The sequence below is a fragment of the Carettochelys insculpta genome, chromosome 2 (assembly GCF_033958435.1).
Source record: "Carettochelys insculpta isolate YL-2023 chromosome 2, ASM3395843v1, whole genome shotgun sequence".
Taxonomy (NCBI): Eukaryota; Metazoa; Chordata; order Testudines; family Carettochelyidae; genus Carettochelys; species Carettochelys insculpta.
This window is the reverse complement of record NC_134138.1, coordinates 266,696,253-267,272,968: the sequence shown is the minus strand read 5'-3', so window position 1 is coordinate 267,272,968 and position 576,716 is coordinate 266,696,253. Positions and strand designations below refer to the sequence as shown.

The 576,716-nt window shown below is 45.6% G+C and overlaps 4 protein-coding genes and 1 long non-coding RNA gene across 14 annotated transcripts; 2 read left to right on the top strand and 3 right to left on the bottom strand.

The window, feature by feature from the left end:
• Positions 1-128,502: 128,502 nt before the first annotated feature.
• On the bottom strand, positions 128,503-149,441 carry LOC142008945 (uncharacterized). Its single transcript, XR_012644277.1, has 3 exons — positions 149,347-149,441; positions 148,204-148,424; positions 128,503-129,293 (listed from the first exon to the last, which is right to left on the bottom strand). It is a non-coding gene; the product is annotated as an uncharacterized LOC142008945 (long non-coding RNA).
• Positions 149,442-275,924: 126,483 nt separating this feature from the next.
• Positions 275,925-454,161, bottom strand: XYLB (xylulokinase). 7 transcript variants are annotated; one of them, XM_074985108.1, is made up of 19 exons: positions 454,050-454,161; positions 445,341-445,423; positions 443,741-443,810; positions 441,989-442,069; positions 440,218-440,304; positions 439,598-439,726; positions 436,925-436,990; positions 434,768-434,840; positions 427,803-427,921; positions 424,793-424,874; positions 417,091-417,131; positions 416,550-416,665; positions 415,631-415,746; positions 411,727-411,800; positions 389,628-389,724; positions 313,542-313,600; positions 307,412-307,499; positions 303,354-303,448; positions 275,925-278,073 (listed from the first exon to the last, which is right to left on the bottom strand). In XM_074985108.1, the coding sequence occupies exons 1-19, from the start codon at positions 454,098-454,100 to the stop codon at positions 277,990-277,992; spliced, it is 1,611 nt and encodes a 536-aa protein (XP_074841209.1). In that variant the 5' UTR covers positions 454,101-454,161; the 3' UTR covers positions 275,925-277,989. The 7 variants fall into 7 exon arrangements, with proteins under 7 accessions (XP_074841209.1, XP_074841212.1, XP_074841211.1 ...); XM_074985111.1 differs by lacking the exon at positions 454,050-454,161 and adding an exon at positions 453,652-453,771; XM_074985110.1 differs by lacking the exons at positions 307,412-307,499; positions 313,542-313,600.
• C2H9orf152 (chromosome 2 C9orf152 homolog) lies at positions 454,157-476,175 on the top strand. Of its 2 annotated transcripts, XM_074985116.1 has the most exons (3): positions 454,157-454,253; positions 464,258-464,395; positions 474,146-476,175. In XM_074985116.1, the coding sequence occupies exons 1-3, from the start codon at positions 454,157-454,159 to the stop codon at positions 474,721-474,723; spliced, it is 813 nt and encodes a 270-aa protein (XP_074841217.1). In that variant the 3' UTR covers positions 474,724-476,175. The 2 variants fall into 2 exon arrangements, with proteins under 2 accessions (XP_074841217.1, XP_074841218.1); XM_074985117.1 differs by lacking the exon at positions 454,157-454,253 and having other exon boundaries at positions 463,860-464,395.
• Positions 476,176-486,109: 9,934 nt separating this feature from the next.
• NUB1 (negative regulator of ubiquitin like proteins 1) lies at positions 486,110-525,496 on the top strand. The gene is made up of 15 exons (XM_074986323.1): positions 486,110-486,215; positions 497,006-497,123; positions 497,236-497,403; positions 500,778-500,836; positions 502,856-502,926; positions 505,500-505,694; positions 507,845-507,933; positions 510,824-510,930; positions 511,950-512,136; positions 514,644-514,751; positions 514,941-515,093; positions 517,797-517,943; positions 520,881-520,985; positions 521,546-521,738; positions 524,781-525,496. The coding sequence occupies exons 2-15, from the start codon at positions 497,007-497,009 to the stop codon at positions 524,942-524,944; spliced, it is 1,863 nt and encodes a 620-aa protein (XP_074842424.1). The 5' UTR covers positions 486,110-486,215; position 497,006; the 3' UTR covers positions 524,945-525,496.
• A 5,969-nt stretch (positions 525,497-531,465) lies between these two features.
• WDR86 (WD repeat domain 86) lies at positions 531,466-572,786 on the bottom strand. Of its 3 annotated transcripts, none has more exons than XM_074986321.1 (7): positions 572,239-572,786; positions 568,981-569,303; positions 565,003-565,144; positions 560,189-560,612; positions 541,158-541,293; positions 533,323-533,426; positions 531,466-531,942 (listed from the first exon to the last, which is right to left on the bottom strand). In XM_074986321.1, exons 2-7 carry the CDS (start codon positions 569,141-569,143, stop codon positions 531,847-531,849), a joined length of 1,065 nt encoding a protein of 354 aa, XP_074842422.1. In that variant the 5' UTR covers positions 569,144-569,303; positions 572,239-572,786; the 3' UTR covers positions 531,466-531,846. The 3 variants fall into 3 exon arrangements, with proteins under 3 accessions (XP_074842422.1, XP_074842421.1, XP_074842423.1); XM_074986320.1 differs by having other exon boundaries at positions 531,864-533,062; XM_074986322.1 differs by lacking the exons at positions 531,466-531,942; positions 533,323-533,426; positions 541,158-541,293 and adding an exon at positions 552,853-553,465.
• Positions 572,787-576,716: the final 3,930 nt, after the last annotated feature.

The following is a 576,716-nucleotide window of genomic DNA, read 5'->3' as shown; positions in this document are numbered from 1 at the left end:
TTACTGTTTTTGGTTTTCTGTGCCTTAAATATTGAGTCTGTTCTGGTCTGGCTATGGTCTGAAGAAGTGGGTCTGTCCCACAAAAGTTCACCTAATAAATTATTTTGTTAGCCTTTAAAGTGCTACTTGACTGCTTTTTTGTTTTAGGATCGGTATCTCTATATAGTAGGAGTAGATGTATCTCACTATTAAAACATTTCAATGAGGAATTTGATTCCTCCAGAGTTTGTGACGCTAGATTGATGGCTGAAATTCTCTCCCATAGTGTGAACTTTAGCAGCAATGTGAAATTAAGCCTGAGTAGTTGTAGCTCAGAAGAGTGTTGGCTTAAGAATATTGACAGCCCAAATGGGCAGTACTAATCAGTGTGGATAAATGTGGGCTGACAGAAGCAAGTATTTGCTACTTTACCTGATGCCGAAGGAATTCCAGTTCCCTAGTTAGCCGGATACAGATGTCATTCTGACAGATCTTTAGAGCTTTTGAGATAATATCCCTCAATACATTACCCAGTGTATATTGCCATTTTTCATCCAAAATACTCTTTGGTTAGTACTTTTTTTCTGATAGTTAACGAGGTCCATACTTTGTCAGCTATTTGCTATTTCCTCCCTGGAGAAAAGTAAGTTGGGAAGAAAATTAAAATGGGGTTTTGGGTGTTTTTTTTTTTAACTTTTAAATTTTCAGGGAGAGAGAAGAGGAACACTATGTAAGCAGGACATTAACCAGATTGTTAGAAATAGTGGGAAAGTGGAAACTTTCCCCAGGAGCACTTTATTTTCAACTATTTGCTTCAAGGTTCTTAAATATTCCTCTGCAGCAGCTGGTAGTGGCCTCTGTCAGAGCCTGGGTACTGGCTGAGCTGATTGAAAAAACTTTTTTTCAAATAAATGCTTTTTTTTAATCAGAAAAAGTGACATTAATTTTTCAGTTGTTGACCAAACAATTCTCAGTTTGACAAACTGAATGTATTCTTTGTTCCATTCTGAACTGCACTTTTCATTCTGGTTTTCAAACACTGAAAAAGTGGGTAGTGTGACTCCCCCTTTTTTCACCTCCAATTCCATTGTTTTACCTGTAAATGTTGTGGGAAGTCAGACAGAGGTGGATAACAAAGGTAGATTTTTTCCCCTCAGTTTTTAAAACAACAAGGGGAAAAATTTAAATTTGAAACAAAAATGTTCATGTTATTGTGTGATGCTGTTGCAAAAAAAGCATACATGATTCTGGGATGCATTAACAGGTGTGTTGTGAACAAGACATGAGAAGTCATTCTTCCCCGCTACTCTGCGCTGGTTAGGCCTCAGCTGGAGTATTGTGTCCAGGTCTGGGCACTGCAGTCCAAGAAAGATGTGGAGAAATTAGAGAGGCTCAGAAAAGAGCGACAAGAATGATTAAAGGTCTAGAGAATGTGACATATGAAGAAAAGCTGAAAGAATTGGGCTTGTTTAGTTTGGAAAAGAGAAGATTGAGGGGAGACATGATAGCGGTTTTAAGGTATCTAAAAGGGAGTCATAAGGAAGAAGGAGAAAACTTGTTCTTCTTGACCTCTGAGAATAGAACAAGCGGCAATGGACTTAAACTGCACCAAGGGAGGTTTAGGTTAGACATTAGGAAAAAGTTCCTAACTGTCAGGGTGGTCAAACAGTGGAATAAATTGCAAAGGGAGGTTGTGGAATCTCCATCGCTGGAGATATTTAAGAACAGGTTAGATAAATGTCTATCAGGGATGGTTTAGACAGTACTTGGTCCTGCCATTGGGGCAGGGGGCTGGACTCGATGGCCTCCCGAGGTTCCTTCCAGTCCTAGTATTCTATGATTCTATTATATTTCCAAAATTTCCATTTCCATAGGAAACATGTAGAAAGTAGTTTAATTTGAAAAGTTTTATAGGAATAAATTTAGACTTTCCAGATAGCTCTAGTTACTGGACTAGATGGAATTGTCCCATTTGACATCTAAAATGGGTGTTGGGTAAGCAATAACAAGCAATAAAATATATCAACTTCATTGACGTCAACAGGATTTATGAGTGCTCAGAACTTCTGAAAATAAGACTCAGATTCTTGAAAAGGTGAATATGAAAAAGGAGAGAGAAAGAGAAACCCATGGGAACATTAAACATTATCATGAAAGGGACAACAAGAATCATCGTGCATGATTTAGAAAACTGTTTTGGGCTAGGATTTACTATCTCATATATTAAATGCTGAAATCCTTATCCTTCCTCAGGCAAAAGTCTGTTACTTCAGTGAAAGTTTTGCTTGCAGAAATTCTTAAGGATTTTGCTGTAATGAAGAGATGTACTTGGTAATGGGTAACAGCCAAAATGGGTTTATAAAGAACAAATCATGGCAAACCAATCTGATAGCTTTATTTGATAGGATAACTAGTCTTATGGCTAAGGGAGAAGTGGTAACCTTGGCATACCTATACTTTAGTAAGGCATTTGATACAGTCTTACATGATCTTCTTATCAATAAATTAGGCAAGTACAGCTTAGATGGGGCTACCATGAGGTGGATGCATAACTGGCTGGATAACTGCTCTCAGAGAGTAGTTATGAACGGTTCACAATCATGCTGGAAGGGCATAACAAGTGGGTTTCCACAGGGTCTGTTTTCAGCCCAGTTCTGTTAAATATCTTCATCAACAATTTATGTATTGGTATATAGAGTACACTTAAGTTTGCAGATTATATGGAGGGGTTGCAATTGCTTTTCAGGATAGGATCATAATTGAGAATGATCTGTACAAACTGGAAGAATGGTTTGAGGTAAGTAGGATGAAATTTAATAAGGACACATGCAAAGTAGTCCACTTACGAAGAAACAATTAGTTTCACACATACAGGGAGGGAAACGAGTGTCTAGGAAGGTGTACTGCAGAAAGGGATCTAGGGGTCATAGTGGACCACAAGCTAATATGAGTCAACAGTATGATGCTGTTGCAAAAAAAGCAACCATGATTCTGGGATGCATTAACAGGAGTGTTGTGAGCAAGACACAAGAAGTCATTCTTCTGCTCTATTCTGCGCTGATTAGGCCTCAACTGGAGTATTGTGTCCAATTCTGGGCACCGCATTTCAAGAAAAGTGTGGAGAATTTTGAGAAGGTCAAGAGAAGAGCAACAAGAATGCTGAGCAGTCTATAGAACATGAGCTATGAGGTGAGACTGAAAGAACTGTGCTTGTTTAGTTTAGGAAAGAGAAGATGGAGAGGGGACATGATAATGTTTTTCAAGTACTTAAAAGAGTGTTACAAGGAGGAGGGAAAGTAAATATGAATACATAGGAGATATGGATCTCAGAGCTGGAAAGGACCTTGGGAGGTCATTGAGTTATCCAGTCTCTTGCAAGGACCAAGCACCAAGCCTTTTTTTTTTTTTAAATCTATTTGCCCTAGCCCCCTAAATGGGTTCCTCAGGGATTGCGCTCACAACCATGGGTTTAGCAGGCCAATGCTCAAACCACTGAGCTATTCCCCCATGCCCCTGAAAAAGAAAATTCTGGAAGACACCTTGAGAGGTCATTAAGTCCAGTCTTCTACCGTCTGAGAAGAGGCCAAGAAGCAATGGGCTTAAATTGCAGCAAGGGATGTTTAGGGTGGACATTGGGAAAAACATCCTGTGGTGGTTGTTAAACACTGAAATAAATTGCCTAGGAAGGTTGTGGAATCTCTATTGCTGGAGATATGTAAGAGCATGTTACATAGACATCAATCAGGGATGGTCAAAACAGTGCTTGGTCCTGCCGTAAGGGCAGGGGACTGGACTCAATGACCTCTTGAGGTCCTTTCCAGTTCTAGTGTTCTGTGATTCTGTGGCTGTATGAAAGCCTGAAATGATGAAAAAGTAGCTGCATAAAGGGCCCAGGCCCTTTGAATTGCTATTGGAGCTGCAGGTGGTGCAGGCAAGGTAGCTCTGAAGGGCTGGCTCGGGAGACTGGACCCCAGCCCTGCCCCTTCCACCAGAGATCCCATCCCTTCCTGGGGTGTGGATCTGCTCCCCCTCCCCGCCCCCACCACCTTGCCCAGGAGTCCAAGAGCCCTGCTTAACAGGAAGACATTTAAGTTACTTTCATTCCTGCCTGAGTGATGTAATTATACTGACCCAATTCCAGCTGTAGGCAGCGTGATGTCAGCGTGAGCGCTTCTCCCATCAAGATGGCTACCGCCTTGCACAGAGGTGGATTAAATATGCCAACAGGAGAAGCTCTCCTGTCAGCATAGGAATGTCTTCACTTTAGTGCTGCAGAGACTCAGTGCAGCTTCCCCAGTGCAGCATTTTAAGTGTTGACTTCCTTTTAATTTAGACTCAAAATGTGTGCTATTAAATATTCTGTGACGATATCAATGGGACAGCCAACTCTAAGTGTTGGGTCAAATTCTGATCTTGCATGAGTGTAAATCAGGAGCAATTCTACTGGAATCTCTAGAGTCAAACTGGGGCAAAACTCAAGAGGCGGATTGTGCCAGTTCTGTCGAATAGCACTGCATTCTACATATAATCCTAGTGGAATCATTGGCATTACTTGCCCAGTATGTTACTACTTACCGTAAGAGTGGTAGACTCTGGCCCTAAGTGAGGTTGTAATCAGACTCCTCCATCTTGTTTCTAAATATATGTTGGGAGAATTCCTCTGTCCCTAGCATCACAGTGATGTCATTAAGAGAGACCTGAATCCAGAGCTCTCATTGCAAACTGCTTTCTAGGCAGATTTTGGAGGGGAGGGGCAAGTTCCTTCCCAGGACATGATATCCTGAGTTCACTGAATCAAGAAACATTGAGAAACTAGAGAGGTCCCCAAGCGAAAGACTGCATGTATCAGTGATTATAGGAAGGAAAGGACACAGGCCAGGACAAGAAGCAAAGCAAGACAGAAAATGTGTATTATGCTTTGAAGTGACTGCATGACCTGATCAATTTTGCCCTCCCCCAGACCTAGCCCTTCCTGTATTGTCATTTTAGACTATAAGTTCGTGGAGCCTCCATATATACCCTGGCTCTGTAAAAGTTGAACATAAATAACATTTAAACATTAAAGCAAAGGACAAATGATGGGGAAATGCAGCAGTCCGTCTGTGCAAGAAAGATTTGTTTCAAAAACCTCTATTAAACAACAAATAAAATTTGCAGCTTGCCCTGAAAATCCACGAATTTAGGGGCTTTTGGGACCAACGGTATATTTCTTGAAAATTATGTAAATTACCCAAGAAAACTGTATGGATTTTTTAAAAAATATAGGACTGAATTTTAGCCATTTTCACTCAGGAGTAGTCTTCAATTTTTGGAAAGTAAACAACATTTCTCAAAAAAAATTAACAATTTTGTGAAATGTAATTCTGGAGGTGTGAAGATAGCAAATTATATTTCTGTGAGACCCTTTTTGCCCTCATTTCCACAAAGTCTTAATTATAAGCAGCTGCAGCTTGGCTCCCTAGGTTCAATTAAAAGGGAAAGGGTTAATGTGAAGAATCACGACACAAATACTTTTGCGAATCCTTTTTCTTTACTTTTCCAAAAAAATTTGATTTTGGGAGGAAATTAACTCTATTTTGGAATTTGAAAACTGTTGTCAAAACTGTAATTGCAGATTAGGGTTAGTTGGCCATTGGAAACAGATTTGGTCAAATATTCATAAATCAAAGCATTTGAATTCAATACCTTGCATTTTGTGGGAGCGTCAGTGCTTGCCAATCTCATGTAATCACTCGTGAAAAATCCAAAAAGCACAAAACTTTCACAGATTTGTATCAGGATGAGCATTATTTGATATTTATTACGTTTTTTTCCTGTTAAAAGGTTTTACTTATTCATTCTGCAATCCATTACACATGATGAATAATGAACCGCCAACCACTTCACAAACTCATGGACTGAAAATTATTTTTCTGCAATAGTCACTTTATCCTTTGAATTCAAATTCACATAGAGCTAACGGGACACACGCACGCACGCATGTGCACACACACACACACACACACACTCACCCATCACTGAATTGTTTCAATGAACACTTTGATCATCTCTAGTCATAGCACTTGTGCTCAGATACCAAAGGGAGGGATGCATCAGAAACATATGGGTAGAATCCCTCTGCCTCTCAGAAACATTTTATGTAAATAGAGATAATTCATGCACCATATTAAGTCCTGCTCACTGCAGAATCAGATCAATAGGATCCCACATGGGTACACAGTCCCCATGTACATTGCAAGACCAGCATCTTAAGACCAGGATACTTGAGTATCAACAACCCAGAAGTTTATTAATATTGCCTCGGAGGTACCTTTGCTAAGAAAATGGTAATTTAATTCAGTAGGACTTGGACAAAAAATTGCCCCCACCCACAGTTGCTCTGGTCAATAATAGAGGTCACAGATAAGAAATTTTTGTTCAATTTTGGAAACGTTGTGCAGAAGTAGAGAAGAAGGGAACTGCCACATTCAATTGGGAATAAAAGGCGTCCATTGTAAGCTTAATTCAATTTTATTGGAATTAAATTCAATCATTTCATCTCTGATGCAGTAATGGATCAGCAAATAGAATTCAAGAGCATAGCCCCATCGAACTAATCTTTCTGTGGTCAGATGTGCCAGCATCAAAAGTACACTTTATAAACAAGAGTCAGAGGAACTTGATTTAGAATATTTAAAAGGACAGTGATTTTCCAACTCTCTGTATGGCTACGTCTACACGTGAAGCCTACATCGAAATAGCTTATTTCGATGTAGCAACATCGAAATAGGCTATTTCGATGAATAATGTCTACACATCCTCCAGGGCTGGCAATGTCGATGTTCAACTTCGACGTTGCGCGGCACCACATCAAAATAGGCGCTGCGAGGGAACGTCTACATGCCAAAGTAGCACACATCGAAATAAGGGTGCCAGGCACAGCTGCAGACAGGGTCACAGGGCGGACTCAACAGCAAGCCGCTCCCTTAAAGGGCCCCTCCCAGACACAGTTGCACTATACAACACAAGATACACAGAGCCGACAACTGGTTGCAGACCCTGTGCCTGCAGCATGGATCCCCAGCTGCCGCAGAAGCAGCCAGAAGCCCTGGGCTAAGGGCTGCTGCCCACGGTGACCATAGAGCCCCGCAGGGGCTGGAGAGAGAGTATCTCTCAACCCCCCAGCTGATGGCCGCCATGGAGGACCCGGCAATTTCGACGTTGCGGGACGCGGATCGTCTACACGGTCCCTACTTCGACGTTGAACGTCGAAGTAGGGCGCTATTCCGATCCCCTCATGAGGTTAGCGACTTCGACGTCTCGCCGCCTAACGTCGAAGTTAACTTCGAAATAGCACCCGACGCGTGTAGCCGCGACGGGCGCTATTTCGAAGTTAGTGCCGCTACTTCGAAGTAGCGTGCACGTGTAGACACAGCTTATGTGTGTGTGTGTGTGTGCACTGCTCCTTCTTCCACCCCCAGCATCTATTTCCAAGCCACCACAAGTGGAAGCCTGATAGGATAAGTCCACAAGGCAATCAAAAATCTGCAGCTGGCCCACACCAGTGAATTTGGAGCTGCCGAGCTCAGGCTCTGAGGCTATTTAACTGCAGTGTAGAATTTCAGGCTCAGGGTAGATTCCAGGCACTTGGACTCTGGAAGTCTACTCTTCAATGGAACAGCCCTGCAGCCTGAGCCTGCTGAGCCAGAGTCAGCTGGCCCAGGCCTGGTGTAGGTGTCCAGCTGCAAGAAAGATATACCCTAAACCAGCAGATCCTCAACATGAGATGATGAAGATCTTTTATGCTAATGGTTTTTGTTCTGCTAACTCAAACTGCTTGGTGGCATAGTGCATCTCTTTCCATTCATTAAATGTACATGCAGGGAAAAGAAGTGAGGGAATGGACAAAACACACATAAGGTCAAGTGCCTCAGGGTAGTATAAATCAGTGTAGCTCCATCTAGCTCAATGGAGTGACTGGCCCTATGGACTTCTTTAAAGCATTGGTGTGACCAGATGGTCTGCAGCACAAAGGGCACTTTTGTAGGGATGATTCTGCCCAGTCTTCACAATGCACTTGCCTCAGTCTGTGTTAGCAGAGCTTCTACATTGTATTTATGAGAGTTTAAAAGAAATAACCTGCTTCTCCAATGCTCAACAGCCCAATTCATGTTTTATTGTACCACAAGCCTATTTATTAACAGAGAGAACAACATGTATGCATTTAAAGAGGGAATTAAAAGGAAAGAGATTGTGAAAGCACAAAACAGAAAGACATTTTACATCTATTTTGACATTTTTCCCACTTCTCTTTGCCCCTGTGAAAAAACACAGTGAAGTTATACTCCAAATGGTGGTGACCCTTTATAACATGGTCTTCTTTTCTCTCTCTCTCTCTCTCTCTCTCTCTCTCTCTGCTTCTACCTTTTTGGTCATCACTTCCTTGTTTATGGTATTCTTAGCAGTCAAATGGTGTTTCAAAAGTGCTGGCCCTTCCTTGTGCTCTTGAGCTATGACTATTTTGTCAGAAGTGTTCATGAAAAAGTGACCACTGAAAACTATTCAGAGAAAGGGTTTCATAAATGTACCAGTGTAGCTGGAGCACAGATAGAAGTTACTGATTTTGCCACTGTCCATGAGTTAGTGGAGATGGTCCTTTGAGTCAGAGAGGTGAGACTCCTGCTATTAGATCAGTGCTGAAGTCCTTAAAGTGCCAGATGAAGGGTTGTGGAAGGCCTCAGAGGGAACATGGGGGGAGCCTGGAGAGCAGAAGTCAGCCAGAGGGAGAAAGAGGTGATACCTCGCAAAATCCATCCCACACCAACTCTACCTGTGTCCGGTCCTACTCCCTGTGGAAGGCTTCTGCTGTGCATGCAGCCCCGCTTTCCATATCTGGCTATAAATTGCTCTAGACTGCCAGGGTGCCAACCCCTACTCTTTCCTGTCCAATCCCAGCTGTGGAACCCCTGTCTTTATCTGCACTGACCCACCATCAAGTGCTCCTCATCTGGCCCCAGCCCTAAGCACCTGCTGGCTTGGAAGACGCTGTGCAGCTGGGGAAGGAAGGGAACTCACTTTCTGACACCAGCAGAAGTACTGAAGCACCATTCTGGTTCCTAAAGAAGAGTGCTGGGAAAGCATTCCAGAGCCGTCCAGCCCCACCGGAGCTCCATTTTAGATACAGACATCCAGAGTTTGAGCACTGCAGATGACGTGCTCAGGGGCTTCGATACAAACCCATGAGTATTTGCACCAGGAAACTGATTTTAAGTGCTACATGTTTATATAAAGCCAGAAGCAAGTGGCACATGTGTAACCGCATTGACTCAGGAGAAAACCAGAGAACCTAGTATCTTCTTCTGGTATTACCCCTGCCTGCAGGGGGCAGTAGTGTTGCACTGCCCCAAACCATCAGCAATTATTAAACCCTCTTTGTTGCCTAGAGTGACCAAGGCTCATGCATTCATTACAATCCTGTATGGAAGGAACAGCCGTACACAGCCCCTGCTCTGTGCCCTATAAGCACATGGTAGCAATCTGAATACACAGGGGAGTAAGAATGGAAATTATATTCCCCAACTCCCCTCTATGGGCACCCAAAGAACAACCCTGTAGTTTGCCCTCAAATCAGGGAGCTGAACCATACCATCAGACCTGTGTGTCCAATCACAGCTAACCACTAGAGCTTAAAATTTCTAACAACCGCAGTAAACTCCTCAAAAGCCACAGAAGCTGGTCCAATAAAACATACTACCTCAGCCACCTTGTCTTTCTAATACAGACTAAAGTTTTGTTCTTTCTTTCTTCCTGAACCTGTTTTGATTACAGTCACAACAAGGTGCCTTACACTGAGTGGCTAATACGTTTGAGTTTGATACTAGAGGTATTTTTAAAATGGTCTTTTGACTCATGGATAATTTCTATCTCTTGGTAGAAATTCAAAGAAGTGAAATATTTTGATTTGGAAGTGCCATCACTATGCTCTATTCTTCTCTACGAGCCAAGTGGCCTGATCAGACATCTCCCATGATGCATCACAATCTCCTCTTCTTTGAGCGGGAGGCAATACATCATGTCATTCCCTGGCCAAGCAGAATCATGGGAGAAACAGTCAAGCCCCAGAGTCCTGCTCATAAAAGAGAATGGTGACACAAAGCAACACGATTCTCCTAAGGAACCCAGACAGCACTTCTGAAGCTTTTGGGGCATTTGGCTTAAAAAACAATTACAATTTTCCAACATGTTTCAGGAAATATGTCAGTTAGTCGAACAATGAGTTTTCCATCCAGAACACTTTTTAATCAAATTTTTGACTGGCTTTATTAGATATGCTGACATCACAATCTTGCAGTGGGTCTCAATCCATGCCTGGTCTGAGCTTCTCAGCACTGAAGCAGGATTTCAGTGAAAACCCTGAATAAGTGCCCGTCCCTTAACTTTGTCCCTTGGTTCTCCTTGTACCAGGGGATAATATACTGCTGTAACAGACTAAGTCACAGTATACAGCCAAAACAGGACTCTCAGATAACTTACTAACAACACACTGTGTGTCTGCAGAACTCTAGCTCTGAAGTACAGCTGCGCAGCATAGTCAGAAATCCACAAGTCCAGGAAGGACATTAAATTTTCTTTTGAAAATGCCTCTGCATGCATCTGTAATGCAGTGGAAGTGGTACCTAAAGAGAAAGGTGCTATTTTCCTTTATGAAAGAAAAAAAGGGAAATAAAGCCACTGCTTTTCAGGATATTTTTAAGTAACCACAGGCTACTCCAGGATAAATTGGACACCTTAATTACTGCCAGCATGGGAATTGTCAAGCTGTTTTTTCCTAGACTAGCTATTGTTACTGATAGCTACGTCTTAGATAGCACTTTGTTCCAGGGTGACCCAGTGACACTTTCAACTCCCAGAAAATTAAAGAACTAAGGCTGGCAGTGAAGCCATCTTACGTGTCTTTTCAGGGTCTTCCAGTGAACTGCTATGATCTGTTTCTGTTTGAGTGTAATCACTCTTTGGTTTACTTTGACACTGTCTCCTGCCTCAGTTGAACTAAATCGGATGGAAGGAAAGTCCAGCTGAACAGAGTTCATCACGTAGCAACTGGCTTGTGTTACAAGCCCTACAGGAATGTACTAACGTTTTTATACAGTACAGGACAAAGTACATGCACACTATTGGCCCATACAGTCAGCTCCCCCAGGCCCAGTTTTATACTTAAGCTTGAGGTTCTGCTACTTCACTTGATTGTGAAGAGATTCTTCGAAATGGAAGGGGAATATTAGTCCAGAGCAGTGACGGTGGGGGGGAGGGTAAAGGAGGCAATTGCTCCAGGTCCTGGTGATTGTAAGGTGTCTGGGGCTCCCAGCTGTTGCTGCTGCAGCAACCGTAGTCCAGGCCTCCTTTGAATTGCAGCTGGTGTGCTCTGTCTGTCCCTGAGGGTTGGGGTGGGCAGCTCTGGCCCTAGCCCTGCCCCTTCTTCCAGAGGCCCCACCCATTAGGGGCATGAAGCCAGACCCCCCCCACCTTTCCCTAGGACCCACAGTAGCTGTCAGCCCCACTGATGGTGTAAAAGGAGAATTTCAGATGTATGTCAGATGCAGACCTCACATGGGGTATTATGAAGATAAATACATTACAGATTAGGAAGTACTCAAACAGCACACGAAGAGCATGTCTACAAGTACCTAAGATAGGCAGATGTTGTCTGTAGCTCCTCCCATTCATGAACTCCAAAGGTGCACATCATTGCTCACCTCTGCCACACGGGGAAGGCCACAGATGGTTGACATGACTGGGCCAAGGTAACATAGTAGGTAAGCAGCAGATCTGGGTATATAGCCCAGGTCTTTGGTGGTGTATGTATTAGGCCATGCTGCCTAGAACAAAGCAAAAAAAAAAAAAAAAAACCTCAATGAAAGCGAAAAAGTGCGGCAGCCAAGCTGTCACTGGGGGAACACATTCCAAACAACAAATCCAAACTACTTCCAGAGAGAAGCCTATGTATAAAGGATGCTGTCTGTGTGCTTGACCATTTTCTTGCATCAAGGAAATGCAGCCAGACATGGGTCAAAGCTGGTTAACATACCGCTCTTAACCATAGTTGATCTGATTAACTTGCTACATGCGAATGTAAATGAGGACACATTTTCAATAACATACTACATATAACATGTGGAGGAGCTGACTGACTGGTCCAAGATCAAGAGCAGAGACCAACATGCAAAAAAGCATGTTGATTATTGAGTATTTTTGTTTACTAGGCAAATGGGTGGGGGGTGGTGGAGATGAATGATCAAAGTTTATATCCAAGCTTGTGTCTGAATCTCTGTATTTCACAAACAATAGAAAATCAGACCTTTTTATTCTGTCAGTTGAGTGAGATGCAAATTAACACCACATGCATTATTAATAAGCTGCGAGTGAGAGGCAGAAGAGAGGAAAAAAGATAATCTACACACTACAAGTTCCGGTTTCCATTGTTGTACACAAAATAGGATTTGTAAACATCCCAATTTTCAGCTTTATCCACCTGTCCTCTAGCCAAACATGGGTTTCAATAGTGCTCACTTTCCAAAGGTGAGCTAAACCCATCACTGTAGTGATGGAGCAAATGTTAGTGAATGTAATCTCACAAAAACCCTTGTGAGGAGGGAAGTATATTCTCCAACTGGAAAATACATACTGACAGGCTGAAGAACACTAGATCACGGGTCACGCAGAAGTTATGGCCTGGATGCAAGAGTCGTTGGACAATGCTCTATGGCAGAGGTTGTGACAAGAGTGGCACATGAGCTGATTTTCATCGGCACACAAGTTGGGAACTCAGCCTGCCCTTCCCCCCCATACAGCTGGGAGCTTGCTCAAAGCCATGCCGCCTGTGGATTAACAAAAGACCAGCTAATGCCACCAACAACAACCTAAACAGTAAAGCTCTGCATCTTCTTCTATTTATTAATGAAGCTGTTGTAAGTAAGACTATTAGGCTATATTTACATAGCAGCGTTATTTCAAAATAATCCAGTCCAGAATAGCTGTTCCAAAATAGTTTATTTTGAAATAACACAGCTACACACAAGAATACGTTGGCTGTGTCTACACTAGCCCCCTCCTTTCAGAGGCAGCATGTTAATGAGGGACTTTGGAACATGCAAATGAGGCACTGCCATGAATATGCAGCTCCTCATTTGCATAATGGGGGCTGCAAATGATTTGAAAATGCTGCTTTCAAAATGCACGCTGCCCATATAGATGGGGGCCTTTCAAAAAGACCCCCCCTCATTTTAAAAGCTTCTTTTCCCAAAACCAAATGGGAAGAAGGGTTGCAAAATGAGCGGGGGTCCTTTCAAAAGGGCCCCATCTACACAGGCAGCATGCGTTTTGAAAGTGGCACTTTCGAATCACGCACAGCCACCCTTATGCTAATGAGGTGCTGCATATTCATGTCAGTGTCTCATTAGCATCTTTCAAAACCCTCATTAACATGCCCCCTCCAAAAAGAGGGGGCTAGTGTAGACACAGCCATTCTAAAATAGCACCCAGCTATTTTGAAATAGCATGTGCAGACACATAGCACCTATTTTGAAATAGTGCCATTGGATGCCGCTGTGGCTCATTTTGAAATAGCGCTATCCGGTATCTTAACAACACCTATTTCAAAATCGAAGGAAGCATTATTCCTCCTGCAATGGGGTTTATGAAATTCAAAATAACACACCCGCTATTTCAAATTGATTTTGAAATAGCATGTGTGTAGTGTGGATGCTCACAAAGCTATTTTGAAATAAAGGCTGATGTTTCGGAATAACTTTGCTGTGTAGACATAGCCTAAGTAACTTTAACAAGTATCACTGGCACTCAGATGGTACATAAAGGTCAAAAGGTCAAATTTTGACACTCTGCCTCAGAAGGGTTGCTGACCCCTGCACTAGATCATGTTTAGCTATTAATCCATCACGACCCCTTAATATTTTTCGGATTCAGTGCTTTCCAGGATAGAGACCCTCATCCTGTGAGTATGCCTACATTTTTTATCCCTAGATGTATAAATTTAGCTATATTTTAATACATAGTTTGCATGAGCCCAGTTTGCCAAGCAAGCCAGATTCAGCCAGTGACCTTTCCACTTCTTTATTTATCAGTCCCCCAATTTGTGTGTAAGCCTCCGTGTGGATTTTATTTTCTTTCAGCTGATTGATAAAACTATTAAATAGGGCAGGGCAAAGAATTCTTCCCTGTTAGAGCCTACTGGAAATACATCTGTTAAATGACAATTTCCCAGTTTCAATTGTGTTTTCATACCTATCAGTTAGCCAGCTTTTAAGCCATTTAATTTGTCACATTAATTTGATATCTTTCTAGTTATTTTTAATCAAAATGTCCTGCAGTAGTGAGCCAAATGCCTTACTGAAGTCTAAGTACATTACACTAGGACTTTTACTTTTATCAAGCAAGCTCTTTGTTTCATAAAAAAGTTATTTTCACAGGGTCTGTTCTCCACACCTTTCTCCCCAGCCCTGATGATTTACTTTAATTACTTTATCTTCCTTTAATTATTTATTAATAGAGACATATCAGCTGGTCCATTATGCTGACCAGGATCAATATTGGGTGACAGACTTATAATTACCTAACTCATCCCGCTGACCTTTTTAAAATTTGGCACATTAGCTTTCTTCAGTCTCTCAAAACTTCCCCAGTACTTCAAGACTTACTGAACGTCAACAGTGAAGGCCCAGCAAGGTCCTAAACTTACATCCAAGACATAGTTATCTGGAGCTGGTAATTTAAAGATGTCTAACTTTAGTATCTTCTACAAATCAACATACTACACTGACTACAGTGAGCATCTATGCAACACGCTCTCTAAGAAACTGAGGAACCACTTGATCAAAATCCTTTACAATAAACAAAAGATGATCAAAAATGAACTCTCTGAACTTGAAGTTATCTTCAACAAACAGGCATCCACGCAAGACGCCACAGTACGAGGCTTTACCAGTGCCAGACAAGATATTTATAAAACACACTTCCACTTTCTACAGAAAAGAAAAGAGAATAAATTTTCTTCATTACTTCATTCCTCAGGATACTTCAACCACAATAACAACAGCTCAACCAACAACATTGTTAACCTTTCAAACTACCAACTCAGCCCAGCAGAGGAGTCTCTCTTATCCCGGGGTCTTTCTTTCTGCCCTACCTCCTCCACGAACTTAATACAATTCTGTGGTGACCTTGAAGCCTTCTTTTGCCGCCTCTGTCTAAAGGAATTTTTCCAGCACACCTATGAACAACAGTCTGACTCTCTCGACCCGCCCCCCACCAACAACAAAAGAAGAAGAAATCTATGTGGACTGCCCCTGAGGGTCGTAGTGAAAGTCTAGATTTCTATGGACAGTGCTTCCGCAACCGTGCTCATGCTGACTTTATACACAAACAATGCCAAATGAGACACAATCTCAACTATGCTGAACGCCATGCTGTCCAGAGTCTCAAAAATAACCCAGATATCATAGTCAAACCAGCTGACAAAGGGGGTGCTGTTGTCATCCTGAAGAAGTCACACTATGAACAGGAGGCAGCCACACAACTCTCCAACATCACATTTTACAGACCTCTCTCCGCTGATCCCACTTTGGAATTCCAAAGGAAATTACAACTACTGAAGGAACTCCCTGCTGCTACTTGGGACCTCATTCACTCAGACACACCATCTGAGTCGCAGCCTGGATTATTCTACTTACTTCCCAAAATCCACAAACCTGGAAACCCTGGATGCCCTATCATTTCAGGTATTGGCACCCTTACCACCGGACTATCCAGTTACATGGACTCCCTCCTCAAACCCTATGCCACCAACACTCCCAGCTATATCCGAGATACCACTGACTTCCTGAGGAAATTACAAAACATCGGAAAAGTTCCTGATAATGCCATCCTTGCCACAATGGATGTAGAGGCTCTGTACACTAATATTCCACATAAAGACGGATTACAAGCAATCAGGAATACCATCCCTGATGCCACCACAGCCAGTCTGGTGTCTGACCTCTGTAACTTTGTTCGCACACACAATCATTTCTGATTTGGGGACAATTTATACCTCCAGATTAGTGGAACTGTTATGGGCACCCGTATGGCCCCACAATATGCTAATATATTTATGGCTGACCTGGAACAACGATTCCTCAGCTCTCGTCCCCTATCACCCTCCTCTACTTAAGATACATTGATGACATCTTTATGATTTGGACCCATGGTACAGAGACTCTAGAAGAATTCCACAGAGACTTTAACAATCTACACCCCACCATCAACTTATGCCTCAATTACAACAGGCAAGAGATACGTTTCCTGGACACTACAGTACTAATCAAGGATGTCCTGATCAGTACCACACTGTACCGAAAACCTACTGATTGCTATACTTATCTACACCCTTCTAGCTTCCATCCTGCACACATGACTAGATCCATTGTTTACAGTCAAGCTCTTAGATACAATCGCATTTGCTCTGATCCACCTGACAGAGACCAAAACTACAAGATCTTTACCAAATATTCATAAACGTGAATTACCCACCAGGAGAAGTAAAAAAACAAATCGACAGGGCCAGACGAATACCCAGAGACCAGCTACTCCAAGATCAGCCCAAAAGAGCCAAGAACAGAACACCACTGGTCATCACCTATAGCCCCCAACTCAGACCACTGCAATGAATTATTAAGACCTACAACCTATCCTTAATCAGGATGCTACACTCCAGAAGGCCCTGGGTGACATGCCTGTTCTCTCCTACAGACAACCTCCCAACCTTATGAGGATCCTCACTAAGAGCCACAGTCTATACCACAGGAATACCAGTCCTGGAACCTTTCCCTGCAACAAAGCCCGCTGCCAGCTTTGTCCACATATCTTCTCTGGAAATACCATCACTGGACCTAGCCAGGTTATTCACAGAATCACGGGCACTTTCTCATGCTCCTCTACTAACATCATATATGCCATCATGTGCCAACAATGCCCAGATGCTTTGTATATTGGACAGACTTCTAACTCCCTTAGACAAAGTGTTAGTGGGCACAAAACAGACATCAAAACACTCCAGATCCACAAACCAGTCAGTCAACATTTTAATGGAATGGGGCATTCTATTAATGACCTAAAGGTATGTGTGTTACTGAAAAAGAATTTTCGCACCGTTCTTCAAAGGGAAGCAGCCGAGCTGACTTTTATATTCAAATTCGGCACATTAACACATGTTTTAAACCGGGATGGGAACTTTCGGAGTCAGTATAGGGGCTCGTCTGCATACTTGGCTTACTCTAATACTTGACCTCCCCCCCACCCCTCCACTCTCTGATTTGCTCACCTTGATTATCTTTTTCTGATTTGTCCTCCTTGCTTACTGTTTTTGGTTCTCTGTGCCTTAAATATTGAGTCTGTTCTGGTCTGGCTATGGTCTGAAGAAGTGGGTCTGTCCCACGAAAGCTCACCTAATAAACTTTTTTGCTAGTCTTTAAAGTGCTACTTGACTACTTTTTGTTTTAGTACCTTCTGTTTAACACCCTCCAGCAGGCCCATGTGCGGGAATTTCAAGTGTATATGTGCTTCTTTTGTAAGCATGAACCACAATTTTTTTAAGTTATAATGGAGTTCAAAATAGTCATGCACTGATTGTGTGTAAGAGAGGTTAATGAAAAATTTGAGTGTAGAGAGTGATTTGGTAAAATGATTTCATTATAACATCCTAAAAATTTATACAGTAATAAAGGTTATATAGAAATTACCTTCTAAGCTCTTGCTGTAATATTTTAAGTGAAAAAAATATTCCAAAATATTCACCCCATTTCTTTTCCAGTTGTAGGGCCAATTCTCTAGGTAGGGAGCTGGCTAAGGAACTACAGCTCCCAGAGTGCCTTGGGTTCCCCCATCTTGCTCTGCAGGCTCCCTCTGCGCAGTGCAGTGGGAAGAAAGGGAGAGAAAACGGACATGGGGGGTGCATTTGCACCCTTTACATTCTCCCCACCTCCTGCAAATGGAGCTACCAGAGACACTAGTGGAATGGAAAGAGTGTTATTACCATGAGACAATATCATCTCCCCGCTCCCTGCCCAACAAATACAGTACAGAAATACTTCTATGTTTTCTGCATTACTATTGATAATTCTATTTGCACCTAATAATGAATCAATGCCATTAACAGGATTTTTTGTTTGCTTGTTTGTTTCTGATAGGTTTAAAATACTCCTCATTGTCCTTAAGTCCACTGATTTCTCCTTGTGTCTCTCAGCTGCACTAGGAGCTTCCTACAATTCCTGATTTCTCATTTATATTCGTTACTAGCAATTTGCCTTGTGTTCCCTTTTATACATACATACGCAGAGCTACCTTCATTTCCCTTTAAACCAGGTAAGATGTTAAACAGCAGAGCTTGCTTGTTCAATTTTGGCTTTCTGGACATCTAATGCTCTGTTCTTAAATGATCCCCAATTATAATTCATATTTTTCTGATGAAATTTTCCCTCTCAGCTAATCTGGATCATAATTGTTTTCAGCTTTGTGAAGCTGGGCCTTTTAAAGCACCACGTATATATATTACTGATCTGGACTTTATTCTGCATGCACATTATAAATGTGATCAAATCATGATCACTTGTACTTACCATTGATTTTTCGTTCTGTGGTCTGTTCCTTTCTATCTGTTAGGACAAGGGCTAATAAAGAACTCACTCACATTGGTTATAACACTTTCTGAGTTGGAAAATTGTCATCTGTATGTTTAGAAATTCCAAGGTTGTTTTAGTCCTGGCAGCATGAGACCTCCAGTATATATCACTCAAATTGAAGTCCCCATAATAACACATATTTTTCTCCCCTGCCTCTTTTGATACATACACAAGGCAGCAATCATCCTGTTCCCTAGTGTCGTTTGGTGATCTGCAGTAGACACCAACTAGTTTGTGCTTTATCTGCTGGACATTGATCCATAAGCATTCACGATAATTTTCTCTGAGTTATCAGTGACCCAGTCTCCTTTCCTCTTCTATTTACTCCTCTGCTTCCAGTTACCCTTGATTTTCCTAAAGGGGCTCCCCAACCTGATGTCTAATATCACCTAAAACAGAATTTGCTGCAGAAACCTAAGGACTGCAACCAGTACATCAGTTACTGTGATGATCCCTGGGGCCAGCAGGAAAAATTGCTATTGTGCCTGTGGCATTCTTAAATGCTCACAGAGAGGAACATATGGATGGCTGGAGCTAGTTCCCTTCACCCCAGGGTCAGGGGAATTCAATATGCTTTGCTGTCAGTGCAACAATCATATAAGAAAGCGGTGTCAGGGAAGATCTTTTAGCAGATTGGAAGAGGTGAGGATGATTGTGGCTGGGTTTTTATTACCTGCAACTTGCTCACACTTCAGCCTGCATTTGGAACACATCTTGAGGAATGCTGGTGACACTGGTGCAGTAGGAGAACCTTGTTTAGCTCAGCTAGTATTAAAAGCCTCTCATAGTCATTGTCAGACACCTCAGATTACACATTTGACCTTCTAATTTACAACCCATTTGCCTAGGCTGAACAGAGAGGCAAGGGGAAGGCAGAAAGGCAGTCTCTGGGAAAACTCAATCAATTCTCCAGGGGAAGGCAGAGGGGTGCCTTCTCCTTCTCTATAGAACATCTGTGGGAGAACACACAGAACATCTGCTTCTGGCTAGCTAGCAGACAAATGCAAATTCAGACAGTAGTGAGCTGGATAGACATATAGCTACCATATGTGTAGCCCACTGCCACATGTGCCACATGTCATAGGTTGGGTTGGAATAAGGGAGATTAACAGCATGCAGCATGTATAGATGCACCTTTCTGACTCCCTGGGGCCCTCCTCTTCACATCTCCAGAGAGGGTCTGCCTTCAGCTATCGTGGCAGAGATGGAGGTATCACCACGCTAGGTGCAAACACCTTCTGGAGCACCTCCTGGATGTGGACCCCATCGCGGTTGAGCCACATTTCGGGGGCTGCGGCAGACTGCTGGTACTGGGGGGCTGGCTCTGCCATCCAGCCCTGGGGCAGGGTCCCCTCACATGCCTCAATGAGGTTATGGAGGGCGCAGCAGGCGGCCACAACCTGTGGGATGTTCTCCACCCCGCAACATTGAGGTGCATGAGGAGACATCTAAACCACACCTTCAGATGTCCGAATGCGCACTTGACTGGGTACTGGGCCCATGTGAGCCAGGCATTGAACAGCTGCTGGGAGGGTGTGAGGTGGCCTGTGTACGGGCCCATCAACCAGGACTGGAGGGGGTACGCCTGATTGCCCACGAGGCAGAGGGACATAGCAACCTCCTCGATGATGCGCTCCCTCTGGGTCGCAAATGTTCTGGTCTTTCATCCTGTGAAACAGAACGGAGTTCTTCAGGAGGCACACATCATGCGCCCTGCCAGCCAACGTAAAGGTCCATGAACCTCACCCAGGTACCCACCACTGCCTGGAACATGATTGAGTGGTACCCCTTGAGGTTCACATAGTGGCTGCCACTGTGGTCCAGGGCCCTGATGGGGATATGCATCCCCTTGATTGCCCTGAAGCACTGGGGGAACCTAAGCTCCACAAAGCCCTTGACAAGTGCCTCCAGGTCCCCAGTGTGCACCAGGCACCACACCAGAATGAGGTTGACAGCTCTCACAACCTGCAGGGAAATGGGAGCGGGCATACTTGTGAGTGTGCCTGGGGTGTCCCTGCCCCCTTCCCCCTCCTCTCCCTCCCTCCCTCCCTACTGCCCCACCCACACTAGGGCACCCTTCTGGCAGCAGGTATTTGGTATCCCCCCTGGGCTATGCCTACTCAACCCCTGGTCCATCCCCTCCGCCCTCACAGCCAAAAGGGTCCCCCGTGCCCACCGGCCTATTCCCTCACCCCAGCCGGGGAAGGGCCTGGGGCAGGACTGACCACTAGTATAAAGGCCCCGACGGTGGATGTGCCCACCCCCAACTGCTGCCTGATGGACTGGTAGCTCTCTGGGGTGGACAGTTTCCATATGGTGATGGCCATGCACTTCTTGATGGAGAGACACGGCCTCATCCAGGTTTCCCGGCATCACAGCATGGGAGCGAGCCAGCTGCAGATCTCCAGAAAGGTCTCCTTCTTCATCCAGAGATTCTGCAGACAGCAGTAATTGTCTCACTCCCCCATGACAACCCTGTCCCACCAGTCTGTGCTGGTCCATGGCTCCAGACACACTGGACAGCCTGTGGGGAGCCAGGCCACGACAATGTGGGGTCAGGACCCATAGACCTGGGTCTCTGTCACCACAGGATGCAGAGGAGGGTGGCCAGGAGGATGGCCTGCAGGCCAGGGCAACCCTGCTGACCTGCTGTTGCTAGGGGTCAATGCCTGCTAGTGGTGCAATGCAGGACTAGGACCTGGGTCTGCCTTGCTGCAAGCAGCACAGCAGGCCTTGGCAGCTTGTTCAGGCAGGGGCTGTTTGGGCGGGGCCCTTTCAAGGGGCACGTGACCAGCAGCCCCAGAATGGCTCTCCGGCCATGTGACCCCATCCGCTCCATTTCCTGCCCTGTTCTTCCAGAAGAGCAGCAGTGCATGTGTAGACATGCTCTTCCAGAAGACGGAGCAGTTCCTTCGGGCCGCATTTAGCGTGTAGACACAATCTTCCAGATGATGGTCCTCCGTAAGCTGTCTTCCATAGGATCATCTTGTGGCAGATTGTGCATGTGTAGAAGCAGCCATAGAGCCTACTTTGAAATAGAGCATTTAGACACACTACAGCTTATTCCAAAGAAGGCTCTATAGCTATTTTGCAATAGACGCTATTCCTTATGAAATGAGGTTCACCGATTCTGAAATAAAGTGGCTGCTATTTCAAATTTATATCAAAGTAGCAGTTACGTCGTGTCGCTGCTAGGTTAGCTATTTCGGAATAACAGCTGTTTTTTTGAAATAACTTTGCTGTGTAGACTTATCCAGAGACAGCTTAAACAACCTGCCCCTGGTGTGGCATAGTTGGGCACAGAACCTGGGACTCTCACAGCCTGGTTGACAACCTTAACCACGAAACCACCTTTCTGCTCCATGTGGAAAAATACCCAGTTTGTTTCCAGCTAGACACCAACTGGCACAGGGAAATTCTGTCCAAGGTTTTACAATATTTTTTCTCCAGAGACCTACTACTAATCACCATTAGTAAGACACTTAGCAGCATCTCATGGCACTTCACACCTTCGAAGTGCCGTGTAAACATTCACTAATTAATCTTAGCTGTGCTTGCAAAGGGACACCACAGAGGAAGGAAGATGAGTGTTGGTGAGCAGTTCCATGCCCCTGCTCACCCATGGACTGGGCCCTGTGAGGGGAAAGCCCAAGAAATGCATCCATGGCAATGACAGTACATTTTCCTGGAGATGCCCACCGCTGCAGCATGGTCTGGGGAAATAGTATCCTTTTCCTTTAGAGGAAATGCAGGTCTCAGCTGTCCATACCTTTCAAAGTGACCTTATTCCAAAACAGAATTCAGAGCTGCCTTTCTATTGCAAAATAAACAATAGCAGTGGCCATAGTTCCTAGTAGAGAGAGGAAGGGAAACATCTACAGGTGGAGCAAAGCCTTCTCAAATCCATTACCAAGAAGAGGAACATGTATCCGAGAGGTCGCCATGTTAGTCTATATCTTCAAAAACAACAAGAAATCCCGTGACACCTTATAGACTTTTGGAAATTTTGAAGCATATGAGGAAGAGGAAGTTTTGGTAAGGAAATAAGCAAGAAAGTAACAGCTAGTTATGTTAAAATTAATTTATCTCAGCTGAGCACAGGAGCGATGGTGTCAATACCTCTTAAACCTCCAGGAATGCCCGGTTTAAATGGACTTTCACATAGGCCTGAAAAACTTAGAAGTCTGAGGGTGTGTCTGCACAGCAAAGTTATTTCAAAATAGCAATTGCTATTTCAAAATAACTATGTGAGCATCTACACAATGCAACTGCTATTTCAAAAGAATTTCAAAATAGCAGATGCCTTATTTCTAAATTGGCAAACCTCATTGTACAAGGAATATTTCAAAATAAGCCACAGTGCGTCAGATGGCTCTGTTTCAAAAAAGACTATTGCGTGTAGGTACTCTTTTTGAAACAGCTGAGCACTATTTTGAAATACATCTTTGTGTGTCTGTGCTATTTTGAAACAAGCTATTTCAGACTAGCTCTTCCAAAATAGTTTATTCAAGAATAATACTGCTGTGTAGACATAGTCTGAGTGTTCACATGGTTAATAAAGTTGGATGCTGCCTTTCCAGTCAACCTAGCTCCTAGCTTACCTAGGGCTGACTTTGTAGGGTAGTTCCCACAGCTGATGGCAGGCATGTACTGAGGGCAAAGGGGTGTGTGTGTGATGGGACATAACTATTGAGTGACACCGCAGAGCGGCAGACACAGCAATATGGTTGGTGGAAGTCTCACCACAGGTAGCACACTGTGTTGTTTAAAGGGCAGATTCCCATCCTTAAGGAGCAGTGACTACTGTGCGAACACAGGACCCACTGTACCAACACAGAAGCTACTTGCTTCAAAAGATAGAAATCACTCAGTTTACATCTTGGAGGCAAACAGCAAATATATTAGACTCTGTACAGATCTTCTAGTGTTGCATTTTTGTCTACGCTGTGTTTGGATTCAATGAATCCATCTCATCTGTTTGTCTCTGAAATCTCCATTGCCAACACTCTACCGAACTCGGCAACACCTCACTTGATCTTCCAGCTCTGTCCTGCCAGCATTCTGCATTGACCCCCACCCCCGTCAACCAAAGGACATGACTTTTATCTGGAGGCCGTGTGCCTCAGGGATCTGTTACAAGGTACGAGCCACACAACCTAAGTGCAGGTGGGCCTGCCGGAAACACCTGGTTAATCTAGATGTGGATAAACAGCTTTGAAAGCATTTATTGTCTACCCACCAGTCAAAGCCAATAAGCACGGAGAATATGCTGCTGCTGCTCAGGTGTCATGTTGCTGGATACTGGGTTTGCCCTCTGCAATATATCCAGAGACCTCAAATCAGATCCCTATATTCTTTATAAAACACAGTATTAATAAACCAGGAAGCTTTGTCACTTTGGCCCAGGGCTGCTGGAGGTTGCAGACATGAACGGGAGGAGGGGTGGCCAACCCACAGCTCTTGGGCTGCATGTGGCTCTTTGAGCAATTCAATGGGTACCATCTGCCACTGTGTGCATGCCCCCCCAGTGCTTGATTGGAGAAGCTGGGAGGGCCTGGCTCTGTGGAATGGTGGAGTATTGGGTTACAGTGGGGAGCTGGGGGTTCCTGGCTCTGGGAGAGGGGAGGGGCACTGAGTAAGAGAAGGGAGGCTGGGGGTGCCTGACTCTGGGGGAATAGCTTTTTTCAGAGTGTGGTTGCTCACAGAAAACATTTCCTCTGCTCCAGAAGCAGAGCGGACAGATCTACAGGTTTCTGAAGGGGGTACCATCAAGGGAATGAGAAGGCACAACTGTTAGAAGCAATGTTACTTGAGTCACTTAAAACTATTAATGTTTTGATAGTGCCTGGAAGAGCTGAGCAAGATAAGGCCACTTTTGAACTAGTCACTGTGTAAACATTGTAAGAGACAGCGCCAGCCCTCAAAGGGTTCATAAGACATGAGAAAAAAAGGATGAGAGAATGGAAATATTATTCCTACCTTATTAATGGGAGACTGAGGCCTGAAGAGAGTGAAGGCCAGATTTTTCAAGCACTGGGCACCCATGATGTAGGACAAGTTTGTATAAAGCACTTGGCCTTCGATAAAATCACTTTGACAATTTAGCCACTGAGTTGGTGCTTAAAAAGAAGCCAATGTTTCTTGAAAATTCAATTCTAAGTGACTTGCCAAAGATGACACAAGGAGTCTGACAGTCAGTAACTGAACCTACAGCTCCTGATTTCCAGTGTTAGCCACAAAACATCCCTTCCTCTCTCTGCCTGAGTCATTCGTAACTGGAGTGGAACAATCCTGCATTGGCAAACAGCTGAACTATCAGTGATCAAACTGATCATCATGTCCCTCACTCCCATACTTACAGGCTGGATTCCCATCCCTACCCTGGGCTGGATTACACCAGTGGAGCAGCTGGAAACTTGCCAAATCCAGTCGTTTGGATAGTTCCTCTGTGGTACACAGCCAGTACATAATGGCAGCCCCAGATACAGGGAGTCATGATTATAGTGGTCTGATGGCCTATGGTTGCTATAATGTCCCCAAAAGGTTTGTCGTAGCCAATTGTACTTGGGACAGTTCTAATGCCACCTGACTGATACGTGTGCAACGAGCTGTGCCCTGGTTCAGTTTTGTACAAGGAGCTTTGTCTGGGCAGAGATGTCCCAGTTTTCGAAGGGTTATTCCAGTGTGACTGTATGCATGTGAAACCTGGACAACATGCAAGCATCATTTGCAGGCACTTAAGCAATATCATCAACGCTGCCTCAGGCGTATCCTTGGGAGGAGAGACACACGAACACTAGCGTCCTGGAAGAGTCGAACGTGACCATCACTGAAGCCATTATCATTCATCAACAACTTTGTTGGACTGATCATGCAGTTCGGATGTCTGATCAGCGTCTAAGTTCAGGACAGAGGAGTTTTGCGGGGCCACTAAAGCTGCGTCTACACGTGCACGCTACTTCGAAGTAGCGGCACTAACTTCGAAATAGCGCCCGTCACGTCTACACGCGTCGGGCGCTATTTCGAAGTTGAAATCGACGTTAGGCGGCGAGACGTCGAAGTCGCTAACCCCATGAGGGGATGGGAATAGCGCCCTACTTCGACGTTCAACATCGAAGTAGGGACGTGTAGACGATCCGCGTCCCGCAACATCGAAATAGCGGGGTCCTCCATGGCGGCCATCAGCTGGGGGGTTGAGAGATACTCTCTCTCCAGCCCTTGCGGGGCTCTGTGGTCACCGTGGGCAGCAGCCCTTAGCCCAGGGCTTCTGGCTGCTGCTGCTGCAGCTGGGGGTCCGTGCTGCATATACAGGGTCTGCAACTAGTTGTTGGCTCTGTGTATCTTGCACTGTTTAATGAAAGTGTGTCTGGGAGGGGCCCTTTAAGGGAGCGACTTGCTGTTGAGTCCGCCCCGTGACCCTGTCTGCAGCTGTGCCTGGCTCCCTTATTTCGATGTGTGCTACTTTGGCGTGTAGACGTTCCCTCGCTGTGCCTATTTCGATGTTGGGCTGAGCAACGTCGAAGTTGAACATCGACGTTGCCAGCCCTGGAGGACGTGTAGACGTTATTCATCGAAATAGCCTATTTCGATGTCGCAATATCGAAATAAGCTATTTCGAAGTTGGGTGCACGTGTAGACGTAGCCTAAAAGTGATATAAGATGTGCAGAAGGCACACATGAAAAAGTGTAGCATTGGTGTCAACACTTGGGAGAACCTTGCCCCGGACTGTCTCCAATGGAGAACAGTAATCTGTGAAGGGGTAGCACAGTTTGGCTACGTCTACACGTGCACGCTACATCGAAATAGCTAATTTCGAAGTAGCGACATCGAAATAGGCTATTTCGATGAATAACGTCTACACGTCCTCCAGGGCTGGCAACGTCGATGTTCAACTTCGACGTTGCGCAGCCCAACATCGAAATAGGCGCAGCGAGGGAACGTCTACACGGCAAAGTAGCACACATCGAAATAAGGGAGCCAGGCACAGCTGCAGACAGGGTCACGGGGCGGACTCAACAGCAAGTCGCTCCCTTAAAGGGCCCCTCCCAGACACACTTTCATTAAACAGTGCAAGATACACAGAGCCAACAACTAGTTGCAGACCCTGTATATGCAGCACGGACCCCCAGCTGCAGCAGCAGCAGCCAGAAGCCCTGGGCTAAGGGCTGCTGCCCACGGTGACCACAGAGCCCCGCAAGGGCTGGAGAGAGAGTATCTCTCAACCCCCCAGCTGATGGCCACCATGGAGGACCCCGCTATTTCGATGTTGCGGGACGCGGATCGTCTACACGTCCCTACTTCGATGTTGAACGTCGAAGTAGGGCGCTATTCCCATCCGCTCATGGGGTTAGCGACTTCGACGTCTCGCCGCCTAACGTCGATTTCAACTTCGAAATAGCGCCCAACACGTGTAGACGTGACGGGCGCTATTTCGAAGTTACTGCCGCTACTTCGAAGTAGCGTGCACGTGTAGACGCAGCCTTTGAGAGGTCCCACCACCGTGCAGATCAGGAAAGGAGGAGAAGAAGAAAAGAGTGGCAAAAACTGCCCCACAGTCCTCCAACAGATACCAACACCTGCCCCTTCTGTGGTAAGACCTGTGGCTCTAGAATTGGGCTGATCAGCCATCAACAGACTCACAAATAGGAGGGTGATATGAAGGTGTCCCATTCATTAGCCAATGACCGCAAAGAGAGAGGTTCAGTTTTAGTCTGGCTGGCCAGCCTGTCTTTGGCTGGCTGTTCACTAGTCTGTTAAGCTCTTTCACTTTCTTTCATGCTTGAAATGGCCCAGTGCAGACCAGAGAAAGTACCTTTACCATTGCATGCTTACAATAAGCCTTCCTTTGTTTCATTTATATTGATCATGAAATTATATGCTTAAAAAACAGTATTTTATTCTGATCTCAGTTCCTCCCCACCTCCACCTCCCCAGTTGCTATGTCTGTGCAAATGCTGGAGATGAATAATGTAAATAGCTTGCTTTAGCAGCGATGGCTTATTAAAATAGCATTGGTGTGAATTTCTGTCACTAACCAGGAACCCTGCTGATACCAGTTGCAATGCCAGGCATGCATTATTCAGCAGCTGAAGGAAACCCATTGTTCCAGTGTTCTGGAATTAATCAGTTCAGTATGAAAATTACCTGTCACCAAAATATCGTGTTTACCCAGGCCATCAAAACAGGCTGTAGTGATGGCAGTTAAGATTTCCTCCTTGGAGCATTAAGCATTAAAAGGCTCCTTTCTAAATGCTGTAGGGACCTGCTGGTGTTAAGGATGTAGAGAAGCGAGCTCTTTCATCTGCTAGCGGGCTGGGTTTTACAAGCTGCTATCAGGAAAAGAAAGAATAAAAGAATACAGCAAAGAACTCCTGGGAGTTGTGAATCAATCACTCTGAAACGTGTAATGTTATTGTGCCAGGTCTAAATATGATTGTTTCAGGCTTAAGCACTTTCCAGCTGCAGCAGAAGTCATGCAAAGGCCTTGACTTCATTATTTTACTTCCATGCCGTTTTTTAGCCTTGGAGCTGTTGTCTGAAAGCTAGGCCTGTTGCTCGATGGCCTTTCTTCCAGTTCTCTTCTCCTGACCCTTCATTTCTTTAGCATTCTTGTCCCCCCCTCCCTCCTCCGTTGCCAAGGTAGTATTTGAATATCTAGCCTTTTCTCCCCACCCCCCACCCCTCCCACCACTCTTCTGGGTTACATTAAAGAGGCCTGAAGCCGCGCTACAATCGTGGTACATCTCAAAAGACCCTCGTGGATAATCTGATCGCAGCGAGTCCGGAATAAACACTAACAAAAAAGGAGGTTGCAAAGGCAAATGTGCTGACTTCCTCTCCCCTTTGATGATATTACAATTAATAATATTACAGACTAACGTATACTGGGGAATAACTAGCTGAAGAGATTTCCCTGTCTACACTGTAATTTGTTCATTGCTTATTTGATAGGATTCAAGACACCCACTTTTTCAGAAACTCCAGATCCTCGGCACCTTGGTCCAGCCATTGAGAAAAAGCTTTTGCTCAAGACAGACAAATGTGGGATTACTGTGCTCTTTCCAGCTTTCATTAAGGCAGTCATCTGGGACTTGAGATCTGAGTTAGAGTCCCAGCTATACCACAGACTTCCTGTGTCTCCTTGGGCACACCATCTCCTTCCCAGCCCCACCCTCAGCTTCTGATATTCTGCCCAGGGATTAGGATAATCCACCAAGAAGTGGGCATTTGCAATTCTTGTGTCCCTCAAGTGCAAGCACAGTTCCCACTGATACCTCTGTGGGCACTGGCCACACTCCACAGAAGGCAGGGGGAAGAGCGTATTCTACACCCTGCCTGGCGAACAGGCTCCACAGAGGTGTGTACATTTCATAGAGCAGCACATAGTCCTCACTACTCAGCTCTGTACCATTTTCACTGAGGGGACCATACCTGCTACCTGAATTTTACACTAGAGCGACCACCTAAAGGCAAAAGGGGGAACTAGCTTTCAAGCACCACGCTCCTGCACTCACACATAGACAAACTCACGCAGGTCAGGATAGCAGAGGAAGCTGAAGCAAAGTGAGTTTTGTAGGTCTGGCTGCAGTCATGAGCCCAGGGCAGTGAGCTGATTGTACGAGCTCTTTGTCAGCTCGCTCTCTTTGTCAGACTGGGTATTCAGGACCAGTCAGTGCCATCCATCCTGGGGCCAGGGGAAAGGGGCATTCTCCTGCCCCCCATCACCTCCAGCAGCTGAGACTCACTCCTGTAGAGTGACAAAGTGGGTCTTTGCCCACAAAAGCTTATGGGCTCCAAAAAATCTAAGCAGCAGTCATGTAGCACTTTAAAGACAAACAAAATAATTTATTAGGTGTTGAGCTTTCGAGGGACAGATCCACTTCTCTCCCACAAAAGCTCATCACATAATAAATTATTTTGTTAGTCTTTAAAGCGCTACATGACGGATGGTTTGTTTTGTGAGGATACAGACTAACATGGCTACCTCTCTCACTATCCAAAAAATCTGTCAGTCTATAAGGTACCACAGGGCTTCTCATTGTTTTTGCAGATACAGACTAACAGGGCTCCCATCCGATTCCTGAAGAGCGGTGAGGGTAAGAAGAAAGCAGGAAAAACGAGAGAGTTCCTATAGCTTTGCCCCGTCTTTTACATGTTTTAGTCTAGTGCCATCGCCCCCGGATGCTATATGACTATGAGTCATCAGCTAACAGCAGGTGAGACTTTGATCTGCACTCGATGGGGCCTCTGTCCCTTTCTTGGGTGGATTCTTTTTCAGGGCTCAGCTCCTATTCTCTGGCTGGCTTCCAGGACTGATTCCATTGTGTGCATGCTCCCAGAGTCACACTCTCCTCACTCACACAAATGAAAGCTCACTTTAGAAATAGAGAAATTTCTTTTACAAAAGGAATAGCCAGGATTTCTTCCAAGACTTATGGTATCCATAAACAATTTCTTACTTACTTATAACACTCAATATAAACGCAGCAGCTGCCACAAAACAAAGATCACAGAACAAAATATAACTGTATAGAACAAAGCTACATGTGCAAAACAAAGCTGCTGTTCCGAAGCTTACAGAAAGTTACAGGACTTAAATCCAGCACTCACCGAAAGTTACAGGACTCACATCTGCATTGTACTGGACTGAGCAGAGGCTTTATACAGCAACACCCACTAGGCACAGCCAAGCTCAGGCTAGAGAAGGAGAGTCTTGTGGTGGAAGACTGGGAGATCAGGGCTCCATTTCGTTGGGTCAGAGATTATCTCATTGTTTGCACAGTTCCTCCAGGTGCTGCTGTAGACTCAAGAGTTTGCAGAGCTCTTGGAAGAATATGATTGTTACAGCAGCACTGAGTATTCCATGAGATCAGAAGAACTTGTCATCAACCTTCAAAGTTACCTTGAAAAGGAGCCTACCCTCAAGCCACTGACGTGTTCCTGCAACTGTGACACAGAGGTATGACTGGGACTTTCTGCAGCACATATAATTTTCTCTTAGATTTCCGACTGCATGAAACACACTTCACATGAAACACAGTATCAACTGCTCGCCACGCAAAGTGCCTTGAAGGACTCTATGGCCATTTACACTGGTGAACTTAGATCCTCCCCATAGAAGAAAAGCTCTCCCCAGGTACTGTACATTCAGATAGCTGTGACCTCAGGGTGGCTTTCCAGCTCAGAACCAGACAGTACCATGATATAAACAGCTAGTAAAATTTTATTAACTTGAAACTTATTTTCAGATGGACACATTGCTCACTGTTAATTCAGAAAGGAGCTAGTCAGTCCAGTTTTGGATTAAGTGTTGCTGCTGTACGCAGGCCTGCTTTGGTAAGCAGCTATTCAGGAAATGGACACAAATGTCAGGAGACCTGAAAGTTTCCCAGAACCTTTAAAAACACAATAATTTAAAACCTTCCTTTGACTCTCCATATCACTAAGGCCTTGTCTACACTACAGAATTTGTTGGCGAAGGTTACACCGACATAAAGCCACTGTTTTAACTAAACCATTGCTGCCTGGTGTGTGATGGGGTGTACCCACCCTGCACTGGTCAGTTGGGTGGAGCCAGGCTTATTGCGTGCAAAAGGTACCACCCCTATGTCCCTGCTGAGCATGCTACATCTGCAGCCCTGGTATAAAGGCCAGGGAAGCCAGTCAGTTGGGGGTGGCTACCAGGGAGGAAGGAGCTCCTCTCCTAGTTTAGGAACTGTTGCAGTCTGAGAAGCAGCAACCAGAGCCTGAGTGGTGCTATGCAGATGGAATGGGGTAGGAAGTAGCCCAGGGCAAGGAGCCAGGAGGCTGTCCTGGTAAGCTCAACGTGTTGCCCAGGGATTCCCTGCTACACTGCTATTTGGGAGCATGCTCACCACCAACAGGGCCTCGGGCTGGGGTCCAGAGGAGAGAGAGGGCCTGGGCACCCCATCCCTATCCCCATAACCCCAAGGAAGGGGGAGCATGGCCTCCTAGAACTGACCAGACCATGGGGCCTGACTGACTGTGATAAAAACAAGGCTGCAGAGGCTGTGATACTGACTCGGCTGCTGAGTCTTGACTATGGAGTGGAAGCCCCAGATGAGGTGCAGGGCTGGAGGTCCCACCACTCATGGCCACACTATGCTCTTTGTATTGGCAGAGTGCATCCACGCTTGCAGTTCTGGCATCAGTGCAGAGAGCAGTGCACTGTGGGTAGCTATCCAACTGTGCAACGGGCCACAGGAGGCTTTGGAAAGGGTTTGCAATGTCTCCTGTGGTAGGTACAGCTTCATTCCTCGGTTCCATGGGCATCGTACTAGATTGCCAGCTGCTTTTCAACTGAAGTAGGAGGTGGAAAGAGTGAGAATGTGTGTGGGGGTGAGAGGGGAGCCAGAACCAGAACATCTGTTGTGAGGGGAGTGTATGCGTGTGAGAGAGAGGGTGTGTATGTTGGGGGAAGGTGAGCATGCCAGCATGCTGTCCCCTTAAGTTCCAAGTAGCCAGAATCAACAAATCCTGAGGTGGAGGGTTGGGGACACCCCCCGCCATCAGCCCCTGCCTCTATCTCCAGCTCCTCACAGCACAGAGGTACCCTCCTCCCCCAGCTGTTGTGTTCCCAGTGATAGGGAGAGCGGGATTCCAAATTAATCACTCTGATTCCCTCTGCTCACAGCCTCCTCAACTGCTGGGGGCTGCATGCTCAGCAGCTCAATGTGTCTCCTGGCTGAGGCATGTCAAAGCTTCCTGGAGTTTTGAAAGGAGAAGGGTGCATGCAAGGCAGCAGAGCTCAAAACAGTGAGCAGAGCGGACAAAGTGAGAATTATGGGATACTGGGGGAGGCCAGTTATGGCAACATAAAATGAATGCCAGCAATCTACACTGATGCTTTGTCATTTCAACTTTTCAGTGAAGAGCTCCATGCCCCTCGTTGAGGCTATTATATTTTGTTAGCAGTACAGGAGAGTTTTTCTGCCAAATGTAACATTGCACGTCCATGGGTTTGTCAGCAAAAGCTGCCTTTTGCCAGCAAAATTACAGTATAGACAAGGCAAGGCCTGAGTTATTCTGCCATTTGAGGAATTCCCAGGTTGATTGGGAGTTTCTTCCTCGTGGTTAAACAGAACTAAATTGGGGTCCCTTTGGTCTGCTGAATACAAGATATCAAGAACTGTAAGCAAAGAACTGCAAATGTTTTATGAATTTTCTCCATTCACTTTTAACAAGAATCCTTCCCGTGAACAATCCTCCTGACCAGTTTTAGTGGCACAGATGTTTGTAGGCAGTGACGTTCAAAGCAACATCTGCTAGTTTTCATAGTAACCAATCTTTTTTTTAAAAAAAACACACACACACATATTAATGCTAAATGAGCTTGCAAACTCATCCAATTAGAAAAAAACAAATCAGATCATATGACTTAGCTGGCCAATCAGAACTCATATTCTAGATTTCACATACCAAGTATTGAAAACTTGCAGAGAATTCAGAATTGTTCGAACAAAATGATTTGTGGCATTAAGTTTGAACAAATAAACTTAAGAAATCACAATCTGCTTAATATTGTCCTTCCTCCCCATGTTCTGTACATTGGTTTTTAGGGCTGGAAAAGCAAATCCATGAAATAAGCACATCCAAAGGCTCCACACTAAAGAGACTTGGGCAATGGTGCAGCTCAGTGGCTCCTATGCTGTGGCAAATCATAGTCTCATCTCCTGGAGGCTGGAATTCGCTGGTCCAGTTTTGGATGTCAGGTTTAACCAGCCTGTTTTGGAGAAACAGAAGCTTCTTCCAACAACCCCCAAAGCCTGTCTCCCACCTTTTACTTCAGCTCTGAATCTGTTAAACTGGGCTGTGCCACCCTACCTGTCCCAAGCCACTATTTGCATATCCTCTGTGTTGTTAAGTCTCATAAGTTTTCCCTCTGAACAATATCCACGGGAGGCCAAACACACATAAAATTAACACTAAGCTGGGAAAAGGACATTTTCCCATCAGCAACGGAAAGTGTGACCCACAATCTGCCAGCGTCAGTCTAGGACAGGGCCACATGTCTGTAACGTAGTAAGCCTTGGATGGAACTAGGGATTGGTGCTGAATGCCAATAACAGCTGAGAAGCAAGGTGGGAAAGGGAATATCTTTTACTGGACCAATTTCTGTGGGTGAGAAGGTGGTTCAATAAAAGATTTCATCTCCCCCACCTTGTCTCTCTAACTTCACGGCACCAATACAGCTGTAACAATACTGCATGTTACAGCTGAGACTACAGTACTACCTTAACAGCAAAGCAGGCAACTAAGCTTACCTCTAACTTCCCTACTCTCTCACCTTTTTCGCATCAAACACATCACTCACCAGTTATCACACATTTTCTGTATGATGCTGCAATTGGGTAACCGTCTTGTGGCTGCTGAATAGACTGAGGTACATCTACACTTGCCGGGAGTGGTAGATCTTCCAGGGTTCAATTTTGTGTGCTTAATGGGAACATGCGAAATCGAATTATCAGGGATCAGGTATAAACCGCAGTACTTCTCATTACCATGAGGAGTAAGGGAGATCAACAGGAGAGTTTCTCACATCAACCTCCCTCAGTGAGGATGGCCAGAAAAGTCGATTATAGCTACTACATCAATTCCAGCTATGCAATTGCCATAGCTGGAATTGCATATCTATGATTGACTTTAAGATCTTGTGTAGACCTGACCTTAGAGCACTGGGTCAGGAAAATAACAGTTTATTCCAGGGTAATGTTAGGCAGAACTTGCTCTAGTTTGGCACCTGCAATAATACTTTACAGCTCTTCCACCTAGCAAAGAGAAGGTGGTTAGACTGTCACGTTGTGACAGCCTGTTCAGCCTCTCATCTAATTAGGTCAGATCAGAGCTTGCATGAAGAAGCAGGTGAAGTGCTGTAGATTCAAGGAATATGGTAAATCAGCTCAGGTAAAACAAGAGACGCTATCTCCTGTTACAAGCCTGTGCCCAGAACTCAAGCCCAACTTTATTTTTTATGTTCAAAACAATCATGCCTAAAGGCCAAGCCCTCTTCCTGGGAGCACAGGCAGGAGCAGTGTGTAAGCTTGTCCTCCCCTGCTTCCCTCTGGGAATTGTATTTTCTGATCACAGAAAAATATCATGCTACTTCCTCTGGTCAGTATTTCTCACCCAGTACTTTCCAGGCAAGGACCTGCCTCTCGCTTTCTCTTTCTGGAACAGCTGCCTCTAAGCCCCTTCCTCAAGCACCTGCATGAGCCTTGGGCTAGTTTACATGACACCCACACATGGGTCTAAGCCACACAACTTCAGCTATGTGAATAGCATAGCTGAAATCGACATACCAGAGTGTCTTCCCTGCAGTAAGGTCATCAGGGGCTGCTCCTCTGTCAACTCCAGCTACTCTTCTTGTCCTGGTGGAGTACAGAGTTAATCAGAGAGAGCTTGGTGGCTGATATGTCTAAGCAGATGTGATAAATCAATCACTGGAGAATCGACCATTAGTGTGTCAATCCACTGTGTAGTGGAGACAAGCCCCACATTGCCGTTAACTTATTTACCATGAAAACAACTATTGAAGTGTCTGGCTGATGGCATGGAGCTTTCAGAGCCTTCCCACTCTATTGATAATGGTTCCCATCTTGATTTTTCTAAGTCAGTTTTCATTACTTACACCACCTAGTTCTCACTGGTGCTTGCCAGCTGTAGAGCTCAAGGCACTTTAGAAGGGAGGCAAGTATCATTATCCTCATCAGAGCTAGGAATAGAGACATGAAGATAACATATCACATGAGTGCTAAAACTCAAGTCACCTGAATCCCAATCCAATACGCTATCCATCAGGCCATGCATAGTCCTTGGGCCTGATGTCCACTAGTATAAGGTGACCATACATCCATACTTCTCATTTCTGTTGATATTTAAAGAGCTGCTTTGAAGATGCTTGAAATGGTCCACTTCTCCATGTTATCAATGAAAACATTAGGGCTTGATCAAGACTTATTGGTGCACCACCAAGACTTTGCTCTTCGTTTTACACAGGAACAAACAGTCCAGTGGAATGAGCATTCCCTAGTGTTTGAATCCAAGGAGCATAGACACTCATATAAGAGGTTTCTCCCTTGCTCCAAAGGAACATCAGCGGCACTTGATCAGGGATGCTGACAAATTCCTTCAGATGCTAGGTGAGTGGAAAATGTTCTCTGTTCTGAGACGCCTGCACGTGTTGTTGCTGAGATAGAAGCTGGCAGTGGTGATATCTGTACACACTTTAAAATGTGTATCTTGGTCTCTTGTGTGCCTGCTTCATGAGCCCAATAATGTCATTGCAGAGGTGTCCTGGGTTTTCACGTTGAAAAGATGGTCCTTCAACTATCATCCTCTACCCTTCTGACTCTATTCCCATCTCTCCCACCCTCCCCAACCCATGGATTCACAACACAAAACGTTATGTTAATCATAACCAACAACTTCATTTTCTAAGCAAGGAACAAAACATTGGAAATAGACACAAGAAGCAGGAGAGGCATCCATGAAGATACACGGGGCATATTTAAAGCAGCCAACTGCTCTTACCCTTCTAATTTTTTCCTTCCTTCATCCTTTGTTGTTATCATTTAAATACTATGTTAAGTATAGGAGCTGATCCTGCAAACACAGCCACAAGCAGCCAGTGGTCCTCCTCAGGTAGGGCTGTTCTGAGTAGGAAGTACCAAGCCTATAGTAATCATTTGCAGGACTGGACCATCCGACTGTAAATTCTTGGAATATGGATGTGCTGCAACAAGGAGGTGTGACTCCCAGCTCAGACAGATTCACATCCACTCAGTTTGAGGAAGCATGCTAAAGTGAACAATTATGGCCTGGACAGAGGCTTGGGTGCATCTGGGTCCAAGTCCATCCACTCTTTTGGGTGCAAGCTCAGGCAACAGTCCCATAGTGCAATGTCTGCACTGCTATTTGTAGCCTGCTAGCTCACGTCTGTCTCCCCTGCGTGAGCATCACCCCTGCCAGCTGCAGTGGAAACACACCCTTTGGGGGCCGAGACCATGTGCCAGCACTGGGACTGAAGGGAGGCAGCTGGCCCTGTAACATTTCTCTTGGGGCTACTTGGGTGCCAACTCCAGCCATAACTGCTCCCTCCCTGCATTGCAGTTGCCGCTATGGACTATAAGTTCAGGATTATCTCTATTGGTGATAGTAGTTTGAAACAGGAGGGGCAGCTCTCAAGGAAGAGGGGGAACTGTGGAAGAGTAAACTACTGATCCAAGCTGTGGGGGAACTCCCATCTACCTTTAATTGTGCTCCTCCCATCCTTTAACCTCTCCTCCCACATCTGGCCTCAGGACCTTCTGCATGAGGAACAGAGCCAGGACTATGCTTGCTGCCAGGGTCCCATGTTCTGGGAGATTTCACTGTGGAGGGAGAGGGCATTGGCTTACCATAACCAGTGCAAAATAGTCATAGGCAACACTGACTAGAGTGCCATATGTTGCTTGGTAAAAGCACTAGGCACATGCATTGCAAACCCTATAAAATCCCCACGATCATTTAGTATAATTGCACAACGTCTACTGCAGTAAGACCCAGCAGGTGAGAGCCCTATTGTGCTGAGTCCTGTATAAACAGATAATAAATGACAGTTCCTGACCCAATGAGCTTTCAGCTAACGTCTTATAAGTCTCCAGCCCATCTGTTGACCCTAGCCCTATCTATATGGTTGGGAGTGGCTGTTCTCAGATTATGGTTCTTAATTTGGAGAGTTTTATGTGACATTTTGACAGCTGAAGCACAACATTTCTCTTTTCTGGAACTAGATTGTACTCAGAAAAGATGAAATTCAGCTGCTTTTCCCTCTGGCCTCAAATCACATCAATGTTCTTTTTAATTCCTCTAAAACCACCTATGAAAAAATGATGATTATTTTGAGGAGAACCATGGATCTGACCAAGCCACACGTTGGCTCTTTGAAAGAGTAGAAGGGGACATAATTAGGTGAAGTGGCTCAGCTAATGCATAAACAGTTTGTAATTACAGGGCTAGTACCGTCACACATGCCCTACCTGGGGAATATTCTTATTAAATAAAGCAGAGTTCTGCCATCTTCTTAATCATGAAATATTGATGAAGCTGTAAGCAGCCTGTCTGAGGTTTTAGCCTTTGCCCTCTGTGTGTGTGTGTGCAGCTGCCCATCCTCCTGTTCAAGAAAAGAAGGGGGGAGGGCAGAAAACAAAACCCAGCAATGGATTTAAAATATACAAATTACATTATCTGGGGCTGATACATTTTGTTGCATTTAGCTAGATGTACAGATTACAGAAATAAGAATTCTATGTTTTCTACAGCTATCAGCTTCTTTTCAACTGATCATTAGCTGGGGGATGCTTATATAGAGCTATGTAGATGTTGGCGACATTAAGAAAAGTGCCACCCTAGCGTTTTGGAGATGTGGCCATGTTCTGATCCCTTCACTCATTTTTGAGTAGTCCCAGTGACAACACTGGGATTTTTGGAGGAGTTAGGTACTACTTAGAAGTTGATCCTTGGAGTACCCACAATGAAGAGTCAACTTCAGTCCCCATGCACTTTCCTCCTGTGATTACAGGTCATACCCTCAAAAGTACCAAGCAGTGTTCCCACATCCTCCATGACTGAACTGACTTTGACAGCTTTGGCCCTCCTCTTGACTGGGACTCCCTCCTTTCGTGAGCCTATATATTTAGACCCTCCTCTGGACTCACTCATGCATCTGATGAAGCGGGTCTTTGCCCATGAAAGCTTATGCTCCAAAATATCTGTTCATCTCTAAGGTGCCACAGGACTTCTTGTTGGTTCTGGAAGGTGTGTGCTTGTGCAGTTACTCAAGAGAGATTCAAAAGCTACCCTACTGATTAGAATAATAGAATTATAGAATCCTAGCGCTGGAAGGGATCTTCTAATTCAGCCCCCTGCCTAAAGCAGGATCAACCCTAACTAAATCATCCCAACCAGGACTTTGTAAGGCTGGGCCTTAAAAACTCCTAGGGATGGAAATTCCACCACCTCTCTAGGTAAAGCATTTCAGTGCTTCACCCCCCTCCTGGTGAAATAGATTTTCCTAATATCCAACCTACAACTATTAATAAAGAGCCCACAGTTAGGTTTTGTTTCTACTGGTGGTGCTCTCTTGCACATGCCTCAGTTCACAGAAAAAAAAATATTCTGCATATGGATGGAAACATCAGCACCTGGATGGAAAAGATTGCCAGGGATGTTGTACCTAGATGGCTAACTCTTATTATTTCAATTGGCAGTTAGGCGCCTTTGAGGCTCTGTGGGGTTTATTGCAGTGCAGACAGACCCTTAGTGATCCAGTGTCCTGCACACTGTCAGTGGAGTGATACTTCTTGTTCCCGATCATCCAGGCTACGTCTACATGACAGAGCTATTCTGAAATAAGATATGGCAAAATGGCATTTGAAAATAGACATTATTCCTCGTGGAATGAGGTTTACTGGAATCGACATAATGCACCTGTTATCCTGATTTTATTTCCAAATAGTGTGTGCGCCATTTAGACGCTGCCAAAGTTAGTTTGAAATAACCTTGCTGTGCAGAGACCCAGAGAGAGACAGGCCTTCCTGCAGTGTTGCTGGGCCTGGTTTGAAAGGCTGCTTTCAGTCACTGCTTAAGTGGCTGTATTATAGTGCTGAATGGTGTAGCGATCTCTGTACCTATGCTGAAATCCTTCAAGCTGACCGCTGCTGTGTACAGGCTATGCTGTGACAAATGCAGCTCTTGTTATGCTTGTGGGGTCAAACCCACAGTACCAGCACTGCTGGCTGGGGGTGTTCTGCCTGCAGATGAGAGAGGCACTCTCCTCCCTCTGTACAAGCAGGTAACTATGTAGGTCCAGGTAGCTCAGTGGTTTGAGCTTTAGCCTGCTAAACCCCAGGCTTGTGAGTTGAGCCCTGGCGTAGGCTACTAAGGGCTGATAAATCTTCAAGAGAGGGGAAAAAAAAGCCCATCAGGGATGGTGAGAGTCCCTGCTGTGAGTGCAGGGGACTGGACTTGATGGACTCTGAAGGTCCCTTCCAGCTCTATGGTAGAGGGATGTGCTGGCCCCAGACTGGTGCAGAAGTCACTAGCCCACCAGCATGCATCTTGTGATACTTAGATAGTACCTAACATAATGAAGTCCTGGCACTCACAGGTGCGACTGGAACACCAATGGATAATGTTCAGGGGGAGTGGAGCGTGCGGCTCACTGTCCCATATATCATAGGGTAACCGTCTATCCTGGTTTGCCGAGGAGAGCCGTGTATTTTGGGTGCCGGGAAGGCACCCTCATTTATTTTAACAAAAGGGCTAATTTCCCTGGATTAGGTCCCCCTGCTAAACTGCCCTTTTCACACGATCTGGGGCATGGCTGCCACCTGGCTCCTGGCTCCCTGTGGCTACGGGGGAGCCAGAAGGAGCACTGGCACAGCTGCCTCCTGGTTCTGGGCTGCACGTGGCTCAGCGGAGCTGGGAGCCCAACCAGCGCAGCTGCTGCCTGGCTTGTCACAGCTTGGGAGAGCTGGGAGCTGGATTGGCAGGGCTGCTGCCCAGAGGTATGGGACATCTGGGAGCTGCAGCTGCCTCCTGCAGCTGGGGAGCACCCTCCCACCCCGCGGAGGGCGTCGGCCCCCCACAGGACAGCCATTGCCTGAGTAATGTGACTATCCGTCCTGTCTGGGCTAAGACAGTCATATTTCAGGAGCCAGAAAGGCTTGATTCCAGCCCCCCACCACCCAAGGGTGTCCTATATTTGGCCTAGGGAAATATGGTCGCCCTGATGCAGTAGCAGCTAGACCACGTACAGAGGGAAAAAATGAGCCTTCTCTCCAGCCTTAGCTGAGAGTCACCTTTTACCTCAAACTCTACAGGCTCCTGCACTGAGCTGAGAGGTCCAAGGTTTGAGTCTTCCGGTTGATAGTTACACGTACATATTAAGCTGCTCCCCACTCACATATGCGGAGAGGTCCCTGCTCTTCTCCAGTCTCACTATCAATATAGAGGCCACCCAAACGAAACCTGTAAGCACCCTCCTCCTTGAAACTGCGCTAGAGTAGTAAAGAGAGCTGACCTAAAACCAGCTAATCATTCGCCACCTGAATCCCTCTCACTCACTTGGATGTCCAGCCTTCCGCCAGCGCCTCAATTTAAGGAAAATCAGATGGTTAGAAAACTAGGGTGTTTCCCTGTGAACATCACTCATGTTGCTGCAGTGAATTATGCTCCCCTCTGATCAGCAGTCTCACTCACAACATAACATGGTACAATGGTTTGAGTGCTGTGGCAGATACAGCAGCTCACTGCAAAACAAACATGCTTTCAAATGTTACGCACAAGCCAATGCCTGCTCCATAACATGGCTGCCATAGCTTGTGCCTTCTCTGCTTGAACAGCCTCACTGACCTCTAAAGATCTGCAAGGGTAACCCACACACCTAGGTGTGGCTCACTGTCCCACATAATGGCTCTTAGACCACTTACAGAGAGAAAGACTGAGCCTCCTCTTCAGCCCTAGCTGAGAGCCAGCTGGCTTTTAGCTCAAACTGTGGAGGAAGCTGGGGTGCTGAAATTTGACCTTCTGACCTCTGTAGGGGCCAAGTGCCAGTGACACTTTTTAAGTCACTAAGGCTACGTCTACACGTGAAGCCTACATCGAAGTAGCCTATTTCGATGTGGCGACATCGAAATAGGCTATTTCGATGAATAACGTCTACACGTCCTCCAGGGCTGGCAACGTCGATGTTCAACATCGACGTTGCGCAGCACCACATCGAAATAGGCGCTGCGAGGGAACGTCTACACGCCACAGTAGCACACATCGAAATAAGGGTGCCAGGCACAGCTGCAGACAGGGTCACAGGGCGGACTCAACAGCAAGCCGCTCCCTTAAAGGGCCTCTCCCAGACACACTTGCACTAAACAGCACAAGATACACAGAGCCGACAACGAGTTGCAGACCCTGTGCATGCAGCATGAATCCCCCGCTGCAGCAGCAGCAGCCAGAAGCCCTGGGCTAAGGGCTGCTGCCCACGGTGACCATAGAGCCCTGCAGGGGCTGGAGAGACAGCGTCTCTCAACCCCCCAGCTGATGGCTGCCATGGAGGACCCGGCAATTTCGACGTTGCGGGACGCGGATCGTCTACACGGTCCCTACTTCGACGTTGAACGTTGAAGTAGGGCGCTATTCCGATCCCCTCATGAGGTTAGCGACTTCGACGTCTCGCCGTCTAACGTCGAAGTTAACTTCGAAATAGCGCCCGACGCGTGTAGCCGTGACGGGCGCTATTTCGAAGTTAGTGCCGCTACTTCGAAGTAGCGTGCACGTGTAGACACAGCTTAATAGTCCTACTTACAATAGCCTTATTAATAAATAAATGAAGCTGCAGAGCTTTACCAGCTAGGTGGTGGTTGGCAGCATTAGCTGGTCTTTTGTTAATCCACAGGCAGCATGGCTTTGAGCATGCTCCCAGCTCCATGGTGGAGGAGGGTTGGGGCTGAGCTCCCACCTCATGGCTGTGTCTACTTGTGCCACTTATTCTGGAAGCAGCATGGTAATGAGCCATTTGGAAGATGCTAATGAGGCGTGGATGTAAATTTCCCACACCTCATTAGCATATGGGCACGTGATTTGGAGTCTGGAAGAAGCTCTTCCAAACTCCAAAATACACGTGCAAACACACAGCCCACGGGAATCTGCCAGAAGGAAACCCTCCTTCCAGAAGCCCCCTCTTTCTCAACATTTTGAGGAAGAAGGGTCTTCCAGAAGGAGAGTTTCCATCCATGAGATCCCTGCAGGCCATGTGTCTGCACGTGTATTTTGGAGCCTGGAAGAGCTTCTTCCAGACTCTGAACCACGTGCCAATATGCTAATGAGGTGCAGGAAATTGACATCTACGCGTCACTAGCATCTTCTGAACAGCTCATTACCATGCCTGTTCTGGAAGATGTGGCACATGTAGACTCAGCCCATGTGTCAATGAAAATCAGTCATAGTCCTTGTGCTGAGGGCTGTTGCCCCCTACTGCCAAGGCCCCATCACTAAACTCCAGAGCTGTGTCTACACGTGCACGCTACTTTGAAGTAGAGGCACTAACTTCGAAATAGTGCCCGTCACGGCTACACGCGTCGGGCGCTATTTCGAAGTTAACTTCAACGTTAGGCGGCGAGACGTCGAAGTCGCTAACCTCATGAGGGGATCGGAATAGCGCCCTACTTCGACGTTCAACGTCGAAGTAGGGACCGTGTAGACGATCCGCGTCCCGCAACGTCGAAATTGTGGGGTCCTCCATGGCAGCCATCAGCTGGGGGGTTGAGAGACGCTGTCTCTCCAGCCCGTGCGGGGCTCTATGGTCACCGTGTGCAGCAGCCCTTAGCCCAGGGCTTCTGGCTGCTGCTGCTGCAGCGGGGGATTCATGCTGCATGCACAGGGTCTGCAACTCGTTGTCGGCTCTGTGTATCTTGTGCTGTTTAGTGCAAGTGTGTCTCGGAGGGGCCCTTTAAGGGAGCGGCTGGCTGTTGAGTCCGCCCTGTGACCCTGTCTGCAGCTGTGCCTGGCACCCTTATTTCGATGTGTGCTACTGTGGCGTGTAGACGTTCCCTCACTGCGCCTATTTCGATGTGGTGCTGCGCAACGTCAATGTTGAACATCGACGTTGCCGGCCCTGGAGGACGTGTAGATGTTATTCATCGAAATAGCCTATTTCGATGTCGCCACATTGAAATAGGCTACTTCGATGTAGGCTTCACGTGTAGACGTAGCCCAGAGGTCCCGGATTCAAGCCTGCCTGCAGGCTGGTACACAGCTCCAGAGAAGGGATGAGGGCTGAAAATGTGAAGGAGCTCAGGAAAAGCACAAGTCAGTTACTACAGCAAACCAAAGAACACGTTCCTGGTGCTGTGAACAGTAGAAAATTGCCAAGAGTCAGATTCCTCCCCCTTCAAATTGAGCAGAGCCTTATTCCTTAGTTAGTTCCATCCCTTTCAATTCCAGCTTGAGGAGCTAGGACTGTTTCCCTGGTGGTCCAAGCACAGAGCGGGTCCAGCTGCAAAAGCAGGGAGTGCATGAACGTAATCTCAGCCACAAGGCATTTGGGAAAGTTTGCTGGATCTTTACCCAAGCAATAGCCTCTTTCTGAAGGTTGTCATATTGCACCTTTCCTACAAGGCTTTGATCGCTGTAGTGGGTGCTTTTAGCCATTCCCAGTGCTGGTTCTCATGAATATCTATTTCATATGGCTGGTACCCAGTAGCAGAACATATTAATGCACACTGCTCAGGTTTGTAACACATTTTAAGGAATCTTAACACTTGCTACTTCATTTTACAAGGAATGGAGCGTGCAGCCAAATGAGAACAGATCAGAAGTGGAAGAAGGAAACATTTGGGGCTAAACTGTGCCAGCGTGGTTTTAAAAACAGACATTTCTTTTGAAATCAGCGAGGGTCTGTATCAAAATATCATCATAGTATAATATGTCTCCTCAGTGTGGATAGCTGCTCTCATTTGTGAAGAGTGCAGTGTCCACTAGAGGTTTTAAATCCCAACCACTGAAATCTATGGTTTGTCACACCACCCAAGTTCTTAAAAGAGACATCTCCTAGGAGGCTAAACACAATTTTATATTGATCAGATCTTCTACAATGGTTCCCATTAGATAAAGGCTGGAGACAAATTCAGGATCTGAGGATTTCCTAGACAACAGAGAATTTCTAATCCAGATATGAATCAGAGCATTGCAACTGCACATCTGTCTCTTCTTTGAAACACACTTCCATATCTTTTATAAGCCAGCAGGCTATCACAAGGTAACAAGCTGTTTATATTACCCTAGAAAGAAAGCTGGTGATACAGAGGAAATTAAAGAAGTCCAGATTTAGAATGGGCCAGCAACAATGCTTCATTTTGGGAAAATAGAATACCTAGGTAGGCCAATTTGACAACTCCCTATGTTGTAGGGGCCAGAAGCCTGGACAACCTGCAGATGTCACCTGAAAGTCCTTGAGACGCAACAACCCATGCTGCCTCCACAAAATCTTGAAGATCAAGTGAGAAGACAGATGTACCAACATTAATGTTCTGGAAGAGGCAAAGACTGCCAGTATCAAGGCAATAATCATCTGTCAGCATCTCCACTGGATTGGTCACCTTGTCAAGATGCCAGAGCATCACCTCCCAAAACAGGCCCTGTTCTCTCAGCTGAAAGAAGCGTACTGTAGAGTAGGACAATGGAAGCGACTTTCTGAAGGATAACTTAAAGAAGTGCAATATTGACATTGACACTGTGGAGAGACTCGCCCACTTTCTGTTTGTCCATCTGCCCATCCACTTTTGGGACTCATCTACAGACTCAGCACCCATCTAACAAAAACTAATTTAAAGACCAATTTAGTTAAACAGGTAGCAATCTGATCAGATGCTCTTTTATCGGCGTCTTTACTTATGCCAGCTAAACTGATTTAAAAACTAGATTCCAGTCAAAGGAGTGTCCACATAGGCCCTTGTACCAGATTAACTAAATCCCTTTCAACCCATGGTTTTAGTTAATCCAGTGCATAACTACATGTGAAAATGGCCTCCCATTCTGAGCTCCTATGAGCAAGACTAGACCTTTTGCAGATGTTTGGGAAACATTAGCACATTTTGGCTGCTACTCTGAATAAATTGTTAACTGTAATACCTATGCAGCCTTCGGGGCAGGGGTAATTTACTTCCTGTCCTTAGAAGGATGACTCTTTTTGGCCATGGACCATTAAGCCATTAACATTTTCCTTTTGTGCAGGGGAAGGATAGTCCAGTGGGTGGGGTGCTAGACTGGGATTTGAGAGCTCCACCTTTAATTCCATGCAGTGCTAGAGTTCCAGAATAGCTGCAGGCAAGTCACTCAGCCTATCTTTAAAACAGGTCAGTGGTCTTATCCCGATTTCACAGGATAAATGAGTTAAAGGTTGAGGCACTCAGAAGCTGCAGTAATGGGAGCCACATAAGTACCAGTTTTTCTCGGTGAGATCTAATGATTATTGTGCAGGGTGGTTACTGACCGTCGGTTACATTGTTCAGACTATAAAGGTGTTAGGATGTCAACAGTACAATTACTGCCCCACTTCGAAAACCAGCCGATCTAATTATTTAATGAAATTTAAATATTTATAGAGCTCCACAGAAATAAAGTTTAGAAAAAAAACAAAAAGCCTTCACCCTTAACATCTTTCAGCAGATCTTATGGTGCTGCGTGGCAAACAAATTTAACAGGATATTACTGCTCTGTTGCAATATTTCTGGTGTACAACAATATTATGGCTGGTGTTAAACTTTATTACTGGCCCTGTGATAAAATTAGTTCAATATTGACTGCTTTTATAACGTGGTTTTACAATTGCAATGTGGGATAATATGAGAGAGAGAGAGAGAAGTCAAAGTACAGAAAGGAACAGAAAGTTACATACAGGGTAGGTACAGGACAGGGGCTGCATTTTAAAGCAGGTTACTCAGAGAAGCTCTTTACCCTGGTTTCTTGATGCCAAAAATCACCTCTCTTTTCTATTAGAAATTGCATGATTGTTGTTTTTAAGTGTTTGCCAAAATGAGAGCAGGAAAGAATGTGAAAAAGGTATTATTACCTCTATGAACTCATTCACCTGGAGGTGAATATACAGTAACATCACCACATTGTCACTGGCAACCTAATTTGATTGTTCAAACAAAATGTAACTTGTTTTTTGAGAATATTTATTTTCCCCAGGCACAGTTAGTTTAACCTTCACATTATTTAGCATGGTGTGATAAACATGAAAGTTTAATTGGCATTGTCTGGTTAGGCCAGCTGAGGATCTGGACCTGCATATGATTATTCCTGATGAATGTTTATAAGACATGTGCTATAGCTCTAAATCATCTCCAGCTGAAAAAAAACTGGCAAAGAAAGAGCATAAGATTTCAGGTCAGTAAGGCTGTTCAAGCAGAGAAGGCTCTGTTTTTGCTACTTCCTAGAAAGCCACTTAATTGTTCCTTGGGGTCCTGTATTAGGGAAGCACTTAGCATGTGTATTAAGTTCCTAGAGAGGCATTCCTGAATCAGGGCCTGAGTGATGGCAATCACCCATTGCCAAGTATGATCATCTTCCATGGGAGTTGTGGGTCCTCAGATGTATGATATAGTCTATCCTTGAACCTCAGGTTTTATTACCATGAGGATAGATATTTCCAGGTATGGCAGGAGGCTGTTGGCCATGACTGGAGGTGAGTCTCTCCTTCCCCTACAGGTCTTGTCTTTCTCAGCTGGTTGACAGGCAAGTTCAAAATGCAGGGGACCCTTGCGTAGGACTTCTCTCCATTTTAAGTGACAGCAAGTGTCTCCACAGTGGGAAAGCGATTAAGGGCAGAAGAACATAGACCAATTCAGCTAACTGTTAGCGACTCAGCAACATTCATTGGCATTTCTACAGCTCCTAACAAAGGCCAGAAAGTCCCAGGTGCTGTACAAACCATAAACAACTATCTGCTGCCCTGGGGTCAGTAGCTAAGCAAGAAATTGATCCTTGATCTCCTGCCTCACAGTACAGTGGAACCACCATAAAGCCATGCCGTACCTGCTCTTGAGATCAGCCCTAGATGTGGATCTTTAAGAGGTTCTTAATTGTGAAAGCCCAGCTTTGCTGGATGGGGCATGTCATACGAATGGAGGAGTCAAGAATCCCTAAGCAACTCCTCTATGGTGAACTCTCCCAGAGCAAAAGGAATCAAGTAGGCCTCGCAAGAGATATAAAGACTGCATGAAGACCAACATTGCTCTTGCTGGTTTAAAACCAGATCAGCTACAGCAGCATGCAAAAGACCGAACAGGCTGGCGTGCTCCTGTATGACATGCATATGACAACTTTGAAGAGCAGCAATGTGTACGCCTCGTTGTTGCTTGTGAGAGGAAGAAAGCAACAGCAGCAGCCACACCAACAGAGCCAGGACAATTCCCTTGCCCCCACTGTGAGCGCCCATGCTGTTCAAAACTTGGACTCCTCAGCCACATGCGAGTCCACAACCGATGCACCTGTGCAAGCTCAAGATGTCATCGTCAGACACGATGGACTACCTACAGAATTGTGAACTGGGTAGGCCCTTTCAGTATGAGTTCTGGAAGATCAGAGCATGCATAAGGAGCAAGCACAAAATGGTGTTTGTCACAGCACTCCCTCCTGGTGTGTGTGGGGGGCCCTAAATGCACCTCACCCTTTGCTTTCCTATCCTGGGGTGTTCCTCAAGAACACTTCTCCACTACTCTCTTGAGCTCTTAAACGGCCACACACGCACAAAAGCAGATCAAAAGAGTGATCTGCTCTTTTGAACGAGAACGTCCACACAGCCCCTGCTGTTTCCAAAGAATGGACCAGGGATGGAACACAAAGACTGTTCTTTTGAAAGAAGTGACCTGTGGATTATCTACACGTTTTCTTTTGAAAGTAGCTTTCAAAAGGGGGCACTCTTCCTGAAATGGACAAGAAAGAGTGATTTCGAAAGGAACGCCACATTCTTTCAATTTACTTTCGAAAGAATACTTTTTCTGTGTAGACGCTCCATGGGTTGTTTTGAAAGAGCCCCCTTCTTTCAAAAAATCTTGCAAAAGAACTTGCCAGTGTAGACGCAGCCTTAGGGTTTGCCTACAGATCAAAGTTATTTTGAAATAACAGCCTTTATTTTGAAATAACTATCCTAGGCCATGTCTACACTAGCCCCAAACTTTGAAATGGCCATGTAAATGTCCATTTCGAAGTTTACTAATGAAGCACTGAAATACACATTCAGTGCCTCATTAGCATGCAGGCGGCCGCAGCACTTCAAAATTGACGCGGCTTGCCGCCACGCGGCTCATCCCAATGGGGCTCCTTTTCGAAAGGACCCCGGCTACTTCGAAGTCCCCTTATTCCTATGAGCAGATGGGAATAAGGGGATTTCAAAGTAGGCAGGGGTCCTTTCAAAAAGGAGCCCCATCAGGACGAGCCACATGGCGGCGAGCCATGTCAATTTTGAAGTGCCGTGGCCGCCCGCATGCTAATGAGGTGCTGAATATGTATTTCAGCGCTTCATTAGTAAACTTCGAAATGGACATTTGCGTGGCCATTTCGAAGTTTGGGGCTAGTGTAGACACGGCCCTAGTTTCTACACAATACAACCACTGTTTTGAAGTAATTTGGAAATAGCAGTTGGCTTATTTTGAAATAGGAAAACCTCATTCTAGCTGCATCTGCACTAGCCAATTGTTTCAAAAGAGCAGGCCCCAGTTTGAAGTAGCGCACGGCACGTCTACACATGCCACACACTCTTTCAAGCACGAAATCAATGTTAGGTGCCACAGGAATTGAAACTACTCTTCCAAACATAAAATAGGAAGAGGCCGCTCCTTCTATGTCTTTTTTCGCAAAAGGACGTGTCTAGACACTCCATGTCCCACTTCTTAGAAAAAGCAGCATCTGCCATGGTGGCAATCAGCTGTTAGGTGGAGACGTGCTGCCCAGCCCCTGCAGGGTTCCATGTTCTGTGCGTGCAACGGCTCTTAAAGCCACATGGACCAGGAAACCTTGTTGCAGGAAGCGTAGAGCGTGCGGGCAGCAGTTGCTACATGTGCTGCCCCTGCACGCCTCACTGTGACCCTGAGCAGTCCCCTGCTTGTGATGGCCACCAGCCAGCCACGCAAGGAGCCCCAGCCCTGCCCCTCCTACACCTCTCCGAGCACACCCAGGGCTCCCAAGGGTCCAGCCAGGGGGAAGAAGTGCTCCCCCTCCTGGATGGAGAACAAGCTCCAGGACTTGCTGGGGCTCTGGCAGGAGGAGGAGGTGCTCTGGGTGATGGGGAGCAAGTGGCAGAACACGGCTGGCTGAAGGCCTGAGTACCTGGGGGTCACCCTGCCCGCACTCCAGGTTAAGGAGCTGCAGCAGGGTTACACTGGGACTTGGCCAGCCAGTTGGGGGCCTGCCCCTGCTTCGTGCTCCTACTACAGGGAGTCCAGGAGCATCCCGGGACCCTGAGACACCTCCTCCCCGCTGACCCTCCTGGACACCTCAGCTGAGAAGCCCCAGCCAGGAGAGGAACAGAAGCCGGGACCAGCAGCCAGCCTGCACCACCAGGGCCAGAAATGGAGCCAGCCTCAGCTGGGGACTCATCCAGCGAGGAGGGGGAGCCGGTAATCGACCTCTCCTCCCACACATCCAGCCAGGCATCAGGCAGACTGGCCATCCCCCTACCTTGGCAGTAGACCCTCAGGTATGTACCCAACAGGGCACGTACCACAGAACATGGGGTGGGGGCACCATACATGACCAGAAGCCCCCACACCCCTGACAGACCCTGTCCTACCAGGACCCAGCTGGACCACAGCCCTGGATGGCGGCACGATTGCCTTTGCCTGTCAGCACCTGCTCCTGCAGACAGTGCCACACCTTGCCCCCAGGAGGAGGGGGGCAGACCACACAAAGGGGCTACCCACAGGGCCACTGCATCTACGGACGGCGGGGACAGGGGATGGGGACTCAGCGCCCATGGGGGGACAGAGGGTGTGGACCACAGTACGCATGGCCTCTTCCTCTCTCCCCCATCCCAGTTTCTGCAGCTGCACCATCTGAGGGCTGGGAGAACCTTGCCTCATCCATGGTCCCAGACAGCCCACCTGGAGGCAAGGGACAGAGACTGGCAGGAGGTACCACCAGCACCAGCACAGGCCCAGTCACGGAGGACCCAGATGTGTCCAGTGGAGGACCCCCACCTCACCACTTCCATCCAGGGCCAGGTGCAACTAGCCGAGCGCTAGCTCCACTTCGAGGAGTGGGAGACCGCCTGGCACCGGGAGGCCTGGGGGGAGTGCCTCTCAACCTCCCTCAATCTGGTGGCCACATACCGGGAGCTCCTGGCCTGGCTGCCCCCTCCCATTGCTCCCCCCATGCTCTCCTACTGCCCTGCTGCAGCCCCACCCACTGGTCCCCCAGGAAAGGACCCCAGTGGCCCAGATTGCTGGCCTAAGGTCACTCCCTGGTCCTGTCTCCCCATACTCCCCGCCCCGCTGGTAACCCTGTAATATAATAATCATAAAATAAAGATACACATCTCTTAAAACTAGAAGGGACCTTGGGAGGTCATTGAGCTCAGGCCACTGACCTCTTGGCAAGACCAAGCACCATCACTGGCATCTATTTGCCCCAACCCCTAAACAGCCTCCTCAAGGATGGAGCTCACAACCCTGGCTTTAACAGGCTGCTGCTCAAACCACTGAGCTATCCCATCCCAAACCACTAAGCTAACCTGGGTGGTAGGCCTGCAATGCAGGGCTGGTGCAGGTCACACCTCTCTTCCCCACCCCAGAGTGATGGCCCAGTGGGTAGGCCACCTAGGTCCTCTGTCCTGTAAATAGTTAGCCCCCCTCCTGTGAATAGTTGGAGTTCTGTTATGTTTAGCATGAAGTGTTACTCACACAGTTTTTGTACTTAATAATACACCCATTTATCTTTCCAAAACCACTGTGTGCTTGGGGGGGGGCGGGGGAGCCACTGTGCTGGAAGTGAGGGGCTTGTGTGGGATGCCCACTGGGGGGTGGCCAGGGCGGTGCTCACTCAGATCAAAGTACCAGCCTAGAGCCTCCCGGATGCAGATCCCTGGTGGGCCTGGTAGCTAGGGGCGGCAGCTGTCTGGGGGTAACCTGTGTTGGCCTCAACCGCTCACCCATGAACAAAGGCCTCCCTGGGGGGACATTGAGGATGCCCATCTCCAGGTGGGCAAGGAGACAACACCAGCACCCCTTCAAGTCGCTGAAGGTGTGCCCAATCACCTAGCAGGCGTGGTTGAGCTGGCCATTGAAACGCTCCTGGCTGGGGGTGGGGGGGCCCATATAGGGCCACCTCAGCCAGGGCTGCAGCGGGTATGCCAAGATGGCCACCAGGCAGAGGGGCACAGTGGTGTCCTCCAGCAGGATCTCCTTCTGGGGCATGTAGGTCCCTGCTTCCAGCCAGCAGCAGAACCCTGAGTTCTGGAACACCTGCACATTGTAGGCACAGCTGGACCAGCGCACATATATGTCCTGGAACTGGCCCCGGCTGTCCACCGTGGCCTGCAGGACCACGGAATGGTAGCCCTTCCCATTTATGTACTGTCCTCTGCTGTGCTCCGGGGCACGGATAGATATGTGGGTCCCATTGGGTGCCCCGAAGTAATTTGGGAACCTGAGTGTGGCAAAGCCTGCGATGGCCACATCCAAGTCCCTGATGCAGATGACCCTCTGGAGGAGCATGGCATTTAGGGTGTGTACCACCTGCGTAGGTTGTGTACCATCTGCAGGGGAGGGGGACAGAGGCACCCATGAGGGCGTGGGGTGTTCCTGGCCCCTCCGGGCCGCACCCTGGCCCCCCCATTGGCCTCCCACTACCTGGTGGGTGCATTCCCGGCTCTCCTTACCTCCGTCACGATGGCCCCAACTGTGACCTTGCCCACACCAAACTGGTGTCCCATGGAGCGGTAGCTGTCTGGAGTGGCCAGCTTCCAGACAGCTATCACAACCCTCTTCTCCATGGGGAAGGTGCACAGCAGCTGAGTACCCTGGTGTCACAGGGTTGGGAACAGCCACTGTGCAAAGAAGCTGAGTGTATCTTTCCCCAGAAACCAGTCATCAATCATTGCCAATGACACAGAGTTACCTCTTCCCCTATACTGAATCTAGGGGAGAATCATCAGACCTACGTCTACACTAGGGAGCTCTTCTGGAAGAACTTCTGGAAGATCGCTTTTCGGAAGAGCACATTTTGTATGTAGACACTCCGCGGTTGCTTTCAAAAAAGGGATGGCTTTCGAAAGAGCTTGCAAAAGAACTTGCTAATGTAGATGCAGTGCAGGAGCTTGAGAATCCAACACAGCAATTCCATATTGAACCACTTCGGGACTGGCAGAGCCCATGTTGGCTTCTTCTGTTTGTCGGATAAAATACCACAAGGTCAGTTTAAATTAATTTGCCTCACCACAGTGCCTGTGGCAAAGCCAATGTATTGCAATGGAAGATACGGTGGCCACAAGTAGTTACTTTCAATGGAGAGTAATTGTTTTAAGCAGTCTCTTGGTCCTCTTCATCTTGTCTGGCAGATCTGTGCACTGCCTCTTCCACACCTATTGTAACAATTCCATCTTGTCTTCTTGTGAGAGTTTAATTGACTAGATGTGTCTTTTTGAGCAGGTTCAGTGGTTCAGAAAAGGACAGATATGTCACAAAGAGTGTGGCTGGCTCACTGGCACCCTTTCTTTAATGTGTTGCATGTACAAGAGAGAAGCACGAAAATGAACACACTGCAAAAAAAAAAAAACCTGAGCAATTTAAAAAAATAAAAAAAAAATTCTTCCTCTCCTACAGGGAAAGTAGAATTCTAGACCTGCACTCTGAACAACAGCCTACAGTCCCTCATTTTTGACAGGCTTGTCAAGTAACTCTCACAAAAAATATACTCAGACCCCGTACAGATACTGCATTGACTTTTCTAAGCTAAGACCCTGTCAGGAGAACCCAGAACTTAATTTATTGTATATGTTTACCAGCTGTCTTTAGGAGCGTCCATAATGATTCTCTTTTTATCTGGCAACAATAGAGGACAAAGGTGCAGTGATGCAAAGAAAGATACATTAACTGTCAGAACACAGGTAACATATCTTGCTAACATACCCCATTCTATTTTCTCCCTACTGGCTTGGAGCAGTGTTTTCCCTTTAAAAGCATCCTATCATCTCTGACAGAAGCATTAAACATGAAAGACATCAATACCTTAGGAAAGTGCTACCTGCTAGGGAGCTAGATAAAGCTTTGTCATTCAAAAGGTTTTATTTTTTCCCATTAGGTCCCTTTTTTTCTGGAAAGCATCAACCATTTACTTTAAACTTTATCTACTGTTATTTTCAGTGAACACATTATCTGTCAGCATCTGGGTGAGAGCATTATGTCCTGACAGTGCTGAATGGCATGGGTCATGCAGTTCTCGCTGAAAGTGGGTATTGGAAGGGCAAAGCACTCTAGAAAGTTCTTTTTGCCACCTTTGCCAGCACTGACCAGTCTGATTTAAATGAAATGAAGAACAATGTGAAATTTCATCCCAAAACACGAGCAGAACCTAACTCTTTACTGGGATGAGAGAAAAAGTATAGCTAATATATTATATTATTATTATTATTATTATTATTATTATAGTTCTGTGCACAACTTGGTTTTGGCCAGAACCAGAGCTACAAATTCCAATGACGGGGGCTAGCCTTGAGTTTTTTTCCAACATCAGATAATCTTATGAACAAGCCCTTTCTCATACCTCCCCCATCCTCCCGCCAGTATCTATCAATTCACATTGCTTAATATATTAGCCATCAGAACAAAAGGGCTAACGGGAACATTATAATAAGCCTGCACTAGAATCAGAACTACAGCCAAAGTTGTGGTACCGACCTAGGGCTGCAACTTCTAAGAGTGCCAAGGATGCTCAACTGCCATGGAAGTCAGTGGAAACTGAAGTTATAGAGCATCTGGAAGAATCACACACTTAGGTTGCATCTATCGTAGGGAAATAAATCAATTTCAGACATGCAGTTCTAGCTATGGCATTTGCATATCAAAATTCACTTATTTCCCCCATGAAGTCTGAGCCTCCATAGTCTCACATCGATGCCCCTTACTCCAAGTGATAGCATGGAGTGCGGGGGCAGACGGCTGAGCTCAGAGAGGACGATTTTGCTGTGTCTTCACCAGCTGTGTGAAATCGAACTCCAGAAGAGCGACTGCCAGCATGTCGATCTTCTGATAAGTACAGACAAGCCCTTAATGAATTGCTCTAGAAGGCAGGAAAGCAAAGTAGTAGCTAATCTTCCTGTAGTTGTACCTATATGCTGCCAGAACTAAAATTAGAACCATTTCAGTCCTTTCTTCCCAGGGCCCATGTGAAAGGTAAAATACAGAGAAGAGAGTCAGGACAAAGAAAAGCAGTAAAGACACGAGAGAATGTGAGATTTCTAAAGGGAGGCCATGCAAATCTACAGTATTATTGTTGCCTTAGGGCTCTAGTCAGCTCAACTGCATGGCATCTACCCTACTCAGGCATCAAAGCTAATTAGCTGCTGCTAATTTGCGTCTGACCTCTAACAACAGGGCTAGATTTGGATCCAGGGATTTGATTATAAAAACACTCTGAAAGAGAAGGAGATAGGCTGGTTTGGGTTTAACTCTAATATCCACGTTTCCTTCCTGCTTTCAATGGGAGGGTTTAGAAAGGCCCCACAGCTGAACACAAAAGAAACTCAGTTGATCCTGGCAAGTTTTATGCTGGAGATATGAAAAAAATGCAAGTTTCAAATCAAAGCCATAAATAACCCCAGGACTGGTTGAAAGCTTTATAGTCAGTCACCAATGACCCTTTCAACTCACCTGAGCAGCAAGAAATCAGCCAAGTTTCTCCTGGGTTTCAGGTTCCACTGCAAACATTTATACAGCTCTAATTTCTGTTTAGTATTCAAGGGGATGACACAGAGATGCTGCCTTTAAATGACTCCATTTCATTTAGTACCCACATCAACTTCTCCATTCTATTATCGAGATGATTATAATGTCTCCTAGGAACAGATCTGAAATAGTAACTGGCAGGAAATTACTTGTATGGGATATAGTAAAGGACTTAGAAAGAAGAGGAGGAATGTACTAAGGGAAACAGGAAGAAAGGAAAGAAATATCTCAGACCCAGGTATGATTGTCATAGTCAATTTGTGAATGGATACAAACAAGGAACCCAAGGATATATTATATAAATCATTTTTGGGAGGAGTGGGGGGCGCAGATGGCAAACCTCTGACTTCCACTGCCCAGCAGTCATTCATACAAACAGTCCCACTGAGGTCAGTGTGTCCACAGAAAGCAAAGCAACTTGTTTAAGGTCACTTGGTACAGCAAGGAATGCAGCTCAGGTCTTTTAGGGCAGGTCTACACTACCCTGGAAGATCAACCAGTTCCGGGTCAATCTTCCAAGAGGTCCATTTCATGCGTCTAGTATGGACACGCAAAATCAACTTCTTAGGGATCACAGCTGAACCCTGTACTCCCCCTGAGATGCAAAGAGTAAGGGAGGTTGATGGGAGAAACTCCCCCATCGACCTTCCCCAGTATAGATAGCTAAGTTAGCCGAGCACAGATACATCGGTTTTAGCTATGCATTTGCCATAGCTAGAAGTGCGTATCTGTGGCTGACTCTTTTAGCTTAGTGTAGATATAGCCTAAGTTCTATGAAGTAATTAGTGGACATTTGCTAAACATTCACACACACACCCATCACCACCATCCTCATCAGCAGGTGTGGAAAGACAGTTCAACAGTGCAGAGGCAGGCTGCCAATGACACCCTGTTTTGGACCACACCACCTTTAGGGACCAGCTCTGCACAGAGCTGAAGACATGGCTCCGCTCTTTCAACCCACTGTATGATTAAAACCCCATACATTTTGTCTACATTAGGCATTTGCTACAAAATTCTGACCATCACTAATGCTCCTTCAGTGTTAGCCATGGGGAAATCTTGGGCCAGGTCTACACCTGGAGCTTAGGTTGACCAATAATATTGCTCAGGGCTATGAAGAGTTGCACACCCTGTATGACATAGTTAGGTTAACCCACGGGGTAGCTCAAAGGAAGAATTCATCAGTCAGCCTAGCTGCCACCTCTTCATGGCTGGATTTACTATAGCAATGGAAAAATGCCTTTAGCCACTGTAGCAAGTATCTCTACAACAGTGCTTCCACTGCAGTGTTGCAGCACCATAGCTATCCTATGCACCCAGTGGTCATTGCGGAGCATAACTGTTCTTCCTATCAGACCCCTCACTTACCATGTTACAGAAAACAACTGAATTCCAGGAACATCCCATTTTCCTGGCACAACCAAACCCTGACTTTGCTTTAAGTTAGGGTAAGAGGAAGCTGCGTACCAAATATGGTGGTCTGAGCTCTTACTGTTTAGAAAGTATTCTTGAACAAATGGAGTCGCAGATGGATGGACTCATGGAGACACAGACAGACAGATGCACAAAGAGATAGATAGATAGATGTTAAGCTGCCATGAATACAGACAAGGTGGGTCTTTGACCACGAAACTGTATGCTTCAATAAATCTGTTAATCTATAAGGTGCCACAGGACTTCGTGTTGTTTTTGAGGATGCCGACTAATACGAATACCTCTCTGATACAAGAAGACAGAGTGATTTTAATGGACAGAATGATTGAAAATGCCACTGGCACCTAGCAACCCATTTATGCTTGGGCTTGTAACACTGCTAACCATGGCAGAGCTCAGCTGGCGTCAGTGAAGTTAAAGACTTTCCTAATGTTGGTAGGGCCTATAGTTCATATATTTTTAAGATCGAAAGGGATCATTATGTTCATCCAGTTTGACTTACTGCATTACACAGCTCATAAAATTTCACGAAGTGAAATCATATTCCACATCAAACTCAACAACTTCTCATTGATCTAGGGCCACCGTTCAGAAAGACACCCAAGTCTTTTTGTAAAGATGGCAGTGGTAAATTACCATCACTACTAAAAGTAATGCAGCTCTAACGGACTGATTTCACCTTAGTAAGAGACTAGGAAGAATTCTCATGTGTTTGCTTTCACAAACAGAAGCTGTCCCCTCATAACTAAGATACATCACTTTATCAGTGAAGTCATTTTCTCTATCCAAAGGAAGAAATGATGTGCTAGCCCAACTAATGTCACTAACTGAAATGGCAGGTTAAGTAAAAGTGTGCATGATTGCAGAGTGAAGGACGGTAATGCATATCTCAACCCCTTTCAAATGTGACTAATATTACTGTCATGCTTTTGCTTGTACTTGTGCATCTTTCCCACAATGAAAACGACAAGCTAGTGATACCCACTTTGGGGGGGCTAAATTCCACTCTCACTTACAGTGCTTTAAAGTGGCTTTAATGGAGTTACAACAGGTTTAAGCAGGTGCAACTGAAAGCTGAATTGGGAATTTTATTTATTACAATATGCTGCACCACTTTACGGTTTTATAGTTCTGAAATTCTTCAGAATCACCGTGTTAGTGCCCTGCATCTTCAAATCCACGTGAATGTCTCACTCCTAATCCTGTGCAAAGAATGAAGGTTAATTAAACCCGTGTTTGATTTATAAATGTTATCTCTTCTGGGAAGTGGAGCACAGCTCAAGCTACCAGGCAATACTATGTTTATTTTTCTCCCCCGTGGGACACTCCTTGCATGCAATAATTTATGGCATAGATATTATTTTAGGGACAGGACTGGTAGGGCTTGTTGAGCAACTCTGGTGAAAACTGTTCTCAGATAAGGCCAGCTTTTAAAGAGATTGTGAAGAATAGGAAGCCAAAGGACGTAAGCATCCTCCAAGGTAGCTGCTGCAATTTGTCTTCTAGTGGGGAAGCCATAAACGAAAGACAAACCACAATGGCATTAGATGTACAAAACATGGGATTAAATCAGGCAGGATTTCTTACTCAGACACCCAAATTCTGACCATAGTTACACTGGCGTAAATAGGGAGAAATTCTTCTTGAAACATTTCAATGCCTCTGGATTTACAGTAGGGTAAATGAGAACAGAATCTGATCCTTAACATTGTATTTAAGGCTTTCCCCTTCCCTCTGGAGAACTCACCATGGGCCACTCCTTAAGCTGGTGTCAGATCTAGCCCCATCTCTCCGTTATTGGTACCTACGTGAACATAAACAGCTATGGCACCTGCTGTATTCTACTTTCTTCATGGGCTTTCGGATGGTGGCCATCTTTCAGCTCTCCTTCCATGACACTGCCATACTGTGTTGTTGCATAAAGTTACGTAGGGGTAAGCGCAGACAGAAACAGTATGAAATCTCTCTCCCTCACACACACCTTCCGATGAAAAAAAAATAAATGTACTAACTGACACAAAAATGCTAGTCGGCCTGCAAAAAACATACTAAAATTCATCCATTTTCTCAATGAAAACAAACAATTCCACTCAAAACGGGCCTGTTTCAACACCAAAAAATTCACAAAATCTGGCCAGACTTTGAATTCACAAAGAAAGGGTGTGACAGAGTAGACTAGGCTCTGATGACTCAGGCTGGTGGCCTTGTGGCCCTCCCACACCACACAACTCTGATGCCAGAAGCATGCAGTAGAGAAAATCTATGAGCTGCCTAAAGTGGCTGTGTGAGGAGCAGCCAATCAGGACCCCGCTTTCTAGTATAAGGAGGGCTGCAGGGCTCAAGCCAAGGCAATTTCTTCTTAGAGCTGGAGGAGTGTGGATGGTGCTCCAGGCTGGAGGCTGGTCTTCCATGAGGACACGACCCTACGGTAAGTGTCGATAATGTGTTGGAGCCACATTAAAGTGGCCCAGGGAATTATAGTAGCGACTCAGTTTATTTAAAAGGACATTGCAGATGGCTACTATATGTAGGGTCACTGGGCTGAGTCATGGAGTAGGACATGGGCCCAGATTTCCCCCAACAGCCAATAGGAAAGTGGCCTGTACTTTGAGGCATCCTAAAAGGGAGACTGAACTGTAGTGGCCCAGCTGAAGATCTGGGACCAGAGAAGTCTTGAGAGGGTGAAGACATTGTTTCAAAAAAAAGGAGCCTTGGGGCACTGCCCTCCTTTGAAGCAGGAACAAAATGAGAGAGACATTACAAAAGGCACTGAGAGAGGCCCCTTTTGGACATGTACCCCAAAAGGGTTTGTGTTGCTTTTATCTCAAGTTGTGTGTGACTTTCCCTCATGACTGAAGACCCACCACAAACAGGTGAGACAGAGTGCAAGTACATGAGCTCAGACATGAGTACAAACCTCTTACAAATGGCCAGATTAGGACTTTCTGAATGATACTGAAAATATTTCAAACATTCATAATTAAGCAGCCCTGCTTCCCAGGGCGAGGCCTGCATTTGCTACAGTTAAAAGTGTCTGCCTCACCCACTCTTTCCAGTGTCTCACAGGAGGGAAAAAGTGACACCGCTACAATGATCTCCGCTAGTACAGTGCTTACATTGTAAGCTCAATAGGATAAGGACTGTCTTCTTGTGAGTGGGCATCACCTAACAGGATAGGGTTATGGTGCTCCTCAATGCTCCAGTAACACAAAAATAAATAAAACCTTTGCCATATTTATGTAATACACAGTTTTAAATATGTAATAAAGACGACTGTAGTTGGCTAATGGACTAAGGAGAGAGAGGCTGGCTAAGCTGCTCTTTAATGTTCCTGAAAAACATAGGAAGATGCGTTCTTTTGAAGATGTGGATTACTTTCAGAAGAGCTGTATCTACACTGCTTTTCTTCTTTCAAAAGAAGAATATGCAAATTAGGTGCTGGATATGTAAATCTGTGCCCCATTTGCATTTTCAATTTCCTTCATGTGCATGCCTCTTTCAAAAGAGAAATGTTAGTGTAGATGTAGCCTGAAACACCGTCTTTGGGAGCTCTGCTCACCATTACAGTACCTCCTTCTGGCCACGTCCAGGTATTAATACTGTCAGGTCAGAGGTGCTCGCCTGACCCAATTGAGCCCCATGCTGCTGGAGCAAGCTGCCCACCCACCAGCTGCCCAAGACCCATGCTGCTGGGGCCAGCCACCCAAGCCACCCAGCTGAGCCCCACACTGCCAGGGCCAGCCACCCGCTCACCAGCCCAAACAGCCTGAGACCCTCGCTGCTGGGGCCAGCCACCTGAGCTGGTCACCTGAGCCCCACGAGCCACCCACCTGAAACCCTCCCAGCCCCCAAAGCCAGGCATCACCAGTCCCTCCTCCCTGCTCTTACCCCATCCCCACCCTCCTCCCCCAAGCGAGGCACCCCCAGCCCTCCATCTAACTCTATCCTACTCCTCCTCCTCTTTCCCCCCAACTCACACTCACTCCCCTTTGCAGGAGGCAGCCAGTTCCACATGGGTCTTTGCTGGCTGCCTGCTTTTTATAGCGGCTGCACCAGGTCTCCCACATAACATGACAGGGGATGAGAGCCGGAAGCAAAGGCTGGCAATTTCTTGGTTTGAGGAAGGATGTGGGGGGGCTGGGTTGCCTCGTGCCCCCCCCCCAGAATTTTCTTTGCACACCCCCAGGGAGACACGCACCCCAGGTTGGGAAATCATGCTCCAGTAGAAAGCATCGTGCTTCCTGCTTAACTCAAGGTCCTGTTCATTGCTGCAACATGTTTACTGACAGTAGAGACGTTTACATTTGAAGCCCATTGTTCCTTCCTGTCATCCAGGCCAAACATGAGAAAGTGTGCAGCTGAGGTAAATGGGACAGAATAAACCCATGAAAAGATGTATCGGAAGAGTCCGTGGAAGGCTAAGAGAAGGAAGAACGCTGCCTTCAGTCCCTTGCCTCCCCCTGCTGGCCTGATAGTCAGACCTTTCCATCCTGGGAGGGGAGAACAAAGCCCTTGTGCAGGAAGCCACAGTACTGCTGACCTGCTGTGCCTTGACTTCCTGTCCATGGAAGTTCTGCGTAGCTAACTGAGGGGAGAGATGCATTGCTCAGACACAGAGCCTGGTTTTAGTGTCTGAGAGGAGCTGAAAGAAGCTGTCCATGGTCCGAGAAGCATTATTTCTGTTTTTGGGACAACCTCCATTTGAGCTCCATCTGAATTGTGGCTGCTTCTAGGAGTATTCCCCTGCTTTCACAAGGACAGGCTATGAAGGGGTCCTGCTGCTGACTTCTGTTTTATTCTGGCTAAGTCTTAATCTGACCTGTTTTCCAAAGGTGCAGACTCGATTTGTCTTTTCTCGCATATGGGAGAGCAACCCGAGGTCATCAGCAAAATCAAGAAGTGGAGAAAATGGACCATCTGATGCCTCTTGGCTCATTTTCTCTTCTTTGCCACCAGTCTATGACTAAGTTAAAAGGCCTCAGAGACATGACATAGCCCTGCCTTACTCCAGTCTTAACTTTGAAGCGCAGATCGTTGTTTCCCACACTGCATGTGAAATGGTTATAAAAACTCTTGATGAGTTGTACCACTTCTTGTGCTATATCATATGCCCCATTAAACAAATGGGGCCAAAGCCATTGGCCAGTATTACACACACCCACAAACCCAAGATCTTAACTACAGACCAGCTATGGGCAACTGGAGCAACAGGGGTTACAAAATGGAAGAATTGCTGGGACCACTGCCTTAGGAGCAACCACTAGACAAATTACCCTTTAATTTGTGAACACAGCCATTTGCTGGCTGTATGATTCAAAGGGGGTGAAATAGAGCTCCCAGTAGGGCAGCACTAGTGAGAACAAAACTAACAGGTACCTTGGACTGAGAGAGTCATATGAATCATAGAATTGTAGAATTCTAGGGCTGGAAGAGACCTCAGGAGGTCGTCTAGTCTAGCTCCTTGGCTAAAGCGGGATCAACCCCAATAAGTCATCCCAGCCATGACTATGTCAAGCTGGGACTTAAAAATCTGTAGGGATGGAGATTCTACCACCTCTCTAGGCAGCACATTCCAGTGCTTCACCACCCTCCTCGTGAAATAGTTTTTCCTCATATTCAACCTACACCACCCTCGCTGTAACTTCAGACCATTGCTGTTTGTTCTGCCATCTGTCACCCCTGAGAACAGCTTCTCTTCATCCTCTCTAGAGACCCTTTCACAAAGTTGAAGACTGCTATCAGCTCCAGGGACTTCAGGGCCCAATTCCCATAAGCTTCCAGGGGCAGCTAACTTAATTCCTTTAGATCGCTTTGAAAATCCTAACTTCAATCCTAGCCAACCAGTTCAGTGGCTACAGAGCCACTGTGGGGTTGTGGTAGGGAAAGTCAGTTAATATACAAGATTTGACTCACTTGCTATGGAAGCCCCTTTGCCCCATAGCCATGAATAATTCATTCTCCACAGTTTCCATGGCCTAACATAGTGTGAAAAACTGGACAAGTCTTTGCAAATGAACTGAGCCCCAGAGTAATTACACATTCCTGCAGATTAGTTGGTAGTGTAATTGCACTTAGTATTTACCATGTGACCTAAGCCAGAAATAATCATGTATTTACTTTTTATTTATATTGTAACTTGCCGTATACTGCAATTATACTGCCACTTCATGGCACTTAATGCCTCATTGAATGTTCCACAATTATCCTGTTAGTAAATAGTGCTTAGTGGGGAGATTTGTGGCCTGTAATTTTAAAGCCCTACCTGTTCAAGGTTTAGTGTGTCTGTATCAAAAATCCTGCATCTCTTGACAAATGCATGTTCCATAAAAAGCACCAGATTTCAGGATCATGAAAACTGAATGTTTAAACGATTATAAATTTCAAAATGCCTCCAGACATAGCTGGATTCTGAATTTTAAGGCTCTTAGGTTCAAGTCAAACCAATAGCCGTGCTAAAAAGAATTTTCTAAAGTCTTCAAGAAAAGACCACCAAACAAATGGAGGTTACTTACCGGTAATGGAGGGTTCTTTGAGATATGTGGCCCAGTCTGTGTTCAGGGCACCTGACAGATTTTGCTGGTCCCTAGGCAAGATATGTGTATGGAGGCCCATTCCAGACCCCTGCAGGGATTGGGGCCTCAGTTGGAAGGGACATGGGGTGGGGTGCTAGCCTCCCCAGCCATCGAATCATTGCCACTCGGTGTATGCCACCTGGGGCTCCAGCGGTGATTGTAAAGGGCCTGGCACTCCAGCTGCTCACATTTCTGCTGCATCAGTGTGGCAAGCAGGAGCCCCAAACCCTTTTAAATTGCTAGTCCTCGTAGCAGTTGTCTCCTTTGCCCCACCTCATGCATGGGCCTAGCTGTGTTCACCAAGTGAGTACACACATACTTCACATGCACGAATCAGATGTTTAGTAAGCATGGTCCCTTGGTCTCCACATGCACAGTTCTCCTTGTGCTTTGACCAAAGGCTATAAGAGTCAGTGTGGACCAGCACCTCTCCATATCCTTTTACTACAAATGCAGTTAATGATCGACAGCAGAGGGGATAGAGTAGAGGTGATGGAATCCAAATAGGGATCATGCAGCAAAAAGACCCTCCTGTTACAGGTGAGTAGGTAACCTACTGTTTTGTAGGATGTGTTGCCTTGTGCTCTCAGCTGTCAGAATTTTCTCAGTAGTGGGGTGGCTTCTGTACCCTGTTGCCACATACTCTTCTCATATTCTTCTCATTGGAAGATCCCAACAGAGAGGGGAAGGAGCACAGGTTGTAGCGTGGACACGTGCAACACATCTCGAGGCACAACTGTTACAGAAAGGCAGGCAACTATTTTTTTTTCCTTTGAGAGCTTCCACATGGCCTTTCCTCCGTTGGGGAGTCATGAGCAGTCAAACATGGAGGTTCAGAGTTTACTAATTATGAACATGATTATGGGACAAATCACCCGTCATTCTGGACTGATGGGAGATAGCATAATGAGAAGCAAATGTGCGGACTGAGCAAGTTACCAGTTTACAAATGTCTCATAGGTGCTTGTGCCAAAAAGCTGCTTTAGTAGAACGTACCACTAATCCAGCTGGCGGAGTTATATGAGCCAAATGGCAGTGTAAATTAATGCACAAAGAGGGCCAGGATGAGATCCCCTGAGAGGAAACTGGTCAGCCCTGACCTCTGTCCACACCACAATGAGTTACTATGTGGAGGACCTAAAGAACTTGTATGCCCAGGTAGAGAGCTAAAACCCTTTTTACATTCAATAAGTGAAGTCTCCCCTTTTCACTACATGCATGAGGTTTTAGGAAGAATGTTGGTAAGTGGATCACCCAACTAGCATGAAAACTAGAGACTACTTAAAATGCCACCTTCACAGAGGAGAAAAGCAAAGAGTTGTAAGGTGTTCAAGTGCTGGGCTCATCGTCTTTGCTGGGACCAAATTCAGATCCCAAGAAAGGACTAATTCTTGCCCATGGGGGGCCTACAAGATGATCATGGAATCTTGGCCTGGAGAAAAAGGATCTATTCACTGAGGCTTGGAAGACTGTGATAGCTGCCAGATAGTTTGGGTATTAACACTGATTTTTATTCAGCAGAGGTTGTGCAGTATGAGGTGCAGGGGGCCATGCTCCACAGATACTCTTCTGCTGGGTACATGCCTCTAATTAAGGATTTTTTACTGTGGAGATACACATCTCATAGAACTGGAAGGAACCTTGGGAGATCTTCAAGTTGAGTTCCCTGCCCTCTTGGCAGGACCAAGCATCATCCCTCACTGATTTTTTTTTTAATCTGTTTGCCCCGAACCCCTAAGTGGCCTCCTCAAGGATTGACCTAACAATGCTGGGTTTAGCAGGCCAATGCCAATGCTATCTCTCCCCCCTCCTATCATACAGCAGCATTTTCTGAACATCCTTGCACCAGGATCTTTCCAATTCATTAAGTATGAAGTATGCGTGTTGTTGGTGGAGCGGCAGAGGTTGGAAAGCAGCAGGTGGCTGCAGTCCTGAGAAATCACATTAGGATCCAGGAGAAACAAGGGAATGTTAATTGACAAAGTCAGTAGGGTTGAAGAACAGCGTTGAAGCCATGCTGGTGCTGTAAGAATGAGACAAGCATGATCTTGTTTGACTTTGAAGGGAATACAAGGGAAGGAATGCAGTGGGGCGGGGGGTACTTACAAGGCAACAGAAAACCCCCATCAGTGAGCTGGGGCTCAGACCTTCCCTGGAGCAAAACTGATGGCATTTTCTTTTGGCTTTTGTTGCAAAAACATCCCACTTATGGAGACACCCCTTCCCCCCGGAGCTGGAAAATAGATCTGTCTGCGTCTGGATGTAATGACCATATGTGGTGATCAGAGGTCCTGCTCAGTTGATCCGCCAACTCTTTCCATGGAAGATAAGCAGCCCTAAAATTGCGTTGTTAGACAAAAGTCCCGGAGGTGAATTGCCTTTTGAACTAGCAGGGTTGACTGCATTCCCTCCCTTTCTGTTTATGTTAAATACAGTCACAGAGTTGTCTGTTAGAATTAACATTCTTTCCTGCTATATGCAGGAGGAAATCTGTACAAGCTCTTAACTCCCTGGCATTTCTGTGATTCATTAGATCCTGAGACAACCAGAGACCTTCTGTCAGACGTGCCCTGTGTGGGGCCCCCAACCCACAGATGGTGCATCTGTGATGAGAGTGAGGGCTAACAGTGAAGGGATAAACAAGACCCCCACATAGTCTTTCGTAGGCTCCATCCACCAATCCAGGGATAACAAAACTGGCATTAGTACTTGAGCCACCTTGCCCTGATCATGACCTCCTGAGGCATACGGTGGGACTAGCTCTCCCTATGGCTTTATGAGATGCAGCCTGGCATGTTGAACTACAGATGTACATGTTGCCATGGGACCCAGAGGACTGAGGCCGCAGTGTGCTGTGAGGAGAGGATGTACTTTCCACCATGAAAGCAGGCCCAGTTCCATTTCAAACCTGGATTGCGGGAACAAGGTCTTGACCTTTGTGGAGTCTCAGACTGCACCAATAAAATCTATTCTCTATACCCAGTTTAGAATTGATTCATCCCAAAGTACTTGGTCTTCTAAAGTGTACAGGGCAGTGGATATGTTGATGCCTCAAACATATATCTGATAAACCAATTATCCAGACACAGGGATTTTTACAGCTGTGTTGTCATCACTGCCGTATACTTTGTGAGCATGCAAAAAGCAGATGAGACTGAATGGACACACTGTGAACTGGTAATTGGAACCATTGCCTGTCAATCTGAGAAATTTCTGGTGGTTGTGATGTATCCCAACATGAAAGTAAGCATCAGCTTGTGGGTCCCTTAAGTTGAAAGGGAGGGAATGATCGAAGCTGTGGGAACCATGGAATTTTATTTCCTTTAGGAATTTGTTAAAGTGTGTGATCTAAAATAAGTCTGAGACCTCCTTTTGCTTTGGGAATATGGATGTAGAAAGATCAGAATAGTGGCCCCTGAGGCAAACTGGGAATTCCTCTATGATCCCAGCCTGAACAAGTGCCTGGATCTCCTAAGCTACATCTGGGCTACGTCTACACGTGCACCCAACTTTGAAATAGCTTATTTCGATGTTGCGACATCGAAATAGGCTATTTCGATGAATAACGTCTACACGTCCTCCAGGGCTGGCAACGTCGATGTTCAACTTCGACGTTGCTCAGCCCAACATCGAAATAGGCACAGCAAGGGAACGTCTACACGCCAAAGTAGCACACATCGAAATAAGGGAGCCAGGCACAGCTGCAGACAGGGTCACGGGGCGGACTCAACAGCAAGTCGCTCCCTTAAAGGGCCCCTCCCAGACACACTTTCATTAAACAGTGCAAGATACACAGAGCCAACAACTAGTTGCAGACCCTGTATATGCAGCACGGACCCCCAGCTGCAGCAGCAGCAGCCAGAAGCCCTGGGCTAAGGGCTGCTGCCCACGGTGACCACAGAGCCCCGCAAGGGCTGGAGAGAGAGTATCTCTCAACCCCCCAGCTGATGGCCGCCATGGAGGACCCCGCTATTTCGATGTTGCGGGACGCGGATCGTCTACACGTCCCTACTTCGATGTTGAACGTCGAAGTAGGGCGCTATTCCCATCCGCTCATGGGGTTAGCGACTTCGACGTCTCGCCGCCTAACGTCGATTTCAACTTCGAAATAGCGCCCAACACTTGTAGACGTGACGGGCGCTATTTCGAAGTTACTGCCGCTACTTCGAAGTAGTGTGCACGTGTAGACGCAGCCCTGTACTGCTGCCCTATTTCAAAATAATCCATTTTGAAATAGCTTATTTTGAAATAACACAGCTACAAACAAAAATGTTGGAATAGCAAACCAGTTACAGTATACTCTTTCGTATCTGGCATTCTATTATCCGGAACTCTCAAACAATCGGTATTGTAACCATAAGTAAATTTTAATTACATTTTCCATAAGTACAGTATAGTGAAAGTAAATAGAGCAAATGCAGTATAAGTTTACAGTGTACAGTACTGCTATTGTTGGTAAATAAAATGTTCTGCATATATTTTTGTTTGTTTCTAAATATCTAATCTTGCTTTTCTTTAGTGTTATGCATTGCTATGCGTACCTTTCTATTATCCAGACCATTTGACTATTTGGCAGCCTCTTGGTCACAGGGCTGCTGGATATGAAAGAGTTAACTGTATTTCAAAATAGCGGCTGTGGCTACACTAGCCCCTGCCTTTTGAAAGGGGGATGCTAATGAGCCACTTCAGCAGATGCTAATGAGGTGCCGCCATGCATATGCAGCACCTCATTAGCATAACGGCGACCATGTGCATTTCGAAAGTGTCACTTCCTAAACATGCACTGCTCATGTAGACAGAGGCCTTTCAAAAGGACCCACCAGATTTTGAAAGCCCTGTCTTCCCAAAACCAAATGGCTCACTAGCATCCCCCTTTTGAAAGGCAGGACCTGGTGTAACCCCAGCCAGTGGCCATGTCTACGCTAGCCAAAAACTTTGAAATGGCCATGCAAATGGCCATTTCGAAGTTTACTAATGAAGCACTGAAATACATATTCAGTGCCTCATTAGCGTGCGGGCGGCCGAGGCACTTCGAAATTGATGCGGCTCGCCGCCGCGCGGCTCATCCAGACAGGGCTCCTTTTCAAAAGGACCCTGGCTACTTCAAAGTCCCCTTATTCCTATGAGCAGATGGGAATAAGGGGACTTCAAAGTAGGCGGGGTCCTTTCGAAAAGGAGCCCCGTCTGGACGAGCCGCATGGCGGCGAGCCGCATCAATTTCAAAGTGCCGTGGCCGCCCGCATGCTAATGAGGCGCTGAATATGTATTTCAGTGCTTCATTAGTAAACTTCGAAATGGCCATTTGCATGCCCATTTCAAAGTTTTTGGCTAGTGTAGACACGGCCAGCATGTCAGATACATAGCGCCTATTTTGAAATAGTGCCATGGGAGCCCTTTATGCCTTCTTTTGAAATAGTGCTATTCTGTGTCTTGACAGCACCTATTTCGAAGTAGTTATTTCAAAACAGACATTATTTTTCCTGTACTTGGGTTTACTGATTTTGAAATAAAGCACCCGCTAATTTGATTTTATTTCAAAGTAGTGTGTGCATAGTGTGGACTCTCCCAAAGTTATTCCAAAACAGCAGCTGTTATTTCAAAATATCTCCGTAGTGTAGACATAGCTCTAGGGAACCACAGTACTGTGAGAAGGAGCAGAAATGAAGTGGAGTCTACATTCCAGTTCCCCCATGCTTAAGACCCATCAGTCTGATGTTACACAGGCTCATGCACTGAGGAGTGGGATAAGCCATTTGTAAACAAAAGGTGGGAGACAGAACTACAGTAGCTGATTGTGATGGGGAGGACTAGGCCCAGTGCTTTTTTTCTAGAAAATTTGCCAGAACTCAAGCCTGATGATTCCTCATAGGGGCTAGAGAGAGACAGGCCCCGGTGGACTGTATACCCCAGTAGGTGGTCTATTCTGGTCAACATGCAAACAGCGTCTGACTTGCATTGCTGAAAAAACACTTGCAAACCTCTGAAAGGGGTCACCAGAACTGAAGAATGCAGACACATCCAGTCAGAAGGAGCACTTGTGAGAAGTGGTTGCCAACTGCATTACACTAGGCATTGCCCTGGTCCAGCTCATCAAAATGCCTGTTTAGATAGAGGAATAGGATGGGATGAGCCCACTGATGCTGAGGAACAGGGTGGCAGAGGTTGTCTCAGTGGATCTTGAGAATGGGAAGCAAATCCTTTGTGTCTTGTTGTCTGGTTGCTGATGGATGTTTCCTCTTTGTTGCCAAAATATAAATACCAATTGATTTCAATGTCATCCAGGAATCATTCAGGGTATGGAGCCTATTGCCTGTCTTATCTATAACAATGAGGGACCTTCAAAAGGGAGGTCCTGCAGGGCTGCTGAACCTCTGTGGGGTACCAGATGACTGTAGGTGTGGATATCCTCTTTTAGTAATGATCCCTGGGTGTAGCTCACACGTAAGAGATCAACAAGCAGTAGTCAAACAGTAGGTAGGTGTGAGGATACAGAAGTGATAGGTGATTGCACCATTACTGTCCCAAAAACTGTATCTGCAACTGAAGACTGGACCAAAGCATAATGCTGTGTGAAGATGTGTAAGGATCTCCAGGTATCTCCCCTACAGATCTCTAGTAGGGCTACCTCTTGCAGAGATGCAGCAGACATTTCTTGCGCTCTGGAGGAAGGATTTCAGCTAGTTCATAATCGTAACAAATGTTAATGCATCCAGAAATCTATCCAGAAAATCTCTGAACATACAGAGTTTGACTTCTTCATCTCTCTGCTGCAATAAAAAAATGTCTAGATATCTTTTGTTCGTGGTAGTCAAAAGGCCAATGCTCTTCCATTGCCTAGAGAGTGAGGCATGTGGTATTGGAGGGGAGGAGGGGAGGCAAATATTGGTAGGTGGATGGTTTGACTCATGAAACTCTGAATTTACTGTGAGGCTAAATTTCAGGTGGACCAAAAAGAGACCCTTTCTTTATCGAAGGTAGTATATAATGGATGTGCCTCAGTGCTATGAGCTTGTTGTCCCTTCTGGATGTTGTGATAGCAATTAGGAAGGCAACTTTAACTGCAAGATAGGACATAAAACGCTTTGCTACAGGCTCAAAGGGAAATTTGCGGGGACCTGAAAATACAAGGTTGAGGAGCTGTTAAGGTGTTGGTTCACCAGTAAATGACCCCGAGGGAAATAATAGGTATTCTAGAATAGCAGAGATCCCAGTGTATTCTAGCAATAACAGGCATTATCTGAATACCATCTTCAGCTAGAGTCTTTCCTGCTTTGACTTTACCATCCAAGCACCAGGGTGTTAAATTCAAACAGGCTTTACGTAGCAGTGGTATCTAGCTGGGTGGACTGAACATGCTGTTTCGTTGGGTTGGCAGGTCTGGAAATGGTTGGTTGTTGATAAGTTTCTGCATTGAAAATCTGTCTGTCTGTGAACCAGAACTATCTCACTCAGTTAGCCACAATAAAGATGTCTGAAGCCCTGTTGTGATGGTCATGTGGTATTAATGGGATGAGAGGTGAGGTATATCTGAGTTGATCCCTTTGTGGTTGCAGACGGGCATCTCCCTTTCAGCACCTGTCTAGAGCTACTCTGGAGTAGTACAGAGGAACTTTTTGGTTCACCTGTGAATCAAGGACATCCCCAGATGGTATTCAGGACTAAATTATGAATCTCCCACTATGTCTGAGAGCCTGTCTGCATCCTGGAAAGAGATTTTTGCCACTAATTTGCCTCATCAGTTAAGGACTAGAACTGAGGTCTATATTCATGTACCAATCCCAGGTTCCTAAAAGAAAGTTCCCAAAGTTCCCAATAATGTTTGTATGAGGGGTCAACTAACTGAGGGGGAGCCAAGGCACTAGGTACCACATATCTCTTGGAAAGTCTTGTCTGATCAGAGGACAAAACTCCGATTTCTTAAGGGTATGTCTACACAGGAGTCTTATTCCGAAATAAGCTAATCTGAAATAACTGCTGTGTAGAGCTGCCCGTAGAGATTCTGTCTGCTCATGTGTCTGTATGAGAGGGTGGAGCTCTTTCTGAACCTCTGACTGACAATGAAAAAGCTGGTTCTTGAACAAGCAGAAAACCTGACAGTACCAATGGTTGTGTACTCAGGCTCCTGGGTGGGAAAGGAGAGCAGCCCCAAATTCTCTGAATAAACTTCATATTCTGGAGTAACTATATCCTGAATAAAGAGAGACCCAAGATAAAGGAGGATAAGAGAGAGCAAAAATATCTTCCAAGGAGACACAGGTATCAGACTACCCTCAAGTATGGAGTGAGTCAGTTGGTGGAGCTATAGGACCTACAGGTTGAACCTCTCTAATCCAGAACTCTCTCATCCAGCAAACTCCATAATCTGGCATGATTCTCATTAGCTGGACAACCACTTATCATCAGTGTGGCAAAGTTTCCTGTGGTTCCCAAAAGTTTGCTTCCAGCCATCAGTCCTGGCTGTCAATGTTCTATGTTGTTATTTAGCTGTAATTTACACCTAAATGGCTACATCTACACTACAGAGATCTTTTGAAAGAAGCTCTTTCAGAAGATCTCTTCCAAAGTAACTTCTTTCAAAGGAGTACGGCCCCCCCCCCCCACACAAAAGCAGATCAAAAGAGTGACCTGCTCTTTCAAAAGAGAGTGTCTACGCAGTCCCTGCTCTTTCAAAAGAATGGGCCAGGGATCGAAGTTGAAGACTGTTTTTTTCAAAAGAAGGGCCCTGCAGAGCTTCGACATGTTTTCTTTCGAAAGTAGCTTTTGAAAGGGGGCACTCTTTCTGACACTGGAAAGGAAGAGTGATATTGAAAGGAGCACTACATTCTTTCGATTTACTTTTGAAAGAATGCTTTTTGTGTGTAGATACTCCATGGGTTCCTCCAAAAGAGACCCCTTTCGAAAGAACTTCCTAGTGTAGACACAGCCAATGTTTTCTAAGAGCCCAGTAAGTGATGGAAGTATTGATAATGTGCTAAAAAATATTGACCTCCCATGGTCCAGCAAGTTCTCTCATTCAGCATCGGTCAGGTTCAACCTGTAGCACTTCCCTGATTACAGTGGAAATCAGATCTGTCTGGGGCAGTGACCAGATCAGCACCAAGTCTGATCTGGATGGTGGTGGGAGTGACTGTGAATGTCTTTTTTTCTGTTTGCGTGTTGGAACTGATAATAGTAGATCCATTCTGCCTCACATGCAAGGACTCTTCCAACTTCGGAAGGGGTAAGGAAGTATCTCTGTCCTTCAGAAGGTTTGTCTCTGTGCTTCTGGGAGTTCTCCTAAGTGCCCTAAGAAACCTTCTGCTTAGTCTTGGAATTCTTAGCCTTTTTTGGTTCACCTGTGAAGCAAGGAGGTCCCCAGAGGGCATTCCCCACTGGGGAATCTTGTTCAGAACCAAGTCATGAATCTCCAACTATGTCTGAGAGCTTGTCTGCAGCCTGTAGGGATGCTGTTTATTGAATGAAGCCAGTTTTCAAGAGGGTCTTCCTCATCCCCCATCTGATTGGGATATCCTAGCCTTTTCCATCAGATATTTTCTAAATCTTAGCTCTCAATCCTCACAGTTCTTGGAGGGAAACGCTGCACTTAGCCAAGATGAGAGCCTTGCCTATGCACTAAATGCAAGGTTGGTCTAAATCGTTCACTGAAAAGGAAGGTGGGCAAGAAATGCAACCCTTGAACCCCAAGACTCTGGACATAATCCTAGTCTCATAAATAGGATTTACCCAGTGTGTGGGGGGCACGGAAACTAACTGACTTTTTTACTTAAGACTGAAAGAATAAACTACTAAAATTTCGTACATGTTTTTACAGCCTGAAGCAGTTGAAGGAAGAAGCTGTGGACACAGAAGATTCCAACTCAGAGCATGTGGCAATACGAAACAACTGAAGAGGTGCTACTTTGAACCTCCACTTATTATATCCTGTTAAGAGCACAAAGGGAACTACTGTGCATGTGTGGACCAATGGATACTGCTTACTAAAACTCTCTGAATGTGGATGCCTGGTGCACATGTATACCCACATGTGGAATGCACACAGACTATCCCATGAAGAAGAACCTTCTCTCACAGCAGATTAAAGCCAAACTTCTCAATTGGTTGACCACATTAAGGTATTAAATCCATATTCAAGCACCTACAAAACCACCATTTTTTGAATAGCCACCACATATCCCATTGATTGCTGATGGGATATGTGGGTGTTCAGCACATAAAAATCAAACCTCTTAGATATTCTAGTCCTGAAGACACTTACTCATGCCATTAAACCTGCATGTACAAGGATTCACCTATGGATTAATAAGGGGCAACTTACTTAATTAATTTAGGCAAATTTTAAAATGCTTTTCTGGCACAGGACCTGGCTTCATGCACTCAAGCCTTGGCCAGACTAAAATATATATAGATAAAATAATTTCTAAATATTCTCTAATTTGCACCATTTCCATTTCAACATGATTTTTTTTCTTTGTTTTAAATACAGATGAATCCTAACTAACATTCTTAATCCCCACACCTTGGTCAAATTCCAGTATGGCTCTAACCTTTGCAGTTTGTCCTCACTCCTAATTTTCAATGTGATTTCTAACAATCCATATGATGTATGATGTAACAATAAGTTACTTATATTACAGATAAGCCACCCAAATTCCCATCCTCCACCTCTTTAAAATGTTTATTGGCAGTGAACCTATTGGAAAACTCCAAGTCTCTAAATGGAAAACTCAGGGTTAGAAGGAAAATTATGTTGCATCTTTCAGTATCTACTACACTGATTGGCTAAGGAATTACAAAGATGGGCCTGTAACATAATATTCCCTATGCTTTATAAAACATGTTGATGAGTGAGTGACATAACAGATATGCTTTATGTCAGATGGCTCGTGTAATGTACTGTTGGAAAGGTTGTGGTGATTTACTGAATACAATTATCCTATTTGAATGCATGTATCATCTTTGTAGATTAAGTTCAGAATATTGACCTGTGGATCACTATTTCATATTTGCTTTGGGTAACTCCCACTACTGACCCTTTGGGGAGGCCCACTGATTGGAGGGGAAAAGAAGACAGTTGCCACATGACGCAGCAATTCTAAAGGGGCCTGGAGCTCCCCCCACTGCTACTGCACCAGTCATGAGCCACGTCTACACGTGCCAGCTACTTCGAAGTAGCCGCGCCAACTTCGAAATGGCGCCCGCCACATCTACACGGGGTGAGCGCGATTTCAAAGTTGACATCGACGTAAGGCGGCGAGACGTTGAAGTCGCTATCCCCATCAGGGGATGGGAATAGCGCCCTACTTCGACGTTGAACGTCGAAGTAGGGCAAGTGTAGCCGATCCGCGTCCCGCAACATCGAAAGAGCAGGGTCCGCCATGGTGGCCATCAGCTGAGGGGTTGAGAGACGCTCTCTCCAGCCCCTGAGCTCGATGGTCGTCGCATGCAGCGGCCCCTTAAAGCTCCCCATCCCCTGACTTCCTGTGCAGGAAGCTGAGAGCGCATGCAGGCAGCAGCAGTAAAATGCGGCTAGCCTGCACACCTCCCTGCAGCTCCAAGACACCCCCCACTGCTATGGCCGCCCGCCAGCCCCCCAAGCGCCCCCAGAGCACCCCCCCAAGAGGAGCCAGGGCTCCCAGCCTGGCAGCCAGCCTGGGAAAGGCAGAGGGGCCCCTCCTAGATGGAGGCCAAGATCCGGGGCCTGCTGGGGCTCTGGAGTGAGGAGGAGGTGCTCCAGGTAATGGGGAGCAAGAGGCAGAACGCGGATGTGTGTCGCTCAGCTGGCCGAGGGCCTGGCCACCCAGGGTCATCCTGCCCACACTCCTGACCACGTCAGGAGTAAGGTTAGGGAGCTGCGGCAGGGTTACACCCAGGTCCGGGATGCGGCCAGCCGATCTGGGGCCTCCCCCACCACGTGCCCCTTTTACAGGGAGCTCAGGTCCATCCTGGGCCCCTGGTACACCTCCGCCCCGCCGGCCACTCTTGACACCTCGGCCGACGAGCCCCAGCAGGCCCCGGAGGTGGAGTCTGCCCCGGAGGCAAGCCCTACACCCCAGGGGCCCCCCCCAGGAGCCCACCCCTGGGACACCGGAGGAGGAGGAATCCTCCTCCAGCGACAGGGGACTGCGGATCGTCCCGCCGTCCTGGAGCTCCAGCAGGGCATCCGCCCAGATGGTGTCCCCCGACCGTGGGAGCGGACCGTCAGGTATGTACCCCCCCCCCGGTGCACACCCCCAGGGTCGAGGGGCCTGGAAGTGCTAGTCTGCCCTGTGACCCTGTCTGGAGCTGTTCCTGGCACTCTTATTTCGATGTGGGCCACTTTGGTGTGTAGACACTCCCCTGCAGCGCCTACTTCGATGTGGTGCTGCCCAACATCGACGTTGAACATCGACGGCACCAGCCCTGGAGCAAGTGTAGACGCTATTCATCAAAATAGCTTATTTCGAAGTTGCTATATTGAAATAAGCTATTTTGATGTAGCATACACGTGTAGACATAGCTATGGTGGCCAGAGTCCCAGCTCCTTTGAACCACTGCCAGAGCACTGCTCTGCACACCTCATGCAGCTCTGCAGGCTGGAGGAGGCCCAGTGCCACAGTCCAGACAGCACTGAAGCCTGTCTTCCAGGCCCCCCCACTTCTGCCAAGGCTCCGCCCCTTCTGGTAGCAAAGAGCCACACCCCCATATATGTATTATCAGACTGAGCTGATGTCCCATCAGCTAGAACAATAAACTGTGAATGGGCTTGGTCTTCTTGGGGCTGCTGCATAGTGTTGCTGATTCATGGACGCTTTATAATCAGGTGACCTGGTCATCTGATACTAACCTGCACTTTGGACTGTGGAAATATTCCACGGGGATTTGGGGTGGGAAATGGGGGAATCAAACAAATTTTTCCTGCCTTATGGCATTGCCATAAGAAACTGTGAAGGAAAACAATGATTGTCCCCAGCTGGCTCTTACCTCTGGCTCCTGATCCCCAAAAGATTGAAAACACCTGACAGGGCTGAAAAGTAGACTGAGGGAGAGAACAGCTGCTGACCCAGGCTGAAAAGATTTGTTGAGCCTGTGAAGGAATGGAGGCAGTTGCCATGTGACCCAGTAATTTTTAATTCTTGTAGCCATGTGACCCAGTAATTCTGCCCAGAACAGTATTTAGGGTGATAAGTATTAGTTGTAGCCAATTTCTGTAGCATGCTAAGAATAGCACATGTGCTTTGGTTACTGAAGGGACCTTCTTTGGGCTGATTGTTATCACTTGCAACCGCTTAAAATCTACCTTCTTCTTCGAAGTTAGGTGCTATTTCAATGTAGCCTGCAGAGAGTCAACAAATGTTTTCCCTTACTTTGAAGTTACCTTCTAAGTAAGGGAGCCCAACTTTGAAGTCCTTACTCCATTCCCAGGAATATAGTAGTGCCCTACTTTGAAATTTAACTTCGAAGTAGGGTGTGTGTAGACACTCAACTTCGAAGTCAGTTACATCAAAGTTGTGCTTCAAAGTAAGCAACTTCAAAATTATTTTTGTAGTGTAGACACAGCCCTAATGAATAAATTGCTTAATGAATTTCACTGCTTTCTATATAAGCTTTCATGGGCAAAGACCCACTTCATCAGATGCATGAGTGGGAGTTCCAGAGGAGGGTTTAAATATATGAGCTTATGAAAAGGAGGGAGGCTCAGTCAAGGGGAAGGCCAGAGTTGACAAGGTCTGTTCAGTCACAGAGGATATGGCCAATTATCAGCAGTTGCTGTGGAGTTGTGAACATCAAGAGAGGAGAAATCAGGTCAGTTCAGTCAGGGAGGGTGTGGCTCATTATCAGAAGCTAATGTGGAGGTCTGAGCATCAAAAGCTGAGAAACTGCTTTTGTAATTGGCCAGCAGTTTCTCCACTTGATGTTCACACCTCCACATGAGCTGCTGCTGATGGGCCGCATCCTCCATCATGGAACAGATCTTGTCACCTCTGGCCCCTTGACTGAGACTCCCTCATTTTCATAAGCCCATATATTTAAACCCTCCTCTGGACCACCCCCCACCCCCGTTATGCATTTGACGAAGTGGGTCATTGCCAACAAAAGCTTATGCTCCAAAATATCTGTTAGTTTACAAGGTGCTACAGGACTTCTTGTTGTTTTTGAAGATACAGACTAACTTGGCTACCCCTCTAATACTACTTTCTGTGTTGGCAAAGGGTCTGCAGCTAGGTTCTTGATTAGGTCTCTTCCTCCAAAATTATTTACAGTTTTTTCCCAGTGAATTGTCCTCAACCTGCAGGTCTCTAGGGAGCCAGACATTGTGAACAGATACTGTGTGCAATTCATGTTGTATGGGTTGGTCATATAAATAGTGAGGGACAACTCTTGTTCCTTTATGGGAAAAATTGTGTGACTAAATAGCAGCACTAATTTAAAATTGCACATTGAAACAAAAAGCTCAAAAGTTCACACTTGCTGGCTGTTGTTGGAAACTTCATAATCTCGTTTCATTCAATATCCAAATTTTGGGACTTTCCAATTCTTTATTATGCATGTTCACACTAGCAAGCCTTGAGAAAATCAAACACAAGAGGTACAAATTCATTCAATCCTTCCAAGTATTTCTTTCAGATTTTTTGTCCACATGGCTCTACTCTGTGTTCATGACAGAAATGAAACACTGTTGGAGCCACCATCTTCTCAATCTAACCTAGGCACGGAAGGTTAGAGATGGGCAGTAGCTGGTGAAATCAGTGTCCTATGGCTGCTTGTTCTTGAGCCAGATTCATCGTATTGCTTGTAGTTTCAAGGATTAGACTCTTATTGGGTGGGATGTTGACAAGCTCTTTCAGTAAAAATCTTCACTATTCTATGCTGTCTTTCATAAGAATAAAAAAGAAAGAATCCAATTGCGCCATGATGGCTTGGTTTCCACCATTGCTTTGACTAGGTGAGACTGACCCAAACTCAACCAAGGAAGTTGCAGGGGTTTCCACTTTTGGTGTTCAGTTCAGCACAACACTTCAGTAAGCACTGAGCACCCTTTGACTTGGATGGACTTTCTTCACTTGCTGAATGTAAAGAGCTTAAGAGATTTGCTGAATAAGGGTGGTAGGCTAGATATGGGCGTTGGCTGTCGTTTGGGAGATTGTGAATTCTGGACAATCTTTTCACAAAAGAACCACTTCACAATAGGAAGATGTTTAATCTCAAATCAACGTTCACTAAGAAAAGAAGATAAATTGGGTACAAACAAGTTTGCTGTCATAAAGCAATCCCCAAAGTGGGCAGATAGGGCAAAGACTTTTAAAAATCAGATAACAGCTTTGCAATTAAAGACAGAGAGGAAGCAATGAATATGCTGAAGAAGATCGGAGTTGTCAGACAGGGCGTAGATTAAACCATATGACTGCATGTTTCTGTGATCTGCATATCAGAACTCTCAGGAAAGAGGCTAGATTTAACAGCTGTCGCAGAACACAAAGCAAACACAGCTACTGCTGATTAATGTAATGGTAAAGGAATGTGGGTTTTAGAGAGGGACTAGGATTGAAAGTCGTGCTATAAAGATTGGTAGGGCCCTACCAAATTCACGGCTATAAAAGACGTGTCACGGATGGTGAAATCTGCTCTCTCTGTGAAATCTGGTCTTTTGTGTGCTTTTACTGAATACCAACTTGATTTCACAGGGGAGACCAAAGATGCTCAAAATGGTGGTCCTGACCCAACAGGGAGTTGCAGGCAGAGGACACAAGGTTATTTTAGGGGTGAGGTCATATTGCCACTCTCACTTCTATTCTGTCTTCAGAGCTGAATGACAGCTCTTGGCCAGGTGCCCAGCTCTGATGATGGTGTCCAGCCGGCAGCAGCAGAGGAGTAAGGATAGCAATACCGTACCATGCCACCTTTACTTCTGCACTGCTGCCTTCAGAGCTGGGTGGCAGGAGAGAGGTGGCTACTGACCGAGGGCCCAGCTCTGCAGGCAGCGCAGAACTAAGGGTGGTGATACCATACCATGCCATCCTACCTTCTGTATTGCTGCTGGCAGTGGCTCTGCCTTCAAAATTGACACTCTGCTTGCTAGTTGCTGCTCTTCAGCTTCCCAGCTCTGAAGATGGCACCACTGCCTGCAGCAGCACAGAAGGAAGAGTGGCAGTACCCATCCCCCTAGTAATCTTGCAAACTTCCCACAACTGCTTTTTTGGGTCAGGAGTCAAGACTCCTACAATTACAATATGGTGAAATTTGAGCTTTGAAAAGGTAAAATATGAAATTTACAAGTTCTAAAGTCCTATGACTGTGAAATTGACCAGAATGGGCTGTTGAATTTGGTAGGGCCCTACCTATGGGCGCTTCGCTTCAGATGGGCTCCAAGCAGCATCCCTGACCACTCAAGAAGGAGGGAGCTCTGGAAGAGAGTCAAGTAGCAGAAAAAGAGCTGTGTTGCCTTCTGCAGCCTCTAATCAAAGCACAGGAACCAAAGAATGATGGTTGGAGAAAGCATGCACAGAGGTCCAAGTTGCAGCTCTACTGATTTCTGGAATGGCCTTAAGAAAATCAGACTATAGACTATTATCTTTTAATCTTTTAATACACTTGAAGATTTATTTTGGCCTTTAGTCCTAAGTGGAGCAAAGGATCTGGCTGAAGGACTGACCTGCTTCAAACATTTTAAGTTACAGAGAATTTATACTAGATCTGAAAAACAAAGGGGCCCATTTCCCATGCTGAGAAGGATAGTGAATACCTCCCAGGGTCGCTGATAACCTGGTGGAATATTCCCCCCAACCCTAAATATGTGTGATCAGTTGGACCTGAGCATGTGAGTGAGACCCACCAGCCGGACAACAGAGAAAAAAATTCTATGTAGTAACTCAGACCCTTCCCCGTCTAGTGTCCCATCTCCAGCCACTGAGAATATTTGCTAATAGAAACAGAGAGGTAGCTGTGTTAGTCTGTATTCTATCAAAACAAAAAAGCAGGCATGTAGCACTTTAAAGACTAACAAAATAATTTATTAGGTTATGAGCTTTCGGGGGACAGATCCACTTCTTCAGATCATAGCCATACCAGAACAGACTCAATATATAAAGCACCGAGGAGCAAAAGTTGCTATCAAGGCTGACAAATCAGAAAAATTGTAATTCATGGGCACATTCTCCTGTGTCTGAGCTAACATCAGAGATGCCATCATGTGCCAACAATGCCCACACACCATGTATATAGGACAGACTGCAAACACTCTTCAACAAAGAATGAATGGACAGAGAACAGACATCAAAAATCTCCAAAAACACAAACTTGTCAGCCAGCACTTCAATGGGGCCATTCTGTTAGAGACCTGAAAGTCTGTGTTCTTCTGAAAAGGGACTTTAACAACCTTCTACAGAGAGAATGCTCAGAACTAACATTCTTATTCAAATTTGATACATTCACATGTGGTTTGATCAGGGACAGCAATTACCTGACCCATTATAAAGGCTTTTTCATATACTTTGATGTTTTACCTAACTCTTAACTTCCTCTTCCCCCGCCCCACACCTCATCCCTGTGCTCTTCTGATTTGCCAACCTTGATAACAATTTTTCTCATTTGTCAACCTTGATAACAATTTTTGGACTTCTGTGCTTTATATACTGAGTCTGTTCTGGTATGGCTATGATCTGAAGAAGTGGGTCTGTCTCACGAAAGCTCATCACCTAATAAATTATTGTGTTAGTCGTTAAAGTGCTACATGACTACTTTTTTGTTTTGCTAATAGCAGTTGCAGATGAGCAATCTAATTATAGCATTCACTCCATACTTTCATCAAGATTTAAAACTTCGTTTTTGGCTCCACTGATCCCAAGAGTGTTAAAGGACATCACTTCATTGATGGTTGGCAGCCTTCAGATAATTTCAAGAGTAAGCTGGTTGGTAATTAGTTCATAGCCATGCTTGTACCAACATAGTTCCTTAACTTAAATAACTCGTCCTATCCCCCCCAGTGTTTATCTTTCTAACGTATTTACAGAGAACAGTCCTATCTCTCCCCTCATCATTCATTTGGTTTGGCTAAATAAGTCAAGCTACTCAAGTCTTCTTTTGTAAGGTGGGATCGCCCAATCCTCTGATCATTCCAATAGCCCATCTCTGTACCAGTTCCAATTTGAATTCATCTTTCTTAAAAGTAAGAGACCAGAATTGCACACACTGTTCCAGAAGACTTTTCATCAGTGCCGTATGCACTTACACATCCCACCCTGTCTCTACTGGAAATCATCTCATGAACATTTGTGGGAAATGTCCTGTTTCTGACAAACTAGTTACAAATCAGCTACCAAAGTGATCTTTTCCTGTGTCTTTCTGCCTGATTCTGTAAAAAATCCAGTTGCCACAAAAGGCTAGATTTTTTAAAAATACATCTGAGCACGATTCCTCCTTCATATAAATTTTACACCAGTATAATCTCCATGTGCTAATGTAGAGTTACTCCTGGAAAACCAAGCAGAACTGCATGATATCTAGGCTGCATGACCACAATCTGGAAAAGAAAGTAGGACTGGCAAAACCAGTGGACACCCAGAGATTAATGGCTTGCACAATTGATGTAACGGAGGAGAGATCTAATATCCAAACAACATTTCCTGCTTCCCTGTTCTGGACAGCAGGAAATGGGAGAGTGATGTCTTCAGTCTTAGTAGCAGGGCTGCAGGAATGATTTTCATAATGGTGTGCTCAGAGCCATTGAACTAAATGGTGCATTCTGTATATTAAGGAAACCACTTCAACCCCTCGTTCCAGCCCCTATATGGTTAATAGGCATCATCAAAGACATGAGGGACTGAAATACTTCATGGCTTTAAGACAAAGAACAGAGGCAACAGGAAAGTCTCTCAGCTTAGCGCTGTGATGTCATTCTCCCAACACAGAGCCTGGCACTGTGATGTCAGCACCGAGGTCATCACAGCCAGAGCTGCTGCCTGCCTGGCATTCCAGAAGTCAATCAACAACTCGGTGCAGTGGGAGTTGAAGGGCCAAGTGCCCAGTCTCCTGGGCAGAGAGGTCCCCAGGGCAAATAAAGGAGAGAGAGGACTAAGAAATGAAACACTAAAACAAAGAAACTTCCAAGGCAACATTGGTTCGGTGCTAGTTGAGTTCCCTGGTGGGAATGCCCTGTTGAGGCCACCTGCCTTTGCCTGGCCAGATAGATCATGAAGGAAGAAGAAAGGAGCCCATCCCTGCAGGTGACTGGAAACAACTCCATGTCCATGGTGCCATGGGACGGTCAGGACCGGTGTCCCCTGGTCATAAGCAGATAGAGCGTGAAGGGCAGATTTTCTGTGGGTATCACTACAGGTCCAAGGCAGAAGCTTCCTACTCCTAAATTCTCTGCCCAGAGAGATCTGGGTATCAAAGCAGAGCTGCACTCTGTCAAGAAGTGGGGGTGATGTGGAAAGAGGAGCAGGAGACACAAAACCAATGGAAGCCCAGAGATGAACGACTTCAATTGAGAAGAGGCGGAGAGATTGAAAACTGGAGACATTTTCTGCTCCTGTCCAGGACTGAGGGCATTTCCATGCACAGCCCACGAGGGAAACACTTCCCATCCAAAACTGAGGGAGACAAATGCTGCCTGAGCTGGGTGGGGAAAGGTGGGGGGAGACAGGAGAGGCATCAGGGGGTGTCTCAGCCCAGCACTGTGATATCATCCTTCCAGCACAGAGCTTGCGTGCCACTCTTGTCACCTGTGCTGGAGATTGCTGACCCCTGCTTTACACATGGCTACTAGCAGGTGTCTGATCTCTACCACCAAGGTGCCCATCCTGGTGTGGAGCTTTTCCATCCAGGTGCAGAATACAGTTTTATGTGCAAATGTGCACCACCAGTAGAAACAAAGGCTCCAGCTGGGGGCACTCTGCAAATCAGCTGAGCAACATTTGAATCTGCAAAGCAGCTGCTAACAGGGAACACTGCTTACCACAACCACTGCTTTTGCACTAACTTTATTTTCCATGCTCCTGAAGGGAAAATATAAAAGCCTTTAATTTTTTTTTAAATAGGTCTGTGACAGATAGTGAAAGAAGTTGCCCCATCTCTTGAAAACCACATTGAATTAAGGGTATGACCAGCTCATGTATCACGGAGGATAAGGGCTTATACATACACCATGGGGGAAGTTGCCACAGCTCCTTCAGGACATGAAAACAGGAACAGATGAGTCAAGTCAGGTTAGAACTTCTCCAGACTGGTACCACCTCCTAGAAAGGCCGACCTCTACTACCTCAAACTGGATTCACCAGAGGCCAACAGCGACAGGACTTTTGAATCAAACTGACCCAGAGTCTTCTTCCTCCACCAACAAACTGACAGGATCTGCTGTCCAAGTTGGGTCCCAACCCTGGCGGCAGAGTTGGACAGACTGTGCCACTGGGTGGCCATATGATGGAGCGGTGACCTGTAGTAAGCTGGTAGTGTGCACAAAGGACAGGGACCGTGATTGTGTGCTGTGTGTTTTCTCTGTAATGCTGTTCGATGAAGAATAAATATGCCTGCAGTTTGGCAACTTGTAACTGCTGGCAATACACTGGCCATAGCCCTTGCAGAGAAACCCAAGCACAGACACTGGCCTTTAAGGCAGACTGGCTTGCAGGAGTATTGCAGTGTGTCTGCAGCACTGTGCAACCCTAAACCCTCCCCACACACCCCACGGAGTCAGACAGAAAAGAGATGTAGGTCTCCAGAGAGGAGAAGAGACTTGGCGGGAAGCTCAGTGGGGGGGGCAGCTCTGTGCTCCCTAAAAGGGCAGGGCCTCAGGCAGAAGGAGTGGGGTGCGGCTGAGGAAAGCCAGCCCTCAGTGCTTCCCTGATAATGCTGTGCCCATTCCTTCCTAGCCAGCCCTCAGAGCCTCCCAGAGTGCACTGCCCAGAGCGTCGGTGGTTATCTAAAGGGTTGGGACACCAGCCACATCTGCTGCTGCAGCAGTGGCAGCAGCAGCCAGGATCCCCCAGACCCTTTGAATCCCAGGGCAGTTGACCCCTTTGTCCCCCCATCAGCAGGCCTGCAGGTCTCTGCCCAAGAGAGACTATAGCAGGCAACCAGTCACCTTCAGGAGGACACCCTTGAAAGAACTGGCTGGGGAAACACAGGTGCTTTTACCCTGAAACTGTGACAGTGTCCTTCCTGACCTGTAGCAGCTTGAGCACCTCCCTTCTCCAGGACTGGGTCTACCATCAGAATCTAGCCCTGAATGAGGGGAATTTGGCTTCTTTCCCTAGGTGTCATTGGCCTTGAGAGGAAAGGCTGGACACCAAGGAAGGTTTGATTCTTGCAAATGGTCTCATCAAGGCCCTTTGTTTTCAGACACACTTTACACCAGCGAAACACATGGACTGAAAAAAAAAAGAAAGAAAGAAAGAAAAAAGCAAAGCAAAGAGATCATGTGTGAGATAAATCAATAGAAAACATTGACACTCTGAGGTGACATAGAATACGTACGACCAAAGACACTTGACTTCAGGCTTTCATAGGAGTGTTGTTTATTTTGTTTTACTTGTCAAAGTTTTTCAGTTTAATGGTTGCAATTCTCCACTGAGCTCTCAGGTCTGAGAGGCAGCTCCTGCCATAGTGTTTTGATCACACTGAGCCCTGGCATTTTCCACAGACAGGTTTATGAACTGATTTACTGATCACATGAATTTCACACTGCTAAACTATTTAGCAGACCTCTTTCTTTCCCCTTTCCCCAGACCTCTTGAGAATGAATCGATAGAGAACGTTTTTTTATATGCATGGAAACAGCTGCCGGGTAGAGGTGTGCTGCCTTCATTCACATGTTATGTACAAGTGACACAGTCATTGATAGACTAGTGTTTGTCTTTACTAGCTATTATTATTGTGGTGAACAGTGACATAGGGAGGGCAGTCACGCTTGAAAAGGGTGTGTCATATCCTCAGTCTCGTGGGTAGTCTCATCAAAGATAATAGCCTACCGCGGCTGCCTGCTGAAGGAGTTACTGTTTTGGTTCACGTGGTAGAGTTGTGTGCTACAAGTCCTGGTGTGCTTTCCATAAAGCCTGCAGATGAGATCTCTCCAGTGCTCAGCTTCACAATCAAGAAATAAGTCATTCTCCTATTCAGTGATGATGACAAAATGCATACAGGGTGTCACCTAAGATGTTTAACCATCAATTTGTGTAATGTGTATAATTTTTAAAGTAAAGTGTGAAGTGAAAAAGGTTCACAGTCAGCTTAAGATTGCCTAGAAAAGCATGTAACTAAGGACATGGATTTGATTTACCTTGTCAAGAGAAGAACAATTTTTATATAGGACACTGCCAATGGGCAATATGCTTAATGTTGAATGTGCTGATTTGGACAACTGGTTTTATGTACTCTGCACCAAAACTCAGGAGGGGAAGGGAACATTTTGCAACAAGTTTTCCAAATTTCAAACATTCAAGATTTTAATTAAGATTACTGGGAAAGTTACAATCAAAATGAACTTCTTCAAAAACCATTTTGAATGGTAAACAAGGAGTTTACTATCAGACAATGACAGGATAAGTTTATTGCTCTGGGATGCAACAGGATGATGTGGATCCTGACATAGGTAAAGTGAAATAATGCTCTTCATATGGATGCAATTATGCTGATACAAAGTTGAATATATCAATATAGTGTATACCCTTTAATATAAGAACTGAACTAGATGAACACAGGGCACTTGCCATTCCTAGTCTTCCAATTTCTTTCAAAAAGACCCCTTGTCTTGCTATATATGATCCCAGATCTTTAAGTTGATCTACCACCTCTACAGCATTTCCATTAATTGTGTTGTCCACTTGCATTCTGTTTTTATTGACTGTGTCAGCACACAGAATAGTTTTAATCACATTCAGGACTAGTCCATATGCCTGACTATTTTTACAGACACCAAAACTGGTTATATTACATCAGGAATTGCATGCGCCATATCATTAGCACATCAGAGGTTAGTTGAGGTGTCCGCCAATGAAAACCCCAGTTCGCTCCACCTTGCCAAAACTTTACAAGGCCTGTCTCATAATAAATTCCATGTATATATTAAAGAAGGCTGGGGACAAAATACACCCTTGTTTCACAGCCTGTCAATAGAAAATCAGTTGCCTGCTGAGGTTTGAACCATTGCCTACTGGTGATGGTAGAGACTTGTGATGAATTCAGTGAGATGCTTTGGAATCACTATGCCTGCCAGTAGCCTCCCCAGCAGTGTTCCCTGTAAGCTGTGCGCTTGTTCAGACACACAGGAGAGAGTCCAGTGCTGCCCAGATGATTAGCAGATTATCCACAGGTTTTTTTTGTTTCTACTGGTGGTGCACATTCACACATGCCTCAGTGCACATGTAAGGAATGTACCAGCAGGAGTTCAATACTGCTGAAGGAGTTGGGAAATGTGTCCTGCAGAGATCATTTGCATGAAAAGAGAAAGGTGTGCATATGTAATGCCTTGTAAAGAAAGCCTGATGGGAGCAGGCAAAGGAATGCGATTTTGTCTATTGTGAACAGCATGTTGTAAAGTCACAATTTATGCTATCACCCAGTGTAAGAATTGTGGAGTCTCAACAATGCTTGAAGTTTTGTGGGAGTACTGGGCAGTCATCACCACTGTGTAAGATATGGATTGCAGAGGGCTCTCCCTGCTCAAAGCATTGTGAGAGTGAAAGGGGGATAGTATGCTGGTTAAATCACCTGTCTGGAAGACTTTTAGCTATACAGCTGTAAGATTGGTTTGGCTAATTCTGCTGCCCCACCCCCCCAACTGTTTAAAAGTAGACCTAAAGATGGAGCTATAGTTATTCTGTGTAAATCCGCTTTGGTGGATACTGACATGCTGTGGCTAGGCGCAGAGCTGACTACTACTATGAGCTGAAATCACAGGGTTTTGCCTACAGTAAAAAACCCACTGGATAACAACAGGTGACCAGTGGATGGCTGGTAGGAGGAGCAGCAGACAGCTGGTAAGAGAAGCAGCGGGCGGTCAGCAGGAGCAACCACCAGAGGGCAGGTAGGAGGAGCAGCAGGCGGCCGGCCGGTCAGAGAAGCAGTGGGTGGCCGGCAGGAGCGATGGCTAGCTGCAACTTGCAGGGGGGCCAGTGGTGCAGCTGGCAGGGAGCAGGCGGAATGCCAGATCAGTGCAGAGGTGGCATTGCCTCAGGTTCAATGAGGGAAGGCATCCGGGTGATGTGTCAGGGCCTGCACAGACTGGACTGAGTTGTAAGTGGGGCATTTGAAAGCGGGATACAAAGAAAGTTTGAGTGTGTGGATTGGCTGGTTACAGTATTGGACTGGGGAGCCCAAGAGAGAAAGGACATTGCTCCATCCATTTGAGCTGGGACGTTTACCTCAGAATTGGTTATGAACTCTGGGTGTGGTATTTTACCAAGCTTATGCCATATGACTTCTCTGCCTCTTCCATTGAAAGTTTCTTTTCTACACTGAGACTGTGCTTGTGACTGGGGAAGCATTGCCTCTCCAAGGCACCCAGGGGTGTGTGCATTTCCCTAGCTACTGGCTGGAGGCTCAAGCTGGTTCTGTGTGAGATGTATGAAAAGGAACCCCTAGATGTTGAACCCAGCCCTGGTTCCTGCCAACTCCTTCCGGCAGAAGGGTTACACACATCAAATTTATTCCTCACATGATGGAAGAGATTAGAGGGAACAAAGCTCTTCAGCTGGTCATGTTGAATGGTATCAATTTTTGAGTAATCAATTAAACACTTGATTCATAGGTGTTTGCCTCTTCTAGTGAGGGGATGGGATTTTTGCAATTTGTCACATGTGCCTTGACCATCTCTGAAACCAAATTGCTGTCTTCATAGTTCTGCTTCTGCACTTCATTTAATATGACCCTGGAAGAGCAGGACTCACTGTAGGGCAAAACTTGGTTGACATTCAATATCAGGGTGATAATACAATAGTTCTACCAATGTTAACTCTTCCCCACACAAGTGCTGAATTAATTATGTGCACCAACATGGAGATGCAAATAAAATTCATGTGGGGTTGGGGCCATTGGGATTCAGAGTGTGGGAGAAGGCTCAGGGTTGAGGCAGAGGGTTGGAGTGCGGGGTGAGAGCACTGGCTGGGGGCTTGGGGTCTGGGGTGGGGTCAGGGATAAGGGATTTGGGGTGGAGGCTGTTCCGTGTCTGTGACAGGGAAAGAGAACTCCCCCCATTTCTCTCTCTTAAACTGCAGCAAAGGAGGTTGAGGTTGGACATTAGGAAAAACTTTATGTCAGGATTAAACACTGGACTAAACTGCACAGGGAGGTTGTGGAATCACCATCACTGGAGATATTTAAGAGCACGTTAGATAGACACCTACTGGGGATAGTCTAGACAGTGCTCGGTCCCACCATGAGGGCAGGGGACTGGACTCAATGACCTTTCGAGGTCCCTTCCAGGTCCAGTGTTCTATAATTCTACAATTCCTCACAGCAGCACCTGGGCTTAGGGACAGAAGCACCACTTCCATAGCTGTGGCAGGTCTGGGCCAGGCTGGGTTGGAGGAAGGGGAATGGTCCCACTCCACTGCTCATGGCAAGCCCATGTCTGGACTGGCTTGGTGTCAGGGAAGGGTCACCTCTCCTTCTCATGGCAGGTCCATAGCTGGGTTGGGTTGGGACCCGGGATGGGGGAAGGGAATCTCCGTTAAACCTTGATCATATGCACAGTACTTAATAGGCTGCTTTGCAGCCGTGCAGCTTAGAGAGAACTTAGGCTACTACACTGCATTGCACTCCCTTCTTTGGAAACAGCAGAAAAATTCCCTTCAGCTAGTCCTCTGGCCAATTGCTAGTAATTCATACAGCTTTACAAACTGACCAGATGCGATCAGTAAGTTCCGTCTTCTCTAATTGCTTTGAACAATTCTGTAGGCTTGTTATCTGCTAGTGATGCTTCCCCAGGCTTTGCTTTCATAACAGTATGCACCACTGGCTTCCGCAGGATTGATGGCACCCACTTCATACTCTCTGTTTTATCATACTATATTCTGAGTGCCTCTGTGAGACATACCGATAGACATACTGCTCAGGCAGGGTCTAATGTTATCACCCCCTGTAAAAAAAATCTGCCATCACAATCTTTCATTATGTTTGATATTGGGAAAATCTATTGTTAAGAAGTCTGACAAATGTCAACCTCTCCTTTGTATTATTACTATCTTTATAATTCACAAGTTCCATACATTTTGCCCTTAATATATTTGTTCTTGTCTTGCCTTGTCTGCCGTGAATCTGTGTATTTGATTCCTTATATTATCTCCTATATTCTTGTCTTTCCACGACATTCACTTTCGCTCTCTGTCAATCCTGCCCCCATATCTATAACACTTACTACGTTAACCACGATGCAGTTCAATACTGAGTTTTTTTGGAATGTGTGCTTTGGCAGTTTAGATCATAATCATTTTTATTTCATGCCAAAGATCATTGCAGTAGTCAGCCTTGCTCATCTGGACAGAAGCTATATAATTTTCATTGATCTTTGACTGTCCAAATACAGTGGACCTGTTTGACATTGCATCATTTTTAAGTTTGAGGCTGACAGCAGATAGTCTGACCCACAGTCTACCATTGAGGAAGTCTTTGTCTATCGGACATTCAATCTCAAGCATTCCTATATCATTATATACTCAATATAATCATCCTGTCATATGGTCTTTATGTATATAAATGTCTGGGACATTGGGTGAAAATAGCATTTGTCATAGGCGGTGGGTGAAGACCCAGCTGTGGAATGCAGGTCCCAGCCCCACCCCTTCTGCCTGAGGCCCACCCCTTACCCACACACACATACACCTTGCCCAGCCTTGCACCCCAGGTTGTGACCCTCAGCCCCTGACCATCCCTTATTGTCCCCCATCTCAGTGGGTGGTGTGGCCCCCACTCTTCCAAGCCAGCAACAACACCTGGTGTCCACATGGCCAATTGGGTAGCCTCAGCCCTCCCCATGTGACTGACGAACACAAGCAGTTTTGGGATGGCAGTGCCTTCCCTTACCGATGTTACCTTCTGCCCATGGTGTTTTTCATGGCCAGGTTCAGAGCAGCAGAATTCAGTCCTGGCTTTCCCATTGTGGGCATACAGGCCATTGTTTCCATTTTAGGAGAGCTTACATGCCCAACATTTGCATTCAAGTTCCCAGTAACAAGAGTGATCTCTTCAATTTGTGTTTTAGTAGGTGTCTTCAGGGCATTCACAGAACTCATAAGTCGTCATCAACACATGCCATTGGATGGTGAAACCTGCAGGCCGGAAGATATAACAGATTATACTGGGGTGGAGGCTCTGGCCATTCAAAATGCACGTGTTACATTAGCCCTGTACTGAATCCTTCGGGAAGTATATTTTCTGATGTTTGAACCAAGACAAAGAATGAGCTGAACCTTCATAAATTAGCCATCCGAGTAGGAGAGGCACAGGAGGAATATGTATGAAGGGAAGCATGACATTCTGACGAAAGCATTTGAATGATGTAAGATAGAATCCCAGAGCTGGGCAGGAAGGCAAGGGGTCATTTTATGGTGGATAAATAGGCAGTGTATTTTTCAAGATCTGTGAAAAGGAACGAAAATGGGTGTATTTATCTGAGCCAAGGGGACATCAAATTTGTGCTTGGATAGAATCCAGCCGGCAGTGGAATCATTACAATTTGCTTATGAGTGAAACCAGTCAATATGTTGATTGTATAGGTTTACGCTCCTACAACCAGCATGCACTGTCCCCTGTGAATTCCTAGTTATTTACATCTCACCTACACAGCCTCTGCCTCTGCCAAATTCAGCCTCAGGCAGCTCACTTTCACCCAAACCCAGTAACACCAGGCCATCCAGGCCTGTTGAAAAAGAACTGCATGTCTGAGGCAATGATTCTTTCACTTTCTTTTGGATATTCCATGGTAAAGGATTTAAGTCTAGTATTCAAAGTAGTAGCAGAACTCCCAGCATTTGATTTCTCTAGTGAAAGGAGCACTCGGTGGATTGCGGATGGTCAGAACATGTCAGTTGTCAGATCAAAGCGTTTCCAGATGGCTTTCTGGTTTTATTTACAACACAAGGGGGGGAGCAGTAATCTCTTTTATTGGTTCAATGTCCTGTTGAAAGAGACAAGCTGCTCATGCTCAGGTCTTCTGGATGAAAATGCATTTGATTTATTTTTATATTAAGAGCTCCCTCCCCAACTTTTTAAAATGGAAACTGACGTTAAAAGTCATTGAAAGAAGAGGCCTGGAAAATGACATTCTCAGCTTATCTACTGAATAGATACAGTATGTTCATTGGCAGTGCAGAGCTGCCCTGCCAATGTGCTTCAGACCACAGCTGGCGAGAACACCTTTGGGGAAGACAGGATAATCCAATCTTCATCCCCATTCCTTCAAAAGTGCGTCTGCTCAGGCTGCCAGTGGTAATTCCAGATCATGAGGAGAGATTTGTTATGTGCTCATCTGTCCACTAGGAACCATTCACTCAGTTTATGTAGGCAGCCCAATGGACATCAGATATTAATAAGTGTTGGTCACCTGAATGGATTTGAACTAGTGGAATGACTGGTAAAAGCCATTATTCCACCACCGTGGGAGCCACTTCGAGGGAAGTGGTCTCTATTTGACTGAAAAGTGAATTCAGTTAGGTAACTTACAATGAGGAAGTCATGTAACACAGTGTTTGCTGACCTTTCTTACAAAGTTCCCCTTTTTCAAAAAAAATTAAAAGTACTCCCAGACTTCTCTTGCGAACCCTTAAGGGTACATGTACCACCAGCTGAGAAACACATTTCTGAAGTAACTATGAGTCTTGAAACAAGCACCATTCAACCTTTCTAGATTAACCTCTCCAGGCGTCAGATGTGTTTTGCATACCACCAAGTTACAGCTCACTTAGAAACTTGCTTACAAAAACGTGCCAAAATATCACAGCAAACTACTACTGAAACCTTGCTGATTTCCTACCATCTTATTATCTAATATATGAATTTGGATAGAAATATTCTACTTACATTTCAGTGTAACACATATGAAGCCATTGTCTGAATGAACTTTTAGATTGCACTGACTTTACTAATGTTTTTATGTCACCTGTTGTACAACTAGGCAAATATCGAGATGGGTTGATGTACCCCCAGACGACGTCAGTGTGCCCCGAAGGGAACACATACCCTTGGTTGAGAAACACTGGTTTACACTAGGAAGTTTTGTTAGGGAACCAGATGTCAACATGCAGAAATCAACAACAGCTAAGTTGCCAAAGCACATTCACACTCTCCCCTTCTGTCGACAGAGCGTGTTCACATTGGGAGCTCTTCCACTAGCAACAGGAGCAATGCACTGAGGGTATGTATCTCATAGTGCTGGGTGACACCATCTGTTGCTAGGAGTTGTGGGACTACAGAACAGAGCACAGGGCATCTTGGGACCATACACAACATCCTGCCAGGCACTACTTTGCTCAGGGGCATCCAACATGCTCTTGTGCCTTTTTTTCCAGTTGCCATTGTCTATTGTGCACTCTGGCATCTGCAGCAAGAAAGGATGGATCCTGCACATCTCACATGCTGTTAACTGTCTTTAGGACCTCACACATGGCCACAAGAGCATCTTGAAATTACTGACAGAAGAAGAAAGCTCAGAGGAGCCTGACAGTGTGTCACATGGACATTGGCAAACCTGTCATCTTTGGCAGTCACGGAGTAGATGGGTGCTTTGGGGCTAGGGAAACCAGCACTGAGTGGTGGGATTGCCCCATCATGCAGGTGTAGGATGAATACCAGTGGCTGCAGAATTTTAGGATGTGTAAAGGAGCTTTCCTGGAGCTGTGTGCTGAGTTGACTCCCTACTTGCAGTGCAACAACACCAGACTGAGATCAGCCCCCTTGGCTGAGGCGCATGCGTCAATTGCTGCGTGGATGTTTGTGACTCCTGACTGCTACAGGTCAGTTGCAAATCAGTCTGGAGCTGGGACATCTACTGTTGGTGCTGTACAGCTGCAATCATGCAGCGAGATGAACTGCATTCTGCTGTGGAGGAGTGTGACTCTGGGCAATGGGGATGACAAAGTGGCTGGCTTTGAGGACATGGCATTTCCCAACAGCTGGGGGGACAGTAGATGGCACACATATTCCAGTTTTAGCGGCAGCCCTCCTTGTCACCAAGTACAGCAACAGGAAGGAACGCCACTCAGTGGTGCTGCAGGTGCTAGTGGGTAACTGTGCAAATCACAGGCGTCACTGCAGAGCAGTCTCTAACGGTGCATGATGCATGCATCTCCAGGAACACTGGCCTGCAAAGAAAGCTGCAGGCAGGGACTTTCCAGGCCACAAGATTACAGTGGGGATGTGGAAATGCCCGTTATGATTCTGGGAAACCCAGCTTACCCTCTTGCAAGCCTGGCTCGTGAATCCATACCCAGGACCCCTGGACAGCAGTAAGGCAGTTTTTAACAACAGGCTGAGCATGTGCTGCATGGTAGCTGAATGTGCCTTTGGGAAACTGAAGACAAGATGAAAGTGTCTCTGCAGCAGGTGAGGCCTCGCTGAGGACAATGTTACCAGGGATACCACGGGGGCAGGGAAAACCAGCGATGGCTCATGGTGCCTCTCCATCAGCTCCTCCATCACCCTAATCATGCATTCTGTGGCCAGTCTGGTGAAGGCCTCATTGTCTTTGCAGTTCCTCAGATCCCTTTCCAAGCGGTGTTCCCAACACCTGCACTCACTCGCTGATCGGTTTAGCACTTCACAGAACAAATCCTCCCTGTTTCTTTTAGGGAACTTCCTTATTTGTTGCAACCTTTCTGACAGAATCTGTGGCAGGGACCTCAAGAGCTTTGCTGCTCAGCACAATACACAAAAAGGAGTCTCAGGAGAGTAGCCGTAGAAGTCTGTTGCTTCACAAAAACAAGCAGTTTTAACACTGAGCTCTGGGTTGTAACATTTTACTTACGACCCCCTTTTCCAACATTTCCACTCCCTCCGACCCATGCAAGGAACCCATCTCATCAAGCACCATAATCATGGTGACGTGTGGGGGTAAGGACCTGGTGGTTGTGCATATGGATGAAAGAAATTCCAGCTGGGGCTAGAAAATTCCTGTCGTGGGAGCACAGTTCTAATTATACCACACTTCTCTACAGGTGGGTAATGCCCTGACAGACATCTCCCTGCTCAGGGTGAGTAAGGAAACCTGGACACAACTTCTCCAGGCTTGTGGCTTTAGCCCTATGCCATGTGCAGCCTACCTGTGTTGCACTTTGGTTCCTGCCCAAGTGATTGACGAGTGGTACAGGCTAGTGTCCTTCAAGTGGGGAAGGGAAAAGCTGCACTGCCACAAACTCTGTGGCAGAAAACTTAACAAATATCTCTCCAAAAGTTTCGATAGCCTCTGTCTGCAGGATTCCCCTGAGATCACAGCAAGCATCAACACCCTCCTTGGTCATACTCATTAGCTACATAGGGCCACATGCAGCTCTCAGAAAGCCTCCCACTTTCCAGGCCTTCAGTCCTGTATTCCACAAGCCACAGCCACTTACTCTGAATCTCATCCCATTTGCTCAGACTGGCTATGTCAGTCAGCAGTGGAGAACAGGTCTTGGCTGCCAGACACACTCGACAGAAGGGAGTGCCTCTGGTCCTTGTCTGTCTCAATGTTCTCATCTGTTATCTCATCCTCCAAGTTAGGGCCTCCATGCCCTTGAAAGTATCCATGGGGCTCTTGGCAGTGGAGGTGGCGTCACTGCGGAGGACAGTGGTCAGCTGCTTACAGTACTAGCAGGTCTTCAGTGAAGCACCTTATTATAGTCTTGTCTGAGTTCTTTGAGTTTCTAACCTCTGAAGATAGGACAAGATGCAGTGGGCTGAGACTGCAGCAAGGGAGCTTTAGTTTGGACATCAGGAAAAACCTGTAAACTGTCAGGGTGGTTAAGCACTGGAATAAAGGAAGCTATGGTATTTCTGTCACTGGAGATTTTTAAGAGCTGGTTAGACAAACACCTGTCAGGGATGATTTAGATGGTGCTCGGTCCTGCCATGAATGCTAGGGAGTGGACTTGATAACCTCTCACGGTCTCTTCCAATTCTAATATTCTATGATTCCTTAATCTGTGCTGTAGCATGGTCCCCTCTGACCCCTTTTCACACAAGAAAAGGGCACTCGCAGCTGGGGCTGAACAGACTCTTCTCACAAAAAATACACTGATCAGATCCAGCTGCTCCATGGTGGTCCCAATGGGTGGGGCATTTGGTGAGATGGCCAGGCATGGGCACCTTGGAAAATGCACCTTGGTTCCTGCTGAGGCAGCCCATAGGTTTGGGGGGCTCCAGGTGCTCAGGCTGCATAGGGCATCATGATTTGTAATACCTGCATGTGTGGTGTACCTATTGCATTGCATCAAATGCCTCAATGACCACGTGTATGAAACCAGAAAGTCACTGTCCTCAATGAACTCACACAGAAAAGCCAGCCAACACAAAATGGGATTTAAATTTAGCCAGGCTTGCAAGGGGGCAGGGTGGGTCCCTTGGCTGCAGAGCAGTGGAGTTCAAATTGCTGACTACAGTGGCTGATTGGGAATTGTGAACTACTTGCTGGAGGCCACAGACGCTTTGAGATGTTTACGCTGTGAGTTTCTCTGCAACACAAGGAAGGGAAAAGAAAAAAGTCCCTTGTGGAGCTGGAAGATTTTTGTTGATGAAAATGAGCGTATTTCCTGACAAAAGTCCCATTGCAGTGTGAATGCTCATGTAGTTTTGTTGACAAAAGGGACTTTTCCTGGACAAAACTTGCCGGTGTAGACAAAGCCTTGTGTATCACCCGAAGAGACAGTGCCTGGTTCTCCTCCCGTGATACAACTAAAAGTCAGGCAGTTCATCCCCACCTCTGCCGTAACAAGGGGCACATTGAATTTTCAAAGCAGTTCTGGGATATACCAGCCATTATCCCTGTAATTGAATAGAGAGAAACTGCTATTGCGCCAGGGGTCCCCACCGCGAGCTGCAGGTCACTGATACAGCTTAGACCTTAGGAAACAAAGCTCCTATTTCAAAGCCTGGCAAAGCATGGCCTTCCAGTGTTGTGGAAGGAAAGTCCTTTCCTCTTCACAGCTGGTTAATTTAACAAATTATCGCTAAGTGAAGCTAGATTTTTTTCAAAATGTACTCTACATAAAGTACCTGTTTTCTTCTGAATTCTAAGAGGAATGACACAGCAGGGCCAACAGCTACCACAGGCCTAGAGGCAAGGTGAGAGGAGGGCCCAGCTCCCTACCCCTTCCAAGGGCAAAGCCAAGGGCAGAAAGGATGAGACTGAGGGCAGTGAGCCATACCCGCCTCGCCGTGACCCCTCAGCTGTGCCCAGAGTGACAGCACAGTGCTGTTGTGGCATTTCAAAGGAGCCTAGATCTCTGGCTGCCACCACTACTACTTTAGCACAGTGGTGGCTGGAGCTCCGGGCCCCTTGGAAATGCCGGGTTCTGGGGCAACTGCCCCCTTTTTGCTCCCCCCGTCAGTGGACCTGGAACTACATCTCCCAAGCCTTACTCTGTACCACTAGACTGCCAAGATTTCAGCCAATCTTTAATTGTTAATCAATCTCTTTCCATTAAACATTGTTTAGTGTTCTCCTCCTCTTTGCATTTAAATGCAATGATTAAAACACCTTTTACATTATACTGCAGGTTTGCTCTGAAGATGTGAACTGCCAACTATGATATTATAGTCATGATTTATGGGGCTATTATTTACAGTGTGCATAACCTGTGCTTGAAAGGCAACAAGACGGCCATTTGTCACACGCTCAACAATATGTGCTCATTGTTCTTTCCATGAAATGTTTGGAGGGAGAGAATCAATGGAACAGATCCTCAGAGTTTGTAGATCAGGAAGGCTACACTGAATCAACATGGCTTCACTCCAGTCGAGACTCTCAGCCTTCCCTTTTGAGGGAAAATGCATCCAAGTGTACTGGCAAACCAGTGTCTACCCTTTTGTAGGAGAAGATATGAAACAGAAAAGGTCACTGAAAAGGCCATTCAGCAAAAATAAACAGAGAGAACAAGACCATCTGTGTCTCGGCTCAGATAAGCAAATGGTAGTTGGCATGATCATGGACCAGCTGGGGCACCATTACCTTCCATTTCTCAAGGGACGGAGAGTGATTTAAACATCACCATTTAAGCACCAGTGGGCTTTGCAGCTTTAACTGACAATACAAGCTAATAAAACTTCCCATTTGAAGCACAGCATAAAAATATTCACTTTTCCTGTATTCTTGTTACTTTCTTATGTAACCTTCAGATACTCATGTGCAGACCAGCAAACAGTAATTCATAAGCTAAATCCATCCTGGATGTTCTTCCACTGTCTTTAGTCAACTCACTCCAGGTATCAGCTTGTGGTCACTCTTTTCAGGTGTCCTCCTGGAATAGGGTATACACCAATGAAACAATCTCCCCTCACAGCAGGAACCTCAGCCTCCCTGCTTGGGGCTGGATTACAATTTAGCCACCTCTGGGCAGGGCTCCCTCTCATTTTTTAACCATCCATGGGTGGAATAAATTTTGGTATGTGCACCGAGGCATGTGCAATGTGTACCACTAATAGAGGCCCGTACTGCCCACTGCAAGTGGCTGTGGGTGCTCTGTGGCACTTGAATCTCTCCTGGGCAGCTGCCCAAGCACTCAGCTTACAGGGAACACTGCCTGTGGGGCTTGAGCCAGCTTCCCCTTCAGCAGGCTCCTTTTCCCTCAGTCAATTGGCAGGCTAGGAGGAGTCAACAGGCAGCCTTCTCCCTGCTACTTCAGTGCTCAGCAGAAGCTGTCTGACTCCCTCCCATAGCTGCATGCACCTGCTCTGTTAGGCTACATCTACACGTGCCTCAAACTTCGAAATGGCCACGCAAATGGCCATTTCGAAGTTTACTAATGAAGCGCTGAAATACATATTCAGTGCTTCATTAGCATGCAGGTGGCCACGGCGCTTCGAAATTGCCGCCGCTTGCCGCCGCGCGTCTTGTCCAGACAGGGCTCCGTTTCGAAAGGACCCCGCCTACTTCGAAGTCCCCTTATTCCCATCAGCTCATGGGAATAAGGGGACTTCGAAGTAGGCGGGGTCCTTTCGAAAAGGAGCCCCGTCTGGACGAGACACGCGGCGGCAATTTCGAAGTTTCGAATGCATTTCAGCGCTTCATTAGTAAACTTCAAAATGGCCATTTGTGTGGCCATTTCGAAGTTTGGGGCACGTGTAGACACAGCCTTAGGGAGGAGGAGGCAGCATTTATGCTGGTCCCCTTCTCCCAGTTCATTCCCAGCTGGTTGGGAGAGAGTAGGGCCTTGCCCTGGGCCTTAAAGATATAGTGACCAGTTTGTATCCCAAGCATTGATCACTCCTGGGGCTACTCCCTCTCTCTCCACATCCCCCTTTGGTCCTTATATGCACCTTTCAGACTAAAGGACCATGCCACGGTGCACTGCTCATTAGCCGCTACTGCCTTTAAACTGCAGAGGGGACTTAGAAGTGGGTCCGATAATCCAGGTGAGACCACACTGGTGCCAAATTGAATGGAAAAGTTCGCTCCCATGTCTCAGGTGTGTTTAGACTGCCCTCTCCTTTCAGCCAGGCTCAGCGTACATACACAACACCCTCCTTAGCACAGCTACAAGCAGAAGTGTGGAAGGCAAGGCAGTGCTCCCGAGAGAAATGATAGGCTTGAAGGCTTAGGTTATGTAAGAGCACAAGAATGGGTCAGACCAGTTCTCCATCTGGCCCAGTCTTCTGTCTTCTGGTGGTGGCCAGTGCTACAGGCATCAGAGGAAATGATCAGAACAGGGCAGGTATCAAGTGACTCACCCCCTGTGATTCAGACACAGACACAGTCAGAGGTTTGTGTATGTCATCCAGAACATGTGGTTGCATCCCAGACTCTCTTGGTTACTACTTACTAATGGACCTATCCTCTATGACCTTACCAAATTCCTTTCTGAAACCACACGTAATCCTGTAGCACCGTAAATAACAAATTTATTTATTAGGTAATGGACCTTCATCCATAAGACCCAATTCCTCACATTTGAAGTAGGCAGTTAGAATCCAGGGTTTATATAGTGGGGGTGGGGTGGGCAGGAAGGAGGAATAAATAGGACCAATAGAAACAAATTAAGTTGAGGGAGAAGTGTGTTATTCCTGTGAATGTCAAAGGCAGGAAAACGGCCCAAATTAAGTTGAGGGAGAAGTGTGTTATTCCTGTGAATGTCAAAGGCAGGAAAATTGCCCATATAATGCTCAAGATAATTGAGATCCCTGTTAATGCCTAATTTAAAAGTGTCAAATTTGCAAATTCAGATGTCTGCCTCTGCAATCCTTTACTGACATCCAGACAGGTTAAAGTCTCCCCCTATAGGTTTATGTGTATTCCAATTCCTGATGTTGGATTTATGTCCATTCATCCTTTGGCACAGAGACTGTCCGGATTGTCCAATGTACATGTCAGAGGGGCATTGCTGGCACTTGATGGCATATGTCACACATGTCACCCGAATGGTGTGGCTGACTTGGTGAGGCCCGGTGATGGCGTCACTAGTGTAGATATGTGGACAGAGCTGGCAACAAGGTTTGTTGCAGGAACAGATCTTAGGTTAGTGTTTCTATGGTTATGAGGTTGGGTGGCTCTCAGTAGGAGAGGACAGGCCTGTCACCCCAAGGCCTGTGAGAGTGAGGGATCATGTTCCAGTATAGGCTGTAGTTTGTACTTTTGATGCTCCCAACACCCTCAGGAAACAAGGGTGCATTGTGGGAGGAAATTCTTCCTTTTGTTTGTTTAAAACCTGTTACTTACTAGTGTCATTGGGTGATCCTGATTCTTGTGTTATGCCAAGGAATAAACAGGTACACATTCACTTTCCCCGTACCATTCATGATCTTATAGACCTCTAGGAATATGATATTTCCCCTTTAGTTGTCTTTGTTTCCTAAGCTGAACAGTTCCCGTTCTATTAAGCTCCCATCGTAAGCCGCTACAGATCTCTGAACATTATTGTTGTCCTTCTCCAGAGGTGACAGGTGAAGGGATTCTGGAGGGTGGGGGGTGTGCGCAGTGGCCATGTGCCCATGTCCCTGTCCCACCCATGCCCCACCCTCCCCCTATCCTTGTGCTGCCCACACCTCTCAACCCCGGCCTGCTCCACACATGCCCAGCCTTCTACCCGCCCCTTCTCTGCCTCCTCCCCTGCTCCACCCCACCCAGCTCTTCCTGTGGATGAATCGCGCCACTTCTGGCAAGTGCAGGGGTACTCCCCTCCCCCAGAGTGGCATGGCCTGAGAGCCCTGTGAGCTTGCACCATGCCACTCTGGGGGATAAGCAGGGTGACCCCCACAGTCACCAAAAGCCCATGATGCTGATGGCAAATGTGGGGCTAGGAGATGACGTGGAGATGCACATGACCCCTTCCTGTGCATTCCCCATGCATCACCTCCACACTTCTCTGCACTGTTTTGAATTCGAATGTATCTTTTTCTTTTGAGATGGAGTGAACAAAACTGCATGTGGTGCTAAAGGTGTGGGCATGCAGTGGATTTATATAGTGGCTTTATGATCTTTTCTTTTTATTATCTATCCCTGTGCTAACAGGTCCTAATGTTCTGTTAGTTTTTCACTGTAGCTACACATTGAACATATGTTTTCAGAGCTTTCTGTCCAAGATCTGTTTCTTAGTAGTAACAGCTAATTTAGATTCCACCACTGTGTACCTGTACTTGGGATTATGTTTTCCAGTGTGCATGACTCTTCATTTATCAACACTGGGCAAGAAAATGGCAGATGAAATTCAGTCACCCAGTTTTGTGATTGCTTCTCCCTTTGTAACTCTCTGCAGTTGGCACTGCGGAATAGTCTGCATGCACATTTCGCTACCTCACTGTTTACCTCTTTTCCCAGCACATTTGTGACTATTTTGACCAGCACTGGTCCCAGTACAGATCTGTGGGGGACTCACTATTTACTTCTCTTCCCTTGGAAAACTTACCTTTTATTCCATTCTATTTAATATAATAGGCATCCCAAAAACTTGGTGGAATGATAATAATCAAAGAGATGTGGTAAAACCAGTTTAAAAATATGTATCGGAGGGATAGAAGAGGTCTCACTCATGTGGGTAGCTACTATAGTTGAAAGAAAACAGAGTCACACGTAGTAAAAATCTTAAATGAATCAAACTGTGCCATACAATCTCCACAGCTAGAAAATTCAGGCATGAATAATAAGAGTGTAGCATTAGGAATACAGTGCCAGCCACCTGACCTGGATGGCGATGGTGCTTGTGAAATATTCCAGGAGATTAGAGAGGCTATAAAAGTAGAAAACCCCAAAATAGTGGGGGATATCAATTATCCCTATTTTATTTGGGGACATGTCACCTCAGGACAGGACTCAAAGATAAAATCTGTAGCCATTATTAATGACTGCTTCATGGTGTACCCAGTCCTGGAAGCCACAAATTCCACAAAAAGCGGCAACTCTTGATATACTCCTAAGTGGCATGCAGGATCTGATCCAAGAGGTGAATATTGCTGAATCACTCACTAATAGCAATTATAATGTATAATCTACTATATATTTTAAGAGTGCATCTGTCCATGCTACAGTTATTCAAGAACTCCTCTTAAACTGGGGTGAGCAAAGTGTGGGGGAGCTCCCTTGGGGGAGACATGAAATTTCATAAGTGGGGGCGTAGCACTAGTGTCCGGTTGGTCTCAGGCTCATCCATCTCATTAAAAATGCTGTAATATGTTACTGTGTTCATGTCTGTGTATTCATATTTACATAAAAACAACAAGAAGTTCTGTGGCACCTTATAGACTAACACATCTTTGGAGCATAAAGCTTTCGCGGGCAAGGACCCTCTTTGGCAGATGACATTCATCTGATGACGTGGACCTTTGCCCATGAAAGCTTATGCTCCAAAGATGTGTTAGTCTATAAGGTGTCGTGGGGCTTCTCATTGTTTTTGTGGATACAGACCAACACGCCTATCCCTCTGATACTTGTCACATTTATACACTGATCAATAAAGTTTTACATTCTACATACTTATTTTCTTACACTTTCCAAAAGAGTTTTTTTTTCATCTGAACATAAACAAAATTTCCATCAATTCCCATTACATTAGGCAGGTCGGGAGGTCCTGCTAATTGTGGGGACAAAAAGCGGCGTCCGTTACAAACGATTTGCTCACCCTGTCTTAAACCATAAGAGCTACGATCACGAAATTTGGTGTCTATCTTCCTTTTAACTTAACTTAAACCAAGGTCAGGGTCTAATTGTGCCTGGAAAGTGGGAAATGCCTGAAATCCCAGGACTTCCCAGAACACAGAAAGTGGGGGGCACCAACAGGAGGGACGACATACTTCGGACTCACCACTGGTGGCAGCAAGTGCAGAGAACAGAAATACTGGAGAGTGACCAGTGGGGGCAGCCGCAGCAGGAAAACAGTGGTCATATGGAGATGGGGCTATTGACCCTGTTTTTCTCTAGGTAGGTAAGTGCTCCCTATGTCCCACAGGCACTCCCACAAGCCACCCGCCCCCTTAACTAGCCCTCCCTGACACTGTAGCCAGGAAACCCAGCCCTGCCCTCCCTTTCTCCCCACCCAAGTTCATGCTGGGGGTGGGGAAAGCCCAGTGCTGCAGCCTGGCCCCAACCGCCCTGCCACCAGAGGTCAGGCTGAGGCCAGGCCCAGTGCCATGGCCCTGCCCCGTCCCCACAAACTTCCCACCAATCCCAGAGCTGGGGGGGGCAGCTCACCCTGGGGCCCACCCCTCACGTGGACACGCAGGGGGACTGGAAGCTGCAGCCCAAGCCACCAGCCCCCTCTAAGACAGGCAGCAGGGCCAGCAGCCACAGCCTGACCCAGCCCTCATACCTGGGTTCAGGTGGAGGGAACCAGGAGTTGTGGCTGAACTGGGCCCCTTTGGGGACAGGTGATAGGGGCTGGGAGTCATGACACAAACTGGCCCCCTCTCTGTGGACAGGCATGGGGGCAGGGAGCTGCATTCTAAACTGCCCCCACATCTTCTGAGCATGTGCACAGGGTGGGCTGGGAGTACGACCTGACCCAATCCCACAACCTAGGAACAGGCAGGGGGTGGGGCCAGGAGCAGAAAAAAGCCCTTCAGTTGAGGACCCAGGCAATGCGGGGTACATCTGCTAGTAGCAACTATAATAACATTTAACATCCTTCTTGAAGGAAAAAGACTGAAGACATGCACCACACAGTAGCAAATAGCTTCAAAAAGGGGAAATGCACAAAAAGGAGGAGTCTAGTTAAACTGAAATTCAAAGAAACAATCAAAACAATGAACAGCTAGCCAGAAACTTTCAAAAAAACATTGTAATAGAGGCCTAAGCTATATGTATACCCCAAATTTAAAAAAAAAAAAAACACCTGTGAGGACTGAAAAACTGCAACCATTGTTAACTGTAAAAGAGGCAGTTGGAAACAAGAAGACGTCCTTTAAAAATTTGAAATCAAATCCCAGTGTGGAAAAGAGAAAGGAGTATAAACTCTGAAAGTCAAGTGTAAAGGTACAATTAGGCAGGCAAACACTGAACAGCAGTTAGCAAAAGACACGAAAAATAACAGTAACAATGAACAACCTCAGAAGCAGGCAGCTTGTCAAGCAGCCAGTTGTGCCACTGGACTGAACAACCAACTGGGCTAAAGGAACACAAAGCCACTGCCGAGGAGCCACTGAATGCTCTGTATCAGACTTGGCTGCAGAAGAAGTGAGGGAGAGAGACAGGCGACAAATGTGTAGAACTGTCCCAGACAGAGGTGCCAATAGAGGTGGTTTAATATATTTGATTATGTACCCCCTGGGTGGCTCTCTACATGCCCTGCCAGTGGTGCCCAGGTTACACTGCTATTCTGAGCAGTGCACTGTCTCACTGCCTCCGCACTGCTGGAGTCTTTCTCCACCATAGGGAAAGGCACTGTAAGGAGCGTGGTGGGGGAGAGCATGATAGCAGGGAAATGCTCTGGCAGCTTCCTCCAGTTGGAGCTTTTCCCTGTGGCCTTCCCCTTGCCAGAGCCTCTCACCCACACATGTGCCTACCTATTACAATGTGGACACAACTTTTACACTGTGTCAGGTGGCTCCATATATACCTCACATGCCACTGCCATTGGTGTGCAGTGTAAAAGTACCTTTGTATATGACATTGCTGTTAATACACCTCAGAATGCTATTAGCTTTTTTTAAAAAACAACAACAACAACAACGACTGCATCACATTGTTGGCTCATATTCAATTTGTGATCCACAATATTCCCTAGATCTTTTAGAGCAATACTGTACTGCTGCCTAGATAGTTATGCACCATTTTGGAGTTGTGCATTTAATTTTTGTTTCCTCCTAAGTGAAGAACTTTACACTTGTTTTTCATTGAATTTCATTTCCTAGGTTCCAGACCAATGCTCCAATTTATCAAGATCAGTTTGACTTCTAACCCAAGTCCTCCAAAGTGCTAACAAGCCCTCTCAGAACAGTGCCATCTTCAAATGTTATAAGCATATTTTCCGCTCCATTATCCAAGTCCTTAATGAAAATGGTGAACAGTACTGTCCCCATGACAGACCACTGAGGGACCCCACTAAACACATCCTTCTGGTTTGACAGCAAACTATAGACAGCCACCCTTTCTGTGCAAGCTTTCAAACCAGTGATGTGTCCACATTATACTTTTCACATAACTCTAGTTTGCTTTTTAGAAAATCCTGTTGGACTGTATCAAAAGCGCCCCTAACATCAATTTACATCACATCTACTGGCTCCCCTTATTCAATCTGGTGACAGCAGAGTCAGGGGAGAGGGGAGAGGAGGAATGATTCCTGGTTCTTGAGACCCGGGGTTGGCCAGACTGTAAGTGGGGTTTATGTGGTGCATAGCCTTGATATAACCTTTGGCATGGGTGTGAATTTCACGTCTAATAAAGAAACAATTGTGTGATTGGAACATACGAATCTGCAAAGCCACAAATCCAGGATTATGATGTGACTGCAGCATCACATCACAGCTGGGTCCGAACTGCAGGTTCCAGGGCCATAACAAACACGTGAAGAGCAAATGCACTTAGTGTGAAGCCTGGTGTACCGTGAAAAGACCTCCCCCAGAATAAAATCTCTGGTCAATGAAATGAAAGGAAAAGGGAAGCAAGCATCTTTTGGCACTCTTGGTAAATGTAAGACATTTCACCTCCAGGGAGATCATTTTACTGAGGGCAAAAGAAGAGACTTTATGGATGAACCACTGAGATTATTAATGAAAAAAATAAGCTACTCACTTTTGCAGCTAGAGTCCCACAGACCAGTCACTCTCAGATGGATGGCAGCATCAGAACAAAAACCACTGGCAATTTATTGATGAGCCCTAGCAAGTATTTTATATCTATATTTATATTTATATGGTACACTCCACAGAGAGAGATCTGCTGGAAATAGAGAGAAAATTGTTCATTCTACAAGCACCTGTTTTAAAAAAGAAGAATTTAAGAAAGATGAATGGCTGTTGTCACAACCTTCTACAATGACAAACAAGACTATCTGGCCAGGTCTTTGGCCTAAAGCACTCACATTTGGCCAAGCTGCCTTAGATTGGGTCTCGGTAAACTAGTGCTCACCTGTCACTGTCTTCCAGTGCTTTAATTTGAACCTCTGTAACTGCACTTGATTTAGGCACAGTGAAATATTCTGGGTGGTTTCATGATCAATAGTCAAGTTACTGTACTCCTCTCTTTCTTCCCAGTGTACTGCACAATCAGTTCCCCTTCTACAACTTATTATCTCTGTGCCTAGCCTCTGCTAGAGGAGAGAGTACGTAGACAGGGAAGGATTTGATTTCACGTTTTCACTTTGAAACCAGACCAGCAGTTGGGAGCCAGACAAGCTCACACAGCTAGGCTCAGAATTGATGCTATGCCAGAAACCTGTTTGACTGGCAAACATACCTCAGTAAACTCTGTGGGCTCAGCCTGGGGAGTACAACCAGGCATCCCTATTCAGAAGGACAGTTCTGGTTTTGAAGAACTAATCCAGAGTCCCAGGCAATTACAGTAAACTGAAAATAGGGGGAATTTAGCACTTCTCCAAACTCCCCACTATCTTCACCCTCTTCCTCAACAGGCAGAAGGAAGGAAAGTCTGAAAGAAGACAAATAGTACCTTTGCAAAAATCAAGCTTAAGTAGTGCAAAATTATAGTGAGAGTCTCCCAAAATTCTGCCAACTTATGATGCATTTATAGTAGATTGTGCACAACTGCCTAATGTGATGATCGCTCGTCTTCTGTGGCCATTTTAATCAGCAGTGAAATGATTAATAATATTAGCTACGTCTACACTGGGATGCTACATCGAAATAGCTTATTTCGACGTAGCGAAATCGAAATAAGCTATTTCGATCAATAGCGTCTACGGCTACGTCTACACGTGAACACTACACCGAAATAGCTTATTTCGATGAATAACGTCTACACGTCCTCCAGGGCTGGCAACGTCGATGTTCAACATTGACGTTGCGCAGCACCACATCGAAATAGGCGCTGCGAGGGAACGTCTACACGCCAAAGTAGCACACATCGAAATAAGGGTGTCAGGCACAGCTGCAGACAGGGTCACAGGGCGGACTCAACAGCAAGCCGCTCCCTTAAAGGGCCCCTCCCAGACACAGTTGCACTAAACAACACAATATCCACAGAGCCAACAACTGGTTGCAGACCCTGTGCATGCAGCATGGATCCCCAGCTGCAGCAGCAGCAGCCAGAGGCCCTGGGCTAAGGGCTGCTGCACACGGTGACCATAGAGCCCCACTGGGGCTGGAGAGAGAGCGTCTCTCAACCCCTCAGCTGATGGTCGCCATGGAGGACCCCGCAATTTCGATGTTGCAGGACGCGCAATGACTACACGGTCCCTACTTTGACGTTGAACGTCGAAGTAGGGCGCTATTCCTATCCCCTCATGGGGTTAGCGGCTTCGATGTCTCACCGCTTAACGTCGATGTTAACATCGAAATAGCGCCCAACACGTGTAGCCGTGACGGGCGCTATTTCGAAGTTAGTGCCGCTACTTCAAAGTAGCGTGCACGTGTAGACACGGCTTACATGTCCTCCAGGGCTGGTGCCGTCGATGTTCAACGTCAACGTTGGGCAGCACTACATCGAAGTAGGCGCTGCAGGGGAGCGTCTACACACCAAAGCAGCCCAAATCAAAATAAGGGTGCCAGGAACAGCTGCAGACAGGGTCACAGGGTGGACTAGCACTTCATGGGCAACAGCAAGCCGCTCCCTTAAAGGGCCCCTCCCAGACACACTCAGCTTGCACAGCATGCGGTCTGCAGAGCCACAGGCACGCACACCCCGTGTAAGCAGCATGGACCCCCAGCAGCAGCAGCAGCAGCAGCCAGAGGCCCACACACCCGCCCCTGGAGGAGCAGTGGTTGCCCTGCTCAGTGCCATGCAGGAGGCAGCTGACCATCTTTTATTTCAGGATGATGAGCTGTCCTTGGGGGATGAGGAAGCAGCCCCAGACCTTGCTACCTTCCCAGCACCTCCCCCCCCCCCACCGCCGCACACACCGCCGGCTGTGGAGATACCCCACGAGCACGGACTGGTGGGAGCGGCTGGTGCTCGGCAAGCGGGACAATGACCGCTGGCTCCGGAACTTCCGAATGAGCTGGCAGACATTCCTGGAGCTCTGCCAGTGGCTCACCCCTGCCTTACGGCACCAGGACACCCCCATGCGACGTGCCCGCACCGTAGAGAAACGGGTCAGCGTCGCTGTCTGGAAGCTGGCTACTCCAGACAGCTACCGATCCGTAGGTCAGCAGTTCGGCGTGGGCAAGGCCACCGTCGGGGCTGTCCTCATGGAGGTAAGAGGACCCTAGGGGAGGGGGGGGAGCCCGGGTGGGGGAGCCTGGGGGGGGGAGCCCGGGGGAGGAGCCCTGGGAGGGAGGGGGGAGCGCGGGGGGGAGGGCCAGACACACCCTCCACACCCCTCACCGGTGCTCTCTCATGTCCTTCCCCTGCAGGTCGTCCATGCAATCAATGCCCTGCTCCTCCACAGGCTCGTGCAGCTTGGGGACCCAGATGCCGCCATCACGGGGTTTGCCAGCCTGGGCTTCCCAAATTGCTTTGGGGCTCTGGATGGGACCCATATCCCCATTCATGCCCGGGAGCACAGTGGAGGACACTTCCTCAATAGGAAGGGCTACCATTCCGTGGTCCTCCAGGCCTTGGTGGACAGCCAGGGCCGCCTCTTGGACATTTATGTTGGCTGGCCTGGCAGCACCCATGACTCCTGGGTGTTCAGAAATTTGGGTTTGTGCCTCCGGCTGGAGGCGGGGACCTACATCCCCCAGCAGGAGATCCTTGTAGGGGACCCCACCATGCCCCTCTGCGTTGTCGCAGATGCGGCATACCCCCTCTGGCCCTAGCTCATGCACCCTTACACGGGCCATGTCACAGCCACCCAGGAGCAGTTCAACATGTGCTTGAACCATATGCGCCAGGTGGTCGAGCACACTTTTGGGTGCCTCAAAGGGCGCTGGAGGTGTCTCCTCACCCGCCTGGATGCAGGCCTCACCAACATCCCCCCAGGTTGTGGGCGCATGCAGCGCACTCCACAACCTGGTGGAGAGCAAGGGAGAGGCCTTCTTCCAGGGCTGGGCTGTGGAGGCTGGCAGGGCCAACGTCCAGCCACCCGCTGTCCCCAGTCGCCAGGTCGACCCAGAGGGGATCCGGGTCTGGGAGGCCCTGCGGGAGCATTTTGACCAGACTGTGGGGTGAACGCTGGCAGGGCCAGCTGCAGGTGAGCCACCCACTGCACCCCCGCATCCTCCACAACACTCCCTGCCCCCACGCCCACACCACAGAGAACCTGAGAGCACACCCCCCACACACTTCTGTGCAATAAAAAAATGGAGTTTTTTTTTAAACAAAACCCTGCAACCTTGTATTATTAATATGAAAACAGAAGAAGAAGGGGGGAACTATGTTCATGGGGGGGGCAGGTACAAAACAGGGGTAGAACAAAAACTATTTACACAAACATGGGGGGAATGAGTCCAAAGGAGGGGACCTTGGGGGGCAACATCCTCAGCTACGCACCCCTATTGTCCTGTGCCTGGTGTTGCGGGGCGCGACCCACGTCTCAGCCGGAGGCCCGGTCGAGGCTGCGTGGGGGCCGGGAGAACCGGCAGATAGGTCCGGGCGGTGTCCGGAGGCCCATGGTCCCCCTCGGTGGCAGGCCCCAGGATGGCCGATGGTGGAGGGACGGCAGGCGGAGCGGCGGGTGGAGCGGCAGGTGGAGAGGTGGGCGGAGTGGCGGGGGGGCCAAGTGCCGTGCGATGGCATCGAACGTGCGCATGAAGTCTCCCCAAGCCTCCTGGCGCCAGGCCAGTGCTTACTCCTGGAGGTGGAGCCGCCGCTCCTTCACCTGCAGGCGCCACTCGGACACCTCCAGCTGATGCCGGAGGATGGAAAGCAGCTGGGGGGTCCGTGGACGCCCGCAGATGGCTCCGCCACTGTCAGGCTCGTCCTGGGGCTGGTCCGTGCTCCACCGAGGGGCTGGCCTGGTGGGATGGCCCCGGTGGGGTCTCCGGGACCACAGACGGTGCGCTGGTGCTCTCCGGGCCCTCCGATGGTGCAGCTGCGGAACAGAGGGGGGGAGAAGAGTGGAGACAGCTGTTAGTCTGGGCCCTGACCCATGGCCCTTGTCCCCCCACCCCTCTGCTGATGGTTCCCCATCCCCATCCCCCGGAGATGCTGATGATGATGGGTGTCCAACCCCCTCCCCCGGGGGACCCTAGGTTCCGCTCCCCCCATCCCCAGGGATGGGGCATGGCACTGTCCTGCTGGGGGGCAGGGGCTGATGGACTCTTCTGAGGGACATGCCACTGCTGTCCTCGGGGCCATGGTCATCTGGGTGTGTGGAGGGCCCTGGTCATGTCTCTTGTCCCCGCCCCTTAACCCCAGGGGTATGCACCAGGGGGTACATACCTGACACTCCGCTTCCACAGTCGGAGGACAGCCATCGGGCGGATGCCTTGCTGGAGCTGCGGGGGGGAGGGCGATCTGGAGCCCCCCGTCGCTAGAGGCCCCCTCCTCCTCCTCCTCCGGTGTCCCAGGGGTGGGCTCCTGGGGAGGCCCCTGGGGTGCAGGGCTGGCCTCCAGGGTGGACTCCATCTCCGGGGCCTTCTGGGGCTCGTCGGCCGATGTGTCAAGGGTGGCTGGGGGGGAGGAGGTGTACCGGGGGCCCAGGATTTCCCTTGGCTCCCTGTAAAAGGGGCAAGCAGCGGGGGCGGCCCCAGGTCAGCTGGCCATGTCCCGGGCCCGGGCGTAACCCTGCCGCAGCTCCTTCACCTTACTCCTGACATGGTCAGGAGTGCAGGCAGGGTGACCCCGGGCAGCCAGGCCCTCGGCCAGCCAAGTGAATGCATCTGTGTTCCGCCTCTTGCTCCCCATTACCTGGAGCACCTCCTCCTCGCCCCAGAGCCCCAGCAGGTCCCGGATCTCGGCATCCTTCCAGGAGGGGCCCCGCTGCCTCTTCCCCCGCTGGCTTGCAGGCTGGGAGCCCTGGGTCCCCTTGGGGCTGCAGAGGGACGTGGACCTTGGGGGGCTGACTGGATGCCATGGGGTGCAGGGTGCTGGCTTGGGGCTGCAGAGGGATGTGCAGGCTGGACACATGGCAGTGCTGCTGCCTGCACGAGCTATCAGCTTCCTGCACAGGAAATAAGGGGGCGGGGAGCTTTAAGGGGCTGCTGCATGCGGCGACCATAGAGCTCAGGGGCTGGAGAGAGCGTCTCTCAACCCCTCAGCTGATGGCCGCCATGGAGGACCCTGCTATTTCGATGTTGCTGGACGCGGATCGTCTACACGTGCCCTACTTCGACGTTCAACGTCGAAGTAGGGCGCTATTCCCATCTCCTGTTGGGGATAGCGACTTCGACGTCTCGCTACCTTACGTCGATTTCAACTTCGAAATAGCACTCGGAGCGTGTAGACGCGGCTGGCGCAATTTCGAAGTTGGCACGGCTACTTCGAAATAGCCGGCTAGTGTAGACGCGGCTATTAAGACACATATTATCACTCTGTTTCAGAGTTAACATCACTGGAAAGGCCAATGTAGCTTGCACTTCCCTCGAGCTGTCAGTTTCAAGCTGACTGCACTCAGCAACACATCTCTGGAGCAGTTTGCAGTCAGGCTAGTTCACAAGCAAAAGGGTTAGAGATTTACACGATCATCATTATCTTAAAAATGAGCCTAGATTCTAGAGCTCAAAATGCAACAACCAAGAAAAAGTCCAGGCTTGACTATGTGAGTCTGTAAACTGAGAAGGGGCCTTATCTGCAGCAGCCACACAAAATACACGTCTGTGTGCTCAAGGACACCTCCGGGCTGGTACCGCTGTCTCCGCAGCCTGTGCATAGGAAGCAAGGCTATGTCCCAATCTTCTTTCCAGACTGAGAAGCTCAGATAACTGGGCATAGTGAGAAATAGATGGTATGCAAGGTGGAGCTGTAGATGTACATTAGTTGAGGCATTGTATCTGCCTGCCAGAACTTCCACCAGGCAGCAGCAGAGCCACCTTAAGCGTGAGGCTTCAGATTTAAGCTTTTGATGCAGACTCAGGCTATGGCTACACTGTAGCCGTAATGCAACATAACGTACTCAATTTACAGTATGCACTATGTTTTCTTTTACTTTAGATTTCTTTAAATCTGAATTTTGTGTCCCAGGCTGTGGAGTAAAATAATAGTAACTTACCTACAGAGAATCCCAAAGCATTTTAGCCTCTGAGCCTGATCATCTTCCTATAGAGGTTAGTAAGAACTTTGCCAGCATGTCAAAGAGGGAAGGTTTAGAAGGGAAGGAAAAGTGGCTTTGGGGTTAAAGCAGGGATTCAGACAACCTGGATTCAGTCCCTGGCTTTGCCACACACTTCCTGTGTGACCTTGGGCAAGTTATTTAGTCTCTCTGTGCCTCAATTCCCCATCTGTAAAAGGGGGATAATGCTCCTTCCATTGCCTATCCTCTGTATTCAGACTGCTAGCTATTCCAGGCAGGGACTGTCTCTTATGTTGAACAGTAACAAAGAGGAAGCCGTGCTAGTCTATACACTACCAAAACAAAAAGCAGTCAAGTAGCACTTTAAAGACTAGCAAAATGGTTTATTAGGTGAGCTTCCGGGGCACAGACCCACTTCTTCAGACCATAGCCAGACCAGAAGAGACTCAATATTTAAGGCACAGAGAACCAAAACAGTCCTCCTTGCTTACTGTTTTTGGTTCTCTGTGCCTTAAATATTGAGTCTGTTCTGGCCTGGCTATGGTCTGAAGAAGTGGGTCTGTCCCACGAAAGCTCACCTAATAAACCATTTTGCTAGTCTTTAAAGTGCTACTTGACTGTTTTTTGCCTCTTATGTGTTTGTACAGCACCTACCACAATGAGGCCCCAATAGCAGTTGTGGCACCTAAGCTACTATACCATTGGTATAAATAAAGATAAGGAGCAATGGCAGAAGACATTTCAGGCCCTATCAATATACTATACACAGAGCAAAATCCAGGACATAGATACAAAACTTAGAATGGACATAATTTTGTGCTTTCCAAGCTGCTAATTCACAGCCTGGCCTAAGATGCAGATATATTCAACAGGATCATTGGAAAACCCTTTTCATTTTACACTGCATGAGTTTGTTCATACACTGAGAAAGAGTTTCATATGTGTAAACATGATTTCATTGACTCTTGCCTAATTGTGGACCACTACTCTGTATGCACATAGAGAGATAAACAGGTTAGCTAGCTCAGGTGTCAGCTGCTAATCATGTACCTGGAGATTCACTGTTTTCTGAGGTCCTATGGTTCATGTAGGAGCCAAGCTGGGTCCAGGATGTGGCCATTAATATTCCAAATGATTTTCTGAGCTGCTGGATTAGCCATATCTGAGCTAGCTCTAAATCAAAATCTACCCATTCCTCATTTCTGGTTCAGTGACTCCAATCAACTATTTATCTGAAGTTGTGGTTCTTAACCTCTTCCCTCTCGGTACTCAAAAACTCCCCGTGTTTTTTTGGGATTACCTGCCTCAAATTCACAGTCCAAAGGCTGGTGGAACTGAGATTACTAGCACTGCGTGACAGTAAGTGCCGGTTTCTGGGAGATAGCTTGCTGATGCAGAACTTCTGCTGGGACATTGCTGGGTGTTGAGCTGGTAGGCTTATTGATGCAGGGGAGCAAATCTACTACCTTCATGTATCGGAGGGGTAGCCGTGTTAGTCTGGATCTGTAACAGCAACGAAGGGTCCTGTGGCACCTTATAGACTAACAGAAAAGTTCTGAGCATGAGCTTTCGTGAGCACAGACTCACTTCATCAGATGCTGGTCTTGGAAATCTTCAGGGCCAGGTATAAATAAGCCAGAGCAAGGGTGGGTATAACAAGGTTAGCTCAGTCAGCCAGGGTGAGGCTGACTACCAGCAGTTGATCTGGAGGTGTGAACACCAAGGGAGGGGAAGCCTTCATGTGGCATCCCTGTCCGCTGTGACAAGCAGTGCTAAAACAGACAAATAACTAAAGCAGAACTCAAGGTCTCATAATGGCCAAGAAAGAGGAATTTCCTCCTGAAGCTGGGCCATAGAACTTTATGTGCTGGTTCTCCTTCTTCAGGAAACAACCACTACTACTTTTACATATCAGCTCCTGGCTTTGCTGTCATGTCTCATCTCCATCATAGGCAATATGGGAGAGCAGACTTTGCTAGGGCAGATATTCCAGCACCTCCAGTCTCGTTATCAGATCCAAAACGAAGTCATCAAATGGTAGATTAAAGTAAAAGACTTGACTTTTATCAACATCTACAAACCTCCATCTACCAGCTGGCCACCTCTTGGCTCACCCATTATCTCAGAACTTTTAGTCTATTGAGGGTTTTTTCAGTTCTGACCATTCTCCCTGGGCATATCTGACGAGGATCTGGATGGCAAAGACTAGATGACTGGATATTGACAGTTGAGCTGAAGCTTGTGTATGACCCTAAACAGCCCTCCACTCTTCACACGAAAAGATCAACCTTGTGTTTGTCTCCTGGCCTTGCTTTTTCTACAACTAGACACCATCCTCTGGTGGTCACAGAGCATACTCGTCTTGATATGCTTACTCAGTACCAGTACCAGACATGTCTGATCACAACAGGCATGCAAATTCCAACTACAAATGGCTTCCAGAAACCTCAGAGGAATTTATGGAAGGCCCGGTGGGATCTGTTCCAATACAAGTTGGAAACTCCACTGCGTGTTAATTCAGAATCAGCCATTCAGAGCTACATCAATGCCATCTACTGTGTTTTCTGTAATAATCGTTCCAGCCATTAAAAAGAAATCTAAGCATCAGAGATTTTGTCAAGACTTCATTCCTGGATGGTTATATGATGCAACCCACCCAAAATAGAATTCTAAGTTTTGGTTACATAGCCAATAAAATAGTATTCAAATGCAGGGGTCTCAGCTGAAAAAGTTTGAGAACAGCTTAGTGTACAGCAAGTGGTTAGCTAGGCCTGTGAGAGGTGTAGCTCAGGGGGCAGGGAGGGGTGAGTGAAGGGCTGTGTGCAGTGAGGGGTGTAGCTCGGGGGCAGGGAGGGGTGAGTGAAGGGCTGTGTGCAGTGAGGGGTGTAGCTCACAGTGGAGGGAGGGTTAGTGAAAGGCTGTGTGCCGGCAGAGGTATAGCTCAGGGTGCAGGGAGGGGTGAGTGAAGGGCTGTGTGCAGGGAGGGGTGTAGTTCAGGGGGCAGGGAGGTGTGAGTGAAGGGCTGTGTGCAGTGAGGGGTGTACCTCAGGGGGCAGGGAAGGGTGAGTGAAGGGCTGTGTGCAGTGAGGGGTGTACCTCAGGGGGAAGGGAAGGGTGAGTGAAGGGCTGTGTGCAGTGAGGGGTGTAGCTCAGGGGGCAGGGAGGGGTGTAGCTCAGCATGCAGGGAGGGGTGAGTGAAGGGCGTGTGCAGTGAGGGGTGTAGCTCAGGGGGCAGGAAGGGGTGAGTGAAGGGCTGTGTGCAGTGAGGGGTGTAGCTCAGCATGCAGGGAGGGATGAGTGAAGGGCTGTGTGCAGGGAGGGGTGTAGCTCAGCATGCAGGGAGGGGTGAGTGAAGGGCTGTGTGCAGTGAGGGGTGTAGCTCAGGGGCGGGGGGGGTGAGTGAAGGGCTGTGTGCAGTGAGGGGTGTAGCTCAGGGGCAGGGGGGGTGAGTGAAGGGCTGTGTGCAGTGAGGGGTGTAGCTCAGCATGCAGGGAGGGGTGAGTGAAGGGCTGTGTGCAGGGAGGGGTGTAGCTCAGCATGCAGGGAGGGGTGAGTGAAGGGCTGTGTGCAGTGAGGGGTGTAGCTCAGGGGGCAGGGAGGGGTGAGTGAAGGGCTGTGTGCAGGGAGGGGTGTAGCTCAGAGGGCAGGGAGGGGTGAGTGAAGGGCTGTGTGCAGGGAGGGGTGTAGCTCAGGGGGCAGGGAGGGGTGAGTGAAGGGCTGTGTGCAGTGAGGGGTGTAGCTTCTCGTGTGAAAAGTGGATGGCTGTTTCGGGTCATACATAAGCTTCAGGTCAAACTCATGCACTGTTGTCTTTGAAGTGATTACAGCACAGAAGAAAAGGATGGTCTTGTGACCCAGCACTGGAATCACTAAGCCATAATTCCCCATTTGTAAGATAGGGATAATATTATGATCCCCTTCTGCCACCTTATGTGTGTGTTGTCCATTCATTGAATCCCATGTCTGGATGTTATCAAGTCCAGCTCTCTGCACTCCTGGCAGGACTAACTGTTATCTTACCATGCCTGACAGGTATTTGTCTAACCTGCTGTTAAATATCTCCAGTGATGGAGATTCACAACCTCCCTAGGCAATTTAGTCCAGTGCTAAACCACCCTGACAAGAAGTTTTTCACAGTGTCCAACCTAAACCAATTTTGCTGCAAATTAAGCCCCATTGCTTCTTGTCCTAGCTTCAGAGTTAAGGAGAACAATTTTTCTCCCTCCTCCTCGTAACCACCTTCTACTTTCTTGTGGTTGCAGTTGCTAGTGTCACGAAGGTCACTGGGTCTGCCCAGGGCTGCAAAGTTGGGCGTGCATTTAACCTGTGGCAGGATCAGTGCTGAAGCTCTATGTACACTTAGGCAGCATGTAGGGTACTGACACTGCATGGCCAGCTAGCGAGGGTATAAATGGCCATGGAGAAGCAGAGGCTTGGCTGCGGTTAGCGGAGGGAAGTACCCTATGATGAGTACCCTCCATGGCTTTCTACACCCCTGAGCAGTGCCTCCCACAGCTACCCTGCTCTGCTTAACAGCACAGTCTCCCTCTGCTTGTCCACTGCTGGAGTCACTCCGCTTGCATGGGAAGATTCCGACGGTGGGAGAAGCAGAAGGGAAAGGTCCTGGCAGCAGGGAAAGGCTGTGACGGGGAGAAGGCAGCAGGGAAGGACTGTGGTGAGGGCGATGCAGTGAGGAAAGGCTTTGAGAGGGAGCAGCCATGCGGAAGGGCTGTAGTAGCTCCCTGTTTTGTGAGCCTTTCCCTTCTGCCTCCTCCTATCTGTACCCTTTTGTTGCTGCATTCAGCTACACACATCACGTCAACGACAAGTGTGGCTGCCTTTCACTGCGGTGGGCACACCACAGGTACAGTCTGCACTCTACATGCTGCCGGAAGCATAAACAGGGCCTTCCGCTGTCAGCCTTTGGGAGTAAGGTCACCTCCCACCCTGGGTTTGCAGAGTCCAGCATAATGGGGTCTCCAGGTGCTGCTGGTAGCAACAATCATCAAGAGGTGACAGTAGCTTTGTTTCAGGTACGTTCAGTTTGCGCTCCTTTATTATTATTGCTACAATAACACCCTGAGGCCTGACCAAGACCCCCTGTTGCTTTGTGCTGTACTCTCACAAATGATGGACAGTCCCTGTCCCCAACGAACTTACAATCCAAAAGGACAAGACAGACAAAGAGTGTGAGGAGAAACACAGAGAGGGACAATAACTTGTCCAAGGTGGCAGCGGCAACACTGGAATCCATACCACCTGAGTCTCACCTGTGGGCCTTATCCAGTCCACGAAACTGCCTTACCACTTCAACTTCTTATTTTTAGCAATAGTTAGTTGCCTGCTGCCCACAAGTCTTCCAGCTATTATATAAACTGCAGTTAGCTAGAAATAATCTACGTTCCACAGGAGATCCAAGATCTATGTTCGCTGCAATTTCGGTCAACAGAGTGTAAGCAATAGCCACACTTATATGAACTACTGTGACACTGGCAGCCAGCGCACACTAAGCTAATCACTGGTGTATCTGTAGACTGCCAAGCGCATAATGCTATGATAATGAATTTGCAAAACCAGGCCTATAAAACTTTGCTTTTTGTGCTCAGGCATTTTAATTGACATAGAAATACAGTTTAAAAGAGAAAGCAGGTTTGACGAGGTCAGCTTATATTCCTTGGTACAATTACCAAGTGCATTGAACAAAAATCTGAAATCATTTATGTTAAGTTAATAACTTATGCCTGTAGTTTGTAAGTGTTGCATTTCATTTCAGGCAGCGCAGATCCTGGCTTTGCTAAAATGTCCTGGCCTTTAACAAAGGCCTCGCCATACTTCTTCTGTTACAGTTCTTTTACAATTGTGTTTTTCAAATGGTGATGCAGGTATAACAAGTTTAAATATCATAAATGAGAGTAATTTCATTTCTGGCTGTTGCATTCTTATTGTAAGTCATCCGCTTTTATCTCCTCAAAAATTGTATTGAAAGTAGGGTTCAGAAAGGAAAAATACTCCATGTGCCATCAATGAAGGACCCACGCATGCGAGCTTCTTCCTGGATCAAGGATTTTTTCCAAGTCACCTAAGGCAGGTCATTGAGTTGAGTTTTTTAAAAGCCGTACTTCGCAGGCTGAATCCTGTAAAGTGCCGAGTGGCATTTGGTTTTACAATTGGACTAGATAGACAGACACGCTATCTCTAGATATATTACATGGCCCCCATTTCAGTAGTATCTAAGTGTGACACTTTGGGGTTCACCCAGGCCTGTAAGGAGTTCAGTCAACATTTGCCTTGCAATCCTTGGAGGCTTAAATGTTACGCTGCCATGGTCCACAGCTTGTAAAAGTCAGTATATATGCAAAAAAGCTTCACCCTTCTTGCCCAATCACTCTTTGCAGGGGCATGTAAAGAACACTTCAGTCCCAAGTTCTCCCAAAACTCTTTTTCTGAAGTGCTCAGCTCCTCTCACAGCAGCACACACCATACTTTGGCATGGGCACTGCCATGTACACGGCAGCCTGTTAGCTTAACTGGGGTTAACACACCCTCTGCTTCAATACATAGCACTGAGTTGGTTTCTATTTCAACCAGGGGTTCAAGTAAGGGGGTGCATCCTGGTGCACAGCTTGGACAAAAGCTGGCTGAGCTGGGGCAAAAGCCAACAGGGAGGTATTTAAAGAGGTGGCAGGGACCCAGGTTGCAATAAAGCAGTACCCAAAAGAAAATTTAAATTACTTTCCCCCACTGAATTGAACAAAGGCTATGAACAAGGGAACATGATACCAAGCAGAGGGGATAGGCATAGAAATGCTTACAAACCACCCAAAGGAAAAATATATTTCTGAAACTGAAGTCTAACTCAACAAACTACATTTTTTTGTTCAAAGTCATTTTCTCACCACAGTCATTCGTCCAGCATGCCTCGCCAGTCTTTATCCAGGAGCCAAAACCCACTCTATTTCTTTGTGGTGAAGAATAATAAAATGGCCTTTTGCCATCACTTACATCATCCTGAAGTTCAATGGCCCTGTTTCAGGAGGCAGGAAGGCTTCCTGGGGACGCAGGCTCCGTCCCACTTCTAGATTATTACGTGGTCTCTTCCCCCTTTTGCCTGCCTGCCGGCATTTTTCATGCCTTGCATGTAAATATGCTTTTCATTGTTTGAGGTCACACCTTGCTTAATTTACTTACTTTCTTGGGGACAATGGAGCCAAGCCAGTGGGAGGAAAAAAAAAACCCATTCCTTTGTCTAGGATGGGCACAGACTGCCAAACACATTTGAGGAACGAATTTCCAGCACATCTCTTTAGCTTTGTGCATGGCAACTGTACACACAGCACGCAAGAGTATTTCTGACCAGGGAGTTACTAATTTTACAGTTACATAGCTCAAGGCACCTTTTAAATAAATATGATAACAACAGTGTGTGGGAAGCCCTCAGCTGCGACTCATTGCTACACATCAGCGAGCACCCTGCCCTTGGGCACTGTGGTGCTCTTAGAGTCACAATAAGCATCTCATAATCTGCACAGTATTTAGCCTCACAGCACCCCACGGAGGAAAGGAAGTGCAATTTTCCAGGTGGGGAACAGAGGAACATGGAAAGCTATGGTCAGATTTTTAACAGTATTTAAGCATCTACTGCGATTTTCAAAGCATCTGGGTGCCTGAGTACCATTGACTTCAGCAAGGAAGGTGCCTAAGTGACTATCAAACACCCCACTAGGAATGCATACCTCTAACTTCCCTGTCCGACCTGCCCCAAGATTGCACAGGAAAGCTTGCAGCAGAACAGGGAATGGGCTCTCCCAAATCCCACACTAGCACTATCCCTCTTCTGCTAGGCCTAGAGGAAGTTGATAATTTAGTGTATCCTGAAAAACAACGAGAAGTCCTGTGGCAGCTTATAGACTAACAGATTTATTGGAACATAAGCTATCATATACAGATGCATCTGACAAAGTGGGTCTTTGCCCATGAAAGTTATGCTCCAATAAATCTGTTCGTCTACACGATGCCACAGGACTTATTGTTTTTCCCAATACAGACTAACATGGCTACCCCTCTGATACTCAGTGTACCCTTTCCTTCTACATACACCTGGCCAGAGGATGTCTTTTTGGTACTACACTCCAAGCGCTTTCACAGCAATGTCGCTTACAGGTGCCTTTGTATGTGTTGACATGAAAACTCCCACTCAAGTTTTGGGTGCTGTCCCACCTTGAAAGAGGCCCCTGAGGCTGTCCCTCCGTTTCCCACTCAGAGCTGGGGAACAGAAAGAAATTCCTTTCCTGTCAGGAGAGCAGCCTCCTTCTGCTCTGCAGCCCCCTCCTTTCCTCCCTTCCCCCAGCCTTTCTCGCTGTCGTCTCACACAACTCAGTCTTTCCCAAGGATGTCATCGGATCCCTGTGCAGTGTATGAAGATGAGCAGGGAACATTGCTGGGAGGAATGCGCTGAGCCAGCTGGTCTTTTGCACCCAGTAGGATGCACACACCAAAGAGGCATCTGCCACACATGTCACACAGATGAAGCCAACTTTACAATCAACAACTGCACTAGACAAAAGATGAAAGCAGCTTTAACATAATCTATCATGCCAACGGCTCTGGCTCCACCCCCCCCCCCCCCCCGCCAGCTTCTCTCTCCAGGTTGTTTATCCAGAGCTGAATCTCGTTTCCAATAACAGGATTTCTAAACAACCCTTTATTATTAATTATTATTATTGCTTGACAACTTTGAATTGCACTTGCTCATTCATTAGTCCAATCTAAAACCCAAGCACAAGCAGTTCTTTCCTGGGATCTGTTCCTATGGTTTCTTTAAATGTTTTGCATTTTGATGTTTGGTTGAGCTATGCTTAGCTTTTGTGGGTATTTCTAAATGATTCCAGATTCTTACCTTAGGCACCGGCAACCCTCTAGGCTAAATAAAGGAGCAAAATCACTGAAAAATCACCCCAACCCTGTTTCCTGGAATTGTCAGAGAAATACTAGCATCACCAAGAGTCATGGGAGTACTGTCATGTTTAATATGCACAGGCTGCTACTAATACAGTAGCTTCACGTACTAAGAAACAGAAGTACAGTAATTGCCGCATCTTATGGCAGCGCTTCGAATACTGGCATTTTCCAGATTGCCAGCCATAACGCGTTTCCCTGGAGGACACACAGTAAAACTGCCTTACACTGAAGCCAGATAGAGTGACAGTTTGTTTACAATGAAGCAGAATAAAAAAAGAGGAAAAGTGTTGCAACATAGTGCAGTGTGAAAACTGAAATTCTCATTTGCTCTGTTTGTATTATTTAGCCAAGACGTTTACATAGTATCAACCACTGTTGTATCTAGCTGCTGCTGTGGTGCTATTATATGCCTAGGGGAAGATTTTCCAAAATAACCATCCACACACCATTTGAGCCCTTGAAAATCTCTGGCATACTGTCTCATCTATGTTAAATATACACATGCTTTTTGCATGTATACAGCCTTTCATCAGAGGATTTCAAGTCAGTATCCAAGCATCAATTCACTGTGTCTCACCACAGTCCCGGCAGCCATGAAAGCATTAGTGATAACCAGTTGTATTGTGGTAGTAGCCTCAGGGCTCCAGTCATGGACCAGGCCATGATAGGTTCTGTGTACATACAAAGCAAAAGGTGTTTTCTGCTCAAATAGGTGGCATCAGACAGATGGGGCATCACAAGAAAACAATGAACAATACTGGTTGGCCTGATAGGCAGTACACCTCCTACCTGTCATTATTAGTGTAATTTCACAGATAAGTACACTGAGTTGCAAAGAGGTTTCTAGTGATGTTCACAAGACTATACAGTAGAATCATTGGCAAATCCGGAATAGACCCTAGTGATCCTGGCACTAGCCCTATTCTCTAGCCATTCTACCATACTGCTAACTGATAGAGACACACACAGGTAAATAACACCTATGGTGACATTTTCAAAAGCACCCAAATGATTTAGGATCATAAATCCCATTGAAAATCCCACCTGAGCTACGCGTACACTAGGGAGTTTTGTTGACAAAACCCACAGAGCATCCACACTAAAAATTAGTTCTGTTCATAGAACTCGGCACTTTCGTCAACAGCCTTCTGTCTCTGCTCCATGAGGCAGATCACCTTTCTTGACACAATCTGTTGACAAAAAAACTGTGTGGATGTTCCAGGGGGGTGGGGGGGCTATGTCAACAGACAGGGCTTCTGGGTCACCAGGCAGCCCTGTCTGCTGTGCTTCCAGTTGGCTGTTCTGTCGGAGAGCACCTGGTCAGTTCAGCCACTCTCTGTCAATAGAGCAGATCAACAGAATGGTCCGCTTTCGTGTGTGGCCACGATCTGTCGACAGAAGTTTTCTCAGAAGATATCTTCCATCAGTAACGTCTGTTGACAGATAGCTGTAGTGTAGACATAGCCCTGCCGTCTAAGAGAAGAAATAAACCTATTTTGTTCCACCACTTGTTCCACTTGTTCCATTGGCTTTATCATCCAAGGTATTTTCCGATGTGTGTTAACATTAAGCAAAGACGAACTTACATCTGAGATTTTCAGATATGGTGTTTTGCTTACCCCACAGTTTTTACACTCAGATAGGGAAAGTCTGAGGTTTCTAATGATCTATGCTAGGTTTGATGAGATGTTGATTAAAATAAAAAGATTGCCCTATTGTTATAAATATCGTTTAAGAATCACCACCACTACCTCCATTTTAGTCAATTGTTCCTAAATCAACGTACTGTGCTCCCTCTGCTGGTTCTGTGGCAGCAGCTAACACTAATCCTAAAACTGTTACCACTGACAATTCCAATGCCCCAATCAAAATGCTTTTAAAGCCACGGAGATACCTTTTCAAATGTACTCTATTGAAAGAGGCCATGGTTGCTAACCAAGCAACTGTGTCACTTGCATAACAGTTCAAAACAACCAAGGGTGAAAATATCAGTGTGTGTGAAGTGAAAAATATCATGTCAGTTAGAAAAATATGTTCATGCTTCTAAGAGTGTGAAAAATGTTAGAAAACACATCCTGAAATTCTTCCTTTAAACAAGTGTTCTGCTGTGCCCAGAAAATTCTGTAACTGGTGTTAAAACATTTAATCAGGATGGAAGCTGCTTTAATGCTGATAGAATGTTGTCATGTTTAGTTTCCCACACTAAGATCTTGGATAAAACAAATTCAAAATGTGTAAATGAGTTAGATACCTAAGTCCCTTCTTCAAAATTACTTAGGCACTGATGGCCAGATCTTAAATGTATTTAGGTGGACAATGATGCAGATAGACATCTAGTGAGATTTTCAAAAACATCTAGGCACCAAATTCCCATAGACACATAAGCACTTTTGGAAATGTCATATCTGCACCTTTAGGCACATAAATACCTGGTTCCTAAGGGTATGTCTATACAGCAAAGTTATTTAGAAATAACAGCACTTATTTCGAAGTAACTTTGTTAGCATCTGCGCAACGCAACTACTATTTTGAAATAATTTTAAAATAGCGGTTGGCTTATTTCAAAATAGGTAAACCTCATTCCACGAGGAATGGTGCCTATTTCAAAACAGCTATTTTGAAATAGGGGCTGTTAAGACAGGGAATAGTGCCTATTTCAAAATAAGTCATACAGCGTCCAACAGTTCTATTTCAAAATAGGCTCTAAGTGTTTAGACAACATATTTCAAACTAGCTAAGTTTCATGTGTAGGAAAGTTATTTCAAAATACGGTATTTCAGAATAGCTTATTTTGGAATAAGTCTGTCGTGTAGACATACCCTAAGAGCCTAAGTCCCAGTTATATTCAGTTAGGTTTCTGAGCACCAAGGATTCAGGCTTCAAAATGCCTACATCTCTTATGAACATGGAATTAGACACTTTTGAAAATATTGCCCCAATCACAAACAAAGCCACTTATCTGAAAGCTATTAGGTAAATGGAAATGGGAACCTCTCTGAACCTTAATTTGTTCCTAATGTGAAACAAAGATGATTCACAACTTTTCTGTGTTTCAACATGGCTGGTTAACCTTTGAAACAATCCTGTTTCAGTTCCATACTGCTCTTCTGTGTTCTGTCAGAAAGCATCAGAGAATGGGCAGAGCTAACTCCCAGAAGATTGTTCCTGTGTACATTGAGTCTGAAAGTACTGTAACTGTCCTAAGTGACAGATTGTAGGAGATTGGGTAATTCAGATGAGCATTGGATAACAGTTGAACTTTTGGACAACCGACTGAAATTGAATTGGCCAATCAAAATTCAAATGAAATTAAAGAGATAGAAAAGGACCTCAGTCTGGATTTTGAAATCTTAGGTTTGTGCTCCCAAGGCATGTCTTTTTGGGGATACCCCAAAGTTTGGTTAGGTCCAAACATAATTTAGGCTTAATTAGGCACGAACAAAATAACTATCGGGGCTTGTATAATAAGAACGCCTCAGTAATTCGCCTCATAGTGACAGACATCCCGCCACCATGATGTTGTGGCAGCTGTATCACAACAAAGAGACTTGTAAGTGAAGCAAGCAGGACAAATATTTGTAACAGGAGGCCATGGCACTCACCTTCTTCCAAGTTTCATTACAAACAGGCACTCAGGCCACATTCACAAATCTTTTGAGGGAAACTGAACTGAGTTCCAAGTGATCCAACACTAAGTGATGGGTTTGGACAGGAACCATGTCACACTTGCTCAATTCCAAATCAGTTCCACCAACTGTTTTGGGATGAATTTTAATTTGGGTTTGGGTTTGTTCAAATACAGCCCTTCAGAGGTGTAACTGCCCGTGTAAAGCCAGGAAATAAGTTGTGAGGAAGCTCCTATACGAAGAAGCAGCTGAGTTATTATACAACATCAATGGTAAACCTAACACGTAACAATTTACAGCAAGTCAATATTTTTCCAATGGATTTTTTGTCAGCACGGGCCATTTAATCAAAATTGGAGGTTTTTGTAGGCACGTCAACTCTTAGGAAATCTGATTCAGAAAAAACAATGCAAATCAATACGATACTGCTGGAAACATCCCTTATGAAAAACGTGTTTCAACATTACTCTTCATTTTGATTTTTTTAAATGTAATTATTTTATTGAAGTTACAATCAGAATGCAATGTTTACAGTTTACTGAAATGAAACTTCTGCTTGACCTGAAACTTTTTTTTAAACTTACATTTCACAGGAAATCTTGAGTCTGGGAGTATAAATATTCCCTGCTTCCGAATGAAAACAAATTTCAAAATCTGAGGGTCTTTTTGGTGCAACAGAAATTCTGATTCCAATACAGCTCAAGTAACAATATGGCACAAAGTTTTAAAATATCATGGGTTAGCACACTGGAGCTCCACATAAGTCAGTGGAGTCACATTGATTTGTACCATCTAAGCTCCTAGACCCTATTCTAAAAGTTTTCCACATACAAGTGTTTAGGGAAATTATTTGTCAGTCTTCTTTACACTGGCACTGCATAACATACAACAATAAAGCACACTTAACAAGGAACTCCCATTATTGCTGATTGCTCTCAATCTCTACCGTACACCCAGCCGTTGCATTATCCTCACTGAAACACAAACTGCAAACAGTCTGTCTAGCTAATGACCCTTGGGATTGATCCACAGCTCACTGAAGTCAACACGTATCTTTCCATTGACCATAGGGGCTTTGGTTCAAGGCCTCAGACCCTAGAAAGTGTAGTAAGTTTGTCTTAACTAGAAGCTGCTCTTTCTTTATCTATGTTGTAGTAATGGGGATGTGCGGACCATTCTAAATGGGACGCAACAAAAGGAGAATCGAGATTTTTTTTCCCTTCATCATCTCAGATTTCTGAAAAGCCATCAGTTTCCTTGAGAATTTCAGACACATTGCCATTTTTCTCTTGGAAAAATCAGATTTTGGAGTGGAAAGCAGACCCTTTCTCCCTTTGCAAACAGTTATGAAGCCAATGATTAACTAAAACCCACCACCTTTTTGATGTGCTGCAGTTCAGAATTCTAAATTCCTTTTGCCTGAAAATCCATTCACAAAATACATGAAAAACTTTGTGTCACGTTTGTTTGCAGTATGAGCCATTTCCAGGCAATATGGTAGCAAAGCATATTGGGGGATAATATAAAATAGGGAGAAACGAAATGATGAGAAAAATATCTCCTGGAACTTTTAGTCATTTTTTAACAGAGTTCCCATTAAATCAGTCAGAGGAGTCAGATTCTGCTCGACTATGAATCAGGAGTAAGTCAATGGATATTCACCAGCACAAAGCAAGTTTCAAGTTTTAAGCTGTCCTTTTTCTCTCCATTCACTACTGCATTCTTTACCCAAGGACTAGCAGCTCAGGAGATGCACCAGTCTGGAATGTACTAAACAATGAAGAGGGTAAAGCAGACTGACATTTTCTCAGCAATTGGATATAAGCAAACACAAATACAAAGGAAGGAAAATAATCTTGGCACAGATGGGCTTTTTCTGCACATTGCTTGCCTCACAGAAAGCAATTTAGTCTTGAGTCAGCAGAACAATGACAGGTTGTTACAATTACAAGCTGCTTGGGAAGTATGACTATTAGTGCTGCTGCTGTTTAGGTTTGGTATCATTATTGACGCTATTAATGCTAGTAGGACAAGTATTTAACGTTACCACACTGATGTAAATAACATCTGGATTAACAGCTGAGAGAACAACTTAATGTGAAACAGTTTGACGGTTGAAGAAGTAGCATTAGCTGGGTCACATTTTCAGCATCAGAGGCTCACAGTGGGAGCCAAGAGGCGTTTTTCATGTGAATAGGAACCCCCAGAATTCCCTCTTAGGCTACGTCTACACTATGAAATAAAGTCAAATTTATTGCAGTCTCCTTTTTACCGCTAGATTTTATAAAGTCGAAGATGAGTGTCTGCAAATGTCCAGAAAGTTGACATAGCGTGTTTCCATTGCATTAGCTACAATTGATTGCATCCGAAATGCATTGTGGGTACCTATCCCACAGTGCCTGTAGCACCATTGCTTTCTGGGTTTTTGTGACAGTGGCTTATGGGAAAAAGTGCACCACAAGTGCTTGTGGTTGTCTGATGTTATCATCCCAGAGTGCAAATCTCCCATCCCCCAGCTGTTGGAAAACAAACAGTCATCCCAGGGAATTTTGCACCATTCTTTGGGCCATTTCCCCAAAGCCTGCTCCTGGTTCACTGTGCTGCACAGCACTAGCATGGATCCTGAACAGCTTACAGCCATTGCTTAGTGTGTTATGGCCACTTCCTGAAGTATCATGCAGTATTTAATTACACAAAGACAGTGGGAGGATGAGGTGGATGTGGATGATTCTGACACTGATAATGAAGAACTGGAGAACAGGAATGCAGAGCTGCTGGCTACCCTGGATGCCTGATGGGACCGCATCATTTGGCGGTCTGGGATGACCAGCAGTGGCTGCAGAACCTACACATGCACAAGGCCACTTTCACAGAGCTTTGTGAGCTGCTGTCCCCCAAGCTGAAGTGCTGCAATACCAAAATGAGACCTGCCTTGACAGTTCACAAGTGAGTGACAGTTGCTCTGTGGAAGTTTGTAATGCCTGACAGCTACCAGTCAGTGGGAAATCAATGCGGGGTGGACAGATCTATGGTGGGGGCAGTGAAGATGAAGGTAGCCAAGGCGATCTGTGCCCATCTGATGAGGAAGATCGTGACTCTGGGAAATATGTAGCTCATAGTGGACAGCGTTGCTGCCATGGGGGTTCCCAACTGCAGTGGGGTGATAGTTGGAATCCACATCCCCATGCTGGACCCAGACAACCTGGCCTCAGAGCATATAAACTGCAAGAGGCATTGCAGGCATTGGTGGATCACAAAGGTTGTTTCTCCGACATCTACATGGGGTGGTCAGGAAAGGTGCCCAACACAAGCATCTTTAGAAATTCAGGTCTGTACAGAAAGCTCCAGGATGGGACTTTCTTCCCAGATCAGAATATCAATATTGGCGATGTGGAGATACCCCCAGTGATACTGGATGACCCTGCTTACCCTCTGCTCCCTTGGCTCATGAGGTCATACACAGGCACCCTGGACCACAGCAAGGACCACTTCAACTACAAGCTGAGGAGATTCAGTTGCCATTTGACCTGTTTGGACCTTTATGAAACCAACACCCCCCCATGATTGCCGTGTGCTGTATTCTCCATAACATTTGTGAATCAAAGGGAGAACATTTCATGCAAGCCTCGGCTGCAGAAGCAGATGCCGTGGCAGTGCTTATGTACAGCTAGACACAAGGGCAGTCACGAATGCACGGACAAAAGTAACAGCAATGAGGGAGGCTTTGAAAAACAGCTTTATGAATGAGCAGACAGCCACATGAATCTGCTGCATTCAACTATTGTGATACCACCCCATCCCCAATGATGTGTGCTTCACCTTTATAAAAGCACCTCCAGCTGCACCCCACCCCATGTGAACCAATAAATGACACCATGGTTTTCACAAAAACGTGTTTTATTTGTAGGCGCAGGGTTGAGGAGTAGGAAAAAGAAGGGAATCCTGGCATTGTGTGGTGGAATGTGAGCCTTGTGCAGGGTAGAGAGGTCCTGGGGTGGAGCATGAGACTGTCCTGGGCCTCAACAAGGGGAAGATGGGTAACAGGGTGAGGAGGCTGCAGAATAAGTCCTTTGGTGCATGGAACACAGGATATTGGTCTGCTCTCAGACAGTTGTCAGGAGCTCTGCCAAGTCCTCTTTCCTGGACTGGAGCATGTTTTGTCAACACTGCAGCATGATCTGTCACCACTGCTGTGTCCACTTTCATTCAGCAGAGGCTTTGGCTCCCTGTCTGCCTTTTCAAGCTGCTGCAAGATGAGGTCCTGTTCGGATCTTTTATTTCGCCTCAGCACAGCAACTTTGTCTGCCTCACAGACACTGCCTGTTGAAGACAGTGAAGGTCAAAATTTAGATACAATTTTTAAATGTGACACAAAGCACTTACCCATAGAATGAATGGGTCTCAGTTTAACAATAACTGCAACTTTTGTTTTTCAAGGCCACTTTTGGCTTCTTAAGCATGACAATGAATCAACCTCTGCAGAACAGAAGCTATTAGTTATCCAGACCATTTCATTGTGGACATGGTAAGGGCTTGGCGACTTATGGAAGGCAGTGGGGTGTGTGTGTTCTTCTTCATTTCCCTGTTGACTTTTGTGTATTCTTCCTGTGCTGCTGCATTGTGGCTGGTATTAATTGCTTCTTTCTTGTGCTTCCTCTCTTGTATCTTATGCATCATTTCTGATGAGATCCTCCCTTTCTGCCTCTGTAAAATATATGGAGATACACAACTCATAGAACCAGAATAGACCTTGAGAGGTAATTGAGTCTAGTCTCCTGTGCCCTTGGCAGGACCAAGCACCATCCCTGGCACATTTTTTTAAATCTGTTTTCCCCAGACGCCCAAATCATCTCCTCAAGGACTTCACTCACAACCAGGGGTTTAGCAGACCAATGCTCAAACCACTGAGCTATCCTTCCCCTAGATCCACTGGCCATACACCATCAACAAACAAGACCTGTGACAAATGACCCACCAACTTTTTGCTAAAGAGGAAATCAGAAAGAAAAGATGGCGATGGACTGGACATACCCTCAGAAAACCAACCACCAACACCACAAGGCAAGCCTTAGGTTGGAACCCACAAGGGAAAAGCAAAAGAGAGTGCACAAGAAACACCTGGCATAGAGACCTGAAGGCAGACGCTAAAAAGATGGGATACATCTAGTCAGAACTAGAAAAAACAGTGGATGCTGGCTAATGGTCATCATTGGCCGGTGCTCCACAAAGTAGGAGTGGAAGAGGCTTACTACTACAAGTTGAACCTCTCTCATCCAGCACTCTTGGGACTTGACCAGTGCCAGACAAGAGAATTTGTCACATGATGAGAGGTCAATATTGTCTAGCAGATTACCAATGCTTCCTCTGCTTACTGGGCTCTTAGCAGACATGTAGGGGTAAATTACAGCTAAATAACAGCACAGAACACTGAGAGCCAGGACTGGTGGCTGTAAACAAACTGTATGGGACCACAGAAAACTTGGCCACACCCATGATAAGTGGTCACCTGGCTAACTAAAATCATGATGGATTACGGATGTTGCCAGACAAGAGTGTTCTGGATTAGAGAGGTTCAACCTGTACTATTACTACCACAAATAACTGTTCCATGTCGAATGCAATTGAATATCTTGGAGCCTGATTCTGATGCCGCATGCCATTGGTGTAACTCATTAAATCAACTAGAGTTACACCTGATATAAAGACATATATGAGCAGGATTTGTCCCTTGTTTTATAAGTAACTTACCCACTGGGGCCGTGTCTACACTAGCCAAAAACTTCGAAATGGCCATGCAAATTGCCATTTCGAAGTTTACTAATGAAGGGCTGAAATGCATATTCAGCGCCTCATTAGCGTGCAGGCGGCCGCAGCACTTCGAAATTGACATGGCTCGCCGCCACGCAGCTTGTCCAGATGGGGCTCCTTTTTGAAAGGACCCCGCCTACTTCGAAGTCCCCTTATTCCTATGAGCAGATGGGAATAAGGGGACTTTGAAGTAGGAGGGGTCCTTTCAAAAAGGAGCCCCGTCTGGACAAGCTGCGCAGCAGTGAGCTACGTCAATTTCGAAGTGCCGCAGCCGCCCGCATGCTAATGAGGCGCTGAATATGCATTTCAGCGCTTCATTAGTAAACTTCGAAATGGCCATTTGCATGGCCATTTCGAAGTTTTTGGCTAGTGTAGACGTAGCCTGGGAGACTTTAGTCAGATGGTTAACGACACTGGTATAGTATCAGGGAGGTAGCCATGTTAGTCTGTATCTTCAGAAATAACAAGAAGTCCTGTGGCACCTTACAGACTAACAGATATTTTGGAGCATACACTGTTGTGGGCAAAGACCTGCTTCGTCTGATGAAGCGGGTCTTTGCCCATGAGAGCGCACACTCCAAAATATCTGTTAGTCTGTAAGGTGCCACAGGACTTCTTGTTGGCACTGGCCTATGCATCTTAGGCTGAGTGCTTTCCTCATGCAAGTTTTTTCTTGAAAACACCAGCCGAATGGCAGGAAATCCAAACAGAAGTAAAATGGGCCTTACTGTCTGGAAAAAAAGACACTCTTGATTTAGATATAACAAGTGGCTACTCAATTATTTCCACTTTTTTTTTTATAACCGTGCATGGACAAGAACAGAGGAGGAAATATGAAAAGGACGACTCCAAATTCTTTATTCCAGTCATTTCCAAGAACAAAGATCTTCCTGCACAGCACATTCCAGTGCCAACTCCTCTATTCCACAAGGATCAGAGCACAAAACCTTTGTCTTCTGGCGCTTTGTAGTGTAAACTACAGGTTACACTTTGAGAACTATCCAGCCAGTCAAGGGAACATTAAGGTGTTTTCTCAAGCTGCCAACTTGCTATTTTGTTCTTTGTGTCCTATGCTAGTTAGTCGTCACCGTGTGTTTTTGGGGGGCTTTCTGGCTTCTAAGCACTATCAGTGTAGCAGGTTGTGTGAACTAGTCTTGATATTTTTGTCTGTTTTAGCCAGAGGTGAAAGTAAGGCAGTGCTCCCCACTGCACCATTCTGGTAAGAGTAGACTGGGAGCTCCTCAGGTGGCAGGCGGGGAGGTGTGCATTCTCCCCAGTGAGCTATGGGGTAGTGGGGGCTGGCAGTGGCAGCAAATCCATCTGACCACCGCAGTCTGTCCCTGGCTGTGCTGCTCCAGGAGCAGGCCCCACAGCCCTGGCCCCAGCAGCCCAGCTCCTACCATGGCAGCCCAGCCCCTCTAGCCTGGCCCCTCTTCTGCTGTGGTGGGAGGGGATGACGGAATGGACCCCCCACTTATGGCTGCTGCAGTCTGTCCCTAGTTTCTGAGCAGGTCCAGCACCTCCGGTTACTATATCTGAACTTTCAAGAAGAGGACACCCCTGAAAGGCAGTATATCTGTATCTACCAACTCTTGTTGCATCAATGTACTATATATACTATAATGTGTACTGGCATGGGCCCCTTTCACCTCTGACCTCAGTGACAAAAAGGCCTGGGGTGGCTTGGCAGTGAAGCTGGGGCCCAGCCACATCAGGCCACAACAGTTTCTTGGCAGGAGCCTGCCACACAGAACTGCTCCCCTGCTCCATCCATCTATATTCAGCTGAGATGCTCACTGTAAGCATGTCCAGCAGGGGCAGCTGGGTGGGGCTTTCTGTGTCCAGAGTGGCTCCTTTTTTTCCTGGAAATGCTGATCCATTGAAATTGAAACTTTTTACAGAAATGACCAGTACTAGAAAGCCCATGGAATGGGGGGACAGATAAATCTGCATCATGGGACACTCAGACTGCACCCCTCCACCTTCCCAGAGCACTAGATGGTGCCAGGTGCACAAGGGGATACCTACCCATGGTGTAGTGCTCTCTCTGTGGATGCAACAGCTGCTATTGTGGACACGTGCTACTATAACAAGGCGTGGACAAGCCCCAACAGTTATAATGGTGACAGTACATCAACATAACATAAGCTGACTTAAGTTTGTAGTCATGCCCCAATTAACTGTGTATTGGTCCTAAGAGAAAGACTGACTTTGTAGCCTGATGGTCCAGGCACTCACTTGGGACACGGTGGATACAGGGACTTGCGCCTGTTTTCCCACATCCCCTAACTACTAAAGTTCATTCTACTCTTTCCCATCCAGGTGTGGATTTTTTTCCATCCATGTGTGGAATAACTTTTTATGGGCACTGAGGCATGTGTGAATATGCACCAGCAGTAGAAAAAGAAAAGCCTAGCTGTGAACACTCTGCTAGTCCACTAAGTGCCATTTGAATAGCTCCAGAGTGGCCACACAAGTGCCCAGCTTATAGGGAACGCTGCTGACTACTACTTGTTATTCTGCGGTCCTGCTCTCAGTTTCCAAAGGTCTTGGACAATCTCTTTGTAAAGCACAGGGAAAGATACCTAAGTGTGTAAAACACTTACCTAAGGCCTGGATCACAGAGAGGATTCTGCAATATTAATACAGGAGTATGAATTGATTTATCTTTTATGAGCATTTCATACAGCTACAATGAGCTCTATGGGGCATAATTCTTGACAGCTTCTGTCTCCCCAGATCAGTTATAAAATGCTCATACTAAAACCTCAAAGAACCTGGCACATAAGACCATGCAGTGAGAGGTATTTACTGACTTGGGAGAAAGACATTTGCCCTTTGCACAAACACAATGGGCCAATTTCTGATCCAGTACCTCCAGTGTTAATTATGGGGGGGGGAGGAAAAGTTAGGAGGCAGAATTGACTTGGCCACTGGAGCATGTTATTAAATTAGTGCTTCGGATTTCAAATGATGACCTGAGATAGAATAGCATAAAATATTATCTGTAAATTACACTGAACTAAGCCCATGCAATATCTTGCAAGTAATTGTATAACGATATTCATAAATCAATCAGCACATGCAACCAGTTCAAAGATTTCTTTTTAACTCAAACATTCAAACGGTATAGAAGAAACCCGAAGGCACAACTTACAAATTGAATGTCTGGTCCTGTGTACTGCCTCCAACCCTGACCAGTGCCACCTACTCCAGAGGACAGAACCCAAAATCCAGTGCTGGGACTACTTGCCTATAAGGAAAATTTCCTCTTCCTATTCAACAGCAGGAAGGTGGCTGCATTCCCAAAGCTGGTGCGTTTAAAATTCCTTCCTAAACTCTGCCTTGAACACTCTTGGTTTGCTCTTCTAACAGTTATGTACCTACACCAATGTTTCCCCATTTTATTTGGCCACAGAACACTTTTAAGCTCGAAAGAATTTTGAGAAACCCTAATAACAGTTTATATATGGAGATGAAGAAAGTAGACCACAAATAAATAAGCATAACAATAAGCAAATACTAAACAAGGTCACGAGATCAACATTTAGTTTAATTGCACGTATTTAAAAAAAATTACATTTCACGTATACAAAAAAATTCAGTCACCCACATGATCCACACTCCCTGGTTACAGCTACACTAGCGAGTTTTTTCGAAAAATCCGGGCTCTTCTGAAAAAATCCCTTGGCACATCTACACACAAAATGCATGAAGAAAAGCAAATTTTTCCAAAAGATTCTTTCAGAAAAAATGTGTGTAGAAGCCCCAGGGGCCCTTTTTTCAAAGAGCAGTCCTCATGGCACCAGATTTTTTTGATCCCTGGCCCATTCTCTTGAAAGAGTGGGGGCTGTGTGATTGCTCTCTATCAAAAAAGCAGACATTTTTCAATCTGCATTTTTGTGTGTGGACACACTCTTTCAAAAGTAGATTTTTCAGAAGAGATTTTTCTTGAAGAACTTCTTTCAAAGACTGCTGTAGTGTAGACATAGCCTCTGAGAGTGAGTGAGAGTGAGTACGGGGATTTACGGTGGTATATAACATGCAATTGAAGCGCTGAGTAGGGCTATCATCATCCCCACTCTCTGACTAAGCTGGCATTACACGGGTACGCTTACTTTCGAACCATAGAACACTAGAACTGGAAGGGACCTCAAGAGGTCATCAAGTCCAGTTTCCTGCCTTCTTGGCAAAACCAAACAGCATCTAGATCAACCCTGATAGCTATCTTTCTAACCTTCACTTAAATATCTCCAGCGATGGAGATTCCACAAACTCCCTAGGTAACTTATTACAGCATTTAACTACCCTGAGAGTTAGGAAGTTTTTCCTAATGTCTAATCTAAACCTCCCTTGCTGCAGTTTAAGCCAATTGCTCTTTGTCCTATCCTCAGAGGCCAAGGAGAACAATTTTTCTCCCTCCTCCTTGTAACCCTCTTTGAGGTACTTGAAAACCATTATCATGTCCCCTCTAAGTCTTCTCTTTTCTAAACTAAACAAGCCCAGTTCTTTCAGTCTTCCCTGATAGCTCATGTTCTCTAGACCTCTAATCATTCTTGTTGCTCTTCTCTGGACCTTTTCCTATTTCTCCATGTCTTTCTTGAAATGTGGTGCCCAGAATTGGACACAATACTCCAATTGAGGCCGAATGAGCACTGAGTAGAGCAGAAGAAGGATTTCTTGTGTCTTGTTCACAATGCTCTTGTTAACACATCCATCTATTTGGCTTTTTCAGTGATGACTTCACCAGATTTGGATTTCAGAGGTGCCATCTTGTTCTGGGTGGGTCCTAATGCCTTCTTGATGCTCTTGTACATTCCCCTGAGGTTACCAAAGTCAACACAGGTCTGGATGCTGCTGCATAGCTCAAGCCAGTAGTTGTTGGCACAGCGCCTGGCTGTCTGCTGTACTGTTTTTCTGGCTGCTGTGAGTGCTTGCAGGGTATTCTGGCTCGGCGAACGTTTGTACTCCAGGAGCTCAGTGTGCTTTTTTTCGATGGCTGGAGTCATCTCATCGGAGTTAGCTTCGAACCAGTCATTTGTGTTTCTAGCTCTTCTTCCAAACACCGACAAGGCCGTGTTGTACATTGTATCCCTAGATGCTGCCATCTGGATGTCACATCGGCACCCCCAGGGTTGCTGCGCAGATTCTCCTCAAGGGTCGCTCTGAACTTTTCAGCTCTCTCTGAGTTAGCCGTCTTTCTGGCATCGATGCAGGGCCTTCCAGTTGGTTTAGAGTGGTGCAGCTTCTTGGGAATCACCTTGAGTTTGGAGCAAACTAACGAGTGATCTGTATCGCAGTCAGCACTATGATAGCTGCGTGTCAGAAGGACGTTTTTGAGATTATCACGTCTAGCGATGACCACGTCTAGTTGATGCCAGTGTTTTGAGCGTGGGTGTCTCCATGACACTCTGTGCTGTGGCTTGGTTTGGAAAAAATGTGTTTGTGATGCACAGATTGTGGTACGTGCAAAGTTCGAGAAGACGCTGACCACTTTCATTCATTTTTCCCACACCAAAGTAGCCTTTACCTTGGGTCCACTATAACTGACACCCTGTCCTTGGAAACTCAGCTAAATAGGAGGATCGGTAAAGCAGCCACAACTCTGTCCAGACTCAGCGAGAAGGTGTGGAATAACAACAAGCTGTACACTCACACCAAAATGCAAGTCTACAGAGCCTGCATCCTCAGCACCCTCCTTTACGACAGCGAGACTTGGACCCTGTACACCCGCCAGGAAAAAAGGCTGAACGTCTTCCACTTGCGCTGCCTCAGGCGCATCCTTGGAATATCGTGGAAGGACAGAGTGTCCAACACTACTGTCCTTGAGCAAGCTGCAATCCCAACTATGCACACCCTCCTCAGGCAGCGGCAGCTCCGCTGGCTTGGCCACGTCCACAGGATGAATGATGGAAGGATCCCAAAAGACATCCTGTATGGCGAGCTAGCCTCTGGCAAAAGACCTTCCGGATGCCCCCAGCTGCACTACAAAGATGTTTGCAAGAGAGACCTCAGGGAAGTAGACATCAAGCCAGACAGCTGGGAGTAGCTGGCAGACGATCACAGCAGATGGAGGCAGGAACTATACAAGGGCCTTCAGAAGGGTGAGTTGAGGATCAGACAGCTAGCAAAGGAGAAGCGAGCTCAGAGAAAGCGCAGCAAGGACCTGCCAGACACCCATTACATATGCAACAGATGCAGCAAGGACTGTCACTCTCGTGTGAGTCTTCACAGTCACAGCCGACGCTGCAAATGAGGGTGCCAAACGGAACTACAAAGGGCGCGTTCCATAGTCCACGTAGACTGAAGGATGCTACTACTACTGTTAACACATCCCAGAATCATGTTTGCTTTTTTTGCAACAGCATCACCCTGTTGACTCATATTTATCTTGTGGTCCACTATGACCCTTAAGTCCCTGTCCGCATTACTCCTTCCTAGACAGTCGCATCCCATTCTACATGTATGAAGCTGATTGTTTCTTCCTAAGTGGACTACATTGCATATGTCCACATTAAACTTCATCCTGTTTATCTCAGACCATTTCTCCAGTTTGTCCAGATCATTCTGAATGATGAGCCTATCCTTCAACGCTGTTGCAACCTCTCCCAGCTTCGTATCATCTGCAAACTTAATAAGCATACTCTCTATGCCAATATCAAAATGATTGATGAAGATATCGAACAGAACCGGTACCAGAACAGATGCCTGAGGAACCCTACTTGTTATGTCCTTCCAGTATGACTGCGAACCATCAACAACTACTCTCTGAGAATGGTTTTCTAGCCAGTTATGCATCCACCTTACAGTGGCCCCATCTAAGTTGTATTTGTTTAGTTTATCGATCAGAAGATCATGCAAGACTGTGTCAAATGTCTTACTAAAGTTTATGTATACCACATCCACTCCTCTCCCTCATGCACAAGACTTGTTATCCTGTCAAACAAAGCTATCAGATTGTGGCAAACACACATGAATTTATTTTAATAAAATTCATAAATGCTTAAATATTATGTATTTTAAACCATAAAATGTTAGTGTAATGGAATTTTCCCACAGAGCCCTTATTTTCACTTCGTGGAACCCTGGGGTTCCATGGAACACCATCTGGGAAACACTGACGACACACCTAAACAGGCTGATTTCCAAGGAGCGTGTAACACAGCGAATTTCAGTGGAGGTCAGTGAAAGTTGTTGAGAACACTCCTACTTAGTTACCTGACAGAGGGTGCACATGTGTACAGATTTACCTCCATCTTCCACAAATTGCCCACATTTCCCTCAACGTAGGAGATATGCAGGTTATTGGGCAAACCAGCAATGAAGGTGCAGAATCAATAAAGAATGTAAAGCTCATGTTGAAAAACTTTCATGGACTGGGGCCTATGGATTTACAGTCTTCCAAACTTGAAGTACTCATTATTCCCAGAGTGCAACTGAGACCTCAAGCTCTTTGTATTCTCTGCATCACAGAAACAATCTACCTGCAAAGTTGGCAGTGTTCATAAAAGATAGAGCATCAGATTAAGGCCTGACATGTATAGGTGGGTCAAGTTGGGGGAAGAGAGTGAGGAGAATTCTCTGCGCTTGCATGCCTACAAATCAGAGATTCAGATTTACAGAACATGTATGCAACCAAAACATTGCAATGGTCATGGTCAGTCATCACAGTCTTCCATCTGCATCAGGTCTGCTGAATCTGTGATTTTGTTTTCATTGTGTTTCTGCAGGGTCAGATCTGGACTCCTCACAAAGCCCAAGTAACTTGAGGAAGAAGGACTGGTTTATACTGTCACTGGTCACATTGCCTCCCCTTCCAATGCTCTTCCTAAAAGTAGTTTGCTGTATGTGCAGGGAGAGTGGAATCCAGGGAGAGTGGACTCCTCTTGGAGGACCTCTGCATGGCTTTGCCCTTTGTAGCTGATCTACATGGGACCAATAGCCCTTCAGGCCTTCCATGGCTATGTCTACACTACAGCGCTCTGTTGACAGCAGTTACTGTTGGACGATATCTTCCTAAAAAACTTCTGTCGACAGATCATGGATACACACAGAAGCAGGTCGTTCTGTCAACAGAGAGAGGCCAGACTGCCCAGCCACACTCCCTACTGAATGGCCAACCAGAAACATGGCGAACAGGGCTGCCCAGTGACCTGGAAGCCCTAACTGTAGACAGAGGGCTCTCTGGAGCATCCACACAGCTTTTTCATTGACAAATTCAGTCAAGAAAAGTGTTCTGCCTCATGGGAGAGAGGCGGAAATCTGTTGACAAGAGTGCCAAGTTCAGTACGTTGACAGAATGCATGTTTTGTGTGGATGCTCCAGGAGTTTTGTTGATAAAACTATCTAGTGTAGATGTAGCCTATGAGACTTGACTCTTACATTCCTTAAAGCTGATGGTCATTGTCCAAGTCACTTCCTTTGCAGTTTAAATTGCTGAGCTGGGTTTCAGACTGACAGTGTAATTCTAAAGATTCTCCAGTTTATTTTTAGTTTACTTCTGCTATGCACACAGGCAGGAGAAAGTTTCTTTTGCCAGATTCTGTTCTCAGCTATGCTCATATAAATCCATGGAAGTCAACTGAGTTCTTCTGCATTTCCACCAACCTATCCCCAATCAGAGTTCAGTACCACAGTGGAGTAACTGATGTCAGTACCATGTTCCTGATCAAAAACACTCAGACTCTTGTTGTTCTCTGTCTATGTATAGATTGCAGGGTTTTATCAACAAAATGGGCATTTTGTCGACAATACCTGCGGAACATCCAGATTGTAAAGTGTGTTTTATTGACAGAATGGAGTGTGTTTGTCGACACCCATACCCCTGCTCGCTATGAGGAAGTACAGAGATCTATTGACAAAATGTAGGTCTGGACATTTCAGGGGCCCTTCTGTTGACAGAAAAGGTCTCCAGGACACCATTCAGGTGCCCTGGTGGACACCCTGTCCACAGCAACCAGCACTCTATGGTTGCTGCCTCCGGCCCTTCTTAAAGCTGCAGGGAGCCCAGGGAACACCTTGGCAAGAAGCTGAAAGCATGCAAGCAACAGAGCTACAGGCTGCCATTTAAACATCATCACAGCCAGACCTTTCCAGACAGCATTGCCCCAGCAGCAGACCAGCAGGGAGCACAAGACTCTCCTGGGCCCTTGAGGAAGCAGCCTCAGGGCTCACAGGATACTCCCTGAGGTTCAAAGCGGTGGGCTCCTTCTTGGCCCAGACCAGAGATCGAGGCCCTCCTGGATCTCTGGGTGGAGGAGGAAACCATCCAAGACCCCCAGGCCAGGCAGCAAAATGCTGAAATCTATGGCTACATGGCCATCACCCTGGCTGAATGGGGCCACCCCCACCACAACCTTGAGCAGGTCAGGGCCAAGGTCAAGAAGGTGCAAAAGGGGTATGTCTGGGCCTAGGATGCTGACCGACACTTCGGGGCAAGACCACCCTCCTGCCCCTACTATAGAGAGCTGCAGCGCATACTGGCAGGGGTGGGAGGGACATCTCACCCCCTTGCCTGAGCCTTGACACAGGGATCAATGCTCCCACAGCATAGTGAGTGGGCCCTGAGGAGGGCTAGGCTGCTCCCAGCTCACCTGCCACCCATGAGGGGACTCCTCTGTAGCAGGACACACTTCCCTTGGCTTTTAGCCTGTTGACCGGGGAGGGAAGGGCACCACGGAAGTCAGCATGGTCCCATAGGCACCATGAAACCTCCATGCGGCAGGGCCAGCTGTGCAGGCCACACGTGGCTTTGCTCCTGGGACATGCCTTCCTCTTGGCCCGGGGGTGTTGGTTGCTGCCCACGGTGTGGGGCAGGGCCTTTGGGACTTCATTGCCTGAATGACTCATGGTATCTCCAGCTTGTCTTCTATACAGCTGGACCTACACTGTCCAAGGGCTGGGTCAGGCCCACCATGCCACCAGACTGCCCCCGCAGCTGGATGAGCTCTTGGAGGGGCCACAAGGATCTCAAGCAGCAGCACATTAATGTCCTCTGGGATAACCATGGGACTATGAAGTGCCAGCACAGGGTCAATGTGGAGTGGAGGTCATGGTCCTGGGACCAGCTAATACCCTGCTGTGATAGGGAGAGGTCATGGTGGGGCCACGGTAGGGCTGCAGGCCCAACGCCCCCACTTGGGGGGGCGGGGCTGGTGAGGGTTACTGGGGTCTGTGTGAGAAGCTCTCCCTCAGGGCCTCCCAGATCTGCACACTGGCCAGATGGGCCTGGTGGATGGTAGCTGTGCCCAGCTGCTCATAGCACACCTCTTGTGGCCAGAAGTTGCTCCCCACCCTGGGAGGAAGGCCTCCCCTTCTCCCTCCACAATGTTGAGGCAGGTGAGCAGGCACCTGAACTGTGTCTTGAGGCAGCCAAAGGTGCACTCAGCCTGCAACCAGGTGTGGTTCAGGCAGGTGTTGAATAGTTCTCAGCTGGGGTCCAGCTGGCCAGTATAGAGCTTCATCAGCCATGGCATGAAGTGGTAGGCCACACCCCCCATGATGCAGAGTGGCATCTGTACATCCCCAACAGCCCACAGCAGGGCACAAATGTGCCATTCTCTATCCTCTGGCACAGGCTAGAATTGTGGAACATGCAGGCAAAGTGTGCCCAGCCCACCCACCTGACATAAATGTCTGTGCACTGTCCACGGTGGTAGACCGGGACCTGCAACACCATGGAGAAGTCGCCCTTCTGGTTGAAGTACTTGGTTGCACTATGCTCTGGGGCATGGATCAGGATGTGAAACCCATCGATGGCCCCCATGCAGTTTGGGAACCCCAGGGCAATAAATCCAGCTACTTTCATCAAGTCCCAAGACAGATGATCCTCTGCATCAGGATCATGTTGATGGCCATCATAACCTGCAGAGGGAGGCAACAAAACACACATGACAGGGATTGAGGAAGGGAGCACCTGATCCCTTGGGGGTCCCCATCCCCTTCCTGCCCACTCCCCCTCGAGTTGTCTGGGACCCCCCTCATGAGGCCAACCCCCCGCAGCAAGGCTATATGGGGGCAGGACAGCATGGTCTTCCGAGGAGAGGGCTTCCCCCACACCTCAAGTCCACCTATCACACTCCCTGACCCTGATTCCAAATGGTCCCCCCTTTGGTGGGACACCCTCCCTCTCCATGTAGATACCTCTGCCCCACAGTGCATTACCTCCATGAGGAGGGACCTGATGGTGGACTTCTCCACACCAAACTGGTTGCTCACCAGCTGGTAGCTGTTGGGGTTGATAAACTTCAAGAGGGCAATTGCAACCCATTTCTCCATGGGGACAGTGGGCTGCAGCTGGCTGTTGTGTCTCAGAAGGGCAGGGGCAAGCCAGGCACAGAGGTCCAAGAAGGTGTCCTTCGGCATGCGGAAGTTTTGGAGTCACTGCTGGCTGTCCTACTGCTCCATGACCAGCCAGTCCCACCAATCCAAACTGGTGTTGTGCCTCCAGAGCCACCGGGGTGGTGGGGATGGGCACAACTGTGCAGGTCATGCAGCCAGGGCACCATCCCCAAAGGTATTCTTGGGCTCACCCTCAGTGAGGAAGAGGAGGATGGCTGCCAGACAATTCAGCCTCATCATGTCCATGTAGGGCCATTGCAATCACAGGGGCAGCTCCAGCAGCATGGCACCCAGGCATCAACTGTGTGTCACCCTCAAATGCAAGGCAAGCACAGCAGGCACTTGGAGAACACTGTTGTCCCTTGCAGGGGTAGGCAAGCCTGCAGCAGGGTGAGGGACCAGCTGTTTGGAGTCGGTCCCTTCAAGTGCCAGTCTTCACAGGGCTCCAGCACTTGCTCCCAGGAAAATGGGTGACCTGCAATCCTGGCTGATGTTGTTCTAGGTGGTGATTTTGTCAAGAGAGATGCCAGGCTGTCTGACCACTCTATCGACAGATCATACCACTCTTTTGATGCACCTTGCTCTCTGGACACACTTAGTCAACAGTTTTGTTACAAGAGATCTTCCGTCACAAACTTCTGTCAATAAGTCCTTGCAATCTAGACATAGCCTCTGAGTCAAGTTCCAAGGTGATAAAATGTCCAAAAGATAGCCATGGGACACACGCACAGTGGAATATTCAAATTAACAAAAAGCAATGAGAATATGAACCTGAAATGCGCTGCTATGAGAACCCACTTTAAAAAATAAACCAAACCAACCTCCCTCGTTAAGTAGATGATAAAAGTAGAAATTGAGGAATAATGCAGCTTGGCAGTATTTCTAACAATTAGATCTCCCTACTTGGCCCTAATGTTTTCTACAACAGGAACATCAAGGAGGATATCAGCTAGGTTCCTTCTGGTTTCTTAGGTGAACTGCACTGTGGGATTTACAGTCTATTGAGAGGAGACAGGAATTCTTTAAATTCACTGAAGCCAAAGTAATTCCTTCTGAATGCAGCCCCTGAAGGTGATTGTGCAGCTTAAAATAAGGATGTCAACATGCTGCTTTCATCATTTGATTGTGGAGCTGGTACTGCACATAGAGTTTCTCTTGACCATTTAATTAATAAAGGGACCCACACAACTGGAATTAACGTGAACTTTCAAAGCATTAAAAAGTCCAGCGAAGGAGCAAGCTGATATTTTCATTTATATATTAGCTTATTCTGAGTCATTGTTGTGTTCTTCATTCACAGGATATAGCAGCCTCTTGTTCACTCCTTTTTACTTGAATATTCCCTTTCATTTCACCTTTGGAGTGCTTGTGTGAAGGAAGCGATCACCAATTAACAGGGACAATGGGAGTTGGAAGGAATTTTAGTAAGCTCAGCAGGGGTTCTTTGCTCCCCAAATCTTTGAGGAAGAGGATTATCCAAAAATGGGTGGGATCCATGCCAAAGTGTTTTTCTTTCTGATTTCTGCTTGCCTTAGCCTAACTTCAAAGAAATTGGACAATATCAAGAATGCTGTTTCAAAAATTATTTGTTTGCCTAGTTAGCTGATCTGACTTCATTCCTGGTAGATCATAAACCCATTAAACATTCTGTAATATCTGATAAATTAGACCATCCGTCTAATATTTATTACCTCATGCTACTGGAAACACTACTTTCACCTTTGTTTTTAGGCCAAATACCAGTAGTTTTAAGACATATAATGAAAGATCATTTGATAGTGCATTGAACTATTTATAGATTCAACATTTGCAGCTTAATTCCTATTGCAATCAGTCCAAATGTAGCTTCCAGATAAAACAATGAACAAGCACATTGGCTAGATGCTGGAAATTAAGACTGGATGCGTATGCCTTTCTGGAAGATATGTGTCAGCCAAAAAACATACCCCAGCTCCCCTCTGAAACCACCCCCCAACTCATGCATCTGATGAAGCGGGTCTTTGCCCACAAAAGCTTATGCTCCAAAATATCTGTTAGTCTATAAGGTGCTACAAGACTTCTTGTTGTTCTCAGAGCAGATATCTGGCATCTCAATACACATACAACCTATCAGTGAACATTTCACTGGACTGGGCCATTCTGTTAAAAACCCGAGGATATGCATTCTACAGCAAAGAGACTTTAAAAAGAGATTACATAGGGAGATTTGCTAACTGGGCTTCATATTCAAATTCAAAACATTAACACTTGGTATGAACAAAGACAGCAGTTATCTGCCGCATTACAAGGACTGCTTTCCTTCCTTTGATGTTCATAATGATCTCAGGCAAAACACTTAACATCTCCCACCCTTCACCCCCCCCACTCCTTCAGTTCGTGTATTTAATTTGTCGGTTTTTATTGTAACTTTTTTGGACCTCTGTAACATGTATCTGGGTCTGATCTGGGTCTGGACTGGAATTCTATAGATCTGAAGAAGTGGGTCTATCTCACTAAAGCTCATCACCTAACAAATCATTTTGTTAGTCTTTAAAGTGCTCCATGACTGCTGTTTTGTTTTGTTAGAATACAGACTAAACCAGCTACCTCTCTGTTACTATACTAGACATGATAAATCCACTGCAGCTGGATCAATTGCTTCCCCATCAATCAGGCCCATAGTATAGACTGCCCTTACATAACACCAATAGAGAACAAGAACTGCTCTTACACTCCAAAAATAGGTGTGTTTGAATGTGAGCTGAAACAGTGATGTGAACTATATACCATAGCTCTGTCTACACTTGCATTCCTCTTTCGAAAGATGCATGCAAATGTAGGAAATGAAAATGAGGCTCCGATTTACATATCTGCTGCCTCATTTGCATATTCTCCTTTTGAACAAGCTTGTTTTGAAAGAAAAAAAGCAATGTAGACAGGGCTCTTTTGAAAATAAACCCCATGTTCAAAAGAACCCTTTGCCCTGAAACAAAATAGGAAGAAGGGTTCTTCAGACGACGGGGTTTACTTTTGAAAGAGCCCCCTCTACACGGCTTTTCTTCTTTTGAAATGAGTTCTTCTGAAAGGAGAATATGCAAATGAGGAGACAGATATGTAAATCAGTGCCTCATTTGCATGTTCAGTTTCCTTCATTTGCATGCATCTTTCAAAAGAGGAATGCAAGTGTAGACACAGCTCATATGTAGTTGTTCTCTGTTTATATACAATGGTTTAGAAGGTATCATAAGCATCACAATGAACAAAGGGTTAGACAAGACAATACACCAAGTGGCAAATAATTGAAAACAGAGAACCTGACCTCGTGTCAATTAAGGGGGTGTTTGTGGCAAGCACCATTATTCTAATGTGCTTACATGAATGTGTATCTAAATAAAATACAGGCAGCTATGTGGTATCATTAGAATGAGCACATGACTGAGAGCCAACAATTGCAGAGCTGCAATCTCAGCTCTCCCACTCACTGGCTGAGAACCTTAGGGCAAGTTATTTAACCTCTATGTATCTACGAAACGGGAACAACAATAGAAACTCCCCAGTGTTGTTGTCAGGATCAATTAGCAGCTGTCATTAAAATACTCTGCAACTGCTCAGTTATCATGGTGAAAGTGAACATACTTAAGTAGGTTAAGTGCATTGGGATCCTTCTGGAGGAAAAGCACTTAACACATGTCGATCCCACAGCACCAGCCTTCTCACTGGGAGTCTAGATTAAGTATTATGGTAACTGCATGAGTTGCTCCTGAATACAGTTTGACAGATAGTCTATACCAGTTGCATACTTAATAGCTGGAAGAAATCCCAGCCTTGTTGACACTAACTTCACTCTGTTTCAGAGGCTCTTGTGACTCTGTTTTTGGGCTTGTCAACACTTAGCAGACTGAGACACCCTGTCACTGTTCCTTATGCAAAACATTATTAGAAGCCCGAGGAGCCTCCAGGGCATTTCTTTTTTCATAGCCCATTGGGTGAGTTACCTGCTGGTTAGAAAGGAAAATCTGGACTAGTCCTTCACTGTTTAAGTTCAGAAAATTTCATCCCACAAAGTCTACTTCCAATAAAACCCCAACAGCACGTATTCCTGCTGCCTGGGTTTCCATCCCATAGCCTATATCCAAGTCTAGATGGATGCAGCTGAATAACGAATGGCCTCGAGGCTGCCCGTCTATCTTTTCCATTTATGTGAGGATTTTTTCCACCTGTGTGTGGAAAAAGAGTTGTGTGCACTGAGCACATGCAAATTCTCTCCCCTCCCCTCCCCCCACAGAAACAAACAAACCCAGCTGGGGGCACTCTGCTAATCGGCTGGGCGGCATTGGACTCTCTCCTGAGTAGCTGCACAAGCACACGGCTTACAGGGAACACTGCTTGCCAGACATGCTAGTTATTGTAGACTGTTTATAGTTAGCTAAATAACTCTGTAAGGGTATTTTTAATGTGCATGTTAAATGGAGTGATGAAATACCATTTCTGGATCTTGTGATAAAAAAGCTGAAAGGTCTCCCCTAGCCTGCCATGTGTAGCAGCAAAGTACCTCCTTCCACTACTTCTACATGAATATCAATATTTAATCAATACACTCTTGGGGTTTTCAGCTTAAATCCCTTGAAAAAATACTCCATCACTCTCCAAATAACACAGTGCCCAGGAACCTGCCGCAGCACGAATTCCAGATAATTTCCCCCCTTCATTCAACGAGTAAAATATAGCTTCAAAGCGTGAATTTTGTTTAATGATTCTCTTGTCAGTGCTCGTCAGAGCGGAGCCTAGGTCTAATATAGGTCGGTTTCATCATCACAAGTTTATGAAGTTCTGACTGAACACAGTGCACCAAAGGACCTATTAATTATTTGTATTATATTATTATCTAGAGATCTTAGTGAAGATTAGGGCTCCTTTGTGTTAGGTACTGTTCAAACACAAAGTGAAAGGTAGAGTCCCTCCCCAAAGAGTTTTCAGTCAAAACAGACCAGACAGATGAAGAGTGGGAGTGGAAGCCAGGCATACAGAAGCAGAGTGAATTGCCCAAATTCACACAGCAAGTCTGCAACACGGTCAGGAATAGAACTCATGTCGCTTGACACCCACCCTGTGCTTTGCCCGCTGGAGAACACTGCTTGTAAACCATGCATAGAAGTAACTGTGACTGCACCGTTATGGTTGGCTGAAGTTTATGTTGGCCATGCAGCAGCCTGGCCTTCTTGGTTTTTGTTCACTCGTCTGGATTTATACTTGGTAAGATAACTGGGCTCCTTTGCTGGTGAAAACATGATCAGGCTGTCTTGGCTGGGGAGCTAAGACGATGACACATCACTTCTGTCAACATCATGGAGGTGAAACCCAATTTGGTCTTTCAACCACATCAGCCCTACCCTCAGCCGTTTCTCCCCTCCTGGCTTGAATTTAAAGGCTCTATTTGGACAAGGTGGTTGTCCTGTGGGTAAAATCCAAACATACTGAGGAACTGGGAGTTGAAAAGCCAATTAAACAACATAGGCATACTAATCAATCTCAGGTGCAATGACGAAAGCAACAGCCCTTTGCATCTACTCACACTTAAAGCAATAGGGATCTCTTTACCAACAAAAAGAGTAAATTGTATTTACTTTTGTTGCAGAAACCTATAAAGGTTCATGTCAGTCTGTTCCTAATTTAGACAAATCTGCATCACCACTATGAATACTTTCTGAAAAATGTACACAATTCTACAGAACATCTTCAATTTTGACATTATTCTAATTTTGCAAGATTTAAAATGAGTCCATATAACTTTTCACTAATTTTCTCTGTTTGTTTTGCTGTTTTCCCTCTTGTAAGGTCCTCTCCTTTTTGAAAATGAATGGGAGTTTGAAGGAAAGAGGAAAACAGGACCGAATGAAAACGTGAAAAACGAAAAGATACTGGACATTTTGAAAAAAGAATCTCATCAAAAATGTAAACGGGTAGGGTTTTTTGCAATACAGTCATGTTGACCCTCAGCATGTTCATTTGAAAAAATTCATCTCTAGTCACTACTATCATTTTATCAAGCCCTTCTTGTAGCCTTCATTCTCCTCTTGTCTAATTTAACTGCAGTCAACTGTTCTCAAAACCCCTTATGGAGGCAATGACACACAATTGTCAATAAAAGCAAGAAAATTTAGGCCATGGCCTTTCTTCTATTTTATTCTCCAAGATCAGAAACAGATTTCCGTCGCAGGAGGTGCCAGCAATGGTTGACTCTCACAATTTTAATTCCTCATACTGTGGAGATGGGCACAGTATAAGTACTTAGACAGATAAGGTTGGCTTAATTAAAATCAATTTGTAAATGAAAAAAACCAGAGACAATAAAATAAATGGTAAGTAAATGCTTCCATCTTCCAATGCGAACAATGTTGCTACAGGTTGAACCTTTCTAATCTGGAACTCTTTCGTCCAGCAACATCCATAATCTGGCATGGTTTTAGTTAGCTGGATGATCACTTACCATGAGTGTGGCCAAGTTTCCCACAAAGTTTGTTTCCAGTCACCAGTCCTGGGTCACTGTGTTCTGTGCTGTTATAGAGCTGTAATTTGTCCCTAAATGTCTTCTAAGAGCCCAGTAAGCAGTGGAAGTGTTGGTAATGCTGTTAAACCTACTGTGGGCTGGCAAATTATTTTGTCTGGCACTGGTCAAGTCCTGAGGGTGCCAGATAGGAGGCGTTCAACCTGTACAATAAGTAAAGAAGGCTTTAAGTTAGAATAGTGATATAATATGACTGCAAAGACATGCAGGGCCAAATATGTAAACAGTGACTAGTAACTAAGTTGTCTCGGGTCATGCATCCAAAGACAGACATACCCAAAATTCATATTTCATTGCTGAAAATCTTTTTACTAAACCTGCTCTTAGGTTGGAAAAGGGTCTAGTCAGTGACTAAGTTGTGTGTGTGTGTCCCCAGCTCAGTGGGATCTTTGTTCTTTGTAAATTCTGGCCATACCTCTCTGCAGTGCTTTATTTCTACACAAAAAGGAGCCAGAACTCAAGCCCCAACCAGCTATCGCTATAGCCCCCCCAGCTCAACACTCCCCCAGCAGCCACAAACTCCTCCCTGTAGTCCCACCCCCACTCTATCTGCCCGCACAGCCCTGGTTCAACCCACCCCCACTCAGCCCCCTGCACAGCCCTGACTCAACACACCCCACAACCCACACCCGTCCCCAGCCCAACCTCCCTCCACGGCCTCAGTTTAACCCCCCCTCCACATCTGCATGACCCCAGCTCAACCACCCCATGTGACCCCGCTCAACCCCCTGCATGGCTCCAGCCCCGATTCAACCCCCCTCCATTCCTCCCTGCCCCACCTGAAGCCACCGCACAGCTGCACGGCCCCAGCTCAACTCACCCTCCACTTTCCCACCGCCTAACCCACCACCAGGCTTAACCCTCTGCTCACAACCCCAACCCACCACCAGGCTTATCCCTCCACCCACCTCCCACAGCCCCAGCCCCCTGCCAGGCTTATCCCTCCACCCACCTCCCACAGCCCCAGCCCACCACCAGGCTCATCCCTCCGCCCACCTCCCACAGCCCCAACTCACCACCAGGCTTATCCCTCTTCAACTGTCCCCCACACAGCCCAGGACTTACATTTCAAAAGGAGCTCCATGCACTCCTGCTGCTTCCCCGGCTGGTGGCTCCCCCCACGTACAGCTGCAGGAGCAGCTCCCTGACCTACTCACTGAAAGAGCAGGAGTCAGTTTAACTGGTTCAGTGGTCTGGCTGGGCATTAAGCCCATTAAATTGAGTCCTGCTCTTCTCTCTGCAGGCAGGGAGCCAGAGGCAGAGCGGTGGCAGTGGAGCCTTTTAAAACCGGCACTGAGGAAAAAAGGTGGCGGAAAGCAGTTCTGCTGCGTTCCACGGGGAGAAAAGCCCTGCCTCTCTGTCTGTCTGGTCAGCATTCAGATGGAGATTCCAGTTAGCAAATGTGGGAGACTGGTCTTCTAAGGTATGGAGTGCCCTCAATTCCCACTGGCTTCAGGGGCAGTGGAGGACATGGCTGCACTTTGTGAGGCAGAGCTGTTAGTGAATCATTTGCAGGGAATAATTTTCTCAGCCAAGACAGTCTCCTCACCTGCTTGTGAAATAGCCACACACAGACTGTCATCAACACAACTTGATTTATTACACAAATTCACTCCATTAATTTTTTTCATGATCTTCTTCACCTACCATGGCCATGGCCCTTTTTGCATATTGAGAGTCCTCAACGTTCAAGCTGTGCTAGCAAAATGCTGTTCATCACACAGCGTTCTGTGCCCATTCGACAAGTAACTTTTATGATCATGAGAAGCTCCTGAAAAGGTCATTGACAGTTAAGCAGCAGGAAAAGGATTAAAGAACTGTTGGACAGAAGGTTTCAGGAATGCTGGGCCACACACATCTCGCCTGTGGCCTTGCCCCTTCCAACGTTGGTACTATGTTTCCCACTTTCTTCAGAGCCGACGCGCAGGGAAAGCGAGCCGCCACTTCTTCAAAACCAGCTACAACTGAGACATGCTTAGATCAAAAATCAGAGTTGCAAGAAGTGGCTTTTGTAAATAAGGATTTTTCCAGGTTAAGAAATGTAACTGATTATTAATGGTCATACTAATACTTTGCACTTCTATCCAAAGAAATGTTACGGCTAGGGAGACAAACATGGATTAAATCAAGTGAGTCCAACATGCAGTTGTTATCTTATGTATTTATTTGCTTGTATTCTGGCCTCCAGGAGTTCTGCTCATGGATCAGAATCCCATTGTGTTAGGCACTGTACAAACACATAATAAAAAGGTAGTCCCTGCCCCTAAGTCATCAGAGAAGAGAACTGGAAGTCAGACCATCCAGCTGTGTCACAGATTCATTGTGTATCATGTGCACTTACGGCCCTACTTTTCAGAGATGTTGAGCACTTGGAGCTCCATTGATTTTAGTTAGAGGTTGTGAGCAGGTTGTATGATAGACTTCTCCTGGCCCTGGCCAAGGTGGAGGGATGGCTCTGGGCCCTTGGAAGGAGTGAAGCCTTGAGCAGAAGGGGAAGGACTGAGGTTTAACATCCCCCAGGCAGCCCTTCAGCACCACCCTGGGCTCCAGTCAGGCCAAGTACTGCAGCTGCTGCCATTGTCACTGTAGCACCTGAGGTGATCAGGAGCCCTTGTCCCTTTTAAATCACTGGGCACCAGGATAGCTCTCCCCCACTTTTTTGTCAGGAGGCTTAGTTGTGAGTGCTCAGCACCTAGAAAACTCAGGGTCTTAACCTCTCTAGGTCTCAGATTAGCTATTTGAAAAGCAATCCTACTTCCTTGATGGGAGTGTTGAGATCCTATTTGAAAAGCATTCTGAGATATCCAAGTCAGATGCCATATTGTCCTGATGCACCTAGAAGTCAAGACCAAGCCTTTTAAGATTATTTAGTAAAGAGTGTGGTTAGCCAGAAAGCTGAAAGAGTAAATGTGCCCATAAATATGGTGTCAGGCAGCCTGGCAGGTTAATTTTTAACAGAATCAGAAATGTTTTTTTCAGCATTGGTCTATCCCAAAAGATCAATAAAGGAACCCTTTTAAAATTACATTTAAAGAAATGCAATTGTTTTGTTCTTTCCCTGTGTACTATATGCCAGTAGGAGAACAGAAAGTTCCCTCTAAGTAGATGACAAACTCAAGCTTCAGAAGACAGATTTGATTTGGGCAACAAATGTCAGATCTAATGAGTTCTAAAACCAATAGCAAAAAAATCCAATGCATTCTGTGGGGCGAATTTGGAAAATATTAGCAATCCAAAGGCAAGAATACAGATACCAGAAACTATGTAGAAGGTAGGGCCTGTAATTTTGAGTCTCCAGTGGGGAAAAAGAGGTTTAAAAAGTTAATGATAATTGCCCTTTATTGGCCTAGCTAACAATAAAAATAAATTTGGCAAACTCCTAAAAATTGCACTTGATTAATCAATCATGGAAAACAGAGTGACCCAGAAGCACTGAACTACTAGCAGGGTGTTAATTCTGGATGCATATTGAACAGCACAGAACAAATAATTCCTAACAAATCATTTCCTGGGAAGGCATCTTTGCTTCTTTTTTTCCTCCTCTTTATTCCACACAACTTAATATTGTCATAATTTATTTACTGTTGGATATAATGTACCAATCCATTTCTGGTGGTTATTCATGCACTATATGGGAACCTATAGCTTGTGGATAAAGCAGATCTTTAATAGGAATGGGGCCTCAACTTGAGTATTGTATCCAGTTCTGGGTGCCACAGCTCAGAAAAAATGAGGACACATTGGGGAAAACAGTAACACAAAGAAAAGAAAAGAAAAGAAAATAGTAACAAAAAGGATTAAAAGTCTACAAACATGACCTCTTAGGGAAGACTGAAAAAACTGTGTATGTTTAAAGACTAAGGGGGAACAGGGTATCAGCTTTTAGGTACCAAAAAAGCTGTTACAAGGAGGGAGAAAAGATGTTTTCCTTAACCTTTGAGGATAGGACAAGCAATGGTCTCAAATTACAGCAAGGATGGTTTAAATTAGATGTTAGGAAAAACTTCCCAGCTGTCCAAGTGATTAAGAACCGAAAACAAAAATGCTTAGAGCTTTTGTGGAATCTCCATCACTGGAGATTTTTAAGAGCAGATTAGATAAACACATGTGAGGAATGGCCTAGATAATACCTTAGTCCTACCATGAGTGTGCGGAACTACACGAGATGACCCCTAAATGTCCTTTCCAGTGCTATAATTCTATGATTTGTACAGCACCTAGCACAAGGGGGTCCTGATCTTGGCTATGGCTGCTAGGTGCTACTGTGCAAGAAACAAACAACAATAATGTTTCTGTTTCTGCATGGGAAAGTGTAACTCCTAAAAATAGGGTTTCTGCTGGGAATAAAAATTTGCATACTACATATTCTTCGCTATTGATTTGTTTCATGTCTTCTACCAGCATTCCAGCCCACTGTTTGCTAGATTATTCAAAGGAAGAGAAGACACAAGAGGCATGAAGACAGTCAAAGCTAAATTATTTGCAAATTCAAGAAACGATTTACGTACATTTTGGCACTATTTGCTAAGCTCACAGTCTGAGACACAACAGAACCAGTGAGACAGTCTGCTTAAGTAAAGGTGAAATGCAATCTATATGTGCATCTCTTTCCTTGATACTTCTGCTTATACAGTCAAGAAGATGCTACAATCTGAGTCAAAATGGGCCATATTCAGCCCTGGTGTAAGCTTAATTCATAGACTTCGGTGGGAGGTGCACTTGGGGACCCACTTTCACTTCCCTGCTCAGCCCAAGACATTCTGTGTAGCCTTGGGTAAGTCACTTAGGCATTGTACAGTTAAACTCCCTGTGGCCAGGAGCCTCCTAACTTGGGACAATTGACTTTGTCTCCCATTCCTGACTCCAAAATAGCTGTGTAGCTGTTGCAGCTTTGATTGGATATCAGTCTCTGAACCCTAGAGAGGAAGCAGGTGTCAGAACTCACAAGGATCAGAGAGGTAGCCAGGTTAGTCTGTATCTTCAAAAATAATAGTAAGTCCCGTGGCACCTTCTAGACTAACAGATATTTTGGAGCAAAAGCTTTCATGGGCAAGGACCTGCTTCTTCATCAGATCTTTGCACACGAAAGCTTATGCTCCAAAATACCTGTTAGTCTAGAAGGTGCCACAGGACTTCTTCTTGTTCTTGAAGAACTCACACGGTGACTTTAAATCATTCTCCACACACAGCTGTTGTTACAGTGCTAATATAAGCCTAACAACCCCCCAGTCCATCGAGCCAGGCCTGGGAGACTCATGTCATGCAGATGTACCCTCTGTCTGTGTCACGGCTCTCTGTGCCTCAGGGCTTCTTCTGTAAAATGGGGCTCATGGTGTCCTCTCTTTCAAGACTGTTTTGAGGACAAATACACCAGCACTTTGAGATCTACTGATAAAATGTGCTATGTAAGAGGTAGGTGTTACTATCTGCCTATACCATAGCTGTAGCTGACCTCATAACTTTATTAGCCTGTAAACAAATGTTATGACATTGACATGAAAGCCCAAGTTTTCAAAATCCACTGTGGACTTTGGGTACCCAGCCTGAGACTCCTTAATAGGGTCCAATTTCCAGAGGGCATGTGCTAGGCACTCACAGAAAATCAAGCCCATCTAACGTCTCAAATTAGGTGTCCAAAAACTTAAGTACACCCTAAATTACAGCCACTGCTGAAAGCTTTAGCCTAAATATGTACCTATAGGACAGTTTCTAATAGTAGCAAAAGGAAGTTGGCTTTAGTCTGTAATATTAATATACAGTACAAATGCATTAAAATAACTATAGCACACAGAGCAGTCTTCTGTGGCTTGGTAGCAGTGCTAAAAGAAATAATGCATGTACTGTGTAACATTTCTTTATATAGGATAAACAGACAGAACATTTTGGGTTTGACCAACATGGCTACAACCACACCACAAACAATCAGGGCAAGACGATTATTAAATTGCCATTTGGAATTGTAAGGAACGAACTGAAAAGTGGGGAAATCACACTGGGACGGATGTGAACATATGTTGACCAAATACGTTTGCTGTCTCATTTCAATGAAGTGTGTATATAAATGCAAGAAACTAAGCTAACCTTCTGGTCTATATACCTTTGGTATATATGCAGTAATTGCTCAGAATGGGCACTCTGCTGCGAATTGGTGCCTGGGGTGATCATTATAATTTAAACCCTGGGATGACTGAGAAGCCCTACTTAAAACCATGCAGTGCAACTTATCAGACCCTTTCCTGTGCCTGACTGGAAAATCTGTTTCAAAGGTGTTCAATGAATTGTAGGGTGCACTCAATTAACTTGAATATTAATTATCTATAATGAATGTACCCTTCTTGAGGGCTTGAGAAGAAGCAAATTACTTGGAGTGGGACTAATTAAGATGATGTAATCTTGACCATGAAGAATAATTCCTTCCTAGTGATAGAAATGATCTAATTGAAGTATCTCATTAATTAATGTCTCATGAAATTGACTGATAAAATGCTTCTATGAATGCCATCTGAACTCTGGCCAGCCGAGCACTGTGCCACATCCATTCCTGCTCCAGCCCATCTTGGTGACAATATAATTAGGCCATGGAAACCTGCTGTGTTCAGAAGGATTTGTAACTCTGCAGTGTGTACAACCTGCACATGCAGAGTTAAGACAATGCCATTTTCAAACACTGCAAGACCTCTGAGGTCAGCGAAAGAAACTATAAATCTTGTAAGAATTCACTGGGTTGAGGTGAATCTGCTCTCCCCTCCACACACATATGCCTCTCTCCCTCAGCCCACACCAAGTTAGTCTGCACTGAGGACCAGTCCTGGAGGTGCTAATGTTCCCACCTTATACTGGTTTCCCAACTTCAGCTCACCAAAGCCACCACTCTCTGTGCTTAATGCCCACAGAACACAGAATTAGATGCCAAGGGTCTAATCTTCAGTTTACACTGGTTTTACACTAGCATATTCCATACACTGCAGGGGAATTACTCTTGCTCTACCCTGGTGTAAATGAGAAGGAAAATCACGCCACTTCCAGTCAAGGCCCTTACAGGGTGGGAAACAGGGGGAAAGTACATTTTTCCAGGGCCCAGAGACCCTGGGGGGCTTGGCCCAGGCTGCAAATTGTGGTATGTACATGGGGGAGAAGGCCTGCATTACATGTTAGTACTGGGCCCAAAAAAATTATGCTTGGGCCCAACACTTCCTTGCTCCTGTCCCTTTTATGCCTTGCAGAGGGTTGAAATCTGATTTTGTAGCATCATACACCCTGTCACTGGGTGAGCTGGCCATGTAAAGGAGTTGGCCTGCATCTAGTTAGCTGCTTCTCAGCGGATGGGTTTGAAGTCAGGCATCACTTGATAGGCCTGCAGGTCACCTGCTCCCCCAGATAAAGGTAGGCATGCAGCTCAGCTAGACGGAGACCTGTTCGAGAGCCAGGTTGAGGTGAAAGGATTGCGGGGAGGACAGGATGGTTCATCACAGCAGCTAGCTGAAAGGCCTGGCTGGGTGGACAGGTGCTTAACCCTTAGCAGGAAAATCTTGAGACAGGTCAGGCAGTGGGACCTGGCTTGTCTGTTTTGACTTCAGTGAGACTGAACAGAGAGATAGTGATCCCTAAAGGGTTTATTTTCAGAGTGCTGCATGAATGCCTAGACAGACAAATTAGGTGGGTCATATAGGAGGCACTCTGCACTTCATCAATCAACCACTGAACCTAACTGGGATTCATATTAATTATCTGTAAAGTGAGGATAACACTTACCTACAGCCTGGGCTTTTTATTTTGTTTGCAAAGCATTTTGAGACCCTTGAAGAAGACTTGAGATCCTTAGAATTCAGTAGATTCCACTGTAATATACTCAAAAAGTCCACCAGACAGTGAAGCCTGAAGTAAGGCTTATCTACACAGAAGCCCAGTGTGCAGAAAGCCAGGCTGTAGCTTTACAGCATACCAGTTGCTATATCAGTGGTTCCCAAACTTTTAGGCATGACAGTCCTGCGTTTGATTTTTGAGAAACCCTCACTCCCTCACCTTTTCTTTCCCATCATCCAACCCCCCTTTTAACAAAAATTTCCATTCATAATTTAAAATAAAAACAAAAACTTGATATCAAAATGTTATTTAACATTAAAAATAAGCACAGAGTTTTTCTTGGCCCCTTGCGGGTGCCTGGTGCAGCCCCAGCTAGCCGGGTGCTTGAGCTCCGTGCCAGCTACCAGACTGCCCATGTGAGCTGCCTGCCTGCTTGCCCGAGACCTGTGCTGCCAGAGCCACCTGCCCAAGCCCCATCCCACTGGGGACAGCCACCCACCCACCAACTGCCTGAGCCTTGTGCTGCCAGGACCAGCTGCCTGCCCGCCCAAGCCACCAGCCTGAGCCCCTCCCATCCCACAAAGCCAGGCACCACCAGCCACCACGCTCTTACCTTATCCTCATCCTCCCGCCACCAACCCATACTCTTGCCTTTGCAGAAGGCAGCTAGCTCCACGTAGGTCTTCAACAGCTTTTATAGCGGCTGTGCCAGGTCACCCCTGTAAAATGGCCGTGGCTGAGAGCCAGACGCAAAGGCTGGCTCTTTCTTCAGGTGGGGGGAATGATGGGGAGTGCTGGGTTGCCTCACACCCACCCCCAAATTTCTTCACGCCCCCTGAGGAGCACACCCAGCAGTTTGGGAAACCATGCTCTATATAAACAACAAGAAGTCCTGTGGCTCCTTATAAACTAACAAGTATTTTGGAGCATAAGCTTCTTGTTGTTTTTGAAGATACAGACTAGCTCAGCTACCTCTCTGATACTTGCCACCATGCTGTATATAGGCATGTCCAGAGCTAACAGTGATCTATGATGATTTAGTAAAGATATTCCCTCACTTAATATCACATAGGGAAACCTTGGAAATAGAAAGTTAGTTAAGAGGAGGAATAGCGCCCAGGCCAAGGACACAATATTGTTATTTGTTTCTGTTTTGTTGTTAAAGTGGCTTAAGAATCTACAGCTCATAAAAGGCTCTTCTCTAGACTCCAGATTGCTTGGCTATCACAAACCCTTCTTGCTCTAATTACATTTCATAATGCTACCAGACATACTATTGCTAACATTTATTGGCCAACGAAATGTTGCTCAAATGTTGCACAGTCATCCCAGCCAGGACTTTAAAACTTCTAGTGATGGAGGTTCCACCACCTCTCTAGGTAATGCATTTCAGTGCTTCACCACCCTGCTAGTGAAAAAGTTTTTCCTAATATCCAACCTACACCTCTCCCTCTGTAACTTGAGACCATTGCTCCTTGTTCTGTCATTCGTCACTATGGAGAATAGCCTCTCTCCATCCTCGTTAGAGCTCGCCTTCAGGAAGTTGAAGGAAACTATCTAAACACCCCTCAGTCTTCTCTTCTGCAAACCAAACAAGCCCAAATCCATCAGCCTCTTCTCTCAAGCCATGTGCTCCAGCCCTCTAATCATTTTCATTGCCCTCTGCTGGATCTGCTCCAATGCATCCACATCTTATCTATACAGGGGTGGGGACAGTCAGAACTGGTCTCAATACTCCAGATGTGGCCTCACCAGTGCCAAACAGAGGGGAATAATAACTTCTCTAGATCTGCTGGAAATGTTCCTCCTAATACACCCCAATATGCCATTATCCTTCTTGGCTACAAGGGCACACTGCTGACTCATATCCTACCTCTCATCCATGGTAAAGTCATGTATGGCCTGGTCATCTCCCCTGGCTCTGCACACCCTTTATCGTTTAAATAGCGAGAGAGGGTCAGCTACCTTTGAAGTGTAATCCTACATCCCCAGAAGCCACTGGAGTCCTCCACAGCAGTCACATGCTAGACTAGAATAGGATTTCCAGAAGCACTCGGCATTGGCCTAACTTTACTCTCATTGAACTCAATGGGAGTTTTTGCCATGTACATGAGAGGGGAGAAAATGAGGTCAGTGCGGAGTGCTTTTGAAAACCCCATCCTAAGTCTTTATTCTAGGTAAGGAATCTGAATCTGGAGCATCACACGACCAGTCATACGTTTTATAGTCATATCATACATGCCCACCTTGAAAGTTTGTCCTGACATTCTATTCATTCCTGAGCCAAAGCATCTTCTTTATTGGCACTTCTCAGGAGCTACTTGCTTTGAAGAGATGAGGCAAAAATCAATCCTTTTCCTTTGCTTTCTATTCTGCTAGAAATTGGAGGGCTTAGAGTTAAAAATGCTGGTCCCCTGGACCTGGGAGCTCCCTGCAGCTCTCACAGTCAGAACAAATGCTTCTCTAATATAGACACCAACAGCATATGAGTCACTTTAAGAACCTGATGTAAAACCTCAGCCACCAGCCTCAGGCTCCCTCCTTAATTCATGGTACCTAAGTATGCTGAGACCTGCAAACAGGTATCACACAGCACAGCAACTGCAGAGCCTCGGAGCAAGAGATCAAGTTTCAGTTGTAGCGCGGTCGTTCTCCTAGGCTCACCTAAAAACTAAACTCTGCTCCTTCTGTTGGTTCCCCATCATGCACAGTCACTGTGCTGAGCATGTCTGTGCAGTGCCACTGCTGTGGCACAAAGTCTCCGAAGACAGGCATCCAAAATCCAGAGGAGTGTATGTTCCAGGTTAACCCAACACGGTACGTTCATGAAATTTTTACTGTTAGCCTGTACTGCCTACAGACCTCATATCACTATTGTTATCCTCCATCCCACTAGGCGGAAATTAGATGCCTTCAGACCGCTGTTAATTCTATGCTAACAGAGTATTGCAGTTTTCCTTCTGTCCTTGCTCACATCGGCTCGTGGATAGAAAGGCCAAGGGTTCCAAGTCAGGTTTTCAGCTTCATTGCACGTAGCATATACTGCAATCCTAAACTGCTGAGCCTGAGGTCAGAGCCATATCCTGCACTAAGTAATATTCAACCTTGGTGCTAAACTCTGCTCCTAGTTACACCAATGCAAGCTCACCAGCGCCAATGCATGTATGTAACTGTGAAGAGAATTTGGCCTTTAAGGGAGCATTGAATACATAGTTGTGACTATTCTGTGTTGTTAGCAAACAAGTAAAGAAGGAGAGGTCACATCGCAGCATGGAGGTGTCTGGATTGTGGGTTATTAACATCAAGGTCTGTTGGTGTCCCTTATTTGGTATAATCAAGTAAAAGATAATCAGCAGAAGAGACCACAATAGTTCTTTCTGAATTGATACAGTCTATCCAGTTAATGCTAAGTTAAAGGCAAATTCAAAACAAGGCTCTTTCTTAAGCACCATGAAAACTCATGATAGGCTGTGTCCTAAAGTCTGAAAAATAAAATGTGTGAAATATCTAGGGCAGTGTTCCTTGTAAGCTGAGCAGTTGGGCTCCCATCTTAGAGAGATTTGGTGGCTGCCCAGTTGATTAGCAGAGCACCCACAACCACCCAGAGTAGGTGGCATATGTTTATATTGGTGGTGCACATCAACACCTGCCTTGGTGCACATAACAAAATTTATTCTGCCCAATGGAAAAAATTAGTGGGAACCCTGATAGAGAGGATATATATATATCTATATCTATATATGAGATCCTTTCTGAATGTTCAAGTCAAGAAAGATTGAGCATGATGATTTTGAGTTATTTGGACTTCAATCCCTCTTGTTGAGGCAGCATGATTTAGCGGATTGAGACGACTAAAATCCTAATGGCTGAAGTGAAATCTTGGCCTCACTGAAATGAATGGGAGTTTTGTCACTGATGTCAATGGGGCAAGGATTTGAAACCTGGATATCAGATAGGGTTACAGAAAGCACAATAAGGACTTGCCAGACACCCACTACATCTGCAAGAGATGCAGCAAGGACTGTCACTCTCATGTGGGTCTTCATAGTCACAATAGACGCTGTAAATGAAGTCCTCAATTGAAACTTTAAAGGGCGCGATCCATAGTCTATGCAGACTGAAGGATGCCTACTACTACTACTACTATGCTAAATGTTCTCAGCATGCTTTTGAAAACCTTGACAGGCAGGCTTAAATTTTCAAAAGCGACTAGTGCCTCAGTTTTTCAGTGCCCCCACTGGCATACCTTCAATGGGCTGGATTTACAGAGCTAAGGAGACACCCACAGAAATGGTGTCTCAAAATGGACATTTAAAACGTGATGCAGCCAAAATTACTCATGCCCTCTGTCTGTTCAAATTTGCAGTTTTGTAAGAAACATGCCATACTTTTTTTCCACTTGAAAACTCACACCCATTTCAAAACACTGACGTTTCTGGAACAGCTGGTAGTGGGAAGCCGTGTGGTTAGAATATACCTTTATATTGCAGACTATACATATCACATGCACACAGAAATAATTTATTAAAATTCCTTGTTTGCAAATGAGCAGCTTTTCCAGATGAATAATTTCTGTCTTTCTAAGTGAGCTCACTAATGTAGCAATACTACTACATAGTCCAAATAAACCTCTATCCACTACAGGATAATGCTAGGTTTCTGTGCTGATGATTCTGCACATGGGGGATGGTCTTGCCATATTTATTCATACATACCTTCCTTTGAACAGCCAGAGGAAAGAGGATCAAGTACTTAGTGTTCCCTCCTGCAATCTTAATGCCCTTCTTTCTAATTGCTCTCTTCCATGGTGTTTGCTAGCATGGATATTATTCAGCCTGTTATTTTAGGATACACACTGATGCAGCTAAATGCTGACACACTCAGCAATACTGTAACTACATTGTTATACTTTTATTGTTATGCTTTTATAGCACTGTACCAGAAATTAAACAAAAATCAGTCTGGAGCTCTGATCTCACTCTGCATTTCCCATTAACAAGCCCCACAATATTATTTTTGTCCTGTCTAACCACCTCTCCCCATCTGCATTTTTCAATCCATACTGTGAATTAGGGTTGTTATTTCAAAACAGCCTCATTTCATTCTGTGCCGTGAATGGGCATCTCCAGCCTGTTTCTTTTCCACATGCTTTGGTTGTCTATTTGGGCCTGAAAGCCCTCATTACGGCCTGCATTCAGACTGCAGTGATCTGATATTGAATCTCTATATACATAATGGGCGAGCAGTCCATCCATCCCCTTCCAAGAGTATAACAAGTATGGCCTTGATTTGCTCCATTTTGTCACCTCTGTTTGAGGACCAAGGGAGAAAGAGAATGGAAGGAAAACTGCATCTCTAATGGTAGATACAGCAGGCCTGATGGTCTTCTCATTTAGTCACTCCTGATTACATAAGCACACAGGCGTGCTATTCCAATATGTGGGCCAGATCCCTGTGTTTGGATGTGCTGTGCTCAGAGTATGATCTAGAGTGGGGTTTCCATATTTCTGATCTTCAGCTGAATGGGGAACAAACCAGCCTTCTGTGAAACATCTCTGTCCAGTAGCCATGAATCCTAGGAATGCATTGTGCTCTGGCTTCCCCTCGCCACTCAGCTATTACCACACTCCCCAACAGCCATCCATGCATGGAAGGTGACGGAGTGGTAGCTATATTCAGCCTAGGTAAAAGGACTCCCCAGCCGCATGTCTGGAGTAGGGCTCATCCCTTTCAGGCTGCAGGAGCAGTGCAAAAGGCACAGAGCTGGGTCGGGGTTAGGGTCTGGCCCATTATTGTCAATCGAGCTGGGTCCATCTGCACCAGCAGTGCTCCTTCACCTTATGTTGACTAGGGGATGGGATTTCTATAGGTCTGGAAACTGTACAAATGTACCACAATCAAAGAACCATTGGCTTCCTAAGGCCCCAAAGTGAAATCTGCTTTCCCTCTCCCATTCCTACGCTTATTGCTGCCATGCTGTTTATACACTCAAATGCTGCACACTCTAATTGTGTTTAACATAAACAACTACATACCAGCTGCTGACGTGTTTTTGACTGCCTCTTCCTTCTGTCCACACAGTGAAAAGACACAATACCCTTGAAAGCAAACAGAATAAGATGCCTTTTTACTAATGTGCTGAGGCTACATCTGCAGACTTGATACAGCTTTGAAACTTTCCTATGCAGAAGAAAATGCTGCCTTTTACTGTCTTAATTTAAATGAAACAAACACAGAAACAGTTCCCTTCCTTTGTCAAATCTTTATTTTAAAACTTCCCATTTTTAGCAGCTTAAGGTTAACACAGTACTGTATTGTATTTGCTTTTGGATTTTTTTTTTTTTGGCTCTGCTGCCTGATTGCATATGTCCACTTCCTAATAAGGTTTGCAGTGGACAGGTTAGTTCGTAATTCTGAATTGCTACTGTATGTGGGGAAGGGACGCAGATTACCCCACAGCTGCATACTATGGGATAACACTTTCCTCTAAAGCATCTGGCACGGGATGCTGTCAAAGACAGGACACTGGGTCTGTTCTCATGTGGCAAACCCTATTCTCCTGTGTGGAGGCTAGCTATAGCATGTTTGACTTCACTGAGTTATTCTTCTCTCATGTGACATCCAGCAAATACTGTCCAGTCGATGTCTCATATATTTAGGCGCTTTGATGATGTTCCTCTTTCTAGATGAATGGTCAGATCTGACTATACTGCACAAGGATTAGCTGTGCCTGCAGTTCCTACTAAGATCAAGTTACTACCTACTGTAATTCTGTTTGGAAAATGCACTCCTTTGGAAGTAACCACAAGAAATAAGTCTTGTCCATCAATGTCATTACAGTGGTGACAAAAGCCAAGACTGAAACTGATCTGCAACAGGAAATTCACTGCACAGGCATTTCCTTCTGGAACCAAAAAGTGCAAACCAGTTCCATTCCGCACACAAAATCAGCAGTACCAGTCCCTCATTAAAGTGCCACCGGCTTCCTCAAGCAGTGGGACCAACACATTATAGTGGATCTTCTCCATAGTCCCCAGAGACTGAAAAAGTAGGGGAGACACTGACTGTACCTAATTGTTGCCAGCTACCATTCTTTCTGGCTTAGAGACTCCCTTTTAGAGCTAATCCATGATACTCTTTCTTCCTTCCATCATGGTATTTTAGATCACATTCATCGCTGTGCATAAAGTCACTAGAAACAGGGTACTTTGCTCCTACCATCTAAATGAGAATTACATGAACGGCGCCAAGGAAATAGTGGAACTGATTATACCTGTTCTGAAATGGTATGTTGCTTCCAATATTATGCATTCACAATTCCTGCCAGTTTCCCTGGAAGGAAAAGCAGGTGGTAAGAGCTGAGTGCATGATCCTAGGCTTGTAGTGCAGAGTGATACCAACACTGTAGGCTTCGTGTGGGCTTCACACAGATTCAACAAAATTTGATACAGAAGAATCAAGTTTCAAATCAAATTCACTGGTCTGGTTGGCTCAAAAATGAGACTTCAGAATCCAGAAAATGGAATGAACAGGAACTACTGTCAAAATGGCATGAGAAACTGAATCACAAAAATCAGGAGTCATCGACAAACAGCAAAACGTAAAAATTAAAAATCTTGAACTCTTCCTCTATGACTTTGAATAAAAAAAATCTTATCTCAATGCTCTCACTTCTAGCCAAGCCAAAAGGTGTGCCAGGATGCCACACAAAAGAGAACACAGAGAGCTAAAAACCAAAATATTCTCTAATTCAAGTTTGTGGTGGAGCCCTACAACAGGTCTGGTCCACCCCCCCGCCCCTCCCCCAGTTCCCATGGGACCCACTGCCATAATAGCAGGAACAGACAAAAATTTGAGAAATGATGGGGAGCAGGTGGGAGAGGGTTTTGCAGGGTGGGAGTGGCATTAAAAAAAAAAAGTGTTCCCCCAGGATAAACAACATGGATGCTCCAGCCAGCTGGCACTGCTCTCTGACAGCACAGCTTTAAAGGCAGCGCTGCTGCCAGCAGCAACGCAGAAGTAAGGGTCACAATGGGGACTCTCACTGCCTGTGCCTGGGGATGACAGAGCATGGGAACTTCCCATCCCCTTTGCCTGGAGGATGAGCGGTTTCTAATCCCTTTGTGTGGGGAAGGGGAGACATGGGGATTATTGATCTCCTTGAAGGGGTTCATGAGGACTCCAGTCCCTCTGCATGGGTGAATTCAGACGATTGCTGGTTCCCACCCCATTGCATGAGGGACCAGGCAGTGAGTGGGTGGACAGACATCTGCTAAGATCAGCCTGTCCAGCCATTGCTGGGACAGTTTTAGAGCCCTGAAGCAAAGCTGAGTTTCCACAGGCCCCACTGCCATAAAAATCAAGGAACCATGCAAGAGCAGGTGGGAGTGGGCAGTGCAGGATGGGATGGGAGCAGGAATAAAAAATAGCACCACACAGGGCTCTAGTTTGAGACAAGGTTTCTTGGTGCATCTTAAATTTATCAAAACCACTAGATGTGAAGAAATGCATGCATCATCAGCAGGGAAGCTGAGCTTACCAAAGTCATTTTACTTTGTATGAAACCCATGGATATCAGGGAGCCAATGCACGCTACTTGTGGGACCTCACTGCCAGACTATGTACTACTGAAACTGATTATCCAATAACAAACAAGGACATGATGTTTGCATATTTATACAGATAACAAAAATATCCAAAGTTACAACAGCAAGGGTTAAAAACAAAGCCAAGAGTTTTGAAAGACACAAACTTTCATGCTTCAGGGCACAAGCAAACCACTAAAAGGAATCGGTCACAGATCCACTCAGGCCCCTCCTTGCCTGTGGCCCACCAGACTGCTGTTAGGGGAGCCTAGCTTCTAGCTCAGGAGTCAGCAACCTCCCACATGAGTACCAAGAACAGCATGTGAGTCAATTTTCATCAGCATGCAAGGTGGGAGCTCAGCCCTGCCCCTTTTTCCCATGCAGCTGGAGGCTCACTCAAAGCCATGTCACCTGTGGATTAACAAAAGACCAGCTAATACTGCTAGCCACCACCTAAACGGTAAAGCTGTGCCTCTTTATTTATTTATTAAAGGAACTGTTGTAAAACTAGTCTCTCCCTCTCTCGGCGGTCACTCAATAATGAGCACGATTTCTTCATGTCACCCACCTATTTGTGAGAAGGACTAGTAGTGACTTTGGAAAGTATCACCTCACTCAGACCGTACATAGAAGTCAGAAGGTCAGATGTTGGCACTCCCCTTCAGAAAGATTGCTGACCCCTGCTCTAGCTCCTTAGCTGTTCAGCCTCAAGAGCCTGAATAAAGCCCAGGCACTTTTCCTGGCTGAACACTAAGACTATGCATCACAATGGCTGCCCCCATACCTTAAATAGTCTCTTTCACAGAATCCTGCCACATGTGTGAGCCTTGTAGGTTACAGTTTAAGTCTCTCAGCAGCATGAAGCATATAAACACACATCAAGCACACTATACTGCTGTTGCTCTTAAATTAGCCATCCTAGAAACATACAGATCTATACAAAGAGTCTTTGGAGGCATTATCCGTATTCAGATATGCAGGGTGCTCCCCACCCCTCCTGCCTTTTCTGGCTGCTGCAATACTTTCCTTCATTTTACACTGATGAAAAATGGCCAAATGCAGCAAATAGAACAGCTTCTGCCCTTCCATAACCTTTCAGCTCCTCTATCAGGTGACTCCCAGATGACCAGAACCCTACCTGGTCATTTAGTTGCTAGGCAACCTCTCCCTTGGTAAACCAATTCTCCTGGCTGGGGACACCTTTTTAGCTAGGTGCTACCATCTTGAATAAAGTACCACCAACATTTAGCAACTCATGTCGTTAGGCCTTTGCCACTTCTCCATTTGGGATTTCTGTTCAACAGGGAAGTTAAAGAACGTCAGAGGAGACAAAAGGCTTCAAAATGGAACTAGCGGTTTCATAAAGATGCATACAGGAAATTCATAACAGCACACAGAATTTGGCTTGATCTACATAGAAAACTGATGCTACCGCAGCTATGATTAGTCTAACAGTCAGCAGACAAGGACTCTATTTCAGAAAAGGGTTTCTGTGGGCAGCGTTAATGCCATCCAAGGAGGTGGTGTTCCTATGCTGGCAGAAAAATTCCTATTGTTGGCATGCCCTGAATGTAGACTAGGGGAATATGCCAACATGGCTGCTGCATACACACAGGCTCTTCTAGAATTCTTTGAGGGGGTCAACAACCATGTGGACAAGGAGGCTTCAGTGGCTATATTGTACTTAGCTTTCCAGAAAGCCTTCGATGAGGTCTCTCACCAAAGGCTCTTAAGCAAAGTCTTGGGAAAAGGTAAGATCCTCTCATGGACTGACAACTGGTTAAAAGACAGGAAACAAAAAGTATGAATAAATGGTCAGTTTTCAGAGTGGAGAATGATAACTAGTGGTGTCCATGCTGGGACCAATCCCACTCAACATAATTACAAATGATCTGGAGAAAGGGGTGGCAAATCTGCAGATGATACAAAACTGCTCAAGATAGTTAAGTTCAAAGAGCTTCAAAAATATCTTACAGAACTAGGTGACTGGGCAAGAAAACAGCAGATGAATTTTAATGTAGAAAAATGCAAAGTAATGCATACTGGAAAACATAATCCCAAGTATACATATAAAATGATGGGGACTAAATTAGCTGTTACAACTTGAGGGACACCTGGGAGTTATTGTGGATACTTCACTGAAAACATCCATTCAATGTGCACTGGTGGTCAAAAAAGCAAACAGAGGCCATGTCTACACTAGCCAAAAACTTCAAAATGGCCATGCTAATACATGAAATACATATTCAGCGCCTCATTAGCACGTGGGCGGCCGCAGTACTTCGAAATTGACGCGGCTCGCCGCCGCACGGCTCATCCCAATGGGGCTCCTTTTTGACAGGACCCCACCTACTTCGAAGTCCCTTATTCCCATGAGCTGATGGGAATAAGGGGACTTCGAAGTAGGTGGGGTCCTTTCAAAAAGGAGCCCCGTTGGGACGAGCCACGCAGCAGTGAGGCGCGTCAATTTTGAAGTGCCGCGGCAGCCCGCATGCTAATGAAGCACTGAATATGCATTTCAGTGCTTCATTTGTAAACTTCGAAATGGCCATTTGCGTGGCCATTTCGAAGTTTGGGACTAGTGTAGACACGGCCAATGGGACACATTCCCAGCTGGTGTAGATAGACATGATGCATTTGCAGCCAGATGAGTTGCATCTGGTTTCATGAGCAAGGCAAAATCCTGACGTTGGTAGAGGGCCATTCCAAGGCCTAGGTACTACCTAAGCCCTCTCCTTAAGGTTGCTCTTGGCATGGAGTGGTGCATAGGCCTCATGAGCCCTTCACCCATAATGAATTAGGCAACACACAATAGGTACGGCTAGCCTGACTCCAGCCAACCTTTCCTAGCGTTAGGGAGAGCCATTTTCAAACTGTCGCCAAAGAGTGGAAATTTATGCTCCCTTGCCTCTCTTCCTTCCTCGTATCAGATATGATGAAAGGCCTCTCACTTCCCTACTGGAAAAGAAAATCTGGTCACTTTCTGAGATTTGCATGTCTACCACAAGGACAGACACCGCCTTCACTCTAATGTATTTTCACTGATGCAGATAAAGGCCACATTAAAAGCAAATCATTGCCATGTTTGACCACTCGTCACCAGTTATGCCCAAAGAGTTTACGGGAAGCATCTGAACTTGAGGGCCATTATCTGGATTGCAGCAAATCTCCTAACTTCTGGAGATACCATCACTAGAATGTGTTCCTAAATCATCAGCATGTGGTGTTGCCAAGCTTGTCTCCTAAAAAAGGTTATGGCTCGGGTAGGGACAAGCTATGAACCCCTATAAATGGCTGATGAAAGCAATGGTCTGAAGAGCCAAAATCTGCACCAATTGCTTTTGTGCAGTGGAAATGTTTCTACTAAAAACAGGGGTGTGAAAGGGGAGTGTCTGCAGCCTTGAAAAGAAAGCAGACTGCTAAGGGCAGGCCTGGTATGGCAGTCACAGAACACTACAGGTAAGCTGCACTATATAGTGTGCCCGTTTAGTGCCCCCCACCTCCTACACTGGTTCATCAGCCTTGGTAAAACAGCCTGATTAGGAGAAGGATTTCCAAATTCACTGGCCCTCATTCTGTTCTAAATAGCCCCAGGAGAGCCTGGGGACTAGCTTGTGCAGCCTCCAGGCACATTAACGAGCCCTGATTGGCTACAAGAGAATTGCCTGACTGTGGGAGTCAGCAGCTCTGTTCTTCAGTCTAGCAGTGCTGGCAGATGGCCAGCCACTCAACATGATGCCTGCAGCTATAACTGATCCTGTGCCTGCCTTGTTCCCAAACTCTCTCCAGTCCTGCTCCTTCCTGCTCCCTGGCCTTTGGCTCTGACTCCTGGTTCCAGCTCTGACCTTCCATATTCCTGGCCTCTGACTCCAGGTGCAAACCCTAGGCCTGCTAGGGCATGTCCCAGTTCTGATAAATACCTAGAGACTGGCTTAAAGCATGAAGTGTGTTCTCGTCCCAATTTTCTCACTAATTATAACAGCACTGGGTAATTTTGGTCTCCATATAAATGTCAAACCCCTCCTTGAATCTTGCTGCAGTCCTACACAAATATATACTGTCTTGAAAAATTAAAAGTTAGTGCCTTTTTCATGGATGTAAGGGATTTGTTGTTCCCTTCTTGGTTTAGATTTGATGCTAGTCATCAGAACTCAGACACAAAAGCTAGACCTGTGGTCAAGGTACTAGACTAGAACCTGGGAAATAAAAGTTCCTTTGCCTTTCTCTAAGATACCCATCCAGCCTCTGTCTAGAATACCTTGGCAGTAAGTCACTTTCCTCTCTTTGGAGAAGCGGGAATGCCAACATTCTCTTTCTTCCACCATTTTGCCTAGTTGACCTTAAGTTGGTTAGCCCAATGAGGTCTCTGACCTACTTGGGATACTTTACTACACATAATGGCAAACTGTTATGGGCCTGAGGGAGCTGTTGCCTGAAAAGTAAAATACTTAGATGAGAAGTGCTGTCAGACTTGAAAGTGTAGGGTTTTAAGTCTAGTTTCCTTGGCAAATAGGCCTTTGTCACCAGCAAATCAGATAGCTAGTGAACCTGTTCTGAAGTGAGAACTGTGATGCATTGACATAAAAGGATGCCACGTAGCCACATGGACTTGAACACTGCCATACTCATGGATTCAGAACCAGACTGAGATGATGATGAAGTCAAATAGGTGGTGTTCTGATGTGATGGGAGCTGATCTTTCATGAAGCTCTACATAGGATCTCATCACTACATAGTTTGAGCCAACATAACCTTCAAATGGCAAAGCGAGAAATCACCTGCAAGCACTTTCAGATCTACTATAATGTCCACACCCTTAAAGCATACGTGAAATTAAAGAAAGCAGTTGACCAAAAGCAGAAGACCTCTGCACAGCAAGCATAGATCAGATCCTGTATAACACCTCTTGCTCCATTACAGAGACCATGGATGAACTCCTGCAGAAACAGATCCTAAAGAAGAAACCTTGGATTGTGGAGAAGATTATGAAGTTATACGATCAAGGAAGAAACCCAGTAGCACAAAGAAAAATGAATGAAGTTGCAAAAGAGCAATATTTCTTTAGGATGTAAAAATAGATGCAATAATTAAAGCAGCAAAAATGACTGGAATGAACAACAATGTGCGGATATATGGAAATCTGGTGGTAAATGCCAGCAGAAAGGCCTACCATACCATAAAGATTCTTATGAAAGTTTTTTTATGACAAGAAAAATACCTGCCGAGAACTGGTGAAAAGGTACCTACAATAACTGGATCTGCCAATAACCCTGTTACCACACTGGATTAGCAAAAAGAGACTACCTACAGTTAAAAGGGACAGCAGCTTCTTGACCCTTCCATCTGCTTGTCACCCCAGACAGACTTCTCAAGATTCTGACAGCTTCTACTTTGCTGACCAAATAACACTTGCTGCACCCCAGTTCCCAAGTCCTCCAGAAAAGCTTTCTTCTACCGTCCAGACTGTCACAGGAGTCCCACAAAAACTACCTAGTTAACTTTCTCCAAAGAGACAGTGTACAGACCAGCTCATTTCAGTCAATTAAGAATTCACATTATGCTTCATATTATAAAACTGAGATCTACTGATGATAAAATAAAAAATGTTATTAACAATGACAGAGCTCCAGGAGATACCCAGCAAGGACAGATGACACAGAATTGGTTAAAAATAAAACAGAAATACCATATTTCAAGGCTTTGGCTACAGCTCTTTTCTCACCCTCCAAGTCATCACGCAGTGTCTGTTTCCATGAATCATTCCCTTTCACAACAAAGTCTTTTTGCTTCACCTTATAACTTCCCAAAACTCACTGTTTTGACTGCAGAAACAAGACAACTCCGTAAAGCTCTCCCTTCCCCCGCCGCTTTCACAGCCCTCCCGCCACCCCCATCAACCTGTTGACTTAACACGCAAATAGAGCTTCCTTTGTCTTTGGCATATCCTTCTTCATTTACCTCCAAGATCTAGGTACACAGTTAAATCGACTTTTCTTTGTCTGGGAAAAAGTTGCTTACTGACTCTGCCTAGTTATGTTGTTTAAACATATATTTTGTACATTCCTGCAACTTCTTGCATGATATCCATTTACAGTAAACTTGTTTATATCCAGCAGCCGTGGAACCAGGAGTTTGCTGGTTATTCAAATATTCTGCATAATAGAGAGGTATACCTAGCAATGCATAAAACTAAAGAAAAACAAGATTAGATATTACGAAACAAACAAAAAAGTATGCAGAGTATTTTATTTACCAACAACAGCAGTATTGTAAACTTATACTGTATCTGCTGTATTTATTTGTATAAGTTTTTATTCGATACCTTACACGATATTCTTTCTAGGTCATGACGCCTAGTGTTGCAGTAATGAATTTGTCAGGACTGACAGAAGCTGCTGTCATGGAGAACCCACTGCCAGGTGGCACTGAGGGATTCTTAGACTCACAAAATGAATTTAAGTTGGAAGTGAAAGATGCAGAGGAGGTCTGTGTGAGACGTTCATTTTATTCTGATGAACTTCCTTCTACAACCAAAGATGTTCCAGGTGCAGTAAGGACACTGAAAAGCAATAAAGCCATTGGAGTGGTCATCATACAGGCATCACTAATTAAGAGGAATAGAGAGGCACTCATCTGGGTATACCATAAGCTTATCAATGTGATTTGAAAGTCTGGAAGATGGCCCAAGACTTGGGTACAGTCCTTGATGGGTCCTTTCATTAAAGGGAATGCAGCTTGTGCAGTAATTTCTGTGAAATCTCTTTACACTCTAGCAAACTACTGCTGTGCATCATCCTGAGAATTGCACCCAAGAGAGAGAACTTTTGGAATGAAGAATAAGCTGTGTTTAGACCCAAAAGCATCAAATTGAAATCAATATCAATATGCACCTGATACACAAGAAAGTTCCACAGGTTGACGGTGCATTGTATGAAAAAATACTGCTGACTATTAATTTAATTTGGTGGCCCTTAATTCTTGGGTTATGAGGAGTAAATAGCACTTTCTGATTTACTTTCTTCTCAGCAGTCATGATTTTTAGACCTCTATCATATCACCCCAGAGTCATTACTTTCCAGTCTTATTAATTTCTCCCCATATGGCAGCCATTCTATACCCCTAGTCATCTTATTGTCCTTTTATGAATCTTTTTCAGTTCCAACATATATTTTTGGGAGGGGGCAACCACACCTGCATGTAATATTGAAGAGGTGGGTGTACAATGGATTTATCTAAAGGCAATATGATACTGTTTTTCTTATATTGAACCCCTTCTTTAGAATTCCCAACATTCTGTTAGGTTTTGGATTGCTACTACACACTGAGTAAATTTTTTCCAAAAACGAGCCACAGTGACTCAAACATCTCTCTCAAGTGGTAAAAACTAATTTAGACCCCATCATTGTATATGTATGGCTGGAATTAGGCTTTGCAATGCACATTACTTCACATTTATCAACACTGAATTTCACCTGCTGTTTTGTTGCACAGCTACCCAGTTTTGTGAGTTTTGAATCATCTGCAAATGTTGCCATCTCACTGTTTACCCCTATTCCCGGATCATTCATGAATATGTTGAATAGGACTAATCCTAGTATAGATCCTTGGGGAACACTAGTTACCTCTCTCCATTCTGAAAACTGACCCTTTATACCTACCCTTTGTTTCCTATCATTTAACAAGTTAACAATCCAGAAAAGGACCTTCTCTCTTACCCAGTGACAGCCAAGAGCCTTTGGTGAAGCACCTCCTCAAAAGGTCTAAAAATCTAGTACCTTATATCTACTAAATCCCCTTGTATACATGCTTGTTGACCCCCTAAATGAATTCTACTACACCGGTGAGGCAGACTTCCCTTTACAAAAGTACATTGACTCTTCTCCAACAAACTATTTTCATCTATGTGTCTGATCATTTCGCTTTTTCTATGGTTTCAATCAGTTTGACTGCTACTGAAGTCAGATTTCCTGGCCTGCAATGATGGGATCCCCTCTGGAGTCCCTTTTAAAACTTGGCATCACATTAGCTATCTACCAGACATTTGGTACGGGAGCTGATTTAACTGTTAGGTTACAAACTACAGTTAGTTGTTCTTCAGCTTCACATCTGAATTCTTTCAGAACTCTTGGGGGAATGCCATCTGGTCCTAGTGACTTTTTACCACTTAGCTCAAATGCTTGTTCCAAAACGTCCTCTAATGACGCCTCAGTCTGGGACAGTTCCTCAGATTTGTCACCTGAAGGAATGGCTCATGTTTGGGAATCCTCTTCACAACCTTAGCCATGAGTACTAGAACAAAGAATTCATTTAATTTCTCCACAAAGGCTTATCCTCCTTGCATGATCCTTTAGCATCTCCATCTTGCAACAACAACAACCTGCTGTTTGTTTAGCAGACCTCCGTCTTCTGATGTGCTTTTAAAAAATTGTTACTACTTTGAGTCTTTAGCTAGTTTTTTTTTTCACTTTCTAATTACATATTTTTAAATTTCACTTGCCAGAGCTTACGCTCCTTCCTATTTTCTCTGCGTTAGTTATGTCTGACACATAAACAACAAGGAGGTAATCACCCTGATTTATAGCATAACAGAATGATCTCTGACATGAAGATGACTGATGAAGAATACTTGAGTTTGTGAGCCCTGGAGGTTTATTTCTTGGAGAATTCTGTGACCCTGCATATGTGTGGAATTCATGTCTCCTGCAGATTTATTTGCTTCCCCTCAGAAAGTGACAGGGGAGCAAAGGGAAGCCGAAAGAGTGGGCATACACTCTTCCCCAGGAAATGAGTGAGGAGGGATCTGGGGTGGGGGTACCAGCCATGTGGCCCCCTCATTGCCCCTCCACCACAAGCCCTGCCCCTCCCACCCTTGCTCCACCCATACCCCACTCATGCTCTGCCCCCTCCTACCTCTTCCTCCTGGAGAAGCAGCATAGCACTAACCGTGAGTGCATCAGGGAGGAGGGTGCAGGATTGTGTGCGCATGTGACCCTCCCCCATTCACCTCCCCTGGGTTGCCCCTGCCCAGGAGCGTGGCACATGATTTTCAGCACCCTCCTGAAATCTGGTGGAGCAGATGTAGCTGAGGGGGGCAAAAAAGCATTGCCCCCTCTACCCAAGAGAGGAAAGTAGGAGGGGGTTTGCAGGAGCACTTCCCACTGCTCTCTCCTATTTCTGCAAGTGCAGAGCTGCCCGGAAGAGGGAGGGTGCTCTTCCAGTTAGCTGACTGCAGCTAGATGCCATCTCCCGGGTCCTAATGTTGGTTGTGCTCCCCTTCTATGTGTGCTGGGAGCCTTCTTGTTTTCTGTGCCAGGAGAAGTGCCCGCAGTGGGACAGTGAGGGGATGGAATAGGGCAGAGGAGGGGATGTGGAAGAAAAGGGATAGGATGCCTGAGATATGTGTATGAATATACATACGTGGTCTAATCTGAGGTAGGTTATCTCGCATCTTGCACCTTTCTCGGAAGCATCTGGTACCAGCCATTGTCGGGGACAGAACACTGGCGATTCCTGTGAGTTCTGTGGGTCACAGTCCACCTTTTCATTATGTGTGAGTGTTCAGAACCTAGCACAATGGGCCCTGATCCTCACATTGGCTTTTAGGGGCTGAGGCACGACCAGTAAAAATGGCAAAGGATAACTTCAAACATTCACTGAATGTGAGCTCTTAATAGGACTTTACCCTTTGAAAACCAGAGATCTTAAAGCACTTTACACTACCCTACCACTGCTGCAGAGGGAGCTTCAGTGATTTGTCCAAAGCCACATGGGAAGAGCAAGTAATAGAACCCACAGCTCTGGAATGCCGGTCCTAGGCACTAACCCCCTGCCATCCTTCCTCTCTAAACTTCAACTTGCCCCCTAAATGCTGGAGGCTGTTAAGTAGGTCCTTCCCTCCACTCCCCAACGCCACACTCACATTAAATATTTTAGTAGCTGCAACGGTGAGTGGGGAGAGATACAAACAGCAAGGGACCGCCTCTCCTGGAGAGAATACAGTGAATTACACAAGTGGGATGGACTTCCCCCTACAAAGTTCTAATGAAATATAACCAGGAGAGGAGCAACATCCTCAGAGCTAAAAGCACAGCAGGCACCAGCCCTGGGGCAATAGTGACACTTCTCACAAATAAAGCAGCAGCCCAGAGGCCAGTGTGTTGTAGTGGCAGTGCTGCCATCTGGTGACTCAACGCACTGATGCTCGCTGGCACACGACTCTTAGGAATAATAGCCATGTGCTGGATTCACTGCATAGACGGCCCTTCAGCCAAGCACTTCAAACCACCTTCCAGTTTTTCATTGACCAAGTCTCATAACGCTCCGGCCAGGGAGCAGAGTACCATTACAGAGCACGGCACCATCCTGGGGTGGCTTTTCCCCCTACCATGAAGCCAGCCCTGTGCCACCTCAGCAGAAACCCCTAGCATTTGGGGAGAGTGGCGGATGGGTGCAGTCTCATTTCCAATGAGTCCTCTTTGGTGCAAGCCCCATAAGGATTATGGCAAGTTAGGATAGCCGTAGGGCTGCCCTAACCTGTTCTGGAGGCTAAAGCAGCTTCTCTACCCGGGAACCAAGGAAGCCCAAGCCACTCAGGCCATCCCTGCGCTCGGATAAATTTGCCTCTGGAAGCCTGAGTTTTAGAAATGCTAAGCGGCCACTACATCTATTGAAGCCCATGAGAGCTGCTGAAAGCTGCGGGCTCAATCCTCCTCTCCCTTACTTCAGGTTTACACTGATATCATAGATGCAGGAAGTAGGGGTGTGGAACGTGCTGCATCATCCCATCATTTTATGCCTGGGGGCGCTAGTCCCAGGACCCATATTCCTATCTCGGTGGCCCCCTCCCACAGAAACAGCCTCGCTCCCAGCCCCAGCTCTGGCAGGCCTGGCCAGGTGCTAGAGGAAAGCTTTGAGCACCATTCTTCACCACTTTTGCTGGAGTTGCCCTGAGTGACACATATGGGAATGAGAGATGAATGAGGCCATAGGAACAGAGATATACTTGGGTAAGCGAAGGGTGGGGTGAGGCCTGAGATACATAAAACCAGGCACTCCAAAAATAAGGTTCCCAGAATTAGTGAGTGCATCTGAAAAAATTGACCTGACTCTTTGCCTGCTGAAGAAACACAGATGTGACCTTCCTAGGAGTGGGAGCATTTCTTTGCCAGATGCCTAAGGGTTAAATTCTTGCAGAAGGGCTGAGAGATGGAGTGTTGCCATGTAGAGAGAACAGTACAGTGAACTGAAAGCATTAGATCACTCCTGGAACCCCTGGCATTTGTTGTCGATGCTCACATCCTCTTGGGGTAAAGACTCACTCCGGCTCTGAGAGACAGGGGCTGCTGATTATATATCACAGATCCAGGAATTCTGCCTACAGTTCATTGGTCCAGAACAAGTCTGTGTCATGGCTGCGCAGGAAGCTGCAGGTAGAATAAGAGCTACCCATAGGCCTATTGTATTCCTTTGTAACAGAGGCTGATGCTAGCAGGCTCTGTTGCTGGTATCAGTAATTATATTCAAGACCAAGATCTGGTTTTAGGAAGCAGCAACAGGGGAGAGGCCATTCTTATACAGAAGCAACAGCAGGCTCTGTGGCTGAAGGTGGAACAGAAGTAGCACCAGCTGTTCGTAAGAGTGGAGGATCAGAAAAAAAGAGATTAAACCAGAAAGAAAACAAGTGAAGAAAGCACAAAAGCCTTAACTGGAGTTGAGTTACTTTATCGGGTGGTCAGGCAACAGATATAGCTATTCAAAGGGGTGCAGGCATTTTTCATTCATGTATATAGCCTTTTGAGGTCAAATACAATATTCTAACAGGAATATGCTATGCTATGTGAGAAAAACACAATACAATTCACTGTATTGTTATTTGATTTGACAAAATTATTTTTTGTCTCCCGTAAAAAAGGAAAAAAATCAAGGATGAGTGGACAGTATTTCTAAGCTCTAGGGACACTCTCCAGGGGCCTCCTGAAATCAGTGGAAAGGCTGTCATCAACTTCAGTGGGTTTGAGCTTGGACTCACTAGGAATGTAAGGGGCTTTCTGGTCTAAAAGGAAGTCGTCAAGGTTTACACACACTACCATCAAAGAAGACAGCACAGAAATGTGGCAACTGTAGAGTGGGGGCAATATGGTCACTAGTTCAGAATCGGTACTAGGACAGGGAGCATTTTGACTTAGGTCACCAGACTGACTAGAGCCCCAGTGGAAAACAATGACTGGATATCATTACCTGCCATCTGGTCACTGCTCAGGTGGTCTTTCAGAAGCATCGTGGTTGAGATTTCCATCAAGTTCCAAGTGCATGGGCATGGGGCATGGGCTGACTCACAAGCATTCTTTCATGGGGTGACAAACCACTCACCCCTCCCCAGACAGAAGGATACAGAGAAGATTACATAGAAATTTGCTGTTTCCTGGCCTTCCAGGTGCACATTAACCCATTATTCTTCTTAATTCTATAGCAGCCCAAGTATGCTAAGCACTGAATCCTAAAGCATCGTTAGCCATGGCTGAAATACAGAGGTACGGTATACGCAACCAACTACTATGCATGCCCTAGAACTAGCTCTCTCTTCAGGAGACTTACTGTAGGTTTGGTGCCTTGGAGCTCTAACATGCCTGTGTGCTCTTCACAGTCCATGCAGGGAGTGATGGGAAGGCTGTGCAATTGGTTCTAAGACTTAAAACACAGAGGTACTGAAAAGCATCCATTCCAGAAGCTGCCTGAGACACCAACACATGTAAGGGGCATGTTATTAGTGAAGTTGCTGTTGTTTTTAAAAGAGCACCTAGGAAGCAAAGCCACAGAAATATTATTCACACATCAAAGGGATCTAATGTCAAACCATGAAAGCAAAGCAGCTCCAGAAGACGCCAACCTCTATTGCTGGAGGCCACCCACTCCCACTGCTACAGACTGCAGGGCTCCTATATCAATGCAGGGATTGGGAAGAAGAAAGGATTTTCCATGGTTCATGGCTCAGACACAGCCTGACGAGGCCAATCGATTTTGCAGCAAAGGCCAAAGGAGAGAAGTTCAGATATGAAGAAGGGGAGAGGCAAGTGAAATCTGCAGACACTTCCCACGCATAAAAATCTTATAAACAAACTTGGCTGCAACGCAATACCTAGAGCAAAGCATTTTCTCTCTTCCCCCTCACCTCCACTGGTTTGAATCAGGAGCAATTCCACTGAATTCAATGGAGCTAGGGTGAGTGAAAGGAGACTCGGGTCCTTTATGTTTGAAAAGGATAGTGCTGTGTTCTGAACCGATTCTGCACTCGTCTAGCCCAGCGTAAATGAGGAGCAACCCCACTAAAGTCAGTAGGGCATTGCTAGTGTTATAGGAGAATCCAGCCAGGAAGCTCCCTGCCAGCATTTCTAAATACACAGCGCACCGACAGGCAAGCTTGCTCCTCATCAGGCACTGCAAGATTGAGCTATAAAGCGTCTTGGGGGAGGAGGCAGGTTGGGCGCGTTATTTAACCTTTAACTTGGAATTGCCTTGGTTAACTTCTTTCAGCGCTGCCCAGGCCGACTATAGGTCTCTCTGGCATTAATTTGCTGTCACGGTGGACGAGAAAGGACGGTTTTTCCCCAAAGGAGCTGAGCGGCGACAAAGGATACGGCTTGCTGACAACACACTTAGCCACAAGCCACTTTTACACCCTTTCACAATAAATAGTAGCTGGAGGGATGTTGCTTTTCCCACTCTCCTGCCAACCTCTCATTGTTTATTCTCCCCCAGCAGGCCAGGAGCTCTTGTTAATGCACTGTGATTGAGTACCTCAGAGAGGATGGGGTTGGGGGTAGCTCATGGTTCCCTTTGAAGAGCTCTTTACTCTTTAGTAATGCCTCTGGCCCACTGAAGACAGTGCTGCCTCACCCCTGCTGGGCCCATCTGCTTTGTCTGCCTGCTTTCCTGCTGCCGCAGGCGGGCAGCTGGCCTGTGCATTTCAGCTCACATTTGTAAACCCCTGGAGGAAAAAAAAATAAGCCCATCGAGAAGGAGGGAGGGGCAAGACTAAGCCAGAATGTTCCTGCCTTCAGACCCCAGACTCCCCCCACCACTTCCCACCCCCCAGCCAGTTTGTTTCCTCACTCACAAGGAAATGCACACATGCGTGTGCTCCTCCTTGGGCAGGCTCGCTGCTGGCAAGGGGCAAAGGGGCTACTTTGGCAGTGGCAGTGGCTGGAGCTCCGGGCCCCTCAGAAGTGCTCTGGCAGCATTGCACCGCTGCTCCTAGCACATCTGGGGGCATAGGGAGGGCTACGGTCTGAGCAGCACTAAGGGCTGACTGACCTTGGCCCCACCCCTTTTGGAGCCCCCCCCTTGCACCTTACCCCAGAGCCCACGGTGGCTGTCAGCCCCACTGCCATTGGGCCATCAGTGGGTATTTGTTGTTGCACTACAGGCAGCCCATAAGCTGTGCTCTTGCTGGAAAGGCTAACAAAGCAGTTGCTGTTTGCTGAGTGCCATCAGCTCGCCGACTCTGCTGCCTTGATTTTATCTGCATGGTAAATCGTCTCCGGGGTAGCCGTGTTAGTCTGCGGAATCTGATGAAGTGGGTCTTACCCAAGAAAGCTCATTACCTAATCAATGCGATTGTTAGTTTTTAAGGTGCTACATGACTGCTTGGGTTTATTCAGCCCTCTGAACCCTACTGTTACATCTGCCTGGTGAGAATTCTGCCCTTGGCAACTCGGTCCTTATCACCCACCCCTCCCTCCTTTAGCTGGAGTGCAGCTACTTTCTCTCTCTCCCACATGGCGCAGCTCAGAATCAGTTATATGGAATTACCTTTAAATGCACATTGGTTTATCTCCCCCAAAAACCTACCTATATAAACAAGTAACAGTCTTTGCAGTAACTTTCCGAGCAGGTGGCTTCATCTATGGCCCTTTCTATTTCTGCCTTGTTCTCCTTTGAAGCTCTCTGAAGCAAATGAGATGCTGCTTTTCACGCACAGAGCTGCCAGCGGAATCCAGAGTTAGCCACAGCTGTCAGGCTGTTATATGGTCAGGAACAGTGCTCCCTGTAAGCTGGGTGCTTGTGTGGCTGCTCAGGAGAGAGTCAACTGCTGCCCACCTGATTAGCAGAGCATCCACAGCCAGGGTCTTTGTTTCTATGAGTGGTGCACATGCACACATGGCTTGGTGCACTTAAAATATTATTCTGCACATGGATGGAAAAGATTATGGAGAACTCTGATTAGAAAATCTGCAAGAAGCAGTACTCTCTAGGAGAAAGTATTTAGTCTTCTGTGAAGCAGCCTCCTATCAATAAGCGAGTGGATGGCTGGGGTTTGAAGGCATATTTCTGCCCCAGGAGCATGCTCTGTGTCTGGGACATCATCTCTCCCTCACCTCCCTGCCACCCAGTAGTGCAGCAGAACTCTGACTGCCTTATTCTCCACTGCTTTGCAACCTGCATTGCCATTTACTCCGGTGCACAGGAGTAAGGCTGCCAGATTGGAAGGGCAGCACTATGAATGCAGATGCCAGGCACGAGTGGGAAATCAGGCTCTGGATAGGCTCATATGTTCTCTGCTGTTTACTGAGACAAAAGACAAATATACTAAAAATACCCATCTCCCCTCCCCACAGTCTGCAGGGAATCCCAGAAGAGAAGGGCCTTCTATGTGATGGCAGCAGGGAAGGGGCAATATACTCCTCAATCTGAGACTCAAAACAGGCCATATTTATAGGAGTCAGTGTCTCTGTTAGCTGCAGTTATGTTGATGTTCTGCTACTGGCTTGGATCCATAAAAGACACAAATTTTTTTACCCTCATTTCCCCTATTCTCCCAAATAATAGACTTTTCTGGTAGTTTCCATACTGCTCTCCATTGGAAATAATTGGAGACATGAGAAGCTGATTATACGCTATCCCCCTATGGCTTATACTGTAGAGGAAGAGGAGAGAATGCCACCTGCTACCTGACGGTGACTGATTTCCTACTAAGAAAATCTGGTTGCTTAACATCTGGCTAGACAGGCTAGCGCGATGATTTCCAGCAGAGATGCAGGAAGGAAACGGAAAATGTTTATGCCAGACTGAAGATGCTAGGCCCAATTCCAGCTATATCAACCTACACATCAAGGTAGTAACAACCTCATGGATCGCCACAGAATATTTCCTCAAGAATGGTCCCAAAACACTTTGCAAGCCACACGCAGAGCACAAATGAAATGCAACTACTCCTCTGGGAGAAGATGCTGACAAACCAGGGTGCAGCATAACAGTTAGCAGAGGAATTCTGGTAAATATACAAGGGAGAAAGCCACTTCCCTTCGCAGAAGTACCAGGATATATTTAATGTTTTATGCAGGACAGACAGGACCTGCTCAATTTCTCCATGCTGGAAGCATAATGGTAAACATACTTCTAGGATTTGAACATGAAATTCCTGAAAGTCTATTTCAGCCTCTTCTAACTCTTTTCATTAGTGTATTAATGGTCATTTGCATTCTAAATATAGACTCATAAAAACCTATTAGTGGGTGTATACATGCACATGCATGTGTAAGCCCTACTGTCCCCAACAGGAGAAAATCAGAACTGCCCATTGTGCATCATCTGCCCTGAGGGCTGGACTCGATGACCTCCTTTCACTGAAGAGGCTGAGGTCTGCTTTTTCAGCAAGTGGAGCCTAGCCCTCGCCCTGCTGTTGTGTGATGTACGTGACCATACTGTACATCATGTGACATCCATGAGCTTTCTAAGTAGCCAAGGAACCCTTACTACATATGAAAGGCAGCGAAACAGACTCGGAAATAAACGAACGTTGTGTCACACAGCAAGGTATAGGAGGTGCAACCACGTGTCAGAGCAGAACCATACTGTGAAACTGGAGATAAGCCAAGGGCTAGAGTCAGGAGCCAGGGCAGAACGCAAGGGCTGAGAGGGACATGTGGTCAGGAAACAAGCCAACCATAGGAGTCTGGAGTCAGGAGTTCAGAGGTAGGATGGGACTAGGGCTGCAACGCCACAGGCAAGGATTGGACAGGAAGCAGAGCTGGCAGAGCTGCAGATGTGGAGCATACTAAGCAGCCAGAGGGCTACTGCTGCTATAGGGATATTTAACAGTAGCTCCCTCATGGCCAGGGTGAAGTCCGCTTTGCAGGGCTCTTTGGCCATGAAAAGACACACGCAGGAATGTGGCAGAGAATCTCCCTTCTACCCTATGGGCACCTGCCCCAAATCCCTGGAGAAAAACATCCACACACTGAAATTGCACAGTGAGTATAGAGAAGGGAACTATTCAGACAGTGAGGTATGAATGCAGAAAAGCAGCAGTGGTAGAGCTAAAACAAGCAAGCTAGACAGCCGTACAATGGGGGCAGTACAGTCCGGTATGTCCTATTAGCAAGATATTTACAGCTGGTATTGCATACCGCAAAGGGGAGCAGCACAACATAAGGCGCAGCTCCTTCAGCCCACCACTACTGTCCCCAGCCCTTCCATAAAGGGTCTCCAAGTCCTCTGGGGTACAGCTGCACCACAGGAGCTGTGGCATGGGGCCTTCCAGTGTTCCCATGGTCTGCTCCTTTCATAGACTCATAGAATCCTAAGGCTGGAAGGGACCTCAGAAGGCTATTGAGTCCAGCCCCTTGCTCAAAGCAGGACCAACCCTAACTAAATCATCCCAGCCAGGACTTTGTCAAGCTGGGACTTTCCCTGCTGCGGTTCCTGGGAACTGCAACAATGAAAGGAGAATAACCTCTAGCCCTGCCCCCTGCCTTTCCATGCACCTGTGTGTCCTGATCCCAGCAGCAGCCCTGACAGAGAACTGATCTAGGGGGGTGGAACTGGAACAGCTACTGCAGGAGCTACCAATACTCTGCTCCTTTTTCTGATGCAATTCCCGGGACAGCTCCAGTGCTCAGGGCTCTCCCAGGAAGTGCAACAGAGAGGAGCAGAACACAGGGCTGAGGGATGGTCCTGAACCAGCAGCTCCTCTGGCATGGCTGTACGGGCTCCTGCCATGCACCCACCTCACCCTGTTCTCTGGCTGCTGCACAGATGGAGGATATCACAGGAAAGATATCGGGAGAGTGTGGGGACCCTGTGCTGGGGGCACAGAGGAGTCATGTGGAGGGTCACATGAGGAGGTCATGTGTCCCATCATGGAACAGCCCCCCCACCACACACACATACACACTAGACAAGGAGATTCTGCTTGCACCACTGGTTGCAGCCAATATGAAGACCCATGAGCCCAGTGTTGCTGGGGCTAGATTTTAAGTAACTTAGGGCAGGTCTACATTAGGCAGGTAAGTCAATTGTAGATACGTAATTCTAGCTATGGCAATTGCACAACTAGAATTGAGTTATCTCCAATCGACTTACCTGGCCGTCTTCACAGAGAGAGCTCAATGAGAGAAACTCTCCCATCGAATTCCCTTATTGCTCACGTTATTGAGGATTACAGGGTGCGACTGCTGATCTCACACAGTTCAATTTCATGCTTCTCTACCAGGTGTGTGAAATCAAACTCCTGAATACGGCCCCTGACCAGGTCGATCTTTTGTGTCTGCAGGGAGAGAAAGACTTCTATTCTGGCCTAGTGGGGTGGTAAAGTAAACATACTCATCCCTTGTTGGACATCAGTCTCTGGCTCCCATGCAGGTCACAAGCATGAATCCCAGACAAGCCCTCAGTTGTTGGAACAAAGTGTGGACACCATGTATGAAGCGAGCAGGAGGGCTTATCACACACAGCACTGGTGGAGTGTCACTTCGCTTGTTAGGCTCCATGAACACTGCTAGAAAATAGGTTACAATTGATTATATAGGATGCTGATGGGGAGGGGAAACAATGGCATGGGTGTTTTTCAAGGCTGAATAGGTTCTAGCAGCAAGACAAAATGAGAACAAGAAGCCAATAATCTAAAAAGATTACATAGTGTCCCCACCCATAGCTTACAGAACACCTTGGTCGTGTCTACACTGGCTCATTCAGACAGGGGTCCTTTTCGAAAGGACCCAACCAACTTCAAAATCCCCTTATTCCTATAAACTCATAGGAATAAAGGCATTTCGAAGTTGGTGGAGTCCTTTTGAAAAGGCCCTTGTCTGGACGAGCTGCGTGGAAGTAAAAGTGGCAATTTTGAAGAGCTGCAGCAGGCGTCATGCTAACGAGGCGCTGAATATGCATTTCAGCGCCTCATTAGTAATCTTTGATTTGGCCATTTGCATGGCCATTTCTGAGTTTTGTGTCAGTGTAGATGTAGCCCTTATCTCTAGCACGGGTGATTTTCCTTAACAAGTTACTTAAGCAAAGCAGACATTTAATGACAACTATGTGTCTAATTGGATTAATGATGCATCTACAGGAGTAATGATGGTGCCTTCACACAAGCATATTCAGGGGTAAATTATCTACAAGATTAAAGCAAAAGACAGTAACAGCATATAGCACTTGCACATTTGTTTTTATGTACCAGCATGGGATTACAAATGCGATGGTGCAATATCCTGGTTCTCACATGTGTGGCCTCTTCTTGGAATGTGGTTGCTGGGGCAACAAATGCTCCCTTCAAACTCCAAGGCCTTTTCCAAGTTGGGATGAACTTCCCTAGGTCTGAGGAGTCAGATGGCAGAGGTGGGGGGGGGCGAGCAGTGGGGATAACCTTCACCTATGCTATCCGGGTTTCTGAACTAAAGGATTATAGGCCTACTCCAGACTTCAGGATTCTAATACGGAGTCTTTAGCAGAACACCATAACCTGCCTCAGAAATTTCCATCCTACATTCTCCATAGCATAGACAAGCCCTATAAGTGGTAAGACACAAATCAGAAATGGTTACATAAGAAATAAAAAGTTCGTTTACCTCGGGTCCACCATCACTGACACCCTGTCGTTGGACACTGAGCTAAATAGGAGGATCAGAAAAGCGGCCACAACTCTGTCCAGACTCAGCAAGAGAGTGTGGAATAACAACAAGCTGTACACTCACAGCAAAATGCAAGTCTACAGAGCCTGCATCCTCAGCACCCTCCTTTATGGCAGCGAGACTTGGACCCTGTATGCCTGCCAGGAAAAGAGGCTGAACGTCTTCCACTTGCGCTGCCTCAGGCACATCCTTGGAATATCATGGAAGGACAGAGTTACCAACACAGCCGTCCTCGAGCAAGCTGGAATCCCAACCATGCACACCCTCCTCAGGCAGCGTCAGCTCCGCTGGCTTGGCCACGTCCACAGGATGAACGATGGAAGGATTCCAAAAGACATCCTGTATGGTGAGCTAGCCTCTGGCACAAGACCTCCCGGACGCCCCCAGTTGCATTACAAAGATGTCTGCAAGAGAGACCTCAGAGAGGTAGACATCGAGCTGGACAACTGGGAAGAACTAGCAGATGACCGCAGAAGATGGAGGCAGGGGTTACACAAGGGCCTTCAGAAGGGCGAGATGAAGATCAGACAGCTAGCAGAGGAGAAGCGAGCACATAGAAAGCACAATAAGGACTTGCCAGACACCCACTACATCTGCAAGAGATGCAGCAAGGACTGTCACTCTCGTGTGGGTCTTCATAGTCACAATAGACGCTGTAAATGAAGTCTTCAATTGAAACTTTTAAGGGCGCGATCCATAGTCTATGCAGACTGAAGGATGCCTACTACTAAAAAGATAAACCTGCAATCTAATTCCTAACCTTTGCCAAGAACGGCCATACTGGGTCAGACCAAAGGTCCACCCAGCCCAGTATCCTGTCTGCCAACAGTGGCCAATGTGCCCCAGAAGTAGTGGACCAAACACGTAACGATCAAGCGATCTCTCTCATGCCATCCATCTCCAGCTTCTGACAAACAGAAGCTAAGGACACCACTCCTTACCCATCCTAGCTAATAGCCATTAATCAACCTAACTTCCATTAATTTATTTGGCTCTTTTTTAACCCTGTTATAGTCCTAGCCTTCACAGCCTCCTCTGGCAAAGAGTTCCACAGGTTGACTGTGCGCTATGTGAAGAACTTCCTTTGATTTGTTTTAAACCTGCTGCCCTTTAATTTCATTTGGTGCCCTCTAGTTCTGACAGTATGGGAACAAGTCAATAATTTTTCCTTGTTCACTTTCTCCACACCACTTGGGATTTTATATACACTTATCATATCCCCCCTTAGTCTCCTCTTTTCTAAGATGAAAAGTCCTAATCTCTTTAATCTCTCTTCATAAGGGGCTCATTCCAAACCCCAAACCCCTTGTTCCTTTGTACAGGACTTGTTCCAAGCCAAGCAAAACAATAATTGAAATCAAAGTAGTTTCTCTCACCGCAAAACTTTCAGCAGGCCGTACTAACAGGAAACCTTTCAGCTAGGACAACTCTCCTGAGTTCAAAGATGCTCCAAATGTCTTTCTATTAATCTTATTGCTGTGAGCACAGATGGGAAAAGAAAGCAAATGCATAGATCTCTATCCCTTAGAGCAGCAGGCTGTAGGAGTGTGGTGGCTGCTGCAGCACCTCCTAGATTGTGCCAGACTCCCAGCCATCAGCCCCTGCTTGGGATCCCACCTGCTAGTTCTTGCCATATTAAATTCCCCGATGCAAAGGCTGTGCTGCTCCAAGCTTCCTAATTCATCACTTATCACATCATATATCACACTCATGTGGTGTTGCAGTTAAAAGCTCTGGGCTAGGCTGAATAGACCAGTGGTAGAAAATTCAGGGATGGAGGGGTGCTAGGGCTGCTCCACCTGCAGGCACCACTCCTGCAGCTCCCAACTGCCATGATTCCTGGCCAATGAGAGCTGCAGAGACAGCACTTGGGGCAGGAGCAATGTGCAGTGTTTCTGGTTGCTCCTGCACATAAGAGTTCGACGGGGGGATATACCCACAGTAGCCAAGAGCCCCATGGACCCAAGGCAGGGAGGAAGCCAGCCTTAGCCCCACTGCACTGTTGACCAGACATCTAATGACTTGGTCAGCAGTGCTGACTGAGCCCCCAGAGTCCTTTTGCGTTCCCATTGAAAACCGGACACCTGGCAACCCTAGGCTCTCAAGAGCTCATTTTTAAAAGTCAGAATCCACATCCAAAGCCTTTTTGCAGTTTCTCTATTCCAAGACAATTGTCATCAAAAGTGATACATTTACTATTGACCAAGGCCTCTGCAGTATCCACCTTCCCCATGCCTCATTTACTACTGTAGGCCCCTCTGTATATAGGAACCTCTCACTCTTACTGGCTATGTCTACACTAGCCCCTTCGTTTCAGAAAGGGCATGGTAATGGGCGAGTTGGGAAGATGCATATTCATGGCAGCGCCTCATTAGCATACTGGCAGGAGTGTGCGATTCAAAAGCAGCGCTTTTAGATCTCACACAGTTGCCATTATGCTAATGAGGCACTGCATATTCATGGCATCTTCCCAACTCGCTCATTACCATGCCACTTCCAAAAGGAAGGGGCTAGTGTAGACACGGCCACTGTGTGCTGCAATCTAGCTCTAGAGACTACAACTCCCATGAGGCTTTGGGCAAGAAGAAGGGACTTTTGGCTAGGCTAGAAAAAGAAGATGGTGGTCTCCTGTTGTTGAAGAGTTAAGGCTGATTGAACAGACTATGTCAAGACAAGTGCAAAGCTTTCTCCCAGCCAGGATCTGCTTTGGGGAGCTGCAGCCTGCTGATGAGAGACCCTGCAGGGAAGGAAGTTGATCTGAGTCTGTTAAAGTGCTACAGAGGCCAGCTCCAGGTCAGAGGGGCTGCTTGGCTTGTCGCTTTGTCTGGACTGACACAAAACACTCACCAAGCTGTCTGCAATCCAGTGAACGACAGCTGCATGCCAGCACAAGCCAGTAACTGGAACTTTGAGAGCTAAAGAGTGGGGTGGGAGAACTGATGGCAGTGCACATGCCAGTTATGTTTCATTCATTTCTGTGTATATTGTTGATTGATTTCATTCATGTGTAGTCTGTAACCCAGTCTCCTTAAGTAAAGGTGTGTGTTGATTCTAATGTGGTCGATTAGGTATACGTCATTTATAATTACTGTTTGGGAGTTAAATCCAGATTATAACTGGAATAAGTTTCCTGGAGGTTTCCAAAAGCAAAATGATCAAATGTGTACAGGGGCCAACCAGGTGGAGGCACTGCCATTTTACAGAGCTTTAGAAATCAGGGGTGGAAAGGGGATTCCCAACAATCCAACATTACCACTGGGACACTCAGGATCTCCTTTAATATTGAACCTATCAGGTACACAAATGCACAACTGAGTGCTGCCTGCTCCCCAGTAACCCAGGGAGGAGAGAAAAGGGGTTACACTATTCTAGCGCTCCACACCACTGACAGTTACCATCGTATTTCATCCCACAAGTCAGCTGCACAGTGAACAAAGACATTAATGTGTTGCAGATTCCTGAAGTTGCTGTAGGAAATGTGAGCAAGGTGCTTGTGAAGTGGAAGGGAACCACCGTTGCTGGTTTCTGTGCATGTGCCAAAATAGAAGTTGAAAAGCAAGGTTGTCACATGAAATGCAGCCAAAAGCCTATTTCCAAACCCCCCAGAACAGTAGTCCTGTCTCATTATCCATTACCGTAGCCTTCTAATGGCATCTTGATCACAGAGCTAATTGCATTGTAAAAGTAACAGCCTATACAAATTCTAATGAGGCGGATTCCACTTATAATTCTTCCCTCTGTTGTTAACTGTATGCCAACATCTTTTTCTTCTTATGTCATTTCTTTGTGGCTTACAGGAGATTTACTAAATAGCTGTCCCTTCCCACAGTTATTAAGTATGCTCTATGGAAAAACATGGGCCCAGTTTCCAGCTTGAGTTTCTTAGCAGGGCAGCCAAATACTCCATATCATGTACACAACAGTACTCACTATTACTAAATCATCTTTATTACGGATGATCTTGTTCTATAACACACTCAACACTACATAGGAGAAAAAAAAATTCAATTCAACACATTCAGCAAGGAAATTGGACTGAATAATCAACTGCAATATGACAGATATCATGGCCTCTCATATTGCATCACCATCAACAGGATGGATAGATAATTATGACCCCAGCAATGGAGAAACGTTCACATACTTGGGCAGCACCATCAGCCAGGAAGGTGGAACAAGCCAGCACATCTGGAAAATCGTCTCTCTTCTGGTGGGTTCCAGAACTAGCTGCTCCAAGAAGCAGTCATTTGAAGCATCAAGAAATTTATCTTCACATCCCGTCCTGTGGAGACACATATCCAGTCAATATGAGGATAGTTGAAACCCCCCATTATTACTAGGGCGACCATATCTCCCAGTCCCAAATATGGAACAGGGAGATATAGTGGGGAGGGATGGCTCCTCCTGGCTCCACCAAGCCCCGGGGAAACAGCAGCCATCGGGCCTACCCTGGAGTCCTGAGGAAGGGGCAGCTGCCAGCCCTCTCCAGGAGCACAGGTAAGCAGCAGTCCCCAGCATTCCCCAGCAGCCCCAGGGACGCTGCAGGGACACAGCTGCCACTCATGCTCCCCCTGCTTCCCCAAGGCTCAGGGAAATGACCTACATGCTCTCCAGCCAGCAGCTGCTGGCAGAAAAGGTCACTGGGGGGAAGCCCCAAATATACCAAACATAGGACAAGTAGTCCCATTTTAAAAAATAAATAGAGATGCCTTTTTGCCTTCCCAAATACAGGTAGGTAGTCTGTCGTGTCTGACGATGATGTCTTGAGCTTGCACAGGCTCATCGGTTGTGGATGCATGTGGCTGAGGAGTCCAAGCTTTGAATGGTCTGGGCATTCACAGTGGAAAATGTCCTGGCTCTGTTGGTGTGGAAGCTGCTGTTGGTTTCTTCCTCTCGTGAGCATCAATGAGGCGTATGCATCGCTGCTTTTCAAAGTTGTCACCGTCCCACCAAATACAGGACAGATGGTCACTGGAATTATCACTGAGTTTCTTGTTTTCATGACCTTTCTAATCTCCTTAACATTTCTTAATCAGTATTACTATCCTGGTCAGGTGGTCGATAATATATCCCTACTGCTGTTAGTAGAGCCCAGAATATATCCCTACTGCTATGTTAGTAGAGCCCAGAATTTCTATCCATAGAGATTCTATGAAACATTTTGATTCCTTTAAGATTTTTACTTCATTTGATTCCACCTTTTCTTTCACATATAGTGTCATTCTCCCATGAGCACAACGTGTTCTATCCTTCTGATATATTTTGTACCCTGTTATGGCTGTGTCCCATTGATTGCTCTCATTCCACTAAGTTTCTATGATGCTTATAATATCAATATCTTCTTTTAATATGAAGCACTCTAGTTCACACATCTTATTATTTAGACTTCTAGTGTTTGTGTATATCCTCTTTAAATATTTGTCTCTATTTATCTGTTGTGGCAGGGCCAGGGTTAAGGAAGCTAAATAAGCAGAAGGGCCTCATATTGGGGTACCAGGGGAGTGGGCAGGCTATGCCCACAACTAAAAGGCCCCTCTCACAACATGGGGGGGCCAACTAAAAACACCCATTCCCAAGTGAATTTGGGGGACAACGAAGGAAAAAAACGGGGGTGGGAGTGAGGGTCAAAGGTTTAAAATAAGGGAACCGGAGGTGGATACCAAGCAGAGGACCCCGGACAGCGCCCACCACTCCCTGAAGGTGTCCAGAGAGTTGGTGGATGCCACCCAGAGGAACTCTGCTCGGATTCATGATCGGAGGGAGGAACGGAATTAGGCCCCACAGTTGCAGGTCGCCCCCTCTGCCAGCTTTCTCTCCCTGGTTTTGTAGATGGCCATTTTGGCCATGGCCAGGAGGAGGCTGACGAGGAGGCCCCGCGACTTTGTAGGGCCGCGGATAGGGTGTGACAAAATAAGGAGGTGTGGGGAAAAGTGCAGCCAGAACCTCAGGAGGAGGTTCTGGAGGAGCTGGAAGAGGGGCTGCAGCCTGGCGCAGTCGACGTAGATGTGCTCCAGGTTCTCCCTCATGCCGCAGAAGGTGCAGGTGTCTGGGATGGGGGTGAACCGCGCCAGGTACGCGCCGTGCTCACCACCCCATGGAGGATTCTCCAGCTAATGTCCCTGGCGGGCTGCGGAACCAAGGTGGAGTAGAGGCTGGCCCACCGGGGCTCCCCACCCTCCGATGGCGGTAAGAGGTCCCGCCTCATTGGAGAGTCAATGGACGGCCCACAGGCCTCCAATAGTAGGCCATCTATGTCCAGGGCCACCGGGGTGAGGCCCAGGGCCTTGACCTCCTGCAAGAGGAGGGCGAGGCCGAGGCCCACCTCATCCGGGCGCTCCGCAGCAGCAGTCTGGATAGCAGCCGGAGGGGTGTCGGAGGAGGGCACGGGCGCAGGAAAGGCCATCTTGGCCTCCTTGGGTTCTGGCTCTGAGGCAGAGAGGGTGTTATCTTTTTCAGCAGCCGCCGCGGCGGCCGCCATCACCCCCAGCAGATGGTTGGTAGCCGGGGGCTCGGCAGATGGATCGGCTCTTGCAGCTCTCTTTAGTGCCTTGCGCGGCACCTCCACCCCGTCCTCCGACGGGGTGGGGTGCCGGATGCGTGCACTCCTTTTCTTCCCCTTCCCCCCCCACCAATACCCAGCCCTCCGAAGAGGCGGGCTGGGCAGTAGAGGAGGAGGGGTCAGGGGACAGAGCTGACAAGGAGGGAGGGAGGAAAGAGGGGGTCAGGGCGGCAAGGGAGAGGGACAACCCGCCCTGGGATGGGCCCTCTTCCAGTCCTGCTGCCAGCCCTACCTCCCTCTCCTCCGCAGGCCCGGTTCTCGTGCCCGCTCGGGCGCCAGCGCCTGCTTCTTCTTGCCCGGCACCATGCAGCCGGGCATCCTCCGACGCCCGAGCGGCGATGGATCCGTCCGGGACGAGAGGAAGAGGGGCAGTCCCAGGGCCTGTCGCGGTCGGGGCGCCGCCAGTCTCATGGCTGACGCCCCCCGGGTCTGAGGAGGTCCCGGGCTCCTCTTCGTGCTGGGTCAGGGGGCAATCCCTCCGGACATGCCCCGCCACCCGGCACAAAAAGCACCAGGCCTGCCCTAGCATGTAGAAGACCCGGTACTGGGCCCCTTGATAGGGTACCAGTATAGTCCCCTCCTGGGCCACTCCGCCCTGTGCTGCCACCGGCGGCAGTTGGACCCAGGCCTGCTGGCAGAAGGAGAGCACGTGCCGTAGGGCGGGGTCTTTACAGCCTAGGGGGAGGGGACTCAGGACCGTCAAAGGCCGGCCCAGGGCAGTGAGGAAAGTCATAAGGGCAGAGTTGGGAAGGAAGGGTGGGACAGATGAAAAGACCACCCACACGTCCAGGTCTTCGAGCGGCTCCAGCGGCACATGCACGCCCCCAACCGCCAGGCCTCTCTCCACCGCCTCCGGGGCAGTGGCCTCCGAAGCCAGGAAGAAAATGATCTTCCCGAACAACTGGGAGGCCGCCACCACGGCTGCAGACCCAACCACCCGTGCCAACACCCGCACGTAGGTCTCCACGTGGGGCAAGGCAGCCACCAGGGGGCAGTGGACCCCATGCCTCCTGGTGAGCGCAGGGAGGGGGCTGCGACCGTTGGGGATGGTAGTCCCGGTGGAGGCGGAAGGAGTAGGATGCGGGGCGGCGGCCGCCGCCTGGACATACGACCTGGGGGCCGAGAGGTTGGGGCCCCCAGGAGTGGTGGAGGGAGCAGGGGGGAGGGAAGAAGGGGAGGCTGCAGTGGGTGTTTGGGCAGCCTGGGTGGGAGTCCCCGCCACAGGAGGTTTGGCCTTCCGGGCGGGGCTCTTGCCCTTTCTTTTCCCCTGGCCCTTCCTGCCCTTTTGGGGAGGTGGGTTTGGGGCTGGGTCACCAGGGGGCACCGCGGCGGAGGCAGTAGGAGCCCCAGAACCTGCACCCACACCCTCTGCTGACATGGCAACAGAGTTCTGGGTGGCCCTGGACGAGTGGGCCGCCGTTTCAGGGATAGGAGGGGTGACAGTGGAGGGGAGAGGGAGGGAGGGGTCACCGGATGACCCTCTAGTGGGCATGGGGGTCATATTGGTGGGTTTGAGAGGGAAGGGGTTTGTTGGGGGTGGGGGCCTTTAAGAAAGAGCGGGGGAGGGGGAAGAGAGTGGAAGGGAAGGAAGGGGTGAGGTGTGGCTGCCCCTCCCCCACTGGCCGGGCTGAGGACCCAGTCAGATGGGGGAAGGGCAGGGTAAGGGGAGAGAGGTCAGGGAAAGGAGAACACAAGAATGGCCACAACTCCCAGCACAAGGTGGTAAGATGGCTCCTGTTTCTGCACTGGGATGTGAAGGGGATCAGACTTTGTGTGTGGGTGGGGGGGAGGGGTCAGGCACTAGAGTAAAACAAAAATAAGGGGGGAGGGGGCGTGGGCACGCGGAGGGAGGGGAAGGAGGGGTGGCACAACCAACCTAGGGGGAGTCGGGGGGGCTAATGGGGGAAGGGGTGTGCCCACATGCGCCTGAGGGGTGGGCCCACAGCAGCTGCTGCAGAGCCTTGAGAAACCAGGGGGAGAAGGAAGGGGCAGCTGGTTAGAGGGGGCCCGGGTGGAGGGGGCCCCAGCGGCAGCTGGGTGTGGGGGGCAGTAAGGGAGGTGGTGGCTGCAGGGGTGGGGCAGGGGCCACACCCTAACACCCCACACCTGGCTATGCAGCCCCCCCTCTAGAGCCCCGGTGGAGAGGGGCCCTGCCCAAACTCACCCCTCCCCAAGCCACTCCACAGGAGGCTGTGCAGGGAGCCCAACTGCTGCTTTGAGAAAGCCCCTTACCTTTCCCAGGTGGTGAGGATGCAGCAGCTGCTGGATGAAGAGCTGGGCCCAAATGGGGGGCCAGCAGTTCCCCCCCAGAAGATGGAAAGGAGGAGGGGGGACCCCCCTGCTAAAGGGCTGGGGGCAAGAGTCCCCCACTCTCCACCCGCTCAGCAGCTCCCAAAAGGACTAGCTGGAAGGGTGGGGGAGTCGGGGGAGAAAGAAGCAGCCTACCTGCCCAAGGCAGGAGGGAAGCTGACCCCAGAAAAGGGGGTGGGGGAGACAGCCCTGTGGGGGTTCCAGGCAGCCAGGGGCTGGCTGGCTCCCTGTACCTCGCCTTCCAACCATGGGGGGCCAGGGGGTCCCACGGCAGTGGCAGCAGCCCTGCAGGAGCCTCCCAAGGGGCCTCCGGGGTCCCGCCTGGAGCACCCACAGCCAAGCAGAAGGGCCGGCAGGGCAATCAGAGGCAACTGGGTGGGAGACAGCTCAGCCTAATTAAAGCCAGCTGGTCCCAATGGCTGGGCCAGTGAGAAGCCTTTAAAACCCTCCAGAGTGGGAAGGGCAGGGGGAGAGAGTGAGAGGAGAATGGAGAGGGAACAGGCTTAAGAGGAGAACAACAGAGATCACAGGGAGAGAGTGGGAGCTTCTACGAGATCAAGAGAGAAGGCCTGGGACTGCTACGGCCTGGAGAAGGTACCCGGGGTAATTGTCTGGAGAAGTGGCCCAGGGAGGAGAGTTGCTGTGCCAAGGACCAAAGGAGTCAGCTCTTCCCACTGGCAGCTGCACAGGGTCCCTGGGCCAGAATCCGGCATGAGTGGGTGGGGGCCGGGTTCCCCCCAGACCACCCTGCGCCCCAGCAAGGGCAACAGGGCCCTTAAGGGATCCTAGTGGACTGGTCAGAGGACAGAGGCCCAGGAATTGGACTGACTTTGTCACACCGTCTGCAATCTCCTGATGTGTTAGACTCTTTCATTTGATTGTGTCTCATCTGATCCTTATTCATATTTTATTAGTACAACCAAATGTTAAAAGATGGTGGCTCGGATGTTGCCCAAATACACAAGGTCCGCGATACCAATTGAGCGATCAGGGTTTAGTCGATAAGTTGGCTACGGAAAGAAAATTACGCCTAACACATATGCTATCCATTGAAACACGGAACGTCTGAACATTGCGGGCAACTGGAAAATTAGAGCTGCTTTGGAAGGAAATGGAGAGATATTGATGTGATATACTTGGACTGGCAGAGATGCGTTGGACGGGATCAGGAGAGATACATGGTTGCGAAGTCATTTGGTCAGGAAATGAAACGAAGCATGAAGCAGGAGTTGGATTCCTTCTTAGCAAGACAGCTAGAAGATCGTTATTAGGATACAAACTGGTGAGTGCAAGAATGATGGTTGCATGATTCAAAGCAAAACCATTCAACATCTCAGTCATTCAGGTGTATGCACCCACGTCGGACAGTACAGAGGAACAGATTGAGCTATTTTATAAAGACTTGACAAAGATGGCGGAGGAGATACCGAAGAAAGATGTGTTGATCATCGGAGGAGATTGGAATGCGAAGGTTAGAACAGATAATGAAGGTTGGGAGAGAGTCGTGGGAAGGTTTGGATATGGAGAAAGAAACGAACCAGGTGAGAAACTGTTAGAGTTTGCTACAGAGCATGAGATGGTGATTTGCAACATGAGATTCCAACAAAAGGACTGTAGGAAGTGGACATGGCGATCAAATGACGGGAAGTCCAAGAACATGATAGATATGATTTTGATAAGAAGATGGATAACATCAGTACAGCAGTGCCAAACTTTCCAAGGAGTGGATATAGACTCAGACCACAGTCTAGTGATCGCAAACATCAAGATAAAACTCAAAAGAAAATGTAAGACATAGTTTAAGAAAAGAAGAGATGTGGCAAGGCTATGTGAGGAAGAAACAGGGAATGCATACAGAACAGCACTCAAAGAGAAGATGAAGAATATCGCCACAGAGAAAGACCTAGATAAGAAAGTCGCAGGGATAGGCATCGCTATAGAGGGGGCAATTGAGCAGACTGTCCCAGAAGAAGAAAAGATCAATAAGAAGTGGATTACCCACAAGACACTGAAGTTGGTTCAAGAGAAAAGAGGGTTGAAGATCAGAAGAGATGTTTCTGAGATGGCAGAACAGCAATATAGGATGAAATGCAATGAGGTAAGGAAAGCAGCCAGAAAGGATAAGGAGAAATGGTTAGAGGAGTAATGTGAAGATATTGAGAGGTATTACAGTGAATGTAAGACCAGTGAGGTGTATAAGACAATTAGGAAAATTAATAGGAAATGGCAACTGAAGCAGATGGCGATCAAAGATGAGAACGAAGTGCTCGTGAACAGGTAGAGGATTTTGCAGCTATGGATGAGATATTGCACTGATCTATACAAAGCACAAGTGGACCCAAGTGTCTCAGAGACTGATTGAAGAATTGAAAGAGATCTCCCCCGAGCATCAAGAGCGAGACTGATATTTCAAAGGTGGAAGTAGAAAAAGCAGTGAAACGACTAAAGAACAACAAGAGCCCTGGAAATGATAACATCACGGGAGAGATGATCAAATATGTTGGAGAAAGCATGATTCAGGAAATGCACCGACTATGTAATATATCATGGAAAGAAGGGAAGGCACCTGAGGAATGGACAAGGTCTGTGCTAGTGACAATACCCAAGAAAGGAAGTACATTGGGGTGCAAGAACTACAGAACGATTGCCCTAACGAGTCATCTAGTTAAGGTGCTGATGATGATACTGACTGAGAGATTAAGATCGCAGATAGAAGAACATGTAGCAGACGAGCAAGCAGGGTTCACAAAAGATAGAAGTACCATATAGCAGATATTGGCACTAAGACTGATAGCAGAGAAAGCTCAACGAAAGAACAAACACGTATACACTTGCTTCATCGATTTTTTTTTTTTTTTTTTTTTTTTTTTTTTTTTTTCCAAAAAGCATTTGACTGTACAGATGAGAAAGTGACTTGGGTGGTGCTGGAGTCATACGGAGTGGATAGCAGACTAATACAGTTGTTGAAAGATATCAATGATAATGCGGAGGCAGAGGTGACAACATGTGGGGCATTGGGAAATTGGTTTAAAACAAGTAGAAGTACAAGACAAGGAGATCCAATATCACCAAGTATCTTCATCGCACATCTGAAGAGAGCGATGGACAAGATCAAGGAAGAGGTAGAAGGGATATCTGTGCACAAGAAAAGAATTAACAACTTGAGGTTCATGGATGATATAGTTATCATTGAGGAAGATGAGGAGAAGCTAGCAAAAAAGGTGCAGGTGTTAAACGAAGAAGGGAAGTGGTATGGACTGATTATGAACATCGATAAAACAATGGTGTTTGGAGATAAGGAAATAGGAAGGAAGATCAGTGTGGATGGTATTGAACTAGAAAATGTAGAGAAGTTCACATATCTGGGGAGCAACATAACATATGATCTAGACTGTAAGAAGGAAATAGTGACTAGAATAGTGAAAGTAAGAGCGAGTTTGAAGGTGATGGATAAGATCTGGAAAAGCAAAGCAATTAGCTTAAGAATGAAGCTGGGAGTCTTGAAAACATGTGTATTCAGCAGCATGTTGTACGGATGAGAGACATGGGTGACAACGAAAGCTTCAAAAAGAAGAATATTGGCATGCGAAAGGAGTTGTTATAGAAAGATTCTGAGAATAGGATGGATGCAGAAGGTCACCAGTGAGGAATTATATAGGAAGATATAGCCAAAAGATAACCTGCTGCAGAAGGTTATAAAACAGAAGCTACAACTATTTGGACACATTTGCAGAATGAACAACGAACAAAAATCAAGACCTTAGTATTTGGCATAATGGGTGGTTCGAATAGGAGAGGCAGACCCCACAGAGAATGGATAGATGATGTAGTAGATTGGTGCGGAGCTAATCTACAGAAACTAAGCCACTCTGCACTGGATAGGGAAAGATGGAAGGAAATAGTGAGAGAGGCATCAGACACCAACGGGCGCTGAGCCCACGGTTATTAATGATGATAATGATGATGAATACTTTCCTCCTTCCTAGAACATAGAAAATGTCTATTAATAGACCCTCCTCTAAGAGCTGTCTCTCTCTGATCCATGTGCTCCTCTGCACCTGCGTTGGCTTTTTCCCAGCCCTTAGTTTAAAAACTGCTCTATAACCGTTTTAATGTTAAGTGCCAGCAGTCTGGTTCCATTTTGGTTTAGGTAGAGCCTATCCTTCCTGTATAGGCTTCCTGTTTCCCAAACGTTTCCCCATTTCCTCATGAATATAAACCCCTCCTCCTTACACCTCCCCTCCTCTCATCCACACACTGAAATATTGAAGTTCTACCTGCCTATCTGGACTGGCATGTGGAACTGGAAGCATTTCAGAGAATGCTACCATAGAGGTCCTGGATTTCAGTCTCTTTCCTAGCAGCCTAATGCTTCCTACATGTACCATGACCACTGGCTCCTCCCCAGAACTACAAATACATATATCTAGATGTCTTGAGAGAGCTGCAACCTTTGCACCAGTCAGGCAAGTCACCATATGGTTCTCCCCGTCAACCACAAACCCAGCTGTCTACATTTCTACTGATCAAATCCCCCTTTACTAACACCTGCCTTTTCCTAATGACTGGAATTCCCTCCCCCAGAGAGGTATCCTCAGCGTGAGAGGACACCACACCATCATCTGGAAGGAGGGTCCGAACTACGGGATGGTTTCCCTCTGCTGCAGTTGAATGTTCTCCTTCCCTGAGTCTTTCACCCTGCTCAACAGCATAGGGGTTGTTTGAATGGAGGTGGAACAGTTCTACAATGTCGCAGAAAGCCTCATCTAGGTACCTCTCTGCCTCCCTTAGCTCCTCAGCTTCCCAAATTTGCCAAGCATTCCACCTAGTTGCTGTCAGGGTTTGGAGCAGCTCAGGAAGCCCTGGAAACATTTTTTAAAAAGTTGCAGTATTTTTTTTTTATTTTTACTTCTTTTAAACACAGTACTGGAATTCCCATTGCATTGGAAATTGCACTTTTTCATTCCTTATTTGTAGTCTTTTTTTCCACCATTTCTGAATAACTCACAGAACAGGAATCCCAATTTCTGACCAGCTCTCATTATTATTTGTAGTATTTAGGTAGCATCTAAATGCAACAAAGAGATGGTCTGTGCTCCAAAGAGTCTGCAGACTAAGTCTAAGATGAGAGATCGCTAGATTCCAAGGCCAGGTGGAACTACTGTGATCATATATACTGACATCTGTCATGTATTACACAGGCCACAGAACTTCCACAAAATAATTCCTGGAGCAGACCTAGAAAAACATCCAACCTTGATTTTTAAAATGGTCAGTGATCGAGAATTCACCACAACCCTTGGTAATTTATTCCAATGTTTAAATACTAATGCTGTTACAAATCTACGACTTATCTCCAGTCACCTAACAACAAGTGAATATAACAAACAGCTCTGTGTGTGTGTGTGTGTGTGTGTGTGTGTGTGTGTGTGTGTGTGTACAAAATAACAATGAGATTAATAATCTGTTAAAAATATTTGCCACTAATATTAATATGGATCAGAGGGCACCAGCAGGAACTTGGTTTCTTCAGTGAACCCACCCCCAAAAACTGGCAAGCAATAATAAAATCTTTTCACCTGCATGCTAAACAGAATACCATCAACTGAAGATATGACCAATCTGCAGTGGGTTATGCCAACTCTGAAAAAGTTCTGCAAGCAAAGGACCACATTTAATGTAGAGTCATAGAATATTACAACTGGAAGGGAACTCAAGAGATCATCAAGTCCGGTCCCTCCTCTCCTCCTCTGGTGCTTCTAGGCAAACTCCTTTTGCTTCTCTCCTCTCACTCTCTGTCCTCTCCTCTATCATCTCTTCTATCACTCTTCTCTCCTACTGGGTTCTTTTAAAAGCAGGCTTAAGTGGGACCAGCTGGCCCCAATTGGCCCAGGGCAGCTTCCTCCCCAGCTGCTCACACTCTGATTGTTTGCCAGCCCTGCTTTTCCCTCTTGTTCTTACCCACTCCCAGCCTTACCTTGTCACATATTATAAAACATATGCAAGACAGTTAAATCCAAATCCAAAGAGTTACAAGGTGATTTCACAAAACTGGGTGACTGGGCAACACAATGGCAGATGAAATTCAATGCCGAGAAATGGACAGTAATACACATGGGAAAATATAATCCCAAATATATATCGTTGTACACACACACACAAAATGATGAGGTCTAAATTAGCTGCACCCATCAATAAAGATCTCTTGAAGTCATTTTGGCTAGTTGTCCGAAAATATCTGTTCTATCTCTAGTAGCAATCGAAACTTGAACAGACTACTGGGACTCATTAGGATAGGGAAAGATAACAATACAGAAAATATTGCATTGCATCTATCTAAATCAATGGTTCACCCACATCTTGACTACTGTGTTCAGGTTTGGTCATCCCATCTCAAAAAAGATATTTTGGATTTGGAAAAGATACATACATAGACAGGCAGCAGAAATTAATAGGAGCATTGAACATGTTCCCTATGGAGAGATTAAGAAGACTAGGACTTCTCAGTTTGGAAATGAGATGTTTTGCCGGGCGCTGGGTCAGGAGAAATTTAACAGTGTTCTACAAATCGTGAATGAGATGGAAAAAATTGAATAAGGAAGTGTTATTTACTCCTTGAAATATCACAAGAACAATAAGTCACCCAATGGAATTAAATAGGCAGTAGATTTAAAACAACCAAAACAAACAACAAGAAGTCCTGTGGCACCCTATAGACCAACCGATATTTTGGAGCATAAGCTTTTGTGGGAAAAGACCTGCTTTGTCAGATGCATGAGAGTCAAAATATGCTCCAAAATATCGGTTAGTCTATAAGGTGCCACAGGACTTCTTGTAGTTTTTGAAGATACACACTAATTCAGCTACCCCTCTGACACTTGCAACCAAAAGGAAATATTTCATCACAGTGCACCTGTGGAACTCTTTGCAGAGGATGTTGTACAGGACAAGACTATAACAGGGTTAAAAATCACTAGATAAGTTCATGGAGAATAGGTCCCTCAGCAGCTATTAGGCTAGGCAGGGATCCAACACTATGTTCTGCATGTCCCTTCCCTCTGTTTGCCAGGAGGAGACAGGATGAAACATTCAGTAATTGTGTTCATTCCCTCTAAAGAGCCTGGCATTGGCTACTTTTGGAAGATAGGATACCGGGCTAGCTGGACCTATGGTCTGACCCAGTATGGCCATTCTGATGTTCTTACATAGAACCCAGATGTGTCTGCCCCTGCTGTAACCCATTAGATGCCATTCTTCTCCCAGAGCTCAGACTGAACCCAGGCATTCTGATGGGGTCACTCTCCACAAAGGTAGTAAAAAAGAGAATATCTATCAAAATTGTAAGCCTAATAGTGTCCTTAAGTGACTTTTCACAAGATGTCAGAATACGTTATTAGAGCTGTGTGGGTTTAATATTCATTTGTCTTTCTTTTATACAGGAATTAGAGACAGGACAACTGTCAACTAACCGTGCTAAATTACTACTTTTCAAGTGCCTGAGTGGCCCCTGGAATCATCGTTAAAATTGCTCCCCTCAAACCAATATCTGAAATGGCACCCCTGCTATGAAAGCAGCGTAACAGACCTAAAGTGACACAGCATACAAAGCAAACAAAGTCTTGTACTGAAACCAAGGCAAGTTTGTCTTATTCTGAGGTTAACAGCAATTACAACAGGAAATAACACTTGCAAGGAGCATCTTTAACTATTCGTGAAGACCCTGATTCAGCAAAGCACTGACACTTGTGAGGGATTCTAATGGCTTCGGTGGGATTAAGAAGCTTGCTGAATTGAGGCCTAAAAGTGTGGTGAGTGAGATGGGGTGAGATTCGAAGGCAAAGCATTTCACAGATTTTTAGGTCAAAGGGGACCGTGAGATCCTCCAGCCTGACCTCCTGCATCGCATGACCCACAGAATTTCATCCAGTTCCCTTTGTGTTGAACCAGTAACTTGTGCTTGGCTATAGAATTGTTCCAGAAAGGACGCAGCCTTCACAGTAAGATTTTGGGCCTGGAGAATCCACCATTTCCATTGGGTTCTTGTTTCACACCCTCGCTGTGAAAAACTTGTGCCTTATCTCTCATTTGAATTTGTCTGGTTTCAGTGTCCAGCCATTGGTTCTTGTTATATGCTTTTTTCTGCTAGTTTAAAGTGCCTTTCAGTACCTGGTATTTTCACCATGAAGAGGGGAATTTCTATCCTTTATAGGCCACTGCAGTGTTTGCTCAGTCACGCAGGATGGTGGATCCCCTAACAGTAAAGCTAACAGGCACCTATATCTTAAATCTGTTCTTTCATTTGGGTGAATATATTTCTCCGACCCCCGTGGCCCATATCTCATCCCGTATAAAACTCAGTTTCTACAGAATAGTTGTAAACCTCTTCTTGAATTTCGCACCAGGAAGGAAAAAAAGATGAAGTGACAGAGAAAATAAATACTGTACATAGGTTCTTCTCAGAAGTGTATATTTCTAGAGAGAAGTGGAAACTAGACAACACAGTCTAGCCTGCACTCTGCCCAAATATTCAGTGAAAACTGAATATTCTTGGTTTTCTTTCTTCCCATAAGATGCCCAGAAACTGGCCTGCTAATCAGTAGCCGAGGCAATGGGACATCTTCGGAGGGTTTTATTTTTTTTTTTTTCCATCTCTGAAATGTTTCACTTGCCACACAAAGCTGACAGTTTCTTTTAATAAAATGCTGTGTCTTCCCCAAACCTATCCTGGACACAATAATGCCCCCCACATAACAATAATCATTCCAGACCACTAAATTATTACAATTAAATTCAAACATCTGTCACGCACCAGGGACAGAAAGGATGGACAAGCGGAAGGCCAAAGCACATTTTGTTAAACAGTGCCTTGCTCCAGCTGAGCTTTAGTGTGGCAGGGAGAGGAAATGGTGGGAGGGGAAGAAATAAATCACTAAATCATTTAGCTCAAGGCAAATATTTTTATACATACAAAAAATCTATTGACTGGATCAGACAGACAACCTTCTAATTGGGTGAACAATGTTAACTAGGAAAATAACTAACTTCTTCCAAATCCTGCCAGACCACAAGAGTTTCAGGACCAAGAGGATTTCAGATTTCAGGTACTGAAAGAAAATCCAGTTCTCAAATTGTTGAGAACATATCCAACCCAAACATCAAATATTGTACAGGTTGAACCTCTCTAATCCAGAACTCTCTCACACAGCAATATCTATAATATGCCATGATTTTAATTAGTTGGACAACCATTTATTATGGGTGTGGCCAAGTTTCCCATGGAACCATAAAAGTTTGTTTACAGCCTTACAGCCATCACGCCTGGCTCTCAGTGTTCTGTGCTGTTATTTAGCTGTAATTTACCCCTACATGTCTTGGAAGAGCCCAATAACAGAGAGGTAGCTGTGTTAGTCTCTATTTTAACAAAACAAAACAGCAGAAATGTAGCACTCTAAGGCTACATCTACACTAGCCCCAAACTTTGAAATGGCCACGCAAATGGCCATTTCGAAGTTTACTAATGAAGCGCTGAAATGCATATTCAGTGCTTCATTAGCAAGCGGGCCGCGGCACTTCGAAATTGACACGCCTCGCTGCCAAGCGGCTCGTCCCGACGGGGCTCCTTTTCGAAAGGACCCCGCCTACTTCAAAGTCCCCTTATTCCCATCAGCTCATCGGAATAAGGAGACTTCGAAGTAGGCAGGGTCCTTTTGAAAAGGAGCCCCAGCAGGACGAGCCGCCCGGCGGCGAGGCGTGTCAATTTCGAAGTGCCGCAGCCGCCCTCACGCCAATGAAGTGCTGAATATGCATTTCAGCGCTTCATTAGTAAACTTCGAAATGGCCATTTGCGTGGCCATTTCGAAGTTTGGGGCTAGTGTAGACACGGCCTAAGAGCCCAGTAAACAGTGGAAGTGTTTGTTGGTAATGAGCTCCTGTGATCCAGCAAATTCTCTTGTCCAGCAACAGTCAGATCCTGAGGGTGCCAGATGAGAGAGGTTCAACCTGTAGCAGTTAATTTGGGCCTCTTAGATTGATGGGGCCATCCAGCTGGTTATATGGAAATAAGACATTGCTCCCCGTTTTTTTAGGGAAACCCTAAGGGAGCTATAAGCTTTTTGTTTTTGTTTTTTAAAGGTGGGGAATGTTTTTTTTTTAAAAAAAGAACAAGGTGTTTCTAGAAAATTAAAAGATCAAAGTAAGAGTGTTTTGTTGGACAAAACTTTGCAGCGATTATTACATCTTAGCATGTAAGTTACTCAAATTGCCCCCATATGTATGGTGTCCACTGCCACATGAAAAAATGAGCCTGATGGCTTTGTTCCCAGTACATTAAATCCTAATAAATCCACCTCTGTTTTAGGTTATAATACATGAAACAAGTTTCTTTGAAAATTCAACTGTGATGCCGTGGAAGGAGAGGCTGGAGCTGTAAAATGTGTTTGTTATAGAATCAGAAAACAAGAGATAACGTTGCAAGGGAAAGGAACATAACAATAAGGGGTTTCTACAAGGGCAGAAACTGAAAACATGATAAGGTGATTTGAAGACAGGAGGAAGCAGCTTACTTAAGGGGAAGCCTTGCTTGTGAAAATACAGCACAAACTATGGTCAAACAGTTTATTAAATAAGTAAGTTGGAGAAGTTTTCTGGAGAAAAAGGCATTTAAAAGTCTTGTAATACTTTTGAGTCAGAACCTCAGGTGACCTAAATTGTTACAGTCAATGAAATTATTGAAAATGCAGCTGCACTGATTTTCCCCTGCTGAGAATCTGACCTTCATTTTTAAAGGTCACTAATGTTTTCCCATTGGGTGATACTAAATCTTTTCTAAAATGATGATCACATTTCTCTTGTGCCATGCTACATCCTACTATCCAACTAGTCAATGAGCATCAGCTGAGACATCCTTCAGAGACATTCAGCAACATTACAATCAGCTTCCGATTTCATGGGTCCCAATCTAACTCTCATTAGCTGTGTCTACACGTGCACGCTACTTCGAAGTAGCGGCACTAACTTCGACATAGCGCCCGTCGCGGCTACACGCGTCAGGCGCTATTTCGAAGTTAACTTCGACGTTAGACAGCGAGACGTCGAAGTCGCTAACCTCATGAGGGGATTGGAATAGCGCCCTACTTCGACGTTCAACATCGAAGTAGGGACCGTGTAGACGATCCGCGTCCCGCAACGTCGAAATTGCCGGGTCCTCCATGGCAGCCATCAGCTGGGGGGGTTGAGAGATGCTCTCTCTCCAGCCCCTGTGGGGCTCTATGGTCACCGTGGGCAGCAGCCCTTAGCCCAGGGTTTTTGGCTGCTGCTGCGGCAGCTGGGGATCCATGCTGCATGCACAGGGTCTGCAACCAGTTGTCGGCTCTGTGTATCTTGTGTTGTTTAGTGCAACTGTGTCTGGGAGGGGCCCTTTAAGGGAGCAGCTTGCTGTTGAGTCCGCCCTGTGACCTTGTCTGCAGCTGTGCCTGGCACCCTTATTTCGATGTGTGCTACTTTGGCGTGTAGACGTACCCTCGCAGCGCCTATTTCGATGTGGTGCCGCGCAACGTCGAAGTTGAACATCGACGTTGCCAGCCCTGGAGGATGTGTAGACGTTATTCATCGAAATAGCCTATTTCGATGTTGGCTTCACGTGTAGACATAGCCATTGATATCACTGACGCTTGTGGGAGCTGGTTTGGGCCTGAGATGAGCCACGAGAGGCTCTCCAACAATTCATAGAAATCACATAAATGTAGGAATGAAAGGACCTCGACAGGTCAACTAGTTCAGACCCACCACACAAAGGCAGGACTAAAAATTATTTAGACCTCCCAAATTTTGTTGAAATTTTGTTGAAACTGTTCTTAAAAGCCACCAATTACAGAGATTCTAAAACCTCTCTCAGTAATTAGTTCCAAAGCTGAACTATCCTGACATATAGGATCTTCTTTCTAATGTCTGACCTAAATTTCCTTTGCTGCGATTCAGCCCCATTGTTTATTGTTCTGTCCTACATGGCTAAGAAGAACAATTTATTACCCTTCACATTACAACACCCTTTATGTACCTGAACACAGTTATCATGTCCCTCCTCAACCTTCTCTTCTCCAGACTAAACAAAACCATTTTTTCAATCTTTCCTTATAGGGCATAGACCTTTAACTATTTTTGTTGCTGTCTTCTGGATATTCTCCATCTTCTCCACATCTTTCCTGAAGCGTGGTGGCCAGAACTGGACAAAATGCTCCAACTGAGGACTAAGCAGTGTGGGGTAGAGCAGAAGATATTTCTCATATTATGCTGACAACACGCCTGCTAATACATCCCAGGTTTGCTTTTTTTGCAGCAGTGCGTCACTGTTGATCCATATTTCATTTGTGGTCCAGTATGACACCCCCAGATCTTTTTCTGAAGTATTCCATCCTGGCAAGTCATTTCTCATTTTGTACATGTGTATTAGTTATTCCATCCTGAGCATAGTACTTAGCATTTATTCTCATTCAATTTCACCCTGTTTCATTCTGATCATTTCTCCAGTTTGCCAAGGTCATTTTGAGTTCTCATCCTGTCCTCCAAAGTGCTTGCAACCCCTCCCAGCATGGTATGCTCCACAAATTTTATAAGTATACTTTCTACACCATTATCCAAATCCTTGATGAAGATATTGTACAGATCTGGACACAGGACAGATTCCTGCTGGACCTCACTTGGTAAGCCCTTCCAGCTCAGTTGTGACTCATTGATACTTACTCCCTGGGAACAGTTTTCCAACATATATTTGTACACTATTGGTATTTTATCTAGTACTTTTCATTCAAAGAATGAAAACTTTGGGCTGAATCATGTTATCCACTTGTAGCTGCCCTGGAAAAAAGAAGAAAAATGCAGAGAGTCCTTACTCACAGTTTACCTACTCAAGAGGCAGCTGCAATTTGGCTCTCAAGAATCAGGGAGTTGGCTGCTAGCTCTGGTAACATAAGCAGCCCAGAAAAATTGCAGGTCTCGATAGATGCATAATTACACACACGCCTCTAGGAAGAACACTGGCTCCACCTTTGTATAGATAGATAAAGAAAAATAAAGCTTCATTCATCACTAATAGGCAGCCACCTCTAGGGTGCAGTATGGCATCAAATTAACAGCTCCTACAGCAATGCTATACAACAGTTAAGGATGGAAGGGGAATAGTACACTAATGGGAAACTGAAGGAGTGATGTAGGTAGGCAGAATGCTATGACCTCCATCTGATTCTGGTCAGGATTAACACCCTTAATTAAATCTCTATTTACTTCCCATGCTCAGCGCATCCATAGGATGATGCATTACAATCACATAGCACCCCCTCGTGGCACGCAAGGGTATTGGTTTGGTACAGTCCCCAAGGCTGCACTCCACCAACTGATCAGCTAATACAAGCGTATCACAAAGGTGCAATAAAAACATTGGTAAAACAAATCAGCTTAATTTCCTAACAATGGTCATGGGTACAAAAGCTAATACCCTGTCCCTAGAAAAACAATATTCATTAACTCCAGTGGCCACTATTACAAACACCATAATGTGCTTCATAACCTTAGATGTCCTTCTCATAGCATTTGAAAAGGTCCCATCCAAGCACTAGCCAGAGTCCATATATCAATTCTGTCAAGCTATGTAAAGACTACAGCCTGAGATGGCAAGGATGCATGCCCTGGTTACACAGACCCTGCCTTAGCGGAATCCATTCTATCAATCTGCTAGTTATTCTTAACCGTAGCAACAGAAAGTATTTATTCAGGGCCATCTGAATGTGACATGCCAAAGGTGCTTGGTAAGCAATTCAGCAAAGTATGGAGTTAAAAAACAAGGGCAGCTTAACCTACAATGGTTCTCAGTGACTCTTTCCTTACATCATACATAGGGTCCAGACCATCTGAATGGCATGCACATATCCACCAGCAAAATGATCACCTGCTAGTAAATGCATCCCTCTTATAACAGCAATGGAGTTACACTATGAAATGATTTGGGCCCATTGCTTCTCAAAGGAAGAAAGTGGAGTCAAAGGGGATTCAAAGCAAATTAAGTCTTGATGGGATGAACGACTGAAACAGGATAGTTGTTGTAACTGTACAATTTCATCTCTTTCACCAATAGAAGTAGGCCCACTAGAAAAATATTACCTCCCCCGCCTCGTCTCTAAAGTAGCATGAGTAGCTCAGTATGCTGAGATGCACCGGCTAGACCATGGCTGTGGTAATCACATTGTGCTTGGATTTAAATTACCACTGATCAGTTATGCCCTATACACATCCTTCCCCCCTTAAAAAAAATCTTAAAACCTCTCTCCAGTGTTATGCCTTCAGGGCAAATTTGTTTTTCTGAGCATGAATAATTCATGTGTGTTAATTTATTATTTACCAGTATGCCATGAACATGCATGGTTTATTCACCCAAAGAAAAGCAGTGTGCCCTTCACATCCTCCTGGCAGCCTTAGATTAACCACCAGTAGATAGGTTGACCAAAGAACATGGATCTGTTTCATTTTTCACCCTTTCTCTCTGGAAGTAAGTGAAGTTGTTCTCCATCCTTCTGAAACTTCCTCCTTTCCATAGTAATTACTGGAGTGGGACCAGTCAACTTATCTGAGAATCAGCCTTTGGGAGAAGTGGAAAAAAATGCCTTGCTGTCGCTGCAAGGAGGAAAGAATAGGAATTAATAATTTGCAATATACTGTACATTTAAATATCATGTTATGTAAAATTTCACAATCAAGAATGATGAAAACAACTCTAGAAACAGCTGACTTGGCTACCCCATTAGTAAACTTATTGTTCACCAGTATTGATGAGGGGGATAAATGCCTGAAACTGTAAAAAGTCACTATCACTCATGGCAGCATTTTCTAAATGAAACTATCTCCCAGCTGTATTGAAATGCTCCCTGAAGGCTGCTGCAAATCACAGCTTTACACTTAGGCTATAGAATCATATGGCTGGAAGGGACCTCAGGATGTCATCAAGTCCATCCCCCTGCTTCTAGCAGGATCAACCCTAACTAAGTCATCCCGGCCAGGATTTTGTCAAGTCAGGACTTAAAAACCTCTAGGGATAGAGATTCCACCACCCCTCTAGGCAACGCATTCCAGTGCTTCACCACCCTCCTGGTAAAATAGTTTTTCATAATATCCAACCAACTCCTCTCCTTCTGTAACTTCAGACCATTGTCCTTGTTCTGCCATCTGTCACCACTGTGAACAGTTTCTCTCCATCCTCTTCAGAGCTTTCTTTCAGGAAGTGGCAGTCTGCTATTAAATCACCCCTCAGTCTTCTCTTCTGCAAAGTAAACAAGCTCAAATTCCTCAGGTTCTTGTCACAGGTTATGTGCTCCAGCCCCTTAATCATTTTCGTTGTCCTCTGCTGAACCTGCTCCAGCACATCCACATCTTTTCTATACTGGGGGACCCTAAATCGGATGCAATACTCCAGATGTGGCCTCACCAGTGCCGAATAGAGGGGAACAACAACTTCTCTAGATCTACACTAGACACAGAAGTTGACCATCAATATGCAAATTTAGCTATGCCAATTGCGTAGCTAAAATTGACTTATCAGCAGTTGACTTCAATGTCAGTCTGTATGAAAGAAGGTTGACAGGAGTGTTTCTTGCCAAAGCAAGCACTGAACCCAGAGCCCCTGAGTGCCAGTACAGTGCCTTCCTGGCAAGATCATCCTTCCTCCATTGCTAGATCCCCAGTGTCAGGACATGCCATGGATGAGCTTTAGTAGTCTTCTATTGTCAGTGTTGGCCAAGAAGTACCAGCTGTTGTTTGATTTGTTTCCTTCCTCCCTGCCCATCTGTCAGTATAAATAGTTTAGGAAATTATAAACAAATTCCAGTTCCGTAAAGCCACTTGGTTTGAGATCAGCCATTCCAAACTTACATTAGCTAGTGTAATTTAGGGATACCGCAGCAGCAAAGCTCCATTCATTATATGTTTAACTTGAATCCCTCGAGGAAAGGCGATGTCTCCCAATCAGATACTGCAGACAGTAAAAGACCCACAAACACACACAGGGTAATTTCTCTTCCCATTGCCAAGGTCCAAGCAGATACAGCCCATGCTGAATCCCTGAATGAACTGACTCTGCTAGACTTTGAGGAAGTCTGGCTCCAGACAGATGCCCTGAGCTGACACTGACAAGCATGTGGGTGACCAGTGCCCATGCAAAACCCTGTGCAAAGCAGTAGTTAGTGTGGGATGCAACCTGAGAGTCTAACTCTGCCTCTTGGCCCACCTCCAGCTCCAAAGAAATAAACAAAACTAATTGGTCTCAATATTATCAATGGCCCCAGAAACTGTGACTGACACTTTAAATACTCCTTTGGCTTGTCTACACTACTGCCTTCCTTTGAAGGAAGGATGGTAATTAGGGTGTTGGAAGTTTACTAATGAAGTGCTGCCATGCATAGGCAGCACTTCATTAAGCAAACTCCTCCCCCGGCAGCAACTTCGAAGTTTTAAACTTCAAAATACCAGCACCCATCTAGCTGCGGCTCACTTTTGAGGTGTAAGGGGACTTTGAAGTTGCCCCGGCACTGCGAAGTACCGGTGGGTGAACCACAGCTAGACGCGTGCCAGTACTTCGAAGTTGCCGCGGGTGGGAATTTGCTTTGTGAAGTGCTGCCTATGCACAGCAGCACTTCTTGAGTAAATTTCCAACACCCTAATTACCATCCTTCCTTTCTTCAAAGGAAGGTGGTAGTGTAGACAAACCCCTTGTGTTGTCTGAGCAGCCCACTGGTTTAGACAGAGCTTTGATTTTCACTTGGTAGGGGAGACTTGTCACAAGACATGCAGGCTTCTGCCACACACCTACAGCCTGTTGATTTCCCTAGCTCACAGGGACAGTCCCATGTAAGGCTATAAGACACCATGCAGAAATGTGGAGAGACATATACATTTAAGTTCATTGTACACCCATGTAGAACTGGTGTTCATTGTACGCTGAGCACTTAGGCGGCTGCCCAGGAGAGATTCAGGTGCCACCCAACTGATTGGCAGAGAGCCCACAACCATCCACGGCCAACAGCATGTGTTTCTGTTGGTGATACACACCCACACATGCCTTGCTGCCCATAACCAAATTTATTCCACACAGGGATGGAAAAAACAAGAGGGAACACCATCTACAAACCCTTATTTCATGCATAAGAACAACAGAAAACAACAAGAAGTCCTGTGGCACCTTATAGACTAACAGGTATTTGGAGCGTAAGCTTTCATGGGCAAAGACCCGCTTCATCAGATGCATGAGTGGGGGTGGGGGTTTCACAGGGGTATTTAAAGAGTGGGGTCCCAGTAAAAGGGAGGGCCAAAGCTGACAATGTCTATTCAGTCAAGGTGGAAATGGCCCACCATCAGTAGTATGTATCAAAAGAGGAAAAAACAAATCAGATCAGACAGGGGGATATGGCCCAGTGACAGAGTCTAATATGGAGATGTTAACACCCAGGGCAGAGAAGCTGCTTTTGTAAGGGGCAAGCCACTCCCAGTCTCTGTTTAATCCTTGGTTGATGGAGTCAAATTTGCAAATAAATTGCAGCTCAAAGATTTCTCTCTCCATTTGATTTTTGAAATTTCTTTGTTGTAGGACTGTCACCCTTAAATCTGCTACTGAGTGTCCAGGGAGATTGAAGTGTTCCCCCACAGGTTTCTATACATTACCGTTCCTGATGTCTGATTTATGTCCATTCATTATTTTACGTACAACAGAAAGGATCATACAAAAATTCCCATGACAAATACACAACAGCTGCAGCCCAATGTCAGTAAAAGCCACTGACCACATCCATGTCTGTTAGAGTAAAGTCACAGCCAGCTGGGGTGAGAAGCAACAGTGCACCAGCATGTCACACAGTGGTTGGCCACGCGGACCTTGTTGCACATTAAAAATCCCATAGTGTGCTTTCACAAATGTTGCAAATGGCGGTAGGTCAAAGTGCACTCAGAACAGCAGGGTGCACCCGGCCAGTTAGCACATAAGTTTATACCCTAGCTTGGCATACTCTAATTCTCCATGTATACAAGCCCAGAGAATGGACGGGAAAGGCTTTTGAAGAAGGAGAGAGACACACAGAGAGAACATGGACTGCCATTTGTACAGCACTGAGCCCCGTGGGGCCCCAAATATTCCTGGACTTGATTGAGGCTTCAGCTGTTACCTCCAGCAATATTCATGGAGATGGGCAAATGGAGAGGAAAAGAGAGACAACTAAAACCACAAAATCTAAACTGTTCAGCTGCTTTAAATAATCATAGATCCAAAGCACAATTCCAGATCCAATCCTCCATCCCCTGCTGAAGAGGGAGGGGAGGGGATGATTTAGAGCACTGTCCAGATTTGGGTGTAAACCATATGGTTTCTGATGTAACGATCTGACCCAATAGGCCTAACCTGTACTCTCCAGCTGCTGGTGTATTCCAGATCCACGTCCAGATCTGAATTGTGCATCTCCGGCATTAAACACCCTCCTGTTAGGTCAGATTGCTTTTACAAACAGATTGGTTCTGGAACACTAACACTAGGAGAGTTACAGTCAATTTAACACACAGGGACTGCTCTGGGAAAACTTAGTGCTGTCATAATTCATCCTTCCCTCCCCCCAAGTCCAGAGATGAAAGATTAAACCTCAGAAGATTTATTGAAGTGACACTTTAATAGAATTTTTAGACTTTCTCTGTTAGTAGTTTACATTTAATTGAATTCACTAAAATGCAGAGGAGTGGAGAAAGCTGGTTTTTCGCCCCCCGGCCTAAGAATGCCCTGAAACAGAGACAAAGCTCCGATACATCACTTAGGCTAACTTGCATGGCAGAGACCTGGATTAGACAAACACCACAAATCTCATTAATAGTGACAGAAGTGCCTCCACGACCAAATTTCAGCATAGGGTCAGCCACCATGCAGCAAACTGCCCTGAGTTCCAAGCACGAGACAGACGACGCCAAAGAGGAACAAAACATGCCGCCCCTCGCTTCTCAAGGCAAGGGAAAGAAAGAAGCAGAAAGAATGGGATGAATAACTCCTGCACTTGACACCACAACAATTAACTTGCAGAGGGCGGAATAATTCTTACAGCATGTCTCTGGCCTTGGCGCTTTCCCAGTTTGGGTAAGCAAGAGATGTACCAGCCCAATGGACAGTAAAACAGGTGTCATAAATCCCAGCTGAAGTCAGTTTTGATTTATGAGATTTGTGTGAAAAAATTGAAAAATCCAAGTTTGTCTGAATGCATATGTAATCAGCTTCCACAGCCCTGCCGGTCTCCAGAGGCAACTCATCACACAGACAGCAGCAATCTGCTGCTTCGCAATCACTTTGAGCTTCTGTACGGCATTTTTAAAGGTTACGCATTCTTTCCTAATCAATACCCAAAGTATCAGACTCTCCCCACCCCTCACGCTGGTGTGTTGTCTTACATTATTTACAACTCATCAGTTTTGTCCAGTAATTACTCTCAATCACAACCTTTCTGTCACTGGGGGAGACGAGATGCTGTCAGTTCAGACACAGAAAAGAAGCGGGCACATGGCTGGCAGAGCCAATCCCTTTGTTCTTTATCAAATGAGAGTCACAAGCAAGGCTGCATGAGTTTAAGGTTCACATGTGTCTTGTCTTCCCATTAGCAAGGTGGCATAAAGGGATCTGAAAGAGAAGTTACTCACCGTAGTAACGGTGGTTCTTCGAGATGTGTCCCCGTGGGTGCTCCACGTTAGGTGTCGGGCTCGCCCCGGCGCCGCAGGTCAGATCTTCCAAGCAGTTTCTGCTGGACCGCGCATGCGCTGATGCGCGCCGCTCCCTTGCGCGCTCCTGGCCACGTGCGCGATCCGGTCCCCACCAGTTCCTTGACCAACTGCCTCGGATGCTCCTGCAAAACACTAGACAGAGATCCGAAGCGGGGAGGATGGGCGGGTGGTGGAGCACCCACGGGGACACATCTCGAAGAACCACCGTTACTACGGTGAGTAACTTCTCTTTCTTCTTCGAGTGTCTCCGTGGGTGCTCCACATTAGGTGACTACCCAGCAGTAACCCAAAATAGGAGATGGGTAATCGGATCATGTGCAGCTTGTCCCCGAGAGGACCGCTGTTGAGAGCTGGGTATCCTCTTGGCATACCCTGTGAAGGGTGTAGTGCTTGGCGAAGGTGTCATAGGATGACCAGGTCGCCGCTCTGCAAATGTCTTTTAGCGCAACGCCCTTGAAAAAGGCTGTTGATGCCGCCACCACCCTAGTGGAGTGAGCCCTGGGCGTGGCCAGTAAAGGAGTCATTTTGAGTTCGTAGCACATTTTTATGCAGGATACGATGTGCTTCGAGATTCTCTGCGAAGAGAGACCTTCTCCTTTTGATTTGGGAGCGAGAGAGACTAGGTGTCTATCCATTTTCCGGAAGGACTTAGTCCTGTCTATATAGAAAGCCAGCGCCCTCCTCACGTCCAGGAGGTGTAGGCGCGCCTCTTTGTTGGAGTTATGAGGCTTTGGATAACGAGGGTAAAACTATAGGTTTGTTAATATGAAACTCTGAAGAAACTTTGGGAACAAAGGCTGGATGCAGCCATAAGGTTACCGCCTCCTTGGAAATTACTGTGCAGGGTGGCGTTGCCATGACTGCCGCAAGCTCGCTCACCCTGCGAGCTGACGTGATTGCAAGAAGGAAGGTCGTCTTTATCGTAAGGAGACGGAGGGAAACCGTGGCTAAGGGTTCAAACGGTGGTCCCGTTAGCGCATTAAGCACAAGGTCCAAGCTCCACGAAGGTGGAAGTGGTTTCCGAGGGGGGTATAGGTTTACCAGCCCTTTGAGGAACCTGGTAACCATGGGAGGGGCAAACACCGTGTGCCCTTCCTCTTCATGTCTGAAAGCCGATATAGCGGCAAGGTGGACCCTTCAACGAGGATAGGTAGAGTCCGCCTCTCTTGAGGTCCAGTAATTACTCTAGTATTACAGGTATATGCGCAGCAAGGGGGGCTAATTGCTTGGTAGAACACCATGCAGTGAATCGAGTCCATATTTGCTTATAGGGCTTCCTGGTGGAAGTCCTCCTGCTACTTTCTAGGACTTGTTGCACTCCCTCCATATGCGTGCTCTCTAGGGAGCTGAGCCATGGATTAACCATGCTTGCAGTCGCAGGCCTTGGGGGTGTGGATGCACTATGGACCCCTGGGCTGCGTGAGCAGATCCGGCGCAACCGGGAGGGGCATCGGTGGACGGTCCGACATGCGCAGGAGTAAGGGGAACCATTGCTGTCGATCCCACATTGGGACTACTAGGATCGTTCGGGCTTTCCCTCTCCTGGCTTTCTGCAAGACTTTGTGGATAAGCACTGTGGGAGTAAAGGTGTAGAGCAGGGGGCCCCTCCACGAGATCGCGAATGCATCCCCCAGGGACCCCCATCCCAGTCCTGCCCTGGAGCAGTATTGTGGGCACTTCTTGTTGTGTTGAGTGGCAAACAGGTCTACCCGGGGAAAACCCCATGCGTGAAAAATCGGTCGTAGCAGATCGGAACGGATCTGCCACTCGTGTGTGAGTGTGAAGCACCCGCTCAGCTGGTCTGCCTTCACATTGTGAGTGCCTGGTAAATATGAGGCTTTCAAGGTTATATTGTTGGCGATGCACCAGTTCCACAATCGGACTGCTTCCGCACGTAAGGCACGGGACCGAGCTCCTCCTTGCTGATTTATATAAACATGGTGGAGGTATTGTCTGTACTGATCCCGACTACTTGCCTTGTATATGGTCTCGAAAGTGTTTGCAGGCATTGAACACTGCTCTGAGCTCCAGTATATTTATGTGCAGTGATTGTTCCGTGGAGGACCATAGTCTTTGCATCACCTTTTCGCCCATGTGTGCTCCCCACCCTATGTGGGAGGTGTCGGTAGTGAGAAAAACAGATATTTGTGGTTGGTGAAAGGGCACCCCTGTTAGCATGTTCTTGGGGTTCACCCACCATTGCAGGGATCTGCGCACCTCTGTTGTGGGCGACACCACCCTGTGGACAGTGTGTGCTGCCAGTTTGTAGACGCTCACCAGCCAGTGCTGCATGCTGCGCCTATGCAATCGGGCATTCTGTACCACAAACGTTGCTGCTGCCATGTGGCCCAGCAGCTGTAAGCACATCAGAACCGGCACTGTAGGGCTGAAGGTGATGACTTGCACGAGGGAACCAATGGCACGAAAGCAGGCATCTGGTAGATAAACCCGTGCTGTGATGGAATTTATACGTGCCCCTATGAACTCTATGTCCTGTGCGGGGTCTATCTTTGATTTTGCCAGATTGATGACCAGGCCCAGCAAAGAGAACGTGACTGCTGTGACACGTATCATGCGAAGTACCTCCTCCGTCGAGGCCCCTTTCAGTAGGCAGTCATTTTTTTGTTTGTTTTTTTTTCAGATATGGGAATATAAACACCCCCTGTCTGTGCAGGTAGGCTGACACCACTGCCAAGGTCTTGGTGAAGACTCTGGGGGCCGAGGAGAGGCCGAACGGCAGAACCTTGTACTGAAAATGTTCTTTGCCTACCATAACCCAGAGAAAACGCCTGTGAGCCGGGTGAATAGTTATGTGGAAATACGCGTCTTGTAAGTCGAGGGCTGCGAACCAATCTCCATCGTCCAGTGCCGTAAGTATAGAGGCAACTGTGATCATCTGAAAGCGTTGCTTGCGCAAGTACCGGTTGACGAAGATCTAGGCTGGGCCTCCAGCCTCCTGTCTCTTTCTCTGTGAGGAAGTATCTTGAGTAGAACCCTTTCCCTCGGAGTTGCTCTGGCACTCTTTCCACTGCCCCTACAAGCATAAGATGGCCTACCTCCTGCTTGAGTCTTGCTTCGTGGGAGGCGTCCTTTAGGTGGGGTCTGGGTGGAGGTCGTGGCGGTGGGAGCAACTGGAAGGGAATCGCGTAACCCGTGGCCATGATCTCCAGTACACATTTGTCTGTGGTGATCTTTTGCCACTGGTCGTAGAATGGTCGGAGGCGAAGGTGGAACAGTAGCTTCGGATGACATTGCGCAATGGTAGCGATAGTGCAGCCCTCGATCTGTGTGTCAAACTTGTGGCCTTTGGCCCTGCCCCGAGGACGCACGGCTCTGTTGAGAACGTCGCCTGGGAGTTCTGTACTGTTGGTGCTGTTGATGTCGCCCTTGCTTGTAGCCCCTGTGGTACTGGGACTGCTGTGGTTGATACTGCAAACAGCTTCTGCGTGTCAAAGGGGAGATCAACGATCTTCGCCTGCATATCCCTCGGGATACCCGATGTCTGGAGCCAGGACTCCCTGCTCATGACCACTGCCGTAGCTGTTGAGCGTGCTGCCGTATCCGCTACGACTAGGGCGATCTGAACTCCTGTCCTCGAGGCCGCGTAGTCTTCTTGCACGATTGCCTTGAGCACCGGCTTCTTGTCCTCTGGAAGCGAGTCCATGAGAGAGGTTAACCTAGAGTAGTTGTCGAAATTGTGGTTCGCTAGATGCGCTGTGTAATTCGCCATTCTCAACAGTAGGGTGGAGGAGGAGTAGACCTTTCTGCCGAACAGCTCTAGCTTCTTGGCATCTTTGTCCGTTCCCTCTGTTTTGAACTGAGACATTTTTGATCTCTGTTGAGACGATTCTACCACCAGAGAATTTGGTTGCGGGTGGCTGAATAGGAACTCCATGCCCTTCACCAGCACGAAGTATTTCTTGTCTGCTCTCTTGTGGACAGGCGGAATAGTCGCAGGGGTCTGCCATATCATGGTGGCGGACTCCAAGATTGCTTCGTCAAGCGGTATGGCTATTTTAGAGGAGGCCGGAGGTCTCAGATTTTTAAGGAGCTTATGGTGCTTCTCTTGCACCTCTGCTGTCTGGATGCCTTGCGTGAAGGCCACGCTTTTAAACAGTTCTTGGAACTGTTTGAGATCGTCCAGAGGATGGACGTCCCCCGGGGCCGTAGCCTCATCTGGGGAGGACAACAAGGAACCGCTAGGGCACGCCTCTCTCAACCCCTCCGGGTCCTGTTGACGGTGGTACATCCGCTCGCTGGAAGCTTGCGAGGGAAAATCCCGGGGTTCCAGAACCAACTCCCCCTGGGATATCTGAGTCTCTGTCCCCGTTCACGATTGCCCTCGGGGATACGGAACCATCTGTGGGGATCTGTCCCTGGTAGTATGCCTATGGTGTCTATGCCCCGCATGATAGGGGTGACCATGGCAACACAGGCACTGCTCCTGGGATGGTGACCTGGACCACTCCCTTGGTGCACACCCCCTACGTCTGGGGGAGCGAGATCTTCTGGAGACCTGGAACGCTTGAGAAACCGATTTGTGATAGTACTCAAGTGGCTCGAAGCCCAAGAAGAGCGAAGGTGGTTCAAGCCATGGGGAGGCTGGCTGTAGAAATGGAGATGAGGGCTCCGGATAGGCTAGGGGTGACCCCTGCCTTCTCGTTGGAGTCCGCAGCACGAGCGGAGGGCTCAGAGAAAGCAGCTCTGCAGCCCTGTATGGAGAGGGACTGCGGTGCCGTGTTTTCTGTGCTGCCTTTCCCCTCCCCTGTGGGGGTGGCTCTGCCCCCTGACGCGTCAGGGATCTCGGCCCCGTAGTCTGCACCGCGCTCGTCACGCTCCTCAGCTGTGCCGCGCGGGCGGTCTCCCCCGGTGCCTGCAGGCCGCGTGCCTGTGCGCTCTGCGCCGCCGGTTCCCCGGGGCTCGGTGCCGCTGTTTGCGGTGCCGCTGGTTCCGGCGCTTGCTTGGCCGCCGTCCTGCCCGCAGTGCGGGGCAGCTGTTTGATCATTGGAGGCTGAACCTCCGCCACGTGCGTCTTCGCGCCGCCACCGATCAGCTGTAGCTGCGGCTGGGGGCTGTGCGCTCCACCCATCCCGCTCGCTGTTGCTGCCGGCAGGGATTGGGTTGGGGAGATTTTCCTCCGTTTTTGCACTGATGGGGTTAGGGACGCGGCTTTCCTTTTATGGGCCCCGGAGGGTCCTTCCTGCTGCGGCCGCTCCAGCACGTCTGGCTGGAGGGCCTTGTCGAACAGCGGCATTTTCAGCTGCATTTCCCCGTCCTTCCTTGCTCTGGCTGTTAACTTGGCGCAGAAGGAACATTTCTGAGTGACATGGGATTCCCCCAAGCACCTTATGCACTGACTGTGCCCATCAGACGCTGGCATCGTCTCGCGGCACGACTCACACTTCTTGAATCCTGAAGAGGACATTGTGGTGAGTCTTTGAGTTGTTAATAGGGTACTTAGCACCTTTTCTGTGCTTGTTCCCCTCTCAGATAAAGCCTGCCGCGGCAGGAGAGCTAATGGCCCTAGGCTCCTGGCCTCTGGTGCTCCGCTTGTTACTAGGATTGGAAGCTTTGAATTCCTTTCCTTTCTTTGTTTGTTTGGTTTTTTTTTTTTTGAAAACAGCAGCCGACTAACTTAATCTAAGACTGAAGAAACTTTAAAACAATTAAAAACGCTAACTCTGGCCGTAGCCTGAGCGGATTCCGTCTGCAGCCGATGGCGGTTAAAGAGGAACTGGCGGGGACCGGATAGCGCACGTGGCCGGGAGCGCGCAAGGGAGCGGCGCGCACCGGTGCATGCGCGGTCCGGCAGAAACTGCTTGGAAGATCCGACCTGCGCCGCCGGGGCGAGCCCAACACCTAACGTGGAGCACCCACAGGGACACTCGAAGAAGAACCCCCTCTTCCCATCACAGTGAACTCTGTTTGGGAGTGTGAAGGAAGGGGCAATAGGGATACAGAGGCTACTGGCAAGCTGTACTGAGGCTGAATTAAAAGTCTTATGTTTGCATAAATTGGTGCAGTTTAATATCACAGTAGCCAGGGGACTTTCTAGCACTGAGCTTTCACCTGTCCTCATGCTCTGGTGCGCACAAGGTGACCAGATGTTGTGATCTTATAGGCACAGTCCAAATATTCAGGGCTTTTTCTTATATAGGTGCCTATTTTCCCTCCACTATATTCCTATGTTCCAATTTTTCACACTTGCTGTTTGGTCACCCTCCCTCCACTCTAAAAGGAAGCATTTTAACACCACCACAGCCTGCCATACAGAAATGCAGGAGTCTGTTCCTGGAACACACCAATAAAAACAAATGCACCCTCTGAGTCCTTGCACAACAGAGACCTAGGTTATCTATGATATGGCACTGTGTCCCTTCCAGTGACACCTGGACCAGAGTGATGAGGCTACAGAAAAATCATGGAGCAGACCATCAAGGAATCCATTCTGAAACACTTGGAAGAGAGGAAGGTGATCAAGAATAGGATTCACCAGGGTAAATCATGCCTGACCAAACTGATTGCCTTCTATGGTGAGGTGACTGTTTCTGTGGATATAGGAAAAGCAGTGTACATGATATACCTTGACTTTAACAAAGCCTCTGATACGGTCTCCATGGTGTTCTTGCCAGCAAGTTAAAGAAGTATGGATTAGATGAATGGAGTATAAGATTGACTGGTGTCTAGATTGCAGCTGATATCAAGAGGAGTGCCCCAGGGGTTGGTACTGGTGCTTGTTTGTTCAACACCTTTATTAAAGATTATGGATTATGGAATGGATTGCACCTTCAGCACATTCACTGATGACACTAAATTGGAGGAAAAGGTAGATAAACTGGAGGATAGAGATAGGGTTCAGAATGACCTGGACAAATTGGAGGACTGGGCCATAAGAAATCTGATGAGGTTCAACAAGTGCAGAGCTGTACGTTAGTACAGGCTGAGGACCGACTGGCTAAGCAGCAGTTCTGCAGAAAAAATATCTGGGGTTTACAGTGGATGAAAAGCTGGATGGGAGTCAGCAGTGTGTACTTCCTGCAAAGAACGCTAATGGCATACTGGTCTGTGTTAGTAGGAGCATTGTTATCAGATCAAGGGAAGTGCTTATTCTCCTCTCTTCTGCATTGATGAAGCCACATCTGGATTATTGCATCAGTTTTGGGGCCCCCATTATAGAAAGGATGTGGACAGCTGGAAAGAGTGAAATGGAGGGCAATGAAAATGATTAGTGTTTGGGGCACATGACTTATGAAAAGAGGAGATGGGGGAATTTGATAGCAGCCTTCAACTTCCTGAAGGGGGGGTGTTCCAAAGAGGATGGAGGGTGGCTGTTCTTTGTGTAGGCAGAGGACAGAACACGGTGCAATGGTCTCAAGTTGCAGTAGTGGAGGTCTAGATTCGATAATAGGAAAAAGTGTTTTACTGGGATGGTGGTGAAGCACTGGAATGGGCTGCCTAGGAAAGTGCTGGAGTCTCCATCCCTAGAGGTTTTTAAGGTCAGGCTTAACAAAGCCATGGCTAGAATGGTGTAGTACAGGAGGTCCTGCTGTGAGCAGCAGGTTGAACTAGATGAACTGAGGTCTTTTCAAATCCTTCTCTTCTACAATTCTATGAGTTTCTGATCCTGCAGTTTTGATTAGGTGAGAGGGATTTTTCAGCTGATGTAGGACAGATTCAAGCATTAAGCACCAGAGATCCCAGATTTGCTCTTGAGTGATGATTATTGTGATCTTTCTGAATTACACTTGCACTGCACTCCAGCATCTGCACAGCCCCAGCCTCTGAATTTTAAGCTTTGCGGTGTGTCTTTAAATGACTGCATTTACATTGCTCACCTACCTCACAGGGTTTGGTGAGACTGTATTAGGGCTAGGCCAGAACAGGTGCCCCAGGTGAGGCAGAGGCATGCTAGGCACAGATTTTCCAGCAGTGCACCTGTGCATGAGGCAGCCCTGATGCTGTTGCAGTGTTTGGGAGCACAAGGGGGAGGCCAACCAGTGGTGTTCAGAGATAACTCAGTACTGAAGGCACATGCAAGAGATGGAACCAGCCCTGACATTCTGAGTGCAGAAAGTGGGGGCCTGCAAAAGACCTTAATATACCTTTGCCTCTATAGGCTTCTGCTTAAAAGCTTCCCAAGGTCACAGATTCCCTAACCCTGGGAGGTAGCTGCCACCACCCAAGTGAGAAAACCTCTATTTAAAACCCACACACACTTGGAATGTCTCCCTGGGAGTAACCCCAAGCTCTTAACCCTCCTTTAGGAGATAACTTGAAAACAAAAGAAAGAAAGAAAGTTGCAATCTGATCGCTCAGCTTTCAGTTTTATGCCTGGATATACACAGACACTCCTCTAGGACACAGGAATCAAATTATTGCCTTACAAAAGTAATTTATTAACAAAAGACAAAGTATACCAAGAAAGTTGTAAAGCACACAGAATTACTTCCATGGGATTCAATTCAGAAATTACAGTTCATGGGGCGGGGGAATACTTCAGCCAGCCTCTGAAGTTCCACACCAAACTCAAAATAGCAAATAACTGGATTGCATCTAACTAAACATTTCCTTCCTATTTACATATCTGCATACCCAGCTTGTGTTGTGGCCTAAATATTTACTGAACTTGTTAAGCATGCTCAGAATTAAGACAGCTTGATCTTTTTCTTCTAGCCACACAACAGAAAAGACCCCCAGGATGCGATTCTTATTTTGTTTCCATCTTACACAGAGACCTGAATGCCCAGTGTGTGAATGGTGGCAGTGGAGTGTTTCAGGAAGTGCAAGGAAGTGTCTATGGACTCTGCAAGGGTTTTGGACCTTCAAAGTGTGTGGGGGGGAGCAGTCTTTTAGTCTTGCCTGATCCACCTTTGGAAAAACTAGAAACGTGGAGCCATGAGGCTCTTTTCATAACCTCTGCCACTGCTTGGGAACATGCAGTGGTGTCAGTGGGCTCAAGGAGGCTTGTAGGTCTGTCTTTGCTATGAATGAGCCCTCATTAGTATTAGCTGTAAATTGCTCTATTTTATCATCTGGAATAAATTCAATAAGGTAGGCATTCGTTCAAATGTGTGTGTGTATATTTCGCCAGCAATGATGTATAGTTTGATATACATAGCTGGAGGAAAGCAAAGGGGAAGACCTTTCTATCCATGCTATCAAGTCGCTTCCACTCCTTATCAGGAGGAGCAGATTTAATTAAAATCTGTTTAGCCCTCTGGTTGGCAGCAGCTACCGTGAGGGTGTTAGTAGGGGTGTCTGTAAAGAGGAACTCCACACCCTGCGAGATGTGTTCTGTCTGCCTTGCTGCCCCCTAGCAAAAGGTGACTGGTGTTTTCCACAGGATGGTAATGCCAATTTTACTGACAACATAGGGTATGCTGGAGAGTTTATGTTGGGTATTGGAATATGATGTTAGTGGAGTCTCTAGTATGCCAGTCACATCAGTGTAACCTCAGAGGAGGAGAGCTGCAGTTGAGTATGTGATCAATCATTGGAGTCATCCCCACTGAGGAATTGGTCTGACTCAGTTTGATCCTCAGACACATCCAAAGATGAATTTGGAGTGTGCCTCAAAAAGGGCTGTGCAGCATGTTGACATTATTGTTGCTGCTGGTGTGTTCTGAGAGGTACCCGGGGATCCCTGAAGGACCAGGCAATAGGCATGGACATAGCAGGTGGTTGCCACTGGCCAGGGAGCTGCTGAGGCATCATTGATCGAAGCTGACACATCCCTTTGGTGGGGAGGGACACCCATGTGAGACAAGGTTTGATCAAGACACCACTTCCTCCTCCCTGTATAGGGTGGATGTGGGGTTGTCATGTTGGACAGATACAGCCTGGCCAATGATGGAGAAGCATCAGTAGCAAAATGAAGTAGGCACTGTCATTGCCCTTAACAGGCCCCAGACGGTAAAAGGGTACAAGTAAGGCACAGGGAGCAGGAAGTACTGCGGCTGTAGACACTTACCTTGTCATGCAATTGGATGCCGCTGATGGGGTCAAGCATGGGGCTCTGTTCAACCTGCTAGTTTTGCCAGCAAAGCCACTTCTGATTTTTGAGCCCCATTTGGTCTAGGCCTGCCTGCTTGTTTGGGTCGTACAGCCAGGTCTTGTGACTGTTGGGGTGCAGTAGGAGACAGCAGCCCCAGCAAGCTCTTGTCCGGAGCCCCACAGGGGAATGGAGACAGCTTGGTATCATGGGATTGTCCTCTCTCAGTTGAGGGGGATAGCTTAGTGGTTTGAGCATTGCTCTGCTATGCACAGGGGTGTGAGCTCAATCCTTGAGGCATCCGATGAGGGCAGGGAGCTGGACTAGATCACCTCCCAATGTCCCTTCCAGCTCTAGGAGATGTGTATCTCCAATAATAATAGTCTTATGTAGCTTTTCTGAAACTGATGCCTCAACAGCACCAACTGATGTGGCTTGTTTGGTCTCTACCTCAGTTCTGGCTGAGGTGGACCTGTATTTCCTCCCAGCACCAGGGACCACTGCACTGGTGGAGGCATTTGTTGCTTCTCAGGAGCACATGCCTCAGAGGCACCCATTGGTGTGGGTTACCTGGTCTCTCCCTCAGACCTTCTTGCCAAGGAGGACCTGTATCTCTCTATGGTATCCAACACAGGTGGCCCAGGAGAACACGAGGCTCTCAGCAACTGAGAGAGTGATCAGGTGAAGCTGTCACAGCCTGGCAGCCTCTGCAGGCCCACATAGCTACCCTATCAGAGGGCTTTTGCTGCACCCACAGGTCATTTGGTGTGTCCCTAAATGAGAGGGACTTTTCCCAAAGTAGCGCTTTTAACCACACTTCACATCCCTTCTATGCTCTTGCTGGCACACCCTGGCAATGTGGGCACTGAGACACGCTCTGGGATTCACCCAAACACTCGAGGCACGAGGAGACCCTGTCAAACATGGGCATAGCGCCTCCACAGGCATTACAGTTCGTCATAGATTTAGGCATTAAAAAGAGAAGATGGGCTGTCTCTTTAAGGAAAAAAAATGTAAGAAAAAAATGCTGCCATGGCTCCGCAGCAGTCGCCACCTTTTTCTTTTAAGGTAAAAATGATTTAAAAATAAATAACTAATAATAATAGGAGGGAAAGGAGGGAGGTGAAGTGAAAATTGCTAGTTCTTTTAGTCAGGAAGCAAGAGCTGCTCTGTGTCCGTCCACAGCCGAGAGCTGTAGAAAAGGAACTAAGAAGAACTGTGCTGTGCGCTCTTGCCTCAGTGCAGTGACGGCATCTGCGGACTCCTATGCATGCGTGGCATGCGGGGGCACTGCTCTGCAAAACTTCCGATCCACAGCACAGGGATGCACCGACACCTGTGTGGGGCACCCACAGGGAGCGCTTGAAGGAGAAAAATTGTTCCCAGTCTGGGGAATGAACAAACCACAGCAAAAAGAAATCCGGTCACTAAAAACATTGAGCGCATGTGGCAAGAAGAACCTCTCTTTGAATTTAACATTGTTTGTTAAAATCATTAGTTGAACTTTATCTTTGTTTTTCCTGTAACCACTTCTGACTTTGATGCCACGTTACTTGTATTGTATCCCATTTGGGACAACACGATTTATGCATAGCATTTCTATTTAAAAATGAAGGCCTTTATATGACCTGGTATTGTCCAGGAAAGGACTGGGCCATGTAAGACATATCTTTTGGCAGGTGGAGGGAGATGGAGGGGTGCAGAATCTGGTACTGGCCGTGTGCTGGGGTCACCTTGCTTTACATTTCAGGCTGGTTAACACCTGGATGTGACTGGCAAGTGTACACATGCACAGCTGGGAGTGACTTTCACGCTAGCACTGTGTGTGAGCAGTCCAGGAGTGCAGGCAAGAGGAGGGAAGCAGTACAAAGGGCACCCCACTTTAGAGGTGGGCTGATACAACTGCTCACTGGTCTAGATTGAACCCCTGGGTATGTCACCATGTTCTCTTTAAGTACCCTGCAGAAGCATCCAGCACTGAAAACTTTTTGGCATCAGTCAGTCAGTCATCTCTCTCCAAAATTCCCCCCTTGTATGAAATGAAAATTTCCCCTTTTTACACAGGTATTTAACTCTTTTGTGTCTACACCTCACTGAAGGGCACAGTCTGTTCCTCCTACAGTGACCAAGGTGCATATCTGTCCTCTGGGCTCTTCTACTGGCATTGTGCTTCCCAGAACAATAAGACCAGCCGCCTCCTCCTCTTGCTCTGAGGGAAGCTGGATAGGGGCTGGGCTGTTTCAGTGCTAAGCTGTATTCTGTTGAGAGCTTTCCTATCCCTCATCCTATCCCTAAGCCCTCAAACCCTTCCTGAGTGGTTTTGGTCCCCACCCCTCCACTGAGTGCACTGTCTTCATGAGAGCAAGACCTTGTCACTCTTACCCCAATAAAACATGCTCATTTCCCTGGTACTATTACAAATTGTGCCTTTCCAGTTTGTTATTTTCCTAGACATTTACTTTGACTCTTGCTTTAGTGGGGGGATTCGCTCACCGCTGTAAGCCCTGTGTTTACTTTTCACTGGCTATGGCTTTTTTTTAAGTATTAATGACTGTTTCTGGCAACATATTGACTTGTGCACCCATGTGCAACTTTAAATTAAAATGCGTCCTACGTGCTTTCAGTCTTCTGCTGAGGAAGTCCATTGCTCCTATGACAAATTCATCTGAGCAAGTTGGACTGCTGTTGTCTACTTTGTCCCTACTGTGCACATGCACACTCTTCTGGTGCTTGTCGACTGCTGCAAAGTGATGCAATTTCATTGCATTTCTTGAAATTTTCCCCATGAGCTGCACATTTTGATGGTTGTCATGCCACAGGCAGCTCCATGTTCTTGCTCAATTATGACTGTCAGCTCCACATGCCTTTCTGCAGTAAGTCTTTTTTTCTTGTGATACTTTGGATACTCAATCACGTCTGCAGTGTCAGAGCACTGTCCAGCTCCCATAAACTTCATTATGGACTCAGAGACTTCTGTGGATTGGCAAAATCTAACTATCTTTTCAGGCATTAATTCTGGATTTTCCACCTTTTCTCTCTGAGTTTTTAGCTCCAGACTCCAGTTATAATCTGGTCATTCACCAGGTGCTTGATTAGTCCCCTAAAATTGCAGGACTGACCTTCAATCTCAGATCAGTCACAAACTCTCCTGTAGTTTCACCTTGCTTGTACCTTGTGATTAAAAAATCTCCTTCAGAGGTCCCTCCTCAAATTCCTGTACCAGGTATATAATTAGCCTCTTCTGCCTAAATAAACTAAAAACTCAAGAACACAAGGTATTTCTGAACTGGCCACTGTCAGAAATAGAGCTGAATTCCTTCCTTTATACTAGCACACTTTGCTTGCAGATAACAAGTGAAGAGTTGCATGAATTTCCTCCAGTTCTCCAAGTTTCGGGAGAGTTTAAGCTCTGAAGGAGCTGAACTGCTTCATTTTTCTACCCAGGGCACTTTCTTAGGCTAAGTCCACACTATAAATTGCAAGTCACACCAAAGCAGTTGGTGCTAACTGCTCCATGTGGATGCTACTGGTGTGAACTGAAAAGTTCCTAGTGAATGCTAACATGGTTGTCCATCAAACAGGACAATATAAATGCCAGCTAGGTACCTCTTAGTTTGCCCCAGCAATGTCCACACCGAGTGGCCCAATGTTGCTGTGGACTCCCTGACCATTCAGCCCAAGAACAAAATCCTCCTCACCCACATGACCAGTCCATTCAGGGATTTCCATTACCACAGGTTCTCTCCAAAGCTCCCCCAGAGACACAAAGTAATTTGCTTCTCCAGGCCCCACCCTGGGTAAAGCAAGACTTACAAGCATCTGTGGTGTCACACCAATTAATTTTCAAAGGGTAGTTGATGCACATCCACCATGGCTGAATTAGAGTCCCAGGAGAGCTTCAGAGCATGAATAAAATGCTACACAAATGAGTGGCCGGGAAGGGAATTGTGGAACTAAATGAAAGTTGAATATGAAAGAGGTTATTACTGTGGCACATTTGAAACATCTGTTGATTGTCTCTAGTTTAATGCTGATGGGGTAGGGGTGGAGGGGAAACAGCTGTGTCAAAGCCCAGTGAGCTCATCAGTCACTATAGTCATGTGTCACTCTTCAGATCTCCATTCTGACCTTGGTGTGATAAAAGTGAATGGGGGAGGGATATATTTGTCTCTACAATAAAGGCAGCACAATTCACATCATAAATTGCTCTGTTTGCCCAAGAGTTTCATTTACTTACAGTACCTCTGCCAGTGGATCTGACTGGGAGTGGTTTCCCATCTAGGAATGCTTTCCCCATGTATGGCCAGTGTGTAACTTATCTGTTCAATAAAGCTTTCCATTGTTGTCTATGGTAGCATCCTGGATGTGGTTGGTGCTTCCCAAACATCTCTCTCCCAAGGGCCACATACACTTGGAGGAGGCAGATAAGCAGACACCGATTAAAGAAAGAGCAGAAACAAGCAGGAAGTACTCCAACTGATTTAACTGTATACAGCATGATAGAAGCAAATTTTCAAGAGGACTTACATGCAAGTCGGACTAGGGCTTTATGTATATGCTTTGTCAGCTGAGTGCCTTATTCTGCTTGTACATTTCTTATTACCCTGTGTGTTTCTTGACACCTACCAGTAAGGAGGGACAGGTCCTAACTGTTAGAGCAAATGACTGTGACTATGGAATTTATAGCTCTGACACTTATGGATCATGGCCACATCTTGTGAGCTGTCTGCCTCAGTTTTCCCATCTGTCAAACAGGCAGGGCTAGCTGGCAGTGTGCATCCTCCCAAAAGTGGAGCTGTAGATTGGTTGCCTAATGGCTTTTGAAAGGCTTTGGGAAGGAAAAATGGTTATTGTTATGGTATAATGAGGGCTGACAGGCAGTGTTGCCTCTAATTTTTTCCATCCATGTCTGGAGTAAATTGCATATGTGCACCAACGCATGTCTACATGTGAACCACCAGGAGAAACACAGATTGCTGGCTGTAGGCGCTCTGCTAATCAGCTGGGCAGCACCCAAATCTCTCCTGGGCAGCTGCCCAAGTGCTCAGCTTACAGGGAACACTGGTGCTTTTGAAACCATAAGGCCATCTAAATAAAAAGGGACAAAAAGAGATGTGAAGGGAAGGCTCCCAGATAATCCCTCAGTAGTTTAATGCTCTCGAGAAACTCAGTGTTGGCATGAATGGGTGCAAGTTCATCAGTGCAGCCATGGAGTTTTTATTCTCTCGATGTTTGTAAGTTTTGGAGAGACAAGTTGGGTTAAGTCACCCGTCTCATCTCCCCAGTATCCTCAGATCAGCTCACTCTGATCAGCTCAACTAGTTAACCATACACTAGCGGTTATTCACTAGCAGTCACGCACTGGTATCTTCAGTGCCTTTAGCAGCTGTTACCTGACAACCCAACAGAAAAGCTGAACAAACTACACTTGCTAAGAAAGATAAAAAGAACTAAGAAATTCCACAATTACAGTCACCTTAAAGGCTAATACAGCATTCAGACCAGCCGCCTTGATGATATGAAAGCACACAGGGCAAACGAGGCATTTATGCATCTTTAATTTCAAAACTGCAATGGCATTTTTGTGAACAAAATCAGAAACATCAGCTTGCTCCTGGGTGTTCTTATTTAGCAAACGCATTTTGGAAATCAGGTTTCCGTACGGCGGGGTTTTCATCACAGTGGGATGAAACCTCTTGAAAATTGACGTATTAAAATTTAAAGAAAATGCTGACAAATTTAGATCTGATGATGAATACAGCTCCTTTAGGTTCTGGGTAGGACACCACTACTCTATAGGCCTTATCTCTGTTTAATTCTACGTGGCTATGTTTACACTGCAGCGATCTGTTGACAGAAGTCACTATTGGAAGAGATTTCCCATCAAAACTTCTTTTGGCAGAGTGTGGCCACACTCAAAAGCCAATCGGGAGCGTGCTCCGCTCTGTCAAAAGAGCAGCCGGACTGCCCAACTGCTCTCCCAACAAAACAGGCACCCAGAAGCACAGCAGACAGGGCTGTGCATTGTTCTGGATGCTCCGTCTGTCGAGAGCAGGCCCCTCAGAGCATCCACACAGTGTTTTTGTTGACAGAATCTGTTGACAGCAGTGGTATGCTCCAACGCTCACCTGCAGAGTTCTGCCTCTCAAAGTGCTGAGTTTTGTCAACAAACTGTTGACAAAACACTTTTTGTGTGTGGACGTTCTACCGGTTCTGGTGGCAAAACTCACTAGTGTAATGGTAGCCTCTGGGCTTTCCCAATAAGTACATTTCCAGGGTAATATTTCGATTTTTAACATCCCATACGGGGCTTGTTTTTCAACCTAACTTTAACACTGAGCCCCAGCTGCATCTCATACACTTCACTGAACTCTGACTTTTTGTCTGAATAAGAACTTAGGCTGGGCCAGTGCCCAAAGATAAGGATCCCCTGTAGTTTGAAAACTTCCTGCTAATGACTCCCCAGTCAAGTTATCTTGAGTTCTGTGAAGACAAGATACCACAGTGATGGGCAGCTCATGAATGCACATAAACAATTAAAAATTAGACAACCTACCTGGGTACCTTTGCCCTAGTCTATTCTACTAAGATTTTGAAAACGGCCTGCTGTCAGCAGGACTTTGCCTGGTGTGCTATCAGGGAGCTTTAGATTTTGAAGAGAAAGGAATTTAAAATAAATTTAAATATCATACAGATGAGGTTGGATCAAACACCTGGAGACAATCATTCTGGTAATTCTCCAGATCTGAAGAAGTGGTTCTTTCCCATGAAAGCTCATCACCTAATCAACAATATTTTGCTAGTCTGTAAGATGGTACAGGACTGTGTTCTTTGATTCTGGTTTAGCTAGAAAAGAAAGAACATATTTCTAAAACCAGACCCAAACATAGCTCAATGTGGGAGAAAACCAAGACCATGACCTCACACACAGACATGCTGACAGACTCCAACACACCCAGGGTTGTGGGAAGTTTGGCTCCAGATCTGAACTCTTGGGCTCAGGCCCATCTCGAGAGAGAAAGAGAGAGAGAGAGAGAGAGAGAGAGAGATGTATGAAGCCAGATAGATGCAGAATACCAAACATGGGCAGTAAGACACAGAAGAGACATCTCTACCTCCACCAGCACCTTTCCAGCAATCCCTGCAAAAGGCCCCAGAGCTGAATGAGCCATGGGCACCGAATTGTTCTCTGAGCCTTCCAGGCCCATGTTCAGTCCTGTCAGTGAGGCAATGGGAAACTTGCTCTCCTGCCTCTCATGCTGCACCCACTCTATAGGTAAGGAAAGGACTGCATTCTCCAGGACACTCAATCCAGGAGCACCATGGCCAGGACTTTCAGAAGTGCCAGTGGGTTTTGGTGACTCCATGCATGAGGGCCCATACCACTTCAAGGCTCAACTTTCAGAAAATGCTATGCACACACACTCTGGAAATCAGTTCCTCTCACAGTCTCTCAGGTTGGGCGTCCAAAATCAATCACTATTGTTGAAAATCTCAGCCTGAACACATGCGTAACAAAGCCAAATACCGCCAAGTACATAAATTATGGGATCATGTACAAATCAATGAGCCAAATCAAAAATGCCCGTGGTATAGAGGATGGAAGAAGAGATGGTAGTAACTCCTCTGGAAGCAGGCTGAACAACAAGGAGTTCCCAGTAGGGCAAGGAGAGCCCTGAAGTACCGATGTAAAGTATCATGGAAGGTCTTTCATTTTTGCAATAAAAGAAAAAAATCCTAAATTGTACCATAGCACCCTTGTATTACAAAGAACTGACTAACATTTGCCTCTACTATAAAACCTACACAATGGCCAAGACTGTGAAGTAGCTGCCCACAAGGGCTAGACAGAACAATACAATAATACAAAGAGCCCTTGTGCCTGGCAGGAAGTGTGATATATTATCTCCTCTCCCAGATGGTGCTTTAGTGTTCACCTTGATTAACCAAGCCAAAAGAGCTCATATGCTTGCAATTTTGTTAAAAAATCTTTCTGTGAAGAGGATGCACAACAAAGTCACATTACGCACATCCTACATAGGTCCAAGTGTTTCCCTGTGCTTGGGTTACAACAGACAATGAACACTGTCTGTGAGAAAGAACAATTCCTCTGCTCCTTCCTCCTGTCTTCAAAGCACTTCACATCCGTCAACTAATCCTCACAATGTTCTATGAAGTCAACCAATAGTATTATTCCAGTGTTACTGGGAAACTAAGGCAGAGAAAATGTGAGATAGACTCATGGAGTTAGTGGCAGAGCCATGATTTGAATGCTGGAGCTTTTGGTCTTTAGTCATTTCCTATGGTCAACAAAATGTTAGAGAATTAGAGTCAAACTCTTGACTATTCTAACTCAGCAAATATTCATAGGTGTCAGTAGAGATGTGGCAATTTACACCAATTGAGAATCTGACTATTAATCTGTCTCCTGGAAACCAATCTGAGATTTAATCAAGATTAATTTAGCATCTTTCATCACCACTTATACAGGTCTGCTTAAAACACTTCATGCTATCCAGGGCCGGCTTTAGAGAAAATAATACCCTGGGTGAATTTATGTTTTGGCACCCCTTGTAAGGTTGCCAACCCTCACCGTATCACTGGAAGTCTCCCAGAATTGGGCTCTATCTGCCAGAGGCTACTGAAGCCAAATAGAGAGATTTTAGGCCACTAAAAGCCTGGTGGCACAGCAGAACTAACACAGGCCTCCTGCCTGACCTGCCTCTGTGCCACTTTTGGAAACCATTGACACATCTATGTGGCTCCTGGGTGTTAGCTGGTGGCCTCCGCACACACACTTCTCTTCTTGGCAGGCACCCGATAATAAGTAGGACATCTTCATGTTATGCTCCTATTTGAGAGTCCGTTGAAGGCTGGTTAGCCCAATTCTGGAGCCACAGATTTTACAACAGGAGGTATGGGGGGCAGTTTTTGACTCTCTTTTCTTCTTCTCCACCTGTCCTTGTCTGCACTGCAGTGGAACCTCTCAAATTGCACCACCCCCTCACGGATTACGGTTCTCCACTGGGGACAATCTTGGGCAAGGTTCTCCCAAGTGTCAGCACTGATGCTGCAGTTTTTCATGTGTGCCTTCACCATGTCCTTATATTGCTTCCGCTGGTGCCCAATGCTCCTCTGTCCTTCCTCCAACTCAGAAAACAGAATCTTTTTTAGAAGGCGCTGCTCAGACATCCAAACCACATGACCAATCCAATGAAGTTGTTGATGAATGATAATGGCTTCAATGTTGGTCATGTTCAACTCTTCCAGGACGCTAGTGTTTGAGTGCCTATCCTCCCAAGAAATATTTCAGATTCTCCTGAGACAGCGTTGATGATATTTTTCAAGTGCCTTCAAATGATATTTGTATGTTGTCCAGATTTCACATGTGTACAGTAGCACTGGAACAACCACTGCACAGTATACAACGAGCTTTGTCTTGGGATAGATGTCTCAGTTCTTGAAAGTCCTTTGTCTCAGGTGGGCAAAAGGGAGCTTTCACAGTTCAAACGATGCTGGATTTCAACATCAATGTCAACTTTAGCAGAAAGATGATTTCCAAGGTATGGGAAGTGCGCCACATTTTCCAGCAGTTCTCCATTGGCTTCAATAGAAGCTATATGGAGATTATTCCATCGGTGAGGGTTGGTGGAGCACTTTGGTCTTTTTGATGTTCAGTGTGAGGCTAAGATTCTTGTGTGCTAAAGCGAATGCACTTATGATGGTCTGAAGGGCTGCAGGAGAAAGAGCAGCAACCATGTTGTCATTCATTTACTAGAGCTCCATGATTGTGATCATGGAGGTCTTGCTTTTAGCCTTCAGTCTCCTGAGATTGAAAAGCTTCCTGTTCATTCTATAGATAATCTTCATGTCATCTGGAAGCTTGCCATCAATGAGGTAAAGTGTCATGGCAAAGAAGATGCAGAACAGTGATGGGGCGATGACACAGCCTTGCTTGACTTACATTTTGACCTCAAAGGAGTCACTTTGGCATTCCTTGTTGCTCAATACCGTACCAGTCATGTTGTTGTAAAGCAGCCTCAAGATGCAAATGAATTTTTGGGGGCAGCCGATCTTTGAGAGGATGGTCCACAAGGTGCTACAACTGGGCCATCGCCTCCCAAATGGCCTTTCATTCACCCTCAAAAGAGCATTTCCCTTGAATCCAGAAAGTAGAGGGGTGCTCGGGATGTGCAGCTTAATATGAAAAGGAACCAATTCACCAGTGAAATAAAGCAGCCAACACTCATTGCATCCATTCTTCCCTTCCACATCTCTCACACTCCTCCCCTCCATTCGCTCTTCAGTACCCAGCTGCCAGGGGTCTGACTTGTCTGAGTGAAGTACTGGCAAGCTCTGCTAACAGTGGTCCTTGGAATTCTGTGAGAGCTCCCACTAGCCACAAGCAACATGGGTGTGTTGGGAGAGTGATGTGAGCTCAGACAGGGAAGGTGGTTACACCTGGAACAGAATGACAGGCATTAACAAACAGACTTTAACAGGTGTATATTTTAGCCCTTAACTGAAATGAAGTTGAGGCCACTGGCTCCCATGACTTCCATGCACCAGATCACAATATGGGGTGAAAATGTATAATACTGTTCTGTTGCTATGTGCAATGTTTGGCTTTTCACTTCTGTGCAGTCTCTTGTGTAGTGTATTTCTTTTGCTGATAAATATTTATGCTGTGATTTTGATTTATATTTCAGGGCTTAAATGCTGTATAGCTGGTAACATCTGAAGTAAAACAATTTAAAACAAAGAGAAAAAAACAGGGAACGCCTGCCTGCCAGTGGGTAAGCTTCCTTCCACAGCTGAATTTTTCCACAGAAATGACTCCCAGAAGAGGCACAAAGCTCACCCCCCTTAGTCTGTGCTTTATGTTTGTTCTTCCAAAACTGTGTGCAGCGAAGAGAGAAGGTGTTTGTAGCATCACCAAGGTTACTACAGTGAAAACACAGCAAATAACTGTAGCAACAGTGAATTTCAAATGAAGACAATTTCTGACTCTAACTAGCATGCTAATCATATTCTGGATAATAGGATTTGTCTGTTAGGTTGTTGCTTTATCATTGGAGACAATAAACTCTGTTTGTACAAAGTAAGACAGCAGAACTTCACTGCCACCTCTGCATGCCCTTTGGACAGATTCAGAAATATACAGGAAGGTTATCCATTTTCAGTACAGGGTTCACAGTCTGGCAGGCATTAGCCCCTTCCTTGCTGAGGGACAAAGGAGAAGTCTTTTCTGCAGGCCTGGGTCATGCCGGCTGCCCAAGCAGACATACCAGGGCTAGCTGGAATGGAGTGAGAATGGGGCCTAGAGCGGTGAAGCTGCAGCAGCGGGCACTTAAGTATGAGCTAGCCACTCAGGTTTATTACCCAGGACTGGAGGCAGGCTTGTGGAGCCTGCACTGAAGCAAGCACAGCCACGACTATACTGATCTAAGACTGAGTTAGATTAAAGCAAGCTAGAGCATGCCTGAGATGTAACCACAGCCTATGAGCAGGGCTATCCACAGGGGAGCACAGGGTCTGAGGCAACCTCCCTTTTGCTGCCTCACCTGGTAACTGCCAGCAATGAGGGAGCTGCAGAGGCATTACCTGCAGGCACGGGCAGCATACAGAGACCTCTGGCCCCTTGCCCACAAGCTGGACATGCTGGCCACTTCCATGAGCCACCTGAGGTAAGCAGCACCAAGAGCATCCACCCCAAACCTCTGCCCACATCCCAACCACCTGACCCTGGTCACAGCCCCCTCCCACACCTTAACTCCCTTCCAGAGCCCACATCCCAGCCCCAACCCTGCCCCGAGCCCCCTCCTGCATTTTAAACCTACGGCCCAGTCTGGAGCCCTCTTCTGCACCCCAAGCCCTTTTTTCCCAGTCCCACTCTGGAGCCAAAACCCCCAGCTGCAGACTGAACCTTCACCCCAACCCTCTGTCCCAGCCCAGAAACACCTCCTGCACCCCAAGATCCTCATTTCTGGCCCCAGCCTGGAACCTACACCCCCAAACAAAGCCCTCACTCCCTCCCAAATCCCAATCCCCTGCCCCAGCTGGGTAAAAGTGAGTGAGAATGGGAGAGATGGAGGAAGAGGAGGATGGGGTGAATGGGGGATGGGGGCTTCAGAGAAGGGAGGGGGCAAGGACAGGGCCTCAGACCAGGGCAGGAAGGGTATTTGGTTTTGTGTGATTAGAAAGTTGACATCCCTGCCCATAACTACAGAACAGACATATCCTAAATTAAACACTCCAACCCACTGAGTGAGGTCAAATGTATTTTAAAATTAACCTGCCACCAAAAGAGACAAATGTAGATCTCTACATTCTGCCTTATTTACGACACCTGTTGAACTTCCAGCCTGAAAATACACTGCATGAGGTATGAGAGAGGCAATGTTCATTCCCACACCAAAGGTAAGTTTTAAGTCCAATATCTTACACCAAAACAGAACTGGAAATGAGAGCTTTTTGCTATCTGAAAGGCAGAGGCCTCTGCTTCCAATCAGCTCAGCTATCCTGAATGCTCCTAAGATAGCTAACTTTACAACCATAACACATTTATGTGGAGAAAAACTCACTGAGATCATACATTTGAAGGTATATTAGGCCACATCCTCAGCGGGTATAAATTGAAATATGCTGATTTACAGCAATTTTATGTTTCTCTATGTATGACCCTCATATAATCAGATTCATAGTAAGTAACCACCTGCCTTGGCAGTTGGAGGAATACAAGAAATTGTTCTGAGAACCACTCAGAAACTCTCAGAAACATTTGTAAAATAGAGTTGCTGTACCAAATGCAGTCTACAGGGAGCACACAATGGTATGCGTCATAGGAAAGCTTCAGAGGGGTAGCCGTGTTAGTCTGGATCTGTAGAGCAACGAAGGGTCCTGTGGCACCTTATAGACTAACAGAAAAGTTTAGAGCATGAGCTTTCGTGAGTTAACTCACTTAACTTCAGCAGCATCTGAAGAAGTGAGTTAACTCACGAAAGCTCATGCTCTAAACTTTTCTGTTAGTCTATAAGGTGCCACAGGACCCTTCGTTGCTCTATAGGAAAGCTTGTGTGGGATGGTCTGGTTGATGCACTCATAGATGGGCCCAAACTCATCTCAAAAATTATCGCAGAATACTAGAACTGGAAGGGACCTTGAGAGGTAGTTAAGTCCAGTCCCCTACACTCACAGCACAACCAAGCACCATCTAGATCATTGCTGATAGATGTTTGTCTATCCTCCTTTTAAAGATCTCCAATGATGGAGATTCCACATCCCTAGGCAATTTATTCCACCCAGACAGTTAGGAAGTGTTTCCTAATGTCCAACCTAAATTTCCCTTGCTGCAAGTTAAGCCCTTTGCTTCTTGTCATATCATAAATTAAGAAGAATAATTTTTCTCCCTCCTTGTACCAACCTTTTAGGTACACGCACCCCTTGCTGTATGAGCACACTGGGTTCCTAACTTTTTGCTCATCAGCAAAAACTCGTAAGAGGGACACTAAATTGCTATTAAAATAGGTGTAAAAGTCTCTGACTGGTTCCAAGTGCTTGGATTGGCAGCAGGTGGCACTGCTTTTGAAAGGTAAGTGAACATGGGGTTGGGAGGGGGGTTAAAGGCTGGGGGTAGTTTGGGGCCATGAGCAGGAAGGAGGGTTAAAACCTGCAGGCAGCTCTGGTGGAAGAGATGGAGGCTTGTTCCTCCTGGCTGCAGCAGAGGTACCTGGAGATGGGGGTTTGGAACAGAACAGAACCGGGGGGTGTGTGTTGGGAGCTGGCTGGGGGGCGTTGCATGGGGAGCCGTGAGCTGTGGGAAATGTTGGGACTGGGATGGGGATGCGCGGGGAGTTGTCATAGGGGAATGGTGGGAGTGGGCCCTGCCGGTCTCCCCCCAACCCTGGCCAGGGACACCGCAGCCGGCTCGCCTCTAGCCGGGGGGCTGTGGGTCTCCCTGCCCCCCCGGCCAGGGACCCCGCAGCCAGCTCAGCTCCAGCTGCGGGGCTGCAGGTCAGCCCGTGCCCTGGCCAGGGACCCCACGGCCAGCTTGTATAAGTGGGGAAGTGCACTTGCATAGTGAACAATTCTAAGTATATGTGTCCCTTGTTTTAGCGACTACTCATAAGTAGAGTACTTGTTAAATGAGGGATGAGTGTACTCAAAAGCTGTTATCATCCCCTCTCAGTCTTCTCTTTTCCAGACTAAACAAACCCTATTTCTTTTAACCTTTCCTCATAGGTCATGGGTTCTAGACCTTTAATCATTTTTGTTGCTCTTTTCTGGATGTCTTCAATCTGACCACATCTTTCCTGAAATGTGGTGCCGAGAACGGGGTACAATACTGCAGTGGAGGACTAGGTAGTGCAGAGTATGGTGAAATAATTACTTCTTATGTTTTGCTTACAACACTCCTGTTAATACATCTCAGAATGATGGCAGTGTGGGCTGTTGTTTTTTTAAGGTGCATTTCTGCAGTACTTCTTCCAAGACAGTAAGTTCCTGTTTTGCATACATAAAACCAATTGTGCCTTCCTAGTGGAGGACTTTGCATTTATCCAGATTAGGTTTCATCCTATTTACCTCAGACCATTTCTCCAGCTTGCGTAGATCATTTTGAATTACAATCCTACCCTCCAAAGCTTTTGCAACTCCTCCCAACTTGGTGTCATCTTCAAACTTTATAAGCATACTATCTTGGCATTACCTAAATCGTTGATGAGGATATTGAACAGAACCAGCATCAAAACTGATCCCTGCAGAACCCCACTTTTTGTGCCCTTCCAGTGTGACTGTGAACCATTAATAACTACTCTCTGGGAACGCTTATCCAACCAGTCATGCACCCATTTTATAGTAGCCCCATCCAGGTTGTATTTCTCTATTTATAAAGAGGTCGTGCAAGCCTTTATCAAATGTTTAACAAAGTCTAGGTCAGGGGTCTGCAACCAAAAGAGCAAGAAGAGCCATTTTTTTTTCAAATTTGATAAATAAACTCAATAATTATAGAGCTGCAATAAATGTGAATACAGGACTGTCCTTAATAAATAATTTCAAACTATAATTTTTGTAACCTTTATTTTAAGAACAGTGTACACACATCCCACAATACACTGCCTATATTAAAGGGGGAGTTAGCCAATGTTTCAAGATCACATATTGCTTGCTATGAGTTGTTCATTGTTGGGCTTTTAGATGTTCACCAAAATATAGAAAATAATCAGGAGGGTTTTTTTTGTTTACTTTGCAATTATAGTGTCAGGAGCCACAAGGAAGTCCTTAAGAACTGCATGTGGCTCTAGAGCTGCAGGTTACAGACCCCTCGTCTAGTTATACCGCATCTATCACTTCCCCCTCATCCACAAGGTTTGTTATCCTAACAAAGAAAGTTACCAGGTTGGTTTGACATTATTTGTTTCTTTACAAGTCCATGCTGACTGCTACTTACTACCTTATTATCTTTCAGAATTTTGCAAATAGATTCTTTAATTATTTGCCCCGTTTTCTTTCCTGGAACAGAAATTAAGCTGATTGATATGTGGTTTCCTGGGTTGTCCTTATTTCCCTTTTTATGGATGGGCACTATATTTACTCTTTTCCAGTCCTCTGGACTCTCCCATCTTCCATGACATTTCAAAGATACTAGTTTATAGCTCAGATATCTCCTCAGTTAGCTCCCTGGATTTTCTAAGATGCATTTCATCAGGCTCTGGCGACTAAAAGACATTAACTTTTCCAATTAATTTTTTAGTTGTTCATTTCCTATTTTAGCTTCTGAACATACTTCACTTCTTACAACATTCACTATGCTAGTCAAACCTTCACCACCAACCTTCTTACTGAAAACCAAAACAAATACATCATTAAGCACCTCTGCAATTTTCTGTTATTATTTTTCTTTCTTCATTGGCTTAGGGTCCTACTCTGTCCTTTGTCTTCCTCTTGCTTCTAATACATTTGTAGAATGTTTGCTTGTTACCTTTTATGTCTCTAGCTAGTTTGAGTTCATTTTGTGCCTTTGCTTTCCTAATTTTGTCTCTACAAACTTGTGTTATTTGTTTACATTCATCATTTGCAATTTGACTTAATTTCCACTTTTTGTGGATTCCTTTTTGATTTTTAAATCATTTAAGATCTCCTCAGTAAGCCAGGCTAGTGTCTTCCCATACCACCTACATTTTTATGCAGTGAAGTAGTTTGCCTTTATGACCTTAAAAATGTCTCTTTGAAAAATAGCCAGCTGTCTTCAATTGTTGTTCCTCTTAGTCTTGCTTCCAATGGGATCTTACCTACCAGCTCCATGAGTTTGCTAAATTCTGCCTTCCTGAAATCCATTGTCTTTATTTTGCTATTCTCCCTTCTACCATTCCTTAGAATCATGAATTCTATCATTTCATGATCACTTTCATCCAAGCTGTCTTCCACTTTCAAATTCTCAATCAGTTTCTTCCTATTTGTTAAAATCAAGTCTGGAACAGCCTACCCCAAGTAGCTTTCTCCATCTTCTGAACACACACATACCATTCATATAAAATATGTCACCTTATAATCTGTCAAATAAATCTGACATAATAAATATGTCACTTTATTTAACAACGGGTGCCGAAGAGAAATAGGCAGAGTGAAAGACATCAAGACAGGGCTTAGTAAAAACACCGAGGAAGGCAGAAATTAAAGCAATCAATCAAATCCTCCTGGAACGTCTACATCACTTGAAATAATATTTTATTGTCAGCTATTGATTGGATCCCACTGCCTGAAATTGCAAACAATGAATCTGGGCTTATAAACAAGAGTCGCACTAAGAATAACTGATTTCAGAATCTTGGTTGCACATCAATTTATGCTTTGCAAACAAGATGCGAACAGAGGGTCACTGGTAGCCCTTGGTCACTTGGTTCCATTTCCACTTTAACCTTGGCAGCCATTGCCCCAGTCAGTAACAATGGAAAAGTTTTCATGAGTGACCAGTAAAACTAAAAACCCACTATCCCCCATCCCCAGATTAAAACTTCAGCTGTCAAGTCTCCAGATTTCTCTAGGATTAGTGCTATGGTACGGGATGAAGAGAAAAGTAGCATTCATTCCAGCTGGTGAGATTTCCTTGGGGGAGGAGGGAAAGGCAAGATCTTTACATTGTCTCCTGGTACAATCAGCGGGATTCATAGCTTGCCCGAAGCAAAATAAAACAAATCAGAGGAGCAACGTGTCCATTACAAGAGATTTGAAAATCTGATACATGTTCCAGGCCCAGGGATCTTTGTACATTTAGGAGAAATAGTTTCCATCAGCCCTTGTCTAATCTATTGGCCTCACCTCTCCTCTCACTTACATCATCCTTATCCTGGGGTAGCTCCACTGACTCCTGGTTTACACCATCAGATGAGAAGGAAAAATCAAAACCTGGATGGTAGTCCATCTTTACCAGAAAATGGTCTGTATTATTAGCCTTGAGTTAAACTCTTTTTAACCTGGATTCTGTTACCTTTAAGAACATAAGAATGGCCATACTGGGTCAGACCAAAGGTCCATCCAGCTCAGTATCCCGTCTGCCAACAGTGGCCAATGCCAGGTGCCCCAGAGAAGGAGAACAGAAGACAATGATCAAGTGATTTATCTCCTGCCATCCATCTCCTGCCCTTGTACTGAAGGCTAGGGCACCATCCTTTACCCCTGGCTAATAGCCATTTATGGACCTAACCTGCAAAAATTTATCGAGCTCTTTTTTAAACCCTAATAGAGTCCTGGCCTTCACAGCCTCCTCGGGCAAGGAGTTCCACAGGTTGACTGTGCGCTGTGTGAAGAAAAATTTCCTTTTATTAGTTTTGAACCTACTACCCATCAATTTCATTTGGTGTCCCCTAGTTCTTGTATTATGGGAAAAGGTAAATAATTTTTCTATATTCACTTTCTCCACACCATTCATGATTTTATATACCTCTATCATATCGCCCCTCAATCGCCTCTTTTCCAGACTGAAAAGTCCCAGTCTCTCTAGCCTCTCCCCATATGGGACCCGTTCCAAACCCCAAATCATCTTAGTCGCCCTTTTCTGAACCTTTTCTAATGCCAATATATCTTTTTTGAGGTGAGGAGACCACATCTGCACGCAGTACTCAAGATATGGGCGTACCATAGTTTTATATAGGGGAAGTATGATATCTTTTGTCTTATTATCGATCCCTTTTTTAATAATTCCTAACATCCTATTTGCTTTACTAACTGCCGCTGCACACTGCGTGGATGTCTTCAGAGAACTATCCACTATAACTCCAAGATCCCTTCCCTGATCTGTCGTAGCTAAATTTGACCCCATCATGTTGTACGTGTAATTTGGGTTATTTTTTCCAATGTGCGTTACCTTACACTTACCCACATTAAATTTCATTTGCCATTTTGCTGCCCATTCACTCAGTTTGCTGAGATCTTTTTGTAGTTCTTCACAATCCCTTTTGGTTTTGACTTTCCTGAACAACTTGGTGTCATCTGCAAACTTTGCCACCTCACTGTTTACCTCATTTTCTAGATCATTGATGAACAAGTTGAACAGGATCGGTCCCAGGACTGACCCCTGGGGAACACCACTAGTTACCCCCCTCCATTGTGAAAATTTACCATTTATTCCAACCCTTTGTTTTCTGTCTTTTAACCAATTCCCGATCCATGAAAGGATCTTTCCTCCTACCCCATGACCGCCTAATTTACATAAAAGCCTTTGGTGTGGGACCGTGTCAAAGGCTTTCTGGAAATCTAGGTATATTATGTCCACTGGGTGCCCCTTGTCCGCATGTTTATTAACCCCTTCAAAGAATTCTAATAGATTAGTTAGACACAACTTCCCTCTGCAGAAACCATGCTGACTTTTGCCCAACAATTCGTGCTGTTCTACGTGCCTTGCAATTTTATTCTTTACTATTGTTTCTACTAATTTGCCTGGTACTGATGTTAGACTTATCGGTCTATAATTGCCAGGGTCTCCTCTGGAGCCTTTTTTAAATATTGGCGTTATATTGGCCGTCTTCCAGTCATTGGGTACCGAAGCAGATTTAAAGGATACCTTTAGTCATTCCTTCCTTCCCAAGTAGCCCCACTGAAATGAATCAGACTGCTGGAGGAGTAGGATCTATTCAGAATCTGGTCTCATTAAGATTGAACTGCAAAGAGGGACTTTAACTAATTATCCTCCCATATTACCTGTATCACAGAAACACTGGCCATAATCACATCAGGTCTCCGCTGGGCCAGGTTCTGTACAGTTGCTTAATAAGATACAGATTTTTTGTCAGGCTTTGGAGGAAAAATTGCACTTCTCCCTTCAACTTGTTGATTAGGAAGGTTTGATTTCCATGCACCCCCTCACCCTGGGGTGTTTATCAAGTTAATATTCCAGAATTTAGAATGCCCAGACTAGGTTCCTTTTCTAGTTCTCCCTCAAACTTCCTGATATTCTCCACTTTCAGCAGAACCCCAGGAACTGACAAACATAGCTTGGAGATGAGTTGGGCAGGGCTTACTTCTGTCCTACATAAAATAATTAACTCTTGTTCTTCCAGATGTGTTGAATGTGTCTGTCCCATTCTTGGTGTGTATGTGCCCCACAGAAAGTTGCCAGAAATTTTTCCCTCAGTGGTCACCATCCGGGCAGCTCAGGTGCCCTCTGCTGCCGTGCACTGCCAGTGCAAGTAATAAAAAACACCTAGCCAACCCCAGGCCCCATCAGTTCCTCATTTCTGGAAACCCTTAGGTAGTTGAGGGCATGTGGTACCACATAAGTGCACAAGACAAGGTGGCCTAGGAGCTTCATATAATTTTGGGATGCTGTGACTGGAAGACTTCTGAGATATCGGGAAACAAACTGATTGGAAACATAACCCTTGGAGTAAAGCCCAACCCCACCCCAATAAACTCTGCCCTCTCTATGGAACACAGGGTAAAGCTGTCTTCATTGATTAGACATCTAAGACTGCGTCAAACACTGGCTGCCATCTGACCTCTGCTGCAGCTTTTGACTAGTCAGTCATCCAGGGAAGAGTAGACCTGTGCTCTTAATCACCCTGGGACTGCTGCCACTATCACCAGACATTTTTCACCACCCAAGGAGCTGCAACCAGGCCCAACAGGAGCACCTTGAATCAGTGGCCTCAATGAGTCACTACAAGCCCGAGGAACCTCCTGTGCCCTCACTATATTGACACAAGGAAGTAAACATCTCTTAAACTGAAGGCAGCGTAACAGTCTTTGGGATCCAGAGAAGGAATAATGGATGCCAGGGTGACTATGTAGAACTTTATCTTTCAGAGATAACTGTTGAGTTGCCTGAGGTCTAAAATAAGCCAGAGGACCCCTCACCCACACCCAGCATACAGGAATAGGAAATAGCAGGAGTGGAAACCCTTCCCCCACCTTAACACCCACGTAACTTCTTCTGTGGCTTCTCCTGAAGGATGGATTGAGCCACTTGAGGCAGAAGTTTTATTTGATGGGGTCCATGAAAAGAGAAAGAGAGTGGGGAGTGGAAAGGAGGTGTAGAAATGAACTGATGGGTATACATTGCTTAATATGCAATGATCCATGGTGATACAGGATGGAGCAGTGAAGAAATGGGTGAGGCAGTTTGCAAATAAAGGAAAAAACAGGGTCTGGCACTACCCAGGAGGTCAACCCTGATCGTCCCTTCTGGGGTTCAATTTTGCATGCCTAGTGGGGACACATTAAATCGAATTATCAAGGGTCGACAGTTGACCCCTGTATGCCTTATTCTTAGTAAGGACGGCCAGATAAGTCGATCACAGACACATTGATTTCAGCTACGCAATTGCCATAGCTGGAATTGCATATCTACAATCAACTTTAAAGTCTAGTGTAGACCTGCACTCATCTTGAGCCTAACTATATACGCTATACGCTATCAAAACAAAAAGCAGTCAAGTAGCACTTTAAAGACTAGCAAAATGGTTTATTAGGTGAGCTTTTGTGGGACAGACCCACTTCTTCAGACCATAGCCAGACCAGAACAGACTCAAAGGCACAGAGAACCAAAAACAGTAAGCAAGGAGGACAAATCAGAAAAGGATAATCAAGGTGAGCAAATCAGAGAGTGGAGGGGTCGGGGGGAAGGTCAAGAATTAGATTGAGCCAAGTATGCAGACAAGCCCCTATAGTGACTCAGAAAGTTCCCATCACGATTTAAACCATGTGTTAATGTGACGAATTTGAATATAAAAGCCAGCTCAGATGTTTCTCTTTCCAAAATGCTGCAATAATTCCTTTTCAGTAACACACATACCTTTAGAACATTGACAGAATGCCCCATTCCATTAAAGTGTTGACTAACTGGTTTGTGGATCTGGAGTGTTTTGATGTCTGTTTTGTGCCCATTGACCCTTTGTCTAAGGGAGTTAGAATGGAGATTTACTGTAACCGTGGGCCTTTGCAATGTGACACAGACATGTATTCTATGACCACCCTCCATCCTGTCTGCATCAGAATCTTGTGTCCAGGGGGGAAAAAAGAGGCCTGAATGCTGCCCCGCTACAGCTACTGATGGTCAAAATTTCTCCAGCTCCAGTGCACTGAGCACAAGCACACCTCTGTGGAATACACTGCTGCACCTACTCCAAGAAGAACTAACAGATCACACAGCTAGAAGCAGTTAAGTGACCTATTCTCAGGGGAGCAGAGTGATCAAAAGGACCAAGAAGTTTTTAAAAGGGACTCTCCCTAAAGCAGAGGAACAGAACCAGTTTTTGAACTGAGGGAGCAGACTCTGCCAACCAGTCCCTTGAGGTCTCGTGGGGTGGGGACTATAAGAAACTTGTTGATCCGAGGATCCCCCTGGGGAAGCACTCCAGACATCTAGTACGCCAGACATGCAGAGAGACTGGCTTATGGTTTTAAGACCTGTTTGCATTCTAACAAATAATACTGTACTTTAAAAAGGCTGCTTTGGTCCTGGGTGCAGCCAGTCCTTGCCCCTACAGGGAACCAACTTGCTGGATTAGCTCTGCCGAGGTAATGATGGTTGATCCCAAGTCAGAGCAGGAGAATTATTTGATTCCCCCACCAAGCCAAGTAACTGCTAGGGGCCTGATCCCAGAGAGGAGGGTGCAGTTAGCTTAGCATCTGAGATAGCCTCCTCCAGCATTTTCTCCCCTCCCACTGCACACATGACAAGGCCCCTCACATCAGCATGTTTGGAGTTGGGGTGGGAATGGGGGAAGTAGGGAGGGTGCTTTCCTAAGCCTATAATTTTCTTACTAATTTCTGCTTTGGCTAAGAAAACAAGGCACATCTCTGCTCTGAGGGGGTGCTCTTAGGGTAGATGTTTTATGGACTTCTGAGAGGAGAAGCCAGGTTAGCCTGTAGCTTCACAAAAAATAAGCTGTCTATAGCACGTTAACGACTAACCATTACCTAACAAATACATTTGTTAATCTTTAAGGTGCTCATATGGACTTCTTGACATTCACTGCCCTGCTGATAGCCAACTAGCTGTGGGTGATTAAATGGTAATGCAGCACATATAATGAGCCATTCAGAGGAGAGCAGAATGAGTGATCAAGAAGTACAGAACAGATCCTTTCCAACGTGGGAAGTGAGCCCTGCAGAAAGCAGGGGAACAGGAATTGCTGCCTGCAGAAGGGAAGAAAAGAATCCTTGGAACAAAGCAATTGTGCACCCCCTAGTGGGACAAGCTGGGAAGGGTTCTTTACTCTGTCCTGGGTCCTTCATCCTCAGACCTTAGCTGATTATTTTTTACGATACAGTTACAAGCTCATTAGCTTTACATGCACCCAGGTGCAATGTCTTTAACCCACTTTAATCACTATCTACTGTATTAACACATCAGCTCCATTAGCGTGAACAGTAACCGGTAACCCTCATCTTGTCAGATGTTTTTATCATGCGTTCCTTCCACATGCCAGGCCTGGAACTTAGCAGACACACACCGAAGCATGGAAGGGCCACAAGCACCTTAAAAACACAATAACTATGTGGCAGGGAGGGAGATCATCCACTGTGAAGACTAAACAAATGCCAAAGCTCCTGGAGCTGCTGGCTAGAAGCAGCTGGTTAACCTGTCACATGCATCGAAACAGAGTGAGGAAAAAAGAAAGCAGAGGTGGCTAGGGGCCAGGCCAGGGGCATGGTGGGACTGATAGCAGGGCTGGGCTGAGGGTTGTTTCTCTGTAGAGCATGGGTGATATTGCTGTGCACTCTAACTCTTACAGAAAATAACCTGCAATTATCAGCTGAGTTAGAATGCACGATGTCTGCCATCTTGGCCGGCGCACTGGAAACGGAACGGGGAGCCTCCAGAGCTACAAGCACAAGCCACTACAGCTTAAGTTAATGACCCAAGCTTCCTTTGCAGGCCTATGGTCCCCAGAGGAGGCAGCTGAAACACACATGTGCCAGCAGGGCACATGGGCGCCCTTTATTAATATCTGAATGATGGTGGGGCCTTCATGGACCTACAAAATCGAGGCATCATGCTACAAGGCCGTGTCTGAATGAGAGGCTCTGAAAAGTTCACACTGTACACAGACATAAGCAATGTGAGGGGAGGGTATGAGGGAGCCTGTGCACCTGCCCCCCAAGCCATGGTAGGCAGAGGCAAGGGAGCAGCTGGCAGCTGGCAAGGCCAGTGACCCTAGGCATCCAGCGGTCTAGTGGTGGGGAGGCCTACTGCCTTCAGCAGGAGTCCAGCTCCCCATCACTCACTGGCACCAGCAGGACAAGCAAAGGAATCTGGCCCTGGCTCTCCGCTTTCCTGGTGCATCGCTGGAGCGAGGGGCAGGACCACTCCCACCCTCACCAGCAGGAAGCAGAGTGATGCGGCCAAGGGTGAAAAGTGAGCTGGGGCAGTGTTGCTCTCCAATCAAGTGAGTGCAGAGGGGCCAGACCCCTGCTGCCAGTGCCACCCCCAGTCACGCTACTCCCCTGTCCACATTGTTCATGGGAAGGGGGAAGAGGTGGAGTGGGGATCGGGAGAGGTGAAGCCTGGGGCAGAGAAGGGTTGTCCTGGTCCTTCTCCAGGCTGGCAGGAGAGGGAGTTCACATGGCCGATGCCTCCTACCCACCTTCACCAGTCACTCCTGTAAAACAGAGAAGAGTGAAAAAGGACAGAGGAAAGAAGCATCACCACCTCCGTGTGACATGTGGGGAGCCAGGGGAGCAGAAAAAGAGTGAAAATTTAATCATCGCTCTTCTCCCTGTGAAACTAGAAATCTGGAACCTGTCCAGTGCCTGTAGCTTTAAAGCTGGTCTGGGCGAGATGGGCACTAGAAAATCTTATTTTTAAAAGGCAATGATTCAGCACTCAGAAAGTAAGGGGTGGCTAAGTGGTTTGAGCATCAGCCTGCTAGAACCAGGGCTGTGAGCTCAATCCTTGAAGAGGCCATTGAGGGATCTGGGGCAAATAGACTGAAAAAGGGATGGTGGCTGGTTCTGCCAAGAGGGCAGGGGACTGGACTCAATGGTTGCCTAAGGTCCCTTCTAGCTCTCTGAGATGTTTAGCTCTGCATATTTACATTTTGTTATTTAGGACAGGGTCAGACCAATGGTCAAAGGGTCACATCCCTGGCTTGGTTGGGTCCCTCCAGGACTTGCATTCTCCTCTTTTAAGGATCTTGCTCCCCAGACAGTACAAGCTGCAAAGCAAATTAGAGAGCTCTCAGGAACAGCTGGAAGAGAAAGAACAACACTGGGCCAAAATTCTCTGTGGTATCGCTCAAGCCCCTGTGGGAAATTTACTCCTGTGTCTTTCTGAGCAGAGCTGGAGGAAGACTGACCTTCAGAAAAATGAGAACCCCAGCTGAAAAAGAACCTCTCTTCTTTCACTATGTAGCTCTCAATCTGTTAAAAGAAAAACAACTTTCTTTTTCCTCTTTAATCACCTTCGTCGAACTCCCCTGAACTTTGGGATAATGTATGCTGTGTCGTCCATGCAGTGCCGCACCGAGAATGGTAAATAGGCTCCCATGAATTTCTCAGGATGACAGTTCACCTTATCATTGAGACTTGAGCAGCACAGTGTGGTGCTGAGTAATAGGAAATCAGAACGCCTGCATTCAGGGTGCCTTTCCATCAGAGGGGCTCAGTCCTGCACCCCATTGCTAACTAAATAAGCCTTGCAACATGGCTGGAGATTAGAGAAGGAAAATTGTATCCCTGTCTCAAACTGGGGGAAACTGAGGCAGAAATAAAACCCTGTCCCCTTCTTCTCCAGTGCAGGTAAAGTGACCAGATGGAATGTGTCTCTGGCCTTTATAAGGAAAGAGAACAGGACCCAGCCCAAGAAAGCAAAGAATGAAATTTCTTATTGGAAATCAAGTTTTCACCTATCGAGGGAAAATTTACAAAACCACCCATGGAAGTCAGACACCTATAGGAATTGGGCAGCCAACTGTCCTTGCTTAAGAAAATCTTCCCTCTAATGATTATTATTGTGTCCTGAACCTTTAAGTGTCTGCAGACTGTTATTTCCAGAGAGAGGCGGCCATTTTGTGTTTGATTAAGAGCAGATTGTCATACAAAAGACACGCTGTGCTCTTTCATTATGCTTTCAAGTCTGTTCTTTCTTGTCTTCCTAGTTGAAAATAAAGGTCACTGCATGTGAATTCTTTAGGGAATCTACTTGCAATTTAACTCCCTCATCCTTTCTTGTAGCCCCAACTGGGAACTTTCTGAATTTCATGCTGCAGCTTTTTTCATCTGACAGAAACTTTCAATTAAAGAAAAACATGTCAGTAACATAAATCACTTCTCATGTCTCTACTCCAGTTCTTATTAAATCTTCATTCCCTTTATAAAGTCGATCTAGCAAGAAATTCAGCATCCTTAAGTACAAGAGACCAGGACATTTGCCAGGTTTGTGAAATGAGAGAAACTTCATTACACAGATTCACTTGTTATCCCAAGTAGGTGTTGATAAAAGCAGAGCACACCAGACAAGGAAGAGCCAGGATGTTACAAGCAGGTGCTCTGCAAGCTTTCCCTGCCCAACTCAGCCATTGTAACTCATGTGTGAAGTTCAAACAGAGGGCATGCATTGCACGGTCATTTTGTGATGTAGATGCAAGTCCACAAAGGACTAGGATGAACCAAAGGTGTGATTAGGAGACAAGCTATTTTTGTGAAGCGTAGAGACTTGGCATTCAATAGGACATGCGATTTAATTTCAAACCCACACAAAGAGATAAACAGAATTTCCTGGGCTGACATTCTGGGAAATGCCCGATCCATTTGTGCCTTGAATATTGTGGTTTTCAATAAATACTCCCCATTAGTGGGAAATGGCTGATGTCTTTGAGCAGTGGGCAACCACGCAGCTGACTGCATGTACAAAAACAGGGTTTATTAAAGGGAGCTTCCAGTTTTCTTTGTGGATGCAAAACTGGAATCTGAGCAAGCACAGAATTGCCATAATCTTGTGTTATTTATCATCCAGACCATCACATGAGCAGCTCTTGTCAGGGGGCTGCTTTAAAAAAAGCACATTACTGACACCTAAATTAAAAGGGACCAAGACCCCATTGTGCTCAGCTCTGTATGAACAGAGTCCCTGAAGCACTCTTTTCCTCTCCACTACTTTCTAAATGTTCCTCCCTAAAGAACATGCAGCTAAATTATCACCCGAAAATGACTGTATGATTCAGCACACCAAGCAGGCTCCACTTAAGAAACATTTACCCGGTTGAGGAGGGGGCCCCAGGAGATTTTGGGGCATAAGAGTTGGAGTGCTGGGATGGTAACCCCTGTCCCCCTCCGACAATGTTAGGAACCCAAACAAGATAACTAGGCCAATGAATGAGAACCACAAAGGTGAACCTGTCCTGCTTCTCATGGTTCAATTTTTTCAGCAGGAAAAAAAAATTAAAAACAACTGAACTTCAGCATTAACAAACTTTAAAATAAATCTCTTAAAATGATTAGTAGCACAGGTAAGATTTTAAAAGTAGTTTTATTTATGGTATCTCTTTACTGATTTATTAAAACATCAGTTCAGGCCCTGATCCAGAAAAACAGAACTTTTAAATATGCTTAAGATCATTTCTCTTTAGCAAAACCCTTAAGCACATGCTTAAATTTAAGTGTGTGCTTAAATCCCATTCAAGGAGAAGCACAAACTTAAATGCTTTGCTGAACAGGCCCTCACTCATTTCAAATGCTGGGTCTCTTTCCACCACAGAAATAAACCACAACAGCAGAATTGAGCCACTATTCTACAGCAGCGTTTCTGTCACTCAGCTACCAGAAAGGTAACAAAAGCCAACTGATGTGTAAAAAGCACTCTTCTCCCAGTCTTGCCCCCTTCCTCTGAAAACAGGCAGCAGGAAAAAGATGTATAATTCAGTGGGATGGTTTGATTGGTGCATCAGGTTATTCTAAACGTCAGCTTAAGTTATGTTCTTGTCTTCAGAGCTACTGGGCGTTGCTTCAAAAGTCATTCTGAGTCACTGCTCTCAGTCTTTGTCTGCTGATGGGCCCCCAGGTAGCGATGGAACCATAACTTCTCTTGACACAGATAACCTCCAATAAATGAGCAAGTTCCCTTTTGACATGATGATTATAACAAATGGAGGATTATCACTCAGCTCTTTAGACAGAGTATGGGTCAAATTCTGCTCTCCGCTTCCACCAGGTCATATGGGTGTAACAAGGCAGGATTTACTCCAGCATGATTGCAAAACAGCAGAAATACCATTAGTCTATTGCTGGAGCTAGTGATGGGAAAGCATTTTTTTTTGTCTGCAGTAGTTCATTCTACATCAGTGGTTTTTAACCCATATGTCATGGCACATTGGTGTGCCATGAGAACTGTTCAAGTATACCATGAAATTTCATCAATTTCCCCTCACTGTGGCCATTTGCAGAGCCACTACTGAGGTGGGGGGAAAATGATGACCCTGCACCAGCTGGGGAACAAGCAGCAAAGCTGCATGAGTCTCAGCTGGTGCGTGGTTCGTGAATTCCCCCACTGCATGGCTTTTTGCAGAGCCACCACAAGGGGAAATGCCAACTCTGCAGGACCCCATTTGGGGCTGGGAGGCAGATGAAAAGCTCTCCTAGTGACGCCATCTTCACAGCCAGACAAAGCCTGGCTCCACTGGGCTGGCGGCAGGGGAGCCTGCTTTCAGCAGTTTATCATTTAGTCAACATCCCTAGCATGGCGTTGAGCAGATTTTGAAAGTGTATCTGTGCTCACTGTTTAAGACAGTGTATTCTGTGGTAGATTTGAAACATTAATGCGTTTGATCCTTGTTTAGCTTGTTGTGTGGGTGACTGTGTTGCAAACCTCTCTAGTAACACCATAGCCTTAGTAAACGCAAGTAAACGTGATGTTTATGAGCAAATTGATTCAGCTGAAAAAAGTGGGTGTGCTGTGGAATTGTTTGTCTCATTGAAGTGAGCCATATTACTGAAAAAGTTGGGAACCTCTGTTCTACAGCAAATGGGCAATACATCGGGACATGCCAGCTAACTGTAGGCCTTGGAGCCCTTGCCTGCAGGTCTATATGACTGGTACGCCTGGTCTTTCTCAGAGCCCACACAAAAGCCAAAACTTCTCATGGTCAGGAGATGAAATATTAGCCCCATTTCTGATCTCACAAAGGTTTTACCCTAGGGTTGCACTGCTGAGAGATCAGAATCATGCTCTAAATTCACAAGACAGCCTTCAACCTGGTCTCTAAATGAGACCACTTTTTTTAAAAGGGGCTTTGTGCACCCAAAAGTCGAAACGAGAAGTCCTGTGGCACCTTCTGCACTAACAGATTTATTGGCGCATAAGCTTTCATGGGCAAAGACCCCCTTTGTCAGATGCATCAACCAAAAGTTGAAGTCCATGTAAAGAGGCAAATCCAAAGCTCGCTGAAGTCAGTGAAAAGACTTCTTTACTTTAGGGAGTCCGGATGCAGCCTGGTCTTTCCTGAAAGATTCTGATTTCTGAAAGGCTCAATGCCAGCCCCGAGCATACCACTCTTATACTGGTCTAGAAGAGCAACTTGATTTACTGCAGTTCACCCTGCTCTGCTATACTGACAGTGCTTCTACTTGGGGCACACGGCCCTGGTCTTTCCTTTCTCAAGGGAGACCACTGGTTGCCCCTCTCTCTGCCAGCCCCCACAGGTAGTCTCTGCTCCTCATCACTGGTATTTCTCAGATAGCACTAAACACTCATTAACACACACAAAAAGCTGAATTCAGCACTCTTCCTGCAAAATGGATGGTGAATCCTTAACAATGCTAGTCTCTCCTTGGAATAATAAATTATGAGGACAAGTGGCAGAATCATTATCAGTTTCAAAATCCAGTCATAAATAGTCTTATAAGAACACTGAAATGATGGCAGTTTATTGCACTACGTATCACTTGCCATTAATTAGAGCATGAAACTTTTTGTACTTTGATGAAAAGCACTTTAGCCAGCTCAGTTATAAATCCAAAATAGTCTTAAAACAAAAGTCACCTCAAGTTTCTCCACCCCGCATAGACCTGAACAGCATTTTAAGCCTGCGACTGCACAAAAATAAAGCTTTATAAAGATTACTTCTTGCATTTGCATGCTATTTCAGTGCTTGCAACAGACATTGAATACAGATGGCTATTTGCTTCCAGTTACAAGGTTTTGGAATACTGCTTCAAGTATTTCATCTTTTGGTTTGGTCATTTATGCAACAATGTCCAATGCCAGTGAGAACAGAGATATTTACAACACTAATTTGAAATCAATGGGAGCTGTTGGGTTCAGCACCAGTCAAAGGCAAGGCATTTATCTGGCCACACTCCTACAAACACTTAAACACGTGCAGTTAGCCAGAGTCCAGCTGACTTCAGTGGGAACTGACCACATGAGCATGTGTGCTTGCAGGATCAGGGATTCAGATGCCAATGGCTTTGATCCTTCACATACTTGTGTACCTGAATGGCTTTATGCTACTACTGAGTCCAACGGGATTACTCAGAAATGTTTGCAAGATGGACTGAATAATGGATCAAGCATTTAACTCCAGGCACTCAGCTCTGAAAAATTGACTCTTTATAGTTCACTGCAAAGAACGTCTATTATTCTCACTGTTCTCATTATCTGTATCATAGCGCCTAGGAACCCCACTCTTGTGCATCATGGGCCCAGTCCTGTAAGATGCTGAAGTCAGTGGGAATTGAGAACAAGTGACACTTCACAGGGCTGCTCAGCTCTTTGTGAGCTTAAGTCCTAGATAACCAGCCAAACTAGGACCTTGAAGTGTTACCCTTTGCTTCTGGATGCCTGCACAAGAAATTACAGGAAAAATATTAACTGCTCATTCATGGCAACATTTTCTCCCTACTGCCTTTGCAGTTAAGACCTCATTTGCCAATCTGAGATTTTAGCTCCCCAGTACACTTGCTTAAAATTTAACAGATGGCCTCTAATAAGTAAATTGAAAAGTGCAAATAAGGTTAAAACAATTTTTCTTTATTGAATATCATTAACTTCATGGCTGCCCACTTCAAAATGCTAATTAAACTTCACTTTCTTTTGTAGGATCCTAGTGAAGAAAAATTGCTGCGGGCTAAATTAATCTTGGTTGCAGAAGACTGGACCAGAAGGTCTGGTGCACAGCTGTTAGTCTCTACAAGGTTATGCGATACAATCTGAAACCTTCCTCTGATGACATTTTGTCATATTAGAGCCTTTCTCAAAATAGTATCAAGAAGGGAGTTGTGGAGGGTCTGATACAGAAATTTGGTCCTTTCCAGAAAACTAGACAAAACCAGTGTCTATAAACAGTGCTGCTAGTTCATCTTTAACACACTTTGCTTGACTAGCATGGCTGAAAAATTCTGAGAACCATGTTATAACCTAGTTGTAATTGCTGTAAAAATCATTTCAAACCAAAGATACTTGGCCTCTGTCTCTAGAGCCACATACAGCTCTCGACAAGAAGAATGCCCTTCTGGGTAAAGCACTGGATTGTGACTCATGAGATGTAGGTTCAGTTCTCACTCTCTAGTATTGACATGGTTTTCAGAATGAGAGTATCTCCGCACCTCATAATCACTAATGGATTGTGTCCTTAACACCCATGTCATTATCCCATTTTACAGATGGGGAACAGAGACATAAGGTAGGCTAAGGGACTCGGCTAAGGTCACAGGAAATCTGTGGAGGATCATGGTGTCACTTGTGGCCCAGCTCATTTAGAGTGGCCATTCTTCCTGTGCTCCTTGTCAGACAGTGGTTCCCTGAACAGCCTTAATCACAGATCCCAAGCACTCCAGATCTCCTTCATCACCACTGTTTTACTGTGTTCTTCCAGCAGACCACAGCCAGTAGGGACTGTAAATCATGGAATCACAGAATCACAGGGCTGGAAGGGACCTCAGGAGGTCATCTAGTTCAGCCCCCTGCTTCAAGCAGGATCAACCCCAACCAAGTCATCCCAGCCATGACTTTGTCAAGCCGGGACTTAAAAACCTCGAGGGATGGAGAATCCACCACCTCTCTAGGCAACACATTCCAGTGCTTCACCACCCGCCTGGTGAAGTAGTTTTTCCTAATATCCAACCTACACCTCTCCCTCTTCAACTTCAGACCTTTACTCCTTGTTCTGCCATCTCACACCACTGAAAACAGTTTCTCACCCTCCTCTTTAGAGCTCCCCTTCAAGAAGTTGAAGGCTGCTATTAAATCACCCCTAAGTCTTCTCTGCTGTAAACTAAACAAGCCCAAATCCCTCAGCCTATCCTCGTAGGTCTTGTGCTCCTGCTCCTTAATCATTTTTGTTGCCCTCTGCTGAACCTACTCCAGCACATGCACATCCTTTTTACACTGGGTGCCTCAGTGCCTTACACAGGTAAGTGGAGAACATGGAAACCTGGGTGATGGGTCAGAAATGGGAGGCAGCATGGGCAACAATGTCAGAGTAAAAAGAGGGTCAGGGCAAAACAGGGAGGCAAGATCAAATCAATATCTTAGATGCCTGTATACAAATGCAAGAAGTATGGGTAATAAGCAGGAAGAACTGGAAGTGCTAGTAAATAAATATAACTATGACATCGTTGGCATCACAGAAACTTGGTGGGATAATATACATGATTGAAATGTTGGTATTGAAGGGTACAGCCTGCTTAGGAAGAACAGACATGGAAGAAAGGGGGGGAGGTGTTGCCTTATATATTAAAAATGTATACACTTGGACTGAGGTGGAGATGGATGTAGGAGATGGACGTGTTGAGAGTCTCTGGGTTAGACTAAGAGGGGTAAAAAACAAGGGTGATGTCCTGACAGGCGTCTGCTACAGGCTGCCTAGCCAGGTGGAAGAGGTGGATGAGACTTTTTTCAAACAACTAACTAAGTCAAGCAGGGCCCCAGATTTGGTGGTGATGGGGGACTTCAACTATCCAGATATATGTTGGGAAACTAATACAGTGGGGCACAGACTGTCCAGTAAGTTCTTGGATTGTATTGCAGACAATTTTTTTATTCCAAAAGTTTGAAAAAAGCTAGCAGGGGGGAAGCTGTTTTGGATTTGATTTTAACAAATAGGGAGGAATTGGTAGAGAAATTGAAGGTGGAAGGCAGCTTGGGTGAAAGTGATCACAAAATCATAGAGTTCACAATCCTAAGGAAGGGTAGAACAGAAAACAGCAAAATAGAGATAATGGATTTCAGGAGGGCAGATTTTGGTAAACTCAGAGAGCTGGTACATAAGGTCCCATGGGAAGCAAAGGTGAGGGGAAAAACAGCTGAGGAGAGTTGGCAGTTTTTCAAAGGGACATTATTAAGGGTCCAAAAGCAAGCTATCCCGCTGCTTAGGAAAGATAGAAAATATGGAAAAGACCACCTTGGCTTAACCAGAAGATTTTGCATGATCTCAAAATAAAAAAGGAATTGCATAAAAAATGGAAACAAGGAAAAATTCCAAAGGATGAAAACAAACAACAAGCAACACAAGAATGCAGGAGAAAGATTAGAAAGGCTAAGGCACAAAATGAGCTCAAACTAGCTACAGGCATAAAGGGAAACAAGAAGGCTTTTTATAAATATATTAGAAACAAGAGGAAGACCAGGGACAGGGTAGGGCCATTGCTCAGTGAGGAGGGAGAAACAGTAACAGGGAACTTGGAAATGGCAGAGATGCTCAATGACTTCTTTGTTTTGGTCTTCACTGAGAAGTCTGAAAGCGTGACCAACACAGTGAATGCTAGTGAGAAAGGGGTAGGGTTAGAAGTTGAAATAAAAAAAGAACAAGTTAAAAATCACTTAGGAAAATTAGATGTCTGCAAGTCACCAGGGCCTGATGAAATGCACCCTAGAATACTCAAGGAGCTGATAGAGGAGGTATCTGAGCCATTAGCTATCATCTTTGGAAAATCATGGGAGACAGGAGAGATTCCAGAAGACTGGAAAAGTGCAAATATAGTGCCCATCTATAAAAAGGGAAATAAGAATAACCCAGGAACTACAGGCCAGTCAGCTTAACTTCAGTGCCAGGAAAGATAACGGAGCAGGTAATTAGAGAAATCATCTGCAAGCACTTGGAAGGTGGTAAGGTAATAGGAAACAGCCAGCATGGGTTTGTAAAGAATAAATCTTGTCAAACTAATGTGACAGCTTTCTTTGATAGGATAACGAGCCTTGTGGATAGGAGAGAAGCGGTAGATGTGGTATACCTAGACTTTAGTAAAGCATTTGATACGGTCTCTCATGATATTCTTATCAAAAAACTAGGCAAATACAATTTAGATGAGGCTACTATAAGGTGGATGCATAACTGGCTGGATAACCGTACTCAGAGAATAGTTCTTAATGGTTCTCAATCCTGCTGGAAAAGTATAAAAAGTGGGGTTCCGCAGGGGTCTGTGTTAGGATCGGTTCTGTTCAATGTCTTCATCAATGATTTAGATATTGGCATAGAAAGTACGCTTATTAAGTTTGCAGATGATACCAAGTTGGGAAGGGTTGCAACTACTTTGGAGGATAGGGTCATAATTCAAAATGATCTGGATAAATTGCAGAAATGGTCTGAGGTAAACAGGATGAAGTTGAATAAGGACAAATGCAAAGTGCTCCACTTACAAAGGAACAATCAGTTTCACACATACAGAATGGGGAGAGACTGTCTAGGAATGACTACAGCAGAAAGGGATCTAGGGATTATAGTGGACCACAAGCTAAATATGAATCACCAGTGTGATGCTGTTGCAAAAAAAGCAACCATGATTCTGGGATGCATTAACAGGAGTGTTGTGAACAAGACACGAGAAGTCATTCTTCCGCTCTACTCTGCACTGGTTAGGCCTCAGCTAGAGTATTGTGTCCAGTTCTGGGCACCGCACTTCAAAAAAGATGTGGAGAAACTAGAGAGGGTCCAGAAAAGAGCGATAAGAATGATTAAAAGTCTAGAGAATGTGACCTATGAAAAAAGGTTGAAAGAATTGGGCTTGTTTAGTTTGGAAAAGACAAGATTGAGGGGAGACATGATAGCGGTTTTCAGGTATCTAAAAGGGAGTCATAAGGAGGAAGGAGAAAACTTGTTCTTGGCCTCTGAGGATAGAACAAGAGGCAACGGGCTTAAACTGTAGCAAGGGAGGTTTAGGTTGGACATTAGGAAAAAGTTCCTAACTGTCAGGGCGGTCAAACAGTGGAATAAATTGCCAAGGGAAGTTGTGGAATCTCCATCACCAGAGATATTTAAGAACAGGTTAGATAGACATCTATCAGGGATGGTTTAGATAGTACTTGGTCCTGCCATTGGGGCATGGGGCTGGACTCGATGGCCTCTCGAGGTCCCTTCCAGTCCTAGTGTTCTATGATTCTATATGTGGCCTCACCAGTGCCAAATAGAGGGGAACAACTACTTCTCTAGATCTGCTCAAAATGTTACTCCTAATGCACCCTAGTATGCCGTTAGCCTTCTTGGTTACAAGGGCACACTGTTTACTCATATCCAGCCTTTCATCCACCATAATCCCTAGGTCCCTTTCCACTGTACTGCTGCTGAGCCAGTCGGTCCCCAGCCTATAACAATGCTTGGGATTCTTCCGCACCAGGTGCAGGACTCTACACTTCTCCTTGTTGAACCACATCAGATTTCTTTTAGCCCAGTATACCAATTCATCCAGGTCACTCTGGATTCTCTCTCTACCCGCCAATGTATCTACCATTCCTCCTAATTTTGTGTCATCTGCAAACTTGCTGAGGGTGCAATTCAGTCCCTCATCCAGGTCATTAATAAAGATGTTGAATAACACCGGCCCAAGAACCCAGCCTTGCAGCACTATGCTTAAAACTGATTGCCATCCAGATATTGAGCCATTGACCACTACCCATTGGGCCCAAACATCAAGCCATCTTTCTATCCATCTTATAGTCCAAGGATCCAAGCCATATTTCCTTAATTTATGGGCAAGAATGTTCAAAATCTTTGCTGAAGTCAAGGTATATCACATCCACTGACTTCCCCATGTCCACAGAACTGGTTATCTTGTCATAGAAGCTATTCAGATTGCTCAGGCAGGACTTGCCCCTGGTGAATCCATGTTGGCTACTTTGATCACTTTCCCCTCTTCCAAGTGCTCCAAAATGGATTCCTTGAGGATCCCCTCCATTATTTTCCCAGGGATTGAGGTAAAACTGACCAGTCTATAGTTCCCTGGATTGTCCTTCTTTCCTCTTCTAAAGATGGGCACTATGTTTGCCTTTTGCCAGTCATTCAGGATCTCTCCCAATCTCCAAGAGTCTTCAAAGATAATGGCCAAAGGTTAAGAAATGATATCTGCCAATTCCCTCAGTACCCTTGGGTGCATTATATCCAGACCCATGTATTTGTGTACATCTAGTTTTTTTAAATAGCTCAGAATTTGTTCCTTCCCCACACATGGCTGCCCTCCACCTTCCCATACTGCATTGTCTAGGACCGTCATGTGGGAGTTGACTTTCTCTGTGAAGACCGAGGCAAAAAAAGCATTGAGTACTTCACTTTTCCTACATCATAAATACATGTAAACAGCACTATAGTCCCCACTTGTGTTTGGAGAAGGGGCCAGCACTAGCAGAATCTAGTCCTGCCTACTTCAGCCCTCCTTCAGGTGCCCAACTCTTCCAGCAGCTCCTTCCTGTCAACATATAGAACTCCCACATGCTGGGAATGCTTCTCTCTCAAACTGTTTCTCTCCTCAATTTATTGAAATCCTCCCTCAACTCCCTATCTTCCAGTTAGGTCCCAATGACTATAGAGCGGTGGGTACTGGAATGAGAGGGTGCTGAACTAGCTCCTGACTCAGCATGCCCTGTTACACTCCCAGGGCAAGTCATTTAACCTGGGTGCCTCAGTTTGCCAAACGTAAAGCTGTTTGGTGCAGGGACTGCTCTTACTACATTTGTACAGCACCTTATATAATGGGGCCCTGATCCTGAAGGAGACTCATAGGTGCAACTGTAATACAATAGTGGCATCAGCAGTATCTGTGGGCTAAATCAAGTTCCACACACTCTCCTTCATTTCCTACAGCGTGAGTTGAGTGCCAGTCACAAATGCACTGTCAGATTGACACTCATGAGTCAATGAACACAAGTTACCCAGACCCCACCTCGTTCCTGCATGCAAGGGGAGATTAAGAGATTCTCTCTACTCTACAGCAGCCAGGAAAGGGTGGGATTGTGATGAGAAAAGAGATAGAAATATATAGACTACAGAAAGCCCAAGGTAACCATGGCAGGGCATTCTCCGGAGTACCAGGGTTATAAGAATGGCCCCTCAGTACCACAGAGAATGGTGCATATAATGACTCCTCTGTTTGGCTGCAAGTGCCAAAGAATGGAGTGGACAAGTTGTAATTTAGAACACGGATCAGTTTTGTTGTTGCTGCTGTTCTCATCCACTCAAAGGCACTGGGGCTTGAAAGCAGGAAAGCTTTATTTGGCTCTGAAGTCACAGCAGTTTGGCACCAGCTGTAACAGGGATAGAACCTCAAACTTTCCATACTGTAAAGGCATCACAGAGGAGCTCTCTTCACCTTTGAACTTGCAACTCCCACTAACCTGAAAAATTGGATTTGCTTCTACATTTAAATATTCAACATACAAGTTGTAAATTTTGAACAAGGTGTTTGACATCAGTTATTTGGTCTGTCTCACTACAGACATTTCTAGTCCAGCCAACCAGACTCAACAACATCATATTGACATTTACCTCTTGCCCCAGAATACTCATTGCACAGAGCACCTGTCATCCAACACGCCAACTGGAAAATCATTCTAACTCAGAGCCCTGCTCCCACCCAGACCAGCCACTGCATCCATAATGGATGGAGAGGAAAAATGGAAGGAGTATTGGAACTTCCATTCTAGTCTTTAGAGGAAGTAATAAAAATAGCAGATTTCTTCCTTTTTCTATGAACACTACTGCATCATCTTCCCATGCTCGTTTAAATCACCCCATCCTCTGTCACCATTGACTTTATGCTGGCTGAGGAAGTTGTTAGCAATAGTCATTTAAGTGTGGCTGGTTTACTTATAAGTGTCCCTAAAATGTCTACAGAACAGATCAAAGTGAGAGACTTCATATTTACTGGGCAAGTGGATCAAATCTGTTTGCGACTCAAGTGTGCTGTTGAAGGGATGGAATCAAGAGAAACCGAGTACCACGTTTCCTGAATCAACAGCCATTCTCAGAAGAAATGGTTTTAACATCAAAGACGAGGCGGGTCCTGAAATGTTGCACATTTACTTATTTGGCTGAACTGTCTGATTAAATTGCATATTGGATTAGCTACATTCAATGTATTTTTCTCAGCTTGAGTCAGTTTCTTCAAAGTGACAGTGATGGCAGGAACTACAATAATTAGGTCAAGAAAAGAAAATTAGGAAAACATATTGTCATCGTTCAACAATACCTTTCTTGATCAAAGGGTATTTCTGCTATAAGCAACTTTTCTCAAACTGGGTCAGTTAAGGCAGGAATCTAATGAAAGGAATGAACGTGTGAGTGGCAGGGGGATGTCCCACTCTGACCTAACAAGCTACAGCAGCAGCATCAAGAAATGCTCTCAAGAGACATAAGCAGAGACATCAAAGTTTTGAAAGGCATCTTTGCTTATTTGTTTTCTGTAACTTGTATTTCATCCTAAGATAAAAGCCTATGGTAGGAAGTCATCCTGCAGTGACCGTATAAGACCTTTTATAGCATGGCTTTTATTTTTGAGAGTACGCCACCTGAAAGAAAAAAAAAACATGCAACATTGACTAGATACAGAAGGGCTGGAGTTTCAGTCAGACACACTCCCTTGTCCATATGGGAAAATGTATGAAATCTCTCAATAGCAGGTGGTAAAGCAGTGCACACTGTACTGTGAAATACCTGCCTATCTCAAAGATGTCTGGTTTTACCTTACCCCAGGAACTAGGTTTGTAGACACAGTATGAAAGTCTTAAAAGAATAAAGCTGAATGACAGCAGTAAGCATGGACAAGGACACACAACAGAGAAGGTAATATGACATAAGTAACAAAGTAACCTGGTTGTATTTGCAGGATACCCCTGTATGAACTGAGTTAGGGGATTTTTCTGGTGGGAGTCTGAGGCAAGTGGAGGGACAAATCCCATATAGTTAGGAGGAAAAATAAAGCAGATTGCACCAACCAGGCTTTATGGTTATACTGAACTAGACAGGAAAGGAAATATGTTGCCACATAGAGGAATTAAACGGAGTCTTCAGGAACCTCTGAAAATCAAAGTACCAAAAGGGTGGTACTTAGATCAGCCAAAGGCCCTTCTGTCCCTGAAACACAAGTAAAACCTGCCTGGTTTGTTCTTGATCAGACAAGGTTTCTGATAGCTAGGGTACCAGTACTTGTCATTTAACAACTTTACAGATGTGCCCAGAGACCCCAATTAAAAGAAGAGAGCTGTGGGTCTGACACAGGAAAACAGACTGCCCTGAGCAGATGGCAATCTATAAAGATGGGACTGAGAAGGGAAGAATTGTAAGCTCCATTTATATGGGCAAGTAAAGACGAGAGAGATAAGGAAATTTGTCCAAGGTCACTGAGGGAGTCTACTGCAAACTTGGGAAGTAAACCCATAGTTCCCAAGTCATGGGCTGACATCTAAGCCACAGGACTGTCCCTCTAAAGCAGTGAGGGACAACCTGGGCCTGTGAGCAGGCTGCATGAGTGGCCCTTCTTCATCTCAGCGAGCTGCAAGATTGTCATAACTAAGATGATTTCCTGGGATAGGGTGGTTTTGCTAACTGCACTGGAGTACCTTGAATTTGAAGGGTGTGTCAAGTGAACCATTGCAGCACTTTGATTAGATGCAAAGGGAGCACATGGTTCCCGCAATGCTGTGTGCAATCAGCAAGCACCTCACTTCATGTGCCCTTGCTTTAAGTGCATCTCACTTTAGTAATACCAGCAGGAAAAAAAACTTCCTGGACAAAAACCAACAGAACCTGGGAACCTTGAGCATGGCAATGGTAAACAAAATGTTTCATGAGTCACATGTACAACCCCAATGGGCCACATATTGCCCACCACTTCTCTAAAGTGATCTTCTGACTTCTAGAACAAGCTCAGATGCTTGGAGTCTGATTGCCATATTTGGAGTCAAGAGGTAATTTTGGCCCAGGTCAGATTGGCAATAACCGGGGGAGGGCAAGAATTTACCTTTTCAGGTGGGTCATTTGCTAGGATTATCTAGGCGTGCCTCACATCAAGATTTCTGTGACATTCCAGGGATCCAGAGCACTGATGCACATGGGTCGCTCCTAGTTTCTTGCCCAGGACCCTGGTCTCCTGAGGGCTGTTCTACTTCGGTCTCCATTTGTTACTCTTAGCAAGCTGGTGGTGGGTAGTGTTGGTGGCTTTTGACAGATGCAAAGTGAGACATGTTCCCTTCTGGCATCAAGCTCTGACTCTCAAGCTGTATCTAATTCTTAAGCTTATATACCTTATGTGGTTTTCTAGAAGATTTTGTAATTCACACCCGGGTGGGCCCAGAAGCCTGTGTTACCGATATACCCTGTAATAGACAAGAATAAGGTAGTTAAGCCAGTTGTAACATTTTACCCACAGTTGAAGTGAATTCAGCTGGAATTTTCCACTTGCCCACAACAAAAAAGACAAAGAAAAGGCACGTGTGCTAAAAGGGAAGGGCAGTCAGAAGGAAATATGATAAAGCTTTAAGATACTCCATCAAGAAAATAGTTGATAATAAGGATAAAAGTACTTCAAATAATACCTAAGATCTAAAAGTGATTTGCAATCATTAAACCAGCTTCATAACTGCTATGTAATTGACATTATTTCTGTTGTATTAATGTGTAAATGAGGCACGCAGAGGTTAAGGAACTTGGTTCAAGTTCACACAACAAGCCAATAGCAGAAAACAAAATAGAATCAAAACACAGAATCCTTATCCCATGTTTTGACCTCTGGGCAACATGTTTCACAGGCACTGAATAAAATGTACTACCGGTGGACAGTCTCTGGTCCAGCACTCTCTGGTCTGGCAACATCCATGATCTAGCATGATTTTAGTTAGTCAGATGTCCAGTTGTCCTGGGTATGGACAAGTCGCCCATGATCCCATACAGTTTGCTTACAGCCACCAGGCCTGGCTCTCAGTGTTCTGTGCTGCTACGTAGCTCTAATTTACCTCTAAATGTCTTCTGAGAGCCCAGTAAGCAGTGGAAATGTTGGTAATGCTGTTAGATAATACTGACCTCCTGTGGTGCAGCAAATTCTTGACACCAGTCAGATCCTGAAGGAGCCAGACTAGACAGCTTGAAATTGTAGCATAGATAATGGTTAAGAAATAGCCAGCATATAATAGAGAATAATTGCGAAAATCTTGTGTTTGTCAGGGGCTTGTAAAGATAATACAGAACAGCAGAAAGACATATTAAGTAAAAGCAATGTCAACAATGGCTCTTAACAGGAGGCAGGCTCACCCAGACAAAGAGAGGAGTCTTCATTCCTATGAAGAAGTGGAGGCAGAAGCCCTTTTCCAGCAAATCCCAAAGGTGAAATACAGTGGAAAAACACATCTGCTGTCAGACACAGAAGTTGTACAACTCTTGCTGGACAAAACAGAGCAAGTGTCCAGAAAGACATCTTAAATTCTGATGGGATGACTCAATGTTAAATCACTGTGGACTATATAGGTCACAGACCTCTGATTTAAGGAGTGCTGAAAGCATGCAGAATGGATAGAGGCTGTAGTTATTACTATCATAATTTGAGAGTTGCATTACATATATGTTTCACATAAGAGCTATAAATTTATTACAGAAATACTCAGCCTGATTCTCTGCTGCCTTGCACATTGTGTTGTTATTCACACTTATGCAATGCAATGCAAAGCGATAAGGACTACCATGTGGATTTAGTTAGAAATTTATGCCTGCTTTATACAGGTGAAAATCATAGTGCGAAAAAACAGCCAGTACAAAAATCAGCCCATTGACTATGGATACCTTTGTTTATAGATCACATTACTGTGCAACTTTATTGACCTGTTTCTTTATTTGTCCTTTGAATATTTAAAATATTAGACTTTGCTTCCATTCTCCAGCAACCTAGAGCACAAATGGGAATAAAGCAAATCATGCCTAAGAAGTACTCTGTTGATTTTTCTGCTACTTTAGACATGTATCCTGCACTGTGTTACTGTTTAATCTATTGTATTTGCCAAAACTAAAAGTGAAAAGTAGAAAAAGTTGAAAGGATTCCATGGGGATCAAAAAGATGGCATTTGGGGACAACTACTTCTTAAACTATGGCCAGGCAGTAGATGTTTTCAGTTTATTCATTCATTCCATCAGAGTTCTACTTGTTGGAAAGTGATCCTTTCAGAAAAAACAAACATCTAATCTTGTTCTTTTTCACTTGCATCACAAAGTACTACAGGCCACAAAGAAAATAAATTTGTTACCGAATCTGTTTTCTGGAAAAAGAGAAGTTACTCACCTGTAGTAACGATGGTTCTTCGAGATGTGTCCCTGTGGGTGCTCCACAGTAGGTGTTGGGCTCGCCCCGGCGCCGCAGCTCGGAAAATCTTCAGCAGTCTCCGTCAGGTCGTGCATGCGCCGATGCGCGTCAGCTCTTCGCGCGCTTACGGTCACGTGCGCGATCCGGTCCCTGCCAGTTCCTGATCAACCGCTCTGGATGCCCCTAAAAAACACACAAGCAGAGCTCCGAAGTGGGGAGGAACGGGTGGGTAGTGGAGCACCCACGGGGACACATCTCGAAGAACCATCGTTACTACAGGTAAGTAACTTCTCTTTCTTCTTCGAGTGGTCCCCGTGGGTGCTCCTCAGTAGGTGATTACCCAGCAGTAACCCCCCCCGAAAAAGGAGGTGGGTACCCGATTTATGTGCAGCTTGCCCGTGAAAGGACTGCTGTCGACAGGCGTGTATCCTCATCAAGCATCCTGTGCGTGGCGTAGTGCTTGGCGAAAGTGTCATAGGAAGACCATGTCGCCGCTCTGCAGATATCTCTCAGCGCGATGCCTTTGAAGAAGGCTGTTGACGCCGTCATTGCCCTAGTAGAGTGGGCTCTTGGCGGAACTGGCAGAGGAGTCTTGCGAATCTCGTAACACAGTCTTATGCAAGACACAATGTGATTTGAAATCCTCTGTGAAGATAGCGCTTCTCCTTTCGACCTGGATGCAATGGACACCAGGAGTCTGTCCGTTTTCCGGAAATGTTTAGTTCTATCCATGTAGAAGGCCAGTGCCCTTCTTACGTCAAGTAAGTGCAACCGTGCCTCTTCATTTGAGTTGTGAGGCTTAGGATAGAACGAGGGCAGCACTATTGGTTCGTTGATGTGAAAGTCTGAAGAGACCTTCGGAACGAAGGCTGGGTGTAATCGTAAGACCACCGCTTCTTTTGAGAAAATCGTGCAGGGTGGTGTGGACATTATGGCCGCGAGCTCGCTCACTCTGCGAGCTGACGTGATTGCCAGGAGGAAAGTCATCTTAATAGTAAGTAGTCGAAGGGGGACCATAGCCAAAGGGCGGTCCCGAGAGGGTGTGTAGAACTAGGTCTAAACTCCATGACGGCGGTATTGGTTTCTGAGGGGGGTACAGGTTCATCAACCCCTTTAGGAAACGCAAGACAACAGGATGGGCAAATGTGGTTGATCCATCCTTTTCATGCCGAAACACTGATATAGCCGCCAGATGCACCTTTATAGAGGATAGCGAAAGTCCATTTTGTTTGAGTTGTAGCAAATAATCCAGAATCGTAGGTATGGTGGCATCCTGGGGTATTAGTTGCCTGGAGGAACACCATTCGGAAAAACGCAACCATTTGTGCTGATAAGTCTTTCTGGTGGAGGTTCTCTGACTACATTCAAGGACTTGTTGTACTCCCTCTGAGCATGCAGTCTCTAAGGCGCTTAGCCATGGATTAGCCAGGCTTGTAACCGAAGTCTCTTCGGGTGCGGGTGCAGTATTGACCCCCGAGCCTGAGAGAGAATGTCCGGTACTGTTGGTAGGAGAAATGGCTGATGTTGAGCCATGCGCAAGAGCAATGGGAACCACTGTTGTCAGTCCCATGTTGGGACTATGAGTATCATGCGTGCTTTCTCCCTTCTGGTCTTCTCCAAGACCTTGTGTATAAGTGTCGTGGGTGGGAATGCATAAAGTAGAGGGCCCTTCCATGGGATCATGAAGGCGTCCCCCAAAGACCCCTGTCCCATGCCCGCTCTGGAGCAGTATTGGGGACATCTCTTGTTTTCTCGGGTGGCGAACAAGTCGATTTTGGGAAAACCCCATCTGCGGAACACTTGGTGGAGTAGATCTGGACGGATCTGCCACTCGTGAGTGGGCGCAAAGTGTCTGCTGAGTTGGTCCGCCTTGACGTTGTGGATCCCCGGTAGGTATGAAGCCTTTAGAGTTATATTGTTGGTGATGCACCAGTTCCAGAGCTGGACCGCCTCCGCACAAAGCGTACGAGACCTGGCTCCTCCCTGTCGGTTTACATAAAACATGGTGGTGGTGTTGTCGGTATTCACGCCGACTACTTTTCCACGCAGATAATTGAGAAAGTGCCTGCACGCATTGAACACTGCCCTGAGCTCTAATATGTTTATGAGCAGTGTCTTCTCCGTGGGGGACCATAATCTTGAGTGGTTTTGTCGTCCATGTGAGCCCCCCATCCCATGTGGGAGGCATCTGTTGTGATGAACGCCGTGATTTGCGGTTGGCGGAAGGGCACCCCTGTCAGGAGATTCCTGGGGTTTCCCCACCATGTTAGCGAGCTTCGTGCCTCTGTTGTAAGTGACACTCTCTTGTGGACGTTGTGGATTGAGGGTTTGTATACTGTTGCCAACCAATGCTGCAATCCTCGCATATGCAGCCTGGCATTTTGCACCACAAACGTGGTGGTTGCCATATGCCCCAACAGTTGTAAGCACGTGAGAACTGGAACAGTGGGGCTGTACGTTAGTAGTTGTACGAGAGATTCGATGGCACGGAAACGTGCCTCAGGTAAATACACCCTTGACGTGACTGAGTCTATCTGAGCCCCTATAAACTCTATATTTTGTGTGGGGTTGGTCTTTGATTTTGAGAAATTGATGATGAGGCCCAGTGAGGTAAATGTGTTTGTGGTGATGTGTATCATCCGTAGTACCTCCTCCCGGGAGGTCCCCTTTAACAGGCAATCGTCCAGGTACGAGAAAATGAAAACTCCCTGTCTGTGTAGGTATGCCAACACCACCGCTAAGGTCTTGGTGAAAACTCTGGGTGCTGAAGAGTGTCCGAATGGGAGGACTCTGTACTGGAAATGATCTGTACCCACAAGGAACCGGAGGAAGCGCCTGTGGGCTGGATGAATCGCAATATGAAAATACGCATCCTGCAAGTCGAGGGCCGCAAACCAATCGCCCTGGTCTAGTGCCATGATTATTGAAGCCATCGTAGTCATTTTGAAGCGTTGTTTGCGTAGGTACTGGTTCAGTGCGCGTAGATCCAAAATGGGTCTCCACCCCCCTGTCTTCTTCTCTGTCAGGAAATACCTGGAGTAGAAGGCTTTGCCTTGAAACTGTTCCAGTACCCTCTCCACCGCCCCTATGAATAGGAGGTGGTCCACCTCCCACCTTAATTCCGGTAGGTGAGAGGGGTCTCTGAGGACGGGTGTGGTGGGAGGATTTGGTGGAGGTAAAGACTGGAAGGGGATCGTGTATCCCGTGTTTACAATCTCCAGTACCCACTTGTCCGACGTGATGCTTTCCCATTGTGGGTAGAATGGCTTGAGTCGGTGATGGAACATGTACTGAGATAGGCACTGAGGTACGGTCTTGGCTTCGCTGCCCTCGACATACCCGTCAAACTTGCTGTCTCGCACTTTGCCCTGCGGGGGCGCTGCCCTGCTGAGGCCGGCGCCTAGGGCCTTTATAATGTGTTTGTTGATGATGCCCTTGATCATACCCCCGTTGAAATTGGGCACGTTGTTGTTGGTAACCACAACGGCGTTGTTGAGGATAAAATTTCTTCCTTCTGAACGGTGGGGTATATATCCCCAAGGTCCGAAGCGTCGCTCTGGAATCTTTGCTCGAGTGTAGAACTGAGTCAGTCGATTCAGCAAACAATTTTATTTTGTCGAAGGGGAGGTCTGCAATTTTGACTTGCAACTCCTTTGGAATGCCGGATGTATGAAGCCATGACTCTCTCCGCATTACCACGGCACGGGCCGCTGTATCCACCACATCGAGTGCAATCTGCACGCCCGCTCGAGAAGCCGCGTAACCCTCTTGCATGATTGCCTTAAGAATTGGCCTTTGTTCCTCTGGAAGGAAGTCCATGAGGGCAGTAAGCTTGGAATAATTGTCAAAATTGTGATTCGACAAATGAGCGGCATAGTTGGCCATACGTAGCAATACGGTAGAGGAGGAGTAGGCTTTTCTACCCAGAAGATCCAAATTTTTTATGTCCTTGTCCAATCCCCCAGATTTGTACTGGGCCGATTTGGACCTGTGTTGGGACGATTCAACCACCAGCGAGTTTGGCTGTGGATGACTAAATAGAAATTCCATCCCTTTCGCAGGGACGAAGTACTTTTTGTCCGCCCTTTTGTTGGTAGGCGGAGCGGATGCTGGGGTCTCCCATATATTAGTGGCTGCCTGCATGATTGCATCGTCCAAGGGAATAGCAATTTTAGAAGAAGATGGAGGCCTGACGTTTTTAAGGAGTCTGTGGTGTTTCTCCTGCACCTCCGCCACTTGAATATCTTGGGATTGAGCTACCCATTTGAACAGCTCCTGGAACTGTTTCAGGTCATCTGGGGGAGAAATGTCTCCAGGGACCACGGCCTCGTCTGGCGAGGATGAGGAGGCGTCACTATGGTATCTCTCCTCCAATTCCTCTGGATCCTGGCTGTATTGCTGTGACTGTCTTTGTGGAATTTCGAGGTGGGGTTCAGTGTCCTTAGACCCAGCCTCTGATTGGGGCAGCCATGGTGTTCCCCCAGGTGGAAGCAGAACACCTTGGCGTTGAGGAGTGGTCGACGGGGATCCATAGTGAGACGTCGAACTCCTATGATGACGCCCCGCATAATGATGGCAGTCGTAGCAACAGGGACAGGAGCCTGGCGATGGAGACCTGGACCATGACCCAAGGATGTAAGGGTGGTGCCTGGAATGATGAGACCTCAGAGATGATACCGACGTGCGAGGAGAGCCTCTATGAGAAGAATCGTAGGGATCTCTGCTAGATGCTGGAGAAAAGCGTGCAGATCCCTGTGATGGGCTCCGAAGAAAAGGAGAAGGACGTCTGTGGCAGGCTGAAGGTGTTGCTGCCCGTCGAATCTTTGGTGGTGATCGTGGTGATAGAGGCAGTGCAATTCCCTCAGGAGAGGGGCTGTGGTACCTGGTCTTCGTTTTAGCCTTTACCCTCTTGGGTGGCCCTATTGGTGAACTTGGTACCGGAGCAGGTGTCATGCTGATTTCCACTGCTCCTGGTGCCACTGTTGTCAGTGCCGCTACTGTCGGTGCCGTCGTTGCCGGTGCCGTCATTGCCGGTGCCGCCGATCCCAGTGCCATCGTCCTCGGTGCCGCCGATCCGGGTGCCGTCGTCCTCGGTGCCGTCGATCCCGGTGCCCTCGTCCTCGGTGCCGATGTCTTCGGTGCCGCCATCTCCGGTGCCTCTGGGGAAGTCCCGATCGGTGCCGCAGTAGCCGGTGCCAAACTGATTAGTGCCCGCACGGCTCTCGGTGCTGACTCCCGAGTCGCTGCAGGGCCTTGAGTTGTTGCATGTGCCGCGGCTTTACCAGTAGAGGAAGCCAGCGTGCGCAGGCCCTTTGTTACACTTGTCCCACTCCCAACAGTCAGGGGCAGGGATCGAGTAGGTGAGGCTCTTCTTTTCTTCTGCGCAGAGGAGGTCAAAGAGGCAGCCTTCCTCTTGTGCGCTCCTGAAGAGCCCTCCGCATGTACTGTCTCCAATGCGGCAGGCTGAAGGGCTTTGTCAACTAGCAGCATCTTCAGCCTCATTTCTCTGTCTTTTCTAGCTCTATTAGTCAACTTAGAACAATGGGAGCACTTCTGAGGAACGTGTGTCTCCCCGAGGCACTGTATGCATTTGCTATGGCCATCCGAAGCAGGCATGGCCTCCCGGCAAGATTCACACTTCTTAAAGCCAGGGGGATGGCATTGTTAAAACTTAACTCTGAGTCCTTTATGTGCTAATAGTGCACTTAACAGTCTATTAGTTGATGTTAAACAACCGTTGGCCTTTGAAGGCTGACAACAAACGCGGCAGGCCCGCCCAGAGGCGGCTGCTGCTGTTCTAAGATAGTCTTTAGGTTTTAAACAACTTTAACAGGGAGACTAACTATAATAACTACAAAACTGCTAACTATAACTGATAAAACTATTAACACTAGAAAAAAATAAGGATTTATCTGTCTCAGGCGTTGGAGCCGGAGAGGATTCCGTCTGCAGCCGTTGGCGGTTGAGAAGGAACTGGAGGGGACCAGATCGCGCACGTGACCGTAAGCGCGCGAAGAGCCGACGCACATCGGCGCATGCGCGACCCGACGGAGACTGCTGAAGATTTTCCGAGCTGCGGCGCCAGGGCGAGCCCGACACCTACTGTGGAGCACCCATGGGGACCACTCGAAGAAGAATTAGGACTTTCTCAGATGGAGACTACAGTGGGGGGCGGGGAGGTGGGAGGCAATCTTATTAAAAGACATGGCTTCAGCTTGGGTCTTTCCTTGTACTCCATGACCCATAAGGCTTCAACCTACAGTGTCAAGTAAAACAGCAGAAACCAGTTCCCCATTGTTAACAAGCTTCACTGCCATTTCAATCTTTGTGATCGGTCTTCCATACAGTCTCACTCACTGTCTACATATGCCCCTTCCTTTGGAAAGTGGCTTGTTAATGAGCAGGTTCAAAAGATGCTAATGAGGTGCTGCAATGAATATGCAGCACCTCATTAGCATAAGGGCGACCACAGCGATTCCAAAGTGAGGCTTTTCAAATTGTGCGCTGCCCGTGGAGATGGGACCTTCCAAAAGGACCCTCCCACCCCAATTTTCGAAAGCCTTTCTTCTGGTGATAGGAAGAAGGGCTTTTGAAAACAGGGGGGTGGGTCCTTTTGGAAGGTTCCGTCTCCATGGGCAGCACGCGATTCAAAAAGCTGCACTCTCGAGTCGCCGCAGCCGCCATTATGCTAGTGAGGCACTGCATATTCATTGCAGCGCCTCATTAGCATCTTTCAAACCCGTTCATTAACATGCCCCTTTCGAAAGAAAGGGGCACGTGTAGACCCAGCCACTGTGTTTGTCTAGACTAATGAAGAGGTCATGGATTGATTGGGGTTACTTAATACAGTAGCTAACCCTGAGGTTTCCTAGTTTAGTTGTAGGTTAACATTTTGCCTATATTTAGCTGGTCAAGGTCAATGCCACGAGGGAGCCTTGGGTCAACCTTAACCAAATAAATCCAGCAGAACATGTCAACTTGCAGCTAAACTAGGTTGTGTGTGGGCAGACGTTCGCTGATGTGACTCTGACCTCTTCCCTAATCTGGACAAACCCACTTCGAAAAACAAGGAGCCTGAAGAATATGAAATAGGAAATCTGGTTAGACATTCACATCATTTGGAAAACAGGGCTCCACCTTCCTGCATCACTGGGCTTTTGGGAGTGTGCATGTATGAGATCTGTGACTCCTTGCCAAACTAGCCTATATGCCTGGAAGAGACAAAACGAAAGGGCAGGCTGTCTTATAACAGCATTCACTACAGGATTTTCTTCAGGGAGATTTACTGACTTTTATTGTATCTGACACTACTCAGTTTTTACTCAGTGAACAGTTATAACTTTGGCAAGTTGGGGAAAAAAAGAGTTTATCTATAACATACTTATACACCAGACACCAATCCTTAGAGGTCACCCCCTACCAGGCCAATCAACACAGCAATACTATAATTCAACTGTTCTCAACCTGCAGGCCTTCAAAGTCTTACGTGAGCCTCTCTCTTCTCAGGACTGTGTAAGTCCTCTTGCAGCAATGTGACAAAACAGCAGTCACCTTGGGGAAAAGGAGCAACTTGAAGCAAACACAAAAAGGCAGACATACACATGTTGAAGCCAGTCTAGGTAAAACCAGACTTTTTATTCCAGATGACGTACATCAAATGCCAGATCCTCACTTATCCAAAGTGATACTGCCAAAAAGTTCCCTTCCATTACCAGCTTTGAGTTATTAATGTAAGAAATCTATGTACACGTCTGCATTTCAAACATATGACTACTCGTCAGTTCCACATCACTTTCCATCACAGAACCTCAAAGCACCATGTCATAAATTAATGAAACCCTAAGCTGTGTCTAGACTACAGAGTTCCGTTGACAGAAGTCACTGTTGACAGACATTTCCCGACACAACCTCTGTCTACAGAACATGTCCACACCTAATACAGGCTCCTCCTGTCAACACCCTCTGTGGACAGAGAGTGGCCAGACTACCCAGCCCTCTGTCTACAGAACAGACAACCAGCAGCTCAGCAAACAGGACAGCCCAGTGAACCAGAAGCTGTTTCTGTCCACAGAGGACCCCCGGAGCATCTACACTATTTTTTGACAACAGCAACTGTTGACAGAAGTGCTATGCCTCGTATGGTCATGACAGAACTCTGCAGGGAAAATTGCTGCATTCTGTTGACAGATTCTCAACAGAATGCATTTGAAGTATGCACACTCCCTAGTTTTGCCAACGGAAGGCCTCTTCTGTTGACTGAACTCTGCAGTGTAGACCCAGCTCTACAGTGCCAGTGAAAGACAAAAGCAAATGTTACCCACACACTCAGAGCATAAGATACAGTGAGGTTAAGTGACTTGCCCCATGTAGCACAGCACATCAGAGACAGAGCTAAGAAAGAGACCAAGGATTCCTGATTCCAAGTTCTGTGTTCTAACTCCAAAGCAGTGCTTCCTCACAGACGTAATTAATATTTTAAACTTTTCTGCAGCTGTTGGATAACAAACTGGCTGTTAAAAGTGGAGGGCTATTGTTGTAAGTGGTACATATTAGAGGGTTGTTCCTTGGGATGCAGACTAACAAAAAAGCACATAAAAAGAGAAGTAATACACAGAGATAAATGTGTACTTATAATGCTACTTTTTTTGAGCATCTACTTTAAAAATCCCTTTTTTGGAAACATGACCATGCTATACCCAGCTTGTTAATATCAAGAACAGTTCTAATTGTTCTTTTGTGAACCAAAAGGGCCTAGTTCATGTTCACAGATTATGTGGTTAAACCACAAAATTGACAGTAAAGTTCACTAAGGTAGCAGCAGCCTGTTCAGAATGCATACAACAGAAATATTCCTGTATAATGCGCAACGGACAACATTTCATTGAAGCTGCTAAAAGTCAGACGCTTTTGTGTTATATTCTAGTTATGGTCTTATATTAGACACTACTAATAAGGGCCCAGATCAGGAAAACATCATGAATTCACTTATGCACATGCTGAACAAAACTGGATGTAAATATATGCTCAAAGATAATTACATGCTAAAGAAATACTATGAATGCAGTGTCACATGGACGTCACCTAAGGGAGTCCAAGCCTATGCCACCTGAGAAGAGTTAGTTCAGTGGCCTTGTAAACCAAGGATTGCGAGTTCAATCCTTCTTAGAGCCTCAAATGTATTTCATGATAAAAATGTTCAAGTACCTAAGGGCAGGTTAAATAAATATCTGTCAGGGATGATGTAGATGGTGCAGGGGACTGAACTTTATGACTCTTCCAATTCTATGATCTATTACATTAAAGGAGCCATGTAGGCAGTTAACTGGCTAATGAGCATCAGGGCCTGATGAAAAGCCTCCAGGGCTCATTGACGGGATGCTCTTGTAGGTTGTGTCTACACTAGCAAGTTCTTTCAGGAAATCTGGCCCTTTCTCGAAAGAGCACAGAGAGCATCTACACACAAAATGCTCTTTCAATATGAAATCGAAAGAACGCAGCTTTTCTTCCGGAAGCCTTCTTCCACTCCTACATCAGGAAGAGTGTCTTTTTTCTAAAGCTTATTTGATCCACTTTTCTGTGTGTGGACACTCTCTTTCAAAAGAGGTTCTTTCGGAAGGGATCTTCTGGAACGACTTCTTTCAAAAGATCTCTGTAGTGCAGATGTAGCCATAGAGAGAAACTCTCCCAAGGGAGAGGATTTCCTAGGATTGAGACACACAGGCCCCAAGGAAGTGGGGTGTGCAACCTCTGAGCCAAACTTAGCCCAACTCTGAGCCTAACTGTCCATGAGCTTTTAATAAAGTACCAGTGACTTAAATGTAGCCTCGGTGACAAGCTGTTGAAAAATTACAGTTGCACATGCTCAGTAGAGACAGTTTAGATTTTACGTTAGAGCTACATTCCCTGAAGAGTCTGTCCACACTGGGCATGTTCCAATCTAGAGCTGAATAGGCTGTTTCTCTGGGCTATGTTGTGTGGTGGGGGCAGGGGGAATATCCTTGCTTAGAGTCCCCAGTCAGCTATCACCAGCACTGAATGCAGTTGCTGAGGAAGAGACTGTCAAATTGGATGACATGACAGGCCAAGACTGGGACTGGCTGGGCAAGGAGATTGTGACTGAGAAACAGGGGGATGTGGGATGAGGAGGAGGGAGGGACTACAGAGGAGGTGGGTTGTAGGAAGAGAAGGGGCACTGGCTAGGAAAAGAGCACAGGAGGGTTAGCTGATAGGACCAGGTGCCCAGGGTAGGAAAGTGGGACTGACAGCCAGTGCGAATAGGGAATGAGGGAAGATAACTGGAGGCCAGGGTTGGGGAAGAGGAAAACAGATTATATGAAGAGCTGGGACTGACTGAGCAAAGAGACTGGGGTGGATGGGGAGACAGGAAGGCCAGAGAGATGAACTCTTATAGTTAGTAATGTTTATATATTACAGTGCTGTGCACTGTGACAAATGACCTGAAACAGCTACAGATGTTCAGATCCAGTGCTGTGACCTGTGCTCTTATAGGAAGATCTACTGGTTTGTGAAGACTATCTCACATAAGTTTATTGGGTTAATGTCAGCCGATGGCCGGGTACGGGTGCCCCAAGACTCTGCTCCGTGGAGGCAGCACGACAGCGCCCAGCTTTTAGTGCACCTTACCACTGACCAGGCTGAATGTAGCCAAACTGGCTACGGTTCTTTGTTTGTGTTTGGCCGAGTTACAGCAACTAGAAGGAGTCAGCTGAAGCTTAAACATGGTTACTATTTATTACAAAGCAGAAATGAAAATCTTAATGGTTACAGAATTATATAAAATCTTGACGGTTACAGCTGCAGGAAAAGTTAGATAAAATCTTAATGGTTACACTGTTATTGCTCTATTTGCTTAGCTACTATAGTAGGATGATACAAATGACATGTCAATTAGAGAAAGTTACCCATTTGAGGACCAGACGCCTCAGATTAAAGAGCTCTTACTATTAAATGTGCACAAAAAAAACATTGCAGGTATAATCCTCACCCCTGCGTCCTTTGACTCCGGAGTAGCCAAGGTCGTTCACTGAATCCCTCGGCAAGAACTGTACGAGGAAGGGGGTCCCCTAGATACTTGGGAGGCAATAACCTTACCCGACCGGCAGGCACAGGAAATTGGAGCTCAGTTAGAGTTGGCTGCCGGGCCCCTCTTTATACCCCTTGGGGCACGTAGGTTCTTCCTTATCTCAAGGTACCAATTGTACTGGTTCGTCTTTGTGACGCTAGCGCTTACAAGGCAGTTACACCTGTAAGGACAGAGATAACTAAATTTATAGAAACAGGGCAAACTTTCACACGGGCAGTAAAGTTCCCCTCCTGGGACCAAGTGTGGGCGGATTAACTATCGATGCCAGCCAAGGGCAGCTTGACGCCCCGAGGCCAACAGCTAGCCTGTTAGCCCCCTTATCTGTCCAGGGTCATGCTGACATAGCACATCTGCATTTGTGAGGCACCAACAGACAGTGTGCTCTCAAAACAGCCCAAGACTGTGCTGTCTCTTTATGCTGTGTGCTCTGAGGCACCTAAGAGGGGCAGGCAAGATGGAGTAGAGCAGGGGGATTCTCTCTGGCTACAGTTAAGTATAAAAATATTCCAGAATAGCTTATTTCAAAATAACACCGCAGCAAACACAAATGCATTTCAAAATAGCACTTAGCTATTTCAAATTACATCATCTACACATATAGAACTTATTTCAAAATAGAGACAATGGATGCATTGTGGCTTATTTTGAAATAGGCTCTGTTCCTCATAGAACCAGGTTTATTCATTTCAAAAAAAGCCAACTGCTATTTTGAAATTATTTTGAAATAGTTGTTGTGTTGTGTAGACGCTAAGACAGTTATTTTGAAATAATGGCTCTCATTTCAAAATAACGTTGCTGTGTAGACCTACCCTAAATTGTATTAGACTCTTTTTAAAGAAGGGTAAGATGAGGTACAGAAAGATGAAGTGATTTAGGTCAAGACCTGTGTTCTCTATGTACAGAACACATCCCCTCAAAAATAAGCTCAGTTTTCTGAACATTAGATATAAGTTTCAGACGTTTAGTAAGCAGACTATATAACACTCAGCTAGACAGAGTTTGGGCACCTCCAGATCTATCACACTCTAAGCACACACAGGCAGCTTTTCCAAGAAGGTTCATGTCCAACAGATCCTTTATTTGTTTTGACATTCTTTTTTGTCTACAGTACATTTGGCCAAGTCTCCTGTCTTTCAAAGGGCATAGATGTTACTTTACAGAGAACTGCAAAGGCACTGACTTCACATTTCAGGCACTGGGCCAAACTGCCCTCTTAGTTACACCCCGGCAACCCTTTGCATATTTGCATAGACATAAGTTAAATGAGGATTTGATCCAATGCAGCCATCACAGTATTTAGTAATAGTAGGTACTACACAGTAAGGCATTGCCACAATGGAAACAAAACATCATAGTGGCCTAAGAGAGGAAAATTAAAAAGTACTGTCTTGAATATTAACACCTGCTTTCAGAGGAACATAATTCTCCAGAGATTCACATACCTTCTGTTTTAGGTTACTCAAGCAGCCTTCATAAAATACATTTTAAGGAAAGAGGAGACAGAATCCAAAATCTTTCAGCAACTTTTCAATAACACTTTAAAAAGATGAAAATGCATTAGACCTTGTTTTTGGCACAAAATACAGAAGAATGCCTTAAACAACTGCAGTAAATTCTGTCAACTTTCTTCTGATCTTCACCCACGCAGTCAATACTTTGGACGACTGGTAGATTTTTCTTTTTTCTTGCTATTTAGGCAGATGAGATGAGACTGGAGTGCAAAGCACCTTTTGTTCAAGATCTGCATATCTTTTCAGAAGGGGCTGGTAGACCTACAAAGGAAGAAAACTTTAGATTTTTTTTTTTAAAGCAGCACCTCAACCGACCGAAGTATTAGGAGTCTTTTAGAAATATCCTTGAAGACACACACTACTATTTTAATAGCCCTTACTAACAGTTCTTTTACAGCTCTAATTTTATGACACTCTCAGACAATTTCTGTTGCAGTGGTGGGATGTGTACATGTTAGTTCATTGTTCTTGTAATTAGTGTAACTTTATTTCATTGTTACACCCACACAATTTGACACATGCTACTCTATGAAAATCATTGTTTACCCACACAATTTGAAACATGCTACTCTACAACATTCCTAAAACCCAAACTGGTCGTCCTAGCCACACAGCCAAAACTCTTGTCCAGGCCTTCCTCATCTCCCCAGGTGTTAATAATATCTGCATTGTCCTCAACATCTCTGACATATATACTCCCTACACTGATACTATTCACTGGCAGATTAGTGTTAGGCTTGCCTGTTGGAACTAAGAGGCCATAAAGCCATAATAAATCAGTTCCAGTGCTGGAAACCCTTACTTGTGGTAACCAGTAAGTAAGATCCAGAATTTAAGTGAATTTTACTCTTGCCAAACAAGGATTACAGAGCAAACTGAGAGTCTATCTTTGTTCCTAGAATTTAGCTAAGAATTGACTAAAGAATTGAATTGTTGGACAAATTCAACAACAGAAGAGTCTGCTTTGATTAATTCTACTCATCACTAATAAGATGTTAACAGCAGTTAAAGCAAATCGATATACTAAATTAAAAATGTCAGGAGGAAGTCTATAAGAAATACACAAGGTAAGTACACAACATATCTATGGTATGTGAAAATAGACAGTGTATTTTTAAGTGAGGCCCTATCAAGGACAGAAAAATAGCTGTTTTAAAACATGGTAGCTAATAAGTGTTTAAAAATATGTTAACTAAAACTATGCTCCAGTGATAGATCATCAGACGAGGAGACAGGAGACTTAAGTTATACTCCTACCTGTACTGCTGACTGACTGTATGATCTTGGGCAACTTGCTTAATCTTCTAGCCTCAATTTCTCTTGTGTGTAAAATGTGGATAAAGGGCTCTATGGACAAAAATAACATGAAATTGCAGTCTCTCCCACTCTTTCTGGGAACCCTCATGTCAAGTAAGGTTTCCCCTTGGACACCTATAAATGATGAGTGTGAAGGTGAGAAATTAGGCCAATTCTGGCAAGGAACACTCTCTGTCAGTAGCTGCATGTGAGGTCTTGGTCTGATGCAGGCCTCGGCATGTTCCTTACATTGGACCCTCTGGTCTTCTTCATAGAGATGACACTTGATCTCAAAGTGTTGGGCACCATTCTTGATGGAGGGCCTCCAAGTTAACTAATCTTCCATCTGCCTCTCCCAGGTGTAAGCGTCAATGACGCAGTTTACTAAGATGTCTTAAAGATGTCTCGTGCACTTCCTCTGCCCACCATGAGACTTCACTCAGTCCTCAGCTGAGCATAGCAAATCTGCTTAGGCAGATGTGTGCCAGGCATCTTGACCACATGACCAGACCATTGTAGTGCCTGTGGGAGATTGCTGCCTTGATGCTGCAGGAATTAACCTCTACGAGGATGCTAATGTTGATCCATCTGTCCTGCCATGTGATGTCCAATATTCTCCTGTGATATCTTTGGTGGAATTTCTCCAGATCTTTGAAGTGATGTCTACAGAAACTTCAAGTTTCAGCTCTTTAAAGCAACGTTGGGATGACTTCAGCTTTGTAGATACTGATCTTTGTCTGCATCTTGATGTCACTCCACAAAGACTCACCTCCGTAAATGTCCATAAGCTGCATTGGCATTGGAAATTCAGTGTTGGATGTCATCATCAATGTAAGCATTGCTGGACAGATAGCTTCTGAAATAGGGGAAGCTGTTGACATTTTCCAGCACTTGGTCATCAGCCATGATGTTTGGTTTGGGTAACAGTATGGTGAGTGTTGGCTGAAAGGGAACTTTGGTCTTTCATATACCGAGAGTCAGCCCCAACCTGCAGTAGCTGTGACAAAAATGCTGATTGCTTGGAGATCATCTTCAGAGGTACCACTGACCCTGGCATCATTGGTGTACTGGAATTCTACCACTGATGCTGCTGTGGTTTGTTCTTGGCTCTGAAGTGGCCCAGACTGACGAGGGTGCCATCCATCCTGTAGGTTATTTTTACTCCACTTCAGAGATCATCTCCAGTAACCTGGAACATGGCTGCCAGGAAGATATTAAATAGCAAAGATGTTATCATACACCCTAGTTTGACTCCAGTCCTTATGTCAATTAGCTTAGCTGTGTCACCATTGTTGAATATCATAACCTGCATGCTGTTACGTAAGTGTAAGAGGCGTATGATTGAGACAAATTTCGGCGGACAGCTAAAGTGTTGCAGGACTTCCAGAGTGTCTCACGGTTGATGAAGAGGAATGCTTTAGTCAAATTGAAGAACAGCATATACAGAGGCTGGCGTTGCTCCTGCAACTTCTCTTGTATTAGGCGGGCAGAAAAGATCATATCAGTCATTCCTCACCCTGGTCTGAATCCACACTGTGATTACAAAAGTACTTTTTCTGTCATGAGGAGATGGTTCAGAAGGACTTGCGTGAGAATTTTACCTGCGGTTGAAAGCAAGGAGTTTCCGCAGTCCATCCTGGCACCCATCCTAAAGATGGTCACTATGATGGCATCTCTGAACTTGCTGGATATGGCTTCTCCTCTCCATAAATCTCAGTGAGGGAATATAGCATGAGAGAAGAGGTAGACTGAATATCTCAGCGGGGATTCTGTCAGTGCCTGTGGCCTTGCTGTCTTTCATCTTTTTTATAGCTTCTTGACTCTCACAGATGGGGTTTCATCATAAATATTGACACAGACAGGTAGACTGGTAACCATCTTGAAAATGCCATTGTTGACAGTTGCACTGCAGTTGAACAGATGGCTGAAGTGCTCTTCCATCGGCTATTGATGCCACGATTGGTCTTGACAAGCGATGTCCCATCCGCCAATCGTAGGGGAGTGACACCCAGTTTTGACGGCCCATAAATTTCCTCATAAAGTTCCTTAAAGAACTCATGATTGTTGTTGGAGTCGGCATAGACCTGTATTTCCTGTGCTTTGTCTCTCCACTAGCTGTTTTAAGGACTCTAACTTTTTGTTGTACTTCAGCTATAGAAAGCTTGTAATCATGTTTTTTTCTGCCACAACGGAAAGCTGCTAGGCCAAGCTTTGAATGCTCTGCATTTAACATCATTTAGGTACTTATCATCAGTTTAAAACCAATCCTGGTTCCTTTGCTTGGTGTAATCAAGGGTTTCTCCACAGGTTTTCAGGACAGTGGCTTTCAAGTAAGGACTGTGCCTGAAGACAGCCCTCTGGTGGGTCTTGGTTGTGTAGCTTGTTGAATGGCTTTGCTGGAAGATAAGCCTCAATCTCATGATCCTTGAAGCCCCCAGTGCTGAACCTCTCAAGGTGTTTTTGGGGGTGGGGCAAAAACATGCTTTGATGCCAGTCTGAAGCCGCGTCTACATGAGCCGGCTACTTCGAAGTAGCCATGCCAACTTCGAAATAGCACCCGCCACGTCTACACATGGTGAGTGCTATTTCAAAGTTGAAATTGACGTAAGGCAGCGAGACGTCGAAGTCACTATCCCCAACAGGAGATGGGAATAGCGCACTACTTCAACGTTGAACGTCGAAGTAGGGCACATGTAGACGATCTGCGTCCCGCAACATCGGAATAGCGGGGTCCGCCATGGTGGCCATCAGCTGAGGGGTTGAGAGACGCTCTCTCCAGCCCCTGAGCTCTATGGTCGCCACGTGCAGCAGCCCCTTAAACTCCCCGCCCCCTGAGGTCCTGTGCAGGAAGCTGAGAGCGCGTACAGGCAGCAGCACTGCCACGTGCTCAGCCTGCACGCCTGCAGCAGCCACAGCCCAACACCCTGCGGTGATGGAAGCCAGCCAGCCCCCCAAGCGCCCCTAGGGCACCCCCCCAAGGCCTGCACCCCAGGGGCCCCCCCTGAAGCCCACCCCTGGGATGCCGGAGGAGGAGGAGGAGGACTCCTTCAGCGACGGGGGGCTCTGCATCGCCCTCCCATCCCGCAGCTCCAGCAGGGCATCTGCCCAGTGGGTGTCCCCCGACCATGGGAGCGGACCATCAGGTATGTACCCCCCTGGTACACACCCCCCAGGGTTAAGGGGCGGGGACAAGAGACATGACCAGGGCCCTCCACATGCCCAAATGACCATGGCCCCAAGGACAGCAGTGGCATGTCCCTCAGAAGAGTGCATCAGCCCCTGTCCCCCAGCAGGACAGCGCCATGCCCCATCCCTGGGGATGGGGAGAGCGGAACCTAGGGTCCCCCGTGGGAGGGGGTGGGACACCCATCATCATCATCAGCATCTCCGGGGGACGGGGATGGGGAACCAGCATCAGAGGGGTGGGGGTACAAGAGCCACGGGTCAGGGCCCACACTAACGGCTGTCTCCACTCTTCTTCCCCCCAGTGTTCTGCAGCTGCACCATTGGAGGGCCCGGAGAGCGCCGGCGAGGTGTCCGTGGTCCCGGAGAGCCCACTAGGGCCATCCCAGCAGGCCAGCCCCTCGGCGGAGCACCGACCAGCCCCAGGACGAGGCCGACGGAGGAGCCACCCGCGGACGGCCACGGACCCCCAGCTGCTCGCGACCCTCCGCCGTCAGCTGGAGGTGTAGGAGCGGCGCCTGCAGGTGGAGGAGCGGTGGCTAGAGCTCCAGGAGTGAGCACCGGCCTGGCACCAGGAGGCTTGGGGGCCTTCATGCGCACTTTCGATTGTATTGCGCAACACCTGGACCCCCGCCGCTCCGCCCGCTGCGCCACCAGCCGCTCCGCCTGCCGTCCCTCCAGCATCTGCCACCCTGGGGCCTGCCGCCGAGGGGGACCATGAGCCTGCAGACACTGGCCGGCCATATTTGCCGATTCTCCCAGCCCCCACCCAGCCTCAACCAGGGCTCTGGCCAAGACGTGGGTCGCGCCCCCCAACACTGGGCGCTGGACATTAGGGAGCGGGGCTGAGGATGTGGCCCCCCCCTCCTTTGTACATATTCCCCCATTTGTAAATAGTTTTTGTTGGACCCCTGTTTTAGTAGCTGCCCCCCGCCCATGTAAATAGTTCCCCCCTTTTCCTCTGTTAATAATAAGAGGTTGCACTGTTTTGTTTGAAACAACATTTCCATTTATTTCAAAGAAAAGTGTGGGGGTGTGTGCTCTCGGGTGCTCTGTGGTGTGGGCGTGGTGGCAAGGAGTGTTGTGGAGGATGGGCGGATGCAGTGGGTGGCTCACCCGGAGATGGCCCTGCCAGCGTTCACCCCACAGCCTGGTCAAAATGGGCCCGCAGGGCCTCCCGGATCTGGATCCCCTCAGGGTCAACCTGGCGACTGGGGGCAGCGGGTGGCTGGACGTCGGCCCTGCCAGCCTCCATAGCCCAGCCCTGGAATCAGGCCTCTCCCTTGCTCTCCACAAGGTTGTGAAGTGCGCTGCACGCACCCACAACCTGGGGGATGTTGGTGAGGCCTGCATCCAGGCGGGTGAGGAGACACCTCCAGTGCCCTTTGAGGCGGCCGAAAGTGCGCTCGACCACCTGGCGCGCATGGTTCAAGTGCGTGTTGAACCGCTCCTGGCTGGTTGTGACGTGGCCCGTGTACGGGTGCATGAGCCAGGGCTGGAGGGGGTACGCCGTGTCTGCGACAACGCAGAGGGGCATGGTGGTGTCCCCCACAGGGATCTCCCACTGGAGGATGTAGGTCCCCGCCTCCAGCCAGCGGCACAGGCCCGAATTTCTGAACACCTGGGCGTTGTGGGTGCTGCCAGGCCAGCCAACATAAATGTCCAGGAAGCGGCCCCAGCTGTCCACCAAGGCCTGGAGGACCACGGAATGGTAGCCCTTCCTATTGAGGAAGCATCCTCCGCTGTGCTCCAGGGCACGGATGGGGATATAGGTGCCATCCAGAGCCCCAAAGCAATTTGGGAAGCCCAGGCTGGCAAACCCCGCGATGGCAGCATCCGGGTCCCCAAGCCGCACGAGCCTGTGGAGGAGCAGGGCATTGATTGCATGGACGACCCGCAGGGGAAGGACATGAGAGAGCACTGGTGAGGGGTGTTCAGTGTGTGTCTGGCCCTCCACCCCGCGGCTCTCCCCCCCGATGGCTCCCCTCCCAGGGCTCCCCCCCCAGGCTCCCCCCCGCCCCCCGGGTCCTCTTACCTCCATGAGGACAGCCCCGACGGTGGCCTTGCCCATGCCGAACTGCTGACCTACGCATTGGTAGCTGTCTGGAGTGGCCAGCTTCCAGACAGCGATGTCGACCCGTTTCTCGACAGTGAGAGCACGTCGCATGGAGGTGTCCTGATGCCGTAAGGCAGGGGTGAGCCACTGGCAGAGCTCCAGGAATGTCTGCCAGCTCATTCGGAAGTTCCGGAGCCAGCGGTCATTGTCCCACTCGCCGAGCACCAGCCGCTCCCACCAGTCCGTGCTCATGGGGTAGCTCCACAGCCGGCAGCGTGTGCGGCGGGAGGGGGTGGGGCTGGGAGGGCAGCAAGGTCTGGGGCTGCTTCCTCATCCCCTGGGGGCAGCTCATCTTCCTCAAATAAAAGATGGTCAGCTGCCTCCTGCATAGCACTGAGCAGGGCAAGCACTGCTCCTCCAGGGGCAGGTGTGTGGGCCTCTGGCGGCTGCTGCTGCTGCTGCTGCTGCTGCTGGGGGTCCATACTGCTTCCACGGGGTGTGCGTGCTTGTGCCTCTGCAGACCGCGTGCTGTGCAGGCTGCGTGTGTCTGGGAGGGGCCCTTTAAGGCAGCGGCTTGCTGTTGCCCCGGAAGTGCTAGTCCACCCCGTGACCCTGTCTGCAGCTGTTCCTGGCACCCTTATTTCAATTTGGGCCACTTTGGTGTGTAGACGCTCCCCTGCAGCGCCTACTTCGATGTAGTGCTACCCAACGTCGACGTTGAACGTCGACGGCACCAGCCCTGGAGGACGTGTAGACGCTATTCATCGAAATAGCTTATTTCGATTTTGCTACATCAAAATAAGCTATTTCGACGTAGCATCCCCGTGTAGACGTAGCCTGAGTGACATAAAGGAATATATTAGGTTCAGCAATCATCAGTATAGATCATAAGTGAGTGATGTGGACATCAGCACAATCCTGACACCAGACAATAACACAATCAAGCAGGTGACAGTGTCCTGACCATGGGCGTTGCCAGGAGATCTTGAAAAAATTCTTCTGCCAGAACATCATGTTTGTTATAACAAGACCATGGTCAGCACAGAGTGCAAGAAGGCAAACAATGGAGTTCATTTTAACTACACCTTTCCTCCCAGTGACACCATCCCAGAGGTGGTAGTCAGTGCATACTCTGGCACTGAAGTCCCTGAGAAGTACAAACTTGTCCTCTCTAAGGACATCTCTAATGATGCTATCGAGGTGTGCACAGAAGCATTCCTTGCATTTTCATTAGCTTGTAGGGTGGGAGCATAAGCACTGACTACTGTCGCAGACTGGCTGTTGGCTAGCCTAAGATGTAGCATTATGAGACATTCACTGACACCAGTAAAGTGTTCACTGAGGCTATACATAAAACTATGTTTAATGCCAAAGCTGACACAGCGCATGCAGTGCTTGTCTTCATGTTTAGCTCTCCAAACAAAGGTATAGACAGCACTGGTTTCTCTAATCTGGCCCTCACCAAAGCAGCAATGTCAATCAACATTGAACCTCCTCCACTCTTAAGCAATGAGGGCTGTTTGGCCTGCAGGCCAGTCAGAGTTGTTGCTGACTTCCAGTGTCCTGACATTTTAGGTTCCAAATCTAAGTATATTTGTTTTCGTCTTCTTATTATTGCCTCTGTGAATTGAAAGATGTTCCCCTCTGGCTGCTTGTACCAGGTAGGCTGGGTTAAGACAGTTTTTTTGGGTCACCTTTTCTAGCCCACTCCCCATTCAGGGTGAGCAAAGTGGATCCTAAAAAGGGCTGCTCAGTCACAGCCATGGCTGCTGGGGCACACTTCTGTCTCATTAAAGTGCACAACAACCCATCTTGCTGCTGATGCTGCCCCCATGCCACGCTGTGACTAGAAGCTTCTGGCCACGTCAGCCTATCACTGTTGTCACTTGCTGATCACCAGAGGGCTTGGGAATAAGAATGAAATGAGCGGAAAGTGAAAAGAGAAAGATGTAGAGGTGATTATCCAAGGAAGAGCCTGTGCATGATGGAGTTTTACATGGAGACACCCTTGCACATCAGCAACCACACAATGCTTGAGCAAGGCATGGCTGGGATCCAACGGCAAGGACATCCAAGATGATTGGGAGCTTGTGTCCTGAAGCACAGGTGCCATCAGTTCATTTGCCCAAACCTGTTGGCTGTCCAGGTCAAAGCACATCCACCATCTCTGCAAGGGACCCACCGTTGGCTGCTTGCCACTAGGATAGAGAAAGATGCTCCCCTCACCAGCCAAAAATCTTTGGCTCGCTAACTGCGTAATTTTCAGCTTATTAACCAAGATCAGGAACCAGTGTGCCTGCTACCATATCTAAGAAGCTATGAGGAGGCAACCCTATCAGATGAGCGTGGCATGTGGATCAATGCAGCTTAACCAGCCTAAAGAAGCAGATGTGGCCATCTCACTGCAAAGGTGTTACTGCTTCACCAGCACCCCAAGCACCATTGCAGATTATTATTATGATTTCAGTCAGTCAGAAAACATCTAAGAGTTCTGTATTGCTAAGACAGCAGTTCTCATATGACTATATGACATTATTTTTATAATATATATTCTGCACATTTACTAGCATGCTCTAAAGTAGTATTCTGAATAAATCGCTGTAAATTAAAAAGTGTCAAAATAGATGAACAGCCACATTAACCAATGGTGTCCTTGACTATTTTATTGTCCCCAAACACTTAGTTGCTAATTTGAAAAATTCAGGCATGTGCAGTGAATAAGTGCTGTAATATATGCTGTATGCACATGGGAAAAATCAAGACCACTCCTTCTTCTTTATTTCTGTTGAACTTGGGTGAAAATTACCCCCGTGCAAAGACTTAGCACGAAGTCTGTGAACTATATTTGTCATTCTTAAGATATTTTTGACTTCACTATTACCACCACTGCAATGACTTGTATTTTATAAGCAAACACAAACACAGTCAGAGCTTCAGCTGGGGTAAGAAACTGACTTATTGTAATTGTGGTTCTTTGAGATGTGATGCAGCCATGTATTCCACTTAGCTGTGTGCATGCCCAGCACATCCAAGACAGAATTTTGCTTAGTTGTACCTCAGGGAGCAGAAATCAGGCTTTGTGTTCATAGATCCCTCCAGTTGTGTGAGCCAGACTGCCTCAACACCCCTCAGTTCCTTCACACACAACACCTGGAAATGAGACTCAGTGACGGTGGCCTGTGGAATATACATCTGCAACTTGAAGAACCACAGTGACAGTAAATAACCATTTCTTCTTCATGTAGAGGCTGCCATATATTCCACTGAGGGAACCCACAACCAGTACCAACCCCAGGATGCGGGGCTTGGAATCTATCTAAACTAAGATTGCAGATGGCACTACTTATGTTTGCATCCTTTCTGGAAGATGTAGTAATGACATCATAGCTGCGTCTACACGTGCACGCTACTTCGAAGTAGCGGCACCAACTTCGACGTTAGGCGGAAAGACGTCGAAGTCACTATCCTCATCAGGAGATGGGGATAGCGCCCTACTTCGACGTTCAACGTCGAAGTAGGGACCGTGTAGACGATCCGCGTCCCGCAACGTCGAAATTGCTGGGTCCTCCATAGCGGCCATCAGCTGGGGGGTTGAGAGATGCTCTCTCTCCAGCCCCTGCGGGGCTCTATGGTCACCGTGGGCAGCAGCCCTTAGCCCAGGGCTTCTGGCTGCTTCTGTGGCAGCTGGGGATCTATGCTGCAGGCACAGGGTCTGCAACCAGTTGTCAGCTCTGTGTATCTTGTGTTGTTTAGTGCAACTGTGTCTGGGAGGGGCCCTTTAAGGGAGCGGCTTGCTGTTGAGTCCGCCCTGTGACCCTGTCTGCAGCTGTGCCTGGCATCCCTATTTCGATGTGTGCTACTTTGACGTGTAGACGTTCCCTCGCTGCGCCTATTTCGATGTTGGGCTGAGCAACGTCGAAGTTGAACATCGACGTTGCCGGCCCTGGAGGACGTGTAGACGTTATTCATCGAAATAGACTATTTCGATGTTGGCTGCACGTGTAGACGTAGCTCATGATTTGTAAACATATGCATCAATAGTCAGGTGGCAATCCTGCAAATGTCCAATATTAAGATGTCAGTTAAGAATGCAACTGACAGTTTGGACTCTTGTAGAAGGAGTTTGCACCCACTGAGTAGGTATGGGGGAAGCTATTTCATAAGCAGTAAAGAAACAGGATATTATCCACCCAGAGACGACTGCCTGTACTTTCATGCATATGCATAGGACCACACAAGGCAATGCATGAAATGGTTTAGTCCTGTCAAGATAGGCTAGACAATGTATAATATCCAAAATATGGAGCTGCTGCTCTTCCAAAGATGAATGGGTTTAGGAAAGAACACAGGTAAACATTACCCACTTCAGACGAAAACTGAAAAATTTTGAGTGCAGCCACAAAATCACTTTGCCTTTGAAGAAGAGTGTGTAAGCAGGGCCTTCCACCTAAACCTGCAACTCACAGACTCACCTTGTGGATGTTACTGTCACCAGGAACACAGATTTCTGATACAAAAGTGAGAGAGAGAGGATGCCAAAGGCTCTAACAGAGGTGCCATCATGGCTGCTAGGATCATGTTCATGTCCCACAGAGGAGCCAGCTCTTACACTAAAGACTGGAGGTGAAGGAACCCTTTTAAGAATCTTGCTATCAAGGCACTGGAAATACATATCTTCCACGAAATGCGTGTGTGTGTGTGTGTGTGTGTTGAGATCACCACCACAGCATCTTCCAAGAGCTAAGTGCAAGGCCCAATGGAAGATGCGCACATAATCCAAGATGTGCTGACAAGAAATGAGCATTGGTTGAACTCCACAGGCCAACCAGCACAGGAAGAACCACTTCCATTTACCTGAACAGGCCATTCTGGTAAAGGGCTTTGTACTCAGTGGTGACTGATGAGAAGGGACACAAGACAGTGGTAGCAGTCATGTGACTACCTCCTTATGTGACTCTTCCCCAAAGCTGTCCCTAGCCAGAGAAGGGCCTCACCTCTTCCCACTCCTGTCCTGCCCCCACTCTACCACAGGCCCCACTTTTCCCACCCTCCTGTCATTTTACTGCAGTTGGTGAATGTTGGGGGGCCGACTGCCAGCACCAAGCCTCTGCTATTCCCCTGGGTCCTGTGGGGCCCCACAAAGCATGGGACTAGGGGCAGTTGGATGGCTGCTAGCGCCTTGCAGCTCCCCCCATGCCGTTTAGAGGGGCATGTGACCCTTTGTGCCTCACCCACATCACCCATTGCTATTGTTGAGTAGAACCTGATGAACAGCCACCCAAAAACATTCTTCCTTCTCATTCACCCCAAAGCAACCATGCAGTGAGATGCAGAGAGCTGAGATCAGGATGCCAGGTGTGGCCATGGTGCTGTGTGACTAGATCAGGGTGGAAAGGAGGGGCTATGGGAGGCCAAACTGACAGCAGAAGAAGGCTATAGAACCATCACTGCCTCAGCCATGCCAGGACAATGAGCATGAGCTTGACCAATAAACTTTCAGATTGAGGACAACCTGTGGAATGATTGGAATCAAAGGAAAAGCATACAGGAAAGCAGACTGTCAGCTGAGATGGAAGATGTCAGTTAGGGAGCCTGGACTCAGGTCCCCTCAACAGCAGACCAGGCAACATTTCTTATTGTCTCATGAGCAAATGAAGCAATTGTTGGAAAACCCCAGGTACATGCAGGATATCTTGTCTGCAGGGACCACTCGTGACCAGAGGAAAATTCCTGCTAATATGGTCCGTGAGATGATTCTGGACCCTGGATAAGTGAACAGCTACTTAAATAATACTCTCAGTGCAGAACCCCCGCAACATGATTGACTCTTGGTAGAACACCCTGGGCTCTGCTCCTGTGTCTGTTCACATAATATACCCTGGTCGCATTGTTGGTAATTAGATAAGCCACTGAACCTCTGATGCACTGGGAGCAATACCCAAATTCTGCTGCCCTGATGCCTTGGAGTCACCAGTAGTACTGACATACTGACAGTGTCAAAGTGGAGGGTGGTAAGTGCTGGCACACTAATATCAGTGGCACTGAGTGCAGTGATGCTGAGGAGCTTCCTGGTTCCAAGGAGTCCTTGCGCCACACCCAGCCATAGTCCCACTGCCACAGACTGTGGAAGGGAAACATCAGGGCATGGTGCCAACTTACACCAAGTTCAGCAGCCCACCTGGCCCACCTGATATAAATGATATACCCCTGGCAAAATTCTGGATAAAAAGAAAGGGCAGGATGGAATGAGAAAGGAAGTGCAATTGCCATCTCGTACACCACTGGTACAGAAACAGCCTTGTCAATATTGGACTTAACCAATACCCCAAGGCTGGAACCAGAGTCCACGAGGCCTGGAGTGGTCGCAGTTGGTCTTATACGATCTCTTCTTTGGAGCACTCAACAGAGAATGGCTTCTCCATTTCTTTGGAGAGGCACCGACTCCAGTGCGTAAACCAGCAGCACCCTCAGAACCCCCAGTGACCTCCATCCTGACATAGGCCTCCCCGCCAAAGCAAGCCACATGTCCTATTTGAGCAGGTGCTGAAAGATTACTCTAAGCTTCTGATAGCTGGTTTCCACTGACATTACCTTGGATAACTCTTCCTAAGTGATTTCCGGAATATCTTTCCAGAGGCAATTATATGGATTTATTTTTCATAATTGATATCCATGGGAAACAAAGAACCCTGTGTGATGCACAAAAGTTCAGGAACATAAATTCCCTCTTTGGAATACCATCAAAAGTAGTGTATCAAAGAGTGATATTTAACAAGAGCAATTATGTGTACAGTGTATGTGGCCCCTTTTCCTCTCGAGAGACAATGGTTAGCAGCGGTGGTGAGGACCTATGGGCAGTGTTTGAGTCTGCAGCTTATCTCGTGGCTTATCTGTCCAGTACTGGATATGGAGGGTCGATTGCAATAACTGCACGTCAGTCTGTTTCCAAGTTCTTAAGTCTGAGATTTTTTCCTTCTAAGACGAAGTTCTTGCACATATACTATTGAAGGATGATGTGCCCTGTCGTAGCAATCGTCGCCAGGTACTTTGATCTGATTATGTAGATTCCCAGGATTCTGGATCGATTTTTTTTTCTGTAGAGTAAACCCTAGACTTAATGGACTAATAGGAGGGAAGGGGTGTTCATTAATGCCGGAAATCCTTTATATCCAAATGGCTATACTGTATGATGATGTACTGACCTTTCCAGCCCACCACTTCCTCCTGTCGTCTGCCCCCACCCTTCCCTAACTCCCTCCTGCCCATTTCTTCCCCTCATACTTCCATCTCCCTCTCCCAACTACCAGGAGAGGAGCTGAATGCTGGACTAGCTCCTTTCACCTCCTGCAGCTCTCCGCGCTGCAGGTCCTCCAGCCCCCGGCTCCAAGCCACCCGCACAAAGGTAGAACATGGTCACGCCCAGCCTGCCAGTGCACAGCAGCCTCCAACGCCACGGCTGCCGCTCAGTGCCTCATTGCAGGTAGTGGCGGCCGGGCATTGACATGCTCCACACACATGGGGCTGGGGGAGGAGAGCTCCTGCACTTCACTGCAGCCCCCAAACCCCAGCTCCTCAGGCCCCTGTGGTTACCGCCGCTTTGGTGGCCCCTCCAGCCCTGGCAGCTCCTCCAGCCCTGGCGATGGCTCTGGTCAGTCTCCAGCATATATCTGGGGGGAAGTGGAGGGGCTCACGTCCATTATTTCTGAAATCCATTATATCAGGGTCTGTTAAATTAAGGGTTTACTGTATTACAATATGAAACTTGTACTTTCCTATAACATAACTGTTCTCACAGACTATCTTTCTACTATCGCTGCAGTATGCCCTTTGCTATTGGAACAAAACAGCAGTCATGTAGCACTTTAAAGACTAACAAAATGATTTATTAGGTGATGAGCTTTCGTGGGACAGACCCACTTCTTCAGATCTAAGATCTCACTCAAAGATCTGAAGAAGTGGGTCTGCCCCACGAAAGCTCATCACCTAATAAATCATTTTGTTAGTCTTTAAAGTGCTACATGACTGCTGTTTTGTTTTGTTAGAATACAGACAACATGGCTACCTCTCTGTTACTTTGCTATTGCGATGATTAAGAAATATTACTCTGAGAACTACTTTTCCAAACTGTTAAACTTCACTAATGGGATGTTTGGCAATACACTGACAGTCTCACTTCATTACCTGTGCTCACCATGTAAATAAGAAAAGAAAAGATAACAAATTGTTAAAACTAAATGCAATACAGTAGACACTCGAGTCATGTGGGGGTTGTGATCCTGGCAACCCCCGCATAACTCAATTTCATGGCAGCCTGGTTCCTGGATCCCCTGGACTTGCAGGCACCAGGAAACTGACAGCCCACTACGGCTGGTCAGTATTCTGGCTCCTGGAGTGGTAGGGAGAGGAAACCAGAGGGCAGCCGGTCGAAACTGCACCACAGCAGCTGGTCAGTTTGCTGTCTCCCAGAATGGTAGGGAGCAGAAACCAGGGGCCAGCTGGGAGAAACCGTGGTGCAGCAGCTCTGCCCGCCAGGAGGCGCAGCTTCTCCCCAGCTGGGAGCAACCACGCCACTGCCTCTGTCTGCCCACCTGCCCACCTTCCCCTGCGGCTGCAGTGGGGCTTCTCCCCTGCTTCTCCGAGTTGGGGGGCTGGAACGCTTTTAATTTTCACTTGACTCACATTAATGCATGTTAAGTGCAAATCAAAAATCACACATACCAGGGGATTACTGTATAACCTAGACTGACTTCCACTTTCCATGTAAGAAGTGCTCACATCAGTAGAACAATGTCCTCCCTTTCCATCTGGCTGTTGCATTCTATTTCAAGCCAAGATTGTGAACTCCCTAAGGCAGTGACTCTTGTCTTATCAATTATTTCCATAGTGGAGCCCTGACCCAGCCCCTGTACGACTATACTAGAATACTGCTGACGTTAATATGTCAGCAATAAAGCAGTCCCCTTGTCCCACACCTATCATGCTTTATGTAAGCCAATGCTGAATATATCAATGCAAACATTACGAATTAAATGATGCAATTAAATGCTATGCATTTAAGTGAAGTGGACTGCACTGCACCATCTCTGCACAAATTCCTACATAACAGCACTAAACCAAATCGTATGCTATGGAATAGGTACACGACTTGTAAAAACACAAGGGATGTGATTATCTCCAGATAATCATATTTTTATTCATGCCTTTTTGCTTAATTAGCCAATAAGCCAAGCATCTCTGTTTTAATAGACTTCTAAAACTGAGCTGCATTTTAATGCTATGATTATGGATTCTTAGTCTTGGTTAGCATATATATATTGTAATAAGGTCTCCCAGTTATTTCTGTCATGCCTAGTGGTTCTGTCAGGCTGCAACATAGGAAACTTCAGTGTCCAGAGCTCCAAGGTGCATTTCCTGCAGAACCTCAGTTCCTTGCCCCTACAGAAACTATGGAAGGCATCATGTTCCCCAATGTGAAAGGGGACCAAATACTGCCACCATTATGGTGGAAAGCCGGTTGAGAGACATGGAAGATCAGGGCCAATGCTTGTCTTCAAACTCCTCCTCTTGGGGATAGCTGGAAGTGCTAACACAACAGCCCTTCTGTTCAAGCAAGTGCAAGCACTGGTGATGGTCCTCACACCCTGTATAGGAAGTACAAAAGGAAAGTGGTTCCATGCACCTTCCCCACATCCTTCACGTGCAAATTGGGGCTGCGCCAAACCTACCCTACAATAATAAGACTGATTAGAATAGAAATTGTACTTTTGAAGTCTGAAATTAAATTGTGCTTACAGACTTCACATTTAGGATTTAAACAGAGTGAGCTATAAATTTTTACTGCAGCAAGAAGCAAGCATTCCTCTCTCCAGTGATCTGCTCCTTGGTGTGTGTCTTGGGGCGAACTCATCACGATGGCACCCCCATGGGACTGATGAGGGAATTAGCTCATTCTCCAGCACAGCACTTTCCTCTGTTGGTGCATCATCTGCCACCACTCCCTGCTCTACCTCGTGCTCTGCTTGGGACCCATGTCACTTCTAGGATCGCCGGGTCTTCTTTGGGACACTGCCCTCCACCTGTGCTCACTATATTCCCTTGTCCCCCTTCTGGGGGTCTCAGCAGTCCTGGACCAAGGCACACAACAATGTGGCCAGCTGAAGCTTCTATCTCCTCAGAGGTCAATACTGGCCACAGTTGGGCTGTATCTCCACTACATTCCCCTTTTGGAAGGGGAATTCAAATGTGGCTGATCGGAAGTGCAAATGAGGTGCTAATTTACATACCATACACCTAAATTGCATAATGACAACCACTCGCTGTTCCGGAAATGCTGTTTTCAGAAAGAAAGTAAGCCATGTAGACAGGGTCCATTCGAAAGGAAACCCTGCTTTCAAAAGCACCTTTCTTCCTATTTTTCAGGAAGAAGGGTTCTTTCTAAAACAGGGTTTGTTTTCGAATGAACCCTGTCTACGCTTTGTTTTTTTTCCTGAAAACAGCACTTCTGGAATGTGAGTGGCTGCTATAATGCAAATTATATGCAAAATTGCATCTCATTTGCATTTCTGATTGGCCATATTTGCATCCCCCTTTTGAAAGGGGAATGTAGTGCAGACACAGCCTTGGTGTGGCTAGGTGTGCTGCAAAGGGGGAGTGAAGAGACTCAGGCCCATGCACTACTCTGAGTTCTGGCTGAGGGACCCTCTGACGGGCAGCCTTGTCCTGCCTTCCTCTTCTCTCCCCTTCACTGCCTTACTCCCTGGGCCACTTCCCCTACAACCTTTCGCACCTTCTGGGCCTCTCTATTGGGGCCAGCAGCCTGGCAGGCATTAGGCTGGAGCCTCTCCCTAGTTCCCCTGAGCTGACTCAGTACTGCTCTTCTGAGGTGCTTGCTCTTACTAGAATCTGGTCCTGCATCTTCTCTATTCAGGATCTAATTGTTGCACCTTACTGGTCCTGGGCTCAGGGCCAGCATTCTGGCAGCTTCATTGGGCTGAAGCTTTTCCCTAGCTCCCCTCCAGCTGCCCAGCACTGCTCTGTGCAAGGTGCTGGCACCTACTGGGAGCTGGCCCTGCACCTTCCCTTTCCATGGCCTAACTGATCCAGCTCCACTGGAGCAGCTCCTCACTTGCAGGGCTGCACAGTAAAGTGCCCTCCAACTGGCTGGTTCCAAGCCCTTATCCTAATTGGCAGGAAGGCGGGTGCTGTGCAGACTCTCTCCAGCCTGCACTAGCACCTTTCTTGCAGTAGTGATGCATTCACCCTACTACAGTGCTTCAGACATATATTGGCAAAAGGAGAAAACCAGACTACATTCCTGAGCTACGACCAGCTTCCCCTGCAGTGCCAAGATCTGTCCCTAGCAGAACATAAAAGCTAGGGATGTGTGATATGGGCAACTTCACAGTGGTTAGCCAAGCTGCTCTATAAGCGTGCCTCAGCAAAACAGAGCTTAACCTCAGAATGATTCTGAAGTTTATAAAAAGAACCATCATTTAAGTGAAAGCCACTAAAATAAACAATGAAATTGGATGAACAGGGAGATGAAGCCCTGTAAAAAACAGAACCAAACTGACTCATCACATTAGGTATTTTTACTGCACTGTTCATGCTAACCCACCGTATTACTGACAGGCCCTCTGGCTTTCTGCAGTTTCACAGCCATGAAACAAGCCAAGGAATCCACTCTCATCTGTAACATTATTATAGAGCAGGAGATAAAAATTGGAGTGGAATTTGTAATTGAAAAAGCCTGCTTTTTACGTGATTCAGCTGGCATGCTAAAGGGGAGTGCAGAAATGATCAGCTCGTTGTTTAGCTGCTACTATCTCTTTCATGACTTATTATCAACTACAGCAGTAATTCATCATCTCTACATCTTTTAAGACCCATACAACATCAATTCATTCTTTTAAGTTGTCAGGATATTGTATGCCAATAAAATCTACAACGGACAACAGAATTCACTGTTGATACTTTCAGCTAGGCTGTGCCTAGCCCTGCAGGGGGCCAAGGATCCCACCCTCTTTTACACACCTTTGCAAGTGGCAACCAGGAGAGGATTAGACAGCTCAAAAGAAATGAATTTGTGACCCTACACCATTGCACAGAAGCCAGCAGAGACAAAATTTGCATAGGGAATACACATTACTTTCAACGGGTGTCAGTCACACCTCCCACTGGTATTGTGTTCCTCACACCTTCCAGACCCACTGTGGCTGAGTCAGATGTCACTGTTTCTCCACCCCTTCTATGTCTCCTGAGAGCTCTGGCTATAAAAACCAGAACCCAGCTCTTTATTATATCATATCTTTTAAAACAAGAGGAAACAAGATTTCACAACATTGAGCAAATGAGATCAGATCATCTGATTTTAAACTGACAGGCTTAACATTTTTGAAGAGGACTTGTTTGATCACTAAGATTTTCCAGTTCTATTAATAATTAAATAATATTCTGGATGTACTATGCCACAACATAGCATAATTATTTCAATTATTACAGTTGCTGATATCGGGTGCTCCAATGCCCTTTGAGCTGGCAGTTAGTAATTTTGGTAGTTTCAAAGGGTATAAATAAAAGTGTTGAAGCCTTGCTGTCCACATTTATGGTATGTGATGCTGTATAACCATTTATATCCTTGATATTGCCACTGCAATAAATCTTGTATAAAGTATGTCATGTAAGGTGTCAACTGAAAAATTGTGAGTTGCTAAGTATGATTATCTTGTTACATGCATATATATTTTTTTTTCAATCTGAAATTATACATACTGAATATGTACTGGTAACCTATATATATGCTACAGCAACGAAGGGTCCTGTGGCACCTTATAGACTAACAGAAAAGTTTTGAGCATGAGCTTTCGTGAGCACAGACTCACTTCATCAGATGCTGGTCTTGGGAATCTGCAGGGCTAGGTATAAATAAGCCAGAGCAAGGGTGGGGATAACAAGGTTAGCTCAGGCAGCAAGGGTGAGGCTGACTACCAGCTGCTGATCTGGAGGTGTGAACACCAAGGGAGGGGAAGCTGCTTTTGTATTTAGCCAGCCATTCACAGTCTTTGTTTAAGCCTGAGTTGAGGCCGTCGAATTTGCAGATGAATTGTAGCTTAGAAATTTCTCTTTGGAGCCTGGTCCTGAAATTTCTTTGCTGTAGGATAGCTACTTTTAAGTCTGCTACTCTGTGGCCTGGGAGACTGAAGCGCTCTCCCACGGGTTTTTGTATATTGCCATTTCTGATATCTGATTTGTGTGCGTTTATTCTTTTACGTAGAGACTGTCCAGTTTGTCCGATGTATATAGCAGAGGGGCATTGCTGGCACATGATGACATAAATTATATTGGTAGATGTGCAGCTGAATGAACCCACGATGGTGTGGCTGATCTGGTTAGGTCCTGCAATGGTGTTGCTGGTGTAGATATGTGGGCAGAGCTGGCAACAAGGTTTGTTGCATGGATGGGTCCCTGAGTTAGAGTGACTGTGGTGCGGTGTATAGTTGCTGGGTAGGATTTGCTTCAGGTTGGCAGGTTGTCTGTGGGCAAGGACTGGTCTGCCTCCCAAGGCCTGTGAAAGCGGGGGATCATTGTCCAGGATGGGTTGTAAATCCCTGATGATGTGCTGTAGAGGTTTTAGCTGAGGACTGTAGGTGATAGCTAGTGGTGTTCTGTTGGTTTCTCTCTTGGGCTTGTCCTGTAGTAAGAGGCTTCATGGCACACGTCTGGCTCTGTTGATCTGTTTTTTCACTTCCTCAGGTGGGTATTGCAGTTTTAAGAATGCTTGGTAGAGATCCTGTAGGTGTTCGTCTCTGTCGGAGGGGTTGGAACAAATGTGGTTGTATCTTAGTGCTTGGCTGCAGACAATAGATCGTGTGGTGTGTCTGGGATGGAAGCTGGAGGCATGAAGGTAGGCGTAGCGGTCAGTGGGTTTACGGTACAGGGTGGTATTGATGTGGCCATCGTGTATTAGCACCGTGGTGTCCAGGAAGTGGATCTCCTGTGTGGACTGTTCCACTGTATATGCTGTATATATATGCTGTATTCCTGGGTAACACACACTGGGTGAAATCTACATTGCAGCCAGATAGCTTTATGTTGATGGTCCATTAAAGACACTTAACGGTCACAATAGGCCACAGAGTAAACTCAGTCTGTGATGATATCTCTTCCTGCAGATGCCTTAGGCTCCAAGGACCAATGGCTTCCCACTGCAATCCAGACAGTCATGTAAGGATATGAGATATGTTCATGTGAACCCGGACTCCATCTTATGCCAGTAATTTTCCACAAACTGGGCTATGAGCTTTCTTTAAAACAGACAATTTACAGTCACATGGTCCAGGGTAAAACACCCATATTGCCTCTCTCTTGTTCTGATTCTCTGGGCTGTGGATTTACAACTGAAAGAAGCTTATTGAACTATGGACAATCTTTTGGAAGTTACCCTAGAGGTTTTACAAAACAGCAGGGCCACTGACAAGAGGGGCAAAGGATGAGGTAGCCTCAGGGCCCAACAATTCAAAAGGGCCCTGGGTTGCCAGCTGCTCCCACTACTGCAAAGGGAGCACACAATACACACGTTCAATGGGTACTGCAGTGGCATGCAACCTGTGGGTCATGACCCCTTTGAGGGTCATGGATGTCTTCCTGGGAGCTGCCGCTCGGGGGCCGCATATGACTCTTTAAAAAGCCACTTGCAGCTCTAACCTCTGCTGCTGCTCACTCCACTAGTGGCTCCAGGGGCTGTCACTGCTAAAACAAAGCCCGCAGTTGAAACTGGAATTAGGTTTTTTTGTTTAAGTGTTGGCAGCCTCCGGAGCCACAAGTGGAGTCAGAGATGCCAGGGAGCCCCAGAAGAGGAAACCACCTTTGCAGGGAGCCCCAGAAAAGGAAGGCAGCGGGGTAGGGAGCTAAGACTGCAGGAGAGCTGGTGAGAAGGGTGATCAAGCGTGCCCTGCCAGAGCCATGCTGAGAAGGAGCAGCAGGAGGGAGCAGCAGGGAGAAGCTCGTTGTTTCAGTCACATAAAGCCTGGGGATACAGGGTATATGTGGGGCTGATGGGGTTAAGCCTGGGGATGCAGGGGTGTGTGGGGCAAATGGGGCTGAGCCTTGGGATGGGGGGATGTTTGGAGCTGATGGAGAGTAAAGCTTGGGGGTGGGGGGTAGATTTGCCACTGATGGTGGGTAAAGCTTGGGGATGGGGGTGGGTTTGCGGGATAGGGGGTAAAGCTTGGGAATAAGAGGGTAGCTTTCGGGACTGAGGCAGGTAAAGCCTGGAGATGGGGTAACAACTTTCTAGCTGGTACAAATCATTGTGTGTGCGCTGTTCTTAAAACAGGGGTGAGAAAAAGTACAGTTTGACTTTATTTATTATTCATTATTTACTCATGTGAATTGCTGCTGTTGAAGTATTGATTTTGTAACTGAATTTGAAAAAAGTGCCTCTTCTCACTATTTTGGGGGTCACACCACAAGTGCAATAAAATATGGGGGTCATGGTTGAAAAAAGGTTGCGTACCATTGGGGTATCACATCTCCAATTGGTGGCTGCGCTCCTGGTGGCTCTGAGGGCTTAGTTATTGAAAACTTAATTTCAACACATATAGGGTCCTTCTAATCTCAAGAGATCTACCACTTAGCCAGGTCAGTATATAACTCAGATTTTACCCAAACTTGGCTGCTACCAAGTTTTTAGTAATTAAAAACTTAAAGGCTTATTAATAAAAGAAAAGAAATAGAGAGTTAAATTGGTCAATACCATATGAGATTAGAAGGACCCTATAGCCGCGTCTACACAAGCCAGCTACTTCGAAGTAGCCGTGCCAACTTCGAAATAGCATCCGCCACGTCTACACATGGCAAGCGCTATTTCAAAGTTGAAATTGACGTAATACGGCGAGACGTCGAAGTCGCTATCCCCAACAGGAGATGGGAATAGCGCCCTACGTTGAACGTCGAAGTAGGGCACGTGTAGACGATCTGCATCCCGCAACATCGAAATAGCGGGGTCCGCCATGGCGGCCATCAGCTGAGGGGCTGAGAGACACACTTTCCAGCCCCTGCGGGGCTCTATGGTCACCATGTGCAGCAGCCCTTAGCCCAGGGCTTCTGGCTGCTGTTGCTGCAGCTGGGGATCCATGCTGCTTGCACAGGGTCTGCAACCAGTTGTCGGCTCTGTGGATGTTGTGCTGTTTCGTGCAAGTGCGTCTGGGAGGAGCCCTTTAAGGGAGCATCTTGCTGTTGTCCCAGAAGTGCTAGTCCGCCCTCTGACCCTGTCTGCAGCTGTTCCTGGCACCCTTATTTCGATGTGGGCCGCTTTGGTGTGTAGACGCTCCCCTGCAGCACCTACTTTGATGTAGTACTGCCCAACGTCGACGCTGAACGTTGACGGCACCAGCCCTGGAGGACGTGTAGACGCTATTCATCAAAATAGCTTATTTCAATTTCGCTACATCGAAATAAGCTATTTCGATGTAGCATCCCTGTGTAGACGTAGCTTATATGTGACAAAATTAAGTTTTCAATATCCACTCATCAACTTTAAGCATCTAGGAGATAAGAACTGGAATGCCTAAGGAGTCTGCACTTTAGACTCCTTGTTTCCAGTATGGTAAGAAAGAAGCTTACTTTTTGCTACTGGCTTGGTATACTCTAATAACACAAAAACCACCAGTTTAGGGTGAGTCTACCCTATTTTTCAGCAGCTTGTCCTGAATATGGCATTCTCTATATGGAATATGATATAACTCAAATATGCTTTATGCAAAATAGTTCATGTACCCTCTCATTTTAAAAGTTATAATTTGCTGACTGTGTATACTCTATTTGTGTGCATGTATCATTCCTGCATCTGATATTAAAAATATGAGGTACTAATCTAGACATACTAAGTGAGAGCCATTAATAGCACTCAAGGTGCTTTATGGCTCAGTATTTGGGACAATGATCTGTGAATAGTCTTGCTTTTCCTGTAAGCCTGGACTATTGTTGGTCGTATATATGATATATGATGTATATAAAATATATGGCCAGGTCACCTGATGCTGGAATCCATTTCTGTACGCTGTACTTTTCCATAAGACATGTGAAAAAGTTTAAACTGAACACAAAGAATTCCCATTCTAGGTAAAATCTATATATATAGGTGGGGAAGCAGACAATAAGGAGGCAACCCAGACTCCAGGAAACCCCTGTTTTATCATCTAAATGTCTTCTGCAGCCACCTTGAATCAGGTCTAAGCTAGAAAACTACCTAGCCTGTGAGAAAAGATTATCAGAAGTGCTGCTATGTAAGAAATTGCATGTAACAAGTTTCTTTAGCTGACATGTTTGTTTTATTTTGCTTAGTCATTTGCCTTGATCTGTCTGCTATACTTGCAACTACTTAAATCCTACTTGTTATACTTACTAAAATCACTTCTGTTTATAAATAAGACCAGAATCAATAATTGTTAACATGTATATTTGAGAGGATGGGGGAAGGCAGCTGTGTAATCTATCTTTCATTGATAAAGGAGGTAAACAATGTAAGAGCTTACTCTGTATACAGTGTTATACAGGGCAAGACGGATTTACCTGGTATTCTGGCCCCATTGGGCCTGTGCACCTGAGCTCTGTGTCAAGTCAATTTGACTGAGCCTTCCCAGAGCTGAGCTAATCTCAGTGTCTGTGTTACTGTACCGTGGGCTATGACCCCAACTCTGTGCCATCACTGGAGGAGTCCAGAGTCTGGTTCAGCAGACAGGGTGGTGGGCACCCAAGGACAGGACAGTCTTGGTGATATTTCAGCACACATGACGCTCTTCAGGGCATCTCTGTGACCAACCCACCACAACTGTTGTACAGGGTGTGTGCTGCATTATACTGTTCATTCATTACATTATATTAAGTTATATGTAAAAAGCTGTAATAGAGCTACAGTCTTTTGGAACTCCAGATGGAAACAAATTGCCTTTAATGGGAAAACTGGAAGTCTTGTAACAAGTTGCTGCCTTGCTTTACCTGAACTATGTGTCTCTGTTGCCTAAGTTGTTGCTTAACCACGTGACACCCCAAACCCGAGTTTCTCATTTTGAGGGAATTGTAGAACTGTAGAGGATGTTTGTATATTGAAAACTGGTTCTAGTAAGGATTGTTTTTAATTAACAATCATTTGGCTGTTCAGACTGGAAGTTATCCATGAAGTGGTTTGTGCCTTTCACAAATAATTGCTGATCAATTTTAAGAACCAGGCAAGAAGGAATTTTTCAGATGTTTTCCACAGAGAGGAGAAAATTTCATTCACAGCCTTCCAAGTAACCCAAGTACCATACTTTCTGCCCTTGAAAGATGAGTTTTTCATAGGATGACCATATCTCCCTGGCCCAAATACAGGACAGGGAGATATGGGGGGAGGGGCTGATCCTCCAAGCCCTGGGGAACCAGGAAGGAGGCAGCAGCTGCCAGTGATCCCCAGGAGCCCCATGAAAGCAGCAGCTGCTGGAGATCCCCCAGAGCTCTGGGGAAGCCGCAGCTGCCAGCCTCCCCGGAAGCCACGCAGAAGCAGCAGCCCCTGGCGCTCCCTGAGCCCTGGGGAAGTGGCAGCTGCCCACGTGCTCCCTGCTTCCCAGAGGCTCAGGAAAGTGACTTCCACCAGCAGCCACGCCTTTGCAGCTGCTGGCGGAAAAGGTGGGAGGGACCCAAATATGGGACAATGGGTTCCTTTTAAGAAAAAGGTTGGGAAGCCTCTTTGGCATCCCAAATACAGGACCATCCCCCCCAGTATGGGACGGATGGTCACCCTAGTTTTTCCTCTCTGCATGTATCTGAGTGGGGGAATTTTACTATTTTACAAGTCTGAATATAGTAATCACCCAGACAATATATCATTACAAAACCAGACATCTCCCCAAATCAATCCTAGTGCTTCCCATGTTACATCTATTTAACTGGTAAAAATAACCATTATTAAAATGTACAGAAAGTAAAATGAAATGAAACTGAACATGATGACATTCCAAGGCCTACTCACCTGATCCGCCCCAGCGTTCGGTATAACTACTAATCTAGGTTCTGGTGCTAATTTCACCACATCTACCAAGGACACACTTGTTCCTGCAACAAGCCCTGCAGAGAGAATCACAATACTGATCAATGCACAAAACCAAGATGAGGGATGTGCCTTGACTCACTGGCAAATTAATACATTATATTGATCCTCCCTCGCCAGGTCAGCATTCAAAAGTGAAGGATAAATGGCAAAGGTCTTACTTTCCAATGCACTAATCTGGAAAGTGAGGATTTGAGATTGAGTTTATGTCAATCATTCAATTTGTACCCTACAGTGGACTAGTGGGAGAGATGCAGTAATCATTTATGGATACCAATAACACAGCAAGCAGCAGCAAAACTATGCAAAATCAAGGGATTCAAGGACAAAGTGTAACTAAAATAAGAAGCACAGCTAGAAAATTTGGGATGAGATGTGAAAACAATAACAAGAAAATGTGTATTACAAATATTCATAAAACTATAATGACATAGGAGGCAGCTGAATAATCAGAGGAAATCTCATTATTACAGCATTCTCTCTTCCAGAGTAAGCCACAATGTTTCAGGTATTCTTTGTTATTCTTGCAAACAGCCTATACCAACCATGAAATACTGTATTTGTAGATATAAATTATAATGCTGTTAAGGGGCCATTACATCAATATTTCATTTATATTAGCAAGTCTTCAGTCTTACACAATCTTCTGCTTGGCCAGAGAAGATGAGCCAGCTCAACAGCATCAATCAAAAATTGATGCTGAAAAACATAGAGCCTGCCTGAGGTGGGGTAGCAGCTTAGGTGAGCAAAGACTTCACATACAATATTGACAAAGGGAATCCCCATCTTCTGAACATATGAAATAGATTCATAAATCTTAATGAAAGCTGTGCGTCTTAGGCTGTGTTCAAATAAAAGAGAATCTGCCTCCAGCAGCATGTACTGGAAAAACTCAGGATGATTTTGAAGTACAGGACATACTCTGAGTAAAAAAGAGGAAGGAGTTGGGCATCTGATCCCTAAAATGAAAAAAATGCCGTCAGTGTGCTCCACTCCCATTGATGGCTGGTGCTGCTATTTCCACTCTCCTAAATGCGCTGCTGATGGCAACGTTACATCTTCTTTGGAAACAAAGTGGTGGAAGCATATTTTGTGTGTAAAATTACTGGTTCAGCACCTCTGCTCTGCCAAGTTTTGGTTTTATCTTCATACTTGTGAGTGCAGTTGACATAGGTGTACCATGTAGCTGACGGCAAAATTTGCTACTGAAAATGAATCCTGGATGCTTTTGTGATGATCTGCATCTCCAAGCTTCTGTCTCTGTGTAATGATCCTCCATGAACCTGGGCTCAAGCTGTCCGTTGCTAAAATGGCTAATTGAGGCCTATGAGAGTTTTCCCTGACTAAGGACTTGGCCCACAGTTTTGGACTACTTTCACAGTAAAATACTCAGGAAATGTCCTCATAGTCTATTAAAGCATTCCAAAATATCTGAAGAAGAAAGACCTTCCTGGGATTCAACATTATTAAACCTCTGAGGACCTGTCATTAACATACAAGATTTTGCAGCAATACGCAAACTAACTGACACCTTTACCACCAGGGCTTTGGCTGTTGCATTACAACTGGTGATATATGGCAATAAATGAGATGACTGGGCAAAAGATTTATGTATTCACAACATGAAGTGTACATGGCTTCAATGTGCAGCACAGCATAGCTTGTATATGCTGATAGATGGTTTGTCATTTAAAAATGCCAAGATTTACACAGAAGATTTATTTTAATGTCACCCATTTTGGCAGGGCTATTACTAGGCTGCTCTTCTCCAACCTCTTCCCCTTTCCTTTGTGAGTTCAGTCAGGGGGAGAGAGCTTTAATTAAGAACTGGGTATTTCTTGGTGGATGATCAACACATCAAGGCTGCACACAATTCCCAGCAGACCTCATCCATTTTCAGAGCTGTACTTGCCACTTTGTTCAGGCCCCATGACTGGTTGAGAGGAAACTGCAGGCAGTTTGTGCTGCTGTGCCCTACATTAACCTCTAGGCAGATGATCTGCCACTTGAAGTCCAAGCCTAAATTTTGCTGCAAGAAGTGAGGGTGACTGAAGTCCTAAAAATTCACCTTTATTCTCACTGGGTACGTGTGATGCTATACTCCCCAAATTGTTATGGAAGTTTGTTTTCCAATATACATATCTCAAATATGCTTCATGCAAAACAGGGCAAGTAACCTATCATTCAAGAGCCTGTAATCCTCTCAGTATATATATTCTATTTGTGTGCACGCAGCATTCCTGCATGTGAAGTCAGAAATCGGAAGCATAAACCTGCTCATTAATCTAGGTCTTCCAGTGAAAGCCATTAGTAGTATTTAAGCAACTTCATGGCCCAGTGCTCAAATCAACCATCTGTAAATAGTTTTGTTTTTTCTGTAAACCTAAACCGCAGTTGGCCCTACAAAGACATATGATCTTGTGCCCCCATGTCACCTGCTACTGGATACCATCTTAAATTTGTTATTTTGCCATTGGGATGCAGAGAATAGGACACAGGCTCCCTGTCCAGGGGAAATTCCATTTAAGGGATGGATAGCAATCAATGAACATCTTCAGTTAGCTTTTGAATCTGCCTCCCCACTCTAAGTAACATGACAGGGTCAGACCAGAGGACTAGTTTAGAAGGGGAGAGAAGCAGCTCTAAAAAGCAGAAACAGCCTTGGCTAATCAGGAGTTATCACAGGCAGAGGGGCAGGAGCAGGGAAGGGGTTGCTATAAATCAATTAGGGCCAACTGATCTTACTTGAGGCTGCTGGTCATTTTAAAAAGCCTTCCCCCTCCAGTAGGGAGGGTGTGGAAAGAGATGAGGAGATTAGAAGTATTGAGAGAGACTAAGAGATCAGAGATGGAGGGCGCTGGCATTACCAGAGACAGCTGGGGAGGTGAGGAGCTCCCGCAAGGAGTGTTTGGGCTCCCTTTCACCTGGTTACCTCAGAGGTCACCCAGCAGCTGGGAAAGGCAGTTTACTCAGGCCAGGCAAACCAGATGGCTCCTATCCAATGCCTTTCTAGCTGCAAGACAGAAGCCTGAATGCCAACCAGGGCAAGTGGAACCCATACCGTGGGATCAAATCTTCTGTGGCTTTGTGCACCAAACAGAGGTCTGGGGCCCAGGAGTGGAACTGACCTTGCCACAGAAGATATACATGGAGAGACCAGAACACAAACACTAATGAGGGGAAAAGCTGTTAGACCCCGGTCAGGGAAAAGATGAGCTCTGATTTCAAGGATTTTGCCTGAAATAGGGACTAGGATGAAGAATTAAGTTTTGTAACAATTCCTCTTAATGGATTAGGCTTTTCTGGTATGTTTTGATATTTTTGCTTACTAACTGATTTTGGTATGTCTGTTTTCACATGCAAATCACTTAAATCTACTTTTTATACTTAATAAAAACACTTTTGTTTATTATGAAACCTGGTGCATATAACTGATATCAGGTGGGGCAACAGCTGTGCATGTCCCTCTTTCATTGATATTAGGGCAAACTTATGAACTTTCTCTGTATAAAACTTTTATACAGAGTAAGATGGATTTGCAGGTTTTAGCCTATTTGGGACTCTGCTCCTGGGTGCAGACAAACGCCTGTGGCTGAGCCCTTCCAAAGCTTAGCTGTTATGAGCATCGGTGTTGCTCTGCTGTGGGTCTATTAGCCCAACTCTGTGCCATTGCTGGGAGAGACCTGAGCTTCTGGCCCAGCAAGACAGGGTGGTGGGCACCTCAGAAGGCATACCTCAGTGGTATGATCAGCTCACCTGGGGAGAGCTTCAAGGGGACCTTTGTGATATAACTCATCACAGCATGATCCCAAATCCACTGATGTCAGTGGAAATATTCCCTTTGACTTCAGTGGGCTATGGATCAGGTCCACAGGGCTTTATTCTCTTCTTACTCTTTTCCAGAAACTTTAACCGTGGGTATTAGATGCACAAAAATTACATGCTCAGATTGCTTGGAGGACTTTTCTTTCCAGTCTTACCATGAATTGCTCTGTAAGCACATCCTAAGCAAGCAGAGTTGGCCGTGTCAATAGTATACACTGGTGCGCTAAACACATCAGACAGGACCTACGAAGTATAAAAGCATCTGTTATACATGACTGTGAAACACAGGACAAGTAATTCCTTATAGTTGCTGAGGCAAGCAAATGTTTCCTGCACCGGAAAGACAAATGTGTGTGCAGGTCTTTTAACAGTTACCTCTGGGGTCAATGTGTATTAACTCTTGTCATGTGACACAGAACTAACCTTTGGCAAACTTGACTCAGGTCAAGTGACCGGGGCCAGAGAGAAAACATACACTTCTTTCAGTGTTGTCACTCTTTTATTACACACTTAGAGGGGGTTGTACGTAGTCATTATCTGTCAGGCAAGTTCTCAGAGTCAGCACATCCTCAAAGACTTTTAAGGGATAGATATATTCACTCCTGAACCAAAAAAATGGTGGGCCAGATTCTCAGTCGATTGCAACTCCCCAGTTCTCTGTTCAGACACAACTAAGGGTACAGCAGCCTTGTGGCCCAGAACATTCCAGCTAGTCCTCCTATCTATCCCCAGTGTAGCCCTAGTTATGGAGTCTACAGGGAGGGTGGTGTAGGAGTCAGTGCAACCCTAGTAGCCCAATGAAAGAGGTTAGGGAGTTAAGTGGTATCTGCAAGTGAGTTTCTGGTGCCCAAACCAGTTCACTATATACCAACTCACTAACATTATAACCTCTGCTTAAAAAAGTATCATGTAAGACCTCAATAGTAAGCTAATAGCATTGCCATCATTAATGTTATTGTGTGATGTATGCACAGATGACACACTCAAAATTACAAACATATTGTGCATTATGTTCTTAAAGAATGTCTGCTGGGCAGGACTGAAGTTACCCCGCTCTAGACAATGCATCAAGAAATGCAATTTGCACAGAAGATAAATAGAACTACAAAGGTAACAAGGGGAGGAGATAATCACTCAGCATCACATCGGGGGAGGAGATTGCAAGAAACAGATTAATTTGCATTTTAGAAAACACCAGAGAAAGAAATCAGCATGAAACTTTCTTCACCACAAGACTCTAGGTTACCTTCCCCTCAGATTGACTGATCTTTGCTTTAAGATACAACAAGAAGTCCTGCAGCACCTTACAGACTGACAGATTTTTTGGAGCATAAGCTTCACAGGCACAGACCTGCTTCATCAGATGCATGATGAAGTGGGTCTTTGCCTGTGAAAGCTCATGCTCCAAAATATCTGTTAGTCTGTAAGGTGCCACAGGACTTCTTGTTGTTTTTGAGGATACAAACTAACACAGCTACCTCTCTGACACTTTAAGATAATCTTCAGAAGAATCCATCCCAAAGGTTCATAGCACTATACCAGAGTGGGGCAAAGAACCCCAAGTTATTTTTCATCTAACAAGATAAAGGAATCAAGCACTTTGGACTTTGTTGAAGATCCTGACCTGAGTGGTACTCAGCCATCTTGCCAGAAAGTAGACTGGTAAGAAAACTATGTTGAATTACATCTGTAGCTTCTTGTGTTAAGTCTTAACCACTAGAAAGTGTTTTCGCTTTTATTTGCTTGTAACCTTATCTTGGTTCTACAATTCACTTGAACTTACTTAAAATTATGCCTTCTTTTTTAAATAAACTTGTTTTACTTGTAATCAAAACCAAGTCAGTGCTAAAACAACAAGAGGTCTTGTGGCCCCTTAGAGACTACCAGGTATTTTGGATCATATGTTTTCGTGGGCAAAGACCCACTTCATCAGATGTAATATAGTGGAGATTCCAGAGGTTTATTTATACAGGCTCATGAAATGGAGGGAGTCCCAGTCAGGAAGAAGACCAGAGCTGACAAGGTCAATTCAGTCAGGGAGAGTGTGGCCCACTTCCAGCAGCTAATGTGGAGGTGTGAACACAGAGAGGAGAAACTGCTTTTGTGGTTCACCCACCACTCCCAGTCTGTTCAATCCTGTCAAATTTGCAAATGAATTGTAGCTCTGCAGTTTCTCTTTAGAGTATGTTTTTGAAGTTATTTTTGTTGCAGGGTGGCTAAACTGAAATCTGTTACTGCTGTCGTTTTTGTGGATACAGACTAACACGACTACTCCTCTGATACAAGTCAGTGCTGTGTTCCCTTCACGTAGAATTGCAAGGTATGCATCTCTAAGCACCTAACTGTATCAAGCATCATATGAAACTCTATTTTAGGGGACAAATGCAAAATTGATGGAGCCATCTTTTCAGTGGCTTGGTGATCAAATTTAAGCTTATTCATAAATTCACTGATATAACAAACTATTTGAAATGTGAGATTTCTTCCTCCCGAGTGACTTAAAAAGTAATTGACAGCACTTTTCAATGTCAAAAATAAAGAACAAATATGCCATCACATGTTTCATTCAGTCATGCATCAAGAGCCAGAGATGTAATATGGAAAACTCTCTCATATAAACATCCAGAACTATATTTTAAAACAAAAAAACAGAAAGGAGCAAAAACTTCATGAAGTTAAGTGTCAAAGTACAAGAGGCAGCCCAAAAATAGATCAAAGAGAACAGCAAGAATTAAAAACTAACAGCAATTTATTTTTAGTAGATCAGAGATATGAAGACTGTGAAACATTCGGGGTGGGGGGTTACTGGATGACCAAGGTGCTAAAGGAGCACTCAAGGAAGACAAGGAATTGCAGAGAAGCTAAATCTACTACAGATGATATGAGGGAGATTCCCACATACATGAGCCATTCTTTTTAGATAACTTATCTGAGGAACTGCCCCATGTTGAGGTCTCTATAGAGAAGATTTTGGAACCAACTGATAAACTAAACAATAAGTCACCAAGACCAGATGATATTTACCCAACAGTTCTGATGGAATTCAAATATGAAATTGCAGAACTACTAATTGTGATGTGCAACCCATCACTTAAATCAACTTCTGTTTCAGATGGCTGGAGGACAGCTAACATGACATTTGTCTAACCTTTGTACCAGGCAAACTGGTTGAGACTTTAGTCAAGACCAGAATTATCAGACACATAGATGAAAATTATTTCTTTGAGAATTCTTTGACGGAATCACAAATGTGGACAAAAGTGATCCCATGGATATAGTGTACTTGGGATTTTAATTTCAGAGGGATAGCTGTGTTAGTCTGTTTCAGCAAAAACAATGAGGCATCTTAAAGACTAACACATTTGTTTGAAACAAAAAGCAGTCAAGTAGCACTTTAAAGACTAGCAAAGTTATTTCTTAGGTGAGCTTCCGTGGGACAGACCCACTTCTTCAGAGGATATGCTTTCTTGGGCAGCTCTCATTGCCTGCAGTTCTGATTGCCTCATCTCAAAAAAGATATTAAAAATGGAAAAGGTACAGAAATGAAACAGCTTCCATATGAAGAAAGATTTAAAAACAGGAACTATTCAGATTAAAACAGAGAAAACAAATGGAGGTTATGATACAGAACTGAGGAGAAAGTAAATAAAGGAATATTATTCATGACTTTACATAACACAAAAGCCATGCAATCTAATGCTCTGTCCCTAGGCCTCTAACTGCCAGATACTGATACTGGATGACAAGGAATGGATCACTTGATGTTCTTGGTTCTGCTCCCTCACTTTGAAGCATCTGGCATTGGCCACTGTCAGAAGACAGGTTACTAGGTTAGATGAACTACATGTCTGATCAACTATGGACGTTCTTATATCCTTAACAGATATTCCTGAGTGTTTAAAATAATCTTTGGTATATAGAAAATGAGGGATTGTGAATACAGGTTAACTTAGTGGCAGCTTTTTATTGCCTCAGAATAAATTATCCAAAAGCAATGACAATAAAAGGTGGACATTCTGTTACTTTGCATGAAAATACTTTGTTTCCTGAGGTTCTGATTAAATTTTAAAGGCTCCAATTAACCAGTGGTTGAATTAAAGGAATGCCACTATACTGATCATATTATTTTAAGACATTTCTAACATGCTTTAAAAGAAGGTTTATTATATTTAAACAGAAAATTCTGTAACTTTATTTATCCCTAAGTTTGTTTCATCTGTATACAAATGTGTTATGAAAAAATCCAGTTCCTTTTCCAGACATAACAATGAGCAGGCTCTACAAATGACTCTAGGGTGTATATATAGGATTAGAAACTAAGCTCCTACTAAATGTATTGGTCCAAGTTTAACCCTGGTATTCTCCTAGTGGAATGACACAAGCGTGGATCGACCTGGCCCATGGGTTTTTAATCTTCCTTATGTCAAGTTAATGCCTAGAATAACCAGAGCATACAGAACAGACGAAGAGAAGGAACAGCAATAAGCAACATGTCAACTTTTTTTTCTCTTGTCCCAATCCACTTTAAACCCTATTGTCATACAAAACTGAGAAAAAGGATTCTTGATGACTAAGGAAATATGGAGCCTTTCCCTTCTAAGTCACATCTGGACCAGGTTTTTAATGATCAATGCTGAGATATGGTGTACAAACCCCACATCAGACAAAACGGCTTATGAAATAATTTTGAGCTCAGGCAGCCTGGCCCCGCTACAACTGGGAGGCATGCCAGTCTTGCGGGAGGCCTCTTCGGAAGATCTCAGCTCTGGGAGGTGACAGACCTCTATTCAGTGGCTCCCAGAAAGGGAGGATAAAGCTGGCAGAGGTTTCCTGCAAACATCGTGCAATATCTCTGAGGACAGTGAATCAAGTGGGGGCTGTGGCTTTTCAGGTATCTCCTGTAAAGAGAGGGTTCAGGGACATGTTTGGACCATTTCTGCATTGTGCTTTGTTACCTCTTCTGATGCCTGAAAGCTTTTGTGGAAGAGGAGCTAAAGGCAGACTGCTATACAGAAGACCCCCGAGATATGCGCTCTCAAGTTGTGCGCATCTCGGGTTAATGCGACTCTGAGTGACAGGCAGTTGACACCCGGTCAGTTTCCTGGCTCCTGTCAGGGGCGGCAGCCGAGATGCAGCCACTGACAGGAACAGCTGCTGTCCTGCTACAGGGACTCTGGGCTGAAACATAGAGTAGAGGGACAAACTGAGTTCCCCTACAGACCACAAGCAAAAAGATTGGTGAAATCCCCAGACAAGGGTCATAAGATCTAGTGAGCTTAGAGTCAGGCAAGAGCCCTGGCTCAAGGCTTCCAGATTCTATTTGGCAGGACTCCCACTTTCCTCCATAGCAGAGAGACTAAACCATGAGAGCCATGCCAGAGAGCTGAGTCACAAGGCAAAGGGGGCACCAGCATATCCCAATGGCATGTCACTGAGAGGACAGCAAGGAAAACCGTAATGCTGCCCAGTCCAGCCACAAGAAGGCATATTGGCTCATGAGTCATCATGTCACAAAGACCTTTGTATTCGCAAGGCTGTTCTGTGGTAGGTGTGAAATAAAAGAACAATCTCAATTCCAGTTCCCACTACACAACTGTCCTTATCACAAATACAACCATCACAACTGGCACTACTTGTCAATCACAGGAGAGAGGTTGAAAGCTAGATGGACTAGGCAGACTCAGCTACTTTCTCACCACCCTGATGTGGTCCCTTCACAATGGAACTGAGATGCCCTAGTGAGGCAGTACGCAGTAGATAAAATTGATCCTTTCTATGCTGTATGTGTCCTGCAGATGAATAGAAGATTTCCACCTCTAGCACGCCCATAGGCCTCAAAAGTGTTCAGCAGCGCCTAACTCTGATCTCACTTAAATTAATGGTCCAAAGTTGAACATTTTTAAAAATCACACCTTAAATGCACTCTTACCAACCACTCTTTGGTTTGATGGCTGAAATAGTGTGACACAAGTTATGAAACTTGGAGGTCATCAGCATTTTAGATACTTTTACAAAACTAGCCAACTGTAAATACTCTTCAAAAACTGTTTAAAATTAGCATTGGATACAACATAGGGAGAAATTATTACAATTTTATTTACACATTCACAATATCAAAATTTGAAAAATAGCTCTTAAAATTTCAAACATCGGAAGGTATATTCTCAGTCTTATGTGCAGCTATAGAGGTATCAGTCCCAGTGTACCAATATAAAACTCTACTGCTAAAGCTGTTAATGTCCCCTGCAATGTAATTTCCTAACGAACTCAGCATTCTGCACTTACCTGTAAGATTTCCTTATTATGTGATGCTCCACCAGTGGCCAAAATCCTTGTTCTGGGCACTACAATTCAATAGAAAGGTCACTTAAATAAGTATCATCAACACGCATGCCACTGGGCGATAAGATCACACAAGTGGGAATAAAACAACCTGGTTTGTATCACTGACATTACCACTGGCTCACAGTGTGACTTTGGACAAATCCATCACCTTCCTCTTTGCCAGCAGTAAAACTTAAGATAGCACTACTCAGCCACTGTTCTAAAGCACATTGCAATCCTTGGATAAAAGAAGTGCTATACATCATGTAACTATTATATTGTGGTACCCAAAGCAGTAAGCTCTGCTAAGAAGGATACAGTAACAAAGACAAGATGCTATAGTTGTGATTTCAGGTTAGCCTCAGTTTGGATCCCAGTTAAGTACATACAAACTGACAGACAATTTACAAAATCAGCAGAATTCTCAAAACACATCCCTCTGTGATGTTCATAATCGCTAATCAGTAAAATCATGGCAAATGCTATATAACTGAATGATAAACATGTATTTCAGAGAATAATAATTAGGGAGGCACTAACTAATTCTGATAAAATAGTCTTTCCTAACTTTCACCCAACACAGAAAAGGATGGTTACCTCCGTTGGAATAACTGTGACTCTTCACATATGCTCCACTTTTGGTGCACACATATCCCATGCATGCAACAGAGCAGTGGCCCACGGAGGCCGTGCCTGCACTGAGTTATAGAAGAAAGCATAAAGGGAAGGGCAGTCAGAGTCTGCGCTCAGGTTCTTTGCTAATAAGAATCCCCTGGATCAGGATGCCAAGCAGTGGGGATGAAAGGCAGGATTCAGAATCTGTGTGGACAACCCATCTGGAAGAACCAGTTACTGCAAGGTAAATAATAGTTATTTTTCTTTGAGTGAGTCCATGTCATTTCTACTCTTGGTGACTAACAAGCTACTAACCCAGAACTACATGGCTGGTGAGCAGAGGCCCACAGAGTGACTGTAGAATACCCACCCTAGCTAGCAATTGCTCTAGAAACCTGCAGCAGAGAAGAATGAGTAGATAAAACTTCACTTTGCTGATCTACATACCTCTGCTATGGGAACGCTACCCAAGCAGGCTGTGGAGGCCAGTCACCTGAAATCTGGTGGAATGAACTCTAATCTGTCTCGGTGGCTCATCTTAGCCAAAATGGAGCAACTTCTGACACAGTCCAAGACCCACCTGGCTGCCCTGATGATGGGGGAGAGGGGTGGGAGACAAACTAGGCAGCTGCCCTAGGGCCCAGTGATTTAAAACAGCCCTGCTACCTCTATCTGGAGCCTTGGGCTCTTTAAATCACTGCCAGAGTGGTGCATTCCAGGCAGTGCTGAGGGGAGGAGGTGGCCACAGTGCAGTCCAGGAAGCATTGAGGCTGGCTGCCCCCAGCCCCACCACTTCCACCCAAGACTCCATCGCTTCCAGAAGCATGGAGCTGCCACTTGGTCTCTCTGAAGACAAAGGCTGCCCCTTACCCCTCTCAGCAAATGTCATGAAGAGTCCAAGTGTACACATGAATGGACCAGTCCTATTCAAATAAAAGGGTAATGCTCTTAAAACATTCAACATAGCCCCCAACACACACTGCGGTTGAAAACAATCCAGTCTTATGCTCATGTTCACCAAGAGCAAAATCTGTGTGGACAACATCTTGAAGAACTGAGCCCATACCTTTTGGTACATTACAAAAAGCGTCATTCTCATCTCTGCATCAACATTTTAAGAAACGTCTCCTTCTGTTCATTAATAATTCTCTCAGGCCATGTCTACACAGCAGCATTATTTCAAAATAAGCTAGTCCAAAAGATAGATTTTGGAATAGTTTATTTTGAAATAACACTGCTGCCCGCAAATGCTGCGTCTACACTAGCATTGCTCTTTCAAAAGAGGCATGCAAATGAAGGAAATCAAAATGCAAATGAGGTTCAGATTTACATATCTGGTGCTTTATTTGCATATTCATCTTTCAAAAGAAGAAAAACAGTGTAGACAGGAAGAAAGGTTTATTCAAAGATGGGGATTACTTTCAAAAGAGCCATGTCTACACTGTTTTCTTCTTTTGAAAGAAGCTCTTTTGAAATAACATGCAAATGAGGTGCCAGATATGTGAATCTGCATTTCATGTGCAGTTTCAATTTCCTTCATTTCCATGCCTCTTTCAAAAGAGGAATGCCAGTGTAGACATAGCCAAAATGCCTTTTGAAATAGCCTCCTGCCTTTTCCACATAAGGTATCTACACACAGTACAGCCTGTTTCGAAACAGAGCCATTGGACGCACTACAGCTTATTTCGAAATAAGCTCTCTTCCCTCTCTACACAGCCACCATTTCAAAACAGCTGTTTTGAAGTAGATGCTATTCCTCATGGAATGAAGTTTATCTATTTCAGAATAAGCCAACTACTATTTTGCAATTTTTTTGAAATAGCGGTTGAGTTGCATAGACACTAGAAAAGTTATTTTGAAATAACTGCTGTTATTTTGAAATAACTTTACTGTGCAGACATACCCTCAGGCTACGACTACACTAGACAAAACTGGTGTTTTGTCGACAAAATCCAGGGAGCGTCTAGACCCCCAAGGCATTCTGTTGAGCGTATACTGACAGAACACAGCACTTTTGTGAACAGTCTTATCCCGCTCCCTATGCGGCATAACGGCTCTGTCAACAGATATCAGTTGACAGAAAGCTGGTCTGGACGTTCCGGGGAGGGGGGGCACCCTTTCTCAACAGACAGGGCTTCTAGGACACCAGGCAGCACTGTCTGCTGTGCTTCTGGTTGGCCATTTTGTTAAGACAGCGGCTGGGCAGTCCACCCGCTCACTGTCAATAGAGCGGATAGCTCTTGTGATCCGCTTGGCAGCTTGGCTGAGACCAGTTAACAGAAGATATCTTCCAACAAAAACTTCTGACGACAAATCGCTGTAATCTAGACATAGCCTCAGTGTCTTGTGTCTTGTCATTTGTTTTTAGGTTGTTAGAGCACTAAATATGTCTTAATGTCCATAACCCCAATTCAGTAAAGTACTTAAGCATACTAGTATTAGACCTGGCTGCAAATTCCCCAAAGAAATAATTTTCCATTAAAAAATGTAAATTTCTCTAAACTAAAACGTATTTTTTGTCAGTTTCAACAAAAGTATTGTTGTGAAGTTCTCAGGTATAGGATGGGATTTCTGGTCAAAATGAGAACAAGAGATTAATTCATCTCAAGCAACCTGATGGCAGGGCACTCACCTGGGATGTGGGAGACCCAGATTCAAATCTGTAGTCAGAAGCAAACAGAGCAGGTCTCATGCCCTGGTCTCCCACCTCCAGGTGAGTGCCCTAAACATGGGGCTATTCTGGGCATGGTTTATGGTTTTTCATTACAAAAAAAAAATCTCTTAGTTTCACCCCAACGAAAGAAAAAATTGGAATCTTGAACAGGGCGGTGGACTCAATGACCTCTGGAGGTCCCTTCCAACTCTGTGATTCCATGATTCCTTAACATTTTCAATGGATAGGAACAGTATTTCCTGCCCAGATGTTGTGAGTAGTCCCACTGAAAAAGACTGTTCATATAAATAAAGCTAGGAAAATATTTAAATACCATTGCTGAAGTGGAGCCTATATTTGTAATACACAGCATGAATTTATGGAAATAGATGTTTTGTAACAATCAATAGCTACTCCTGTAGTGTTCGGCACTGTTACATTCTATAACACTGAAGACCCCTCCCAAAAGAGGTATTTCACTGATTACTAGGGCTGTCAAGCAATTTAAAATTTAATCACAATTAATTGCTCTGCTAAACAGTACAGTACATTTTTTGACATCCGGCATCCATGGGCGTGAGAGGTTGCCGGATAATCAAATATTCTGGATAATAGTGGTTAGTCACGCTGGGTGGGAGAGCAGAGGAGCCTGCCAGCTGCACTCACACACAGCACAGAGGGATGCAGGGCACTGCTGAGCAGGTTGCACCTCTCCTCCAAGGGGTGAGGCATTGCTCGCACTCTGTACACAGACCCCAGCCCTGACACCGTCTCTCCTCTGCTCAGCGGACACTGGGCGGGAGCACGGAAAGAGAAGAGGAGCCTGCAACATGGAAGGACGTAAGGCAGCTGAGGAAATCAGTGCTGAGAATTGCCCTGCGTCCCTCCATGCTGCATGGGAGGGCAGCCGGCAGCTCTTGTGCTCTCTCCATGCTCCCACCTGGTGTTTCGTGACCAGAGCTGTCTGGCACCAAGTTATGCCGATTATTTCAGTGTGCCGGTTACACAAATACTGGTCAAACAAGAGTTACTGTAACAGAATACCATTTATTTAAGCACTTTGGATGTTTTCATCATTTTCAAAATATATTGATTTCAACTGCAACACAGAATACAAAATGTAGTGCATGTTTTGCACTGCATAAAAGAAACATTGTTTTTCAATTTACCTAATACAAGTAGTATTGTACAATCTCTTCATCATGAAAGGTGCATTTACAAATGTAGAATTATGTTCTAAAAACTGAACATAAAAATAAAACAATGCAAAACTTTAGAGCCTAAAATCCACTCAGTCCTACTTCTTGTTTGGCCAATCACTCAAACCTATTTATTTATATTTGCACGAGATACTGATGCCTGTTTCTTGTTTACATGTCACCTGACATTAAGAACAGGCATTCACATAGCACTATTGTAGCTAGTGTCACAGAATATTTACATGCCAAATGCAATAAAGATTTGTATGTTCCTTCATGCTTTGCCCACTATTCCACAGGACTAAGACCGACACACAATCATTTCCACCATCTGAGTCATATGCCACCAACAAAAGATTGATTTTGTTTTTTGATGGTTCAGCAGTTTCTGCATCTCACTGTTGATTTTTAAGACTTCTGAAAACATGCCCCACACCTCATGCCTCTCAGATTTTGGAAGGCACTTCAGATTCTTAAATCTTGGGTCAAGGGCTGTAACTGTCCTTTGAAATCTCACACTGGTACTAGGGATGTCAACTAATGCATATTCACCTGCAATTAATACAGGGCAGACTTAATGCATTAAAAAATTAACATGCATTAATCACAGGCCTTAATGATTGTTAAGTGACAGCCCTACTTTAAAGTCTGCAGGCTGGTGGGGCTTCATGCCCAGCCAGCTCCCAGCTCCAGAGCTGTTGGGGTTCCCTCAGCCCTGGCCGAAACACTGGGCTGGAGCTGCCGGTGGGGCTCTGTGCCCCAGCCGGCTCCCAGCCTCGGGGCTGCCAGGCTTCCCCCATCCCCAGCCAGACCCCACAGCTACGGGGCTGCTGGCAGGGCTACACATCCCAGCCAGCTCCCAGCAGTGCGACTGTCCCTGGCCAGACCCCTGCTGGTAGCCCCAGCTGTGGGGACTCCAGCAGCCCCAGGACTGAGAGCCAGCTGCAGTGTAGAGCCCTGCTGGCAGCCCAACAGCCATGGGGCCCCAGCCAAAGGGCAGCCCTGTGGCTGGGAGCTGGCTGGGGAGCAGAGCCCCACTGGCAGCTCTACAGCCATGCGAAACCGGGTGGGGGCAGCCCCACATCTAGGAGCTGGCTGGGGCATGGAGTCCCACTAGCAGCCCCACAGCTGCAGGACCCAGGGTGGTGCAATCTCCATAGCCACAGGACCCCAGCAGGGGGCAGCCCCATGGCTGGGAGCCAGCTGGGACACAGAGCTCCACCAGCAGCCCTGCAGCTGTGAGATCCCACTCTGGGACAGCCCTGCAACTGTAGGACTCAACCAGGAGCAGCCCATGGCTAGGAGTGGGCTGAGGCATAGAGCCCCATGGGCAGCCCCACAGCCACAGGACCCTAACCGGAGGCAGCCCTGGAGCTGGGAGCTGGCTGGGGCACAGAGTTCCACTGGCAGCCCTGCAGCCACAGGACCCCGGTCAAAGGCAGCTCCACAGCCAGGAGACACCACCTAAGTGAACCTCAGCAGCCCTGCAATTAACCACAATTCATTTTTTTTAATCGTGCGCTTAATCGTGATTTCTTTTTTAAATCTCTTGACAGCCCTAATCGGTACCTTCTTTTCATTATCAAATCGTAAAAAACTTTCACTGCAATCGAACATATGCTGTGTCACCACATGAAGACGCTATAACACAAAAGATCTGTCAGATTGCAGGTAAAACACAATTTTCCCCCCAAGGAGTTTGGTCATAAATTAAACTAATACTTTTTTTTTTAATGTGCATCAGCGACATGGAAGCATGTCCTCTCGAATGATGGCCAGCGCATGAAGGGCATACAAATGTTTAGCATATCTGGTTTTGAATGCAATTATGTAACAAAAATGAATTACAGTTTTAAGCTGCACTTTCATGATAAAGAGATTGCTTGACAGTACTTATATGAGGTGAACTGAGAAATATTATTTCTTTTGTTTATTATTTTTACAGTGCAAGTATGTGTAATAAAAAAAACTATATGGACTTTGTATTCTGCATGTAAATTGAAATAAAATACTTGAAAATGTAGAAGACCATCCAAAATATTTAATAAATTTCAGTTGGTATTCTATTGTTTAATTTTACATTAAAGCCCTGATTAATTATGATTCATTTTCAATCACAATTTTTAGTTAATCATGAGTTAATTGTGATTAATCGAGAGACCTACAGATTACATCTATATTATAAACAACTTCAATTTGGCTTGAGCTGAAGACAAAACACAATGACAAGGTGCTCCAACAGCTCTGGAGGCTACAAATGACTTTTTATATTCTATCTTTCAAAGAACCTGTAGTCAAAGTCCTCAATAATAAAAACCAACAACAGAGTGAAGATGCTGATTGCATAGGGTTCTCATACAATTTCTGAACCTACAGTGACTTGCTCAGGTATAGAATCTATGACACAGCCAAACACTGCAAGAAGGACCTCACTTTTAAACTAATCTTATTTTCCTTTTTTTGGTGGATATTCAGCGATGCACAAATTGAGCTTTAAAAGCCATTAAGATCTCTGTCAATGTCAGTAAACATATCAACCCAATGTCAGAGTGATTCCTCAGGGGAAACAAATTTCAATTATACCTACACAGAGTGACAGATCCCTGCCAAGATTATCAAAACAATGTAATGCAGAAACAAGTGAAAAACAACCAGTAAACCAGTGTCCAGAAACAATTCTGAACACTCTACGGGTTAGCCTACTAGCTGTTTCTCTTTTGCTACACTGTGTTGTGGGCATGGTGTTCTCAAAATAGTACTACATCCAAGATGAAAACACCGCATTTGAACATCATTTTGCAAAACATAAGCAAGTGAAAAACAAAAATAAGTTCACCTCACTTTGCAGCATGACGACCATTTCAGAGAATTAAACTTGCTCCTGCCACTTGGGAAGCACATCATACAGTGTGACTAGGCCAAGGTCAGGGAGGAACAACCAAGAATGTAAAGGTGATAAGGGCAAACAGTAGCAGTCCTAATGAAAATTATGACTTTTTAATAAACTGTTTCTTCAACTGAGTTTGTTCTGTTAAGGCTATGGACTGAAGAAGTGGGTCTGTCCCATGAAAGCTCATCACCTAATAAATTATTTTGTTAGTCTTTAAAGTGCTATATGACTGTTTTTTTACTTCTACTCAAACACACTCCAGCACTTTGTTTAGTATATGTTGTTGTTATGCAAACATCCAGCTTTGGATCACTATAAATATATAACAATATGATGCTGTATATTTTAACTGGCCAAGGTAAGTACTGGGGTATATAATGCTTATTTTGTTCATTCTCCAGATTTATGCTAAGTGACTTCAGTGTCCATCCAGAAGATGACTCTTCTATGTTGACTCAGTGTCTTATGACCATAATGACTCAGACCTGGAGTTACCTCTGAGCCTGAGCCTGCTCAAATTACCAATAGGGTTCAGGCAATCCACACATGAGGTTCCATCCTTGTGATCTCAAAGCAGATACATAGGCTCCTAAGGGAAACAGTCCCTCCAGTCTGCTCATCCCTAACTAGCCAGGAACAATCAACCCTCTCTGCCAAGTACCAGAGAGGTAGCCGTGTTAGTCTGTATCTTTGAGAACAAGAAGTCCTGTGGCACCTTATGGACTAACAGATATATTTGGAGCGTAAGCTTTTGTGGGCAAAGACCCACTCTCTGTCAGTAACTTCAACAGACTTCCCTTGCTCCTGCTCCAGCCAATGCATGTGCTGATTCCAGCCAGATCCTGTTCCAGCCTTCATCTGCTTCTATCTCACGTGGCATCTCTGCAGACTGCCCTTTTCATGCTTGGTCCGGCAGCTGAGATGAAAACCTCTGTCATATCTGCTACTGAGACATCAGGGTTAATTCAGTGCCTCCAGAGAAAACATGTCAGCCTCCAGTTGGAGAGCACCCTCTCTGCTCACTCATCCCAACCACTTCAGTACTCTCAAGTGCAGCCAGATGCAGTACTTTTAGAACAAGGCCTGAAGGTTCTGAGGCCAGAGAAGTTGGATGGGAACTATCAAAAGTTCTACGGGCTCCTCAACCAAACTAATGTATTTTTCCTGATGCACCCTAAGACGTAATGCATTGATCTAGCCAATGTGGGGGTTGTTATCAGTTTATTGACTATCGAAGCTCTAGACTGAACCTTGTCTCTCTTAGAACAAGCAGGCCCAGTCCTTAGCAATGTTGACTAGTTCCTCCATGCTTTCTTTCTTATATTTGATCACCCAAACTATGATCATACTGTTAGCAGTGCCCTTCAGTTTCTGCAAACAGGCTGTTGATCTGTCTTGCATATGCCACTCATACCTGGCATTAATAACTGACAAAGCACAGATCTTTCATTTCCGTCAGGGTATAACAAATGCCATAATAAATGAGCTGGCCTGGACAGACCTCCCCTTTCAGACCTCCCACAGTGCTGGACTAAGACACTGAGCTATGCATACAGATTGACAATCAACTATTCAAATAGCACCAAGAAAGAAAAGTATATATTCCATTTCAATCTAATCTGGTCTCATTATAGCTAAAACCACAGACCCAGAATGACAACCTGTGAAGATCAACGTGCCTCAAAGACAGTTCCCACACTGGAAAAGGAAGAAGGAAGAAAACTGCGGCTAAATTTTTTTTTTGTGTCTAAATAAGCTAACTAAGAAATTCATGAAGAAAACACTAACTCTGAACTTAAATCTTTCTATTATATAGGGCTGAAGAGAGACAGGAGTCATGCTCTGTCTGTAGCCTAGGACAGCAATGAAGGAATTGAGGAGAAAGCAGGGCTGCACATGCAATCCCTACCAATACAAACAGCACAAGCTGGAATCACACATGTACTGCTCCACTGAATGTTCATCTGGTGTTCCGTTTCCCTTCTGAAAATGTTGAGTGAGAACTCCTTTTCTGGATAGATGTAGCCACCTCTTCCCCTTCTCATGACCCAATGGCAAGGAGAATCCCTGATGAAGTAGACTGTAGCCTCCAAGATTTTCGAAGGGAAGTAGCTATATCTTACTGATTGGCATGTCTATAGTCCAGTTGATTGTTCCTGAAAGCCAGCCAACAACATACATGCTCCCAACCTACTTTGGGAATTCCACTGGTCACACACCAATTAATCAGGCCTCACAATGCCTGATGTAGCAACGAAGGGTCCTGTGGCACCTTATAGACTAACAGAAAAGTTTTGAGCATGAGCTTTCGTGAGCACAGACTCACTTCATCAGATGCTGGTCTTGGAAATCTGCAGGGCCAGGTATAAATAAGCCAGAGCAAGGGTGGGGACACGGCTACCCCTCTGATACTCAATGCCTGATGTGTGTTTTCTGAGGGGTATGTGATGGGATGATTCATTCCTGAGTTACTATGAGCCTTGTGACTGACTTCTGATGAAAAAGAGTGAGCTAGAATTCTGTCACACCAACTCCAGCAGAAAAAGGTAATTAGAGCTGGCTGAGTAAGCCCGTACCTGAGGGTTAAATGAGGAACAGCTGCAGGCTTCATTTGCCACAGGGATATAGGACTAAGACTCTGTATATAAGAGGTAGGGGGAACTGACTTGTACAAAAAAGTGCACGGGTGAATGCACAAGAAGAAAGGTTTCTGACTGGTTTTTGGATTCAAAAGGGGCCAAAGGAGCCCATATGCAAACTTGTTATACTATTTAAGTGCAATGAGTCATCAGTTACATGCAGGCTTTAGCTAATACCTAGGGAGGTCTCACTGAAGTATTCCCAGGTTACATATATAGAGGCCCCTAAGTGAATCAGTCTCTCCAGCCATTAAAACAAAACATCTTTCCAGTAATGATCCATTCTATCAGTGACTTGGCAGAACATTATAGGGACCTTAATTATTATTATTAGTAGTAGTATTATTAGTAGTATTATTATAAGGACCCAGTTCTTGACTAGTTCAGTATTTCAGAAGTGAAGCAAGTTATTTTTCAAATTATTCTTTTTCTAAATAAAAACAGCTTTTTTGCAAAACTACTTTTTTGTTATTTTGCTTAATGTTTCATATCTTTTGTGCCTTTTTCCCAAATTATTGATATTTTTGGCTTATCAAAAACCTTTGACGAAAACTGTTGATCTCTAAATGGTTTGCAACAATTTTTGTTTAGGGTTTTTGGTAAGCCAAAATTTAATTATTGTTTTTGTAGAAAGTGCCAATAAAATATTGTGAAATTTTAAGAAAGAAAGGAAGAAAGGAAGGAAGAAAGAAAGAAAGCTCTTTTTTAAATATCTGTAAATAATAACCAAACCAAAATTTTGAATTTTTTGCAGAAACTACTTCTGGATTTTTCAAACTCTCTATTTAAAGAGTTAGCTCTGGTCTCCTTGGTCTATAGTTAATCTATAGACTCTAAAATAATGTAATGCATGGAGTGAAGTTTAGCGACCACGTGGCACACATCAGAATGTTTCTAGTAATGGGCAGCTTGGTAAATCCTAAGGAATTCCAAGAAAGTCTGATCTATTCGTCTGTCTATAATTGCAGAAGGATGGATCAAAGTGAAATCTGATAGGCTGATTTTGTGGAAGCAGATCCACATATGGACTGTATGGAGACAAAACCTACCCATCTTGGGCTTCAGCCACTTATGCTCATTGAGGAGATGAAGGTTTCAAGAGAATGGGTCTGAAAAAGCCTGAGTTTGATGACTTTTGATCATAATCCATCTGCTCACTCAGTCTCTCTTCTGAAGGTTTTGATGGCTGGATTAGTATTAATTTGAAGGACTGTCCTTTCTATATTTGTACAAACTATATTTTAGTGAATGATATACATATTATAATTGGGCACATTGTAAATAAATAACCAACCAGTCATTTATGTACGAAGAGGTACAAAGACATCATTCAGCCTTCATTATCAATGATTTTTAGCTGACTGTGGTTGAACTTTTCCAGGGCTGTCATCCATCCTGTATGGCAGTGCACAAAAGGTACTTAATTGCAGTGCTGCTGAATTAAACAATGGTAACAAACAATTTATAGATGAAATCCTTTGATAAAGTTCATGGAATTGGTTTAAACATCTTTTTAATTAAAGCCCCATTTACAGTACACAAACAACACTGATGTGCACCGTTTTAGCTTTTTAGAAGATCGATACACAATTTGTCCTCCTACTGGGTGCATGCCAATGCTACTAGGTGCAATGTGAGAGCTATGAAAAGAAGGATTCCTGCAGGGTTCACATCTGCTACATATATTTTATCTTCTGTAAAATATATATTTGCTTTGTTTTAATATTGGTTATACTTGTAGAAAAATAAAAGAAATAAGCAAAGATAGCATCAGTTTACTGGTGCACTAGTAGAAATGACACACACTTTCTTCCATAACTTCTGCGAGGCATGACTACCTTAAATGGAGTCCTAATCTGCCTAAGGAATGCCTTCTAAGATATAAGACTTTTAGCTATCATCTCTGTTGGCAGGGACCTATATGTCTTCTCTAGGCAGACTGGGGTTTAAGGCCACTGTCTCCTTTCACTCACTGTGATTCTCCCCAGGCAGGCCTGATTAAGCATCTAGCCCAGGGGTGAACAACAATTTTTGATAGGTGAGGTGCTAGGGGGTACTCCAAGATTTGGTAAGTATTCAAGGGTGGCACTTTTTTATGGAGGAGGTGCAGGGGCTGAGACAGAGGTTAGGTGCAGATGGGAGCTCAGGGAAGGGGACAGATATACAGGAGAGGATCTGGGATCTGAGAAGTAGTTTGGGTGAAGGAGGGGGGTATGACCTCATAATTGGGGTGCAAGGTCCAGCAAGGGATATGGGGGAAGAAGATGGTTTTGGTCTGGGGGAGACGTGGAAGGTGCAGGTTCTGGGAGAGAGTTGTGACCTGCAGAAGGGGCTTGCAGAGGATTTGCGAGGTGACCTGGGACAAGGCAGGGTGGTGACTTGGGGTAGGGAGTTGGGCTGCAGAAGGGGTGGGGTGCCCCAAAGGCAGGCTCTGCCTGGGAGATGCTTACCTAGGCAGCTCCTGGCCAACAGCCCAGTGGGACCTGCAAGCAGGCTCCATGCCTTCCACAAACCCCAGATCGTTCAAAGCAGCTGGCTGTTCCATGTGGCTCTGCACGCACTCTGAAGAATGGAGAAGACTTTGCACGCTGCCCCCACTCCCAGCACAACCCTTCAGCTCCCAAAGCCAGTTTCTGGCCAAGAGGAACTGAGACTTTGTGCTGGGGCTGGAGGCAATGCAAGAGGCCTCCCCAACTCTCCAGTGCTCATGTAGAGAGCAACATTGAGCAGTCAGCCACTTTGAGCAGCATGGAGCTGTTTCATGCCCCAGGGTCCTGGGGGTGGGCTACAGGCTGGATTAAAAGGCTTGGTGGGCCTCATATGGTCCGCAGGCCCTATCCTGCCCAGCCCTAACCTAATCCCTACTCTTTGTTCTGTGTCCAAGGGAGTGGCATGACTACAAGTAACCCAAACTTTCAAAGCAGAGTACAGTTATTTAAGGACAAAAACATAGAAAAAACCATAAAACAAATGTCAAAACACATTTGGGGGTGGGGATAGTTCAGTGATTTGAGCATTGGCCTGCTAAACCCCAAGTTGTGAGCTCAATCCCTGGGGAGGCCATTTAGGGATTGGGGTAGATAGATGTCAGGGATGGCTCTTGGTCCTGCCAAGAGGACAAGGGATTGGAGTAGATGACCTCCCATGGTCCCTTTCAGCTCTAAGAGATGTGTATCTCCAATTATACCTTTTTTTCTAATAGAAAATGGGCTTGTCTACGCTACCACCCTCCTTCGAAGGAAGGATGGTAATTAGGGTGTTGGGAATTTACTAATGAAAGTGCTGCCCTGCATAGGCAGCACTTCATTAAGAAAATCCCTCCCCCGCCCCCCGCAGCAACTTCGAAGTTTTAAACTTCAAAGTACTGGCATGCATCTAGCCACAGCTCACCTGCGGGTACTTCAAAGTGCCGGGGCAACTTCAAAGTCCCCTTACTCCTGATTTTAAAGTTTAAAACTTCAAAGTTGCTGTGTTGGGGGGGGCGGGAATTTGCTTAATGAAGTGCTGTCTATGCACGGCAGCATTTCATTAGTAAACTCCCAACGCACTAATTACCATCCTTCCTTTGAAGGAAAGAAGGTGGTAGTGTAGACAAGCCCAATGTATCACAAGTCACCCATTTTCTACAGAGGGAAATCCGGCAGTCTGAAGTCCTTCCAACCCTTCAGCAGCTGTGGGACCAAAAAGTAGGTCCTTTTACTGAATCAAATAGAAGGCTCCTCTGGCAGGATGAACTCACCCTTTTAAAAACAGGAGACCGGCTTCATCACCCAGCCTCCTGAAAACAGGTAAACCCAGTCAGTGCTGCTACTTCTCCAGAGGTCAAGCCCCAAAAGGCTTGGTATCTATATAGCTAACTTTAGGCTTTTGCATTAGTTATCTTCTGGGGATTCCAGATTGCACAAGAAATACTCCAGTGAGCCAGAAACACATAAATATAAACAACATGTATGGATACAAAAGGCTGTGAATATTGTAAAGGCTCCCATTTTATGGCCTACTTGAATACAATGGTAACAAAGAGGAAGCCGAGCTAGTCTATACACTATCAAAACAAAAGGCAGTCAAGTAGCACTTTAAAGACTAGCAAAATGGTTTATTAGGTGAGCTTTCATGGGAAGTGGGTCTATCGCACGAAAGCTCACCTAATAAACCATTTTGCTAGTCTTTAAAGTGCTACTTGACTGCCTTTTGTTTTGAATACAATGGTCTTTGAAGTGTTCATGCTTTCACAGTTGGTTCAAACATTCAGATAACATTCATAACATTAAATACCATAGTCTCAAGGTAGGCCTGTTTTCATTGTATCTGTCATGGTGGGCAGACCTCTGAATTAACTATTACAAATATACACTAGTGAGTCCAATCCAAAGACCACTGAAGTCTCTGAAAATATTCCTCTTGTCTTCAGTCATCTTTGGATATCAGGCACAATAATGTGTCCAAACCAGTTCTAAATTATGTTAATGAAATCTCAATGAAGTTAGAGGGCAGAATTTGAGCCAACATTTTTAATTTTAATCCAATTTGAGTCCTTGAATGTAAATTTTATAGTTAGGTGTAGATTCAATTTGCACCCCACATTCCACAGCCATAGTATCATTTAAAATTCTGGAGAAGACGGTTTCCGCTCCTTGGTCCACGTAGCTCAGCAGTATATACACATTCTAAAAATTTGTATGGAGATGGAACTTTCATCTCCTTTATGGCTGTGCCCCTAACTAAAATAGCATGATGAAACAAGATTTCAAGATGCAACATCACCTCATTCCAGCAACAAATGTGGTTACAAATAATTGCAATTTATTATTTGCAAGTAAAGGCAAAAATCAGCCCCTCCTTTATTTCCCTGATTAAACCAGAAACTCTGCAATTTAAAGGAACATATATGTGGCTTTTGATTAGAAACAACTTTGTATTTGTATTATTTTGCCTTATTTATAAAACAACTCCTCCAAAATTGTTACTACTTATAAATCAACATACGCTACCTCCAAAAATCATGTTCCTCATTCTTATTACTACCAAGTTGGCAAAATTAATCTCACGTTCTTTTGCAAACAATTCTAGACTTCCAATTGCCATGTACCATAAAATCTGATGACATGCAATGTACCAAGTGCCCTTGCAGCATCAGACCTTTAGTCACAAACATCTCTGCCAGTCAATTGTGAATATTTTCACAATAAGGAGAAAATACTGCCTCAAACCAGGTTTCACTGCAGTATAGATCTAGTTGAACAAGATGGCTACACCTACACGAGAGGGTTTAGTCAACAAAACTGGGTTTCTATTGACAAAACCAGCGGAGCAGCTACATGCTCAATGTGCTCTGTCGACCGTTTGTTGACAAAACCTGGCACATCCACCTGCAGTATCACACCTGTCCCTGATGAGGTATAATGTCTCTCTCAAGAGTATTCTGACAAGAAAAGAGCCGTGTAGATGCTCAGGGGCCCCTTTTGTTGACAGAAGGGTACCCCAGGGCATCAGCCAGTTGGAACTGGGAGGTGCCCTCCTCACAATGAGAGGAACTCTATGGTCTGTTTCTGGCCACATTTAAAGGGACAGGCAGCCCTGGAAGTCTTATGCAGGAAGCCTGAGGCATGGCTCCAGACTGGCAGCATGTGGTCATCACCATGCCCTGGCAGCCGCTCCCTGCTCCCTTCCACAACGTTCCAGGCTGCCTGAGACCCCTCTTCCGGCCCCTCCCAGGACTCTGGAAAGGGGCCTCAGGATGCACCCCCAGGGCACCAAGAAGCAGGTGCCTTTCAGGTCTGCCCGAGCTCAAGGACCTGCTGGACCAGGTGTGAAGTGCTACAATGCCCCAGGCTATGGCCACACCACCAGACCCCTGGCAGAGCATGACCACCCTGCCCACACCCTCAAGCAGGTGCAGATGAAGGTGAAAGAGCTCCGCCAGGGCTATGTGTGGGCCCAAGATGTACAGCAGAGGTTGGGGGCAGCGATGGCTACCTGCCCCTATTATGAAGAGCTGGACCACCTCCTTGGGGGTGACAATGGTGCACCCAGCCAGGAGATGGTGGCTACTGGTGAGGCGGTCGCCCCAACACAGCTGGTGGCACAGAAGTCTGGAATCCCACCGGAGCCTGCAAAGGACCTGCCCTCCAACCCAGACTCCAGCCAGGGGACCCTCATAATAGCCCAGGACTTGGGACCCTGTTGTGCTGCCACCTGAGCACAGGCATCACTGGGACTCTTCTCAGGACCCTCCTGTGTGCCCATGTACATGGCAGTGTGTCCCACCCGCACCTAGCAGGCAGCCCCTGGGCACGGCTGCCAGCCTGTTGCAAACTCCACGGGATGTCGTACATGCCCCAGGGCCCCAGAGGAGGAGGCAGCCAGCCTGCCCGTCAGGGCTGGGAGTGGGACAGCCACACAGGCAATGGCCTGACCCCAGGCACACCACTGGGGACTGTGGCTCTTGGATCATGGGCATGGCCGCAGGCAACAGGCAGCACCTGCCCCCATGGACAGTTCTGTGAGCCGCATGCATGTGGGAAGGGCACGGCTGCACCTGGCTCACCCGCCACCCATGCTAGGACTCCTCCATGTGCAGCTCCCCCTGCTGCACTGCAAGTTACAGTCAGGCCAGTCCTGTGACACCACAGGCTCCCCATGTGGCAGGGCCTGCCATGAGCATGCACACCTGGGACAGCCCTGGCGTGGGAGCTGCTGCTCATGCGGGGCAGGGGGGAAGGGCCTCGGAAGGTGTGCTGCAGGAAGGACTCACCTTCTCTCCCTCTCCTTCTAGAGCTGCACTGTCGAAGGGCTAGGCCAGGCCCACCACACACCCAGGCAGCCCCAGGGAGGAGCCAGAGCCAGCAGAACCTGGAGTGGCACCCCAGCAAGATGGCAGCCCACCACTGGCAGGATGTGCCCATGCGCATGCCTGGAGAGGACATCACCACCCAGAGGACAACACCCTCCAGGCTTACACAGCCACTCTCCAGAGGCAGAATAACCTCATCCATCAGTGGCTGTGGCAGGAAGAGACTGGCAATGGGAGTGATCATGGGCCTCTGACCAGTGGCTGGCCTGGGTCAATCAGCTGCTGGACACCCTGAAGGCCTGGCTGGCCCAGTCGCCGCACTCACGGCCCCTGCCACTCCTCTTCCCTCCACCACAGCTGCTCCCCCTCCTGCACCTTCCCCTCCCACCCCTGCTCCCCCCGCCCTCCTGGCACCATGCCCCAAGTCCTCCTGTGGTGGGCAATGAACATGACCAGCATACATGCCCCCTATGCCCCCCTGCCCTCCCAGGGTCCCCCTACATCTCCCACCGAGCCCAACCCCACAGCAGCCACCCCACCTGCCCTCCTCCCTGTGATCCCACCCTCAACCCAGTCCCAAGGCAGGAGGGGATCTTGGGGCCAGTGTGGTATCTCATCCCTCCCCAATAAAATATGGTTAAATAGAAAGAGTAACGGTAGGAGCAAAAGAGGTTGTCACTGTCTGCTGCTGCTGAGACAGAAAATCCAGCAGCAGGAGCAGAGGGAGCACGGCTACCCTGCCGCTCCGAAATACTGATCCAGACAGCTGTAGAATGCATACACATTTACAGTTCTCTGATATTTGTAGAGGAGGTAACATTATTCCAGAGGACTTCTTGCTTGCATGTCTCTTTACTAAAATTTTTGCTATAACTGTTGACCTGCATATTCCCTAGTAAGTTTTTAAAGTTATTGGAACAAATTCCTGCATGATGTGTAACTTCACTGAAGTCAAATTCACTGAAGTCAATACAGTTGCCTGTTGGGTAAAATTGGCTCCCTATCTTGAACTCCGTATTATATAGTTGTTAGGTAACCTGGAATATTTCACAATTAAGGCAGGCTTAAAAAAATAGGTCTGTGTGTTCTGAAAATGTTAGGATTTTTTAAATTATAGTCTGAACAGAGCTGGACTAAAGGAACGTAGGAGTGTCCTGGACCTATAAAGATGGTGTGGGGCCCTTGTAATATCACATTGTAATATTTAGTATTGACCTTTGGTTATCAGTGCCTTATGAAAGACAGTATTTGACATTCCCAAAGCGGGTGGAGTGGCTGATACTGGATAAAGTGGGTGCTTGACACCTCCTGAAAATTTGGGGGTAACCAGATCACTAGTCACATAAAAATCTTGGCTTTGGAGCCTCTTCTGCTCTCATTTACAGTAGTGTGTGTTCACAGAATCACAGAATCCCTGGGCTCGAAGGGACCTCAGGAGGTCATCTAGTCCAGCCCCCTGCTTCAAGCAGGATCAACCCCACTAACTCATCGCAGCCAGGACCTTGTCAAGCCGGGACTTAAAAACCTCAAGGGATGGAGAATCTACCACCCCTCTAGGCAACATATTCCAATGCTTCACCACCCACCTGGTGAAGTAGTTTTTCCTAATATCTAACCTACACCTCTCCCTCTTCAACTTCAGACCATTATTCCTTCTTCTGCCATCTCACACCACTGAGAACAGTTTCTTACCCTCCTTTTTAGAGCTCCCCTTCAGGAAGTTGAAGGCTGCTATTAAATCACCTCTAAGTCTTCTCTTCTGTAAACTAAACAAGCCCACATCCCTCAGCCTATCCTCATAGGTCTTGTGCTCCAGACCCTTTATCATTTTTGTTGCCCTTCGCTGAACCTGCTCCAGCAAATTCACATCCTTTTTGTACTGGGGGGCCCAAAACTGAACACCATATTCCAGATGTGGCCTCACCAGTGCCGAATAAAGAGGAATAATTACTTCTCTAGATCTGCTCGAAATGCTCCCCCTAATGCACCCTAGTATGCCGTTAGCCTTCTTGGCTACAAGGGCACACTGTTTATTCATATCCAGCCTTTCATCCACCATAACCCCTAGGTCCCTTTCCATTGTACTGCTGCTGAGCCAGTCGATCCCCAGCCTGTAACAATGCTTGGGATTCTTCCGCTCCAGGTGCAGAACTCTACACTCTCCTTATTGAACCGCATCAGATTTCTTTTGTCCCAGTCCTCCAATTTATCCAGGTCCCTCTGGATTCTCTCTCTACCCTCCAAAGAATCTACCTCTCGCTCTAGTTTTGTGTCATCCACAAACTTGCTGAGGGCGCACTCCAGTCCCTCATCCAGGTCATTAATAAAGATGTTGAATAACACCAGCCCCAGAACTGAGCCTTGTGGCACTCCGCTTGAATCAGACCGCCATCCAGATATTGAGCCACTGATCACTACCCGTTGGGCCCGACCATCAAGACAGCTTTCTATCCATCTTATAGTCCAAGGATCCAATCCATATTTCCTTAACTTATGGACAAGAATGTTGTGGGAGACCGTATCAAAATCACTAATATCTTTGGGATTAGTGAGACCAGAATCAGGCTTTATTTTCCTCTTGCAGCATAAACTTTCTACTGCTCAGAATGGTCATGCTAACTCTGCAGAGGTTCCAGTCCACCTAAAGGGGTACCATAACTTTGCTGAACGGGGACCGTATGATTACCATCACATATTTAAACAACCATGGGGAAACAAGGAGCCTGGCAACACATGCAGAAAGCAACAGTGGGTGAAACAGTTCTTTGTTTCGCACAGAGTGTTTCATGTCAAAGGTAACCTGAACTAAAAAACAGACTGGCTCAGCAGGCACACAGTCAACAACCCAGAGTAGTGCCTGAATCAGGATGTTTTCAGTCTCACCATTCAGATGTTTGGCCTTCCTTCAACCATCATACAAACTAACAGAAGACAAAAGACTTAACAAAGCAGGCAGTCCCCACATCCAAGGGGACAGATGCCTTATCACAGTTGACTGCAGGGCCTAGTTCATGGATCTACACCAATTCCGGAATCGGGAAAGATGATCCAGGAAATAAAAAGAGAACAGATGATAGTACCACCACCATTCTAGTGAAACAGTTTTTCTTAATGTCTGTCATGAATGAATGCAGAGAAAGGATTAACCCTTACAGAGGTAACTCTCTGCACAGGGCTGTCAGGTCAGCCAATGGGAAGAAGAGAAATTATTTTAAGCAGAGAACAATTGCAGTCTGAGGGGGTCTTTGTCTGTGTCTGTGACTAAGAGCAGTAAGAGACCAAAACATGCTTGAATCTCCTGGCTGTCTCAAAATCAGCCATATATATGTAAGTAGAAATGAAATATTGAGTTAGACGCAATCAGGTTATGGTTATTTTGAAATTGTAACATCTAAGCTGAATCCCAGGGAAGTAATTCTCTGTGCTGCAAACAAAATGTTTGAGTTGTTTTCTCTCATTTTGGCTGTGTCTGCATGGGCACAAATCTTCAAAACAGCCATATTTCAAAGATTACTAATGAGGAGCTGAATTGAATATTCAGCGCCTCATTAGTATCAGCTCAGTGTGGCTACACAGGGGTCCTTTTCGAAAGGACCCCACACCTTTCGAAATCCCCTTATTCCGCTCATACTATTTCAGTGTATGTCCCTGCCTCCAGCCAGCCGCACAGGCCCGAGTTCCAGAAGACGCGGGCGTCATGTGTGCAGCCGGACCAGCCCGTATAGACATCCTGGAAGCAGCCCGGCTGTCCACCATGGCCTGCAGGACCATGGAGTGGTAGCCCCTGCAGTTGATGTATCTTCCCCCGCTGAGGTCCGTGGCGCAGATGGGGATGTGGGTCCCACTCAGGGCCCCGAAGCAGTTCAGGAACCCCATGGCGGCAAATCCAGCGACGGCTGTGTCCAGGTCTTCGAGTCACACGACCCTCTGGAGCAGTATGGCACTAAGTGCACAGACCACCTGTGGGGAAGGAACATGAGCACCCATGAGGGTGTGCAGGGTGGCCCAGGCCCCTCCCCCCAGACCCCCTTCTAGGCACCTCCCCAGGTACCCCCCTGCCCAGCCCCTCCCTCCCCAGCCCCATGCCCCACACCTGGGCACCCATCCCTGGTCCCCCAACCCCCCAGTGGATGCATGCCTAGGCCTCCTTACCTCCATGATGACGGCCCCAACCGTGGCCTTTCCCACTCCAAACTGGTGTCCCATGGAGCGGTAGCTGTCTGGAGTGGCCAGCTTCCAGACAGCTATTGCGACCCTCTTCTCGACTGGGAGGGCGCGCCACATCCGGGTGTCCTGGTGCCTCAGTGCAGGGGTGAGCCACTGGCAGAGCTCCAGGAAGTTCTGCCGGCGCATGCGGAAGTTCTGCAGCCACTGGTCATCATCCCACTTCCCCATGACTCAGAGCTGGTGGAGTAGCTCCAGAGGTGGCGGAGCACCCAGCAGGGGAGGAAGAGGGGATCCTGGTGGTCAGGGGCATCCCCGTCTGCCCCCTGGGAGGGCTCCTCTGCCAGGAGTTGCTGGGTGGCCTCCTGTGCAGCACCTAGCAGGGTGCTTGCTCCCTGGGTGACTACCTGGATGGCTTCCAGCTGCTGCTGCTGCTGCTGCTGCTGCTGCCGCTGCTGGGAGTCCATAGCTGCTGTGCGTCGCTCTGCAAAAGTGTGGCTAGTGCTCTGCGGACCTCGTGCTGTGCAGGCTGGGTATGTCTGGGAGGGGCCCTTTAAAGGAGCAGTTTGCTGTTGCCCTGGAAGGGCTAGTCCAGCCTTTGACCCCGTCCACGGGCTTTCCTGGCCCCTTATTTCAACGAGGAGGGCTTGTGTGTGTGTGGACGCTCTGCATTTCCTTCCGGGGCGGCTCCTTTCATTGTTTCCCATTGCTACTTCGATGTTGAACGTCGACGGCACCAGCTGTGGAGGATGTGTAAATGATATGCATCGAAGTAGCCTATTTTGATGTTCTTACTTCGAAAAAGGCTACTTCAACATAGTGTGCTAGTGTAGACATAGCCTATGAGCTGCAATCACAGCAAAACCGACAAGACAGCACTGGACGGATGGATGGCACGACGGGTGGACAGCTGGTAGGAGGAACAGTGGATGGACGGCGCGGCCAGCCAGTAGGAGGAGAAGCAGCGGACAGACAGACAGCGCAACTGGCAGATGGCTGGTAGACGGAGCAGGGGCGGATGGACAGTGGGGCAGCTGGCAGGAAGCAAGCGGAACGCTGGACCAGCGTGAAGGTGGCATTGCCTCAGGGTCAATGAGGGAATGCATCAGGGTGATGTGTCAGGGCCTGCACAGACTGGACCGAGTTGTAAGTGGGGCACTTGAAAAGCGGGCTACAAAGAAAGTTCGGGTGTGTGGGCTGGCTGGTTACAGTATTGGACTGGTGAGCCTGAGAGGCAAGGGACATTGCTCAATCCATTTGAGCTGGGACAGTTACTTGAGGATTGGTTATGAACTCTGAGTGTGGTATTTTCCCAAGCTTATGCCATATGACTTTTCTGCCTTTTCCATTAAAAGTTTTTTTTCTACTCTCAGACTCTGTGCTTGTGAGTGGGGAAGCACTGCCTCTCGAGGCACCCGGGGTGTGTGAATCTCCCAGGCTACTGGGTGGGGGCTCGAGCCAGTTCTGTGTGAGATGGAAGAAAAGGAACCCCGAGATATTGAACCCAGCCCTCGTTGCTGCCAACTCCTTCTGGAAGAAGGGTTACAATAGTAAGATGGAAACATTCACTCTCTGTTTCTGGACAACATAGGGAACATATTGTTAGCATACCAAAGTATTCAGCTCTTCACGAACCTGCTATACGACACTGGGGAAGTCACTACAATTCTCTATGCCTCTTAACTATGTGAATATATAAATTTCCTAGTACAATGGAATCCTGATCTCAGTTGAACCTATGAAACATTAGTGTTCTTATGCTTAAACACACACAGACACACACACAGACACACACACACCCCTTCTCTTTGAAAGTAGATTTTAATAAGGGTCTCTTCTGGGCCCCAGGAACTCCCTCCATTCTGTGACTTGTAAAATTAAGATGTGTTGATGGATATGATGTTTTTTAATTTAACTGAAAAATAAGCACAGGCAAACAATGGGTAGAATGTTTTTATTTTTAAAGAATTGCTCTAAATCAATATTAAACTCTTCTGGCTCTCAGTGTAACTTGACTGGAAAGCTCTAGGTAGCTACCTATTCACTGGGCTGGGCACTCGTAAACTGAATGCTGTTGCCAAGCAACAATAGGTTCTAAGGAATGAACAGTCTGTAGAAATCTAATAGCCTGAAGAAAAACAGAATCACAATCTAAATCTTATCGCATATTTAAAAAGAAGACAGAGAATGTCACATGCTCACATGCACACTATGAATTTATTGTAAATATAATTAGCATGTTTTCATAATGCATGATTAACTAGTAAAAGAAAAGAAAACTGATAGAACTGTTTTATATTTTTCTTTATTAAGCTTAGACAGATTTCTAAAATTTTAATTCATCAAGACCAAGCCCTAACATCTAACATGAAAAGATTTCAGAAAAAGAGTACTATATTGACAGCGAATACTGCAACTGCCAATGATCCATCTCTGCTATCTCCATACCTCTGTCCTTCTGCTATGTTCACTGATGCTATATCTGAACACCCGAAAATTCTGTGTACACTTATTATAATGGCCGTGTCTACACTAAAGAGTTTTGTCAAAAGAAGCAGCATTCTGTCGACATAACTCATGGAGTGTCTACATACATAAAGTGTTCTGGCAACAGAGTCTCAACAGAACTCTGTATTTGTCTTGACAGTGTAGATACTTCTGTTGACAGAGAGGTCTTCCAGTTCACTGGGCAGCCCTGCTTGCAGAGCTTCTGGTCAGCCATTCTGTTGACAGAGGGCAGGGCAGTCTGGCTGCTCTTTGTTGACAGAGAGGATTGCTCTGTTGATTGGCTTTTGTATGTAAATGCGCTCTCTACACAACTCTGTCTACAGATGTTACTGTCAACAGATGCTTCTAGTGTACATGTAGCCATTAAGATTTAAAAATATTTTAGCCAAGTAAATCAGAATGCATTAAGACAAATCATCTGTGTTCACCCATCCTGAGTATTTTATACTACTCTGGCAAACTACCTTTAAATAATATACCAGAGCTTTCGCAGGGTACCCTGTAGCGTAGTGAACAATATGCTATCTATGGATAAAGGTCACTGCTTGCATAGATTTAACAGTTTATTTGAGGATCCTGATAGAAAATGTATTTTACTCTGGAAATACAAGAGGATATGGACCAAAAGTTTTGGTTGTAACCAACAGAAGGGACTAATTGGCTGTATCTACACTTGCATTCCTCTTTTGAAAGAGGTATGCAAATTAGGATAATTGAACATGCAAATGAGATGCAGAGTTGCATATCTGACACCTTATTTACAAAATAGCTTCTTTTGAAAGAAGAAAGCCAGAGTAGACACTGCTGTTTCGAAAGTAAACCCCATGTCTGAAAGAATGCTTCTTCCTTTTTTTACGGGAAGAAGGATTCTTTCGAAGATGGGGTTTACTTTCGAAACAGCAGTGTCTACATTGGTTTTCTTCTTTTGAAAGAAGCTATTTCAAAATAAGAATATGCAAATAAGGTGTCATATATGCAAATCTGCACCTCATTTGCACTTTTTGATTTTCCTCATTCATACCTCTTTCAAAAGAGGAATGCAAGTGTAGACACAGCCACTGAAAATTTAACAAAATCAAGTTGACCCAACAAACAAAAGAAGTTGCTACAGCAGCAGGATTGCAACTTTGTTGTGACCTCCTTCCAAGTCTTAATTTTATAGCCCAAATTCTTCCCCAAGTTAGGGCCACATTGGGCTCTCCCACTTTTGCAGAGCAGACTTAAATGCTGAAATAACCTTGCCTTTAACTAGTGTTATAAATTGCTTGTTTTAACATGCACTACTTATCACCAAATTCAACCACACAAGATTGACAGGGAACAGGGAGACAGTGAAGCTGATTTTGTGTATCTTGGGCCCACAGTGTACTATTTACAGAACAATGAGGAGTCCTGCAGCACCTTAAAGACTAACAGCTTTATTTGCGCATAAGCTTTTTTGGGAAAAATCTACTTCATCAGATGCAACTGATGAAGTAGTTTTTACCCATGAAAGTTTACACTCAAATTAAGCTGTTAGTCTGTAAAATGCCACAGGACTCCCCATTGTTTCTGCAGATATATTGCTACCCCCTGAGACTTATAAAACAGTTACAAAACCTTTCAACTCTAGTAAAACTAAGTCCATCATGGGACACTGGTGATTGAGACAAATAAACAAAAGAGACCCCTGGGTTCTTCAAAACACTGCCATTCATTCATTAAGTCCAATAAAATGCTTTATGTTGTATTTCAAACTCTTCCAACCTTCTAAGCCCATCCAATGTTCCTATCAAAGAAATATTGGAGATTCACTCTAAGTTATCAGACAACATTTTTTTAAAGCAATGTTAGTTTTAAATATTTCCATACCTAAATAAATAAATAAATAAATCTTCCTGGCTGAATCAAATTTTGCAATCTGTATCAAACTGCCCCTTCCTCATTTCACTCTAAACCTGTTACAGATTGCAGAATTGCTCTCTCTCTTTCTCTCTCTCTCTCTCTCTCACACACACACACACCCCTCTTATACTTAAAAACCCATAATTTAGAGGTTACGGCACAAAGTGAATCAAAATAAAGGTGTTCTACATTGCAGTCATCTGTCATGCATTTTGATGACATGGGTCATATGCATTGGCAGGTTTGCAGGCTGAGAGGTATGCTCTTTGTTATAAATCCTTCTATGATGCTAAATAAGTCCTCTCAATCCTTGTTCACAGGTTTCCAGTATTAGTCACTATTAGCCCATGGTCTAGATATTTGTTGCTGTAATCTCTTCTCCACTGTCAATCTCTTCAGCCCCTGAATCATTTTTGCTGCCGTGCTATGAATTCCTTCCATATGTGCTACATCATTCTCATGTTGGGGTGCCCAGAACAGAATATATTTAGCTTCAGTGTACCTGGCAGAGTAAAAGATTAACACTGAGCTGTCCTTCTTTGGGATCTTCATGAGGTAGCCTTCCTTCCAGTTTGCTGATTTTTCTTCTTCCAGATCTTCTCAAACAGGGGAAACAGTATCTCTACTGTGGTATCATTGTCCATTTTGAGGGCTACTGCAGGAAAGATGTGTGGGCCTGCAGTTTTACTGTTTTTTCTTTCAAGATGGCCTTCCTGATCTCCTCTCTAGACAGTTTCTGACAGTTTATTGGAAGACCCCTTTCTGCTGCTTGGATGACTGGTGGATTTTCTACAGCTGATCTGTTGAGAAAATCTTCAAATGCTGTGCCTATCAATTCAGTTGCTGGTCTGTTCCTACTATCACCTGTCCCTCTTTGTCTTTGACTGGCCATTCAGTTCTGCTGAATTTTCCCAAAATCTTTGTAATGTCATATATCTGTTTCATGTTTCCACTTACTGCTGCAGCTTCTGCTTCTTCTGCCAGACTTTCTATGAAATTCTGCTTGTCTATCTTCGCACTGTTCTTCTCTTCCTTTACTGGTTCACAGTTCTCATCTTTAAACCCATGGAATATATCTTCCATCTGAAGAGGTACAGCTCCCTTATTTATTTCCCTTTCAGGTCTCATGCCTGTTGTCCCTCTCTTTCCTTTTCATTTGCAGCCGACACTTGCAGGGTACCCAGAGACAGGTGGTTGTAAAAATGGCTCGTATCCATGGGAAGGGATGTATTATCTCCCTTCCACCCTTTTAGCAGTGAAAGAAAAGGAGAATAGAATCTGCCATAAACTCTTAATGCGGGGTTTGGATAGCCTCATTAATAGCGAGAGCAAGAAGGGAGACAATGACCCAACCCTGGAAGGGCCGATAGAGATCAAAATGTCCATCAATCTGTAGGTCTTTTCTTGCACCTCCTTCAGATGAACATCTAGAGCTGCAGCCATCCTTCATAGCAAGTCTTGATGGAACTTTAAGTCATCTTGCCAGGATGAAATAGACCCTGTGACTACTACCTCATCTGACGACAAAGAGGCTAGACACTGTTGAGGAAGTCCTTTATCCAACTTGCAAAGGAGAGTTCCAAGTAAATAACTCCCCTTACACAGTACCAGTCCCAGGAGACATGGACTGGAAACCCTGCTTCACATTTTCCCAATACCTATTCAATCCCTGGAAAGGAACAGGGATATTAGAGAGCATATGGGGAAGGTAAAGAACATTGATTCAGAGGTGGGGCCCAGCTATATGCTAGCAATTTGTCCTTGCATTGAGATCTAAACCATAGTGAGTAGGAATTCCACTGGAACTGCACAAGTCTAGAAGCATAGGCCCCAACTTTATAATTTAATTAGGAATATAAATCTGCTTTCTCTGAGCATGGGTAATGACCCTATTGGTAATTAGACAGATTACGTGTCTAATGATGGAAGCATTGGTGAGACCATCACAGGCTTGCTCCTTAATGCTAGGTGCACCAGTGGTATCTGCCACCAGTACCAACCAGTGCATTGGGGCTGGAGCTGACAAGAAGGATCTGATACATCTGATGCTGGTACAGGGTAGGAATCCTGGACCACAGGTAAAATTGGTACCAAGAAGTTCAATAGTTCCTAAATTATCTCTAATGTTTTGGGTGTAGATGGCACCATCAAGGGCTCCTGATCATGAGACACAGCAAACTGGGTCTGTCCTGGGACTGGTCACAATAGGCCCTTCCTGGGCTCTGCAATCATTAATTCCTCTTTGTATGTAGGCTGAACCTGGGGGTATCTCTTCTTCAACTGCCCCTCAAAGTGCTTGCCTCCAGTTCATTCCTTGCCTGCAGATTTTGAAGGCATCAAGGATTTATGAATTCTCTTCTTCAGCATGGAAAGGAGTTATCTGCCGACAAACTTAGCTAAAAGGGGAAGAATACTCAACTCAGATAAGCTCGGTGCCCATTCCAAGCATGAAAGTTTTTATGGAGAGTAATGAGCAGACTCTGCAAGTAAGTAATTAGGCATGCCAGTTTCTACTTTTTGGAACAAGGATTGAACCTTCTACAACTGTGACATCTGCTTGCCCCAGACATTTAAGGCACCTGGGGAGAGAATCACTCATTAGCATTGGTTTGCCACAAGAGAGACCGGTCTTAAAGCTCAGACAATGTGTCATGAGTTCAATATTGGACATGGTGACCAAATAGGCACCAGAGACCCAGATTCACTAAGAATACAACTAATGTACACTAGTCAGTGCTCAGTACAGTATGTACTTCTCTAAACATACATGAGAGGCACTAGCTACACAAGGAGGAAGGAAAGATTTGCAATTGAAAAGATCACAAGTTCTAACAACCAACACTGGCAGTACGGAGGAATTGAGAGGGGCAGGGATAGCATAAGTCTTTATATCTGACTGCAGTGGCACAAGGGCACTACATCGTCCTTACACTGCACAATGGGTACTGCTGAGAGGAAAATGGACAACTAAGTATGATGTGTACACAACTTACAGTAGAACGGACATGTGCAAATGTTGAAAGCAGAATTCTATTTTTTTTTCTTCCTGGAGAAGCCAACATCTGCAGACAGACAGCCTGCTTCCCCCATCTGATGACTGTGGAAGGTTGCTAGTAAGCCACTGACTCCACCAATCCACAGTTAACATCTTTACAAACAAGGAACCTGCTTATCTACACTCTCATGCAGCAGCAGGAAGACTAAAAATGCTTCCCCAGTCTTGTTTCCACCTTTTTAAAACCCCTTCCCCTTTTTCTTGGGTCTGGTGCATCCCTGGGTACACAGCATGTTGCAGTCTAAGTTTTATACTTTGCAACATATACAACTGTGTATAAGTGAACAAAAATGCACATAATCTTTCTTCTAATTCCTCAGAGTTAATGCCCTTAGCAGTAATAAAAGATACACTGACTTTCCAAGGTCATATACTTCCTTAATTATTCAAAAGAAAATTTACTCAGGCACTGTGGTGTGAAAATACTAAAATATGCAAACAAGGTAAATTATGAGGGAAAGCAGCAAGAGGAAAAATGCAATTCATGGTGCAAAGAGCATACAGGACCAGACCCTGATCACCTTATCCACTCCCACAGCTTCATTTTCCTCAATGTAAGGAGAAACATGTGCCACTTCAGGTAAATTATTCCATACAGCATTCAGCAACTAGCCAATGTCATAAAATAATCTGACCAACAGTTGGCCACCCCTAGAATACCTGCCGTATTTTGACTTAATGAGGAAGGATATATAAGAAAGGAAAACATGAAACTGTACTTTATTTAATGGGGTCAAATACTAACACAGACAAAGCACCCTTGAATTCAACAGAAGCACTGCATGAGTAAGGATTCAGTGAGATAGAAAAACACGATTTTATGCTTGCATATCTTTGGGTTATCCCAACTACATTATCTGAACTGATGAAAAATAATAAAAATAAATTAATATAGAGATAGTGCAAGATAGAATTTAGCTATTTCTCATAACGCATGAAGTCTACTCAAATAAACCATGAGCATCTGATTTGAACTGGCATCAAAAGCGGCTTTCCAGTCAAGACATCTATTAAACTGAATGCTTCTTGTAAGCAGGTGCTACTGTGTTGCATCTTCTGAAAAACTGCTGAGAATAAGCAAGAGGAAAATGACTAAGTAAAGCGAACAAGTGCCTGATCTTAATGAATAATTCAAGGATGAAATGCAACTAATGCTGATTTGTTTTTAAAAGGCAGAAGGCAGGATACAACTGTCCTTGGGTTAGAAAAACGACCTTTTCTTTGTAATCATGCTGTTGTCTTTAGGCACTGAATCACAAGCTCAGCATTTGTAATTTCCATTCACAGCTCTTTGTCTCAGAGCTTGCCAGTTCTTACAATATAATTTAACCTTAACTTAACCAGATAACCCAGTTATTGCAGAAACTCAGCTATAACACTAGGCAATCTAGTCAATCCCTTGATTGCTTTACAAATATCTTGAACATTCTATTTATACCATTTTTGTAAATAAGTCATAACATTTTGACAGAATTCCGGCATCCAGGTCATATATTCAAAACCCTTACCAGGACTTGGGTTCAGAATAACTGCAAGAAGATAAGAATGGTGTTATGGGAATGCTGTAGTCTGGATGAGGCATTATGACTGAGGTTCCTTTTGCCTGTCTCTGATGGGAGAGAATGTGGAAATTAAAGATCTTGTGGCTTTTCTATCAGAAAGAATAGGGAATAATTACACTACATTAGCCAACATTCCCCTCCTTAATAAAACACAGGCCTTCGTGATCAGACTGTGTACATGTGATTGCTCGACATGTTGTGGCTCCAATATTTACCCAGTCTTCCCTTCCAATATGTAATTCATCATACTCAAAGTACACGAAGTTCCATGAAAGCATATTTATCTACATTCTGTTTGGCAAATTTTAATAATTACAGTAAGAAACTAAGGGTACTCTTTGAGTCTACTCATGGATTTGCCAATGACTTGTTTTGAGGCTCTTGGCAAGTCACTTAACCCTTCTGTGTCACAGTTTCCCTATTTACAGGAAATAATAATACTTAGTCCTGCCTCTATGCAGGGGATTGGACTAGATGATCTACTAACGTCTATCCAGTCTCACAGTTCTACAATTCTGTGCTTAGCTGCTTCACAGTACTGTTTTGCTGCTCAGTTCCAAGTCTCAAATGTAAGACCAAGCTGTTTATTATTACAATAGTTATTCCTACCAGACAATAAATAACTGCAAAAAATCTACACCAGTGGTTCTTGACCTTTTCAGACTACTGTAATTCATGTCTTCTCTGAGGTCCTAAAACTTATCCTTTGTAGTCACCTGACCAAGGCCTATTACAAAACAGTTGACAGGACAAGACACTATTGTCAGTGCCCTTCTGACCTAAAACTCCAAGTGAGCATCAAGTTCCACCACCCTTCACCACCTCTTATTAAAGGTTAAGGGATTTTTGGTCTCTTTGGGGTAGACAGCAAGTAATTACCCAGTCTATGACTCATCTTGTTCAATATTAAAACACAAGATTAAAAACAGTGAGAACTGTAGGAAAGCAAAATATCTGGAGACCATACCTACATTTCCACTTCTCATATAATTTAAGCAAAACAACATTACTCAACATTCCCTCCATGACCCTCTAGGTCAAAGAGCATGAAACACACTTCCCTTTGTTTCCCACCAATGACTTCACTTCCTCCTTTGACCCAAAAACTTAGTCAGGGATTAGATTAATCTCAAAGGTTAAGAGTTCATTGTCATATCAGGATGAGGCTATACCAATATTTCCACAAAGTACTGTTTCGGGAAATTCAATCTGTTTCCCATACAATTATTATTGTCCCTTCTCTCTGCTAACATCCCCTCATCTAACTCTGGAAGGGTAGCCAATCATCCTAATGCCAAATTCTTTAATGTATTTCAAAAGCCACTTTGATCTTAAAAAGTTAAGGTGACTAAAATCTGATTTACGTCTCCATGTCCATCTGTATTATTCAGAATGTTGGTCCCTACGCAATGCATTATGCATCTTCCTCAAGATACAAAATTTAAATTATAAATATTGCTTGCTATGGAATATCGTTTACCGAAAGTTACCGAAATCTGTCATGTCTTTGAGGGTGGGGCTCCAGTGGAGCTCCAAAAGACCCGTCAGCTGCCAGCCCCCAGGGCAATATTTAAGAAAGGGTAGTAGATGCAATTCCCTTTATCATTCCAAGAGACCAGGCTGATGTAAAAGGAGGTGCAGTTTCAAGCAATCTGCAACAACTGACAACCAGGGTGAATCCAGCTCAGTATTCCTCATGTTTTTAGCAGAGTAATTCACACACAGTGTCCAGGACTCCATGAGATACCTGAGACACCTGCCTGAGATACCAATATTGGGGGAGGAGCAAATGAGAGCTCATTTTATTGAGCTCATGACTAAAAATTTGCTCAGTTTTCTCAGCTTCTCCATAAATCGTGTTCTAAACCCTTTTCCTAGATGTATAGTTTCATTACATCAAAAATGTGCTGGAATGAATCCACATGAAAGTAGATAACCATTCAAGACAGGATTAAAAAAAAAAACAAATGGGAAGAAGCAAACAACTTACCCAACTCTGATACTAGGCAAAAAACAAAAACAGTAGGATTGTATTAAATACAGATCGAGAACAAGCACTAAGATGTGTACTTTCTGTCTCCTGCAAATTCACCAGTAGCCCTTTGTTGCAAGGCTGATATACCCATCACTTTTGGGGTGGATGGCAGGTACTCTACAGTCCCATGGTTGGGCTCATTACCATGTGACTTAATAGTCTGGATCTTCCCCAGTGGTGCCAACTACTAGAACAACACATTCTAGTGGTCAGAGTCAACAGCAATGCCACTCTACTCTAGGGCATCCAGTCCACAGCAAAGCCCTCTCTCAGCCAGCACCATGTGCCCACAGAGTACAAGGACACTGGAGATGATCAGCGATTACGAGGGCTCAAGGGAGGGGCCATCCAGCTAGGCCTCCTTCCACCCATGCCTTGCCTGAGTTCTGGAGGGACCCCCAGGTAGGTGTCATGCATGCTGGTCGCCCCCTGCCCCTACCCTCAGCCCTCCTGGGGCATTGCAGTCTGCCCGTCCTGGCCCATACCACCCCTGTAAATACCCGCCCCCGCGACAGCTTCCCACTTCCCCCAATCCCTCAGGTCATGGTTCCCCCCCCAGACCCCACATCACAGTTCCCCAACCCGCCTGTAAATAGTTCCCACAGTTATGGAGAGACACAGACAGTTGCAAGTGCTAAGTAAACAGTTTATTGTGTTGTTTAAACCTGTGTCCGCTGTGCATGTGTGGAAGTGGTGGGGGGCAGGTTGCGTGTGCATGGAGGTGGTCATGGGGTGTGTGTGTGCAGGGTGAGGGGAGGTCAGTGTGGCCCTCAGGCGAAGACCTGGTGCAGGGCTTCCTGTACCTGCACCCCAGCCTGCTGGGCCTGGTGGCACAGGGCGGCAGGCAGCTGCTTGTACCCACGCCATGCCTTAGCAGCCCACCCCTGCACCAACAGCTCCTGCTTAGCTTCCACCAAGTTGTGCAAGGTGCAGCAGGCCCTGACCACTACTGGGACGCTGTGGAGGCCCACCTCCACCCTGGTGAGGGGCATCTGAAGCGCCATCTGAAGCGCCCCTTCAAGTGGCCAAATGCCCACTTAACTGTATTTCAGGCCTGGTTGAGCCACTCATTAAAAAGATCCTGTGTACAGCATCATAAGCCAGGCCTGCAGGGAGCAGGATGCAGCCACCATGATTCAAGATGGCATCGTGGTGTCCCTGCCGGGTAGCTCCCACCAGGGGATGAAGGTCTCCTCGGCCATCCAGCGGTCCAGCCCCAAGTTCCAGAACACCCTGGCGTTGTGGGCACAGTCAGACCAGCCCACGCAGATGTACTGGAACCATCCCTTTGCATCCACGAGTACCTGCAAGACTATGGAGTGGTAGCCCTTTTGATTCATGTAGGCCCCACCACTGTGCTCCAGGGCCCAGACGGCAAAGTGTGTGCCATCGAGCACCCCAAAGCAGCTTGGAAAGCCCAGCTCCTCGAAGCCCTGGATAACATTGTCCAGGTCCCCAATGCAGATCAGCTGCCCCAGGAGGAATCTGTTGATGGCCTGGACAACCTGCAGGGTTTGGGGGGTGAAGGCGCTCATGAGTGTGGGGTGGGAAGCAACATGCCCAGCTGTCCCTGTCCCCATTCCCTACAAGGCATGCCTCCCTGGGGCACCGGCCCCCAGCCCCCTGCATGCCTGCCCATCCCCCTCAGGGCCCCCCCGGTTCCTGAAGGTGCCCCTTGCCAGGGATCCCTCTCCCCACTGTCCCCCACCTGTAGTAGGAGTATGACCCAGGTATGGCTTATATTGTTCAGGACGACCCCGATGGTGGCCCTGCCCACCCCAAACTGGTGCCTGACGGATGGGTGACTGTCCAGGTTGGCCGGTTTCCACAGGTAAATGGCCACACATTTCTGTAGTGGGATCACTGGCCTCATGCGGGTGTCGCAGTTCTGCAAGGCTGTGGCCAGCCAGTGGCACAGCTCCAAGAATGTTCCGTTAGTCATTCGGAAGTTCTGTAGCCACTGCCCATTGCCCCATCCTCCAGCACTGCTGGTCTCACAGCAGCAGATGACCTGGGGGACTGGGTGCGGGGAGGCTGATCAGGGTCCATGGGAGTCCTCCACTTACTCTCCATCTGCCTGCTTGGGGACAGCTAGCCAGCCCTCAGCATGTGCAGGACGAGGCCCCAGGGGAGGAGGGACCCTTTAAAGGGATGGCTGGCAATGGCACCGAAAGGGCTTGGCCGCCATGAGACTCTGCCCAGGGTGTGTCCTGGCCCTGTACTTTCAAAAGGGCATACTTGGAACCTGTGGCTGCTCTCTTTCAAAAGTGCGGGCAACAGGTCAGAGCTTTGTTCTCTGTTTGCCAGTGTGGATGCTCCTTTTTGAAAGGCCATCTTTTGACATTTATTTTCAAAAGCCCTCCTTTAGAAAGGGCATTGTCGTGTAGATGCAGCCGACATGGCTGTAAAGAGAGACTTCTCTACTAAATGTTTTTACTTTCATAGCAGGATGACCAGATTGCATTTTAGGTGCATTCTGATCTCTGTACAGCAGGGCATTGCATTCAGGTTAATGGCTACTTTAGATATACATTGATGAACAAAAGATCAAAATTTGGCTCAAACAATCACGAGAAAAGAACAAGTCCCACTTGCCTTGGAGAACATAGGATGGCTCACAAGAATAAGCGAAGCAGAAGTTGGTCTCATGTATTCCAGATAAAAATGGAATTAAAAAATCACGTCAAGCTTATATGTAAAAACAAGTTGTGGGAATTATTCTGATCTCACTCACACTGGGACAACTCCATGGATACCAACAGAGATACCTTCTGTCTTACACTGGTGGGAAATCAGAATTAGACTGTACTATGGACCTCATTTATCATTGTCAGGCACTTTCAATCACCATTTACAGCAGACAAAGTGAACACAAAATGCTATCATATCAGAACAGTAGCATTTTACACTCACTTTGCACTGCACCTAGTGTCATGTTTTATACCAGGACAAAAAGCAGATTGTACCCTCTATATTTAGGTCCAATTACAGTGAAAGCATAGGTCCAATTCCTCAATAATCTGACTGCTGATCAGTCCCCTGAAAAGTAAATGAAATCTTGTAGATGTCAGATATTTAGCCTTAGTTTCACGAAAAAGCATCTTCAGGGAGTACAAACATTTCCCTTCTGGCAATCTGTCAGTCACAGCAAATCTGTAAATAAACTGTCCAACTCTATTGCAATCATTCTTGAATCTGCAATGGAAAAAGTAGAAAAATTGGTGCAGCTGGCTCTAGTCCCGGTGGAACTGGGCTGATTTCACAGCTTTCACATGGTTCACTTCTTCACAGTAGTCCAGTCTCATATACTGAGTGACACCTTTCCTAATCATTTTATTTAACTTACCATATTTGAAGGTAATAAAGAATTCAATGACCTTTCAAAGGCATGGGCTGGTTTATTTTTTTATAAGTAAATTGACTGCAGTTTTGCAAATTTACAAAAATCACATGTAAAGTGGAAAACAAAGGCACTGGTACTGAAGAGATGATGCTTGAATGATTCCTCATATGGACAAAGGGAAAGGTGGAGTAACAAAGCTAAAAACAACTGAAGGAACAGGCCAGGTATGCTGATTTAAGACTAATTAGATACACACTTGAACCTCCTTAATCCAGATGTCTGTGATCAGAGGACACCTGTGGTTCAGCTCCCCAGCATGGTTGGGGAGCCAGTACTGGCTCACTGCTGCAGGGTGCGGGGGAGGAGGGCACAATCCTGAGCCTCACTGGCTGGATTCAGACATGCTGCAGGTCTCATCCAGCCCACAAACTCTGCCTGGTAGGGATAGGAGGAAGCACCTCTGCATTAACGATTTATTCAATGACATGTCATACATGTAGCATACTCTATGGTCGTGTCTACACTAGCCCCAAACTTCGAATTGGCCCTGTAAATGGCCATTTCGAAGTTTACCAATGAAGCGCTGAAATACATATTCAGCGCTTCATTAGCATGCGGGCGGCCGCGGCACTTCGAAATTGACGCAGCTCGTCACCACGCAGCTTGTCCCAACGGGGCTCCTTTTCGAAAGGACCCCGCCTACTTCGAAGTCCCTTTATTCCTATGAGCAGATGGGAATAAGGGGACTTCGAAGTAGGAGGGGTCCTTTCAAAAAGGAGCCCCGTTGGGACAAGCTGCGCGGCGGCGAGCCGCTTCAATTTCAAAGTGCCGCGGCCGCCCGCATGCTAATGAGGCGCTGAATATGTATTTCAGCACTTCATTAGTAAACTTCGAAATGGCCATTTACATGGCCATTTCGAAGTTTGGGGCTAGTGTAGACACGGCCTATAATGGTTTGTACACACAAAAGAATTAGTAATAGGCTTTGTTACCCACAGTGCAGAAAACTCTAAACATCTACTATAACCTATTTCCAATGTTTCTGTATCAAAGAAGTTCACATATATTTACAAACTGGACAAACTGTTGAACGAAAAGATCTAGAATCTTTGATTTTATAATTTAATGGTGCAGATTAAGGCTTGGAATTCATCTCTCTCTCTTACTTCATGTACTTAACAGAAAGACAGCTAAACAGGCGAGCAGGGTATGACGATGCAACGTTATTGGATAGGCATTAACCAAACATATAAATCTATAAAAGTGGGGATGTGAGATGGGCCTATCTGAGAAAGGCAGTGAGTTTTTCAGTTTTACCAATCTGCAAAAAAAAAAATCTTCAACAGAGGGCATTGGGAAGTGCAACTGGAGTCACTCCAGGAGGCTGTGCTGATTAGTAGTGTCCAGAAAATAAATCTTGATGATGCTAACCTGAATAGTGATAAAGGTACCAGAGAATTGCCTACAAGATGGTGTTGGTAAAGAATAATAATAAGTTGTGAGCATGCAAAGGCAAGATATTATAAGAGAAGCTAAAGTGAAATCAACCTCTTCTGGCATGCATTACAGCAGAACAAAACAGATTAGGACAGGATCTGAAGACTGTCCAACTGAAAGTATTGGAGGATTATAGGTGGAGATAGTAATTACCCCAAGTACAGCTGCTCCAGGTCACCAGTCCAGGACTCCCTGGCTCTTGCCAAAAGTGCTGTGAGCTCTTTAAAAGCTAAAAGGTCAACAGGCTAAAACCAGTATAGTAGGTTTAAATAAAGTGTTTCGAGGATAGGTAATGAGAGATGCAAGAATAATTAACAACTGAAGAAAAATGTAAGCTACATATGTTTTCATCCAGGCTGAGATTCCCCTTTAAAAGAGAAGTTACTCACCTGTAGTAACGATAGTTCTTCGAGATGTGTCCCCATGGGGGCTCCACAATAGGTGTCGGGCTTACCCAGCGCCGCAGATTGGAATTCTTCCAGCAATTTCTCCTGGATCGCGCATGCGCCGGCACGCACCACTCCCCCGCGCGCCACCGGCCGTGTGCGCGATCCGGTCCCCGCCAGTTCCTTGACCAACCGCCTCGAATGCTCCTGAAAAACACTTGACAGAGATCCAAAGCGGGGAGGATGAGCGGGTGGTAGAGCACCCATGGGGACACATCTCGAAGAACCATCATTACTACAGGTGAGTAACTTCTCTTTCTTCTTCAAGTGGTCCCCGTGGGTGCTCCACAATAGGTGACTACCCAGCAGTAACCCAAGTAAGGAGGTGGGTGATCGGTTTATGTGCAGCTTGCCCCCGAGAGGACTGCTGTCAACAGACGGGTATCCTCTTCGAATACCCGATGTAGGGCATAATGCTTGGCGAAGGTGTCGTAGGATGACCAGGTCACCGCCCTACAGATGTCTTTTAACGCGATGCCCTTGAAGAAGGCTGTTGACGCCGCCACCGCCCTGGTGGAGTGAGCCCTAGGCGGGGCCAGCAAAGGGGTCTTTTGAAGCTCGTAGCACATTTTTATACAGGACACAATGTGCTTTGAGATTCTCTGTGAAGAAAGACCTTCTCCTTTTGACCTGGGAGCGAGAGAGACTAGAAGCCTGTCCGTTTTCCAGAAGGACTTAGCTCTGTCTATGTGGAAGGCCAACGCCCTCCTCACATCCAGGAGATGCAGGCGTGCCTCCTTGCTGGAGCTGTGAGGCTTCGGGTAAAACAAGGGTAAAACTATTGGATCGTTAAGATGGAACTCCGAAGAAACTTTTGGAACAAAGGCTGGGTGCAACCTTAAGGCTACCGCCTCCTTTGAGAATACTGTGCAGGGCAGCGTTGCCATCACTGCTGTGAACTCGCTCACCCTGCGGGCTGATGTAATTGCAGGGAGGAAGGTCGTTTTCATCGTAAGGAGACGGAGGGGAACTGTGGCTAATGGTTCGAAAGGTGGACCCGATAGCGTGCTGAGCACCAAGTCCAGACTCCATGATGGTGGAAGCGGTTCCCGAGGGGGGTACAGGCTTACCAACCCCTTCAAGAACCTTGTGACGATAGGATGGGAGAATACAGTGGGCCCTTCCGCCGTATGCCGAAAGGCTGATATAGCAGCAGGGTGGACCTTTAGTGAGGATAGAGAAGACCTGCCTCTTTTGAGGTCCAATAAGTATTCTAATATTACAGTTATAGGAACGTCAAGGGGAGCTAACTGCTTGGTGGAACACCGGGCTGTAAATCGAGTCCATTTCTGCTTGTAAGTCCTCCCGGTGGAGGTCCTTCGGCTACGTTCCAGGACTTGTTGTTCTCCCTCTGTACACATGCTCTCTAAGGAGCTGAGACATGGATTAACCATGCTTGTAGACGCAGACCCTGAGGGTGCGGGTGCATTATGGACCCCTGAGCCTGCGTGAGTAAGTCTGGCGCCACCGGTAGAGGAAGCGGTGGGCGGTCCGACATGCGCAGAAGCAAGGGAAACCATTGCTGCCAATCCCAAGTTGGGACTATGAGTATCATGCGAGCTCTGTCCCTTCTGGCTTTCTGCAGAACCCTGTGGATAAGCACTGTGGGGGGAAACGCATAAAGTAGAGGGCCCTGCCATGAAATCATGAATGCGGCCCCCCAGGGACCCCCGACCCCACTCCTGCCCTGGAGCAGTACTGGGGACACTTCTTGTTGTACTGGGTGGCAAACAGATCGATCTGGGGAACCCCCCATGTACGAAAAATGCGCCGTAGCAGATCGGAGCGGATTTGCCATTCGTGCGTGAGTGCGAAACGCCTGCTCAGCTGATCTGCTTTCGCGTTGTGAGCGCCCGGCAAGTACGAGGCTTTCAACGTTATGTTATTGGCGATGCACCAGTTCCACAATCGGACTGCTTCCGCACATAGACCACGGGATCTTGCTCCTCCTTGTCGATTGATGTAAAACATAGTGGAGGTATTGTCGGTACTGATCCTGACTCCTTTGCCATGCAGGTAATCTCAAAAACGTTTGCAGGCATTGAACACTGCTCTGAGCCCCAGTATGGTTATGTGCAGTGTCTGTTCCGCAGAGGACCATAGCCCTTGCGTTACCTTGTTCCCAATGTGCGCTCCCCATCCTATGTGGGAGGTGTCAGTAGTAAGAAAAATAGAAATTTGTGGTTGGTGAAAAAGTCACCCCCACTAGCAGATTCTTGGGATTTTCCCACCATGCTAGGGATCTGTGCACCTCTGTCGTGGGCGACACTCCCCTGTGGACAGTATGAGATGCCGGTTTGTAAACACTCGCCAGCCAATGCTGCAGGCTTCGCATGTGTAACCTGGCATTCTGTACCACAAACGTCGCTGCCGCCATGTGGCCCAACAGCTGTAGGCACGTTAGGACCGGCACCATGGGGCTGTATGTCATGACTTGCACCAGTGAACTGATGGCGCGGAAGCGGGCGTCGGGCAGGTATACTCTTGCTGTGATAGAGTTTAAGCGTGCCCCTATGAACTTTATAACTTGTGTGGGTTCGGTCTTTGACTGCGAGATTGATAACTAGGCCCAGCGAAGAAAACGTGTCCGCTGTGACACGTATCATGCGTAAGACCTCTGCCTTCGAGGCCCCTTTCAGCAGGCAGTCGTCCAGATATGGGAAAATAAACACGCCCTGTCTGTGCAGGTAGGCTGATACCACTGCCAGGGTTTTGGTAAAAACTCCAGGAGCCGAGGAAAGGCCGAACAGAAGAACCCTGTACTGGAAGTGCTCCCTGCCGACCGTGAAGCGGAGGAAGCGTCTGTGTGCTGGGTGGATTGTTATATGAAAGTAAGCATCTGGTAAGTCGAGGGCTGCAACCAGTCTCCATCGTCCAGTGCCGTGAGTATAGAGGCAACTGTGATCATCCGAAAAACGTTGCTTGCGCAAGTAACGGTTGAGGCCCCGTAGATCCAAGATGGGCCTCCAGCCTCCTGTTTTCTTCTCTGTTAGGAAGTACCGTGAATAAAAACCTTTCCCCTGGAATTGCTCCGGCACTCTTTCCACTGCCCCTATGAACAGAAAGCGATCCACCTCCTGCTTGAGCCTCACCTCGTGGGCAGGGTCTCTGAGATGAGGCCTGGTGGGAGGCTTCGTCGGTGGAAGTGACTGGAAGGGGATCGTGTAACCTGTGGCTATAAGCTCTAGCACCCATCTGTCTGTGGTGATCTTTTGCCATTTGGAGTGGAACGGTTTGAGACGATGATGGAACATGAGATGAGAGTGGCATTGAGCGATGGTATTGATAGTGCAGCCCCCGACATACCCGTCAAACTTGTTGTCTTTGGGCCTGCCCCGAGGGTGTACGGCTTTGTTGGGAACATCGCCTGGGAGTTCTGTACTGCTGCTGCTGTTGATGGCGCCCTTGGTCGTAGCCTCTTTGATATTGAGCACACTGTGGTTGGTAAGCATAGCATCTTTGCTGAGGATAAAATTTCTTCCTCCTGTATGGGGGAGTATAAATGCCCAAGGTTCTAAATGTGGCTCTTGAGTCCTTGCTGGAGTGGAGGACCGAGTAGGTTGAGCCCGTAAGCAGCTTTTGTGTATCAAAGGGAAGATCCACGATCTTCACCTGGGGGTTCCTGGGGATACCAGACGTCTGAAGCCAGGACTCCCTACGCATGACCACTGCTGTAGCTGTTGAACGTGCCGCCACGTCCAGCGTAATTTGCCATTCTCAATGATAGGGTAGAGGAGGAATATACATTCCTGCCAAACAGCTCTAGCTTCTTAGCATCTTTATCCCATCCCCCCGATTTGTACTGAGACACCTTTGACCTCTGCTGGGACAATTCGACCACCAAAGAATTTGGTTGGGGGTGACTAAAGAGGAACTCCATGCCCTTGGCTGGGACGAAGTACTTCTTATCCGCTCTCTTGTTCGTAGGCGGAATAGAGGCCGCAGTCTGCCATATGGTAGTGGCTGACTCCATAATGGCTTCGTCTAGCGGGATAGCAATTTTGGATGAAGCTGGGGGGCCCAAATTTTTGAGGAGTTTATGATGTTTCTCCTACACCTCTGCCATTTGAATGTCTTGCGTGAAAGCCACTCTCTTGAACAGTTCCTGGAATTGTTTAAGGTCATCCCTGGGGGAGACATCCCCGGGGGCCGTGGCCTCATCTGGGGAGGCTGAGGAGGAACCACTGGGGTAAACCTCCCACAAAACCTCAGGCTCCCGCGGTCGATGATATACTTGCTCCCTGGAGGATTGTGAAGGAAAGTCTCGGGGTTCTGGACCTCACTCCCCCTGAGACAACTGTGTTTCCGCCCCAGAGCGAGAGTGTACACGGGGGTATTGAGCAGCAGGGGAGGACCTGCCCCTGGATCTAGGCCTGCGGCGTCTGTGTTCAGCATGATGCAGATGACCATAGCAGCATGGGCAAGGGCCCGGTGGTGGAGACCTGGGCCACGAGCAGAGAGTGTACCCATGATGTCTGGGAGAGCGGGACCTCTGCGACGACACAGATAGAGATGAAACTGGTTTGTGATAGTACTCCAGGGGATCCATGCCCAGAAATGGTGAGGGTGGCCCAAGCCACGGTGAAATTGGTTGGAGGAATGGAGAGGGAGGTTCCAGATAAGCCAGTGGAGTCACAGCCCGTCGGTGCGGCGTGTGTATCTCGGGGGGAGGGCTAGGTGATAAGGGCAGTGCAGCCCTGACTGGAGATGGACTGCAGTGCCAGGGTTTTGCTTTTTTTTTTTTTTTTTGCCTTGCCCCTCCCTTGCAGGGTTGGCACCGCCCCCTCCCGTGCCCGGGATCTCAGGCCCGCTGTCGGCGCCACGCTCGGCATAGTCAGCTGCGGTGCCACGCGGGTAGTTTCCTCCGGCACCTATAGGCTCCATGCCGGCACAGTCAGCTGCGGTGCCGCGCAGGTAGTTTCCTCCAGCACCTATAGGCTCCATGCCGGCACAGTCAGCTGCGGTGCTGCGCAAGTAGTTTCCTCCGGCACCTATAGGCTCCGTGCTGGGTGCCCCTGCACCGTTGGTGCCACGGGGGCTGGTGCTGCCGATTCCAGCGCTTGCCTCGCTGGCGCTCTCGGCGCCCTGCGTGCCAGCTGTTGTGTAATCGGAGGCTCAGCCTCTGCCACGTGCGCTGCCGCGCCGCCGCTTCCCTGAGCTCGCTGCTGGAGGCTCTGCACGCCGCTCGTCCTGCTCACTGAACTCGTCGGCAAGGATCGAGCCAGGGAGAGTTTCCTCCTTTTCTGCACCGAGGGGGTCAGAGAGGTTGCCTTCCTCTTATGCAACCCAGAGGGCCCTTCTGGGTGAGGCTTCTCTGGCAACTCTGGCTGGAGAGCCTTGTCAAACAAGAGCATTTTAAGCCTCATCTCTCTGTCCTTTCTGGCCCTGGCTGTGAGCTTAGCACAGTGAGAACACTTCTGGGTAACGTGTGATTCCCTCAGGCAGTGGATGCATTCGCTATGCCCATCAGAGGCCGGCATAGCTTCGCGGCATGACTCACACTTTTTAAAACCTGAAGAGGTCATTGCGGTGAGTCCTTTACTGTTAATAGGGTACTTAGCACTTAATCCGTGCCTTTCCACCTCAAATAGTGATCACCGGCCTGCGGGGCAGCAGGCGGCCTAAGTGGCCTTCTCGTCCACTCCTCTCTCCTTCACTCCTCTCTCTCTCTCTTTTTTTTTTTTCTGATATTCTCCTTGTCCTTGTTTTTTTTTTAGTGACAAAAACAACAAATTACACAAAAACCAGCTATCTTATCTGACTCTGGCCTTAGCCTGAGCAGATTCCGTCTGCAGCCGATGGCGGTTGAAAGGAACTGGTGGGGACCGGATCACACACGTGGACGGGGGTGTGTGGGGGCGTGGCGCGCGCCAGCGCATGCGCGATCCAGAAGAAACTGCTGGAAGAATTCTGATCTGCAGCGCTGGGCGAGCCCGACACCTATTGTGGAGCACCCACGGGGACCACTCGAAGAAGAACCAAAACACTGGGCAGAGAGCAGGAGCAAAAGAGAGCGTTTCCTAACAGCCAGAACCAGGAAGAGCCTAGGAAACCTGAACAAAACTTACACAAGTATTTTTGCAGTGAAAAAATACACATGAACAATAAAGCTTGTTACATATCCCATGAAATAGCATATTTCTAAAATAATGACAATCAACCCCAGCTCAGAAATAGCACGTATATTTAAACTACGACAAAAATCTTTAAAAGATCACATCCCTGTTTCCTGAACCAGCCTATATAGTATAAAGATTTCCCCACCTCTCTATTTCTAGGGTCCTTGTTATTGTACAGTCAAATAAATAATTGAATCAGAATACACTAAATAAAAATCTTCAATAAATATCCAAAGTAAACAGGTAGAAAATGGATAGTCTCACAATTGCAATGGAAAAAATGGTCATATGTTTTTGATTTAAAATTCAACTTCAGCGAATTTTCAAAGCAGAGAGAGACCCATTACATTCTGTACTCAAGGGAACATCAGAGTGAAGGCTTGAGCAGATGCTGACTGTGGGCATGATGATGAACCTCTAAAAACAAGCAGCTAGTCACTTGATTACGCTCAGTACTCTGGGGAAATGCCAATATAACCTCACCCTGATATGACAATGATCTCTTATCTCTGAGACTAATCTAACCTGACTAGGTTCCTGAGTCGAAGAAGGAGGGGAGATCACTGGGGGCTTGTCTACACTTGCCCCCAACTTCATAGGGGGCATGGTTATCAGGGTGATGGAGATTACTAATGAAGTGTTGCAGTGAATATGCAGCACTTCATTAGGCTAACTCTCTCCCTTGGCAACTTTGAAGTGTCAGCATGCGTGCAGCCGTGGGCACTTCAAAGTGCCCAGGCTATGTCGAAATGCCTCAGGAGTAAAGGCACTTTGAAGTAGCGCGGGTACTTCAAAGTGACCGCGATTACATGCACGTCAGCACTTCGAAGTTTGACACTTCAAAGTAGCTGCAGGGGAGAATTAACCTAATGAAGTGCTGCATATTCACTGCTGCACTTCATTAGTAATCTCCCATCGCCCTGATTACCATGCCCCCTTTGAAGTTGGGGGCAAGTGTAGACCCAGCCTGGGGGACCCAAAGGAAAGCATGTCTCATGCTATTTTACCAACAGTGACTTTTAAAGTGGCTGACACTGGATGTTGCGGGCATCATATTTTACTGCCCTTCTTATTTCACAAGGGAAAATAAAGAAGAAATACTCAAAACTCTAGAGAGGGTGAAATCTAGAGTTATTTGACATTCATACCTTACAGTCTCTGCAGGTTTCATCAATGATGTTTGTAAATCTTTGAAGTGTAGCTATTGCACAGCTTGTAAGTTTCCTTGCTCTTCAGCTAATGGGTTTGTGGAAATATAAGCTCAATAAGCTCCTTAGTCTAGATCTAAGCGAACAGCTTGCTACAGTTACAAAGCTTTGCTAGCCCTTGCTCCGAAGTTGTTAAGCTTCTTAGCTTACACACTTCTCATACGTCATCTTGCAAATCCCTGTAATCGGTACCTGTACTGAACATAACTGTACAACTAAACTACCTTCCCCTGAACATACATTGCATCTATATGTTCCTGATCCTGCAGGGTGCTAAGAGACCTAAATTTTTAACTAAATCAAAGAGAAATCAGAGTTGTCAGCATCTCACAAGAGGTGCTCAGCCCCTTACAAGATCAGGCCCAAGTCAGCAGCTACAAGTTAATTGGAAATTGCTTTGGCTCGTGATCCAAATGCATTTTCCAACATCTATAATTTTACAGTAAACCCAAGTTTTTTTTCCTCTCCTAGCAAATCTCTGATTCCTCAATAAAATCTATTCCATACCAGCTTTGAAATTTCGGGGTGGGATTTTCAAAAATCTTCAGCGTACACGTAACACAACTACCAATAAAGTCAAAGGAAGTTTAACTGTTGACCTTTCTAACAGCAATGGTTCCGCCACTACTGAACGCTCCAGAAAGTATCACCCTCAAAGTTCAATCATTTTTGAGTTACATTCATGAAAACAATGTTGGTCAGAATTTCACCCCTCTTCCTATTCCAAAACAAGTAAATAAAAAATTCACGTTCACACAGTAAAGCCAGAGAGGTTGGATCCAGTTACACCAAATTTGGACATTTTCATCCCTGAGTGTAGCTGTTCTGAGAAGTTATGATTTGGCAATGGAAACTGTCCCAGCAAAGTTAATTATAAGAACTCTAATGTTACAAAAATATTGTACCATTTTAATGTGCAAATGCTGTCTCACATTAATCTTTACTTTTTACTAACATCTACTAATTGAATTATTTTGTTGTTCTTTGACATACAAGTTACCTTCTTGATTGCTGAGAAAACAATCATTTCCAGGAGAGCATTTTAACGTGTCCTTAAGTCCCACTGATTTTAGTAGACCCGAAGTGCTTTCCTGAATAAGAATCTTCATCCTGCCTTCACTTACCATCAATGTGAGTTTCACCCCTGCACTTCAGACCCAAGACTTCATAACATGGCATTTTTATCAAAGGGCTACTGGCAAGGCCATTGTTCTACACATCTGCTATCATGAAGGTCATAATGTGACACGGCTAAAAGACTTAAGCATTCTTCATTTGTCAAAAGTAATTAAACATGTCACTGACTTCCTGCACAACTCAAAAGCCAGTGGGACAAAGAGAAGTAGGTCTTCAGATCCATTTGAGTGACAAGGTCAGATCATCCCTCTCTCCCTTAGTTGTAATTAATGTAATTAGGCCTAGCTGTCCAAATAAAGCAAAACAACATGGGATGGCATCTACAGGCTCAGACAGGTTTTTAGCCACAACTGACAAAAATAGGTTAATACACAAATGTTATTCAAAAGGAGCACATAAACGTAGGCATCTCTCTAGTAACATTTTAGAAACTGGAAAAAAGGTTTCAAGACCTTTAAATTGCAGGCTGAAGAAATTCTACTTGCACTCATTAAGATCCTGATGCAAAAATTATATATCTCCTTCAGGCTGGGTTGTTTTTTCCTCTGTAAGTGACATAAAAAGCTCATAAAATATAATTTTCTCCATGAAATGTACAAGAAATTACTATTCTGTCCATCTATACAAGCTACTCATCACAGGAGAACACAGATGACCGTGAAAAGAGTTAAGAATGTCAAAATGAGGACTAATTGGCTGAAACAGAATTTAGTAATGTGATACAAAACCTATATCCTCTAGATGTTCTCCCACCTTATTTTGTCATGCCTGTTTACACTGTAAGCTCTTCAGGGCAGAGACATTCTACACAGACAGACACACAGAAACACACACAGTCTAGGCACAACGGAGCCCCAGCTTTGGGTGAGTTTGTAAACAGTACACCAACAGATTACTGGTGTGAAGAACTTGGCTCAGAACAGTAGCAGCCAAAATCTGTCAGTACCCAATGACAGGTGTTCAATAAAATGTTGAAAGAAATTGGTGGACAGTGTCTGACACCAACTCAGCCTTTTTGCTGACTCTCAGCCAAAAGGCCAACAATTAAGATTGTAAAATTCAATAATATGCTTAATAACATGTTTAACTTAAAGTAAATGACTAGTCCCACTGACATCACAGAGTCAATCGGACTACTTATATCCCAAAGCTAAGCATGTTCTTTTTGCTGAAACAGGGAGAGAATAGCAGAGAGAATGAACCGTGCTCATTTCCACAGGAGGGTCCTCAAGATCAGAGTTGAGACATGTTGGTAAGGAAGCTTTCACGGCTGTTGCCTAAATAATACTACTTCTCTGGATAAAAAGAGGATTTGGGTTTCTGTTACCATCAATCCTGCAATAAATATGTTTCATCTCCCTTGTGTTTCTTTTTTAACTAACTTTCTATGAGCTCTTGAAGTAGTACAATAGCCATTCCCACCATTGGTTGAATCAAATGGCTATGCTATGTTGGGCAATTAAACAAGCCGTACTCTAATATTTAAAAAGCCCAATATAAATGATGAAGTGTGAGAGGAAGAAAGTGAACACAGATCTGATATGGAAGGACAAGGAAATTCATAAATTTATTTTTCAATAAGCATGATGGCTGCATCTACACTAGCCCCCTCCTTTCGGAAGGGGCATGGTAATGAGCAAGTTGAGAAGATGCTAATAACGTCCTGCCATGAATATGCACCACCTCATTAGGATAATGGCATCCATGAGTGATTTGAAAGCACCGCTTTTGAATCATGTGCTGCCCGTGTAGACAGGGCCCTTCGAAAGGAATCCCCGGACTTCAAAACCCCTTCTTCCTAAAATCAAATAGGAAGAAGGAGCTTTCGAAGTCTGGAGGGGTCCTTTTGAAAGGCCCCCGTCTATATGGGTGGCACATGATTCGAAAGTGGCACTTTTCAATTGTGCACAGCCACCATTATGCTAAGAGGCACTGCATATTCATGGAAGGACCTCATTAGCATCTTCCCAACTCGCTCATTATCATGCCCCTTCTGAAAGGAAGGTGCAAGAGTAGACGTAGACAATAAGTTTAATATTGAAGTTAAATGTCTCCCTAAATAGAATAGGTTTTATCACTCAGAACATTTCTCCACTGGACCAATGCCTTCAGCAGCTTTAAGGGTAAAGGTTTCATACCAACAATCTGTTTCAATGTACTACATTAGACATACATACCTCATAACATCAGATACACGTTTCTCCCCCCACCCATCACCCACTGCCTTTGTTTTAAAAAAAACCTTTTCGTTATAGTTATGTCAAGAGGAACCCCATTTATAAAGTTGTTTGAATTCACTCCACTTATTTTCCTTAGAAAATACCAAATTATTTATTGAGCAATGAAAGATATCCTTTTAGAAACATGCATTTATTTTATATTCATTTCCAAGAACATAGTGGCAGAGAACAATTGAAACAAGACCTAGAAATGCCCATGGCTTTTTTCATGCATGGGATGCACTGGGAAGCATTACAAAAGGTAAGCAAATGAACAGAGATACTGTACTTTCATGAATAAGGTACTCTGGTATTACAAGAGACTCCCTGCTTTCTACACGTGGCAAGGAAAGTAGCTTACTGCATGTTCCCTAGCTTAGCAAATTGGCTTAATTTTACAATCTTCAAACGTGAGGAAACCTAAGAGGGAGATATTCTCCATATGAGGGGGTCTGTAGAGGATGCACGTCTTCAAAAGATCTCAAAATGCCTTTCTTATGCTTCAAGAAATGCAAAATAATTCAAGCATGATGGTAAGGGAGTATTTATCCCAAATCCACCCTTAAACTCCCAGTGATTTTATTTACCTTTTTCATTTCCACTCTCTTTACAGATTGCATAACACTTTTACCAGTACCGTATGCTGCAGGTCTAAGTTTCCCAAACCAGGCAAACTGGAAACCTCTGATAGCCTTACTGTAGGGTGACCATATGTCCCAAAGGAAAACTGTGATACCATGTAGGACTGCCCAGCTCCCACCTCCCACTCCTCCCACATGGGGTCCACTCAAATTGCCTGGTGTTGCAACTGACCGGAGCCTCTCCCAACCCACACAGGGATGGCCCAAGCCTTCTTCTTATCTAGCACAGGACTGGGTCAAGCTGCAGGCATCACAGCTTGCCCAAGCTCCATTACCCTGATGCAGACTGCCTAAGCCATACCACCTTGCACCACTCGTTGCTCCCCCAAATGTTCCTTTGTGCTACTCCTGGGGGCACACCTTACTTTTCTGGCAAAACTGGACATCTGTCCCACTTGCTCTTGCTCTTAAAAAGTTGGGACTTCCAGGACAGGGCTTAAACAGGGGACTGTCCTAACCGTAACAGGATGTATGGATACCCCACCTTGGCTGTACCAGCCTACAGCTTTTTCACCTTTTCACTTCCCACTTTGCACTTCCTATGTGTGCCTATCTAAGGTAACTAGCTTTTAACTCCTCCAGCATACCTATCGGTTTGGCACAGTTCTGATATTCAGTTATGCATGAGGCAACTAATCGAAGTGCCAGTGATCAGACTGCTGGATCAGTTGCTGTTACCCATCACTCTCCCCAACCCACGTTTAATTTTGAGAGCCACCAAAGAATCCCAAGAACATAAGGCCAAATTCTGCACAGCTCTCTGAAATATACTCTGGCAACTGGATGTGATTTCAATGGGAATTTATCTGAGTACAGTAAGATCTGCTCCAAAGTGATACTAAAAGAAGTGGATACAAATGCTAACGGACTGAGTTGTATGTAGACTATCTGTAAGACTCTGGAATCTGGATACCTATTTCTCTTAGTTACCCTGTTCCTCTCCATTAAAATAAACAGATTATCAGTGTAACTAATAGCAGCTTGATCCTAACTGTTTTTTATCACCATTCTGGTAGTGTTTTAAAAAAAACACACATTAGCTTCCAAAAGAAACAGAGACTTCTGTACAAATGAGTCACCTAACCATTTTATTCAAGGTACAAAGTAGAATCAGCCATGATTGGTATATTTATTATGTTCCTCTTAAGGTCCAGATTCTCTGAGATGTTGTGCCTTCAACTCCTATTTATTTCAGACAGTTTATAACACCTGACACCCTGCAGGAGGTACACAGAGGGTCACAGGTCTTAGTCTTAAAAAATAAACTTCGGGATCAATACCAATTTGATGTAAAACCCACTTCTGCTATTAGAATGCAGGCTTTATCTATTTGTAAGGGTTTTGATCAACTATAGATTTATATCCCTTCAAACTGGCATTTCCTTTTACCACCTACCAGGGCTTTTTCTTCTGTAAGAATGCATGGGAACGGTGTTCCGCCGCCTTTTTTCCACACACCACCTCCACTTTAGAAGCCAGCTGGGCAGGGGAGCTCTGAGCTGCCTATGGCTCTTAAAGAAGCAATTAGCAGCTTTCGCTGCTCACTCTTCCAGATCCCTGTCCTGCCAGCCGGCACTGAAAGACTAGCACTCAATTTAACTAGTTTAGCTGCGGGCAGGAAGGATCTGGCTGTTAAACCAAGTACATTATGTGCTAGATTTTCATCCCAGCAAGGTGCTGGGAGCTGTCCCTGCTGCGCTGCCAGAGGACTTGGCTGGGAAGGAGCAGCAGCATGTGGAGTTCCTAAGCCAGTAAGTGAATCCTGAGTGGGGGGCAGTTTAGGGGCACTTGGGAAGGTGTGGGTTAAGCCTGGGTTCCAGGGTGCTGTACAGGGGATTAAGCCTGGGCATAGGTTGTGGCCGCAAGCAGGGAGTTGGGGGTGTTGATCCTGGGCACAGGTTGGGGCCGCAATTGGGGGACGGGGGGGGGGTTGATCCTGGGTGCAGGTTGGAGGGGGCCAGGGGTTGATACTGGGCTTGGCTTGGGTGGAGGGGGAGTGATCTTGAGCACAAGTTGGGGCAAGCAGGTGGCAAGCAGGGGGTTAAGCCTAGGTGCAAGGAACACCCTCCTTTACCACCAACTTACTTGCTTTAAAGTGCTCGGAACTTCATTGATTAATTTGGAAAATTTAAAAGCAATAACATTTTAACCAATTGCTCTCTTTTTTTCTTTTAATTTTTGTTAAAAAGGCAATGAAATGCCAAAACACATGGAAACATCAAGGGTTCACAGTTAAAAAAAATCACAAAAAGTAAAACCTTGAAACATTAGGGACTCAACAGCAACCTTATTTAAGGCACATTGTTAATACTGTTGTATTAACATGAAAGGGGTTGAAGGGGAATTTTTACAGTACAAAAATATTTATTTCAATATTTTGGCACAAGTGGTGAGTGAAGGTTGACTGAATCATAGAATCATAGAACACTAGGACCGGAAGGGGCCTCGAGAGGCCATCGAGTCCAGTCCCCTGCCCCGACGGCAGGACCGACCACTATGTACACCATCCCTGATAGACATCTATCTAATCTGTTCTTAAATATCTCCAGCGAGGGAGATTCCACAACCTCCCTTGGCAACTTATTCCAGTAATTGACCAACCTGACAGTTAGGAACTTTTTCCTAATGTCCAACCTAAACTTCCCTTGCTGCAGTTTAAGTCCATTGCCTCTTGTTCTCTCCTCAGAGGCCAAGAAGAACAAGTTTTCTCCCTCCTCCTTATGACACCCTTTAAGATATCTGAAAACCGCTATCATGTCCCCCCTCAATCTTCTTTTTTCCAAGCTAAACAAGCCCAATTCTTTCAGCCTTTCTTCATAAGTCATGTTCTCCAGACCTTTTGTCATTCTAGTTGCTCTTCTCTGGACCTTCTCTAATTTCTCCACATCTTTCTTGAATTGGGGTGCCCAGAACTGGACACAATATTCCACCTGAGGTCTAACCAGCGCAGAGTAGAGTGGTAGAATGATTTCTCGTGTCTTGTTCACAACACACCAGCCTGCACTCTTCTTTCATTGCTTCTGCTGACTTAGACTTTGAATTTAATTTCAGTATTCCATGTTACAGGCTGTTGCCTGGAAGAAAAAAAGGTTGTGCTGTAGTTCTCCTTGTATGCAAATCAATTATACAATATAGCTAAAAAACAACATGTGGAGCCATCCTTCTTCTGATCTTAAACCAAGTTCCAAAGACAGGATATTTTCACACCACTCCTGATTTTATAAGCCAGTATCATATCCCTTCCAAAGTGTCTCTTTTCCAAGCTACAAAATCCCAATATTTTTAATCTCTTCTCAAACGGAAGCTGTTCCATATTCTTAACCATTTTTGTGGCCCCTTCCCATACCTTTTCCAGTTATAATATGCTGACGACCAGAACTGTTGCTTGCTCTATGGCGTGACTGATCCACTTTGTTGGTGGCGTGTCTTTGTTTGGTGAAGGCATTTTTAAATGTGTGAAGGTGTGTGTTGCAGACTCTCTCTTCAAAGCATATTCTGTGATAGCTGAAGGCCTGGCTGTGTTCAGCAGATGTCTTGTGTTGGGGAGGTTACTGGGTCTGTAAAGGTAGGTGTGTTGATTCATGGGTTTCCTCTATCTAGCTGTCTGTTGGATCCCATTGTTGAAACTACTGGTGGTGTACAGGAAGTTAATGCTGGCATAGCAGTGCTCTAAAAAGAGTTTGGTGCTGTTCCCTCTAATATTTTAGTCTGGGTGAGGTTTAGGGGCACAGGGAGGGTGGCCGAGGGGTTTAAGCCTGGGCATGGGTTGGGGCCACACGGAAGGGTAGAGTTAGAGTCAAGCCTGGGCATAGTTTAGGGCCACACAGGGAGTGGGTAAAGCCACAGGGGGGCAGTTTGGGGCTTGAGTTCGACCACCTTTTTTCCTAGAAAAAAGGCACTGCCACCTACTAATACTTGAAGTTGGCATAACAGACACCATTGGCCATCTGTTCAGGTAAACTGATATACATGATGGAGGTCCCTCTGGCAATTCTCCCTACCTCACAAAATCTCTGGTAACTGTTCCCTTTAAAATTTATATTCATCTTCCTCTGATGATCCCAGTCAGATAAATCTCCAAATCCTGTCTCAAAGGCTGCATAATTACACAGTGTTAATAATCCAAACTTTTTATGACTAAATAACTGAAGAGACAAGAGGCTTTCAGTAGTAGTACTTTCTGCAATTCTCACAGTGTGCAAAGCATTTAAGTTAATGTATTAAATTTAATAAAGAACCAGGAACTTGTAGTGCAAATAACAGATCAGATATAATTGGAATTTGTTCCACCCCACTAGCCTAAAGTATAACAATAAAAACAATATCCACAATGAATTTTGTATTCACTTCATTTGCATTTCCTAATTTAGTGTTTAACTAATGTAATAATAGTAATGACTTAATTCAAATTAAGGCAAAAATAAAACAGTTTTTAAAAGCCATTAAAGATTTCATTATATTTCATCTAAATTGATATTAGCATTCTGAAAATTTTCAGTAAATGCTTTTTTATCTTCACTCCACTGAAACAAGCATGACGTTGTCTCTGTGCAGCCAACCTTTAGACAAACCTTGTTAGCTCTATTGGCATTATTTTAGCCAATTAATGAATACACATTAGAGATGGGTTTTTTTAGGAAAAAGTCAAAGAGTGGCAGTAAAATGGATGAAGTCTTTTTTTATTTTAAATACTGCATTCAACTGAGATAACTGCTATTATTCAGACACATTCAAGAATCTGAGTTGGCTTGGGATACCCTATCTACTAGTTAATATTTCATAGGCATTCTTGACACATTTGTTAAGTATCAAAAACTCACATTGCACCAACTGCTGGAACAGAGCAAAGCATACTTTCCTATATCTCAAACTGTAGTGGTAGGTTGATAATTAATAAATGGTCCCATAAAAAGAAGTTATTTAAATCAAGGTTCTAAATACGTATGAATTAATTTAGAACAGTATTACCGAAGGCACTATTAAAAATGTTTGAAAGCCACAACATTTAAAGTCCTGCAAACTACCTCAATTTTGACCAGGTTTCCACTCCTGTTAATTGACAATGCAGTGAGAGCCCTGGTGTAAATCACAAGTATTCTAGCAACTTTAAAAACTTTGCCATGTTAACAAACGAAAACTTAATAACTTCTACTTCTTGACTCAGCACATTTCAGTGATTTTAAGGCCTTGGCATCTGCAGCCAATTTTACTACAGTGGATGTGATAAAGATGGATATCATTCCATGTGGGGTGGATCTATAAATGAAACAAATAAAGTGGACAAACTCTATTGCCTCAGTTGAGTGACACCAATTTATTTCACATCTCAGTTTAGTGCCTCATGTTTAATAGGACATTTATAGAGAGTAAATAAAGTTCCCTGAGGAGGATCTTTCTAGTAAATTTTTGACGCTTGCTCAAAGGCTTGGAAATTAAAAACTGCACACTGGCATTCACATGAGAAAATGGTCAAATCAGGGGGAAACCCCTTGCAATAATTATTCTTGTAATAAGCTGGCAGAACTTTGCAATTTACAATGTGTTTGAACTTGCAAAAGAACTTGTACTAGAGAAACTTCTAAATCCTCAATTATGAACCAAAGGGGTCTAGAAGACAAAATCCTACAACGTCATGAGAAAAAACTATTTGCATATACCTTGAATTCTTTGAGATGCAACTCTGCATATCTCCACCTGTGGGATCAAGGTACCTTCACCATAAGCTTCTAGAACCTTCTGGAAAGTTGTGTTCATAAGAGCCACTCAATCTTCCCTTTCCCCAAACCCCACAGGTTTCAGAAATGGGGGAGTGGCCCCAAAAGCACCTTAATTCTTTCCAGTATTTGGACATTTCTAACCTGATACTTCAAGAAAGTGGGCAAGTTAGGCAGGGAGCATGAATATACTACTACTAGTAGTGCTTCTTCCACTCCTACATCTTGGTCATTGACAACCATTTACCAGCATCCCATGTCCAGGGCAATTTTTTCAAATTATGAACAGATGTATCTAGTCTTTTTAGTGCCTGCCTTCATGTCTCTACACAAGGTGTTTCTTGGGCACCCTCTTTTCCTTTTTCCTTGTGGCAACTCACAAGCATGAATATAAAGAGCCTTATATCAAAGAACTCACACTAAAAGAAAGAAACCTTCATGTCTTCTTCACACAGGCTCTGCATAATACCATTTGTGCAAGGTTAGTGAGCAGTACAATCCTCAGGAAGATGGACTGACGGGTTCTTAAAAAGCAAGATAGAAAACTGCCAAAATAAACATCAACTCTGGAAACCACTTCAGAGTGAGAAGAGGTTATTCAACTTTGTGTGCTGCAAAAATAAAGTCTTAATTGAGGTAATTTTTAATTTTTTACAGCTTTAGCATTGGTCATGCAACATGCTGTGATGAAAACCTCACATACATTGGCAACTAGTGGCTGAACAGAAAAAGACAGTTCAACGTTCTTTTACAGTCATCTCCATGGTGCACATGAAACTGAACATGGGAAGTCTCTCCTGGCTCAGAAGCAACAGCTAGTTATAATTGGAGGTAGGTAGCCAGGAGCCCAATAACGTCATAATAAAATTTCCTCCCAAGAGAGGAATCCATCAGCCTATTAAGGGATTATCAGAGTAATTTAAAAAGTTCACCCCCGCCCCATACAGCTTCAATTCTAAATAGGCCTTACAGCACCACACTATTCTGGAACTTTCTCACCCTGCAGTTTCCATAATCCAAAATTATTTTAATCGGCCAGATGACCACTCACCATGGGTGTGGCCAAGCTTTCTATGGGCCCATAAAGTTTGTTTACAGACATCAGTCCTGGCTCTCAATGTTCCATTCTATTATTTAGCTGTTATTTACCCCTAAATGTCTTTTAAGAGCCCAGTAAGCAGTTTAAATGTTGGTAATGCTGCTAGGCAATACTGACCTCCTGTAGTCCAGCAAATTCTCTCATTCGGCACTGGTCAGGTACTGAGGGTGCCATATGTGAGAGGTTCAACCTGTACCTCTGTATCTTCTCTGCAGCACTTTAGCAACATGCCTTTAAATTCCCTGAAGTTGAAGAAAAAGGATTCTGAGAATCTCTTTTTATGACTTTTTTATTTACAGTATACCAAGAGGGTCTGAAGTCAACAGACAGTCCTTTCTGGAAGCATCAGACATACCCTGTGACACCATAATCTCTTAATTTCTTACAAAGGCTGCAAAGCAGAAAAATCTTCAGACCAATGAAATCTAAGAATTGACAGAACTGAGGGAGGTGTAATAGCCTCACATTGTAAGGAAGCGTCTAATGGAATAGTCAGTTCTTCATCTGTCAAAACCACATGCATTCTCATAAACTTGGTCATGGGCAGGTGAATTTCTGTTAGACTAGTGTTCCCCACCTGTGAACCATGCCTCCCTGGACATGCCACAAAGGGCTTGTGGGGAAGTCACAAGTATGTGGCAAAAAGATTTAATCAATAGTGCCCATATTTTCTAATTAAGAGACTATTAAACAATGCTTTAAAATTACCTGTTACATATTATGCTGTTGCTGCTGCCAAAGATGAGTGTCTCTCTGAATATAGTTATTTTGAAATAACTTTGCTATTGTCTACACCATGCATGTGCTGTTTTGAAATAAATTCAAAATACTGGAAGCATTATTTTCAAATTGGTAATACAGTCTCTCACAACATCCTTGCCCATAAGCTGAGGAAGTATAGATTGGATCTGTGGACTATAAGATGGATAGAAAGATGGCTTGACAGTCAGGCCCAACAGGCAGTGGTCAATGGCTTAATATCTGGATGCTGGTCGGTTTCAAGTGGAGTGCCCCAAGGTTCAGTTCTGGGGCCAGTGTTGTTCAACATCTTTATTAATGACCTGGATGAGGGACTGGATTGTAACCTCAGCAAGTTTGCAGACGACACAAAGCTAAGGGGAGAGGTAGATACGTTGGAGGATACAGATAGAATCCAGAGTGACCTGGATAAATTGGAGGACTGGGACAAAAGAAATCTGATGCGATTCAACAAGGAGAAGTATAGAGTCCTGCATTTGGGATGGAAGAATCCTAAGCATTGTTACAGGCTGAGGACCGATTGGCTAAGCAGCAGTACAGCGGGAAGAGACCTAGGGGCTATGAGGATGAAAGTCTGGATATGAATAAACAGTGTGCCCTTGTGTCCAAGAAGGCTAATGGCATACTAGGGTGCATTAGGAGGAGCACGTCAAGCAGATCTAGAGAAGTGGTTGTTCCCCTCTATTCGGCACTGGTGAGGCCACATCTAGAATACTGTGTCCAGTTTTGGGCCCCCCAGTATAAAAAGGATGTGGATGTGCTGGAGCAGGTTCAGTGGAGGGCAACAAAAATGATTGAGGGGTTGGAGCATACAACCTATAAGGAGAAGCTGAGGGATTTGGACTTGTTTAGTTTACAGAAGAGAAGACTGAGGGGTGATTTAATAGCAGCCTTCAACTTCCTGAACGAGAGCTCTAAATAGGATGGAGAGAAACTGTTCTCAGTGGTGTCAGATAGCAGAACAAGGAGCAATGGTCTCCAGTTACAGAGGAGGAGGTATAGGTTGGATTTTAAGAAGAACTACTTCACCAGGAGGGTGACGAAGCACTGCAATGCATTCCCTAGAGAGGTGGTGGAATCATCATCCCTAAAGTCTTTTAAGTCCCAGCTTGACAAAGGTCCTGGCTGGGATGACTTAGTTGGGGTTGATCCTGCTTAAAGCAGGGGGCTGGACTAGATGACCTCCTGAGGTCCCTTCCAGCCCTATGATTCTATGATTCATTGCAGGAAGAATAGCACCTATTTTGAAATAGGTGCTATTAAGATGCAATAAATATTTTGAAATAAGTGCTACTCCCTGTCTTAACAGCACCTATTTCAAAACAATTATTTCTACATAGGCACTACTTCGAAATAAGTGCTATGTGTGCAGACTACGTATTTCAAAATAGCTAAGTACTAGTTCAAAATACATTTTTGTGTATAGTAGTCCTATTTTGAAGTAGCTATTCTGGAATAATTTATTTCGAAGTAAGGCTGCTGTGTACACTCTGGGGTGGGAAAACTGATGGCAGTTATGTAAGTTTAATTTATTTCTGTGTGCATTGATAATTGATTTTATTTAAGTTTAGTCTGTAACCCTGGTTCCTTAAGTTATTAAATAAAGGTGTGTATTAATTCTAATTTGATCCATTAGATATATACTATTTATAGTTTCTGTTTGGGAGCTAAATCTAGATCATAACTGGAATAAGTATTCCTGGAGGTTCCCAAAGCACAACCATTAAGTGTGTACAGAGGCCAGCCAGGTGGAGGCACTGCCATTTTACGCACCTTTAGAAATAAGGGACTGCAGCAAAGGTGTGGAAAGGGATTCTCAACTATCCAATACCACTATTGGGAAATATGGGATCCCCTTTATTATTAAGCCCATCATGCACACAGGCACACAAGGGAGTGTTGCCAGCTCCCAAGTAATTCAGGGAGGAAAGAAGGGGGTGTTACTTGAACTGCATCTAGTTGACTAAAGTCATCAAAATCTCCCAGCTCTAGCATCCATCTTGAGTCTAATGTCCTGAGTCAGTAAAAAATGGTGCTTGGTTGTGGGCAGCAACCAAGTTTTAAAATGTTTGTAAGGGAGCCAAACCACTAAAAAGTTTGGGGATCACAGTCTTAGACCAGTGCACCACAACTGGTGTGCCATGGCACACTGGTGTGCCACAATGTGGTGCTTAGTGTGCCTCAGATCCACAAACTGGGAGTGCCATATGCCACTCTGTGCACACACCCCACCACTTGGTGGGAGAAGCACATGGTGGTAGGGGTGGCTCTGGGGCAGTGATGGCAGCAGTGGTGGTGGTTCTGGTAAATCTGGTTGAGTTAGAGCAAGGGAAGGGGAACTGGGGGTGCCAAGCTCTAGGGAATGGGGGGTTGGGTTATAGTGGGGAGCTGGGGGTACCTGGCTCTGCAGAAGGGGAGGGGGATTAGGTTAGAGTGGGGAGCTGGAGATGTCTGGCTCACTCTGCGGGAGGGGGAGGAGATGGGGATTGGGTTATATATATTGGGTGTGCTGTGAAATCACAACAAGCGCTGAAGTGTGCCATGAGGTGATAACGATTGCTGAGCACTATCTTAGACAACTTAGCCCTTAAGGAAGTGCTGGGAGTCCAAGAAAACTCAGCATTCCCTACCCAGAGCCAAGGAAACTGACAATTCGAGAACCAAGTAAATTGTATTCTAAGACTTCTGGCAGTAAAAGAGTCTATGAATGGATTGACCTCCTCTCCCCACATAAAGGACAAGGGTCTTATAGATGGCACATTGGAAGGGGAAAAGCTCTCTCCCAGAATAGTAAGGCACTGAGTGTGTGAAAATGCCAAACAGGAAGCACAACATAAAAATACTATCCACCATCAAGATCTAATCTGATCAAAACCTTGATATGCATTCACAATTTCAAGTGCTGTAAGGACCTCTACACTGGACCTGTTTGCTCTCACTAGTTATATCAAGTACAGAATTAATAAGACAAGCATTTCTGCAAAGATTATGGTGTTTGAACTGCAGTACCAGATTCCACTCACTTGGGCAGATCAGATCAGGGTAACAGAACTACTAGGCAAGTGATTGAATAATTGAATGTGTCTGTGCCTCACATTTACTAAAGCCTAGGCAACCATAATTCGCTGCCAAATTGCATCCAGATTATCAAAGTGGATCCCTACCTAGCTGGCTGGCTAGCTGAATCCAGATTAGTTAAACACTCTGAATCTCCAACTGTCATCAACAGATCCACACCAACCTTTTTAAAAATAAAATAAATGGCTCTTGATCCTTACTCTATTGTGGATCACAGTTCTGTAGCTCCCAGATTCATGTTTGGCTGCCAGATGCAGATCTTGCAGCTGTGGACCCATATGTGGCTCTTGGATCCAGATCCGGACATTGGAACCTCAGATCTGTGCCTTCCTAAAGGTTCTGGGATCTGCAGATCCAGATCCTTTGAAAATTGGATCCAATAGCTTGAGAACCATGTTAGGCACATAATTAGGTGTCTTAGGTCAACCTGGAGAGGTCCAGCGAGGTTGATGATGAACAGCATGAGGAGCTTCCCCTTTCATTAGCAGTAAATAAAGCAGTCCTTCCACTCCTGTAGGTCCAGACAAAACCTGTAACAGATACCCATCTCCTCTTTTGTTTTAAAAAAACAACCCTGAGAAAACTAAATACCAAACCTGTAAGAAAAAAATGACCCAAAAAGACAGTGAATAAGAATAAATCAGGAAAAAAGCATAGAGGACATTGCATGAGATCCAAGCTTGCTTCCTCTATGTAGCCATAAATAATTAAGATCCCTCCAACTTTTATACCCTCAGAACCTCCAGGATGAGTAGAGAGAGATCCCAATGGACACTGCTTTTGAGATGATTTCAAATGCTTGGTTTCCAGACACCTTGATCAGACAAATGGGAATATGCAGAGATCACCTGAAGAGGAATGTACAATTTGTCTAAAACACAATTCATTCTCTTCACTAAATGTTGCAGCAGTATTTCATTCTAGCATCCTAATTTAAGGGCCAAATTCTGATTTTAGATGCTTATATGGACTTCTGTAAGTGCCCAACATCCACATCCAAAGGCAAAATTAAACATTTAGTAATTTGCTTTGATGTCACACTGTCTGGTGCACAAGTGTTCAGTCTTTGGTAAAGTTATTTAACTTGAAATACTTTTAATTGGAAGAGACCATTCAAGCACTTCTCCTTTCTCATTACCATTATAATTAGAACGTAATTTTTGAAACCAAGTTTTGGCTCTACTTAAAACTATACAAAGTTCAATTGTCATCAAAACAAATACAGACTTTTTTCAAAAGCAACTACTTGACTTAAAAGCCCAAATCCTTACACTTAACTTCGGAAAAGGGAACTTATGTGCTTTCAAAAATTTTACCCTAAATGTACATGTAAGCAGCTCTACGTGAGGAGTAAAGGGACTTCAAAGTTGCCCCAGCAGTTAGAAGTACCAGCGGGTGAGCCGTGGCTAGACGTGTGCCGGTACTTCAAAGTTTAAAACTTGGAAGTTGCCGCAGGGGGGAATTTGCTTAATGAAGTGCTGCGTATGCAGCGCAGCACTTCATTAGTAAACTCCCAACACCCTAATTACCATCCTTCCTTCGAAGGAGGGTGGTAGTGTACACAAGCCCAAACTGTTTACAGAGCTGCCATTACACAGGTTGATACCCTGGGCACTGAACTACTATTTTGTATCTTCCAAGATAACTACTGAATGGAACAATATAAGTTATCTGATTTTCAGAATTTCTATGCTTCTATTCTATTTCTATGCTCAAGCCAGAGTACTATTTAGATGCTTAAATAAGGTTTCTTGTGCAAGTTTTAAAAATCATCTCAACTTCACATTCCTGTACGCTGGATAAAGGGACCAAAGTAGCAAAAAGTAATTCCATCAGCCCAGTTTCTGACTGGGGGAGAATTTCCACTCCACCCCAGGGTCTCAAAAACTGCGGAAGACAGCCACAGACTGACTTCCAAGTAGCCAAGTCCTTGTAAAACATGCCCTAGGGCAATTTGGGGAAGAATACAGAAGAGGAAGGGGCTGGAGCACAGCCCCCACAGCTTCATCAGCAACAGGAGTTCTCATTTGTTCCAAATATGCTGAGCCTATTAGTTGCCCAACAGGACTGCTGTAAATCAAACTAGCTCTCAGAATTGGTGGTGTCTTTCTTCTTACAAATTAAAATAGAACATAATTAAAGATTCTAAATAATAAGCATTCATTACAAATATAAATAGCAAACACCATTATATGATGGGTAACAAACTGATTTGAACATGACTTGGTTATCTTTAGACTCTAAAATTATTGTCAATTGATTTATCATTTAGTAAAGCTCCAGGATATTTATATATGTGCCTGATCACTGAGAGAAGCTTTGTGCAGTGTTATTGTCCTGATGTATTATGTTAAGTATGTTAACACAGGCTCAAAGAAAGACTGCTAATCATTTTATCATTGATAGTTTGTCAAGGATAAATTAATTTTTAAGACTATCACTCCGCCACTGATGTAAGATTACAGAACACAAATAACACACAGGCAAAAAACATCCTAAAAATTCTTCTGACAAAGTCCACACTGCAGATCTAACACTACAAAATCTGAGCCTATGTTAATTAGTGTCAAATGTAAGACATAGGAGATAAGTGAACTCCTGATAGTGGTGAGGTCTCACTTGGGATACTGTATCCAGTTTTGGACAACATGCTTGAAGACAGACGTGGACAAAATGGAAAGGGGGACCATAGGAAAGCCACAAAAACAATAAAACTTAGAAAACTTGATCTATAAGGAAGGTTAAAAAATGGGCATAGTTAGTCTAAAGAAAAAAGACTGCAGCCTGGGGATACCTGTTAATAATCTTTATATATGTTAAGAACTGTTTTTGAGGAACACTGGAGTCACCTGAAAACAGTAATCATCAATACCTGTGAGGAAACCATAGGCTACCAAACTAGAAAACATCAGGACTGGTTTCATGAGAACAACGCTGAATCTGAGCAACTCATTTAAGAGAAGGGAATGAATTTCCAGCTTGGTAGAATGGCATAAATTGCAATACAAAGAGAAGAGCCCATGCAAAGGCAAGGGCAGAAGACCAACTTAAAATCAGAGAACTTAAGAACAAATAGTGGACCGAGAAAGTACAAGAACTCCAACATTTCACAGATATCAACATGTGATTTCTTCAAGGCCATCAAGGCTGTCTACGGGCCAGCTCGTCATGGCACAAATCTCCTTTACTCAAACGATGGAACCATACTTCTGAAGGATAACAAAGCCACCAATTTTCACTAGAAAGAACATTTTGAAGATCTTTTTAGCTGTAACTCTATGGTTGCAGATGAAGTCCTTCAGCAAATCCCACAATGACCTCCCAGGGATAAACTCAGAGACCCTCCCAATTTGCATGCAGTACACAATACCATTAACCAGATGAAGAACAACAAGGCAGCAGGTCTACATGGAATCCCTGCTGAAATCTTTAAAGATGGTGGAGTAAAGCTAATTCAATAGCTTTATCTCTTCATCCTTAAAATCTGGATAAAGGAGAATATACCCACTTAAATGAGGGATGGCCTGATCATCATCCTCTTCAAGAAAGGGGACAAAGTAGACTGTGGAAACCTTCATGCTCTCTCTCTCCTTGCCACTGCAGGCAAAATTCTGTCACTAATCCTTGCAGCTCACCTTCTGCCCTTGTCAGAAGAAATTTTACCAGTGTCACAGAGTGGTTTCTGATCATGTCGCAGAACTGTGGGTATGATTTTCACAGGATGGACACTTCAAGAAAATTATTGGGGGGCAAAACCGATCTCTCTATATGGTTTTCACTGATCTAACTAAACGCTTTGATTCAGTGAATCACCATGCCTTCTGGACTGTACTTTTGAAGACTGGATGTTCTGATAAACATATCAATCTACTAAGGCTGCTTCAGGACAACATGTAAGTGACTGTTCTGAGCAGTAGTGGCTCCCAGAGTAATCTTTCAAAGTATAAACAGGAGTCAAACAAGGCTGCATCATTGCCCCAACCATGTTTGTGGTTTTTGTCGCTGTCATTCTTTATCTAATTGTTGGGAAGCTCCCAGCTGGTGTTGAAATCATTTATAGAATGGATGGAAAGCTGCCCAAGCTTAACAGCCTGAAACCTGAGAGTAAGAGTTCCACCACACCTATCATGGAACTTCAGTATGGTAATTACAATGCAATTTTTGCCCACTCTGAGAAAGATCTTCAAACTATCCTGAACATGTTTGCAGATGCACCAAGACCAAAGTGCTTCATCATCCCCTCCAAATGAGGTACCACATGCTCCCTCTAAAATTAATGGAGAGATACTGTCGAATGTCAATCATTTCTTTTACCTTGGAAGTCATCTCTAATCCAAGACAGTGATTGATGAAGAAATTCAACATCATCTGAGCTGCGCCAGAGCAGTCTTTGCTCATTTATGGGACAGGGTTTTGAAAGATCACAAGATGCAAACAGACACCAAGCTTCTTTTTTATCAAGACACTATTCTGCCAATGTGTTGTATGGGTCTGAAATCTGGACAACCTGCAGACATCACCTGAAAGTCTTTGAGAGCCCCCACCGATGCTGCTTCCACAAGCTCTTAAAGATTAAATTGAAAGACAGGTACACCAACATTAGAGTTCTGGAAGAGGCAAAGACCACTAGTATTGAGACAATGATCATTCATCAGCAACTCTGCTGGACTGGTCACATTGACTGGTTCCTGGCTATCACCTCCCAAAACAGGTTTTATTCTCTCAGTTGAAAGAAGGGTACCGTAACATAAGATGACAACTGAAGCATTATAAGGCCTTGAGGAAGGATAAATTAAAGAACAGCAATACTGACACTGACACTTGTGAGACACTCACCCAGGATTGCTCAAAATGGAGAGAAGTCTTCACAATGGTCTCCTGTATTTTGAATTCTCCTGATGACAAACTGAGGATGACAAGAGGCACAAGAAGAAGAGACTCAATTCCAGTCATGGTCAACAGCCTTCCCCTCCCTGGAATTCTGTCCTAATTGTAGTACGACTTGTGGTTCCAGGATAGGCCTTGTCAGCCACCTGCGGGGCCACAACTTCCATGGAAGATGATCACATTCAGCAACGAATGATCACCTATCAAGGACTGATATAAAGAGTCTCAGAGGGGTACCCATGTTAGTGTGTATCTTCGCAAAACAAAGCAAGCAGTCCTGTAGCACCTGTAGCCCACTTGGCTTCCTGGAGGGGTTCCTCCACCTCCAGGTCAGTGAGTGGCCACTCTGCCCCACTGGTGTGGGTACTCAAACAAACCACCAAGTCAATAATCCATCTGACCCAGCCTTACTTCAAATGGGACAGAAGTAATAGTTCAGGGGCCCAGCCTTGTTTCAGGCAGGGCAGTAGATAGATCCAAGTCCAGAACGGCCAGGCCCTAGTTCAGGGTGGGGCAGCAAACACAGTTTAGAAGAGCCCAGGCTCTGGGGCAGGGAAGGGAAGGGCAGCAAACAAACAGCTTGCCTCCTTGCTCAGGAGCATGCAGGCACTTCACTCGTGTTGGTGGAGAGTGGGATGCTGTCACCCGTCTGGTGACTGGCGGGGGGGGGAGCACAGGCCCGCCCACTCCACTGTGTCCTGCCCCAGGGCCTTGTTTGCAGCAGCATGGTCTGCCACAAGGGGCAGCAAGGATCCAAACTGCAACACTGGGAAAATAATGGAGGGAATCCTCAAGGAATCCGTTTTGGAGCACTTGCAAGAGGGGAAAGTGATCAAAAGTAGCCAACATGGATTCACCAGGGGCAAGTCCTGCCTGACTAATCTGATTAGCTTCTATGATGATGTAACAAGCTCTGTGGACATGGGGAAGTCAGTGGATGTGATATACCTTGACTTCAGCAAGGTTTGTGATATGGTCTCCCACAACATTCTTGTCCATAAGTTAAGGAAATATGGATTGAATCCTTGGACTACAAGATGGATAGAAAGCTGGCGTGATGGTCGGGCCCAACGGGTAGTGGTCAATGGCTCAATATCTGGATGGCGGTCTGCTTCAAGCAGAGTGCCACAAGGCTCGGTTCTGGGGCCGGTGCTATTCAACATCTTTATTAATGACCTGGATGAGGGACTGGATTGCATCCTCAGCAAGTTTGCGGATGACGCAAAAACTAGGGGGAGAGGTAGATACGTTGGAGGGTAGAGAGAGAATCCAGAGGGACCTGGATAAATTGGAGGACTGGGACAAAAGAAATCTGATGCGGTTCAATAAGGAGAAGTGTAGAGTCCTGCACCTGGGGCAGAAGAATCCCAAACATTGTTATAGGCTGGGGACCGACTGGCTCAGAAGCAGTACGATGGAAAGGGACCTAGAGGTTATGGTGGATGAAAGGCTGGATATGAGTAAACAGTGTGCCCTTGTAGTCAAGAAGGCTAACGGCATACTAGGGTGCATTAGGGGGAGCATTTCGAGCAGATCTAGAGAAGTAATTATTCCTCTTTATTTGGCACTGGTGAGGCCACATCTGGAATATTGTGTCCAGTTTTGGGCCCCCCAGTGTAAAAAGGATGTGGATTTGCTGGAGCAGGTTCAGCGAAGGGCAACAAAAATGATTAAGGGTCTGGAGCACAATACCCATGAGGATAGGCTGAGGAATTTCGGCTTGTTTAGTTTACAGAAGAGAAGACTTAGAGGTGATTTAATAGCAGCCTTCAACTTCCTGAAGGGGAGCTCTAAAAAGGAGGGTGAGAAGTGTTCTCAGTGGTGTCAGATGGCAGAACAAGGAATAATGGTCTGAAGTTGAAGAGGGAAAGGTGTAGGTTAGATATTAGGAAAAACTACTTCACCAGGCGGGTGGTGAAGCATTGGAATGCGTTGCCTAGAGAGGTGGTGGATTCTCCATCCCTTGAGGTTTTTAAGTCCCGGCTGGACAAGGTCCTGGCTGGGATGACTTAGTGGGGGTTGATCCTGCTTGAAGCAGGGGGCTGGACTAGATGACCTCCTGAGGTCCCTTCCAGCCCTGTGATTCTGTGAACACGCTGACCCAAGGCCCTTTAATGGTCCTCACTATCCCCTGGGCCACTTCCATTCTCCAACTTGGCGCGTACCTGGGCATCCGGTCAGGCTCTCAGGGGATACCAGGACCAGCTAGCATCCAGGTAGTCCAGGCCAGTCCTCTGCCACTTGCCAAACTCAGGGTCCCAGCCAGGGTTCAGGCCAGTCCTCTAGCTCAGGCCAGACCCTAGGAGGTGCAAGGGGTGCCAGGACCAGCTGGGGTACAGGAGATCCAATCCACTCTTCTGGGCAGACCTCTCACTCCTCTGGAGGCTGGATCCCGGCTGAGCCCTCAGTCTGGGCTTTTATAATCCTGGCCCAGCTTCCTGGCTTCCAGTCAGCTGACTGGGAGGGGTCAGACTCAGCCCAAAATAACTCCCAGAGGGGTTCCTCCACCTCTGGGTCAGTGGGCGGCCACTCGCCCCACTACACACCTTAAAGACTAACAATCTGATTTACTAGGTAATGAGCTCTGGTGGGAAAGACCCACCTCTTTAGATTCTGGAGCAGAGAGGATACTGATCAGTTGTTGTCCATGTCCACTGAAAGAAGCAGAAGTAGTAATGATCTTAATCTACAGCAAGATTAGTTTAGATATTAGGAAAGCTTTCTAACTGTAATAGTTAAGTATTAGAATAAGTTCTCAAGAAAAGTTGTATAATCTCCATCATTGGAGGTTTTCAAGAACTGGTTAGATTAACGCATGTCAGAGATGATCTAAGTTTACTTGGTCCTGTAAAAGCACAGGGGGCTGGACTGGATGACCTTTCAAGGTCCTTCCAACCTTACATTTCTATGATTCTATAAAATGTATGCCAGTCTGAGGGAACAAAACCACAAATTCACCTGAATTCCAGTTTCCAGGTAAGGAAAGAAAGCATATGGAGGAAAAAGTATGATTTCCTGTCTTTCTACAAAGACATTCACTTGGGCCAAGCCAGGGCTGTTACAGTTGTAAAACACTATGAGATCTCTAAAACAAAAACGACATAGAATGAAGAATGTATTGGAAAAGCCAACACACCTGAGATGAGCAAGCAGTGAATTAATTCCAACCTGTTCATGCAAATGGAAACAACATGATAATCTCGGGGGGAGCTGAGTGGAGTCACATGTGAACAACAAAAACATAAAAGACTGGAAGAACATAAGAAGAAATGTTAAAATGGTAAACACGTACAGCTTAGCCAAGTAACAATTACAATAACTGTAGAACTTTTAACAGCAACGAAGGGTCCTGTGGCACCTTATAGACTAACAGAAAAGTTTTGAGCATGAGCTTTCCTGAGCACAGACTCACTTCATCAGATGCTGGTCTTGGAAATCTGCAGGGCCAGGTATAAATAAGCCAGAGTAAGGGTGGGGATAACAAGGTTAGCTCAGTCAGCAAGGGAGAGGCTTCCTACCAGCAGTTGATCTGGAGGTGTGAACACCAAGGGAGGAGAAGCTGCTTTTGTATTTAGCCAGCCATTCACAGTCTTTGTTTAAGCCTGAGTTGAGGCCGTCGAATTTGCAGATGAATTGTAGCTCAGAAATTTCTCTTTGGAGTCTGGTCCTGAAATTTCTTTGCTGTAGGATAGCTACTTTTAAGTCTGCTAATGTGTGGCCTGGGAGACTGAAGCGCTCTCCTACAGGTTTTTGTATATTGCCATTTCTGATACCTGATTTGTGTGCGTTTATTCTTTTACGTAGAGACTGTCCAGTTTGTCCGATGTATATAGCAGAGGGGCATTGCTGGCACATGATGGCATAAATTATATTGGTAGATGTGCAGCTGAATGAACCCACGATGGTGTGGCTGATCTAGTTAGGTCCTGTAATGGTGTTGCTGGTGTAGATACGGGGGCAGAGCTGGCAACGAGATTTGTTGCATGGATGGGTCCCTGAGTTAGAGTGACTGTGGTACGGTGTATAGCTGCTGGTTAGGATTTGCTTCAGGTTGGCAGGTTGTCCGTGCGCAAGGACTGGTCTGCCTCCCAAGGCCTGTGAAAGCGGGGGATCATTGTCCAGGATGTGTTGTAAATCCCTGATGACACGCTGTAGAGGTTTTAGCTGAGGACTGTAGGTGATGGCTAGTGGTGTTCTGTTGGTTTCTCTCTTGGGCTTGTCCTGTAGTAAGAGGCTTCGTGGCACACATCTCGCTCTGTTGATCTGTTTTTTCACTTCCTCAGGTGGGAAGTGCAGTTTCAAGAATGCTTGGTAGAGATCCTGTAGGTGTTTGTCTCTGTCGGAGGGGTTGGAGCAAATGTGATTATATCTTATTGGTTGGCTGTAGACAATGGATCATGTGGTGTGTCTGGGATGGAAGCTGGAGGCATGAAGGTAGGCATAGCGGTCAGTGGGTTTACGGTACAGGGTGGTACTGATGTGGCCATCGTATATTAGCACCGTGGTGTCCAGGAAGTGGATCTCCTGTGTGGACTGTTCCAGGCTGAGGTTGATGTTGGGGTGAAAGTTGTTGAAGTCCCGGTGGAATTCCTCCAGAGTCTCCTTCCCATGGGTCCAGATGATGAAGATGTCATCAACGCAGCGTAAGTAGAGATGGGGTGTTAGTGGGTGAGAGCTAAGGAAGCGCTGTTCCAGGTCAGCCATGAAAATATTGGCATATTGAGGGGCCATGCGGGTAGCCATAGCTGTGCCACTGATTTGAAGGCATATATCATCGCCAAATCTGAAATAGTTGTGTGTGAGGATAAAGTTACAGAGCTCAGCCATCAGATGTGCTGTAGCATCATCAGGGATACTGTTCTGGACAGCATTTATTCCATCTTTGTGTGGGATGTTGGTATAGAGAGCCTCTACATCCATGGTGGCTAGGATAGTGTTTTCTGGTAGGTCATCACTGTCTTGCAGTTTTCTCAGGAAGTCAGTGGTGTCTCGGAGATAGCTGGGAGTGCTGGTGGCATAGGGTCTGAGGACAGAGTCCACATAACCAGACAGTCCTTCAGTGAGAGTGCCAATGCCCAAGATGATGGGGCGTCCAGGATTTCCAGGTTTGTGGATCTTGGGTAGTAGGTAGAATAGCCCCAGACGGGGCTCTAGAGGTGTTTTTGGTATAAATCTGTTCTTGTGCTTGTGTAGGGAGTGTCCTGAGCAGATGGTGTAGTTTGTTAGTGTATTCGTCGGTGGGATCTGAGGAAAGAAGCCTGTAAAATTTGGTATTGGAGAGTTGTCTGGAAGCCTCCTTCTGGTAGTCAGACCTGTTCATGATGACAGTAGCTCCTCCTTTATCTGCCTCTTTGATTATAATGTCAGTGTTGTTTCTGAGGATGTAGGTGGCATTGCGTTCCGCACAACTGAGGTTGTGAGGCAAATGATGCTGTCTCTCCACAATTTCTGCCTGTGCGCATCGGTGGAAGCATTCTATATATAGGTCCAGACTGTTATTTCTACCCTCAGGAGGGGTCCACGTGGAGTTATTCTTCTTGTGCTGCTGGGAGGGTGTCTGTGTAACAGTGTGCTGGTCAGTGTTGTGTTGAAAGTACTCTTTGAGTCTGAGACGGCGAAAGTAGGCTTCCAGATCACCGCAGAACTGTATTATGCTTGTGCGGGTGGTGGGGCAAAAAGAAAGTCCCCGAGAAAGAGCAGACTCTTCTGCTGAGCTGAGTGTGCAGCTGGACAGATTGACAATATTGCTGGCTGAGTTAGTATTTTATATATATTTTATATATATTTTATTTTTTATGTAGTATTTTATGAATGCTACTAGCAACAAGGAACAGAAGGTACAGGTTGAAGCTCCAAAAGCCAGGATTCTCTGGTCTAGTCACCTCTGTGGTCCAGCAAGACCATGGATGTTATTGGCCAGAGAGCCCCAGACAGGGATGCTATTATGCTGAGGACTGATGGCTGGCAGCCCCACAACAGGGTAGCCGGCAGCCCCATGCAAGGGAGCCTGGAGAGACTTGCATCCCCAAGGCCAGGGCCAGTACCCTCGGGACCACATCAACCTCAGCTGTAGCCATCACCACTGGGGCCAGGGCCTAGTCTGGAAGCCCAGTGACAGCTGAAGCCAGCACCCTTGGGACTGGGCTGGGGCCAGCCTCCATGGAGCCAGTTGTTGGGGTTGTGTCCCAGGTCGTGGGTAAGGTGCAGGATCAAGGGCCCAGCCAGAGGTAAGGGGACTGCTGGGACTGGAAGGGGGCAGAGAGGGGGCAGCATGGAAGAAGCAGAGCTGGCAGCAGGATGGGCTGCTGGATGGGGGAGTCAGAGGCAGGGGGCCGCCCTTCATCTGGCAAATCTCTCATTTGCAAGAAATAATGAGTTTAAATCAAAGACAAGAAAACACAGGCTGAAAGCTTCCCAAAAGTGAAATATTTTACACTGTGAAATAGCCTCACAAAAAAAGGAATAGGAGCAACATCACTAGAGTCAGTTAAAACCTTTCACCTCCAGGTCACTAGTCCAAGCCCTGGTTAATCATGACCAGAAGTCATTGCTGTCAGATAGATATTTGCTGGCCTGTGGTGACATAACATATGGTATGCTGAGAAGCTGGTATACACATCACAACTGGGGCCCCTATGGGCTATTTCACTGATAAGGATTTGGGACCCTTTAGAGTCTGTGCTCACGAAAGCTCATGCTCAAAACTTTTCTGTTAGTCTATAAGGTGCCACAGGACCCTTCGTTGCTGTTTAGATCATTGACATCTGTGAGAACTGGATCATTTCTTTAATTAATATGAAGGTAAAACTAGCCTCTTTCAATTCTAGAGCTAGCAATCCTCTCCTCACAGGGGCAAGGGGCACCGTAAGAAGCCCGAATTGTACATTTGGTGTTTAAATAGAGGCCTTTGTTGCTGTCAAAGAGCACTACATTATTTTAAACCATTTTAAGCTGTTTTCATCTTCTTCCTCAGACACAGGAGCCACCTGCACACATGCTGCTGAAACAGCATCTGACCTCTGAGCAAAAGCACAAAAACAAGCAAGCAGAGAACACAACATTTCAGTATTGATTTTCTTCATGAAATTTAAATCCTTCAGGGCGAAAACATCAATTTAATCTGTGTGCATCTACAAAATGGCTCCATCACAGAGCTCCTTTTTTCAACTAGGAAGGAAAGTCTACTGTAATTACAGCTCAAGTAGCCAGAGTTTTCCTTAATGAATGTAAAGAATTTGGTAGAGTAAGCTTTCAGTACTGTGACTCTAGGAAATAAGATTTCCCAAAACTTGTGATAATTTATCAAGTAGGAAACTAGATATTATAAGCAAGACAAGTAATGGTGACTGTAGGCACACACAGAACCCATTGAAAAATTTACTAATAACTCACACTGAACCACTAGCAAGATATTCATATGAGCTGAGGAAAAATTGTGAGATGAATGCCCCCTAGGATTAGTGGTCACTATCTTTGCAGAGCCAGGGAGTCACCACATCAACAATGGATTGATACTGCATCATAAAGTTTACACTTTAATATCACACTTTTGGGACACAGCTTCATGAAAGAATTTCGTGCCCAAATGTCCATATCTTCTCCAGGGATATTTTGTGAACCTCTCTGGCTCCACTATAATGTGATTTCTCTCCATTTTCCTGATAACTGGTGGGAGGTGAGATGAATCTCAGCCCCTATGGTCCATTTTCTCAGCACTGTTTCAGCAGTTTTACCCCAAGAAAAAACAAAATAGAGATCTGTGGGTTTTATAAGAGCCACACAGATGAGATCTCGAAGAGAAGCAAACAGCTCCAGTGTAACAGTTCATTATCACTGTCCTTGACATGTTGAAATTACAATGAGAGATATTATCCTTCAGCAAAGGTTTAAAACATTATCTGAAGAAAGAAAGGAAAAATTCCACTGGATGCACTGGAGTTTGCCCTCACTCTGCTTATGGTTAGGTTTCTTTTGAAATAGGTTCTCAGTCTCATTGCTGTGATGATGGCAGGGTTAGACCCTAGAAAAAGCCTAGACAGGCGCACTCTCATTTTTCCTCAAACAGAAAAAATATGCTTTCACATCCTTGAAATCCTAATCACCCACAGCACTTTAGAAAACACAACCTACCATGTTCTTGGCAAGAGAACAAAAACTAAGGCATGCCTAATACTGCAGCCATCAATCATTAAACAAGGAAGTGTACTGTCCACACAATTAGTAGGGTAATGAAAGCAACAGATTTTCACAGGTAGAGCACAATGTAATATGCAATAAAAGGGTTTTAACATGTTGTTGCCTAAAAAGCTGAGAACATCATATCCACCTCTATTACATTTTTGATGATGGAGAACCAAACTCCTAAAAATCTAAACTAATAATCACACAATGTCAGAAAGCTACAGAATTATATAGTCACCGACTGGCACTTCTGAATACTCAAAAATCATTACACTTACTGGGTCTGTGGACATTACAGTAAATCCCCCACCTCCTCCCACATGTACAGGTTTCCTTCAAAGTCCTGAATATACTTGATTCAGCTGGGAGCAAGCATGGGGTTCACTCCCTAGATTACTTATTTTATAGCAGAGCACACTGACTCTAACACTAAATTCCCCCAAACCAAGATAAAAACAATGGTTAGAGCTTCCAAACATGTAATATCCCTAGTCAAAGCAAGGGTCTTACCCTGCTTCTATTGACAGTTATGTAAATTTTATAATTGACTTCCATGGAAACAGGATAAGCTTCTAAGAGAGTAATCAAGTACAGTACAGATTGCCCAAACAGTTTGAACCTACTGACACTTTTAAAGCAGCCGTGATTATCTGTATCAGGAGACTGAGTACACCATAATTTTCAATATAAAAGTGTCATGGTTTGGGTTTCAGAGGACATATAAGAGGTAAAGTGCTTTACCACAACAGGTCCCCAGTCTATACATCAGACAAGTCTAGAATCTAGTTTCTGAATTCTAATTGTTGAGTTGAGACTAAATTTCAAAGGGGATGGCTGTAAAAAATGAGAAGTAACAAAACAGAAGATGTTTATAGTACAGTCAAAGTCCACAGAAAAAAATGCAAGTCACCAGCACATCTCAACAGATTTGTGAATCAGAAGATATAAGGAACAGCAGCAGAGTGAGCTTAATTTTTTTGTTCCAAGTTAGCAATACTCTGAGAACCCCCAAGTAAATAGCTCTCACAGGATATAGGTGTCACTCAATCATTTCTCTTGAAATCTGATTGAATAAGATGGGAACAACTGGAACACAATGCCAAATACATTAAAGCCTTTAAATCAAGATTGATACAAGGCCTAACGCTTCTCACAAGTATCATCTGATGAGTCTGTCAGTTTTAAATACAGGGTTGAAATACAAAAAAGATACCTCTTGGTTTCAGCTAAAAAATCATGAGATGGAATCTACCACCCTCTCCTGGTAAATAAACAAATTGTATATGGAAATCTGAACATGCACACATACACACACAGCAATTACAGGATTGTTTTAAGATTTTTGCAAGAGTTTTTTTTTAAAGTATGAAATACTCCTAGAATTAGATTACATTAGATAGCTGCAACTGGAAACGCACTAAATAAACAAACTAAGGGTAGCTCAGTGTCACTGGGTTTTCCTGCTGCATAAAGAACCCATTTCTAGCAAAACAGGAGATTTTCAATTCTCCTGTAAAGCTGACAAATGAACTCATAACATGAAAATAAGTGACAGTAAATTAGCTAATGCTTATATTATTTATGGGGCTAATCCATAAACCCTAGTTGATAGGAAATATCCTTAGACAAGTTCCTTTCAAACTCTGAGGCTTTCTCGCTTATTCATCATCTTCCGTTGCATTTGAGATGGTGACCCAGATTCTTGGGTCCGACCCAGCTGCACTTCAGACAGAATATAAGGAGCAGGAAAGTTGTGGTTATACAACTTTACATACCCTTTGGGGCTCCCATACTATGGGGCTTTGTGAAGAAATTCTCAGATAGCCAGTGAGGCTGGTTTTCTGGTTCATTTGTAGTGCTGAAAATGGACCCCTATAACTTTCAAAACACCATACATATTGTGGTAGATCATGTCAACTCCATCTCATACTGATGCCTCATTTAAATCAAGAAATTTGTCCCAATTCCAGTAATTATCAGGAATTACCAATCTAGCTGTATCTGTGCAAAAGTGTAGATTAAGGAAAACTGCAGTTTGCACTGATGCTACTACCACAGTGGATGTAAATCAGCTCAGTTCCTGGAATCTGGGCAAATCACCGATATAGACAAGCCTAAGTGGATGTTAAACTTAATGAACATGAGTGATTCTATACCACACCTCCTTCAAAAGATAAACAGACTTTTAAACACCTTACCAAGAATCACCATGAGAAAAAAAGCTGACAGCTACCAAAACAAGTAGAGTACGATGTGTGCAGGGGAACTAAACATAATTATAGAACTTTGATTGTGTTGGTGCCCTAAAATAGACTGCATTTTTTCTCATTTGAGAGCTGTTTTCCCAAAAAAAAAAAAAAAGGGGGGGGGTGGAAAAGTGCCATCACCACATAAACAACAGTATTGTGGAAAAAAGCAGTAAAGGCATAAAATTAGCAATAATCCCAGTGGTTCTTTTTAAATACATCTTTTAGTTGTTACATAGCTGAAAGCTTATCTTGTTGCAACAAAACAAAAATCAAAATGGTCCATAACATCTGTTGGGAAAATGCAATTCATGGGACAGTGTCACACTCAGATATTATAACCACTGATTTGAAGAATGAGGTATAAATGGACATCTAAAATACAATGTATGTTAATGTTTCCAAAAATAAGTAGGTGTGTTGCCTCCACTACACAGTCTGTTTATTGTGTTTACAAAGCAGTGTTGTCAAATCTTGACATTTTTGTCATGAGTCTCAGGATAGTTGATGTTTTTCCTGAAGTCCAGTCCCTAGAGTCACGTGTTAACATAAAAATTGCAGATTTTATGTTTAGAAAAAGGTTTGAGTCCTTGATTTACATTTACGCCTTAATTTATGGAGTCTATTATGCTAATAATGAAGTTGGTAGACTCAAACATGCCTCTACCAGGCCCAAAATCCCCTGTGACATCCGTCATTTAAATGTGGATCTGCAACTAGCATCTTTACCCATCTCAGATGTAACCATTGTTTTTATATAACTTCTAACTGCACCCTGCCAAGCAAAAATATGGGCTATTTTGATTATTTAGTCTTACGTACCCAAGATAAACATGGCAGAAAATATCAGGCAAAAACTTTAACCCGTGATTTTGTAATTTATTTACCTTTTATTGCACCATTACAATACTTGCCAAGATTAGTGCTTCACTATGCTAAATGTCACTCAAAAATAAAGAAAATATTTCTGCCCCAAAGATTCTACAGGTTAAGTAGAGGAGAAAATGTAAAAGAAAGGAATTATCTCCACTTTACAGTTGAAGGCTTGAGGCACAGAATAACTTCCTCTAAGTCACACAGCAACTCTTATGACAAAGCCAGGACCAGAGTGCAGCTGCATTAAATCTAGTGTCCTAGCCACAAGACCATCCTTCCTCTCTCATTTAACAAAATATCAAGTTTAAAAGTTCTTAGTGAAGCCTACTACACTGAAACAGGTAGGATGCCTCAAGAAATAATCTCCGACCTAATCCTGAAAGACTCTCATCTCCCCAGTTAAACTGGCATCCATTAAGAATCTGGCTTCTTTCTCCATAGTAAAGAATGGTATTTAAGAAAAGTCAGTCCATTCTCACATCAGTTTCTGTATTTGTCAGGCAGGATAACAAAATCAGAACCACTCTTTTTTAGTGCTTGATCTTTCATTTCATTATCTCTGCTGCGGGTTTTTTTTTCTTCTTTTTAAATCACACTTACTGATTTTATATCCCAGTTTTTCAGCATGAATCCGCTTGGCCATGAACTGTCCTTCGATCAGTGCTCGTATCTCCACTTCCTTTGGAAAGTCTGGAACCTGTATCAGAGGAATACATTAAATTAACATGCACTTTATGTAGTATACAACCCAAGGTTGGAGTCTGATTGAAAAAAAACAAACAGATTTTTAGTTCATTACCCTTGTCCTCACCCTGAAGCCTGCACTCACGACTCTACTCCTACTCTTCAGTCACATACACACAGGACTTCTAAAAGCTCATGACAGACAGAATATAGCACATAACCTTGGCACTGAGGCAAATCCTTCAATCATCAAATCAGTGCATGACAGGTTTTTCTAATGCCAGTTATAAATTCTACTTTTATTCTGCAACACCAACAGCTACTTATGAAATTCACCTCAAGTACATTATCTCCTGTGGGATACATGAGAAAAATTGAGATATACTGAATAATGTCGGACCCAGAAAAGTTTAAATTTGCCCTTTGTCTACAAAAACAAAGGAAACAAAAACTCATCCTTTTCCCTGATCGTTCACTGCAGTAAAAGAAAGATTTCTTTCTTGTAAAAACAGTTGCTTACCATACAGTTACCGTGGTTCCTTGCAATGTTCTGAGTGTGGTGATCTCACCCATTGTGCACATATGCCCTCCAAATAGGACTTTGGTAGTTTTATCAACTCTGTTCACTGTGAATCACATATTCATCTCTCACACCCCTGGACTCCCTACTCAGTGCATAAAGGATAGGGCCTACACTTTAGTTCCTTCACCCCAAAGTACAGCTTAAGAGTCTCGGTGTGGCAGGGATGGAGGGAGATAGGGAAAGAATGGGGAGTCATGGGATCCACATGCAGAGAACACCTTAAAGAATGGCATTTACTGTAAGTTAAATGTGATGGGGTGTCTGCCCCACACTGACAGAAAAGGGATTAAAGGTACACTGGGGCAGTTGCACAGGAGACAGCCAAGTAGGAAAGGGCTTGTAGAAACCGCCAATTGGGAGGAAGTTTGGAGAGACAGCCAATCAGGACCAGGATGGGTCATATAAGAAGGGTGGCTAAACAAAAATTTCAGTCACTCCCTGGAGTTTGAGAGCGGACTGGGTGAACAGAAGGAGAGAGAGGAGACAGCCCCATGGACAAAGCAGTGCTGCACGGGGCAGGGAGCTCTGTACTGACTGAAGCACTGATCCAAGGACGCAGAAGGTGCTAAGGCTGCAAAGAAGTGGCCCAGGGAAACCGACAGTGGGGGGTGGAGATGACACAGAGCTTGGCTGCCAGCTAGAGGGTCCCTGGGTTGTGACCTAGACTTGAGATATACTGAGTTAATGTCCCATCCAGAAAATATCATACCCCTTTGGCACCACTTGCTGCTGAAGGGAGCAGTGACAGTACAGAATGCACCCTGCCACAGAGGCAAGTGGCTGGACAGAGGACTGCTGGTCCCCCAGAATGCTTGAGAGAATTGAGTGGGGCACAGCCAGGGGGCTGTGTCCAGAAGAATACTCCAAAGTCCTGAGAATGACAAGGGTCCTGATCACAGAAGTGATGGTACTGAGATGCCTCAAGATGAAGATGCACCAGTAAAACAAAGCTAATTCCAAGAGTGGCCAGCAGGTGGTGCCATGGTGGTGAGCGACACCTCCTTACACTCACAAAACAAAAAGCAGTCAAGTAGCACTTTAAAGACTAGCAGAATAGTTTATTAGGCGAGCTTTCGTGGGACAGACCCACTTCTTCAGACCAACTCCTTACACTGAGTATTTGTGGTTTTTGTCTTTGAACCTGTGTGTGTAAGGATCTTGGTCATGGTGTACAGGCAACAGTTTGGTTCCAGCAGGGCCACCCCTTCTGGTGCCCTACACATTCCAGAACCAGCACCCCCACCTTCCCAGGGGGACCGGGGGGCTGAAACTGTGGTGGGGGGGGGAAGGGATTGCCAACTCTCTCAGACCAGATGCCATTTACTGTAGTGACATCCAGTCCAGGAGAGTTAGCAACCTGAAGCAAGGCCTGGAGGACAGCACAGGCTGGAAGAGCAGCAGGCGGCAGCGGAGCTGGCTGGACATTGACAAATAAGTTGAACAAGATTGGTCCCAGGACTGACCCTTGGGGAAAGCCACTAGTTACCCCCTTCCATTGTGAAAATTTACCATTTATTCCAAAGACAGGTTACTCACCGTAATAACGGTGGTTCTTCGAGATGTGTCCCCGTGGGTGCTCCACAATAGGTGACGGGCTCGCCCGGCGCCGCAGATCGGATCTTCCAAGCAGTTTCTGCCGGACCGTGCATGTGCTGGCACGTGCCGCTCCCTTGCGCGCTCCTGGCCACGTGCGCGATCCGGTCCCCGCCAGTTCCTTGACCAACCGCCTCGGATGCTCCTGCAAAACACTAACAGAGATCCGAAGCGGGGAGGATGGGCGGGTAGTGGAGCACCCACGGGGACACATCTCGAAGAACCACCGTTACTACGGTGAGTAACCTGTCTTTCTTCTTCGAATGTCCCCGTGGGTGCTCCACAATAGGTGACTACCCAGCAGTAACCCAAGATAGGAGGTGGGTAATCGGATTATGTGCAGCTTGTCCCCGAGAGGACCGCTGTCGAGAGACGGGTATCCTCTTGGAATACCCTGTGAAGGGCGTAATGTTTGGCGAAGGTGTCATAGGATGACCAGGTCGCCGCTCTGCAAATGTCTTTTAGCGCAACGCCCTTGAAAAAGGCTGTTGATGCCGCCACCGCCCTCGTGGAATGAGCCCTGGGAGTGGCCAATAAAGGAGTCTTTTTGAGTTCGTAGCACATTTTTATGCAGGATACGATGTGCTTCGAGATTCTCTGCGAAGAGAGACCTTCTCCTTTCGATTTGGGAGCGAGAGAGACTAGGAGTCTATCCGTTTTCCGGAAGGACTTGGTCTTGTCTACATAGAAGGCTAGCGCCCTCCTCACGTCCAGGAGGTGTAGGCGCGCCTCTTTGTTAGAGTTATGAGGCTTTGGAGAAAACGAGGGTAAAACAATAGGTTCGTTAATGTGAAACTCAGAAGAAACCTTGGGAACAAAGGCTGGATGCAGCCGTATGGTTACCGCCTCCTTGGAAAAAACAGTGCAGGGTGGCGTTGCCATAACTGCCACAAGCTCGCTCACCCTGCGAGCTGACGTAATTGCGAGAAGAAAGGTTGTCTTTATCGTAAGGAGGCAGAGGGAAACCGTGGCCAAGGGCTCGAACGGTGGTCCCGTTAGCGCGTTAAGCACCAGGTCCAAGTTCCACGAAGGTGGAAGCGGTTTCCGAGGAGGGTATAGGTTTACCAACCCTTTGAGGAACCTGGTAACCATGGGATGGGCGAACACCGTGTGCCCTTCCTCCTCGTGTCTGAACGCCGAAATGGCGGCAAGGTGGACCTTTAACGAGGATAGTGAGAGTCCTCCTCTCTTGAGGTCCAGTAAATACTCTAATATTACAGGTATAGGCACCGAAAGGGGGGCCAGCTGTTTGGTAGAACACCAAGCCGTGAAGCGAGTCCATTTCTGCTTGTAGGTCTTCCTGGTGGAAGTCCTCCTGCTACTTTCTAGGACTTGCTGCACTTCCTCTGTGCATGTGCTCTCTAGGGAGCTGAGCCATGGATTGACCACGCTTGTAGTCGCAGGCCTTGGGGGTGCGGATGCACTATGGACCCCTGGGCTTGCGTGAGCAGATCTGGCGCCACAGGAAGAGACATCGGTGGACGGTCCGACATGCGCAGGAGTAGGGCGAACCATTGCTGTCGATCCCACGTTGGGACTATCAGGATCATTCGGGCTCCTTCCCTCCTGGCTTTCTGCAAGACTTTGTGGATCAGCACTGTGGGAGGAAAAGCGTAAAGCAGGGGGCCCCTCCACGAGATCGCGAACGCGTCCCCCAGGGACCCCCATCCCAGTCCTGCCCTGGAGCAGAATCGTGGGCACTTCTTCTTGTGTTGAGTGGCAAACAGGTCTATCTGGGGAAAACCCCATGCGTGGAAAATCGGTCGTAGCAGATCGGGACAGATCCGCCACTCGTGCGTGAGTGCAAAACGCCTGCTCAGCTGATCTGCCTTCACATTGTGAGCGCCTGGTAAGTACGCGGCTTTCGAGATTATATTGTTGGCGATGCACCAGTTCCATAACCGGACTGCTTCCGCACATAAGGCACGGGACCGAGCTCCTCCTTGCTGGTTTATATAAAACATGGTGGAGGTATTGTCTGTACTGATCCCGACGACTTTGCCTTGTATATGGTCTCGAAAGTGTCTGCAGGCGTTGAACACTGCTCTGAGCTCCAGTATATTTATGTGCAGTGACTGCTCCGTGGAGGACCACAGCCCTTGAGTCACCTCTTCGCCCATGTGTGCTCCCCACCCTATGAGGGAGGCATCTGTAGTAAGAAACACCGATATTTGTGGTTGGTGGAAGGGTACGCCTGTTAGCAAGTTCTTGGGGTTTACCCACCATTGCAGGGATTTGCGCACCTCTGCTGTGGGCGACACCACCCTGTGAACGGTGTGTGCTGCCGGTTTGTATATGCTCGCCAGCCAGTGCTGCATGCTGCGCATGTGTAACCTGGCGTTCTGTACTACGAACATCGCCGCTGCCATGTGGCCCAGCAGCTGTAAGCACGTCAGGACTGGCACCGTAGGGCTGAAGGTGATGACCTGCACGAGGGAGCCGATGGCCCGAAAGCGAGTCTCTGGTAGATACACTCTCGCTGTAATAGAATTTATGCGTGCCCCTATGAACTCTATGTCCTGTGTGGGGTCTATCTTTGATTTTGCCAGATTGATAACCAGGCCGAGCGAAGAGAACGTGCCTGTTGTGACGCGTATCATGCGTAGTACCTCCTCCGAGGCCTCTTTGAGTAGGCAGTTGTCCAGATATGGGAATATAAATACCCCCTGTCTGTGCAGGTAGGCTGACACCACTGCCAAGGTCTTGGTGAAGACTCTGGGGGCCGAGGAGAGGCCAAATGGTAGGACCTTGTATTGAAATGTTCTTTGCCTACCATGAACCGGAGGAATCGCCGGTGAGCCGGATGGATAGTTATGTGAAAATACGCGTCTTGTAAATCGAGGGCTGCGAACCAATCTCCATCGTCCAGTGCCGTAAGGATGGAGGCGATTGTGATCATCCGAAAGCGTTGCTTGTGCAGGTACCGGTTGAGGCCTCGAAGATCTAAGATGGGCCTCCAGCCTCCTGTCTTTTTCTCTGTGAGGAAGTACCTCGAGTAGAACCCTTTTCCTTGCAGTTGCTCCGGCACTCTTTCCACTGCCCCTATGAGCATGAGATGGTCTACCTCCTGCTTGAGCCTCGCTACATGGGAGGCCTCCTGGAGGTGGGGCCTGGGTGGAGGTCGTGGTGGTGGGAGCGACTGGAAGGGGATGGCGTACCCCGTGGCTATGATCTCCAGCACCCATTTGTCTGTGGTGATCCTTTGCCACCGGTCATAGAATGGTCGGAGGCGATGGTGGAATAGCCGCTTCGGATGACCTTGTGCGATGGTAGTGATGGCGCAGCCCTGGATCTGTGTGTCAAACTTGTGGCCTTTGGCCCTGCCCCGAGGACGCACGGCTCTGTTGTGAACATCGCCTGGGAGTTCTGTACTGCTGGTGCTGTTGATGTCGCCCTTGCTCGTAACCCCTGTGGTACTGGGGACGCTGTTGCTGGTACTGGTACCGTCTTTGTTGAGGGTAGTACTTTTTCTTTCTGTATGGAGGGGTGTAAATCCCCAGGGTCCTAAGTGTGGTTCTTGAATCTTTACTGGAATGAAGGACCGAGTCAGTTGATTCAGCAAACAGCTTCTGCGAGTCGAAGGGAAGATCGACTATCTTTGCCTGCAGATCCCTCGGTATACCTGAAGTCTGGAGCCAGGACTCCCTTCGCATCACCACTGCCGTAGCTGTGGAACGTGCTGCTGTGTCCACAACATCCAGGGCGATCTGAACTCCCGTCCTCGAAGCCGCGTAGCCTTCTTGCACGATGGCCTTGAGCACCGGTTTCTTGTCCTCTGGAAGCGAGTCCATGAGGGAGGTTAACCTAGTGTAGTTGTCAAAATTATGGTTCGCTAAATGCGCTGCGTAATTTGCCATTCGCAACAGTAGAGTGGAGGAGGAGTAGACCTTTCTGCCGAACAGCTCTAGCTTCTTGGCATCTTTGTCTGTTCCCCCTGTCCTGAATTGAGATGTCTTTGATCTTTGTTGCGACGACTCCACCACCAAGGAATTTGGTTGTGGGTGGCTGAACAGGAACTCCATGCCCTTCGCCGGCACGAAGTATTTCTTATCCACTCTCTTGTGGACAGGCGGAACAATCGCAGGTGTCTGCCATATCATAGTGGCGGACTCCAAGATTGCTTCATCAAGCGGTATTGCTATTTTGGAGGAGGCCGGAGGTCTCAGATTTTTGAGGAGCTTATGGTGTTTCTCTTGCACCTCTGCTGTCTGGATGCCTTGCGTGAAGGCCACCCTCTTAAACAGCTCTTGAAACTGTTTGAGATCATCCAGAGGAGGGATGTCCCCCGGGGCCGTAGCCTCGTCCGGGGAGGAGAGCGAGGAACCACTAGGGTACGCCTCTCTGGACCCTTCTGGTTCCTGTTGGTGATGGTACACCCTCTCGCTAGAGGCTTGCGAGGAGAAATCTCGGGGCTCCATAACCAGTCCCCCCTGAGATACTTGAGTCTCTGTCCCCGTTCGCGATTGCCCTCGGGGATACGAGATCGTCTGTGGGGATCTTTCCCTGGTAGACTGCCGGTGGTGTCTATGCCCCGCGTGATAGGGGCGACCATGGCAGTATAGGCACTGTTCTTGGGAAGGTGACCTAGACCACTCCCTTGGTGCATACCCTCTGCGTCTGGGGGAGCGAGATCGTCGAGAGATCTGGGACACTGGAGAGAGCGATTTTGGATAGTATTCCAGCGGCTCAAACCCCAGGAAGGGTGAAGGTGGTCCCAGCCAGGGCAAGTCTGGTTGTAAAAATGGAGACAGGGGCTGCGGGTAGGCTAGGGAGGACCCCTGCCTTCTGGTTGGAGTCTGCAGCATAAGCGGAGGCCTGAAAGAAAGAAACTCCACAGCCCTGTCTGGAGAGGGGCTGCGCTGCCTCGTTTTGTGTGCAGCCTTCCCCCTCCCTTGAGGAGGTAACTCCGCCCCCTGGCGTGTAGGGGATCTCGGCCCCGTCTGCGCCATGCTCGGCACGCTCATGGGCGGTGCCGCACGGGCGGTGTCCTCCGGTGCCTGCAGGCTGCGTGCCTGCGCGTTCTGCACCGCCGGTTCCCCGGGGGTCGGTGCCGCCGGTATCGGCGCTTGTTTAGCCGCCGCCCTGCCTGCGGTGCGGGGCGGCTGATTGATTATCGGAGGCTGAGCCGCTTCCACGTGGCTCTCCGTGCCGCCGCCGATCAGCTGTTGCTGCGGCTGGGGGCTGCGTGCTCCTCCCGTCCCGCTCGCTGTTGCTGCCGGCAGGGATCGGGCTGGGGAGGCTTTCCTCCGTTTTTGTGCTGATGGGGTGAGGGAGGCAGCTTTCCTTTTATGGGCCCCGGAGGGTCCCTCCTGCTGCGGCCGCTCCGGCACGTCTGGCTGGAGGGCCTTGTCGAAGAGCAGCATTTTAAGCCGCATCTCCCTGTCCTTCCTTGCTCTGGCTGTTAGTTTTGCACAGAAGGAGCATTTCTGCGTGACATGGGACTCCCCCAGGCACCTTATGCATAGACTGTGCCCATCAGACGCTGGCATGGCCTCTCGGTAGGACTCACATTTCTTAAATCCTGAAGAGGACATTGTTGGTGAGTCTTTCAGTTGTTAATGGGTACTTAGCACCTTCTCTGTGCTGTTTTTCCCCTTCTCCAATGGCCTGCCACGGCAGGAGGGCTGATGGCCCTAGGCTCCTGGCCTCCGGTGTTCCGCTTGTTACTGGGACTGGACTGAATGCTGTCCCGCTTGTTGATTTTTTTTTTTTTTTTTTTTTTTGAAAAATAACAACTGGCTAACTTGCAGTAGCCTAAGAACTTGAAAACTTTAAAGAAAAAACAGTTAAAACCATTGAATACGCTAACTTGGCCTTAGCCTAGTTCGGATTCCGTCTGCAGCCGACGGCGGTTAAGAGGAACTGGTGGGGACCGGATCGCGCACATGGCCAGGAGCGCGCAAGGGAGCGGCGCGCGCCGGCGCATGCACGGTCCGGCAGAAACTGCTTGGAAGATCCGATCTGCGGCGCCGGGCAAGCCCGACACCTATTGTGGAGCACCCACAGAGACACTCGAAGAAGAACCCTTTGTTTCCTGTCTTTTAACCAGTTTCCAATCCATGAAAGGATCTTTCCTCCTATCCCATGACCACCTAATTTACATAAGAGCCTTTGGTGAGGGACCGTGTCAAAGGCTTTCTGGAAATCTAAGTATACTATGTCTACTGGATTCCCCGTCTGCATGCTTGTTAACCCCTTCAAAGAACTCTAATAGATTAGTAAGACATGACTTCCCTTTACAGAAACAATGTTGACTTTTGCTCAACAAATCATGTTCTTCTACGTGTCTGACAATTTTATTCTTTACTATTGTTTCTACTAATTTGCCCAGTACTGACGTTAGACTTACCAGTCTATAATTGCTCGGGTCTCCTTTAGAGCCCTTTTTAAATATTGGTGTTATATTAGCTGTCTTCCAATCACTGGGTACCGAAGCTAATTTAAAGGATAGGTTACAAACCACCGTTAATAGTTCCACAATTTCACATTTGAGTTCTTTCAGAACCCTTGGGTGAATACCATCCAGTCCCGGAAACTTGTGACTGTTTAGCCTATCAATTAGTTCCAAAACCTCCTCTAATGATACTTCAATCTGGGACAGTTCCTCAGATTTGTCACCCATAAAGGACGGCTCAGATTTGGGAATCTCTCTAACATCCTCAGCCGTGAAGACTGAAGCAAAGAAATCATTTAGTTTTTCCGCAATGGCATCATCTTCCTTGATTGCTCCTTTTATGTCTCTATCGTCCAGGGGCCCCACTGCTTTTATAGCAGGCTTCCTACTTCTAATGTACTTAAAAAACATTTTACTATTGTTTTTTGAATTTATGGCTAACTGTTCCTCAAAATCTTTTTTGGCTTTTCTTATTACATTTTTACATTTATTTTGGCAGTGTTTATGTTCCTTTCTATTTTGATCACTAGGATTTGACTTCCCCTTTTTAAAAGATGCCTTTTTATCTCTCACTGCCTCTTTTACATGGTTGTTAAGCCATGGTGGCTCTTTTTTAGGTCTTTTACTGTGTTTTTTAATTTGGGGTATACATTTAAGTTGGGCCTCTAATATGGTATCTTTGAAAAGTTTCCACGCAGCTTGCAGGGATTTTACTCTAGTTACTCTACCTTTTAATTTCTGCTTAACTAACCTCCTCATTTTTGTGTAATTCCCCTTTTTGAAATTAAATACCAGAGTGTTGGACTGTTGTGGTGTTCTTCCCAACACAGGAATATTAAATGTTATTATGTTATGGTCACTATTTCCAAGCGGTCCTGTAATAGTTACCTCTTGGACCAGATCCTGTGTTCCACTCAGTACTAAATCAAGAATTGCCTCTCCCCTTGTGGGTTCCTGTACCAGCTGCTCCAAGAAGCAGTCATTTAAGGCATCAAGAAATTTTCTCTCTCAGTCCCTTCCTGAGGTGACATGTACCCAGTCAATATGGGGATAATTGAAACCCCCCACTATTAGTGAGTTTTTTATTTTGATAGCCTCTCTAATCTCCCTTAGCATTTCAGCAGCACTATCACTGTCCTGGTCAGGTGGTCAATAATATATCCCTAGTGCTATATTCCCATCAGAGGAAGGAATTGCTATCCATAGTGATTCTATGGAACATTTTGATTAATTTAGGATTTTTATTTCATTTGATTCTATATTATCTTTCACACACAGTACCACTCTGCCACCCACTCGACCCATTCTGTCCTTCCAGTATATTTTATATCCCGGTATGATAGTGTCCCACCGATTGTCCTTATTCCACCAGGTTTCCGTGATGCCTATTATGTCAATCTCCTCCTTTGATATGAGGTACTCTGATTCACCCATCTTATTAGACAGACTTCTAGCATTTGTGTAAAAGCACTTTAAAAAACTACCACTATTCATATGCCTGCCCTTCCCTGACGTACTGGATTCTTTTACATGTGATTTTTTCTCATCTGATCTGGCCCATACTCTATCATCTCCCTTTTTCTCTTTCTGACTGAACTCTAGAGAATCTCTATCAATGGAGTCTTGCCTAAGTCTCCATCCGATCCACGTGCTTCTCCGCACCAATCGGCTTTCTCCCATCTCTTAGTTTAAACACTGCTCTACGACCTTTTTAATGTTTAATGCCAGTAGCCTGGATCCACCTTGGTTTAGGTGGAGCCCATCCTTCCTGTATAGGCTCCCCCTACCCCAAAAGTGTCCCCAGTTCCTAATAAATCTAAACCCTTCTTGCCTACACCATCGTCTCATCCACGCATTGAGACTCTGAAGTTCTGCCTGCCCACCTGGCCCTGCGCGTGGAACTGGAAGCATTTCTGAGAATGTCACCACAGAGGTCCTGGATTTCAGTCTCCTTCCTAGCAACCTAAATTTGGCTTCCAGGACATCTCTCCTACCCTTCCCTACGTCATTGGTACCTACATGTACCACGACCGTCGGCTCCTCCCCACTTCTGCATATAAGTCTGTCTAGATGCCTAAAAAGATCCGCAACCTTCGCACCAGGCAGGCAAGTCACCATATCGTTCTCCCGGTCATCACAAACCCAACTATCTATACTTCTAATGATCAAATCACCCACTAACACCTGCCTCTTCCTAAAAACTGGCGTTCCCTCCCCCGGAGAGGTATCCTCAACGCGAGAGGATACCATAGCACCCTCTGGAAGAAGGGTCCCAACTATGGGATGGTTTCCCTCTGCCCCCATCGACTGCTCTCCTTCCCTGAGCCTTTCATCCTCCTTAACAGCATCCTTAACAGAGAAAGGCCAGGTGACTCCATTAACGCCACCATGCCAGGCCCTCAGCCAGAGAACGCAGCAGCACTTGGGGGAGGTCACCGCCAGCTTCCACTAGGCCAAAGCGGTGGAGCAATGCCTCCAGCTGGAGGAGGCCAACCTGGCCTGACAGAGGGAGGCCTGGGACCGCCTTCTGTCCTGCCTGGAGAGCAGACATAAGACTGCAGTGGTGTTTGGGGGAGAACACTGCCAGCCTCCGCCAGGCTAAGGTGGGGGAGCCCCAATGTTGTGGAGGGCACAGCAGCTGCCCACCACCAGCAGGATGTTGTGCACCCTGACCTCCAGGCACAAGAGAAAGAACCACCACCACCTCTTCGGGCACCCAAAGGCCCACTCCATGACATGGCAGACCTGGCTGAAGAGGGTAGTGAAGGCCTCCTGGGTGGGGTCAAAGTGGCCAATACAGGGCCGCATGAGCCACAGCAGCAGGTGGTATATGGCATCTGCCACTATGCACAGTGGTATGGTGGTATCCACAGCTGGAGCTCCTGCTGGGGGATGTAGGTCCCAGCCTCCATATGCCGGTACAGGACAGAATTCCAAAACACCCAGATGTCACGTGTTCAGCCTCCCCAGCCCACATACAAGTCCATGAACCAACCTTTGTGATCCACCAGGGCCTGGAGAACTACCAAGTGGCAGCCCTTACGGTTAATATGGTGGACGGCGCTTTGTGGCAGGGCACGGATGGTAATGAGCATCCTATCCTGGGCACCAAAGCAGTTCAGGAACCTGAGTGCTGCGAAGCTCTCAACAGCAGCATCTCGGTCCCTGATGTGACTGACTCAGTGCAGGAGCATCATGTTTATCGTGCAGATGATCTACACGGGGTGGAGGACATGTGCTCTCGTGAGAGTGTGGCGGAGAGTTCCCAGCCTCTGCAACCCTACCCGCTCCCAGCCAGCAGCTCCTGCATCCCACCCACTTCTGCCCCCCTGCTGTCGAGGGTCCCAAAGCCCAGGAGCCCCCTTCCTCCTCCCCATGGTGGGGGTGTGACCCAGGCCTGGCTTACCGACATGAGAACAGTGCTGATGGTAGCCGTTCACACCCCGAACTGATGCCCCGCTGAGCATTAGCTGTCAGGGGTGGCCAGTTTCCAAAGAGCAATAGTGTCCTGCTTCGTAAGGGGGAGAGCGGGCCACATGGTGGTGTCCTGGTGCTTCAGTGTGGGGGCAAGCCAGTGGCAGAGCACCTGGAAGGTCTCCCTACTTGTGCAGAAGTTCTGTAGCCATCTGGCATCACCTCATTGCCCCAAGACCAGCTGCTCCCACCAGTATGAGCTGCTGGGGTTGCTCCACAGGCACCGGGGTACCCAGGGATGGGATCCAGGCCGGAGGGGCTCCACATCCCTTCAGGGGCTGCTAAGTCTCCTGAGGAGGACAGGGTGGCCACAAAAACTGCACAGGAGCTGTAGTAGTGTCCAGGATGTCGGCGTTTAAAGCCAGGAGCGGGTGCTTGTTCATGCTGCTGCGTGCCGGGCTCTGCTTGGCTTTGGGTAGCTCCTCAGGCCTCAGCTTGTGCAGGGCTGGGGTTTTTGGGACAGGCCCTTTAAGGAGGCGGCTGGCTACAGGCCCCGGAAGGGCTTGGCAGCCATGTGACACTGTCTGCAGCACCTCCTGTTCCATTCTTTCAAAAAAAGTGTACCTAGCCCTGTGGAGGCTACTTTTCAAAAGAACAGTCTACCAAAAGGGGGCACTGAACCTTCCATCCACTTTTGGTGTGTAGTCGTGCACTTTTGAAAGGCTAGATCTCATTTACTGTCATTCAATTTTTAGCCTTTCGAAAGAGGGCTCCTGTGTAGACACAGCCCTGGTGAGCATGGGCTGGGTGTTGAGCTCTGGGGACAGGTGGCCAGAACAGGGCTGAGTCATGGGGGCAGACAGACTGGTGCTGAGTTGGGGCAGGAAAGGCCAGGAGATGGATTGGGGACAGCTGGAGCCCATAGGCAGCATGCAGATGCATAGGGCAACATGAAAATTGGGGCAATATGATGCCCCGAATTTCATGCTGCCCCGTGCGGCTGCATGTTTTGCCTATGAGTAGGGAAGCCCTGGGTTCCAAGTAGTGGGAGCTAGGAACTCACCTAACTAAAAATTTCAGAACTGCTTTCCTGACTCGTGCATTAGCGCTTGCTGCTGCCACCAGAGAATGATGATTGGTAAATGCATCCATTGAGGACCATGTCACTGCTCTATAAAGCACCACAACTAGTTTTTTTATAGAAACATGCCACAGATGCAGCCTAACCTCCCAGGCAATGAACAGTAACATGAACTCAGAACAGTAATGTATTAATGTTTCACTATATTCTAATACATGCAATAATCCATTTAAACAGCCTTTGAGCAGAGACCAGGGTGATCTGCCTGTGGATCAGTGACTGGCAATAAGCCTCCCCCAGGCTGGATGCAGTTCAACAGGGTTAGCCCCAGCAGGCCCCCAAATACTTTATTTACCCAAGCATTTGCAGGTATGTCTGCTCGCAGCTCTAGCCAATGCAAGCTGAGGGAAGTGGCGCAGTCCAGGTCAGGAATGGCCAACAGGAGCTACAAGCAGTTGTATCTATTTATCCTCAGGTAAAGAGTCTGGTGGCCTGCCAGGAACTAACCCTGGTGAACCGCATCCAGCCTGTGGGAAGCTTATTGCCCACCCCTGCTCTAGATGTACTACCAAACATGACGAATAGTCTAGGCTGCATCTACACGCGTCGGACCTTCTGGAAGCTCTCTTCAGGAAGATCATCTTCCAAAAGAAAGCATCTACGCAGAAAGCAGCATCCGAAAGAGCTGCCCAGACTTCCGGAAGATCACGTCCACACATGCATGGATGCTCTTCCAGAAGAACAGGGCAGGAAATGCCTCAGACAGGGTTGCAAGGGCGGAGAGCCCTTCCAGGGCACTTGCCACTCAGCCTGCTGAAGGGTCCCCCCAACAGCCACTCCCTGCACTACCTGCTGAGGCCCATTGCGCTGCTCCCAGAACAGCCCATGTGCCCACGAGGTCCTTCAGCAGCACAGGCTCACCCTGACAAGGATGCTCGGGAGCCCCCTGGCCACCCTCCTCTGCCTGCTGCATGAACACAGCATTAGCTCCAAGGGCCCTGACCCACCTCTTCCCCTGCCAGGCCCCAACAGCCCATCCCCCACGTCTAGACCCATGCCACCAGCAGCAACTGGTGGGGCTAGGTGGTCATGGCACAGTGGGATGACGAATTGTGGCACTGAAACCTGCGCATCCAGAAGGGCACATTCCATGCAATCTGTGCCTGGGTGGCTCCCCCTGCTTCGCCGTCAGGATTTGGGGATGTGGCCAGCCCTCCTGGTGGAGAAGCACCCAGCCATCGCCATCTGGAAGCTGGCCATTCCAGATAGCTACCCCTCTGTAGGGCAGCAATTCAGGGTGGGCAAGTCCACTGTCAGGGCTGTTGTACTCGAGGTAAGCCACATGCCAGGCCTCAGCCCAGCTCAGGGAAGAGGGATGGGGGTGTCAGGCAACAGGGATCTCGGGGAGGGCCTGGACACAGGGGCCATGGAGTCCACCACAGGGGACCCCGATACCCCACCCATACACAGGCCTGCTCCCAGAGTGGTACCCTAAAAGGGGGACCATAGGGAGGAACGGAGGGAGGGAGGGAGGGGAAGGACAGAAACTGGCCCAGGGCACCCCTGGGCACACCCATCAGTGTGCATGCTCTCTGTCCCCTTCAGGTCTTTAGGGCTATCAACAATGTACTCGTGCATTGGCTCATGCACCTTGGGGACCTTGACATGTCTGTGGTGGGCTTTGAGGAGCTTGGGTTTCCCCAGGGCTTCGCGGCAGTGGACAGCACCCTTATCCCCATCAGGGCCCCAGACCATCAAGGTGGCCAATATGTCAAGCACAAGGGGTGCCACTCAACATCGTGCTCCAGGCGGTGATGGATGCTTGGGGCCAGTTCACCGATGTCTATGTCCGCTGGCCCAGCCAGGCACATGGTGCCCACATCCTTAGGAACTCCTCCCTGTGCCATCAGATGGAGGCGGGCACCTACGTCGCCCAACGGGAACTCATCATCGGAGACATCGCTATCCCACTGTGCCTGGTAGCTGACCCAGCATACCCTTAAGCCATGGCTGCTGCACCCCTGCACAGGGCACCTGACCACATCTCAGGAGCTCTTTGATGCCCACCTGGGATGCACCCAGAACACCACGACGTGTGCCTTCAGGCACCTAAAGGCGAGGTTCAGATGCCTCCTCACGCACCTTGATGTGGGGGTGCAGAATGTCCTGCAGCTCGTGGCCACCTGCTGCGCTCTCCACAACCTCCTCGAGCTGCGTGAGGGGACACAGCACCAGGGCAGGCTGGCCCTGCCACTACAAGAGTATGAACAGCCACCGCAGCCCCCAACTGGCAGTTCCACCAAGATGGGGTCTGCATCCAGGAGGCCTTCACCTGTGGGGACCTCTGAGCCAGGTGCCCAGTACAGGTCACCCTCCACCCCCCAATGAACAGGGTCACAGGGGTGCCAACAAAAACTGCTTATATGTAAATAATGAACTATAGTTAATGTGCTCTATGAACAATAAAACAGGTTTGATATAAAACAAGGGAGAGGAGCCAACTATTTACAAGGGGGCACCTCGGCAGCAGGGGTGTAACAACCTGGGTGTGGAAGGTGTTGGGACGGGAAAGGGCCCCTACTCAAGGGATGGGGTGGAGGGCCTTGAGCCCCAGCACCCATGGCTGCCTCTCCTGCTGTGGGTGCATGGTCCCTGTCAGGGCCCCGATGGGGCAGAGAGCACAGGGAGGTAGTGGTGGGCAGCCTGTGGCACATCCTTGGTGGGGGCAATGGGGGAAGATTCCCGGGGCAGGGGGCCTGCCATGGCCACTAGCCCGGTGTCCAGGTCTTGCAGGGCTGCCGCTGGAAGCCCCTGGGGAAGGAGGGCAGCTAGGGCCTCAGGGGGGTGGGATGGCTCAGGCCTGAGGGGCAGTGGGGGGGGGCAAGAGGGGGCTGTGGAAACGGCAGGGGCAGTGGGGGGAGGGGCAGCAGAGGGACAGCGGGGGGGTGGGGTGGGGGGGGCACTACGAGGGCCCCGCACACCTGGTGGAGCATCCCCACCACCTCCCCCCATGTGTCCTGGTGCCACCACAAGTCCTCCACCTCCAGGGCCAAGCGCCTCTCCGCCATGTCATTTTGGTGTCAGAGGGCAGCCACATATGCTGCTGCCTCCTCCACCAGGCTCTGGCAATGGACCCTTCATGCCTGCCAGGCTGCAGCCACTCACAAGGGTTGTGGCCTGCCTGGGGGACTTCCTGCTTCTCTGGTCTGGATGCTGCCAGCAGACCCAGGATGCCCTTGTAGCACAGGCCCATGGCCCTGGTACGGTGGCCTGGGCAGACCCTCACTTTGGGGATGCTGCCACCTGTGAAGGGCCCCACTTGGGAATGGAGAACTGGGCGAGAGGGGTGCAGTCAGGCACCGAGGGCTCCCTGCCTGGGGAATGGTTAGAACAGATGTGACTTTGCACCCTGGGTTCCCCACTGCTCGGACCTGCACGTGCAGAGGCTCTCGCAGGGGGGTGGGCATGCAAGGTGCCCTGCAGCTTGTTTGCAGCCCCAAGGTGCACTCTGGTGTGGGGCATCAGGGAGGTGTGGAGGGGGGGCTTGTGTGTGTCCCCACCGGGGGATGCACCATGCCACGCACTTACCTGGGGTGACCTCGTATAGGTCCAGTGATACCCAGCTGGAGGTTGCCTGGCTGCTCAGCCCTGAGGCCATGGCTATGACCAGGGACCCTTCAGGGCAGGAGTCATCCTTGGGGCTAGCTGGTGGGCTTCCCCTCCTCCCTGGCCTTTTCGAAGGAGCCCCCGTCCTCCCTCTCAGGGAGGCAGAGGTGTCTGTGGCTGCCATTTTCATGAGATGGTGAGGTGTCATCCCCGGCCAGTATCTGCTCCTTATAGTAGGGATACCTGGCTGGGTTGGCCCCAGAGTGGCAACTGCTGTCCCTGGCCCATACATATCCCTGGCGCAATTCTTTAATCTTGTATAAGATCTTGTCTGCGGTCCAGGCAGGATGGCTATGGTTGGCCAGGCAGGCACAGGCATGAGCATTTTGCCAGTGCCCCGACATGTCCCTCAGGATGTCTTCCTCACGCCAAAGTGCAAGAAGGTCTCGCAGCTTTAGCTCCATCCAGGCTGGGGCCCTCCTTTTTGGCGGCTGCTCCCCTTCTGGGCTGCCTTGAGCTGAGTCCCCAGGGCTGCCCTGGGGACTGCAGAGCGGCTGGCTGCTGGCCATCCAGCTGCTGGCTGTAACTTCTGGGGTGGCAGTAGGCTGGGTGCTGCAGCCCAGCACAAGCTGCCAGCCTCCACAGCCCTTGCTTCCTGCTCTGGTGTTTCTAGGTCCTTCCAGCTTTAACTGCTGGTGGAACCAGGCACCACAGAACCCCCAGGGGCTTGATAGACTGTCTCCAGGCTCTGGAAGAAGCGGTCCGCAAGCGTCCACACATGCTTTCTTCCAGAAGAATCTTCCAGAAGAAAGCGCTATTCCCCTTATGGAACCGGCATTAGAGATCCGGAAGAAGGGGTATGTGCTTCCGGATTCCTTCTGGAAAAGCACCTTGTACATGTGGATGCTCCCCAGATCTTCTGGCAGAAGCCAGCGTTCTTCCAGAAGATCTGACACGTGTAGACGCAGCCTAAGAGATTTTCTGAATGATCCTAGAGTACAAAAGCCTCCTCTTGATGTTCAGTGTATGAAGTTTAGATTCACTAGAAAAACAAAAATACATTTTGGAAAAATACAAATTAATTGACTATCAATTAACATGGAAGTCTGAAACCACTGTTGGAATAAGTGTAGGGTGAGGGCTCAGTCACTATTTTGGCATGTAAAACTATGGGGTAGGTGACGTAAGTACGTGTGCCTGAATTTCACTTACCCTTAACACAAACAAATAGCACCAAAAATATACCTTTCAAATAAATGATGAAGGGAACAAGAGGGCCAAGGCTCAAATGGAAGTTCCATCAGAGAAGTAAGAACTGGGTTTAAATCCCAAGAAGCTGGGATCTTTCTAACTGGTGGAAACATCTGCAATAGATTCTTTAGAAACTTTCTGACCTCTTGTGAGAAACTATGGCAGAGTCCTGAAAAGACAGATGATAAACTCATTCCCAAGTAAATTATAACGAAACTGAAAGGTAGAATAGATATTCCAGAATTAACGGAATGAATGACAGAAGAGCATCACATTGTCTTGCTCTCACCCTACAGAAAAACATCTCCAGTGTATTTGATTTTGTAATGGAGGGTTTTCTACTTACGGAAAGGATTCTCAAGATCTCTGCTGAACACTCCCTACCTGCTGATGTGAACTAGAGATTCTCCGTGGCATCAGATGAAGAGATGTATAGTCTGGATAAAGCATGAGCAATGGTCTATACCATTACGTTCACCACTTTTACAGGACTATTGATACATTTTGTACAAGGTTTGCCTTGTAAAGTATCATTTGAAAACTCAAACTGCTGAACATGATTGTCTTGGTAAAGTATGTGTTATCAGCATTGTATGTGAAGTTATAAGATTCTGCTAGGTAGCCCTGCTGTAACAGGCTCAAAGTTTAAGAAAAGCAGGCTCAAACAAGTGTTTTAGAACAAAGAACAGACGAACACCAGCCAGGTGTTAAAGAGTATCACTTAGTTACGCAGTCATTCTCCAGAAATGGGAAGATGTGAATGAGAAATCTACATTTCACCTCAGTGATGGTTTAATCTTCACCTCCACAAGAGATTGCTTGTCACCTGCATCCCAGCCTGGGATAATCATGAAAGAGGGAGGAGTGGCATAAGAATGAGAGAGAGCCTCCACTTCATCCATCTCCTTTCATCTGTGCTCATGTCATCAACAACTCTCCAAGAACTGAACTGTGGTGGGGGGGAATCCCAGGCTGACAGAAGACCCACTGTGAAATGTATGGCAACATATGATGAAACAAAACCATTTGCTTTTAACTTCACTTACATTGTTAAGTTTGGTACTAGCTTGTGTTTTACCCTTTTATTTCCTATTAACCAATGCTAACTCTTTTGCATAATCACTTAAATTCTACCTTTATGACAGTAATTAACTCATCTTTTGTTTTATCTTAAACAGCAAGATAGCAGTGGTGTGTGTTGCTAAACACCATTTGGATTAACAAGGCTAGTGCATTATCATTTTCCTTTCAGTTCCATAGGCTGCTGGAGAGCACAAGACTCACATTTCAGGGAGACAAGGCTGGGACTCAGAATACGCAGGTGTTACCCTGTATATAATTAATGAGTGACTGGTCAGAGGGCTTGTTTATTTAGCTGGGTATGAATTTCCAAGCTGAAGTCTGTGTGAGCAGGCCAGGAATAGACAATCTGACAGCAAAGCAGTGTGCAAAATACCCCAGGCTAGAGAATTACAGAGGGCACAGCTGTTCAACACTTCAAAGTGTATCCTGAAAAATGTCACAGTATGCAATTGGAATACTGAGAAATTACGTCCATACGAAACAAAAGAGCTATGAACTGATGACTGGAGAGATGCATCAGGTCTGAACACCAAAAACTGAAGTCCCAAGGATCATCTGAGTCTCGTCTTGTCTCGCTTCCCTTCACGGTCTTGGATTTAGTAGAAATGGTGGGAAGACAAAAGAACAGTTAATCTGATCATGGAATGAGAAAAGCAGCCACTATGTGACATGGCTGCAGAAAACATGGCATTTCTTTGTATACCTGGTCATACAGAGGTCTACCAGCAGGAATCCCCATGTCTGGAATATCTCATTCAAGAGAGAATGGATTCTTCCTGCTTAACTAATACATCATAACTTCTCTCCTGAGAGATATAGTTCTAACAGATCAATATGATTTAGAATGCCCTGGATGGGTAAAGATGGAAATCTGACTACACAAGTCATCATTTGGGATCTGAACTTCCTCATGGAAGATTTATGTTCCCTGAAGTCAAAGACTGGTTGCCATCATTTTCTGGGATCTGGACATACCTTAGCTAAAATCCCCACCCCTCTAAATTCTCTCTGCACCTCTTTAATGGCCCTTGTTTCTGGAAAGGAGAGAACCTATGTTATTATTAGATTATTCTCAGAGGGGTCACTGAATAGGATGGATGAACTCAAACTGTGTGAAACAGCATTCTGGCACTACCTCTGGGATCCACTTTTCATGGAGATGGCACTCTACTTATGGAAATATCAGTCCCCAAAGGGAGAGTTAGAAGTTGATTAGAAATTGGACTGCACCTCTTGCATCCCCTGTCAAACGCGAGATCTAAGGCATGGTGAAGAAGATGAGGCTTTCTTCCTACCCCAGCATATCACAAGGCCATTCAAAGAAAACAATTTTTCCTCCCTTAGTTATGTACAATATAAGACAGACAACTAAAATAAGAAAACAGCCAGATACAAACCTGAGGCAAGCTGTTGTTTCACAAATTATTTACCATATGTATCACTTTTCAATGCAATGGAATAATTGCTTATAGTTTGGTTAAGAGTAGGTATGAACTTTGTGACCATTTAATCAATAAGGCTGTTTCAAATAAATGGCCCAAAATATGCTAATGAGCTGTGGATGCAAACTCCCCACACCTCATTAGCATAACGTAATGTGATTTAGAGTCCAGAAGACTCTTTTCTGGACTCCAAAACGCCATTTAGAAGCGCGGCCCCCGGGGGGCGAGGGGATCTTCCAGAAGGAAGTCCTGAAAATTTTTGGGAAGAAGGGGCCTCCGGAAGACCCCCCCCCCCCCCCGGGGGCCGCGCTTCTAAACCGCATTCTGGAGTCCAGAAGAACATCTTCCGGATTCCAAATCACATGAACTTATGCTAAGGAGGTGCAGGGAATTTGTATCCGCACCTCATTAGCATATTTCGGGCCATTTATTAGCATGCCACTTTTGAAGAAAGTGGCATGTGTAGAAATGGCCTAAGAGTTTAAGAGATTGGTGAAGTTATAAAGACTGCACCAAATACTATTCACTCAGTAATGATTAATCACAATTTCCAATCATGTTGTGTGAATCTCATTAGTATCTGTACCAAACAGACCTGGTAAGCCTGTTAAGCATCCACTCCCCAAAAGAGAAAAGGGATACAAAAATCTTTTCTTTCCTTAAAATGCATACCATTTTCATGCCAATTTGATCTGGGCAAGTATTTCATTACAGCTTTCTGCTCACTTGGACAGAGCTACAGGGAGGCAGGAAAAGTCCTTACTTTTATGTGTAGATGGCACTGGTCACAGAAAGATACTTTTTAAGCAAAGGGTTCAGTTCATCCTTAACCAATTATTTGTACCCATAGTTTACACCACTCAGATTATGTACTTCTGCTTGCATATGCAAATCAGGGACTTTGGCCTGGTTTGCATTCAAAATTTAGGTCAACATAGTTACAGCACTCAGAATTGTGAAAATCTATATCCCTGAGTGCCATAGCTTTACAGACCTAACCTCCCAGTGTAGACATACCTAGATCAACAGCAGATAGCTTCTATCAACCTGTTTTACAGTCAGAGAAAAATCCTGTTCATTGTTGTATGCTCTGTCTGCACAACAAAGTTAACGCTGGAAGAGTTACAGCACCACAGCTGTTCCACAACAGTTTCCATAGTGTAAATACTGCCTTAGACAAGTGATGTATTTGTGCCCGCATAAAATGAATGCCAGTATATGAAAACCAAACCTTTGGGCTCAGCTCTGGCAAACAGCCCATATTAACCTAGCACTATTTGGTTTCCAGTGAGCACTCCACCTCTCTTAACAGAGCATAACAATAAATAGATGTTGGCCTGCTTATAATTAGCTACCCGGGTTTAGAGTCAGTACTCTGGATACCACCAAACCACAGGCCAGAAAATTCCTTCAGAAAAATCACTCTAAGGATCACATCAGTATATGAAATCCAGAAGCAAGAATCACAGGTGCAGAAGACAGCAAAGTCCTCAGGTCTTGATGAGATGAGCTTCCCTTAAGTCATGAACACATGATTTACTACAAGGTGTTGAATAAGTTATTACTACCTTCTTGTTGTCTCTGTTGAATCTGTGAATCCCAACAGCTTCAGGGGTAATTTCTATCACTTCAAAATAGAAACCTTAAATCAAAGCAAATTAAAGATAGTCATGTTTTCTTCTAATACAAAAACCTAATAGTTTCAGCAAATGGCTAGACACACAACATGTACATAATACCCGTAAGAGTACAGAATTGTAACAGAGTAGAATAAGACCAAGTAATTTGATTTATTACACAATAAATTTAAATTTTGTATAGCATCTTCCATGCATAAAAGAAGTCACAGTATGCTTCCTGACCAATTCCAGTCCACACATTTATTAAATTTCTATTTCCTTTGATTTATAAGAACATGTTTTTAAAAGCATCTCTGCCTCCAGGCACCTTTAATACTTCAATAGACTTATAAACACATAATAAATACAAATCCAGCAACTCAGCCTTACTATGTAACACAAATTACCAACCAAATACATACATACACAACTAGTGTATATAGATTACAACAAATCTTAAGAGGTAGTATCAGTAGATACAGGACAAGCGTGAAAGGGAGCGAAGAAGGGAATAAGTGATCGGAAGCTAAAAAAGGAGCACAGGGAAACTGGAAGAATCTAGGTATCAGATTTCAGAGCTTTACTACAGGGCTTCAGAAGTTATAGATCAATGATAAGAAACAGAGAGAAATGTCTAGCTAGTGACAAGCAATTTGTGAGAAACACCTGTTGCCCCTTGTCAATGAATGAGCTAAGAAAGATGAGAAGGAGGAAAGAAGAGCTGAGACAGTCTAAGTCGTCTCTTAGATGGTCAGCTCAGTAAAGCAAGGCCCTGTCTTATTTCCTAGAATGCACACAAACACAGCTTTCACTAACTTCACTAGGAACTATCTAGCACACTTGTCTGGGACAGTTAAATTCAAGAATGAAAAATATACATCCTCTTGCATAGATCTTTTGCAAAGTATAAATACACAAACCATTTCAACTATTATTTTTATTCTGTGAGTAATGGAAAATAGTTTTAATTCGCTTAAATAAGACACTGAGTACTGAAACACTGATTCACACTGGGAAAAGGTCTGATGTCTTATCTACATTAAAAAGGTTTTGCCAGTAGAGCTATACTCATACAGCCATACAAGCACACCTGTCAAGCACAGATAAAGTTTACACAAGCAAAAGAGTTCTGTTCCCAGTGTAACATATGCCATTTCCCCAAACAAAATAAATTATATCAGCATTTTTTGGCCAAAACAAGCTGTGTACACAAAACGGCTTTTCCAGCATAGCTATGTTGGTTACAGGTATGATTTATTTCACACTCATGACAAATATAGCTATGTTGGCAAATATTTTATGTGTCGACTAGATATGACAATCATGTAACATTGATACCACTTTGTTCACTTGCTCCGATTTGCTCAGAACACAGCATTTCAATATTTAAAACATCATACTCTGAGGGTTATTAGTTATTTCACTCTCAGACACCCATTCACATTAATCAACTTTACATACAGTCCTTAGTATTCAGTGAAAATTTTTATGAAATCTTTAAATTCCCTAGACGTTCCATCTTCCTCACTATTACAGCTCTAGTTTGCGACAATACAACGACACACCCTAGAACACCGCAGTGATTGAAAATTGGAACTTCTGTTTTTTAGGAAATTGAAATATGTCAAAATCTGTTTGCATCCTGAATCTGAACAAAAAGAAACATTTTCAAAAAGTCCTGCTAAAGAAATATCTGAAAGTTTTTCATTTTTGAATTTCAAAATTTCATTTTATTTTAGGGTTTGTTCATCTTTATATTTTCATTATTTTTACATCATTTCAGGACTACAACTGTCATGACATAATACTTTATTTTTTTATTTTTAATATAGACAACTGCTTCTTAATGCTGATTGAAATATCTCATCTTTTCTTGACTGAATTGTCTCCTCTGCTTGTGCCGTAATGAAACAGATTTACACTAACTAGAAAGTACACATAAAACTCTAAGGCTATGCCTATACTGTAGCTGTAACTCAAAATAACTTACACAATTTGTGCAACACAAATTGCGTAAGACATTTTAAGTTACCTTATTTTGAACTAAGCTTGAAATAACGGAATATTTTGAAGTTTCTGCTACCCCTCTCATGACCAGGGGCAGGGAAACGGAATGCTGCACTCAAAATAGCACTATTTTGAGCACAGCATTTAGCCCAGGAGTTGCCATTTGTATCCCAAAATAGCAACAATAGTGTAGCCATAGCCTAATGCTGGGACTACACATGCCCCTTCCTTTCGAAAGGGGCATGTTAATGAGCATGTTCGAAAGATGTTAACGAGGTGTTGCAATGAATATGCAGCACCTCATTAGCATAATGCAGCTGCGGTGATTCAAAAGTGCGGCTTTTCAAATCGTGCGCCGCCCACGGAAACAGGACCTTCTGAAAGGACCCCCCCAGTTTTCGAAAGCCCTTCTTCCAATCACCAGATAGGAAGAAGGGCTTTCGAAACTTGGGGGGGGGGGTCGTTTCGGAAGGTGTCGTCTCCACAATGTTAAACAAGTGTCTGCATTTGGCCGGGCCATGCTCGCGAGGCAGGCATTGCCACACACTCTGTCTGGGCCTCAAACCACATCCTGTTGTCAGGCAGAATACCAAAGTTATTTGCACCAAAATCTCGCGCCTAAATCTCAGGCTCTAACCTTAAAAAAGCAAACTTAGGTAGCAACCCAGCACGTCACCTAAATTGTTTCCCTCATGGGCTTATCAAAACCACCCCACTTCCATGAGGGGAGGGGGCGGTTCGGAAGGGTATAAAAGACCCCGCCCAACCGGTGCTCAGGGGGTAGCAGCGCACGTATCTCCAAGCACCAGTCAAGCAGAACTGATCACCTGTCTGACCACCTCCCCTGGAACTCCAGGCGTAACTCAGGCCTCGTAACCGAATCCATTCCAACGCGTAATGTTTCTGCTAATTAGCATAGAACTAGTAAGCATAAGGTTGTAAGTATACATGTAATAGAGTTCAGTTCATAGTTACAGAAAGGGTTTAGTAATTCTAATAGTGTAAGTTGTTAACCGTAGAATTCACTTAGTGATATAGAAAGGAGAATTCAATAGCTGGGAAATACAAGTAGTAATAAAGAATAAAGAATTGTAAACTACTTATTATCTTAAATAGTTTATTCACTTATTAAACAATATAGTTGTCATTTCTAAAGAATCAGACTTTATTATTATTAAAATAAAGGGTAGGGGGTCAATGAATATAACCCATCCCAACCCCTAGACTATTTTAGATAATTACTGGGACCTAGAGACCCCTTAGGGAGTTCTGGTTTTCTTGGTGGGTGTAATTCTATTCATTGTATTAATCATCCTTTGGAAATCCCGATTGTAATGTCTCGGACCCTTCCCTATCAGGCTCCTCCCAAGGACCGCCCGAACCCTAGAGGGCGCTACACACAGGTGTTGCACGATTCGAAAAGCCGCACTTTCGAATCGCCAGGGCCGCCATTATGCTAATGAGGCACTGCATATTCATTGCAGCGTCTCATTAGCATCTTTCGAACATGCTCATTAACATGCCCCTTTCGAAAGGAAAGGGCATGTGTAGACCCAGCCGAAGTGTTTTAACTTTTTCTTTAGATCAAAGATTTTGTCCTCTGTGTGTGGTAATGAAATACTAACATCTCATTTTCAGCGGCCACTCCAGAGGAAGGTTAAAATGAAAAATCGGCCTTCCAACAAAACAGAATATTTCTGGTACATTTTTACCCTTTTCCACTCACTTTGGATTCCTTAATTCTTGGTCTTTATCGTCATTTGCCAATTTTTCACTTCTATTACCTATGAAATAATGATTGCATCCAAGCAAAGCCTGTAGTTCCCAACTTTATCAAGGTTCATACCTATGTTTCCATTGTTTCCAATGACAGTACATTTCAGGGCTTTGGAGAATTCATCCCAGGAGCCTGAAGCACAGTCATCTCTGATCCTCTCTCTCATTAGCGAGCCATTCTTAAAACTAAAAACAAACAATAATACTAACCATATAGTCAAAAGCTGTATTTTCCAAATCATTTGAACCAGAGATCATTAAAGAAAATTTTGATGCACACTAGGAGATTTAGACACACAACTTTCATCAACATTAATGGAGTATATATCTAAATCCCTTAGACTGCTTTGAAAGTTGGAGTCCAGTGTACTATAACTTGGTGCAACTGAGATGGGAGAGAAAAAAAGACGGCTCCAAGCCATCCCTCCTGCTTTGAGCCTGTCGCTGCCTATGGGCCAAACTATCTCCTCGAGCAGATCAGAGCAGCCACAGAGGTGTCCTCTAGACACTTCCAGCAGCTGAATATCATAGGATTACATGTTTCAACTACACATCTAGCATGTCCCAGAACAACAGTAGTTCTTTCCTTCTATGAAAGAGAAACCTCCAGATAACTCTTTAAGGTACCTTTAAATCCCTTTTGTACTACTAGTGCAAAGATTACATAATTTTGGCCAAGGATCTAGCCCACAAACCATTATCAGACACATGATTTCTATTGCTCTGAATTTAATAAATTGTCTCATTTTCATGTTCATCCACCTCAAATTATACAGAAATGAACCCTGTCCCTTCTATTGGCACCAGAACTTGTTCCTAACAATTTTGCAGCTCCTGCTCCCCAAAGTAAATACTGGGGATGTCACAATGTTGATGTAAATGTCATAAATAATATTTAACTTTTCATTCATTATCATTTTGCAAAGGAAGCAAGAAATATATCTTATAGACTTCAAATATAAGGCAAAAATAATATAAAAGGTCATTACCATAAAAGAGCCATATAAGCTTGAGAGTCAACAGGATTGCAGAAAATATGGCCTTCTAATGCAGGTGTTGGTTCTTGAATCCAAAGAAACAATGTGTCACTTGTCCCCAGGCTAATCTACAGAAGAAAATAGTTGTAGAGTTATCACAAGAAAGGCAATATAGAAATTAAATTAAACCCACTTATTATTACTGCTAATTGTTTTAAATCACCCATTAATTGAACTGGATTCTTAGTGTAGCAAGTGCTGATATGGATTATCACCCAACGAAGTTTGTTCCAGACAGAGAAAAAGATCCAGTGATTTATAACTTTGGAGCATTATCTCCAAAATATTGCACAAATGGGCTTAAAATCCTGCATCTGGATGAGAATTAGTTGGACTGCAGTGTATATATTAAAAAAAAATCAATACATTTTCTATTTTGGTTCAGTTGAACACCAAAGGTTATTGTCCAGGTTACTATTTTATTCTCTGTAGTAATTTACTCTAATTTTATCATAACGAGGTGAACATTTTTCATGAATGTGTATTGACTTACTGCAATGTCCCCTTCTTCAAGTTTCATTCCTGCAAGCGACGCTGAAAACATACAGAAAATAGTTCAATTAATAATTAGGCAGGCCAGGTAATTATGCTACACTACAGAACACATTCTCCTCTGTGAAGAAACCCAACCCAAAGTGCAAGCACATTATCAGGTGGACTTATGAGTAGGCCTTGTACACTTTGGAGAAGTTCACCCAAAATATGAAGCTAGTCATTATATGGCATCACAGATATTGAAGAATTTGAGACTGAAAATTCTATCATGTCACCTGATAGTCTTCCCAGTCCCACGTTCCACCAATGCAGGATTGTTCTCTATGGTATATTTTCTAATGCTTTGTTCTCCCAATATCTAAATATCTTCATTATTGTCATCATTATGTTCCCATTACACATCTAGCATTTCGGGCAGTGAAAAAATCCTTCACTCCTATCTATTTTTGTCAAGTATTTCAATGGTTTTCCAGCTGTTTTCCAGATTTTTCAGCTTGGCTTCCACAGCTCTTCACCAGGTTGTGTTCAGGTGGCCTCAATTTCGCTTGCCTTCAGATATCCAATCTTATTGCCACTCTGGTGATGGAATCACTTTCCATCCAAAGCACATGGCCAATCTACCTCCAACATCTCCTGGCAATGATAGTGCTCGTATCTTGTATGTCAACAGATCTTTGTTTGAAATTGTTCTGGGCCAAAAGGTAAGACTGATTTTTCTAAGGCAGGTTGTATGGAATGAAGATAGTTTGGATATGTCTTATTTTCTCACTCTGTGCTTTAAAGTAAAGTTAAAAGTAAGCAGCTCTCATAAATCTTGAGTTTTGTTTTGGGGTTGTATTTTGATTATTTTCAGACTGTATTTAAGCTCCTCAAACACAACATAACCCTCCAGCCATACTGATGATGGTGAGGCAATATTAAAGGTTACGGGTTGAGTTTTTTTCTTCTTGCATATGGTGTTCTTCTGTTGTATGCTGCATTACCCAGATGATGACAATGTTGAAGATTACAGACATGACACACCTCTAATGCACTCCTTTTTTTACTTTAAAACTGTGCTTATTGTGCTCTATGTTGCATGTAAAGTGAGGATGCAGAGAGGGATTCCACGTACCCTCAGAATGCGCTTGTGATGGACTGGATCACAGGGGTCCTCTTCAGATTGTGACCTGGTGTGCTGGTCATGCCACTGAGCTTGCCTTCCTGCCCTCCAGAGCCCCCACCATCTTGTCCTGATGGGCCAGAAGCTCTGGTCTTCCCCAGCCCAGGCACATAGTAGTGATAACCACCCCACAGTAGAGCAACACGGACACTGAACCAGCTCAGTTTTAGGAGGGGTTAGCTATAGGGTGTTAGCGGCACCCAGAAACACAACCCCCAAAAAGGGAGAAAAACTCAAAATAAATTCATCTTACTCTGTAAAAAAATTTTACACAGAGAAAGTTTGTAAGTTTGAAAGTTCGCCCTCTCCATCACTGAAAGAGAGAGATGCACAGTGGTTGCTCCCCACACCATCTGGTAACAATTACTTGCAATGAGCTTGATAATCAACAGAAGTTTTTCAGTTAAGTATAAAAAGTAGTATTTAAGTGATTGCAGTTGAAAACGGAGAGATCAAAGTAAGTTAGAGAGTCAAAATAAACAAAACACACCAGCTAATTCTATTCTCGTAAGAAAGCTGTTTCATGCAAATACTTACCCTAACAGTTGTTCTAATGATCTCTTTCACAAGTTAGCCAGCCTCCTAGCTTGGGCCCAATCCTTTCCCCACTCAGGCCGTGTCTACACTAGCCCAAAACCTCAAAATGGCCATGCAAATGGCCATTTCGAAGTTTACAAATGAAGTGCTGAAATACATATTCAGCACCTCATTAGAATGCTGGCAGTCATGGCACTTTGAAATTGACATGGCTTGCCGCCGCGCGGCTCATCCAGAAGGGGCTCCTTTTCGAAGGGACCCCGGCAACTTTGAAATCCCCTTATTCCTAACAGCAGATAGGAATAAGGGGATTTCGAAGGTGCCAGTGTCCTTTTGAAAAGGAGCCCCATCTGGACGAGCCAAGCAGTGGCGGGCCGCGTCAATTTTGAAGTGCCGCAGCTGCCGGCATTCTAATGAGGCACTGAATAGGACCCCTATCTGGACAAGCCACGCAGCAGTGAGCCGCAGCAATTTTGAAGTGCAATGGCCGCCCGCATGCTAATGAGGCACTGAATATGTATTTCAGCTCTTCATTAGTAATCTTTGAAAGGGCCATTTGCATGGCCATTTCAAAGTTTTGGGCTACTATAGAGACAGGCCCTGAGTGGAAAAGTACCAGATCCCAAATGGGTTTCCAGCATCACATGGCCTAGCCACGTGTCCTTCTAGGACCAGCCACAGTTTGGGCTTATAGGAAAAATAAAACCATTCAGAAGTTATTGACTTGATCACCAAGCCCGTAAATTCCTAAAGTATCACTAATAGCTCTCATCAGTGCATTTAGAATTTGTATTCATAAACCAATTTTCATAAAAGGTGGGGTAGGCATTACAATGCCAGAGACTGGTCCTATGAATGCTATCAAAGGCCTTCTCAAAGTCTATGCAGTTTATGTAGAGTTGCCATTGCCATTATAAGCACTGTACATTTTGCCTATTATACCTATTCCTAGAGTGAAGATGTGTGCATCAATATTCCTTCTGAAAACCAACTTGATCTTTTCTGAGAAAACCATCAACTGCCTCTGGTACATACTGAATTATCATCTTACACAATACTTTGCTTGGCATGGATAAAAGCATGATGCCACACCAGTTATTAAAAATATTAAGTGTTCCTTTCTTTGGTTTCTTCCTTATAGCCTCATTGGTCCACTTTGCTGGCATTTTTTCACTTTCCCAGACTGACATAAGTAGAGGAAACAGGACAGATGCTGCTAATTCAGAGTTTACCTTAAACAATTCTGTATTCAAGCTATCCTTGCCAAGAGATTTATCATTTTTTAAGGATCTGATGGCATGAATGATCTCTTCTTTAGTTGGGGTGTCTCCGTTGGTATCAAGATCTTTCTCTGTCTCCTGGATGTTTGTGCCCTCTTTAGGTGGCTCCCTGGTCAGCAGTTCTTTCAAAAGCTCTGTCCAGCACATATTATTCTTTTTCTGTTGCCAGAAAATGGCCTTATTTGGCCTGACGAGAATGTTTGTTGGTGTCTGCTGTTTTCCACTGAGAAGCCACATCATTTTGTGGACAGTTCCTTGTTCACAATGAGCAGTTGCTTCTCCTGCTTGTGTTTCCAGACTATTCGTATGTTGTTTGTCTGCTTTCAGTATGTATTTAACCTCCTGTTGTTCATTGTGAAATACATGTGTATGGTCTTTGTGTCCTTTAGCTTCTGGGACTTTGTGTCTAAAACTTTTTTCTTCAGGGCACACCTAGTTCCTATGGTCTTCCAAGCACTGGGTGTAATTAACACTTTCCTTCAATTCTGCCTGTAGCCTAGATTGTCTTCATTGCTCTGTTTATAAATGGCAGCTACTCTGTCCCACTTCTTGTTGACCTCATCTGCATTCAAGGTCTGCAAGAGTCTGAATCCTGTCTTTAACGTCAGGAAAAAGGCTATCTGTATTTCAGAGGACTTTAGCTTGTCAGAATCATAATTTTATGTCCCTTGTTTGGTGGATATACACTTTTCCTTTTTAACTAGATAGAGGCTTTTCCAAGGTCACGGTTGTTGCCAACATCTGCACCCTTTCTCACTTTCACCTCTGCCCATAAGCATCACTGTTTGCTACAGATAATCAGATGGTCAATTTGGTTCTTACGTCTGCCATTTGGATAACAATGTCAGCTCATGACTTTTACAACATTGACACAGGATTCCACCAATGACTCGGTCATTCATATTACAGAAATCAAAAAGCCTCTCTCCCTTTTCTCACACACACACACACACACACACTTATTCCTCTGTCGCTGTTTGTGTTTGTCCTACTGATCTTGACATTCAGGTCTCCCATGACAATAGTTAGGGTGTGACGGGGTAATTTCTCTAACTCTGCCTGTAATGTAAAATAGAATTTATCCTTTATTTCTACATCACTGTCATCTGTTGGAGCATAGCACTGAATCAGGGTGATATTACTGTGATTCTCTGTCAGTTTGGTTCTCCTAAATCTGCTTCTGTTGGACTTTCATTCAAGCAGGGAATGCTCCAATCCCTTCTTCAAAAGGAAGACAACAACCTTATGGTCATGTCCATCATCCCATCCAGAATACAGCAAAGTTTCTCCCGAGGCTGCTGTTAATCTTCCATTCATTCTCTCTCACTGAAACTCAGAATATGCAAGCTGTGGTGTCTCATCTCTCCTGTGACCTAAGATATCTTCCTTGTTTTGTACATTGTCTGCACATTCCACAAACCGAAACATGGTCTTTGTTTTGCTGTTGAGCACTTCAGTCTTCACACCAGTGACTGCCTTTCAGCTTTCACTGCTGGCAGTCATACAGCCCATAGACTCCAGAAGGCTATAACATACAGTAATGGTCAATTTCTCCATCACTGTTTCCAGAAGACATTTTGGTTTTTACAGGATAGGGTTGCTAGGCCTGTGCCTAACTCCCAAACTGGAGCACCAGGTTTTCTGTTTTGTCTGGCCCACCCACACAAACTAATAGTTAAACCTACAAGGAGCAAAAAGCCCTCCTCAATGCAGACTCTGGGGATCACAACAAGCCTTGGATAGCAGAGGACAGTTTAAATATCTTAGGCCTTCTGAAAATACTTAAATAGACAAGGTATCCTACTGACATCAGTGGGAACATTCTGGGATCAACTCCTGGCACTGCCACAGACTTCCTGTGTGACTGAGCAAGCCACTTAATCTCGCATAGCTCCCCATCTGTAAAGTGGGGCCAATTACAGGCCCTTTTGCCCACATTTTGCCTGACTTGTTCAATTTGACTATAACTATCTTTTACAATACACAGTACAGTATCCAGCGTAATGAAGCCCCTACCTTAGTTCAGACATGTAAGCACTACTCTAATACTAATTTACTAATACTAATAATAGTTTTAAAATCTCAAGAAATGGTGCTGCCACATTCTAGTCCATAGAATTTTTCAGCACTTCCACAAACATCCCTAATAATAGAACATCTTGGATACCAGAGAATTTTGAAGCCTGTGCAATTATCGCTTTATTACAATTTTAGAAAAGGGTGTCATTAATATCACTGCACGAAACAGATTAATGAGGGAGATTTAAAAAAATAAAAACAAACTTTCAGGTACTCTGATGCCTGATCTCCCACTGTCTCTTCCAAGGAAAGCTTGCACTATATCTTGTAGTGATGATGCTTGTTGTCCAGTAATTCTGTTATCCCTTAAAAAATGGATATGTATTCTAAACAAATAACTGTCTAAAGCACTGAAGTATTATTAATGCAAGTACTAGTGTTAGGAACTGATTATGTAAAATTGTGTGCTACTTTTTTAAGTGTTAGTTTCCTGGGTATAGAATTTTACTTTTAAAACCTTTTTCAAGTTTTAAAGGGTGATTTCATTTTAAACGATTAGGAATTATCTTAATTTAAATACCTGCATAAGTTTGTTTGAACTACGTGTTCTCTTTATAGTTAGGACCAACAGTGATTGAAGAGTATCGGAGGGGTAGCCATGTTAGTCTGAATCTATAACAGCAAAGAAGGGTCCTGTGGCACCTTATAGACTAACAGAAAAGCTTTGAGCATGAGCTTTCATGAGCACAGATGCACTTCATCAGATGCTGGTCTTGGAAATCTGCAGGGCTAGGTATAAATAAGCCAGAGCAAAGGTGGGGATAACAAGGTTAGCTCAGTCAGCAAGGGTGAGGCTTACTACCAGCAGTTGATCTGGAGGTGTGAACACCAAGAGAGGGGAAGCTGCTTTTGTATTTGTATTTTTGTATTTTGTATTTGTGAATGGCTAGCTAAATACAAAAGCAGCTTCCCCTCCCTTGGTGTTCACACCTCCAGATCAACTGCTGGTAGTAAGCCTCACCCTTGCTGACTGAGCTAACCTTAACGAAGGGTCCTGTGGCACCTTATAGACTAACAGAAAAGTTTTGGGCAAGAACTTTCGTGAGCACAGACTCACTTCATCTGATGCTCATCTTGGAAATTTGCAGGGCCAGGTATAAATAAGCCAGAGCAAGGGTGGGGATAACAAGGTTAGCTCAGTCAGCAAGGGTGAGGCTTATTACCAGCAGTTGATCTGGAGGTGTGAACACCAAGCGAGGGGAAGCTGCTTCTGTATTTAGCCAGCCATTTGCAGTCTTTGTTTAAGCCTGAGCTGAGGCCATGAATTTGCAGATGAATTGTAGCTCAGAAATTTCTCTTTGGAGTCTGGTCCTGAAACTTCTTTGCTGTAGGATAGCTACTTTTAAGTCTGCTACTGTGTGGCCTGGGAGATTGAAGTGCTCTCCTATAGGTTGAGTTAGAGAGACTGTGGTGCGGTGTATAGTTGCTGGTTAGGATTTGCTTCAGGGATTTACAACCCATCCTGGACAATGATCCCCTACTTTCACAGACCTTGGGAGGCAGACCAGTCCTTGCCCACAGACAACCTGCCAACCTGAAGCAAATCCTAACCAGCAACTATACACCGCACCACAGTCACTCTAACTCAGGGACCCATCCATGCAACAAACCTCGTTGCCAGCTCTGCCCACATATCTACACCAGCAACACCATTACAGGACTTAACCAGATCAGCCACACCACTGTGGGTTCGTTCAGCTGCACATCTACCAATATAATTTATGCCATCATGTGCCAGCAATGCCCCTCTGCTACATACATCGGACAAACTGGACAGTCTCTACGTAAAAGAATAAACGCACACAAATCAGACATCAGAAATGGCAAAACACAAAAACCCGTAGGAGAGCACTTCAATCTCCCAGGCCACACAGTAGCAGACTTAAAAGTAGCTATCCTACAGCAAAGAAATTTCAGGACCAGACTCCAAAGAGAAATTTCTGAGCTACAATTCATCTGCAAATTCGACGGCCTCAGCTCAGGCTTAAACAAAGACTGCGAATGGCTGGCTAAATACAGAAGCAGCTTCCCCTTGCGTGGCGTTCACGCTTCCAGATCAACTGCTGGTAGTAAGCCTCACCCTTGCTGACTGAGCTAACCTTGTTATCCCCACCTTTGCTCTGGCTTATTTATACCTGGCCCTGCAGATTTCCAAGACCAGCATCTGATGAAGTGAGTCTGTGCTCACGAAAGATCATGCTCAAAACTTTTCTGTTAGTCTATAAGGTGCCACAGGACCCTTCGTTGCTGTTAGTGATTGAAGAAAAATTCTAGCAGTTAGAGAGACACTTTGTCTCTGTTTCCACCTTCAGGCTTGGAGGAGAAAAACAATTTCTTTAAACAATAGATTTTCTCAGGCTAAAATGGAAATGTTCATTGGAAAAAGAAGCTTCTCAGGTATAGACAAACCAAAACCTACGTTTATCAAGGTGTTATTTAGGTGCACTCTAATTATGAAAAGCATAGCATATATCTCAGTATGTATCCCAGAAAAATCAGTTACAAAAGCTATTGGAAAAAGGCATCTGTGTATGATGTTCTTTCACCATACATAGATAATCTATGAATTAATGAGACTTATTTAGTGAATATGATAATACACAAACACAGAATTATGGAAGAATATTTGTTTACTATCTCACCTGGATTATCGCCGGTAAATGCTACTACTTTACAGTCTGGGCTAAACCCATAGCGCTGAATATAATATGGAGAAATAGAGCCCTATGGAGTAAATAGCACATGAAGAAAGCTGAAAAGAGCAAATTAATCCCACAGAGTCAAAATATATCTCTAACACAGATATCCAACTAATTCCATAGTACTTCTACAGACTCGGCAATAATTATTTACGTTTGTTTTACACTGTTATGCTTTAGAGATTTTTGAGCTAATATTTTTATACGATACAAACAAAATAAACGTCCCTCAGCTCAGATTCTGAACTGAAGACCATGACAGAAGCATTCTGACCTCAGATCTCTTTACAGCTATTCACAACATATACATACACTTATGTTCCACATTCACATATGTATATTAACATTCAAAATCAGATAGACACACAGTGAGTATGCATCACTATGGCTGTGGCCACACCAGCCCCGTCGTCTGGGAAGAGGCATGTTAATGATGAATTTTGGAAGATGCTAATGAGGCGCTGACATGCATATGCAGTGCCTCAGTGGCAGCTGTGTACAATTCAAAAGCGCCGCTTTCAAAATGCACGCTGCCCATGCAGCTGGGGGCCTTTCAGAAGGACCCTGTGAGTGGTTCTCACTGGTGACAGGGTGACCTAGTGGCTAGGCCCCCTTGCCGGGGCTTGGGGTGTGGGTCTTCAGCCCCACCCAAGAGTCTATTGGGTAAGTTTGAGGCATGGCCTCAAGAACCTCCTTTCCCCTCCGGCGGGAGAGGGGTTCCCTGCAAGGGGCTTCCCCCCACTTTGTGCCTGGGGGCGGATCTGAGGCTCTGCCCTCTGGCGGCTGACCGGGTGGCAGCTCTGGCTTGGGCCCTGCTGCCTCAGAGTCAGCTCCTGCCCTTTGGCTGGTCAGCCCCAAACTGATCTGGATTCCCTCCCTTTATACTCCTCCAGGCCTGACACTGGCTGCAGGTGAACCAGCGTGGGGCTCATTGGGCCAACAGGCCCTGTTTAGCCCCTGCTCTGCCTGGCCTTGCTCTCAAAAGCCCCTTTTTCCTAAAACCAAATAGGAAGAAGGGGTTTTGAAATCATGGGGTCCTTTTGAAAGGCCCCTGGCTACACGGGCAGAGTGCGTTTCGAAAGCAGCACTTTCAAATCGCGTGTGGCCACCATTATGCTAATGAGGTGCTGCATATTCATGTCAGATCCTCATTAGCATCTTCTGAAATCCGTCATTAACATGCCCCTTCCAATAGCAGGGGGCTAGTGTGGCCACAGCCTAAGTCAAATGTGATATGAATGTTCATCAGTGATTATCTTTTATTTTGGGATTAAGGATTCCCTTTTTTCATGTCTCCCCAGTAACAAAGCCAACACACAGCAGCAAGAGTGACTTCTAAAATGCTGTGCCAGTTTTCACTGCCGATACAAAAAGATCAGCGCTTGGCATAGGAATCCCAACACACACCATATTTCTAGTGCTTGCATAATGACTGGGCATCTGCCATCACTACTCCCACACATGCACGACTCTCTTCTTTCAGTGGTGGTTGCACCTCCCTTGTTCAGTGTGATTGGGACCTGTCAGGTCCCGAACAGGAGAATTTGCCAAACCAGTGGAAGTCCAGGGCTTCTACCCCCAGATAGCCCTGTGCTCCTGGGAGTGCTGCGGCCCCAGCCTCCAGCCTCCCTTCCCCAGGACTTCAACCCCACCCTGGGCTCAACTGGGCTGCCATGGGGCTTCAGCCCTTGTCCCTGGGCTACCATGGGGGCTCCAGCCCCTGGCAGTGGGTGCTCTGGCTCCCCGCCCTACACTGCCACGGGGCATGGGAGCTCCAGCCCCTGTGCTGCCACAGGGCAGGCAGGGTTCCTGCACTGGCCCCAGCCCGAGACTAGTACTCTCGTCCTGGAACATCCGCAGTCCCCAGACAAGAGAATACCATATGTGAGAGGTGCAACCTGCACTGAACAAACCAAATTGATTTCAAGAAGTATTTAACCCAATGTGTTTTGACAACATCATAAAGATACTTTAGGTGAACTGAGGGCTTTTAATAAACATGATAACTAGCTGAAGTTACAGCATGAGTCCTACAAACTTTATAACTACCATAGGCTATTTCACTTGAGAAGCTTGAATGTCAGATGGTTGCATTTGTTCATTGTTCCTGACTGATAACAACAAAAGGAATACAGTATGCATTATTCACTCTTCTAAAATTAAACAAGTATTTGTGGGTGTGTGGGGAGAGAGAGACTTTATCATTTGATCACTGCCAGCAGGGTCACCACAATCTTTGTGTTTGTGTCCCCAGCATGCAAAGACCAGAGGAATATAGTGATCAAAATAGTGACAGACAACACCAAAGTAAGGCTCATGCATTCCTTCAAAGTTGTCAGTGCTCCTGCTCCAGAATGCAGTTGCACAGCACTCCTGGACACACTAGTCAGCCAAAACAGTTTGGGGTCCTACCACTAGAGAACAGCCTATCTTAGCAAATATATCGAGGGGCCCTAGCTGTTACACACAGAGCACAGCCTCAAAAGCTATGTTTACACGAGAGCAACCTGTCAGAAGAAGTTTCCGCCAGAAAATATCTCTGTCAATAGATCGCGGACAGACCGCCAGACAGACAGAAAGTGCAATCCCTCTGTTGACAGATCCAGCTGCTCTCTTGATGAAGCAGCCAACCAGAAGCACAGCAGAGAGGGCTGCCTGGTGTCCGGGAAGCACTGTCTGTTGGAAGAGGGCCTTCCCACAACATCCAGACCAGCTTTCTGTCAATAGAATCTGTTGACAGAGGCATTCTTCTTCGTGGGGGGGAGCAGAATAAGCCTGTTGACAAAAGTGCTGCGTTCTGTCAATTCACTGTCGATAGAATGCTTTGGAAATCTGAACGGTCCCCGAGTTTTGCCAATAAAATGCCAGTTTTGTTGACAAAAACCTCTAGTGCAGAAATAGCCAAAATATTCCACAGCCACGTTCATCCTCAGTTATCCTCCACTGCACCTACCAGTACTGAGTTGGGTGGTACAACAGGTCCCAACTTCTCTTCTAATCCTGGTGCACAAGCATTGAGGCATGTAGTGGACCATATTTTATCACGAATCTGCAATAAATTCATTCCAGAGCCTAAGAGACAACAGCATTAAAACAAGAAATGTACACCTTGAAACATAAGAATACATTAATGAAAAGAAAATCAAAAGATGCTGTGTACCTTTGCCCTATACCCTAGCTTGGGCTAGAGTCTGACACCCTCATTTGTCCCTAATTAATCCTCCTACAATACCTGTGATGTTATGTTTATATTATCACCCTCATTTGCAAATGGGGAAACTGATCCTGAAATGTCATAACCCAAATATTAAAAAGGAACTTCTAATTTTGGGTGATACAAGTTTTGGGTGTTCAGTTTTATACATTTAAAACATGATTTTCAGATTTGTTGAATACTTTCAAGTCCAGCTGAAGTGAGTGGGAGTTGTGGGTGCTCTACACGTCTAAAAATCAGGTTTAATGTATGCATTACTAGACTGTTTTTAAAGTTTGGTCTTAAAAATTGGCCAAGGCCACAAAAGTGCCAGAGCAAGAATTACAGTCTAGGTAAAAATTGCTCCAGCCTCTCCTGTAGATAAAAAGGTTATTTTTAAAAATCATGATTGACTGTACACCAACTGTGGAGATACTGAATACATCCCTACACTAGCCTAAGATATATTGAATTAGACATTTCGCTGTATTCTTAATACCCTGAGGTGAATTCTGTTAACTTAGTACACTGTTATTCTGGTCTAAGGACATTTTTGCTTTTACATCTAATTAGCCCAGAACCCGTTTATCTCATTGACATAAACTCAGTAATTATCCAAACTGACAGGTAAATCTAAAACCAGTGGAATTTTGTTCAGTGCTACTGACATTTATACACTTTGACACATGTAGGGAGAGTGAAACTCACCCTCAGGAAGGGACTGAGATCAGGCTGCCTATGCAGTTTTGTGAGGCTAAGGAGGTCGAGAGGAGGGAAGGAAATGTATTCCATCCCTCAGGCAACTGGCAGACCATATGACTGCTATCATAGTCCTTAATCTAAAAAACTGGATGGTCCCTGTGCACCCCCATGCAAGTATTTAAACTATTGGATATGCAAACATGCGCGTTACAAAGATGTCTGCAAGAGAGACCTCAGAGAGGTAGACATCGAGCTGGACAACTGGGAAGAACTAGCAGATGACCGCAGCAGATGGAGGCAGGGGTTACACAAGGGCCTTCAGAAGGGCGAGTTGAAGATCAGACAGCTAGCAGAGGAGAAGCGAGTGCACAGAAAGCACAATAAGGACTTGCCAGACACCCACTACATCTGCAAGAGATGCAGCAAGGACTGTCACTCTCGTGTGGGTCTTCATAGTCACAATAGACGCTGTAAATGAAGTCCTCAATTGAAACTTTAAAGGGAGCGATCCATAGTCTATGCAGACTGAAGGATGCCTACTGAGGTAGATGCCCTAGGTGAGGGGTCAGAAACCAAAATAGCAACACACACAGGCTGTGTCTAGATTGCAGGGAACAGTTGGTAAAAGTATGCAAATTGTGCACCGCAATTTGTGTATCTTTGCTGACATTTCTGTCAGGACGGGCTTTTCCAACGTTTGGCCTGTCCATGTGCGGCCAAATGTCCGAAAAAGAGACATCTCTTCTTCCTTGCAGAATGAGGTGTACAGGGATCTCAACAGAACGCTCACAACCAGTAGATCTCTTCCAAGAGATCTGCAGTCTGGACACATGCTCTGTCAACAAAACAGAAGCCTGCAGTCTAGACATAGCCCCCCCATACCCACAGAGAATTAAGGGGCACAGTGGGACCTGTGCTAGATCTCTGCACTTTGGTAGCTTATATTATAGAGATGTCCAACAATAAGCACACATGGAATATTTACACCAAACACCACAGTCCACTGTTAAGTCTTAGAAATGCCAATACTCCAAGACTGAGTACAGCTTTATAAACACTGTTTTATATACTTTTGAGATGCTGAAATAACTCAGGCCACATAGCAGGAAATTTAGATTACACTTTACTAGAGTTAATGATGTATACAAGAATTAAATGATTGAATTTAATGCAATCTCCTTTCATGCAAATTAAATATACTTAATAAATTATACGATGGTTAATTTGGCCTATGATTTAGCAGCAGGAATTTGACACAGCACAGCATACGTTCCATGGACATGAGATGTGTTTCTCTTTCCTGCTGTCAGTCACAGCTACCACCACCAAATATAGTATATGCAACAGGATTTAATCAGACACAGGGACAGTCTAGCTTTTCCTTTTCTTTGAAAGGGGCCATTTTAAAAAATCAGCCACCACACTCTTCAGGAGACAGGTTCACAAGAAATACAGAAGTTGCAAGGATCCTCTTTCCACCACTTAAGGCCCCTGTATGTGGTCTAGGCGTAATGAGAGTCCTTGCACAAGGACTCTGCTGGGATAACAGAGTATCTGGATAAACCTACACAAAAGGGCCACAGAAGGACATTTTGTGGAAAAGCTCTATCATACATCAGTTTCCTGGAGTAAAATGCCAAGCATTTACAGGTTTCTCTATTCAGTGAGCAACGAAACATATAAAAAATATATGGTGTTTTTGCACATAAATGCCTCATTTGTACTTAGAGACACAGTGGCTATGTCTACACTAGGACACAACATCGAAGTAAGAACTTCGAAATAGGCTACTTCGATGATTATTGTCTACACGTCCTCCAGGGCTGGTAAACGTTGACATTCAACGTCGAAGTAGCACCAGGGAACATCGAAAAGAGCTGCCCCGGAGGGAAACGCGGAGCGTCCACACACACAAGCCCCCTCTTTCGAAATAAGGGGCCAGGAAAGCCCACGGACTGGGTCACAGAGCACACTAGCCCTTCCGGGGCAGCTGCAAGCCACTCCCTTAAAGGGCCCCTCCCAGACACACTCGGCCTGCACTGCACGAGCAGCCCTGCATTGGTGAGACAAGCCTCGCAGACCTCGAGCCTGCAGACATAGACCTCCAGCAGCCGTTGGAAGCCCTACAAGCTGTCTCCTGCGGAGCAGGCGCCCTTCTAGATGCTGCCTGAGCAGCTGCCCAGCAGCTTCTGGAATGGGAGCCCGCCCCAGGAGCACCAGGAGAAGCCCCTGACCATCGGGCCCTCCTCGCCCTCCCGCGCCGGGTGCCCCGCCAACTCTGGAGCTACCCCTCCAGGACCGAGTGGTGGGAGCACCTGGTTATGGGGGAATGGAATGATGAGCAGTGGCTGTGGAACTTCCACATGAGCCGGCAGACCTTCATGGAGCTCTGCCAGTGGCTCACCCCCGCACTCAGGCACCAGGACACCCGCATGCGGCGCGCCCTCCCAGTTGAGAAGAGGGTCACAATAGCTGTCTGGAAAGTGGCCACTCCAGACAGCTACCGCTCTGTGGGACAGCAGTTTGGAGTGGGAAAGGCCACAGTCGGGGCTGTCCTCATGGAGGTAAGGAGGCCTGGGGCTGAACTCCTTGCTGGGGAGGTGGGCCTGGGTGAGCAGGGCCTGGGTGAGGGGGCCCACACTCTGCAAACCCTCACAGGCACCCGTGTTCCCTCCCCACAGGTGGTGCGTGCACTCAATGCCCTGCTGCTGAAGAGGGTCGTCCGAGTTGGGGACCTGGACACGGCCGTCGAGAGATTCACCACCATGGGATTCCCCAACTGCTTCAGAGCCCTTGATGGGACCCACATCCCCATACGTGCCCCAGATCACAGTGGTGGCCGCTACGTCAACAGGAAGGGCTACCACTCTGTGGTCCTGCAGGCCATGGTCGACAGCCGTGGCCGCTTCTAGGACATCTACGTGGGCTGGCCTGGCTCTACCCACGACGCCCACTTTTTCCGGAATTCGGGACTATGCCGCCAACTGCAAGCGGGGACCTACATCCCCCAGAGGGAGATCCCTCTGGGGGATACCACCACCGTACCCCTCTGCCTTGTGGGGGATGTGGCATACCCCCTCCAGCCCCGGCTTATGCGGCCCTATACAGGCCACCTCTCTGACAGCCAGGAGCGCTACAACGCCCGCCTCAACCATGCCCAACAAGTGGTCGAGCGAGCCGTCAGGCGCCTGAAAGGCCACTGGCATTGCCTCCTGGCACACCTAGATTTGGGCCTCCCAAACATCCCCCAGGTTGTGGGGGCCTGCTGCACACTCCACAACCTGGTGGAAAGCAAGGGGGGGCCTTTGTGCAGGGCTGGGCACAGGAGGCCGCAACAGCCTACCCCCAGCCAGCCGCCACCCCGAGCCGCCAGGCCCACCAGGACGGGGTCTGGGTCTGGGATGCCCTAAGGGAGTACTTTGACCAGAGGGCCCAGTGAGCGACCCACCCCCCCGGCCATCTCTGCACCCCGCCCCAGCACCCACACCTCACCCTCACCAAAGGCACAAGGGACACGGGTTTTGGGAAAAATAAAACTCATTATTTACAAGAAAAACAAAAATGTCACCTCTTTTTGGCAAATAAATAATAATATTAGCAAAAAGAACAGATTAATGAAAATAATAACTATGTGCAAGTGTAACAGCAATGAAGGGTCCTGTGGCACCTTATAGACTAACAGAGAAGTTTTGAGCATGAGCTTTCGTGAGCACAGACTCACTTCATCAGATGCCGGTCTTGGAAATAAGTGGGGACATCTCTACAAACTATAACGGGGGGGTCAACTATAAATAACTATATACAAGGGTGGGGACAACTATTTACAGGGGGGAGATGTGGGCAGGCCACCCATCGGCCCATCATTCTGGGGCGGGGGTGGAAGGGCGTGACCTCCGCCGCGTCCAGCTGGCCGGTCCCCCTCTCAGCCGGGGTCCCCGACGAGGCTGGCTGGGGGCCAGGAGCATGGGGAGGTATGGCCGAGGTGGGTCCACGGCCCCAGGTGGCTCCTGCTGTGAACAGCTGGTGGGTGGGGCAGCAGGCGGGACAACAGAGGGCGGGACGACAGCGGGCAGGGTGGCGGGGAGGGCAGGAAGGAGGACATCGGGGAGAGGCAGACGGGCCACCAGCTCCTCAAGGGTATCGGCCACTCGGTTAAAGGTGGCCATGAACTCGCACCAGGCCTCCCGGTGCCAGGCGGCCTCCCACTCCTCGAATTGGAGCCTCCGCTTCATGAGGTCCGCCTGGCGCCGGAGGGCGGCAGCCACCTCTGGGTCGTAGGTGGTGGTGGTGCAGCAGTGTCACCCCCGGGAGTGGACCCAGACTGGGGCAGGCGGTGTCCCCGACAGCTGGTGCTCCAGTGGTCTGGGAGGGCTGTCGAGGACGATGGATGGTGCGGATGCAGAAATAGGGGGAAAGGGAGGCCGTGAGTACCCAGCCTTGACCCGTGGCCCACCCCCTCATCCCCCCAAGGGCCTGTCTCCCCGCCCCATCCATCCCCCATTGATGCGTGCAGTGATCCTGTGGGTGGCCCCCTCCAGTGGTCCTCCCCTCTTCCCTCCCACCAGGGTTGGGGCACAGCACTGTCCATGGGTGGAGGTGCTGCTGGGCACTGGTGGCTGTGGCACTGTTCCTGTGCTGTGGATTGCCCGGGCCATGTCAGGCTGGGGTGTTGTGGGGATTAAGTCAACTAGTGCCCCCCGCCCCATGCTCAGTGGGTCTGTGCCCTGTGGGATACGTACCTGATGGTGCACTGCCAGGCTCAGGAGATGCCCATGAGGCTGACACCCGGCTGGAGATGCTATTATGCAAATGAGGCACTGCATATGCATGACAGCACCTCATTAGCAGCTGCCAAAATGGCTCATTAGCATATGCCTTTCAAAAGGTGGGGGCTAGTGTAGCCACAGCCTCAGAGAAAAAGGGGCTCAGCTGGCCAAGTGGGTTCAGAGGACCTAAAGGAGGACATTTTTAAGTTGGATGTTTGTCTGTCCCTACCGCCTCAATCTACACAGAGCCTTAAGCATAAGTGAGGTCCCAAACTCCCAAATGAGGAATAGTGAATTCCTTGCCACCTTGCTAATGTGAGTTACCGCCCTTCCTCTTCCAAGCCTGTTAACTAGAAGGGAGATGAAATAGTGAGTTGAATTTGATTCTCCACATGTATCTGCAATTCTACCTCCACCACCTTTTTCAGGCTGCTACTCCACTGACAGTCTCAATTTCTAACAATAAACCTCTAGAATAGATCTCCTTAGTTTCTGACAGGGAATCAAGTATTTTATTAGAAACAATGGGATACATAGCAGGTGAGAGGTTTTCTTGGTAGCTGTTGTTCGAAAGCTGAAAACTTAAAGGTAACCTGAAAAGATAAGAATAACTGGGCTAGTCACTTTGCCTGTGTTGTGATGCAAAAGAAGATCTATTCCATTTTTATTCATTTTTGCTGACATTCTCTTTAGCAGTTCAGACCCTGCCTTGGCTCACTTTAATGACTGAAAAAATACCAACAGAGTCATCACAATAAAGTGAACATCGAGAAATAAAAAAGTATGGGATTTTTTACTTAGCTCATTTTAAACCCTTTCATTTGTTTGCTTTAGTTAACACCTGCTTAACAAAACCAGCCAATGAACACTTTGGAGAGAGTTTTTTTTTCCCCCCTATAAATTTGTTCATCAAGCGAGGCGAGAAATTCATTCATTTTGTGAGGCCCAACCTACTAAAATTATGGAAAAACAGAAATATCAGAAATGCCAAGTCTAAGGCAACACCCACAAAATCATAACTATGACAACAGACATTTCAGACCTCCTTCACACTTCACAAAGCAGAAAAATAAAGGACACAAACCCATCTTTTAAAAAACCTTTGAGGAATCCTATAAGAAAGAGGAAGTCAGCATTTGTGTGTGCATACACACATACACATGCACACACCTGCAGGCAAAGGGCTCACAGAAGAGACAAGGGAAACTCCCATGCAGGACTGTCCCCACCGAAAAAAGGAAGAAAGACAGTACTTACCATCACAATAATCAATGGGTGCATAAGCACCTAGAAAAAGGGATGCTGCAAAGCTACTAACCACAGAGATTCGCTGAAAGATAGAGAGAATGTGAGATAATAACGTCCATGAATATTCATGCCAAAACAACTGCAGTTTGTGTAAATGAAAGCAACAACTTATTGATAAAATCTCATCAATGGATCATGTCTGACAGAAAAAGAACTATCTAAAAGGATTGTGCAGTAGAAGTTTTCTGCCTGGGCTTATACAAGATATCTATCTAAAAAGGAATTCCACAGAACGTACAAAATATACATATTCTGCCTTAGCATGAATTACTGCACAGCTATCATGTATCTAAAAAAAGTCTGCATACAAAAAACAGTGAGGCAAAAAAAATCAAAGCTTGCGTGACAGCACAGAAGCCATACCCATATCATCCCCCAGTGACTCCAAAGTGAAACCAAAACTAAACAAGGATTAGATCCTGCAAACTTTTGCTGCCTCTAGCAAGAGTCTCTTCCGTCACCTCTACATGAGCTCGTCTTCCTGAGCCCATCCACATCTTCCTAAGTCAGGCAATATAGTCCACCCCTGCAACTAGCCCTCTGACAGAGCGCCTGCAATTAGCTCTCTGTCAACAATTGCAATGCTATCTGCTACTATGCTGCAGACTATCTGCTCAGAGAGAGATTTCAGCTGGCTCCTAAGGAGAGTCCTAAGGATGGCAAGGCTTAATGGCCCTCTATCTCCTCTTTAGGCACTACCCAGGACACTTCTCAGCGTAGCTGAGATGGGCCCTTCCTTTCCTGCTGCTGCGACAGCAGCAACTGCCTGAAAGAGAATGAGGAGGGTTGAGTTAAGGGCTGGTTCTGGCTCAACTCTTTAAACCAGACAGCAAAACCGGCTGACACAGTGGAAAGAACACACTGCATCCTCTATAGTGAGCTACCAAGCTAGTGTGTGCCGCCTAATGGTCCTCAAGAAGTATCCTTACCAAGAGACAATATGGCACTGGTTAAAACATGGCACTGCCACAAATCTTTCAGCACAACTAGGGAAGCCAAAGTTACAATGTAGGCTCCAGCCTCCAAACTTCCTCTGATCAAGAGCTCAGTTCACAAGGACCCTGGTTTAATTCACTTCTGTATGAACTTACTCTTAACTTTTTGACCAGAATATACTGTCTGTCTTTATGGAGATATACACAGGAACCTCAAGAGGTCATCCAGTCCAGTCCCCCGCTTTCCCCTATTCCACACCTTCCCACACTAGAACAAGAGGTGCCACAATGACATTCATGAAAATATAGACAAAACAATATTAAAGAAAATAATTTTTTACAAAGCAAAGTTTTACAAAGCAAAACATACTGTTTATTTCTGCTGGAAGTTAAATGGTCCATACTAATAAGGGAATTTAAAAGCCCTCGATATTTTATCAAGTGCAGTAATAAATGCTAAACCAGGAATCTCAAACAGATCTCATCCTTCAGGGTATACATCCTTCCTTCAGATACACTGCTGCCAACATGCATTGCTGGGGTTTATCACCTTGCTCAGAAACATGGAGTATCAGTCACTGCTTGAGGCAGAACATTAGCTTTTCAGCCACAAGCAATTAAAATAATCATTGTTATTGTTCGTTTCTGAAATGTCATGAAAAGGGCAACTTTCATTTGAAATGTGTAAATAGTTCTCTTAATTACGTACAGAGATCAAATTAACCTTCAAGGGTCAATCAGTCAAAAAGGTCTCAACTCAACCTCTAATTTGTCCCAGTTAACACTTCCTGGCACTGGTTTTACATCAACATGCATTGCACCGATAAATGCAAAGGGCTGTTTTGGATGTATCAACTGGTACACACACAATTTTGTGCAGGCAAAACTAAGCCCTACTAAAACTTGGATTCAAAATGTCGTAACCCAGAAACAGAATCATTCACAATGTTAAATGCACAATGTTAAACCTCAGATATTTGATTTTCATCTGCCAGATAAGTGATTAAAAAAACAACTCTTTTAATTGTCGTCACCTCCCATATGACCTATTTTGCATTATGAAAATGAATGCAAGAAACTCTTTTTAGCAAAATCTTTTCTTTTTTCCCCTCATAAAACTACAATTATTTTCAACTGTAATTTCCAATAAGTAAACTGAAGATGCACCAACCTCTGTTTGTGCGTAGGCCTCAGGATTCTGGCTGTAAATCTTTGCTATCTGGTTTCCAGTAAAACGCTGAGAAAGAAATGCAAATGCTTAGAAATACAAATGCTAAATGGAGTCAATAATCATTAACTCTGTGTAATGAGTTCAGTATATTGCACTTTGGATATTTAATTTGCCTGATGCATGATGAAAGCCAGTGCACTGCAAGTAATCTGCACTAAGCAGGCTATAATGCATAGTCTCATTATGAGAGTTTTGCTCACCTTTTGGAAAAAGGCTGTGAAAACACATTACTATCCATAATTTATGTTTCGGAAATGACAGTTCAATGGAATGAACCATAACTTACTACATACAGAGGAACCCAACACAATGCAAACATTGCCTCCAGAGCCTTGAACTATGTCTAACTTATACAACTCTCCACAGGTGGGGTAAATCAGGCAGCGGGTATTTCAAGCCAGAAATAATTAATGGCTAAAAAGAGTAATTATTTTTCATATATGTATTAAATTCTATAAAGGAAAAACACTTAAGATGCCAAACTTTTTAAGTTAATTGATTGCCTGTTATAAGGTAAAAGGAAACATTCTACATTGTTTAATATTTCGTTTCAATTCAGTAAACATACAGGCTATCTCTACGCTAGAAGCACCTGTCGACAAACATTACTGTCAACAGGGAAACCTTGACAGAACATCTGTCGACAGATTGCATCTACACACAACTTGCTCTGTTGACAGAGAACTGCCAGACTGTACTGCCTTCTGCTGCCAAAAGAATGGCAGGTCTGCAAAGAGGGATGCCCACCAATCAGAAGCCTCTCTGTAGACAAAACTGTCTACAATGCACTTTTGTCGACAGTACCGTGTCCAGAGATTGTTACACCTCAAATTTTTGAGAGATAATACTGTCAAGGCAAATGCAGAGTTCTGTCAAGAATCTGTCGACAGAATGCTTCGCTCCCTGAGGTATGTAGACAGAAGACCCCTTCTGTTGACAAAGCTCTCTAGCGTGGACCCAGCCACACTGCACAATGACTCAAATGGAGCTATGCATGTGAATGAAACATCTTCATGAAGTCATCATCACTCACAAACTGTTAACTACGTGATACCTATATATGCTAAAACAGTGTTGTACAAACTGGGGATGCAAGAACTTCTTGAGAGAGGGAGGAGCACAAAGAACCTGGGATCTCAAAGACCCCGCAGAACCCACTGCCAAAACAGCAGGAATGAGATAAAAATAACAGTGGGTACTGTGGGATAAAAATAAAGGGCATATTGTGAGGCAGGACAAGACCAGGATTAAAAAACAGTCTTCCCACATCACTAATAGCACAAATGCCCCATCCAGCAGCCCCAACTCTTCAGCTGCTCACCTCTGAGGGCAGTGTTACACCAGCAGCAGCAGAGAAGTAAAGGATTACTTCAAATTACAAGTGATGGGAACAAATTCCATGAATGGTGGGGCAGGGGAAGGGAGTGACTGGAAAAGTGTGTGTGCCTCTGATATAAAAGACTCCTCTACCTCTAGGACATATTGTCACAGTTGAGGTAGGAGGAGTTACCTGATCTGAAGCCTCACAGCAGTAAGAAGGGTAAGGTGATGGGGGACCATGGACAATTAGAACTCACTTATCCCCAAGACCCACAATGGTCTGAAATTATTAGGCTCCATGGAGTGCTGAAAGGCCTGTTTTATTTTTCCCTTGCTTACGAAAAGATGGTGTTGAGTAGAGATTGATAGTGGTGTGGCATGGCTCCACATTTCTTGTTTATAGAGGTTTATTAATTTAACTAAAATTAAAACTGCAAAGGAGTAAGTTGGGCTGGTCAAGGGCAACTGTATTTAGAATCATGTCTATATGTTATTACTATGAGAATCTGCATGAAAGCAAAAATTAAAACTTCATAGAATACTTGAACGGGAAGGAACCTTGAGAGGTCATCAACTCTAGGTCCCTGCACTCCTAGGAAGAGCAAGCACCAGCTAGACTGTGCTTGACAGGTATTTCTCTAACTTGCTGTTAAAAATCTCTGACAATGGAGATTCCATGACCTCCCTAGGCAATGCACTCCAGTGCTTAACCACCCTGACAGTTAGGAAGGTTTCCTGGTGTCCAACCTAAACTTCCTTTGCCACACTATAAGCCCATTGCTTCTTGTACTATCATCAGAGGCAGAAGCGAATTATGTATCTCCCTCCTCCTTTTAATAAAATTTTAGTCCACGGTCTCCTGCTTCTGAATCGTTTTTTTCCTCACCTGAGCTCAAAGAGAGAGGTCCTCAACTTGTGTAAATTACCATAGCTCCACCAGCTGAGGATCTGACCCACAGAATTACAGATGTAATTTACGTTAATAATAGTTAATCCAGTCACTTTTTGTGCCAATACAGGATTGATGCATACAACCCATTTTCTAGTCCTTTAACTAATCCAATTTTACAACAACCAAGCAAAACACCTACCTTTGTGAAGCTACTGCAAAGCCAAATACATTTCACTGTCTGGCAGTTTTTTCAATATACAGGCTAAACTTAGCTTTTCGTAAGTTTCAGCCCCATTGAGATATCACTCTTACTGGCTGTGGACGCAATTATTTTCAAAGTTTGTCATGAGGCACCACTGACCCTCCATAAGAACTTCATTATTTCCTCCTCCACTTCTCACCTCACAGGCTCTTGAACCGGTTATATTGGCTAGATCCTGTGCTCCCCCAACAGCTTTCTCAAGAGACAGGCACTGGGTAGTAGTACTGGAATCCATCCATACAGGGCTGTCACTGACAGAAAAACAAGCCTGGGGAAAAATAAATCACCAAATTATCACTTCAGGAGGCACTTTCACACTCATAAAGTGTTTGTGTCCACACTGGGCCCAAATGCAACAGAACATAAGAAGGGCCAAGGGTACTTCTAACCCAGTGGCAAATGGCAGATGCTTCAAAGGGAATAAACAGAATATGGCAATTATCAAATGATCCATTCCGTGTCATCCAGTCTAAGTATCTGGCAGTTGGAAGTTTACTATTATCCATACTGGCAAAGTTCTTTAAAAATGTTTAAGCTTTATAATTCAATAAACAGACCATATGTCATATGTTGTGATGCTGACTGGATGCTGCATGTTTTAAACAAATTTTATGCTGTCATGCCAATATTAAAATCCCTGAGCTATACGGAAAAATGTATACTGCTGTGGCTTCTAAGACAAGGAGGAAAACAATATACCGGAAACAAAAAGCAGCTAAGGGTCACTCGCCTTTCAGATCTCTTCACTGCACATATTACCTTTAGTAATTGATGTAAAGGAAGATCAGGCGATAAATTCTTTAAAATTTGGCTGGCTCCCTCTTTCCAATACACGCTCCCATGTTGCTGTAGAAGATACAATTTTTTAAATTAAAGCTGGTCCGCATGATGTCAAATACAGATCCCAATCTGGATTTCAAACATCAAAAGTGGAGAACCACGTCCAAAATGAGAAACAAATCACTTAATTAACAGTTTGCCTTTATTTGAGACATCCAGGCCAATTAACTCATTTAATTATATTTCAAGAACGAGAAATGTCTATGCCAAATCATCAAATAAAGGAGTTTACCTGGCAAAAATGTAAGCCACTAATTAAAACAGCATCTACAGAGCAGTAGTATAATATTGCTAATTACAGCTATTGCCTTACCCAAGGTGTCTACCATAAAAGCATAACTTTAAAGTGCACCCACAGAATGACTTTCTGTCATTTTGGGCCCTGCACACAGGGTTACACTCTTTGTCTAATGATAAAAGAAGAGTATCAGAAAGCCTGGTTCTTTAATTATACTCAAGGTACTTTGCCATTTATCCACTGTGTAACCCAGTCCATTAGGCCCCACTAATTTTGGATATTCAAATATACAGACACTTGAAATATATAGCCTCCAATTCTCTAAGCACCCAAACATTTAACTGAAGTTAATGGAGACTGCAAGGGCTTATTGCCTCTGATTAACCAGTCCTAGGAGTCTCTAACTGAGCAACTAATAACAGACACCAAAAATTAGTGGATATTTTTGATAATGCCTGCCCTAATCTCTCTTCACTTCACTTTACATGACTGCTGACGGGGTCTAAGAATTGCTTACCTCACAGGCATGGTGTGATGTCTAATTCATGATTAAATATCTAAGTACTTTGACATCTTTAAAATAAAGGTGATATGTAATGCAGGTTAAATTAGAGAAGTGCTAAGCAACGGCACAGTGAGACACATCTCCTACGCATCTGCACACAAGACAGACATCCTTTGGTTTCTATTATTCCTGAGGATACCTGGTGTACTATTCAGCAAATAAAGACCTATGATGAGAGAGATGCTCTACACCTTGAATGGATTTGGCATGTTCAGCTCTTTGTTAAATTCCCCTCTCCTTAAGTGCCTACAAAACAATCTTGCAGACATAACAACTCAAACCTCCTCCTCCATCTCAAACAATGGTTCTAGTTTGCATAGCCCACTAATGTGGGGGAAAGAAGCAATTGCCCCCAGATGCCTCTGAAGAGCCTCTGGCTGCACACAGCCGTGCGGTTTGGGGGGAGGGGGCATGGCCAGCTCCGTGGTCTGGATGGCACTGAGAACCAACTGCTTTTGGCCCCACTCCTTCTGGGGCAGGGAACCAGGGCCCCCCACTCCCACCTTGCCCCAGGGCCCATGGTGGCTGTCAAAACCACTAAGTTTGCAAAACCATAATAGATCACCATATGTGTCAATATTTAAATAACTTGAAACTGTTTAATTGTATACACATCCCATGTAAATATACTGTTATCCTTCTCCTCCCTACCCCATACTCTTCTTGCAGTTGTATGCAAGTTGCATCTTGTATTAAATTAGCTGTTAAATACTTCAGGCGGTGTCTTGCTCTTATTACGTATTTACACAATGTCTGGTACATTGAAACTTTGAATCTAATTGAGGCCTTTAGGTGCTGCTGAATACAACTAAATAAAAAGTATGGATATTCCTTAGCACTGTAGAGGATAAACAATATGACTGATTTTTTCCCCCTTAAAAACTGACCTGCCCAGCTCCAGATAAAGCTCTCACGCGAGAGAAGTCAAAGCCAGAAGACTTCATCTTTTCCAAGATCATATCCAGAGCCTACAAGAACAAACAGAATCAAGAGTGATTGTAATGAGCTATCAAATTATGCATATTTAGTCCTCAGAATTAAATTGTAAGTGTCTGTCATCAGTGATAAGGGCTCAGTAACAGGTGAAAAATTAGCTAATGACTAGGGATTTTTTAAGAAATTGAATAAATTAGTTTATTAAGCAGAGGCCCATTTAGAAAAATGGAAATACAGAAAAAAACCTTCAAACAGGTTGAATCATAAAAAACTAAGCAGTAGATTTTGGCTTTTGTTTGGTTTTCACACAATTTAAATATATTACAGAGACATCGTTGAGGTTGTTGGTACAAGATGGGACAAATTATTTTGTTCTTACATTTGACAAACCCAAATGGGTCTGTGGGGTGAGGTCTGATTTTGCAAGATATTGAGCATCCTCAACTCCCACTGACTTCAATAGGAAATATCAGAGTTCAGCACCTCTGAAATTCAGATGTTTTATTCAGATAGAAAAATACGGATTTTAAGCACTTAACTTTTAGATGCTCAAATCTAAAAATTTTGCTCTTGCCATGAGATTTTTCAAAGCATATTCTGAAGTAATTTACAGCCAAAAATTAATCTACTTTTATATAGTCATTACTGTGACCGAGATTTTGTCACCCGTAGTCACAACTTCACTACAGAAGTTGCCTCAATACAGTAAACTCTTTCATATCCAGCATTCTATCATCCAGAATGCTCAAATAACTGGCATTTAAACCATAAGCAAATTTTAGTTACATTTTCCATAAGTACAGTACAATGAAAGTAAATACAAATAAATACAGCAAATGCAGCATAAGTTTACGGTGTACAATACTACTGTTGTTGGTAAAGAAAGTACTCTGCATACATTTTTGTTTGTTTCTTAATACCTAATCTGTTTTTGCTTTAGCATTATGCATTGCTAGGTATACCTCTCTGTTATTCAGAATATCTGCGTATCGGGTGCCTGCCAGATATGAAAGAGTTTACCGTACTTACATGGTAAGAGTCTATTCAGTATGAGCAAAGTTTACAGAATCTGGACCTACATAAGTAATTCTTCCTGAATTGTGAATATCTGTTTTTTAGAATACAAAAGGAAATCATCAGTATTTTAAACTAAATATGTTCTATTGTTCTATGATCAGCTGCTGCAGAACCAGCTAGCCAGCCAACAGAGGACAACAAAAACTGGCTAATAAATCTTATTCTCACACAATGAAATTAACTCTGATGTTGCACAAAGAGGTAAACCAAGCAAAACTGGCTCTTCTTCCATATGAAACAAAGGCAGCAAACAGAGAATGTTTTTCTCCCTTTAAAAAAGGAAATAGAACTAAATTCTATGCAACAGATGCAATATTTATTGATGGCTAAACTGATAGGGGTTCAAAACAACTTAGGAAAGAACTTCTATTTTTCACGCATCTAGTATTAAAAACAATGGAGAGTGAAGAAACCAAAGCATAACAATTTAGGAATTCCAGCTTCACTTGTTCATGATGTGAAAATTTTTATTTCAAAAAGATAGAGCAACATGCAAAAGAAATAAAAAACAAGCGAACAAAACACCTTAGCTTGAAAGGTAATCTTAATTGCTTCTCATAATTATAATCCTGAATTGTATAATAACAAATTTAATTTAGGCAACCAGAATTAAAATATGTTCTTACCTTGATCCACATTAACACAGGAGAAGTCACTGTCCGCTTATCACTCTGGACATGGACTCCACAATGAGTCCTGCACAAAGACAGTATTGTCCCTTGAGGTAGGAGGAAACCCTTTCACATTTGATTCATTTTCCCTCCTTCAAGCAGTTTTTTCACATGATCATTTATGAGCAAAGAGTACACAAAAATATTCCTATAAACTGAGCACTTTGATGGCCATCCAGGAGAAATTCACGTGCTGCCCAGCTGATTAGCAGATGCCCACATCCAGCAACATGTGCTTCAGTGGTACAGCTGATACAGTGTAGACAAAGTTTTAAGATCACAGATAGGGAAGTTGCACTTGTATCTCTCCTTGATGATTCTACAAGGGTATCCACCCTCAGGAGTTCAGCTCCCCAGCTGTTGCCTCTCTCCAACATGGGCTCTGGCAAGATATATCTTTCAACACTCCAAACCCTAGAGGAGTCTTTGGTTACAAGAGCATCACAGCTTCAGCTGAGAACAAGCACACTCATGATATGCTCAGTTCCCTTTTACTTCAGGGGTCTATGGAGTTTGCAGAAGCAAGTAATTAGTACAAAATGGATCTCTGTCCAGCCCATATCTTCAAAAGGCTGGCTTCAAAAGAGTGAATTTGCATTCCCATCACCCAAGCTATTTCCTGAGGAATCCACATGTACCCCAAACCTATTAACATTAACATTAATTCAGTAAGATTTAACTTGAATGAGCTTTACTGAATGAAGATATTATAGGATATTGGCTGTCTGACAGTCTGTATATCTACTGCAACTTTTGTGATTATTCAGTTTACTCATATAAATAAAGGACATGGAGTTTTTGATACTCCAGTTAAACTCAGTGTGGCAGAAGTCAAAACATCTTTTAAACTTCCTAATATTTACTGTCAATGGTTTCACATCAAAACATGGGCAAAATCCTCTTCCTGTCACATAAAATTTGAGTAAACAACCTTTGCGCAAAAAGTCTGTGAACTTGAGGGATGGAATGTAGATACTCCAGATTACATGTTGAAGTAGCAGGCACTGCCCGTTTACATCCACAAAGAGCATTTTTGGTCAACAGATCTACTCCAGCATATTCCCAAAAATCCCTTCCAAACCTTATTTGCTGCTGGCATAGCATCCCCCTGCAAACACAAGGAGAGCACTGTCGATCTGCACGTTTAAAATCGTGAGTCAGCCCCCAAAAAACTCATGAGATTAACTTAAAAATCTTTTTTTTTTTAAATGATAAATTAGGGGCAGTTAGTATTTGCTTTTTCTGGTGTTTTAGGATGCACTCACTTCATGTTTTCGAGTTTTTTGCCACAATAATAAAGGCTAAAATCTTTTCTTTTTTAAATGAAAGCTGAGATTCTTCTGCAGTAAGAGGATTCCAGAAACTGGGGCTTTAAGAAAACTCACAAAAGTTTACATCATTTGCAGAGTAGCCACATACCAATCACAGACACAATCCGGAAACTCTGTTCATGCCTCTGTATTCAGAAAATTCATGGGACTAAAATGGGTAAGGCTCTTCAAAAATACATGGCAAAGGACTGAACATCACAATAAAATAAAATTCAAAGACATACCCAAATTCCAGAAGGTCTTTGTCAAACTGAACATTATCCTCATAGATGACTCTCAGCTGTTCATCGATGGCAATAACTTTAAGCTGAAAGATATCAAAAGTGCACAAAAATATAAATCTATGTTTTCAAAAGGAGAACGGTTTGTAACAAGTGGGTTCTCAGCAACTTCTGAAAGCCATGCTCCTTCAATCTCTCAGCTTGGGTACCCAAAATTACTACAAGCACTAGCCCAGGCACTGCAGCTGGCTAGCCTCAGAATCACAAAAGCAACGCTACATCAGTAATACCTGATTCACACTTGAAAGCTTAACTTAGAAACAGTATAATATGACATATTTAAGTATGCAAAGTTAACAGATTATGTTATACATGCATAAGGGAGAGCTTCCCACTCACTGGCAGGAAGAATTTTTCTTCTGGACAATTGTCATTTGTATATGTAACCCTTCTGCCTGAAGGAGTCAGCAGCAACCAGGACCAAATTCAACATCTAGCAGTTCCTTTTCATGCATCTCACATAGAACCAGCTTGAGCCCCCACACAGTAGCCTGGGAAATTCACACAAACCTGGCCACCTCGGAGAGGCAATGCTTCCCCACTCGCAAGCACAGAGTCTGAGTGTAGAAAAGAAACTTTTAATGAAAGACAGAAAGTAGTAGTAGGCATCCTTCAGTTTGCATAGACTATGGATCGCTCCCTTTAAAGTTTCAATTGAGGACTTCATTTACAGCGTCTATTGTGACTATGAAGACCCACACGAGAGTGACAGTCCTTGCTGCATCTCTTGCAGATGTAGTGGGTGTCTGGCAAGTCCTTATTGTGCTTTCTGTGCACGCGCTTCTCCTCTGCTAGCTGTCTGATCTTCATCTCGCCCTTCTGAAGGCCCTCGTGTAACCCCTGCCTCCAACTGCTGCGGTCGTCTGCTAGTTCTTCCCAGTTGTCCAGCTCGACATCTACCTCTCTGAGGTCTCTCTTGCAGACATCTTTGTAGCGCAACTGGGGGCGTCCGGGAGGTCTTTTGCCAGAGGCTAGCTCACCACACAGGATGTCTTTTGGAATCCTTCCATCATTCATCCTGTGGACGTGGCCAAGCCAGCGGAGTCGACGCTGCCTGAGGAGGGTGTGCGTGGTTGGGATTCCAGCTTGCTCGAGGACGGCGGTGTTGGTCACTCTGTCCTTCCATGATATTCCAAGGATGCGCCTGAGGCAGCGCAAGTGGAAGACGTTCAGCCTCTTTTCCTGGCAGGCATACAAGGTCCAAGTCTTGCTGCCATAAAGGAGGGTGCTGAGGATGCAGGCTCTGTAGACTTGCATTTTGCTGTGAGTGTACAGCTTGCTGTTATTCCACACTCTCTTGCTGAGTCTGGACAGAGTTGTGGCTGCTTTTCCGATCCTCCTATTTAGCTCAGTCTCCAATGACAGGGTGTCAGTGATGGTGGACCCGAGGTAAACGAACTCGTGGACGACCTCTAATGTATAGTTGTCAATGTTGATTGATGGGGATTCAGCAACATCCTGACCGAGTACGTTTGTCTTCTTTAGGCTGATGGTAAGCCCAAAGTCCTTGCACGCTTTGGAGAACTGATCCAGCAGTTTTTGAAGCTGGTCTTCTGTATGAGACACTACAGCAGCATCGTCTGTGAACAGCATATCTCTGATGAGGACTTCCTGCACCTTAGACTTAGCTTTCAGCCTTGCAAGGTTAAACAGTTTCCCATCAGATCTTGTGTGTAGCAAGATGCCCTCTGTTGAAGATCCAAAGGCATGCTTCAGGAGGAGTGCGAAGAAGATCCCGAACAATGTTGGAGCAAGCACGCATCCTTGTTTGACGCCGCTCCTGATTCTGAAAGCATCCAATAAAGCGCCGTCATATTGGATGGTTCCTCTCATGTCTTCGTGGAACGACTGGATCATCTTGAGTAACCGCGGAGGACAGCCTATCTTGTGGAGCAGTTTGAACAGACCATCCCTGCTGACCAAGTCAAAGGCCTTGGTCAGGTCGATGAAGGCTATGTAGAGTGGCTTCCTCTGCTCCCTGCACTTCTCCTGCAGCTGCCTTAGAGAGAAGACCATGTCAATGGTAGACCTCTCTGCGTGGAATCCACACTGCGATTCGGGGTACACCCTCTCAGCAATCTTCTGGAGTCTGCCAAGGATGACGCGAGCGAACAGCTTACCAGTGACGCTTAGGAGAGAGATTCCACGGTAGTTGTTGCAGTTGCTTCTGTCTCCTTTGTTCTTATACAACGTTACAATGTTAGCGTTGTGCATATCCTGTGGAACCTCACCCTCTTTCCAGCACAGGCACAGTAGCTCATGTAGGGGTTCCAGGAGTGTGTCCACAGCACATTTGATTATCTCTGGTGGTATACCATCCTGACCAGGGGCCTTTCCTGCTGCAATGCTGTCGATGGCTCTCTTCAGTCCATCCACAGTCGGTTTTTGATCCAGTTTGTCCATTACTGGTAGGAGCTCGACGGCATCGAGGGCTGCGTCAACCACAACGTTCTCGCGTGAGTACAGCTCGGAGTAATGCTCAACCCAGCGCTCCATCTGTTTGGCTTTGTCAGCAATGACTTCACCAGATTTGTATTTCAGAGGTGCCATCTTGTTCTGGGTGGGTCCTAATGCCTTCCACATACCCTCGTACATTCCTCTGACATTACCAAAGTCAGCACAGGTCTGGATGCTGCTGCATAGCTGGAGCCAGTGGTTGTTGGCACAGCGCCTGGCTGTCTGCTGTACTGTTCTTCTGGCCGCTCTAAGTGCTTGCTGGGTACTCTGGCTCGGTGAGCGTTTGTACTCCAGGAGTGCAATGCACTTCTTTTCAATGACTGGTATCATCTCATCGGAGTTAGCTTCAAACCAGTTGTTCGTGTTTCTAGCTCTTCTTCCGAACACCGACAAGGCCGTGTTGTAAACTGTATCCCTCAGATGTTGCCATTTGGATGTCGCATCGGCGCCCCGAGGGCCGCTGCGCAGATTTTCCTGGAGGGTCTCTCTGAACTTTTCAGCTTTCTCCGAGTTTGCCGTCTTTCTGGCGTCAATGCGGGGCCTTCCAGCAGGTTTAGAGTGGTACAACTTCTTGGGTCTCAGCTTGAGCTTGGAGCAAACTAGCGAGTGATCTGTATCACAGTCAGCACTATGATAGCTGCTTGTCAGAAGGATGTTTTTGAGGTTATTACGCCTAGCGATGACCACGTCTAGTTGATGCCAGTGCTTCGAGCGTGGGTGTCTCCACGACACTCTGTGCTGTGGCTTTGTTCGGAAGAATGTGTTTCTGATGCACAGATTGTGGTACGTGCACAGTTGAAAAAACTAAACAAAAGACACAGAAAAGTCATATGGCATATGTCTGATAAAATACCACCCCAGTGTTCATAATCAACCCTCAAGTAACCATCACAGCTCAAATGGCTTGGGCAGTGTCTTTTGCCTCTCAGGTTCACCAGTCCAATACTGTAAGGATCCAATCCGCACATCCAAACTTTCTCCATACCCACCTTCAAATGCCCCACTTACAAAGCTGTCCAGTCCATGCACGCCCTGACACTTTCCCTGAATTGAGTCAGAGGCAATGCCTCCTTTGCACTGGTCCGGCGTTCCACTTGCCCCACTAGCTGCGCCACCAGCCGCCCTCCAGTCACTCCTGCCAGCCACCCTGCTGGCCGCCTGCAACTTCTCCTACCAGCCACCTGCCAGTCACTCCTGCCAGCCACCTGCTCCTTCACTCACCAGCTGCCCGCCGCTTGCTCCTGCCAGCCACCTGTCCGCTGTGCTCTGCTGGCCATTTGTACACTGCCTTTGCCTACAGCAAAACCCTGTGACACCAGCTCTCTGTGGCTTCAGCTACCAGTGATTTCAGCTGAGTGGCATTCATCTCTAGGCCCAGCCATGGCATCTCAGTATCCACCAAGGTGGCTTCTCACAAAATAACTACAGACCCAGCTTTAGATCTGTCTTTGAACCAGGTGGGAGACAGGATGCTTATCAAACCAGTTTTATAGCTGTATGGCCAAAAGGCTCCCAGCCTGCTGGTTCAACCACTATCCCTCCCCTCTTTAACCTCACAATGCTTAGATGGAGGGAGCCGTGTGTGATCCATACCTTACACATCAGTGATGACTGCCCTGTACCCCCACAACAACTTTAAACATTGGTGTGACTCCACAATTCTTACACTGGGTGATAGCATAAATTGTGACTTTACAACAACATGTTGTTTACCATAGAGCAAAGCCTCTTTGCTTCACCTCCTACCCATCAGGCTTTGTTTACGAGATATTACATACGCACACCTTTGCACTTTCATGCAAAGGATCTCTAAAGGACACATTCCCCAAATCCTTTAGCAGTACTGAGCTCCTGCTGGCACATTCTTTACATCAATTACCAGAAAGATTCTGAAATGGCCAATGTGTGCCCATGCATCATATCAGCACTTCTCTAAAGTGTAATCTGATTGTCTGGAATCTCATATTTCAGATAAAAACAAATATGTAAGGCCCTTATCTACACTATAAAATTAAGTCAATATAAGGCAGCTTACATCAACCTAAGGTGTAAACACTACAATGCTCCTCCTACCCACTGTAACTCACCTGCTACATAGACCTAACAAAGCCTCCTCAGTTTGAGGCATAGCAGAGGTACTTAGGACAAAGCATCATCAGCGTAGACACTGCATTCCTTGTATCAACTTAAGTGGCTTCCAGGAGCTGTCCCTCCATGCTCACTGTGACCACTCTGGTCACTGTTTTAAACTCTGCTGCCCAGCAGCCAGGTACACAGATATACACCCCTCTCCTTTTAGAGCTTTTGAAGTTTTAAAATAGCTCATGATGGAGAGTTAAGATAGCTACTGCCCAGCTGACTATGCCAGCTCCTTACAGCAAATGCACTGCTACCTAGAGCACACCAGAGATGCTTGCTCTCCAAAGTCTGCAGAGAGAGGACGCTGTGCGGTTACACCTCTCAGCCAGTTGCAGGAACTTTGACATCTAAGGCAGACGGCCTGAGGCAGGAAGAAAAGCTACAATAGGGACATGAAGCAGTGCCGCATTAAAACCAAAGAGTTGAAGCAGACACAGAAGAAGGCATGAGAGGAAGTCCTGTGTTGTACCACAGACATACTATTTCCACCAGTAGCTGCATGCCATGCTGGGCAGCAAATACACCTCTGTCACCAAGCTTCCTGAAGATAATTCAAGAGGCAGGTGTGCTGGAGACACACGCCACTGGAGTGAACCTCAAGGATGACATGCTGGATGAGGAAGTGGAGGAAGAGAAGGATGGAGGACAGGTGACATCCAACAGCATGGCAAGCTAGAACCATTTTTTTTTTTGACTCCTGAGCAGTCTAACAACTCAGCGTTTGAGCTCTGGTGAGCCTGATGCAGGGGAGGGGACCTCTGGTAAGTACTCATTTGCTTCCATCCTGCACACACGTATCTGCTCCTGTACTATTTTAATCAAGCTTGAAGAGGTACTGAAATAACCAATACAGATACAGTTGCTATCTGCTTTTCATTCCTCTGTACAGCTAGCAAAGGGGGCCCTGTGGAACTGTTTGTTTATGCACACTCCGATACCCTGTGAATACTCCACAGAGATCTCTAGAAAACTTTCATGGAGAAAATCTGCAATGCTCCAACAAAGGTGCCTTTGGAGAGATGTCTTGTTTCTTCTGCTGTGATATAACACTTGACCACATGGTAATGACTTCAGCAGGCACCATTGCAGCTCAGAGATTGGGACCACATGGACCTGGTCTGAAGCAAGATACATGCAGGAGCTACACCTTTCCATCACTGTTCCCTTAGGAGCAGCGGCAAATACTGGGAAGGGGCATAAGGGGGGCAGTGATCACATGACCAGCCCCAACATGACTCCTCCCTGTGCCACCCCTAACTCCAGAAGGCAGCCCAAACTCTTTCCACCCTGCCCCCTCCACTCCATGCCATGCCTCTTCTCAACACGCCTCCACTCCATACCTTCTCCCAAACTCATGTCCCTGATAGACCCCTCCCTGCTTCTTCCTGCACCTGGTCTGCCCCAGCTCTGCCCATATTCCACTCATTCTGTTAGGCCTCCTCCCCTACGCAATGTAGCCTGAGGGACTAGCAAGGGGCCTGGCACCAGCAGCAAGGGGGTCTGGACCCCTCAGCACTTACTGGCAGTGGGGGGGAAGCAAAGCAACCTGGCCCCAGCTTGCTTTTCTCCTCCAGCTCCCAGACCTGCCACTCTGTTTCCCACCGCTCGTAAGTGGGGAGTGCAGTTCCACGCCTTGCCTCAAGCTCCCCTGTCCTTGCTCCTCCCCACCATGGCTTTGGAGGGGGAACACTACCCTTCACGTCCACACAATCAACTGCAATCACTGCTGCCTGTGGAAAACGATGATGGATGTATCTTCTGGAGTTGTAGCAGCACCCCAGGCACTCTATTACATAGTACAGGGGTGAGCAGGCCCCCTCAGGGGGCATGAAATTTCCTAAGGGCGGCACAGAGTGATTGGCTGCTGGGACTCAGGCTCAGTCATCTCATTAAAAATGCTGCAATATGTTCCTGTGTTTATATATGTGTATTCCCATCTATATACCAATTAATAAAATTTTTACATTCTACAAACTTATTTTCTCACACATGCCAAAAGGCTTTTTTCATATGAACATAACTGAAAGTTCCAGTACTTTGGATTACATTAGAAAGTGGGTGGGGCTGTTAATTGCAGGGATAAAAAGTGGGGCTTGATGCAAAAAGTTTGCTCACCCCTGCCATCAGAGATTAAACACAACAGCCCTACATACACACAATTGTGAGAGCCTCATTGACATATATGCTTGTGTATTCCCTGTTCCTCCCCCTTTAAAGAGACTTTACCAGCTATGGAATAAAGTTTACTTCAGTATTACATAGTTACGTTTGCATGGCTGTGGAATAAAAATCTACATATGAAAACTGAATGACTCTTTATTATTCTCCAAAATTTGGTGACCAATAATATAATTCATGGACAAGAGATGCATTTACATTGTTACAGTAGTGCGCACACAGCAGTCATTATAGAGTTCTTCTCTTGGCAGTCACTCAAAAGCAAGTGGGAAATAGACCAATTAGATTGATCGCTTTCCCAGATAATTGGACCAACGACTGTTGGGAAGTCTTCATGTCATCCTCCTATTTGTGAGTCCACTGCTGGCTGATCAGCCCAACTCTGGAGCTGCAGGTCTGATCCCAGAAGGAGTAAGTGTTGGTAGCTGTTGGAGCAGTGCCATCAATCTCAGCAGACTGAAGACTAACAGCAAGACCTCCGCAATCTCCATCATGGAGCTTCAACACGTGGATGACAAAACCGTTGCTGCTCTCTCTCCCAGAGCCCTTCCAACTATCTTAAGCACCTTCACCAAAGCATGAGACTCTTGTCCTCAAAGTAAATGTCAAAAAGCTCAAAGTGCTCCAGCAACCCCCACCAATGAGACAATCTCATGTACCTTCTACTGAAGTCAACAGAGAACTGTGGGAAAATGTGAAGCATGTCCCATACCTTGGAAGTCATCTTTCTGCTAAAGTCAACATTGATGCAGAAATCCAGCATCATCTGAGCTCTCCTTTTGCCCACTTGAGAACAAGGGTCACACAAAACATCTGAGGAAAGTGGGGGACAGAAGAGAACACAAGAAGCCCCTAGTGCATGCAGTGAGATCAGCCTATAGAAGCTAAGAAGTGCACACAACCTTCAAGTGGAAATACATGTTGCTGCACCCATCAAAGCACATCAACACCCCCCCCACACACACACACACTCATGCATCTGATGGAGCGGGTCTTTGCCCATGAAAGCTTATGCTCCAAAATATTTGTTAGTCTACAAGGTGCCACAAGACTTCTTGTTGCCATCAAAGCACAGGAATCCTTGTATGCAAACACGGGCAGTCTGTACTTTAATGCAGAAACCTAGGAACAGAGAGAATGGCAGCTCGCTGGTTGAGCAGCCTACTGTCTCGTCTCTGAAAAGCCTTTCCATCTTACCTAGCTCTGAATGAAAGATTACTTTACTAACCACTAAAACAATTCAGAACATAAAACACTACGACCAGAGAGAAATTTAAACAGTGGCTTCCACCCCTTGCTCCCTTTATTTCTCTCGCCTCAGCCTTAAGGGGGCAGGCCAATGCAAAACCAGTGGGTCACATTTGGCCATCCGTACTATCGACCTTTGATTTGTAATTCCAGGAACTCAGTGAGCTGCGAGCCCAGTCAGAATTTCCACGGTCCTGCAGCTTCTGGAGGTCAGAGGTTTCTAGCCAGTTACCGTAGGGCCCGGCGGGTGGAAGTGTCTGGGGCATCACCAAACGCGTGCGGCCAGTGACAAAGCAAAGGACACAGAAGGGGGCGGTATTGGGAGCACCCGGTTTCACAGCACCCATCCTGGGGGCACAAGAGCCAAGAGCACCCTGGGCTCACACCCGCCCCCCGCCGCCGGATCAAATCAACCTGCTGGCTCTGCTCACGCAGACACGCGGCACCCGCTCTGGCTACTCAGCCCCGCCCCCCACTGCGCGGGCCGGCCCCAGCCCTGCCCCCTACCGCCCGACTGCTCCGAGGCGGGCCCCCGACCCGCGCACAGGGAGCGCGGCACAGCCCGGGCAACCCGCGGCTCGGCCTCCTATCCAGCCCCCGCCTGGGGGCGGGCCCCAGCAGCCCCTTTACCTGCTGGGTGCTGAAGTCCCATCCCAGGTAGCAGGGAGCTGAGGCGGCCATAGCGCGACAGCGGCGCAAACAGCGCCAGCTCCGAACGCCCGTCCGGGACGCCGCGCATGCGCTGCCGAAGTGAACCGGCGCGTGTCCGCCCGCCAGGCTGCGAGCTGCGGCCGCTGCCCTCGCTCTGCCCGAACGTGGGTTTCGGCGCTGCAGGTGCTGCTGCTCTGTAGAGAGGCGAACCAGGGGCGCACCGCAGCGGGGGCGGGCGGCACAAAAGCACCGTCCGGGGCGGGGGTCAGGCAGCTACAGAAGAGGTGCTGGAGGCGGTGCCGAGCTGGAGGGTGCGACCTGCAGCCCTGGGCCGCTGCCAGATGGGCGGGTGGCGACGCCTGCGAGATGGGGGGTCCGAGCCACGCAGTTTGCTGCCAGTGGCAAATTATGCCGGGTAAGCAAAAAAGTGGTTTATGTGGCGGTAACTGCTACTTGGGGGAAAGGGGGCGGCTGCTCATTGCGTCACCGCACCTGCCCCACTGCAGCTGTCACAGGCTTGGCTCTGGCCCCACAGCTGTTCCTTTCTATCTGGGGCGGCCCCTCGCCGCATCCACTCCGCGCCGGGACTCGGGCTTCAGCTGGCAGCCACCCTGCATCCGGCCATGCTGAACCCAGGTGTCCGGGCTGGCCTGGGAAAGCCCCTTCCTTAGCCCGGCCCCGCTTGCTGGCCTCTGCAGGTCGCACTGGCTCCAGCCCCACTTTGCTACCTGCCCATCCCTGGCTCAAAGGACAGTCTCGTGTCGGAGTGGATGTCCGAGCACAGCGACTTTGTAGCAGTTGTGTCCCCCTCACCACCCTGGATGCCCATTTCACCCCAAGGAGCCAGCAGCCTTACATTGAGGATCTGCCCCCAAGAGCAACATGGAGCCCCTGGCACCATCTGTCTCCTCCCCACCCAATTGGGTTCTGCCCCCCAGTGCCGAGTAAACCTCTGTGGCTGTCAATCTGAAGGCCATCCTAGGGATGGATATGGAGCTGCATCAAGCCAGAGAAGGGAGATCTGAGACATGAAGCTGGGGAGCAAGGGGCATGAAATACATGGGTAGCATAAGGAGGCTGTAATACAGGAGGAGTGGATATGGTGAGGATGGAGGCCAGAACACATGGGGCTGATGGAGTGTGGTTCAGAACACAGTAAGGGAAAAATGGGGTTGCCAATTTTGTTTAGATATATTCCTAGAGATTTTATCACAACATATTTAAGGGTAAGTCTTTAATTCCTGGAGATTCCAACCTGGTGGGTTGGCAACAGTACAGAAAAATGGGATCATGGGAGGGAATATGAGGTGGTGGACAGAGTAGGGGTTAGGAAAACAATAGTTAAGGAGCAGGTGATAAGTAGTGATAGAACATGGGGGCAGGATGCTAGAGAAGGAAGCTAAGGTGATCAGGATCAGAGGACAGACAAGGGGACAGGACACTGTGGGGCAGACTGCCATAGAAGGGAGCTGGACTTGGAGGTACATAGAAGGGGCAGGATTCAGTAAGGCAGATGGTCTAAGACATGGGATGTGGACAGGAAGGCTAGGACAGTGGTGTTAGATGTAGGGGGCAGGAACTGAGGAGACAGGAACAGTGGGGAAAGAACAAAAAGAGCAGAGAGGGGCAAGAGGACTAGGGCAGATAGTCTGGATTACACCCTGGGCTGTGGTACCCTTGTTGGACAATAAGAAGTTACACAACTCATGTCCTGGTTGAATGTTCCAAGATTGCCATGACTACAGGTCATTTCCTGATTGGCTGACGTCAGTTTTGTCCAGCACGGTGACCAGGCTATGTCACCCAACAGAAGTGGTGTAAAATGGCATTTCTTAAGTTTTTTGTGTTGGTGATCCCTTTCACGCAGTGTTTCTTTGACTGCAACCCCACTTTCTTTATCAATAACACAATTTTCCGTAGGAGAAAGGACAGGATGACAGCTGGCTCTGCAGACTTTATCCAGAGCAGCTTGGTGCTGAGGGCCTGGTACACACCAGGGCATGGAACAGCCAAGCTGCTAGGGATGAGGGCTGGGTCTCTGGGCCAAGCCGAGGAGTGAGACACAGCATCTGCAAGGAAGGGATTCCCCACAGAGGGGAAGTCTGCCCCTGACACTATTAATCCTGGGGCCTGTTCCCAGCTCTGCTCTCCCACTCCTGCCTCACCAGTTCCAGCTACTAAAGGCATCAAGGGCCAGAGGCCTCCCTGACTCTGGCATAGAGGAGGTTAATGATTTACCTGAATGTAGGTGTTGGATCCTCACAGGCTCATGGACAGTACTTCATACAGGGCAGTGCATAGGAACTGTGATTCCTCTTCTGGATCTAGTAGCACTGACACAGGCATGGAAGTTTGAAAATAGGTCAGAGTCCTATGTGGGGCAAGGAAAGCAGGAACTTCTAAATGTGGATCAGAATTCTCCCCACTATTGAGATGAAGGAACGGAGGCACCAGCCAAGGTCACACTGCCATTCAGTGGCAGGACTGCAGTACAACCCATTTCCTGCTCTCATTCCAGCACCCTGATGTATGACCCCCACCCGACAGCATCTCCCAGAGCCATCCTGACACAGCCAGGAGAGAGGGAATGTTACCCCCACTCTGCCATAAGAGGGGTAGAGCCACTGGTGAGAGGTGTCCTGGGAGTGGGAAGGACAGGTACTCCTGGCTCTGGGGTTAGGGGATCCATCTGGGAGGAGCCTGGAATCTGAGGTTGCATGTGGCTACCATGAGCTGTAGAGGATGGTGCTGCGCACAGAATTTAAGGGCAGCTACTTAGACATCCCATGTGACACCCAAAGTGACCAAAGGAGCATGGGAGATTCAGGCTGCACTGACTCACCGGCACTTCCTATAGAACAGGCTACACAATCCTCCAGACACAGCCAGCAGGATCCAAAGCACAAGCAAAGCCCCCTTTCTCATCCCCTTCCAGCCCTCAGACATACCAGCACCATCTGGAAAAGCACCCCAAGAATGTATAATTCAAGGATTTTAGTTTAAAAACAGGACTGATATTCCAACCATAAATATAGGATCTCCTGTGAAATTGCACAACATGACCAAAGATGTGGAAATGTGTCAGTGGGAATGTAATCCATGTACACAAAGTACACATTCACTGGGCTATGGTAAGGAATTCACTTCTGAATGGGAACTAGGAAATGAGTGGGTAATGGTAAAGCACATCACCATAATATCGAATTCAAGGGGAAATGTCCAGACAAAAAATATCAGGAAGGACATATACGTGCTTTAAGATACTATACCTCATGTGGGGACATTCTGCCACATATGGGTAGAAAAATGGGTTAATGTAACCACATTAACTCAACATCATCATCATGTAACTAACAATTCCCCTGACAAATTGGATGGCTAGTTTCAGATTCTGATCATAGCTTTATATATACACATGGATGTGGATTTAAAAGTTTTGTCCTTGAGAACTGCATACTCAACAGTCATTATCCAAATTGTTCCAAATGGACTGCAGAACACAAAACATTTTGGTTTTGGTACATCGAAAGAGGAGAGATGGTTAAAAGAGACAGTCTGAAAAAGATTAAATACTGTGAAGTGGGATTAGAAAATACATGGAGACTCTACATTGAGAGAGAGAAATAGACTGGGAAACAACTGGTACAATCAACAAATACTAACAAACAAGGAGAAACTGTGGCTTAAGAAATGGTTTGTTCCATAGTGGAATGAAGTGAACTATTAGGGAAAAGACTTTTGGAAATATTCACAGGTGGTGGGGTAGTTGTCCTGGGAGGAAATATGCATAGGAGCCCAGGGAATCCTGGGAGAACAAGATATCTTGGAACAAAGTTGGAAAGGTAAAAGTTTGTCCTTTTCACCAGTGGAAGTTGGTCCAACATGGTTACAATAACACTGCAAACATACTTCTGTGTTTGAGGATACTAAACTTGCCAAAAATGAACATGTTTCTTTTTTCCCCAGATATCATCAAAATTTCTTTTTAAGCTCAGTGCTTAACAACTTACTTTCTCATGTAGGACTGAGTTGCATCATTTTCTGCTGTAAAAGCAACGAGGGGTCCTGTGCCATCTGCATCTGACAAAGTGACCTGCATCTGACAAAGTGGGTCTTTGCCCACAAAAGCTTATGCTCATAGATTTATGTTAGCCTATAAGGTGCCACAGGACCCCTCGTTGCTTTTGCAGATCCAGACTAACACAACTACGCCTCTGATATTTTCTGCTGTATTTACTGTAACACTTCTGTACCTATTTTTCTCCTCATCCAGTTCAGTAATGCTCCCCTCTCCTAGATAATCCTCCCTAATCTGAAGCTAACACCAATGACACACACATCGAATTAGCCAAGACATGGTGCTGACTGTGCTGTCACTTCTTTTTCACCCTATATTAAGCATTGCATACAGCCATTACTGGGCATACAGCTTTCACTATTTTAAGGCCTAATCCTGTAAGGTGTTAGCTGTCTCCTGTAACTTGCTGAATACCCTCACCACCCACTGGAGAATAGATAGCCTAGATGCTCTACAGGAGAAAATCAGTGCATCTACATTGACTAGAGCCTTGCTATGCCAATTTATACTAGCTGAGGATTTAGCCTAATGGTAGTTAAGGGCATTCAGAACCTCACAGAATTAAACCCTTTAGTGAGAGTCTGAGCATTAGTACGGTTATCCATTACCAAAAAACAATGAAAATGTAATGAGTCTTTTAATTGTTCTCTGCAAAAACGTACTAAATGTGCTGAGCTGGATCTGATAAACTCTTTGTTACTTACCAAATGGCCAGCAGTCATGAGCAGCACTGCTAATTAAGTGGGAGAGGTTTACAATGTTATGCTCTGAGTAACACAATACTAATATTATGTTGCTTTTAAAATTTCAGTTTAATCATAAGATCAATCAACTGGATAATTTTTCAAAAAGCAAGTCTCTGAAGACTGTTCACCTTCTGTCCAGTTTAACAGTTAATGTTTAACCAAACTCTGATAAGTGAAGCACTGTGCAAAGCACCATGGTAATATATATTAAATCAGAGCTACAGAACTGCCTTTTTTTTAAAAATGGGGCTACATTTAAATATATGAACATCTTTCATCAATCATCACTATCATTATGAAAAATGACAGAGATGTATCATCCTTGTAGATTGATCATGGTGGTGCTCAAATGTCTAGCTGGGTCATTGAGATGATCTGGTTGGAGATTAGGTGTATGGCCACCAAAGCTTTTTGGAACATTTAAATTGCTGGCCTTGTAACAATAGTCCATGGTAAATACACTTTTTAGCCCATTGGTTTTCCATCCTCATAATATGCCCATATCAAAAAGCTGCCAAAACCAAACTAGCGCCAATGATCACACTTGTTGAGTAATCCATCGGAAGTCAATGGAATAAAGAGTGTAAAATTAGCACATGGGAATATAGAAACAATCCCGGGAGTGTCCTCAAACTCCCACTTAATGGGAAATTTTCTGTTGACTTCAGTAGAAGTTGAATTGGAACCCTAGTATTTTATATTCAAGGTCCTTTTCCATTCAAGAAAAAAATAGGATTTTAACTGATTAACACATTGAAATACATGCAGATGGCTCTATAATTAAAAGTATGCAACTAGGTAACCATTTAGCTTTTTATTAACACACCACTTTCTTATTTTAACCATATCTGTTAAACCATTGGCAAAAGGATCAAAGATAGCACAAATGCTACAAGAATTGCTATTGATGTTTTATAGTTTTTATTAATTAATTATTATTATTACCAGGACACTTAAGAAGCATAGTCATAGACCAGGACTGCATGAACTTTCTTTTTCACCCTTCAGTCTTAAAAATTCCAACTCTTTTATATGAACTCCCCTGAATATTCCTCATGAGTTTTTTGGTTTTGTTTGTTCTTTTCTTTTTTTTTTTTTTTTGGGGGGGGGGGGCGGGGTGTTGTTTTTTAGCAAAAGGGAAGGGAAGAATAGATATTTGAGACTAGTCAATTTTTCAAAACCTTTCAAAGGTTTTTTACAAACACCTCCCCAGATGCGTTCTCTCCCCATATTAATTGTACCCATTATAACTTAACAGGGTCTTGTGAGAGGAGTGCCCTACCTGGTTTCAAACTGCAAAGTTTTTCTATATCTGAAACATTTCTCCTTGCAGTGAAAACTGACATAATTTGTGCCTAAAACTCAGAGGACAAATCAGCAACATAGTGTTGCAGTCTAGATAAAAACAAACAAAGCTTAACTATTGTTAACAACATATTAACCAGATCTCTCACATTACACTTGAATTTTATCAAACTCCACTTGAAGATAAATGAATTGATTAAAAGAACAAAAGGCAAATTCATTCCTATTCAACCAACAATCTGATCTAGATAATAGCAAAGCTTTATATTTCCTTTATATTTATATTTATATTTTATACTTCCCATTAAATAAAGGAAAAAGGATTCTTTCAAAGATGGGTTTACTCTCAAAAGACCAGTGTCCACACTGGCTTTCTTCTTTCAAAAGAAGCTCTTTTGAAATCAGAGTATGGAAATGAGGTGTCAAATATGCAAATGTATGCCTCATTTGCATTTTCAAATTACCTTATTTGCATGCCTCTTTCAAAAGAGGAATGCAAGTGTAGACGCACCCATTTAGAAGTGAGGTTTGAACAAAAGAGGTAAGAAGATAAAAATTAAAGTAATAGAGTAAAACAAGAAATATTAGTTACAAATTAAAGAACGCGGCATGGTAAATAAAGACACAATGGCTGTGTCTTTACATGCCACTTCTTCTGGAAGCAGCATGGTAATGAGCCATCCAGAAGATGCTAATCAGGCACAGATGTAAATTTCCTGTGCCTTATTAGCACATGGGCATGTGATTCGGAGTCTGGCAGAAGCTCTTCTGGACTCCCAAATACATGTGCAAACCTGCTGCCCACAGGGATTTTCCAGAAGCAAACCCTCCTTCCGGAAGCCCCTTCTTCCTCAAATTTTTGAGGAATAGCTCTGCCGAGGCAAATGCATAGTTCTGTTGAGACACTGTCAACAGAATTCTTTATGTAGAGTTATGTCAATTTTTTAAACCTGAGCAGGGCTTAACGAATCCAGTAATATCTAGGCCACAAGGTGATTTGGGCATAAAAATATGTAAATAGAAAAGAAATGTTTAGTCAGACATGATCAATTTTTTTTTTATTTTGGTGTGGGACTTCTCAGGCTGACTCATGTACTCCATTGTACACCATAACTTCTAAACTCAATCCCATGGAAGTAATTCTCTGTGGCTACATCCACACTAGAAACATCTGTCTACAGAAGTCACTGTCAGAAGAGATGTTCCAACAAAACTTCTATCAACAGATCGCATCTACACATAAAAGCGGACCGATTTTTTGACCCACCTGTTGACAAAAGGGTCCCTGAAGCATCTACACCATATTAAATTATTCATAAAATGCATTTTGCATGTAGATGCCCCACAAGTTTTGTCGACAGAGCCCGTTTGGTTGACAAAAGTCTCCAGTGTAGATGTAGCTTGTGCTTTTATCGATTTTTTTTAAGTTGCTCTGTAACACCTAGCAATCAAGAATGTTTTATCACTTTATTTGTATACTGTATCATTTAGTTAATAAATCACATTTTTAAGGCAATGATTTGACTCCTGTGTCCTAGAAAAGTGTCTGTGTATACACATGCCTAAGACTGCAAGTTCAGCTATCAGGTTGTCATTTTCTTTCTCTGTGTTTTCAAGCTGTCTCCTAAGGGAGGGTTAAGAGCTTGGGCGTTTACTCTATAGGGAGACATCCCGAGTGTGTCTTCCTGAGTTTTAAAGAGGGGTTTTCTGACTTGGGTGGTGGCAGCCACCTCCCAGGGTCAGGGAATCTGTGACCTTGGGAAGCTTTTAAACAGAAGCCAATAGAGGCAATGTATTTTAAGGTCTCTTGCAGGCCCCCACCTTCTACACTTAAGAGTGTAGGAGTGGGGATCAGCCCTGACAAAGGCAATACCACCCTCTGAGCCGGTTACACCTGGGACCGGATGGCTTAGTGGCTAGGCTCCCTGGCCAGGGCCTGTTGGGTGGTGGGTCTTCAGCCCCACCCAAGAGTCTGTGGGTGAAGTTTGGGGCATGGCCCCAAGAATCTAATTCTCCCTTTGGTAGGAGAGGGGTTCCCTGGGGGATGGGGGTGTGCTCCCCACTCAGTACCTCAGGGAGGGTCCTGGGCTGTGCCCTCTGGCCTGGGGCCTGCTGCCTCAGAGCCAGCCCCTGCCTCTTGGCTGGTCAGCCCCAAACTGGGCTGGCTTCCCTCCCTTTATACCCCTCCAGGGCTGACACTGGCCACAGGTGAACCAGGGTGGGGCTGAGTGGGCCAACAGGCCTTGTTTAACCCCTGCCTTGCCTGGCCTCCCTCTCACGTTCCTACACACCCCCACTGTCTCTTGCTGTCTAACCCAGGGGAAAATTCCTTTCCCACAAATAATAAAATTATATATGGAGATACACATCTCATAGAGCTGGAAGGGGCATCAGGAGGTCATTGAGTCCAGTCCCCTCCCCTCTTGGCAGGACCAAGCCCCATCCTTGACAGATTTTTTTTTAATTTAATCTATGTGCCCCAGACCCCTAAATGGCCTCCTTAAGAACTGAGCTCACAACACTGGGTTTAGCAGGCCAATGCTCAAACCATTGAGTTATCCCCCCTCCCCCCAGCAATCAGGTAGATCTTGAGCATGTGGGCAAGACCCACCAGCGAGATACCTGTAAAAGACTCCTCTGTAGTAACTCAGAGCCAACCCCATGAAATATCCCTGCACTGATCTTTGAAGATACTTGCTACTAGCAGTCACACACCAGCTACATGCCCTTGTAGGCAGTCTCTTTATGCCATCTCCTGCATAAACTTATCAAACTCCATCTTGAAGCCACTTTTGTGTTTTGCCCCCACTGCTGCCCTGGAAAGACTATTCTGTAGCTGTCAAAATACTTTACCTGCTCTCCTTTGTAACTTGTCCCCCATTTTAGAAAACAGAAAATCTGAAAAGCAGGAAAATTAAATGAGGTAGAGCCAGGAATAGATCCCAGAATTTCTTTCTCCTGACTCCCATAACTACGCCTTATCTACTGGAGCATGCAGCCCCCATGGTTTACAATTTATAGTCCCAGATACACTTATAAGCCATATCTACACTTACCAAAAACTTCAAAATGGCCATGCTAACAGCCAAATCAAAGAATACTAATGAGGCATTGAAATACATATTCAGCACCTCATTAGCATGCTGTCACCCACAGCAGTTCTAAATTGCCACATTTCGCTCCCACGCAGCTTGGCTACATGGGGGTTCTTTTCGAAAGGACCCCACCAACATCAAAATCCCCTTATTCTTATGAGCTCATAGGAATAAAGGGATTTCAATGTTGGGGTCCTTTTGAAAAGGACACCTGTGTAGATGAGCCACATGGGAGCGAAATGCGGCAATTTAGAAGTGCTGTGGGTAGCAGCATGCTAATGAGGTGCTGAATATGCATTTCAGCACCTCATTAGTATTCTACGATTTGGCCATTAGCATGGCCATTTCAAAGTTTTTGGTAAGTGTAGACGTAGCTGTACTGAAACAAGACTGATTTGCAGAGTTTCTTTATTGTGAATCTTATCTACTATTTAAAGATATTGGATGAAGCAACAAAAATTAGTTTGGGAGTGTTGAGTAGAATAATCCTGGATGTAAACTCTGGAGAAAACCACTCTCATGACAGATCAAGATGACACTGTTCCTTTAAAATTACCACATAAACCATTATCCGGCAACCCTTTGTTCACCTGACTGCTTTGTTCAATGCTGTTTTGTACTTCACTGCGTTTTTTGGCAAAGATTCATAGGCTCGACCTTAAGTAAACATTACATTCAACTGTACAGTTCTTGTTATTAAATGTTTTCTGAAGTCCAGTACACACTGAATGTATCTTAAAGCAAGGTGATTGAAATCTGTGCCTCTGACTGCACCAGCCCATGAAAGAGGCTGCAATACGTACCGAAAAGTTATTGCTTTGCTCACAGCAATTTCAGATGTTGCAAATTTGATTTTCTTCTTTGCAAACGTAATGAAGGACATAGCTTGCTTCTGCATAACTTTACCATGCTTGTGGAAACAGATGGTTCAGGCTTACAAATATATTTATGATATTTTCTTAGTGACTCATGCAGCAGAGCAACAGGATTCAGACTGTGACAGGAAGCCAACCAAGATGGACGTAACTTTACTTGAGGAGCAGTATGACTGTACAAAACAGAAGCAAAAGCTGCAAACTCACATTATTGTGTTTAAAACAGGTATGCTTCAGATTCATAGCTCAAATCTTAAAAACGTAGAGGGTAAGGAGAACTGATATAAGATTTCATTAATGTAAGATACTTTTGAGTGCTTATGCACAGCTTGCAAGAAAAATACAAAGTAGCATGTTTTCATGCCGATTTCTATTTTTTTTTGTCCATTTCACTAAAAAGTGATCTAATGGCTAACAAATAAATTGGAAGAGGAAGCAAATACTTTTGATGTTTGTTTGTGATGGTTTTATGTTTTTAAGATGGTTTATGTAAGTTACATGCAACTCTTGACATTGCAAATGTTAATTTTCAAAGATACTGATTACTTAGTATTAATTGCAAATAACTACAGAAGTCCTGTGGCACCTTACAGATCAACAGATATATCTGAGCATAAGCTTTCGTGGGCAAAGAATCACTTTGTCAGATCTTGCATCTGACAAAGTGGGTCTTTGCCCATGGAAGGTTATGTTCCAATATATGTTAGTCTATAAGGGCCACAGGACGTCTGGCGGTTTTTGCAGATACAGATTAACACAGCTACCCCTCTGATACATTGCAAATAATGTTTGCAGCATACAGCTCTTGTCAGATTTTTGCTTTCTTTAATGCTGCCATATGTTTAACCGAATATGTAAAACCTAACAGTACCTTTTGTTCTATTTTAACCTATTCCATAAAGCCTGTCTTAAAAGACTAACCAAGGTAGAGGAAAAAAATCAAATGTCTTGTAGAAATTAGTATAAAATGAGCTAAATCATACTGGGAACTACTGGGTAACTTTCATGTGTTCTCTTCAGACAAAGAGGTGCCTGATGGAAGTGGTTTCACTGTAATTTATTTTGAATATGTGCCCACAGGAAAACAAATGTCATGTGACACTTAGCTGCCACATCACACAAGTTTTGGTATTATTATGCTGGTAGGAAGCACATGGGAACTTTTTCAGGGGAAAAAGCAATAGACCACATTTATTGAAAATACAACATGCAAATCAGCATATGCATTCACACACACACACACACACACACACACACACACTCTCTCTCTCTCTCTCTCTCTCTCTCTCTCTCTCTCTCTCTCTCTCTCTCTCTCTCTCTCTGCAGATGGCCTGACACAGGCAACTTTCATATCCTGCATTCTATCATCCAGAACTCTCAGGGCTTCTCTACACTACCACCCTCCTTCAAAGGGAGGATGGTAAATAGGGTTTTGGGAGTTGCAGCACTTCATTAAGCAAATTCCCTCCCCCCACACCAGCAACTTCGAAGTTTTAAACTTTGAAGTACCGGCTTGCATCTAGCCGCAGTTCACCCGCCGGTAATTCAAAGTGCCTGGTACCAGTCCTATTCAACATATTTATAAATGATCTAGAAAAAGGGATAAACAGTGAGGTGGCAAAAAATTACAGATGACACAAAACTACTCCAAATATGTAAGTCCCAATCAGAATGTGAAGAGCTACAAATGGTGGTTGGGCAACAAAATGGCAGATGAAATTCAATGTTGATAAATGCAAAGTAATGCACTTTGGAAAATATAATCCCAACTATACATATAAAATGATGGGGTCTGACTTAGCTGTTACCACTCAAGAAGAGATCTTGGAGTCATTGTGGATAGCTCTCTGAAGACATCTGCTCAGTGTGCAGCAGCAGTCAAAAAGCTAACAAAATGTTGGGAATCATTAAGAAAGGAATGGATAAGAAGACAGAAAATGTCATATTACCTTTATATAAATCCATGGGATGTCCACATCTGGAATACTGTGTACAGATATGGTCACTCCATCTCAGAAAAAGATATTTTGGAATTGGAAAAGGTTCAGAAAAGGGCAACAAAAATGATTAGGAGTATGGAGCGTCTGCCACATGAGGAGAGATTAATAAGACTGGGACTTTTTAGCTTGGAAAAAAGACAATTAAGGGGCGATAGGATAGAGGTATATAAAATCATGGCTGATGTGGAGAAAATAAATAAGGAATTGTTATTTACTCCTTCTCACAACACAAGAACTAGGGGTCACCAAATGAAATTAATAGGCAGCAGGTTTAAAACAAAATAGGAAATATTTTTTCACACAATGCACAGTAACCTGTGGAACTCCTTGCTGGTGAATGTTGTGAAGACCAAGACTATGGTAGAGTTTAAAAAAGAACTAGATAAATTCATTGGGGGATAGGTCCATCAATGGCTATTAGCCAGGATGGGCATGAACAGTGTCCCTTGCCTCTGTTTGCAAGAGGCTGGCAATGGGGGACAAGGAATTGATCACTTGATTACCTGTTCTGTTCATTCCCTCTGGGGCACCTGGCATTGGCCACTGTCGGAAGACAAGGATACTGGGCTTGATGGGCTGATCCATTATGGCTGTTCTTATGTTCTTAGATACCACAATCAAGTACTAGTCACTGTACAGAGATACATGTCCTCACTAATCTTTCTTGTTTGAGCTATACATGGGGCCATTTGGAAGGTTACTGTTACTGCTTGAAGCAGCTTTAAGTTACCTTTGCTGAAAGGATTTTTCCAGGGCCTGAGGCTCTAGTTCTGTGTTTTGAAGATTAACAAACTGCCCATGAAGTGTCCATGATGGTCAACCAGGGCCCACATCACGATGGAGTGGTACCCTTCCTGTTGACAAACTGTGCTCCACTGTGGTCCAGAGTGTGGATGGAGACTGTAAGTCTCATCAATGGCTCCAAAACAGTTGGGGAACTCCAGGGTGTTGAATCTGGTCATGACTGTGTCCATATTGGCCAGACAGATGAGCCTCCACAGCAGGAGTGAGTTGATGACCCTCGCTACCTGTGAGGGGAGGAGACGGGACACACTGGTGAGGAACTGGGCAGGTTGAGCCCATGGTCCCAAGGGCATTCCGTGTCCCACTCTCCCCCCAAGCTCTTCAGGAACCCCCATCTTGGAGCCGCCCCCCAAGCAGCAAGACTGCGTGCAGGTGGGACAGCATGGTCTCCAAGGGATGGGGCTTCCCTGCCTCCCCTGCTCCCACCATATCCTGCGACAAAATATGCTTTATTGTGTGTGGACACACTATTTCAGAATAAGTTTTGATTATTTTAGGGCTTCCCTGTAGTGTAGATGTGTTATTCCGAAATAGCTTATTTTGTAATAACTCCAGAATAAGCTATTCTGGGATAACTCTGTAGTATAGACATACCTTGAGACTAAATTCCTAAATAGTATAGCTTCTGCCTATTTGTCTCACATGACACACTCACAAGAAAAGTAGGAAAAAAACCCATGGCCAGAATCAGAGCAGCGGTAGGAAGCCTCCTGGCAGGTTGCTGAGGCCGTTGCTGGTCCCCCTCCCCTTCCCAGGCTGGGGGAACAGCAATGAGCAGCAGCAGAGCCCAGAGCTGATTCCTGCCACCCACCCAGCCCACAGCAGAGCCAGTGGTCTGGATGCAGACTGTGGCTTGCCTGATCTAGCTTGTGAAGCTCAGGGATCCAAGCCCTCCACCCCAGCATGGACCAGATGCTATGGAAGGGAGCCCTGAGCCTTGGGGTCCAGATCCAGACAAGCTGCGGTCCAGATCCACACCATGGGCCAGGGGTTCCCCACCCCGAGCTAAACAAAGAGAAAAGATTACAACACCTGAGCATGTTTAGTCTTTGAAAAAGACGACCCAATAAACAGTCTTCAAATGCGTTAAGAACTGTTATAAAGAAGACAGGTCAGCTGCTCTTCATGTCCACTAAAGGGAGATCAAGAAGCAATGAGCTTAATTTGCAGGAAAGTAGCATTAGGTAGGATATTTGGAATAACTTTCTTACTATAAGGGCAATTAATTGTTGGAATAGTTACCAAAGCAGGTTGTGGCATCCCCCTCATTTCAGGTTTTTAAGAACAAGTTGGACAAACACCTGTCAGGGATGTTCTTGGTTTTCTTGGTCCTGCCTCAGCTTGGAGTATGGACCAGATGACCTTTCAAGGTCTACCAGCCCTTCGTTTCCATTATTATATTTATGTACTCCTCCCACGATAACTAAATTATTGTGCTCATCCAAAACTCGACTCCTGGTTTAATCCATAGTAGACTGGCAACAAAACATACTCTGATAAGTTTTGGCTCTGAAAGGTCACTTCCCACCTCTGTTTGCTAAAGCCCTGATTTGGTGATCTTTAGGACGCTTTCTAGAATGACCTGTTTTCCCAGGTTTTCAATTGTTGAGTAAGTGGGAGTGTCGTCAGGCAACATAGCAACCTTCTTTTCCTTACCAATAACACACATGATGACTCTTCGGTCTTCCGATATTCAGGGAAAGGAGGTTGCAGGTTTTGAAAATCTTCTCTCGGGGGAAAACAGGACAATGAACTCATTATTTACACTCGACCAGGAAATGAAAAGGTATTGATTATTCTGGGAATTAAACTGGGAGGGGCACCCAAAGTATACAACAGGAGACCATCACATAAACTATACATATGAGCCATGCCTATAAAAAGCTTCTTCAGACACTCTTTAAAGCTCCTGAGAAATTTGATTAACCTTTGTCACTCAGAAACCTTGAAAAATTTAAAGACCCTGCAATCATAGTTCCTTTATGATGAAAGTGCAAGTGAAAACGCCTAAGCAATAGATACACTTACAGTAAAACCATTATATTCAATTGTTAAACAGAAAAAAATGATCTAGTCAGTGCGAGAAGAGAGATTTAAATAAATAACTTACCTTGGGAGGTTGAAGAGTTTGTTATAATCTGCTAATATAACTTACTGCATAAAATCCACAGTTCTGTTAAAAGGTCACTACTGAGTTCTACAAGCTATTGCAGAGCCTGAATGTGGGAAGTGGGGTGGCATGTCTATCTTCAAAGCAAAAAGCTTTACCTACCCCCCCACCCCGTGTTCAGAGAGAACAAGATTTAAAAGAAGAATCTAGAAAAAAAATAGCATTTTGTTGTTGTTTTGAGTGCTACTGGCGAACAACAAGGATCTGGCACACCATCAAGTATTTCATTATAAAGACTGTTACATCAAAAGAAAAACCAATTACAATATTTGTAGAAACACAATACTATTCACTTTTGACAACTCAGACTTGGATTTGCAATCAAAGCAGTAAGTTTCACTGCACTATCTAGTACTATGATCTATTTTAAATGACTGAATCCTTTTTGTTAAAATATAACCTACACTCTTCTTTCCCCCAAAATTTCCATTTTAATAACTTTCAGATAAACTTCAGCAGACACATCTACTGCTAATCATTACAGTAATATAAGACCAGCACACTGGACAATGCCTACATTAAACATTTACACCAACCACAAATACATGTAATCAGAACTTCTAGAGATGTCAGTAGGCTCCATATGTTTTTAAGGGCTCAACTTTTAATCATTTTAAATGTGTAGTGAACCGTGGTGTTTCGTAGTGACGGAGAGATAGCCGTGTTAGTCTGTATTTTATCAAAACAAAAAAGCAGTCATGTAGCAGACTAACAAAATTTATTAGGTGATGAGCTTTCATTTGAAGAAGTGGGTCTGTCCCATGAAAGCTCATCACCTAATAAATTATTTTGTTAGTCTTTAAAGTGCTACGTGACTGCCTTTTTGTTTTCATGGTGCTTCAGTAGTTTGACTGCTGTATGCTAATACCACCTTTGCTTTTGCTGTGATTCTGGTCCTGATATCTTGTACATTACTAACAGCAGTACGTATAAAATGCTTTACAAATATTTGTGGATGGATCCCCTCAACACCTCTCTATGAAAATTAGCCAATAAATATTCTCTATTACATAAATGAGAAAATTGAGACACTTAGTTTCGGTTTACACTTACCCCAACTTCAAAGGAGGCATGTTAACCAGGGTGATGGGAGATTACTGATGAAGTGCTGCAGTGAATATGCAGCACTTCATTAGGCTAATCCTCCGCCATGGCAACTTTGAAGTGTCAAAGTTCAAAGTGCCAGCATGCATGTAGCTGTGGGCACTTTGAAGTGCCTGCGCTACTTCCAAGTGCCTTTACTCCCCAAATTTCTGAGGAGTAAAGCAGCTACACACATGCCGGCACTTTGAATTCTGACATTTAGAAGTTGCCGCGGGGGAGAATTAGCTTAATGAAGTGCTGCATGAATATTCACTGCACCACTTCATTAGTAATCTCCCATCACCCTGATTAACATGCCCCTTTGAAGTCAGGGGCAAGTGTAGAAAAGCCCTTATAGGCAATGAATGGCCCATGGTTTCAGTCAGTGGCAAGCATGACTACAACTCATCTCCCATCCCTGGTACAGTAGCTACAGTTGTATTTTGCTTTAAAGGAAACATTGTCAGATTCTACCCTTTGTCCCCTGTGCACTCTGATTAAATTTGATGGTGTGCAGGAGTAAAGATAGGGCAGAAAATGGCTCTAGCTGTCTCATTAACTTGAGGTCACAATATATGTAGTGCTGCTTTCTTGCCACCTTCCTGATTTAAAACAAAGTTACTGTGTTAGGTGACCATGTGAGGCATTTGTTTTCAGCTCGCTTCCTTTTGGGTCAAGAAACATGAAAAAAGGAAAGCCACAGATGAGAGATAAACAAGATGGCAGATTCTTTCCATTTCATCCGTTTTGTGCCCCTCAGATGACACAAAGTTAACGGAATTTGGCCCTAAATGGATAAATAGGAATTTCCTTGCATTGGTAAATTATTTATCTTCACCAGCTAACACAGGTTAGAACCACAACTTTCCAGTGTATGGTTGAAGTTTGCCAAGGGGTAGGTATGACCTGTCATCTAACACATGGTCAAAATATATTTTTTCCTAATGTAAACGAATGCACAGTTGTCAATAGAAAGCCTTTGACACAACTGTGCAGTTCCAATTGCATCCAGTAGAGGGCAGCAAAACACAAACACAGGTCCAATTAAAACAAAAAAGCAGTCCAGTAGTACTTTAAAGACAACAGAAGAATTTGTTAGGTGATGAGCTTTCGTGGGACAGACCCACTTCTTCAGACCATAGCCAGACCAGAACAGACTCAATATTTAAGGCACAGAGAACCAAAAATAGTAATCAAGGTTGACAAATCAGAAAAATATTATCAAGGCGAGCAAATCAGAGAGTAGGGGGGCTGAAGGGGGGAAGGGGAGGGGGAGTCAAGAATTAGATTAAGCCAAGTATGCAAAAGACCCCCTATAATGACCTAAAAAATTCCCATCCCGGTTCAAACCATGTGTTAATGTGTCAAATTTGAATGTAAAAGAGAGTTCAGCAGCCTCTCTTTCCAAAGTAGTGTAAAATTCCTCTTCAGTAAGACACAAACCTTCAGGTCATTAACAGAATGGCCCACTCCATTAAAATGCTTCCTGACTGGTTTGTGGATTAGGAGTGTTTTTATGTCTGTTTTGCGCTCATTAATTCTTTGTCTAAGAGAGTTTGAAATCTGTCCAATATACAAAGCATCTGGGCATTGTTGGCACATGATGGCATATATGATGTTAGTTGAGGACCATGAGAATATGCCCGTGATTCTGTGAATAGCCTGGTTAGGTCCAGGGGTGGTATGTCCAGAATAGATATGTGGACAAAACGGGAAACGGGCTTTGTTGCAAGGAAAAGTCCCTTTTACTGGGACCCCATTCTTTAAATACCCCTCTGAAACCACTCCCCCCCTCCAACTCATGCATCTGATGAAGTGGGTCTTTGCCCATGAAAGCTTATGCTCCAAAATATCTGTTAGTCTATAAGGTGCCACAAGATTTCTTGTTGTTCTCGAAACTACAGACTAATACAGCTACCTCTCTGATACTTGATTCCAGGACTGGTGTTCCTGCGGTATAAACTGTGGTTGTGGTGAGAATTCTGATAAGGTTGGAAGGTTGTCTGTAGGAGAGAACAGGCCTGTCACCTAGGGCCTTCTGGAGTGTGGCATCCTGATTAAGGATAGGTTGTATGTCTTCAATAATAATTTGCAGTGGTTTGAGTTGGGGACTGTAGGTAATGACCAGTGGTGTTCTGTTCTCGGCTTCATGGAGTAGCTGGTCTCTGGGTATTCGTCTGGACCTGTCGATTTGTTTTTTCACTTCTCCTGGTGGGTAATTCAGGTTTATGAATATTTGGTAAAGATCTTGTAGTTTTCAGTCCCTGTCAGTAGGATCAAAGCAAATGCAATTGCACCTAAGGGCTTGACTGTAAACAATGGATCTAGTTGTGTGTGCAGGGTGGAAGCTAGAAGCATGTAGGTAAATATAGTGATCAGTGGGTTTGCTGTAATCCTACTGACAGAGACTGAAAACTAGAAGATCTTTACCAAATATTCATAAACCTGAATTACCCACCAGGAGAAATAAAAAACAAATTGACAGGGCCAGACGAATACCCAGAGACCAGCTACTCCAAGATAGGCCCAAAAAGCCGAGAACAGAACACCACTGATCATTACCTACAGCCCCCAATTCAAACCACTGCAACGCATTGTTAAAGACATACAACCTATCCTTAATCAGGATGCCACACTCCAGAAGGCCCTAGGTGACAGGCCTGTTCTCTCCTACAGACGACCTCCCAACCTTATGAGGATTCTCACCCACAACCACAGTTTATACCACAGTAACACCAGTCCTGGAGCTTTTCCTTGCAACAAAGCCCGTTGCCACCTTTGTCCACATATCTATTCTGGAGATACCATCACTGGACCTAACCAGGTTATTCACAGAATCATGGGCATATTCTCATGGTCCTCAACGAACATCATATATGCCATCATGTGCCAACAATGCCCAGATGCTTTGTATATTGGACAGATTTCAAACTCTCTTAGACAAAGAATTAATGGGCACAAAACAGACATAAAAACATTCCTAATCCACAAACCAGTCAGCCAGCATTTTAATGGAGTGGGCCATTCCGTTAATGACCTGAAGGTTGCATCTTACTGAAGAGGAATTTTCATGCTACGTTGGAAAGAGAGGCTGCTGAACACTCTTTTATATTCAAATTCGACACATTAACACATGGTTTGAACTGGGAAGGGAATTTTTTAGGTCATTATAGAGGCTCTTTCGCATACTTAGCTTAATCTAATTCTTGACTCCCCCTCCCCCACCCTCCTTCTGCCCCCCCCCCCCCACGCTCTGATTTGCTCGCCTTGATAATATTTTTCTGATTTGTCAACCTTGATTACTATTTTTGGTTCTCTGTGTCTTAAATATTGAGTCTGTTCTGGTATGGCTATGATCTGAAGAAGTGGGTCTGCCCCACGAAAGCTTGTCACCTAATACCTTATTCTGTTAGTCTTTAAAGTGCTACTGGACTGCTTTTTTGTTTTGATAGTATATAGACTAGCATGGCTTTCTCTCTGTTAGAGGTCCAGTTGTTATGGCATTTTTAATTTGATGGAAAGTTACATAAAAATCAAACAGGTAGAGCTTTTGCATCTTTGCAACTACAGCTCTATCTTCAATTGAAGAGATCTCATATTCGTTGTAGGAATTCTTACTTATCAATTAATTAAAAATTGAAGGTCATCTAGTTTATCAGATTTTATGTTCTAGCTAATGTTGGTATTTTCTTTGCAAGTCTCCATTATGATTTGACTGATGGAGCACCATTTGGGTATTCAGGACTTTGCAGATAAGAAACATTTCCTCTCTGTAGCCACATACTAAAGGAACTTTAATCAGATGCAGAAAAAAGTGTGGATATATTGACTCCTTACTGTCCCTACAGGTGAGTTAACACTATAGAAATTGCATCTTTAATTTTGACCATTGATGTAGACATACACATTTTCTTCACAGGTGAGAATCAGCCTGTTCCTGGGGAATCAATGATCAGTGCCATAGTGATTAATAAGAAAATGAGGAAACCAAAGGAATTTAAAGAACACATTCCTGTCAAGAAGGTCACGCTGGAGTTAACTTACAATGGCAACGTACAAGACAGTTCACCATGGCGTACTCACCTGGGAATCCACCGCCTACTACAAGCTGGTGGTCAGAAGGCTCCAAGTGATCTTACCCACTGCAAGAATGAACAGATTAGCTTTAACAATGAGAGACTGACTGTGAAGGAAAATGTCACGGTGCCATATGAAAAACCACTAACAGCAAGTGAACAATCCACAATATCACTCAATGAACTGGGAAATTCGAATATGTTAAACAGTCCCACTGAAGAAAAGAGCAACTCCATTTCAGGCATCTGCCAGAAGTCTACTCTGAAGTCAGTCTCTTCAGCCATTTGGACACACCCACAGGTTTCACATACAAGATGTATACCAATATCCAGCAAACTAAGCTACTACCCTTTCCCTCAGAAAAAAACACCCAGGATCTCTGAAGCTGCAAGAAGTCTGGGATTATATGTCTCACCATAAAGAAATTTCAGTAATGTGTACTAATTTTTCAACCTAATCTAATTTACTTGCTAAGGAGCTAGTACGTGGTGTAGTAAGATTTTTCCATGGGCCCATCAATGTCTATGTCTACACCAGCCCCAGAACTTCAAAAGGGGCATAATAACGAACCTAATTGAAAGATGCTAATGAGGCACTACCAGGAATATGCTGCGCCTCATTAGCATGATGGTGGTCAAAGCACTTCAAAAGTGCTGCTTTCGATCATGAGCAGCTCATCTATACGGGGTCCTTTTCGAAAGGACCCCACACACTTCGAAATCCCCAAATAGGAAGCACATGGAGTCCTTTTGAAAAGGACCCCGTGTAGATGAGCCACACACAATCGAAAGTGGCACTTTTGAAGTGCTGCACCTGCCATTATGCTAATGAAGTGCTGCATATTCATGGAGTGCCTCATTAGCATCTTTCAGTTAGGTTCATTATAATGCCCCTCTCAAAGTTTTGGGGCTAGTGTTGACATAGCCAATATGTTTTAGAGGTTCATAGAGTGAAGAGTCTGTTAGATGGGTTACAATGTTATAAAGAGTACTGGGCAAAAGAGAACTATTATATCTAGCACATCATCAAGATTATGCAGACTCATTTTTGTACTTTCAATATAGGAACAATTAACGTTAACTCTAAATCCAAATTTGTGATTTTTGGAGGGACAAGTGTTCTTTCATAGTAAGTCTACAAATAATTTGAAAAAGCACTAGTAAATATTAGCACTTACAAAAACTGCAGATGAAGCAACTGGATTGAGTTTCAGTACTGCATAGTTCAATTAGCTGTCTAAATGAGCAAAACTGTATCAGGTCTTAGAATAACAACAGCAAGAGTGATTAATACATTCCGATTAACATGGGATTTTATTATTTTCACAAGTTATTTGATTCATTTTACCATGTGTATTCTAATTTAATGAATAAAATCAGACCATATATCTATTACTGTCCTTAATGGTGCTAAACAAAGTGAATATCCAAATGCTTTACCTATTCATAAATCTCATGTGGTCTTTCAGCTGTGCCTTTTTTGTTGTTGCCATAGTAAGATGAATTGGTCAAGTTGTAATGTGGTTTTCAGACAAAGAATTAGTGCTCGCTAAAAAACATACAAGAGAAATCAGATGTACAATATGTTCTTCCAAGGCATATGACGGAGAAACAATTTTGTGGGTCATTCCGAGATGGAATGAGCAAAGGCCTGGAAAATCCTCAACATTATGTTGAATTATTTTACAGTGGCCATGGGGTAAACTAGAAAACTTAGAACATCTTTTCCATTTCTCACTTCTCATTCTTTGATACTCTGTGCTGATAAAATGTTCTTCACCTTCAAAAATAAGCTATAACATACTTCAATATTCAATATGGCCTGAGATGTAAACTTTCCATTTGACTTGTTACACAAAGTTAATAAAGGTCATATCTGTACAGAGAAATGGTTCAGCACTCATTTAGCAGAATATTAATTTAATATATTTTAGAGTTTTTATAGCTGTGTCAGTATAAATCCCACATATGGGCATCCTATTTTAGAATAAAAGTTACTTTCTTCCATAATTATCCCAGAATAAAGTCACACTGATTCTAGAATAGTGTCCACATGGCAACTGGCATAGCTATAGTGGAATACCAGTTGCCAGTCAACTTTCTAGGTACATAAGCCTAAAAATAGGATCTCAGTAAGTGGGGCACCTGCTTTATGAGATAAACTTCAAGGAAATACAGTTTCCTAAAAACCATAATAATAAGTTTGCACTTTTATATTAAAACTGTTTTACTAATATTAATGAACACTATGCAAAAACAGTTGTTCTCAAGTTCTAAGAGGATCATCTTAACTGTGCAAGATGCTTTGGGAGGACTTTTGGCCTAGCTCTCAAGTCAGTTTACAACCAAGGGTAGTAAACATGGAAGTTAATAACTGAGGGTTTTGCCCGCTGCTTTAAGAGTCTGACCCAGTATCCATTAAATTAAAATCAAAGGTGGGATACTCAGTTACTTCAGTCGTCACACAATGGAAGCCAAGAAATTGCCAGTAACTTATTTATTACTGTTTTGATTTTTTTAATCACTAATCAACTGAAGTCAATCTATATTATTAGGCAATAATTAAAAGGCACATAAAATATAGATGCAGCACACTGTGAGAAGAATACTTAGCTATGCTAACATACCTTTTAAATGTAGAGCAAGACTTACTCTTTTTAAATTTAAATCTCTTTAGACTTCCTTGGAATTTAGGGAGGGGCAAACTAAAAATAGAGATTTTAATTTGGCAGGTAATATCCTTCTGAGCTGACAGGGATAGTTCAAATATATGAACTTTCATATTATATAAAAGCTGGTACATATGAACTTTTATAAACAAGTTGTATTCATCTCAATAAGGCATTGTCTTTGAGTTGAAAACACTCCACTGAGATAAACTGATGACTCAAACCTTATAGTTATTGAATTAGCATGCTGGTAGAAATCAAGGCCTGAGCTACACTTACAAGTAAGGCTGACACAGCTACAAAAAGTGACCATCTGTCCTGTTTTCACTGGGACAGTCCCATATATTAGGTAGGCGTCCCAGCTTTTTCCAACAAAAAGCTAATTGTCCTCTCTATTCACTCCCCCTGCTGAGCTGCCCTTTCCCCAAGTCAGCACAGCTGCAGCTAAAATCAATCAGCAGCCAGCTGGACAGCACATGCTGCATGAAGCCACTGGCCAGTACAAGCAGCAGCAAGGAGAGAGAGCCAGGGGCCCTGCCGTAGAGGTGAGGAGGTTGGCTAGCATGTTTGGCCCCTTCCTAAGATTTTAAGGGGACCTGGTGCCCCTCCAGTGCTGGGCAGCCCTTCCATGGGGCAGCTGCCCATGCAGCCAGGGAGACCACTGTGAGAGGTAGCCAAATTCTCACTTCAGGATAGCCCCACCCCACAGGGCAGCCGCCTCCGCAGCTAGGGAGCCCCCACAGCTGTGGAGCTCTCCAGCAGGGCAGCAGGCCCATTGCTGGCACCCCAAGGCATGGGCGGCAGCCCCATTGCTTGTGCCCCGAGATGTGGGGCAGCCACCCTCCACAGCAATGGAAGTCCCCACCAGCGGGACAGCAGCCTTATTGCCAGCCCCTGGAGGTGTGGGAATGCTGGGGAGGTCCCCGGTGGGGCAGCAGCCCCATTGCCATTGCCCAGAAGTGTGAGGGAGTCGAGGAGGTTCCTGGGCAGAGCACCAACCCCACTCCAAGAGCCCAGAGGCATGGGGAAGCCAGGAGCTGTAGCCACCCCCTGCAGCCAGCGAGCGCCTTCCTCCAAAGGGTGGCTGCCCAGCTGGAGCCAGGGAGCATCCCTGCAGTATCCCCAGAGCCCAGCAGCATGAGGCAGCTGGTGAACACCCCACCAACCCTGCAGGGCAAACACCCCTGCACTGGAGCAGCTTCCCCATGGAGTGGCATGGGGCAGCCAAGGAGCTGAGTTGCACTTGCTTGGCAGCTGCAGCTGGGGGGCTCTCCCCCCAGTATTTGGCATATGGAAATATGGTCATCTTACAGCTACTGCTCTCAAAGGGGTGAAAAATCCACACATTATTTGATAGTTACAGCAATCCTAGAGGTCCTGAAGCAATGGAAACTCTTCTTCCATTGTTGTAGCCTTTATGTACGCTACCATGACACCACAAGCAGAGCACCAGATAAGGCTTACGTCACTGTAAGACAAGCATGTGGGTAGGCTCTTCACACTCCAGACCAATGCAGCTATATCAATTAACTTTCAAGTGTAAACCAAGCCTAAGGTCAGGACTTCACTTTGTGGAAGCCATCTTATATAGAAGCCATTTCACGTTTCTTATTTCTGCACATACAGAAGAGCTTGAACTTCTCCTCACCTATTTGGGAATGGCAGGGAGGATGAGCTCTATGGAGTGCGTTAATGAACTATTTGGATTTGGGGCTCCTACTCCCTGACACCTGTTCCTCCTTGCTGATAACAGTTTTCTCTCTGAAAATGATTTATGTTTCTCTAACTAATTGCCTCTGGCACTGGACTCGTTTGTGTAAGGGTATAAAATACTAGAGTTAGCTGCATCAAGCAGCCTTGCTGGACCTGGTTTTACAAGTGTCCAGTTTGGCTCATCTGTTGCCTTATTGAATTCAATAAAGCTCAATGTTAGCTGCCTAAACACAGAGAAGTCTTGTGCTTCAACTTCAAAAAAAGATATTTTTTTAATATTGAGATACTGATGTAATACCCTAGTGGAAAGAAGACACAGTTTTGTATTGTATCTCAATGCAGCTTGTTAATCAATCCAGTATGCTGAGACCTGGTCTATCAATTTAGGCTGATGTCTGGGCAGTCACCTTACATTACTCTGTCTGTGCACATCTGTACACTCAAATTTGTCTCCGGCGGATGTAAGGCCTTGTTATATTGATACAGTGACTCTACTTTCCTAATCAGTGTTGTGCAGTCAATATACTGTGTTAAACTCAGTCCAAGTGCAGATGCTGTGACTTATGTTGCTGACCCTAGCAGTCCTCCAGAAAGATGTCCCATGGTGCCAGACAGTGGTGACCAGAAGCAACATGACAGTCTTTAAAACCTTCATGTATCTTTGAATGCCTTTTCCTAATTGTCCACCTTGGCAATAACACTTAGCCATGAGCACCAGGTTTGAATAATTTTGGTGATGCCCAGAAGAGGTCCAAGCAGAGCCCTCCCATCCATATGTGAGATCCAGGGGCCCTAAAAGGGAGCTTGACACTGGCAGCGGCAAGTGACCTGGTTCCAGCCTGCCCACCTCTTTTTGCTCCTGTTCTGTCCCAGGCCTCATCCCCACTCCATACTTTTCCCCAAGCCTCCACCCCACCTCTTCACACTTCTGCTCATCTCTATTCCACCCCTCCCCTGCATCTCCCTGAACTCCACAAAGTGTGTGGTCCAGGGCAGTTGTCCTAATCCATTCTATGGATGGGACAGTTCTGAAAATATAAGCCCAACATTGGTGGAACAAGGTGCATGTTCCTGAATGTTGTTGGAGCATGGGCACCAAAAGTCCATCTAACTTGCCACCGATGCACTTAGTAGCTGTTCTCTGTAGCTGCCCAACTGATCATACCAGCTACACACTCTAGACACACTCCTGTTTGGAGCAGACAGGAGGCACTGATTCTTCTGGGCTTTTGGATTAAAGAAGTTGTGCAAGTGCTGCTATGAACCAGTCAAAGAAATAGGGACATAACTATCATTTTTTGTTACTCATACAAAAAAGGTAGCAGCACAAGTTACACACTATTCACGTCCCTGTGGGGGGGTGCACATGGTTCAGTGAAAAATGCCAGCCCTGAATAGGGCTATGGCACTCAAGGATGCAGGAAGCACCTGCCTTATTGCATCTGCAAACAATATTTTCTAAGTGGGTGTGAGCTCAGTAGTACAGGTGTAGTTGACAAACAGGATTCTGGCTCATCTGCTTCTCTGGAGACATTTCCTTCACCTCAGGAGTTCCACTGGCTGCACCATCTATTCGTCTGGTAGCAAATCCAAAAGGGACCAGTCAAACAAAAAGATCCATTAACAGCTTTAATTAAGGAGCTGTTATAAAGAGGATCAATTATTCTCCATGTCCCCAGAACACAGGACAAGAAGTACTCAGTATAATCTCCAGTAACAGATTTAGATCAAATATTGTAGAAAGCTTTCTAGTAATAAGGATTGTTAAGAAATGGAAAAGGCTTCCAAGGGAGACTGTGAAATTTCTGCTCCTGGGTATGTTGGCTACGTCTATACTAGCCCCTTCCTTTCAAAAGGGGCATGGTAATGAGTGAGGCCAGATGATGCTAATGAGATGTTGCCATGAATATGTAGCACCTGGTTAGCATAATGGCAACTGCAGCAATTCGAAAGTGCCGTTTTTGAATCGCACACCACCTGTGTAGACAAGGCCTTTCAGGAGGACTCCTCAGTCTTCGAAAACCCTTTATTCCTAAAACCAAATAGGAATAAGGGGCTTTCAAAGCCTGGCAGGCTAGTGTAGATGTAGCCTTTTAAGAACAAGATAGACAAACACCTATCAAGGATGGCACATGTCCTGTTTCAGCACAGGAGGCAGGGCCTTGATCATCTCAGAATGTTCCTTTCAACCCTGCATTTCTGTGGCACAATATCTCTTCATTATATTTTTATACTGATATAAGTGTGCCCAAGGCTATGACTAAAGTCATACAACTTGCATGAGTATGCAAGATCTAAAGTTTTCCTACAGTGCACCAATGCAAGTGCAAACCTGCTGAGATCTCTCTGAAAGGGGAAACTCTTCTGATGCCCAGCCTAGACATCCATCCCTTGTTTAGAGAGTACTTCACTTATGAGTACTTGCTAAAATGAGGGACACGTATGCCCACCTACGTTCACTAAATGAGTAAACCTCCCCCCGCTAATATGAGCAAGCCACGGGGGTCCATGGCTGGAAGCGGGAAGACCTACACACCCCCCACCAGCCCCAAACTGCCCCCAGACTTAGAACCCCCCCTGCAGCCCCAAACTTCCCCCAGTCTTAGACCCCCTGCCACAACCCTAAACTGCCTTCAGCCTTAAACTGCCCCCATGCCCCACCACAGCCCTAAACAGCCCCAGCCTTAGACACTCCTCTTCCAGCAGCCTCTTCACTGGGGCTGCTAGACTGGGTGGCTCTCCCAGCAGGTAACAGTCCTTAAAACCAATTAACTCCAGTGTTAAGCTTTCAGCACCTAGGCATAACGTAATCGGTATCTCTAGTGATAGATATTTGCCTGACACAGCAGTGTTAAGAAACTGCAAATGGCTTCTTTAACAGCCACATGCAGCTCAGAACTACCCAGCTGGCGATCCTTAACAAACCTAATGGTGACCTATGTTTGGGTCCCACACCATAGGCTGGGAATCCCTGTTCTACATACATACATTGTCATATTTCTGGTGCCAAACTATTCAAATACATCAGAAAAGTACTTAAACTCAAATGGTTTATGTCAAGTTACAAGCACTTGGAACAAATAGGAAACTTTTATATGTATTTTAATGGGAATTTAGTGTCACTCTTATGAGTTTTTGCCTATGAGCAGAAATTTGGGAACCAATCATGCTCATATGGTGAGGGATCAGTGTACTTGAAAACTAGATCAATCTAGCTATGTCACTCAGTACTGTTAAAAAAAAAAAAGTCATTCCTTAAGCCCTGCTGGTTGGTTGACCTAACTCCCAGCACAGACATGGCTAGGCAACATGATTCCTCTGTTGACCTCACTATCTCCTATTGAACAGATAGCTTACCACCACCAGGAGAAAAAGAAAAAAATAAATACACCTTCCAAGCATGTAGGAAGCACCTATACAAAGGTTCTAGAGCAGCAGAGCATAGCTGCTGTAGCACAGACATACCTGAGGCTATGTCTATATTATAGACCCTACCCTTACCATAGCTATAATGACATAGTAGATACAATATACACCAACAGGAATTTTTCAGTATACAAACCCCCTCAAAGGACATTAGCTATGTCAACAGAAGCACTCATCTGTTGGCACAGCTGCTGTGAGCGGTTCCCACCGGTGACGGGGTAGCCTCATGGCACAGCCCCCTTGCTGAGGCCTGGGTCTTCAGCCCCACCTATGAGTCTGTTGGCTAACTTTGGGGCATAGCCCCAAAAACCTAGTTTCACCTCTGGCGGGTAAGCTTCCCCACACTTTGTACCTGGGAGAGGGTCCTGAGGGTCTGCCTTCTGGCAGCCAACTGGGTAGTGGCTCAGGCCCTGCTGCCTCAGAGTCAGCTCCTGCCCCTTAGCTGATCAGCATCCAATGGGGCTGGCTTCCTTCCCTTTATACCCCTCCAGGCCTGACAGTGGCTGGCTGCAGGTGAACTGGCGTGGGGCTGACTGGGCCAACAGGCCCTGTTTAGCCCCTGCCTTGCCTGGCCTTGCTCTCACCCTCTTACAGTTGTATCTATACTGGGAGGCTTATCAGCACAGGTAAGTTTCTCCTGTTGGAGACTGGGGGGTGGGGAAGGAGTTTCTCATATTTGAATGACATAGCTGTGTCAGTTTAAGTGTAGAATAAGCCTCAACCTCTCCTTTTCCCATGTAGCTGGAGCACCTGTGGTAGGAGGGGAAACCCATCCCCACTTCCCCCTCCACTTCTCTGCAAGCAGGGAAGGGGCTCTTGGATTCTCTACCATCCACTTCTGGATTCAAGGCATCTGTAGAACCCTTCCTGCACTGGGCCTGATCTGGGTTAGGGACTCAATGGCTCCCCTCCCTACAAAACTGCTTCCAGACACAGGTTAAAAGTCTCTAGTCCAGCACCTAAGGACCTAACCAGTGCCAAATGAGAGAATTTTTTGGACCACAAGAGGTCAATATTTTCTAGCAGCATTACCAACCCTTCCACTGCTTAATGGATTCTTCTTTAAACTACAGCTAAATAACAGCACAGAACATGAAAAACCAGGACTGGTGACTGTAAACAAACTGTATGGGACCATGGGAAACCTGACCATGTCCATGATAAGTGGTTGTCTGGCTAACTAAAATCATGCCAGATTATGGATGTTGCCGGATGAAAGTGTGCTGGTTTAGAGAGATTCAACTTGCCGTAGTTGCGTGCTGCAGAGCTTTTAACCTTCCCATGGCTGCTTCAACCCTAAAAAGGCATATAAAGGATAAGTGAATGGTATGCAGTAAAATGTCCAAAAAGGTCCCTCATCTACGTAGGAGATTCCCCAAAAATCCCTCCCTCACCACTGCTACTATTTCAGAGTTGCAGAAAATTCACAATGAAAAAATAGAAGAGACGTTAACGGTCCTTAGCAGCAACACAACAACACTGCCCTCTTCAGGGCAGGAAAGGCATTAAAAAAAACCCCACACACTTTGAACAACCAGTAACAGAGAAGCAGTCAAGCAGCACTTTAAAGACTAACAAAATAATTTATTGGGTGCACTTTCGTGGGACAGACCCACTTCTTTAGACCATAGCCATACCAGAACAGACTCAATATTTAAGGCACAGAGAACCAAAAATAGTAATCAAGGTTGACAAATCAGAAAAATATTATCAAGGTGAGCAAATCAGAGAGTAGGGGGGCAGAAGGTGAGGGAGTCAAGTAGATTAAGCCAAGTATGCAAAACAGCCCCTATAATGACACAGAAAATTCCCAACCCAGTTCAAACCACGTGTTAATGTGTCAAATTTGAATATAAAAGAGAGTTCAGCAGCCTCTCTTTCCAAACTGTTGTGAAAAGTCCTCTTCAATGAGACGCAAACTTTCAGATCATTAACAGAATGGCCCACTCCATTAAACCAGTAAATGCAGTTAACATCTCCTCTCAACATTAATAGTGCCTTCATGCAGATCCCAGTAGGTACAGGGACTATAAGGCTAGATGACAGAGCTATTTCGGGATACTGAGGTATCCCAGAATAGCTACTCCACATCTTTGAAATGCCCCATTATGATTTTGTTTTCAAAATAATGTCCCCGTTATTTTGAAACTTTTTTTAAATAAGGGGCATGCTATTTCAACATTCCTGTACTCCTCTTTTTGACATTTGTTTTAGACAACACCAAATGCCAGCATAGCCTATTTCAAAATAAACTCAAGATAGGCAAGAGCTAAGACTGAACACAGTAGGGGTGTTTCACTGTTCTGGGAATACTGACATGCTGTACTAGCAAAGCATTCCTAGTGTGGACTCAGCTATACTGGCTAGGCTACACAGACTTAAGACTATCTTATTTTGGGTGCAGGATGCTGCATAGACACAGCCTAACAGAACATTACCCAATTTGTAACAGAACCTTCCATTTTCTCAGCACCCACCACAACTTCAAATCTTTACTCATTCATAAACTCCCATTGAGCTTTGCTGTGCCTGGGGAAGTACTGTTGAGCCTGGGGACATTTGCAACTGGTTGTCAGAGTTCATGCTGCCATTTGAGGAGACTCACAGCTGCAGCACCTGTGCACCACAGGCTACTCACATGCCCATTAAGATCACAAAACAGCTGGGAACATAACAGTACTTTACTCAGTCCTAACAACTGCCATTTTTTCTGTGCCCCAAAATCCCCCAACTGCACTCCTGGTTACACACTACCACTAATCATTACTGCCCTCTGTACCTGGAAAGGCCTTGCAGCTGGATACCACACATTTCTGTCTCAGCAAGGGGTAATGTCCCCAAGAAACACCTAGTATAAGGATGAATTTTTAAATTGCTAAACAGTTGCCACAGCACTGATCTTCACTCTCCCTGCTGATCTCCACTTCTGTCTATAAATCGGGAATAATGATGTGTACCTGCCTTTCAAGTGCTTTTGTGATCTACTGAAGGAAAGCACTATATAAGAACTAAGTATTATTATTACGGATGGGTATGATACTGCGCTGCCATTTCCAAGGTACTTCTTAGCTATACCCCCCCGCCCGCAAAAAAAATAGTGAAGTCTGTGTAGCTGAGCCAGTATAGCTGTTTCCACATTCCACACTAAGAATGCCTTTCTAGTGCAGTACGCCAGTATTCCCACAACAGTGTAACACCCCTACTGTATTCAGTATTCGCTTCTGCATAGCATTTTTCAGCCAGAGACTTATTTCTTAAAACACAGGTAAATATCACTATCCTTATTTGACCAGTCAGGAGATTGAAGCAATTGGCCCAAGGTCACAAGGCAGCTGAATGGCAGGATCATACTACAATTCTGTATTCATTGGACTGTGACACTTGGTAGGAGACACATTTAAAAGGTTAACATCAGCTAGCCTGGTTACAGTCACAATATTGCCTAAAATATTGTCTGCCCAGGGCAATAGCACAGCTATTCTGGAAAAGTGAAATTACACCTAATAACTCTCCTGGATTTCCTACAAGGCCCATGAAAATTTGACCCGTGGGTGATCCCACAGGAGTCCTGGGCTCCAATATGTGCACGAGGCCTCTCAAGGAGTCATAGCCTCCCCCCACCCCAAGACAAGCAAGGGAGGAACTCTAGACAGAGCAGGGTACAGGTTCTTCCCCCCGGGTCTCGCTCTCCTGTTTCCCTCACTGTCATCTTGTCCCAGGTCAAGCCTTTGAGAGCGAGCCAGCACTATGACATGTGCAAACGCAGCCCCCCTGGCAGTGCGTCTCCCCTCCTTTCCCGCCTTTTTCCCCACAGAGGTGCTGCGGCCGGGCCTGAGAGGCGGGCGGGAGGACACTTCGCTGCCCCTCCCAAGGTCCAGCGGAATAGCGCCCGTAAGAGACGCGCAGAGATAGATAAGGCGATGGAGGGCCCAGCCGACCGGCTCCAGGCTTCACGTGTTCTGAACACGTGAAAATCGTTCTCCGCCCACTTCGCCGCTTCCGGGCTTCCGTAGGTAGCCGCCTGCCCCGCCCCGCCCCGCGCTGACCCTGCGAACGCAGCGTAAACAAACGGCCGCGAACTCGCCGAGCAGCAGCGGGTAGGCAGGTGAGCGATAGCCCGCCGGGGGCGGGGCGGGGCCTTTCCGCCCTCGGCATTGAGACTCAGTCACGCGCTGGCGCAGCCTGGCCCCGCCCACTCCCCCTCCTCAACTGTCCCCGCCCCCTGCTAAGTGTGCCGCCCTCAGCTTCGGGGAGGGGGGTGTAGGTGCTGTGTTGCCCACTGCTGGGGAGCGGGTCTAGTCCAGTGCGACCCCTCCCCCACCAGGAGCCCGTCCGTGACCCGCGGACCTGCCTGGGCATGGTGGCACCTGTTGTTGAGGAGCAGCTGCAGCTAGGCCAAAGTCGGCAGCTGGACTCGGGGCTCGTGTGCGGTGGCAGAAGCTGGGGCCGGGGGCGTCAGCGCGGGAACACCACGTGCTAGCAGGACAGGGGCGGTGGGCGGTTCGCGGTGGTGGGAGGGCTAGATGGCACGATGGTTTGTACACACACAGAAAGACACATACACACATAGACACTCCTCTGTGAGCTGTACGGGAGCTGTGGGATGGACACCCCCCGCCCCGAGCTGTACAGGGAAGGGGCTGGGGGACAGACATACCCACACACATACCCCTCTGTGAGGGGCTGTGCCAAAACGTCACTCTTGGAGCACCAGGGTTAAGTTGACCTAGTGCCTGGTGAATTGGTCCCTTGGTGTAGGCAGTGCCGACTGGCCCAGATCTGCACTGGTATAACAGCATGGCTCTGGGGTGTGGTGCATTCACTCCCCTCAGTAAAAATATCGAGAAGTGCGGTAGTCTTTTAAAGACTATCACATTAATTTCATTTCATTCAATCTGTTAGTCTTTCAAGTGCCATAGGGCTCCTTGTTTTTGCAGATACATACTAACACAGCTACCCTGTTGAGATGACACCCCTCAGGGATACGGTTATACCAGCCTGATTCCCAACACGGGCACTATTTTGTTGATGGCACAGCTCCTCTGTCTGCATAGCTGCCACCTCTCCAGGAAGTGGAGAACCTGTGCTGATGGGAGTGGCTCTCCCATTGGCCTCTGTAACATCTTCACTGGTATTACTGGAGCATTTGTTGTAAATGCAGAAGGGCAAGTCATGCCTGACCAATCTGAGTAGTTTCTACAATGAGATAGCTGGCTCTGTGGATAGAGGAAAATCAATGGATGTGATTTATCTTGACTTTAGCAAAACTTTTGATACGGTCTCCCTCAGTATTCTTGTCAGTAAGTTAAAGGAATGTGGATTGGATAAATGGACCGTAAGAGGGATAAAAAGCTGGCTAGAAGGTCGGGCCCTGCGGGTAGTGATCAATGGCTCAATGTCAGGATGGTGGTTGGTTTCTAGTGGAGTGCCCCAAGGTTTGGTTCCGGGTCCTGTTCTGTTCAACATATTTATCAGTGACCTGGCTGAGGGGTTGGATTGCACCCTCAGCAAGTTTGCAGATGACACTAAGCTAGGGGGAGAGGTGGACATGCTGCAAGGTGGGGATAGGGTCCAGAGTGACTTAGACAAATTGGAAGACTGGGCCGCAAGAAATCTGATGGGGTTCAGTCAGGACAAGTGCAGAGTCCTGCACTTGGGCCGGAAGAATCTCAAGCATTGTTACAGGCTGGGGTCTGACTGGCTCAGTAGCAGTTCTGCAGAAAAGGACCTGGGAGTTGTAGTGGACGAGAAGCTGGACGTGAGTCAAAAGTGTGCCATTGTAGCCAAGAAGGCTAATGGCATATTCGGTTGCATCAAGAGGAGCGTTGCCAGTAGATCCAGAGAAGTGATTATTTCTCTTTATTCAGCTTTGGTGAGGCCGCATCTGAAGTACTGTGTCCAGTTCTGGGCCCCCAGTTATAGGAAGGATGTGAACACACTGGAGAGGGTCCAGCGGAGGGCAACCAAAATAATTAGGGGTCTGGAGCATATGACCTATGAAGAAAGGTTGAAGGAATTGGGATTGTTTAGTCTGCAGAAGAGAAAACTGAGGGGGGATTTGATAACAGCCTTCAATTTACTGAAGGGAGGTTGCAAAGAGGCTGGAGAGAGGCTGTTCACAGTGGTCACAGATGGCAGAACAGGGAACAATGGTCTCAAGTTGCTGTTGGGAAGGTCCAGGCTGAACATTAGGAAAAACGTTTTCACTAGGAGGGTAGTGAAGCATTGGAATGGTCTACTCAGGGAAGTAGTGGAGTCTCCATCCCTGGAGATGTTTAAGTCTCGCCTTGACAAAGCCCTGGCAGGGCTGATCTGATGGGTTTGGCCCTGTGTAGGGCAGGGGGCTGGACTTGCTGTCTTTTTTAGGTCTCTTCCAGCTCTATTGGTCTATAATTCTATGATAAGCCATTGGTGAAATGGCTTAACCCCATCAATAGGAATGCATCTGCCATAGTGGGTCTTTGCCCACAAATGTTTATGCTCCAATATATCTGTTAGCCTATAAGGTGCCACAGGACCTCTTGTTATCAATAGAAATGCACTTTGAATTACTATAAGAAATGTCTGCCCTGTGACACTACACCTGTAACGTCGTCGTGGTGCTCCTTTGCTGACTGTGGCATAGACATGGTCTGAGTATTTTACTAGTGTATATGAATCCTCAAAAAGCAGGGGTTGGCAACCTGCTGCTCTGGAGCCGCATGTGGCTCCAAGCACTGCTGCTGCTGACTCCATATGTGGCTCTGGAGGTTCGCTGCTTAAACAACACCCGTAGTTAAAACAGGATTTAGTTGTTTTGTTTAAGTGGCGACAGCCTCTGGAGCCACAGAGCAGTCAGGGTGTAGCAGTGCGGGGGGAGGAGGGAAGCCGGCAGGGCAGGTAGCCCAGAAAGAGGAAGCTGGGGCAAGGCAAACCTACAGGAGAGCTGTTGGGGGGAGGGGTGGCTGAGTCTGCCCCACCAGAGCTGTGCAGCCTGCATGAAGAAGGAGGCGGTGGGGGAGCAGCAGCGGTGTACGGAGCTCCTCTCCTGAGTCAGGTAAATCCTGGGTCTAGGCTGAAGGGGTTAAACGTGGGGTTAGAATGGTGGTTTTGGGCTCAGAGGGGATAAGCCTGAAGATGGGAGGGGGTATGTGGGGTAAAGCTGGGGGATAGGGCTAACTTAACTTTCTAACTGGTACAAATCCATTGTGTGTGCACTGTTCCAAAAATAGGAGGTGACAAAAAGTACAGTTTGACTTCATTATTTTTACATACAGTTGTAGTACCCAGAGTTACTCAGACCTCATCGGGGTGAGTGAAGTCTCTGCTCTACAACCTCAGCTGAGACCCAGCTGGCCTTTAGCTCATGAGGTAGAGTGCAGGGCTTTAGACCCTGTGGTCAGGTTCTATCTCTGGTGCCAGAAACCCGGGTCTGTCGGCGTTACACAGTAGTGCTTCAGTTTACCCAAGGGTTGCAGTCCCATGCACCCTCGCGTAACTCAAATTTTGCATAAGTTGGTGGGGGGCTTTTTTCCTGGCAGAACGCATGTTCTGCAGCCAGGGAAGTAGCAGGAGCACCTGGAGCTTCTTTTGAAAGGTGAGTCCTGGGGTGGGGGAGAGAGTTGGGGAGGTTAAGCCTGATGGTGAATTGGGGCCATGTGAGTGGAGAAGGCGGGTTAAGCCTGGAGTGGATTAGGGCTGCAGGGGGGGTGGGGCTGAGCCAGGGCTGCAGGGTCCCTGCAGGGGGTTGAGCTGGAGCCGGGCGTGTGGGGGGGCAGTGAAATGGGGCAGAAGGGGTTGAACTAGAGCTATGCGCCTGAGCTGTGAGCCGGAGCCATGCTCGGGTGGTGAGTTGGGCTGCGGGGGGTTTGAACTGGGGCGGTGGGGTTGAACCTGAGCTGCGTGCAGGGGGTCTGAAACCGGGCTGGGTGGGGGTTGAGCTGGAGCCATGCGTGAGGGGTGGTAAGCCAGAGCTGGACACGGGGTGAGGGTTGGGCTGGCGGGCGGTGGGGTTGAACCAGGCCGCATGGGGCCAGGGGCTTGAACCAGGGCAGGCGGAGGGGGGGGGGAGTGTATTTCGAGTTTCGCTTAACTCGTGTTAATGTGAGTTAAGTGCAACTCGAAATCACACATTTCAAGGGTTTACTGTATTTACTAAGGACTGTTTCATATTCACATGCATTGCGTCTCTTCAAGTATTGATTTTGTAACTGAATTTGAAAAAATGGCTCTTCTCACTGTTTCAGTTGCCTACCCCTGTTATAGAGCACAGCAAACTCCCCTACTCTTGGTATATTTAGACACTTCATATGTACAAATCCACTGGTATATGTGCTCGAGCTGGTAGTACTTTTTATCATAACGGCTGCATATCTTACAGATAATGACAGTTCCATGCACCCCTCCCCAAATAATTAATCACTTATTTCCATTAAAGTTGACTCTCTTTGGCATGGGTCAGTAGAACTGTGCTACAAATTGCAGGTTGCATTTGGTTATCTGCAAGTGATTATAGGCAGGATTACCCATTGTAATACTTACATATCATGTTGACAAATATTTTAGAAATATCTACGGCATACTTAAAGTAACCTTTCGGATTTTAAAATCTAGTATGCCTGTTTGCTCTTACGAAATACTCATCGCTGCTGCATCATTCTTTTACTGGAGCAGGGGTGCGGATTTGCAGCAGTACAGGACAGAATTCTCTGGGAAAGTCCAGGTCTACATACTTGGTAGAGAATCTGAAGTGTATGGGTCCAAAGTCTTCCTAGGAATGTCTAATTTTAACCACGATGACACTACAGTCAACTTTAGTTCCTTTTCCAGGAGACCATGCCATGTCAGCTCCTTCTAGAGTTGATTGTCTGTGCCTCCTCATTTCTAGTATCAGAGAGGTAGCCGTGTTAGTCTGTAGCTTCGAGAACAACAAGAAGTCTTGTGGCACCTTATAGACTAATAGACTAATCCGATGAAGCAGGTCTTTGCCCACGAAAGCTTATGCTCCAAAACATCTGTTAGTCTATAAGGTGCCACAAGACTTCTTGTTGTTCTCATTTCTAGCAAAGCCAAAGTTAATGTGTTTTATTCAGTGAGCGGTCTCCACATAACCTGTATCTGCCTTCCCTTGTGTTCCATGTGGCTGCCAAATCTCATTTCTTTACCTATTTACTCCCCTGTGTAATACAGAATAGGGAAGTAACTGATTGTGTGACTACTTCTTTGTTTTGTAAAAATCTGACGTTACATTCAAAACATCCAGTTGGAAATACCCTTTATTGCAAACAGCTTTGGGAAATACCCTATACTTTATAGTGATGCATCACAAAAGTGAAAGTGAAATCATTGCAGGACCATTAATGTTGTTGGACAATGGAGGGAGAGAGGTATGTCTAAATGTTCTTTAAGGATTCTGTTTGGACTGCTAGTTTACCTGTTATAAATGAGTGTTAATAATAAGATCAGAAAATTGCTCTAACATTTCTGTTTAATAAACTTGGATGATTTTTTAAAGGTAAAAAGGTGGCTTGCACCATTGCCTTCACAAAAACAAAACTACTTTGTCATTTATATAAGTATTCTTTATATAATTTGTTGGAATGGGAATAAAATCATTTAATTGAAGATTTTTCATTCCTTATTTTTGTGTTTTAATAGTTTAATAAAGAATCACAAATAAGTTTGATTTACAAAAGTGTACCAAAAATATTAGTAGTAAAGACATTGTATGTATGGTCCATTTCAGATTGTTTGTATTTAAAATTCTGCACATTGTTGTTAGTGTATTGTCCAGTGTGACAAGTATGTTTTGGAGATTTAGGGAAATGGAAGTTTTTCCAAAAAAAAGCAGATCTGGAGTGTCAGTAAAACATCTACCAGAGGTTTGCAGGTAGATACAGTGTAACAATATGAGGTTTTTAATTTGACCATAACAAATAACATAGTTTCTGTTACCTGGATAATTTATTATTTAAGGCAATATATGTGAAGTAAAACATCTGCTGTAAAATGATTGCCAGAATTCAAAAAAGGTAAAAATAGTAGTGATGTGGTAAATGAATAAAAAGCTGCCTAAAAGAAGTAATTGTTTATGGATGAAAAAATAAATGGAAGACAATTAGTAATGACCCCAGTGCTTTATTCTTATTTTTCGCAGTCCAATATGTTTCCTTGTCTATTGGCAGATGATATTCTGACACTGCCTAAAAATAGTCCCTTCAAGTAAAAGAATGCACTGCTCACTCAGTACTACAGCACCAGGAACTTCCAGGGAATAACAGAGTATACATGTGTTAGACCCTTTACTCTTCAGCCTGGAGAAGGGCTACTAAAAATAATAGGGGATGTAAAAAACAAGGTGGCTGGCTAAGACATCAATTTCTACACAATTCACTTTTCTTTTATAAAAAACAACAACAGTTTCTTGTCCCTGTGGTTGCAGAGAAGCTTCCAAATGTGCAAACTGATCTTGTGTTCAGCAGTTTACAGGGAGACAGTCTCCTGGTAAGGGTAGCCTTTGCCTACAGTTTAGGCATTTGCTTTTAGGAAGGAAGGACTTTTTCAAAGTCAGATATTAATTGAAAGGTGTCTGACTTTTTGCCATTTCCGTTGAACTCTCTGTAGCACTGTTCTAAGGTACAAGATGGAAAGGTGAAACTGTCTACAAAGGAAAGAGAAACTGATTAATCTATTTTTACTACCCAGTCTTAGGGGAATTAATATGTAATGAATAGTTAAAAAGTATTTCCATAGAAGCTGAGATATACTTTTTCTAAACAAGGTGGGTGTCAACGTTCCAAAGGTCTACCCGCCAGAAGCCTTTATGTGCATTCAGGTTTTACCTCTCTATTGCTTCTACCTCCTCCCTTCTCCCTTCTACTTCTTGGCTTCCTAATTTACAAGGTTGTGACTTTTCTATCTATGTAAATAGCTGTTCAGGAGTCTTACCTCCCACCTCTCTGGACCGTGCCCCTACTTTGCATATTCTGGGGGAAACTGAGATGGAGTGTTAGAGTCACAAAGTAATCTGTTAGCCCAAAGGAAAGGTTGCCTAGCAGTATCTTGTACCTTTTCATAACATCAAGTTGAGCAAAATGTAACTGCTGGTTTTCAAAAGCTAAGGTACATACTGTACTAATGCAGTTTTAGCTCTGTCCAGCATTAACCACTGTGGAATTATCTGCATGGACTTCATCTGTGTTTGCTTTTTAAGTGTAGCTGGACTGAACAGTGGAGGTATTAGTTGGACTGTGATAAGAGATGATTTACAGAGCCCTGTCCTTTGGGAATGGGGTCTCTGAATGCCTCTGACTGCTGCTCACCTCCCACGTGTACCCTTAGGGATGCAGTTTGCCTCTTTCAAGGCTGATTTGTATAACCTGTCAGTAGCAGTGCTTCCTTTGGGGATTGTCAACAGTAAAGTAGGGTGCTTAAGTGGAATATGGGTGTTATTGTGAGTAAGTGAAAGTATAGTGGTAGATGAAGGCCTTTGCATAAGTTGGAGGAAGGATGTAAAGTGGATTAGGCTCAGTGTTTGAGTGTGACATGTCCAGCAGTCATTCTCACTTACTAGCATAGAGCATGTGTAATTTCATTATCTTTCAGGCAATACTTAGAGCCCTGTCTAAATTGTCTGTTCAGATTATCAGGACACGTGTCCCAAAAGTAGAAAAATCCCCTGACAGAGGTGTACAGATCATTATCAGATTTCTGCCAAGGGTTGGCTTTGAATTTACAATCTATGTTGTGTAGCTCACCTACAATGACTGCAATATGCCCCCTGGAGCCACCAAAGGATTGTGACAATGGATTGCCTACACACACCCACATTTATAGGCTTTCTGCACATGTGCATTTCAAACTCTGGCTTTTAAGTTTTAGCATATACTTTTTTTAACACTTAAACTCTTCCATATTAATTTTGCCAGCACTGCTCTGCCAAAGGGACAGTGGGTGCCATGCATCAGTTCAGGTAAAATGTCAAGTGAATGATACCAGTTGGAGGACAAGTGAAACTATAGTTTGAGTTCCAGGTGTATGGAGAAAAAGAAATTAACAAAAAGTGTTGGTTTTGTACAGTGCTGGGTTTTTGGAGGGCTGTATCTCAGGAACCCCTTGCTGAAGTGACCTCCAATGTGGACCATTAATGCTAACTAGCACCCTGCTTAGACACAAACATTTTTAAGAATCTGAGTGAGCACGCAGTTTTTAGAGCAATTATAGGTGACATTTAAATAGGAAGTGTTGCTTGACTTCTGGTATAGCAAAGATGGCACTTTTATATAATGAGTGCTCTGACTTGGCTCAAGGGGGCCATAATCTTAGCTGAGCTAATAGCCTCCTGTTTATCCAATGAGTGAAAGAGGAAACTCTATCAGAGGACAGAAGTTGAAACCATTCCTTGGCTTCCAGCTGTTGCCATAAGCTGCCAACATTCTCAGAGTGGTAGCTAGGTAGGTTAGTAGAAACAGAGCAGTCCTGGCCAAAACCAGGACTGTTGGTAGTTAAGAAAATAGAACATAAATGGTTAAAAAGTGATTTTAAAAATTCTTCTGGTTTTTATAATCTAAGATATCTCTGGTACTTAAGGTAAAGACATGGGTCCTGGTCCTGCAGCTGGCTCTTTGCATACCCAGTGTTATAGATTGCAGCTTGTGACTACTTATTGACTAAGAAAGATATATTTTAAGTAATTATAAGTAATAGGCAAAAGTCAGAGTGGTTACAAAAAGAAAATATGAGCACACAGTCTAAATTCTTAACTGTATTTAGACTGTGCAAGAACTGGATTAAGCAGTTTCTCTCAACCCACAGGTTATTGTATTCCTTAACATACAGGTTTGTTCATTAGATCTGTGATAATGTCCTCTGTTGGGGTCTTCAGTCTTCTGAAAGTCATGTTTGTAACATAGGTTCCTAACATATACCCTCAATGCCAAGTACTTGGAGAATACAAGTCCAGGCATGTCTGCTGCGCATTGCTGAGTCCCCAGGCAAGGATGAACAATTTCCTTGGTGTGTTATCATGAACAGCCATGGGCTCAGCGCCCATTGGTTTCCAATGCCTCTCTCGCTATTTCCTTCCAACTTTCCCTGTCTAGTGTGGAGCGGCTTACATTCTGTAGATTAGCTCTGCACGAATCTACTATATCATCTACTCTTTATCATCCGACACTGTGGAGTCTGCCTTGCCCATTCGAACCATCCATCTTGCCAAATAAAGGATTTTGACTTTTCATTCATTGTTCATTCTGCAGATATGCCCAAATAGCCATAACTTCTGTTGTACAACCTTCTGCAGTAAGTTCTCTTTCGGCTGTATCTTCCTATGTAAGTCCTCCTTGGTGACCTTCAGCATCCATCCTATTCTATAACAGCTCCTCTCCAATGCCAATATCCTTGTCTTCGAATCTTTTGTAATCACCTGTGTCTCACATCCTTGCAACATGCTGCTGAATACATACATTTTCAAGACACTAAGCTTTGTTCCTAAGCTAATTGCTTTGCTTTTCCAAATCTTATCAATTGCCTTCAGACACACTATTGCTTTCACTATTTTAGTCACTACTTCCTTTTGACAGTCTAGATCATACATCATGTTGCTCCCCAGATATGTGAACTTCTCTACGTTCTCTAGTTCGATCCCATCTACACTGAGCTTTCTTCCTGTTTTCTTATCTCCACATACCATTGTTTTTGTTTTATTGATGTCCATAGAGAATCCATACCACTTCCCTTCCTCGTTTAGCACCTGCACCATTTTTGCTAGCTTCTCTTCATCTTCTTCAATGATAATTATATCGTCCATGAACCTCAAGTTGCTGATTCTCATCTCGTGCATGGATATCCCTTCTACCTCCTCCTTGATCTTGTCCATCACTCTGTGTAGGTGAGTGATGAAGATACTCGTCGATATCAGATCTCCTTGTCTCCTAACTCTACTTATTCTAAACCAACTTCCCAACTCCCCACACATTCTCACCGCTGCCTTTGTATTATCATTGATATCCTTCAACAAGCATATCAGTCTGCTATCCACTTCATACACCGCCCACGTCACTTTCTGATTTATACTGTCAAATGCATTCTGAAAATCGACGAAGCAAGCGTAGATGTTCTTGTTCTTTCATCGAGCTTTCTCATCTATCAATCTTAGTGCCAGTATCTGCTGTATGGTACTTCTATCTTTCCTGAATCCCACTTGCTCATCTGCTAGATGTTCTATCTGCAGTTTCAGTTTTTCTGTCAGTACCTTGCCTAGATGACTTATTAGGGCATGCAAGTGAGTCACTGAATTGTAACTCCCTTGCTAGACAGTGGCTGTTTATGGTTGTGGCCACACCTACTTAGGCATTGGTTACTTTCCTTGCTGTTTCATATGGGGTGTTATTATGTCTCAATTTACAGCATGTTTTAGTGACAGCTATACAACAAAATTTCATAACTTCATATGTACTAAAGATACATATAAGTAGATAAAACAGTGAGTTTCGGCTAATCGTAACCTCTCTCCTGACACCTCACATGCCTTGCTTTATATGCAATATCACAATTGTGTACAGATGGTAAATATGGGGGCTACAAGGCACACTCTTCTGGAATCTAGAGTGTCACACATAGGTCATGCTCTTGGAAATGGCTCCATGCAGGTTGACCTAATCAAGTGAAATGCAATGTGAAACCAATAAATGAACTGAACGCATGAACTGTAAATTTCATTTAAACTTGGAGATGGAAATGTGCTGACAGTTCTATAGTGTTTTCTTTAGTTTGCTTTTATGTACTTCTTTTTACTGTAATTTCACTCTTTATGACTGTTCCTTGTTGGTTTCACACATATTTCACTTGTTTAGTTATTTATATTTAAAACTGCAATACTTTTTTTTTTCATTTTTCCTATTGTGTTTTGTATTAAAGAATGGCACAAAGGCAATATCTTGCAGCAAAACTTACAAACTGTTTAAGAGAAGGCAAAATTCAGCTTTGGAAACCTCCATACACAAATGAAAATAAAGAAGCTGGTCTGGAGTTGAAGGTATGTGGTCTGCCTCTCTGTTCTGCAGTCCGTTCTTTCACTTCAATACCAATGACACAATTTGCTATTTTAGATTTTATTAATAATGTATATTCTGTTATTTTTGTGTTAGGAGCTTGCACAGAAATATTCAGCCATGCTGAATCTCAATGAAAATGAAACAGAAAGCATACTTGAAGAAATAAGATGTAAAGCAATCGAGCGTGGAACAGGGAATGAAGCTTATAGGGCTACAGGGGTTGCAACACTTCAAGTAGCTTTGCCTCTTAGGATGCGAAAAGTAAGTCCGAGTGCATTAAAGTTATGAAAATAAATTAATAGTACAGGCAGTAAAACTTTCATTAGTTCTGTTCTAGATCCAAAATGCTTTATTTGTTCAAAAATCTAAATCAGTTGGAGGAAGAGGTAATTCAGTTCAGCCATAAAACTATCTAGAAAAAAAAACACTTTGCACCTTTTCCTTCTTTTGGGTTATTCAGAAACAAATTCTGAATAGAGAAAAAATAAATTTAACATTGCCTCTTCTGATCTAACCATCCAAGTTAAAAATGTACATATAGTTTTCATTCATTTTTACTACTTCTGTAAAACACGTTAAGTTATCAGTACAGTAAAAGCTGTTTTATCCAGCACTTCACCAAACAGAAGGCTCTCTAAATGAGCATTTCTGATCTTCTTGGAAAGTCTGGTTTATAATCCAGTTGTTGCTGGGCCAGCAGGCTCCTTTCGTGGCTCCATGTGGCTCCCTGCAGGTGGCAACACATTCCTGATGCTCTTAGATGGAGGACAGCACATGTGCTATCCCACCTTGCCCCCAGCACTAGCTCTGCAGCTCTCGTTGAGCTGGAACTGTGGCCATTGGGAACTGCAAGGGCAGTGCCTACAGGCAGAGGCAGTGTGCAAAGCTTGCCAAACCACACCCCTGCCTGGGAGCACCTGGGATATGTCCCTGCTTTTGTGAAGCTGCCTGAGATTAGCTGCCCAGATCTGGCATCCTGAAACCCTTCCTGCAGCGAAGCTCAGAACCCTTTCTTGAACCCCATTCTCCTTGGTTCTGCCTTGGACCCTACATCCCCAAACAGAACCCACACCCCTTCCCCACTTATTTTAATTAACTCTCAGTTAACTTGAATATTTGACTAACTGGCACCCGCCATTCCTTCAACATGTTTAGTCACACTTTTAAAACAATTTAAATATATTATAAATATTGTGTCCATTTTCTGCATTTTCAAATATATTTATTTCAGTTACAACACTGAACAGAAAGTATACAGTGCTTATTTTGTATTATTTTTTTATTTACAAATATTTGTACTATGAAATGGTAAGAAATAGTATTTTTCATTTCTTCATACAAGCACTGTAGTGCTATCTCTTTATCCTGAAAAGGCAACTTACAAATGCAGAATTTTTTACATACATGCACTCTACACCAAAAATGTAAAACTTTGGTGCCTATAAGTCCAGTCAATCCTACTTCTGTTTCAACCAACAACTCAGACAGACAAATTGGTTTACATTTATGAGAGACAATGTTGCCCACTGTTTATTTTACAATGTCATATCACAGTGAGAACAAGTGTTTGCATTGCACTGTTGTACCTGGTGTTGCGAGATATTTATGTGCCAGATATGCTGAATGTTCATATGTTTCTTCATGCTTTGACCACCATTCCAGAGGACGTGCTTCCATGCTAAAATTAAATTGGGATTGTCTTATTGTTTTATAGTGTAATTAGTCACACCTTTTTAATCTCACAATTAACTGAGATAATTTTTAATCATCTGACAGCCCTAGTGTTTACTTTAACTATGCTATCCTTAAATATCTGGCTAATTCCGTAAATTATAAACTTAACTACTTTGCATTGTAGCTATCCAGCTTTTAATAATAAAACCTTCAAGTATACTCCCATTAGTTAAGCTATGGATCAGCTATTTTCCCAAACTAGCCACGACTGTAGTGTTGAGATAAATTAGTTTGAAACTGCTAAATAAGTTAAGTACTTGAATTTGACTCAGAGTGGAAAGAAGTTTGTGAAGTCTGCATTGTGCATTTGAACATGTTAAAAAACAACCAGATAGCATATCTGAAAACTTTACTTCAAGAAATATCAGGTCAGAATTCTAGTATGGGACTATATAGCTGTGTAGATAAGGACATCAGTGGATGCCATGCTCATGTGGCTGCTTCAGGTCTGCACTTCCAGTCCCTAGTTTTCATGGAGCCTAGCAAAAATAACTAAATTTTCCTCAACATTTAAAAAAAGGAATCCTCTTACTTTAATGATGCACCAGTTGCAACTTCATAGTTAAGGCTGAGTTGAGTCCTACCCTTTAAAGCAGAGATTCAACCTCTTGTTTTATATACAAAGAAGAATTGCATCCTCTGTTTAAAGAAAGAAAAATTACTCTGTTTTATTAATGAATTTACTTTTCAACTAAATGTGCCAATATTTGCTAAACAAAGCGTCTTTTTAAAAGCATTTAGCACCCTCTGTCAGCCTCCTCTCCCCTCCTCGCTCCACCCTACCCCACCCCCCAAATGATCTCATCTCAGGTATTATTTATATGAAAATTGTTTCTTAAATACATCTGATAAAATGGATAGCTCTTTTTATTTAAGAAGTTAGAATTTGTCTTTATGGCTGAAAGACTATTATTCAGCAAAGGCTGGAGAATAATCTTCATAGAAATTAACAAGAAGCTCTTTCAAATTGGTTACAGTTTCCAATGTGATTGAGGCCATAGGTTGCCCTTATCAGGGCTTGCCTGCACTGGGAAATGTACTGATATAATTATGCAGCTATAAAACTATACCACTGTTATTATAGTGGTATAATCCCATTTGTTAGTCCCTAGACACTTTTATTCTGGAATACGTGGTGATACAGTTTCCAAGATAGTCAGACCCGCAGCAAAGATCACCACTACCTTCATTCATCAACTTCCTGTTCTCCTGACTGTACCACAGAGCGGGTTAAGATCACTTTACTTCCACTGATAGCGTTTTCTGTCACCGCTTAGGGAAGTCAGTTCTCTTATTCATATTGATGACAATTGTGTCCATTCTAAAAGATGTTGTGCTTAGTGTGTGTGAAGGAGATTGTATGTGCCAGCATCGCTGAAATATAAACTTTTATTAAAAATATAGGGGGACCCTTAATAGTAAAATTTTATTTGAAAAAACTATGCATTGGAGCAGCTGTGCTCAATGGGAGTGTGTTGTGTGGGTGCTGGGGAATATTAAATTATTGAGGAGCACAGTTAAATCACAGCCTTAACTCTGCTCTGTTTTTCCTCAAGGTGATGCTACAATCTAATATGCTTACATCTAATCTGAGACCGTAAACTTTAATAGGCTTTAATTTTAGTCTGGCTATTCTATGACGTGACAAAAATATCAACATTAAGGTTGAGTGTCTTAATTGGGCATTTCTATAGCTTAATTTATTTGGATTTAAGTTAACATTAATTTTTAATTTCCCGGCTTTATAATGATTATTTTGGGGATGATTACAACATCTCTTTAAATTATCCTTAACCTCTCAGCTTTAGTTTTTGTCTGGAAATAGAGAAATTGTGGTTTCTCTAAAGTAGTTAATTAAGAAAATGCCCAAAATACAATAACTTTTTAAATATTTACACTAGACCAGAAAAAACCTGCTGGAGACTAAATTGATTATCACCGGTGCAAAACTAAGATCCCAGTAAGTATAATAATCTTTTGTCTTTTTTCCCATTTACACGGTTAATATCCACTTTTGGTTTTGTGTTCACAGTGCTTTTATTACAATATGTTCTGGCTCAGGAGATCTCAGATTTTCACAGGATTGAGCAGCTCTTTATAAAATTACTCTCATGGAGACACATCTTGTTTATGACTATATAATCTCTTTCTAGTCAGTTGCCAATGTGGAAAAGTCTTATCATGTAAAAAGTAGAAACAAGGGAAAGAGTTAGAACCACATGACAAATTAATTCACTGTTGCTGGTGATCAACAGGCCATTAGTGGCCCAGGGACGCAGTTGGAGAATTGCTACTCTAAATCAATAACTAGTTAGCGCTTCTGAGAGTATGGTGTTTTCACGTATAATATATCCCATATGAGGTTGCCTTCCAACTACTTGGTCTATCCTGACCGCTTTTCTGACTGCTTATGCTCTCCCCTTGTTAATACCGTGTTTTATTTTTCTGGGTTTATTTTTAACAATGTTTTGAACTTTGCGTAGATGCCCCCAAAATCATTTTGGGGGACTTCCTCTTTGTATATACTGCAATGAATAATGTATATTTTTACGTTACTTGTTACATAATGTATGCAGTTCTGTTTAAAGTGCACTATCGAACCATTAGTACACATCAGTAGGGTCTGTGTGGGCAATTAATGCACAACATATTGTCCTTCAGAAATTGCATCCCTGTAATTTACTGTTTCATGTAGACAAGCCCTTAGATACAAGGATTCATTTCTAGTGTTTTTCCATATTTTATTTGATAAATACTTTTTTTTACCTTTTATTAGGGGTGTTTTATGGCTGTTTTCTGATTGTAGATTTCAACCAATTACAGTAAACTCTTGTTTAACCAGTATTTGAGTAACTGTCACTCTAAAATAACTGGCATAACTCCTGTGCTCTCTCTCCGTCCCCTGGCAGTGACTACAAGATACATTGTAATAAGCTGGTAGCAATAAAATCCCATTGGCTTAGTTGGCAGTGGCTCTCCTAGAGGGACGTTTAGATGAAACTGACTAACCTCACGTCTTGGCATCCTGTTCCCTAAAGAAACTAAAGACATGCTTCATCTATCTCCACTAATCACGTAGTCAGCTGACAGTTTAGAGTACAGATGCTTCTTCTCTTCTCTGAACCTGAGGCCTGCCTGGTCTTAAAGGGGAAAGCGGGCAGCCAGGGGGAGACGCACTCCGGAGCCAGATGCAGCTCCATCTGCAATGCCACCCCTTTTCCCCCTGCTGTGGGGCTGCACATTGGAGGGCTTTGCACAGCCCTGGGTTGGGAGATGGCAGCTGCAAACCTGTCTCCTTCTGCCCAGGCCCATGGCGATCCTGCAACAGAGCACAGATCCAGAAAGAAAAGTACAGGGAGCTGGAGCTGGGGGTTGTGTACAGACACCCCGCCCCCCCGGGGAGGGGCTGGGGAAACTCCCACTTAGCACTGCCCTGCATCCTTTCGTGCTTACTGTGAGTACAGAGGGAGGCTCCTCTGCACTTCTACCCAGCATAAGTACTGAACTCTCTCTTACCCAGAATATTTGATTATCTGTCACACTCCTAGTCCCATGGATGCCGGATATCAAAGAGTTTACTGTACCTTATTGATATCCTGTCCTTTCCTCACCTGAGGTGGTGCATTTGTGTCCAGTCCCATGTAATGTTATCATAGAATTCTTGAACTAGAAGAGACCACAAGAGGTCATCAAGGCCAGTCTCTTGTACTCGTGACAGGACCAAGCACCATCTAGATCATCCCTCCGAGATGTTTCGCTAATCTGCTCTGTCTCCAATGATGGAGATTCCACAATATCCCTGAGCAATTTATTCCAGTGCTTAACTAGCCTGACAGGAAGTTTTTTCTAGCATCCGTTGTAAACCTACCATTCTACAACTCACGTCCATAGCTTCTTGTCTTCCATGTGATGCCAAAATATTTAATATCAAAATGAGACAACTATATTTTACTTTGGAATTAACTACTTTATTTCACAGGATTGCAGAGGTATATGGACTTCAAGAAAAATGTATCAAAATAATTATAAATAAGAAGCAGCTTGACCTTGGTATGTATCACTAATTAAATATATTTATTTGGTAACTAGTCTTTTTTAGACATCATTTTTCTTGTAATTTTGTCAGTTACAGAAGCAATATTAAGAGCAGGTACATAAAAAGTAGAGTGGTTTTCAAACAATGTTCTCTCTAATCTTTTCCATCCAGATGTAGAATAAATTTTTATGTGTACAGAGATATGTAAGAGTGTGCATCACCCACACAAAAACAAAATGTAGTTGTGGGCACTTAGCTAAATAGTTGGGCAATGTTTGAATTTTTGCTGAGTGGCCACATATGCTCACAACTAACAGAGAACGCTGTTCTCAAACTCAAGTATCAGAGGGGTAGCCATGGTAGTCTGGATCTGCAAAAGCAACGAGGGGTCCTGTGGCACCTTATAAACTAACAGAAATGGATGAGCATAAGCTTTTGTGGGCAAAGACCCACTTTGTCTGCATCTGCTTTTGTTCTCAGACTGTGGTTCAGGGCCCCAGAGTGGGTGGCAATGCTGTTTTAATGAGGTCAATGGTGCTGGACTTAATTGAGCCTGGGCCAAAGCCTGGGGCCGCATGCGGCTCAGCCTTGGTTGATGTAGGACTGAAACTCTTGGACTTTGGCCAGGCGCACTAACAGAGGAGATCTAAGGGGCAATTGCCCAGGGGTCTAGGGCCCAGTGGAGCCCTGTTGTGCAGGGGAGATTCATGTGACCCTCCCCTCAACCTTGCTCCATCCTTCCGCTTCTGGGAGTCTCCCAGGGGTTGGAAGTACTTTGGAAGTATGTGATATGGAGCACATTCACCTTGGGCAGGTTGGCTCTTTGCAGGCAGCTCCCCAGCATTGTTGCTGCTGGCAGAGCAGCGTAGGAGAGATGTGTTGAGCTGCTCTACAGGTACCACCCCCTGCCTCTCCCATTGGCTGTGGGAGAGAAACAGAAATATTATCACTAATAGCAAATCTCAGGAACCTCATCTCAGAGGTACATGTCAGTCCTCAAATTTTGGCCTGCCCTGTCCTGACATTATTAGGACAGATGGCAGCCATGATATTTGTGGTATGACATGCGAGACTCCACGTGCCTCCAAGGTTGGGTAAGCACAGTATACATACCAACCAAACACAATTTACACAAACAGTTCACAGTACAACCAAATGTCCTGAACTTACAATGGTGGACAAGGCCACAAAGTGGGTGCCTGAGTATTCTTTCCAACAAGAACCACCAGCAGCTGTAATCATCACAGACACATCACTGGTACATTGGGGAGCTCACATGGGCCAACACATCATCCAGGACAATAGTGCCCAGCAGAGACTCAAATGCACATCAACCAACTAGAACAACATGCAGTCTGCAACAGCTGCAGGTGTTTTCTACTTCATATATAGAACACATTTATTTGAATTATGACTAACAATATCATTTGCATGTTTTATATCAAGTGAGAGGGAGAAGCTTACATTCCTCTGTGCACAGGGGCCATGAAGCTGTAGAACTAGTGCATACAATACAGCATAAACATTTTGACATACTACCTGCCAGGCTATCAGAACATAGCAGATACTTTTCCCAAGATCATGAATGGGAGAGGAATACAGAGATTCTCAAATCAATCTTCAGCCACTGGAGCACTCCCACCATTGATCTGTTCATGTCTCTGACAAATCACAATTGTGCAGTGCTCTGTTCAAGAGTGGGACCAGGACCACAGTCCCTGGTGTGGGGGGGACCTTTCTTGCTAAATGGGATGCAAGCTCACGTTTGCATTTCCACTGATACCACATGTGAACCAGTTGAAAGCACTTTCCTATTTCAGAGGGGTGTTGAGAGTAAATACATGAAAAAAATTGTGAGATGCTAAAGTAATGGGAGCCATTTAAGTATTTTGCTACACAGACAGACAGGGAAGTGTCTCCTTTTGGTTCCAATTCTTCTCCTATTGAAACTGTTAACTATTAACCTAATTGGGAGCAGGAGTGTTTTGAGTAAATGTTTCAAAATATGGAAGCTTTAGAAGATAGAGACCTGATCTTCAATGATTCGGAATGCCTTTAATTCCCGCTGAAGCTTTTGGTAGCTCATGTTAGTGAATTATTTATATGATCAGATCTTAATTTACACATTGCATTAACCAGTACTTGAGGTGTTCAGTTTAATATTTGAGCAGTACAGCATGAAATATAATGTATTTCTGTGAAAAATAAACATATCCACACTTAGGCTAGCTAGAATAAATGTGTGAATGTCACATTAGAGGGCATAAACCAGTCACTAAATGCTGGATTAGAAAGATGTACCAGATCATGCAAGTGTTAATATGAAAAGACTGTATTTAGAGAGATAAGTTACCCCTTTTTGCTTGTGAGCAGAAGAAAACCACTTTGAAGTGCTAGTACACTGATTAAGTGCTACACTAATGGAGGGAGTTTAGGAAAATGCATTGTCTTAAGTGGCTGCACCTGTTGAAATCTTCCTAGAAGGAGTAGCTGTTTTTGGAATGTAGTTGTCTGGCATTAAAATATGAAATGTACAGTCTTCATAAATGTAATTTGTTTTGCATACTAATCATACTCTGTCATGCAGAAAAAACACTGGAAGAGCAAGGTGTAACACACAATGTAAAGGTCATGGTGCTTGAGCTAAAACAGAGTGAGGAGGATGCCAAAAAAGAAGTTCATGAAGAGGAAATGCAACATGAGAGAGAGACCATGAAGGAAAAAGAAAAAAATGAAAGGATGCGAAGAACTAAGAAAGGTTTAGAAATACTAGCAACAAGAGGTATGGAGTTTTTACTCTTACATGCAGTAGAAGATAGCAGTATGAATTAAAAAAGATGCTGCTTAAAAACAAGACAAAGTAGAAAGAGTGGCACAATGTTGGTTGTGATCCAATCACACCTAAACAAGGTCAGACCTTGTCAGTACCTGGATGGGAAACCTTCAAGGAAGACATGAGTACTGCAGGAAATAGACCAGGTCATTCATTCATGCATTCCTAAGTTGATGCTAAGCAAGTCTACTGTCATGATCTTAGGAAGCAGCATGATACTTGGAGGTGCTGTCTTTCGTATGAAATTTAAAATCAGTTTATGACCTCTACTGTTGGATCTTTTTGCGAGTGAGGGCATTAAGTTCAGGAAATGGGATAGATTCCAATTTGTGCTACTGAATTCTGTCCCCTTGAAAACTGGTTTCTCCGGTTGGGTATAGTATTCATCTTCACTTCCTGTCATAAAGATTTTTTTTAAGATACTAACACGCTGGAAACCTGCTTTGTATTTATTGTAGAAATAGCTAGGCCAGAATGCTAAATTGTATGTTGCTATGCATCTCTCAGTCAGTTAGCTCTGTTATGATCATATGTCGTACTGGTCACAATGTGGCCATTCTCTTCTCCAAGGCTACGTCTACACGTGAAGCCTACATCGAAATAGCTTATTTCGATATAGCAACATCGAAATAGGCTATTTCGATGAGTAACGTCTACACGTCCTCCAGGGCTGGCAACATCGATGTTCAACTTCGTTGCACGGCACCACATCGAAATAGGCGCTGTGAGGGAACATCTACACGCCAAAGGAGCACACATCGAAATAAGGGTGCCAGGCACAGCTGCAGACAGGGTCACAGGGCAGACTCAACAGCAAGCCGCTCCCTTAAAGGGCCCCTCCCAGACACAGTTGCACTAAACAACACAAGATACACAGAGCCGACAACTGGTTGCAGACCCTGTGCCTGCAGCATGGATCCCCAGCTGCCGCAGCAGCAGCCAGAAGCCCTGGGCTAAGGGCTGCTGCCCACGGTGACCGTAGAGCCCCGCAGGGGCTCGAGAGAGAGCGTCTCTCAACCCCTCAGCTGATGGCCGCCATGGCGGACCCCGCTATTTCGAAGTTGCGGGACGCTCAACGACTACACGGTCCCTACTTCGACGTTGAACGTCGAAGTAGGGCGCTATTCCTATCCCTTCATGGGGTTAGCGACTTCGACGTCTCGCCGCCTAACGTCGAAGTTAACTTCGAAATAGCGCCCGACGCATGTAGCCGTGACGGGCGCTATTTCAAAGTTAGTGCCGCTACTTCGAAGTAGCGTGCACGTGTAGACACGGCTCAAGAGTGTTGATATAGATTGCTGGCAATCATGGGCCAAGTTAAAGAAACAGGCAGTTTGAAAGTAGCCATTTTCAAAATGTAACAGAGAGGAAGCCGTGCTAGTCTGTACACTATCAAAACAAAAAGCACTCAAGTAGCACTTTAAAGACTAGCAAAATAGTTTATTAGGTGAGCTTTCGTGGGACAGACCCACTTCTTCAGACCATAGCCAGTCTTTAAAGTGCTACTTGACTTCTTTTCATTTTCAAAATGTGAGTTAAGACTAGGTTCAAGCACTACATCTGCCCAGGATGCTCTTTGTTAGTTTGAAGTTTCAAATCATTAATGTTTTTTCTAATTATTCCCTAGTTTTTGTTTGAAAGACCCACAAAACGGAAACACAAATGGACTATTCACTGGAGTCCTGCCAAATGTAAAAGAATACAAACAAGTTTTTGCTAATCTTCTCTTACAGTGGGTTTTTAACAGCAGTATTAAGTTGTAAATAAAAATAAGTAGTTGGAAATGCCCCTTTGTGTTGGGCCTGTTAAGCAGCGTATATTTCAGTTCTTCAGTAAGCTCCTTCCATGGAGATCTACGGAGTGCCTCACATTCTGCAAAGTGCTCTGTGGATCAGATGTTCTCATTGCACAATTGGTGCCATAATAGATAACTCCCTAGAAGCCATAATTCTCTGGAACCACATACGCTATTCTTTTACTTCATTTTACAGTTTTTCTTAACAAAATGCATAATGAGTTTTAAGACCATTATCTTACTTTGTTCTTATTGTTGAAGGGATTAGTAACAAGTCAATGGCCGTTCTTTGTTTATGTCACAGATGATTATTTAGACCCAGATACCACTCCATATCTAGATATAGCTAATCAAACTGGACGATCCATCAAGATTCCTCAGGAAGTCAAAAAAGTAAGTGTAACATATAAGGAAGTTATTATTTAGTGACCTTTTCTTCTTCACATGTGATACTTTAAGTATTGTATTCAAATGGTCAAAAACTGTTTCTTAAACAATGTCTGCAGGGGCCAGAAAAAAATTATTGTTTAATAGAAGTGGTCTTCTGACACAGATGAGGCAGATCTGTGCTTCAGTACACATACACATATAATATAGAACTGTGCTGCAGTACAGAATACAGTATAGGTTTTACCTCTCTATTCCAGCAATATTGATGGTCCAGCTTGATTTTTGTTAGCCAGGTGTCCAGTTTGGGTGTGGCCAATGTTCGTGTGGTCCCATTAAGTTTGCTTACAGCCACCTGTCCTGGCTTTCAGTGGTCTATGTTGTTATTTAGCTCTAATTTACCTCAAATGTCTTCTAAGAGCCCAGTAAAGAGTGGAAATATTGGTAATGCTACTAGACAATATTCACACTCCTGTGTTTAGTAAATTGTCTCATTCTGACCCAGTCAGATGTCAAGGTACTGGACTAGAGAGGTTCGGCCTGTACTTTAATGGTAACAGGTCAGGCAGCTGTCTAACTACTTTGATTTCTTGTAAAATTGTACTCTGATTTTTGTCTTCATGCCTGGAGCTATATATTAAGTTATGTGTTTTACACACCACCTTTTGGGGTGCCTTTAACAATATAAAGTAATTTCTTCATTGGATCTCAGTCAGCTTAAATCATAAGCTACAGGGGATGTGCTAATCGTTAATGCAAAGTCTGATTAAACAGGTGTGTCATTTTGTTTTGTGCCTGGAAAGACATCAAGCCTAGCTTCTGTAAGACCATGTTTTCCCAAACTGTGGGGGCATGAAGAAATTTGGGGAAGGGGTGGCACAAGGAGACCCAGCCCCACCATCATCCCCCCCACCTGAAGAGAGATCCAGCCTTTGCTTCTGGCTCTCAGCCCCTGCCATTATACTGGGTGACCCAGTGCAGCCACTTTAAAAAGTAGGCAGCCATCAAAGACCCACATGGAGCTGGCTGCCTTCTGCAAATGAGAGTGAGTGTGGGTTGGGGAAGAGGAGGCGGAGGATGGGGTTAGATGTGGGGCTGGGGGTACTTGCTTTGTGGGAGGGCAGGAAAGGGTCCTGGGTGGACAGCTTGCAGGGCTTGTGGGGCTTGGGCAGCCAGCCAGCTTGCGGGATGCGTAGGGCTCAGGCAGATGACCCAGCAGAGCAGGGCTTGGGCGGCTGGCCCCAGCAGCGTGGGGCTTGGGTGGCTCGGGCTGGTGGGTGGCTGGCTGGTGCCGGCAACACAGAGCTCGAGTGGCTGGCCTTGGCAGCATGGGGCTCAGGTGGCTTGGGCTGGTGGGAAGGTGGCTGGCCCCGGCTGCACAGAGCTCGGGTGGCTGGCCCAGGCAGCATGGGGTCAGGTGGCTCAGGCTGGTGGGTGGGTGGCTGGCCCTGGCAGCATGGAGCTTGGGCAGGTAGCTCGGGCAGCTGCCCCAGAGCTAAGGTGGGTGTCTGGTGGGCAGGTGGGTGGCTGGTCCTGGCTGCGTGGGGCTTGGACAGCCAGAGGGCAGGTGGGTGGCTGGCCCTGACAGTGTGGGGCTCAGTGGGCAGCTCTGGCAGCGCAGGTCTCAGGAGGGCAGGTACCTGGTGTAGGCAGCTCTGGAGGCTAGCATGGGGGTCAGGCAGCTGGCCAGCTAGGGCTGCATCAGGCAACTACAAGGGGCCAAGAAGAATTATTTGTGCTTATTTTTAATTTTAAATAACATTTTTATATCAAGTTTTTGTCTTTATTTCAAATTACGAATTGAATTTTTTGCTAAAGAGGCGTTGGATGATGGTAAAGAAGAGGTGCTGGGGTGTGGGGGTTTCTCAAAATCAAAAGGGAGGGTATGGTGCCAAAAAGTTTGGGAACCACTGTGTTAGACTAGATTAAAATGAGAGAATTCCACATTTTGGAGCCTTCAGCTGAGAATGCATTGCTACTGGCTCTGGACAGCGAAACACTAGGAACCAACAGCAAGAGCAACTCACTAGATATTTGTTATGGTGGAACAAGAGAGGAAGAGACAGTCATTTGGATGACTGTATCATTCAGAGATTTAAGAATCATAACACCTAGAATTGCACCAAGAAGCAAAGACATAACTAGCAATGAACACCAATGTAGTGTGTTAAGTGCAACCTGATTTCTTCACATGATGCATAATGTTGTTCTATCCCAGATGATATTCCTGTATACTTATACAAAGGTAACCTGGCATACGTACTGCATGTTCTGATGCAGGAAATGGAAATCCACCTTAAGGATTTTATTTAGTGCTCAGCACAGGGCGTTAAAGGTACAGGGACAAATCTTGTAGAAGACTTAGATAAAATAATGTTGTTTATGATGTAATTCATTGTCATAGTGCAAGAACCATCAAGTTTTAATAATATTCACTACTTATGTCATTTAATTTAGTAAAATTGAAAATTGTAGATTAGATTTTTGACAAGTGGTTCATGAGATCTTACTGCCCACTTGGAAATAGGGTTAGCTGGTTATCTGTGAACACTGGCTGATTGCTGTTCTGTACTGTTACGTTAAATAAGATATTCGTCCCTGTTTATCAGTAAATTCTTGAGAATGTATTTAGGGTTGCACTTTCAAAGTAAACTCAGAGTAAGTCAGTTAAAATATGTCATGTATCAGGAGCAATTATTGTTTTCAATAAATTGGATAACACAAATGACAACACATGGGTGGGTAGATGAGTGGGAAGAAGCATTAAGTGATGGGAAATAATATAGCTTGATGGAGTGTTTCTCCACAGACAGCAAGTAATGTTTTTCACGCATGACATTTCTTTTTGATTGTGAAAATAATAAGGGCCTAATATGTTCTTAATCCATTTTCATAGTTCCTTGTATTAGCTATGGGTTATCATGAAAAGGGCAGAGCATGCATGAAGAAAAAAGAATATGCTGTAGCACTGCTATTTTTGCTGGATGCTGATACACAGTTTCGGTAAGAACTATTTTTAATTGTCTTGTGGCCTTTTACAGTACCAACCAGTTATGAGAACAGCATAAATTATATTACGCAGTGTATCTTTTACATCAGTGGTTTTCAACCTTTTTTCATTTCTGAATCCCTCCAAAAATCAGATGGAGGTGCCCAGACCCCTTTGGAAATCTTAGTTTGTACAGCCCAGGCTGAAAACCTCTCTTCTATAGTAATGACAGTCATAGACTGCAAATCCATGAGGGTCCAAAGACCCAGATTATAAACCAGTTTTAAATGGTATTTTTCCACAAGCATGTCATTAGTGAGTGAAGGTGAATAACATTGTTCTAACAATGAGAAGTCCTGTGGCACCTTATACAGATTTATTGGAGCATAAGCTTTTGTGGGCAAAGACCCACTTTGTCAGATGGGTCTTTGCCCACAAAAGTTTATGTTCCAGTAAATCTGTTAGTCTGTAAGGTGCCATGGTACTTCTTGTTGTTTTTGCAGATACAGAGTATCATGGCTATCCCTCTAATATTTGTCAGTGTTGTTTTAGTCTAGTCTAATGCAGCCCTCTTTGGTGTCCAAGAACGTGATCATCTCCCCATATGCTTCTGATATGCCAGCAGATTCTGAAAGATTTTTCCAAGGAGCACAACTTGGATCTTTACATTCCTCAGTGAGGATGACTGATTTCTATACCTTCACCAAAGGTTATGTGGGGTGTTGAAACTCCACTATACTTTTTAAAATTCTGTACCTTATGTAGGAACAAGATAAAGTAAAGATGGGGTAGATATAAGTCAAAAGTGAGATACCATAATATGATTGTACCAGGGATTCTCGTGACATCCAAGCACAGCATATTATTTTCATAAATTAAAAAGTAGTTTTGTATGTTACATTTATGGTGAAACTGTAAGAATATAGGGAGTACACACACGCACATTTTCTTCATCATGTTTTCCTGTCCCAAATATTCAACACAGGAGGGAATGAAGAAGCAAATTAGTTAATATTTTATTGCTGTTTTGCAGTGATTGTGGCAGAGAGCTTCTGAATACAGTTGATAATTATGCAGTGTTGCAGTTGGATATAGTGTGGTGCTACTTCCAACTAGGACAGCTGGAATGTCTTGATGATGCAGAGAAAAAGCTTGCCACTGCCCACAAATGCTTTGAGAGGTGTTATGGAGAAAACCACGAAAGACTCCTCACAATAAAAGTATGCTGACATGATTTTACTAAAGATGGTTTCATTCTAGCAAATATTCATTCTTGGTTCTAGTATTACAAAACATTTTTAGGAATGTAAAGTTCTCACATATCCTCTTTAAACTTTAATTTTCACTCTTTCCAGATGTGTAATTATCAATATTTTAAAAGTCTTGGACGCACATTGTGAGAACTCAGCATAACTGCTTTTCCTACTTCACTGTGTTGTTAATGACATTTTCTTCAGACTGCATCACATTTCTGTCTGATGGGGAAATAATGTTACCCAGTTAACACTCACTCACACTCTCTCTGTGTGTGTGTGTGTGTGTGTGTGTGTGTGTGTGTGTGTGTGTGTGTGTGTGTGTGTGTGTGTGTGTGTGTGTGTGTGTGTGTGTGTGTGTGTGTGAGAGAGAGAGAGAGAGAGAGAGAGAGAGAGAGAGAGAGAGAGAGAGACCTATGTTGAAATTCCTTTGTAACTATTACATATTTAGAATGACCAGGCGTTCTGATAGTATCTAGACTGTCCCGCTATTAGGGGCTTTTCTTATATAGGCAACTATTACCCCTCCCTCCAAACCCTGATTTTGCAGTCACTGTATTTGTCACTGAGTACATTCTGAACATACATACTGATAGCTGTCTAGTGGATAGGACATGGACTAAGACTCAGGAGACCTGAGCTCTGTTCCTGGTTCTGCCCCCAGCTTTCTGGGTGACTGTGAACCCATCATTTCATCTTCTTGTACCAGTTTCCATGTCTGGAAAATGGGGGAAATTATACTTCACTCGTGTTTAATGGGCATTGTGCTCTAATGATTAAAAAGAAAGGTGGTTCTAGTTTGTGATCAGAACTTGAAGTCAGTTTTCAAGTAAATTGGTTAGAGGCTTCTGAAAATATTTCTTGAAGTCATATTAGACAAAGGAAAGTATTTTAAAATGCAATTGTTACGCTAAGATTGGTCTAGCATTTTGTAGCTTTCTTTGTATACTCCAGTTTTGAATTATTTGAGACCTGGCATCATGAGTGGTACTTCACTGTAGCACTACAGTTAGCTCCACAGTTCTCATTAACAAAAGAAATGAGGCTTAATCTTCTTCTCAAAACCACAAACATTGAGCAACAGTAGAATGATTTTTCAAGAATCAAGAGAGTTCATTTAGGCATGAGGCAGTGATGAACAGATGAACCAGAAGGCATTAAAGATCCATTTAACGTGAACTCTTCCAGCCGGAGGATAGGCCAGGAGCATCTTTCACTTAATACTGCAGTGGGGGAAGATACTCATATTATAAATAAATATATTAAAAAACAAAGGATATCGTGTGTGTAGATATATAGTGTATGGGTATGTCCACACAGCATAGTTATTTCAGAATAGCAGCCAGTATTTCAAAATAACCATGTGAGCGTCTACACAATGCAACGGCTATTTCAAAACAGTAGGGCTGTGTCTACACGTGCCCCAAACTTCGAAATGGCCATGCAAATGGCCATTTCGAAGTTTACTAATGAAGCGCTGACATGCATATTCAGCGCTTCATTAGCATGCGGGCGGCAGCGGCGCTTCGAAATTGACGAGCCTTGCCGCCGCGCGGCGCGTCCAGACGGGGCTCCTTTTCGAAAGGACGCCACCTTCTTCGAAGTCCCCTTATTCCCATGAGCTCACGGGAATAAGGGGACTTCGAAGTAGGTGGCGTGCTTTCGAAAAGGAGCCCCATCTGGACGCGCCGCGCGGCGGCAAGGCTCGTCAATTTCGAAGCGCCGCTGCTGCCCGCATGCTAATGAAGCGCTGAATATGCATGTCAGCGCTTCATTAGTAAACTTCGAAATGGCTATTTGCATGGCCATTTCGAAGTTTGGGGCACGTGTAGACGTAGCCTAGGTGGGCTATTTCAAAATTGTTGAAGCTCTTTGTACAAGGAATAGTCCCTGTTGCGAAGTAGATGTTTAAAATAGGGGCTGTGTAGACAGGGAATATATCCTATTTTGAAATAAGCCATAGTGCATCCAAGGGCTGTGTTTCAGAATAGCTGAGCGCTATTTTGAAATGCATTTTACGTGTCACTGTGTTATTTCAGAATAAGATATTCTAGAATACCTCTTCCGGAGTAGTTTATTTGGGAATAATGCTGCTGTGTAGACATAGCCTACATGTATATAATGGATCCAAAAGAAAATCAAATTTGAAACATTATAAAAACAATTATTCAGATTTAATTTTATTCAAAATGTTATCTAAATGTGTGATTAAGAGGTTTTTGTAGGGTTGGTTGATTGTTGTTCAGTCTTGTTTAGCATAGTACAATATATAATAGGATTTAAATAGCTTTTCAGATCTCAATCCCATTGTTGGATCCCTGCATCTGTGTGAAGTCCCACTGTAAATTTCACATGCTCAAGTCTGTAATCCTTTTAGAATATAAGGTTTTCACCTGCTTGTTGAGTGCCATGACAGTGCATCTAAGAGACTGCCTTACCCACTAACTTTTTTTCTTTATTGAAAATTTCTTCAGGGAAGCTCTGGGAGCGAGAAGGTTTTATTTCTAAGGCTTTACCTCCTTCAGGGAATAATAAACTTTCATAATGGCAACAAAAAGGAGGCCATTGAACATATTCAAAAGGTAAGGCATTGCACTGAGCAGCATACACATACAGGAACCCAGCTGGAAAAAGAGCTTATATGTTTTGCCTGCTCTTGCATCCTCCTGTTCTCCACCCTCTTCCCTTGCTGCTTCCATCCCTCTCATGCACAGGGAATTTTATGGCCAGTGGTAGTGTTTATTTGGTTGTTCTGTTCTCTCTACCTACAGGCAAAGAGTTTGTATGAAGACCTCTCCATAGATCCGGAAAAAATCAATAGTTTGTTAATCCTGGGATTCTCTGCTCAGGAAGCTCGTCTTGGTCTACGAGCTTGTAATGGGAACCTGGATAATGCTGCCAGTGTTATTACCAAAAAAAGAGAGGTACAGTGCTGGGAAAGTATTGAACAGGCCTTTGAATAGTAATAAACAGGTCTGAGTGGTTATGTTCCAGAATGTACATCTTATGTATGTATTGAGAAATAATGTCAAGCCAAGGGCTTTCATCAACTCCGCATTGGTATTCATGGTGGGTCTGAATAGTTTGCTGTACGTTGTTGCAAGTAGGAAATGGAAGTTTAAAATCATAAGGGGTGATTTCTGTCCCATCTGCCACAAATGTGAAAGGCCTGAAGAAGTAGAATTCCTGTGACATTGAAGAGGCACACGAGGAGACCTTGCATCAGGGTTTTACCACTTAACTGTGCTCTTTGGGAGGACAAATGGGGGATCCAAACTACACAGATTTACCAGCCAAAGCTCCCATTACAGGGTTGGCTGGTGTGGCACCTCACTCAAAGCCTGCAATTGTTGCCATAGAGTAGCTGCTCATACTGCTGCATATTTTGGCTTTGGACTGGGAATGTGGGAGAGAGGAATACTTTATTTGTAAGGGAGAAGGGCAATTTGGTACAGTATGTCTCAAATTTTAAGCAATTATTGAAACATTGATACATGAGTAGTAAACTGGTCAGGGACTGAGTAGAGCTTCTTGGCTAGTTTGCTGACTGTGATACTGATTGTCCAACCTTGGACAAGTGACTTGTCTTACGTGTGGCACCTTATAGACTAACAGATATTTTGAAACATAAGCTTTTGTGGGTAAAGACCCACTTCATCAGATCCATTCACTCATGCATCTGACTAAGCAGGTCTTTGCCCACAAAAGCTTATGCTCCAAAATATCTGTTAGTCTATAAGGTGGCACAGGACCTCTTGTGTTTGAAGATAAGAGTAACTTGGCTACCCCTCTGATGCCTGTCTTAGCTGTGTATCCATCTGTAAAACCAGGGCTTTTTTCTGCTGGAACGCCGCAGAACAGTGTTCCGGCACCTGTTTTCCTAGCACCACCCTTTTGGCAGGCAGCTGGACTATGCTCCCTATTTGGAGCAGTGGGGGGGGGGGGGGGGGGTGGCGAAATGCAGCTCAGCAGAGTTGCACATGTGGAGCACTCCTCCCCCGGCTCCACGCATGCTTTCCAATTATCTAATATAGTAGCTTTCCATTGTTTCATGCCTCTCTATCACTGGAGGAGATTTCTAATACAAGGGAACATTGTGGTTTTACAGCCTATATCATTTGTTACAGAAAGCAGGTGTTTGACATGAATGGTCTCCTCAGTCTCCATTCTAGGAGCAGAATTGTGGAAATTAGCTTGCCTCATTCTTGTGACTCTTGATATTCATTTTAGAATTTCTGCACTGTCATGCACTATACGAGCAGTGTGTTTCCTCTTCTGTGCTGGGGGGCGGGCAGAGTTCTGCCACCTTTTGTTCTAGAAAAAAGCATTGTGTAAAACTAATAAAAATACCTACCTCAAAGGGATATTAGTAGAGTTAATAAACACAGGCCTGATCCCTGAGTGAATCGGAACATAAAAAAGCGAACTTCATTCTGGCATGTATTAGCAGTAGTTTTGTTAGCAAGACACAAAAAGTAATTCTTACACGCTACTCCATGCTAATTAGAGCCCAACTGGAGTATCATGTCCAATTCTGGGCATCATATTTCAGGAACAATGTAGACAAATTGGAGAAAGTCTGGAGAAGAACAAAAATGAGCAAAGGTCAAGAAAACATGACCCCCTATGAGGGAAGATGGGAAATAAAGGTTTGTTCAGTGTGGAGAAGACTGTGGGGGGACATGAGAGCTTTCAAATAATAAAAGGAGGAGGAAGGTAAATTGTCCTTGGTAACCTATGATGATAGGACAAGAAGCAATGGGTTTAAATTGCAGCAGGTGAGACAAGTGCCAGTCAGGAATGGTCTAGCTCAGTGGTCAGCAACCCCCAGCATGGGTGCAAAGAGTGGCACAAGCCAGTTTTCATTAGCATGCGGGTTGGGAGTTCAGTCCCGCCTGTCTTCCCCCATGCTTGCTCAAAGCCATGCTGCCTGTGGATTAACAAAAGACCAGCTAATGCTACTAACTGCCACCTAAATGGTAAAGCTCTGCATCTTCATTTATTTATGATGAAGCTGTTATATGTAGGACTCTTAGTTATTTTAAAAAGTATCACCAGCATTCGGACCGTACGTGCAGGTGAAAAGGCCAAATTTCTGCACTCTGCTTTGGAAAGCTTCTTGACCACTGGTCTAACTAGTAGTCCTGCCAAGAGATTGGAATAGAGGACATCTCAAGGTCCCTACCAGTTCTATAATTTTATGATTCTATGGGCACAGTATGGCTACAAAATGGTCTATTGGGATCACAAAGTTTTCTAGTGTGCATACAACCTTATATTGGAGGGAGAAGTCCATACTGTTACAAAAGGAGAGCCATCCGTCCATCTGTCCATCCCACTGTAGTTATGAACATGTTCTGAAAGAGTCCCTCCACCCTCCCACAGGCACCAGACTGCTCCCCCCCGCCCCCAACCACCACAAGGGTTTGGGCCTTGCTAGTGACTTTTAAAGATCATTGAGCTGTATAAATTTGATTTTAAAACATGTTCATTCTCCCTGGAAGATTAGTGAAGATTAAAAAAGCGTACAGAAGAATCCATCTACCAAAACAATAGACCAATTTTCTAGTAGGAAGGTACCAATATTCTTATAGAATCCTTACCTTTTAATTATTCTGATTTTGCAGGAAAAGGCACAAATAAGGAGAGAGGAAAGAGCCAAGAGGAGGAGGAGATTGGATGACCTCAATACCTTGAAAAGTATGGGCTATTCAGAACCAGCTGCTAAAAAAGCACTTCACCTGGCACAAGGAAACTTGGACCAAGCCTTTAAGGTAAATCACTTTCAAAAATGGCAGTCTCATACCATAGACCTTTTCCACTGGAATCCTTAGATATTTGCTGCCAAAAATGCAGGTTTTCTAGACTTATTTTTCTATTATTTACTTAAGTGATTACTCTTAATTCCTTAAACTCGCAAATCTGACTGTCACACTGTCTGGAGTGGCCCAGGAGCAAAAATACAGTGCCACTTTTTGAGCAGCTTGTTAAGTAAGGCACAAGCCCTAAACTTTTATTGAGTTCTGTGCTTAGATTTCACCAACAAGTGACAAGTATAAACTCCTCAGGCACTGTATAGCCTTAACATTGAGTCACAGATGGTTCCCTTGGGCATGCTGATCTGTCTTGCCCAGGCAAGCTTGAGTTTGTGACATATGGACACTTGACACAAAAGTTCAGAAAATGTTTGGGTTACTCCTAGTCCCAAAGGACCAGTCACTTACTCTAAGTCAATTTGCACCTTAGATCTCACACCAGAGACAACTCTGGTAGCCAGCCCTGAAACAAACCAAATAAAGGTTTAACAACGGGGGGACAGGACAATACATAAGTTACTTACAAAGTTAAAGCAGGTAAGCATACACATACAAGAAGCAATCTTAAGTTCAAAAGGTAATGGAAACTTATTTAATAAACAGGCTTTTATGTCCTTTGAGGCTAACCCAAGCCATGCAGTTTGGGGATCTCTTGTTTATGTTCAGGATTCTTTGCTCCCTCAGAATCCATCAAGGGATCCTATTTCCTTCTGCTTGCATTTTTTTAATCCCCCCTCTTCCCTAGAGTCCAAGCCAATGGGGAAAACACTTAATGAGTGAGTGGGAGGAACAAGCAAGAAAATCTTCGTTCCACAGGGGCCAGTTTGGATTCAGTAGCCCTTTCTGTTGGGTAGTACTAGGAGAATACCTTGTGTAGGAATCCAACATTTTGCATTAGGTGAAATTTTTTTCCTGTTCTGTGAATTACATTGTTTCAGAGCAGATATTTTACAGTTACATAGCAAACATGTCAGTACTATCTAATAGCATGGAATACAGATAGGAGGCTGCCTGTAGAATGTTAGTTACACTGTGTGCATTCCATAAAGTCAATACACTAAACAAATTCTTATAACAATTGTGTCTATTTTATCTATAGTAAGCCACAGATAAGCCAGAATGATTTCCTGCTATGCATTGGTCCATGTTCAGGGGTCCTGGCATTAGCTGGCACTTGGTCTTTTTTTAAACACAACTATTGTGTGTATATATGTGTACACACACACACACACACTCTCTTTGACAAACTTATGGAATATAAGAGATACAAAAATAAATTCATCATGCTAGTCTCAGTTTCACGTCAAAGATTAACAAGCTTTCAAATACAACATACCAGTCCTTATCCATTTTCCCTTTCAAGAAAGCCCTGAAAGCTAACAAATTATGACTATTCTAGACCAAGGGGAAAATGAGAAACAAAGGCAAAGCCCCTTTAGGTGAGGTTCCAGTTTGAGTATTACTGTGGTAGTCCCAGCTAGGTAAGTCGTCCTAAGCTGTTTAATGTAAGTCACAACCAACATCTTAAACAACCTAAGAACTAACAGGCAGTCAGTGCAGATTCTTAGAGTTTAAAACCAGAAATGGTCAGTTTGATCATCTGATCTGATCATAGTAATGTCATGTTCTCCCTTAAAGAAAGGATGAATAGTAGCATTTTTATTTAGGCCTAGTCTACACTAGAGATCAAAGTCGATTCCAGATACGCAGTTCTAGCCATGCCATTTGCATAGCTAGAATCGATGTTATCAGGATCATCTTTTTTCCCTAGTGTAGATTGGGCCTCTTCGGGCTCACATCGATGGCCCTTACTCTGCGCACCAGCGTGGAGTACCAGGGTCGATTGGCTGAGTACTGAGAGATTGATATTGCCGCATCTTCACACACATGGCAAAACAGATCCCCAAAAGATGGATCACGGCACACCAACCCTCCAGAAATTATAGACATACCCTTTGACAGAAACTAATACAGACGAGTATGCTATTCTCTGCATATAAGTTACTGTAGGACACCAGCTTTCAATTTATGGACATTTACACATCAAAGCATAGACAGACTTGGATAGAGTCTAGACAAAATTAACAAAAAAGATTTTGGGGTAGGCCAGATTGATTTATGTGGAAAAACTAAAAGAACACAGTAAGATACTGAAACATAGCATATACAGCTCTTAATTTGTTTATTCAATTGTCTTTTAGTATATAAGATTATAAACTAGATTCCTGTCTCATTTGAGAGTAGTACCAGTGGTCTGGGTATTAGGAGTTCAGGCCTAAATTTCCAATGAAATCTGTTAAACACTGAAACAGTCTTAGAAGGCAAGTGATGAAAGATCCAAGACACAATGGCCGTGTCTACCCTAGCCAAAAACTTCGAAATGGCTATGCAAATGGCCATTTCGAAGTTTACTGATGACAAGCTGAAATACATATTCAGCGCCTCATTAGCATGCGGGACGCCGCGGCACTTCGAACTTGACGCGGCTCGCCGCTGCACGCCTCATCCAGACGGGGCTCCTTTTCGAAAGGACCCCAGCTACTTCGAAGTAGATGGGGTCCTTTCGAAAAGGAGCCCCGTCTGGACGAGCCGCGCCAATTTCAAACTGCCGCGGCCGCCCACATGTTAATGAGGCGCTGAATATGTATTTCAGCGCTTCATTAATAAACTTCAAAATGGCCATTTGCATGGCCATTTCAAAGTTTTTGGCTAGTGTAGACGTAGCCAACATGAGGTATCTCAAGATAAATAAGATAAATTTACTCTAGGGGACAGTATGCCAAGGTATTAACTGTGTCAGATAATTGTTTTTCCAGCTTCTGTAATTCTGTGTACATCTCTTTTAAGGAATACAACCTTCTAACTTACACTGTTCACTGTCTCTTTCTGCTTTAGGTTCTTCTTGATCAACCTCAGTTACTCTTTCTAAAGGATGATGACACAAATGCTGATCCTATGACCATGCACCAGTTTCAAGTTCCTAAGGAAAGTGTTGACCAAGTAAGTTAACGTGTTCATTTCTTAAAGTAGTGTAGGTTTGTTTGTTTTTTGAAAAATGAGACCAGTTTAATTTTGAAGCCTCCATTTTCTCCCTTAGCTGTTTAAACATACCATGTTAGATCCTCCTTTGCAAAGCCACAGACATGTTCTTCCTCGTCACCCTAGCACTCATCAAATCCCCACTGATCTTCATGTATCAGTGCAAAGTCATACATGTTATTGAGTAGTCCTGGGATGCGAACGCAGATTATAGAGGTCTTGAGTCCTCCTCTGATATGGCATGTTTTGAGATGGAGGTAAAATTCTTTTAGGCTGTGGCTACACTACGCCTCCCTTTCAGAAGGGGCATGTAAATTATGGCCATTCAAAATGCAGATGAGGCAATGATATGAATATTCGGTGCCTCATTTGCATAAGGACAGCCACCCAGCTTATCGAAAGTGCTCATTTCAAAACAAAAATAGCTGTGTAGACAGGGTTCCTTCAAAAGGGTGTCCCGATTTTGAAAGTACCCTTCTTACGCTTATGGTTTATTTGGTTCTGTTTTGTTTTTTGTCTAGATGGTGTACCTGGGTTTTCCTCAGAAGTCAGTGGAGGAAGCTCTAAAAGTGTTTCATGGCAATGTTCAGTTAGCTACGCAGATACTTGCTCATTATGGAGGAGCTCTTCCTAGTGAGCTGCAGCTGTCATCAGAACAGACTACTCCGTCCGAAGAATCAATATCATCAAAAGATTCTCCTACAGAGTCTGCAGGTAAGACATGCTGCAAATGACAGTTATGGGCCGCGTCTACACATGCACGCTATTTCGAACTAGCGGCACCAACTTCGAAATAGCGCCCATCACAGCTACACGTGTTGGGCGCTATTTCGAAGTTGAAATTGACGTTAGGCGGCGAGACGTCGAAGTCGTTAACCCCATGAGGGGATGGGAATAGCGCCCTACTTCGAAGTTGAACGTCGAAGTAGGGCACGTGTAGATGATCCGCGTCCCACAACATCGAAATAGCGGGGTCCGCCATGGCGGCCATCAGCTGAGGGGTTGAGAGACGCTCTCTCTCCAGCCCCTGCGGGGCTCTATGATCACCGTGGGCAGCAGCCCTTAGCCCAGGGCTTCTGGCTGCTGCTGCGGCAGCTGGGGATCCATGCTGCATGCACAGGGTCTGCAACCAGTTGTCGGCTCTGTGTATCTTGTGTTGTTTAGTGCAACTGTGTCTGGGAGGGGCCCTTTAAGGGAGCGGCTTGCTGTTGAGTCCGCCCTGTGACCCTGTCTGCAGCAGTTCCTGGCACCCTTATTTCGATGTGTGCTACTTTGGCGTGTAGACGTTCCTCGCAGCGCCTATTTCGATGTGGTGTGCTGCCCAACGTCGAAGTTGAACGTCAACGTTGCCAGCCCTGGAGGACGTGTAGACATTATTCATCGAAATAGACTATTTCTATGTCGCTACATCGAAATAAGCTATTTCAATGTAGCGTGCACGTGTAGACGTAGCCATGGAGGGAAAAAGTTATTGCTGAATATTGAATATATTGGATGATTACCTTGAACAGCTCAAGAATCGCTCGAGCTTTTAGTAGCAGAGTGTCCACTGAATAGATGTTATTGGGAAGTTAGAGGAAAACAGAACACTTACCAGCTGAGTGAAAGAGAGAGAGAGAAGTGCAGTCCATAGCTTCTAGGAATGAAACAACTGCTTTAAGACTTCATCTTTTTGGCTCTGCTATGTTTAAAGTGCAGCCTTCAGAAGGGCATGTTGGTTTTCCTGTAGAAGACCTATCCTATCCTAGAGCAGGGTTAGTAAGGACAGGGAAGATGCTATTCAGCATTGTTCCTTCCATGACTATAGCACAGAATTATAGTCGGTGTTAACACATCATATACAAAGCATCAAAAACAAGTCACAGAAACACTTCCGTGTTTGAACGCCAATGCTAAAGAATCTCCTGCCTCCTACACCAGTAACACCAGCTGCCACCATCCATTTGTACCTTCAGTGTCAAAGAGGAGATGTGGAAGAACACCCTTCCCAAACTGTCCATATACCAGATATCGTTTTGTCCAAACCCTTCCTTGAGACCTTTTTTCTGTGAAGCCTACAGGAAACTGCCAACTGTTAGTAACTAGGTGGGTGGCCCATAAGACTTGCTGATGTCTAGTTACCAAGCTTTTATTTTTATACAGAGTCTCAGAGCCATCAGTCTGAGTCTATAGCTGGCCATTGTAAACCCCTGGTACAACTGCCCTCTTTCCCTGCTTCCATTATAGTGTTTATTACACCACCTGGTGTGTCTTGTCCTAACTTAGAGGGTGAGTTCTTCAAGGCAGAAGCCATATCATCTTACATGTTTGTACAGCACCTAGCACTAGAGGAGTGCTTTGGGTACTATCGTCATAAAAATAGTAGCATGCTCTGCACAGTGGCAAGGTATCTTTGTTTCTCACCAGCCATAGCACTTCTCCCTTTGGTGAGATGAGCCTGGGGTAAGCCAACCCCACACCGCTATTTTGGGCAGGCTTTGTCTTCCCCCGGTGGCCATTTTTACACTTGCTACTTTGTCCAAAAGTGGCATGCTAATAAACAGCCTGCAATATGCTAATGATGCGCAGATGTAAATTCCCAGCACCTCATTAGCATAGGGTCACATGATTTGGGGTCTGGAAGAAGCTCTTCTGGACTCCAAAACAGTATGTAGAAGCGCGGCCCCTGGGGGATCTTCTGGAATTGTAGATGGCCTTTGTGTTCCTTTGGCTGTATCTTCTGGGTAGGTCTAAGGCGTGCAAACAGAAGGAACTGTTTCGCTAGACACAAATACAAATGGAGATACCTTTCCCCTGCCTCCTTGCTGCCTCTGTCTTCTTTTCTGTTGTCCCACGTAAGTACTTAGGTTTAAAAAACAAAACAAAACACCCTCTTGCTCTTTGCTCGGTGGCACCTTCAGGGTTCTCACTTTTTAACCCTTTGACTTCACATCTGCCCTTGTTTTGGTTTTGGTTGTTCCCCCCTAATTCTTTGAGTTTCTGAGCTCAAGGGATCCTCCCCAAAGGCTGGGGAAGGGGCTTTTAGTAGGGTGGGCACATAGGAATCCCCTCTACAGCTGGCCAGCCTGACTTTGTCACAGTACTTAATGTGCACTAAGGTCAGAAGAGTGAAGATAGTGATGCATCCTAATTAAGATTATGTCTGTAATTGAAACATTACAGTGGCACAGCTACTGTGCTGTAGCTCTCCAATGTAGACACTTACTACAGCGACAGGAAAGGTGGTTCGATTGCTAGAGGCGATCCACCTCCCTGAAAAATAGTAGTTAGGTTAGTGAAAGAATTCTTCCAAGCACTCCCTACAAGGAGGGTTAGGTCGGCCTCGCTAGCTGTGTAGGGGTTAAAAATCCACACCCCTCAGAGATGTAGCTATCCAGACGTTAGTTTTCAGTGTAGAGCTGAGAGCTGCTCACTGCTAAGGCCTATCTCACTAGAGATATTACCAGGCCTGTGCAAAGCAGAAGGGAATCTTACACCATCTCTTCCCTTCCCCCTCCTGACCATCTCGTAAGTAGTCACAATTTCACCCCAACTTATTGCAGTGCTACTTTACGTACAATGAATGCTTTTGTTACCGCTTTAAAAAACATCGCATCTCACCTCAGACATCCTTGGAGGCAAAATAATTTTAAACTAGTTCTCTGGTGAAAGGTTCATAAAATTAGTGGTATTGGCAAAAGGCTACTTCCCATGAGTCTGACTTTTTCAGAGAAGAGATGATTGCTGTCACTTATGTTTCTCCTTTTTTTTTTAAAGGTACTTCTAGTTCATCAGCTGATGAAGACATGGAAACAGATGTAGTCAATGAAATCTTACAGGATATTCCAGAACATGAAGAAGATTATCTGGATTTAACCCTGGAAGAAGAAGGCCTGGTCATTAAAGAATACTTATCCTTCATGAATGAGGAGCAACCCTAAAATTTCATTACCATCGTTCAGTTACATGGAATTACTTTGGCCATATATCACATTTTAGATTTTTGAATTTTGATTTAGAATCCTATATCCTCGAGCTTATCTTTTGCCAAATGCCTTATATTCAGTTAAATAATAGGCAAATTAGTTAATTATTGATTAATTATAACAATGTTTAAAATATGCTTTTTGCTTTATTAGGTTATAATTCAGCATAATAATGAAGCAGAAACAAGGTTTTTTTTTCTTGAAAAACACTTTAATAGAGAGGTTGAACATATATTTTTATGGGTATGAAATTAGCCCTTTTGATTAATATAGCAAATAAAAACATTTTGATCATCTATTTTAAAACAATCTACATTTCTAATTGGGAGCCTAGTTAATACATTTATAAAGCTGTAAGTTAACAAAACCAACCTCCTCTTTGAAGTACTGTTTTCCAAAAATGACTTACACATGAGTTCTTGATAAATTGATGATGCCTTTTCGCATTTCTGTTAACGTCGGATGTTGCAACAGCGGCTAATAAAAATAAACTTATTGCACACCTTGTTTTCATTGGGATTTTTTCATACTCGATACATAAAAGTACTCTCTGAAAAGAGGCAATTGGAAGCAGCTGGGGAGGTGCTGCCCCCATCCATCTCATGGCAGTGGGGTTGGTTTAAACAGTTCTCTGTAAAACATTGGTGGGAATGATACAGGGACACATTTTGCAATTCATAATCAGGCAGTTCTCAATGCATGTGAGCCAAACATGACCCTTGGACCATAGATTTGATGCTCTTGTCTCTAGCTCACTTTTTAGGTAATTTAAACATGAGGAAACAAAACACTCACTAGCTAATAAAGACAGAAATTGGGCCAGACTCATCTCAACTGTCACTTTGTTGGCATCAGAAATTTAGCCCAGGATTCCTTCTTAGTGCTCTATATATTCCCTCTGATTATAACATTTAGCCCTCCTCTTCTAGGTGCCCCTCCAAATGCAGCTGTCAGAGATATTCCATTTTTGAGATCTTGGTGGTGCTGTAGCCCTGCTGGTCTGAGAGAGACAATGTTGGGGAAGTAATGTATTTTGCTGGACCAACATCTATTTTCCAGACAGGTCTGGAAAAATGAAGCGCTCTGCATAAGCTCAAAAGCTTCTCTCCCTTGCCATCAGAGGTTGGTCCAGTCAAGGGTATTAGCTTACTTATCTTGTCTCTCCATTTTTAAGACACTGGTTTGGAACAGAGAATGTGTGTCGTTTTCATTAATTTTGAATCCCTGTACTGCTAGGATAAAGTCCCATGCAGTGTGTCAAGTCCATTAGAATGACACTACTTCAATAAGGAAAACGGGGGGAAAAAGGAATATGACTGGAATGTGTGGTATTTGTAGACATCTGTATCTAAACCCATACGATGCCCTTCAAAGGTTAATTACTAAGCTGCACACACAAGTTATTCAGTGGCCTGCTTTTCAGTTGACCCCAGCGAAGTCATATTTGCTGGAATTCTAATGAATTGGCTTTCTCTGGAAAATACAATTCTTTGGAAGGCGCAATTCCTTCGTTGTGTTAGCACAAGGAGGATAGATGGCGCTGTAGTTTGATCCACAATACAACAATCTTCAAATTCCAGTATGAGACATTTATTTTTATTTAGTACAAAGATTTCTTTTAGTCCTGGCAGATGTGGATCAGATCAGATCAGCCATGGTGCAGGAAGTGCTATTATTTATACCACTTTCATATTTGATATTATTTACAGTTTTTGGGTGCCAATACAATGGCCAGTTCAAATGATAAATAAAATAATTGTCTGTCTATGAGAGTGCTGGTAGCATGCCAAAACCAAATAAAGGGGCACCTGGAATCAAAAAAAATCTGAAAAAGATCAGTCCCCAGACTCCCCTAGAAACAAACAGATGTCCTCCAAGGCAGCAGACAAAGGAAGGACAAAGTATAAGTTTAGCCCTGAAGACTCTGGGCTTGAGCCTGTGACAGGCTGAGACCTCTCAGCTCTTACTGAAACCAGCAGGAGTTGAGAAGGCTCCCTGTCCGGTGGGATCTGAGCACTTGGTAAATTGATACTATGATATTGGATACAGCTTCCCACCAAGTGATATAGGTGAAGGTAGATGCACTTGATGGGCTGTTACTGTGCAGGAAGGGAGGGGGACAGTTCAGTACAGATTCCAATTTGATGTAACTGTGCACACCACCTGCTTTGTGTTTTCCATAAGCATTGAAGCTTTGCTTACATAAGACCGTATCATTTTAAATGAAATCCCAAAGGGAAATTGAAACTACTGTTGAATGTGTAAGGTCATTCCAACAGAAACAGTTCCATCAGGCAGGTAACTAATCCCAATGGCCTTGATGGCAAACAGCAAATTGCTGCAACTGAGGTGCAGCATAAGAATCATGGGTTGAAGACAGCTGAGAGTAATTTCAGGCTGTGATCTTTTTACAAACACGCAAAACTCACATTATGCTTTCACTCAACTCTGATTCAAAGGATCATCTTTACCACCAATTACCATCTTTATTTCCCAGCAACAGGGCAGCCTGTTAAGTCCACTTACAGTATTGGTTTGTTTTATATTTTGTCAGGGTTTCGGTGCACTTTAGCCATCAGAAAAAAAAAATAAACCTATGCCAGTCCTACAGCTAGAATGCCTAGTAATGCATCTGAACGCCAAACCCACATCACTAAGCTCACAGACAGGCCATTAAAGACTGTGTTAAAAGCCACCATCTTGCAACTGGCCTACAGTGAGTGCGGTCTCCATAACAAGCCAAGGCGAAGTGCCTGACGATGCTAGCATACTGAGCCAGACCCTGCTTGCAGAAGGGGCCCAAACCAGCGCTTCTAGTAACAAACAGCACTTCCAGATGTGCTTAACCCTCACATTAGATGGAAAGGTTCCAGCAGGTGGCGCTAGCACCAGGCTAGCTGTGGTCAAGAAAGCACAGGTCATCAGTCCTCAGGTGCTAGATGTTGCACCCCTTATAGCTTGATGTAAAGAAATACCTCATACTCAGTTTGAGTTAAACACACAGACTCCTGGCCCAGCCCACGAAGTGGCATTGGCATCTGCTGGAGAGAGAAAACAGTGGGTTAAAAAAAGAGTGAACAAACACCTTCCTAGGAAAGAAGGTCTCTGCCTGTGTGTTATAACTAGGGGCGGGGGGGGGGGGGGGGGGAGGGAGGATAGTGCATGACAAGCTTGTAGCCAACATGGGGGCTCAACTAGCCTTGACCGTTAGGAGCCTGGACACTGGGGGGAGGGGAGGGGGCTGAGCAGTTGAGTTCGTTTGTGTCATAGACACAAGCTGGCCAACGTTACAGCTGCAAATGTACAATGTGGGGGGGGGTCCTTGCAATGGTGGGAGGCCGGGCTCACAGGCCAGCTTATGTTGATAAAATCTCGTGTCGGGGTCCAGCTAGCCAGCTGTGGGAGAAGGAATTTTTCCTACCACCAGCCTCGAAGTTGGGGGGGGGGCACGTATTTTTAAAACTCTTCCTCTGCTTCAGCTGGGATGACCCTCCCTCCACCCCACTGCTCCTTGACCTGGGGGGTGTCATATAGGGTACTTGCTCCCCTATGCATGTTGACCTCCCCCCCGCCAATAGCAACTGGCCAGACCCTTATCCCGCTACCACTCCACCTAGCCCCTCCCCCCCAAAACCCAGCACCCCCTACATGTAGCCCTACCACACCTGCACCCAGCCTTACCTTCCCCCCCCCACAACAAAACCCCTCACCCTGACAAGCCACACCTTCCACCACACTGAACCCCCCCAACCAGCTCACCCATGCTTCCAGCCCCACGCCAAGCCTCACTCTCTCCACAGAGGCCCTCTGCCAAACCATGTTTCCTCCCACATCCAAACCTGTCCCTGCTCAGTCCTAACCACCTTCACCCAGACACCCTCCCACTCCTGCAAAATCCATCCACCTGCAGTCAGCCGCCGCACAGCTGGGCTGCCCACATACAGAACCCTCCCACCACCACGCCTGGCTGCCTACACTAGGCTCCTGGAAGGCAGAGCTCTTCCCCGCCCTCCCCCCGCCCCCCCGCACGTGCGCACACACACACACACACACCCCCCCCCCCCCGGCTCAGTGGCCAGGACTGGGCATATTCTTCTGACTGTCTTGGTGCACATGGTGGAATGGGCAGGCCTCTGGCGTGTTTCTGGGACAGGCAAAGCCCTTGTGCTGGGTGGGGCCTGGGAAGCGGGTGGGGTGCAGGGTGAGCTACCTCTGTGAAGCCAGGGCCCTGTGTTCCTCCTTACCCTGCAAGAGCCTCCACATTTTCTCATTGACCAAAATATGCAGCATTTTAATATGTTGTAAATAGAATTTTTAGGTGTATTAGATGACCCCACCTTCAGAGTACTAGGTGCTTGGCTGGGTCTTGTTCAGGGTTTCACTGAATGCTGGGAGGAAGGAATTTTCCTCCAGCTCAGGCTGGCAGTGACATGGAGGGTGTTAGCTTTCCACTGTAGTACATGGGTACATAAATTATCTGAGTGCTTCTCAATAATTTCTCAGGCACTGGTGCACTGCCATTGCTCCTTTCTGCCTGTGGCATATAACAGTCTCCTATGGGTTGTAATACTTCACTCTGATGTCAACTGATGGAGTTAAGAGGTTGGTGTAGGCGGGGGACCAACAACTTTTGCAGGCCCCATGCCACTGGGAGGGGTGAGACCTTCGGCAGAAGGGGCAGGGTCGGGGCATCCAGCCACCCCTCAGCACCACCTGGACTGTAGCACTGGGCCCCCCCCTGCCCTTAGAGCCACATGGACCAGCACACCAGTGGCAGTTTAAAACGCCTGGGGCTCCAGCCACCACTGCTGCTGCAGGAATAGCAGTGGTGGCCAGAAGTCCCAGGCCCCTTTGAATCATTGGGCCCTGTCGGGGGGCCCAGTGCTGGACGCTGGTATGGCCTATGATATACAGATCAGACTAAGTAAGCTGGTGGTCTTTTGTGGCCTTGAAATGAGAGTGTATCTGTGCTGGGCCCATCAATGGTTACGGCTAAAATTTCAACAGTTCATTTGAGAGAGGAAAAAATATCTAGGTCTGTGGCAGCTTATGTATTTTTAAGACAACCTTCACCATGGAATTACATGAACACATGCTACATTTCCCCAGATGGGGAGTCAGGAGGCTTTGACCCAAGACCTTCTGGTCCCCAGTACCCACCTTTACTGCTTGCACTAAGGCAGCAGTCTGCAACCGAAATAGCGACAAAAGCCATTCTTCCAAATTCAAAATCTATTTCAAAACCAATAAAAGAGCCACAGTGCATGTGAATATCAGACAGTCCTTCAGGAATACATAAAAAATAATAAAGTCAAACCGTACTTTTTGTAACCCCTGTTTAAGAACAGCACTCACAATAATTTTTACCAGTTAGAAAGTTAACTTCCCCCATCCCCCAGTCTTACCCCCCCCATCCCGCAACCCCTCTCCCCGTTGACTTAACCCCTTCAGCCCCAAACACCCCATCTCCAGGTTTAACCCCTCTAGCCCCAAAGCCGCTCCCCCAACCCCCACCCCAGGATTTACCTGGCTCAGCCGAGGAGCTCCACATACTGCTGCTGCTCTCCCCACCGCCTCCTGGTCCACATGGCTGCACAGCTCCAGCACAGCAGGCTCGGCCACCCCTCCCCCCAGCTCTCCTACAGGCTGACTTTGCCCCAGCTTCCTCTTCCAGGGCTGACTGCTCAGTGGATCTGGAGGCTGCTATCACTTAAACAAAAAAGCTAAGCGGCAGCAGCAGCCTCCAGGGCCACACATGGAGTCTGCAGCGGCAGCAAACAGCTCCGTAAAGAGCCGCTTGTGGCTCCAGAGCCACAGGTTGCCGACTGCTGCACTAAAGGAATGACTGATAGCCAGACAGGCAGTTATCCCTGCAGACCAGGCACCACGTGGGGGTGCAGCATGGCACAGAGTTTGCCCCAGTTTACAAACCTCCATTAGAATTGCACAAGCAAGGCTGCCTTGGTTCTATACTGTGCGGTGGGAGGAGCGTGTGCCAATGGACAGGCTGAGCCGAGCCAAGCCCTCATACACACCGTAACTCAGAAGTGGGACCTCAGGCCCCGTCTGCACTACCGCCAAGCCAGGTTCTGCTCCCAACTGCCAGCAGTTATTTTATGGGTAAAACAGGGGGTGTAATGTTTCCTCCTTCCAGGGAGGGTGGGGTGGGATACCTCACTCACTCGTAAGAGTTGTGAGGTGCCACAGCGAATGAGAGCCAACACCTTTGACCAGGGTGTACCAGCATGCTGAGATACTGGCCGTCAGACAGCTGCAGCAGACAGGACGTAAGAATTTGAGGACCATCGGTTTCACCAGTAACGGACTTGACCCCAGCCCATCAAGGAGGGGAAAGCACGTTTGTACAATTCACACCAGTTTTCCCTATGCTTCTCCCTGCCGTTCTGACCGCCATCTCTCTGCGGCCAGTCCAAAGCGACATACGCAGCAAGAAGCTACAGACAAAGGATTCCGTTTCATCTGTAGATGCGAAGTGTTTATTGCCCACTTGCAAAGAGCGTTACAGCATTTATCTGCCACAATACAGAATAAATAAAGCCACAAAAATAAAACACACTTGGTTGAGTGTCTGTTCCATTGACTCCACAAAGTGTGCTAGATCTACAAAAAATATAAGGACACTTGAATATTTATGGCTCAGTGATTATCAAGGAGCAGCAAACCTGGAAGAGATGAGAGACACCCTTAAATTTCGATGCTTATCCTAACCTACACATCTCTTTCCTTCAGGCAAACCCCAGCCTAACAATTTCACTCTAAGTCTTTACACAATGCCACCTCCCTTCCAACAGAGCCCCCCTTCCAGGGTAAAATGCCCACACCACATGCACCTCATTTCAAAACCCATGTGGTCTCCGAGCCCTCTCTAGATTTTGCCAGGCTCTGATTTCACTGCCATGGAACGTGCAGCACGGCTGGCGGGTTTGTGGGATCTGAAAGGAAAAAGGAGCACAGGCCCAGCAGAGAAATCAGAGATCTAATGGGTATAAGCATTCGCCCAACACCCACCCCCATCACATCCTTCAGCACTGGCATCCTCACGTGGAGGACCAGCTTTTCAATTCCCACAGTAAAAGAAATGAGGCCCTTCCCCCTCCCCAGGAGCACTCACAGCAGCCCCGCTCTCCCACTCTGGCCCTGGGGGAAGTAAAAAGGCCTGACATTCAGGTTGGTTGGGTTTTTTAAAGCCCTTTAAATCCCAGCTCAGTTGCTCTAAGCTCAAGCCCCAGAGGGACTTCTGGTACCTCTATGTCTCAGCCAAAGCCTCCTAAATTAAAGTCACATCAATCAGAAAGAGGCAAGGACACTATAACCCCTAAGGGAGCTGAGAAAACTGAATTCAAAGTCATCCCATAAGGCAGCTTTTAATTACACATTCTTCTCCATTGCAGTGTTGTAACAGCAACAAGAAAGCAAAGGAGCCTGCTGGCTTATTACCTATTCCTGCCTCTCCTCTTATCAGGAACCAGCAAGCAGCAGCAGTGGGGCAAAATCCCATTGTACAGGGGGAAACTGGGAAAAGAGTCTTAAATGCAAATTATAATGACAAACACAAGTATAGGAAAAGGAAAATCACATGGATTTCTTTCTACTATGGGTCCTGATCCTATATTGCCCCAGAGTTTGTACATTACAATACACTATGAGATGCTGCAAGATATCAATAATAGTCCGAAGAAAGTCAGCTTCATGATTTATAAAGAATGTGAACTCTTGACAGAGTATGTTAGGCAGTTTAATTTACCCCCATTTTCCCAGGCCTGGCCTATCTGCACCCAACAGCACAGAAGATGGCTCAGTTGTTCCTCTTTGACAGAAAGTTTGTTCCAGCAATCACTTTAGCTCAACAGCCTCAAGATCCCCATTCTCCTGTTGCACTGCACAGCCAACTCGGTTGTTGAAAAGACGAGACAGGCTTCCCTTCTGGGAGCTTTTGCCCTGGACAGGCCGCTCCTTCTTCAGGCAATGCTTATTTCGCTTGCAGATTCCTTGTACGTCCCAGATCCTTAGTGTGCCGTCATGGGAAGCTGTATACAATAATTCATTGTGAATCTGGAACAATAGGGTCATACTTAATCCCATATTGTATATTTCCGAGTCACCACAATCAAAATGAGGCTTGGAAGTAACCAGGAGGTTTAGTCCTGTACTTTTAAGGATCAATTCCCCACTGTCTGTCCTGGCACACAGCATTCCAAGTGTTCTAACGCCCAAGGGGCCAGATCAGTTTGCAGAGAACATATGGAGAAATCTACACTAAAAGCTTGCTGATTTGGATGTTGAGTTTTTCCACAGTACAATGCCCTCCTCACCTGAATGCAGTTGATGACATACTTGTGTCCGCGGAAGATCCTCTGCAGGACACCGGTCTTTGAATTGAAAGCTCGAGCACAGGCATCACCACTTCCTGTGAACACTAACACAAAGGACCAATGAGGTCTTTTGAGGACAGCCATATGATCAATCTTAAAGGAAAAAACACTTTCTGGGACTGATTTTCACACCAGCTTAGCTTCATGGACACCAGCCAGGGTTGCTCTCAGTTTAGTACTATGTAAAAGAGAGAAGGGTCATTCTGGGATATATAAGCAGGAGGGTTGTAAACAAGACACAAAAAGTAATTACTCCACCCCACTCAGCACCAGCGAGGCTTCAACTGGAATACTCCATCCAGTTCTCGGTACCAGTATTCAGGAGAGATGTGGACAAATTGGAGAAATCCAGAGAATAGCAACAAAAATTATTAAAAGTCTAGAAAACATGACCTAGGAGGAAAGATTCAACAAACGCATTTTTTCCATTCTGGAGAAGTGAATACTAGGGGAGGGGAGGAGGACATGACAGTCTTCAAGTATATAAAAGATCATTATACTGAGAAGGGTGATAAATTGTTTTCCTTAACCACTGAGGATAGAGTAACTTAAGTCCATTAATTCTTGTCTAAGGAGATTTAGGTCAGACATTAGGAAAAGCTTTCTAACTTTAAGACTGACAGGGGACATGATAGCAGCTTTCAAGTACCTAAAAGGGTGTTACAAGGAGGAGGGAAAAAATTATTCTCCTTAACCTCTGATAATAGGCCAAGAAGCAATGGGCTTAAATTGCAGAAAGGGAAGTTTTGGTTGGGCCTTAGAAAAAAAAATCCTAACTGTCAGGGTGGTTAATTACTGGAATATATTGCCTAGGGTGGTTGCAGAATACCCATCCCTGGAGATATTTAAGAATAGGTTGGACAAATATCTAACACGTATAATATCGATGGTGGCTGGTCCTGCCATGAGGGCACAGGACTAGACGTGATGACCTCAAGGTCCCTTCCAGTTCTAGTATGCTATGAGTCTAAGTGTAGTTAAGCACTGGAACAAATTACCTAGAGAGGTTGTAGAATCTCCACTGAGGAGATTTTTAAGAGCAGGTTAGATTAAACCCCTGTCACGGATGGTCTAGATAACAACTAATCTAATGTCTATTCATGGGACTGGGCTAAATGACCTATTTAATGACCCTTCCAGTCCTCCATGTCTACGACTCTATGGTCTGTCTCACCATTGCTGCGAACTGCGGAGTTCCAAGAACAGAGTAGTGTAGACAATACACCAACAGCTACTGGTGTTTTAAAGGGCATGAAGGATAGGCTTGCTCTCAGTGGCTGTGTCTACACGTGCACGCTACTTCGAAGTAGTGGCACTAACTTCGAAATAGCGCCCGTCACGGCTACACGCGTCGGGCGCTATTTTGAAGTTAACTTCGACGTTAGGCGGCGAGATGTCGAAGTCGCTAACCTCATGAGGGGATCGGAATAGCGCCCTACTTCGACGTTCAACGTTGAAGTAGGGACCATGTAGACGATCCGCATCCCGCAACGTCGAAATTGTGGGGTCCTCCATGGCAGCCATCCGCTGGGGGGTTGAGAGACGCTGTCTCTCCAGCCCATGCGGGGCTCTATGGTCACCATGTGCAGCAGCCTTTAGCCCAGGGCTTCTGGCTGCTGCTGCTGCAGCGGGGGATTCATGCTGCATGCACAGGGTCTGCAACCAGTTGTCGGCTCTGTGGATCTTGTGCTGTTTAGTGCAAGTGTGTCTGGGAGGGGCCCTTTAAGGGAGCGGCTTGCTGTTGAGTCCGCCCTGTGACTCTGTCTGCAGCTGTGCCTGGCACCCTTATTTCAATGTGTGCTACTGTGGTGTGTAGACGTTCCCTCGCAGCGCCTATTTCGATGTGGTGCTGTGCAACGTCGATGTTGAACATCGACGTTGCCAGCCCTGGAGGACGTGTAGACGTTATTCATCGAAATAGCCTATTTCGATGTCGCCACATCGAAATAGGCTACTTCGATGTAGGCTTCACGAGTAGACGTAGCCAGTAGGTGCCAGAACTTCAGTGGTGCTGCCTTGATCAAATGTACATTATCTACTGGGAAGAAGTAGTTAGTGTACATAACATGAACTTATAGCAAAGGATCCTGTTTTATTAACATAGATACCTTTCTCAAGAAGAGGCTGCCATGCAGCCCACTCAGACTTATCCAGCTAACTACCAGCTTTACCCCTATAACATGCCCCACTCAAAAACGTTTATTCTGTTTGTAAAGCAATCAGCTGCTGCTTCTGTGGCTATATTTGTTGTTGCATGCTACACACTCCTTACACTCAACCTAATTGCCTTCTGGGCTGCCCTTTTTTTTGTGGTCCCCCCACTCATTTTTCAAGGTACTGATCTCCTATGCAGTCTATGGTCCCTTCTCATGTTAAATCTACTCTCCCACATTCACTGCACAGATGTTTCCCACCTACACACGTGCTCTGACAATCTATAGAGTAGACCAGGTATCCTTGGCTTCAAAGATTTCCCCAAAAGCCTTCAATATTCTGTGCACAGATTTCACAGAATTCTTTTGCTTCAGCAGTGAAATCCATCTTCAAGCAACTCTACAAATTTCCTTTCATAAGAGCAAATGTTTTCAATTAACTCTTGTAGCTTAGGATTCTTGCAAACAATATGTCTTTAGAGTGATTCAAGCCACAGGCTATAGCTGGTATTGTATTACAATATCGGAATGCATAGAAATACTTGAAAATGTTGGCTATAATACTTTTGTATATGTATGTGATGGGGCACATGTGCCCCACACACAGGGCTCTAGGGAGTCTGTGCAGGAGGCAGCCAATCACACGAGGGCTTATAGAAGTCAGTCAGGGCTAGGCAAGCCCAGGTAAGGAGAGCTACAGTACAGAGTTGGGTCTGACACTCCCAGGAGCTTGAAGAGTAAGGAGGACTGGGTGCCTTGCAAGTGGAGGGCAGAAAACACCCTGGACAGAATACTGCTGCAAGCAGAAACCTAGATAGCTTAAAGGCAGCTCCTGGCAGGCTGCATCTATCCACAAGGGCAAAGAGGATTCTGGGACCACAAGGAAATGACCCAGGGAATTCTATACAGGAGCTGGAAGCGATGCAGCAAGAGACAGTCATCTATAGGGTCCCAGAGCTGGGACATGGAGTAATGGGCGGGCACAGGTCTCACCTCACTTGACACTGAGAATGTCCTTGGACTGAGGTATTGCAATAGTAGCCCCTGGAGAGGTGGAATACAGAGTGTGGCACAGCCATAGAGGAGTGTCATGAAGAGAATGCCGTGGTCCTGGGCGCAATGTGGCTCCCTTGAGCAGAGGGAATCACTAGAAGAAGGTGCACTGGCATACAGAGACAATCCCCACAACAACCAGCAAGGGATGCTGCAGTGGTGAGTCCACCCTGTCACCATATGTCACATACTACATGAACCATGGGAGGTAATTTTAAATTCAAGTGTGACTAGTAATATTGAGTGCCCAACATGAGACACTGAAAGGAGCCTGATTTTCAGAGGGCTTATAATCAGCACCTTTAAGGAGTTCCAGGCTGGGCACACAAATCACAAGACACTATTGAACATTTCAAACAACTATTAATACACACAGTTTGAAAGGCAGAGGAGCAGTCAAATGGCACAATTTTTCTTAATTATCCCCAGCCCGTCAACTTTTCCCACAGAAAGAAATTTCTGAACTAACATAGGAAATAGATTAAATCAATGATCCTTGTATTTCTTTCATGCCTTGTCAGAAACTGCCAGGATGGAAAGTTTTGTGAAAGAAAGTGCATCCAAGGCCTCAGATTCTGTCTCTAGCTGCCTCATCCCCTCAAAACAGATGGCCTTGTGGATTGGCTCAGGAAGGGCATTTCTCTCATGTTGCCTCTCACAAGCAAGACTGCTGAACGAGAGGGGAAATGGACAAACATAGTAGTTCCGTATGATTTACTGGTTCACCAAGCAACCTGTCACTACACATCTTGTGCCACAAGCACAGCAGATCTCAAACTGAGCAAGGGCTGGTTGGCTCAGCAACTGGATTGCTCTTAGCAAGAATATTTTAGTTCTCTCTTTCAGTATTTGCTTCTCAGCAGATAACCTTTTCCCCCTATGAATGGTCATATTGCATTTAAAGAGCTTACTTGTATCTTAGAGCTTCAAAAGGCACAGGCCAACATTGAGATTGCACATGAATAAAATTTGTATCCAAAACTAACTGCAAACCAATAGAAACTCTTTGGGGCAGTGAGAGAGAAAGGAGTTAAAATGCAACCGAAGGAGCATCTCTGAAACAGGATTCCCCTGCTTGCAGCACAAAAACTGCAGCACAGACGCACCTGAGTTAATTAAATTCACTTACATTGTTTGAGCCCAGAAATGTAAGAGAAACAACAAGCACAACCACTGAGAGGTTGAGTTGCATTGGAAAATGCCCTAGTTTTAATCATCTGGCATAAAGACAGTTGTACAGGCAAAGAGAAGACACATGGTTAAGATGCTAGCCTAGCCTTCAGGAGACTGGGATTCAATTCCCAGCACTGCTGTGGACTTTCTGGAAGACCCTGGGCAAACAGTTTCTTCTCTCTCTGAATCAGGCCCTGTCTGTAAAAACTATACTTGCTCTGGCTTGTCCCTTTCAGCAGTAAGCTCCGTAAAGCAAGTATTATCTCCAACTACGCAGGTGTACAGTACCGAGAGCAGTAAGGCTCTCTGTTGGGCCCTCTAGGCGTGACTGTAATAAAATCATATTGTAAACCACTTACTTGTTGTAAGGAGAAAATTCTCTTTAAAAGGTTAAAACTGTGTTTTATTTTTCTTGAGCAGGTTCCTAATGTTCCCCATTCCCCCCGATGCTCTCTTTCCCAAATGGGGCAAGTCAGCTGTCTCTCTTAACACCTTTTAGCTTTTAATACAACAGTAACAGCTTGGGAACACCTCTGTCATACCCACACCATGCTTCTCCCTGGTCTGGCTAAATATATCAATGCTGACTGCTTAGTCACACTGAGTGTGGAGGTGCTATGGAAAGAACAGGACAAAAGGAAAGGCGGCACAGTTCGCAAAATCTGGCAACACCGGGGTGGCAGCTTTGAGAGGAAGTTTTATCGGAAGTCACTGTGTAAGCTTTCAAGGGAGCCAGTGTCAGCCTATTCTCCAGCTGAGCTACAGAGCACCACTTGTTTTGCGACATTAGTCTCTTGATAGACAAAGACTGAGCCCTTCACCTCACCTGTTCTCCTCCCCAAAAGGAAGTAGGAGTTACAATAGGGCATCTCAGTGGTTGTGTTTGTTGTTTCTCTTACATTTCTGGGCTCAAACAATGTAAATGAATTTAATTAACTCAGGTGCGTCTGTGCTGCAGTTTTTGTGCTGTGCAGTTTTTGTCTGTGCAGTTCCGTGTCATGCCTCTGAGCTGGCCTGCGTGCACACTTTTTAAATGCTCAAGTACAACTATGAAATCATGTTAGCTTACTTGATTATGATCATGACTAGCCAGTCAGAATGGACCAAGGCAACCTATATCCTGCATCATGTCAGCTAATCACTGTTTACTTATAATCTGTATGTCTGAGTAGTTCATATTACTCTTACGTTGTACTGGTCAACAGTGAATTTCATCTGCCTCTGTGCTGCCCTCTCACCTACATGGATGGATGGTTAGTTCAAAATTACCCTACATCAACACAGTTAAGTTATTTTCAGGTGTCCTAGTTAAGGGCAGATGTGGAAAAGGGTCCTGAAGAGGAGAGAGCCGCGGCCTTTTGGATTGGCTCGGGAAGGGCATTCATTCCATGCTGCCTGTACACAAGAAGGCATGAAGACATTTACAGGACAAATAGCAAATCAAGGCTACCTGACTGGCAGCTCAGGATGGGGGATGATACATAAATAAAAAAACTTAAGATGATGACTACTGAGTATCAGTATTATTGGTTAAACACTGGAATAAATTGCTTAGTGGAATCTCCATCACTGAAGATATTTAAGAGCAGGTTAGACAGAAACCTCTCAGGGATGGTCTAGAGACTCTGGATAGTGCTTGGTCCTGCCGTGAGGGCAGAGGACTAGACACGATGACATCGCAAGATCCCTTCCAGTTCTAGTGTTCTGTGATTACACATGCAGGCATGTCAACGGGGGGTGGGTAGGAAGCCAAAGGGGTAACTGCCATAGCACCCTTAAATCTCCACCAGACCCTGGGGTGGCGCACGTTTGGCTGCTCTGAATCGCAACCAGAAGGACATCATCCCTCAGCCATGCCCCTTCTGCCTAAGGCCCTGCCCCTTCCAGGATTGTGGAACTGGCCCCTTTCCACCTTACGCAGCAGCCCACACATCTGTTGGCCCTCCTATAAACATGATCCTGAAGTCAAGAGCAAGAAGCGTAGTGAGGCGTGCTAGAAGAGACAGCCTGCAAAGAGATTCAGAGAGGGGAGAGAACAGGGCCAGAAGTCTCGACTGTAAACTCTCTGGGGCAGGAACTATCTTGGGTGCTGGTAGTGGCTAGCACAACAAGTCCCCGATGCAGTTCCAATGGGCATGATGTTATCTGAAGGAATCGGGATGGGAGATCATAGGGTTGTGAACACGTGTTTTAACCTTCAGGACAAAGTAGGCAGAATGTTTTGTAAGGAGAGAGCACCAAGTTTCTCAGATGTACCTCTCAGTTTGAGAGCAATAAATTGTGCATTACATAAAGTCAATCTCTTGCTACACCTGCATGTGCTTGTGCTAGCAGGAATATCTGAGGACAGAACCTGGCCACATCTCCAGCCCTTCCAGCACACTTTGGCTACGTCTACACGTGAAGCCAACATCAAAATAGCTTATTTCGATGTAGCAACTAGGCTATTTCGATGAATAACGTCTACACGTCCTCCAGGGCTGGCAACGTCGATGTTCGACTTCGACGTTGCGCGGCACCACATTGAAATAGGCGCTGCGAGGGTACGTCTACACGCCAAAGTAGCACACATCGAAATAAGGGTGCCAGGCACAGCTGCAGACAGAGTCACAGGGCGGACTCAACAGCAAGCCGCTCCCTTAAAGGGCCCCTCCCAGACACAGTTGCACTAAACAACACAAGATACACAGAGCTGACAACTGGTTGCAGACCCTGTGCCTGCAGCATGGATCCCCAGCTGCAGCAGCAGCAGCCAGAAGCCCTGGGCTAAGGGCTGCTGCCCACGGTGACCATAGAGCCCCACAGGGGCTGGAGAGAGAGCATCTCTCAACCCCCCAGCTGATGGCCGCCATGGAGGACCCGGCAATTTCGACGTTGCAGGACGCGGGTCGTCTACACGGTCCCTACTTCGATGTTGAACGTCGAAGTAGGGCGCTATTCCGATCCCCTCATGAGGTTAGCGACTTCGACGTCTCGCCGCCTAACGTCGAAGTTAACTTCGAAATAGCGCCCGACGCGTGTAGCCGCGACGGGCGCTATTTTGAAGTTAGTGCCGCTACTTCGAAGTAGCGTGCACGTGTAGACACAGCTTTTGAGAGCTACAGAAACAGCAAGATCTCGTTGCAGCCAAGGTGTAGAAGAGGCTGCATACACCTGCACTAGCGTTTTTCTAGGGAAATGGGAAGTTTTCCTTAGCAACCAGCAACAGCAGAGTGAGCCCCATAATTTGGTGCTGAATCTAGTAGCACTAGGGTAGGAGGCAGAGCCAAAGAAAATTTCACAAGAACTCATTCCTCACACCCATAATGTTGCCTTTATTACTCACTCTTATTCAAAGCAAAAACATTCACAAAATAGCAGGAAAATGAGACCAAAGTGTGTGGAAAGGCAACTCACAGATTCCTGCGTGGTATTTCAAAGTGCTAACGCTGTGTTTGTGAGTCCTGTATGTTTGGACTTGCTCCCCAGTGTCTACGAACCAGCACTTCACCGTCTTGTCCGCACTCCCCGAATACAAATATCGATTCACCAGCTGAGGGGGAAACAGAAAAGAACATTAGCAGTAGCACCCTGCATGAATTCAGAGAATCGGGGTCAAGTGGCTCATCCTCACTCACATTTTCCAACTGAATAAAAGCAAAGAGCTTTTAGAGCGGATTTTGAGCAAAACTGTTCTCAGAGCTGAAAGACAGTGCCTGACCCTGTGTTCTTTCCACAGCCACCTCCAACACTGGACTTCTGGCCCCTAAAAATGGTTTCTAAGTTTTAAAAAAGAGAGAAATTAAGTTCCAGATCCTCTCTTGGTGAAAGTGGGCACATTCCCTTGAAGTTTGTGGAGCTGCATCCATTTGCAGCTGTAGGGAGTTTAGAGTTTGGATTAGTATGTCAGTTTCCGGAAGCACTAAACTAAAATCAATTGGTAAATACATTAGGACGGGGTCAGACACCAAAAGAAAAGCCAGAGCCACTTTTTCAAATTCAGTAAAAACCTCTTTATTTCAAGACCCACAGTGCATGTGAATACACACCGATCATTAATAAATAATGTCACACCAGATTTTTTGTAACCCCTGTTTTAAGAATAGCGCACACACACATCCCACGATGCACTGCATGTATTAAAGGGGCAATTATCCAACATTTCAAGATCAACTGCACGTATGAAAGGAGGAGTTACCCAACATTTCATTTGCTATTTAGATGAGTTGTTCATTGTTCAGCTTCTAGACATTCACCAAAATATAGAAAATAATCAAGAGAGATATTTTTACTTTGCAATTGTCGCATCAGAAGCCACAAAAAAGTCCTTAAAGAGCCACATGTGGCTCTGTAGCTGCAGGTTGCAGACCCCTGTGTTAGAAGATCGCAAATTTAAAAAAACAAAATAAAACAAAAAAACACCCTTAGAGAACACATCCTAAGCAACAAAAAGGCAAATAAAAACAAGCAAGAGATTAATTGGATAACACCAGACAAGATTAATGTTTTGAAATACCATGTTTTGTTTGTAACTGCTTTGGGCATGTGTTTCCAGTATTGTTCAATGATGCAATAACATTGTTTAAAAAACCATTTTCCGATGGGACCCTAGATTTATTTCAGAAATTATTTTAGCAATGTAGCAATTAAAAGTTTGCAATATTATTCATATTATAACAATACTACATCAAGGCTTCAGCTGAGTTCAGGAATTCATTGGGCTAGTGGGAGCCATCCCAGGAGGGCAGCATGTGAGGTCCGGAGCAACCTCATGTCTCAGACCCTCCCCCGCTCTACCTCTGTTTCACACCCACCCTGCCCCCACTAGCTCCCTTTCCCCAAGCTCTGCCTTGCCTCTCCCGCCAAGCAACGCAAGCCCAGGGAACATCAGGCGCCTAACATGAGGCACCAACAAGGGCAGCCTCACCCCCACATCCCGCACTTATTGTGATGGTGGGAACCTAAGCAACCTGGCAGACAACTCTGCTTCCCCCCCCCACTGCCCACTTCCAGTGCACGGTGCTCCTTTTCTCTGTTCCTGTTCACTTCCTGTTGCCGTGGTGAAGCGGAATGCATTGAGCTGGGAGAGGGCAGCAGGGCAGAGCAGAGCAGGCTCCTGTCACCATGGTGATCGAGGGGGTTGACTCCTGCTGCCACCATGAACACAGGACATTTGAGGTGGTCGGAGTCGACCTGTCCAAAGCATTAGGCCTGAACCGGCCTACCCAAACCATCCAATGAATGGGACAGATCTGGTGCTAGTCATGGGTAACACATCCAGTAAGAGACAGTCCCTGCCCCAAAGAGCTTACCGTGTGAACTGACAGGACAGGAAAACGTACCTCCACCAGATGGAACAGAAGCACAGGGAGAAGTGGCATGTGCAAGATCGTTTAGCAAGTCTGAAGCACAGCAGTGAATTAAACTGAGATTCCCTGAGTCATAGTCCAGCCCCTTAGCCACAAGGCCATGCTTCCTCTAATCAGTCTTCCCTAATACAGGAAAGATCTCACTGAGGAGCTCTAACATACAGCTAAGGAAAATAAACCAAGACAAAATAGGCAGCATTAAAATACTAAAAGTGTCAGTTGGGAAAGAGCAAGGACTCTGGCTGGGCACTTCTCTCTAAAGTATCTCGCATGCAGCTGGTGCTACATTATAAAAAAACCAAACTCTTATAAAAGTTCCAGTTCAGGTGCCAGGCTGGGTAACCAGCTTCAGATATCAGGTTTTCAAGAACTGGTTGGAACCACCTTGGGACTGTTTTAAACATGAAAAGAAGAGGGAAAAACAAGAGGCAATGGAAAGAGAAACAGAATTTTCACAAGGAATAATGGCTTATTTTTCCCAACAAGCACATGGGTTAAAAGCTAGTTACATCCGGAAGCAGGGCTTAAAGTCAGCTGGAGCTGACTGGAGCAGAGGTTTGGTAAGTACATTCAAAAGCTCACTCCTGTCTGATGCTGCTAGAGTTCCCAACTGGGGGTCCCACCCCCTCTGGGTGGCTGCAAGCTGGTTTCAGGGGGTCCAAGGTAGGGCCTCTGACAGGGCTGAAGCCCTGAGCACCAGGGTGCCTGCCATGAGAACTGGAGGTTGGAGGCTCTGGGAAATATTCTTGAGAATTTAAGCCCTGTCCAGAAGATAATCCCCTGGCTGATCAGATGCTCTTGGATGTTCAGGGGAGCGCTGAGGAGAGACTGCCTGCAAGATATGCGCCACCCTGGCGTGACATGGGCTTTGCCTTTGGGCCACTCCTCTAGTCCTATACAATTACCTGTTCCCTCACTATGAAGTAAGTTGTTTACAACACCTCTCCCCATGTTCTATGCACACATACCTACATACATGCTCCACATGGCTACTCAGCTCCTTGTTCTCCTCTGGGTTGTGCAGATAAATTTGATTTCCTGCATTCACAAAATCCTATTTAGTGTTCCAAGTGGTCTCTGTACCACAGGTTTGCACAGTAAACTCTCAGGTTATGCAGGGATTGCATTCCTGCAACCCTTGCATAACTCAAATTTTTGCACAAGTCTGGTTCCCACCTCCCCAGGGCTTGCAGGAGCCCAGAATGGCAGGGAGCCAGGAACTAGGGGCAGCCTTGCTCCTGGCTCCCCTCCACTCCTTGGAATGAGGAAACTGACCAGGGCTGCTGCCCTGGTCAGTTTCCTGGCTCTGCAAGCCAATGGGAGCTATAAGCCAGGGTACCGCCTGGTTCCCAGCTCCCCACCACTGCTGTCAGGGATGGCAGCCTGAATCTCATTGCCGTCACTGACAGGGAGTGGCTGCCATCCCTGACAGGAGCAGGAGGAGCAGCAAGAGTCACGCTACTGCCCCTGACAGAGGCAGGAGTCACATTAACCCAAGACAGGTGTAACTCAACTGCACATATCTTGGGGGTTTACTGTATATGCTATGAGAGGAGAACCTTTAATGAAAGGTACTTAAAGTGGCTATGAAAGGGCTGTGCTGCACTGGATGAGAGTAATGGCAAACACACACAAGAGGACCAAGGTGCCCTTGTAGACACATGTGCAAACATCACTGAATTCAAGAGTAAGTGCTTGTGCAAATCACAGCAGGCAGAACTTGGAACAAATGACTTCCTCCAGCCATGTCTCAGGAGCTCACAAAACACACAACGGCCCAAAAACTAGTAGTTTGAAATTTCACATTTCATGACGTTTCTGATGCATCAGCACTGGCACTACTGTTACATCTCAAGAAGGGAAGCCAGGGAGTGACCTGCTTTATAAACACAGTTTTAGAGCTATGCAAATAGCCTGACAGAGCTCATCTGACCCCTAACTTTAAAACCTAACCTAAGTGGGCATGGAAAACACTGTCACATTCCACAGCTAATTGGGAAAGGTTGGCTGGAGTTGGGATCCTGTTGAATTGTTCTTGGCCAGCTTCTGGTATTTCTGTTCCAAACATCTTACAAACAGCAGAATCTACTTGACAAGAACACATACTAAACTACAGCCTCTTACAGGTATATGTCACTCCGCATTAACACTATATTAGGTTACACTGCTCAAGTTCTCCAATTAAGCAGGTGTGAAAATATGCAAGTCACACAAAATAACACCTACGTGCCTTGGTTTGCTTTCTCTTTATTTCTTTGCTGGAAGTACAAAGTGGTAAACCAATGGGGCCTAGCAGTCTAATTAATGAGGGCTATGGTGTAGGAACGTGAAAACTCTCCCTCACCAGTCCTAGTTGTGATAAGGAGAGTGGTAGGAGTCTTCAATGCACTTTAGTTTAGTCTTTACTCAGTTTGAGCCTCTGTGCCAAGAACGGAACCGGTTGTACTGATTTATCAGCTTTTCTACGCCGTTCACGGCTCCAGCGTATGGGCATCACATCACTCTAAAGGACTTAGACCCATGGTACATATGAATGATGGAGGACAGTATTATCAGCCACCTTTCACAGACTGGGAAAGTGAAGTATCAACATGTTAAATGATGTTTTGCCGAAAGTCCCACAGAAAGGCTGTGACCAAATCAGGAACAAATCTCCCAAGTCTCAATCCTGAACTACAGCATAACTCGTCCTTTCATTTTGACAGTGTTTTTGCAGTAGGAACTGAACTGAAGCCACCATTTCATTGTACCTAGGACACCTGTCAGCCATCCGTTGGTGACAGCATTCACAAACTCCCACTGCATTTGAAGCTGTAACCTATGTAACACTCTGCACCTCAAAGCACCCCATATTTGCCACAGTTAAGTAATTACAAGATGCTTTGTACAAAATATGCCATGAGGGGTATCATTCTAAAAGTTTTGATCTGCTAAATATTAATTGCTCCCAGCCCCTCCCATGCTGCCAAGAGTGGCACATGTGCTGGGTGTTGCCAACCCCTGGTCTATACCACACAACATATTTCTGAAGCCTGAGATGGAAGTTATTCTTCCACTTCATTAGCCAATGATTTTTTTAGGAGATTGGAATAAAATACTTTAGGCATCCATCATACACTAGAAACAATTCCTCTGAAAAACAAATGGATGAGGCCAAGTTTTAAAAAGTTGACCCTCTTTCATTTGTATGCATTTTTTTATGAGAATAGATTTTACTTCAATAAAGAAACAGGATTAAGTAAGTCATGGGTTTGGTAATAATCTTTTACATCTAGGAAGAACGGTCTAGTGCAAGGGTTGGCAGAGCTAAGATAACTCATCCTGATTGAAACAATGTGGAGTCCTGTGACACCTTAGAGACTAGCTGATTGATTAGCCATAAGCTTCCATGGTAAAAGCTACTTTATCAGGTGAGCTGGAGTGGAAATTACAGAGACAGAGGTATATATAAGACCAACAAAAGACCTACTTTTCAAGTGTAAGACCAGTGTTTGAGTCTAAGGCAGGGGTTGGCAACCTGCAGCACAGGTGCCAAGAGTGGCATGTGAGCTGATTTTCATTAGCATGTGAGGCAGGAGCTCAGCACCGCCCCTCCTCCCACATGCAGCTGGGAGCTTGCTCAAAGCCATGCCGCCTTCAGATTAAAAAAGACCAGCTAATGGTAACGAACACCACCTAAACGGTAAAGCTCTGCAGCTTCATTTATTTATTAATGAAGCTGTTGTAGGTAGGACTATTAGTGGCTTTAAAAAGTATCACTGGCACTTGGACCATACAGAGATCAAAAGGTCGAATTTCAGCACTTCGCCTTGGAAAGGTTGCTTACCCCGATACAGACTATTGAGTACACAAAATCCTAAATGATAGATTCGCTATCAAATGCCAAATATGCTAATGTATATTTTTCATTAGAAATATACAGATACCTTATACTGACAAGCGTGCAAATTAATTTTTCGTGATTTAGACCTGGGAAGGAGGAAAAAAAACTTAAAAAAAGGTATTGTGCAAATATATCCAGGTCTGTCAACTCCTGGTTTATAAGTTCACAGAAGTAGTTATGAATTCTAATCTACCCCTGCCTGGAGAAAAGTGATGTCCTCAGAGCTGTACTTTCCTTGCCTAATTTTTGAGAAGCTTCTTTCACTTTGGCCAATTTCTGATCAGTGCTACTGTTTGAGAAAACCATGGCAAACCAAGCAGATGTCTAATAATTAGAAAGCAGAGGCTGGGACTTGTGACTCCATACCAATGAGAAAAGTGGACATGGAAGTGCTTAATTCCAAGGAGTCTAAACATTTGAAAACTAATTAGCTAACAAAAGGAGAAGGCAACCAGCTGCCCAGTCTTAAAACCTTATTTACAAATGAATTATATGGAGTGGCTTTCACATTGTTCAGAACTCCAACCCTGTCACTCACCTCATTGCTGAGATAGACATCTTCTCTGCATTCTGTGCTACCTGAAAACACTAGCTTTCAGCTGGGACAGATTTTAAAAAAACAGGAACAAATTTGAGCAGACAGGCCAGGCCATTTGAGGCATACTATTGCATCAGAAATTTCAGGAAGTCAAGATTTGTATCAGCAAAATTGAGGAAGGAACAAAACAGATCATAACAATAAAAATATTACAACTTTAGTTACAGTGAGATCATCTTCCAGGAGTTCCTGCTCTTGGATGTTCTCCACCAAGTAACTCTCCAGACTGAAGTGGCCAGAAAGAGCTTAACGCTTAGCAGTTTTTTGGGTCTGAATACATACAGAAGCTCAAGATTTTCCTTATGCTTGTAGGATGGTCAAAAATATCTGCAATGCTACCGCCTGGCTGGTACTCATGACAAGACTCAGACATGCACTCCTCTCTCACAGGTAAATCTCCATCAGAGGGGAATGAGTTCACTTCTCAACCCTGCAATCAGATTTGGACAAATATTTTTTGGTGTCTTTGCATCCCTGCCCATCCCCAGACACTCCTGTGTCTCTTCACTTACCATCACCTGGCTGCATTCCCACAACTTTTCAGCAGGAGACTCATTTAAACTGAACTTGCTAACGTCAGAATCATTAACAGGACCAGTTTCTGAATTCCAACTACATGTGCTTTCAGCTGAGCTGAACTTTGATGATCCTATCCCATCCACATTCATTTTAACCAGCAAAAAACCCTCCATAGACCCAGGGGTTGTTTTCTGACAATCAGACCATAATTATTATGCTTCCTAGATTCTTTAGGAAAAAGCAGTCCACCTCCTCCACTGCAGCTTGATCTCTTGGATTAGTCTCGAAACTGTGCTACATTACATTGATTCATATGTGCATCACCCCCTGGCCAGCTACAAAATAAATACTAAGGCAAATTACAGGATCTAAGAATTTTTCAATTGCCACTAACAACAGAACAAGTCATTCCTCTCCTTGGGATCAGACAGGATCAGAAAATGGAATGCAGCTGACAATTTCACAGGCAGCCGTCCTCCACCAATACATCTTTAGGGGGACTGGTCCTCCTAAAGGTGACATATTTTGGAAGACACCTGAAGTGAAGTCCCACCTGTTTGTGGTCATTTAAAGCTCCTGTAGCATTTTTTTTTCCACCACAGGCTTCAGACCACTAAATTTTACAAAGTTGATGGTGAGTGTCCACACATTTAGAAAGTCAACATAGTGGCCATGTCTACACGACAAAATAACTTCAAAGTTGCTTACTTTGAAGTATACCTTCGGAGTACGCAACTTCAAAGTCGAGCGTCTACACACAAAAACCACCCCCCTTCTTCGAAGTAGGCTCTTTCCTATGTCGAAGTAAAGCAGCTACACACAATAGGCCTTACTTCGAAGTAAGGGGCCAAGAAAAGATGCAGGCAGGGGGTCGCATGGCCAACAAGCCCTTCTGGGCTCACAGCCAGTCAACCCCTTAAAGGGCCCCTCCCAACACCCCCACCCTGAATGTGCTCAAGGCTGCCAGGCTGCACACAGCTGCAGAGCGCATGCCGGGGGAGAAAAGCAGACCAACATGTCTACCCACACACTCCCCGAGAAGGATCTCCTCTCCACCCTGGCCACCCTGCTGGTCACCCTGCTATTCAAGTGGCACAGCCAGGTCACACACTTGGGACCCTGCTTCCAGGTGTAGAAAAATCCTCTTCTGAGGTGATTTATATGTCCCTGTCCATGAGCCGTGGTGTCTGTGTGGTTGCCCTGCATCCTGACCAAACAGCCCTTAAGCTAAGCATTTAAAATTTATAATCTGCTTTACCAGCAGTGGTGACATATTTCCCTCACAAACCACATCAAAATTAAATAAATTGAAAAATATATTTACTGTTAAAATGGTGTTTAGATACACAAAATGGCCGCTGGAAAATGACAGTTAGAGAATGACAGTTGCAATTAATATTCGGCGGGCTATGAATATGTATGAAGTTATGGTTTGAAAGGTTTCAAACTGATTGGTTAATTTAGAATCCTTATCCATATGTAATAGTCAAATGCCCCTTTGATACATTGTGGCACTGAGGAGGACCTAGCAGGCAGAAGTTGTCAAACAGGTCCACCCAGGCTGCATATATTCAGGAGAGCAGCGCTGCTTGGGGCATTCCGGACCAGACCTCGGAGGAGAGCAGAAGAAGAAAGAAGACTACAGAAAAGGACTGAGCTAAGAGCTGGACTGAGCCTGTAGCCGAACATCGCTGGCGGAAGAGCCGAAGCTGACCTGCGTGTCAGTCATCGCTCGCTAGCCGCCGTGGGCTGACGAAGAACAGAAGAGTTCCAGCCAGAAGACCAGAAGAGCTGCAGTCTACAAAGAGCAAAAAATCACTAGTAAGGCTCCGGTTCTTTTATCCGGAGGGTTTGCCTGGCAGACTGCACCGCCTAAATAACGGTGCCCTGCACGGGGAAACCGCAGCAGCGACCCTGCCCTTCCAGTCACTGACCCTAGCTCAGGCCGGTGTCTGAAATATCATGGTCGTTCCTAAAAAACACAGGAGGTTTTTGTTAACCAAGCCGGTTTTTCCTCCTCGCTCTCTTTTTCTTCCTCCTTTACTATCTGACCTGATGCGGCTGCCGTACAAGCGCGCCGTGAGGGTCATAACTTCCTAGCTCAAAGAGAACTACAGGCCCAGCGCCTGGATTACAGAGCAGGAATAAGAAGGTATTTGTGGTCTGGGTTTAAAGTCAATATAAGTAATTTGGTGAGCAGTTAATGTAAGAATAGCTTTATATAGTTTTGTAACAGAGAGTGGATTGGGACTTCCCCAAGTCCATGATCTATGTCTTATATTTTGTACCCCTTGTCTCTTTGTAAAGGCACAGGAGGCCAATGCTATTGGTCTAGCCTAAAACTATTACATGCACACAGAAGGGTAGTTAGGCAAACTGCTTTATAATTATAATCCAGAGCTATAAGCTCCCCCCTATTTAGGAGGGTAGAGCGGTCGGGGATAACCCTATAAAGGGAAAACCCTGGTGTTCTTAGTAACCCTTTAAGGGTAATGAAGGTCTGCAATAAAGGGCTACCATAACAAGGTGGTCGAAATAGGCAGTACCATTTTTGAGGGGATAACCTTTAACTAGGAAAACCCCACCATTTAACTAAGGGGATAACCTCTCAGAAGGAAACCCCACATATACTGGGCTCTCCCCTGCTTGGCCAGCAGGGCAACCCACTTACCTAGAGAATTGACCTAGCTTAGCGCAGGCAAATTCTTATTCTAAGTAAGATCTGCTCCCCGCGGTAGTCGGCCAAGGGTTGAGCGACCTGGTGAACCTCAGGAAGATCCAGAAATAAATAAATACAATACAGCTCTGAAGTTAATCTTTCCATTTTACAGCACGCATCGAAGGCTGCACGGCCCGTCCCGGAAGTGCAGTAAGTAGCTGAAGGGTTAGATAGCAGTGCTGTTATAGCAGTTACCTATTGTTTAAGGCTATAAGCCAATTAGTATTCAAATCCTGTGCTTATTTCAGAAAAACAAGGGTCCACATATCTTGTGCTACTTAGCTTACCATAATCCATACTTTTGTGTTATAAAGTAAACCCTTTCTCCCTGTTTGAACCTGACACCTTGTCTGTATTTCTTCCTTGGGTAAACACACCGCAGCAGCGCAGTTCACACACCCTGAAACCCCGTTGTGACTAGACCCACCGTAGACGGCGAGCAGGGTCGCGGGGTAAAATCCTGGGAGCATTGGAAAGGACTTAGTTTTAGTCCAGTCCATTGCTCTGGTGTGACTGACTTAGCCTAATCAATATTCAAATTTATTCTTACGTCACTCACATCCTCAATACCAGGCCCTGGCCAGGGCCCTGCTGCCCCTCCCCAAGGCCCCCCAATTCAGCTCTGGTGGGCCTTCACCACCAGCAGTGTGTAGTGGGACTGGCTAGTGCTGGAGGACTGGGACAATGAGCAGTGGCTGGGGAACTTCAGGATGGCCCGCCAGACATTCAAGGCCCTCTGCCACTGGCTTGCCCCAGTCCTCCAGCACCAGGACAACTGGACACAGCCAGCGCTCCTGGTGAGGAAGAGGGTGGCCATCACACTATGGAGTCTGGCCACCCCCAATAGCCACTGGCCCATCAGCCACCAATTTGGAGTCAGCAAGGCCACTGTTGGAGTGGTGCTGATAAAGGTAAGTCCAGCCCCCACCACTGACCCACCCTGGGGAGGGGGCTACTGGGCAAGGGAAAGGAGGCCCCTGGTGGGGAGGGGGCAAGGGGAAGGGGGGGCCTCCCGGTTTGGTGTTCATGGACATGTCTGACTCCCCCCCGGCCCTGCCCCGCAAATTGGCCAAGCCATCAACACAGTGCTCCTGCAATGCGTCATAACCCTGGGGGACCTCGATGCCGCCCTCACCGGGTTCGCGGATTTGGGCTTCCTCAATTGTTTTGCAACCCTGGACGGGACATACATGGCAATCCGGGGTCTGGACCACAGAAGGGGCACCTACATTAACAGGAAGGGGTACCACTCAGTGGTACTCCACGCCCTGGTGGACATGAGGGGCTGTTTCCTGGATGTGTACATAGGGTGGCCGGGCAGGGCCCATGATGCTCACGTGTTCTGGAAATCGTGGGTGGGATTCCAGATGCAGGAGGGCACATATGTGCCCCTGCAGGAGGCTCCTGCTCAGAGACATCACTATGCCCTCCTGCATCGTGGCCAATGCCATGTACCCACTACACCCCTGGCTCATGCAGCCCTATGCCAGACGCACCACGCCAGCCCAGGACACCTTCAATGGCTGCCTCAACTGTTGCCGGGGCACTCTAGAATGGGCGTTGGGGAGGCTTCACAACCTCTTCACGAGGCTGGATGTCAGCCTCCCAAACATCTCCACAGTGATCGCCATCTGCTGTGCCCTCCACAAGATTGTGGAGGGTAAGCAGGAGCCCTTCATCCAGGGCTGGGCCGCGGACCCAGGGGCTAGGTACAAACAGCCACCTGCTGCCCCGTACCGCAAGGCCCAGAGGGATGGGGTCAGGGTCTGGGAGGCCTTGTGCCAGGTCTTTAAGCAGGGCCTGCCCTGACCCAGCCGCACTCTGCCCCACCAGCCCGCCCACTCCCCCACCCCTCCCGCTCTCCCCCTGACCACACATCAGTGACTCAGGGTTAGGGTAGAAATATTACACTTTACTTTGGGGAATAAATGTATTTGGAAAACAAAACAGAATGTGTCAAACTATTTACAATGTACAAGGGGAATGCTCCATGAAGGGGAGGTGGGAGGACTGGGTGGGGAGACTGAACTTGGAGGGGGGCTGGGATGGGAGAAGGCTCAGTTGCCCAGCACCACCTGCGGGGCTGTGATGGGGCTAGGACCACAGGGAGGCATGGATGGGGGTGCTGCAGGCTCAGCCTCTGCAGGGTGTGCGGGGGAGAGCCACTGCGGCTGGGCCAGGTGCGCCCACTTTGGACAGGAGCCACCGAGCCAGCTCGATGAAGGCAACTGGAGACAGGCCCACCACGTGGTGGGCGCCTTCAGGGGGGTGGCTGCGGGGGTGTGGGGGGGAGGGGCGTGGAGCGGCGGCTGCCTAAAGGAGGCTGCGGGTCAGGCTGGAGATGAGGCAGAAGGCTTGGCGAGGCAGGCAGCCAAGGCCTGGGCCACCATGTCCAGACTGCTGGCCAGCCACACCCACAACTCCCGCTCCATCACCAGCCAGTACCGGGGCACCCATCATCTCCCGCAAAACTGCCCGGTTGGCGGCTGCCTCCTCATCCCTCGAGCATCGTCTCCGTGAGGCCCAGCCATGGCCGCAGCTGAGTGGGAGACGAAGGCTGAGGTGACGGGGCGGCCTCCCATCCCCCTGCGGCTGCAGCCCGCTCCAAAGGGCTGTGGCGGCTGCCCAGCGATGGACCTGTGGAGACAGAAGGGGACGGGAGGTGGCCCATGAGTGCTGGGTCCCAACCCCAGAGGGCCTGGGGACCCTGCTCCACTGGCCCCCACCCCACTCCCCTGCTGCCCAATGGCCCGTGAGCCCTGTGGGATCCCGGGTGCCCAGAGGTTCCTGCCTGGTGAGGGTCAGGCCATGTTCGCTCTCTCTCTCCCGCCCCTAGGTGTGTGGGCTGTAGGGCTTTTTGGCCGGCGGGGGGCATCTCTGATGTTTGTGACATCCCACTCACCCCATATGTACTGGCTGCAACCTCCCAGGGGCTTGGGCGAGGCTCAGGTGAACAAGGCACAGCTAGGTGTCCCAGAGGGGAGGACAATGACAAGGGTCCCATGACTGGAGCCCTTGGCATCGCTCTCAGTCTCAGTGGGCCAGTCCCTGTGCAGGGGGCTGATGGTGCCGGAAGGGCCCGCCTCCTCATCGGTGTTCGCCGGGGGGATCAGCAGTGTCAATGAGGTGTTCCAGGTGGGGCTGCCTCCCTCAGCCCCAGGAGCTTGCGCAGCTCCCTGTAGTGGGGGCAGTGCACAGGCGATGCTCCTGACTGGCTAGCAGCATCCCAGGTTTTCATGTATGCCTGCCTCAGCTCCTTGACCTTCATCTAGACGCTGTCCCCAGCGCGGCTGGGGTGGCCTCGGGTGGCGAGCCCCCTGGCCAGCCTGTGAAAGGCCTCAGTATTCCTCTGATGGGTGCCAGTTTGCCAAAGGATCACCTCCTCCTCCCACAGAGCAGGGAAGTCCTTCAGCTCCACCTTGGTCCGGGAAGGTCCCCTCCTGGCACACCCCTTGCCTGGGCACTGAGAGCCTTCAGAGGTGTTGTCTGGGGCTATCGGGGGGGACGGGGGTCCTGCCGTGCTGCCATGGTGGACAAGGGGTGCAGATGCTGGGTGGTGCATCAAACAGGGGCAGTCTGAGTGGGAGCTCGTGCTGCCCCTGTTTGTGGTATGCTTTCAGCTACCTGTCTGGGGTTGCTGGGGAGCTGGTTCCTGTCAGGCAGCCAGCAGGGACCATACAACCCTTCCTGGGCTGGTCAGAGCATTTCTGTACTTGGGGCGGGGCGGGGGGGGGGCACCACCAAAGTGGACCCCTTAATTTGAAGTACTGAGCGCAGAATGTCTACACACATCCTACGTCGAAGTTAAACTTCAAAGTAGGGCAGTAGTGACTTCGAAGTAAGGAGAAACGTGTGTAGATGCTCTGCAGGCTACTTTGAAGTAGCCCTTTACTTCGGAGTTAACGTCAAAGTAATTTCGTAGTGTAGACGCAGCCAGTGTGTCCCCATTACCTTTGCTAATTTCAACTGTGTCAGCAGTGCATTATGGGTACCTATCCCACAGTTCCTGCACCCCCATTGCATTCTGGATTTCTGTGTCAGTGTGTTATGGGGGAAAAAAATGCACCCCAAGTGGTTGTGGGCATCTGATGTCATCATCCTAGCATGCATTGTCCCAATTCCTGTTGAAAAACTGCCAAATGCATTCTCATGACACTTTTCCAGAGCTTGCCCCTGGCACATGCCATTAGGAGGCTAACAGGCTAGTCCACAGAAATGTAAACTGCAGAAATAAAAACCTGAAAAGTTTCAAATTGGGGCTATTGAAAAGTTGTTTTTTGGAATTGTTGAAGTGCTTCATTTTCATGGTGTTATTTTGATTCATTTCATTTTGACCTGGCAGCCATGGGGGGCAAGTCAGCCACATGGTGCAGAGGGCAACTGGAGACCCCAGCAGCTGTGTGGTGTGTGTGTGTGGGGGGGCAACTGGACAGCCTGGGCTGCTTCCAACATCCAGCTCACCTGAAGAGCAGTGGTGGTGAGAGCAATGGTCAGAATCGACACATTGGGGGCATTGTGGGATACTTCTGGAGGCCAATAAAATTGGATTAAATAATGCTGTGTCTACACTAGCATTAATTCAACCTTGTAAATTTGAATTTGGCATTACTCCTCATGAAAAAGCTGGATACAAAAGTCCAGCTTAGGCCCCCTTAAAATTGACCATATTATAAAATTGACCTAACTCCCTTAAAATCAACTATACTCGAGAGTAGACATCCCTGAGTTGAAGTTTTCAGAGAACCAGCCACAGTGACTTCAAGATCTTTCCTGAGTGGTTATAGGTAGCCCACCATTTTTATATTATATATTATTTGGAATTATTTTTTCTCCATTGTGCATTACTTTGTCCTTCTCAACAGTGAATTTTTTGGTCATTTTCCTGCTCAGTCACCAAATTTTGAGAGCTGCCTGTAACAACTATCTGCAAGAGTTCTGTGTCAACTCTAAATTTTGCCACCTCCCTGTTCACCCTTTTTCAGATCATAAAAAAGTATACTGAACAGCACAGGTCTCAGTACAGTTTCTAGGGAGACCCCACTGTTTACTTCCCTCCATTGTGAAAACTGACAGTTTAATGCTACCTTTAGTTTATCATCTTTCAGCCAACAGTAATTCATGAAAAGACAGCCCTGTTGTCCCATGACTATTTAGTTTCCTTATGAGCCCTTAGTGAAAAATCTTGTCACACTTTCTGAAAATCCCAGGACAGCCTATGAAGTGGATCACCCTTGTTCACCTGCTCACTGACCCCCCCCCACCCCGAAAAGAATTCTAGTAGACTGATGAGGCTACGTTGACTCTTCACACACTAAGTCATAGTTATCTATCGGTCTGACAATTCTGTACTGTAGTACAGTTTCTACCAATTTGCACAGAGCGGAATGTAGGTATACGAGCCTTCAATTGCCAGGATGGACACTCGAGGCCTTTAAAAAAAATCGTTGTTACCTTACCTACTTTCCAGTCATCTGGTATAAAAATTGATTTCAGTAATAGATCAAATATGAAATTAGTTCTGCAATTCCATATTTGGGTAACTGCAGAAGTCTTAGGTAAATAAGCATTGGGTCCTGGTGACTTGCTCTAAAATGTCTCTTAACACCCAAGTATGGGATAATATTTCAGCCTGGTCACCTAAAAAGGATAGCTCTGGTGTGTACATCAACTCCAGTGAAGACTGATGCAAAGATTACATTTAGCTTCTCTGCAATGACATTGTCTCCCAGGAGTGCTCCTTTAACACATTTGTCATTTAGTGGCTTAGCTGTCTGTTTTAGCATACTTAAAATATTCTTGTTAGTTTTTTTATTTTTAGCAAGTTGCTTCTCAAGTTCTGCCTTGGGCTGCATTTTTATACTTCTACATCTAACCTAACAAAGTATGTGCTCTTCCCCATTACCCCTACTAGGATCTGACTTGAAATGTTTTTTTTACCTCTACTGGTCTCCACTTCTCTTCTATTGAACGATGGAAACATTTTGGCCTCCTTACTATCTTTTTTCGATTTGTGATATGCATTTACTCTGAGCCTTAAAAACAACATGTAGGAATTTAAAACCTTGTGGCAGTGCCTGTCAATTTCCATATAAAAAGCATTCTCAGTTTTGTATAGTTTTACTTTTTAAAATTAAACGTTATTGTGGCAGGTTTTTAGTACTATCCCCCCTCCAAGGATATTAAATTTAATTACTTTATGGGCACTATTACAAAACACTTCACCTATATGGACCTAATCCTGTTCTCCATTTAGGTGTAAATCAATAATTGCCTCTCTCCCTGTGGGTTCCAGGACTAGCTGCTCCAAGAAGTATTTGTTTATGGTGTGAAATTTTACCTCCGCATCATGCCCTGAGGTGACATTTGCCTAGCCAATAGAAGAATGGTTGAAGCCATCCATTATTATTGTACTGTCTGCTTTTTTTATGTTCTTTAACTTCCCTTGGCATTTCACAATCAGGGTCACCATCCTGGGCAGGCATCTACAATTACACTGTCTTTAGGCAAGCATAGAATTTCTATCCACAGCAATCCCATGGTATGGCTTGTTTCAGTTAAGATTTTTACACTGTTTGGCTCCCTGCTTTCTTTCACATACTAAGGATCATCTAGCTGGTGCTTGGTTCCTGCCCTAAGTGCAGGGGACTGGACAACCCGTCGAGGTCCCTTCCCGTTCTAGTATTCTACGATAATGGCTCTGCCCCACCAGAGTAACCTCCTCTCAGGGTGCCATTTGGATAGATACCCCCAGAGGATGTACATCACAGCAATCTCTATGGGCAATTTGCAGAGCACTTTGGAAATTCTGGGTTCAGAGGTACTGAGTATATTAGGGAAGGTTGTCCAGTGGCTGTGGTGAGGAAAGCACGTGTTTGATTATGAACTGAAAATGTTACCTTAGCCATGTCCTGAAATTTTAAAATGTACACAATCTGAATCAGCTGCACCACTGCATCCTCCTCAGCTGTCTCCAAGCAGCTGCTGTGCCTTCCCTGATGCAGCTGCTCAGATGCGATGCTGGTCATGTGTTGTACTGCAAGGAGAGGAGTGAGTAGCTCTAGCTGCTCCACAACCTGATTAGGTAACAAGCAATGGAGGTCTCAAGGGGAACAGGTTAGCAAATAGACTTTCTCTGTCTAATCCAGTAGGGAACATCTAGCAAAGCACAGGCCAAGAAAGCAGCGCCAGGAAGGGTCAGAGGAGGAAAACCTAAGAACCAGCTCCCAAAGCCAATCTAGCTTGTGCCAGCTGGCAGGAATACACAAGAGACAACATGCCAACTGAGGAAATCCAGAGCACAGCCCTATCCTGACACTTCACTGCTTCCCCACAACATGTCTTTCGCACCAGGGACCACTGGAAGCGAGACATAAAACCTGGGTATCCCAGCTGTATTCCCACCAGATACCACTCGCCATGGCAAGGTAACCTTCAGCAAAGACCTGTAGGTGATTTCTGTCCCCTTTTCACCACCTGAAAAGTGCAAAGGGAAACAAGACAGAAAATAACCCCAAAGTACTCACTGTGACCCCTTGATCCTTGTGAAACAATACATTTGGCCCTCAGACTGGAGAGGTCTGATGCCACTGATGTATGGTATTCTAAGGCAGTGCCCATCCAGATAGTTGTAGCTATTGGTAGCACTATCTAATACTTTTCATTGCTAGTCCATTTAATTAGCTTACAACCTTGCCGAACTTTAACTATTTGGACTGACATTTTCCAGGTTTATGCTCCAAGCCAGAAATCTCTGCAAAGTTTCAGCAGAAGCAGTTTAATTACTTTTGAATTCAGGACACAGACAAATAGATTGCTAGAAGAGCTGTAGGGTGAAAAGTTGGCCCCACTGAAGTCAAAGGACTAAATTTCATTGAAAGAAATGGGGCCAGAAACTTACCCTACTGCAAAAGGATCTGAAGCAGGAATTAAACATGTCACATTGAGGAATATTTTGTTTATTTCACCTACTTATTTTTCCCCTGATTTGTACCTTTAAGAGCAGTAATTAAATACTAGAGGATTCTCAAAACATGCTACTATAGTTGCAGCACAGAGGGAACAGAGAAATAACCTTTATCACTGAAAATGTGCTCAAACAAAACAGTGTATTTGGTTGATGCATACTTCAACTTTTAAGATTTTCCTCTTCGCGATAGGGACATTAAAATTCCCCTGTTACAACTGAATTTTTATGCCTGTAGGAGCTAGCAGTAACTATTTTCTTTACAAGACAGTGGCAACATTTATTAAACAGATATATTTTATCTCCTGAAAAGGAGCTGAAGTCATTTTATGCACCAGTAAATAAGGAGAGAGTTGATTGCATGTGTGTTTCCCCATGAAGGTTAACACAATACATCTATTTAAGACTATTTGGGCTTCAAACCCCTAAAGTCACAGACACTGGAGCATAGAATTTCTGAAAATATCCTTTTAAAATAACTTTGATCTCAGTTATACACTCAAATGTGGAGCAATTCTATCCAAGCCTCCTCAAGATAAATGTCCCACAGCTCTGCCATTTTTCAGAGGACGTAGTGAGTGTGGGGTGGATGCAACCCTTTGCTGCTGCAGCCGCCATAACATGCAACTCCCGAGACCCAGCCCCAGGTAATCCTCCCACCTCCCATCCATAGGGCAGCTGGGTCAGCTGCTGTGGGACCCCAAAGAGCATGGGGTCTGGGGCAGCCACACCTCCTTGTCCTATGGCTACTGCTGACAACCCTGTCATATAATCCTACTCATAAATTTACCAGGCTTTACTGTAAAACCAGTTAGGTTGATTGCCCCCATTACCTCTACTGTAGGTTGTTGCAGAACCTCACTCCTCTGATGGATGGAAATCGTCTTCTAATTTCTGGCCCAAATTTATACATAAGCAGCTTACACCCATGTGTTCCTGGGCTAAGTTTATCCTTTGGCTTAAACAGCTCTTCATCCTCCCTATTATTTATCCCTGATGCATTTAGAAAGCAATCATACCCCCCCTCAGCCTTCATTCTGCAGAGTTAAACAAGCCAAGCACTTTTCATCTCCTCCCATAACACAGGTCTCCATCCCTTTGATCGTCCGGATAGCCCTTCTCACCAGCTGTTCCAATTGGAGTTCCTGCCTCACTGCTACCTGGCTTTTCATCCCAAACACCAGTTTCTGGTTACTTTGTGGTCTGAGACTAAAGCTTATGCTTTTTAGTCGATTTACTGGAAATTTTATTTCATAGCCCGTCCATACTGAAGCTCTTTAGTCATGGATGAGGAAAATTGGGCAGGTTTCCTCCATGGCCTATTTGGTTCTTGACAAAAAATGGCATGTTGTGGGTACCCACCTCCAGGTGGCATTATGATACACACTGGTCCTTACCTCTAGACAGATAACCGATCCTTGATGTTCTTTGAACACTTTTAACTGCTCGCCAGTCACAATGTTCCATGTTCGGATGGTGTAATCTGTGCTGCCAGAAAACAGCTCCCTGTTCGGTGCATCGAGTATAAGGCATAAAACAGCCCCCGTGTGCCCTAGCAGAGTCTGGTAGCAACGCCCACTAGACACCCACCAGACCTTAACAGTGCAGTCGGTGCTTCCCGTCACCAGGAAGTCTCTGCTCAGTTTCTCCTGCTCCTCCTCTGACTCATCAAGAACATCCCCGGAGGAGTAGTGAGCCAGAGTCAGAACACAGTTCCGATGGCCCCGGAATTCCTGGATTTGCTTCTCTTTATCCACACTCCAGCACCGGGCTGTTCGGTCATAGGAGCCACTAAATAGATAGCCTTTGGCAACCAGGATCCTGTTAAAAACAAATAACAGGAATAGACCTTGCGGCTTTATGTATGGATGCTGACTCTTTTCACTGCCGCCCCTCTTGACTGCATGCAAGGTACCATACCAAGAACGTCATTAAGTGCTAGAAGCAGCTGTCCCTCAAATAACTATTCAACCATCAGATACATTAGATATATCAGCATGAAGGCCTTTTGCCACACTCAAGGACATGGGCACAGTCCATCAGAGCCTTACGCAGTTACAAGCACCTGAAAGCAAGCACCTTACAGGCCAGAAGACTACTCTATGCAGGGCTTTGGCCTTTTGTGTATGAGTCTCTGTTTCGTAAAACTTCTCTTTCAGACTAGCACATTACTTTGCTATCCAGCAAATCCAATTCCCCACTGAGCCTGCAGGAAGTGAGGAGATTTCTGATAAACTGACAAAAGAATATTCACAGGACCATGAGACTTGCCAAACCAGGCCAGCAGTCCATCTCATCTGCCATCTTATCTTCAGCACTTGCTAATACCAGATGCTTCAAAGGAAGATACAAAGAATCCCACAGTGGACAGTTACATATGGAATAAATTGTCCATACAGGAAATTGTTTCCTAATCCCAAGTGATTAGGAATATTTATACTCTGAAGAACGAGAGTTTATTCCTCCTACAACTTTTGTCCTCATTTACTTGCTTATGTTTGTTATCAATATGACTTACATTTTTAAAATCTACATAAAAAGAATGTTCAAGTTGCAAATATAAGTAATCAGAAATTAGGAGATTCCAGAGGCAAAGGTTCCATATGGCCTTTGTACATACGTATTAGAGATGTTAAAATTTTAACTAGTTCATGGAATCATAGAATCCTAGGGCTGGAAGAGACCTCAGGTGGTCATCACATCCAGTCCCCTGGCCAAAGCAAGACCAACCCTAACTAAATCATCCCACACAGGTCTTTGTCAAGCTGGGACTTAAAACCTCTCAGGGTAAAGTTATCCAATAAAGGCTAGTGCAGCTCCCTGTTTGCTACAAGCACAGGGTTGTGCTAGCCCTGTGGGACTGCCTAAGGCAGGGGCATTCCAGCCAGGCTGGAGCAGACCCAATCCTGGTAGCCCCTGGTGTGGGGCAGCTAGGAAGGGGAAGTACAGTGCCCCCTACCACAGATAGTGCCTGATCTGAACTGGCTAGAACACTCCCATCCACAACCACACCAGGGCTGTTCAGCCCAGCTGGGGCAGCCCTGCAGGGTTGGAGCCACTCCCTGCCCATAGTGGGTGGGGGCTGCTCCAGCCCCTGCTGCTTAACCAGTTAAACTTTAACATCCGTAATGCATATGTATGTAGGGAATGTGGCAGAAGGAACACAATGCTGCTGAAGGCTGGGAGGAATGTGTCTCCCAGAGGTCATCTGCACGAGAATGCAAAGGGCTGCAGGTGTGATACTGAGGCTGGGAGGAATGTGCCTCCCAGTGATCATTTGCATGAGAATGAAAAGGTGTGCATGTGTGATACCTTTTCAGGCAAAGCCTAATGGGTAGCAAGTAAGCCATGAGATTTGGTCTATTGTAAACATGTAGTTGTAAAATCACAATTTAAGCTGACACTTAATGTGGGAATTGTAAGATCTCACCAATGCTCTGGGTTGTTGTGGGGGACAGGGCAGTCGCCATAGCTGTGTAAGACATTGATTACACAGGGCTCCCTGGCTTAAAGCACTGTAAGTAAGAGGAGGAGGGGTACTGGTTGAGTGCTTTGGCCCTGCCTATGCCTTGGCTATATAGCTATAAGCCTGGCTTGACTAACCCTCCCCACCTGTTGAAAGGTAGAGCTGGATACTAGGGTGTTTGTGAAACCCCCCACTAGAGATACCTAGAGCTGAAATCACAGAGTGAGCAGCTGAAGCCATGCACAGCTGAAATCACAGGGTTCTGCCTTAGGGCAATCCCAAGTAGTGGGGTTGGGACCAGCAGATGGCTGGTAGGAGTGGCATTGGATGATGGCAGCTGGTGGGAGCAGCGGCAGATGACAGTAACCAATTAAGGTTGCATAAGCAGCCTTTCATCCTAGAATCTCCTAATTTTTGAGTATTTATATTTGCAACTTTAAGATTCTTTATATGCAGATTTTAAAAATATAAATGATATAGATAATGAAAACATAAGCAATTAAATAGTAGTAGTAGGCATCCTTCAGTCTGCATAGACTATGGATCGCGCCCTTTAAAGTTTCAATTGAGGACTTCATTTACAGCGTCTGTTGTGACTGTTCGCAGACGATGCTGCTGTAGTGTCTCACACAGAAGACCAGCTTCAAAAACTGCTGGATCGGTTCTCCAAAGCGTGCAAGGACTTTGGGCTTACCATCAGCCTAAAGAAGACGAACGTACTCGGTCAGGATGTTCCTGAATCCCCATCAATCAGCACTGACAACTATACGTTAGTGGTTGTCCACGAGTTCGTTTACCTAGGGTCCACCATCACTGACACCCTGTCGTTGGACACTGAGCTAAATAGGAGGATCAGAAAAGCGGCCACAACTCTGTCCAGACTCAGCAAGAGAGTGTGGAATAACAACAAGCTGTACACTCACACCAAAATGCAAGTCTACAGAGCCTGCATCCTCAGCACCCTCCTTTATGGCAGCGAGACTTGGACCCTGTAAGCAATTAAATGAGGATAAAAAAATTCCTAAATCGTTAAGGTTTGTTTTCACTTTTAACTGCATAAGGGCCTGAAGGATTGTGCCATGTCTTTGGGTGTGGCAAAAATTTCCAAAATCTGAGGAAGTGGGTCTTACCCATGAAAGCTCATTACCTAATCAATGTGTTAGTTTTTAAGGTATAACAGGACTGCTTGTTATTTGTGAAGCTGCAGAAAACCATGGCTACCCCTATGAGAAATAACCTCTCTGTGCTTCAGTTTCTCTGGCTCAGTGTCTTCCTTAAAGTCTCAAACGGAGTCAGTGAAAAACATAGGATCAGACACCCAGTCTAACACTCCATCCCCTGGACTATAGAAGATCTGCTCAAAGAACAGATGCAGCCTAAGATGTTATACTGTGCAGTTCATAGCAGTGTCACCTTCATGAGGAAAAGCAGCTCATCCACTTTAAGTCAAGAAGACAAAAGTCCAAATTAGAGAGGGTGCAAAGTGGAGTGGTACTTCTAACTACTTTTCTGTAAGTTAGACACTGTGAAGGCAGCCATCTAAAATGGACAATGTTTTGGTGTCCCTTTAATTCAAGATGCCATGGAAACTGGCAGACCCAGTATTTGAGCTCTCCTCTCCTATCTATTTATAGATTTTTATTATGCATTTGTTTTTCCCCTCCAAACAAACGTTTCAGTTGCTTTATTCCAAAATAGGGATGTAAAAATCTCATTTAATCAGTTAACTGGTCAAATGGTAGGCTTGATCGGTTAACAAATTAAAGTAGGCAGCTGATGGAGCAGCCTCCCCAGCCATCCCTGGTCCCACCTGTGGGACGCTGGAAACCAGGACTGCTCTGGCACAGTTGGACCTTCCCTGCCTGTGGTGCTGCCATGTGTGGGGGACACTCCAACACAAGCAGCCCCCGTCCTCATTGTGGGCACTCCATCCCAATCTGAACAGGCCCTGTCTACAGCAGAGGGGCTGCACCCCCTTGTCCAGCTGCCCTTACCCTCCCCTGGCCATTGCAAATGGGGACTGCCCCAGCCCCTCCCAGTCAACCATCACCAGCAAGCCTCATCCATTTAGGGTGAAGCTTACCAGTTAACCATTAGAAACTCTAATTCCAAAATAAATATTGCAGCAATCATGAGAAATCCTCACAGATGGGAAGCAAGGGAAATATTCAAGTTCCAGAAGCAGTCATAGTACAGTTTTAAACTTAGGTTAACAATAAGAAATCAAACAGGACCATGTCCTTCTGTGAACAAGAACACTGCTTTTAAATTCTGTATACTGCCGGCATCTGCTTCCAACTGAGCAATTTCTTCTCAAATTCCATTCCCAAGGCAGATTCAGTTCCCCATGCTGTGAGTCTTTCGCTCTTCTCCCATTCCCAGTCTATAGCTGTGTCAGCACTGTTGTAAGATAACTAATCATCACAGCAAAGAACATGTGCAGCAGAGAATCAAAGATTTACACATCCCATTTAGCTGTGGAGTAGTGATTACTGGTAAAGAGACCATTTACACAGTAGAGAGACAAAGTGGGTGAGGTAATATCTTCTGTTGGAGAGAAAGAGAAGCTTTCAAGCTACACACTGCTCTTCCTGAGACCTAACAAAAGATATTACCTCACCCATCTTGTCTCTGACATCCTGGAACCCACAAGGCAATAACAGCACTGCATACAATGTATCCACTGTCAGGTTACAGAAGAACAATGGAATGATCCCCTTAAAAAGAAGGATCTTTAGTACTAACCTGTTGACAATTGACGTGTGTCCTCGGTAAACGGCCAGACACCGGCCAGTCCTCACGTCCCACTTTCTAATTGTATGATCTGCACTACATGTGAAAGCAACCTCATTTTCTAAGTGGCAAAAGGTAATATAGCTTTCATGTCCTAGGAACAATGAGAGAGATAAACATTCAGTGTGCTGCAAAAAGAAGAGATTGGGAAAGTTGTGACATGTTTTCTTTAACTTAACAAATAATATTCTGATCCAAAACTCCAGAGTTTAATACTTTTGAAGCTGTAGCCAGGCCTGGCCTTAGAGCAAAGGGAGTAAGGCAATTCTCTGGGGCCCTGTGCTCCACTTGACTATAACATTCTCTGCCCACCGGCTGGGCCCCGCTGGGCCAACTCTGGCTGTAGTTTTAAAATCCACAGCCGAGTTCGTCACAAGCAGGAGCTCATGGCATTTTTAATGTTAAAAGCATGAACCCCCACCTTTATTTTACTGCTTCACTGGTATGAGGAATCAGTGGAAAGGAGGCACGTAGGTGTTGAAATGAGGGCTGCTGGGAGTCCTGCTGCATTCAACAACCCCACCCACTCTAAATATGATTCCAGGATCAAGGAACAGGGGTACGGTGGGCCATTTCAAAGATTACTGCTAACCAGCTTAAGGCCCATCACTCAGCTTCTTGTTGTATTCAAGGATATTACAGAAACAATGAGCCAAAATCATCCCTGGTGTAACTCAGCTGAAATCAACTGAATTCAAACAAGCAATGAATTTGATTCACTATATAAATACATATCTTCTTGCTTCTTTTTAATTTGGTGTATTTCAGCATTACCCTCTGTTCTTTTAGACAAACAGCAGCACCAGGCTAGTACAAGATACCCTAAATTACAGTTGCCTGGGAACTGACCCTTCCAATTAATCTAATTTAGTAGTCCAAGGTGTGGAACGCAAGTAGGTAAAGGAACATGAGCGATGAAAAGCCAGCTGTTTTTCTCTCCCCTCCTTATCTACTAACAAGAAGAAATGTTAAATATGTTTTTAATGGCAATGGTATGTGGCAAATAAAGAGAGAGGAATAAATGGCAATGCAGTGCCCAGAATGTACTAGGGCTTTATAGTCAGAATAAAAATAGACATAGCCCCTGCCCTAAAGAGTTTACACTCAAACAAAAGTATGAGAATAGAGGCAAGGAGGACATGGGTTATGACATTTAAGTTGGTTACTCGATTGTGCCAGTAAGTGTATTTTACTGGGACTCATGAGTTCAAGATTCAATTCTCACCAGTTTTGCTATAGCCTTCCAGTTTGGCTTTGCTTCCCCATCTGTAAAATACAAGCATAATACTTTCTCCCTCCCCCTGCTTCATCTTATCCATTTAGACTGCTTACTCTGGGGGGCAATATCTCTTTTTAAGTGGCTGTACGGTGCCTAGAATAATGGAACCCCCATCTCAACAGGAGCCTCTGGGCTTTGTTGTAATAGAAGTGATGACTAATATTCCAGGAAGCTTTGGAGTTTGATGGTTTTGCTGGGGGAGGTGGAACATGACAAGCAGAAGATGTTGGAGGGAAAGGGGAAGGAACAAAGATACAAAAACTGGAGTGGTAGAGCAAGGAGAGTTATGCAGAAGAGGGAAATGGAAAAGACTAGACGTAAAGATCCACCATAGACCAGGTGGTTAAAAAAAAAGAGGCAAGCATAGTTAATGGCAGTATTAAAACTGTAACTAAAACGTGTGATTAAAAGATGGTCAATTAGATATTACTGCAGCAGTCCACAGTCCAGAGGTGCCTGAATGATGTGGAATTCTTTGATTAAGGAAGAGTTAAACTTTGATTTGTCCTGCTACATTTGTCATCCTTAAATTCTTAATCCGTTTTTGCTCAGTCTTACTGCAATCCTCTGAAGTCTTTCAAAATTATATCTAAACTGATCTACATTATTAGCAGTAGCACCTGGTGATCCTACTTTCTGGAATCCAATGTTGTTTTCGTTTGCTGTAGCTAACCCAGGCTCCTAGTCAAACACTCGTCTGTAAGAGGCACACACACACTATGGTGTCAGATTAACTGTAGATTATTCCTGAAGGAATTCTGTGCTATGGCACATATGCAGAATTCATGTCCCCTGTATATTTTTCTCCCCTGCAGAAAACAGATTTTGCAGAGGAGGCACCGCAATTACATGTTTCACCCACCAGATGCTGCTGTGTGGCCAGAAGAGGGCAGCTGGCTCATGGGCAGGAGCAGCCAGATGCAAGAGAAGGAGAGGCTGCTTTCCTCACAACACCTACCCTATGGGGCAAGGTGAGGAGGTACAGGGTATGTGGAGGATGAACAGAGCAGGGCACATGGGGCTTCCACGGAGCCACACAGACTGAGATTCAAAGGATTTGTGGGATGCAGACTGGGTGGAAACACAGCAGCTAACTGATGACAGCACTGAGGCACAGGCTGAATGTGAGTGGGAGTTCAGGGCCACATGAGGATGGTGGATAAAGGGTGTCTGAGCAATAGTGCAGGAACACATGGGAATGGGCAGATGTGCATGACTGAATGGGAGAAGCTAGGGGGTCTGCCAGGGGCTGCATAGGGGAGGCTCTCCACATCCCAAACCACACACCCCCATCAAAGAAATGGAACAACTGTTTCATACTTCTCCCACCCACACTTAACACCCTGCAGGCTCACCCCAAGTCTCCTTCCCAGCAATTACTTGCCTCTCTATCAGCTCCTTCATTATCCCGACTCCCCCAAACCTTTGGGCAGCTTCTGAGGGGTGCAGGAAATATGTTCCTCTATTGTAGTCTGAATGAAATTATTGTATTAAATGTCTAATAAGGAATCTATTTGTCAAAAACATTTCCTGAATCTTTTCTGTTGTCTGTACAGTTACAGATATGCCTCCTGACAGGTATTTTGAAATATATTAACATAATTGAAACTGGCATGATTGTGGTATGATTGTGATAAATAAGAAGTGAAGAATTTTGAAATATTGTATGCACAAGTTTTAATATTTTGGTGCAGAATTCTCCCCAGGAGTAAAAAGTGGATCCATCACCACTCGCTAAGGTAAAAGTAAATAATTCACAAAAACATATTTGCAGACAGGGCTTCATTGATGGGCTAGGGTTGATGTATCTTTGTTATGTTGTGGACAAAGCTTACAGTGGCATTTGTTCTGTAGGTAGAGGGCTGTAACTATAGTGACTTTACCCACGTTATTGAGCAACATAAAAAGAATCATAATCCTACAGGGGTAAGCAAAAACTTATCTAAAGGGCAGCTTTAAAAAAACCTTGAATTTTCAATGTAAGTGAAGAGAATTGTTTTTGTTAGGGGTTTCAAAAACAGAATATAAAGCCCATTGAATTCACAATGCCCTCCTGTATGAGTCAGCTTCCTGCAGGGGGTTCTGCATTCTTTAATAGTTTTGAGATTAGTCTTTGAGTGTGTAGGAAGATGTAAACCTCACTAAAAAGGTACAAACAGTTTCAGAATAAAAACTTCAGCAGTTTGCATTAAACACACGGCAGCGTTTTGATCTAATGAAGAAAATCCCATTGTTCACTTAGGCCTATTTCTCAGTTGTAAGGTCAAGAAGTTCTGAACAAAGTAAGACAATCTGGAAAAAGAGAACAGTTTTTTTTTTTTAAAAATTAAAAAAAAAAAATAAAGGCAGCCCACAACCATGATTACACTTGGGTGAGAAGCTGAGAACTGCAGTGAGGAAGCAGAAATTAAATTGCTGCGTGTTACCTCAGAGGCAAATGAATTCGCAGTCTATTGGTAACATTTGTAACTTGCTTTTGGATGAAAGAGATTCACGTTATTATTACTCTATTTGAGTCTTAAACATGATATTTGGCTGCTCAACTTGCTCCAGAGACTGGAGAGGACACAAGATGTTGTGGTGTTTGTGCTATACCTCAGGACAAGCTGTGCTTGGACTCAGAACCTGAAGAAAAGGGGCACAGATTGTACCTTGGAAGTGGCCGTGGCACTGGCTATCTGCAGTGCTCCACAGACGTGCAGTGCCATCTTCACTACCAGTCAGCAGGTGCTGCCCATCTGGGCTCAGACTTAGCCAGTTGATGCCTCCTCGGTGATCAGCACAGACCTTCAGTGCCGAGCCACTGCTCCCCATCCTGCTGGCACAGGTCCCAGCAAAGGCAGAGGACCCAGAGAGGGTTTCACTCAGTGGCTCCACACCACTTCAGGAGGGAACTCTGGGCCTGCAGTAGGCTCCCCGAGACCAACTTCAGCCATCACGATGACCCTCAAACACCAGGAACTAGCCTAGTCCCCTGCAAAAAAGCATAAAGTCACAAAACAGGATGCACAATATTACCTGATCCTTACCGTGGACAGTTACCTTCTTTCCCTCCCCTGGCCAGGGCACATTAAACTAATCTACACATTCACTGATGCGATATATGCCATCATGTGCTAGCAATGCCCCTCTGCCATGTACACTGAACGAACTGGACAGTCCCTATGCCAAAGGATGAATAGACACAAATCAGACATTAGGAAGCACTTTAATCCCTCACGACATTGTATAATGTACCTTAGGGTAATTGTATTATTACAAAGAGATTTTAACAGCAGCTTACAAAAGTGAGACATCTGAATTGGAATTCATTTGCAAGTTTGATACATTTAACCTTGGACTAAACAAGGATCTCAATTATCTTACGCATTGGACAATTTCCCCACCTTTGATATTTGCAGGAATGGCAGACATCCCACTTAATTTACTCTTCCCAGAGGTCCTCTTTATGATGTGATGCCCCTCTTGTCCCCCATATTTTTCCCTTTTCTCTTTTTTGATACCCTTCTTTCTCCCTTCCCCTCCTCCGCTTTATATTTCCCTGATTTCTCAGCTCTGCTCCATTAATCTGATGCACTGGGTCTTACCCACAATAGCTAGTAAATAAAATTCTTAGTCTTTAGGATGTTAGAGGACAGCTTGCTTTGTTACGAGAAATGCAGCAATTCTCACTGCTAGAAGCAGGGAACTGACCTAAGTTACCGCCCTGCCCATATTCACTCTATTCTCATTGGCCGTGTCTACACTAGCCAAAAACTTCAAAATGGCCATGCAAATGGCCATTTCAAAGTTTACTAATGAAGCGCTGAAATACATATTCAGCACCTCATTAGCATGTGGGGGGGCCGCGGCACTTCGAAATTGATGCAGCTCGCCGCCACGCAGCTCATCCAGACGGGGCTCCTTTTCGAAAGGACCCCACCTACTTCGAAGTCCCCTTATTCCCATCTGCTCATAGGAATAAGGGGACTTCAAAGTAGGCGGAGTCCTTTGGAAAAGGAGCCCTGTCTGGACGAGCTGCGTCAATTTCGAAGTGCCGCAGCCCCCGCATGCTAATGAGGCGCTGAATATGTATTTCAGCGCTTCATTAGTAAACTTCAAAATGGCCATTTGCATGGCTATTTCAAAGTTTTTGGCTAGTGTAGACACGGCCATTGTAAGAAAGACTTTGATTTTCCACAGTGAAGAGCATTAGTACCTCCCACTGCTCCCTCTGACTGGATGTAGTCCCACAGAGCTGGTGTCCTGACCTGCCCAGAAGATTCTAAGGTACCCTTGAAAGGTTTTAAGCCAAGTCTAACTAGACTCAAGGGATGAACCTTAAAGAAGCACAAAGCCCAGTCCTGAATAGACAATACCTCCCAACTGAGGTCCGTCTTTTCAACAGCTTACAAAACATGTAGCTTGTCACGCCAATGAAGTATTACCAAACTGAACTGACTGGACAGTGACCTTCCCATTGGCCCTACAAAACACATCCTTTTTAAGCACTACTCTCTCACATCCCCATAATGGGAATTAACTCTGCCTTTGGCACTTATTCATCACCTTCCTGCAAAGCCCTCAGCAGACACATTGGAAAAAGAGGTCATATGCCAAACAGAGCAGTGGGAATGGCCCACACCACCTCCACTCATGCCCCCTCCCAGAGCTAGAGATGAGGCAGCCCCAACAGCCTGAGCATGATTGTTCCCTCTGGTACAGTTCTTAGAATTGCAATTCAGTGTCCTGCCCTTGTGGTGCAAGCACACAGGCATCTCCCTGTCCCTTCCACTGAGGGGGTGGGATATCAGGGCAGGGATCTTCCCCCTTTCACTTTGTCATCTCACTTGCTCCCACCCCCAACAATCTCAATATCTGTGCAAAACCAAACGGGAGGATAAACCCAGAATGGCTGCTCTCCGCCCATCACTGCCCTCCCCACGCCCACTCCTGTGCTCACCTCTTCTCCCGCCCCATGGCTGTGCAGCTCTCCTCCTGCCCTTCCCATCCCCCACAGGGAAGAGCCCCTTTCCCACCCCCTCCACCCATTGCTGTGCTGATCCTCCCCTGCCCTTCCACATGCCCAAGGAGGAGCCCCCTTCCCCGCCCCCCACCCCAGAGCTGTGCCGGTCCCACTCCCCTTCCCAGCCCCCCTACCCCATAGCTGTGCCAGTCCCACCTGCCCTCCCCCACCCCCCACCCCAGAGCTGTGCCGGTCCCATTCCCCTTCCCCACCCTACCCCATAGCTGCGCCGGTCCCATTCCTCTTCCCCACCCCCTACCCCATAGCTGTGCCAGCCCCACCTGCCCTCCCCCACCCCCTACCCCATAGCTGTGCCGGTCCCATTCCCCTTCCCCACCCTACCCCATAGCTGTGCCGGTCCCATTCCCCTTCCCCACCCTACCCCATAGCTGCGCGGGTCCCATTCCCCTTCCCCACCCCCTACCCCATAGCTGTGCCGGTCCCACCTGCCCTCCCCCACCCCCCAGCTGTCCTGCTTTTCCCTGCACGCCCACTTCTTTCCCAAAGCAGACCCCCGTGTCTCCCCTAGAGAGACGGCGTCCCCCCCATGTCCATGCTAACTGCCTCACAGAGCTCCCCTGGGCGCCCTGCGCTCCCCCCAACCCAGCCCCGCCCCTCCCGAGCAGACACCCCGCAGGACAGCGACGCCTCTGCCCCCACTCCCGAGCTGCTCCCTTAACCCCCGCACACCCCTTCGCCTCCGCTGCCCCGCTCGCGTGCCCCCCCCCTCGGGCTTCCTACCGCCCCCGATCCCCCACCCCTTCCCAAAGGGGGCAGCCCCACGGGAGCCCCCCCCCGCTCTGCTTTCTTTGACGCTCCCCAAGAAAGGGGACAGCCCAGATCCGCACTGCCCCCGCGTCCTCCGGCCCCATAAAAGGCACCCCCCACCCGCCCGCTTACTTACCTCCCGGCCAGGGCGGGCAGGCAGCGCCGGGTCCCAGCGCCAGGCGCCACTTGCTGGAGGAGCGGAACAAAGGCAGAGAAGCGACCCCGGCTTGTCTGCAGGGGGCAGAGACACGTTCCCGCCGCAGCCGCCCGTTTTGTCCTTTCCGCCCGGAGCTTGCGCCCTGGGCAGCTCTCGGGGCGCACACTCCGGGGGACCCGCCGCGGCACCCGCTCCCGCCGGGCAGATGCGCAGCCGCCCCGAGCAGAGGCCAGGGCAGGTCGCGGGGGAAGGGTACAAACCTGCCCCCGCCCTGCTAGCCCCGGGCACCCCGAACTTTACCACGCGCGGCCCCTGCCGGGTAGATGCCGGCGGGGACGAGCCGCAGCCGGGGCTGCGCCCTGCTCACTGCGGGCGGTGCTGCGGGACAGGACACGGCGCAGCCGGGGGGCCGAGGGCGGAGATGGCATGTTCCGCACGTTGCCTTTTGTCCGGCTCCCGCACCCCTCGGCTGCGCCTGCCCGACTCCCCGGCAGCCATCCCCGCGCCGGGCTTTCCCAATCCCCTTCCAGCCCGTTCCCCTGTTTCTCATTAGCGTGGTGCTTCGGAGCTCGCCCGCTCTGTCACTCAGCTGTGCGGGGGACCCACTCGCCTTGCCCCAGGATTCCGCCAGGTCCTAGAGGAAGTTGGCTTCTCGCAGGTGTTTGGGGTTGGTGGGCTGGTTTTTTGTACTTCTCTCGCACTTTCCATCCCTGGGCTGGGGAGGTCGCTACATGCACTAATTGCCCTGTGCCATAAGGAAGCGCTGTTTGAAGAGTTACCCTAATCGAACTGTCGCTCTGACAATGGGCCATATCTGATCTGACTTGTTTTTCCTCTTTTGCTACATACTGCTGATGATGGGTCAGTGCCACCTTGATTGAATAGACCTTGTCAGCTCTGGCCCTCCCTTTTACTGGGACCCCCCTCTTTAAATACCCCTCTGGAACCTCCTCCCCACTCATGCATCTGATGAAGTGGGTCTTTGCCCATGAAAGCTTATGCCCCAAAATATCTGTTAGTCTATAAAGTGCCAGACTAACATGGCTACCTCTCTGATACTTGTCACAAAAGACACCCCGAGGGGGAGTGTTTCTGTATCAAATATCAGAGGGATGGCCCAGTTAGTCTGTATCCTCAAAAACAACAAGAAGTCCTGCAGCACCTTATAGTCTAACAGATGTTTTGGAGCATAAGTTTTCATGGGCAAAGACCCGCTTCATCTGATGAAGCGGGTCTTTGCCCATGAAAGCTTATGCTCCAAAATATCTGTTAGTCTATCTGTATCAGTATCCACATTGCATGAATATGTCATGGTATATATAGTACTTTAATACAGCCGGAGTCGGTGTACATGGATACAGGTACGCTCCCTCTCAGTGGCGTCCTCTTTTTTGAAAGTTCAGATAGGGTAACTCTCACTATTTGTAAAAACAATGAGAAGTCCTGTGGCACCTTACAGACTAACAGATTTTTTGGAGCATAAGCTTTCGTGGGTGAAGACCTGCTTCGTCAGATGCATGTAGTGGCTACTTCTCTGATACTAACTTTTTGTATTACCCTGCCCAAAGGCCAGGTCTAAGATCAGGGAACACACTGTTGGGCACTGCATAGATATGTAGTTAGAGACAGTCCCAGCCCTAAAGAGTTACGGTCTTAGACCACATCTGCACCAACAATGAAGCTGGCAAAACTTTTGTCACTCATAAGTGTGACAAAACACACCTTGAGCAACCTGAGTTTTGCTAGTGTAACCCATACACATAGGTGTGGCTCACTGTGAAGTGAGTCTGTGCTCACAAAAGCTCATGCTCAAAACTTTTCTGTTAGTCTATGAGGTTCCACAGGACCCTTCGTTGTTGTTTTACGGAGTGGCACCTAAACCATGCACACACGAAGTATGAATGTCCTCTAGAGCCTGAGCTAAGAGCCAGCTGGCTTTCAGCTCAACTTGCAGAGGCTCTAGCACTGAGCCCCACCACTATCAGGTTTGAATCCACCTGTGAGCAGTTACAGTAGCAGGTGCACAGCCCTGTGCCATAGGCTGGGATCCCTGGCCTCTGCTTGCCAGAAGCTGGGAATGGGCCCCAAGCATAGACACACATTCTGTGGGTGTTCTGATCCTCTTGCTTCCACAGAAGAAAAACAGGCTGTGCTCAGCACACACCAGTCATGGCCACCTATCTTTTGTTTCATGGCTGGTGGAAGGGGAATGGGAAGGACAGAGAGCAGCAAGTGGCAGGGGAGGGAGAGAGCAGAGCACAAGTAGGAATAGGCAGTGTGTGTGTTGGGGGGTGTCAGGGAAATGGGTGGGTCGAGGGTGAGGCCTCAGGGCAGAGCAAAGGTGGAACACCCACCAACAAAAATAAAGGTCAGCGCCTGTGGTGAAAGGGGATGGATCACTTGATGATGGCCCATTCTGCACATTCCCACTGAAGCACCTGCCATTGGCTACTGTCAGAAGGGAGGATATTGGGCTAAATGGACCTTTGGTCTGACCCAGTATGGCTGTTCCCACATTCTTATGCAGTGGGAGACAATGCTGCTTGCTGAGCTGGTTTTATGAGGTTGATGGGTGAGCTCACTCCCACTGGCAAAACACATAACATCCCTGTAAATTTAGCAAGTATGAAATTTAATGTCAAGCTATGCCAGCCTGATAGGAGATCAGAATTGACCCTAATGGCATACCTATAATGGCTGTTCTCTGATGACACACATTTCAACACACTCTTTTGGGCTAGGTACAGATGCAGGAAATACCCCACTGTCCCACAATACATCAGGCAGTTCTCCCACTAACCATTGCTTTATTTGTGGCTGTTGTTCTGGGAACCGTGGGATATGTTATGGGGAAGATTCGCAAGCACTACTCTCCTATACAGGTGTAGTATGATGCAAGGATAAATTCAAATGCCAGGAATATACACACACTGTTATTACACAAGTATAAATCTGCTGCTTAGACTGGGCCACAGGGGATCACTCTGTTATATTCACGTTTTGGCTTTTGGACAGACCTTGGGTGTAGAAACTGATCCCTCACTTCCTATTTTGAAGAGACATTTCAAGGCTCTATTTCAAAGGTAGTTTTTCCCTGTGATCATTATTAGGCATGATGGCTAAAATGTTCAAAATTGTCCAAGCTTTTGAACACTATACCCTATTTTTATTACTTTCCCACCAGCCCCTTTCATGTTTTTTCTATTTGTGTGAATTTTAGGGTTTCTCATATTTTACTGTATTTTTATGCCATATAGCAAAGAAGGAGCAGGAAAAATATGTTTGCTTTTGCTATTTGAGGCCCTGATTCTGCAGTGAGCCAGATTCCCTTCCTCTTGCTCAGAGTGCCATAGAAATCACTAGGGATCTTCAAGAAAAGAATTCACTGCAGGCTCAGGAGCCAAGCTGGAAAGTTTTTAATAAAGATCAGCTATGCCCCCAGCCTTTCGACAGGGCTTTCTTAAGTTTTCTTTTCTGGAAATCTTATTAATATTTATCACTTTAGCAGAATATGTTTAGGTGTGCTATGAGTGGCTGTCAACAGTTGATACCAGAAGCCATTTGCAGGCCATGGCAAGTGTTTTTGGTCTTACAAAATCCAGTGACAATTCTACACATTCCCAAGCCCTACCTATTGGCACCTGGTCTGTTAACTATATGCATCTAAAGAGATACAGAACACTCCTGTGGTGACAGCCTGAGAAATATTAATTCTTGAAAAGAGTTTTTTCTAAACTTCCATTTTCTGAAATGTTTCCTCCCCTGCGGCAGGAAAGAGGGGAAAGGGAAAACAATTGTACCAGGGTCCCTCTCCCTCAGCTTTGCCCAAAGCTCTGTAACTAAAGTGGAGTGGAGGTAAAATGGGAAGGAGTGGAGCCGGCCCCAAATTTCTCCCCAGAGCCTTAAGGAAATAGCAGGATCCAGGCGGACACTATGATTGTCTGAGCTCTTTCTTTGCCCAGAGCTGACAGAACTGTAGCGGGGGGAGACCTCTGGTGAAGCATGATTGTGCTTGTCTGAGCTCGCTTGCTTCTAAAACACAGGATAGGCTTCCAGCCCCACTCGTAAGCTTCTTTCGGAGCAGCACTGAGGTAGACTTATTTTACATCCTTTGGCGCACTCTGTAAAGGGTGTCAGTAAATAAACTGCTACTTTTTGTTGATGTTATTCGCTTTTATTCTGAGCAGGAGAGCTGTGAGGAGATTATTGCCCCCTCCCCTTATTTATCTGAGCCAAATCCAGACCCAGAGTAAGCAGATGGAACGACTGCTGAAAACAAAGGCTCTTTTGTTGCAAGAAAGAAACTGAGCCAGTAATGCTAGAAAGTAGTCAGCACTCAGAGGCTCTTCTCACCCAACTAAAAACAAAAGAATAAAGTGTCTACCAATAAAAATTAGCTTCTCTGGAGAATTAACCCATTTAGCAATCTAGCTCTCTCCTCCCCCTCCCCCACACTC

Coding starts and splice junctions, on each gene's coding strand:
- C2H9orf152 (XM_074985116.1), top strand. CDS start 454,157: ATGCGCTGCCGAAGTGAACCGGCGCGTGTCCGCCCGCCAGGCTGCGAG. Junction 454,254..464,257: donor CGTGGGTTTCGGCGCTGCAG/GTGCTGCTGCTC, acceptor ATATTTTCTTAG/TGACTCATGCAGCAGAGCAA. Junction 464,396..474,145: donor CATTATTGTGTTTAAAACAG/GTATGCTTCAGA, acceptor TTTTCTTCACAG/GTGAGAATCAGCCTGTTCCT.
- XYLB (XM_074985108.1), bottom strand. CDS start 454,100: ATGGCCGCCTCAGCTCCCTGCTACCTGGGATGGGACTTCAGCACCCAG. Junction 427,922..434,767: donor ACCCATTGATTATTGTGATG/GTAAGTACTGTC, acceptor GTTGTCTCTTAG/GCTCTGGAATGAATTTATTG. Junction 303,449..307,411: donor TGCTTACAGAGCAATTCATG/GTAAGACTGGAA, acceptor TTCTCTCTGCAG/GGCTTGTTGCAGGAACAAGT.
- WDR86 (XM_074986320.1), bottom strand. CDS start 569,143: ATGGGGAGCAGTGGCTCGGCACTGAAGGTCTGTGCTGATCACCGAGGA. Junction 541,294..560,188: donor GATCGGTTATCTGTCTAGAG/GTAAGGACCAGT, acceptor TTTCCCCCTCAG/CTGGTGAATCGATATTTGTA. Junction 533,063..533,322: donor ATGTCATCAACTGCATTCAG/GTGAGGAGGGCA, acceptor CTATTGTTCCAG/ATTCACAATGAATTATTGTA.
- NUB1 (XM_074986323.1), top strand. CDS start 497,007: ATGGCACAAAGGCAATATCTTGCAGCAAAACTTACAAACTGTTTAAGA. Junction 510,931..511,949: donor GATGCTGATACACAGTTTCG/GTAAGAACTATT, acceptor GCTGTTTTGCAG/TGATTGTGGCAGAGAGCTTC. Junction 514,752..514,940: donor CCATTGAACATATTCAAAAG/GTAAGGCATTGC, acceptor CTCTACCTACAG/GCAAAGAGTTTGTATGAAGA.